We start from the raw sequence: 557,053 nt of genomic DNA, 5'->3' as shown, positions 1-557,053 counted from the left end.
ACTGGTGTTATTAATTCTTGCCTTCAGTTAAATGAATTCCTCATTGTAATTTGTAAAATGCGAAAGTTCTAAACCTAATTATTAGAAACAATAGTATATTGGCAGAATTAGGAATGTTTGGCAGATTTATCTTTTTGTCTTATTCCTCAGTTCCTTACGAATAAATCTTCATACTGTAGATTTCCTCATTTGTAATAATCACTGTCATTTTGTGGGAAAAAAATTACTGGTAGATTTGCAGCACCTTGGTCCACAATTTTTTTTTGTTAGCTCAAATGAATGTAATCACTAAAAACAAACAAAAAGACAAACAAAGATAGAAACACAAGGAGGCAAGCTCTGCCTTCGGACTTTTGCTCAAAAATGGACCTTGACTAATTATAATACTTACATAATACTTGCAGGGATAGGTCACTTGGCATGCAGGCACAAGAGTGCATTTGGGGTGGAAAGATAGCAAGTAGCAAGAGGGAGTTCATCACTGAAACATTGAATCAGAAAATAACATGACTCATTTTAAAGAACTGTCACACCTTTGTAGAGATGTGTTCTTGAAGAGTCCTAGTAAGTATTTTGTCACTCAGACAAAATCTTGTTCACTACCTGGGAAGGAAAACATCTAAATACCTCATTAATTGAATTACTTGAATTGCTTCAGTATGAAGTTGCAGTACAACCGAAAACACCTTAAGGAAATTAAAGCTCTCTATTCTGTGCCACTTGATACCAGTGACGAAAGTCCACAAAGTTTTAAACATAATCTCTATAACATTAGGGACTTCTAGGGTGATTCTTATTAGATGTTCCACAACTCCCCAGGAAAGGAGGAACTGCAATGAAATGAAAAAGCAGTCTTTGTCTAAAGCAGCATTTGTGTCCTGGCTAGCCAGCACAACTTCACAAACCATGTATTCCTGATTGAACTTGTATACCCTTATAAGATCCCCAGCAGATGACCAATCAACACTACTGGAGGTTTAAAGTAACCAGCTGAGGAAAAAGGACATTAAATATTGAATTCAAGTTTATAGTACTGAGTAGTAACATTCTCACTCTACCCATGGAGTAGAAGCTATGAAGTTTCCACATTATAAGTGGCCATCTTCAAAAAACAGCTACAGCTACCCAGAGAAGCCCTAAGCTCTTGTTAATCTGCCTTACCCACTACCTCATGCAGTAACTCTCTGTAATAAAACCACAATACCACAGTACAAAATCCTGTGACACAGTCAACGATACACACTCAAGGAACACACTATTCTCTCTCTTCCCTTCACAATGGCCATTCTTGATTTTAAATTAGATCTTTTGATTAAGGTACATCTGGTATGCCACAGATTTATTTACAGTAGAAGACTAAAAACAATAGAGAAGACTTGTAGAGTACTTATACCAGTATTTCCATAAGGGAAAAGTTATATTCCCTTTCTCTGTGGTGCCAATTTTTTCCTGTGATGTCTGTATTTACTCATAAATGAGATTTAACCTATTCCTATCTTGAATTTCCCAGGTTGATATCCATTTGGTAGCTCTATTCTCTCTCATATCCTCACACCAAATTCTATAATTTCTGTTCTGATAAAAGGCATGCCCATTCTCATATTTTCATTTCTTTCCTCAAGCATCTTAACCTTCATTATCCTCTTTTATTCTCTCTATGAAAGGAACAACACATATCCAACAGGCTTCTCTCCCTCCTCACTCATCCTTTCATGATCCATGTACCTGATTTCTTTGACTAGCTGGAAGGAGATTGGCCTGCTACTATGATCTGTTCTCCTAAGGAAGCCCCAAGAAAGGCATACTCTGTATGGAGTTCTCAGTTCTTTATCTGATGCCTCAGTTTGTCCAAAGTGTTTTTTTTTGTTTTTTTTTTTTTGTTTTTGTTTTTTTTTTTTTTTTTTTTGCTCCAGTCTTGGAGCATCTTTGAAGGAAAACAAAAATTTTCAACAGGATTATTTCGTTATAGATCTGTTATCAGCCTCCCCATGCAATTTTTTAAAATAGTTTTTTTTCTTTTTTTCTTTTTTCCCTGAACTTTGTTAGATCTTTGCTATTTATGTAGCACTGAATCCACAACAAACTTATGCTTTGTCTCAGACTAAGAAGGGATAGCATTACTGGTGTGATGCATACATTTGTTATAGTGACAGCCAGTGGCAGACCTACAGTCTCTGGCCATATAACATTTTCAGCAACAGTGACTTCAGCTCTTCTATTAACCTAACCTGTCTTTAAAACTAATTATGATCTTCAGATTTTTTTCTTTTTAGACGACTTCTGCATGTAGGTAATCTCCCTGGTTTTGCAACAATTTTTAGCACTGCATGTGCTAGAACTGTGCTATATGTAATTAACACTGTCCCAGAAGGCGGCATTTATATCTCCATCACAAGATATCACAGCTGTAACATCAGGGCAATCAAAATAGTGTTCATACTAGTGATTAGGGTTTATAAAATATACACAGAATGACCAATTTTTCTACTTGGTTTTCAGACATGCATGAAACTGAAGGTGTCATCTCAGATAAGACCTGTTGTTTCAACAACACTGTAGAACTTTGCCATTTTCTTCAGTTAATTTCTTCAGTGTAGCTGGAAACTGGTATGCAGTTTTCCATAAATAGCTGCAACTTCTTCTTTCCTTGACTTTTGAAATTCTTGGTAATGACTCAACCTGTTATCATATTTGGGGACAGTGCCAGCAGACACTTTTACACATTAAACAATCTCTGGAAGTCAGAGGTGAACTACAAAAGAGGGAAAAAATTCAACAAGAAAGTTTTGAAATTGCTTTTATTATATAGTGTAGAACCTATGGGCTTGATCTAAGCCACTGAAAGCCTCTTAAAATTGTGAGCAGGCTAAGTGTTAGGCTCTAAGAAGCAGAACAAAATAAGGAGATACAAAACCTTTAATACATTTTTAAAGAGTATCTCATCTGGGTTGAAAGATGGGAAGCTAGGGAACAATGAAGACCTGGACATGAATCACAGAAAAGCAATTTCTCTCAATGCAATGTCCTTGATCAATATGCTTTATAATAAAATGAAAACATCAGCATTTAACACAGTGTAATTGGCCACTGAGGGAGGGTATCTATATTAGTATTCTTATTCAGACTGGGAAAGCACTTTTCAGATAGTCTTCAACAGCTCTCACATTGAGCACTTCATGTCACAGAATGGCCTCAGAGCAGATGGACTGGATTTTTTTTTTTTTTTCTTCACAGTTGCTATCACAGATGCTTCCTCATGTCACAGTAGTCACCAACCATTGCCCCACTCTTTTTTCCTGGGCCATATACAACCCCCCTTTGCCTGGCCCACCACTCACTGAGTTCCCAGAACTCACATGGTATATAATCCTGTTTGGAACCTAGAGAACCTGAAGTGATGGCTGCCCACTTTTATGTAGTAAGAGACTGGGTTCCCAGAACCAAAGAGACAGAATAGATCTTTGAGTAAGAACAAGTGAAGGAAGAAAAGTGCCTGTGGCCTTCAAGCAATGGCCAGCGCTGTGACTGGAGCCCACCTGGAGGTAGGTCTACCTCCAGATGAATAACAAATGGAGGTGGATATACCTCCAACACAGCTGGCCAGACACAACACCATTGTGCCAGGTTTCCCACTGGTGCAGGCACAGCAGAGCCATTGAAAGTCCAAGTGCCCAGCTCCCTGTCCGCTGCACAGCCTCCATGCCTAGAATTAGCTGGGATACCATTAACAGGTAGCAGGCTTCCCTTCAGAATGACCTCCTTTACCATCCTCTGACCTCAACATTAACTTGGATACAACAAACAATATGGACTTTCTGAACTGGAATATGTTTTGGAGCACTCAGCAATATACATATTGTTGATTACTGATGGTTGTGTTAGCCCTTCTTTCTCTTTCCTAGGCCTGTTGAAGAACTGGCATCTTTTCTTCATGGAGCCCCTGGTTAAGGGGAAGGCTTGTGTTGAGTGTTAGGAGAAGATTCTTCACCAGAGGATGGTCAAGCCCTGGAACGGGCTACCCAGGAAAGGGATCATGGCATCAAGACTGCTGGAGTTTAAGGAGTATTTGGATAACGCTCTCAGAAATACAGATTGAATGTTGGGTGTTCCTGTGTGGAGTCAGGAGTTGGACTGGATGATATTTGTGTGTCCATTCCCATCCAGGATATCCCATGGTTCTGTGGTTCTCTGCACAAATACACAAGTGCTACAACTGCAATTCTTAGCAAAGAAGACAAGGCCTCATTGCTAAAAGGCCTTGGGGTTCTTCCAATCTTTAGCTAAAAGGACTTGGGGTTCTTCCAATCTTTAATTAAGACTCCAAGAAATCTAACTCCCTTTGACCTGGAAGGCAATTTTCACTGACGCAGTATTTGAAAGGTTTTCACCAGCAAGGCTTGTACAGACCAACACTTTTGTGAGTCAGTGAGTTCAAACCTTGGGTTACTGGGCTCCTCAGTAAGCACTTCTTGCCAGAAATAAAACCAGACATATTACTATATCATGCTCTAGGTATTCTTACTGGATAACATTTCTTGTTGATTTCATAACTATCTCTTACCTCTAATTTGTAAGCCTTGTTTTAAAAATTTGGGGATGGAATACCCTTTTTTGAGCTAATATTCAATAAGAGCGCAGTATGAAATTACGGCTTTGACTGCACAAACAATTACCACATGCAAGTTTGAGAAATATGATTAAGCATCATATAAGGAAATCTTCTAGAGCTGGACTATTCTTAGCTGCTGTTGTTGTTTTGTTGTTGTTGTTTATTTGTTTTCTAATTATTATCTTGCTGTTAAGTTTCTCATTGTTTTTATAAAGCTTCATCAAGGTTAGCAGTGGTGGGAAATCTCCAAATGATCCCTTCTAGCTATAGATGTTATTCTTACAGTTTCCTGTAACAACACTCAACATTTATAGTGAATGAAACATAAGAATCCTCTATCATTATATCCACGCAATATCCCCAAAGATACTTTGCCATTATGAAATATTTTGGGATAACACTAAGACAATCTTCATTGAGTAAGTCAGAAAGATTCCCAGCTCCTGGATCAGTGGCTTAAACATATCTCCTTTATCTGTAATACGTGGTATCATATGAAAAGTACCAAACACAGCATTACTCCCCCAAAAATGAAAGATCTTACCTTTATGAAACAAGCTGATTACAAAGCCAGTGACTGGGAAAGATATTTGTCTCTGCACAATTGTTTCAATCTATTGTTATTCTCACATGGTGTTCTTTCCATTTTGATCAATATAACTCTCCCCACAACCCAAATGGAAAAGAATGATTTTTTTTTTTTTTTTTTATGACAGATGCTCATTTCCTTATCTTCAGAATCTCAGCAATGATTTTCACATCATGAAAGAGGACAGCTGGCCAGGATTTGGGTCTATTCAAACATTAGACTCTGTCGTGGCTGATTTAGTTAAAATAGCTATGTAGGTTGACAAATTAAAACTGATTTAACAATAGATAACAGACTGTATCAGATTCATCTATTTACAGTATGCTTAGGAAAGAGCACACAAAAGGTATTTGCACTAGTTAAAGTAAATTGAGTCAAAATTATGTCTTATTTATCTTCCTCTTGGATTTTCATTCCTACATTGTTTAAGAGGGGCCATGACGCAGGATTTTAAACAGAAATGCAGATAAAACAATTTTCTTCCTCTACTTAGATAACTCTTCTAATTAGAGTGCATGTGATGATCATCTGGAAAAGATCATGATGAGCTAGAATGGACAGACATAAAGAGCATAAAACCACTTATGTTCCAAGCCTGACGCTGCTTAGGAAGAGCTGCCTTTATGTGATTTCATTAATCAAAATTGTGTATTTGCTGTATCATGTTAGCCACACTGCAAGTGAAAATATTTAAAGATATTTGCTTCAAATCTTGACACTTTCTGTTCTGTCTGGGTCAATAAATACTGAAAAATGGCAGAGATAGAAGGAAAAGGACAACTAAATGAGTTAAAGATGTTAAAGTAGTTTTACCTTTGAGATCTCACAGTATCATAATGAATACACATGGGACAAAAATAAATGCATGGTCCTATGCAGTTTCTCTATCACACCTTATCACCAAACCATAGAATCATAGAATATCCTGAGTTCGAAGGGACTCACAAGGGTCATTGAGTCCAACACCTGGCTCCCACACAGGACCACTCAAAATTCAAATCCTATGTCTGGGAGTGTTGTCCAAACACTTCTTGAACTCCAACAGCTTGATGCTATGATCAATGCCCTGGGCAGCCTGTTCCAGATCCTGAACACCCTCTTGGGGAAGAACATTTTCCTATCCAGAAGGATAGTGTGACAAACAGTATCAGAAGATTTGCTGACATCCAAAAAGGTCACATCTACCAGTTTCCTTTGGTCAACTGTATGGGTATCCTTGTCATAAAAGGAGATGAACTTTGTCAGACAGGACTTTGGCCTCCAAGACCCACATTAGCTCTGATCAATAACTGTATTGTCTTTCTGTAACTCCCAGAAGAAATCCTCTCCAGAATTTTTCCAGGCAGTGAAGTGAGAGTGACAGGCCTGTATTTACCAGGATCTTCTTTCCCTTCTTGAAAACTGGGGCAAAGCTTGCCAGCTTGCAGTTGACTAGGACATCTCCAGATTCCCAGAAGCACAGAAACATAATGGAGAGAGGTCTCATGGTGACATCACCCAGCTCTTGGGGTACCCTGGGATAAATCTGATCAGGCCCCATGAACTTGTACTTATCTGGCAGGAGAAACAAATCCTACACAAGTTCAGAGTTGTCTGGGAGTTTATTGTTACCATAGTCATGCTCCTACAGCTCAGGGCTCTGGGGGTCCCAACATACATCATTGGGTTGAAGGCAGAGGTGAAAAAGACATTAAATATCTCAGCTTTGTCTGTGACTATTTCTGAGGTGACCATCCTCACCAACTAATGGATCGATAACATCTCTAGTCCTCCTTTTCTTAATATGCTGTTAACATATTTTAAGAAGTCCTTTTTTTGTCCCCCACAGTACTGGCCAGCTTCAACCCTAACTGAGCTTTAGCCACACAAATTTTCTCCCCACTGTGGAGAAGAGTACCTCTGTAGACCTTTCAGTTCACCCAGCCTTGCTTCCAGTGGCCATACACCATTTTTAATTTCCTAAGCTCTAGAAGATCCCTACTCAGGAAAGTCAGCCATTTGCCTTGCCTGTATGACTTCCGGCATTTTAAAATTGCCTGTTTCTGTACTCTTAAGAGGTGATACTTAAAAGTTACCAGCGCTGATGGACTCCAGTGACTTCAAAAGCAGTTCTCCTGTTGCCCTATATTGTGGTACAATCATATTTATGTAGCACATAGCAACATATAAGAGTTAGTGCAAACTAAGTAGAAAACTGCTCAGGTAGGAAAGTAGAAAGCACAAAGTGAATTAAAGCGAGCTGGAGGAAAGAAGAATATGATAAGAAGAGACACAGGAAAAGAAGAAAAGGAGATGATAAAGGGAAGGAAGATATACAGAAACTGAAGATAAATTAGAAGAATAGGATAGATTTAAAGAGGAGAAAATGGCAAGGCACTCTAGAATTCCTCTGATTATAATGCTCACTTCATGAGTGGCTAGAAAAACAATAAAAACATCATTCATGTGATTACCAGAAGGAGCCAGAACTCAGTCCAAATTATGTTCTTAAGCAATTCACTTTTCACTTGCAAAAAATTTACCCAGGACACAGGTTGTTTTCTGCTGGCATTAGAATATGGAGATATTCAAGTCTCGCCTGGACGCCTACCTGTGCGACATGGTGTAGGGAACCTGCTTTGGCAGGGGGGTTGGTCTCGATGATCTCTAGAGGTCCCTTCCAACCCCTACAATTCTGTGATTCTGTCATTCTGTGAAATAACATAGATATCTGTTGCTTTCTCTTCCCTTTGCAGCAGACTATGCAACATGGGTTCAGCAGGACCCTGTTTGACTTCAGGTTGCTTATGTGGTACAGCATTATGTACCAATTAATGGTTCAAGATTAGGATATATCTAAGAGCATATTTGCTCTGAGGATCAGATCTGAATTCTGCTTACTAAAAGAGAAAAACTGAGCTCTATGTATCTGAAAACTCACAGACACAACTACAAACTGGTTGTGAAATAGTCACAGTTCAAGAGAAAAGCAGCCTCCTCTGACTCTCTCTCAATTTTTTCCTCTGATTTATACCAACACATGAATCAACTGTGAAAACTGGCCAAGAGATCTTATCTTTTCTTTGCTGGAAGCGATGATGGGACCTCAAAAAAATCATGTCATCCTTATTTAAAATATTCCTACCCATGAAACTGTAGACTCACCTATCTTCCTATCTGCCTTTCTAATTACTATTCCTTTTTTTTTTTTTTTTGTCTATAAGGAATTAAAATAATTGACAACTTTTAATGTACTTCTCAATAAAGCAAAAAAACAAAAAAAGAAAAAAAACTACCAACACTCAAAGCCCAAAACTAAGGGGGAATCTCAGTTCATGTTAAGATAATGATCAGGCAGTGTGAGTTGGGCTGGCTGCAGTTTTTAAGCTTATAGAGAAGACCAGAGTTGAGCAGATGATGTTCCACTCAGAATTGCTCTGTCTTTACTATTATTTTAGCTGAATGTCAACATAAGCTCATCACATACAGCTTTTTGGTATATAAATGTATCTTCAATCCTTTGGGCAACAATGAAAAGTGATAGATGACACAAATTTCACTTTGGTCAAGAGAAATAAGTTAAGATATGTTTTGCTTTTCACTGCTTAGGAAGATGTTATGCTACTCTGAGGCCACTAAGGAGATTCTGGAACTAATTCACACAGTAATTACAACATTTTTAATGTCATAAATGTTGCCACTCACACAGGAAGGATGAGACATCAAGATTAGATTTAAAAAAGGATGGAGAGGCACTGTAGTTCTTTATCATCTTTCGTGAAATTCACTTTCGTTCTTACAGTGATATGAGAGTGTCTGAACTATGCTTGGTAATTTGCAAGCCCTGCTTTGATTTACACAGAGTCCCCCAAATAAATGTGAGCATTCTGATGATGTAACATCCATTTGCTCAGAATATGCCACCCAATGAAGTTTCTTACCTTCACATGGCACAAAATGTGATCTCTCTATGGCTAGAAAGAATAATCATTATCACTCCTTCAGAATACAGAAACAAAGCTTTTTTTATTATTCTTAGGTTTTTTTCCTTAGGAGGAATCATTATAAATTCTTTTCCTGGTGCTGAAGAGCAACTTAAAAGAACAAAAATGCCATACCCTGTTGCTAAGTCATGTATATACTGATATTTCTTTCTGAAGGCCAACTCACTCAATCAGATGACTGCACATGACCTTCAACTCCCTTGACAAAAGGAGTCTTTCATCACTCTGGTTAAAGATCTAAAGAAGGAAAATCTGAATCCCTTGGCAACAGGGCAGCAAATAGAGAAAAGCCTCCAAATTATTACGTATTTTAAACAAATCTTGTGACTTTGGCAGCACCTTCAAATGGGTGGATTGGGCAATGTCGCACCTCCTTATCTTTCGTTTTGCTTTGCTGATAATCTCTGTGCCTGAGATAACACTTTACTTAACACGCAATATCATTTCAAGAGAACTGTGTGAAAAGATAGTACCTTTACAGGACATTTGTGTAATGCATGGCAGGAGGACGCCTCGGAGGACACTCAGGTTCACACCCCTTTAATGTTCTATGCTAAATAAAAGCAGAGCAGGAAGATAGGCTAATCCCCCAGAAAGCTTACTATCTAATGATCCATGCAGTTATTTTTGGGTACTCAGCTTGAAACACAAGATGCTAGTTTCCAGAAGTCCCAGGGAGCAGTTGCTCTCAGCAAGAAGAACTAGGGTTGCAAGTCTTCAGCATCCTTCAAGACAAGACTAAGGAAGAAAACAAACTCTGTCTAAGACCTTGGGGTCAGCATCTCTGCTTGGCATTGTTTTTTTAAAGGCATACGGTCTGCTATCAGGAAACTAAGCTGTTTTACTAGGGCCTAGCACACTGCAAATCCCCCAGATGTCAAAGATCACAGCATTAGCAAACCTTCTGAAAATGTCCCTGTTTGTTCTTGTCTACATCAGAATGTAATGTGAAGCAGGGCCTACGTTCTCCAAAGGGGTCATTGTTCATTGTTTAATATTTTACAGTTAGTACAACTGGACTGATACGACTCAAGAAGATTCATTTAAAAAAAAAAAAGAGGGATCAATTTCTTCTTAACTAAAGCATGCCATTTACTGTAACAGCAGTAAGCAAGGACAATATAAAAAATACTAAAAAAAGAAAAAAAGCAGTGAGAATCCCAAAGTGCTTCTTTTAATTCATTTCAGCACTAAGCAGTGCAAGAATGTGCCGAAAGTTTGGGGAGAATGCTCTTTACCAAATTTGCACGACAAAGTGTAAGAATCAGACCATGCCACTCCAAATACAGTTCCTAAATGCAACCGGTAATTATCAAAATTTCCCAGAGGCTATAAAGTACATCAAAGAACTTAAAGCTCTGAAATTCTATTCAATGCTTGATATGGCTCTACACTGACAAAATTCCACTGAAATCATTGAGGACTTTTGTTCAGTTGGCTGCCAAGTCTCGAACATACTAGAGACTTTGAATTGAGTTATTACATTTGTATCCTTTTTTTATTTCTTTTTCCCCCCCCTCATTTAGGACAGCAGGCTTATCTGAATTTGTGGTTCAAGGCTTGATTTTGATTTTGTTTCATTTTTAACTTGGCTATATGACACAGAAAAGAGACCAGCATTTCTTGTTTAAATATTTTGCTTCTAATTTCACTGAAGCTAACTTCTCAGTATGCTTGCTGGGTCTATTTTAACTTCAGATATCCTATGTACTCACCCATTTATGCATTTTAATCACTCACATTACAGTGCCAACACCACACCGTTTGCAGCACAGGCCTAAAGATACGAAGTGGCCATCCTCTGCAGTCAGTACTCCTTCACAGTTGCTAAGCAAATGGGAAACTACAGAAGTGGAATTTATGTGAGGGTCTAAATTTCCGGAGATTCTTTGAAAAGCATTTTTAGCAAATGTACAGAACTTGATTTCATATACTCTAAGATAAGCATCCAAATGTAAAAAATGGTGACTACAAGTAAAATAACTGCTGTATGAATTTAGCTAATGGGCTGATACTGAGTCATAGGGATTCTTGAAACTAACAAAGGGGCAGCCCCAATTTTCTTCTTTCTGCCAAAACTGCTGCATTGCCACTTCTTATTAACACAACAACTAGTTGCTCTTAGCAAAAGGTCAAGTTGATCTTCAACACAAAATATAATTTCATTAGGTATAAGATTAACAAGAAGAAATTATCTTATGGTTTCTCTTGATATAAGTAACCAATGTTTTGTAAATAGAAGAAAGAAATTTGGAAAGTCGTGCTACTGGGGATTTTTTTTTTTTTTTAGCAATTTATGAGCTTGCTTTTAAGCAACTTAAAATTTTTTAAGCAACGTCTTCGCACTGGTTAAAAGCCAATGACATCTCTTTAAATACATATCCATTTTCTTCTGAAAAAAAGTATTGGAGGAACTTAACGAGCCTTATACCTCCCAAGTTTATCAGAACACATTTCTGTCTATTTCACAAAAGAGATATGCAGTGAGCATTACTTCTCCGATACATTTGATCATCTCTCACTCTCCCTCTAGTTTTGGTATTCTTTCAAATGCTTTCATCTCAAAGGAACTGAAAACAGAATCATGACAACAAGCTAGATTCTGTCTAATGTTTAGATTCATCAGAACTTGAGTTACAAGTGGAAAATATGTCCTACTTTCTATTTGTAGCTACATTTGCGTATGTGGTACAGGATGTGTCTTCTGACAAATGTTTTTTTAAGTATCCTAACAAGTTAACTGGCCTTAGAAGGTAACAATACAGGCACAGGTTAAGTCCCAGATGGCAGACATAAATGTTCTCCAGACCAAGAGCGGGCAAGAAAGATAAGCATAAAAGCAACTTCCTCCTCTCTACCCCTTCCTGCCACTGCAGTAAAGCTCAACTGCCTCATGTGAAAGAGGGAAGTGTTTTTTGGTCACTCCATTCTTCACAGAAAATAAGAGATGGATTGTTAGCTTTGTGACTAAACTTATGACACTTACTGAATGGGAGGCACCAGCAGAGTACCTACCACAAAGACTTCCTGGCACCAGAACTAAGTGTTGCAGTAATGAAATACTACTCTCAGTTCTGTGTAGCTATACTAGTTTTGTTTGTATCATCGTAGCATCAACGGACCCAAAACAGAATAGGTATTGAATAAAACACACACACAAAAAATACAAAGACTAAAGCACCGTAAAGTACAGATGGAGCTTCAAAATTAAATCTCTAGCTGATCTTAAGGACAGCTCTTCAATAAATCATGAGGAAGAAAAAATAGAGTGACAAAATTCAAATGAATTCTAAATAAATCCTGGGTATTCGTGTGTGTTGCAGAAGCAACAAGAATATTGCCTTGAAGGGATGAGAATGTCAGACACTCCTACAGATCCTCCCACAGAAAAGCAGTTGTGTGGGACAGAGAGCAGGAAAAGAGAAAAAGAAGAAAAGAATCAATAAATACATCTAATGTAAAACAAAATTTTTCCAACACCAAATTAATTGATTATAATTTGTCTTCTTTTTTAATGGAGTGTTTACACCCACAGAAGTAGCTTTGTGTAACAATTTTATCAGAAATGATTGAAGATTCACTCTCTGAAGACAAGCAGGGCTTGTATCTAGACAAATACAGCAAGTTTTGATTTGCACGTAATCTTCAAAGAAGGTTTGGCACACATGTAACAAGGTCTTACAGTTTTCCTTCGAACTCTTGGTGTAGCTGATGATTTATTTGATAAGTGTGTAAGTACTTTCACATGGTAACTTCAGCGAAACCATCAGTCTATGATCTCAGGAGTTTGCTGTATCACAGTGAATCAGAAACAACCGCACTGTGCTCTGTGAGTTCCTCCTGGAACACACAGAGAAAACAGAAGTCAGAATCTGGGGCCCAGGTTCCAGTCTGAGTTGGAAAAGAGACAGACAACTACTACTCCCAATCAGATAAAAGAAAAGCTCAATATACAAACAAAATGGTCACCCTGAATTGTCACCAGAGACTGAACAGTACATATTTTAGCACTGAAAAATTAAATAGAATGGATTGCCGTAAGACCCTTGTGAAAAATTGCCCTCTGAATTTTATTTTTTTTCAAGCCAGTCATCCATATTAATGTCATTTTTCTGCTGCTGAAACACAGAGTGGGGACACTGCTTTTATTGTGAATCTTTTTTTTTTTTTTTTTTTTTCCTGTTTCTGGCAAGCATCCTAGATCTTGTAATTTAATATTCCTGCCAAAAGCACTGGAAACATTTGAGATGATCCTCATGGGATTAAGGACAAACTGTGGATTACATTCTTGGCATTGGACTGCACTGAAAGCCTGCATTTTTCTTGCTGTCCCTGAAAATTTGTGAACTAAACAAATCAGGCTGCAGCAGAATGAAGAATAACTCGATGCTGTTTTATTTCTGCTTCTCAGACCATCAGTTCATTATCAGAATATTAAACTACAAACTTAGATTCAAGGATCTAATGGACTCCTGCTCTTAATCTGGAGAATATGCTTAAGTTAAGTGGATGTGTTTATGCTCATTAACCTCGTATGTACATTAACAACATGAAAACATGCTGTGGTGTGGCTAAAGGCATGAATTTTAATTTTTTCCTGTACACTGAGAAATGTATACTTGGGCATGAATTCTACTCCTGTTTCACAAACGTAGGGGATGAACAACATAAGGACACCCACAGTGATTCGGATCAAATCTCTAAAAACCTAAGCTGCTTTATCTGACAGTGGCCATTAATGGGTACTTTGGGAAAGAGTACAAAAAAGCAGGGCAAGACTGACTCTTCCCTTATACTCTAGGAGGGTAATTTGCTGTTCAAGGACAGCCATTGCCACAGGCTGGTGTTGCACCTGTGTATTTGAAAGCTTTTCCATTATTTTTTTTTCAGTTCCTTTATGATTCCACTTACACTCCCACCTGCAGTAACACCCTGAGATACTCAGTCTCTTAGTTTGTTTCTACAGGGATCCATAAAAACAACTTCCTTTTCTTTGATTTAAGCCTGATGCCTGGGAATTTCAACTACAGTACTGTGAGAGAATAATCCTTCCCCAACAACTCCCTGTGACATATGCTCAATATCAGGGCATCAGCAGTAGAATCACTGTTTGTCCCAGCAGTGAGGCAGAGGCTGATTAAAAGCTACAGGAGATACAGAGACAAATTAGATAACAGAAGTTTCACCTTTTGCAGATACTATACCCACAAATTGCAAGGAAAACTTTCAGAAAAATCATACTGAATCTCAACACTTTCTGAACATACTAAATAATAATTAAAGCACTCTGAGATTCAATAGATCTCCCTTGCATGATGAGGCCAGTGGTCTGCACTTTAAAAAACAAAGTTGTTCAAGCAGATGAATGACAGATGTTAGATGTTAGCACTTGCAGGATGGCCTGGAATTACGTAAGCTTGGACGTTTTTCTAGATCCAAAATGTCAACCAAACTTGTCAAGTTTCTTGAATGCAAGACATAACTTGCTATCTGAATTTGTGTAAATTGTCAAAAACTATACACGAAAACGTACAGCAAAACTTAAAACATGTCAAAGCAGAGAAAACTGCCTAACAATTTAAAGGCTGTTTATCTTTTACATAAGTACAAATGAAATGGCTGAGATAAAGATAGTACATAAAACAGTCTTCAAATTAGTGAGAAATCAATCAATTTTAAAATTATAATAACTTAAGAACCTTGCTTATTTTCTATATTGTAAAATTTCTCCCCCAAGATAGGGATGTTTCCCAACACATCCATCTTTCATGAAGCCCAGGGCTATACAATATATAACACTGTCACAATCCTCTGTGACCAAACTGCCCTGAAAATGCAACAAAACTGAGTTAACGTGTTTTTAGAGAAATATCTACAGACTAATAGACTATTTCACTGACATAAGTTTTTGGATTATCTAGCAACAATAAAAATAACTCAATTTTTTTTTTTACATTGGATGGTTCAGTTAATATTTCACACCTTTATGGGATCCTATGCACAATTGTAGAATAGGCTAATATTGTTGCCAACTTCTTGTTGTAAATTTAATATCCTTTCTTTTCCTTCTTGTAGCTAAATACAAAATGAGAAATAAATGGATTACAATGAAAGAGGGTCACAACGATACCAGGATGAGGGAACTGAATGAATATTCAAGTAGTGCAATAGGTCTATATCCTCCACTTTCCCAAGTTCACAGAAGTAGCCTTTTACATATTTAAGAAACTGACTGTAAAAATGCTAATGATGAATTGAAGCCCAATTTTTAAACGCATTTTGGTAACGTGCAACTGAACTTCGTAGCCAAAGTGATAGCCTATCTTTAAAAGCAGCAAAGATGGGTGGGGTCTCTATGCCCCATAATGTTCACATGGCCCCTGCTTTAAAAAATGAAAGCCACCCTCTTAAATCTTCCATGAGAGATGAAAACATAAGAACTTTTCCAAGGCTTCCTATTTAAAAAAAATTAAGGAAGAAATGCTTCTGGTATCTCACATTAATGGAAAATGAGGACATCTGTAAGACAGCAAACATTTAAAACTTGTGGGAGAGGAAAATTTGTAGGTGTTTTCAACAAGTAAGAGTAGAAAACTGCTCTTCTCTGCAAAAGAAGACTCAGGATAACAGACCTAAGAACTGTGTTTCCACACACACAAAAAAAAGGCCCTTGGGGAAAAACGGTAATGAACATGTGATTATCTAGCTAGGGACTTTCAAGGCAGTTTTAAAGAACAGGGGAAGAAAGGCATCAGGACAGTGCTCTGGGTTTTATTACATTTAAAAAGGAATGAAACTGAAGATGTACCCAGAAGGGGAAGATATTGTGGTGCTGAAAACCAGTATTGTCTGGGACAATTTGTTTCACTTAAAAGCTAAAAAAGACCCACAGAACTCATGACAAAACATGCTCTGGAAAGAAGGCTGAGTTGTATAAATAGGCAAGAAAGGAAGTCTGATGCTGAGATGCTGAGCTGGTGCACCTTCACCTCATCAGAATTTCCAAGATCTTCTCATAAGGGATCATACAGAGTAAGCTGCTGGAAAACACTAGTACCAGCAAATGGTAATGGATTTCAGCATGCTAGCCTGCTCCACAAAGCCATTTCAGTTCATGCAAGCCAAATCATTCCTGGCAGAGTTCCCCCAGAGTTCAATCCACTTGAGAAAACTAACTTTTAAAATATGTTACTCGTCTCCAAACAAACAGTCCCCAGAAACTTCTACTCTGTCCTTTGCTGTCCACTGTCCTGCAAAGTACAACACTTACATTAATCTACAGGGGAGGCTTCTCTACTTCTTCACACTCAGTCCACAAAGTCCCTGCCCATAGACCTGCCTCTACACTCCCCACCTTCATCTCTAGCTTGACTTTTTTTGGTGTTGGTCATAATGCCAAGTCCACAGAGCTAGGCTAACAAAAGAGAAAAAATTAAAAATCTCTAGCAACAAAGGAAGTGAAAGCTGTGATTCAGCAGGTGATGATTCCTCTTTGGTAAGACTAAAAACAGACACGTGTTGATTGGCTTTTTAAGGTGCTCTTTCACAAACCACACTCAAAAGTATACAATAACAAAGCATTGTTTGTTCTTCGCCACTCTCTAAGTAAATATTTTCTCCCTAACACCTAACCTAAATTTACCATCTTTTAGTTTAATGTCATTCCCCTTTTTAAAAGACTGAGTGATTGTAGAATTCCCATTGCTTAGATAAACTGGTTAGATAGTACAAATGTCTGTATGTGTTGGCCACTGGAATAACACAAGGCTCACTGGAATAGAATCAGTAGCACATGGATGTATATGCACAGTTTTTGTACAATATTAAAACACAAACAGCAAAACCAATAGTTCAAGATCTGATGACTGCTATGCCTTCTTTAAATGGTTACAGAAAAGTGTGGTAGGGATTCTTCCCCACACTTAAGTCCCTGTAAAATCTTTAGTATGCAATTTTTTTCCCAGATGAATACATTCATTTATGTCCACTGCATCTTCTCTTCATTGCAGCTCTACACTCTGGGAGGCACCATTTCCCTTCTGGTGCTTCTATCAGTCCACACATCCGTAACGGAATCAGTCAATGGGGCAGTTCCAAAATAGGACACCTGATTACAAATGAGGTAGCGTGGCTCATTTGGATCATAGGTCCAGTCAACCCAGCTATTAGAATCAGACTTTGTATTACTGCAGTTTGCTGGAAAGTTCTTGTGCCAGTGCAGATGAAGAATACAACAACAGAAATGAAGAAGAGGAAGATGATGAGGATTGCTCATCAACTTTTGGATTTGTTACTTTTGCTTTTTCTTCTATTTTGTAATCTTTCTTTGATGAATTTAATATTTGCATTCACGTAAATTCCAGAGCTGATAATGATTATCCAGTCAAATCTCTAGATAATTAAAATTTTCTTCCAAGCTGAAGATCATTGTTCCTAAATGCTTCGTAGCTGACTTTTAGACCAGATGTTCCTCTTCCCTCCTTCGTTTGCACTGTGACTTGCACTGCCATGGTAATCGCGTTGACCCCAAGTCCTTAAGGTAATGAGCCCAAGTTATATGATCCCAATGGTTGAGAAGAATTTGTATTGTACGCATTGTATCCACCTCCAACTGTCTCTTTAGTATCTCTGTGATTCCAGCATTCTCTGCTTCAAGTTCCATTCCAAATTTAGCAAATTCCTGGTCAAGTTTTCTCACATGATGGTCTACCAAATCATACATTTAATTAGCCAGCTGTTCTTTTTCATCTGCATCTTCCAAAGCCTTATAATAATTGTTTTTGATTGACGTTGTTTGTTCTTCTCTCTATTTCAGGTTTGTTTTTCTTCACGTTCATTAAAAAATCATTTACCTTCTGTTCAAGCTGATCCATTGCATTCTGCACATGCAGGTTCATCCTGTGCATTTCAGTGAACCTGTCATGAAGATTCATGGGCTGCTGCTTGATCATGTCCAGATACAGCATGGCAGTGGCTGGGCTTCTCACTAACAGCAGCTCATTCCTTCCAGTATGGAAGGCTCAGAGTCAAGGGTAAGCAATGTGTTCCTGGCATATACTTTGCATGTGGTGACAGTGATCGCCATAAAAACAATTATTAGACTAGAATTGTCCATCTCCTGGTGAAGAGACACCTGAGGAAGTCCTGATGGCATGGAGAAGAACCTCATTGTGTTTTTAGATATTCAAGAAAGAGGAAACATCAATGATACTAAGAGGAGCTGAATTTTAAAGAAGTTCTACTGACCCACAGAATTGCTGGGGAGATGATTTTCTAGCTGTAGAAAATGAAGGGACCTTGAATGAAAATTAGAAGAGAGGTCTGTTAACATGATCAGTAAATGCAGACTGTGAAAGGCTGATGCAAAACCTTGAACACTGCAATAAACTGTACAAAAGGAATGCAAACAATTATTAGAAGTTACTGGTTTGAACATGATTTAGTCCAGTTAATTAGAGATGAACTAGAACCTAATGACATAGCTTTCATCCTGCCACCATGCCTTGTGCTGGGAATGTTTTGGACACACAAGAAGATAACACTTCTGCAATCTTAACCCAAGCTTCTGGTGTTACTGCAGCCACAGAGATCAATTTTAGCATCTGGAACACCCTCCTTCCTCTTGCCTTTTCCTTTTATAATTCATCTCCAGAAATAGGCATTAGGCACTCCTCTTCTGGCAGCCTTTCAGCACACTAATTTTTCCCCATTTTCCAGACATGGGGGGTAATGTTACTAATCATAGACTCTCCTGTGACTTCAGGAGGGGCAGAATCTCCTGCTGGCTCTGGCATGTTTTCTCCTTAAAGAGACAAACCAGATGGGAACTCCTGTGACACTGTCTCTGTTATAGCTCTCTTACATTACTATCTTACTAAAAATACTTCAGCAGATGCAGAGCTAATTCATTCAACAATGTAAGGTTTTGTACACACTCTAGCAGCTAAATAATAACTGGTGAACTATAAATCTGACGGTATCTTTTTGCTCACTGTTTCTCAGTGTTCTTCAGCCAGTTACCTTGTCTGCATTTACCAAATGCACACTGAAAGCACAGATAAAAATGTAAGCTACTTTCCTAGGGTCCTATCACTGTAGTAGTTGAGCCTCTTACATATGTGCAATACATACTACCCTTCTCGGTACTGTAAAGTGAGGTAAGACAGAATAATGTGGTGAGGAACATTAATTCAAATGATGAAAAATAAATAATGTTTTTTTTACTGGCCAGCGCAGTTTGGTTGTACATTTATAAACAAGGCCACAAATAACCATTCTTGCATCTTTCTCACTTCTGCAAAAGGAAAGCACATGGGATTTGCTTGAAGTTTCAACTTCAACTTGCTGTTACAGCAAAGGACCTCACAAAGGAGAACCTCACAAAGGAGGACCTCACAGACTGCTGAGGATGAGAGGATTCAGCAAATAGGGGGAGCGTCACATTTTCAGTCTGTCACTCCCCCTCACTTTCACCAGAAATTGCAGCCTAACCAAGTTCCAGCAAACAGCCTGAGAAATCTGGCTGTTTGCTGGTTTTTACTCAGTAAAAACGTCATGCCTTCAAAGTTCAGCAGCAAGTGAATGCTGACCACAACGTGGTAACAGCAATTGCTTACATCTTGCTAGATGTGAGGAAAAAAAAAAGAAATACTCCCCATAATGTCATTGCAGTGCTGGGATAGGACCCCAAGCACAACAGGAAACTAGCACCCAAAAGCAGCTGAACAGAAAAGCTCTGAGCAATCCCATCCAGACTGGGAGCCATGAGCCTCCGGGCTGAACTAGAGACATCAAGTGGCTCTGCCCAGCCTGAATTACCATTTGGTATCAAAGTTTGTACTCAACTTCCAATACAAACATCAGTGAAATTCCCATAAACGTGAATGCATTTTATATTTCTTTTATTTTGGCATCAGCTTTTTTTTTTTTTTTTTTTTCCTAATATAGTTGTGTCTAAGAATCCCACTAAAAGAACAGAGCTTTACCACAGCATGAAGTGGACATTATGCACATTGGTTATCATGAAAATGTTTAAGTAAATCCACTGAAAGTAATTCAAGAAGAAAGTGAGGTATCACAACCCTGTATGGATAAAGAATGGTGCAAAGAGCTCTTAGTGCGTCTGAACTAAGCAATCTTACCACAGCCCGTGAGGTGGTAGTGTCCTCCCTCAGCCTCAGATCTCCACTGCAAAGTACACTTCCTTCACTCCTGCTTTTAGGATTCATGTCTCCTGGTTCATTCTGGAATCTTGAAAGGATCCTCCACAGCTGGTGGCAGAAAAGAGTCAAACGCAGAGGTCTCTTTTCCTTCTTACTTGCAGAGCTTCAGCAGCTTCACAGCATCCTCTGCTGCCAAAGAACAGAATCAAATAAAAAACGGCCTAAGCCTTTGAGTGAATGTTACCACTTTATACCCTTATTCAAACTACCTGACAATGAAAAGAAGCAGATAATGAAGCCCCAATTCATGTTAGGGACACCACAAAGGCAAGGGTGATCTCCTCTTGGATACTACTGGTGTAAAACACTCCTTAAATAACAGTAACTCAGTGTTACCAGGAATTGTCACATGCTATCATACAAATCTTGCAGGATCAGGTTTTCAACAGAGCTGTTACTTTTCTCAGGATAATTCTGATGCGGGTCCTCAGTCAATAATACGCATAATTTATAAAATATTAGTAAATCTGCTTCTTGATTTGAAAGAAGACTCTCACAGCTCAGTTCAACACAGTACCCACAGTTGTCACTTACATGTTGGCTTGAGGAAAACTGTGGCTCTACTTGTTTGCTGAAGCCTTTGGTCATTGTGTCTGTCCTTCATTGTACTGTTTCATGGTTGACGTAGCTCATTTCAGAGCAGCTGAGAAAAGAGAAAATCAGTTTAATCACAGTGCCAATACTGGCACACACACACACACACAAAATAAAATAAAATAAAATAAAATAAAATAAAATAAAATAAAATAAAATAAAATAAAATAAAATAAAAATAAAATAAAATAAAATAAAATAAAACTTGGAACTGTAAATTGGTGCTATGTAGAGCCTTTCCACATCTGGCTCTATGATAACCATACTTCTTATTATTCTTATTATGTGGGACTCTCTGAAAATAGTATCTCCTGTTTATTTCCATGGAAAGTACAATAGATACAGGGAGCATAATAACACTATTTGATAGAAACAATTCTCAGTTACAAAACAATATTTTTCAACAGTCACCATTTTCACCAGTGATGAACACAAGCCTGCATGCTGCGCTTGTCAAAATCTCTACTTGTGGAGGTGACCAGTGTTGCTGTCACCAGTGCTGAAAAGCACCACTCAATGCCTCACTGTACTCACATCCACTGTTCGGTCTCCAAAGACGTTCATCAAGTGTCAGTGATGGTCAGTGAAGGTCAGTGGGGGTCTTTTTTTTCCAGATGGAGGAATTCAATTCCACACCTTTGCTTCATTTGCACTCCCGTGTGAGATGTCATTCTGTCAGACTGCCCCTCTGCTGCCATCTGTCGCACAGCAAAAATATGCAAGGGAATGTTGGTGGGAAGGTTCAACCTCTGCTGCCATGCCACCATCTGCCCCTGACAGCGTGGGCTGACATAATGAAATAGGAAGCATTACTTTCAGAACAGCTCTTGTAGAAGAAAAAAAAAAAATCAACAAAACGTACTTCAGCTTCAGTGATTAAAAGGAAAGTGTAAGCATATATCCTCTGAGATCTGTGGGAAGCATTCCAACTGCTCTAAGCAACTTTTCCACAAGTTGGTCAGGCATTTACAAGCCCAGCAATGAGCATGAAAAGCAGTTATGGAGCACACAGATACATCTTCTCCACGCCTGAACCTGCTCAAGTCTTGACTCACACCACAGATGCTCTGCAGCCGTGGTGACGATCCTACCTAAAAGAAATGTTTTACGTGAGAGACAAGTTGGCTCCTGCCTCCATACCATACCAACTGCCATGCATGACTACTACGTAGACATTGCAATTTGACCCTCACAGACTTTGAATCATTAAGGTTGAAAAAAATATCTCAGATCACCTATTCCAGCTGTCGGCCTGTCCCCACCATGCCCACTAACAATGCCTCTCAGTGCCACATCTACACGGCTCTTGAACCCCTCCAGGGAAGGGGAGGGACTCCACCACCTCCCTGTGCAGTGCCCTGTCAGTCTGAAAAGAAACGTTTCCTCATGTCCTCCCCAGCACGGGGGGAATCACCTCTCGTCCTATAAAGAATTCTACCGAGTGAAATAAGCCACAGAAGAAACAAGAAAACTGTGGTATGCTTTGGGAATCGTCTTCTAAAAAAAAAAAAAAAGGAGCGTCAACGTTATAGACGCCGCAGGGCTCTATCTGCTCCGCCCCAGCCCTGCCCTTTCTGCTGGGATCCCGCCCCACCGCGGTCGGCGGCAGAGCGCCGCTGGTGCCCGTCATGGCGGCAGCCGTGCAGCTGCTCCGCGGGGCCGCCCGCGCCCCGCCCGCCCTGTCCGCCGCGTCCCGCCGCTGGCTTGGCTCCGCGCCGCCGGGGGTCCCCGCGGTCCGAGGCGGGCGGCGCTGGGCGCTGGCGGCGGCGGGGGCGCTGGGCGGGCTGGGGCTGGGGCTAGGGCTGTGGCGGCGGCGGGCCTTCATGGCGGCGGCCGAGGAGAAGGAGGAGGAGGAGATGCGACGGCGGTTCATGGCGCCGCCGGTGAGCGGCCTGCGGGAGCTGCGGCGGCGGCGGCGGGAGCTGGGGAGCCGCATGGAACTGCTCATCATGGAGACGCAGGCCGAGGTGTGCCGCGCTCTGGCGGCGCTGGACCCCGGCGCCTCTTTCGCCGTGGATACCTGGGAGAGGAAGGAAGGTGCGGGGGACTGGGCGGCCGGGGGCTGCGGGGCGCGAGGGGCTCCAGGCCCTCGGTGACCCGGTGCGACGTTGGCAGGCGGAGGAGGCATCAGCTGCGTGCTGCAGGACGGAGAGGTCTTCGAGAAGGCGGGCGTGAACGTGTCGGTGGTGTTCGGACAGCTGTCCGAGGAGGCGGCACGGCAGATGAGGAGTAGGGGGAAGGCGCTGAAGGCCACCGAGGATGGTAAGGGGCCCGTGAGGAGGGAGGCAGGGAAGAAGGGGTGCTCCGATATAATATTTCAGAGGAGATTCAGGCTGGATGTTATGTAAAACGTCTTCTCAGAAAGAGTGGTGAGGCACTGACACAGGCTGCCCACGGAGGTGGTGGAGTGATGATCCCTGGAGGTGTTCGAGAGCTGTGTAGATGTGGCACTGAGAGAGATGTTTTAGTGGGCGCGGGTTGACAGTTGGACTAGGTGATCTGAGAGGGCTTTTCCAACGTTAACAATTCTGTAATTATCCCTTTTTTGTATTTTTAGGACAAATGTAAAAAAAGGCTTTTAATGAGGCACGTAAAAGTATGTGGATGAGAAGCAAATTTCACAGAGAGTAATCATTATTGTGAAATTCTCTTGTAGCCGAATGACAGCTTGAAACCTAAGGATAGATAGCAATGTTCCTTAAAAGGTAATGAAGTTATTTGAAAAATTCTAAATTTTCCTTCTGTGCATCTTTTTACTTAGGAAAGCTGCCTTTCTGTGCCATGGGTGTAAGTTCCGTTATTCATCCAAAGAATCCTCATGTTCCAACCATGCACTTCAACTACAGATACTTTGAAATTGAGGAAGCTGATGGTAAGAACTATAAGTCAATGCACTGCACTTGACGTGTACCGCTCTGTATAAAGGAATTGTGAAGACATGGCTAGGCTTAGAGGTTAAGAACCAGTGGACTTTTTTTCCCAGCTGTGGCAAGAACCTGTTGAGTAGCACCGCTTCCTAGAGTTTAATAGAAGAAAGGAATAATGATTTATTTTGTATTGTACAAATAGTTGTTCTTGGTGAAGCACTAGCAATGTATTTCTGTTTGGAAGGTGGGCTTTTGGGTTTGTATTTCTTTGTTTTCTTAATGTTGTTGCTTGCCTTTCTCCTATAGGAAGTAAACAATGGTGGTTTGGTGGTGGAACAGACCTCACTCCAACTTACTTGAATGAAGAAGATGCTGTACATTTCCACAGGACTCTGAAAGAAGTTTGTGACAAGCATGATCTCAAGCTGTATCCCAAGTATAAGAAATGGTATGCGAGAGATGTACTTGGATTCTAAAATTTTGTGAGAGCAGAAAGCAGCGTTAGAAATTGCCAATTAAGTGTATTCTAAGAACAGTAGGTTCTCTTCTGCCTTCTGGTAACTGTCAGCAGACTCTAGTGAAAATCAGCAAATACATACTCTGGGACAAAATGTAGTCTGAAGCAGTCTCTTATTTACATAAGCCTGAGAGAGCTGACAGCTGAGATCTGTAAACTGAATAAAAAAAAATAAGCTGACTCTACAGATTTTGTAAGCCACAGACCTCATTAGGCATCTTAAATGTTCTTTTTACCCTCTAGTGTCAAACTAGGATGAGATTTTTGCCTCAGAGGCCTGTGGACTTTGGACTTGCGCTTTTTCTGCTTACAGTGAACTCATGGTAAATGTGCGTGACTAAATTCCACTAAAGTTATTCTTCATTCAACATATCTTTCAAAGCTGTAGTTTTGTTCCCGGTGATAGATTCACACAGCGTTCCACATGCATTCTCTAAAGATGTGAACTTTGTTCTTCTTGAGCTGAGAGGTGTAGTTGATGGGATTCTTCCCTACTGTTCAGTGGGGGCTTGCTGCCGTCTCTGATAATCCTATCTGCTGCAAGCTCTGGTATCCAGAAGGGACCGTTAGCCTTTTGTCACCTACCAGGTCTTGTCTGAGGACTGGAGATAACGTGGGTGTTGTAGCTTGGGTGTGAGCCACTTAGTCCAAGAGCACACCTTAAAATTTCAAGATTACAGTCTGTCTGATGAATTTTTTGTGTGCTGGTTCAGAATGCCTACCCTAATGGTCATGTTGTTTCCAGGATAAGGAGGCAAGCAACACCAGCAGCTGGAGATCAGAGAGATGGATGTCTGTTCTTAGTCTGAGGGACAGCTCAAAGGAGGACATTTGTCCATTGTGTCCAGTGGACAAAGGCGGTTTTCCCAATCCCAGGATGAGTGTTTGTTGTAACCAGCAGCTGTGTAGGGGCATGTTCTCGTTGCTGGAGGACTGTGAATCTCTGTGCTTCTGCTAATTTGTATTGCCTTTTTTCCATCTTTTCTCAACCAGAAAAGGTCTTGTTATATTTGCCACATTGCCTTCCTGATCCAGCTTTAAAACGGCCTTTTTTTCCAAATTCTTCTTGCTGCTATGAAGTAAAAAAGCTGATCATCTCAGTGAATGAAAAAAATAACTGAGGTTATCTATTTCTCTTTCTCTTCCTCTATGGCTGTGCCATTTATACTGCTTGTTAACAGTAACTGTGGATGGACACAAGTGTGGTGTGCTTGTCCTAAAGGAAGACAGGATTTCCTTCTTGTTGTTGGGTTCTGCCTCCCCTCCATTTCTGCCCTAGGTGAAGACTTGCAGGACACGGTTGCCTAAGCAAGTTGGGTGTGGATACAGTGAACCAGCTGACTTACAGTAATTGCATACCTATACACTCCCAGTGAATACAAAATAGATTAATTTCCTCCTCATTATAGGATAAGCCGCACATATTCTTTCATAAACTTGACAGTGAGCTGTGAATAGCCAGTGCTAGAATGACTCCATCTTCCAAACTTAAACTGTTATAAAGTCTTTTTTCAAGGAAGGCTGCTTCACTTTTTTTTTTCCTTCCCTCTAAGTGACAGTGTTGTTTTGTTTTTTTTTTATCCAGCCTTGGGTTTGCTGATTTTTTTTTTTTTTTTTTTTTTGATGCAGAAAGTCAATTTTCTCACAGTAATAGCAAAAAGAATAAAGAGATTATTTTTAAGTTTATTGGTTTATTTCACATTTGTCTGAAAGCTGTACAAATACTCTGGAATCTGTATATATTTTTAAGGAATGAAATCTAGAAAGATCTGTTAGGGTGAGCTTTTGAGATCAGTGTTCCTTCTCCTCATAGGTAGAGAATATGGATTAGATGACTATTAGAGGACTACACATGAAAATGTTTGCCATAGTCACTGACTGTTAAGCGTTCAGTGGCCACAGCTTTGTGATGCCCATTTAATAAGAGCTTTCAGTGATTGCATTCTGCATGGGGCTGTACAGTACTGCTCGTAACAGTCAGTGAAACAGTGAGACACGTGGCACTGTAAGAACTGACTTCCCATCACTATTTCACTAGTGCTGTCCTGTGCCAGGTAGCAGTTAAGAGGTTTTTTTTCATGGGTCCTATTAATAACTGTCTGCTGCCCCATCTAGGTGTGATGACTACTTCTATATCAAGCATCGTGATGAGCGAAGAGGGATTGGAGGCATTTTCTTTGATGACGTGGACTCTCCTTCCAAGGAGGAAGTATTTCAGTTTGTACAGAGCTGTGCCAAAGCTGTTGTGCCTTCTTATGTTCCCATTGTAAAGAAGCACTGCCATGACTCTTACACACCAGAGGAGAAACTGTGGCAGCAGCTTCGGAGAGGACGGTGAGTATCAAAGGAGCAAAAGAATACAAGGGAGATGGATGAGACTGGTTAGAATAAAATGAGCTAGTTCTTCATGGTCACAGGGCTTATGTCCTGAAGTGTTTTATACCCTGTCATGGCATAGGATAAGTTCACTTCAGAGTTGCAACATTTCTGTGTACAGAACAATTCTTGATATTCAATGCTTGCTTGCTGGGGGGGATGCAGAAAAGGTACTAGCACACCCTCATCTGTACCTCTTGCTCTCCCATGTTGCAGCAGCATAAGCAACTCATACAAAATGCTGCTGTTTCTCTCAGATTCCTTTAAAAAAACAAGAGAAGCCGCTGCATTTTGTAACAAGCAAAGGAGTGCATGTGTGCACAGTGTCCTGAATCCCACCTTCGGCAGACCAGTGATATGCCCTGTCACATGAGGAGCATAAGGGTAAGGGAGTCATGCTTACTATTCAGTAATGAAGCTAAGCCCCAGAGGCACCAAATTACTGTACCCAACAGTGCTTTCAGTTTCTTACATACATACTTACTCTGATATTTTTCTTTCATTGAAATAAGTATGCCGTGAACTCTTTGCAAAGGAACAAAGAGGGGTTTTGTTTTTCTATTGTGGCAAAAAGTCACTGGAACTTAAAAGACTTTTGAGGATGTGTATTATGATGAAGGACCATTAATGCTGCAAAAGCTTAAGTTTATCAGTCAATACTCTTGTCTCTGTCCAATCTGAGCATATGGAGAAATCATATATGTGTTCTGTGCAGAAATAGGAAGTATTTGCTTGCTGCCTTTTCTGCAAAGAAACCTGTAAATACGGCATGAAGATGGCATAAACATTCAAGTTTCAATCACGAGCCTGCAACAGTTACCCCCAAATAAGCACATCTGCTTAATTTGGTGGAACTGTTTCTTGAAGCATTGGGCTTTTGGGATCCATTCTGTGAATGGAATTCAGCAAACCTGGTAAGATGATAAGGGGAAGTAGCTGCTTCAAGCTGCATCCAGGACTAGCTCAGCCTGCTTATTGCACTGAACCAGTCTGCAGATCATTGGGCTAGTCAAAGCTCTCTATTTCTGCAAATAGTAAGGGTTCCTCTCTTCCCATTTGTCTCTTAGGTACTAATACGTCCATACTGGTTGTTGAGGTAAACCCTGCAGAATTGTCAGTGCTCTGTTTGTATGCTGAACAATTGGCTTCAAAGCGGGGTTCATTTTGACACTCAGTATGGTTGAAAATCTAGTTTTGTTTGATGTCTGCTATCTGAAGAAAGCACAATCCACTTCTGATAGTAAGTGTTCTTTTGCTGTATCTTCGCTCCCCATAGGTATGTGGAGTTCAACTTGGTTTATGACAGAGGTACAAAATTTGGCCTGCTAACACCAGGATCAAGAATTGAGAGCATTCTTATGTCTCTGCCATTGACTGCAAGGTAAGGGAATAGTTGTATGGAGTTTCAGGTAGGCACTCTTCTTACTAAAACACTTTATAGGATTAAATCAATGGTCTGTTTTGGTGTCTAGTCTCTTAACACTGGTTGGTTCATGCCTGATACAAGAAGTGGCCAAATATATGCAGGTCCTTGTCTGTTCTGCTACGCTCACTCATTCACCAGTAACATATGGTTTAGATACTTTTTTTTTTTAATGCTTACTTAGTGCCTCTTGATAGATTTCCCCTGCTTCCTCTCTGGGTGTTTTTGTAGTAGCTCTTTGGAAAGCATGTAAACTTCTGGCAGTCTTGACAAGCCTGTGGCAAGGAGTTTTATAGTTTAATTGTACGTTGTTTGAAAAAGTGCCTGTTTTCTACTTGCAGCCAATGGCTGTTTGACTCTTCAGATTTTCTTCTTCTTGTTTTCTCTGTAACAGCTCTTATTTCATAGACTTCTGTTGTTAATTATCTACCTTTTGAGCTGATAAGTGCCCCTTTTTAAAGAAGCACTTTGTATGATAGCTGTTCCACACTTTTCATCACATTTGCTACTTTTCTCTAGGCAGTTTTCTTTGTCCTTTCTGAGCTGGGGATAAGGATCAAACAACAGAAGCTGCATATCTGAGATGCAGGTGTGCTGCTGGTCCATACAGTGGCATAAGGATGTTGTTGTTGATTATTATTAATCTTAATATGCTGCTTGCTAGCTTTGAGATGGCTTTTTCATAGAACTGTTACAATGCTACAATCTTATCTGGGCAGTAAAAGTTAACTCAGTCTGTCAATATGGGTATTTTCTTTCTGTGCACTAATTTAGAACAACACCAAATTGCACCTAGCGATGTCCAGTTATTTGGCCTGTAGCTCTGCATCCTTAAGAGAGGCAGCTGCAGGCAGCAGGGCAGTCTGAATGTGTTTCCCCTTTCTTTGCAGGTGGGAATACATGAACACACCTCCGGAGAGCTCAAAGGAAGCTGAAATTCTAGAGGTTCTCCGCAATCCCAAAGACTGGGTGCACTGATGTGAATTGTGAAGAAGGTGGATTGCTTATACTGAGCCATTACAGAAGAAGAGGAAAGCCTGCAAGCCAGCTCCTCTGAACTGCTGCTGCACGGCGTCTTAGTATAGCTATTTATACTCTTACCTGGTGCCTTAATGATGATGCTATAGACTTGTGTTAACTTGCAAATATGTGAGCTCTTTCTTTAAGAGTGATCAGCTGATGTTGTCATCCCTTGTTGATGTTGCCTTGTGAAGGACTGGTGATACCCTCCCAGGGCTAGTATGCATGCTTATGAACTTCAACTGATTCGTGTGTGATTGCAAAATGTTAAACTACTGTGAAGCGTTCCCCCAGTGGAGTTAAAGCACTATCTGTGCCTAGATGGCACTGATTACTTGAGAATAATGTTGGGATGTTCTAGAAATACTTTTTTTAAGAATAAAGTGAATATTTGGTATGATTTTAAGTCTTTAAATTTGCTTTCATGAACCTATGGAAAAGGCAGCACCGTATTTCATCTGGAGGCAGAGAATAGTGGAAACTGGGTTAGGGTTCCAGTTGTGCCTGCTGGGTGCAAGCATTGGCTGTACACTTTAAAGAGAAACTCTTGAGTGCTGCTCTCTCTAGTTCTCTCTCACCTGCGATCACCACACCAGCACTTCCTCTCTGCCCATTCCTTATCAGGAAGGACTGGGTTGGGCAGGAAGCTGCTGGGTGGTGGCCCTGGGCTTCCTGCACAGCCCTTTTGGCTGCTCTGATTGCCCTTTCTGCCTGCAGTTGAACTTAGACTGAGTGCACCTCAGTAAATTGCAGATGCCAAGTGGGAGGATGTGTGAGTCTGCGTGAGAGGAGGAAGGCTCCACGTGGATCAGAATAGGCTGGACAGAGGTGCTGAGGGCAGTTTTATGTGCTGTACCAAGACCCAAGGCTAGGTTCTGTGCTTTGCTCGCAATTGTGTAGTTGTGGCACTGAGGGATGGCAGTGATGGATTGACAACTGTACAAAGTTACCTTAGTGGTCTTCTCCAACCTTAATGATTCCTTCCAAGAAGGGAAAAGCAAAAAGCTGTTCTGCTGAAGAAAGAAAGAAAAAAAAAAAACTCTTCTCTCCCCGTCGGGGAATCGAACCCCGGTCTCCCGCGTGACAGGCGGGGATACTCACCACTATACTAACGAGGAGCAGTTAGTCACTAGTCTTCCCGCCACCACATCCTATGACGTCAGCGCTTCCGAGCCGCAAGGTAACACAATGGGTTCCGTGCAGTTTTGACCCTAAACTGCCCCAGCTGCTACCCCGGCGCTGCGGGACTGACAGCCACTCTCACATTTCAGCCAGAGGGCCGGCCCGGACCCGCTGCTTTTTCTCTCCCTTCTGCAAAGAAACACCCAACGCAGAGAGCATGCAAACTTTTCCGTAGGGGAACGTGTTAAGGACTGTTCCACCTTTTCCTCAGTAATCGATGAAATCCAACAAAAACATCCTCAGCATCAAAACATAGCTGGCCCGTACGGGGATCGAACCCGCGACCTTGGCGTTATTAGCACCACGCTCTAACCAACTGAGCTAACCGGCCACGGTGACAAACCCGTCTGTTGGGTCCACAGCTCACCGGTCCTTCCCATACCTCTTAGAAGGAGTTAAAATATCAAAAAAACTGATTTTCACTTTTTGTGATTTTCACTTTTATAGTCCCTTCACAATTACTCGTGGGGCACAACAGCGCAGCGCCAAAAAGTAAAGCCACCTCCCCGTCGGGGAATCGAACCCCGGTCTCCCGCGTGACAGGCGGGGATACTCACCACTATACTAACGAGGAACTGCGCACGCACGCATCTGCCCCACCAGCCCGCCAAAAAAAAGCCTGCGAAACCAACCTGGTGTATGAGGAAATTCCGCTAATTTGTGGGTACACAAATTGCCACTTTCTTTGTGCCGGTCTCCACGGGAAACTAGGAATCCCTTCCAGCTGGAAAGCCAATTAGACTGCGTGTAAAACCAAAGCACTGGGAAAACAGACAAGAAATAGGTTGTAATCCCTTTCATCCTGTAGAAAAGTAGTTGTGAAGGGTGATGTCGCTACACTCCAGCCCTTAGCTTCATCAGCTGGCAGCATGAGTGCTAAGTTGGGTCCCTCACCTATCTTCTCCTTTCCCACCAGTATCACCTACCATTAAAAGTGATAATATAAATAACACATTTAGGAGGCAAAAGAAAGATAGCAGCTGCACAGAGCATACAGCCGTGTCATGAGAGCACAGCTGCTCACTCAAAACCAGACAACTGCCATGAGGAATCATAGAATCACAGAATGGCCTGGGTTGAAAACAACCACAATGATCATGTCGTTTCAACCCCCCTGCTATGTGTAGGGTCGATCGCCAACCACCAGACCAGGCTGCCCAGAGCCACATCCAGCCTGGCCTTGAATGCCTCCAGGGATGGGGCATCTACAGCCTCCTTGGGCAACCTGTTCCAGTGTGTCGCCACCCTCTGTGTGAAAAACTTCCTCCTGATATGTAACCTAAACCTCTCCTGTCTCAGTTTAAAACCATTCCCTCTTGTTCTATCACTATCAACCTGTGTAAACAGCCATTCCCCCTCCTGTTTATACACTCCCTTCAAGTACTGGAAGACCACAAAGAGGTCTCCGCGCAGCCTTCTCTTTGAGGATATTGCCATAGATCTGGAGTGACAAGAGTTGGAGATTGGAAGGGAATGTGTCACAAAAATGTCTGGTGAAAAAAAATGTAAAAAAGTGCAGGAGGAGTCAGTGATGCGTGAAACAGGAAACAGAACCCCATACTGTGTGCTGTACACAGTGGGAAGAGGCTGTCACGGGGCACTGCAGGCCTGCTGTAAACCCCATAATTTTCATATATAATCTACTTGGGTTAGGACTGGGCTGACATGAGGATCACAGAGAAAACGGGGTGGGACACGCTGCACAATCCTGACTGGAACACTCGCCCAGGAACCCGCACGTCACAACCGAACATCTCACGGGCCACCAAACGGCAGTTCGGCAACGCAGCTGCCGCACCTCCCGTTTGCACTCTCACAGCAGCGAGAGAGCAAGAAAAGCCGCCAGCTCCCTCCTCGTTAGTATAGTGGTGAGTATCCCCGCCTGTCACGCGGGAGACCGGGGTTCGATTCCCCGACGGGGAGATAGTGCTAATGTTTTTGCCGCACTTCGGCGCACAGCGCGTCCCGCCGGCGGCGGCGCTGGAGGCAGACGGCGGCACAGCGCCACGCGGTGTGCGGCGGTGGCGCCGGGCACAGGGCGGCCGTGATCGTATAGTGGTCAGTACTCTGCGTTGTGGCCGCAGCAACCTCGGTTCGAATCCGAGTCACGGCAGGAGAATTTTTTTTTGTTTGTTTTTGTTTTTTTTTCTTTCTGTTATATTTCTAAGTATTTTCGCGCCCAGCCAGTGGCTAGGACGAGGTGCTGAGACCGCAGGGTCATTTCGACTGGCTGGACGAGGCGCAGCAGGCGAGCCCTAGGCCTGCGCCGCCCGGGGTGGTGATTTCTGACAGGAAACGCCAGAGCAGGAAGAAAAAAAAAACAAACCGGAAAAGGTAGTGGCCCGTACGGGGATCGAACCCGCGACCTTGGCGTTATTAGCACCACGCTCTAACCAACTGAGCTAACCGGCCCGCCGAACGGCCGCGCCCCGCGCCTCCAAGCGCCGGCCTCGCGTGCCGCATGCGGCCCAGAGGCCGCGCTTTCCGGCGGGCTGCCGACGGCTCGGGGCATCCTGAGGCCTCCGTGGTATCGGGGAAGGGGCCGGGGCTCCGAAGGGTAACGGCGATACGGCGCGGAGCCGCGCTGCATAGCGGGTGGCCAAAATGGCGTAGCGTGTGGTAGTCGTGGCCGAGTGGTTAAGGCGATGGACTAGAAATCCATTGGGGTCCCCCCGCGCAGGTTCGAATCCTGCCGACTACGGAGCTGTTATTTTTCCACCCGGAGGCGCCGACTTCCCTCCCGCACTGCTGGGTTGTTTTTTTGTTTTGTTGTTGTTGTTTTTTTCCGCAGCTCTTCTACAAACGTTTTCTCCCCGAAATGGGAGAGTTACGGACGGCCCACCCACAGCTCAGAGCAGGGAAAGTTGCTCAGCGCGATACCTCACCTTTCGTGAAGCCGCTCCCGCGCACCCCTCCCCCCCCCCACGCACCGCGGCCCATTTGGGCGGGGCGCGGCCCACACGATTGCGGCCTGCCCGGCGCCGTGGCTTAGCTGGTTAAAGCGCCTGTCTAGTAAACAGGAGATCCTGGGTTCGAATCCCAGCGGTGCCTTTGACTTTTGTCGCCCAACAGTTGATTGGGCGCAGCGGGGAAAACAGATGACGGCAGCCACTTGTGCTCGTCGCAGAGCGGCTGAGATGCTTGCGCTCACCCTGGGGGTGTTCCTCAAATCGCACCCTCACCTTCCACTAGAGTTCCAATAATTTGGCTTCTGCTAATAAAAAAAAACCCGGTCAGGGTCGCAAAACAAAAACTGGCCCGTACGGGGATCGAACCCGCGACCTTGGCGTTATTAGCACCACGCTCTAACCAACTGAGCTAACCGGCCATCTTGTTTATGCTTTTCGTGCCACCTCTGATCCCGCTCACCAAATCGGGTCCGGGCGTCTCCGCGACCACCGGCGCAGTCCCTCGGGCAGTACCTTGCCCACGACAGGAACAAAAGCGCAGGCATAACGCATTTCCTCGGCGAACCCTCCTCCCTGCTCCGCTCGCTCGTCGCGTTACGAAATGGTCGCTTCTCTCCGCAGCCCCCCGCCCTTGGCTTCCCGTTTGGAGGTGCCTTCCCCGCCCTCTCCTGCCTTCCGCCCGTCCTCCGTACCGGCGCGGTCTCGCGGCCCCACAGCCGAGCGCCCACGGAGCAAGGAAAAAAAAACAACAACAACAAAAACAGAAAACGATTGTCAGGAGTGGGATTCGAACCCACGCCTCCAGGGGAGACTGCGACCTGAACGCAGCGCCTTAGACCGCTCGGCCATCCTGACGCGCTGCTGGCGGCCCCCAGTCGGCCCACCTCGGCCTGCGCGGGGCCCATGGCTAATCAATGAGAGGGCAGAATATAGAGTGGTTATGGACAAAGATGGGGGAGATGAAAGCAAGGAAATTTTGCTACCAGTGAAAAATATTTGCCTAGAAACATTGCTCAGCTGCACATACGGGTTCTGATACGAGAGATGGGATTTGAAACTCATCTCCAACTGAATAATAATAATAAAAAAGCATCACTCAAGAAAGAATAGATCCACGTTGAATAAATCCGGGTTGTGAGAGGTAGCAGGATAAGTTTCTCACACAGAGGGTGGTGTCTCACTGGAACAGCTTGGCCAGAGGCTGTGGATGCCCCATCCCTGGAGGCATTCAAGGCCAGGCTGGATGTGGCTCTGGGCAGCCTGGTTTGGTGGTTGGCGATTGACCCTACACATAGCAGGGGGGTTGAAACGACATGATCATTGTGCTCCTTTTCAACCCAGGCCATTCTATGATTCTACAGTATGAAAGGTTTGCACTGAGAAACCTTGCTTTACTTAGTATTTAGAAGAATGAAATAATCAGAAACTCAGGATATGTTCTGTTTCATAGGAACGTAAGAGAAATCTACTCCTCTGCTTGAATCAACATTTTGAGCATAGTAGAGAAACTGCATCTTCACTTAGATATAAAAAGCCCTGAGAAGCACAAATGAAAAAAGTATTCATCTACATCCTTCCTTCATTTTGTTACTGACAGATTCCAAAGCTGCTATCATCTGCCCTTACCACTATCCTCAGAAAGACTTTTTTTCCTGATTTCTTCAAGCCAACCCAGCTTGCTTTGTTTCTGATCTTTTCTCCCTCACACTCATCTCTCTTGTTCGTTTCCTTTAGGACTGTGTTCCTCCTGTCTTGAAGAGGAAAGAAAGTTTTCTAACTAAAAAACGTACACAGGAATCCAAGAAATAAGCAAATATTTGCTTTTAATATTTTCTTAAAAGTGTTTAAAATAGCTTAATTTATAATGGTTTTATTAACTTTTGGATACACAATCTCATTTTTGTACCAAATTGTTAACGTTGGTAACCTTTCTTTTTCCTAGAACAGTTACAAAAATGTAGTTATTTATTTAAAATAAACAACCACCTTAGAACAGCAGTCCTGTCTGCTCAGTTACCTGAAAGTATAACATCACTTTCCACTTCTATTGCAAAGGACAATTAGATGCCAAAGAGAGTTTTGAGGTCAGCCAGAGTGAGCTTTGAGGTTTCCCCTTTGCCTGCTAGCACCTGTTGGGCGAGACCTTTCTTCTTGGTCTGGAGTTGTACAATCTTTTCTTCTACTGTTCCTTCACAGACAAACCTGAAAAATCCAAAGCCACATCACATCAACTGCTAGGAAAAAAATTATGGCTTACAGAATGCTGACAACTTCCTCTGTAAATGTCCAAGTTTGTCTCAAATATTAACGGCTTAGTATGTAACTGACAAAATATACACACCCACAAAAACAGCAGTTCTCACATAGATGTTACAACATTTCAAATAAAAGTCTGATATAATTTAAGCCTCAACGATGACCATCTGAAGCAAGAGTAATTTTATGATAAATTCCCATAATGGTGGTGTGATAACAGATAGCACCTTTTACACTAAAAGCATTATACACAAATCAGTATCTCAGATTTTAGGTGCTTTGAACTGAATGCATTTACAATAACTGAGCTATCTTTCCCCATCTTAACATTACAGATAGATACTACAGCTTTTCCTATAGGCCAACCTTGCCACTTGTTAGAAGTGCTCTATACGTTATTTACAATAGACAGGTCCAGGCTTAGGGAGCATGGTGGCTACCTCTGGAATACCAATTTAAAAAAACATCAAGAAGCATCCCAAGTGCTTATTGCCATGAGATTCCCAATCATCCTACAATGCTTAATTATAAAACTGTATGCTCCAAGACAGATCTGCTTAGGGAAGAGCCAGTAAGATGTGAGACTATTCCTGCCCCCAGTGTTGGTATGTTTTTGTTTGGTTTTGGTGGGGTTTGTTTGTTTTTTAATGTTTAGCACCACAACCACTAAGACCAAAAAGTTTAACATCAAATAGTCAGAAGAAACCTGCACTTTCTCTCAGTCCCACTGTCTGACTTTGTGTCCAGCCTCAAGTAAGGGAACAAGCCTCAAAGGAAGGTCTTGTTTCACAAGCTAAAGCCAGACATGACAGTACATGACTAACAGCTCCATTTACAGGTGCAGACCTGTGTATCACAACATCCTTCTGCTGCCCCACTCGATAAATGCGGTCACAGGCCTGTTCCTCCAGTGCAGGATTCCTGCAAGAAAAGAAACGGCTCACATAAGCCCCTAGGCTGTGTTCAGGAATTACTGAAATACAGGTGGCTTTACACTGCTCTTTTTGTCTACCTCCAGAGCCTTCTGTTTTCTTCTTTTATAGAATTACAGCCTCCCCCCAGGTTACCTCAGCTTTACTAGCTTGATGACCAATCTGCACCCAACACTATTTCCTTTGCAAGTTACCCAGAAACCAGGAAGGTTACTTTACTTCCTGGAGAAATAACCTGCTGCAACTCCACACAAAATCAGCTGTCTGAATTAAACCAGTGTCCCATACAGCCCCTCGCTTCTGACCAATAGTTAATGCTGACAGGAAGCTGAGGAGCTGCTGAGCAAAGAGTGAAGCAGGAAGGAAAATTCTCTGAAAAAGGTTTTGCTCAAGAACATTACATAAGAAATGGCTGGCACACAGAGGGAGTCGCTTCCTTACTGTAGAAATATCTCCTTAATGCTACCCAATTGCTAGATTATGTACCAAAGCATGCTAGCCTGCTTTGGAGGTTCCCACTTGCAAAAGGATAGTAAAAAATAAATAAAATGTGGTTCTGAATGATGAGAAACAACATAAATATCAGGAATTCATACTGTTTTCATAGCTCTGTAAAACCCAAGGTACGCTAGCTATGCTTACTGACAATGCTCAAGACAACCTTATTTATTTCAATACAAATTCCCTGTAGGCTTTACTGTACTTTTATTTATTACAACTTGAAATTTAAGCTAGGGATTTTTGCCCAGCAGGACTGTACTTCATGTCTGTGAGCACTGGACAGACAAATCCAAGATAGAGTATTGTGGAGGAAGACTACAGTAAAACACTTTTCTACAGCTAATCATTAGCCCTTACATTCAGCTGAACAATTCCTTTCTGCTCAGCTGTATCAGAAGTCACAACACACATGGTGTGGAAGAAAGCAGCATGCCCTACATAATTTCTCATAGATGGAAATTTTGTTTTTCTTTACCAGTGCATGTCAAGGAGAAAGAGGTGGTTTCCTCCAGTCAAGTTCAGGCCAACACCTCCAGCCAGCAAGGAGACCAACATTACCTTCAAAGACCAAAACAGAGATAAGAGAAAATTAATGTTTCATATATGCCACATTAATTTGAAATAAAGACCATATCAAAGGATCTGTTTATCCTATTTATATGTATATATTTATTATATGTCTGGAAGCCTGCCAGATGTTATTTAATGAGACACAGAAGGCTCTAAGAGAAGAGATCAGAAGATATGGCTCTAAGAGAGACCAGCTTAACATTCCACATCTATTATACTGACAAATGTTTAAGGACTACAGAAAGGACTGCAAAGTTCATCCTCTCTTCATGCCCCACTTAAATGACTGGCCTTTCTGATGACAGCCTGGTGCTAACAGTGGCACCAATTAGCACCCGCTACGAATTAAGAATCAGGATTACTTAAAACACAAGCAACTGGACTGAAATGGCCTGCCACTCATTTCACATTGCTTACACATAACCTAATGTTTAGAAAAAGATGAGTAGCTGGGAGGAAAGGGAATACAACAGATGATCAATTGAGAGAAGATTCTTGTACAGCAAGAAAAGAACTGAATATGTTAAGTGCAGAGCTATTTGTTATATATATATATATGTTGCTGAATTTCATAGTATGTTAAAAACACTGATTTTGTTTAAGAACTTAGCTATTCATATAGCTTGTAGAAGTCATCCTCTGTTTAAGTTCAAATCCAGAAGGAGAAAGATGCTTTCCAGATAGCAGCTTGTTTAAGAAATCCAGAAAAGTAAACAAGCTGATGCATCACTTACTCCCTTCCCAGTCACAGATCTGTCCTCAGAAGAGGCAGCCTGTCCTGCCTAAATTACAATGATGTCAAGTGTTTAGATCAAAGTATACCACTATGAATAATGAATCTGGATTCAGACTTCTTCAGATATTTGGCAAGTTTCCTTCCCTTGGCAAAAACAGACTAGGAACTATTTTCGTGAAGAGCCCAAACACTGTAGTTCACTAGCATTAAAAAATAATTATATATATATATTATTATATTTATATTTATTATTTATATTTATATTTGAAAGTGAAAGAAATTACAGTGAGGTCACCTTATTCTGAAACCCACCCCAATTCCAATCTCTCTATTCTTATACTGGGGTGAGATACGTTCTTCTTAAATCTGTCTTCATCCACCGTTTCAGCTGTTATCCTTCTTCTCAAAAAAGATTACAGCCTGGCACAAGGGCACAGCTGTGCTGCAGAACAGCAAGAAAATCTTAAGGTTCCTTGGCAAGCAGGGGATATAAAGAAAGAGATATCTTCCAGCGCAGTGACAGGAGTTGGAAACAACCAACCTGTCCTGCGTGGAGCTAAGTGGCTCCATAGCTTATTCAATGCATCATTTGATTGGAAGATTTGGTCAGCCTTTGTACTAATTTTTAAGTCAGAGGTTCAATTCAGAACAGTCAACATCCAAAGGAACTTTCCACAGCTGCTCCTGGACATTATTAATTCTACATCTGTTTTTACAGCTACCCCTTTCCCTGTTGATCTTGATATCTAGATATCCAAATGAAAGCAGTGCCAGCAAGTGAAATCATGAAGTCACCTCTTGTTATTGCTCATAACAGTACCAGTAACTGCTTCCCTGCCACGATTTCATACCTGAGGCCCTTTGGGATTGTTATTGAACTCTTCAACCACATCCATTCTCTGTTTAGGATTAACAGAGCCATCCACCACTGAATACTTCAGCCCTAGTCTCTGGAGGTGCACAGCCACAACTTTCAGCATGCTCGTCCACTGAGACACAACAACACTGGAGAAAGAGAACAAGGAGTTTAGAACAGATCCTACGTGTAGTCTGAGAGCGTGGTTATTGAAGTGTCTCACCCAAGAGGACAGTGCACTATACCCAACTGCAATCTGGGCACAGAAGTCCCCTCTCAATTCAGAAATAGATTCACTATTATTAAGTGTAGTGCCACAACCTGCTGCACAGGGCTAATAATCAACAAACTTGAGTCAAAGTAACTCTATTTTCACCACTATTTTTGAATTTTACATTGCCAGCCATCAATCTCAAGTTGTAGCATTTTCCACAAAATGAATCAACAGCAAACACCAAACTTGGATTTCTCAGGGTCGCTCACTCCCCACGTTTTTTGGATTAAACACTTTGGAAGGCAGTCATTATTCAGTAAGTTTTTTGTTAGAGAACAAAAGCAATGCTGGTGTTCTCGTTCTTTTGGTAGGAATATTCTTTTGAAGAGAGTTTGCACCCACCAGGCCCTGTACATAACGACACAACTGTAACTACTTTCCAGCCACATATCTGTAAGTACATTCAACACTCTTTACCAAAAACAAGCATGAACCCCTAGAAGCAGTAGGATTGGAGCTGAGGACAAACACTTCTCTGCATGATTAAGTTCTTCTCTATCCTATTTTAGGTAGAAAAGAGTCTGCTTGGGCCTCAAAGCTCAATATTCCTCACACACTCCCCTGCTGCATTTACACTAATCTGCTTCTTATAACTTGTTCTCTTATGTTTTATTAGATTTTTCTCAATCAGCTTTCATATATTATAGTAGCTTCTCCATTTCACCTTCCTGGAATCTGTATTCAGTTGTTTTAAACTACAAATACAGTTAAAAGACATGCTTCTCTCAATCACCGAGACTTAATAAAAGGGCACATTTACTAACCTTTTCTGAGACTCTGGGTGACTCTGAATAGTTTTCAGTTCAGCTAAGAGGTGAGATACCTGCAGGAAAAAAAAAAGTGCTTGATATCATAACCCAAGTCATGCTTAGCTGTTTTTCATGAAACAGAAAGCGATCAAAACAATTATTTGACTTCTACCATTCTCAGACATTCAAGATACATTCATAATTATAAGTAAGAAATGAAGTCATACAAACATGTTTTACAAAGTCCAGCATTTCTGTGAGAAGTTATTGCAACCTCTCCTCTTGTTCTGCACAAGCACCATGCTCACATGTAACAATTTTCTAAACTGCTGTGAATCCAGTGCTCAAGATTTTCACTGATGTTTCATCAGTATTGTCAAGTTCTCGCAGCTTTATTAGACGTATCCATCAAACTTCTGATTACACCTAAACTGTCAGCTTACCTTGATCTGCAACATGTGACAATTCATTAACAGTTTAAAAGGAAAAGTTCTGAAACCAAGCTTCTCAAGGGAGGCCAGGAGATCAGAATACCTTGGTGCTCTCCTTGGTGATTTCAAAGAGATCTGTATTAAAAGCTGTGCCATTGAGGTAGACTGTTGTCTTTGAATCAGGAGTCTGGAGCTCAGACAGGGTCAAAGCACTAAGTTGTTCCTCAATGGAGAGAGAAAGGCCTTCACTGGTCAAATTAACTTTGTCCAGAGCCTGCAAGAAAAATGCAATATAATAAGAGATTTCAGCCAAGCCTGAGATCAAATTCAGTGTTGATCTACAGTCTGTGCAATGTCTGCTGAAGTCAGTGAGTTGGAAAGGAGCTATGTTAGACAATATGAATACAACACCATAAAGAAACATTACTGGGTCAGACCAACAGTCTCTTTACCCTCATATTCCTAAGCAGGACTTTGTAGGGCAAATACATGAACCCAGCCATCTTCTGTGATCTGGTCTCAGAATCATCCCACATCACTCAAGATCTGTAAGATTCAAGATGTTAGGGAATAGATCTCTGCTTGTTCTCTTAGTATCTGGACTTACTTTACAGCTGCTTTATACTGCAGAGCATCAAACTTCTGAAAGATCAGTCTCCTTAATGCAAGGCAACTTCAGTCAAGGTGCTTACAGAACTCAATCACACAGAAGCCCTTGATAAAGGCTGTAGTTGTGAACTTGCACACTTTTCAAGACTTGGTTAAGATCAAGACTTATCTTTTCCTTTGCCATTAAAAGTCTGTTTATTTATTTGATGCCAATAAAACTGTTTCCAGAACCACTGCTTCCCCTCACAGGTCACACTGGGGAACTCAGTAAGATGTATGCTCACCCTACTGAACGTGTCCATTCATAAACCCCTACGTAAGTGAACCAACAGTGTTAAAAAGTTCATTAACTTACACAAACACTTGAGTAAACCCCTCCTCACCACCACTATTACAATACAACGCAATTACCACTTTCAGTAAGGAGAGATGGCAGCAACACTGACGGAGCCTCAACAGCATAGACAAGACGTGGGCAGTACTTGAGACTTGGGAAGCACTTTGAGAGCTTGCTAGAAATTCCTTCTGACTGTACCCAAAATCTTGTGCAACTGCCAATGAACAGAGAACAACAGGAGATCTTGGAGGTTCTTCCAAGCACTGCCCAGCAAGCATTTTGAATCAGCACACAAACACACATTTGATTTAACACTGGAACTCAATCTCCCTTAAAAACAAAACTAAAAACAAACAAACAAACAAAAAAAAGGTGACAACACAAATCAAAGTACTACATTTCTTATACTGACAACTCTTCTTTGGGCAATTAGACCTTTATTTCAGAAGGGGAGCCAGGGAAGTTACGAAAATTTCCCAGAGCCACAAAAGTGGGAACAGATTCATACCTTCCTCTATTACCCACAGCAAATGAACAGACTGGCAGATTCCTCAATATCTAAAAAGGACTTCTCTGAAAGCTAAGCAAGAGGAGGCATCATAAGAGCTTCAAACCCCAAACCAAATTCTTCTTAAGAGCATGGAAGCAGGTAAGCATTTTCCAAAGAATTTCTAAATCTTGATGCCCCACGGGGCCAGCTTTGTTCCTCCTCATTAACTGTGCACTTAAGAGTTACTTCTGCAAATGTATTGAGCATGCTCAAACCTCTCTCGAATGGGTTACTCCCAGCATGCTCTCTGCCTTCATTTTTCTGCTCTTGCCGCTTTAGGTAAGACTGTAGCGTTGACCTGGAAAAATAAGATAAAGACTGTAGAATTTATAGCAAGAAAAAAGGTAAGAGGCACTTGAGCTAAACAAGCAAGCTGTCAATGCATTAAGGAACATTTCATTAATTATTTACTTTCTCATGCTCTATTAATGTACGTTCCTGAAGTCAGAGAGAGTTTTGTTTAACAAGATCAAAAAGAAAGATCCATTTTGGAAAGCACAAAGTTAATAAGCCTGATTATCAGAATACCCTGAGAATAACAGGAGTCACAGCCCAATGGACAGCATTCTTCATAAAAATACAAAAGGATATCTTTAAATATATAGTTACAAGGGAAGAAGTCTCTTTACAATAGCACTGATGAAAGAGACCCTGTGAGAACATAAGGTGCTGCTGGTTTGCTTTATAGCCATCTAGAGAGGCCAGCATAACTTCAGATCATACAAGTATCATAAGGTACAGAAGACAAATCATCTCCTACACAGGTGCTGGGACATCATCATTTAAGAATTACTGTCACAGTTCCAAGAGTTCCTCCATGGCAGGAGGGCTGGAACCAGACTTTCTTTTTCAATGAAAATTATTCTGCAATTCTATGTTTGACAAATAGTCAGAAAGGGGGAAAGGATAACCTCAGTTTGTTGAAAAGATTTTCTTATCTGAAATGGATTAACCATTCTAATTTTTCATATCAGTAGGAAACAAAAACACAGCATACTTTATTTCTTTCCACATTCATACCTGGATCTTGCAAAGAGCACATTGTATACAGACTGCTCCTCTGCTGAAAGTTTTAACTGATGCAACTGCATGCTACGCTGGGGCAAAGATACCTGAAGAAACACAGCATCAGATATATGTAATGCAAAAGATCTTATACAGCATCACAAAAACCAGTATCCCAATATTTAACATAACATTCAATGTCTCTAACGAAAAAAAAAACAGCTATCTATGAAGTCACTTATATTAATTAATTATGACACAACACAAATAATTCTGAGTAACCTGGTTAACACTCAGGATGAAAATCTTTATTCAAAGTCTAACAAAAGGCTTGAGAACTAAGAATGGGCTGCTGTATAGCAGGAGGAATTAATTTATTGCACTGCGAAAGTAGCTTCTCAGCTTCCCATTCAGAATCAGAAGTAACCGAAATGACACCTGAAGTTTTACAGACACACTGATAACTTACAACTCAGATTAACAGATTATCTATAAGGAATAATGGAGAAAGTCAATGCCCCAGTACACACCAAACCCATTTCACACTCTGCAGCTTCCATTCAGAGACCTAGACTAGCTCTCCATTAAACGGATATCCACTTGCAATTGCTTGACACATTCTCTTCTGCACTTGATTTATAACTACAAGGTTTCATTTTTCCATATATTTCTGCATTCTGGATAAGCAGACACAGCATCCCACAGGGATTTATTCCTCTTCCTCAAAAGAGTGCAGTAGACAGGAAAACCCACCTATTAGCAAATATGCACGTGAAGAGTTAACTGCAAGGAAAGTGATGAGATGATTGCCTAGGTCTTACCAAGGGCTTTCCAGTTGAATCCAGCTGCTCCTTAGTTCTCCGTAATAAGAGGCTCCTAGTTAAAAGGCTTAGCCTGTCTCCTCCCTTCTTAGTGTTGTTATCTACCTGGTATTTCCACACCTTGTATTCATCAAAAGGAGAGCAACGTAGGAACCTAACACAGAAGATAAAGGAACTTCATTTCAAGTGAAGAGAAGCTCTTCAGTTACTCTTGAGTGACCAAAACAAAATTCCTTGTTATCCAAAGCAAACAGTCTCTAATTCAGCAAGGAGCAACAAAACACTTTCAGTTCAATGACATCTATAACTTGTTTGGTCAAAGGCCCGACCTCAGTAGCACAGCGAAAGTGACATTCTGATTGCATACCCATAACATCATCTTAGCCCATTGTAACTCAAACAAAGCACGTCAAGAAGCACATCCACTTGCCAAAAAGCATACTCATTTGTCAATTCCAAATTATTAGGAACAAGTATTACTGCACAAAAATTCTGATCAGTAACATTGGTTTTGTGGATATTCTCCTTGAAAACATTGGAGATCTTAAGTAATTTTCACTTTGAGTTTCCTAAAAGCAGAATAGTTACACACACAGCAGTAGCACATGGTCCGGTTCATTCACTGCCTCTGCCTCATTATCCCTTTTACCTCAGAGATCACTTCAACTTCGAAACAACTTCAGCACTTTGTCAGTGAAGAATCACTGGAACTGAAGTGCTATCCATGTGCCTCACATGAAATCACCTCACCTCAGAAGAGAGTACATGTCCAGTAAGTTGTTCTGTATTGGTGTCCCAGTGACAGCCCATCTGGCAGTGGCTCTCAGCTTGCACACAGCTATGGAGGTTTGAACCTTTGGATTTTTAATAGTGTGAGCTTCATCCAATATAACTCGAGCCCAAGCTACTCTGAGGAGAGGGGAGCAGGGAGCTGACCCACTCTGAAAGAGAAAAAAATTTTTAACACAGAGCAATAACCTTACTAAGACTTCTAGAGAGCCACAAGCAAACATATTTCCAGCAAGAAACATTTTCTTTTTGATAGCAGTAATCTGAGCTCTTAGAGCCATGCAGATTATTTTAAAAAATCACCTCTCCGATGCTTCCATGAAATTTTCTAATCTGAAATATATGTGTTTGCTTACTCACGGTGGCTATTTCTAGTATTTTCCTGGTTTTTTGGGTTTGTTTGTTTGTTTGTTTGGTTTTTTTGGCTTTTAACATTTTATCTCCCCTTCCTTCCCAAGAGTGAATATCAGTAACATTTTGCTAGGCTGGGACAAAGGAACACATAACTATTACACGAGGCATATATAAATAAAAGATTTTAAAACTTATAGGCTTATAAACACAGGATCTCCCTAGACGCCACCTAAAGGCTTCAGGAAATTCAAAGACTTGTTTGCTTTAAGACCTACACATGGATCTGCACGCAGAGGTTGGAAGCAAAAAAATCCAGCAAGGGACTTCCTCTCCACTGCGTACCCACGTTCAACTGGCATTCAACAATCACTTTATTTTCACAGTCTAGCAAATATACTGCCATTTCTTCACGGATACAGAATATAAGTTGCCCCCATGTCAGTTCAAACTGATTCAGAGCCTGAGCATGACAGGCTTCTGGTAGTTTAAAGGAGCATTAGTGCTTCTAACAGCAAACAGCAAGCAGCAGATTCTAGCATCCTTCATAGTCTTGTCTCAAAGAGTACATGATTCGTCACTGCACTCTTAAAATTACTTTTTAATATATTTCAGCTGTGCATTCTGTAGCACAACAGAACAGGTTGACTGTATTTTTTTCACGTCATCTCTCTGCACCTCACAATACTTTCTCTCCTGTCTTTGTTTTTATTTTGTAATCACAATACTGTACTTATGGAAAAAAGATTCTTGCCTACTGCTCATTGTAGCATTAGGTGTGAAACAATAACAGCTTGCATCACCTCAGAACAAAAACATTCATACAATCTTTTATCAGTATCATGGCTTCTCACCTCTACTTCATGGTCCTCAGCAGGGAATTCCCCCTCCTCTTTGCTTGTGGGAACCTCCTTAGAGACAAGGCTGTAGGTTGTGACAACAACGTCATGTTCAGAGAGCCTGCATCAAGGAACAGTAAGAATCAGAAGCAAGAACTAACAAAGAATTCATTTTGCAAAGCAGACAAAATGCATGCTCAAGGTTTAAGAATAACATGGTTCTACAAGAGCTATATGCAATTGTATAGAAGACTGAACTTCACTCCAGGAATGACAGATGGTCTCCATTTTCTAGATATTGAAAGCAGATACATCAAACTAAAGAAGGCAGTAAGAATCAGACAGAATCCACACCATGTGAGATGAACATTTCTTAGAATGTGGTACACAGAAAAACTGCTCAGAATAGCCTGAAGCGGTATAGAAAAGTTTCAGATGTACACCTAAGGATGATAATGTAACTACAAAGCACAAGAGTGGAAGAAACTGCTACTTAATCTCTGCAAACAAGAGATGCGCATTAGAAGACACACACTGTTTTTGTTACCAGGAGTAATAATAGCCTGCACCAGAACCACTTGGCATGGGTACAGGTCATAAAGGCTTTGCTATATAAAATATAAGAGCAAACAGCAGCCTGACCCTCTGAACCCTAAACATTTCCATACTTCAGGTTCTTCCAACATTTTACTGCCACTGAATTTCAACTCTGATGAACACAGTCTCTTGTTAAAGTATATTTAACTTTTCTTGGTCATGCTTACAGTTTAGCACTTACACCTCTGCATGTTTATCTCGGTTTGGCCCATGGTACAAATAGACCCTCAGTTTTCCAAAGTCCACTCGTCTGTCAATCTCTTTCTTCCAATGATGGATCAAGGATGCAGGACAGATGATCAAAGTGCTGCATGAAGGGATAACAGTAGAATCTGCAGGGAAATATTGCAGGCAGGTTTTAGCATCGTCACATTACTCTAGAATTTTGGATAGTCATGACAGTTAGGAAAATTGATCCACTTTTTTGTGATCAGTTTCTGAAGCAGTTATCTCCACATCACACTCCTGGGACTATCAGCTTGGGGAGGAAAAAAATTCTACTTAGACATCAAAGCGTTGTCGTAACTCATTCAGAGTTCTGCTATAAATCTAGGCATTTTGAATAAGATTTGATTAGAAGTCAGGAAATAAATCTCTTCTCAGAAAACGGTTTCAAATAAACACTTCTTTCTTGTTCTAGAAGACTGACCTCGCCATTTTGAGCCATGTTAAAAAAAAAACACAAACAACACACATTAAAAAAAACCCCGGTTGTTTGTTTTGACAAAGAAACTTTCAAAACACACAAAAAAAACCCAGCATAAGTAATTAGATGAATGTGGGGACAGTGACAGGTTGTTGACACAGAAACAATAACTTTTCTTAAAAAACAAACAGCCAAAAAACCCTCTGTAACTCCTGTATCTCTGTGAACAAAGAAATAATTTTATGAAGGTAAGGAAAAAAGATCAGTCACAGAGAGGTGAGGAGTAATTAAAGTCCTTTTCTATGAAAATTACACAAATATTCAACATTTTTTCAAAACTGATTTTATCTGATTTGGTAAAATAACCAATAAAAATGCCTGGAGTATATAAAGTAATGAGCAGGAAAATCCTACACACTCAGTGCCATTGATCAAGAGAAAGGCTTTGCAAGGGAGTACAGTAAACATTACTCCCAATGGAATGTTCCTACAGAAGGGAAGTAAAAACAGATAGAGTTTATTGGTTTTGTGGTCTTTCACCTATATAAATTACAACCAGAATGCTTCATGCATTTCAAGTGGGATTACATCAGAACGTATCTATTGTATGATATAAACAATTCTGTACCATTTCTGGACAGCCACATTTCTAACTTCTTGCTTCCTTTCTCTGTCTTCACCTGCTTCTGGGTCAGAATTAGAGCAATCATTGTTAGAGTCTTCCCCAGGCCCATGTCATCCGCTGGAAAGAGAGAGATGCACGTTATGATGACCCACAGAAATGTGTCTGCCTAACTTACATCTACACTGAAGTAATTGCCAGAGCAGCAAACACCCTGGCAATACTGAAAACAGAAATACACGTCTGTTTCAGGATATAATATAGTAATGGGTTAATAGCCCCTTTACACATCTACAAAATAACAAGTTATTGGCCTCAAAGTAAGTTACATGCCAAGCTTTTGCTGTACTAAGTCTTTCCCTCAAAAAGGTACTTTCCCATTCTGTTGCTCACCCAGAATTCCTCCACAAGGCCTTTGACTCTCTCTCCAGAGCAGCCATGCAAGTGCTTGTCTCTGGTGCAGCAGCAGCGGAACCTGAGAGGATGAGACAGAATTAAAAGTTCAAACTTCTTGCGAAGTTCAGACACTTCTGCTTCCTGTAGCAAATCATCCAGCTGAGCTGTCCTACTACAATCCATCCTTGTCAACTCACTTTCAAACCGGAGGGATCCTCAGCTACTGTCTGTTCTGTTGGACAGGATTCTAGAGATTTGTGAAGATGATTAATGGCATCACTTGTTGCGCTGTGCACGGCCCTAATTCGGTCTTCTGTCATTCTTCCTCCATACAGATTCTGCACACCAGAGTTCACTGAAAAGATAAAGTATTATACATGAAGTGTTTTTATATAGCTAACTCTCCCTTGGAGATCTTTCATCTTAGGCATTTATCACAGTAGCTACAGATGCCCAGGGCAAAATATGCAGCTCGTGCTAACAAAAACATTTCAGTAACTGTTACATATTCACAGTTTGCAGGATTCTGTCAGGCCTAGTCCTTGTCAGTGTTCTTTAATGAATAGGCTTGCAATACTTACTTCCAAAACCACGGCCAAAATATTCACTGGAACCCAAGGCAGCAGCAGAGGGGTGATTGTGTGAGCTTGAAGAGGACCCTGCCTTATGATCCCCAAGAGGCAGTGGTGTTATCAGCTTCGTACCACCTGGTCTGCTGAACGAGTTAGGCAAAGGTTCCTCACAACGGCCACTGCTTGCACTGTTCTCCCCTTAAGAAGAAAGGAATTGCAGGGTGAAGACGTTGAGCAATGGACCTCATAGCCTTGCTTTACAGCACAAAGAAGGGCCTTCATTTAGCCCAATGGCTTGCAAAAGGTTATTAACTGGCCATAGTGATCTAACAGCAGGGTAGTGGGTTACCACATTGGCTGAGCCACCACAGCTGTTCACATGCAAGCTCTTAGCCTTTTCCTGCTTGACAGCCAATGCAGTTCAGCTCAGGCCTCAGTGTATGGTTTATACAAACACAATGAGCTTTGCAACTGTGATCAGATTAGTGCCTACACAAGGTCAGTTGTGCACGATGTTTCCGGTGTTCCACGGTTCCTGTCAGAAGCATCTTTCAAAAACAAATGGCTCAAGAAATCTGATTTCTTCCCTCCTTCCTGGAGAAGAATCTTGCTTAAAATGAGATCTTGCATAAGGCATTGTGATTGCTTGTTGTCTGGAGTAACCAGAAGTTGCTTATCTTGCTCACGTTAACTTTTATGTTCAGGCACAGCTGCCAAAACCAATGTCCTGCATAAGTAGCGTGGCTCCACACTGCAACAAAGCTGAAGTTAAACCTTAACTGCCAAGTTCTCAGAGAAACAAAACATTCTGCAGAGTTTCTGGGGAAAAGAAAACAGCTTTACCTTTTTCTGTAGTATCTGTCGTTGAAATGTTAAGAGCACTGAGTGCAGCTTCCAAATCCTGTACTTGCTTTACTAACCGTTGCCCTTTATCTGGCAGCACCTGAATGTTCACTGTAGCCAAGGTATTCTGGAAAAAAAAAAGAAAAAAAAGGAAAAAAAACCCAAAACAATCCCAAACCTGAATGTGCTTTACAGAGCTTCCTGCCAAGAAGAAAACAATCAAGGAGTTAGAGGTTCAAAAAGATTCATCTTCTACCACAGTAATTCCTATTTGAGTGAAGTTCTACAACCTCCAAAAGCATTTACATGCCATTTAGTGCAGTTAAATAGGATTCTAGCAGAAGGGAAATTAGCCATTTGAATACTTCAGAAAAGATGGAAGGATGCAGGGCTCTTCCTTGTTTTCCTACGAAACAGGATGGTCAGGTAATCAAGTAGCTCAGATGATCTTGACATCCCACAAAGCATCCAGCATCCAAACTACGTGCACATTTCTATACAGACAGAAGGCTTATTTAATCTTAGTGCGAGTTTTCATGGCTGCATCACTCTTTCTACACGAGCCTATGAGAAACAAACACATTACTTAAAAAGGGTAAGCCGGTTGCATAGTTACGTCTTACACAAATTAAGTGTAAGGTACACACAACCTCAAGCAAGTTAAAATTAAGCATATCCAAATGCAGATGGTTACACTGAGAGGTCACTGTCTCGTAAGTGGCTTAAAAAGCCTGGCATGTGTTTTTATGTCCCTACCTATAGCCCACTCTCTTGTATGCTCCAAATATTTCAGCAGTTCTACTGTGTGGGGATATAATATTCTGATCGCTGTCACGAGTGAAAGAAGTCACCCTGAATAGGGAACAAAACAAAACAAAGTAAGGAATAAGAGGTAAAATATGTTACCTTCTTCTGCCTCAGCTGGATTTCAAGATGGTTACGAAGAGCCTCAGGGTCTCGGGGTCCTTCCATGTGAAGTGATGCTGCAGCTCCTAGCAAAGATGTCTCCTGGGTACTCTTCCCTGATGTTCCTGCAGGAACCCCTCTTGGTTGCAAACCCTTAACTGATTTCTCAGGTTCACTTTCATCTGATGAGGAATAAACAAGTACTACTTCATCACTGTCACTGTCAGAAACTTCATCAGCAGGTTGTTCCAGGCCTGGCCTGACTTGTGTCTTGGATGGTGCTGCCTCTGCTCCTTGCTTTGGGAGAGCACGCTGCAATGCTGCTTGTGGTACTGTTGTGGAAGTCGTGTTTTCTTTTGGTATTGGTTTCATCTCTCCACTCTTTCCACCAATGCATTCTTTCACTCTGGTTTCTTTATCCCCACAGTTTTTTAAGCTTTTATCCCTGAACTTCTCTTTCTCTAGAGACTTGCTATTTGTACTTTGCTTTTCAAAACTGATTGGGAAGAGTTCAGATCTGCCACCTGGCTCTTTCTCCACACATTCGGATTTATTGGATTCCCTGCCACTTCCTTCAGACTTCTCTTTATCCTGATGGGTGTTTTCCCCTTTCCAAGTCTCAGAAAGACAAAGTTTAGATTCAGATATTGTGTTTCCCTTAAGTTCTGGATCACTCCTACATCCCTTGGATTGTTTTTCAGTTTTCAGTCCTTCTGGATGTTCCTTCTCTGTGGAAGAACCAGAGGTGGACTTCTTTTCTTTATGTGACTCCACCACATTATCCTTTTCCGCTTCAACTCCTTTTGCTTTACTTTCCTCTCCACTGCCTTGCTTAATTTGTTTCCAAGATGATGCTTCACAATTCTTGTCTATCACTTTGAATGGATTTCTTTGGCCACTGGGATTGAAGACAGGTGCCTTCTTGGGCTGTGATTCTGATTTTTTTGATGGTTTGGTACCTTTTGAATCCTGCAATACACATAAGTAGGTAAGTGCTAATATATCAGTAATAAAACTTGCTAACTATACACACAATCCAATTACTTCAAGCAAGGCTTCATTCTCTACGAACATCATCTTTCCTACAATTTAACAAGGGCAGCATAAACATTTTGCAAGGAAAAAAGAAACAACACTGCTGCTTTCCTGCTGCCTTAGCTATTCCCATATTGTCTGGGGATCAAGTCCTAACAGCACCGTTCTCAGGAAAGAAGGATGGCTGGAAAGCAAACACAAGGGTTTTCTTTTTTTTTTTGTTTTGTTTTGGAAGACTGAAGAGCAGTGATTACTTCCCACAATTTAGAAGTCAGAAGTCTCAAACGGAGGACAACAGACTAATAAGGATATCAACTATTAAATACAAAGTCTCACTATGTGATCTTGGAGGCAATTTATAGCAGTTAGAATGAAGTTACACTGGAATAAGTTGATACTGATATATACATAAAACACTCGTACCTGCCATGGCACACTTCCACACCATTTCTTCCCATTCAACTTACTGTTAACGCATCGGTAAAACAACCTGTCAAAGAACAAAGCAAGATTTGAAGTGAGAGTGCCATTAGAGGAGCTCTAGCCATTCTTTAAAAACTAGCATGGCACTGAAAACACTACTCGATCTGAGATTTACATCCAGACTTCTGCATAGCAAAAATCATGAATGATGGTAACAATGCTTGCTACCCAATTATCATTCCTGAATATAATTCTTTAGGGTATGGGGGTTGTTTTGAACCACAGAATGGCTTAGGTTGTAAGGGACCTCTAAAGATCATAAAGCTACAAGCCCCTGCCATGGGCAGGTTTGCCACCCAGCAGATCAGGCTGCCCGAGGCCCCATTCAACGTGGCCTTGAATGCCTCCTGCAATGGGGCATCACAAGTTCCCTGGGCAGCCTGTGCCAGCGCCTCACCACTAAGAGTAAAGAATTTCTTCATAATATCTAATCAGAATCTCCCCTCTTTTAATTTAAAGCCATTCCCTCTTGTCCTGTCACTATCTGTAATGTAAAAAGTCAGTCCTCCTCCTGCATATAAGCTCTCTTCAAGTACTGAAAGGCTGCAGTAAAGTCTCCCTGAGCCACCAGTTCATTTTAAATCTTGAAATGAAAGCTAAAGGAGTGCTACAAATTGCTGAAGTAAAAACACTGTCTGATGTCCAGATGCTCCAAAGTCTCATGATTTTTAGGCATGAAAAAATGGCTATTCTACCATTATGCCACACAGACTACTTAGACTACGGGATTGAGTGCACCCTCAACAACTTTGCTGGTGATTCCAAGCTGAGCAGTACAGTCAATATAGCAGAAGGAAGAGATGCCATCCAGCAAGACCTGGATAGGCTTGAAAAGTAGGTCCAGGAGAACCTAATGAGATTCGATAAGGCCAAGAACACAGCGCTGCACTTGGGTTGGGACAATCCTCGATATGACTAGAGACTGGGAGATTAATTCCTTGAGAGCAGCCCTACTTTGCAGCCTGGAAGGCCAATGGCATCCTGCATTAAAAGAAGGGTGGACAGCAGGATGAGAGAGGGGATTGCCCCTCTCTACTCTGCCCTTGTAAGGCTCCATCTGGAGTACTGTGTCCAAGCCTGGGGTCCCCAGTACAAGAAGGATGCAAAGCTGTTGGAGGGGGTCCATAGGAGGGTCATGAAGATGATCAGAGGGCTGGAGCACCTCCCCTATGATGAAAGGTTGAAGGAATGGGGATTGTTTAGCTTGGAAAAGAGAAGGTTCTGGAGAGACTTCATTGCAATTTTCCAGTACTTGGAAGGAGCTTACAAGCAGGAGGGGGACTGACTTTTTATGTAGGTAGATGATGACAGGACAAGAGGTAATGGATTTAAACTGAAAAGGGGATGGTTTAGGTTAAATGTTTGGAAGAAATTTTTCACTCAGAGGGTAGTGAAGCACAGGCACAAGCTGCCCAGAGAGGTTGAAGATGCCCCATCTCTGGAGGCATCCAAGCTCAGGCTTGATGGGTTCCTGAGCAGTGTGATCTAGTGGCTGGCATGTCTCCACAGCGGGGAGGTTGGAACAAGAGGATCTGTTAGGTCCCTTTCTATCCATTCTATAATTCTATGACAGACTTAAGAGAGGTATTTTTAAAATGGGCAGACAACAAGGTCAGCTGCAAGAACTCAATCTGAATTAATACAGCTGAATTTGATGCAATCAGCAGGAAACTCTGATGAACCCAACAACAAAACTACATTCAATTCCGTTAAAAAGAAGCGTTAATGAATCACTCAGGTGTATATAATTGAATATACTACTAACAAAAAATAATATACTATACTAACAAAAAATAAAGAACACTTTGGAAAGAGTAAGCGAAGGCCCCAAGGCCAGAGGCCATTTTTAGCTGTAGAAGGGAAGTGCAGGTCAGCCATCCCCACACAGTTCCAGATACCCACATCTGTACAGCCAACCTTAGCTTCTGCTTGGAGAAACTTACTGGTATACATCTCTGTGCTGCTGCTGAACCAGGATTTGCAGCTCCACCATGTGCCCCTCATGGACCAAACAGTACGAAGGAGGAACACTGAAACGGAGAAAGGAATAATAAACACAGCACGAGCCATCAAAGCCACAGCGACAGCCAAAAGACTGACTCGGGACGCGACACCCGGAGAATCTTCTCAAAGACGATTTGGCAAAGAAAATAAAGCCCACAACTCCTGACACGATGCAGATTTCCCCTGAGGTCAACATCCAAAGCCCTCGGACTCTCTCAGCCCCGCGGTCCTTCCCGCCCCCAGCCCCGCACGCACTCAGCCGGCAGGACGAAGCCGCACGGCGCCGAGCCCTGAGCCCCGCACACGTAGAAGCTCTTCCCCTTGTTGGGGCCATCGCGGACGCCGGTCTTCAGAAGGCAGAGGGAGCCTGCAGGGCGGAGAAGAGCGGGACGAATTAGACACGCCGCCGGCAGAGTTCCTTCAGAATACCCCCCTACCCACCACCCCTCACCGTGCTCCGCGCACACAACCGCCTCCATTGCCGCACAAGCACCCCGCCCCCCTCCCTGCAAACCGACCAATCACACCGAGCGCCTGCGGATGGACCGCCCGATCAGGACGGGACAGCCAGTCTCCGCTGCGCTCTGCCTTCTCTCCGCCCCCGCTCCTTTTCTCCTTTCGAAAGGGCAGGAGGAGGCGGCACTGCTGTTGGCTGGCGGGGACAGAGGGCGGGACTGCCGGCACCCCAACGGTCGCCTCGGCTGCCCGTTGCTGCCGCCGGTTACGCCTCAGGCGCTCCAGCCCTCAAAAAGCCGCCTGCTTTTCGCTTGGGTGCCCACGGTTGCGAAGATTTAAAGGAAGGAGACCCCGATTTACTCCTCTCAGCTGAGAAAGCTGTTTTAGCGTTAAGCTCGGTGTGCCTCCTGACTCGCCGAGACTTCTGGGCTCACTACGCAGCCTTCCTGCGCAGGGACGCGTTCCTCACCACAGGGCTGTGGGCGTGGAACGGCTGCCCAGGGCAGCAAGCATGGCCCTGAATTCAAGGAGTGTTTGAATTAACAGGAGTATAAATAAACATTAGAAACTTGTTTTTTCCTTCTGTATTTAAGATGAGGGATATAATTTTACAAACTGTGCATTACCGCATTAACTTATGACAAGTGAGAAAATGATGCTGGGAATAACAGAAAAATGGAGAGGCTACAATTTGATTAGCAAAATATTAACAACATTCACACTAAATAATGGATTAGTGAAATGAACACTGAGAGCCCAATTCAGTACTGGTGTGAACAGCTGCAGCCTTACTGACTTGCCTGAAGACTGAATTAGGCTGAGTATTATTGTGAAAAACTTTTTTTTTTTTTTTTTTTTTTTTTTTTTTTTTTTTTACAAAACACGGGTGATTTTGTGCACTCACACGTGACGTGAAAATTTTTGCTCCTAAAAAAACCCTATTACTTTTGGCCTAGCACTGACTTCACATCACCCACTTTTGCCCTTTCCACATTCGCTCAACTTGTTTGGAAGCAGGAACGTGAAAGAAAAGGGATGCAGATAAAACAATTCAAGCTCTCTGAGGGGAAGTGAGGGGAAGCACATACCTTCAGGAGCACTGACCACTATAAACAAGTACGACTGAAGTATTAATGACAGCAATAATAACCTCAGTGCAGGGCATCTCCTGGCAAACAGTGGGACAGGTTTTGAAGTGCTCCCAAGTGGCAACTTAACTAACACACAGAAAGTAAAACAAAACAAAACAAAATAAACAAACAAACAACAACAAAAAAAAAAAAACAGGAGTGTGAAGATGGTATACACACACTGACTGTCACACCAGTCCACAGCTCATTTCATTCTGCATTATTCAAAGAGCTATCTTATGGTGCTTATGTGTTCTTGCTTTAAGAGCCTATTCTTAATCAGGAGACCATGTACTGAATTTTAAGCATGCGATTCAATCTTATGTGGGAATGTCATGGATTCAGGCTAGTTCAAAAAGACCAGCTGCTTTATCCACAGATTGATATAAGCTTGTGCTGAAATGTATTTCTGAGTTGAGAAGATGGACAAACAGGATGTCTAAAATCAGAGATGAGGCTCTGTCTCAAAACTTTTTTTTTTTTGTTTCTGTACCTTTGAGAAAGTTGCAAGCAGACATAATTTACAACCATCCACTTAATTTTTTGACCAGATGTAAACAGTCTGCCTCTCCCAATTTCCAAAGAATCTGCTGCAAAAGCTCAGATCACTTTCAAGAAAAAAAAAAAAACAAAAACACTTAAAATGAGAGACAGTGGAGAACAGACACAGAGTAAATAAATACAGGTCCTTGGTCCATAAGTCCATTTGCTACTGACACCTAACCTCAAGAAATGGATATCCTACTGATCCATCTCCTTGAAATCAACATTAAGGCAGGGAAGTATTCTTCCATAAAGGAAGAAAAGGTCCAGGCTAGAGAGGCACAGAGAGGTTCCTCATACTGGGCATTCTCATAAGATCCACTTCATCCCTCTTTTCATAACAAATCTTTCCACCCTTGCAGCTGCTTTCATTTCTGGCTCAACTGTTGCTGCATTCCTCTTCTTTGGCAAGCAAGGCTGATCAGCCCTCTCACACAGGCCTAACAAGGTAAAGTCTGTACAGTGCTTAGAATGTGCAAGGTGCAACGTAAGTGCTAAATGGTCTTATTCTAGAGATTAATGCATTAAAACTCCAAAAAATATATGTACTGAGGTAACTATCAAGTACTACATTCTCTCATGATTAAAAAATAACCCATAGAATTTCATTCTATAGAAAAAATGAATCCTGCATATATGATTGAAGTGGTAATACCTTATTTATGTTCTGTCAAGCTTCCTGCAGCTGTAGGGTGATCTTCTAGTCAAACAAAAGCAGGGAAGAGAGTTGCAGTTCTCAGAGAAACTAAGAACTCTGCAGTGATGTCTTTCTCAAATACTTCTGTGATACTTCCAATGCTGGTCTGCTTCCATCCATTATATCTGGAGAAGCCAATGTCTCGTAAAGCAGAAGAAATATACAATTAGGTTTCATACCTAGCATTCTGACAAACGGCCAGAAATATCTGCTAGCAAAAGTAAGAAGAATAATAACGTACATGAGCTCTCTGTAAAGCTCAATTGTTGATCCTTAGTGAAATCCATGCTCTATGATTTGGGAAGTAAGACTGCGTGTAGAAACCAACGTACAAGCTCTCATCAGAATACTCAAGCTGTCAAGTATAAATGGATGATCTTAATGTTCAGAGAAGGATCACTACAATTATTAAACACTGCACATACTTTTCATTTCTGTGTCAGGTTTGGCCAAAAAGAGACAATGTGATTCAATGGACTAATGATTTGGTTGACAAAATCAAACTCTGTGTTCCTATGCTCTGCGTGACAGGTTTAAGATGTGGCAAAAAAAGGATTCCAATAGCACCCTGAACAAGAAGTAAATACTGCTGCAAAATGCTGATGCAAGTACCAGAATTCAACTGACATTCATGTGCTCAAAAAAAAAATCAATGAAAACGTCTCAACGAGGTATCCTGTTTCTGTTCAAAGAGAACATGGTAGGTCCTGCTTAGTGGTTTCATTCAGTTACTTTCCTCTAGTTCTTCTGTCAAATGTTCCCTTCATCGATGCTCTGAAGCTGAAGTCTTTGGCTAGCATGGGGCCTGATGCCACGCCGTGTGTTCATACCGCTTCCTGGCAGAGTCCGCACAGGAAACAGAGCTCCTGGTAAAGCACCTTCCCCAAACAAGCTGATTTTCACATCAGCTTCAATAGCCCTTGCTAAACTGGATGCATAACTGTCCAGAGATTTATGAACATCAGCTTTTACATGAAGAACAGAATTCTTTGCAGTTTCTGAAAGGAATAAAAAACCAAAAAACAGTAAATAAGAACAAACACCATGGCTGTGCAAACACATCAGTATTGAATCATTTGTAAAGGTATGACCATGCCTTCTGTAAAGTAACTACACTACAAAGTGCATTTACCAAGAATATCCAGTATTTCCAAACCATTCAGTGAAAATAAATTAAGTAGAGAAAAATTCCCTCCAATTCAAATGAAAAAAAAAACGTGATCTGATGAAGCAAAGCATTTATACATGTATGTTTAATTTCCAATTAAGTGTAGGTTGAATGATTTTCTGAACCTGAAGAGGGGGAACAGTTTTAAGCTAAAAAGTGGGAGGTTTAGATTACATGTGAGGGGGAATTTTTTTGCTGAGAGGATGGTGAGGTGCTGGCACAGGCTGCCCAGAGAAGCAGAGGATGCCACATCCCTGGAGATGTTCGAGGCCAGGTCGGATGGAGCCATGGGCAGCCTGAACTGGTGGGTGACAGCCCTGCCCATAGCAGGGGGGTTGGAACTAACTGATCTTTGAAGTCCCTTCCAACTCAAGCCATTTTATGATTCTAATCCATGCATGCTCTTATTATTTCATAACTGTAAAAATGAGATAGGTTTTATCCTTACTCAATGCTTTGAGGTATTCTGCTCATTCGTGCACTGACCACAATTATTTATTATTTAGTAAATCCAGTCATTCATTACCAAGACTTCTAGATCACACTCCCACAAGAATCAGCCTACCTTAAACTAACCTTGCAACACTTCAAGTTCACCACAGTAACACTTAGTTACTGCAATATCAACATGAGCTGACTGAAAAAAAGCTGCATCTATTTCCAGCTTTATCTATTGAGAAATGTGCCCAGTTGATAAAGTTAGAAACAAACAAAAATAGAAACAACACAATTATATTTAGATCAATGAAGCCTGTAAATAGAAAATTTCAAGGCTATGACAAAGTTGAGAGTAGGCAGCAAATGTGAAGCAATGAATTAACAGAATCAAAGTATGAAGGCAGGAAAACGTGTTCCTTGAGAAACATAAAACAGACTGCAGTAGTAGCAAGACAAGTGGAGTTGCAGCGAGGATACTGCTGCACAGCACAGATACGGTGCATGAAGGGAATCCCAGCTTCTAACTCTTGCCCTTGCCTGTTGCTGCTTCAGAACTGAAAGAAAAACTTGCTCTTACTCTCTGCTGTGCTTGCATTAGGTGTCAGGTCTCTCAAGGTGAACAGTCATTAGATATGCTGGAGCACCTCTCCTATGAAGAAAGGTTGAGGGAACTAGGCTTCTTTAGCTTGGAGAAGAGAAGGCTCTGAGGAGACCTCTTGCAGCTTTCCAAAACTTGAAGGGAGTGTATAAACAGGAGTGGAAAAGACTGTTTGCATGGGTTGACAGTGATAGGACAAGGGGGAATGGTTTTAAACTGAGACAGGGGAAGTTTAGGTTAGATATCAGGAGGAAGTTTTTCACACAGAGGGTGGTGACACACTGGAACAGGTTGCCCAAGGAGGCTGTGGATGCCCCATCGCTGGAGGCATTCAAGGCCAGGCTGGATGTGGCTCTGGGCAGCCTGGTCTGGTGGTTGGCGACCCTGCACATAGCAGGGGGGTGGTCCTTTTCAACCCAGCCATTCTATGATTCTACGATATGTTCTCAGGTAATTCAAAAGGTCCCGAGAGGCTTCCTGAGAAGGTAATATATTTTGTTCTGAGTATTTTCATACTTACCCCTAAGCCCACTTTTAATTTGCTCTACTTCATCTTCAAATGTCACTGAACTCCTTCTTCGAGGAGGACAGACACAATGTGGAAGAGAAGGGCCATCTGAGCTATAGTCTTCAAGAAGCATTGTGTCTGTTCCTGAAACAAAGCAAGTGTTCTCAAAATGAAAAACAGCAATGCTCAGATACAATAACAAAATTACATGAAGAGAGAAACCAAAATGTTAAGTAGTGGCAAAATCTTTTCAGTCTGCAACAGTTCCTTCAAAAGATGTCTAAACCCAGTCCTCCTGGGCAAATTTTAGTTTCAATTAAATACTGCACACAAAACAAATGAGGTCAGAGTTTTCATGGAAAGGATTTGCAATTCTTTTCTTGTTAGTGATATAAAACCCCAAGTGGCTTCAAAACGCTCAGCTGCAGAGATTATAACATCAGTAGGACACGATGTAAAGGTGAATCCTTACTTTCTGTTAATAGAGGGTAAAGCCAAGGGCAACTTCCACATCTGATCAAGACAGAAGCTAACAATTACAGCTGCCAAATGTCATGCTTGCAATCAGACCACAATGGCAATCTGAATTGGAGACTTTTTCTCTACAATTTAGTTTTTGACAACCTATTTTGATTTTCTCAAGTGTGTTTTAGTAGGGAGTAGTTTGGAATAATTTTTGTCCAATTAGTTCATTTTCAGTTTATCAGTCATTTCACCTCTCAGTATTTGCTTTGCACCTTTTAGAAATAAAACCGTGTTCGAGCACAAGGAAATTCATCTTGACATCTCTGCAGTGCTTTCATACAAGCAGCAAGACTGCAGCTTAGTCCTCCCTTGTGATGCTGGTGTCTTGGCTGTACAAAGGGGAGGCAGAGCAAGCATTCTGGGAAGATGCCAAGACAACTGCTGCTGAGTGAGCAGCCCTCAGAGAAGCCAGTATTCCAAGGCACAGATTCCTTATGTGTGATCTTCACCACTATTTTCATGGCATCCTGTGACATGGCACCAGGCCAGGACAAAAGGAGTCTTCACAGGTTTCTTAACACCTCCAGGTAGTGACTTCTCATCCCTCTTCATTCATTTCAATACTTTTGGTTCCCAGATTTATTCTTATTTATTCTTTTTTGCAATAAGGAAGTGTTCCAGTGCCAATTTGGCAGAAAGTGAGAGAAAGATATTGCTGGAAATGCAGCTCTAGACAACATACCTCTCCATAGGTCTACTCTTTGTTGACAATTCATCAACAAAAAGTTTATCAGTTCACTATATAAAGTGAAATTTATGATATATGATTCCCTTAAGCACACAGTGAGCTGATGTTCTAACATACAGCATAAAACACGTTAGCAGCTTTCTGTGTCGTTCTGTGGATCAACTGGGTTTGAGTCAGGATCAACAGAGGTTTGAGCCTGTCTGCTGAAAATAGTTGACTCCTGATCTACAAAGATACCAACATACAATGGAAGGGTGCTACTAGCAAGGTAAAAGATACTTTCTTCTTTGAAGCAGAACTTCTAATGGCTTAAGGTACAAATTTGGTCTGTTCATTTAAACTGCTCAGTATCATTCCTCAAATGATGGTAACACACAATGATTTCAAACAAAAACAGGTTTCATCTGATGTACTCTCATTTGTCACACACAGTTGCACAATACTCACAGCAGGCATAAAAATACCAGCATAAAATTACCTAAATAAAACCCAGCTCCATAGATTTCCTTTAGAAATGCAAGAAACAAACCTCTAGTATCAAGCAATTGTTAAAAGATCTCCCTCTGGTGTCTCTAAAGCAGAACTACTCTTTTAAAATAATTACAGATCAGTTAAGGAGTGGTAGCTGAAATAACTGCCAGAAAAATCTCGTTAGTTTTGGATAGAAAAATCACTGGCAGAAATCTTTCTCCCTTCTCCAAACTACCTTCAATTCAGAGATCTTAAGTAGTGACACAATCACAAGCTGAAAACATCTGATGCAGTTATGTTTAGACTGCAGGGTCAGCGTGACAAAGCCTATTACAAACTAGGAATCAGAGAAGCATTCTCCACGTCACTTTGTTGCTCTGTTTCTTGCAGATACAGGCAAAGTTCAAGAAGAATGACAGAAACTGAAGGAGAAAATCATAAGCAGTATGTCCCATTCCCAGGAAGTATTAGCAAGGGAGGGTCATTAGTCCTTGCAAGTAGTTACATTGAGAGCAAGGAAGGAAAAGAACTGCAGCGATTTTGTTGTGACAGCTGGAACAGATGCTTCATGTTTTCAATCCATCAAGAGACATCTGAGCATGTAAACACCGATTATCCCAGAGAGTTCTGCCAAGTTACAAGTGCAAACTTCTGCCCAAGAAGAAAAAGCAAGAGCCTTTATTTACCTGAATCCTGTGAACAGCTGAAACCTGTGTCTCCTGTGCTGCTGCTGTTTCCTAATGTCCGCCCACCTGCCATGAGAGCAGTGAGGTGAGGGGATAGTCCCAAATCTGCAAAAGAGTTTCATTCTCATTACTCAGTAGATGGTTAAGTGGTCTGTAAGAGTAAGAACTTATAGTAACACTGATTCTACCATCTCATTTACTCTTGTATCTGCAAAACTTACTGTTCTTCCAGAGCATCTGGACCTTCCATCTTACAAGTAGAAATATAAGGTGAGCTGCTTTTAAGTATCTTTGGAGTCCTTCCATACAACAAGTCTCTCTTCTACCCACACTATCTCTCTCTCATTCCATTTGCAATTGCACGTTTTATCAGCAAGCCAGGCTGAACACTGAGCACACATACCCAGAGAGATGGGATCACTTGCCAGACACCTGCTAGCTAAAGAACAACCTGGTAGCCACCGGCAGGTAAGACAGCCCATTAGCATGGCAAGAAATTTACTAGCAATACCAGGGCGCTGAGAGAGCTAGCTTCTTTCAAATCCTCAAATATGGGAAGGAGGAGAATCTAGGACTCTTACATAAGTGCTGTCTTTGGATCCTGCATAAAGATGTATCTTTTTTTTTTTTTTTTCCTATCACTGCCCAGCTGGTACGCCCAATACATTTGAAACTAATCATCAGTTTCTTATAACTTGGAAACAAAGTTTTCCTATCTTTTCCCTCCTATCTCAGTTCCCAACATATTCATTCACATCATCTTGTGGATATAGATTTAGCAAAGGGAGGAGCATTAGAAATCTCTTGCAGCTTGTGATGTGATGCAGCTGCACAACTCCTTCTTTTATATGGAGTCTCTTCCAATGACTCCAGGTTGCAAAAAGACAACCGATGCCTTGCTATTCTCTTCTTACTTCTATATTTTAGACCTTCCTTCCCAATTAAGTAACTTTAGTTATCACCTCTGCCTGGATCGTCCCAAGGAACTATATGACAATGTCTTATTTTTTGGAAGATTCTAAGCAGGAGCAGAAAAAGGATCAAACAAAAAATTAATTAAAAAAAATATATCAGAATTTCATCACGTTACTACTTAAAAAAGAAGTTCTGAGCAGCTGAAGCTCTCAGACTGCAACTAAGGGGCACGCCAAATACGTTTACTGCTTTACATAGTTCTAGTGCTTAGGATCTTCACAATCATAAAAATCTGAGTTTACACAAATACTGTAATATAATAAGAGCAGTGTAACTTCCGTGAATCCAAGAGTTATAGTATAGAGCTGGTGTGGAGCTATATGTGGCAAAATCATAGAATCCTAAGGTTGGAAAAGACCACTAAGATCATCTAGCCCAACCATTAACCCATCACTACCACGCCAACTAAACCATGCCCCTCAGTGCCACATCTGCATGGCTCTTTAAAATCTTTAGGGAGGGTGATCACAAAACATGCTGTCAGTAGTGCTTAAATTCAATAGAACAAAATGACAGTTACAAGAGAAGAAGAGTTTGAGAGAGATTATTTTCATTAACTTAATTACTATGTCTCCTCGGACAGGGAAAACTTTACTGGCCTAAGAGGACGAGGTTTTCTCCTTTCAAGTGTCCGTAATAAACCAAACAAGATCGCTGAAGCCTCCAGAAACATCCCACTTTGCTTACAGAGCTCTGAAACATGCCAGCTAGACACAGACATGAAGAATTGCTCTTAGTGGTATATTAAGAATGTCTTACCTGTGATCCTATTGGAAATGCTGAATAACCTTGAGGTCCTATGCCGCTGAACAAATGACTCACGATAATACCGATCCCCAAAGCACATTCCTAGTAGTTCCTTGCGCACTGTTTTGTTCCACAGTCCATAAATTAATGGGTGGCAAATGGCACTGGAAAAGGACAACCACGTAGCTAATGTTTCCAAGGCAGGAGAAATACTATTTTTTCCCCAAAGCGCCTCTGATGTAATTACTACCATGTAAGGTCCCCACGTAATAACAAAAGCACCAATGACAACCAAGATGGTTATGAAAGCTTTGCACTGGTTGGCAGAGTAGACAACCCCTTGGAAAGCATTCCTTCTGCTTCCTGAGGACGATGTGGAAGTGCTGGAGTTCTTCCTCCCGTTCCTCTGGGAGTCCTCCTCCACAATAACAACACTGCCACAGTGGATTTTGCGGGCTTTAATCCTAGCCACACGGAATATGAACCCATAGCAGATCATCATGACCACAAATGGCAGCAACGCACACCAGACCTGCCAAAAGGCAGTGTAACCAGCCTCTTTGTGCCACGCTGCTACACACATCCACTTGAACTGGTCAAACTCCAAAGACGACCAGCCAAAGAGGGGAGGGAGGCAGCCAATGAGGGAATGTAGCCACACATACACAAGAGCCACCACTGCTCTGTTGCCTGTAATCTTCATTGGGTATACCATAGGGTAAAGGACAGCGTAGTACCTGGTGAACAACAACAACAAAAAAAAGTCAACAGGAGCACAAGTCAAGAACAGCAAAAAACATATTTTAATGATGTTGATATATGGCTCTTTTCTCTAAACTTCAACATATACTTTTCTATAAACCTCAAGGTCAATTATTTTTAACAGGAAGCCTGTTAAGAGTAATTGAATGTAAGAATACAGAGCCTTGCAGGTAAGACTGGGCTGAAGGCACACACAACTATTAAATCATAGAATCACAAGGTTGGAAAGAACCGACGATTATCTAGTCCAACCGTGCTCCCATTACCATTGCTACCACAAGCTACTAAACCATATCTTGTAGCTCCTCATCCAGATGCCTCTTGCAATCTGCCCCTGGGTGTGAGTTTTAAATTGTTGCTTCTTGTTTTTCAAGTAACATATTACTACAGCACTGTTTCCTTTAAAAATAGCTAGATGTGTGTCAGTTTTTTTATATCATCAATGGCAATGTTTTCTTCTGCTCTGTGTCAAAGTTTCACATGGTACTGAAGGAAAACAACACTGGAACTGCATGTAGTGTCATCCAAGCAGTGCTTCTCCAGCCTGCAAACAGCCAACAAGTCACCCTATGGAATGACTGAGCAATTGGTTACCACTCATTACAAAAAGCCACTTACCGGTCTATGGCTATGAGTCCAAGAGTAAGCATGCTGGCTGAGCTGATAAGCATGTAGAGTAGAGCTGAGAAATTGCACCAAACAACTCCAAAGATCCATTCCCGCCTGATAGAACTGGTGACAACAAAAGGCAGCACCAGGACAGAGAGCAGAAAGTTGGAGAGGGTCAAGCTGAACACAAACTTGTTGCTCAGAGTGAGAAGGTAAGACTTCCGATAGAGGGTGACAACAATGATGAGGTTGCCCAAACAGATGAAAACGGCAATGACGATTATAGCAATGGCTTCAGTGACTCTGACCGCACTGTCTTCCTGCGTGGTGAGGTTCCTCAGACCATTCCCATTGCTGAGGGAAGAATTGCTGCTCATGGTCAGAGTGAGCAGAGCAGAAGCGGCCAAGACATGCTGAGCACCTAGAAGCAGAACAACACCGCTTAGAAATTTTCCAGCAACATTTCCTCACACTCGCTCCGAAGACTGGAAACTCTTCTGTCTGCATCAATTAAACCTTACCTGTAGGACGCAGGAAACCATTTTAAGTAGGAAACCAAAGGGGCAGGAGATTGCCAATGGGTACACTGGAGCTCAGTAGCAGAGCCAAGCCTAGAAAAGGGAAGAAACTATCTGAAAGACAGAAAGAGACAAGTGGAACAAGAGGAAACAAAGAAAGTTAACATAATTTATTTATAGATTTTCTAAGTTTTGTTTTTTTTTTTCCTAAGCCATACCAGCCAGCTGTATGTCTAGGCTGGAAGAAATAAAAGTGATGTCACTAAATCTTTGATTACTTGAAGGAACGTAAACATTTTTATTTATTTATTTATTTATTTAAAGTTTGGCCAGTTGATCTTCATTGTTATGCTGTGTTTTGCATATATAACATCTGCTGGTGTCTGTGGATGTCTGGCTACTCATACTCATATCCTGCTGACTCCTTCTTAACAGTTTCCAAGTAATGTCCAACGGCTCAGGGATCACTGCATGTATTCTCTCAGCATGCTCTCTCCACATTCATCATCACATTAGCTACAACAGCAATTCTAACGCCAACACCGAAGGCCTGGCATAAAGAAGCCTTCAGTACAAAGGGTACAAAAGACAGCTGGCTGTAGCCCACCCTCCAGCAGTACCCACAAACCCTTAATCTCGTCAAGTTTCAGTGCTCAGCACCCAGCCCGCTGCCTCACCGCCTCCTTTGGTCAAATCTCTACGTTCCCCTCAGTTCTTCAGCCCCTGCTTCCTCCAGCTCGAGTTCCGATCTCCTTCATCCAACCCCACCACCATCTGCAGCCCAACACACCAGAATACTAGAAAACCAGAAACTAGAAAACAAAGAGTTTGGTTTCAACTTCTCAATGCAGAGTTACTATTCACACCCCTAGGAGACAGAGGGGCTGAAGTTCCCCTGCCGTAACTGTGCCCACCTGCAGTCCCCGGCGGGCCAGGAGCACTCGGGGCACCTCTGTCTCACCCGGGAGGCTTTCGCGGCCCCGGGAGCGCCGTCAGGCCGCAAAGCCATCTTTTACTCATTTTTTTAGCTGTGCTTTTTTCCTACGACTCTCACGGAAGGCGCCGCAGGGCTACACCTTACACCGCACAGCTCAGCTCTCCTCGGGGCATTCGTCGCCGCGCGTCTCTCGGGGCTGCCCCGCCCGAAGGAGGAGGCATCCCAAGGCCGGCGGGCAGCGCGGGCAGGGCCGGGGGATCGCCTCCATTTTGCCCCCACGCTCCCTCCGGCAGCGAACAAAGGCCGGAGGGGAGAAGCGAAGGAAGCGCTTCCCGCAGGCCACGCCGCGCATCCCTCGCCTCGCCTCGCTTCGCCTCGCCCAGTGCCCGCCCAGTGCCCGCCCCGTCCCGCAACCGCCGCACCGCACGCACTCACCCGCCGCCGCCTCCGCCAGGGCGGGAGGTATCGGGTGTCGGCGGCTGAGCCCCGCCATGCCCCCGCCCCGCGCTCGCCCCTCTCCCCACCCACCCGCCGCCTCCTTTCTCTCTCTCGCACCGCCCCCGCCGCCGAGTGCGGGCTGCGGCGGGAGGCGCCCGTCCCGCGGGAACGGAATGGCTCTGCCGCAGGGCCGCACGGCCCCGCTGACAGCGCACGTCCGTGGGTCGGCTTTACACAGAGAGATGTCGGCGGGCATGGCGAGGGGCAGAGTGCGGCCAACTGCCCTCCCAGCCCCGAACGCCGGCACGCCGCCCCGCAGTCGGGCGGGGGCTGCTGCTGCCTCCTAGGGAGCGCGGCACGGGTGTGGCCGAAGGCGCGAGGGACAACGTGCTGTAGCTCCAATGTTCCCCACAACCACACGGGACTTGGCGCTTGCCGCGCTGTCACACCTGGTCACTTTTATGGACCTCCCCCCCAGCCGAGCGCCGCCAGGAGTGGGGCAGAGGCGGAGGGACGCGCAACCAACCCACTCGCGCAGCACGCCGCTGCCGCATGACTTCCGGCCTCCGCGTGCAGCGCCGCTCTCCCGGAAGCGGAAGTTCGGTGAGGCGGCAGTTGCGGAGAGGCGACGTTGCCGTGAGGGGCGCGCGGCCGTAGTGGAGGGGCTGGGAAGGGCGGGCAAGGGTGAGCTGCCGCCGTTGCCCCTTCCGGCCTTCGCCTCGGTGAAGGTCGCGCCCTCAGCCCTCGCCATGCACCCCGTTTTCCAGAGCAGCCGGCGCGACTTCACCTTCGGGCCGTGGAAGCTGAGTGCCGTCTGCACGCACATCATGAAGTCTGCGCAGGCCGAGAGGTGAGGCGGGAGCGGGCGCGGCGGGGCGGGGATCCCGCCTGTGGGAACGGGGTACTCGGAGGTACCGCCGCGTCTGGGCGGGAGATGTTGTCCGAACACAGCGTGCCCGGCACCTCGGGCATCTTATTTTATATTTTTCCCTCTTAAAGAGTCTGGGCTGGTTTCATTTATGGGCGGCTCTCAGAATCTCGTTAATGACTGCTGTCGGTGGTGGAGGTCCGGCCCTCAGCGATCGGGCACCCGCTGACTGGAAGCTTGATTGTTGATTATTTTTTAAGGACCGTTAAGATGCTTTTATATGTGGTATGCACGCTCCTGTAAGCTATTTCATAATAACATAAAGGACTTCATTAAAAATTGATTGTTTGCTTTCTCCTCGCAGCACTAATTTCCACTGTTGTCAGGCCGTTGGATGAAACGCTGCTGTGTCAGCATTGAGTGCTTAAGTCAGATTTGCTAATGTGGAGCTGAATAGTTGAGCTGTTAGGGCCCTAGCTGACCTCGGTGGCAGCTGAGTTTCACAGATAATTCTAGGCTGCAGTTTCCAGAATAAGTATGTGGGGAGCTGTGAAGGAAAGCTTCAGTGGTGTTGCCCTCAGTTTTTCTACTTGTGTGAGTCCACCATTGTGAAATTTTATGCTTTCTTTCTGCATTGTAAGAAGCCAAGTAAACTTCATTTTTTTTTCTGTATTACAGCAGCATTATGCTTATTTTTTAAACTATGTATCTGCCTCCAAACGTGTGGGAATGGTGTTATTAACTCTTGTTTTTATTCTGTGCTCAATACATACAATAATCTTCACTAAATGCTTTTCCCTAACGTTCCCGCAGTTTTTGTAGTTGCAGGTAAGAAAACTTGAATCCCATGTTCTACTGATTCCTCTGTAAAGAGGATTCAGCATTCAGTTGAGCAGTGCCCGTGTTCTGCAGGAGAAGAAGGACTGTTACTGCAGTACTCCATTCTTCTGACATGTTTGTGAAGACATATTTCACAAAATGCTGTCTCTTAAAAATGAAGATCTTAGGAATAAAATTCAGGAGAATGTTAACTCTTTTTGTTAAGCAAGAGAGAGAGCTGAACTGCTGGCCTAGAAACTACCTGCTGTACACGTTTTCTGTTCGGCTCAGTTTCTTCCAGTGGTAGCTATTTTAAATTAAGCAGTTGCCTCTATAGCATTTCAGAAATTACCTTTGTCCTTTTAGATGATTTTCAGGGATGCTGAGATGATCACAATGTGTTGAAAAAGGTAGAAAAGCAAAGGTATGTGGTTATGGCATAAGCTCTTTAATCTTAATGAATAAAGCACCTAGTGGTAGGGAGGGAATGGTGGAGGTGTATAAAGCATATATTTTGCTAAACAATGTCTGTGTGTGCATAAAGCTGTATGTATAAAAATGACGTAAATAAAAAGTGAGCTGGAACGGCTTTATATTTTCTGCAGGGATTGTATTTATTCTATTTACATAGTTCAATTGGTTCCACAGCTTTCATGCTTGGAGGTTATGAATACCAGCGTGCGTTTTCTACAAAGCTGGGAAATCAGTAGAGCAGTAGACTCACAGAATCATAGAATGACCTGGGTTGAAAAGGAGCACAATGATCATGTAGTTTTGACCCCCCTGCTGTGTGCAGGGTCACCAGCTATCAGACCAGGCTGCCCAGAGCCACATCCAACCTGGCCTTGAATGCCTCCAGGGATGGGGCATCCACAGCCTCCTTGAGCAACCTGTTCCAGTGTGTCACCACCCTCTGTGTGAAAAACTCCCTCCTAATATCTTACCTAAACCTAAAGTAGTTGTGTGTTCTGCTCTGTGCTTTCAATATACTCTGCCCTGGTTATTTTCAGGCTCTATTTTGTACCAAAGATGGTAGTGTGGGCCACTGTGTAATGAGTTTAAACTTGCTGACAATAAGTACCCTTTCATAAAACTTTCTGACCATCTGCAAAAGTGACTCTTGGATCATCCAGAGGTTTGTCTGCAATAGGCTGAAAGCTGCTACTTCATCCTTACCATTTTTTTTTTTTCTTTAATCCTGTTTGAGGCTTTTTTACTCTTCTGATGGAGAAGGCAAGCTTTAGGAATAACGTTATGGTGGAAAAGTCATTTAGGATCAGTGATTCTGTAACTCATATCAAATGATTAACTGAGAAGGTAACAGTGTTTTTAAGACATACTGATGGTGTGTCTTGTCAATTACTACGATCTAGAGAATACTTATAAACAGATTGTTTTCATTCAACTGTGGCCAACTGGTGTCTCCTTATTGGACTGCTATTTTTCTTTGCAGATTGGCTGAAGAATTACAGATGCCTTCCTTGCCAGAGATGATGTTTGGAGACAATATCTTGAAAATACAGCATGAACGTGGTTTTGGAATTGAGTTCAATGCAACAGATGCTTTAAAATGTGTCAATAATTGCCAAGGTATGATCAAAGTGGCTTGTGCAGAAGAGTGGCAAGAGAGCAGGTACAGTATTTTATCACCACTGGGCAAGTACTGGTGTGTTGTATGCAAAACTGTTATAAAGTAGTTAAAGCAACAGACAGCTCCTGAAAACAGTGTTGTATTTAGTTCTGCCATTGATGCAATCAGTGTGTGATGGCAGAAATCACTTTGCTTTTTTTTTTTTTGCCATCATCATCCTATCTGTTACTCAGTGTCAGCTGCATTTTTCAGTTGTTTCCTGGCTTTCTTCAAACTCACTGCATGTTTAACATGGTTTCCTTCTGTTTGTGTTTATTCAAATTCATGGGGGCTTACACATTACAAGAGTGTGTGTACTGGTGTGTAAAAGTGCAAAATGCTATAGTTCAACATCTTAGCCTTAGAACCATAACAGGCAATCACTGTGCATGAGAACTTATTGTACTGCTTAGTATTTACCAAATGAGTGGCAGAGCTCCTAGGAATATGTCAAGGAGAGAAATGAAAGCTGTCTTAAAAACAGGTAATGTTGTTAATTATTGCTCTGTGTTGTCAGCAGAATGATTTCTGCCTACCTGCTGATTGTGAACTACAAACTTTACAACAGCGCTTAAAAATCTTGATTTTTGCCTCATAAGCCTGAGGCAATGTTAGCAGAGGAATTTGGGTAATGGTTTTCTAATTCCTTATGATAACAGCTGTTGTGGAAGAACCAATACTGTGTGCTTAAGTCTTGACATCATCAGTCCAGTACAGACAATACTGCTCTTTTTCTCAAATAGTTAGAACGTAAGTGTGGAAATCATAAAACCTTATATGAAGTTGTAAGTTTTTAATAATTACTACAAAGCATGCTGTATTCTTTTTCACTTCTTGAGGAGTGAGACTGAGCACACTAAGGAAGTTGTCAAGCCTTATGATTGGACTTACACAACTGACTACAAAGGAACATTGCTGGGAGATACTGCAACACTAAAGGTAAGCATTTTTTCCTTCGTTGCATGCTGATTACGTGTTGTTTCAGTCAAACACAGAGCACTTTTTTTGAAGCTGTCAGTAGGCTTTTATAAATTCTTCATGGTTCTCCGTTTCTGACTTCAAAGTATAACTTGAGGTTTTTCAAGTTTCTCATCATATTCTCTTAATCAAATCATGGCTTATTAAAAAAAACTTCAGGTTTGGGGGGGGGAGGTTGTTTTGTTTTGCTCTGTTTTTGCAACAGTAATTCCTCATATTTAAGTGACAGGCACAAGATGGAAAAGCTCTGGTTACTTGATTTCTGAGGGAAGGCTTTATTGGAATTCAGGGTTTGCAGTTGGCTAGAAATGCCAATTACATAGAAAACTGCAACCCAGAAGGTCTCAAACGCACATTAAGCATGAGGCACCTTTTGAATATTTCCACATTCAGCTTGCTGCTGAAGGCTACAAAACCTGTACTCAGATGGCTGTTTATTTAGAACCTTCCATTCTTGATTCTTGCTTTGCTCGATGTTTTCTCTTGGAAACTGGCTTCAATTTTAACTTTGCCTCTTAGAATTTTGGGTGTATTAAGCCTAGTGCTCTGAGAGCTTTTCCCTTCAAAAAGCTAGCAAATGAAGGATTTTAAAGATCAGGACAGACTTTATGCAGTTTGACAGCAAATTAGTATACTAACTATTCATCTTTTTCTCGAGGTTGTTCCTACAACAGAACATATAAATACAGAGAAGTTGAAAGCCAGGGAACAAATCATGTTTTTTGAAGAAGTACTTCTGTTTGAAGACGAACTTCATGATCATGGAGTGTCAAGTTTGAGTGTAAAAATAGTGAGTACTGAGAGGTGAATACAAGAGGCTTGGTGACCAAGCTACCTGATGTAGCACAATGTAGTTACTCCTTTGCATTTTATTCCTTTTAGAATTTAAATTTAAAATGAAAATTTCTTTATTCTTGCTCTTAAAAAATAGAGTTATTGAAAACTGTTATCTTGAAATCTTTTTGTCACTTGTGTTAGGGAGCTTGTCAGTTGCGTGTCCATCTTCCTTTCTGCATCCCGAGGCTCTTCAGAAACAGCCTGCTCTGCTGTCCAGTGATAGCTGTAGTGTATCACCAAGCCAAGTTAGGAGTTTACTACTGAAAGCTCGCCCATATAGTCCTACATTGTAAATTTCTGACACAAGTAAACACGTGGCTAAAGTAAAAAAACTTTGTAATATGCTGAATGGCACATCTTTATATTTCCAGAGAGTCATGCCTTCCAGCTTTTTTGTGCTGTTGAGGTTTTTCTTGCGAGTTGATGGAGTACTGATCAGGATGAATGACACGAGGCTTCACCATGAGGTAAGCCCTCATTCACCATTATGACTGTTTTACAGATGCTCACTTGCAGTATTACTTTCAGAGAAGAACTGCTTATATTCCTGTACTTCAGTACTGATGCTTTGGGGCATAGAGTTTACCCAAACTGAACTTTCAGGTTAATTTTGTTATGGTGGTGCTGAAGTAGCAACCATGTTCTAGGTGTTATGTGAGCAGAGTAGCCTATAGCTTATGCTAAATAATGACTTAAATATATTTGACAGACACAGAGAGGCAATACAAGTCAAAAAATAAACAACAGTAAATGGTGTGATGTTGTTGCTAAGGGCTTGGGTGGGTTTTTTTGATTTTGGCTTGTCTAGTATTATGACTGCATGTTTAACCTTGCAGAGAACTACCTATGCTGAGTTGAAATATCCCATAAATAAGACAGAACATAGCAGGTTTGCTTATTTTGTCCAGCTGATAATGAAGTGATGCAGGAGTTCTGAGAGAAGGCTGACAAATGCATTCAGTCATCGATATTCAAATTGTTGAATGCAAAAAGGTGACTTTTGGAAAAGATGCCGTTCTTTGTCTTTGGGAGTGTGAATGTACTGCTGAAGGACTGTGATCAATCGCATTCAAATGTTTCCTGAATTCAGTGTTTTCACAATGCTCATTTTGCACTCTGATAATTTTGTAATGAATCTTTGTAATTCTTTTCCCTTTAGTCTGACAAGGCTTATATGTTGCGAGAATATACATCGAGAGAAAGCAAAATATCAAGTTTAAAGGTATTACATTTTTAATGTTTTCCTTGTCTGCTTTTTAACGTTCTTTTATGGTCCACAAAGAAAATACTGTCTGTCAGTAATCCTTTTGAAAGGTTGCTAATCTAAGGGGGAAGGTCCTTCTGTATGTGCAGTTTTTATTTTAGGGATTTCAGGGCAGATTGGCCTTTGTAGATGACTCAGTGATCACGTTTACAATATATGGGGTTGGGTTAATTTTTCTACTTTTCAGTTAACAGCTGTTTTCGTTATTATTTTAGAACTGTTCAGTCACAAAATCAGGTAGTGCACTTCCCATGATGTTGAATTTCAGCACTGGCCATGTGCTCACAACCTGTACTAGAAGTCAGAATCTGTTTGCTGCTACAGATTTGTTTGTTTTTTCTCAGAATAATTTCAATAGCTTATCTTAAAACCCAAGCAGTAGCTCAGAATAATTTGTGGCACATTTCCAGTTGTAATGTTGACTTACTATTCTTTACCTAATGTGTAATTTTTAGGTACTTTCCCTTTTTTCTTCACCTGTAGAATGTGACTAATGTGATAAGAGCAGGCCCGGTCAGCATGGGTTTACGAATGGTAGATCCTGTCTGACAAACCTGATTTCATTCTATGACAAAGTGACCCCCTTAGTGGATGAGGGTCAGGCTGTCGATGCGGTCTACCTGGACTTCAGTAAGGCCTTTGACACTGTCCCCCATAACATTCTCGTGGAGAAGCTGGCTGCCCATGGTCTGAATTGGTGTACGCTCTGCTGGGCGAAGCACTGGCTGGATGGCCGGGCCCAAAGAGTCGTGGTCAATGGAATTGGATCTAGTTGGTGGCCGGTCACGAGCTGTGTCCCCCAAAGCTCAGTACTGGGGCCGCTTCTGTTTAACATCTTCATTGATGATCTTGATGAGGGGATTGAGTGCACCCTCAGTAAGTTTGCAAACAACACTAAGCTGGGAGGGAGTGTTGATCTGGCAGAGGGAAGAAGGACACTGCAGAGGGACCTGGACAGACTGGATCGATCTGCCAAGGTTAACGGCATGAGTTTCAGTAGGACCAAGTGTTGGGTCCTGCATTTTGGTCACAACAACCCCAGGCAACCCTACAGGCTTGGGGAGGTGTGGCTGGAAAGCTGCCTGATGGAAAGGGACCTTGGTGTTCTGATGGATAGTCGGCTGAACATGAGCCAACAGTGTGCCCTTGTGGCCAAGGAGGCCAATGGCATCCTGGCTTGTATCAGGAATGATGTGGTGAGCAGGACTAGGGAAGTCATCCTGCTCCTGTACTCGGCACTGGTGAAGCCTCGCCTCGAGTACTGTATTCAGTTTTGGGCACCTCAGTACAGAGGGGACACTGAGGTACTGGAGCAGGTCCAGAGAAGGGCAACGAGGCTAGTGAAGGGCTTGGAAAATAAGTCCTAAGAGGAGAGGCTGAGGGAGCTGGGGCTTTTTAGTCTGGGGAAGAGGTGGCTGAGGGGAGACGTTATTGCTCTCTTCCAGTACCTGAAAGGTGCTTACAGCTAGAGCAGGGTTGGTCTCTTCTCACTGGTGACAGGTGACAAGAAGAGGGGAAATGACCTCAAGTTGCGCCAAGGTAAATTTAGGTTGGACGTTAGGAAACACTCCCTTACAGAAAGGGTGGTTAAACATTGGAATGGGCTCCCCGGGTGGTGGTTGAGTCACCGTCCCTGGACGTGTTTAAGAGCTGTTTGGATGTGGTGCTTGGAGATATGATTTAGCAGAGGGTTGTTAGGGTAGTGTGGTTAGGCTGCAGTTGGACTTGATGATCCTTGAGGTCCCTTCCAACCTGAGTAATTCTATGATTCTATAATACTAACTTTCTGAGGGAATACTTTTGCACAATTATTTTCTCCTTATCATTTTTCAGCAATATGCAATCCCTAATTAAGGCAATTAAATCAGGCATGATCTTTTTGATAGTTTGGTGGCTTCTGAAATACAGGTAGTTGATCTAGGTTTCATTTTAGCCTCGTACTTCAGATTGCTTTTCTGTTCCTTAGATCAGCTTCAGTAGATAAAGGAGAAAAGAATTCTCAAGTCTGAATTAATTGAAGTTGCAGTATAATTCCTTGTATGTTAGGGGTATCTGATAGTCAGGTTGTATTTAAATAGCTCTACACTTCTTGCTTACGGGATGTTGTTAGAAAGTTGTGCATTCAGTGTAGGTTGTGGTTGTTTTCTTTTGTCCTGACAAATGTCTGTGTGAAGCTACATCACCTGCAGGAATCTAAAGGGAAAGATATTAATGAACTTAGACCAACTGATTTCTTCAAATGCGGAAGTGAAATCCACTCGGTTACTATGCCATATAAATAGCTAAACACTGTCTGTAGTGGACTTCTTCAAATTTAGATGTATGTTGAGATATCAGTATCAATTACCAGTTGCTCCAGGGAGTGTATAGCAATGACCAGAAGACATTAAAAATTAAATCTCTTGTGGCCATCCTGGTCGCATCCAAAATTACACTCTTGAAGAGACAGGGTGCACCGGTGAAATCGTGAACATTGTAGATGTTCTGGAACATCTTTGACTTTTGTGTGAAGATAAGATGTGCTGCTTAGAAATATGAAATACTTTTCCTTAACCTACTGATGGCACTCAAGAAGTAAGAGATCGTATGTGTTATATTTGAAGTAATAATCTAAATTTCTCTGTGCCATGTGACTTTGAGGTGTTCAAATCAGGTAAAGATCAGCTGTCCATAAATATTCGTTTTTTGGAATCCTTTTCTTTCCTTTTTGTTCATTCATTTCATCTAAATTTTTTGCTCCGTAGCATGTGCCACCTTCCCTGTTCACGGAACCTAACGAGATCTCTCAGTATCTACCCATAAAGGAGACAATATGTGAAAAACTAGAATTCCCAGGGACGCTGGAATCTAATAATCCGGAGGCATCACTGGAAACCACGTGTGTTAAGTCAAAATAAATGTGACTTTATATGGACTGAGTTAGACTGGAGGTGGTGTGATCGTGTAGGCATTACTGGGGGGTGCAGTTTCACTACTAGTGGAATAAAGAATTTGGCTATTTTTTCTGTAGCCCTGAAAAAAAAAAAAACACAACAGAACTCATTTCAAGAAGGTTTCGCTAATTTTGTTCTATTTTGTTTTTTTGTTTCTTTTAAACCTGTATCTGGAGTTAATGATAGAGTGGTGGTAAATTACAGTCTTCAGTAGCACTGGAGATGGACTTTCACAATGGAAGAGTGTGGGTTCTGCTCATTTCACCAGTGAGACAGGACTATTGTCTGGGCCCTCCAACACAAATGTTTCCATAAAAGATTCTGTTAGTCTCTTGATATCTGAAGCAGCAATATTAGTCATAAAATTGGCATAATTTTATTTCTTTGAAGTAATCATCTACAGTAAAAATTGATAAATAAAATTCCTCTGCATATGTTTTAAGCTTTCAGTCCTAAGAGATTTTTTTTATTTTTATTTTATTTTATTTTATTTTGCTTGGCTTCTACTTCAAGCTGATAACCCATCGAGTTATTTCTTGTCTGGGAAGAAAGGACATTGATTGTCTTCAATCCCTCCAAGATGCTGGTATTTGAAATTTGAGAAAGAGGAGCTTGCATAGCTTCAAAAGGATGCTAGCATGTATTCCAGATGCATATTTTTGGTTTATTTAAAATCTCTAATATCAATAGGAGTGTGATCACATGTGCAGTCACTATTCTAACTTCACATTTTGTGAATCAAACTTTAAGTAATTGTGTTGCTTTTGGAAATCTTAAATTACATCAGTGGTTTGGTCTAAGACTGGGGAATTAAACGGCCTTGTCTAAGTTTGCTCCTTACACTCAGTGAAGTGCAAGAAGCTGAGGACTGTAGCAAAAAGCAGGCCTTTTGATTTGACAGGGTCTGGTAAGAATGTGTAAATTCTGATGTCCTGGACTGTTTTAATTAAAAATCTTCATATTCTACACTTCGTGTCTTCAAACAAGTTTTGGGGTGGGTTGTTTCAATTAATCATGTCTTTTGAGAAATGGTTTTCATTTAAAGACTGATGTTAAATGCTGATGTTTTTATTAAAAGAAAAAAAAAAGAGTGCTCTACTATTTAAGTGACTGCACTTGTTTCCTAAAGACTGTAGTGTCAGGACAAAGCGTTTATCTGGCTGTAAATGAATGCAGAGTGGAAGCAATCCATATTCGTCTGGAAATAGAGATCCCTTCCAGTGGTAGAGGGATATGAGCAGACAATGAAAAGGAAGGGAACAACATAGTGAGGAGATAGTTTGTTGGTAGGAGCATATCGGGGCACTTTTCCTCTGAGAATTTACTATTTTATGTGCCTTATGGGCTTATAAAAGCACAGTCTAAAGCCAAAGCTGGCAGTGATTGAAAGGAGAGCTGATGTGCTAACACAAAGGAAACTGTATCTGCATTCATTAATGAAAATTACAGTTTGGGTTTACTCAGTGATGCAATACAAAGCTCCACTGTGCTCAAGTCTAGCTGGGGGGGACCTATGGAACTGACAGCTGGTGTTGAGAAGGGTGCTCTGCATGTTTAGTTGATGTGTATTTTACCTCCTCCATCGTATTTACTAATCTGTGACCTATTGATGCAGTTGTCTTGAATGGACTTGAATCCTGAATATATAACTCTGATAGCCATCTGTTTTGGGTGCTGTGCATTTAAATGGAACACAAACATTGGAGAAATCACAAGGACATATTTAGAGAGTCAGTTACCACGAAGTAGAACACGGAACACCATTCCTGCCTCTGTTACACCGCACAGATGATCAAGAAGCAGTGAGGGAAACTCTGGTACAACTTCACCTCAGAAAGGTACTACTGTGGATACGTGATGCTGGGAGGAGGGCGCGGGGTGATTCTCCAGCTGTTTTGTAGCGAGCCGAACATGCGGCAGTTTATATTCCCTCTTGTATGTTAATAAATAAAATATACCTGACGTTTCACAGCTCTGTTCTTGCTTGAGCAAAATAAACTGAAGTGACGGCACGTGCTGCTGCGCCCGGTGCAGCTGGAAGGGCACCCGCACGGCGGGAGGCTCCGCCATTTCCCGCCCCGTCCGCGCGGCGCCGCTCGCCGCCCTCAGAGACTTTCAGAAACCGGGCGGCGGGAATAGGCCGTCCCGCCCCTCCGACTACACGCCCCGGCAGGCTCCGCGCCGCCGCGCCTACCTGCGCCCGGCAGGTAGGGAAGGGCCGGCGGCCGCGCGGGGCCTGCCGGGGCTCGTAGTTCTCGGGGCGGAAGGGAAGAGCCGCCCGGCCGCGCTCGGGGCGGCATGGACAAGCTGAAGCGGGTGCTGAGCGGCCGGGACGCGGAGGAGCCCGGCGCTCTGGCGGAGGTAACGCCCCGCTGCCGGCACCTGCCGCCCTGCTGGGGCCGCCACCTCGGGGAAGCCGCCGGGCCGCTCGTCGGCCTCTGTGCCGCCGGGCCTCTGCTGCCGGCCGGCGTCACTTCGAGCCGCGGTCCCGGGAATCTCAGGCACACGGGGTTGTGTTGGTAACTAATGGCGGTAACGCGCGCCTTCTGTACCCTCGTTTCCAGGTTATCGACGCGACTTCGTTGGGTTGGGGCACCCGAGTGAAAGGCTTCATCGCGTGCTTTGCGTTGGGATGCGTGTTCTCCGTGTTGGTAAGCGCTGATTGTTCTGAGCTGGGGAGGGCCCGCGAGGATCTGTACCCCGGTTGAGGTTTCTGGGTCTCTGAGAGCACCAGGCTCGGTTCCAGTTAGATACAGCACGCTAATCGTTAACAAGAATGTTAATTCATGCACTTTTCTCTTTCTCTTCTCCTTTTTAGGGCAGTTGTCTGCTCTGGGTACCAAGGAAAGGGCTGATTCTCTTTGCAGCATTTTACACATTGGGGAATATTGCATCGATTGGAAGGTAATGATCTTTTATGTTAGTTCTCTAATAAAGGTGACAAGCTGGACTAGGTGTGGAAGTAGTAAAAACCAACCTGTTCGTGTGTGCACTTTTGTTTATGGAGATTCAGAGAATCATAGAACGGCCTGGGTTGAAAAGGAGCACAATGATCTTCTGGTGTCAACCCCCCTGCTATGTGCAGGGTCACCAAACACCAGACCAGGCTGCCCAGAGCCACATCCAGGCTGGTCTTGAATGCCTCCAGGGATGGGGCATCCACAGCCTCCTTGGGCAACCTGTTCCAGTGTGTCACCAGCCTCTGAGTGTGATTGTTCTCTTTTCGCTTATAAGAACAGCACCTCCCTAGTAGCACCACAAAAGAAAGTACTGCGAAGACATTTTTTATTCATCCGTTACAAAAACAACAAAACACAACAATAAAAGCCCAAAGTCATGCATTGAGCACTGCAGTTTTTAGTTTTTGGAGATGTGGTTTTTACCCCTCAGGATAATAATACTTCTTTGCCATTTTGCCTTTTTTGCACCGTGTGTTTGTGAGCTGTGTCTTAGCGAACACCTCTGTGTTACAGTGGGACTGTCGATAACCTTTTGTGTGTGTTGTGAAGGTTCTTGAAACACAGCTCTGCTTTGTTTCAAAACAAAAACATAGCCTTTTGTGGCTGAGGAACATCAATAAGAAAGCACAGGGAATGGAACTGGAAGTAATACAGCAGCTATGCCTGAGGAATAACTCATTCAATGGCAATACAATCTTAGATAAAAATTTCGCCTTGTCTATTTGATGCAGTATAAGCCCTCAGTGCTCTAAGAGGGGTTCAGAAAGCAGACGTGAAAACAGCCCTTTATCAAAGGAACAGAGATGAATTACCTGGCAATCCATGCAGCCTCTGTGGCTGCTGGTTTCAAAGAGAGGGTTAAAAGCATCTGTTGGAATCGTCCAACTGAAGCTGACCTTCACCTGTGCTTCAGCATGAGAATTCTTCTAGGCTTAGTCAGTCGTTATGATTAATGCAAAGTTACAGAACAAATAGCTCAGACAAAGAAGAGCAGGGATGGATCTTGTCTCATTGTATATCCCCTTTCTTTTGTTGTGCACTGATTACTGTAACAACATGGTGTCTCGGTATCCCATGTGACAACAGAAAAGTTTACAAAATAACCGCCCTTCATCATGAATCTGACTTGGTTTCACTTTTGCCTTTCACGCCTTAGGTGTTCATCTTGTTTTGTTTTTCTGTTTCACAGCACTCTATTTCTTATGGGACCAATGAAACAATTGAAAAGGATGTTTGAGCCTACCCGATTGATTGCTACTATTGTTATGTTAGTAAGTATCAAAAGAATCAGTTTTAACTCATAGAATCACCAATGCTGGAAAAGACCTCTAAAATCATGCAGTCCAACCATCCATCTACCTCCAGTATTTCCCCACTAAACCACATCTAAACCGTTTCTCAAGCACCTCCAGGGATGGTGACTCACATCCCTGAGCAGCCCATTCCAGCGCCCAGCTATTGAGCCCTTCCTTGTAGGGTGATCTATGTCTCAGGATGTGTTGTGGGTGGAGTTCTTTCTTCGTCCTGTACAGTGTGGTGAAAAGATGTGTGTAGCACCAGCACTTTCTTGTAAGAAAGGGCTGAACCAAAGCCCAATTGTAACACTGACTAAGCATTAAGTATCTGTAGCTGCTGCGTGTAAGTCCTGCACACACATTTTTAGGGTGCTTGAGATCATGTCATGGTATTTTCTTGTTGCTTAAAGATGAAAGGCGGGAAACTAATTTCTTAAAAGATGCACAGTGGAAGTTGCTAGATGTCTCTTATCTTGCATAATTTTGTATTTCTTTATACTTCATATGATTTGCTTTAAAAAACGGTGTTGGTATTTCCACCCTGCTAAAATATTTGTTTCTGACAGCAAAGGGAAATGGAATCTCTGTGCTGTGGTGATCTTGGATTAAAAATAATGTCATACCAGTTGGCTGATAGCTTCAGGTTTTGAAACTCATGTGGCACAACGAAATTGCAAATGCAGCATTCAGCTGAAGTCAGCCCTTCCAGTTGTTTTCATCTTCTGAAGATGGGAACTATGGACAATCTTTTACTGTGGGGAAACGTTGCTGGTAATTCTCAGAGTTCCTCTTGTTTGAAGTGCTTTCCGGTTTTTTAAGCTCTTGTACTTTCTCTTGGAGAGTCTAAAATCAAGAAGGTGATTTAACTTGCAGGAAACTCCTCCCATTATTCAGTGTGAATGTCTTCAGAACATTCGCTTGATATCTGCGTTTTGTGGTTTGTATTTAAACATCTGTGAGTCTACAAGCAGCACATACAGCTTAGGACGCTGACCGCGTATGCTGACAGAGCAGCAGCAGTCAGGAAACCATCGTGTGGTGTGTTTGTGTGTGCAGTTAGGCTTCTTGGAGTCAGGAGTATGTCTGGAATGCACAGTGGAATAAAGAGAGGCAGTAGGTGTATGATGCAGTATGTATACCAACACACAAATCATCACCTTAAAAAGTAATGGGAAAACTACATTTAATGCTGGTAATCATGGTTGAGGTAGAGCGTGTGATTTCTCTGGCAGTACATATGCTGCTGTCTTGCATCTGCACTAGTACGTGTCTTTTTTTTTTCACTCACGTAGAAGAGCGCACATTACAGTCTACAGTAGCACAACAGTAGGTGTGCATTGCAAATGTCTTAACTTTCTGCTGAAGAAAGGTGAAGTATCAGCATCTGCCATAGCTAAACAAACTGCCACGTCTTAATTTGAAAATGAAAACTTGAACTAAAAAGTATCTTCTGTTAAAGCTAATAGTAAAATAGGAGATAATCCAAAGTGGACTACCAGTTCCCAAAGACATAATATAACGATGTGAAAAGAAAACATGTCTGAGTGGCTGTGGTGGGCTCTGTGTTAAACAGGGATGTTACAAACAATACCTGAAAGCACTTGAAAGTATGTTGTGGCTTTAATTGACAAGAATTTTTAAGAAGAGTGAAAAGGACGACCCATGGAACTACCAGTGTGCCAGCCTCACCTCTGTGCAGGGGAAGTTCATGGAGCAGATCTTCCTGGCATCTATGCTAAGATACATGAAAGAAGGAGATGATGTGGGATTACCAGCATGGCTTCAGCGAGGTCAGGTCCTACCTGACCAACCTGGTTGCTTGTTATATTGGTGTAACTGCATCAGTGGACAAGGGAAGAGTCACTGATGTCATCTGTCTGGACTTCAATAAGGCCTTTGACACAGTACCCTCACAACGTCCTTCTCTCCACATTGGAAAGATATGGATCGATGGGTGGATTGTTCGATGAATGAGGAACTGGTTGTTAGACCCTACTCAGAGAGTGGTCAATGGCTCAATGTCCGGATGGAGATCAGTGACAAGCTGTGTCCCTCAGGGGTCTGTACTGGCACCAGTGCTCTTTAACATCTTCATCAATGACATCAACATTGGGACTGAGTGCACTCTCAGCAAATTTGCGGATGACACCAAGCTATGTGGTGTGGTCAGCATGCCCAAGGGGCAAGATGCCATGTAGTGGGACCAGGACAGGCTTGAGCAGTGGGCCCAGGTCAACCCCGTGAAGTTCAACAAATTGAAGTGCAAGGTCTTGCACCTGGGTCGTGGCAACCTCCACTGTCAGTGTATTCCCCACAAGCTGCAGGTTGTAAGGGTGGAACGCAGCCCTGATGGAACACCTCCAATATGAGGACAGACTGAGAAAGCTGGGGCTGTTCAGCCTGGAGAAGACCTGAGAGCGGCCTCTTAGTGTTTAAAGGAGGCTGTAAGAAAGAAGAGAGAGTCTTGGAGGGTCTGTGGTGATAGGACAAGGGGAAATGGTTTCGAACTAAAAGAAGAGCGATCTAGTTTGGGTATAAGGAGAACGTTTTTATGGCAAGAGTGGTGAGGCACTAGAACAAGTTGCCCAGAGAGGTGGTGATGTCCTTGGAGGCATTCAGGGTCAGGCTGGATGGGGTTCTGAGCAACCTGATGTAGCTGTAGATGTCCCTGTTCATTGCAGGGAAGTTGGACTAGATAACCTTTAAGGGTCTCTTCCAACTCAAAGTGATTCTATGATTCTACTAATTCAATAATTACCTCTAGTTTCAAGACAGTAGTGGCCTTAAGAATGAACAAGAAATGTGACATGTACAGAGGCAGAAGAAAAGTCTTAACTGGCAAGTCTTACTTGTGCTAAAAGCTGAAATGCAGTGAATGCCTGCTCCACTGAGAAGTGTATGAGGAGAAGCAGGAACACGCTGGTGTTGCACGAGTGTGGAAGTCTGCTGCTCTTGCTCCTTTGCAGACATGAATGTGTTGTCTGGAGATATCAAGCTGGTGTTTTCTCATTGCTTCAAAAACACAGTAGTAAGAGTGTTTTATATAAAGGGAACTGTCATACCTCATTGGATAGAACTATGAAATTATGTTATCTGTCTCTGAAGGAACTCATTGCAGTATAAGAATATCTATGAAACCTGGAGAGTTGTTTGTATGTTTAATAGAAATCATTTGTTTTCTTCCAGTTGTGTCTCATATTAACGCTGTGTTCTGCTTTTTGGGTGAGTACTTGAGTCCTGTGTCTATATATATATATATACAGGAGTATATTTAAAAAATGAGAATCTTGCATGGTTGTCTTACTGGCTGCTGTGTTTCCTCCCCCTTCTCTCTGCCCTTCTCCCTCAGTGGCGTAAGGAAGGACTCGCGCTCCTTTTTTGTATCTTGCAGTTTTTTGCCTTGGCATGGTAAGTGATCTCCCTTATGCATGCACCTCACTTGGCATTAAGTGTAACAGAAAATAAAGAGGTGGATTGTGAAATTTGAGGTTGTATGCATGAAAGGCTAGGAAGATTTTGTACCCTACCATTCCCCTGGATGCAAGATAGTGCACCTATGAAGAGGTGACATATCGCTGCTCTTTGTTCTCCTTCCACTTCTGGAGGTTCCTTTTGAACGTGTTTAATTTCTGTGAGCTTGAGGTAAAACTTCTTTTTCTTTTGCCTTTTAATCAATTTGATGCTTACTTTGTTTAGTATTCTGCTTTTAGGGACTCTGTACTTGTTAGGTCAGATGACCCAGATGTGCCAATCAAGTTAAGCATCAGTTTTCTTTAAGTTACCATATTCTCTGTAAAATGCTATTGAATTAGTACAGGAGAGGGTAGGGAGCTTTACCTAGCCTTCAAAAGCAGTCTTATCTCCCTGTAGGTGTTGGAACATGAGGGCTGTTTGGAACACTGTTTCACGTGTCCTCTGATTTTGCCATTTCTCAGTGTGGCTGAGCTAAGGTTACTTGCAAGAATGTTCCTTCCTTTTCCTCACAACATCAGGGCTTCACTTTGGTTGTGTATCTTGCAGCCCTCTGTTTAGAGCAACACAGTTATGTTTTTTGTGACTCCAGCATAATCTGACGAGTAACCTTTACAATGTTCCATCTTAGGTACAGCATTTCCTTCATACCATTTGCAAGGTAAGTTTCTCTGCTCCCATACCTTTTGACGTCCTGAGGCTTCATGGTACCAAAGATTACTATATGGGAGCATTGTGATGTGTGGATTTAAGCTTTTCTATGGCAGTGTTTTAGGAGGAGGAAATACTTGTGGTTGCTTAAAAATGGGACTAAGCGTCTTCTTTAGTGGGGGGAACACAACTTAAGTGTAACAAAATGAAAAGGCTTCCTATGAAAATATGGAAGTGTGCAGCCCATATGCTAAATTTAACGTTTGCCATGAGAATGCCCAAATGCTGGTCCAAAATACTACTGGGCAAGTGTATTCTTCTGTGTACCTTTTTTTTTTTTTTTTCCTTCACTGTTCCCTCTGCTGTGAGCACTGTTACAGCATTTGAGTACAGTTTACGCTGCTTTATCAGCTCTGCTCTTCCTATGGGTACTATTACCATTGCAGCTGGGTGGGTACGGGGTGAGCAGACCTGCTTGCCTGTAATGCAGTCATGCAAGCCATGTAAGCACAATTAACAGGTAGTCAGCTGATCTCTAAAGGTGTGAGTATTGGTGGTGCTGCACCAGTTGGTGGTGCAGTGAGTCACCCAGCAGCTAACTGAGGTGACTGTTTTTTTCTTTCTCCTGCCCATAGGGATGCTGTGAAGAAATGTGTGTCTGTCTGTCTGTCCTAAGAGGAAAGCCGGATGCTTCACAAAGTTCTAGGAAGGATAGCAGAACTATGTTAAGATCACTGTGTATGTACTTTGCTACTTCTGTTCTAAACGCGTGCCTTTTGGCTGGTTGTTAGAGGCTCCTTGTGTTAAGTGCAGTGAATGCAATTGTGTGTTTTTGGTGTCCGTGGGACAGAGCACTCACGTGACTAAATGAAGTTCAGCCTGGAAGAAGAACTGGGCTGAGGCCCAGACTTTGCTTTGATGATTCTCATATGAAATTATTTGTTTTTGTAAAATTAACAAAGTAACACGTGAAGTCTGTAAAATGGAGACCGTGATTCTGGTGGTACCATGCCAGTCTAGAGGATTCCTTTTTGAAGAAGAAAAAGAAATCTATTGCTAGCTGATTCCTTCCTGACAACTCCTGTAGTAGCCTTACATCACTTAATCTTTGCACTACTTATATCAGATAATGGAATACTGGTGTTCTTTTTCTGCCTCTCTTGCAACATTTTGGGTTTATGATATTTTCAAAAGGCTTAATTCCAAATGAAAAAGCTGTTTTAGAGTACTTATGGAATGCTTGATTTTGTTTCCTTAAGCAAAAAAAAATCATTTTCAGTTTAGATTGATAGTGTTTTCTTAAAATACATGGAGGGGACGTTTTCATCTGCAAAGTCTGGTTCCTGTAAGAAAAGCACTTGCAAAATTAGGTTAATCAAGTTCTTTAGTTTCCAGGAATAATGAGTTCTTTGCTAATGACTCCAGCTGAATGCAATACATTCAAGCTAGGAAACCAATTTATCACTTGAAATGAGGTGGTTCTCTTCTCCCCAGCTGTAGCACAGGAGCAGTATGAAGCTGAGGGCACGACAGGTAGGCTGAGACAGAACCTGTGTGTGTCCTTTCTCAAAGGACAAAGTCCCTGTTGATAAGGTGGAACCAGGCTGATGTTTAAGCAAGTCTGGGGCAGGAAAAAGACATTTTCTTCTGAACCTGTGAATAAGTTAAAACTTCAGTGTGTCTTTTTTGTAAGTGAAATCAATTTCATTTCTCCTAAAACTCTCTTCTGCACTCATGAATTTCTTCTGCTCTGAGGAGGAAGTACAGCTTTCTATTGTTTTTTTTTTTGTGTTTTTTTAACCAAAGGAAGCATTCAACAGTCTTACTGCCAGCTTCAAACAAACGCTGAATGGTCAGTATCCAGATTCCAAGGCCATTGCCCATTCTTCTAATCTTCTAAGCTATGTGTAATCAAGTACTCCCAAACCATTTCAGTAGTCTGTTTAATATCTGAATGCAGGTTCCTGCTTCCACTATGTTGGATACTGTTTAACTATTCTTGCCTTTCCTATTAGCTGAAACTGGTGGCTGTGAAGGTCATTATCCGGTGAACTTTAATATGATCTGAATCCTCTTTCCTCATCTGCATGGAGTTCAGCCATGTAACTGCATTGCATTTGCATAGCAAGTCCTTGACTTGCACCACAAAGACTTCAGTGTAGCAAAAGCCTGGATCTATTCAGCAATGAAGTACAAGCCCACAGTGAAGCAGAATAATTCTGTGTGGTTCTCAGAAAGTTACTAGAAACAGAATTAACTCTAAACATTAATTGTCCTTCTGATAATTTATAAAACAGTAGCAACCTCCCATGAGGATCCTTTCTAAAAACAAACAAAAAAGTATCTTTTGAGGATATGAAAGGGGAACTTCAATAAGTTTTCTCTGTTTTCCAGCTGGCTAGAGGTACTCTTAGAAAGCCATTTGAACAGAAAAGGCCTTCTTGAAAATGTGCTACGTTGGGATGAATCAGTTCTGGGGGATGACTTCCCCAAGTGCTATTTCCCACTGCTTTTCTTCCTTTCTTTCTTTCCATAGGATTTTGAAGTTAGTGTTGAAATGACTACATTGACTATTACTATTTTTTTAATAAGGAGTTAGTTAAAAGCTCAAGAGAGATTGAGAATTAAAGAACGCCTATTCATTTTTTCTCTGACTCTGGATATCTAAATGGATGTAAGACTTTTTTTTTTTAATAAGGGAGTATGTTCAAAACCTAACGTACATCTGTCAAAGGCCCCATGTTAGGCTTCTGTTAGGGCTTGGATAATACATACAGAATTCCTTTGTGTCAGACTAGTTGAAATAGAACTCCTGTGCCTTTCATATCCCAGTGTTTGCTTAGTTTTAATATCTCTGGGTGTTCCCAGAGAACTCTACAAGTATAGTGTATGGTATTTTTCCTTCCCCCCTCTGGGAAAGTTCTGTTAATTTGTATAATCATTCCAGGCCTATCAGCAGTCAACATAATGGAGTTTTACTTCTGTTTTGTTTGGGTTTTTTTAATAATTCAGATTAGGAAGAGAAAAAGCCTTTTGCGTACTCCTTGACTAGTTTTTGCAGGGCTGTAGTACCATGACTCTCTAGCATTTTCCTTGTAAAAACACTAGATTTGCTGCATACTGCTTTTTCAACTTGTATACTATAGCTAAGTGGGACCTTTTAGTGTTGTGAGTACAGTCACTTGGAAGTAGGAAATTTAGACTCTGGAGCTGCTGCTTTCACTACCAAGAAGGGGTAAACTTGAATGGATTCACACACACTTTTTTAAAGCTGTAATTCCAGTTCCACAGCCACGTTTGATACAATAATAAAGAAGAACAAAGGTTTATTTGACTGCGTAGCACACGAGACTTAGCAGTAGTGCCCATAAGGGAAGGGAATTCAAAAGGAGATGGCAAAGACATGGGTGATCACTATAGTGCCACTAGGATTCACGTTGCCTTCTGGTGTTGTGTTCTGTTCTTGTGAAGGTCAGATGGTAACAGAGATTCTCCGTATCCTTGCCAATATGTGAAAACTACTCAGGGTTTGTCACTTCATCTACAAGCAGTTTTGATTTAAAGGTAATTCCTCTCTATCAGAGCAAAACACTGTGGATTCTTACTCACATATTTAGTTATAGTTGCACACAGGCAATTGCCAAGTTTAGCAGTAGAAGATTCTTCTATCTTGTTGTTCAAATAATTTATGTGATCGAGAGGTAAACTAATATGAGTGTGCCCTCTTGACCGGTTTCAATCTGAATTAGGTTACACCATTTTTGTGATTAAGACTTCTATATGTTTGGAGTTGATTTCATCAGCTTTGGTTATCTGCTTACCAGGAAGCATGATGGACTTTTTTAAAGCCCTCTAGCTTTCTGTCATAATGTCCTTCAAAGCAGGAATGTTTGTCATGTGCACTCTGCTGCAAAGAGATATTTGTGTTTTAAATCATAAGGCTCCTTCCTAAATAAACCTACAGCACTTAATTCAAGACTGACTTTCTAAAGAAAGTTGGATGCCCATCTCAGTAGAGTTTGGTGCTCTACCAGAAAATGCTTCTTGAAAGCCTCACTGTTGGTCAACTTGCCCATTGAATTTTGGGTTGTGTTTTTTTTTTTTGTTTGTTTGTTTTCAGTACTGATCACTGTAAGCAAGCAGCCTTAGCATGAAATATGCATATCTGGGATCAGCTGACTTTGCAGATACAGTAGAAATGGAAATGGGTGACGAGAGGTATTTGTTCCCATAGCACTGAGATTCAGAACATGAAAATGTGGGATTTTTTCATTACTCCAGGGTTTTGCTCTGGTTGGTGTGATTGTGAATACTGATGTTATCTGAGATGGTTCTACTGTGCTGATGTGAACAACGTGGTCTTGCTAAGTATTTGCTGTAGTAAGACTGCCCATGAGCTGCTCCGAAACCCAAGGAAGAAATTTCTGAACAAATTTTAAAAGATTTTAAGAAATCACATGGGGGAAAAAAAAAATAGAATTCATAAGGCTTTGTTTAAATACTTAGTATGCAATTCTGGGAGAGAGCGGAGTCATTGCTATGGGATGGCTTCCAGCAAGGTTGCAGAAGGATGGGTCTGGATTGGTTGCAACTTGTGGGTAAGTGACAGCTGTGCCTGTAACACACTTGGGGGCTTACAGTGCTGCTGCTTACGTGCAGTCTGAAGCTCATGTTCAGGAAATTCCACTGGGGAAAAACACGGATCCTTGAAGGTTGTACGCTTTTGCTGTGTACTAAGATTGAAAGAGCATTTGTTGAGTTCATGAAAATGGTTCTTACTCTGTTTTGGTACTTAATCCTGTTGATGAAGACGAGATGACCGTTGCTATTGTGGACTTCAAAATTGAGGAGGAGGATACATATAAACACACATCTGTCTTAACTACTGATGTTTACAGCCATAGCAAGTCCTGACCACGTAGGACAGAAAGCACAAAAATGGTATATTTTCTTAAAAGTGTGTGCCTCGCAGTCTTTTGCAACACAAAATTTTTCTAACAGCTGTGGGAATTGTTTTGTAAAACAAAAACTGAACTCTCGGAATTTGACCACAATGTTTTGTATTGTTACTGATTCTATTTGTTATTACTCTTTTTCTGTGTATTTGCACTGTTTGATTTCTACTTTGATAAATATCTTTTTTCAGATCTTTTTCTGTAAGGAAGCCCTCACTTACGAGTGTTATTTTTTCCTTCAATAAAGTTGTAATTGCATTAAACAAATTGCTCTTGCAGTTAATTTGGACAATTTAATGATGATGACTCCAGACGACGCTCAATTTGCTGATGAGGTGGGGGTGATACGATTAATTTTTTTTAACCTCAAGTGTCAACATAATTTTGCCAACAAATTATTGATTTAGTCTGTGCTACAGAGCAAATAACTCCTCATTCCATTCTGTCAGCAAAAATTATTAGTCATGTCTCTGTCTTTTCTTTATGAAATAGTGCATTCTGAATACTGCAAATAAAAAAAATAAAATCAGTAATTTAAAAATGCACATGTCAGAAATAGGGCTAGAGGCAATGACTCAGAAAGCAAATCTGTTTCAGTTGGCGTGTAATATGCATCCAAAAACTTGCTGTGATATTGATTTTCCTTACCAATGTGGTGAACTTTGCACCGGCCTGCTTCCTGTGTGTTAATTTTTCCTCTGATTGGTAGGGCAAACCCAAATGGCTGCCATTTATTTATTTTTTATTGCAAGGGTGATTGCAATCCTTGAGTGTTTTGAGAGATGTTGTGTTTTCAGTTTTGGTCTTCTAAGAAAACTGTCTCAAAGCTGAATACACTGAAATTTCATCACAGGAAGGTCCAATTTTTTATTTTTATTTTTAATAGAAGACACCCATCTTTCTGTAACACAGGAACCTAGTGGTTTGTATTTTATCTTTTTGAAAAGAGCTCAGAAGAACCAGGGGAGTTTCATATAACTTTCTTATCAAGACAGCTATGAGTATGAATCTAAACCTCCAAATGCAATAGATTCTTTCTATAAATGTTCAGTGCTTTGTTTTCTCTGCCTAGTTCAACCGGCATAATGTGGAGCTGTTGGAGCAGGTCCAGAGGAGGGCAGTGAAGATGATCAGAAGGCTGGAGGACCTCCACTATGGGTATAGGCTGGGAGAGTTTCAGCTTGGATAAGAAAAGGCTCCAGGGGGGACATTGTAGCAGCCTTCCCGTACCTGAAGGGGGCCTACAGGAAAGCTGGGGAGGACTTGTTATAAGGGCATGTAGTGACGGGATGAAATTATTTTAAACTGGAAGAGGGCAGATTTAGACGAGGTATCAGGAAGAAGTTCTTTAATGTGAGGGTGGTGAGACACTGGAACAGGTTGCACAGAGAGGCTGCAGATGCCTCCACCCTGGGAGCAAATCCATGGTGGATTTGTATTTAGTAATGGGACTGCTGGAAGGCTGCTACATACCTAATGCCTACCCTTTCCCCTTTTCCCTCCACAAGGTCTGATTCGTGAGAGAGAGTATTTTTTCCCTTTGTCTACTTGTTTATTTCACATTGAGCTCAGGCTTGGTTGCAGTATCCACAGGGTAAAGGATTGTAAATGTCCATCCATACTCAACTGTGGAAACTCCTGAAGGGAAAAAAAAAAACTTTTTCTGAAGAAAGCTTCAGATGATTAGAGAGATGGAATAGAATATCTAAGCTGCCAATCTTTGGGATTGCTATTTTAAGTTAGCCTATTTGAAACCCTTTTAAGTTTTTTTCAGGTTCCCATGTGGCATCTCTAGAAGAGGTTATTTGTGATATAAAATCTGCAGAAATGAGGAGTAACACTGATGTAGCTGAACAATGGTATGTTAGAAGTATAGGCTGGCCAAAATGATTTCAGTGCAGCTCTGAATGGATGTCACTTCCAGATATGTAGAGTGAAAACAAATTATTTTGTCATGAGTGTTTGCTCTTGTGTTTTCTATTTTTGTGTAATAGGATGTATAAGTCTTGTTACTTTTGAGAGAAGCAAGTATTTCAGCCATGTATAATTATTATTAGAATCACAGAACATCCCGAGCTGGAAGGGACCCATGAGGATCATTAATTCCAGCTCCTGGCCCTACATAGCACCACCAAACTTCAAGCCCTATGTCTGAGAGCACTGTCCAACACTCCTTGAACTCTCACAGTTCAGAGCCGTGCCCACTGCCCTGGGCAGGCTGTTCCATGCCCACCACCCCCAGCTGCCCCTCCCCTGACACAGCTCCATGCCGTTCCCTCGGGCCCTGTCGCTGTCACATCTCCCCTTCCAGACTTTTCACCTTCCTCGTAGTCTCCCTTTGCACTCTTTCTAATGGTTCTATGTCCTTCTTATCTTGTGGTGCCCAAAACTGCACACGTTGCTTTTTTTTTTTGTAATATGTTTATGTTTATCACCAGCCTGACTAGATCAGGAATTTTTTTTTTTTATTTTTTTTTTTTTTAAGAAACTATAAAAATTGCTCTGAAAAGCTTCCAGTGCTTTCTGAGCTGATGTTGATTGTAACAGGAGGCAGGGAGGTGCTACTTGAGCAGGCTGACTGAATAACTGCTAAAAACATACCTGGCTGAAGTTATTGAAACTGTCCTCTCCACCACCCCGGCAGTAATGAAAAGGCTAATCTTCTCTAAGTCTCTTATAACCCATCAATCTCTTAAGGGGCTGGATCCGTGATTAAAAACAGAGGGAAAGCAGCTGTCTTTTTATCCTCTCGTAATTATTCCTTGGTCGTCAATAGGTGTAGATTTCCTGGGAGTGTCATGGTGATAGAGGTTACGTTTCCCTGTGTTGTTGGGACTAAATGTTCAGGGGTGTTGGTTGTTTGAGTGCTCCACTGAGAGCCCTGGGGATGGAAAGTGTGAGTCTTGTTCTCTGTGATTTCACTGCATCGTGAAGGTTTGGCTTATTTTGGAAACGTGCACCTAAAGGCCAAAAAACAGCTATCCAGTGTCAAGGCAAGGAGAGGCCTCTTTAATTACCTTTTCTCTACTTTTTTTTTCTTCTGCTGTTTCTCACCAGCTGGTGGTAGGAATGGGTTTTAAATTATTTTAATTAGAAAGTCAAAACCAGCAACTTGCTTTTTACTGCTGAAACTTGGTGAATAAATTTCAGTAAGTGTTCCAGGTTTGTTCTGTCATTGCTGTTTCCAGACCTTGTTGCCACAATTAAAAGTGTGAGTAGGTAAATTCCTATTGGTGAACCCTGGACACAACTAGAGATGTCTCTAAGTGTTGTACTTGCACTTTTGACTTGAAGGGGTTAGTTCTGGGAGGCTGTGAGCCACAAGATGGCCGCTTCCTGGTCAGTAGCACCTACCTCTCTCCATGGGGTTCCAGAGGAAGTTTTCAATGTTGCATGTTTGGTACGAACCCTTCCTACTTCCTGAGACATCCATACCCATTTACTTGTTTAATTGCACAGCTACAGATGGCAAGTGCAAGAGGACTAATTCATGCTGTGTCCTACTTTCAGTGGCAATGACTGTCAATCACCTTGTTACTCTATTATTTGGTAAATGCAGTTACCTTTTCCTTCAAATGTCAAGTATGGGAAGACTTCCAGCTAAGAAAGAACCCAGCTGATACCTGAAACAGGTTATTTTTAGTGTCCCAGGAGTACCTAGTGATGTTAATCCATTTGTGTCTCATTTTCAGCATCTGCAGACTTGGAAAAATTCATCTCTCAAGAAGATAGGAGGGAGAAGGGATGTTTAGGAAGTATTCAAGTTTGTTATTTAGGTGAACAAAGGAGGCATTTAAAATGTAAAGGATGTCTCCTAAAACAGGCCAATTATCTGTGATAAAGATTTCCACCCTTAGTATTTTCTAGAAATGAAAAGTCAACAATAAGCAATTAACTCTATGAATCTACTGCTTTGGTTTCTCTCCTGTAGCCCCTCCTCATGGCAATTGCCTGTATGTAAGGCAGACAGTCTATGATTTGGTGAAGACCAATGCATGAGGTGGGATTCATATGGATTGGATGTGTATTTTTGAGTAAAATCTGTGCCCTGCTTATATTAAGCTGATGACTTTTCTTGCATGCATGCAAATTTGTTATTTCTTTGGCTAATTCTGGGCTGTAAATATACATCAGTGGTGACATGCACCTTGTGAATATACTGCTACATGCATCACTAATTGCTCTGAGAGCCCGAAATACCCTTCCCCATGCTCTGAACCAGCAATTGGCCTATGCCATTAGCCAACGCAGGTAACTACTCTTTTTGGAAAATATTGAGGTTGCATGTATCTTGTGCTACAGTAACCAAGTTGTAAGTTTAAAATTAAAAGTGTGTGAAAATGAAGTATTTTAAGAGATATTTTTCTTTCTTTCTTTCTGTGAGAAAATTTCTGATGATCAAGCACCTTAAGTGGTAATTGAAAGCAACCAAGTGTAATTTACTTTTGGTATCTCAGAGTGCATTTCTTTGGTGTGGAGGATGCGAGTTTTAATATTTGAAACTACAAAGAAAATGCCTTTGTGCCTCTCCTGCAGGCACAAAAAAACTGTAAAAATCCAGTCTTATTGATTAAAAATTAACCCAAAAACTTCCTAGTGTACAATATTTCATGTAGCTCTGATTCTCATCTTTATTAACATTTTGTAATATCACGAAAGCAAACAACTATTTCATGGTCTTCTAAGTGTTTGCTATGCCATTTGATCTTGTGTGGCATGTGCAGGGAAAAATGATAGAACTTCTCTCTCCTTTTTGAGCATTTGAAAAAGAAAGCCCAAACACTAATCTATTCAGTGTTACACGATGTTACCTGATAAGCAATTATTTTTCCAGATGCCCAGTGGCACACTTCAAAGTACCTAAATATCTTGTAGATTTTAATGTACATTCTTCATTTGCTCAGCAGTGAAAGGAGGCTGGTTAGTAACCAGAAGTTGCTATTTGCTTAGGCCTGGTGCAGACAGAAACCTTTCACAAGGTGAGCTGACTGACAATCTAGTTAAAATGTTATGAGCTGACAATTCAAACAAGGTATGTGAAGATTGGGAAGGTGAAAGAAGGAAGATGTGTCAGAGTGCAAAGTTCCCAGTTGGGATGATTGGGATTATAGATGTAAAAAATACGTCACAGCTGCATGACTTTCACTTCCTGTGGTGCTGAGATTGCTGGGCAGTGAAAGTGCTCACCTAAAGTCTCCTCTGCAGAACACTGTGTTGCTGCACATGTGCAGCTGTGCTGTTTTGAGGACTTGGATTCAGTATCCACACTCTGGCTCAATGTTGAGGGATTAGTAGGACTACTTGCCGAAAAAGATGCTGTATGACACGGATAGGACCTACAAATTCTGGCTGTTGGTGGCAAGGGAGATGATACCTCTTGGGTTTTTGCGCTGCAAGATAAATTGAACCTTGTTAAAGGATGGATTTAATTTAAACCCTGTTTTATAGAATTTGCCAGACCCTTCCTTGTCTTTATAAATGTCATCTGTGGTCCACTGTAGAGCCCCAAACCAAATCATTTCATTACTTAGAAAGCTGGAAGCACAGAAATTCAACAAGGGCTATTGAGTTAAACAAATGCAAAGTTCTAAGTAAGTAGGTAGAAAATATATTTCTCTAAAAAGAAATGCCCAACGTTTATTTTCATAAGCAAGTCCCTGATTATGTCATGTCTAACAGACCAGAAATTTCCCAGATGCTATTGGAGCTAAATGCATCCGGAGGAATTAGGCACTCAAATGCCTTATGTGTTAAAGTCCAATGTTTATGGATCAGTGGTATTCACATAACTTAACCTTCACTTAACTCTTCAGCACAGAACTGGACTCAGTTTTCTCAGATCCCTGTCTCACTGCTGAAGTTGATGGATTTTTTGGTGTAAGAGTGGCTTCTTTTACAACTGTCCTTTGTGGAAAGTATATGCAGTTCAAAGAGACTTGCCAGATAAGGCCTCAGGCTGTGAGAGGAGAGGGAATGCTGGTTTTAGGAATGATGAGGGAGCTTTTGGATGAAGCAGACCTTGAGTAGGTCAGCAGTGCCAGGCATCAGGACAGTTATGCCTATACGCAGCCTCAGAAGTGTGGGATCTGTTCCTAGAAATGCATCCAGAAGGAAGTTAAGGTACTTGTAAGGTGCCACAGACATTTTGTGAATGAAACTGGGGTCCAAGGGATGGACAAAGCAGGCATCAACAGTGGAGTGTAAGGATGCTACTTTTTTCTTTTGCCATCTAACATGTTAATTTAGGAACTTGGAGGATGTTGAGCAATGAAGTTAATGCGTTTATTCAACATGCTGGGGAAAATGAGGCTATCCTCTTCTATCTTTAAGACTGTCTTCTCTGTTTAACTGTCTTGACTGTTACTAGCTCCTTCAGCTAGAGTCCGCATCAGCGGGAATGCAATTTCCATGCATTGTTTCAGTCTGGAAATGAAATAATTTTCATTAATGGAAACCTGGTTCTCAAGCAGAACAATTAGACCCACTTCAGGTTGAAAAAAGATAAAAGCATGCTAATTTGGATGGAGGACTCTTCTTTCAAGGCAGCCAATTGAGTCATCAGCCTGCCACCCACCTGACCGTCTGACAGGTAATTAGGAGATAGTCCTTTTTTTGTGTGGAGTGTGTGCATAAACCTGCACACGCTGGTGTCACTGCCCATTGGGACTTCCAGAGGAAAGAGCTAGTCAGTCAAAAGAGTGAGGAGGGCACGTTTCACAAGCTGTGCCCAACGATCTGACTTGCTTTTTGATTTAGCTTCCTATTTCTGTCTTTTAACACCCACCCGAAGTTTCTGACAGTAAAGTCATTATGGCAGACCTGGGTTGCAAAAAGCCCACTGACTGCACCGTCTCCAGGCTGCTCAGCGTCGTGGAGGGTGAACTCCGGGCAGGGAGAGACAAAGGTGACCCCACTGAGAAGCAGCTTCAGGTTGTCTTAGAGGATGCTACCCTCTGGCAGAGATTCAGAGAAGTCACCAACGAGATGATTGTGACCAAGAATGGCAGGTGAGTGATCTGCATAGCACTGTGTGCTAAGGGTGGGTGACAGCCGGGGGTGTGAAGTGGTATAATAGTAAGTAATGTGTGCATAGGCTAGAGAGAACTGCAGTGAGCATGTAGCAGTGTGGTCCCCTAAAAGCAGGGTAAGGACAGAATGGGGTGTCCCCGCTCCTTTCTGTGAAGCCATTCCTGCCACACTTTATTCCTGCTTGTGAAACATGCTGGAGAAATGTATTGACAAAAAGGGAACTTTCACCAAGGTGTGGACAGTATCTCTCAAAATCTTCTGGATTGCTTCTTTTGCTACAAGTCATTAATGTTTATTACCACATTCCTACTTGTAGATCTCAAAGGACTGTACAGAAGCAGACCAGTGCTGTTATCTCCCTGTTGCTGTTCTTGTTTCTCAGGCTTTGGAGGTTAACAGTCTGCGCATACAATCTGTACTAGAAAAGAGTACAATCCAGCTGTGCTCTGTGGCTTGTATGTGCAGTCCAGATCTGTGTGATCCCACACCTGTACCTCACAATTCTGTAGTTGTTGCTGGTGTACTTATAGTAAGCACCGTAGAATACTGGCTGACATACAGAGCTTTAAAAAGATAACAAATTGTGATATAAGGGGATCGCATAAGGGGATTTTGCTGAGTGCAAAATCTGGAGAAAAGAATGTTAATTCTGGCTTGAAAGGGGCTCTCCAGATAGGCTCTGCACTGAGCTAGGAAGGCAACAGAGTCCAAGTTATGACTAGAGGAAAGTTTTCCTGTACACTAGTACTAAGGTTTTTACTTACTCTACCCTTGCCACCTCTGCCATCCCCTCCCACCCTACCTTCACGCATGTTTCTTTCACAAGGAAGATCTGCACGGGAGAGCAAGATTAAGAGATGAGAGAAAAGATTTACGCTCATGGTGTGAGTTCCATCAGTTTTGCAGAGATTTTGGTTGAACAGAACTTGTGGACAAGATTACTATTGCCTGTAGCCTGACAAGGAAAACAATTAAAAGGGGAAAAATCTTGTCTGCTAGCTCAGCAAGGTTCTTCTAGTAAGAGAACAATTCTGCTTCCAAAATATCATGCTTATTGCTACTCTGATTCCTAGGAATCTATAAAGATAAATGTTGTCTTCTGTTGTTGTTCTTTACACCAAGAAGCTGCTTTTGCTTAATTTGAATGTTTATAGTTGCTGTTGGGCTAAAGCAAACTTCTGAGTGGATTTTCACTTAATGTAAAGTAGATTTAAACTGATTCCTTGTCAGCATAAGTAATCAAGATGAGAATAAATTTGCACCAACTTAATTAAACGGATACAAAGGATTGTGCCTTACCAGCAGGTTGTGGGTTATTTTTTTTTTCAGTTTCTTTCCTCACTGCTAATGTATGTCGTGATTGCAGGTGATACTTCCTCTCTAAAATGTCTAGGTGAGTGAATGTACACAATCTTTTTATGCTGCTGCTGGGATGAAAATCCATTGTTACTTGAATATCCAATGTTACATTTTAATCGTGGAAGCTTATTTATTTTTCTTCATTCTAACTTAGCACTGACCTTATCAGCTGGCTCTTACTTTTTCTAAAGCTAGTGCCGGTGGAGGCAGGTACGTGTTCTTTCTATCTGATCAAACTATAGCAGTCTCAAAGTAAATTTGTTTAAGAGTATTTTAGCAATCTGCATGAATCCTTATAATGAAGATTCTGTAGCATTAATGACTATCAAAAAAAAAAAAAAAGGTTCCCTTTCATTTTTTCATTTCTGGAAGTATTTTCCCTTAACAAACAAACAGTGAGAAAATGGAACAGAGAGTGGCTGCTGCAAAACCCTCTGAACAACTCCAACTCCATGCTTTTCAGAAGAAGACAAACTTGAGACAGTATCCTGTAAATCCTGAGCTTTTTTCCAGGCTCAGAATTCTTCAGTGGCAGTCTCTGAAGGGATTCTCAAAAGAAAAAACATTGATCTAATTCTGCTGCTGCTTACAGCGATAGAACCAACTCAGACATTCTTCTTGAAGGATATGTGAGCACTTTTGAAAACTGTTTTCTAAGATTAACAGGAAAAGCCAGCCTGAACTTGGGTGTTTGAAAATGAAGGGCAATTTGTGTGGAAATATTGTTAGCAAAATTCAGAAATTAAACTGAAACTTAATGCGGGAACGTACTGGAGAACAAAAGGCTGTCTGATACGGTTCTCAAATGTGAATTCCTAGCATCCACAGTTCTATCTGCTGTGATTGAGTCATCTCTAATTAGTACTGAGGGTCCCAAAATGTTCTGAACCACCTTCACTGTTAATACGTAGATACTTCTCCATAGTTGCACTGTGCTTCATTGTATGAATCGCCTGCCACAGCAAAACACGTAGGTATACAGGGAAGATGGATGTGTTTTTAACAGGATGGATACAGTGAAATTAAACTGCATGCTGTATCACAAGATGTATCTCAAAGGGTGCAGCTCACATGCTGGAATCAGTCTCCTATTTTACTCACATTTATGGTATTCTATTGGCATTTCAACATTTAAACAACCCGTTTGCTGACTGAGCAAGTTTTCTTCAGTGTTATACCATTTCAGCTATGCGGTATTCTGAAACATCCCCATTACTGTGTGGAGGCAGGAAAGGGCCACTATTCCCCTTTATATGTGGGGAGAATCAGTACTGGATCAGTGCAGGCAAACGTGGAAGGGAATGTGGGGAAAGGCTTAGATGCAAAAGCAATTTTACTCTTTACTACACATTCAGATTTGATACGAAACATCTTCCCACTCAAGCTCCGTACCAGAGTAATTGTAGCAGATCTTCTCTAAATAAATGGAAGAGATTGAAATACTCAGTTATTGCAGTATCAGAGGTCACATGTGCACCTGTCTGATCACTGGAATCAATTCTGATTGAAACAAATTTGTGGAAATTTTCATCTGCCATGCTACAGCATGCAATTTGAACAGTAAAGCCGTTTATCTGCTCAACAAGTGAGGTGGTAGGTCTTCCATCATTAAGGCCTGTACAATCAAACATGCTGATCCAAATGAGGTGGGGATTAATTGTGCGTGTGGCAAAGATTAATACAGGAAAACACTGTAACTTATGTGGTACAGGAGGATAGAACTGATGCTGATCTGCTCTCCTGGGGATAAAGTCAAGCCTCTCAAGTAGAAAGGTAGAGAATTTTGCTTTGTGTGCAGAAGAACTAACAAATAGTTCTGAGAAATCTAGCAAAATTAAATTTTTTGAGGATGAGTTTTCCCCTCTGTTTCAATTTCAGCTAAATATGTAAGCCTGTTACTTTGAAGGTGGGCTGGAGGTGACCTGGCTGGGCAGGGAGCAGCGCATCCACAATTTTAGTCATGTTCCTGTTTGAAAGAAGGGGGCACCTCGTCAGAAAGACGTGCTAAATGTAATGAATAAATTCTTGGCTAAACTTCTACTTAGAAAGATCATGGTTCAGCATATTTTTCTCAGTGTGGATGTTTCTGGGGGCCAGGAGGCCTCATGTTTATATAAGAATAGTAGGAGGTGATATATAGTAACTACAATAATTCTCCATGTAATGATGTGTATGATGCCACAGCCTAAGAAACGTAATGAGTAAGGTATCTTTGATGGGAGATGTCTGTTCTGTTACTTTTCCCAGTTCCTGAAACTGTGAAAGCCCTAATAATTCCATTGCTGTAGACTTGTCCAGGCACTGAGATGCCAATTCAAAGCTGTAATCACAAGTATTGGAACAGAAAGAAAACTGACAGAAGTCTAGCTGTGAACTGCTGCAAATCTCCTTTACAAAGGAAGGCATAATAAGTAAGTGGGAGTTAAGAAAAGGGGGTATTGGAATCAAGGACAAAGATGCTTCAAAGTGTTTCCCAAAACTAAATGAGGACAGTATTTTAATTTTATATGCACAAGATGGTGGGAAGTCTGGATGATACATGTTTAGGGCTCTTAGTAATGGACAACATTGCATCTACGGCAGAACTGTGGAAGTGGAAGAATGTGATCAAACTGATGAGGATGAGGAATATGGATGGAAGGGAGCAGATGACTGGAAGAACTGCCAAGTGCAGGTTGGTCAGCAAGGACCAGACTTCTCAAACTGGAAATGTATGTACTGACAGTGGAACAGTATGAGAATACTTTTTAAAAAAGGGAGAAAACTACAGTTAACTATTTCAGCTAACTAATTTTTAATACACCCATGTAATAAGACTTCAGGATGTATTTTCAAGAAAAAGGTAATGAAATATATGGAAGATGATGGAAGATGAGATAAAAGGCATTTTACTAAATGATAAAGTCATGCCTGACTAATCTTGAAGTAAATAATCAGGAAATAAATAATTTTACACAAAGTAAATGCAGCCAAATTATTAGTGCACTTGAGTAGTGCTACCTGGAAACTGTTACTTAAGTGACAGATACTGGAGTTTAGCAGATGAACCAAAGGAGGTGAATCAGAGGAAAGTGAATCGTTTAGCTCACAGAGACCATGGAACCATCCCTTCCAAAGAAGGAAGAAAAATCTTTCTATGTTGTTGTGGTGGTTATCTGCCTGGGATTATGTCCTAAAGGCTGGAAATGGCAAGATGATTTTAGAGGATATATACAGAGTGAGACAAAGTAGAACTTGGCCACTGGACAATGTTCTGCAGGAAAATAAAAGCACCAAAATGCAATTTATTGCAGGATTCCGTAATTGATGCAGTTAATCTGTGGTTTGGCTTCACCTTCTTGACCATCTTTGAGTCTGTTCAATCCTTCTTGCCTCAGACCTAAGGATGGTACTTAGCGTGTCCATATCCAATAGACGCTGCTGAAACTATATACAGTTCATAAATAAAACGCATTCACAAATCTAGATCAAGACCCGAGTACCCTACTTCAGCAATAACATATTTTTCCAAAATTGTGAAAATAAAAAGAAGGATTAAACTTTAGGAGACTTTTCTCTAGCTGTACAGAGAGAAATGGGGATGGAGGATGTTTTTTTTACTTTGACCTAATCTGCGGGCTGCCGGCCACAAACTCACTAAGACGAGCCTTTCGAAATCGGTTTCTAATGGTATCTCTACTTTTTGTTTCTTGACCAGGCGGATGTTCCCCGTTTTGAAGATCAGCGTATCAGGCTTGGACCCAAATGCCATGTATTCTTTCCTGTTAGACTTCGCCCCGACTGATGGCCACCGCTGGAAGTACGTCAATGGAGAATGGGTGCCAGCTGGGAAACCAGAGCCACCAAACCACAGCTGTGTCTACATCCACCCAGATTCTCCCAACTTTGGGGCCCACTGGATGAAAGCTGCCATCTCCTTCAGCAAAGTCAAACTTACCAACAAGCTCAATGGGAGTGGGCAGGTATGGGTATGGCCTGATGTTTCCCCATACACCTCTTGGCTTCGATTGCAAGCACCTACCAATCAAGAAATATCAAGGGTGCATTTATGTAATTATAGAGGCCCTTACAGTCCTCTTCACCCACAGATGCCAATTATTCTCTGGAGGCCACATGTAAACAGGAATAAACAGGCCTTAATTGGCGCTTTCAGATTTTAATGGACTTCTTGATGTTAAGAGAAACAGAGTGCTGTGGTTTACTTAATCATCAGGGGGCTTTTGAGAGTTGATCTTGTGTGTTGGTTTTTTTTTTTTTCTTTTACATAGGACTTCAGAGAAGGGGGAAAGAATGGTCACGGGTATTAGGTTTTTGTTGTGTTCCCCCATGTTGTTTGGTGTAAGTGGAATGTTGGCAGGAGTCAGATAGCAGAATAAAAGGCTGCTCCTAAATGAAATAATTACTATGTCTGCTTCTGCATCATGATAATTATCAATATTCTATTGAATCAGCTTTGGCCTTTGGAAAGAAACCACATGTACCAAAAATAAGTGACTTTCTCTTTGAACCCCTTAAAAATGCAAACAGGAAAATTAGTTTTGCTTCATATTTTGTTTCTGATGATGCATCTAAAGATAAAATATTGCACAAGACCTTTTGTTTGCTTGTTTTTGTACAAAACTCCTACGTTGGATGCTACTTGTCAGCCCAGAATTTTTTTTTTTTCCGTGTAAATTTTGTATGTTCTCTACCCATTATTTCCATTTGGTTTGTGAGGTACCTTCATAAGCCTACTGCCTTAATTAGGTAGGAAATTATCTCAATTTTTAGAGACTGAAGAACAGAAAGATGACCTGACTTTTCATAAACTAACACATAGAATTGGCACACAGGACTTACTGTGTAACATAAAATAGGATCTGAATTTGCAAATTCTGATCCTGCATCCAGGACCTTAGAAAAGCTAAAAGTCTAAATGTATGCACTGTAGAAAGAGAGGGACAGGAACAACGAAAAGACAATTTGGAAGGCCAAAGAAACCTTGATGGGAAAGATAAGAACAAGATCTTATATATGGGCAAGGAAAGAAGAAGAAAGTAGAAAGGAAAGGTGGAAAAGCTAAAGGAGAAACAATCGAAAGAAAAGTCGACTAAATGGCAAACAATTGAACCTCTCCCTGTTTTAAGTTTTGGCAGCAGTGTTAAGGTAAACCACATCTCCACTGTGTTTCAGCTTCCCCTTTTGTGGTGTTATTAGAAAGTATTAGCAGAAAGCACTGTTAGTCAACTATTGGCTCCTATTCCATATATATATACATATATGCACATAGCACTTTCCAAAATACATTTTTTTTCTTAATTTTAAATATGTTTCGTTGCATTAGAGATAATTAAGTAATGAAACAGGCTTCCTGAGGAAGGGTATTCTATAAAATAACCATTATGCAGAGCTTTAAATGCTAGTAGAGACATTTGCCAAGGCTTGTTTAGGTAAATCTTGCCCAGAAAGATGGGAGGTGACTACAGCACCTCTATCCTGGCCTTGTTTTCTGTGATGATAATTCTGATTCTTTCAGATAGCAGAAGCAGGATAGAGATTGCTCCTTAACTGACTGAACAACCTCTAGTGCAGTGGAAGCCCGGTGTGAAGGCCGTGGCTATTAGCACATATGCTGCTGTATCAAGATCTTTAAATCCAAGCCCACTCTGTTCAGTGCAGTTTGCTAGGAGTTAGGAAGGCACCTGCCCTTCTGCTTTCAATAACAATAAACTGGAGGGGTTTAATCTGATCTATTATAGAGCAAGAATGAGAAAACAGCTGTGGGATGGATACCACAGAGTGTCACTGAGGTCTTTCTGTTTTGTTTTCTGCAGATAATGTTGAACTCCCTGCATAAATACGAACCTCAAGTACATATAGTTCGTGTAGGAGGCCCCCACCGGATGGTGATGAACTGTTCCTTCCCTGAGACTCAGTTCATAGCTGTGACTGCCTATCAAAATGAAGAGGTAGGCAGATGCCACGCTGTGCTCTTGGGTATTACTGATGAGATATATTAGAAGCCTATTAACTACAAGATCAGCGTGAATAGACTGGTCCTTTTCTCATTTAACTACTAGTTCCATGCAGTATAATGCTCTACCCAGTCTCATACTGTCTTCTTTCTGCAGTTGAAAACTATTCAGTCCAAGGTCTGGCTGCAGTACTAAGCCAGATTTAGCTTAATATTCTGCCACTGCTATTCCAGATTGGTCCATCTGTCCTGGCATCCCAATCTCTTACTGCAAAAAGCTACAGTCAGCTCACATATCTTTCTATAGTAATGACCAACAGTTTTAATGATAATCGTAGATCTTCCCTCTCCCTAAAATGCATACAGTTATGGAAAGGCATATCATTCTAAAGAAAAATTTCTATTCTAAAATTGGAATTGAGGGATAATTTGGATTGTGACAATTGTTCACTCATCTGCCATATCTCTTGGCTGCAGATTTGATTTGTATTTGTTTCTCTTCTCAGTTCTCTCGAAAGAGTTCACAATCCCACAGGAATTACCAGACTAGACCACACCATTAAGTTGCCCCTTTTGGTGTGCTGCCTGTGGCACTGATCAGAACGCAGCACTATACAAAGAGCCAATCTCCCTCCAACCACTCCTGGAAGACAATACGTGGGGATATATTTTGTTTGTCTAACCATGGCAGTTCCACTTAGTTTTCTCTGGAAGATGTTGTTTCAACTCTCTATTCCAAGTTGCCTTCACTAACGTGCCTTGTTTTCTGTAAACTCAAGATAACAGCTCTCAAAATCAAGTATAATCCCTTTGCCAAAGCCTTCCTGGATGCAAAAGAAAGGTGAGTTGATCTTTTTCAGCTTCAGTAGTATTTGGTTGCTGATATGGTTTAAAACTGTGATATCACCATGGAAAAAATAAATTATACATAACTTAATCTTGTTTCTATAGTCTTAAATCTAGAGTCACCCCACTGAAACTAGTGGGGAGACTCTATATATAATTGTCACCATGAGATGTCCTAATGTGGGTGAGTAGTCTCTTCAAGGCAGAAGGACATATGAAATGAGATGGGTACAAGTTTTCCCAGTGATGTTATACACCTCATATGTTCACTACGTTGTACTTAGTCTCCAATGAATACCATAATTCAATAGGTCGGGGAAAATAAATGCTGCATACTTCAAAAAGCATAGTTAAAGGGAAATTGTGCTGTACCGGTAACACAGACACACTGCTATTCCTGAACCTGTGTGATACTCTGTGATGTGTTTGTTAAAAGTAACCTGTAGGTGCTCATTATGGTAGAGATGCTTCTGCCATCAGAAACGGAATGTGGCTTAATTATTTTACAAAGATTCACTTCATCTGTACTAACACATTGAGGCATCCAAATGATAAATTCCCATCCATCATTGCTAATAAATTTTGTCCAGGTCTGCTGCGTCTTCTAAAGTGACGTCTCCCACATGCCTGCAGGAGAATCACTATTTTTTTCCTTTCCACTCTTGGAGCTACTGTGTCTCAATTCTCAGTTGCAGCGGGCAAATGCTGCCTTCGTCTCATGGCCCTAAGCAGGATGCAGAGCCTTGCTTTAGACTGAGTGGGATACAGGAAGTCCCAGGTGTCCCACAGGTAGACTTAGCGTTTCAGGCTTAGGATGCTGTGAAACATAATTGTTTCCTTTATGACAGAGTGCAGAAAAATCTTTTTTTGTGTGTGTGTGCGTGACTAGTTTTGAGTTTTTAAAGTTTCTTTACTAATTTTGCAATAAGAAGTTTTACCACTAGATGTTTTCCCTTTCAGAAACCATCCCAAGGATGCACCAGAAACAGTCTCTGAAGGTCAACATATGACATACTCTCACTGTAAGGTTTTTGTTCATGTGAGCTGGAGATTTTGTGTGATATGATAGATGCTGGGAAGCTGGGATCTGCTTAACTGGATCAGAGCAGCAGAGCAGTTGAACTGCCTTTGCAGAAAGGGACTGTCTAAACTAAATAATGATTGAAATAACTTCAGTAGGAAATCAGTTTCTGCAGAAGGATCATTTTTTGTGTATGATCCAATTTTTGATGTAAATGGAATCCCGGAAAAAGAAATTATATATGGAATTTTAAGGGCTTTCTCTCCATTTGTTTTGTATTTATAACTGTATTTTTGTCCCCCATAAAACTTTCATCATTAAGCAGGACAAAAATTTAAATGAGGGAGAAGATGTTGTGTTCATTCCAATGATGATCAGCTTTTCTTTCATTTATTCTTTGACATTAGTGACGTTTTCTCTTAGTGCGTTTTCAGGTCTTGTTTTCAGTGGTGGGATTTTTTGGTGGGCTTTTTTCTTTTGGTTGGTTGTTTTCTGCTTGTCAGTTGTTCCATGAAGCAGTATTTTGACATTGGTTTGATATTTCTGAAGCTCAACTGATGTGCAGGAAGCTGGCTACTTTATTGAACTGCGATGTTTTAGTGCAATAACATTCTTCTCTTTCCCCTCGAAGTGGGTGGCTGGTTGATTTCCAACCCAGATACAATGTGTGCATCAGGAAGCTCTAATTACCAGTATACTGCACCTTTACCTTTGCCAGCTCCACACACTCCCCACGGCTGTGAGCGATATTCAGCACTGCGAGGGCATCGGGCTGCTCCATACCCACCTCCCTACATGCAAAGAAATCATTCACCTACAGGTACAACTGCTTTGCTTCCTGGAAACATTCACCCTGACTGACCCTTGCTTTGGGAACCCTAAGCAGTAAAACAATTGAAAGCTGAAGCTAGGGAAGAGCAGTGTGAGTGTCTGTGACAGTCTAAGCTGAACACTGAATGCAGAGGGTACGGTTAAGGCAACAAAAGAAGTGGAACAGAATTGTTCAGTGCATTGTAATTGCTAATTGTAAATAAGAGTGAATGATCTTGCTTAAAGTCCTTCTTTCGGCTATACAAAAGTATCAAAGCATTGCAAGCCCTCTTTTTAGTGATGTGCCACAAAGCAATTGCTCTCTCAAGTCAGAGCAGTCCTTAGGGACATGGCAGATGTTGCTTTGAGGTGAGGGCTTTTTGGTATTGCCTGGAGAACTTTCATGTCCCACCTGCTCTCTAGATCTGGGAGTGGAGATACAGAAACTGGATCTACTTTGATCATATGAAATTGACCAGAAACAGGAGTAAGGATAAAGTAATCTGTTTGCTAGCTATAATTTAGCAAAGCATCCTGCTTAACTGAAAACTCAACCTATAAAGAAATGTGTACCAAAACATTGCCAGTCATTTGGCAGTCATCATTAATCAAAAGATTCTTGGAACAATGCATGTCATGAGGATTTGTTCTTTTTTTTCCCCCTTCAAAGTGAATTTTTTGGAGAGCTCCAGCAATAATCTTCAGGTATTCTCAGGACATGACAGCTGGACTTTGCCATCCTCTCCACATGCTAATTTGCTCTCAGTGCCACACACCAAGGGAGCTGCCAGCCCAGGACCCAGGTAAGGTTACAGAAAAGCTGCTGGTATTAGGAGCACCAAGGCTAGTAGGACTGCCATAAGGCTCCATTCATGCCTGATTTCTTAACCAGTTCCCACCTCCTCTACGTACACAGTCTTCCTTAGGTGAATCACGACCTCAATTTTCCATATATAAAGTGGAGATACTGTTTAACTGAAGGACCTATCTGACAGCAAAGCTTGCCCATGCTACATGAATGTGAAATACTACAGAAACAGCACTTACCAGTATGTGTGCACACTTGCTAAGTCTCTCCAGCATTTTATCTAGTAAGCAATATCCCAGATAAACATGTACTCCAGAAGTTTCAAAAAATAAATTGTACAGATCTCAGCTTGCCTCTGTAATTTTTAGCCTTTTTTTTTTTTTTTTTTTTTCCAAATCATGGACCTCTTTATATTCAATTTACAACATGTATGTTTAATCATAACTGGGCTCTAAAGAAATGATTGGGTTTGTTAATGACTTCAAGAATAAAAAGAGTGGGTTTTTTTGTTTATTACTAAAAGATCTAGTAAAGATGACCTTAGGAAGAAATACAAGTGAGATTCAATGTAGGAATGAGAATTAGGATGTCTAACCTAGCCATACTACCTTACCTGTAACAACCCATCGCTAAATCATGTCCTGAGCACCACATTCAAACGGTTTTTAAACACATCCAGGGATGGTGACTCAACCAACTCTCTGGGAAGCTTATTCTAGTGCTTAACCACCCTTTCTGTAAAGAAGTGTGTTTCCTGATATCCAAGCTAAAGCTCCCCTGGCACAACTTGAGGCCATTTCCCCTCATCCTGTCACCTGTCACCAGTGAGAAGAGACCAGCCCCGCTCTCGCTGCAATCACCTTTCAGATATTTGAAGAGAGCAATATGGCCAGTGTTTCACCCAGCAGAGCGTATGCCCATCCAAACCACGGGCAGCCAGCTTTTCCCTATGAGGATGTTGTGGGGGGACAGTGTCAAAGGCTTCAAAGGTTTTCATTCCACAATGGCTCACCATGGTCTCCAGCTCCCCTGCTTTCTCTTATGCTTCAGAGTACAGAAAGTGGCTGATATTCCTGGTGTGATCCTGTTCAGCATATGCTGAAACAACAGTGATGTTGCCACACTGCAAAGAGAAGAAGCTTCCCATGATCTGCCACTCCGTGCTTCATGTCTGTTCACGTCAAATAATCCAAATAAAAAACAGTCTTTCACAGGCTGATGTGGATGAGTGGGAGAAATCTCTGCACCTGTTCACATTAGGACTGTGCCTGCCCTGGTAATTCACACTTTATTTCATGCTTCAATCAGCATCCAGATTTTAAAACATGTCCCAGGTACCCAACTTAAGATTCCCGGACAGATCCTTCTGACAAGCTGATTACCTTCTGCCCAGATGAAATCAATGGGAGCTTTATTTTTCCCTAGTACTTTTGAAAGCCAGAATCTTGAAACTCAGGTGTCTGCGGTCAGTGAGAATTTTCAAGCCAAATTATTTTCCTCTCCATGCTCCTCTCTATTCTCTTGCATGAAATGAGGTTCTTACTCCACTGCAGGGGTATAACAAATGGTACAGGGGTAAAACAAAACTTCTATAATGGTGCATTATAGAAGTATTGGTAATAGGGCAGTAATCAGTTCTGGGATTGGCCAGAACTTATTAGGCATACAAAACCAATTAAATATTTTCCCCTCCTTTCCCCAAATAAATGCATGAATTTCCTTATTTTAGATGGCAAGAAAATCAGGTGAAATTATTTAAAATATAAACATTCATTAAGGGGAAAAAAAAAAAAAAGAAAAAAACACACAAGTCCTGAAACATGACATGTATTTGCATGTTTCTTTCCATGCCTATCTTCAAGGTCACCAAGTATAATGGCTGCTTGTGTTTTTCACATAAGATCTTGCAAAAGCTGATCTAGTTCAGCAACTTGATTGGGATACCAGCTTTTGAGCAGATAATGCACTTGACCGTAGAAGTAAGTCTTATGCAGGTTTTGAAAAAGTCATTCAGTTTGTACTGCTTTTTTTTTTTCCAGCCATTACCCTTGTCTATGGTCAGTGAGCAACAGTGCTGTAAGTGTCGCCAACCCAGGAAGTGAGGTGAACAGCAACACTTCAAGCATGTTTCTAAGGGGTAATGTACCCTTACCAACTGCATCTTCATCCGTCCAAATCCCTCTGCAGGCAACTGCATCTGGCAGCATGGAAACACAAGGGGAAGCCCCTCTGGTCAGACTAGTTGACTCTGCATGGACGTCCTCACACTCCTTTTAATGGACAGGTGGCTCAAAAGGAAAGCTCAGCCAAACAAGAGAGAGACAAATGGCAAAGGATCCCCAGGAACGGAGCTCAGAATAGAGATGTGTACGCAGAATACTCCCCATCAAGCATCACTTTCCATAATGCTCTTGTGTGCCAGAGAAACCAAAATGCATAATGCAAAGAAGGGAAATGGTAGGGGAACTGGCTTATTACTGTAACCTTCCTGCATTATTGAGAATGATATCCAGAAAGAATCTTTATAGTTGGCTTTGCTTCTTCCTCACATCAAAATGATCAGAGATTTGGGACTGACTGAAGCAGACATGGCAGCTGGATATTTGCACGTCATTTTAGAAGGGTCCTTTCTGAAACCGAAAGCCAAGTCCAAGAAAATAGTGGACAAGTTTGCAACCATTGGTTTGAAGTGACAGGGTTGTTTTAAAGGCTTTCTGAATTTGTCACGTGAAGGTTTCCTGAAACTAAGCTCTTTAGAGGGGTTGAGATTAGTCTGACACCCTAACTCAGCTTGCATATGATATTCTCTGTCCCTTTCCTTTCTTCAACTCCTGTGTGCTCTTTCTGTGTTATAGGGATAAAGGACAATGCTCAAGCTGAGAAAGCATTTGCATTGTAGCAGCAGGTGAAGGGCATCTGGTTTAGCATTTACAGTCTGATGTTAAACGAAAAGTTCTGATGTTTTCTGCATGTGTTATTTTTGAGAGGATGGAGGGAAAATAATTCTAGAAAAAAATTCAGCTTACATTTCCACTTTGCTTCAGGCAGAGTACTAATAAAATATGAAACAATGGTGTGTTATGGTTTCAGTGCATTTCCAAGGTGTAAATGTGCAAACCAATCATTTTTACCTACTAACTTCTGAGAGAATTTGAATTAGTTTCACCAGAAGCATGTTGTCAGGAGTGTTCTATTGCTCTGCCAATTACTGGCCATATGATCTTAAGCATGGCATTTCATATCTTTGTATCTGTTTTCCCTTTCACTTTTTGTTTGCTCTTTTGTTTGTTTGTTTGTTTGTTGAAGAACTTCCTTTTTCAGGATGTTGCTTTTCCTTTTCCGTGAGAGAGTACAACATCTATCACAGCAGAAGTCTGATCCTGTCAGTGATATCCAACTACTAATAGTATAAAGCAAATAATAACTTACTCCCTTGGATATTCCTTGTTTACTTCCTCAGTCAATCCCCATTCACTGCTTTCATCCACAGAGGCCTGCTTAAGGACTTGCTTTGCACTAAGAAAGGAAGTGAGCAGCAGTAAAACGTGTTAATGTGAATTACAAGCCATGCTCCCGCCTTGTACCACACGCTGATGTGCATTTTCCTTTCTGAGTCTCTGTCAACTGCAGAAACCCCATGCAATGTCAGACAGCATGTGTGAAGGTGGTGGGTTTTTTCAAGTTCTTACACCTGAATCATCCTCGTAAGGCGCTTTCAGTGCTATGCAGTTTCATGACATCCCCATCTGGGTTTTTAGATTTATTGCAGGCAAGACACTACACCAGGACGCACTTAAGATGCTGTTACTTTTAGTAATGTATGCTGTTCTTAGCTGAAAGCAAAGTCATGAAGTAGTTTCAGACATGCACTTCTGTTGAAAGAGGCATTGCTCAAATAGGAGCTAACAGCAGAAGGTGAAAAGCTCTGTAGCCTACTATTAATCTAATTGTTGACATTTCTAACTTAAATCTTCCTTTCCAAATTCTATCAAAGCTCAGTGACGAATTTCTCAGCGTTGTCTTTCTCTACCTTGCAGCCAGAAATGTCGGTAGATGTTCCTCTCACAAATAGCTCTGCTTTTCAGATGAAGCTGATTAATTAACGTATACTACCCTCTTCTGGCTGCTTGGATCCCCACAGCAGGTGCTGAGTCTACATAAAATGTCCATAGATGCTAAAAAAAAAAAAGGCAGATGATGACTTTTCTGTGTGCCACAACTTGCTACGCTTCCTTCACAGTTAATGGGTTGGATAATTGCTTAGTTTTCCCTCGAACTGCATTACAGTAACAGAGAAATGCTCATAAGAAATTAGTTATGCAAATGGGAATTTTATTTCATAAATAAACAATCTAGGAGAAAATCCAGTTAGCTTTCCTGATAGCCCTGCAGGACTGAGAGGGCTGATAAGGGATCAGAATGATCAGGCAGAAAAATTAATTTCCTTATCTCTATAAAAGCAGCCATGATTTGTGTCACAGAAAGTTCTGACACGAGCAAACTAAGTCTCAGGAGCAAACTAAGTTTTTGTAATTGCAGAGTCTGGTTTAGCTTGAGGAAAGACACAGCAAGATAAAAACAACCCAGTGCCTCAAAACACTACTGGTTTGATAAACGCTTTTAGAACTGGGCTCTGGCAAGGGATGGTTTGCTTCTAAGGAGCAGTAGTCACACTGGGGATAGCTTTTACCACCTGTCAACAAGGAAGAAATACCACTGTAAATTTGCAGGTCTCATTTCCCCAGCACAGTGCCATGCCCTCCGTGCAGCTGCCGGCTGGGGTGCTCACGGCACTCTCCTCCCTGGGGAAGAAGGCCCTTCAAATATAAACCATCCTCCTCATGGCACACCGCCATTTTGGGTCGGACAGACTTCTGCTTCTATCAGAAACACAGCCAAACATTTCTGACTGTTATCTTTCACCTTCTGCTCTACCCGATGACTGAAAGTGCAGAAAGAGAAGGAAGAGCTCCCTGTTTTCGTATATTTCGACAGACACTTCTTTGCAGTCTCCAGTGAGCATACACCTGTGACACTGAGGCAGGCCACGCCCTTCCTCCTGCTGGAGTGCCGCCATTTTAGGCAGTTGATATGACAGATGAGTGTGGCTGCAGCTCCTCAAGTAACCTGCATTTTAAGCCTGCAAGGAAGGCTGGTTCTTTGTGATGCAGATGGGCTGGCAGCCTACCTGGCCTCAACCCAAAAAGTCACAAGTGGGGCCCCTCCTGTGCCTTACCCTCCCTTTGACATATCTCCATCCTTCTCTCTCATCCAGTAGGAATCTCCTGGGCATCACCTTATGCTCCTGCCCATACCACAACAGAAGGGCAATGCAGCTTCCAATTTTCCAGTCCACTACTGTGGAGTTTTTAGGGAGCATCCCTTTGTTCACTGACAGGCAGAGGACCAGACAGCACGCATGCACCAGCAACTGAAGTCCCCAGCTCCAGCTCAAATGCTTCTTGGTTGATCCAGCCCTGGGCTCCCATCCATCAGCAGAGGTCCATGCCTCCACTACCAGCGGAGACCAAGCAGCAGGTAACTTCCTCAGAAGGCGTTTTCATGCCTCACATCCTCACTGTGCCCTGTTCCCCCTTCAGTGGGCTGCAAAACCTTCCCTCCACAGGAATCCATGCCATTCCCAGGTCAGCTGCTCTGCCCAACTTTGTCCTTCTGTGACTGGGCTATTTTCAGCTTCTCTTTTGTTTAGAAAGCTTCATAGCCTGTTTTTTTTTTTTTTCTCCCCCTCTCCTCCCACCCCCCCTTTTTCTCTGCAGTTTTCTGACATGGTATTAGGAACATTCTTGCCTATGTGCTGAGTTACAGGCATCAGGAATTGTGTTATGTAAATGGGAGAGCAGTCATGAGAGAGAAGAAGCTGGCATTGAAATTCAGCACGTGCTTTTTAAGGCCCTTGAGGGGAGTGCAAATGATCAGGGATCATCAAGAGCTCAGGTTCACAAATTTTCAGGCATTTGGGAGATTGTTTAGCCAGGATGTTATACCTGCTGCAGAGATGCTTTAGGATGACTGCTCATTTTTTCCAGGTGCATACTGCTGTAATAACAAAACAGGCTTTTTGAGAAGGCTGGGTGTTTGACTAGGCACATGGCAAACAAGCAGGGAAGAAACCCTCTGCTATTGGGCACAGATCAGCCAGATTCGTAGTGAACAGCACAAATGAAAATGACACAAACTGGCTCCCAAAACACTTTCCAGTCAAGGGCACATCTGTAGACTGCTTTTGCAAATGCAAAGCTCAGAAGTGCCTTCTGCACTCTTCTGGGACATTGTCTCAGAACCTGAGGGAGAAGGGTGCACTGTGCTGAAATCTCCAGCATGACTTCCATCCATCCATGCCTTTTCCTGACAAAAAGATGGTTCATAAAAGATACGCTGTATGCCACACTGCCTCAGTTCTTGCCTTGATCTTTTTTCAAGGTGTTTTTTTAGTCAGATTGTGCATGCTTTCCTCCAGGAGAACAGCTGTAAATTGCAAGTATACTTTGCTTCATTAATGTCTGTTTTCTTCTTTCTTTCCTCTTCCTCTCCCAGTGTGGGCTCTCCACAATACTGTAATGGTCCCTGAGATCTGGACTTGATGTTTTGGTATCCTGCATTTCTTAAATATCCAAAGCTTTGTGGTCAAAACAAACTTGAACTGCTTTTGTAAATATGAATCATTTGCAGAGCTCACCCTGCAATTTACTTCTGCTTTAGGATGTGTAGTGGAAATGCTAAGTCACAACTTGAAACAGTGATTAAACACCTGGTAGGAAGGCAGAGCTAACCCAGGGGAGCTCAGGTGCAAGCAGTGCACTTGATTGACTGGATGGGGTGGAGCCAGGATCCACCCCTTCCCAGACCTCATATAAGAGTTGGCAGTGGAGGCAGGGATCTCCTGCTGGAGATCCCTGCGTGCCTGAGGTCCTCCAAGGGTAAGCAGATTCTTTCCTTTGTTTCTGTGTCTACTGCTGCTGCATTTGAGTATATCCTTACTTGCTGTAGCCTAGGACTTTGCTACTATGCTGCTATTGCTGTGCTTTTCATCGTGTTACAGGATTTAATCTGTAACTGGAGGAAATGCAGATTTTCTTAGGATATAGCAGTTCTCCAAGTACCAGGTCAATTGTTACTGTCCTAGTAGTACTTTTTTTTTTTTTTTTTTTAAAAAAAAAAAAAGCCTTGTCACTTCCTCTGAATCTGAGAAGCTGACTTGGTAGCATCCAGGAGGCTAGGTTTAGCTGCCAGTATTTCCGTTATCACCTGTTTTTTGGATCTGTTCTGCCAAGAGATGTCAATTCTCTGTGCCTTTGTTGGCTGGAATGTAGCAAATGCAAGAATGGGGAAAGAAAAGTTGATAATAAAGCTTGAAGGTGCTTTAAAAATTCAGAAGAAAAAAATGGTATTTTGTAATGTAGCAAAACATTTATGTTAGTTTAAACTTAAGCGCTATTATTTATCAATGTTGAGGATGGGTTCTGGGCTTCTGGTTTCAGCTCATAGCTCTGGTTTTGTCCTGAGGCCAGACCTGAACACTCATCCTTGGATAAATCATATAGCACTTTGAGTCCTGTGTTTCAGTTTGTCTGCTGTTAAATACTCTCAGTTGTTAGTACTTACGTTAACTGTATTTATATTTTAGCCATGTAGTATATAGCGCAAGGTCACGTCCCCAGTACAGGAGATTCAGTTGAGGATACTTGAAGGCATGTTTATCAGTGGAACTATTCTGAAGGAAGTCAGAAATACAGATAGAAAGGATCCTTACGTAACTTTCCCTCCTTTAGTAGTTAAGTACATGCATTAAAATTAATCTTGCTAAATAAAACGCTCTGGTTTCACCTATGGTGAATAATGCTACTGTTTTCTCCTGTGGTGTGTCACAGTCTGCTAAGCCTGAAGCAACAATAAATAATCCCTACCACAGAGATGTCAGTGCTTACTGAATGATTTGAAAATATCTTACGGGGGATGGTACTGAAACATGAAGTATGAGTGCTTTTATGCTGAGTTGGAGGGGACACTCAATTTTTAAATGAGGAATTGGCAGAGAAAGAGTAATATATGCTAGGATATGAATTATCTGAGCGAAATTCCTTGAGTTTTCATAGACACTCTGTAGAACTTCACATAAATGACTTGCAGGCTCATAGGTCAAGTGCCTGTGTGTTTTTTGTCTCAAGGGCCATGATGTTGAATTAGACATCTCCTGTAAGTGGGCATTTTGTCTCTCTCCTAAATAAAATATCTGTAGCAGATCTAAAGAGATCTGAGACAGAAATTCCTCCTCCTACTGTGTGTATGTACAGCACCAGTAAAATGAAGCTCTGTCCCAATGGGGTCTTCTGGCATGCTATTATTCATAACAATTAGAGCCTTGAGTATTTGTACATTTATCTCCAGCTTGTAGTACTATGTTTTTTGTGTTTACAGACCTTCAGAGCCAAGCTCTGAATAAGACATTACTGATATTCCTAAAACACAAAACATCTCCGAGACGGAAGTAGTCCTTTTAAGTAATCTGCAGTGCTGGATGATGCTACAGAAAATCTTTTAAAAGTGCTTCAGGAATTTGAAGGAGCCAAACTGCACCTTTACAATGACATAGATGTAAAGCTTTCTTTCCAGGTTGCTTTGTGAAAAATCAAGGAGAACTCCCATACAGTTCACCTTACGGTTACTTTTGTTGTAAATTTGAAACTCAGGCCATGTTTAGAGCTGCTGAGAGGGCTGGGATGGGTTTGTGGGCTTCGCAGATTGCACAGAATCAATTGTGCAGGAGCTCCAAATACTAGGAGCACAGTCACTGACTCGTGTCTCTGCTGTTCCCATTCTTAGCAAAAGAATGAGGAATTGAATCTTCCAGGTGCTTGCTGGCTGCTTTAATTATATCCTGTACTTTATATTCTAGCATATCTGTTGCTTTTCAGAGACACAAAGTCTACAAAATATAAAAAAGTAATTTTCTGATGATGACATATTAACAAAAGCCCTTATTTAAAGCAAGATTGTGTGCTGTAACCCTTGGTTTTGTCAGATTTGTATTAATAAGGCTTAATGATCAATCTCATTGAGTTCTCCACCCACATCCTTGCCCTCAGGCCCAAGGGATGCATTTAAGCTCGGCCTGGATGTTCAGTCTCTGTTTGGATTATATCGAGGGGTGCAGCTGTCCCAGCCCTATTCCTGAGTTGTCTGGCTTTCCTGGACCTGGGTGCTCGGAAATATTGGCATTACAGCCCTGCACACCCTAGAGAGCAGCACCAGTCCTGCAGCTTCTGTTGTGTGTAGCAGTCTAATCTCCACGGCCGTTTACCTGGTCCTCTCTGAAGAAGAGGAGCTTCTGCAATGTAGTCTTGGTACTGGCTTAAATGGCTTCAAATGTGCGTGGATTTATCTCAGTTACAGGTATTGCACTTGAATGTTCAGAATGATGACACTAAACATAGCCCTGATGGCAGGGCATTGGTTGAAGTTCATGTTTGTGCCATACGTCTAGTTAAAACTTTGGGGGGAGAGAGAGAGAGAGAGGGTCATCCTTAGGAAAAAGCTATTTTATTGTCCTCCTCTGCGCTCTGGAGAGGTTATTCCTCACAATAGTGGCAGCTGTTGAGTATTGTTGAGTGTCTGGGGGGACCCAAGTGAGGATAAGTCCATCTAATGTTTCACCTCTGCTGAGACATGTCTTGTTTGTCCTGTCTGCTCATGCTGTGAACTCTTCTGAATCAGGGCAGTCTCTTCCTGTGCTTTTGCTGCAGTTCTTAATTGCTTTCTGGGGAAAACAGGGCTTTTAGTCACAAATGCAATGATGAATAGCTGTTTTGGCTTAAAATTGCATATGCTGATAATATGATAAATTAGCTGTGTATGCATGGAAAGAGGCAAGGGTGCTTATGCCCAGTGTTTGTTGTTGCTGCTATTATAAAATGTCAGGGCTTTTTGTTTGTCTGTTTTTAATTTTTTCAGGGAAGGCTTATCTTCACTCGTATTTTTAAATATTTTTGGTGCGGTCCAAGTGTTGCTTGAATGAGATGTTCGGAATGATGCCTGCATGCCAGTAGTTCAGCTTACTCTGAATTTCAAAATAGAAGGCTTAAAAATAAATAAAATTGATTTTAAGGGTTCTGAACTCCTACAATTGAGATGTCTACTGTCATTTCAAGCCAGACTTGTAACTTGCTTTCTGTCTTAATTTTGAATTTTCTAGATAATCTTTTTTTTTTTTTTTTAGGAGAGGGTAGAGGGTATGGGAAAGGAAAGATACCTAACCTAAACAAGTATTAGGTCTACTAGAAATGCATAATTGTTTCCTTTTTCTTTCCAGCAAAGTTGGTAAGAATAGTTTAAAACTTGCTGCAAAATTCATTTAGTAAATCATTTTCTATAATTCTGATGTACACAAATACGTATGTATATCATACGATGTATGTGTATATTTAAAAGAAAAAACACTTCTGAAAAAGCTGCTTCTATGTGCCCAGGCATGACATCTATGACTTTAGTTTTTAGATGCTGTATCTCTGAATTTCTTTTGCTCTGTCCTCTTCAGCTCATGCTTGGGAGGACGATATTGGTTGACTAAGATGTAATCAGTGTAGGACTGTGGCAGTTCAAATGAAGTGGGAAGAGAGTGAGCAGATGTAACATAAGCATACGGGTGAATGGTGAGACTGAGATAAGGTCCTGAAGGCAGCTGTTTTGTCTTTTGCTGTTGTGATGCCAGGCCCCTTCCCTTGGGCCAGGTGACTTCATAATAGCTGATAGCATAGCTTGGACAAAAACATGGCACCCTTGCCCCTTCTGTGCTGGCACTCCTCCTGAAGGCTTAGTGCAGTCAGGCTACAAGTCCCACACACTGATGGTTGGGGCAGGGGTGGTGCTTGCTGCACGAACCAAGCAGACTGTGAGCAGATCCAGGAGCAAGACTGCAAGACAGTGTTGCATGGTCATAGGGTCATACTTTACCTTCTTTTTCCAGCATGCCTAAAAACGTGGGAAACAGCTTGTTCACTAGCACAGAAGTGCAGGAAAGTAGTTATTCTGCTCTTAGGCAGATCCTGTTCCGGCAGAGAGTTGAGTTGACTGCCAGTATTCAGGCACCAGAAAACTGAGTTCTCTCAGGGCAGGTTTTCAGTGACTGTGAAATTCCAGCATGCCAGTGGAATGCGTTTTACCAGCTGAGCATCTTCCTTTAAAACCCTGCAGTGTCTCCAGGCCGATCAATTTTATCCCTGGGATAGGCCCTGTGTGTGTCTGTGGGTAATCAGTGTTTGTAACCCTTCCCATGACAGCAGCTCACAGTCAGGAAGCTGGCCATATTCTGTATCTGCTGTGTCTGAACGTCCTCGGGTCCTTGCTGTCCCTGCTATAAAAGATCCTCTCTGCACAATAAATAACCAGACAAAAAAAAAAAAAAAAATCAATTTCTGTAACATATGTTAGTCAATTGAGCCAATTTTGCCCTGAAAAGTCAAATCTCCAGAAGGGACATGTTGCTTTTGATATATTCTGTCAGCATGCAATAAAATGCTTTGTCCAGATTTATTTGAATCTTTGGCTGGGATTGCCTAGAGCAGAGCTTTTTGACTTTGCTTTTATAGCAAGAAGTCTACTTTCTGGAGGCCTCTAAATGCTTTCAGTAATTTTTCTGTTAAAAGCGTTGACAAAAACAAGGAGTATAGGAGTGGAAGGAACCTCCAGGTGCGTGTTTCTGCCCACTGATCTTGGAAAGAAAGCCTCATGCATTTCATAAATGGATCAGTATTTTATTGGCATATTAATTAAGGCTTTGTCTCTAGTAGCCCAGTGAGAAGGCTAAAGTTTATTTCCAGCCCCAATGCATTTATAGTCAACTTATAACGATGTGTTCTTGGGCTAGCATTTCCCCTTAGCTGAAGTTGTTCGTCTCTTCTTTTGTTATTTGCTGTTTCTAGGAGTTTTTTGTGCTTTTTTTTTTTTCCAGCTGCAGTGCTTAGCAGCACTTGATAAATTACCATCTTAAGACAGCGTTACTCTACTGCTGCTGAAGGAGGAGATGCTGCTTCCTTTGTCGGCCCCAGCAGTGCTGCAGCAGCAGCACGAGCTGTGTCGGCTCCCCACTGCTCAGCCGAAGTGAGGTGCTAAGAACGTGAGGCGGGCGGGATGGCCCCTCTGGTGGCAAGCTGCTCTTAGAGCAGGTAGAACACTGAATCTACAGCTCTAGCCTCAGTTCTGCTGGCTAAGCAAAGGTTTGGCTTTGTTTCCCACCCCTTTCACGTAGCAGGTTTTCTGTGCTGTATGTCTAGAGTGCTTTTCTTTGCTGACTGTGTTGAAATTCATCCATCCTGAACTTTGAGCAGAGCTGTACACAGCATTTCTGAGGCAGTCTTACCCATGTTTTGTACAATGCCTCAAAATCTGCCCTCTCTCTCTCTCCTCGGAATACACCAACAAATTCCTCCTATGACTACACTTGTGCCTGTAGCAGAAGGTAAACTTCCACCTTAGGCAGCACTGATGCATAAGGCATGACCTTTATTTCCCCTTACTGCTATGGAAATCCTCTAATTCAGAGCACCTCGTGGTTTTTTACAGCATTATCTTAACCAACCTGGTTAGTGCTGTGTGATTTGCCTTGTGTGACGTGAGGTGCTTCCAGAAAGCCTAAAGCTTAGGGAATCCAAATGAGGGGAGAGATGCATTGTTAGTTATGCAGTGTACAATCCAGGCACTGCTGTCAGTGACTTGACAGAATAGGGATTCAATAAAGACAATTTGTCCTTCAGCACCATGTCTGGCTGACTCAGGACCTCACAAAAAAAAAAATCTGATGTCTAATAACTGTGGAACATGTGATTAATCCCTAATTTCAGTATGAAAATAGGAAAACAGTGGGGAGATAAAAAGGAGTGGGAAGTTGAAAACTCCAAACATCCAGAATGTTTATACCTGACTTAATTTCAGCCAAGCTTATGTTTTACCTTGGTGAAAGAAAAAGCTTGGCCTCTCCATCCAGTGATGTAAGGAGCTAGGAGATGTGTGAAATAAATTTGACCTGAAGAAGCAAGAAAGGGGGTGTGGTCTACTGCCATAAATAAGTGATTAAAAGCTATTGTCTTGCATTTAACGGCAGTGGCAGCTGCTTAATTATATGGGCTGGGATATTTTTAGCATCTCTGTGAAGTACATGTGTGCATGATGAAGAGAACTGGTGCTTTAGCCTTTGTACAGGATGTAAGAAATGAAGGACTAATGTCTGAGCTAAGCATTGGCTGCTTCCTTGCTGCAGAGGCTCTGCATCCCCAGTCTCTGACTCATGCTGAGGCACTGCATTTTCAGCAGAGTGCAGTCCCTTCTGCACTCCTCCTCTGTCAAAATTACACTCCGACTTTGCAGATGCCTTGCTTTCAGGGTAGCTTCTTTTTTCTGATGTTATTTTCTTTTTATTTAATCAGGAAGGGGTGAAGCAGGACTACAGATCAATGGCTGTATTGAAGCATAATTGCATGGTACTGCCCTCTGTACAATTTGTACAAAATCCAGAGCAGAGGACCTTGTCTTGGGTTGCTGCCATTAATAGGAAACCACAGTCAAGATTTGCATTTCAAAAAGGAGAGAAAACAAAAATAAAGTAGGAGGTAGGGTTGCAGTGGGGACCTCAGTTGAAGCCAAAGCACAGACACCTTAATTTTTTTGCACCTTAATGGTTTAATGGTTCCCCCTGGCAGCACATTGCTAGTGTAATATTTTTCAGCACAATCCAGCAGATGGTGTTAGATGGCTATTTAATGACTAGCATGGGACTGAAAGATCTTGATGTTAGAGCTGAAAGGAAGTGGGAGAAAATACACTTTTGCAGAGGTGTTCAGCCAATTTGAAAACTGGGATAAGCTTCTGCTTTAAGAATCTGCATGTATGATTTCAGCTTACTACTAGTGGGGGGAAGGGGAGGTTCATAGCTGTAGTACTCTACAAAAAGTGAAATGTGTGACATCTATCCTTATTCCACCAGGGGCCTAGTGTGTTTAACTGCAGAGCAGCAATGTGAAAATAACCCTAGCTCTTACTGGATACACTGAACTGAGTGATTTCTAAGTTATTTTTCCTTTCTTTTTTTTTTTTTTCTTATTATGCTTATTCCTTGCTTGCCCATGAAGAGGGAGAGGTAAAAATTCTCTGCAGTACACTGCTGTGGCAGAAGAAATTCCGAAAACTCACTGTGCATACAAATGCAAAAAGTGTGGTGGAATGAATAAAATATAAGCTCAGCAGTTTATACACAATCCAGTCAGGCTAAAAGATCATGTAATTATAGAATGGCTTGGATTGTAGAAATCTTAAAGATCAACCAGTTCCAACCACCTTCTGCAGGCAGGATTGCTAACCACTAAATCAGGCATCAGATCAGGCTGTTCACAGCCCAATCCAACCTTGAACTTCTCTGGGGATGAGGCAGCCACAGCTTCTCTGGGCAGCCTTTTTCAGCACCTCACCATCCTCTGAGTGGAGGGGAAAAAAAAAAATCTCCCTGACATCTAATATAAATTTCTCCTCTTTTAGTTTGAGACAGTTTCCCCCTGTTCTATCATTACTGTATAATCATAGAATGGCTTGGGACTTTATGATCCTTGAGGTCCCTTCCAACCAACTATTCCCAGCCACAGGCAGGGTTATCAGCTTCTAGATCAAATACTGGGTGAGACTGCCCAGGGACCCATCCAACCTGGCCTTACCCACCTCTAGGGGTGGGGTATCCACAGCCCCTCTGGCTAACTTGTTCCAGCACCTCACGTCTCAGTAAAGAACTTCCCCTGACATCTAATCAAAATATCCCTTGTCCTATCACTATCTACCCATATAAAAAGTTGATTTTCTTCACGTTTATAACTCCCTTCAAATACTAGAAGGTTCCAATGAGATCTCCCCACAGCCTTCTCTTTTCCTTGCTGAACAAGCCCAGTTCCTTCAGCCTGTCTTCATAGAAGAGGTGCTTCAGCCCTTGGATCATCTTTGTGGCCCTCCTCTGTACCCTCTCCAAAAGCTCCGCATCTTTCCTGTGTTTGGAGCCCCAGATGTTGATGCAGCATTCCAGTTGGGCCTCACAAGGGCAGAATAGAGGGGGACAATCACCTCCCTTGCCCTGCTGGCTATCCCCCAACTGAGAGAGCCCAGAATACCATTGGCCTTCCAGGCTGCAAGTGCATACTGCTGGCTCATGTTAAGGTTTGTTTTTTTTTTTTTATCAACCAGGACCCCTAAATCTTTCTTAGCAGGGCTACTCTCAAGGAGTTCTTCACCCAGTTTATAAACATCTGGGATTACCTTGACCCAGGTGCAAAATCTTGCACTTTGCTTTGTTGACTCTCATTAGGTTCACACAGGCCTGTCTTTGGAGTTTACCATGGTTCCTCTGGGTGGCATCCCTTCCTTCTACTATATCAACTGCACCAGTCAACTTGGTGTCACCAGCAAACTTGCTGAGGGTGGCCTTCTCTTCTCCAAGCTGAACAAGCTCAACTCCCTCGGTATGTCTTCCTTGGAGAGGTGCTCCAGCCCTTTGATCTCAGTGGCCCTCCTCTGGAGTGTTCCAAAAACTCCACAACTTTCTTCAGCTGAGAGCCCCAGACCTGGACACAGTACTCCAGATGGGGCCTCACAAGGGCAGAGGGGAGGGTACCAATGACCTCCCTCTTCCTGCTGGCCACCTTCCTTTTGATGCAGCCCAGGATACTGTTGGCCTTCTGAGCTGCAGAGCAAGCACTTGTGAGATGAAATCAGTCTGACTGCTTTTCATTCGCAGGTGGGATGAGTATTTTGGTCTTGGTCATGTTCCTGGACAACAACTTTTTTTCTACATTGCTGGCCTGAACCATAAGGGATGATAATATTGCGGGTGGAAATTGGCAAGTGTGGCACAATTAGTGTCTCTGGCTGTGGGGGGAAAAAAAAAATCAGCCAGATAAATATACAGATATGTGCAGGCTATCATTTATTATTCTCCAGGAAAGATCTTGAGGTCATTGTGGGCATTTCATAAACTGTCTAGTTAGTGCACAGGAGCTAGAAAGTAACTGTAGGAAAAGATCCTAAAACATCCATTCTGTTACCATGCAAGTGGATGTTGTCACCAACCTCCTTAATACTGTAATCAGTTCTAGGAACTCTTCTTCCTAAAGTTTATAGATAGAAATAGAGAAAATATTGAAATAGATTGGAGTCCTTGCCTTTGGCTGTTCTTGTTCTCTGTGAGAAGAGGGTTTAGGTTTGGCTTCACCCTGGAAGTGGTGACTGGGGTGGGATACGGGGAGGAGCTCTGACATGTTAAGGCTATTTACAATTTCTTGTTACACATCTGGAGGCAGTGCCTCAAAAAACTTAAAAAAAACAAAAAAGAAAAACAAAAAACACTAAAAAAAACAAACCCTGCTGTTTGGTGAATGGAAATATATTTTCCTGTAGTGCGTAACGAAATTGTGGAGCTCACTGTCATCTGTTTTTCCTAATTTGTTTTTTCTGTAAAATTCAGAAAATAAATGAATCCAAAATAGGTTAGACAAATTCAGAACGGAAGACCTGTTATTGGTTGTAAAGCATGCTGTACAAATGCAGGCTCTGCTAATATGCTGCAAGAAGGGGCAGTCTCCACATTCCCTTTTCAGTCCCTTCCCCATCTGGCTTTTGTTGTCTGCTGCTGGTAGGTCAGCTGCAGGTTTGTCCAGTGTCTGTTAAGAACAGAATTAGAGGCTTGGGAAGGTCTTCCTTTCCTGTGAGATGATGACACATTTATGCAGTGTATTTAAGCACATTAACTCTATAGGTGCACTGCTGTAAATCTACTGTACACTGTAATTCATGGAGCTGCTTATAAAACTCAATATAAATATCCTTCTGCTTTAAGCAGCCTTCATTCTAGATGCCAAGGCTCAGTTCAAGTAAGTTGTCCAGATTCACTTTAACATGAAAGAGTTAAAGAATGGAATGGAAAATCATCAGCAGAGCAGCCCTGCATGCCAGTCAAGGGAATAATTTATGCAATTCCAGGAAATTTGTTTTATAAAGTAACAGCTTTTAGTGATGGGATAATATGTTCTCCTTGGTAGACTTGTTCCTGAGCAGTCACTAAGAATAGCAAGCATTGAAGTATACGGATGTTCTGGGTGGGGGTGCAGAAATTAAGACAAATATAGAGCAACATGACTTATCTGCTAATAAATTGCAGGACTGGTGTTTCTTGGGAAGGTTTTTTTTTCTGGACGGAGGGCTGGTCCTGTAGTCCATGAGAGGTACTGCACAAATTTGTATGCGTTACGGGCTGCTAGCAACAAAGGGGACTTTATTAATATCTGTCTAGGGATATTGAGCCAACTGTAAGTGTGACCAAACCTTGAATAGGATGCTAGCTGGGAACTGACTGCTGGGCTGCTTGTTTCAGGAAGAGGGTGAACTTCAGGTTTTATCTGAGCCTCTTATTCTTCCTTTGCTTGTTGATGACAGAGGAAATACCAGGACATGTAGTGTTCATTCTGGCCTGCTTAAAAAAAAAAAAATAATAATAATGCTATGGGAAGTCCTATTTTTGGGTTTGACTAGTCAGCTCCTAGAAGAAGGAGCGCTGTCTTGAGCGATCAGAAGGGATTTGAATTTCCTATGAGGGGCCATGCTTTTCTTCTTTCTTGCTTTGCCCAAGAGACAGGTTAGAAGAATGCTTCCAGCTTGTGCATCTCAAAGTCCTTGCTGGCCCCATCAAGTGGGGCCTGGTGGATAGGAGTACCAGTGATGTGTGTATCGCATGCAATTCTGCATTGCAGATCTGATGTAGGTGAACTGGCTGTGTGTGTGATATACTGTGCTTGAGCATTTAATCTGTCTCCTTTGGCTTGCTTAGTTCTCAGTTACTGTTTAAAATGACTTCATCTCCTCTGGCTCATGTCTTTATAAGTAGAAATGGATTCATCCCCACGCTTGCTAAATATTGAATCTTCTGTTATTATCTATTTAGTTGATTGGTCCCGAAAGTGGCTGTATGTGCCCCCATCCTACCTGGACTGTGGAGTACAGAAGCTTTCAGGATGGTCTTTGGCAGCCAGGAAAGTGCAAGCTTCTGTTGCTGTGGTAACAAATCAGCTCTGTCCCTGGACTGAGTTTTCTCTGGTAGATGCTAACATTTGACATGATTAACCTGGTCTGCTAGCCACCTTGGCTGCAAGATGGAATTAGGCACTTAAGGTGCATTGAGCAAAAGTATCCCATACTTGCCCAGGTGGTGCTGGAGACTGGTGAAGGGATAATAGTCTTTCATTTTTCAGCTCTTCAGTGGTCCAAACAGAAAGTGTAGGTATGTTAGCACAGTGGCAGATGAAGTCTACAGGCTTTCCTTTGCCTTCTTGTTGTCAGTCTTAACCAAAACTCCAAGAACCATTTTAAGAAATGGACACAGTCTAAATGCGTTCAAAATACTCCTCTCCTTGCTAATGGCCACTAACAAGGTGGTGTTGGGAATCTTTACTGTTACTGTTCACACTGAGGTAAGGCTTTCAGAATTTTCAGGGCAGTTTTCACTAGCACTAAATTTAAACCAAAAGATTGTGAATGGAAGTATTGGTCAGGAATTTAAATATCTTCCCCCTGTAATGCTTTTATAAAAATTTTGCTCTGTATTTAGAGGCAGTCTCATAAGACTAAAAGCATTATTTCATGTACAAATATTTCCCATGGAGTGAAAGAACATCATACATTATTCAGATGACCTGTATGTTCTAGTTATTGTGTTTTGCTGTTCATTCTCCAGAGAAATCTGAGTGTAACTTCACTGTATTTAGGCTCACTTTCACTCTCTGGTGCTTGTGTACTAATGTCCTGCCCTTGTGTCATCTTCCTGGCACAAGGAAATGTTTATTTCGCCTAAATTTTCCCAGTCTTTTTTCTCTTAGCATTAAGAGATGTCTGTTCATACAGGAACTCTGGAGCTTGAGAGATCCATTTTTCTAAAATATTTCCTATTTTTGAAGTGAAATAATAGTGTATTCTTCTTTGTCATATCTGTTTTGTGTGTGTGTTTGTGATAGCTGTAAATTTTATGTGCTGTAAAGATGGATTAAACTTAATAACTTTAACAACCTCTCCTTCCTCTGCTACTCCATCCTTTCTTTGCTGAATTTTTTGTTACCATAAATCATGATTCTTTCTTTTGGAATTCTTGATTGTTTTAAGATAGTTATTCCTCTTGCACTGTGCATGCAGTGTCACATGAATACACCTTAAATGACCTGGTGGCTTGGGACAGGGCTTTCAGAAGTTCCAGATAAGGCAATTGCCATATGATATTGGATGCTATTCTATTTTTATGCACTGTTGATCTTCTGTGAACTTCTTGTACCAGAGGCTTTTGCTTAAAGAACTGTACTTTGCTTTCTGTATTTCTTTATATGATACTTGTTTCAAATGTAACTTAAATGCTGCTTCTCTTTTTTTCCTCTTTTCTTTTCTTTTGGAGGAATTATTTTCCATGATAAATCAATGTTCTTATCTGTTTCAAGTGCCAAAAGAAACTGCTTGACTTCCAAAGGTATAAGATATCTGTAACATCTCATTAGCTGTCTGGTGGTTTGGGAACTGACTACTGGTGACCATTGTTTGCAAGCACCAGCAGTGGAAACCTGCAGAATTCCCATGCATGCTGCTACATGCGTTCTGAAGAAGGGGACATGAGTTGGGATGTGGTCTCTCTTCAGTTGTTTAGCTCCATATTTGAGGCAAATTCATTTGATTGAATGGGTAGAGTTTACCTTTCCTGTAAGTCTGTGCTGGTCTGTTCTACACATCATTCAGAATTTTGGCCAGGTCAGAGAAACTGTTGTGATAATTTGCTCATAGACACCTTCAAAGGTAAGCATTAGCTGATGGATCTTCACTCTGTGCTCAACAGGATGATGCAAAGGAATTAATAACATTTTTTTTATCTATAGTACAGGAAGCTGAAGTGTTTTTTCCCTCTTCCCCTCATCTGTGACAAATGATGCAGTGTCATTTTGGAGATGGATAAGAAACTTAATGAGTTAAGGAAAACTCACCAATGACATCATATCCCTGTAGCAAGGATGCGTGAGGATCCTTCTGAGACTTTAGATTTGGAGCCTTCTTCCAATTCTGCTCTCAGGCCTGGAGATATGTAACAACATGCTAAACAATTTATAGCATGAAATTTGGGTGAGTGGTGAAATGCCTGATGAGTTCAGGAAGGGAGCTAATATTCACTGTCTTTCCCCAGTCTTGTCAATAGCATTTATTTGTGATGACTGACTAAAGATTGTTCCAGTATAAGTGTCAAGTCCCATATTCCTCTTTCTTATCTCTCCTCCCCTCATGATGGAAGAGACATGATGCTGAACAAACTGAATTTTCAGATAGCTAGCTACCTGTCTGCTACTATTCCACCATGGAGGCAGCGGGCCCTAAAAATCACTGTTTCTTACAGAGAACATTTCCCAGAGGGACTTGGATAAAGAGCTTCCTTTTCATTTACCTGTTTTTTTTTTTTTGTTTTTTTTTCCGCTCAAGTAAACTGAAACGAAGGAAACTCAGACTGGGTATAAGGAGAAACCTTTTTCCTGTGAGAACAATCAGGCCATGGAGCAGGTTGCTCAGCAGGGTGTACGAGTTCAGTCTTTGCAGGTTTTGATGAACCTTTGAATCTGACCGGATTCAAGCCATTGGCATTCTGCTCAGACCTCACAGCAGATCATGCATTAAACAGCAAGCTGAAGAAGGAGCCTCCCACAAGGTTTCATCCAGCCTGTATTATCCTGTGAACGTGAACTTCCCCCTTAGCCCTAGGCAGTGCAACCACGTTTGGTGCAAGTCTGCACGGACAAACAAGATCCCACATATGTAAATTTAGTGAAGGCTTTGGATAATCTATTCCTGATATGTATTCTTAATATTATAAGTAATAAAGGTAGTACTGAGTGTATTTTTTAAATCCTATGGGAACATCTGGTGTGCATCAGCATGCGCTCAGTATAGGATGAAGTATTCTTGTGTGTTTTCCTGATCCTCACCAGTAACTTTATTGCCCCTGACAGAGTTTTGGTTTCTGTCTGCTTTCTAGCAGAACATTAGCACTTTAATTACAGTGTTAAAATTATACTGATTTTTACTGTAATTCTCTGTAGGTATTCTAGGTGATGTAAATAACATCAGAAAAATGTGCAGGTAATGAAAGGTGTTTGTTTGTATGCACAAGGGGCTAACGCTTTAACAATAATAAAAACATACGAATGTCATCCTGGCAAATTATCTTTTGCAAAGAAGCCTGACTATGTCATCCTCTTGAGCTTGATCTAGAAGGGCTCATTAGGCTTAAGCTGTATACAGTTAGCAAAATAGTCCAGCACCTTTGTATAGGACCCAAGAGCCCAGAAGTTTGTGTAATCTCTTCAAACGTATATGCCAAAGTGCTACACAAAGCCAATCGGGTTGTCTTACACTTTGCAGGTCTTCCTCAGTCACTTCTGCTTCCTTCTTGCTATGACTCCTTTGGGTCACCGAAGAGTCTGCTGCCATTCCCATCCTCTGCTCTAGTTCTGGGATCTTCAGCTTTTTCTGTATCGCAGCCCCTTCTTTGCATGTGCCATCTGCACATCTCTATTCTGTCTGTGGGGTAGGCAGCTATAGTAAAGTTCAGGCTATGGCTTTTCACAAAAGTAACCACTTACCTGCTCTTCAGCAGACTATTTATTAAATCATAGAATGGCCTGAGTTGAAAAGGAGCACAATGATCATGTAGTTCCAACCCCCCTGCTATGTGCAGGGTCTCCAACCACCAGACCAGGCTGCCCAGAGCCATATCCAGCCTGGCCTTGAATGCCTCCAGGGATGGGGCATCCACAGCCTTCTTGGGCAACCTATACCAGTGTGTCACCACCCTCTGTGTGGAAAAACTTCCTCCTGATATCTAACCTAAATCTCCCCTGTCTCAGTTTAAAGCCATTCCCCCTTGTCCTATCACTATCCACCCTCATAAAAAACAATCTTTCCTACTCCTGTTTATATGTTCCCTTCAAGTACTGGAAGGAAAGGAAATGAAATGCTACCATGAATATTGGCTGGAGAAGGAAATGTTGGCTTTGAGTGTTACTGAGCTTGAGTACAGGATGGATAGGAGAGCTTTTCTGGAAATGTTTGTGGTGGAAATCCTGAGATTTTTATCCTTTCTATAGTTCCCTCAAACAAATGCAAGGAAGGAAAAAAAGAAAAACCAACAAGAAACAGTTCACGCACTGAATCATTCCACAGATTGTGCCTACACCTTTGCTCGAAGATGAAGGCCAGTCTAGGAGGTAAACTGCTTGACATACTGCCATTTCCTACTGAAAAGGTGGGTGTGTCTACTGGATTACTTTAAAAACAAACAAAACAATTAAAATAACTTTTATGTCTTTACTTCAAGTTGCCATTAGAGCACTGTTGTGCTTTGAGCTAGCCCATTGTGCCAGTGCTGAAGTTTCTGTTCCAGAGAATTGGCTTGTACTTGGGTACAAGGTGACTGTTCTTCCTTCAGATAGTGGATTTGGAAGAAAAGCTGGTATATGAGTAATCTGTAAGCCATTCAGGCCTTTATATGCCTACACTGCTTCTTGAACCCCACTAGAGAAACTGAGTCAAGCAGAAGTGCTGCTAGTTCACCGTACTATGGATCTCTGATCAGTCCACGATTGGCCCCAAATAGGAACACTTCCAGTGCAATAAAAACTCTAGCTCATATAAATGGATAACTGAAAAGGGAGCCATATGAGAGGCTGAAAGACTTACGTTCCTGGTTCAAGTGCCTACTATTTGAGCATGCACACAGTTTGGGATCAACACTGTTTTCCACGTTAATTCATAGTCTCCTCTCTCCCTGCGCCACAAGCGCTGCTCTCACTTCTTTTTCTGCTGCACTGGGAGGATTGCCTTATCTGTAGCTTTCACATTCCTGTAGCTAATCTCAGGCAAAGTGGATGTCTGTGCCATTCATTTCCCTGATCTAGTGAGGTCAGGCTCCTACCCAGCAGCCATTTTACGCTGCCTTCAGGCAATGTTCACTCATGGCATAATAAGGAGGAGGTGAAAACAAGGGATATCTTCAGTAAAAATATTTAGTAGAATTTGTGATAGCAACAGAGTAGATGGAGACTTGGGCTTCCTTGTCTCATCTGACATCCATCTGCATTTACCTCAGAGGGAGGTGGGAGAGTGTTAACTTCAATAGGTGTTGTTTTAGGTCCTAAGTATTGCTAAGCAACAACATTTCATCTCTTTTCAGCCATATCTTTGCACTTGAAAAGTGGCGAATAGGATTTTTTTCCAAGATGAAATGACTTGCCTGGGCTCATTCTGCCTGTCAGCATGGGAGATAAGGGCAGGGCCCAGGAACCTCAGCTCCACAGTCAGCTCTATGGCTGTGCACTGGAAAATGGTGGTGCAAATGCCTGCTTCAGAGCATGACTTAAGTTATGGAGCAACTGACACAGATGTTGAATGTCTTATGTAAATTTCTAAGACGAGACGTTATGTTTTATTTATAGGTATTACTTAGCAGTAATGGTAGTAGATTCTTTGTCAACCACGCCTGTCATAGATACGATATGCAGGTTGAATAAAACAGTGTTTTCTCTCTCCTCCTTTGCCCCAACTATTCCTGTTTCTTTAAGGCCTGAGACAAGTGCATTCAAAATGCAAATGCTCCTTGATAAGAGTTTCGTGACTTTGTTGCATTATCTGTGCAGCTCCTGCTTTCAGGAGACCTTCATACAGACAAAATTGATCAGCAGCAGGAGGAAGAAAATAGCTGTTGCCAGGGTAACCGGGGATGACTCATCCCGGAGAGCAAGCAGCAAAAGCTGTGAGGCTGCAGTAATTTTCCAGATGCTTAATCGAGCTCTGGCTCCTTTATTTCTCTTGCTGACAGGCAGCAATCCTCCTCTGCCTTTCTTTGCTCGGAGGCTCCCGCAGCCGTACGTGATGCAGAGTAGACCGTGGTGGTGCTTACCCAGAGCGGTGTCATAGAATGTGTCTGAGTAATGCAGATGAGCTATTGAGCGGATTGAACCGTAGCCCCCGACGACAGTAAAAATAGAACAGCAACTGCCCAAACTGTCTGCACAAATACCCAAGTGTGCTGTTGGTTCCCCCCTGTTCCAGTCTGAACAGCTAGCATTGCATTTACTGTGCCTTCAAGCTATGCTATTGCTAAATCAGTTCAGCTTGTTCCTTTCAGTAATTAGGCTGTGCAGCCTATGCTGCATATAGAATGTGCTAAAAGGGAAGAAGCAAACTGCACTGAGCGCGCGCATTTTCATGAACTGGCTTCCCTTCTCTGTGACCTGCTCTTTTCTGTATGAGAATGAGCTTGATGAATTTGAGCAGGCTAAGAATCTTACCGAGGAAAAAAGCAGCAAAAGGAGCACCTTCCATGCCTGCTTTGCAGCTCTCCTGCAGTGACTGCATTGTAATACAGGCAGCACCCCATTTGGGGCACTGTTAGAAACGTCTGACTCTGCTCACCAGCTTTGGTGGTAATACGGAGTTCTTCATGACTGTGATGTGATGCTGCAAAACCCAAGAGAATCTAGAATAAAGCTAGCTTCTACTTGTTTACGTGAGGGAGAGGCACACATTCCCCTCTGAGAGAGAGGAACAAGTGCTGAGTGAGAACAGAATCCAGTTTCCCTGCTCAAGTGAGCCCAACGTTCTGCAATGGGGGACGCTCACCTGCTCTGTAGCATAGGAAGATGAGGAGCTTGTGGAATATGGGCAAAATGGTGACAGGAGAGCTGTCAGTTTGCTTTGCCAGGGAGTGTACTATTCTCTTGAACTTTTCTATGCTTTTGGATGTTATGCTTTTTGCTTCGATTTCTCTTTGGTAAGGTGGAGCTGATCCTGACTTTCTCTGATTTTACATATTAACCTCTGAAAGGATGAGTGTGTTTACCAAGAATTTGTACTAGGTGGGCTTCTCTTGATGTACAATGCTCTCCTCCCCAAACCACACACAGCATTGGGGTTTTCTGTCTGTTTAAATATAGAGATGTAACGCTGGGGAATGCGAGGAGGAGCTATGATGCCAAGGAGTGGATGTCTTTGCACCAGTGCCCAGGCTAACTGTGCTGATGGTGCTGACGCTGCCAGCTGCTGTTGCATGCAATCCCAGCTGTCACTGAATCAAATGAGACCATCAACTCCTCCCATAATGCAGCACCTTGCATGCAAGTATTTCATAAAAGTTCTGGCAGGGGATGCTGCTGGAATGAGCTGCTGCATTGCTGACAGGCTGTGTGGCATGGTGTGGCTGGCCAATGGCCAAAGCCATGTCAAGCTGCTAAGTGTGGGGGCACGAGGAAGCGGTATGCGGTGTTTGTTTTCCGCTTTTTGTTGCGGTCAAGTTATCTGCTAGTAACTACATGTACCACATGGCATGAATACATACTGCCTCTTATCTTTGCTGTCAGTGGGTGGAATGCATGAGCGTTTAATGAATGTTCTGTCGCTGCTCTTCAGGGAAAATGTTTTTCTTTTTTTTTTTTTTTTTAAGGGCAATAGCAGGGGCTCATGATTTTACTGTGAGATCTCGAGCTCTACTGCAGTGCACAGCTGTTCCAATTGCTCGTGGGTTTTATATACTCATGGGAAGCAGTGCTGTGCATTCAGTGTCTGATACTGCAACCCCACTGATGGCTCAGGGTGCCAACCCTATTTCACTTCATCTTTGCATAAGAACAAACATTACTGTGCGACAGGTCGATATATGGAGGGAACTTGCTAGAAAGTTGTCTTTTCTAGGGACACTGTTTCAGGAATGTAACAATGAAAGCTGAATATGAGATTTTTAATTCATTCAACCACCTCTGAAAAGACAGCAATCACTTCCTGCCTGGGGTAGCACAGATGTATAAAAGAGAAAATGCTACTAAAGCAATCTGTGATTTCAGCAGCAATTACTGTAGGCCTGTATTGTTATGCTAGTTTTATTAGCACATCAATATATATTTAGCACCAAAAGTTCTGCAGTCTTAGCAGACTCCTGATGAGAAATCATCAGATATCATCAAATGCATTAAGCTCATATTTCATGGGTCCTAGAAAAGATGCTGGCCTCTTAGGACTCTTTGGAGAAGCAAAAGTAGTAGTTTAAACTTACCACTTCAATGCCATAATATTTACTGTTATTAATAAGGATGCATTGACTTGCTAATGCATTTTGTGATCAGACTATTAAGTAAGTTGCCTGAACTTGATGAAAATGCATCTGCTACTCTGATGGTAGGTAACAGCATTTGTAGTCAGCTGTGGGCAAATTGCTTGGTTAGTTTGCTTGCAGAAGGCACATTCTGGCCAGTTGCTGACTGATGCCCCTGTGCCCAGTGAAGGTCTCAAAGAACTCCTTGGCTTTTGGCATGATTTAAGAGGGAAAAGAATTTGGCTCCTCAAAGTAATACTGTATTTCTAGTTGCCTTTTGGAACGCAGCGTTAATAATAAATATGACTGGTTAAAATCTTTAATCATCAAGGCAGCTTTTGGATGCTTAAACAAATTATATTTCATTAGCTTTGCCTTCTGACAAAGTATGTAAAATGGTATTTCAGTTTTCCCTTCTCTGGATAGTTTTTGAAAGCCTTTTTCTATTGGGAGCTATGCTTTTCTGAGTTCAATTACCGGGCATCCTATACTTCAGGGGCCTTAGGATGTGGAAACTGTAGTTTGTATCTGATTTGCAAAGCCGTTCAGTCCAGCATCCGCCAGAGGGAGCCACTACTGAAACCCAGGAAGACACCTCATCTCCCCTCTGAAGCCCATGCTCTGAAAGAAGTAAGCCACCCAGCCTTGCATGAGTAAGTGATCCAGCCCACATGGTACAATCAGCGCCGCATCACTGATTCCCACCTTTTTAATCTCAAACTGCAGTTGCTAGGCTTTCAGTGTATTGCAGAAACAAATGTGAATAGATTAGAAGTCGAGAGAGGTGTAAGGAAATTGTTCAATAGAGATACACTGAGTGGTGTGGTTCAGTGTGTATATGATGTCTCAGCCAGCTGGCAGATGAAGGCTGCTGGAGCAGGAGCACCATCCATCACTGCTTTAAGCTGAGGTGACATCCCCCTGAGTCAGTTATCTCTGCAGCCTGAAGAGGAGCTGGCATTGCATCTTTTGAGAAAGGAGAAAAGTCAGTAGCTGCCCTTGACTTCACTAATCTCCAGGCTCATTTATCTCTGTGGAAATGCTATACCATGGGGCTTTATTTTTGCTTATCTTAAACCAACATAAAGCACAATGTATTTTACAGGAAAAAATTGTTTGACTCATAGGAATGGATTGGACTAAATCTCAGGTTCTAAATGCTGAGCATAGCTTTAATTTGTATTTTGAAACTGCCTGCTCTTAAAATATGCTCTTTAAATCTCTCTGATCCAAACTATTGTTTACAGAATTTAGAAACCATCTGTCTCTGGAACATGCAGCCCTGTGGAAGTTTAAAATCCAGGTATATCACATTTCATGCTGCCCTGTGCCAACAAAGGAGAGGGGAGCTCAGTTCTTTTCTCAGGCATCTCTGTGGAAATTCCCAAGCAGAAGCCACTTGCTACTAATTTAGTTTTGGCATTTGGATGGCTATCCTTTGAAAGCAATATCATGGACTGCTGAAGAGAGTGCACAGTCATCTCAGTAGTAGGATTTACAGATGGACCTGTTCACCTTCATTTTCTTCCATTTTCCTGGTACTAAGATGTTTTAGTTTGATAGCTTTGCAGGGAAAGCATCAGAGTCATTATTTTCTGAAACCTTGAAAGCTACAGATGCTGAGAGTGCCTGGGACAGGTGCTAGACCATCTCAGGTAGGTGTACAGGCCCTAGTGGATATGGTTGCCATGTTGTCCCTGGATAGAGATGTGATACTCATCCCATTACTATGAAATTATGTTCTAATTGAGATATTTTATTAGGATGAGTGAGAAAATGGATCCAGTGTTACTGGATAAAGGCAGAGAAAATCCAAATTACATTGTTTCCATGTTCTTTGTTCATGAGATTTACTTTTCTGTTTTATGCTCTTTCACCTACCTGAATTTGCCATATTTAGGGATGCATGGAGCTGTCTGGTTATAGGCGACATGGAAGAAGTTGCTTGCAGTCAAGATCCTATAATACTAGTTTTGCAGAACTCATTAGGGAAAAATAATGGCTTGGATCATTTGTTATTTTCACTCTTGGTTTTGTTTTTGTGGAAGTGAGGCAGGACATAATACTTTGTGTAAGATAGAAGTCTTTCTTTCATGAAGCACATGCAGTTCACTCTAGAACTACTTAGAGTGTTTTCCTACTATGTTACATAGTTAATTCCATTATCTCTTCATGGTATGTCCCAAATATCCATGTCACTCCTGGGCACTGATACAGACTTGAGTGCTATCTCCTATCTTCTATGTCTAGCCTTAAGGTGTGGTGAGATTTCTCTGCAGATCTGACTCTGAAGTTTGGGCCATGTCTGCTCTGCTTAGATAAAACCTATCAGTGGTGAATGCAGTTGTCTCTAACACTGAGCAAAGTTATCTTTAGCTGTCTTCCTGTGCTGGCTACTTGCACATTTTCCTTATGAGCACTGCAGAATTTCCCCTGCTCAGCATTGTGTCAGCTCTGAAGCTTAATTAGCACTGGTGTAGCTAGGTGATTTTCGTGCTGAGCACAGGTTTAAAAAAAAGTTAGTGAAGATGTTGCATGGAAGCGTGGTGTTTTTTTTTTCTAATCCCTCCTCTTCAGAATTGTCCTGAAACAGGTGATATGATATAGATATGATATAGATATGATATAGATATGATATAGATATGATATAGATATGATATAGATATGATATAGATATGATATAGATATGATATAGATATGATATAGATATGATATAGATATGATATAGATATGATATAGATATGATATAGATATGATATAGATATGATATAGATATGATATAGATATGATATAGATATGATATAGATATGATATAGATATGATATAGATATATTTAATCTCCCCTTGTCCTTTGTATAATAAGGCAATGCAATTGATTTGTCATTTGTTGGTCTGAGGCCTCTATTGTCAAAGAGGATATCTGGCACCTTTTGTTAGCAAAATATTCTCCACAGTACCTTTTTTTTATTTTAAGCAGCACTTACAGTTCCCAGACTGACAACCACCGCTTTGGGATTCCAGGTAGCATCAGAAGAAACAAAGAATTTTCCTCCCCCATAAAAAAAAAAATTAGTTCAGATTTTTTTCTTCATCTTCTTTCTTACAGTGTACCATGTAAAATCATTGGCTCTAAAAAAAAAAAAAAAAAAAAAAAGGTAAAGGTAAAAATAAATCTTGGAAAAGTAAGTTTGTACTTTGCAACTTAACTGTTAATAAAGGAGATTAATATTCCTAAGGCTATTCTATTAATGAAGTAGTTTTCTAGAAGTGTACTACACTGTTCTCCTGAAAAATGCTCCAGTGTCCCCATTTGACTTGAATGACAGCTACTGCCCTAAAGCAGACTATTAAACCAGCCTCTGGAAACCTTGTCCTCAGTTTATGAGGTCCTCGCCTGAGTTTGGAGCCCTATTTGCTTTGTTCTTCCAAGTCCTGCTCCAACCCTGTTGGCAAACTGAATGAATAGTGAGCATGCAGAATTTTTTTTTCTTGCTCAGTACCCAAGATCGGTCTAAAAATTGCCTCTGCACCAAATTATTTAACTATTATATAAAGACCACTGCCTTTCAGCTTGCTGGGAACCTATGAAATGATTACAAAGGCGCTGGAAAAATAAAGTTTAAGCTCACTTTTTCATTCAGTTTTAATAACAAAGCTCCTTAGTAAATGCATTCTTAATATCTCCATTTATAGAGTTTGTCACATTTTTAATAGTAATTTGGAGTGCCAGTGTCTATCTCATAAGAATTAATGCTGTTAAGTGTATTAAAAAAAAAGTGAAGTTTAAAACAATGAAATCATATCAGTCTTACTTGAAGTTTTGATAGAGTACAGCAAGATTTTCAGAACTTTCTCTGCCCTTATATGGAGATTTTATATACATCTGGTAGGGATTCAACCCATGTGCACTACTTCAGAGTTGCTATGTATGCTGGTTTGCTCCTTGAGCATGGAGGCTTAAACTGAGGATGTTTTAACTTAATCCTGGAGGCAATGGCAAAATATTGGATGCTTTAGAATGATAATCTCTTTATTCCTACATCTGTTGTAATCATGGAAAATCAAGAACAGTGTATTAAGCAATGTTTCTTCACCTGCCATGCAAACCTGTGGCAGTACTCAGGCTATGGGCATGTGTGAGCTCAACGAGCAGTCTGCAGATTGATGAGAAAATTGGTGCATTGCCTTCAGGTATAACGCTCAAAGATGCAGAATGACTCATTGGCCATTCTTGGCAGTGGAGATCAGTAAGGAGTACAGACCATACAGTTACCTCTTTGAGAAAGTTTCATCCAAGACTTCTGAGAAGGTTTCCAGGGGGCAAGAAAAGTAATTTTCACCAGGGCCTTTTATGCTGAGGCTCTAGCTGTTGATGATAAGTTATATTTGTGCAGGAAGAGTGACACATCTAGCTTTTGCTCTGGGCTTTCCCTGCTGCTGTGATGCAACACGTGTTCCCAGGAGGGCTTCTGGTAAGTGTGACAAGGTAGCAGCTGGATGTTTCTGCTTCCAGACCCATGGGCACCTCCAACCTTCCCTTTTCTTCTGACAAGCATGAGATTGTTATAATTCTATAATCCAAAGTGAAAGGCTCAGAGGCTTGTGAATGGGTGCTGAGCATTTTAACCACTCTATGCTAGTTCAGCCTGCCAGTTTCTCTGCTTTTTCCTGAAAGAGTAAGTAAGACCTAGATGGCCTTTTCCCTCCCTTTCTTAAAGGTGCCTTTAATTACAACCTGCCACAGCTCATAAATCTGGGACATGCCATCGAGGGCAGACAGTTTTTAAGCATGGGCCACCTGATCGCATCTTCACTGCTAACAAAGCAGAGGGAACCATCCAATCCTATTTTTTCTGATGGTTAAAATGCAATTAGTCTGGATCTTGAGTGAAAACCAAATGATTTCACTCTGGGAGCAGAATATTCAGGATAATTCTTAATAAATGCTCTTCAGGTGGAAATGCAAATAGTTTCTCCACAGTGTCCTGGAGTCCATGTGCATGTTCACAAATTGGTATGGAGTAGTTTTAAGTGAACAAAAGTTGTCAAGATGTTTTCCTCAAAGTTGAAAGTGAACTTGGCTTTCTGAGTTGTTTAGTAACATAATCTACTTCTACCTTCAAATTTTGCCTGTGAAGTAAAGGGGTGAAAGGGGTCAAAAATCCCCGCCACAAAACTGGAAATTTGTGTCTGAAGTTGAAGTTTAGCAACTTCTGTGACAAAGATATTCTTTGTATGTAGTTTTTGGTGGATTATTACTTTGAGCACAGATGGAGGGTTTGGGTTATTTTGTAGAGTGGGAGATTTAGTGTAGTTCTTCAGGAAAAATACCCCTGTACAATCCACATGGGGAAGCTGCAGAGTGTTTGATATTGGCAATGTTTTAGAACAATCGGACTAACATCTGTTAGAGATTAACAGCTCTTTCAGCTCTATTCTTACAGGATGTGGTGTTTCTGGGATAGTCCATCTGCTCTGCTGACATATACCTGTCTGGAACTGAGAGCTACCCCAAGTACCTGATAAGCAGAATGGCATTAAACCGCCAGGAAAAGGGAGCAGGAAGTCTTGAGTTCTCTTCCTGCTCTGCTAAATTGGTGTGAACAAATCTTCTTTTCAAGCAAATTATCCACTCTTTATCCTTGCTTTGACTCTTTTAACTGTAGATTAATTGGTGCAGGGCTGTTTAGCATGTCTGTAGAGCTCCAGTCTTCCTCGGGGTTGCAAAATGATGATCGTGTTGGTTTCCAGTTTCAACTGTAGATGAGGGACGAGTAAAAGGCTGATGTATGAGCACTTGAAGTGTTTTCTCTTAAAATGCCAGATCATTGTTATTACAAATATTCTAGGGAATATTACTAGAGAATATTTACAAACATTGGGAATTGCTCCTAAGAGCAGTTTGTGCATGGAAAAGCTGAGCCAGCAAGATACGAGTGAATGTGTTCATCTGCGATCTCAGCAGATGAATCTCAGTTGTTCTGTCTCTTGTTTGAGGCCTCAAGGATGCTGTAGACCTGACACACACATAATAACTAACCAAGATCTAAAGCCAAACACAAACGCAAGTTTCTTATGAGGACTTAGCTGAGACTTAGCACATAAATTTGGGTCCCAGGTTGTTCTGGTTTTGTCTTTTGTGCCCTTCCTTCAGTCTGCTGACATTCTGGTTTTTTGCTCTCAGCTGAGAGGGGGAAAATGTAAGTCAGAATAAAATACAAGTTTTTATTCTGATATTTGTTTGGTGAAGTAGGTAGTTACATAGCTTCTTCACTTCTGTTTTTGCTTGGTATTCCTCACTGGTCCCTCAAAAAGAGCTGGCTGGGCACTGTGGAGAGAGATGCGAGCAGCACAGCCCCACTGTTTGCTCTTTGCATGTCTTGTGCTCTTCTAAGCGCACTTGCAGATGCACAGGCTGAACACGGCGTACAACCACACCAGAAAATTACCATTTGAATGCTTTTTCAGAAGCAGTTTCTGTTTTATAATGTATGCTATTAAGAAGCAACTCAGTAAGTACTTCTGTTTTGTCACCATAATGCCTGACACTCAGTCCTATGTTAGTTTTCTTTCTGTTCTCGAAGTGCATACTGCTACATTGACAGAAGCCAGTGCCTTGCTTCAGTCCTGAAATGGAAGTGGTGTATGAAGGAGGGGGGAAATGTCAAATGAGGCTCTCCTGGATTTGCCTGCTGTTGCAGAATCTGCAGAAGAACACTTCATTTCTACATGTGAGGGGAACACCTGGGATTAAATAGCACTGTTCTCCAAGGAAATGGTTTCAGCTTTAAAGCATCAGGTTGTCAAAAACAGCCCAGCAATTTGAAGTGCTGTTTTAGACTGCAGGGTGCAAGCTGGAGGCACGGCTGGAAGAGGGCGTCAAGCACTCCAGCATTTGTTTGTTCTCCCTGTAGGCATTTCATCTGGGTTTGGCTTCCAGCACTCTAGTTACAGCCATGTGAGGCTGTAAGCATTCAGTGGTGGAGAGAGCAACTTCCCAGGGGAAGGAGGAGATGCTGGTTGTTCTGCTTACACGCTTCTGCTTGGCTTTTACTTTCTAGTGCATAAAAAGTCAAAGACCCTAAATAAGCATAGATAAATGTAAACATATGAATACACTTTAGCTCAGGTGCTGTCTTGAAAAGGTACATTTCTGAACTGGGATCCTACTCGTTTTTACTGGTGCCAAAGTTAAAGCAGATCTTCTTTATTCTGAATGTGAATTCCACGGTTCCTTTTTAAAATACTATTTTCTTTTAAATGACTGTATGCTATTATCCCGAAACTGAGTGGAGAGTTCCCAGAGATGTGTGAATGAATCTTTTTCCAATGGTCGCCTAGGAATCTGTTGGGATGTTGAATGTCCAGCATGGCCTGCACAATGAAAGTACTCAGTGCAGATGCCTGTGGTTTTACTTAGTGTTGGTGCTTTCCTTGCAGATTGCCTTTTACTCTTGCCTCTTTAGCTATTACATTGGGATGCCAGAATATGATGTAGGGATGGGATGGGAGAAGAAGATATCCTTTGGGGTCAAAGGAGTGCTTGTAAGATTCAGCCACAAACGACTGTAGAATTTGTCACAATTTACTCTAAGTCTTTATTGTTTGTGATTGATATCACTTCAGCAGTAAGCAACAGTGCCCAGCTGATAACGCTTCTGCTCTTTGTAGTAACAAGGTTGGTAATTAATAAGGCCTCTGATGTGAAGCAGACCACAGGATGATGTCTGTAGAGGAAAAATCTGCAGTAAGTATGGCCAAAGTTATTTCTGGTAGTTCATTAAATGTATAGACTTAAAATTAGATGTTAAGTATAATTGCTAAAAGAGCACAGCCAGAATGCAAACAGGCAACTTGACAAAGATTCCTACATTGATTTTTGTGGCAAACACATAGCGAAGGCAGGCAGCCATTAGAAAATGTCTTCTCATACTCATTCCTGCTATTCTTATCACTCTGACTATTTCTGGAAACTGTCTTTCTCTGCCTTGAAAAGAGTGAAGACACGTACAAGTTTGCCAACTATTATCCTGCAATTGCCATCTGGCCATAGATTCCAAGTAACTATCTAAAATAATGGAACAGTTCCTGGGACATGTCATCCATCAGGGAGATCTTGGCTGGAAGACTGATATGTTATTGCCAGTGTTATTGGGTAATTGGGTGTTAGCTCTTCCCTTCTGTGACCCTACAGTGTTTGGAAAAACTAAAAGGTGGTGAATGACTCAGTACCTCAGATGGCAGCTACCTCTGGAATGAAGAAGGCTTTTTAAAAAGTTGGTGATAAGTAGATGCTTTAAAAATTCAGTCTTTCCACTATATATGTAATAAAGCAGCCTGGTGCCTCTACCAAATGTGCTTGTTTTGTGAGTAGAGACCTAAGAATCTTTTTTGTAGTTGTCTCCTCTGCAAAAGCACTCTGGCTCTATGTAGTGATGAGCTCCATGACAGAAAGGGAACGAATCAGATATGCTGATTCAGTTTAATCAGGTTTAAACCTTTAAAAACCTTTTAAAAAGTTCTTCAAACCTTTAGAAAAGGCTTAATGGTTAAAAAAATAAATAAATATCTGTCAGTAGAATTTTGGTTAGAAAATGTGATAGGGGCAGTTCTAACTTGCAGTTTGGAAGCTACATAGCTTAACATTTTCTGCATCTGGAATAAAAGAATAAAGCTGATTGATGGTGTTGCATTCTCTGTCACTTAAAACTTCAGCTGCTGTGCCTAATCCTGACCAAATTTCTTCTGCAGGCTCTCCAGCAGTGTAGCAGAAATGCTGAGTGATGGCTTGAAGCAGTGATTGAGCACCTGGTAGGAAGGCAGGGCCAATCCAGGGGAGCTCAGGTGCAAGCAATGCTCCTGATTGACCAGAAGGGTGGAGCCAGGATCCCAGACCTCATAAATGAAAAAAGGGTTGGCAGTGGAGGCAAGGGTATCTTGCTGAAGATCCTTGTGTACCTGAGGCATTCTAAGGGTAAGCAGGTTCTTTTCTTTGTTTCTGTGCCTACAGCTGCTGCATTTGAGCAAGTGTTCACTTGCTGCAGCTTAGGACTTTGCTACTCTGCTGCCACTGCTGCACTTTCCATCATGTTACAGTGGTACAAGCACTGTGTTGTTGAAGGTCACAGAACTGTGGTATGCTATGGGTTTGAAAAGCTGGTCCTCTCAAAGGTATCTGTAAGCAGATTGACTTTGCTGGGGATAAGGTACACTTCTTTCAGTAGTTGCGTTAACTTAAATCACTTGGACACCTGGGGTTTGGCTTCCTACCCCGTCTTTTTGAACCAACATCAAATTTGAGATGTGGTACAGCTAGGAAGACCTCATTGAGTGGATGTGAAAAATAGAAAAGAATAAAATAACGATGCAGGGCGTTGAGCGATGGTAGCCCCCTTCTAGCCAACTCTCTCCAGTTTTATTGTCAAGCGTGATGCCATATGTCAAAGGATGTCCCTTAGGCTATTCCCTGTCAGTCTAGGTTTACTCCTCTACTCCTAATAAACTGATATGAGCTTAATCAAAAGCATATGCTACAGTTGTACTATTTCTGACAGCAAATTGTCATTTTTTACTTCTCAGTTTTCCCTTCTGTTCACAGTGCTTCAGTACTTGCACATGTTTTAGTACTGTGGTAGAAAAGTGCCATTTCCTGAATTCTTGATCCTACCTCCTGATAGTACAAATGGGCAATGCTGTGCTCAGTGAGATCTAGCTAAACAAGGTGTTGCTGCAAGCCTAAATAGAGATAGGAGCAGCAGCATAGTTGTGCAGCAGAGAAGACGAGGGCAGTGAAAGAGTAAATTGAGGCAGAGGAGAAGGCTTTGCTGCAAGGAAATAGCAATATGAAATAAAGTGTAAATAATAATAATAAAGACCTAAGTGAAGTAAGTCTTTGAGGCTCTGTATCATAAGTTGTCAAAGTATTTAGCCACGTGAATATAAATGTTAATGCTGTGTGCTGAGAAGATGTGTTAGGTGTCTCAAAATAACTTCCCTCTCTTTGCTTTCCTTCCTACTCTGCAGATCAAAGGTGTCAAAGTTAACGTTTGAAAAACCACAGTTAGGAAACTGAGGCAGGCAGTGTTTTCTTTTCCAATGAATTTTTCAGGAAAATGCATGGTTGTCCCACCATTCGGTCAGTGAAACCCAAATATGTTCCTGCAAATAAGCACATTGAACTATAAATCTTTCACACTTGAAGTGAAACTCATTCTACAGAAATAATAGATATACACAGAACAGAATGGATCCTGGTGTTGTGAAACTAGGGTGGTTATGGTTCTCAGTGATATGTCTTGTTTCTTGCTATCTATTATTTCCATGCATTATCTTTTCTTTTTGTGCTTTCTAGTATTAAACTTTTCTTACCAGGCAAACTGGTGCTTGTTGAAGACTCAAAAAGTGCTCTCTTTTAATATCAATGCGTATTGTACTCGGAGTGATTATTAAAAATTTAATGAAATATTAGTGTTGGTCTCACAGACATAGTCAGTCTTGTATACTGAAGAAGAGAGATGGAAAATCTGGCAGAGGCAGAAAGAAATGCCTTCAAGTGGTTTAGTCCTCGATAATCTCCTTTCCAAATCAAACTAATCTTATTTTTGTGAGAACTGAGTAGAGGAATATACAAGGGTTTGGTAGGTGGGTCTTGGGCTGGGAATGGAAGCTGAGCAGAGTAGTGTCACCTGTCCATAGGTTAACTCTATTTTCTTGCTTTCTCTAGATTTTTTGGGATGTGCAATGTAGATGCCTTCACAGTTAATGAAGGAGCAGCTGGTCAAGGCTTGTGTTTAAATAGTCTGGATTCTCCAGGGTAATTTCACTCTTTGCTGTTCACACTGTGGCCTGCAGTAATTTTCTGGCTGTCCATCTCTATGCTAGCAGCCAGCACCCTGCTGGCATGGGTCACTTGGTCGCTTGTCACTTGGCTCCAAACTGTTGAGGAGGGCAGTGGAGCAGCCTGGGCTGGTGAGAAGGGGGCTGGAGAGGTGCTGCAGGAGCAGCCCTCAGCTAGTATAAGTTCTGTTCTGCTTGTGGCTGCCAACTGCCTCTCCAGCTGGTGCCAGGCTGGGGTCCAGCTGCAGCTCTGTCTTTATTCTCTGTTAGTCAGAGATGAAATGTATCTACAATAAAAATATTCTCCAAGCTGCTGCAGGTCCCTGTGTAATTTAGTATGGACTTAACTACCTGTATGGTCACAGACTGGCTTTCTCTATGACAAATGAGAGCAGTGTGCAACTGCCTATAGGCCATACATGCCTGGTCTCACACATCTCTGTGAAGGCAATGCTGGACTGCATGTTCCTGACTTCTTCAATTTTTTTTATGCCAGACATGAGGTGTTCAGATCACCTCCAGGACTGGCATTTTCCTGGGAGAAAGGCATGATGTCTTATTACTGCAGTGCTTAAATGACACCAAGCACAATGGTAGCATGCGAGATGAACAACGGCATGTGCTTGGGCACTGATACCAGGAGTCTGGATGCAAGATGTGGAACAGAGAGAAGTTCGTCCTTCCTGGTACAGAGTGTATCTCATGATGTAGAGCAATAATGGAAGGGTAAATGTAATGGAAGATCTCCTCTTCAGAGCTACTGTTGAGAGCAAATGTCTACTTTGTTTGCTCCTTCAGTAGCTGTAATGAAATTAATGGGGCTGCCTGTGCATTGAGATACCAGGTTTTGCAGCAGAATTGGCTTCATAGGGACGCAAGTGTCATTTGCTGTTTTGGCTTATCTGAGCTCCTGAAGAGAAGCTGTGCTTCTTTGTGGGCAGCAGGAGATGGATGTTATACATCATTTTAATTGCTCTAAGCAATGAAAATGCTGCCTGCATGCATACCTTAATGGATGTAATTTCCTGTTATTGTGCAGTTTGTCACACCTGGACAAATGATTCTGAATAATGCTGTCTTGCTCAGTAGGGTGTGTTTTCACTGTGGAGCAGACTGTCAGCCCATCAAAAGCCCAACAAAATGATCTCACCAAGCCTTTCTGGCTGGGCATCCTCTAGCATGTTTAGAGATTATAATGGTGCTTTAATCAGCAAGAGGAATAGTTCCATCCATGTGTGGAAGGAGTGGTCTCTTTCACTGGGACTGGTGGCACAGTGAGAAGCTTAAAAAATGGCTCGCTGTCACGTTCCTATGAGCTGCACCACTGTTTGAGTGGGATATAAAAAGTGCCCCTTGTGAGCTCAGTCTCTCCAGTAGGTGTGTTTCAGATGCACTGCAAGTCTTCTGTGAGTTCTAGATTGCCCAGAGAGGTGATGGATACCCTGTCTCTGGAGATATTCAAGGTCAGGCTGGATGGGGCTCTGAGCAACCTGATTTAGTTGCTGGTATCTCTGTTCACTGAAGGGGAGTGTGACTAGATGACCTTTAGAGGACCCGATACTGTGAGTTCTTGTTTGCATTGCTACCTAGTCTGAAATGAGCCCGAAGCATGAGTGGTTGGGTTCACCTACTCTTAGTATGGGGAAAGGATTTGGTTACTGAGCAGCGTAAGGTTTGCTCCTGGAAAGCCACATTGGCTTACATGTGCTTATTTTCCCCAATCATCAGAATTTACAATGTGTAGAGGAAAGATCCTGAGATTCTAAAGGGCACAAGCCATGATGAGGTGTATAGGTAAATGCGTCGATTTTAAGATATTGTGAAATGTGCTAGCCTGATATCCAGGAATGCCCATGACTTTTCTGTTTGTTGTAGTATGTGGGAGTCCTCCATGTCAGAAGCTTCTGAACTGTGGTCTGCTATTCCATTGGCATTTCATCTTCTTGTTTATGAAATCAGCGGGAACTTCCATCTTACTGAGTAGCAGTTAGTATGCGTTTTGCCTTTCCTAACTGAAGGATTGTTTTTTGCAGATAAATAGGGTCTTAATTAGGCTGTTCTTTGTGGAAGAGAAGCTGTTTGAAGGAAGATATTAAAGTGGTGGACTATTTTCTTTGTTCTTCTGTGGATGGCTGAATTGAGGAGTGATGTTCTTTGTGGGCTACAGCTACTACTTTTGGTTACTTTTGTTATGTTGCTGGTATTTTTAAGTGGAGCATGCACTGAATAAGCTGGGTACTTTTCATGCTTAATTCAAATAAGTAATTAGGCTCACTAGGGGATTCAACCACTCCAGTGAAATTCTATTCCTGCCTTGCTTCCAGACTTGGGGAGTGGGAATTGATTCAAGATACTGAATTCTCACTGCGAGACATGGTGAGTATCATAGCATATGTTGTATTATAGCATATGTTCTGCGTCTGTGAGGTAGGAATGTGCTCTGTCCCTTGTTTTGTGGCTGGGAAAATGAGTGAAGCACACACGCTGTCTGATTTTTCAAAGCTATTCAGACAGGTGGCTTATAGATTTGTGTTTTGTTCTGTTCTTCAAATCCCTTCCTGCATTAAAATCATTGAGTTGGAGACCTGGGTATTTTGGAAATTCAGCTGAAAGCCTTTCTGTAATTTGAGGTGTCTGAATACATTGCAGAAAATCCCTTGAACAGACTTTCAAAGGTCACGCAGAGACTTTGGGAATTGAATCTGATTATGTCAAAATGCAGAGCTGAAGTTTTGCTACCTGATCATCTTAGTCTCCATTTCCACTCAGACTGAAAGTTAAGTGGGGGGCAGCAGGTTAAGTGACCCACCTGTGTTTCACAGCATCATTTTTGCAGCAGCCACCCCTTCTGCCCTGCTGGATGGTACAGTGCCAGTTTTCTGAGGACAACTCACACCCCTCTGTGCGGCATGTCCTGAGAACAAGGAGCCAGGAGCACAGAACTGCGCTGCAGGCAGTGCAGCATTCCCTATTCTAAAGAATTCTGCTTGGGGTCTGATAGAGTGTTTATCATGCAGGTACTGCAGCAGCACAGCAGGTGATTCAGAGTCCTTGGAGAATGCTGGCAGTGGGGAGCCTCCTGAGCATTCTCAGTCCTCATGGCACACTGACAGCAGGGCCACACAGCAGGTGGCTCCTCTGAAACACAGCACGTAGCTGAGGGCATATGTGATAGCTCCCTCCAACAAATCTATTGCATGGATACAGCAGAGACAAAGATTTTCTGACAGTTTTCCAGTGCCAAAACTGAGAAGGCTAAGCCATCACTTTTCTGATTTATTTTAGCAATCATTTACTGACTGTAGGCAGCAGTGTGGTTTAGCAACGCAGTGTGGCGTAAGCTGCATCATAAAGCATCTGATATCAAACTAGAGGTAGCTGTAGGTACTGCAAATGCATCTCCTCCTTCCACCTCTGTGTGCTCTGCAGGTTGTATTTAACAACTAAACAGCCCTCCTTGTATCACAGGCTGTGGCTCCAGCTGGATCTTCTTGTTTTATAGGTCACAGTTCAGCATGATTGTTGCACGGTGTGCTGGGTGCCTCAAGCTCTTGTACTGCCAGGGGCCTTCTCCTTGTGGCTCTGCAATCCATCTCATAAGTGCAGCTCTGTGCCTTGATGCTCAGGCTGACAGGGCTGCCTTTTTCACTGCTTCTGGGCAGTGGTGTCTTTCCCCTTGTTAGTGATAATCTCATAGTGTTGCACATCCTGAGGGGAATGTTGCTGTTGTGAGCATCGCCGACAGGTTCTAGCCCTTGCTTTACATTAGGGCACCCAATTTGATGCATCCATAGAATTGATGTGCAGCACTTGTGCTTGCTCCTCAGGTGCTCTATCAGCACAGTGCAGGGACAGCCCACAGCTGATGAGTTGCTCTTGCTGGAAATTACAGTTACTAGGGATGAATGACCTGTTAAACTGGAGGGGCACCTGGGCAGGATGATGATTTGGGGGCCCTTTCCTGGGGGTTCTGGATGGCCAATGGAGAGCTTTCCCCTCTCGGTTGATACTTCCTCCCCCTCAGAAGAAAATTCCACCATTAGGGCTGGTGTACAACTTCACCTACTACTAAATCTTTATGCATGTGTGCATCTTGCTATTTTTGTGAAGATATTCCAGTCCCAAGTAAACCAGTCCTTTAGCGTGCCAGCAAAATGAATGCACCTAGCGGGCATCAGATTTCACGATAGCGGGCATCAGAAACAACCTGTCTTCCAAGCACAGTCATACAATGATTAAATTCAATAGCTCCTGCTTGGTGTTGTGTTTGAGGCTGATTATGTTGAGACCCATGAAATTACTGCAGCCTGCCATATGCAGGGAAAGAGCCATTCTCCGTGTTAAATCAGTATTATATTACAGGTTTTTAAGCAGGAGGATTTTGCAAGGGATAAGGCAGCCCGGAACCTGCTTCCATACCACCTGCCTGGGGGCAGGGACAGAAAGCAGTTATGCAGCTGTGGTATTGATAGTGTTGCTTCACACTGACACAAGTGGAAGCTGTACAACCTCAGAAAAGATATTCTATCAGGCAGAGCAGGCTGCTGGTCTGAAGAAATGCTCTGGATCACTGTATCTGGGAATGGTTTTGCTAACCATTTGGAGCAGTTACGTAATTATGGCTTGCACATCACTTGTAAAACCTTGCTTCTTTTCCTTTCATTTAATCTTGGGAGATAAAGAACAACTGATGGCATACACACAGCCTGCACAATGAAGGCACAGCTGCAAGGCTTTTTTCTCCTGCTTCTGTTGCCTTCTTGCTGCCCATGCCTCCTGGGTGAAGGCCATGCTGTGCAATGGCAGAGTGCCAGCTGACAGCCCAGCACATGACTGCTGCTGCAGTGTAACGTGCTCAGGGGAAGCAGGGCTCTGTCCTGCCTCAGCCTTCGCTTCTCTTAGGTTTCCTCTGACTTCACCGTGGGAAACGCTTTCTGACTTGTACCTGATCTTGTGGGAGAGGCTGTGAGCAAGTGTGAATGCTTCTGAAGTGCTTAATTACCTGTTGTTAGACACACTAAGCCTTTTTTTTTTAATATATTTTTCTTTCATCTTAATATATAATTCAGAAGCCTAGGGGAGAAAAGTTTATTTGGCAAATCTTGCATGATACAGCCAAGACACATTTGTAGCAGGCAATCTCTTGTAGGTGGGGAAAGGATGAGGAGCACTTGAATGTGAAGACTTAAAAGTAAGATTAATGATGAAAGTGCAGACAGGTTTGCAAGCTGTAATGTACGTCTCCTGTAGCTGCATTAAAGCCTGGCAATTTGGCACTGCTTCTGAGAACTTGGTCTGGCTGAGTGCATTGCTTTCAGAGTTACAGGGTCAAACTTGCAAGGAGGGATTGTTAGCTGAAGGTCTTTTTTCTTGATAGTGAGGCATATTCAGCTCTGTAACCCACTATTTTTATGAATGTGCTCTTTTCCTGATTGTTTTCCTTTGTTAACTATGTTCTCTGCAATAAGACATACTACCCAGACCACAGAATCTCAGGCCTTGGAAACAAAGAGGGAAGGGACAAAGCACTGCCAGCACAAAGCTGAAGTGGACGCAAGCCAGTCTGGCATGGAAAAATGTGGCACAGCTCATGGATGAAGTGCAGCTTAACTGACAGAAGTTGCTTAGGCAACTGAGAATACTCTGGTGCTGTGTGGTGGAACATTTAGTCTCTTTCAATTTGTCACTTGACAGTGTTGTTCAGAGAATAAAGGTTTCTATGCCTTCACAAAAATATTTCTTAATATAAGAACGCTGTATATGAAATAGTTTATTTTCCACTTCCACAGAGGTCATGGTTAGAATAAAATTCTATTTTTCACATGGGATGTGACATTGAGGAATTCTACTAGTACCAAATTTTCAATCTGTAGTGTTTCCTAAGCAGATGTAGGACCAATTTAGGAAAAAGTTTCAGCTCTGATTTGGAAGGCAATGAAATGCCCATGCATGTATACTTTAATAAGCTTCAGTGCTTTGGAGCAATCAATCTTCTGCCTAGAAATTAAATACAGAGATCTTTTGGGGAAAATGTCATGTAATAAGCTGTGAAATGGTACAGTGTTATTCTAATAGAACGAGCCCGGTATATTAGTGATTGCTCGGTTGTACTGAAGAAGTAAATCAGTTGAGTCTGGAATTGACATCAGGATGTCAGTATTAAGGTATGGAAGTCATTTGAATGCCAAAGAACCTTTAAAACTAATTTAATCCAAAGTTACAGAGCAAACATTTGCTTTATTTTTTCTTCCCCCCCCTTTAAGACCTCACCTTGTTATTTTGTCCATCAAGGGAGCCATTCTGAAGGATATACAGAGTATCTGAAGGCAATGCTAGATTTGCAGTGGATAAATGGTGCAATGGAGGGGAGGGAGGAACAATCAGCCGTAAATTCCTACCATCCTTCTGTACAGAGGGGTCTGATACTTCACTTTTGTGCTGTAGTGGTAATGCACAATGGCCTATGCTGTGAATTCATAGCTTTTCTTTGTCTTTGTCTTTGTAGCGTACAGGCTACCCTTTTTGTATGCCAGCTGAATACCTGCTAAAGCTGTTAAGCCCAAATCTGGCAGAATATAGAAACAGCTGTCAAATGTGTATCTAATACAGCACCAGTTTCTGACAATGACCAAATGTGAAGTACAGGACAGCATTAAAAATACACATTCCTCTGACTACTCACTCAGACCCAGCCAAGATTCTGGTAACTGATTTCTCTTTGAATTTGTCTGATCTCATCCTGAACCCACATGTACTTGTACCATTTAGAGAAGCCTGTGCAGTGTAGTTGAAGTTACATGTGTATAGAACAAAGAGCCATCTCCTCTGGATTGTTTCCAACTTTTCTACTGCCAGTTTCTTTTGATATCTGCTAATCCTTGTACTGGAAAACATTGCCAAGTTGTCTTTTACACACACAATCTCCACTGACTTCAATATTTTACAGACCTCTGTTGTTCTTCGTTCCCAGTCATCTCTTTTGCAGAGTTCATTTGTGTTATGAATCTTTCCCCTTGCAGAGTGACGTAGCTCCATTACGATAATGTAAAAGCAGAAAAAAAAAAACCATGAAACCAAACAGGTTACCAGAGCTGGATTAATCTTCAGATACTGTGGAGTAGAAGGCATAAAAGCACTGATTTTCTCTTAGTGGGAGGGGAGATGTTGTTCGTGCTCTCCAGAAGGGAAGAAGGTAGATACTACTGCCTACTGTATTGCATGCTGTGTTTGTTCACCACTGCTCTGAGTGCATATCTGAGTTGCACATGCTCAGCACAAGCTAGTAGCACTGTTTTTTCCAAAACAAATTAAATTGGGACTCTGTGCTAATGTGGCTATGCAGTGTTTGGAAAGAAGCTGGCTGTGGCTGGCTGGGTCGAAGCACCTGGAGTGGATGTGAGACTGCTTCTCCTGCTCTGAGCCATGCCACATGTCCTGAGCTGTGTGCTTATTGCCATAGCATAGTAGGGAAGCAGAGTAAACGGCAAAGTATCACTCTGGAGATGCTATTAACTCGCATTCCTAAGTAGTAAAACCTGAACAAAATAGAACAGTACTGAAATAAACATGCTCTTGTGCTAACTTCTTTATTGCAATATAGACATCGACTGCTGTGTGTACCTTTGTGAGCCAACAGGCTGTAAAATTGACTCGATTTTGAGGGAATAGCTACTGATGGAATCACACCTTTTTTCTTTCTTTTTTTCTTTGAATGACAAACACAGCTTCCTGGGTAGCAGATTGCAAGGAACTGTAAAACAGTCACAGTATTATTGCCCCTGCCAAAGCCTTGAAGAGCTACATTCATGGGGGCTCCTCCCTGGAAACACCAAGTGGGCAGGAGGAGGAATGGCAAATCTCAGCAGGCCCTTCTGGCTGGACATTACTGATATCCTTGAAAACAACAGAAGCACTAAGACTGTTCTCCAGGCTGTGCTGACATGAGCAATCGTGCCAGTGTTTGGTACTTCCTGGGCTCTGAACTTCTTCCAAGCAATGTTGACTGGGACATGTGTGACTGCTTTGATATAAGGGGAACCTTGATGAATTTCAGCCTTAAGGTATCAAAGGAAGAACATTACCAGCGTTATAAGCTGGCAGGATGTTATTGCAGAGCTGTTGACTGAGCATGGCTGCTGTGGTGATACCGGTGAGCTACAGTTTGCTTCTTGTTGAGGGAGCACTGAGAAGCTGGAAGGGGTTCACAGGAAAGAAAGAAAATTGATGATGGACCTGGAAAGTTTTATTTATAGACAAGATAGAAAGTGCTCTGTATGTCAGACTAGAAAAAATGGCAGATGAGAAAAGACAACAGTTTTGTAGATATACTAAGAAAGGAGAGTTATTTAGGACCCCTTCTAAGGTCTGGAAAAGGAAAATGAAGTACTGAAGTAAGGGAAGGGAAAGCTGCGTTGGATACAGGGAAGATCTTTTAAATAGGGATGTGTATACTGCAGTGAAGATATAATTATTCACCTGAATATATGACAGTAGTCTCCAGACTCAAAGAAGGGACTGATGTGTTCATGCTCACATCACAAGCTGCTGATGGTTTATGCAATGGTTTGGTCCCCAGTATTAGATGTGGCACTGGACCCCTTGGGTCACCATCCCGTTTTAGTCTGGGACCTGTTTCCTAGTCTCTGAAGTTACTACATGAAAGTGAATCACTGTTCTAGTGGGAACCATTGCTTCTCTGAGTATCTTTGAGATTGTTATCCCTGTCTTCTAGTACTAAAAATAACTATGTCAGTTTTACTTCCTTAACAGTTTTTTTAAATTGGTTCTGTTCCCTTCTGTTTTTCAGTGTCGTCTTTTGGTAATGTCCTTACACTATGCTTGGAACAAGAATTTACTGATATTGTTGTGTTGATCTGTTTTTCACGTAACATCTTTCACATTAGACACTTTTTCAAGGTGAAAACTGTCATGATGTTAGTGCATTATAAATACTGAGCTGAGAGCTATGACTAGATCATTTATTCCGCTTTCCTGGTTTTGGCACATTGCTTCCTAGTGTAAGAGACTTCTTGCTATTTCAGTGGCCAGTAAGGTTTTTTTCCTCAGTCTTTTTTCTTCAGTCATTTTATTTTTCTTTTATCTTTTCTTAATAACGATCCCTTGCATCCCTTGTACTTCACCTCATTCTTTGGTATTATATGTTCCAAAAACATATTTAGGATGTGGCATGTTTCAATGCATTACCAAGGAAGTCAGTGTTAGTGTTCCTACTTTACAGGCTACGAAACTGAAACTCAGAAGGGAAATTGAAACACCAGAGAGCCAGGGACTGAATCCCCAAAACCTGTTCTCTATCTGATGCTCTTTTCAGTAAGGGGCCCTCCTTTCTGCTGAAGTTGTTCATCTCTGCTAGGTACTTAGATTAACTCAACTCTCTTGGCTTTGCTGCCTCTGCTGATGGACACATCTGTTGTCTTCAGGAGTTTACGTGAAGGTTGGATGTGTTTAGAGTTTCAGCCTTTTTTTTGGGCTTGGTTTCTTCCTGACAGTAGAGATGAAGCATCCTGGCGTATCATGTAGCTATGTCACAAGAAGTCAAGCTGAGTCCTCACGAGGCCTGTACTTTGTGTACTTCTAAATTTAGCTTCTCTATAAGAATGTGCACTTATATAGTGTGATCCTCTTGTTATTTAATTTATAGTAATATTAGGAAGTCTGTTCAGAGCCCATGGGTCTGTGCACCCCCTTAATACCTTAAACGGGTCAGCAATCCCATTCAGTGTATCTTCCTATATATAGGAAAGGCCTAAACAGTCACGGAGAACTTAATTTCCTGCTGCAGACCAGAGCATGACTTCCAGTGTCACGTTTGAATTGTATCACAACCTTAAACAGCTGCTTATCTCCATTTAGGAAGTGGAAAGTCAAAACTGACTGGATACTGTGATAGCTGCAGCACTCCTTTGTGTTCCACCACTTCTAGGAGCAGGTGTTGCTTGTCTGTTTTAACCTTTAAGGAGATATGCATCTAGTCTGGTTGATTATCTGACTTACAGGAGTATCTAAAAGCTGCAGCGAATGACTTACGTGCTGTTGTGCTGGGTGTTGTATAGGACTGAGCATAAGGAACTTCTCTGCTTTAAGTGACAGGTAAGTTTATTGCCTTTGGCACTGGTGCTAATGAGTCATTAGTGCTATGCTGATAGAATGTGGTTTTCTTTGAGTTTGTGCTGTTAAAGTCACTTAGCTAAAGCCTTCCAGTCAGCCAGTGGAAGAGCTAGAACCGGAATGCACACACAGCTGAATCTTTTCCTTTAGTTTGTGACTAGACTATTAGCTAAAATAAACTTCAGACTGACTTTATGTTGGCAGACATTATTACATAACCTGGCATCTATCTTAAGTGACAGAGGTAATGTACTTTTCTAATGGACAGCTTGGAGTGTACTATTTTATTATGCTCACCTGTTGGTTTCCCTCCTTCTCAACTGCGAGTAACCTTGTAAATGATTCTGATTAACCCAGATGGCTGTGTTTCTGCTATTCCAGCCCTCCCTGCAGCCTATTTTGTTCTCAGCAGATGGAGTGGGCTTGGTGCTCCAGTGTTAGGGCTGCAGAGGACATGAGCACGCTTGGTGGAACAACAAACTGAGTCACTCAAATATTTATGGTGTTCTTCCTGTTGAAAAGATTAATGGGGAGATGAAAAGTAAAGTGCAGAAAAAATTGCTTTGCTGCAGAAATAACTGTGTTTCCCAGTAAAGAACTTTAAACAGCAGTACTGTAGGGATTGATTTATAAAGAACAGAAACAGGAGGAATTCTGCAGACCTCAGTTGAATGATGGCAACTGTTAGGCCATGAGAAAGGTAAGGTGCTATTTAAAGTGGGACTCAAAGGCGCAGCTGAATTCAAGGGAAAGGAAATGAGCGTACATAATGCTGCTGAACATTGCTCAGATTTTCTGGACAGTGAGACCTTTCTTCTGCTTCCCCAGAGGAGCGGTAGAGGGCTGCAGCATGTGGGATAAGCTGGCTTGTTTTGTTCAGTGCAAAACCAAAACGGTGTCTTAGAACTTCATGACTGTGCAAGGTTGTAGGGAGTAAACACAGGCTATTCAGACATCAGATCTGTCTGTGTGAAAGCAACTACTTTGCTTCTCTCTTGGAACAGGTGTGTGAAGACCAGCAGGTGGATGCTACAATTCTTTGTTCAGAATCTGTCTCTTTCTGCTTTTGATGAAACCGGAGAATTATAGTAACTCCTCCAAGTCTTTCATGAATCTTATTTTTCTTTCCTTTTAGACCGAATCAGTTCTGGCTTGTGTTAGCTGGAGAGTTACACAATTTCTGAGGGAAGTTTTAATGCTAAGCTAAGGCCAGATGGTCAGGCTTATTTTTTGTCTTTTTTTTTCTTTTTTTCTGGGGGATTGGAAATGAAGGCAGGTGCCACACTTTGGGAATAAATTCTAGTCAGGTCATCCTATGTTTATATGCCTGTGTCTCTGAGGTGGCAAGGGCTGCATTTATCTAGGTTACTTGCTTTTTAGGAAATCTCTCAGACCTCACTTTACTTGCTTGGAAGGGTTTCAGCTCTGTTCCTAATCAGTGCAGTCATATTGATTTGCTGAATGAAATAAGCTTTGAATATTAGATAACTTACCTCTGGGTAGAAATCAGCAGCAGTGCCAGATGAGTGAATCACAGAGTTTGAAAGCGGTAGTAGAGTGGAATGAGACCTGATCATTTAACAATGAAGCATTTATGATTTTTGAAGTTTTTTTTTCCTTCCTGGGAAGCAGATTTGAGCAGTGCTTGGTAGGTCAAAAATAAAAGAATTCTCTGAAGTACAAAGATAAAATTTTGGAAATAGATGTGCAGCTCTTCTCAACGTAATCTTAGTTTCATGAAAACACTTTTTTCAGGTAGCCCATATCCCAGTTCATAAAACATTGCTGCCTTGATAGTCTTTCTGAGTTTTGATTTAAATTAGTGTACTTGATCAGCAACTCAGACATGCTTCTAGATATCCTTGGTGTTCCTGATTGATTCCTGCATGGAAAGCACACTGCTCACATTCAGTACCTATGCAGACATGTACGGTTAGGTACTGTAATGCATTTTCTGATCTCTTACAATTTTAGAACGTGATTTTTGAGATCCAACTAAGACCTTGAGATGTACTTATTGTGCAGGTATGGAAGCAGGCTGTATGTTTTGCACATATCATGTATGCAAACAGAAGAGCTGCATTGCTGGTCCATTGCTAAGGGCAGAACAGCTGTCTCCTGCAGGAACCAATGCACATTCTTTAGAAGTAGGTTTAAAAGATCTTTACTTCATGGCTCAGATTGGATCAGTAAATAACACTTCCATGCCTTGTATGGAGAGCAGCTTTTTGTCTCAACAAAGAGAATTGAGAGCAAACCTATGATTTTTATCTTTATTTGTGTAACAGCATTGTACTGTACAATACTGTACTTCAGCTATATTATTTCTAACCTTTTTATTGGCTTTTACAAAGTTACCGTTCTGTACCATTTTCACATCCCATACTATTTGCTTTTCTGTTATGCTCTTTTCATCTTTTCCAGAAGTTCTAAGGTATGAAGTCTCCTCCAATTTCTGCCACTTGGTCTGGGCTTGGAGCCTGATTAAATGGCATGGTTTTACTTTATGGAGCACTTCAAATGTCATTTGGTGAATTGGGCTTTTTTCCCACATTCTTCTGTAAAATATTCTTCCAGAATACTTACCGCTTTTCTGGAAGATGCTGATACTTGATAAGGAAAATCATGCAGATAACAAGCACTGGGACTGTCTATCCTATGCCTCTTGACAAATCAGCCTAGGTGGTTTTGTTTTGGGGTAGGTTGGTTGTTTTTTTTTTTTTTAAGAAATTTTTCCAATGGACTCAGGATGATTTTATTTTCCTGTCAGCGTGGCAGATTTTCGTAACTTTAATGTGTGATGAAAGTATGAAATATGTTGTCCAGCTCTGATCATTCTGATTGTTGTGCTTTTTTAAATTGTCTTGCTACCTAGCAACTAATGTGGTCTTCATTCTTATTATAACACAGGTAAAATTATTTATGCTTTTAAATGTTTATTTAGCTACATCCAATGGGGGATTTGGGGACAGTGCTAGCTACATAATTTTATCTTTGTTATCGATAAATAAGCATGTTTGTTTTTGCTTTGTGCCAAGTCAGCTGGGAGGTTCCATTCAACAATGCAATGCTATCCTGATATTATCATCAACAGAACCCATAATAATATAGGTTGGTTTTGTAATATTCTGTTATAGTTATTTGCCTATAACAATCTCATCCCCTGTGGATTTGACCCAATCCATGTAGAGAACAGTAGAATTGTTACAGGTAAACCAGCAGTCCCCATCTTCAGTGGCATACAGTCCTTTAGGGCTTATATTTGCTACTAACTCATTTTCTAACAATGCAGCAATACATACCCTTCCTAAGTACTGTGTTTGGGCAGATCATCTTTCTTTGCACCTTTATGGTTTCTTCACTAGTTCTATATAACTTGTTTCAGAGTGCAAGGAAGCTCTGGAGGATTGTTCCAGATATTTTGCTGTAGCTATTATCTGTTTGGAGAGTTGTTCATCTGGAGAATTAACCACCCATTTTAATCCCAAAGGTACATGATACAGCCTTCAATAGTATTTGTAATCAAAAATAAATGTAACGATTGTGGCTTGCTTGGAGGTATGGCATGCTCATGACACACAGATTTCCTGAGAGAATAACTTTCAGGGAATCTCACACGTTGCTTCCTACTTTTGGATATACTTTTGCTTAAGGACAAGAAGTTTACACTTAAGACGGGAAAGTTTTCATGAGCTTGAAGACAGATCTGTAACAAAATCATTATTTAGCTGAAATGTTCTTCAGCAGTATGCACTCTGTGCGTTAAGGTGGTCACGCCTGTTTGGGTGTTATTGCTGTTAGTTACAGGCTAACCACAGGCCTTTCCTGTGATAACACCTGTTGGCTGTCCTGGAACTAAGCTGCAAATAGTCTTTATTTTGCTTTTTGCAGAGCACAGATCTGATGCTGAGAGTTCTACAGGTAGTTTTGAGGAAGCTGAAGATTCTTAAGGAACTGTGTTCCCTCTGACTCCAAAGCCAAAGAAAAAAATACCAGATAAAAATCCACTGGAGAATTTATAGCACTGCTGATAGAAAATGTTTCTGGCAGTCTAGTGTGAAGCTAGTTTTCATGAGATGCCAAAGTCAGGGTGGTTTAAGTGTTCAAGTTTGGCTGCTTTTCCAGACCCTTAGAGCTGACCTTGTAGCTTCTAGTTGTGTCTTGGTACTTGATAATTGCTAAGGATGCTATAAATAAGAACTGAAGGTCAGACCAAATGTGAAGTCAGATCAAAGACTCACAAGCAAAATAATAGCTGACGTTCATTTTTTTTTCCTGAACTGTTGCGCTACAAGCTTCAGTACTTTTGTGTCACAGCCCGTAGTAAAGATTGGGCCATTGCAACTTGATTCTTTGCTGTTTTTCAACTAATGATGAACAAATCAGGATGAAACTGGCTTCTTTCTCTTTGATGATCTCCTTTTGGGTTAAATAATATAGCACAGTAGTCTCTTGCTCTATATTGGCTTCTTCGTGAATCAGTGACTTTTCCAGGTCTTTTTTTCTGCATGCTGACTTTTCAGATCTTGACTGCATTAGAAACCCAGATCTTAGCATCAGCTGATGTTTGCTAGCTGTGCTCTGATGCTACTATCATTTGCCCATAGCAAGCCTATGTGAGGCTTTGGCACCCACACAGCCACAGAGGGCTTTGCCCGCTGTCCCCACGGGGGCAGCACTCACCTATTTATGTCCTTCCCTACAGTGCCTTTTCATGACAGCAGTGATGGTGGAGTATCCTGTAGGTCAGGAGACAGATTTTTCTCCTTTCTCTCACAGGCATGTTTCCAGTGCTTGGTGAAAGTCATCTCTTCCACTATGCTTTTTCTCTATTAGTCTCTTTTTCCACAGGCAAATGAGAAAGTAAAAATGAGAAGACGCCCTCATCTTTAGAAGTGTGACCAGCAGATGAATGGGGAGAAGAGTGAGACTGAAAACTCAGGAGATGGCTGTATCTGACGAAAGTGGTGATGCATACATAGCATGGCTCAACTATTTTTTTGTGTGGCTTGAGGAACCAGGGCGCCAGTAAGGCAAAACTGATACATTGAAGCATGGCATAAGACAGTTAAGGCATGTTGTGGCCTGGTGGGCCTCCACCAGAGGTGCATGTTGCTGGGCAAAGAGCTGAAGAGGTATCTCTGAAACAGCTACTTTTATTTGTGTTGACTTCGAGGATGCGATTTAGGACCCTACACCTCATTTCATTTCAGAGAGAAGAGAGTGCCTGGCACTTTCAGACTCTATCCCAACCACAGCAGTTAACTGGTAAATGACTTGACCTCCTTCCTTGTTCAGTAGTTCCTCCATGGAAACTTCGGTAACTGTAATTTCCAGGTGGGAGCTCCGGCTTGGCAGAGCAAGGACCTGGGAGTTCCCTCTCCACATCAGGGTGGGCGCTCCCCTGCCTGTCCCAAGAGTGTTGGTGGGTGGCTGTCCCCTCACACAACAAAACACAGATGATTGCAAGTCTCTACGTCAACAGAATCAGGCTGGCAGGGTTAATGCTTAAGTATTGAAAATAGGTGAAAGGTTGCAAATGCCACGTTTTAACTTTATACCGTGTTGATTAAAATGCAAACATGGTAGAATCTTCTCAGTTTTTCAGTGCTGGCTAGTCTTGAGATTACCATGTGATGTGACTTTATCCATCTCTGATTGGGCAAGGCCAAGCATTGCCTTGTTGCCTTGTGATGAGAATCGCTGTGATTTGTCTCACGCCTTTGTGTGAGATAGGACAGAAGAAAACATTTCTGCCTTCTCCCCTCTCCCACAGCTTGCATTTTGGGCTCAGTCTGTGTTTTATACCAGTCTCTGTCTGGATAGAGATTTAGCAGCTGTAGAATGTTGTGCAAAACAACGGTCTGGAAGCGGATCAAGTTACTGCGCCTGTACTATTTCAAAGCTCCCTTGAATGTTCTTGGTCTTTATTGTGTATGACAGGAATCTCTGTATTATTTTCAGCGATTAAAGAGAGCATACAACTTATAAGGGCTGACAGTGGACTAATTTTAAATACCACCAAAACAGTACGCTTTCCTGCTGATTATCTTCATTTTAAAATGAGATGGAGGAAAAGTTGACATAGGAGTGATGGTCATTTTAGGCAGAATAAATGGATCTGTTCCTCAGGCATGGGAAATAAAGGACATACGAGGGAAAAGAAGGATAACTAGAAAAGGTTTGCAAATGAAGAATGGAAGGGAATAGTTCTATCTCTATGAAAGTTCACTTCAGAAGGTGAAGTTTTTTGGCTCATAATAGGGGAAAAAAAAAAAAAACAACGGGAGAGGTGATTTTGGAGAAATGTGATCATGGGAATCTCATATGACTAAGGACAGATGATGACCGTTTTGAAGGGAAGTACATACAAAAAAAATTAAAAGCAATTAAAGAAAAACAAAGTATCAAAGTAAGCAAATCCTAGGGCAATCATACCACATTGTTGTTGAGGATTATTTAACTGATCTTTATTGATATGAAACACCTTAATTTACTTTTTATTCTTATCTAACTGTCCTATAGTCCAGCATGAGTGGCCTGTTGTTATAGAGGAGAGTGTCCATCACAAGGACTGTGTGTCTCACCCTGACCTGCACCTTCTCTGCAGTCTTTTGGATTTTGCAGCCCACAGTGACAGGGAACAATTATGTTGTTGTCTTCTTGGTATGGTCAAGGCAAGTCTGGGACTTCTCTTGTCTGACAGGGCAGTAGAAGGTTATCTGGAGATTTCAAAGAGCTGTTCTTGGTTTGGGCATCAAGTGAGATGGGGACATTTACTGAAAAGATGGGTACTGGTTTGTCTCGATGCTGAGCATTCTGACAACTCTGATAATGTGATAGGAGGACAGCATTGGTCAAGTCTTTCTGTGTGAATAGGCTTCTGAAGTATGAGATAGGATGAGGTACCACAAGAGCCACAGGAATAAGCCGTCTTTTTGTCTGTGATTTCTTTTTTTAACATGCTTAGATACTTCATGCTCACCTCAGTTAGAATGACACTGACCCAGGTTGTCAGGACACCAAGACCAACTGTTCAACATGTCTGATGCTGGCCTGTAGACTCAGCAGTCCCACGTTGGGCAGACTTCTATGTGGTATTGGCATTTGTGTATGAAGTTTTCATTGAGAAGCAAATGTTTTCATGTTCTGTTGCATTTTATTATCAGTGCTACATGGAAAAACCCTGTCTTGCCAGTTTCTAAAGCACAAGCACCTTGATTTTTTTTTTTTTTTTTTTTTCCCTATATCTAAAACCAAATAACATTTGTTGCTTGAGTTACTGTTACCTTTGGTCTTCCCTTCCCAAATGATTTACAGGGATGGAAAGTTGGCAGCAACCGTACAACAGTTGTAAGTCTGTGCTGCTTTGTTTTCCAGAGCTTACCTAAGCCATTAGAGCAGGACTGAGTAGTCAAGATCTGACTTCTAAGTAGTATTTTTTTAGTCTACTTAATTTGCAGAAGTAAGTTTTCAGGACATGTATTTTATGAGAATGTTTAGGTTTTTCTTGCATAAGCTGCTCGTGACCAACTGAGCTGAAGAAATAATAGGGCATCCCTTAAAGTAGAACAATACTGGATCAGTTAAGGAACAGCATAAAAAAATTGAGCTGAAATAACACTAGCTGTTCTATTCTGTGTGATGATAGAGATGTGACAAATATAGCTTGTTCATCAAATCCAGCAAATGATTGTACTGAAAGCTTTGCTTCCTGGTGACAAGTACTGATCAGTTGGGCTTCTTGAGCTTTTTGGAATTGGGAGCTTGGTAGGAAATATCACATGAAAAGAGAGGATATAAATTTCTTTTCACAGGCTGTCTGATGAAATCCTATTTCAGATGTGGCCCACAGCCCAGGTTCTACACACAGGCATCATTTACCAGAAAAGTATGGTTTGGAAAGCAGAGTCATACTGAGCAGCAGAAAGTTCACCTACCTGTGTATATGGGATCCATATAAGTGAATCTTCTCTTCTGAAGGAGATGGAGTCACTTAAGGGAGATAAAAGTAACTGTTAATGGAAACAGTTGGTGGAAGCTGAGGAAAGTATGTTAGTCTTCTCTCAAGTGCAGGGCTTTCACTATTTCAGGAAAGTGGTTGTTTTCTTTCTTTCATGTAGTATGCTTTGCCTCTGTACTGAGGTCTCAGCCCTAAATTTGCAAGGCACTGAGCCATTCAGAAGAGAGGGGATTATAAAATCATGGCCATTTCAAAGTCCTAGAAGAGTAGCTCACTGCTCTGAGACAATGAATTGAGATATGAGAGAGAAGGAAAGAAAGAGCCACGGACCAAATAGGAAACTAACGTGATTTTGAGCCCCTTCTGTCTCTCCTACTGGATGGGTCATTCAATTCAGCAAATTCCTCACAGATTATCTGTCTTTTCTGTGTCTAAGTATGACCGCTGTTAGCTAAAGATGGCTGCACTGTTGAAGCTGCTCTCCTCAAAGCAAAAAGTGGAATGATGCATGAAAAATAACTGGGGTTCTTTACTTCATTTGTATGTCTGGAAAAATCATGGTTTGCTGCAAACACTTCCCATTTACATCTGTCTCTTAAGATGCCTCTGTTTTAACATGTGATAACTGACAAAAAAAGCCTAATTCAAAATCATAACAGCTTTTCAATGACATGGTGTCAGTATCTCTTTGAAAATGGATGAAGAAAGTGATCCTCGGAATTGCAGAGAAATGACCATCTGATACAGAGCCAGAGCATTTGGATACCTGCAACCCCAAACACATTAACGTGTATTCTTTGTGGATATCAATTCCTCTTAACTTCTCTCTGTCCATTTAGCCTAATTAGTCATCCACTGCTCTGCAACTCTATCCAGCAAACTAGCAGGGTACAAAACAGAGAGGGTCTTCTAGTCTTTCCTTTCCTCTGCTTTGCATCTTTTTGCATCACAGTGCATGCTTATTAGTCTTAAACATGGAAGTATTTTAAACACGTGCAGATTGATGTGGGTCTGGTCAGATGTATTCTGATTGCTCATTGGCAGTATGGGGAAGGAAAGACAGTGAGCAGGGAAATTTTGTAGGTCATGGTAATTTCTTTCAGTTGGTGAAAGCTCTTGAGGTTTGTTAGATACTTTAGGGGGAATTAAACATGTTGGCAGTCTGACGACAGATGAAATTTGACATGTGTAAGGCTACAATAATGCCCACTGGCGAAAGCAATTTAAGTTTCTCTTACCTGTGTCAGCTCTGCGTCTGCAATCTGCTTCCAAGGCAGAGGGAGCATTAGGGTAGATGTTATCGTAGATAGCTTAATGAAGCGTATAGCTGCAGTTTCAAAAAGGGAACTGAGCTGCTTGCATTAAAAACAAAGAAACGAAAGCCCTCCATACATACAGTGAACTCTGTGTGGATAATCTGGTTGAAAGTTGATGAACAACACAAAACTGACACTGCAATTGCTTCCTGGGAATGAGGTCAGCAGGTCAAAAAGAGTTATCTACTTGAAAGGATATTAAAAGTACCTCAAATTAAATGAGAAAGAAATGCTTATAAAGTTAAGTGTTCCATCTGTATTTTTCAGAGGCATAAGCTAACTACTCTGAGACATGGAAAAAAGTGTTACAGATGTTTCTTAGAGATTTTTTTTTCCTTATGTTTCCTTGCAGCAGTAGTATTGGCTGCTACCAGTGGGATGGAATTCAGAATGGATTGTAAATCTGATCTAATAGGGAAATAAGTGATATTTCAACAGCAAAATTATAGTGATATATAATACAGTGCTCTGTCATTTCAGTACTCAGATCATCCCTTCTTTAAACAAAAGCACCATCATCTTAAGTGCTAGATCCGTGAAATTTTATGCTGAGATGGAGAATATTTAATTCAACTGGCCATATGCAGCTTTCAGGAAGTCTAAGAATTAAACGCAATAGGTAAAGTTTTAAAATGACCTGGAAAACTCAGGACTCATGATGAAAGAGAGATGTTTTGCTACCAAGTTGGCCTCTCCAGGAGCAAGGCATGATAGAGTACCTGAAAAATTTTCTGACCTCCTAAGATGAGGTGCATAGCATGTACCAGAAAATATGAGGAGATCCAAGGACAAACACTGCCCTTAAATGTTATATAATGCTTTTAACATTGAAAACAAGTGTTTTATTTTCTACTTCTGTGTTTAAAATGTTCTCAAAACAAGCATAGTTTTCCCCTTACAAATGCACAGTAGAAAATACAGTTGTCTTATAAGGTGATCAAGTGACACTGGGTTTTAAATACCTTATTTCTTGATTTGCCTGTCCAGTGCCAAGTTCCACTCAAATACTTTTTCCTGGAGTCATAATCATTTGGGAGACATTATAACATGAGCCCGCAAAATTTTGTGGTTTTTTTTTTCCTAGATGTTCCTACTCTAATACATTTATTTTTGTTCTGTGAGTATAATTGTTCAAACAGTCGAAAGGTGAGATTCTTTCTTACAGGCTTTAGCAGCAAGGGAAAAGCTAAGGCAAATTCCCAGCCAGCACACCTGGTGCCTTACATGTAAGATTTGGGCAGGGGAGAACAGTTCAATAACCAGGGTCTGGCCAGCTCTAGTGCTGGTAGGTCCATTATGGGGCCTGCTCCATAACTATTTTTAATATGGACTATGGGGGATAAAACCTAAGACAATCACTTCACAAATGTCCTTGGAAGCTCTTGGTTTCTCCTTGTGGATCTGAGATCTTTTGCTGCAGAATACAAAGACAAACATGTCAGGTCTTTTTGCCTTCAGCCTAGAGCTACCAATGTTGTGCAGGCTGGTGCTGGTTGGGAGTTTTAAGTTTTGTTTTTATTTAGTGGTCTGGCTGGGTACTCAGATGGCCTTACCTTAGAGCTTATGCAAAACACCTTAGGGACACATTTTTCAGAAGAATCTTGTGCTTGACTAGTCCCAAAGGAGATGGTGGGGATTGTTGACTTGTGTGTCCTGATGACTTATACAGAACTTTTATCCATCAATTTTCTGAGACACTAGCCTGATGCATTTACTTGGTGTTTTTTTTTTTTTGAGGGGAAGAAATGATGAAATTTGTTATCTCAAAGTCAGATTCTTGTATATGAATTTACCACATTAGTTTGCAAATTGAATGCCATCTATGAAGCAGCCATATGAGATTTTCTTTGGGTGTAGATAATCTCTTTTTGAGGAAACGAAACAAAGGCTGACTAGATCTTTAGCTGTTGAAAAATGGGACTTGAAGGTAGTCTGTTTTTACTAGTTAAGGACTTGATTCCTGGCTTTAAAATCTTTTTTCTTTTTTTCCACACTTTTTTTTTGTGTGATGAGACAATTATAAATAAATTATAAAAATGACAAATAAAAAGAAAAAATATCCAACTGTTTTTATTTGTGACTCTTTTGAAATAAAAGTGAATGTTAAGAAGTAGGAGTCATAGTGTTTGGATGGGAAAGCAAAAAAGCTTTGTCACGAGTCTGTTTGCTGTTTTCCTGTAGTAGAGGAAGAACTCTGAAATCTGCTGCTGCTCTAAAGGAGTTCTGCTCCTCTAGAACGGAACAGCTCTAATCTCACTGCTGCAGATTGTGTCTCTGGGTATTTTGTCAAGATTTCATAGGATTGTTACTGAGTACAGGATGCTCACTGTGTTCAGAGCTACACCAATAAGGAATATCTAGTTTTCATGACTCATTCAATCCACTTGAATTCTGAGTGGCTGCTTTCTTCTGTGAAAAGAACACTTAATTGTTTTAAAATATAATGGCATCTACATCTATTGATTTGCAGTCTGTACTCTGCACTTGCAGCAAACTGTTATTTACAACTACCTTTATGGTTAATCAGTGGGAGCAGAGGCTAAGAGCTACAACTGTGCCTCTGAGCATATGAAGTAAAAAATATATTTTTCTGCTGAGGGTCTTGGATTACAGTAAAGTTTAATGGGTTCCAGTCATGTAGTAACTATCTGAAAATTGTGCTTCATTGTCTTTGGGTCAGTAAGACCATCCGTGTTACTCCATTTGCTAATATGTATTGATACAGGCTAGTACTAACTACACTGTATGATCTGCACTAGAAAGATCAATTGCTGAAGCAAACTGGCTTGTCAGTTAAGTGTTACGTACCTTGCTAGCACTGCTATGGGTTGATGGCTTACTTAGCTTGTCATTCTGGCCCAGTACCTCATGAATTGTCTTAGTGTCTTATGATCAAATGTCAGACTTTATTCAAGAAAAGAAGCAAAACCAGAAAAACAATCATTCTCCCTAGCTAGAATTGCGTTACTGTGTCAAGTGTGTATTTTGGGGAACGAAAGGCAGGATCTTGACACAGGTAGTCCGGTTCCTATTTTTCTGAAAACTGCTTATGCTTCCACCAGAAGTCCTGCAGCTTGCATTGTGTATTTGCTGTCCTGTTGGTAGACTTTCATTCAAGTTCTACTAACTTATACAAACGGAAAAGGAATTGTCTGAACTCACAAGAAAGAGATGTGTAAGTTTTTCCGCCCATGCTCTTTAGGAACTAGAATATTACTAGGTACGTATGCGTTGTCTACTAAGGATGATGCTGAGGCGCTGTTGAGTGACGTTCATTCCACAACAAATGCAAAGTTAAGCCTGAAGTTTTTTACAGGTGAGTATCACAAATGAAAGGAAGAACTTAAGCTGCGTACAGAGATCAGCTTGCTAGAGTTATGTTGAACCATACATAAAAATAAATCATGGAGCTGCAAACTGACTGTTAGTTGTACCAAGTAATTTCTGGTATCATTTAGGATCCAAATGCTCATTTCTTTTCTTTTTAGTCAACAGCACTTTATAAACCTGAGCTTCTGCACAGCCCTGCAGGAAAGCTGCTGCTTGTTTCCTTCTTTATCTACTTCACGATTCTGAGATGGTTAAGTGCACTCCAAAATTTGATTGTAAAGACTATTTAGACTTTACCCTTATAAAGGACGGGAAAGGGTACTATTGATTTCTCAGCCAATCCCATATATTTGACAGACCTGTGCAGAGTTTCCATTTCTTCAGGGAAGAAATTGTTATCTCTGTTTTTGCTGGTAAAGTTGAGAGGAATCTTCAGGCAAGAAGCTAGTGTCACATTTCAGATGTTTTGTGAGTTTCTAATGTTTTATTCATTTCTTTTGAAACTTTATCTCCCCTGGAATACTATTCACATTCATATATTGGAGAATTATTCACCTGCACGCTGTTGTGGACACTTTTCATGTTTTATGGATTTGTGTGGCTATCTAGAGGAGATTGGTTGGCTACAGAATATCAAACAAACCCCTTCATGACCTAGTCCTTGCCTTGAATTACTCTGAATTTCACATGTAGTGATAATATCTGATAGTCATAAATCATTTTCTGATGGCCTATTGTGAAAGGAGTTGGTGTACTCAGTCCAGTCTGAATGAACTGACAGACGGATATCTGCGATCGGCTTCTGATGAGAGTTGCTGTGATCTATATAAATGTCCATCTTCAGTGCAGATTTTCACGAAAGAGCCACTCCTGTCTTTATTTTGCTTACATTTCCTATATGTGGAATGAGAGGAATGTATACCCTGCTTGCATAGGGGAAAAGATGGCTTGCTGAAATGCACAGCAGCCTTGACAGCAGCCACAGTGACCAGGAAATACCATTTCTGCATGGTGTGAAGTATGTGGTAAGATGGGGGAAAATACATCTATGATGCAGTATACTTGGAGGGTGAGTGTTAGCTGAGTGGAGAGATAGAGTATGTGGGGAAGGATTTGTGTGAAGTGCATGGGTGGGAAAGGGTTTGTGTGCAGGGAGGTTTGTGGAAAGGCTGTGAGGTAGTAAAGGAAATATTGGGCTTTGACAGCTTTATGTGTCTAGTGATATTTTTGGCTTACAGAGAAGGAGAATTGTGGATAGAAGAATGGTGTCATAAGGCTCTTCTGAGATAGTAAGTGGTGCTTTGAGGAGACTTAACCATAAGCATGGGTGATTGTCTGAATGGTTGAAGCAGAGCAATATGTACGCTGGTTCATTTTGCTTCCCTTCCAACTAGTATCTGTGGTTTTTAAATAGTGGCTTGGGGTAAAGCCTTTGTGTTGAATTATCATGGAAAGATTGAAACATGGAGTTCAAATCATGTGCAATATTTCCTTAGCACCTAGGTTATAGAGGATGCTCTCTGAAACATGGGGCTTCTAGAAGTTTTAGAGGGCTGGAGCACCTCATCTACAAAGACATGCTGAGGGAGCTGGGCTTTTTCAGCCTGGAGAAGAGAAAGCTGCGAGGAGATCTCGTTGCAGCCTGCCAGTATTTAAAAGGGGATTATAAAAAGGAGGGGAATCAACTTTTTACAAGGGTAGACAGTGACAGGACAAGGAAGAGTGGTTTTAAGCTCAAGGAGGGAAGGTTTGGATTGGATGTCAGGGGGAAATTCTTTACCATGAGAGTGGTGAGGTGCTGTAACAGGCTGCCCAGAGGGGCTCTGTCCCTGGAGGTATTCCAGACCAGATTGGATAGGACCCTGGGCAACCTGGTCTAGTACCAGATCTGGAGGTTGGTGGCCCTGTCTGTGGCAGGGGGGTTGGAATTGATCCTTGAGGTTCCTTCCAACCCAAGCAATTCTATGATAAGTTAGAACTCATCAAATGAGAGACTGATATAACTCTTTACTCATGGTTCTGACCACTGGACAGTTCTTGGGTTCTCTGTAGTCTTTGCGGCTAAAAAAAACCAGCAACCTACCTTTTCTTCTATCTTGCAGAGATTCTTCCTGTGACCTGTAGTTGGGATAGCTGTTCTCCTAGGACAGCTGCGTCTTCCTGGCTTTAGGTAGCCGTCTGTTTAGCAACATCTCTTTTGCAGTTAATTTTGTAGTATTTAGTACTGGAGAATAGTGGGACTCCAAGAGCATAATACAATTTAAAGCAAGTCAGACAGAACCTTTAATAATTATAATCATAGTGAGAGAACATTTGAGCTGTATTTCCCTCTCTGATTTTCTGTTGTCTAAGTGATTGCAGAGGCCTGGATTATAAGAAAAGAAAGAGGTGAGGAAAAAATCACTCAAATGTTAACAAAACCAGGTGTTCATCCCTGTAAGGGATGGACTTCAGTTGATCCTTTATACATTAACAAGGCCCAGTGCCCACGTCTGATAGAGATGGACTCCATCCCAGCTTGTCAACTACCACAACTGACAATATAGGGAAATGGTTGCACTGAATGAGCCAGTAGAATTGGTACATCTAGTATTATCTTATTGTAGAAGCTGTAAATAATCACAAACTACTAGCTTTTAGTCAAAAGCAGTGTACCTTTTATTACAATAAATTTCATGCTCAGACCTCTTGAATCTTGAATATTAATAATTTTACCACCTTACCAGAGTGTAGTTCAAAAGCCAAGTATAGCAACGATGAAGTGTTACCTGGAGAAATCCTATCCTTGAAAATTCAGGCTAAAGAGCAAGTAGCAGATTTTACTGCTGTTACCTGCAAAACCTAATGTTTCTTCCAATTTCTTTACGAAAGAATGTCCAAGTGTAAGTGAGGATGCTTGTGAGGTTTTATTTTTAATTGAAAATTAAACAAATAATCCTTGCTGAGGTTAAATCCAGATGCTTGCAAAGAACTGCCATGTTCCCTAAGATGACAGGCATATGTGTTGACCTGGCAACATTTGGAGGCATCTGTGGTGCTTTGTGTTTGGTAACATTTACCATGTTGCAGATGCTTTGCAAGTCCCCAAAATGCATCCTGTGAAAGCCAGCTTTAAAACGAAGTTAGAAGAATTTCAGTTTGATAGCTCTGCTGAAATAAATAGCTTTGCACTTTCTGGGCAAGGGGCACTGAAAATCCATGGAGGGCACAAATTCAGATGTGCTTTTTAAGGACAAATTGATATGATCCTACCATCTTCATTGTGGAGACTGCAGTGGTGACCTCTCTGTGTCTGTTGCCTTTCTGGCTTTTTTGGTCTCTAATTCCAAGAAGGTCTGAGACAAGCCCCTGGACTTTTGTTACTGTGGACATTTTTGTTTGGTTAAAGAACAAAACAACAACAACAAAACTTTCCAAAAGATGGATTTGTGGAGGAATATGTAACAGTTTGGTCTTTACTGCATTGCACTGGTATAGAGCTGTATAGAGCGAATGGGGATGGCTCAGTTTCTAAATGTAAACTGCACAAAAGCAAGACTTCAGATAGGGATTGTTACAGGTGTTTTTAAGACTATTTTAACATTACATCCCCAGATTTGGTGGATAAAGGACAGTGATTCAAGGTGAGGGTGAAACAAAAATTCCTAGTTAACATGTTTTCAATTCTATTGATCTATTTATGCTGAATATGTGGACCTTTTGGATTCTGTTTCAGGTAATCTAGTTTTATTGTAACTGGTTATTACTGTTGGCATGGGAAACAAGGGAGCAGCTGCAGGCTTTGTTTGCTTTGATTTTGAATTTTACTTTTGGCAAAGGCAATTTTGTACGCAGGATCAGTCATTTCTTTTCCTTCTATTTGTTATAAAACCAGATAAAAGTCTGCCAACACAGAAGTTGGAAGAATGAAATCATACCATTAGATGAAAAGCCAAAGGCGATGAAATGACCTGGACACCATATTCAATGACCCCTTCCCATCAGTTATGATGAGATGGCATATTGCCTGCCCTGACACAGAAATAGTTTGTGTTTTTCTATTGTATAAAGTTTTGTAATCAATCTTCTGACTCGCATCACGTTTTTCAGTCCATCCCTAGACTGACTTCTTATGAAAAACCCCTTTTCTCTTGTAATTTCTAAGTCTTGGTAAGGAAGCAGGAGAGTAGCAAATAAGAGGAGAGCTAGGAAACTTATATCTAGGTTGGATCTGGAGTCAATGAGAGAGAATAGATACAATTGTATTGCCACTTTTTTGTAAAGATGTTTTTTATCAAGAAAAAGAAAAGGGAATAAGAGTGAATATATAATGATAAGACTAATGCTGCAAGCATTTCTTTGCTGGAAAAGGCTTGAATTATATTTGGACCAGATGATGTATTAAGGTGGCTGTCTATTTAACTGTCGGTTTGGTGTATTGAAACTTCACTTTGGCTTCATGCCTGCTGGGAAGGTACATGGTTATCTTAGTAGCATTACTTTCACAGGAATGTACCATCATAGTGGGTATCTAAGAAGGAAAGGCAGGTAATTAAAAATAGCTTTTTTGGCTCATCAGTCATTTCAGTGCACAGTGACTTGTCTGAATTCTGTGCTGTATAAAGTTATTTAGTCTTGTATTGGACTTCTCCACAGTCAGCGCTGTAACAGGCTTTTCAGCATACTGCTTATGGTCTGTATGAGATGTACTTTGTGCATCTGTTTGTGCTCTACAAATTCTCAGCTGTGTGTGCTTGGCCTTTCAAGCCTATTTCAGTTCAAACTAATGACCTGAGAGAATATTACCTAATCTCACAAGAGTTTTCCTGCACTTGAATCAATTGAATTTAAAAACCTGGAGGAAAATAAGTATGGAGGATAACAGAGTGTAAAAATGAATATACAAAGTGGGTATATTCTTTTAGGAAATGTACATTGGGAACTTCTTCTTCTGGCATCAGAACTTTCTTTTGAAAGCGCAAATGTGAAAAATCTGGAAAAACATCTCCGAAATTAAACTGGAGATGCCATTTTAGGTTGAAGAACATGACAGTCTGTAGTATAACACAATTCAGACTTTGTTCCTTTAGGAATGTGGCTTGGTTTTTAACATGTATAGCAAAATGGGGACTGGCTGCAAAGTATTTTACCACAATGTTCAGCTGGATGTTGCTGGGAATCTGTTACACAGCTGGGTTATCATCTCAGAATTTGTTCCCAGTCCAGAAATACAACATCTTTCACTTGCATTTGGTGAAACAGTTAAAGCTGACCATGAAGCAGATGTGACATATCAGTGGCAGTTTCTGTAGATGAGTAACAAGGCTCTTTAGGAGGGCTAAAAATAATCCCATGCTATAATCATGAAGAGGCTATCCCTAGTAGTCAATCTATAAATAACTAGCTAATGACTGTTATGGTAGATTTGCATCTTTCATATATTTTAAGCACTTCTCAAAGCAGAGATAATGTGGGCAAGAGGTTAAAGTAAAGAACTGGGAAGTGAGGACTGTTTCCAGCCTCTCAGACCTGGTTTGTGGGACTTGAACAACAGTGCTACTGTTGTCGGCCTTCAGCTGTTTCAAAATTCAGTCATTTAAGATGGGAGGAACATTTTAAAATGCAGTCCCACCACTAGATGGGAGAAAATAGTTATCTTGACAGTAGTTTACAGCCCCCTTATTAAAAGGGAGGCACAGTGATTTACTGTACATGCTGCTGCTTTTCTCTGCAAGCTGATTTTAGGCGTAGTTCACATAACCCACCGTAGCTGCCTTGACTCTCTTTGTTAGACAGAGAACAAGAGCCACATCAGTGGTTTGTTTTTCCCTTTCCAAAAGTAGTTCTCTAGATACAGGTAACTGAATGACATTGTAGAAGTACTTGTTTCTCCTGTGCTGAATTATAAAAGGGAGCTGAGGGGATTTATCAGAGATGCGTCCACCTTCTCTGTGGTGTCAAAAGGCAGAGGAAGTATGTCCCACACATGGGAGTTGTGTACTTGTAGATGTATGCACACATTTCCACACTTTCTGGGGGACGCACTGCTGCCTACAGGACTGAAAGATGATTGAAGACCCTCCTCTGTCTTTGGTTAGGTGAAAGACTTAAGAGAAGCCTATCTGCTTGTTCTACTGACTGCCGCCTCCTCCTTCAGCAACCTCAGGAGAACAGGGTTGTCTTGCCCATAGCACAGGGCTCCCACTGCAGGCGGGGCCTTTGCATGCTGTGGGCTGCCTGGCCTGTCTCATCAGCGTCACAGATGCTCCAGCTCTGTGGTTATTGCTGAGGCTGATTTAGAGTCATTTCCACACCTACTCCATTCTCCATACAGCTTTCGCTTTAACTCATGGAAATGTACAAATGCTTGGGAGGCCCTCAAGTGGGGTTTTTGGAGGCATTTTGGTTTAGTTTTGTACAACTATTGTCTGTTACAATACCTAAACCACACCAGCAGTGTCAGTTTATGTGGTTCTTCATCTTAAAAATGATACTCGGAGAGACTTAGGGCTTGATTCAACCCACAATGAAAACTGATAGCAAGTTCTTCTGAGATTTCAGTGGTGATAGTTGAGGCTTATGATTCAAACAGCAAATCCAGATGGGCTCCTGTATTCAAATTTTCCAGCAAAAGTGTTTGTAATTACAATTGGAAGTTGCTAACCTGTAAGAAGCTTTTTAAAAAAGCTCCCAGTCTGCATCTCTAAATGCTGTTCAAGTTACGTATTTCTCAGATCTTTGCTGATGCTAATTTAAAAAGTCAGAAGTTACTGTAACCTGGGTCATGGACTGTCTGAAGATAGAAAGAGACAAAGCAGAGAATGGACAAAATATATCTGTCAAAATACGCCTAACTCCTCAGTATTGTAGAGGTTTCCTGCTTCCTTTCTAGCATGTAAACGTGTGGTTTTACTTGCAAGCAGCTAGTGGTGAGAACAATACACCTTTTGTATTTAGATACTGTTACTTGGTGTTCAGTATTTCTTATTCTTTAGAAGTGATTCACACAAAGTTCTGCTCCTGCAGGCTTTTGGCAAGCTGGCTCGTGTGTATGTATGTGTATATATATATACACACACATACATGGTTATACACACTGTGTACACAAAAGTAATAAAATGTCAATATACAACAAAATCTTCCTGGTTTCGGGTGAATGCTCAATTAGAGGGATAAATTCTTTCTATCTTCCTTTTTTGTTGTAGTTCTTTCTCCTCTTTTTTTTTTCTCTTTCCTTTTTTTTTTTTTTTTGATTAATGCAATCTGCTTTATTTAAGGATGCTTTCCTCAAATTATCCCCTTACAGTGGAAACCTGAAATCTTTCATTTTGCCAATTAAAAAAAAAAAAGGTTGTTTTCTGACAAGTTTAAAAAAAAAAAAGAGAGAAATAATTTTTAAAATAGTCTTTCATCCAAATGCACTGAGTGGAGTCAAAAGTTTTTTTGCTTGTATTAAAGACTAATTTTGGGGTAAAAAATGAGTATTTGGTTTTGATGAGAGAATATGGAAAAGAAACCCATAACCATAAAACAACAACAAAAACCACAACAAAACCATCCAAACAATAAAAGTCACCAAAGCAGAAGCTCTTACAATGTCTCATTAGACAAGTCAAGGGCAGGTGTCATTGCAAAAGATGGAGCAGTCGCTTTAGATAGAAGTGAAGCCTGTTGAATAAGCAAGAAATTGATTCCAATTGCCAAGATTGATAGTCTTGACTTTTTATTGCCATTATAACTAATACTTTTTCTAAGGGCCAATTGAAAAGCTGGACCTTATTTTGAAGGTCAGAGATCCATCTGAAAAGATTGTGGTATCATTCCCATCCTCTTTATCCAAGAATTCTGGGTGGATACTTTCCAGAAGTAGTTTTCTCAGTTGTTAGCTCTCCAAAATTTTACAATTCTAGTAAAGCTGCAGTGCCCCCTCACCCCCTCAAACAACAACACCACAAGAAAAAAACCCTGCTTTTCAATGGGAAATATGAGTTCAGCAGTAATTGTGAAAGAAGTATGCTTCAGTTTTATGGTGGGAAGGTTATCTTTCTACCTGAAAGGTGATAGAATAATTCTCTCTAATAATTGTTCATCATCCAGCCAGGATAGGATTGATCTTTGATGCATAAATTCCTTTGTTCTGCCAGGACAGCTCTGAATGAGAAGAGAGAGTGTGATTTAGTTGCTGAGCCGAGGGCCAGGAGTGCTGCATTGAGTCCCTTGGTCTGTTTACTTGAGCAAGTCACTCTTTGATTTTGTGCCACATATGAAACAGGCTGAGATGCATTCACTTGTTGCTCATCTTGTCTTTGTAGGTTGAGGAGCATGTGGTGCATGAATTGCCTCTTGGCTCTTAGGAAACTGGAGACTTAGATCATGGATGTGACTTCCAATGCAAGCGATACACAGGAACAGGAAATGAGTGGGTTTCTTTGTCTTGCTTGTATTTTGGAGTGATCCTATTAAGAATGCTTTTAAATTCTTGCGCTTAATCTGTGAAGATAACCAGCTAATTCCCAGATGGGGACCTGCCACTGTAAAGGTGAAAGGGGATGTGACCAATGCCGTCATCTTGCTGAGAGAAGGCCCTCCATGGCTGACCCTGTTCTCCAGACAAGACTTCTCACTTTTCTTCCTAAGACTGGCCCTTGACATGTGAGCCAGGAGGGAGGGAGCCAGAAAATGTGTATGGCAAGAATAAAGAAATGGATGTGTAAAGCGGAGTAAGTGTTGGCTCTGGGGAGGAACACAAATAGGACAGGCGAGAATCTTACTTAGTGGAAGGGAAAGTTTTGGAGGAAGTGTCAATGTGTAGCATAACGGTTCTGCACAAGGTGAAGTAAGAGCTGCAGAGCTCTGTAGGCTGGTCCGCTGCTGTCACAGTAGTAACTTTACTGAAAATTTCCACAGGAAAAATGCTGTCTTTGAATTAAAACAATTATAAAATGTTACTTCATCAGAGGAAAAGACACCTGAAAATTTACAGGTCAAATCAATGTTATGAGATGGTGATTTTTATTTCCATTTGTCTTAAAGTACTTCTATTTTTCTTACTTTCTGAACCTGAGATGTAAAGGAATTCTGTTTTAAACTGCAAGAAAAATTATTCCTTTACATTAAAGCAAAGAGGTAAACTTGAAATGAGATTTTTCTTTCCTATTCACAATTATTTATCTTAATGGTGGGTAAAGGTAAAGTTTTTCTCACTTTATTATTGGGGAATTTTTTCTTCCCCAACGCATTTTTAACTATTAGTAAGCCACTCAGTATTATTTTAGGCACACATAATGTTTATTGAAAGTTAAGATAATGAAATGTTTTGTTGGGAATGAGCAGTTGCGGTGCTACAGGTATATTGTTCCTCAGTTAATCCTGGCTTGCATGGCTTCTCCTACTGAATTTGAAGACCTAAATGGATCCCAGAATCATTAAGGTTGGAAAAGACCTCTAAGATCACTTAGTTCAGCTGTCATCCCATCCCTACTGCTACATCTATGTGGCTCTTGAATGCCTCTGGGACAGTGACTCCAGCATCTCCCTGGGCGGCCTGTGTCAATGCCTCACCATGCTTTCTGAGAAGGATTTTTCCCAATATCCAGACTAAACCTCCCCTGCTGCAACTTAGGACCACTACATCTTGTCCTAAAGTACAGAAGCAGCAACATACACTTCACTCGTAAAACAAGATGCTGAGAAATGGATGACCTTCAAGAGTAATTGAAACTCTGAGTTATCATCACCTATTCTTCCTCACATGGCCAGGTGTAGGAAGCAGGCGGCTGCCCAAGCTTAAGTCAGCTACTGTCAGCAGGAAGGGGACTCCTTGCTTGTCCTGTGCCAAGGCCCTGTGATTCTGCTGCTGCCAGAGACGTAAGCCCTGACCCACAGTGCCACTGGCCTTGCAGCAGCTGGGTTTGACAACCCACAGCTCCTCATTCTAGCTTCTTCCCTTCCTCCTTCCCACCCCTTGCCCTGGCAGGAGTGGCTTGTCACTGGTCTCCCATCCTTGGGCATCTGAGCTGCTTTGGTGTGTACCGATGAAATGCCCTCAGGTGGCTCCGCTTGGCTGTGCAGTGAGCCTGCAAGAGTTTTCTTCTTGCTGCTTAAGCGGTGCTGAGGTATGCGTCACCTGCAGCTGCTGATCAAAGAGGAGGGAGACTTTTCATTGAAAATACTTCCCTGCAGATTAAACAGTGCCTGAGTCGATCTAATTTTTAGCAGACTGCCATGAATCTGTGAGCCTTTCTCTTTTTAGAACAGTATCTGCAGCTTTCCTTTTAAGATAAAAAACTAGGAGAAAGTCAAGCTGACAGCAAAAATAATTCCTTATTTGTATATACAGTTTGCATAAAGTACATTCCAGCAATGTTTGTTCTGTCAGCTGTTGGAGAACAGAACTGTTTCTTTTATATTTACACTTCTGTTTTTCGGTCTGTGACATACCAGGCACTCTGGAAGAGAGTGGAAGCCTGGCTGGGTTGAAGCAGTATATAAACGGTTCCATTTTTGGTGCAGATCTAACATCAGAATGGATATCTTTGGGATGTCAGAAAAGAAACTAATTACAGTCATGAGTTTTGAACTGCCACCCTCTCCTAACAAATGGCCCGGGTAATTGGAAGCAGTAGAAGAATCCATGCGCACTCTAATCTTGCTGGGGGAAAAATGTCATCTATCATCAAATAAATCTTTCTCTTTGCTAAATGAATGTTGAAATGAGAGTTCTCTAGCATTTTCTCTTGATTGTGCAGAAATAATTATCCAAAACACTAGTGAAATAAGTTACTGTGTTAGTATTATGTATGTGCAAGAAGCTGCAAACAAAGTACCCAAGGAAAGGAATTAAAATTGGAAAAGCAGGTTAGCATTTGGAGCTCAGAGATGTATATTGTCAATGTTTTCTGGCTGTCAGGTACAAAGGCCAGGTTTATCTGGGATGTCTTTTAAACTTAAAAACTATCTGGTGTGTGCTGGAGTAGGAGCCATCTCATGGACACCCATACATCTCTGGCAGTGCAGGATGTGACTTGCTTGCAAGTCTAGATCCCAGACTGATGTAATGGGGATTTTTAGATTTTGTGTTGCAGGAAATACAATCCTTAAAGTAAGATCTAAAACTGAAGATGCATCTGGACTTTTTATTACTTCATTCCCCCTAGATCTTTGTATTTGCTGTAGTTTTGTTACTTTTGTTTCTTGCCATGGTAAGATCTGATTGGTCTGATATTTCTTGTTTCTTCTTTCCAGGCTGTTTTGGACATGAATTATACATGAATCCTATAGTCAGGCTTTTCTTTCTGGTGCTCTTGTTATCTCAGTATTAAACAGAAGTGCATCTGTTTAAAGAAGCCCCTTTTGGAATTAAACATAATGAGTGCTTTGAATATCACATACGTTTTGTTTGGCTTGGCACTACCTAGAAAATGGCTTAAACTGAACAAGAGTCCTAATTAATTTAGCACACTTCTATTGCTGATCACAGCTGTATGATAGCAGTTGCACGTGGAGATCTGAACCTTATTGCACCAGAAGCTGCATCTCCTGTGGGGAGATTCTCAGTCCTTAGGAGAGGCTGGGAGGCAGCCTTCGCCTCAGACACTTGCAAAAAAAAGAGTGAAGACAGAAAGGGCCGCAGGTGGGAGGTCCCTGCTCAGGGTAGACAAGGCAGAACAGACTGCCTGGTAGACAAGGGCAGTGTAGGAAAGGGGAGAAGCACATCCTGTTCTACTCAAGCATGTGAGCTCCACAAGAAATGTACTAATGGAGATCAGAGTGGACAGTAACTCTAAATTTTGCATTTAATGATTTTTTTTGTTCTTTGATTCATATTTTAGTGGCTTTTAAGTTTTAAACAAACATTTAGAAAAATCATTAATGCTAAGTGGACAGTGTGTAATAACTGTCCTTCCTTAGAACTTGCTCTACAAAGCTTATGGGGCTTTTTTCTCATTCAGCTTTGAGATGGTGTCTTTGAGTATTCTCTGGTTCTTCTGCCTTTAACAGCAGACATCCTACTCCTGTGCCAAGCACGCTGTATTTGCTGACTGATAGGCCCCGTATTTTTATAGATCAGCCCATCTTTGGAAGATTTGGAGCTTGTGCAGCATCTCTCTCTGCCTTTGTACATTTACCTCAGCCTTCTTAAAACCTTGATGAAGGCTTGACTCTAACTCCAGGGTGCTTACTGTCCCACAGTACTCCAAGGGAAGGTTTCTAACATCAGAATTTAAAGTGATTTGCTCAAGCTCTGACATTATGGATATGCTTTTCATTGCGGAGCTCCTTCGTCCAACTCTACTCTGTTTGCATATAATCTTATTTATCCTTAATTAATCTGATTTGCACAGACCTTCTTCATAGGAGACAGAGGACCTTTTAAAACTTCTGTAAGTCTAAGTCTGACAGTATGGCTGTAGAAATATTGTCAGCAGCTAATAATAAGGAACTAGGAACAGATGCATAGCTTTTAGAGACTGCTGAAGTGAAAGGATCACGGATGCACTTTCCAGGAAAAACAGTCATCTTTGCAATTTCATCTTGCTAACATGAATCTAAAGACTATCTTGGGGCAGTTGCATTTATTTATTTATTTGGTGATACATCATAATTTCTCACCAAAGCACTAGGAAGAAGTTGACTTTTCATGATATTCCACTGAAATCCAACTGGAAAATTTCTGATTCAGGATGTTGGTGGTTTTTTTTCTTTTCTTTTCTTTTCTTTTTTTTTTTTCAGTGAAAATGTAGAATGTTTGACTGTTCGTGAATATCTCCTTCCCTCAGAAATGTCAGCCTTTCATAGAAATACACAGAAGTTGAAATTCATTATTGTAAGTATACGATGCTGCTTCTACTGCTCCTTTGCATATGGAAAAGTAACATTTTAAAAACAATCAGTACTGAGCCAGAAAGTCAGGTCTAGAAGTGTGCCATGGAATACAGTTTGCAGAGACTTTTTTTTCCCATAGCTGTCACAAACGGAGCTGGGGCAGCAGTTTCCCACCCTGCTCTTTTATTTCTGTCTTCTAGGATTCTAGCAGATAAGCTCTGGTAAATCATGCTCCAGCGAGATAAGATGTCACCTTTCTCTTGCTGCTCACCCTGTCAGTTTGCTGGACTTCATGGTCATGTAACAGAACTGGCAGGTAGATATATGTGCCTTTTTGTCTCAGCTATTCCAGTGAGGCATATTTGTCTGGTGCATTAGTTTACATTCCTAACAAAAATGGATTTTCTCTGCTTTGCTGCACTTCAGAGCTGGAACTGCAGATAGATACGCTATTCTGTGCTGGAGTAAAGCTGGTGGAATTACAGCAGAGATGGATCTGGCCAACTCTGGGACTCCTGTCCTGGTCTCAGTAAACTTGTATAGGCAGGTAGAAATGCAGGCAGGTGCTGGGCAGAGGTGGCTTTAATCTTTGTATCTGTGAAATTTCACATCAAAGAAATTTCTTAAAAAAAAAAAAAAGTCATATGGGCTCTACTTGCTATTTATTAAGTGTTCCTGCTGTAGTTAATGTTGAACATGCATTTTGTTCATATGATCATATTTAAAATTTGTCTCAACTTGGATCATTGTCTGTGTATCCCAGTTCATTGCAATATTTAAACTATTATTGCTGAAGACTATAAAATAGTTCCTGCTATTGCTCCTTGAGTACAAATTCTTTCTGACTTATGGGAACCAAGTATTGATCTGTTGTTTATGCAACAGTATTAAAGTGTCAGGTCTTTCCCCACCCAAAAATAAAAAAATAAAGTTCAGAGAAGACTGTAATTTCTTAGTCTCCAGTGATGTTCATACTTCTCTTGAAATCATCCCTAGTGATCGAAGCCTAGAGCCTTCAAAGTACTTCCTAGGATCTGTTCTATAACCGTATCTCTGTAGGGTTATGTACAACTGGATATTCTTAACTGTATGCCTAAATTTTGTGTGGGCTTAGTAAAGTTGAAGAACAGTGTGCAGGAGTGGATTTGTTCTGGGGGTCCTGGGATAGCACTGCTTTATGCAGTTATGTTTCAAGAACAGAACAAAAGGCCATTGAAAGGCTGTGCTAGATTCTCACGCCAGTGTTTTGGTTTCTTTTGTTTTTTCCTTTGCAATTATAGTTTTAAGAGGAATCCTTCAAGCTTCTTTGGACAATTTAGAATGGTTTCCCTAGAGATATTTCATTAATGAAGCAAGTGCTGTTTTCCTCTAGAGAACGTAGCTTAATAAACTGTTGGTGTTATCTGTTCTTTTTTTCCCTCGGTAGCATTTATCAAAGAAAGTGCCAAGCATAAAAATGAATCATTGAAACTCAATCCAAAGGCTGCTTCAGGGATGTGCTCACCTGCTCAGTCCTACTTCTGGCTCCACTGAGGTAAATGTAGCTGACGTTCCATGGTTGCCCTTCCAAAATCTTTCCAATCCTCCTTTACTCACAAACCTGAGTATTGTGTATAGGTTTGTAGTGGAATAAGAAGTATAACTTGAAAGAGGGTGACAAGGAAAGCAGCAGAAATGACTGGGACAGCAGCATGAGTTTGGAAAAGAAAGCAAGGGAAAGAATGGGAAAAGCAATCACTGAAGCCCCCTCCCACTACGTCATCTTACACTAATTCTACGCAAGACTCACCTTGTGTTCACACAAAATGCAGCCAGCTTCCTGTAGAGTTTTGTGTAGGTGGGTATCTGTCCTTAGAGCTGTCTTTCACTTAGTGCTGCCGAAGGAAAGGGACAGTTGCCAGGAAAGAACTAAGGACAAATAAAAAAACATAATGTTGAGATGTAGCCACAATTACAGCACTCACCATCAGCAGAGTACAAGCTTAGCTCCTGTGAGAGAAAATAAGATGGCCTTTTTGGAGACTGAAGAGAGATCTCCAGTACAGGCCAGTGGTTTGGCAAAGGGAAAGTACCAAGTCAGCACTCTAAGCTGTTACTATTTTTTTTTCATCCCATTTAAAGCCTATGTTAATATTGGGAAAATACCTGCATTTTTAATAGGCTTTTATCCATCATGGAATTATAAAAGCTTTCAGAGAGCATCCGCTGCCTCTGGGAAGGCTAGAGGGACTATACTTCAGATTTCAGAGCCTGAGATGAGAAATCTGCTGACAGAGCTTTAAAATAAGTCACAGTAGAGCAGTCATGCTTGTGAACCTGAAATAGACTGCCAAGGGAAAATACCCTTGCCTACTCACTGGAAAAGCTCAAGACGAAAATCTTGGTTATCACTGTGCAGCTGAGCAGTCCATTCAGCTCCTTTGTGGAAAGTTAAGCTCGAATGTCAGCAACAAGGAGACTTTGGCTAGTTAAATCTCTATTTATAGATCTGTTATATCAGTATACCTTGTGGACTGATGTAACAAATGCTGGCAGTGTGCAGTGGTAAGGATCTTACCATGCTTGTAGCTATTTATATACATAGAGGAGGTTGAAACAGAGCTGGTTATTTCTGAAAATTCATCTGGTAAAAATAATGTGTGCTTCTGTCTAGATAGTGTGTATCTGTCTAATACACAATTTCTTTTGAACTTCTTTTCAGAAATAGCCAGCAATTCAAAAACACTGCCCTCAATGAAAATGATGCTGGTGTTGTGGATTCACCAAGTGTCAATGTATTCAGTTGCATTTTAGTTATGTCATTTGAAATGGGATGCTCAGTTTCTGAAAGTATGTACATAAGGGCCGAAAGAGAGATTTCAGTATATTTATTGAGGTTTAACTTAGACAATGTAGGGTGCAATGAAGGGTGCTGCAATACCTTAGAGCTTTTGAAAACTTCCTTTGCCGTGAATTACCTTCGGGCTTGCCACCTTAGAAATGAACTTTAAACCAAAAAGTAATTAGCCTCTCTGGCTAGAGATGTTCTGCATTTTTAGTGAATGTACCACTGACCTAATGAAAAAAGACAAATAATTTATCACATTTTTGAGACTCTTTTTTTTCCCTTCCTGAAATTTGAATCTTAGGAAAAAAAAGTCATTGATGTACAGAGTTACAAAAAAAAAAACTGTAGCGCGGAGCTCTGAAAACACTTCTCTTGCTCAGATCCTCCCTTTCCACACTCAGATATGAGTTCTAGTGCAAAATGAGTGCTAGACACCACAGAATCAGAATACAGATTGATGACTGATTTACGCTGGACTTCAGTTCTACCTAACAACAATCATTCTATTTTGAGGATTATAATGAATCAAAACACAAAACATAATCAACTCCACTGTCAATCGCATACTATCAAAACATTTTTCTTTCTTATGTTACACATGTTTGTTCATCATTTGTTTGGGGTTCTTTTTAGATATAGAAAATGTTTGTCATTTGATGTGAATATACATACAAAATTGTTTGAAAAATGAATAAAAAAAAATCTGTACTGAATGGACAGTAAGAAAATTCTTGCATTTCAGACACATCAGAGGTCTCGGATAGATCTTTTCTGGAGGTAGCTGAGACCTGACATATTTAAAGAATCCACTAGACAGTAAGTAAGCAACAGATGACTTAAGCAACTTGAAACTCTTGTGTAGTGCTTAAGATACTTTAATTAGATGAACTGCTATATAAAACAGTAATAAAGACAAGAATCTGCAGATTGGAGTATTTTCCAAGACTATTAAGAATGATTTGGAACAAAAACTCTTGACCTGTTCCTAGCTCTAGTGCTTACTAGCAGTTTAACAATAGATATGCCACTCAAATTCTGTTTTATTTTAACCATTACATGATAAGTATGTACGATTTATCAATACCTAACTACTGGTGTTGCCATCAAGTCTTAATAGGCATTCACTATGCAACAATGCATGGTCAGGTAGGAAAGGCTGTGGATGTGTTACTAGATTTTACAGCTAGGGGGAGTAGAAACTCAACTTTATTGACTCATGGGAAATCATAAAATAAAGGAAAAAAGTGTTTTGTTTCCATTGGGAAACAGGAAAAAAAGCGCAACTCTAGAACTTGCCTTACAACCACATTTTTTCAATCCTCAGGCAAAAAAAATGGAGCCATTTTATTTTAAAACACATGCTGGCTATAGTTCTGGGGATTTCGCAGGCTGCTGCCACGAATTTAAGGACAACTGGGATGCTTTGGTAAGCAGAGTGTATTTGATAAACCATGATCATGCTGACTTGAGCAAGGATTTTTTGGACTTTCAGGGTCCAAATGTTAAAGTCCGTGTGTCCAGCATTCCATTTCTTTGGAGGAATCCTACATTATCTGCTTATCTAGTGCTAGGGATCCCAAAACTTTCACGATCTGGAATGATGGATTTTCAAAGCACACTACTTCAAGAAAATGGTGGAACATGGGCTGTCATGAGTACATCAGAATCACAGGTGTTTTGAAGTATCACTGTCTTCCCTGCTGGCACCATGGCACGGGCAACAGAAACTCTGAGAAAACAGGCCATAGTTATCTGCACTTCCCATCTCTCACAGCATGTGCCACTGAGTTTTTGGTGCAGTTTGGTCTCTTTGAGAGACAAGTCTGATCTTGATGGAAATTTGTGAAATCCTGTTGGAGTCCATATGGAATCTCCTGGAATCTTTTTTGACTAGTGGGAAGGAACCAGGCAGTGAAAACTCTTTCAAATTGCGGCATTTCCACACTGAATTTTGATCTTAGTGGATCATATTTTTCAATGTTAGAAAAGCCATGTGGTTCTCTAGTTACAGTTTTGGAATAGTGAAGTTTCAGGTCAGCGCTGGTCTCCATTAGACTGATTTCAAGACAATGCTTTATAATTCTCCAGCTCACCCGCAAGCCCTTAATATTTTTCTTTCTATGCTGAATTGTTGGAGAATACTGCTGTTGAACAGTTTCACACAGCTGCTGAATTTCAGTACTCATATAATTCTTCATGCATTCATATGAAAGAAGTAAGCCTTTGCTTCACAAGGATTTGTAAGGAGGTGCTTTGGGTGAAAGATAGCGTAGGTGCAAAATAGTGGTAATAAATTTCTATCGTATTAGATCGCAAACAAAAGAATATCGGTGTAACAAAATTCTTCCACTTATTGTATTCTGATAAACAATAGGTAACATAATGATATGAAGAAAAACAATGGACTGCCTTGAATTGAAAATGAGAGAGAATCAAGTTTATCTTAGCACTGATTACATAAATAAACATGGAGAAAGGGCTTGTTTGCCCCTGGCAAATAGCTGATACGTGTATTTCAAAATAAAACATCTTTTTTTTTTTGTCAGCAGAAGGCATCCTATTTATGTTACCATCGTGGCTTTTCTCTGATGCTCTTCTATAGTTTAAAAGGGAGAGAACACTATATTTTGAGTCACCTGACCATAGCTGGAAAGTGCATTGCACTCACAAAACAAGCACAGATTGAATTTTCAGCCTTGCATATACCATCCTTCCTTCTCAGCTGTAAAAAAAGATAAGTTTGTAAAGATTACTATAGAAACACTATTGGCATCTTTACTGTTACAGCCCTTGGCTGCTTTTCCTGTTAGTCACAAGCTGGTGACCACAGAGGCTATCCCCCATATGAAAAGTAATTTGGTTTTATAATTCAATATAAAAGTATTAAAATGATTTATAGACACACAGGCCTCCAACCTGATGCACATTTTCTGATCGAACACCTTCAAAGTCTTCCTTCTCAGGATTCACAATACTGTTTAATGGGTATCAGCTGAAAGATCAAGAAGAGAGATTCTTTATAAAATCTAGATCCACGCTGCCCAAAGCAAGCTGCGAAAACACCCAGAGGAGGTTATGAAACATAGAAAAAGCTGGGAGATCAGCAACTGGAAGGTCAGTTCCAGGTCCTTGAGATAGCTCTAGACCTTTCCGTGATGTCCACAAGCAGTGTTGGCATGGATTGCTGTCCATCGGCTGGCCAAAAGTGCTTGCTTCATGGTTAATAGGCTGCCAGGTGTCTTCTCAAATCCCTGCTTCTACTTACCTACAGAAAGTATGACAATGCTATTGATAAGGGTGTACAATTCTTTTAGCCTGTTATCAGTCTCTCATACATCAAACAAACCCCGTGTATCATGGTTTGCTAAACAAAACTCTTAGTTTTCAGATGTGGACTGTATGGTTTAATTGTTATGGAGAATATTCCTTTTTACCAGTAACAACTCAAGTTGTGTACAAGTCTGAATCACTCATTATCAGCACACAACACACTAGAACGTAGGTTGTTTTCCTCATCATATCACATATGGGACTTACTGTTTTTTCAATGGAGAACTCTCCTGCTATATAGCTAACAAAAAGAAGAAAAAAAGTGCTTTTGACAACACTGGAATCATTTGTGTAAGGAGGAGAATTTTGCTTATGCTTACCTAAGCAAGTAGAGTTAGCAAAAGGTGGTCATTGACATAATGGCTTTGTAGAGGCTCTGATAAAAGGACTGTTCAACCTTCCTTCCCAGAGAAAGCATATGCGACCTGAATAGTCACTGGGCATACCAAAGGCACGCTCCTCATTCCCACAGAAAGCAATTTCAATGGGTAGGATATGCCTGCAGGAGTTTATGTGGATGCTTGGACTTCCTTCTTGACCTGTAAGCTTAATATCAATTCAGCACATGTTTTCAGAGTGAAGAGCAGAATGAAATAAAGCAGTTAAGGTTGTAATTTGTAAATTTAAACTGCAGGACTATTTTATGTCAGCTGAATTGAAAGTTAATGGGGGCATCCATGATTTACGACAAAGAATCTGACCCAAGTACAGTAAAGAGAGATGTTTCTTTGCATGTCTGTAATTCTAGCTGACTTGGTCTGAGACCAGGAAGAGAGATGGAGTAGCTCACGTGGAAATGCAGTCTCATACATTATTATTTCATACTTGGCAGTTCTTTTGCCTTCTTACCTTACCTAGCTGTATGTGGAGGTTCGCTGGCTCCTCACTGACTGTACTAGCTTGCATCTAGAGACTTGAAAGTATAACTCTGACTGATGTGAACATGAATCTTGTGCAGCTGTGGTTGTCCATGCCACTATGGAGCAGAAGCAGAAAGGCAGTCATTCATACAGTGCTAAAGAAATTCACGGGAGAGCTTGACAGAGAAAAGGAGCTGAAGGTCAGTTGATCCGAACAATCTCAAAAGTAGCATTTGTCTCCCACATCCAGCTCCATGAGATCAGAATCATTTCTTTTGAAATGTGAAACACTTTCCAATAATCCACACTTGAGCAACAGTAAAGAGTTCCCATAGAAATAATCAGCTACAGCAATCATGATTTTGGCAAATGAAAATTGCTGGACCAAATTCAACAAGTTCTTCATCTGTACTCTGCTAAATATGTGCTGGCACTGAAGGGAATTTAGTCCAAATAAGAGGGTAGTAATTGTCTGGTGCTGCTGGGCCAAGTGAATAATTCTGGATCTGGTTTCCATTTGACTGCAGGAGCACCAGCAACACTTGTCTGTCACAGGGATGACCAAGAAGCTGTAATTGTATTTGCCAAATAATAAATAGCACCAAATGAACAGACAGAAGAACTTGATTGTGTCCCAGAATCACAGCTGAGCTAAAGGATAATAATTAGAGAAATAAATAGCACTGCATGTTTAGTCCATAAGATCTAGAATTTGGAAAGAGTCTGGCAGCATTTTCAAGAAAGTTACAAAACTTGGAAGATGAGGTTTTTTTGCTTGTATTTGTTTTGCTCTAGAAAGTATTCCTTCTCTTCCAGAGATGCCTGCAAAGACTGCTCTTGTGGCAAAAACAAGCCCCTTGTGACAGTGGATATACTTAGAATAGGAGGCTTCATGAACCCACCCTTGGTTTGTGCCAGCTGAAAACGCAGGATAGTTTTTTTGTTTGTTTACCATGAAACAGTGAGGATAGATAGGGAGCATGGCCATAGAAAATTAATCTGAGATAATAGAAGTGAGATGGGAGATGAACTAATTGCAGTGTTAAGGTGATAATGTTTTCTTTCAGATGTCATTAACTGATCGTGGGCCTAAACCACAACACTACAGACTTTCCCACCCTTCCATCCCTTCTTCCTCTGATGATGTGCTGTTACAAAGGGAATTTGCATTCCCTAGGGGCATCTTATTTCATTTAGCAGTGTCTTTAAATTCGTAAGGAAATAATTGTATGTTACTTGATTTGTTTTGAATATATTTTTAATTGACTCCCAGAATTACAAGCTTCCTAGGTTTAAGGGTATTCTTCCTTCTTTGGTCACTAAGTTCTCTAATCAAAGAACTAATTATATAAGTGTAAGCCTGGGCAGCTCTTAAACATTTGCTAAAAGGTATATTGTGGCTAGGTGATCATAAATAATACCTCACTATATTAAGTTACAATTCAAAAGTGCAGCTAAGTGTGCTAATTTCTTCTCCCTGCTCTTCAGTGAGTGTGGTATCTCTGTGTTTCATTGGTGTTGGTAGTTGTTTTGTGTTTTTATTTTTTCTGTTTTGAGGACAGTGCTTGACTGGAATCAGAACAGTGCACTGAGCACTGAAGCAAGCTGCATCCTGCAAGATAATTTCCACAGTTGTTGAATAAAAATGAGATTTTGTTGGACCTTCCCCAGCCACCCTCATGCAACAATTAGTTTGTTCATTGTGGCTTCCCTCTGTGATGTATTTTCCCCTCCGTTAGCCCCCTATTGCCAGCCCACCCCTTTGTTGTATGTGTAAATGTCAAGTGGCTTCAAAAATGAATCAGAACACTATTTCTGCTGCCCTCAAATATCTATAATCACCTCAATTTCTGTACTTGCCCTCCTAAATGCTCTTGGTAGGGGCTAAGCTGGACTAATTTAGTAATAGGCCAGTGTGAAGTGAATTACTGGAACTTACTCAGTTCCTCAGCCTGATTTCAGATTTTTCACATTCTTCACTAATTGTAACAGCTAATATGTTTAATATTTCATCCCACACCATGTTAGCACCAATGCCAGGATATGGGAGGTTTTGTGAGAATACTCTTTCCACATTTGGACTCAAGTTACACCAAGACACAAACTTAAAAAACATTTTCTAGGAAAGTAATTTCTTTAATTTTCAGGCTTTCAAAGGTATTTTTGAATTAAATGTGGAATTTAAATATTTTTTAAAGATTTTAATATGAAATGCAAATACAGACAGTTAAAGCATTCAAATATTTCAGGATTTTTGTGGGATAAGCTATTTGTATTCTCAACTCAATCACTGGCCAAGATGAACATGAATTTTCAAATTGTTTTGGCGTACCTTTTATTTCAGTAAATAAAATAAATGCATTTCAAAGTTTCAACAACAAAATGTCCTCTTCAGCTCCATAAGCAGCATTCTTTATAAGTTCTTTATGAGTTTATTTCACTCTTTCTGAGTGAAATAATACGCTGTGGCTTCAAGGAGCTTTTCTGGCTTATTCAGCAAGCATGAATTCACTCAAATAATTGTTTTGCAGAACACAAACCCCATCCTTCCACCCCTCCAGCAATGGCAAGTATGATGCAGGCATTCTGTCAAATGGTGCAATTACAGCTGGAGATTTATATTAACATTCCATAGTAGTTATTCCCCAAAAATTGAAGTGGAAATGCAGAGTTGAACGGAGCCTGTGTTTGTACAGAGGCTTCCTTTCTACCTAGTGAGTAGCAGTTTCACATAGTTGGTATTTGTAGTTTGTATACCATGATGGCTGCTCCAAAAGTAGTGTCTTCTCTTTTATTATGTTGGCTGACAACATCAGAGGCAGATGTTTGTGGTATGACAGCAGAACTTGAGCCTTCCCACAAACATTTCTTTACATTTTGTTGCTATGTGACAGATGGCAGCAGAGGGGCCATCTGACAAAATGGCGTCTGACATGGAAGTGTGTATGAAGCAATCCTACATTCAGGAAAAAAAAAATAAAAAAAAAAAGCACCCATTGACATTCTTTGGCAGTTGCTGAACATTTATGGAGACCAGACGGTGGATGTGGATGTGAGCATAGTGAGGCAGTGGATGGTGTGTTTCAGCAGTGGAGAGAGTGATGCAAAAGACAAGTCATGTTCCAGACAGCTATGCGGATTTTTAAAGGATGACAAGCAGGCTGTTTATTGCTGGCAAGAATTCATAGTTAATGATGGTGACTATGTTGAAAAACTGTGTTTTGTAGCTGAGAATTTTCTCTGTCAAACAGTGTTCTTGTGCTCTTTGTATCTGTTGTAGTTTCCATAGAAATAAATAGGAGGCATTATTTTTGGAGTAGTCTATATGTTTTCTGCTATACTTGATACCGTATTTAGCTAGCTGCTGTTTGCATTGTTACCTCTGTGTAGGTTTTGGTACAGTTGTGGCTATGAGAGTACATCTGGGAGAGAGACTGTGTGATTCTGAGTATGCTTAACTTTAGGAGCTGCCTCAGGAAGGCATGTAGTTTTGGGAGATGTATTGGGAGCCATTTTGAGGGTACATTTTGGGGAGCATCTGATGCTGAGAGAGAGGGTAGGTTTGGGAGCAATGGAACCTTATGAATGTATTTGGAAGACGATGTGGTTTTGGGAGGAGTGTTAGGAATGGAAATGGTCCTTGGGGAAAATATAGTCCTTAGGAGGTGTTCTTGGGGGTCTTTGCCTAACAGTGTTGGATCTTGTGTCTTTTGTGTGTGTTAGGGCTTTTGGGCACTTCTGACTGCTGGAAAGTTCTTTGTTATCATGTCTTTTGCCTGATATTTTCATGGCATCTTGCACCCACTGGAGGTCAGTCCTCATCTTGCAGTGTGCTGTAGTAAGGGACTAACAGAGAAGCTAAGCTAAGCAGCCATTATGCTTCTGCTTTCTAACATGCAATGCACTGTAGAAGTTGCAGCACCTTTCAAATTAACTTGTCATTGCATATTTGCATACACCATACAAAACCAGCTTACAGCACAGTCCTTGCTGGTTTGATTTCATTGATTCACCTCTGGCCAACAATGAATCCTGATCTTGTCAGACTGTTGGTGCAATAGCGTTGGGAATTCCTGTCTTCCTCTTGGCTTAAAGACCTGTGTCTTTTGTTGTTGTGCACAGTGAAGCTAGCAAGCCAAAAAGTGGCCAGGATAGCTGTGATATGGAATTTAATTTCTGGTGGTTTCTATTTTAATGCAGATAAGAAAGGGATAATGTGAGCCCCTTTTCATGGAGTTTGTGTTGCTATCCAGTGGTCATGTTCCTTTTTGCCAAAATGGCTAATAGAGTAGCGGGAAGGGGTTACATATGAAGAAAATGTGAATTTTTGGTGACAGAGAACCACCTCCTTCCTGTCCATTACCTGTTGGCGGCCACCTTGTGAAGGTTCTTCCTGCTCAAACCGTGTTGTGGTTGACATTCTCTGAAGTAAGTTTTATTTTAGCTGCTTTTCTGCTGTACTGCGCTATCTCAATTTCGAACGTTGTACGTAAAGTGCCCCGCAGAGACACAGAATAGCAAGGTTAACTCTTTGACCAAGAAATTACTGAAAAAAAAAAGAGAGCATGCATTCAGGAAAAGATATTCTTGTTAATGGAAACGGGAATGAGGTGCCCCAACCACCCCAGGCTGTGTAAATCAGCAGTTACTCTCAGTGATAATCTTTAGAAACAGCTCTGGAAGGGGCACTGCACATCCACTTTGTGGAGTGGCATTCATCAAAGCTTTTCTGCTTTCTCCTGACCTCCAGGCAGCTCAGGCTGATACCGCAAAGTGCGTGGGACACCTGAGGGAAAGTGGGGAAGACACTGACATGCAGGACATAATCATCTCCACACGTCACATGGGAATCATGCCTATTTTGTGGGGACATAAATAGACAGCCACAGGGAAGTTTGTGGGGTTTCAAAACAAAACATTTTGGAGAGTTTGCAGATTTGTTTCTGTAAATCCAGGCTGTCAGCTGAAGTACTGAGATCTCTTAAGTGATTTTTGAGCTGAAATAATCCAATTATAGTCTACTAAAGTCTTTTGTTGCAGTCACAAAGCTTTTTTCCAATATCTTCTCTGATAACTATTTCTTACGGTTGTAGACTTAAAGGCTGAATTTCATTCACTGTGAATAGTCACAACAGAGAGGAATGAGAAAAAAATGAGTTTAAAAAGTGAAGTTTACCCTAGTTTTTTTTTCCTCCAATTGAAAGTTTTTCATTTAAAAAGTTAAGCCCAAGCCCATAAAATACACGTCTTAAACCAAAATTCTTACACTGTTAATTTTTAAAAGCAACTTACTAGATCAACAAATCTAGTGAATAGTAAGACATTCAATATATCTTTTTATGTAGAAAGTGAGGAAGTAAAATCTTTACTTACAAATTTCAGCTTTGTCAAAAAAAGGCAATATTCAGAAGGGTTTTATCTCACCTAAATTTAGTCATCAAAAATGTGGATGTAAGTGCACCAGTATCACTCTTTAGCCAGCAGAATGAAATTGTAGATTTTAGGCTGCTATCTGAAATCTCTGACTTGATCAATCTTGAATTTTTTCTGAGAATTAGATCCTTTAATATCTTGGAAACATCTTTTTCTCTCTGACTTTGGGAGAGAGTTTAGCATTTCAGAGTGTAGCTATCAGCATTTGTTGTAGTGACTGCACACTAACATTTCTCAAGGGTATTCCTGTGTAATTACCAGGCTTTGAGCTGGATTGAATTTAAGTCCTGTTTTAATTCATTCATGAGGCCATCCTCCATAGTGGAAGAGTTTGCAAATTGGAAAAAAGATGAAAAAAATATTAAAAATCACCTTAAGATATTGTGACTTATAAAATGTTAAATAGGACTCCATTTTTCTTCTTGATACAAACCATAACTAAAAGTATCAGTTACTATGCAGTAGATAATTACCAGTTAACTTTTTTCTAGCATAATAACAATCTTGAAATGGAGGTCTGCAATATTTTACAAGTCCTCATGAAAGATGCTGTGCTAGAAGGCCTTAATAAATCAAACCCCATCAGACCAGGACACTAGAAAGGGCACCCTAAGGATAGTATCACATGAATTGGCAGCTCATGCTGTGGCAATTCCTGTTCGGAGTTTGTTTATTGGTAGGATTATGCCTGGAATCAGATTGGAGCCCTAGTAACAGTCATTTTCTTATCGCACAGCACAGAAAGGTGCTAAGCAATGTAGGTCAACACTGAGGATAAGGTAACTCTTCCAGTCTCAGAGTGGCTGGCATGTGGGAGCTGGCAGCAGGGTGGACATCATGCAGAGGTGTTTGGAAAGAAAGAAAGATTTTCCCCCCTGAGAAACCTACAGAAGGCTAAGGAAACAGGAGACAAGGAGAAAAATTTCAGATCTGTCTCAGTTATTGGGATACTAAAAGTGAAATGGCTTTTATGGCCTTTTCCCTCCTTGATTTTAGAGACTGTTTTCCGTGATCTCTTTGAAGGAATAGAGCAGAGGAAAGAAGTGGAACTCCAACCAGAGCACATGCTCTGGAAATGTCTCAAATGAACTTCTCGAATTTGGGAGGTTTATTTAAATTGCAATCACGTACTTGATATTGGGATAGTTACTCACTGTTTCAAAAAACATGCTTCTCAGCCTTCCTGGAGATCAGGTGAATGGTTTGCTCTAGTCATGTTCTAGGTGGGATCTCTTATGACCTGATGCATACTCTTTCTAACTATGGTGAAATGATTAGCAGAAGAGTTTGCTTGCCATACTTCCTTTCCTGTTTGAAATGTTGAAGCATGCAGGCAGATTGTACAAATGTGGAAACACTGCTTTTTGTTAGTGTGAACCTGTGGGCTCAATTTTTTTCTAATGTTTTCTTGACCAGATAGTTAGAAGGATTAGGAAAAATAGTTCTTCTTCACTACTTGGGCATTAGCTGCATTCTGTTTCTTCTATGCTGCTTTTAACTCTTAATTGAAATGGGGAAGGTAAACAATGCCATGAAAACAGAATATTTTTGAAATCTGTGCAGCCCCGGTAGGAGCTGTCCCAACAGGACTGTTCCCTTATTCTCAGATCTCAAAGTACAAGTTGAAGGCATGGATGGCTTAATAGGAAGGGGTGGGAAACAGCAGACATAAATAGCTCTTAGTAAGTGCACAGGCATCACAATAGGCAAAAAGAAAAAACAGCAGAGTGCCCTTGAAACAGGATATGTATTGCTGCAAGAAGAGCCTTAGTCATACCTAGAGAGCAGACAGGTTTACTGGAGTGAGCAGCAGTGATGATGCCCTACTGTAGCACTATGCATTCTTACCACTCCATGGAAATCAAATGCCCAGCTAAAACTTGCATTCTGAATTACTGACAACCACTAGCAGTGTAGTGGTGTTACTGGTTCCTAAAAATTCACTAGTGGAAGCTTAGGATCTCTAGGTTTACAGCACATCTTTTAAGCCTCTACTACCTCAAGGTAATGAGAAACTTGCTCTAAGACACAAACAACAAACAGAGGTAATAACTCAAGGGAGAAAGTGAATATTTAAAAGACTTCAGAAGAACACAATGACAGCTAATACATACTACTTTCTCTGCAACAAGCCCCTGCCACTGCTTTTCTATTTGTTATTTCCCTACCTTTCCCCTCACCTTAACTATACTGGCTTACCATAAAATTTGAATTAGTGTCTTCTGCAGCAAACCTTAGTAAGGGTGGGCTAAGTAACTAATTCATTTGCGATTTAAATACAGGATTTAGCTTTCCAAAATCCATGTGATGCATTGCTTCACAGGGAAGAGACAAGGAAAGTATTTGTATCTCCTCAATTACTGTGAATTTCATGTTATGGAACAATATTTGGCAGAGTAGCCTCACTGATGCATTAATATCAGTACAGAGATACTTCTCTTTTTCTCACATAGAGTCTTGAACAATCTGTTAAAATATGATCAACTGGTGAAAACATAAATGATGGAGACTGAAGGCATACAAAAAAAGATGATCAATGAATCAGTTCATCACTGAGAGTTTGAGATTGAGTGTTATAATGATGGTTTCAGTGAGAGCTGGTTGTTACTGTAAATTTAACTTTCCAGTTCCATAATTATAAACAAACAGTGAAAGCAGTACCACTGCAATTACATAAATTTGCTGCCCAGGAAGTATTTTTCATGCAAAAATCCCCCATGCACAGAAGGAGCGTGTCCTTACCCTCTCTGAAGATGGTGAAGCTATAAATATTTAGAGTAGTTGAGTCCACAGTGTTATCTGCTGCTTTTTCTCTGCTAAATGTCTTTTCACAGCACATCTCTTCTGTCCCTTTGGTGTGGCAGAAGACAAATGATCGAGTTGTTTCAAACATTGTTGCTGGCTGCTCTGCCATGTGTACTTGGAGAGTTCCCTCTGACAAAAGGAACCACAATTCTTACAAAAGGAGTCAAAGAAAATCAATATTCGTATTACTGGACTAAGTCTAGCAGAGGATGAGCAGAAAGGGAAGCAGTCACCATGTTCCCTACCTCACTTGGGGAAGAAATGAGTGGGCAGGCAGGTGCTAGGAGGTCATCAATGCAACCACAGCCCCAGATCTTCAAAAGTACCTTGGAGCCTTCTATTTTTCCTGTGGCCCTTACTTGCCTCCAACATAGTGGCAGCACTCTAGTTCTTCATTTTGTACTTGCCTTTGTGTGTGTGTGTGTGTGTGCGCGCGCGAGTGTGAGAGAGAGAGAGGTATTAGTAATATTTTTCAGAAGCAGTTTGAGAGCCTCTGGGAAAAGAACTAGGCAGGAGCAGTACTAGTACAAATAAACCTCAAGGTTATATGTAGATAGAGATGACAAAAATAGCACAGACCTGGAACTACAGTAAGGACAGGAGTAAAATAGGCAGAGAAAGACAGGGAAGTCTTTGGTGACTTGGAAGAAATAGATGTGGAATGTACTGGCCAGTAATAGTTTTCTCCCAAGAACAGCAGAAGGATCATTACAGATCTTGCAATTTGTAACAAACAAGGTGCAATTAAGGAGGATGATTCATTCTTAGAAACTATTATTAATTAGTTCATGAACTGTGATGAAGATGAGCAGATATAAAATATTAATTGCTGTGTGATGTTTAATTAATATATCCTCGGGTTATGGTTCTCAAAATAAAAAAGTAATATATTCAACTAAAGTTTAATTCTGTGATAAGATACTACTGAGTATGAGCTTTAAAGTCCTGCTTGCCAGAATCGTGTTTTAAGTCATTTCTGCTCTCATAAGTGGGAGCAGATTGTATTTGTCTGAGACAACATATCACAGAGATACTTTCAAAGGTAACCTTGTTTGTAGACTGCTAATGTTCTGATAATGGTGAAGAGAACGTAAGCGCTTCTGTTGTCTATAGTACGAGGGACTGGCGTCTTTGCTTAGGCAATTCAAAATGATAGAAAGCTGATTTATATGTTGGCATGTTCCAGAAACATCTCAGTATTGCTTTAAACCTGTAGAGCTCTTCTTATTAGGCCTGTTGTAATATTTATTCTATGTTCTAGTGTAGATGCTGAGGACTTCAGCTCTGTTTTGTAGTGTGACATATGCAGTAGCACTGCTTTAAAACCTTCTGTCCTGCATAATGAAATGTGAACACATTTCCCTTCATAGGACTAAGCTATGATGAGACGTGAGCCACAGGAGAGAAATTTTCTGTGCAAATATGACCAGAATCACAGAGTTGGAAGGGACCTCAAGGATCATGAGTCTCCAATCCCTCTGCCACAGGCAGGGCCACCAACCTCCACATTTAATATGACCAGAGCTGGAAACAATCAGGGCGAGCTTTTAGAGGAAAGTGATCTTATTTCTGTAGTGTTGTTTGGAAGTGCTGTAATTTCATGTGTATTGCTGAGAGGTTATAGAATGAAAAGCCCGTGTTTTAGACACAACACAGGCTACATGCATGTGGGTAATACAGTGGAAAGTTTGTGCCTGAAGTCTCTATGCTTATAGCTGTCCTCCAGCACTCAAGTTCTCTGAACGCCACTTTTCTCCCTTTACCCAGAGCTCCTGTGTATTTACTCCTGATAACGTGAGGGTCATCATTGGGTTGTTTGAGGCCAGACTTGAAGTACCCAAGCTTTTGATGAGGTGTTGTCTCATGTAAAGGCTTTTACAGCTGAAATGTGATACAGGAAGCCCAGAGTCAGATTATTTGAGGGGGAAGCAGTGTGAGCTCTTGCTGGCTTGCCCAAATGACTTCACATTTGAGCTGTCAACTCAGTACGTGTTTCAACAGTCCACACAACATACAAGCAGACAAATGAATGGTTTGATTTGAGGCTTAGATTAACTTTATTAAAAGTATTGAAATTCATTAGTAGAATATATTGAATGTAAAACATCAGTAGACATGTATAAATACTTTGTTTTCTGGGCAAGGAATTCATATGAGTTTGTGAAGCACTGACTCCAGCCATGGTTTGTTCTTGCTTATTCTGAGATTCCTTATTTTTCCCCAATTCTGTTTCAAATGAAGGTGTAACTCAGATAACCTAATGAATGTCAGAGAGTAGGATAAGTCTTCCCAAGTACAAGTCTGAATAGAGTTGCATTCTTAAATTTGCCCTGAATTTGCTCCAGGTCATGCCTTGGTGAGAGTATGCATACATCACCATGGCCTGGGTCTAAAATCAGAGCCAACAGTGCAATACTTTATGTAAGAATAGAAAGCCCGAGGATCTCCTTCTGAATATTGCACTGCTCAAGTGATTGCCTGACACTATTTCTTATAGTTTATGTAAGTTTGAGTTACCGTAAAATCATATAGAACCTTCTGAATCTCAGCACACAATGCAGAATATTGACCCCCCTCATCATTCTGGAGGTCTACTCTTTTCCATCTCTGTGAGAAGTAATTTTCTTCCCTATAACATGTGAAACCATCTGCTGTTTACCCTTAAATCCTATACTAGTCATGACAGCAAAGATGAGAAGATACCTACATTCAGTTATAAATAAATATTGACAAGCATTTCAGACAATAAATGGTGTAACAGAGTCCAGCTATAACATGAAGAAGTCAGCAGACATTCAAACAGTGATTAATAGATTCTAGCGAGTTCATTTTTGTTCAGAGAATTTATTGCCAGTAGAAATTACAAGTGGATACCAAGGCTTTCTTCCCTGTTGTCTGCGGCAGTGATGACTATTCCATTTTGTTGGCCTCAGGTGCCTGCCAAGGACAGGATTATCTTCTTCTGGTAGTACGTCTTCTGTCTATTCTTTTTATAGCGGACTGCACCCATTTCTTACCTGGGTGCACACAGATCCTGATACCATTTGTGGTGATAAACCTGCAGGGGGAAGGAAAGCCAGGCAGCCATCAAGTTCTGGTCTCCAAAACCAGGTTTGTTGTTCTGTTTTTTTCTTTTTTTTTATGCGGAGCATGAGGATGTGTGGTAAAACCATATCACATGCTAGAGTTTAAAATGGTTACTTGTCGTAACAGCAGCTAGCAATATCAGTTCCCTGTTCGTGGCATGGGTAAGTATGTAATATATGTGATTACATGCATGCATGCTGATAATTAATTTAAAATGTAGCATTCCTTATAATCTGAGAATTTATGTGAAATTGTGATGCTCAGTTATTTCCTAGGAATAGGTGTCCTGGATTTGATTAGAAACTACATTTGAGATACAGAGGCCAAACACATCTCCTACCAGGTGTTACAGTTATTCTGCCAGCTTTTGTGAGTAACGTGTCTTCACACTCTCTGCTCAGTAGGTGACTGACTCCTTCACAGGGAACTGGAAGGGTGACCTGAACGAGCCTGAGTCTGCAAGCTGGGCTGTGAAGTGTCTTCTGATACCTTTTCCCTTTTTGATGGAAGCTTGTTTGCACAGATGAGTCTGGAAGTGGTTAGATACTTACATGACAGCTTCTACTGGAACTTCCTGCTTTTCATAGTTGACAATGCTTCTGATGTCCACTTTCTGTGTAGACAGATTTACACAGGACAATTTGCGCATTGACTGACTTGCAATGCTCCCTGCAAGGGGAAGAACAGATGAATGACAAAGGCAGTCAATACTGTATTCACATTTTAACTACAAAACCTTCTTCTAAATTATGAGTTCCAGCTGATTTCCAGCTATGGTTTGAACGTGAGCTTCTCATGAGATGTGCAGACAATACCAGTGATACAAGAGAGTTCAAGGTGTCTTTTATGAGACATTCTACTGTCTCTAAAATGCCATTGGAATCTTCACGGTAAAATCTGTATCATCTACATACAGGTACCCGTATGAAGTAGTGCATCTTTTCTGGATTGATTTTGAAATATCATCTGAATGTGGTTCAGTATTACTGTCCCTGCTTCCCAAGTGAAGGAAAAATAAGTAAAGCTTCTTCTTTCTCAATCGGCATCCAAAGCTAGCATTTAAAAGCACACCAAAACATACCAACACACATACTAACTGTTGAAATATAGTAGATTTAACTGGCAGAATGCTGACTGCATTGCATGCCTGCTGCAAATCTAGTATCAGACCCAATAGAGTGCTCACCAATCCCCTCTTTCCTCCAACATTGCATATGTTTCAGGGAATGCAATTGTGATTAATAAGGAGCCTGTGTTAGTATAAAATTCTCTGGACAGCTGTCACATTACATAGTAATAATAAGAAATGGCTGCTTAAGTGAGGCACATATATATTACTGGAAGCTTCTGCTTCTGGTTTTCCTTCACCCATCAAAGATAGGTTTGGAAAGTCACAACAGGACAAACAGAATGTGGCTATATTCTGAGGTTTATTCTTGAGGAATGTATAGAGAAGCTGGCTTGAGAAGCCCAAAAGTAGTTCAGGTACAATTTGCTAACCATAACATCTTCCTTGAATAGTCTTATTATCTGTGAGCTTTTTTTTTAATTTGAAATAATTGCAATGTGCAATCAGCAAACACGTTAGCCTGCAGAGAGGCTGCAGCAAGGCCAGTGCATGGCTACTGGCAGAACTGCTAACTCCTGGGGTTTTGTTTGCCTGCAGGAGTTTCTTCTGAGCTTGCATTAGTCACAAGCAGTGCCATATGTTTTCTTGCAGTTCAGTATAAGAACATACCTTACCACACTCCTCAAATTGCTTTTTCAAAATGTAGTATTAAAGAGCTCAGAGGTAGTTGCACAGTTTTTATTATCCCTGAAAACATCCCTTACACTAAAGGCTTAGTATTTCCTCTACTACATCATTTCCAGGAAAAATGAATAAAGAATAACGCAAGGAATACCGGCAGAGCTTCTCTAAAACTGAGAACAAAACCAAACCATATATGCTGGAGCATGACAGTACAAACCGTCAGTTGGTAGCACTTAGCCACGTGTTGCTGAGATGAACAGCAGCAGCATTAATCAAAATATGAGAATGTAGAAAGATCTAGCTCTAGGGGCACTAAGATAACATACTCAGCATGTGGATACATTGTTTTATGAATGCTTTGCAGGTTTCAGTTTGGTTTTCATGTGGTTTTGTGAAGTGTTTTTATATCTGCATGCTTTTGTGGGTTTGCAGATGGCTTGCATGAGTGTTTTCTGTGATTTTTCTGTGCTCTTTTGCATGAAGCTACTTGTGTAAGTGTGCTACATGTAGTACATTTACATGATACACATGGCCTAATCCAAAAGTCATGCACATAGACATCACTAGTCATAAACTCATTCCGAATATGACTAATAAACATGGTTCATTTCAGTGCACATAAGTGATCTCCAACAAGATATTAAATTGTATGAAACCTGGAGGAGAGAAAACCTTGTATAAATACCCTTTTTTCTTTGCACTTTTTGTTCTTATCTGTTCATTCCAAAATACTTGTTTAGAAAGAAGCAAATATTCAATATGCAAAACTGGAATAACTTCTAACATCTCGGGGCATCAAAATTGTTTATGACTATATGGTCTAAGTTTAAATAAAAATTGAAAAAATATATTTGATAGAATCACAAGATTGTCTGAGCTAGAAGGAGCCTAGGGACCATTAAAGCCATCTAGTCCAACTCCCTGCAATGAACAGGGACACCTACAGCTATGTCAGGTTGCTCAGAGCCCTTTCTAGTCTGACCTTGAATGTCTCCAAGGATGGAGCATCTATCACGTTGCATTGCATCTTCAAGCTTTCATGGTTTTGAGAGAGAAGGCACAGAAACTGTAAGGATTATAAGGCATAGAAAACTCTCCTTGTGTTGAGGTAGAAGCCAGCCTACTAATAAACACAACATCAGATGAAATCTCCCATAAATCCCCTTCTGCTTTAGCCCCTTTCCTTGCAGCTCTGATCTGGATTTCTTGCAAGTTTGATCTCATGCATCAGCTCTGTCTGAGAATGAATCCTGCTTGATTCTTCAGACCAGTAGTGCAGCGAGGAGCAATTCCCTTCTTAGTTTGTACACTTACCTTCTGCTGTGTGCAGAGCGAAGGCGCCAAGCCAGACTATGAGCAGGATAACTGTGGTGTGGAGTTTCATTGCTAGTGGCTTCTCTCTCGAGGCAGAAAAGAAAGTGGTTATGGTGAGGCACCTTTCACGGAGCTTATATATTGTTGTTCAGTGGTCAGTTCTTGTGTTCACTCTTGGGGCGTCATGGTGGGGTTGAGTGCAAGTGGAAAAAATTGAGTGTCAGTACTTTTTCTGGTGACAGAACCACCTCCTTTCCCCCACCCATCCTTCACTAGCCCCCCTGTGAAGGCTTTTCCTGCTCAAACACCACTGTGGTTGCACTTGCTTATGTGCTGCAAGTTGGGTTCATTTCAAGCTGCAAAAAGTGAGAGCTCTTGCTCTGTAGTGGAAACCTTTAACAAATGTTCCTGTCCTTTCATGCCTCAAGTTACAGTGCTGCAGCTCAGCCCAACCACAGAGGTACAGAGTAACATTCAGGCTTACCACTTTGACCAATGGACTGTTTGAAAAGGGAATTGTGAGCTAATGGATGATGGAAACAGGAACAATTCGGCGTTTTCCATAGTAGCTGTAGATTGTTCATCACTTTAACGTATAACTTAAGATGCAGCTTTGGAGTGCTGTCAATCCCATCTCATGTGTGTGTTTTAGCTTGCCAAATCTTCTGTTTTCTCTGCAATTTCGTGTCAAAGCAGATACTATTAATGCTCTGGGAAAAAAAAGAATGAGTATACTGTTATATAGAGAGCCAGTTCCACTAACTCTCCTGCTAGTCTTCCAGAGCTATGTTACAGTGGCCTCAAAGAGGAATAAGATTTCATTAAGTCTAATTCTTTTCATATTATGCTCTGTTACAAAGAAAGAAGATAGAACAATAACCAAGCCATCAGGCACAGTTCACAGGAGAGAGGAAAAAAGTTCACTACGCTTTTGTGTAAACATGGTGTCAGTAACAGGCCTGTCAACTTGTTTTTCCACTTATGCCTCTGTCAGAGGTGTCCTTTTACACGGTCTGTGCAGTCAAATTATCCAGTGTTGTGTGCCCTTCCTATGCTGCAGTAAGGTGGTCTGGGTTACTGGACAGCATTGCTGCATGTCATAGGTTTTGCACCTGCACATGTTTTCCTAGCATGTTGTGAAACTCCAGGCACCACGTGTAGCAGTACCTGAGCTGACAGCATTATCTGGAGCCTCTGAGGAGAAATCTTCCTTCATGCCCAATAGAGAAGCCACACTTTTCACGCCTTCAGAGACTCGGCTGCGCCTACTATTAATAGGTGAGAACCAAGCTGCCTGATGCATGAGACAGAAGGCAGTGGTTTAGAACAGCTGTCAGCACAAAGCCTGGAGCAGATGGGAGTTTCATCTCAGCAAGTTACTTCCAGCTTTTCAAGTTCTTGATATAACCTCAGTATAAATTGCTTTACAGGGGGAAGTACAGCCCTTCCCTAATATTGCTCAGAAAAATTAAGATGGAGCACAGAAGTGAGCTCACATGTTTGGCTCCTATGTTGTAGTGGCTGATCTGTAAGACCAGGAACAGCTCTTACAGCTTCTATAAGAACATGCTACTTGGTTTACTTGCCCGTACATGCACAATATTTCTTCCTTACTGTTTGATTCTTTCATGTGTTATGTAATCTAAGGAAAATTAATGGAAAAAGTAGATTGCAAGCAGATGCAAGATACTTGCTGCTTTGTTTGAATGGCTGTTAAATCCACTTGTAATATCAACATAAGTTGCACCAAAATGGAAAATTGGACCCAAAGCTTTGAAGCCAAAGCTTCAACCCAGAGCACCTAAAGTCAATATCTAATGCCACACAGAAGAGTAGTTGCACCGAGCTGATATGCACTGCACTGATATGGTGCATACATGAATTTATAGACTCACTGATACTGCACCCACAGTTTTGAGTGAGAGGGTCAGCAGCTGTACTGAAAGAGAACCAGCTCAGAAAAAGACCCTATTACAGTAGCTCTTGCAGTTTGTAGATTCATCCCTGAGGTAGCGTTAGAAAGTCTGTTTCTTCTTCATTTTTTTCACCATTCTTGAGGTGGGATGGAAAAATTGCTTTGTGGCAAATTTTCCCGATCTTCATATTTCTTATTTACTATGGCCTTCAGGGCTGTCCTGTGAACCTGATGTATGTCCAGTAAAGTCTGTTTTAGAGAAGAGCTTAATAATATAGAGTCCCCAAACCTTGTGAATATTTAGCAATCTCTCGTGATACAATGTTGCGTGAAACTCACTTTTTCCCATAATCTAATATAATTATGGTTCTGCAAAAGCTAAGTGCAAGATGATCAGATGTCTGGTCTTTCTAGTTTCTTGCTGCTAATTCATATTAAGAAGAGTACTAATAAGTTCCCACTGGACTTTTCCTATTACTACTTCTCAGCTCTAAGTAAGTTGAATGCTAATGATCATTCTCCTGGGCATGATTGACTCTTGTGTGGTTCACTTAACGTAGGGTGCTTTCAGAGCTTGCTGGAGTGAAAAGATCATTTCCAGCTTGTGATAAAGCTATGGATAAGTACAGCTGTTTTGATTGTACAGTCTGAATTGTGAATAAACGTGATTAATTTGACCACGATGCTTCCCAAACTCTTGGCTACAGGTCTGACGTCTTGCATGCTACTATAGCTGCCCTTCCCTTTTTGCTGTATCTCATGGGTAACAAGTGTCCGTTTTGGCTAGAGAGAGCAGATGCCTACAGTGGATAGTGCAGATATGGATGTATAGATGTATCAGTATCTAACCTTTGGAGCCTTCACATCTATGGAAAACAACAGAGCTTGAGTTCACATCTCAGGCTTCTTATAAAATGCAGGGAGAAAACCAACCTACAACTGAAGCCCAAGGTTCTGGTAGTGGCTAATAAATACCAAAAATAAGACATTTAGGGTTGCAGGAACAACCATTTCTGACTGGGATCTGCAGCACTGAAGCTTTTCCTGGAGTGCTACTTAAGCTGTTTCCCAGAGCACAGCTGGCTGGGCATAGTGCAGTGGGGCAATAGTCTATGCTGACCACATGTTTTGGGTTAGAGCTTGTTCAGGATGTTTAAGATATAATTTCAAACTTTTCCTTCACACAGAGACTTAGGATGCTCAAGGGCTCTCCACAGCCATTAAGCAATTCAAAATGAAATGAATAGGCTTATATATTCCCATATTCCAGAAATATCTCAGCCTTGCTTTCCACCTGTAAAGCTCTTCTTACCAGGCTTGCTGTAACATCTATTGTTTTTTTCTAATGTAGTTGTTGGGAACTTCAGTAGTTATACATAATGGAGGTTCAATAGGCTGCCTGCTCTGTTTTGTAGTGTGACATATGCAGTCATCCTTCTTCCCTGCCCAAGCAATAGCAGTGCTTTAAAACCTTCTGTCCTGCACAATGAAATGTGAACGCATTTCCCTTCGTAGGAGTAAGCCATGACAAGGTGTGAGCCACAGGAGAGGAATTCTGTGTGCAAATATGATCAGAGCTGGAAACACTCAGGGCTGGCTTTTAGAGGAACGTGATCTTTTTTCTGTAGTGTTGTTTGGAAATGCTGTAATTTCATGTGTATTGCTGAGAGGTTATAGAATGAAAAGCCCGTGTTTTAGACACAACACAGGCTACATGCATGTGGGTAATACAGTGGAAAGTTTGTGCCTGAAGTCTCTATGCTTATAGCTGTCCTCCAGCACTCAAGTTCTCTGAACGCCACTTTTCTCTCTTTACCCAGAGGTCCTGTGTATTTGCTTCTGACAATGTGAGGTCAACATTGGGTTGTTTGAGGCCTGCCTTGAAGTACCCAAGCTTTTGATGAGGTGTTGTCTCATGTAAAGGGTTTTACAGCTGAAATGTGATACAGGAAGCCCAGAGTCAGATTATTTGAGGGGGAAGCAGTGTGAGCTCTTGCTGGCTTGCCCAAATGACTTCACATTTGAGCTGTCAACTCAGTACGTGTTTCAACAGTCCACACAACATACAAGCAGACAAATGTGTGGTCTGATTTGAGGCTTAGAGTAACTTTATTAATATTCAGAGTTCATTAGTAGAATATATTGAATGTAAAACATCAGTAGACATGTATAAATACTTTGTTTTCTGGGCAAGGAATTCATATGAGTTTGTGAAGCACCAACTCATAAATTCTCATAATCTGAGAATTTATGTGAAATCGTAATGCTCAGTTATTTATATGAAATTGTGATGCTAGGAACAGATGTCTCAGATTTGATTAGAAAATGCATGAGAGATACAGAGGCCAAACACATCTGCCAGGAGTTATAGTTTTTCCAATCTCTTCTACAGGACCTGTCCCGTTGGCTCATTTCAGTGCCCTAGGGACTAGTGTCCTACAAGAGTCTAGAGCCCTAGAAGAGCCTTCTGGCTCTGCCCTACGCCCTCGCTGAAATTTCTTCTACCTTTTGGGCAGAAAGATGTAGTTGTCCAATGAGACTTCTGCCAGCTTTTCTGAGCAACATTTGTCTTCAGGCTCTTGGTCACACCACCTTTTGCCTCTCCCCTTATCAGTAGGTGATTGACTGCTTGACAGGGAACTGGAAGGGTGACCTGAATGAGCCTGAGTCTGCAAGCTGGGCTGTGAAGTGTCTTCTGATACCTTTTCCCTTTTTGATGGAAGCTTGTTTGCATAGTTGAGTCTGGAAGTGGTTAGATACTTACATGACAGCTTCTACTGGAACTTCCTGCTTTTCATAGTTGACAATGCTTCTGATGTCCACTTTCTGTGTAGACAGATTTACACAGGACAATTTGCGCATTGACTGACTTGCAATGCTCCCTGCAAGGGGAAGAACAGATGAATGACAAAGGCAGTCAATACTGTATTCACATTTTAACTACAAAACCTTCTTCTAAATTATGAGTTCCAGCTGATTTCCAGCTATGGTTTGAACGTGAGCTTCTCATGAGATGTGCAGACAATACCAGTGATACAAGAGAGTTCAAGGTGTCTTTTATGAGACATTCTACTGTCTCTAAAATGCCATTGGAATCTTCACGGTAAAATCTGTATCATCTACATATAGGTACCCGTATGAAGTAGTGCATCTTTTCTGAATTGATTTTGAAATATCATCTGAATGTGGTTCAGTATTACTGTCCCTGCTTCCCAAGTGAAGGATAGGAAAGCTACTTGTTTCACAGTTTTATTACTTGTGTACTTTTCTGTGTTTGATGTAATTGCAGTGTGCAATCAGCAAATTCAAGTTATCCTGCAAGGGACTGCCACATGGCCCATGCATGGCTACTTGCAGAACTGCTAATTCCTGATTAAACAATTCTTGTTTGCCTGAAGGAATATCTCTTCTGAGCTTGCATTAGTCAGAAGCAGTGCCATATGTTTTCATGTAGTTCAGTACAAGTACATACTGTCTCACTCCAATTATCAGAGCGAGAGGGGAGATTCTTTGATATACCTGGAGTGAGACTGAGACAGAAGTGAGGTCAAATGTTATCTGATCAGTTTATTATCAATTTAAGTGATGGGGAAGGGAAAGGCTGGTGATTATTACGAATCAGGGCGATTGGGAAGGCAGGCAATAGGAAAGATAGGAAAAGAGCAAAAAGTATGTAAAGTAGGGATAGTCATCACCAAGGATACAGCAGTATTTCGTTGAGCACCATTCCGACAGTCCAAGGTAAGGAGTAGGGGTGCAGGAGTAGATTGTGACAGAATGGCTGAACTTATGCAGCAAGTAGGTAAACATTAGGCAACTGACAGTGGGTCCAGGAAAAACAGGCAGGTCTCAGGTAGCAGGCCCAGGAGACTCAGGCAGCAGGCAATTATCACACCACAAGGTGTCCCATATCCAGCAATATTGGATTGATATCTCCTATAAATCCCATTCTGCTCTAGCCTCTTTCCTTGCAGCTCTGATTTAGATTTCTTACAAGTTTGATCTCATGAATCAGCTCTGTCTGAGAATGAATATTCCCTAAGCTCTTCAGTAGTGCAGTGTGGAGCAGTTCTTTTCCTACTCTTAGGCTGTAGTTACGTTCCACAGTGTGCAGTGAAGATGGCAAGCCAGACTATGACTAGGATAACTGTGGTATGAAGTTTCATTACTGCTGGCTTCTCTCTCGAGGCAGAGAAAATTATCATGAGCCACCTGTCACAGAGTTTATACTGTACAGCTGGCTGGACATGAGGCAATGGATCACTGCTCTCTGCTGGCCATGTTTTGGTTTAGAGCTTGTTCATGATTTGAACAGTTAGTTTTAAGCTTTTGCTCTGCCTAAAAAGACTTGACTCCCACAGCCTTCGTCTTCACAGAATAAAGTACTTTAGGTTAGAGACTCTAAGATGCTGATTTTCCAATCTGAAATATTTCATTGTTTGTACTGACTAAGCTAGTAAATAGTACCTGATACAACGAAGGCATGGAGCAGCTGGGTCAGGCTCTCATGTGGAAGAGAAGAGAGATTGGCTTCAGTTCATCACTGACTGTGTTAGCCCTGCCAGCAAGTGCAACAATCAAGATGAAACAGCCCTGAGAGAGGAGAGCAATAGCAAACTCTTGCTCAAGATGCTCAAGGGCTCTCCACAGCCATTCAGCCCCTATTCAGGCAGAGCAGCCTATCTCTGTTTGACAAATATAACGACACTGAAGAATGAGTGGGTCGTGAGAACCATCATGCAGAGCAGAAGGCAAAGTCGGAGCCTGCTCTTGTACAGCTCCTAACCAGCTAGTGAGTGCACTATTAGTTCTCTTAGTTTTAGGAGGTCATTCTAACTGTAGCAACTTATGTACATGCCCCAATTCATGTCAACAAACCCAGTGAAGGAAAAAGAATATGCAGTGAGCTACACGTTGAGCCTGATGTTAGAATTTCCTTACCAGGGTACGAGTCTGACATACTGCATCTTCCTTATCTTTCAGAGTCAGGCCAAGATCTTCACAAATAAGTCCATCAGGCAGTCCTAGAAATGAGTATCTTTAGTGACTATTCCACAGCCCTTGGAACTGGAAGATGCCCCAGAGGGTCATTGAGGCATTCACTGACTATAAGAGCTAACTGAAGAACCTCAGCTTAGACACATAGTTCTGAATAATCTTGACTATAATATCTCAGTCAAGAAAAAAGTTAGCTGCTTTTATCTTTTCTCTGTGTGTATGTATACTCTTCTTCACTTATATAATTGAAAATACTACAAATTTTCCTTAAAGGGTTACTGTAAAGCTGTAATTGTCAACTGCTTTTTATTAGCTTTTTTTTTTTCTGCTGATTATTAGCTTAAAATTTCAAAAGGACATCTACTTCAGTCTGCTCTCTTATTGCAGACGAGTAATCGAAAAATAAATTTTTAGGATTATAATTTTAATGAATTTTTTAAAAGGTATCCTTCCATTGTCAGTGTTCTTTGGAATAGTAAGTGATTTTTTTCCTTCACCTCTACATTTAGCTTGTGCTTGCCATCATTTTTTTCCTATTATATCTCATTCTCGGTTTCTCTATCTTCTTATTTGAATGAATGATATAGTTAGATAGATTTTGCATTATTGTATGATCTGATACATAGGTCAGACTATTTCATTAAAAGTATCTTTAACCTCTGTTTGTCATCTGCAAGATTTCTGTTAAAATTCTTCATGAAATCCATACCACGGAGAAGTCTGAATGCTGTGCAAAGATGTTGCTGTGTGGAATCATAGAGGTGGCTCTGACTTTTCTCTCAGCATATACCATATTTAAATACCTTTATAGAATTGGGCTAATACCTCTCAGAATCTGTGGAATATTCTCAGGCTGCTTTATTTTTTTCCTTCCTTTTTTTTTTTTGTTGTTGTTGTTGTTTCTACTTTCTCTTCCTTCCTTCTCAAGTAAGACACAGAATACAGTTTTTGTTTATCATTTCTTTCTGTGCATGCCTTATCTGTGTAGGATCAAGGGTGTGGAAACCAAGTCTTACTCTCTTAGTCTTCAGGAGAACACTGAGACTTTTTTTGTGACCACAGACTGTCTATGTCTGTGGACCCTGGAGACAGATCTAAATTAATTTTCTGCTTCTAGGTAAACATGAGCTTTCCACAGAAAACTGAAGAAGCTCAAGTTCTTATGTTTTCTCAGTAGGAACAGTTTCCTTAGTGTATCTCTCTGAGAGAGCTTGGCCAGTCAACAGGAGCTTGGATTTCTTTGCTCCATGAGGGTCACCAAAGAGAACATATTGAACTGAAGTTATTGGGGAGAAGGGGAATTGGAGATATAAGAACACAGATAAGTGGTGTTTGCATGTCTCTGTCTCATCTGTTGTGCATGTAGTATTACAAGTATATAGGGTTTTCCGTACACTGCCAGGGAATAATTTTGCAGTTGAAACTATTTTAATGAATGTTTGGAGTTGAGGGTTAACTCCTGCTAACTGCTCTTGTTTCCACCCAATAATTATTCTAGTTTCTCAGCATTTGTTTTCAGCAGCTAGAGAAAACCAGGCATGGTCTCTGCAGTCATGTGGCTGTCCAGTTCATCTGTGTTGACAGACCTGCTGCCTACTGCCAGACAGCGAATGCCCTTCCATTGATGCCATTTCCCCACAACGGAGGCACCATGTTGAGTCTTTCTCCCATTCAGACACTACTATTTTTGAAAACTTGTAGGGACTTATTTCTTCTAACTTCAGTTGAAATTGGCCAGGGAATTTAAAAAGAAACAAACAAAGAAACAAACAAACAAAAAAACCCACAGATGAATAATGCAACATTTGTTTTCTGAAATTTCCAAAATAGAATCCTTGGGATTCTGTCCTATATATTTTTAAGCATGTAGCTAGTTTCATTTGTTTAAAACAATAATTATTAGCATTTTTAATAACCAAATCTACACAAGTTCCTGAGACAGAGTTTAACAAATTTGCTAAATTTTAAGGAGTGATGGACCATTCCAGTATTTTTGCAAGAGAAATTTAAGGGATTTATTTTTCTTTTTAATAAGGATAATTTTTCTTCCTTCAAAAGCAGTTAAAGTAGGCTCAGCCTTTTGAAGAAGTACTTTTGTACTTTGTCTCTCAGATGAAGAACTATCACACTTTCTAACCACACCACTGCTGAGGTGCATTGCCTTTCTTCATGCTAGTCATCATAATCTGATGATTTTGGGCCACATCCTGTTCTGTGAACTGTTGAAATATATTTTAAAACTGATCACAGTACCTGATCCTAATCTACTCTTGCTCTATGAAATAAAACATGGTGGTCATGCAGCTGGACCTTTCAAGCGATACAGACTGGGAAGAAGTATTTTCCTTTCATTTGGCTTTTTTGTTTCCCTAGCCATTTCCTCAGTGAGCCAGTATCAGTGATGGAGTAACAGCACAAATGAAGGCTTAGACAACAGAGGTGAGGAAAAAAGAACTCAGCTCACACAGGCCTGCAGCAGACACCTACTCCTGACAATGTTCCACTCTGAACTTTCTGAAAGACTCCTTGGGGTTTATTCATTATCTGGGTTTTTCCCCTCATAATCACTATGAGTGTGACAGCGTGTATTAGACAAATGCTCGAGTCTATATTCTTCACCTGAGCTCACTGCAGTGTGTGATGCAATGTGGTAGGCAAGAGGGGATGGGAAAATTCCCCCCTTAACCCTCCTCAAATTAGCATTCATGTTATACTTTGTAATTTCAAACAGTGGGCTGTGGCTGTTAAATGCTGTTTCACTTTTTCTTTGCAACCTAATTTTATCTCAACTCAAGGGCTGCAGAAAACCCTACCATGTCTAAGGCAGCCATAAATTAAGAGCTCCCTCCCATGGCTGTTACATTTCTCGCATATAATTCAGCAGATTTTGGCATGGTCAAGGGCCATATTATTCCTCCCCTATTGTTCAGTATGGCCATATGTGCAGCACTCTGCTCAGTGTAACAAGGCATGCCAGACCTGGTGATTGCCATTACTCTCCTCTCACACGCAAACCCTCCACAGGGTCCAGTAAGCTTACCTGCTTGTGCCAGATCTAGTTTCCATTAACTGATTTGCTCTATACGTATGAGCTTATTTATTGGCATGGGACTCTGGTTTCTTCCATCCTCTACACTTCTTCCTTTGATAGAAACAGTTATTTTTGCAGAATCATAGAATGGCTGAGTTGGAAGGGACCTCTGGATGTCATTTGGTCCAATTCCTCTGCTCAAGCAGAAAAACACTGAGCAGGCTGCCCAGGCCTCATTTTAAACACAGAAAAGAAGGCGCTAATTTTATAATTTAAGGCACACACAAGAATAGGTGACCTATTTAAGAACTGTCCTGTCTATCCTAGTTCCTACCTTGCTCTTGCTCTTTTTTTTGTCAGTCCACCTGTGACTTCATCCTGTTCATTGCAGGGGAGTTGAACTAGATGACCTCTAAAGCGCCCTTCTCACTCAAACAATTCTATGGTTCTATGAGGTATTTTGCATCCTCTCACCATGTGCAACCAGCACATTCATCATAAGCAATGATACTGTTTTTGTATAGTGCTCCTCTCATGAGGTTCTCAAAAAGTTGTAAGAATATTGGAAAGTATAATTAGCATCCTCCATGGCAAAAGAAGAAAGGTCTAGCAAAGTAGAGAATTTGTGCTGTAGCAGTGCACTGTTCCTCAGATTGGCTGTAGAGAGAGTTGTCTGACAGCTAGACTTCTCTTTGCCTCTACTCTGCCATGGATAAGGCACTGTTATTAGAAGCAAGAAAAATTCTATAGCCTTAGGTCTCAAAGGCTCTAGGAAATAGCTACTGTGACTCTTGCCTTGAGAAAGCACTATCATTTTTTTTCTGTGGCAGTTAGCAATGGTTTTTAACCTTTACATGAGAGTTGTATGTTTTTATTGTTTGGAAGTGAAGCCCACAGCAGAAGTGTAGATCAGGTGCTCCTCAAAGAACTGCAAGGGTTCCCTATGGGAAACTGGAGCTAGGAAGTTAGCAAACTCTGGCTCCTTCTCCAAATTTGTGCCTTGCTCAATCCATCAGCCACTTGGTTGAGCCTCACGGTCATGATTTGGTACTCAGCCTTTAAGCACTCTCTTGCTCCCATCTGATCTCTCCTTCTGTACCCTCTGATTAAATACATCTTAGTCATGTGTATCTTCTTCATGAGGGAACACTGCTCTTGCTGAAAATCTGTTTGACTGGATTGGGGCTGAATGGGGTGAGACAGGTGAGTCATGGAGGCTGCTGCTACTCTCATTCTCCCTTCCTTCAGATCATAGCGTATAATGTAGGTAGTTGTGTCATGAATGTGGGCAATATTGTGGTTCCATTTTGCTATTTTTCTATGAGAACTCGGCACCTTGGTCTAGAGTAGGTAAGTGTAAAGGAAAGAGGGAGAACATGATGCTTTAAGGGAGAAAGCAGATGGAAGTAGCTGGTCCAAATAAATTGAGTTTTTCTACCCACTTATTACCTATTTTTTGTTTGATGATGTAAGCTTTGCCTAAGGGAAAGAGAAAGCTGAAAGCTGAATCATAAGGTCAGGGGAATTCGCTAATGTGAGCAACCAGGGGAAAACTGAGATTGTAAAGAGAAGAAACTGGCAGGCAAGCGTTAAGCTTCCTCTCCCTGGGCAGAAGTGTTGGAGGAAGGAGAGGAGATTTTCAAGATTTAGAGCCCTAGTTGCCTTGGGGAAATGCTACTTAATGAATGACTTTCAAGGGCAAGCTGAGTTGCTTGCTCTTGTTGTAAGGAAAGAAATCACGTGCATCACCTGCTGTGACAACCCTTCATTCTTCCTGGTCAGGAACCTGCCCTGGCCTGCCAGTGCCTTGCTGCAGGTTACAAGGAGGAGCCATCTCAGCATTTCTGCAGCAGTCTTTGGCACGCAGGAGGTCAGGCTAGGAGCTTTGCCAGTCCTTCTAGGCCTGAAAAACTACTAAAACACATTTTCCTCCAGTAGAACTTGCTATTACAGCAATCCAGTTTTAGTGACTTTGGGCATGTCCTTGCTTGGCCACCTTCACAGTAGAAGGAAGGAGGAAAGAGTTCAAACAGGCGAGAATCAGGTTTTGTGCCTTCATGATCCTGATGGCAGTTATGCCTTGGAGGCTCCCTGTGCTCTGCCCACTTTGTGTGGGTCACTCTAGCTGGAGCCCAGCAAAGCAGGAAGCTGGTGAAGCAGAACAGAGAGCTGGTTAAAAATCAGCAGGGTGTACTAGACAGAAATAACATGCCAATCTCTCAGAAAGAAACAGACATAATTGTCAAGGCTGGTTTTGCAAGGCCTTAATTTTGTCTAATAATAACTAGATACAAAAACTCTTTTTAGCAGCTGTTGAGGAACATCTCCTTTTGAGTCTTATTTCTGTGTTCTAATCTGATTTACAGGCACGCTTGTGAAGCACGAATTCCAGTTTTCCTTTCCTTCTTAAACTAGCAAGACTTTCCACAAGCCTGGACTGGCTGTTTGATACCCTGCCAAAACCCTACTGAAGTGTTGTCTGGAAATTGGACTGGACTGTGCCCCAGCAGCAGCCTGACTTTGCTACCACCATGCAGCCAAATTCATTGCTTGTCACCAGTGTCTAAACTCTTCGGTGCAGACAAGGTGTTATTACACCAGAGTACTGGGATCTGACTGGACATCAGGTCCTGCAGTGCTGGCAACAAGTGGGATATCTGGGCTGCTTTGCAGAGTTGTTGTGCATAGTGAGGCTAACAGTGGATTTGGTTAACCTGACAGCTAATTTGGTTTCACTGTGTGAAGTCTGCTGTTTTCCCTGGGCAGAATTTTTGGGGTGAACATATTGGAAGGGTAACAAATCCCTATGCGTGAGGGATTTTAATTTCCCAGTTAGAAGGTGGGTAAGTTGCTTGATCTTGATAAAGCGATAATAATGATAATGTTTTCCTTGATCTTATTTCTGAGTGAACTGAGTGACTTAAATTGTTTATCCAGATATTTTTAAGGTGCTTGTTACTGTAGGGCTGATCTTCTCCAATGGAATTTTTTCCATTTCCCTTATTTCCCTTTGTTTTTCCTTCCTGTCTGATGGTGGCTTTTGTTAAGCGATTCTACTTCAAGTTATCAAAGAAAGAGGCTCATTTTTTTTTCAGAAAGTACTAGAAAAATACTCTGAATATCTGGGTTCCTGTCATGTCCCGATGGTTTATTCCGATAACATTTCTGTGTATCATTTGTGTTGGCTATGCCTACTCAGTGAGGATACTTCTATTTTGTTCTCTGTATTCTTCACTTAAAACACATACTGAAAATCTCTTAAGACTAGATGATATTCAACTTGTACAATCCTGATCAAGCTGAAGGCTCTTAAGTTTAAAAAATCACGGCACTTTTTCAAAGAAGGGATTTGCTTTTTTGTGTTGAGAATTCTAAGTATTTAGGGATATGGTCACGTAATATTGTCAAGGTCATCTTAAAATATCTTGAGGAATAGATTTATTTCTTTGAATCATAGACTGGACATACATATAGCAATGGAACAATGCCATGCCCAGGGAGAACTAATCCACCAGACCCCTGAAGGTAAAAGAGAAATAAAAATTCTAAATTTCCATAAAGGAGTATATGCTGAGAGAGGGAGGAGGCAATGTTAGGAAATGCAACTGTTCTTGCTGTACTGAGAGTTCTGGCAATTCTGAATGTCAGGTGCCAAATACCTCAGGCACAGCTTTGAAATTACACAGTTCTTATGGTTTCCCTGCTGCTTCTGTTGGGCATATGGTTCAAAGCAATGAAAACTGAGATGAGTATCAGCCCACCACTACCTTCACTTACTGCTGTGCCTCTGACTTGGTTTGAAATGACATGCCAAGCATTGGTTCCTGTGCATGAAATAGCTGGTTTGTTTGAAAGGTATTAAAGCACCCCAAAGCAAAAATGGTCTCACATGGCAAAAGCTGGGCAGGATTCATGGTTTTTCCTTTCATCACAGGTTTTTCTGTTTGAGCTCAGGCTTCTTTCAGGCCATTGGCAGGTAACTGCATACTCATACACATTGCTAGCTTAGCGGGCTGCCTCTGTGCTGGCTGCTTTAGCCTTTGCTCACATTATTGCAGTGGCAATGCCAGAATGCAGAGCTTGTGTCTGTTTTTATGCTTTTTGTAAATGCCTGGACTCCAAAGAGGCTTTGATCAAGATGAGCTTTCCTTCCTGCCCCTGCCTGTATAGCTGTTTTCCAAACAGCTCGCAATAAGAAGCAAAGTGCTTCTCCAGGTGAGCCAGGCTATGAGCTGCCCTGCTTGGTAGGTGTAGATTCCTGCAGGCTCTACAAGCTCTGCTCCAGTCGCACCTGAAAGTGGCTGTAGCTGTTCATCCTGGTAAGCAGAGAAGTTGCTTCTGAGTGTGGCCTCAGCTGTTTTATCAGAGGGTTACAGACCTTACCAATGAATTTTGGGATCCTATTCTGAGAATATGAAAGGCTGTCAGCTTATATAAAAGTCTTATGCAAGAAATTATTCTAGGGAGAATTCAAAGCTGATTTTTCCTCCCACCTGTGGCTATCCATTACATTTTGCCTACGTGTTCTTTCCATGCCTTTTTTATATTTTAGTGAACTTAATACCTAAGCTGCTGAGCACATTAGTAATGCTTCATTGCAGCCCCTACACTTTGATGCCACCGCTCTGTTATTCCAAGAGAGGGAATGTCCTTGGCCACTCACTTGGCTGTTCTGTGACCAGGAAACAACACCTCATTAATATCCTTTACTGACCGGTGATTGCTGGATGCCGCTTTGTGGAATGAGAGAAGGAAAAGACTCTGTTATGGCACTTGGCTTATCTTCTGGATGTTTAAAGGTCTGCCCTGCCTATAAATAAACTCTTAACAGGAATTGTCTCAGTGCAAGTTATTGATGGGCCTGCTGTCATGACAGTAGAGCCTCTGCACTGCGTCAGCGCAGGCCTGGTTGGAGGATCAATGTCTGAGGCCTGCTGCACTGCCAGTATATGACAGTGGGTGCTGCAGGGAGAACAGGCGGCTTGGGGAGAGCAATACTTCCATCCTGCGAAGCATGGGACCCCTGGCACACGCTGCTAGGGCCTGGGTGCAGAACCGGGGTACAGAGCTTATAGCAGGTACAGGACCACGAGAGACACCACTGCTGCTGGCTTTCATGCCTGCTTTTACTTATGTCAGGAGCAGCTTGCTGCTAGTGGGGTTAGCTATCCTGTGTTTGACTCGTTCTCATCTTTCTAGTATGCCATATGTTAAATTTTATCTACTGTGATAAAAATGCCTCTTCCATGACTTTTTTTTCCTTGATGGAGAAACTAAATGGTGCTGTACTGTAACAGTAAAGCAAACAAGTACAGATAACAGCTTTTGAGTATGGGGAGAGCATGCTGTCCAATTTATATTCTTGTGGGATGGATTTTCCATGAAGAATTTCTGTCCCTAATTTAGAAGAGCTTTCTTCTGGGATAATAAGTGACAATATATTGCTTCATTCTGCACTTCGCTCTGAGAGAATTGCTGAGATTTTTATACCAGTTGTCCACAAATACTATCTTTCTGCTGGGGAATGGCAGGCACCTCTGGGTTTAGTGCATCCTAATGGTCAGAAGTTGCACTTAAGGATTTGCACATTAGATTTTATTTTAGAGAATAAAAGTTTTAGTGCTGAGACCTTTGCTCAGATTTGTACAGTACTTTTATGGCTTTACTTTCATTACTTAAAAAATAAACCTATTTTATATCTCAAACATAATCAACAATTTCTAGTAATTAAGCATTTTACAATCATAAAGGAATTGGAAAATGTCATTCATTGAATGGGTGAGCTTTTGTAAGTAGTTAAGTCAAATTATTTACAGAAAGAACGAGGTGCAGTATCTTTAGCTAAATTACCATATCACACTTCATAATTAAAGTACAATAAACTATTTCCTGAATTAAGAAAGTTTCTATTCATTCAAATGCCAGCACCTACAGAGTTTCTATATTGGCATATTCACTGCTGTTATCCAAAATTCTGTAGAATGCAACTTTTACTTAAGATTTTAAAAATTATTCTGTATGTAAAATTTATTATGGGATAGTAAAGACAATTTAAAATGTTAATTTTCAGTGGATGAATCTGAATTCCAGTCTCCTTTCAAAATTAACCTAACACAAATAATAGGTAGGAATTTAACTGTGTGGTAAATATGGAAAATATAATTCACCTTTTCCTCATTCACCTCCCATCTACTGAAATTGGAATATTAAAATGAAAAAAATATATATTGCTTAAGTACAAGGGCAGCTCCAAAAGTAATGCCTCCTATGTTATTATGTTGGCCCATGACATCAAAAGTGGATATTGGTGATATGGCAGTAGAGGTTGAACCTTCCCACCAGCATTCCCTGAGGTTTTGTTGCTATGCAACAAATAGCAGCAGAAGTACAGTCTGAAAAAAATGGTATCTGACATGGAAGTGTGGATGAAGCAAAGGTTTGTCATTGAATTCCTCCATGCAAAAAAAATAACACTCGTTCACCTACATCAATGCTTGCTGAATGTTTATGGAGACCAAACAGTGGATGTAAGCACTGTGAGGCAGTGCGTGGAGTGTTTCAACAGTGGTAACAGTGACAAACCACATTCCAGATGACCAGGCACAGCTGTCGCACCCTGTAATGCAATGTCTCAATCATCTCATCCACGCAAATTGGCTAATGGCAGTGATTATGTTGAAAAATAATGTTTTTTGGATGAGAAATACACTATGAAATAGTGTTCTTGTGCTCTTTGTATTTGTTGTAGTTTCCATAAATAGGAGGCATTACTTTTGGAATGACCTATGTACAGTTTTGAGTATCTAATTTTCCTCTACTTTATTTATTTACAATAAATTGAAACTGCAAAATAGCTAAGCCCATCTCATTAAATATAAAGATTTCTGAATTGAAAGAAAATATCAAGTAGTCAGTAGTGATTACAGTAAATTACTGCAGGTGATTTGGAGTAAGAGCTCAGGTTTCTAATACTGATGCAAATCTGGTTTGCCTTCATGTTGAAACTAATTTAAGGGATCTTTTTATTGCCTGCCTGTATTTTAAATTACCAGAATGTATTTAAACTCTGTTCAGGAGATGAGTATTTAACTGTTATTGGATGCATACCTCTTTGGGATGGGTTAGGGCATTTGTGATGTTGGGTAGTACCAATGGAATGCTCATTGCAGGTGGCAAATCCATCTCTCCATCTCAGAGGGATGCTTTGTGTATGTAGACTTGAGTAGATAAGGAAACATCTTCAAAACTTGAGAGACATAACTCATAATTCTATTTATATATTTTTTTATTTAGTAAATTAGTCTACATTCTGCTCTGTTTTTGGCACTGGAGGTTGAACTAGCAGCTAGATGTCTTGGGATACTTCTTTGTCTGCTTCATTTTTTTTTTTATTTTATTTATTTTTGCCTGTTGTTACTTATGCTGTCACTTTGCAGCTTTGATCAAGAAACTTTTCTTCTTCAGCTGCTTTTAAGAAAATATAACTTCAGATCAACTGAATTCATAAGCATAGAGCCCAACTCCCTCCTGTTTAAAGAAAGCTAATGCTTCTCAGTGTTGAAACGTGCACCTCTTGAATGAGGAGACCACAGCAGAGAATTAAGATGTTTGACTCATCTGAAAGAATTCTGCAAAGTAGTTTTGTGAAATGATGTAAATAGAATGGTAGGTTTTGAAAAACTATTTAATGTATATTTAACAGAAATGAAAACAGACTTTTTGCCTTCTCTTTGTAATGTCAGGCTTCATTGTGGAGAGATTTCACAAAGAGCTCATCTCAACCTGGCTAAAGTGCAGTCAGTGAGCAAGCAGACTGGCTAGTGGATCTGTTTTACTGCCTTAGTTATAATGAGTTATAGAAATTTATCCCAAATCAGTCTCAATTATAACAGTTCCCTTTTTTTTATCCTTTGCAAGAAAAATCATTTTCCATCTAACACCTGCAATAGTGATAAGATCCAGAGATATTTGTTGGTCTTTATATTTTATGACAAGATGATAGCATTTTATTTCTTTACTTTCTTTTTTCCTTCTACAAATGATGGTCAATTGGCCTCAATCTTTCCTGTCATCTTCAGGATATTCGCTGTTGATGTTTAAGGTTGGAGTGATATGACACACTGGACAAAAATGCACAACATTTCCATAAAAAAAGAAAAGTTGAATATTTGTGTACATACTTAGTTTTATGTGATTTGCATATAGTTACTCTAATCATGAGCACCTTTTAAAACAGATTTATCATTGCATATCCTCTGATCAGTGACATGCTATATGAGTTCACAATACTTTATCTTAATCTTGGGCTCAGCAAAATTGTTGGGCTCAGGATGCTATCACATTAAGTAAATTAGCTTTACAGTGAATGACTGAATAGTTACAGAAATATCCAAGGTATGTTGTGTATTAAGGTTCCACTTTTCAGTGTTCTTCCTAAGAATTTGTATTTGAAGAACATTTACGCTTTTTTTGTCTAACAGTTTATCACCTCATGGACAAGGAATTACAGCGTTTTTGTATGTCCTAAATGTTTGATATGTTGGCTTCTAACCAAGGGAGAGCCAACAGATCACTTCTGATTCCAAAGCAGATGACATTGGCTGTGTAAGCTCAGAGCTCAGCATTGACTCTTTTATTAAATCTTTTCTTATACATGGTTTAGATCAATGTAGGTGATTATTCCTCCATTGCGTTGCACATCTTATATTCCTTATGTGTCCGTCTGTGGTTTCATCAATTATTCAGAGATAACTGCCTCATGTAAATGTAATGATCACTTCAGTCGAAAGCTTAAGAAGGTTATTCTTGGCCTCAGGAAAAATGTTCTTTGTCATCACCATAAGATCGGGGAACCTCAATCTTGCACCAGTAACAATTTTAGCATATAATACAAATGTGAGAGAGGAACATTCCGTGAAAGGCAAGCCTACGACCTAATAAACTGAAAGGCCCATTTCAAATAGGCACCCAAAACAGTGTTTGAAAGAAGAGCCCTAAATAGAACACTGAGGTTCTGACTGCGTCAAATGATTTCATGACATACTTTAAGTTTTCTGAGCAACGTAAATATTTATTTATATGTATAGTATAGACATTATATGTGCTTCTTATGCGATTTCTGGAGATATTTTTAGATGAAGATGAGAAATCCTCTGTGCATCTTTTTAAGTATAGAATATTAATAGCTCTTTGTAATAGCACCAGCTAGATTATTCACAGGATGGAAGAGGTCTGAGTCGATTTCTCATTCACTCTACTTGTCAGGTGGGTAGGGTGTGATGCAATGCTTTCTTTTCAAGGGTTTTTTTGTTACAGAACACTCTGTGATCAATACTTACCTGAGACAGAGTTCATTGGTCTTCCCCTGTGTTTCTTTCTGTCTGCCTATACTGTTCTCACATGCAGAGAAGAGAAAAGGGAAATGGTAGAATAATTCTGAATGTGGTAACAAAGAACAAAAAACTGATGTATTTAAATGTTCATCTGGAAAAAGTAAAGCTAGCCAAACAATCTGTTTTGCACAACAAAAGAACTTGGGGTCCATACAACTTCTCTCCTAGCTGACATTTTCTTTGAAGATTAAATTAGTACACACGACAAGTAAAAGAGATGCATACTAATGCTTGTAAGGATGGGGCATGTTCATTCAAAATGCTGAAATAGCATTATTAAGAATTAGATCCAACAAAATGAAAAAGTAAAATAAACATCAAGAGTATGAGTAATAGTTAAAAACTTAAAGGTGTAGAGTAGGACAAAGTGTAGCGGAATTTTTTTCTTTGTTTTCTATTTCTTTTATCAATAGATAAAACCCACTGCAAGGGTTTTTGTTTTATTTTTTTTTAACCTTGTCTCCACTATTGTGTCTTCCAGGGCCAGAGATGAAATAGACTTTTTCTTTTGGAAGTAAAGAGGACAAGGAATTATTGCCTCTAGCATTAGGACTGGCTGGAATTGTTATATGACACTAAAGAAAAATCATCATAGTCTATGAACAAGGGACTTCCTAAAGAGCTGGCTGCATCTTTTTTTTTTTTTTTTTTTTTTTTTTTCATTCTCTATATAATTGTGTGCTGAGGAATTTTATTTTATATTATTTTATTTTATTTTATTTATAGTGTTTGTTTGCTGTTTTGTTCATGTTAGCCTATGGTATAATTGGTTTATTTTGCATATTTATATTTTGTTAGGCTTATTTCCAGCTGTTCCATCCCTGGCTACATTGTATAGCTGTGAACAATTAGTATCAGAAGTTGCCAGTGGCATGTGTGAGAAGCATGGGTAAAAAATCTCAAAAAAAAAAGGTTTTCTTGTTCATGTTTATAAGTGGAATTCTCAGTTCTAATGTTATATTCCTTGGATTTGTGCTTATGGCCTTTTGGTATCAGAGAAGGCAACAATTTTGAAGGAACAAGAAGCATCTTTTATTATACCAGTTGAAATATTCAGAATACAGAAATAACATTGGGGTCATGAGAGGTTTAACTGATGGAAGAATGGAGTAAACCTACCTTCTAATTTTGTTTCCAGGAGTTTATTTTTGGAAATGGTCTCTCCTTTTTTATTTATCAGTAGCTGCTTTATGAACATGCAGTCATAAGTCATCGTCGTAAGGCTTTCTGAACATCCAGGGCCACATGTCTATGAGTCTAAAGGATAGGGGTTTACACACCAAGAGCAAAAAATAATTGTGAATACATGAGGGGATTAATGTAATGAATTCAGAAAATCTTGTGTAACCTGTGAGTCAGACCAATAAGTATTTATGTTAAAATCATTTACAGGACTCACTGTGGGAAAACACAGACAATTTTAGTATCCTCAATTTAAACTCATCAACTACCTATATACAAATACATTGAACAGTGCCAGAGATTCCCAGATCATAGAATCATTTGAGTTCGAAGATCATCTAGTCCAAAGTCCAGGCCATTTCATTTTATTTATACTTTTCTCTTGTTGTCAGTAGCATGTCTTGACCCTAGCCATGTAATACTCTCCCAGACAATTCCCATGCACAGCTTGAAAGGTAACAAGAACCAAAATGGCAGATGAAGTCAGAGCCAGTTGGTGCTAGAGAACAAATGTTGGGCACATTTACCTTCCTAATATAAACCTTTGGTATCCAAAAAATAAAGTTGTTTTGTCAGCAGCCCAAGGTGGATGGACGGTTGCTAAGCTGTCATGTTATGAATTAACCAAAGCTGAATCTAATACTGACTTGGAAAAGACTATTTTCGGCCACTGTATTGGGTTCTGACCTGGAAGTTTAGTGGATTGCAGTGTTGCTTTCTTTCCACAACAGGCAATCTTCTCAGTGTAGAGTGTGTATCTCATCTGTATAAGTTGAAATAATCATTAAAATTGTTTTTATTCAGTTTCCTATTACATAATAGTTTTCCACCTCGAAACCGTTCCTGGTCATTATCTTACTGCATTTTTGAAAAGACTGCAGGCTGGTGGGAGTTGGCCTCTCTTCCCAGGTAACAGTGATAGGACAAGAGGTAACGGCCTTAAAGTTGTACCAGGGGAGGTTAAGGTTGGATATTAGGAAGAATTCTCAGGAGTGATGGGTTATTGCAACAGGCTGCCCAGGGAGGTGGTGAAGTCATCGTCCCTGGAGATGTTTGAGAAAAGGGTAGAGGTTGCACTGAGTGACACGGTCTAGAGTGGTGACAGGCGTGGGTTAATGGTTGGACTTACTGGTCTTTCTGAACTTAATGATACTATGATTCTGTGAAATTAGAAGGGCAGCGGATAAGTGGGACTCCTTGTGAAATTTTGGGGAAGCAAGAGAACAAACAAAAAACCCCAACAACACCTAATCATTACACTTCTGAAATAGTGTCGTAGTTCCTGAAAAGAGCTTTATATCAGCTGCTTCCAGTCTTCTAGTTGCCTGCTTGGCTTGGGGCTGCCTCCTTGAACTACCTGTTCCATGGTGCCCCTGCAGCCTTGGCAGTGTCCTCCCTGCAGGGGATCTGGTGCCTGTCACCTGCCTTTGCTGAATCCTGTGTGATGGTATTCCCTAGGAAACCTGTTTGCAAGCAGACATTTTTACGCGTAGTATTTGAATCAAGATCCTGTGTTTGCAATCTTCTCAGTTCTTTGTGGTTTCTAAGAGAAAGCCAGCCAGCCCAAGGTGCAATGGATTAACTCTTTATGCAGCGTGGGAGAAAAACCACTGTCCCCAGCTGACAGGTAGAGAGACAGAGGCATGTTATCTAATCCAGGGTGAATAGCATAGCTTGGGAACAGAGTCCCAGTCGGTTTCCCCCCTGCCAAGTGGTAAAATAGGTGACTTAGAGGTGAAAGGCTGCAGCTGTGCAACAGCCCAGTTTAGCAGCAATTAACATTCCTGAAAAGCCTGCCCAGGCTTATGTTAGGTAGCCATGATTTACTGTGTCTGAGTCTTTATATAAGGCTTTACATGCCAGCTTCAGCAACCTTAGATGCCTCCAACCCTAAATTTTAATTTGTATTATTCCTCCTCTTGCTTTAATCAAGTAAAATTCCTTAGCGTTTTACAGGAGTAGTACAGTAGAGAGATGTAATTTTTTCTGAACAGGTGAACAGCCTGGTGCTGTAAAACCTCGCTAAGGCATTGAACAGATCTGGTTAAGAAGATGAAATGAAAACCAGAAATGAACTTTGTAGCTCAGTTCCTTCCTGTGCTGGCACAATAGAGCACTGGCAGCTGCTGCATCGCCTAAGCTTCCCTGCCTGCAGTACTTGTGCGTTCCTGCCTCTTGTGAAGAGGTACCTCCCCTTCTAACGCAGCAAAGCTAAATTTAGCCCCTGCAGAGTGCACATTTCCTATATTTAGTGCTGTGAAAGTCAGCAAGTAACTGGCTAGCTATGAGGTGCTCTGCAGTCCAGGAGACTGAAATAGAAATGCAACTAAGTGCCTCCTTGGGTTTTCCCCCTCTGGCCAGCCTGCAGTGACAGTGGAGGTGCCTCTGCAGGGCTGGGACTTTTTAAAAATATATATCAGGGTAGTATGTGAGCAGAGAGCTGCAGAGCCCAGTGCTGCTGGGAGGAGGCTGAGCATTGTTGCTGCCTATGTGATGAAGGCTGGCTGCTCGCACAGTCCTGGCAGCTTCTGGGGACACAGCGGTGGCTCAGCTGGCTGCCATGGTGTTCCCCCTATGCCCTGCCACTGCAGGGGTGGGTTATGCTGCCTTTTAATTCGTGTGCTGAATGGTTGTGTATCCGTATATCGCATCTGCAGAAACAGGCATATATGTGTGGATATATGGCAAGGACCTGATTCTTATGTACCTAAAGATTGCCTTGTGTCACCTTGGCAAGATTTGTAAGGCGATGTAACATCATGCGCTAAGCTACGTAATGTATTTGGCAGCACTGTACTTTGGGTCCTGCATCAGTGCAGCTGATGCATGTTGCAGGCACTGTGGTGGAGGTGGAAATGTGTTGTGGCTCATACTCTCACAGCCCCCAGCCATGTGAATGAATGAGTGGGGTGAACACGGTGGCATCCGGACGGCAGCAAGGCTCTCTTTGCCCAGGCCTGCACAGGCCCCCAAACATGATGTGCACCGCTAGAGGGCTCATTGACTGTGCCTTACCACATCTACAAGTAAACGTGCATTCAGATTGCAAGATGTGCTGGTATTGAAACCTTTTTGTGCTACCTGGGAGGTTAACAGAGTGAGTGCAAGTACACGGGTATTCAGTGATTGCTCCAGACTGCCTCTTGGATACACAAGCCATACGATTCAATTCCTTTGTGAATTAGAAAGCATCTTTTGGGCAAGCATCAAATTGATTTCATCGAATAAGTCACTTGTTTTTTTCATTCAAGTGTTCAGAGTCTTCACCTTGAACAAGATTGAATTAAAGTTTGATCAAAAGGACTGATGCATTAAATAGACAGGTCTTCGTCAGGGTATTTGAAGTCCTGTGGGAACCTGTTTTCAGAAGAAATGTAAGTGTTGTAGAAATAGAAGTATGTAGGGCTGGAAAATTCATGAAGATCCCTTGCTGCTGTAGCCATTGGGTTGTAAAATGGCTAATCTTCCTAAATTGAGCCTATTCTTTCCTAAAAGTAGCCATATTTTTTGCCCCCTGTACTCTTCTTGGAAGGCTCTTCCAGACCAGCACTATTTTCTAATCTCCAGCTTAATTTTATTGTGGCTCATTTATTTCCATTTGTTCTTGAGCCATTTGTTCTTCATTAGCTCTTCTTCCTCCCTGATGTATCACATCTATAAATATACCTGGGATAATCATATTTTGTGCCAGCCTTCACTTGGCTGGGCTAAATAAGTAGAGCTCTTCAAATTGCAGATTCTAAAATAAGCATCAGTACTTCAGCCACCAGGCATAAATACTTCCTTTTCTACCTTTTTTTTTTTCACTTCTTTGTCCAGAGCATTGCACAATGGGGTTAATAGAGCAAATAGAGCATGGGGAAAATTGGCTGTTATGTCTTATTTTGAAGTGAGGCATCAGAGCAATTTTCTGAGCAGAGAGGATTGCACTGAAAGGACCAGTGTTATGATGCAAACTGCCAGGTACTGATCTATATGGACTGCTTATTTCTTCTAACACTTTGATTTCTCATTTTTTAAAATGCAAAGTAGGTTTGTTACTATCAAGAAATTCACACAGTTATAAAGCAAGGAGCATAATCTCAGACAGGGATTGAGAACAAAGCAGCAGAAACAGAGAAAAAAGAGCAGAACTTCAGAACACCTCAAATTTTCCCAGATTTTCTGTAAAACACCTGAATTATATTAGAAGTATTCAAGGCAGCGCTCAGATATTTGTTGCTTCTAACATATGGGCTGGTACTTGGAAAGAGGAGGATGTTTCTAGCGTTGCAGCAATATTCCAGACTGAAGTGAGCCTCATATTCCTTTTTTCCTCTGTCTCCTGGCTGAGTTTCAGTGCAAATGATGAGTTGCTGCATATGTTTTTTGACCACTCCTGTAAGCTGGGTACAAGCAGCAAGGAGCTGACAGGGCTTGAACTCTGATTCTGTGTACAAATGGAGAAGAGGAAAATATCTCTGAAGACCAAGGTTGGGCCCATGCAGCAAAGCAAAGCTTGTAACGGAGAACATTCTGATAAGCATTGAGTAACTGTCATCATCTCTGGAGTCATGAAACCTGAACCATCACGAGGTGGGAGGTGTCTGCAGCACGTTACTGCCTAGAATGACAGGCACAGAGACCATCTCATCCTGCTCCAGTTCTGATTTCACTTGTCTGTTACCCATAAAGTGCACTCTGACTTGAGTGTTCATTCATATACACAAACATTAATTATCTACGAAAGCATATCTATCTTGACATCCTCTGGCCCATGTTCAGGGCAATGTTTTGTTAAAAAAAAAAAAAAAAGTGTGTGTGTGGGGTGGAATGGAGTTACTCTAGCTGGAGGCCCAAAGCTGCTAGAAAGGAATGGAAATGGATAGGGATTCCATGCTGAAGATAATTAGGAAAGATGAAGTATTTAAATGAAGTGAAGGCTTCACTGTGCTTAGTGTAAATGCTGAATTTTACTGGTCTGAGAAAAAGGGCTGAAATATTAGTGCTCAGGTTTGTTCTAATAATTTTTTCATGTGCTACTGAATGACTCAACTTGCTTTGTTGTAAAAATAATTCAGCCAATGTCCTGAGGACTCCAGGAAGACTCAGTACACAGAAAACCAGCTCTGATGTGTCAGCACATGAATGATCTTATCTTACATCCCAGGTAAGATCCAAGACTTGAAGGAAATGGGGGCTTTGTTTGCCAAACAGTACTCTTCTCAGTAAAGAAAGGTGAGGTAAGTAAGGTGCAGTACAACTGCTTCTACAGCAGCAGGGTAATTCCAAGTGACTTCCTATGGCCTCACTGTGTGGCAGGTCACCAAGGTGATGCCTAAAAACTGGATTCACAGGGACTGTGTCATCCTTGCTTCATCTAAACTGGGGATGTGGACAGAGATGGACCCCTGTGTGAGGTGAGCAGAGAGTTCCTTGTCACATGGAGCAGAGGTGCTCCAAGATCTGGCTGGAATGAGTCCCTCTACTCTAGGCCATGGTTGTCCAACCTTTAGGCTTGCCTGGGCCGCACTGAGTGAAGAGAAATTGTCTTGGACTGCATATGCAGTATGTAATATAGTTAATGTATATAAGTAACAAAACATATTTTATTTTTTAAATATTTCTGATTAAGACATTAGAAAAGGAACAAAAAACCCCATGAAACCAGTGAGATATATGACTTTGCTTTTTGTGAAACTAACGCTTCAATTTGCTTTGATGGCAGTGGCTGCAATTCTCAGTGAGTTTGTCAGAGATTTCTGATGAAATTTTACTCTTCCTGTGCTTCATTCTTGAAAATAGTTGTTCACAAATGTACGTACTTCCAAAAGCGATGACAGCGAATAAGGTGTCTCAAGTATATGGAGCCTTAATCATATAAAAGAACCAGTGATTTTTTTCAGCAATCTTGAAACCTATTCTTAAATCCCTTTATCAAAATGGAAAGCATGGCTGCATATTTTTTACTGTTCACAGGACTGTGCTTAGCCAATCAAACTGCATACGTTTATTTGCCATTACTTGAGTCAGCAGCACACTGCGCTTCATGTCCCAGGTGCAGCCCAGACAGCACACACACAGTGCTGTGTGGTTGTTGGGAGCAATGGCTGTGTGCCTGGGGCTGGGCCGGACTGCTTGATGGGGCAGAGCCGCTGCCATGGTGAGGTGGGGCAAGGAGTGGCTGCAGGGTGGGATGGGATGCAGCCCGTTGGCTGTAGGTTGGACATACTTGCCCTAAGCAGTAACATGGTATGGTCTTTGCCCGGGCCTCCAACCTGTGATACGTCTCTGCATCACATGGTGGCAAAGCTGTGGTGAAAACCAGCTGTGCTCAGGTCAGTAGGCAAATTCCAGTGACTCTGTGGCCAGGATTCCACATTGGTGAGCTGCTCAGTAGTGCCATCCTTCTCACAGCCATAGCCTGCTTAGCCAAGTGATACCAAACTGCTCACTAGCTAGTGAGTACCAGTTGCTCATTTCCTATCTCTCAGGTGCTTACTTCTCTTGGCAAAATGTCCCTCTCTCTCTGTGTAAGGGAGAATGGCACCCCTCTCCCCCTTCCCCAGATGGTCACTGCTGTCTCCTTCTCAGCCACCAACAGCTGAAGGTGAAAAGATTCATGAGATAAGTGTTGACATAGCGAGAGGCTGAGAAATTCCCTGACTCGTCGTGCTGTCCTCAGCCTGACCTTCTACTTCATCTATATTTTCGTGTGCGCTCAGGGTGGAGGAGGGAGGCCGTGACTCATCCTGGGGGCTGATGACTCATATTTTCAGTCAGAGCTGAAGCGTGCTGAGGGTGTCTTAAGACCATGCCCAAGCTTTGTGCCCAGAAGCTCAGCAAAGGGGAGGACTCTTTCTGTCGGGCAATGTGCATGGGTTTTCCTCACTGTGATTTCTAGCCCCTAATTGTCTTTTCTCTATTTTGCTGTTTCCTCCCTTGCCGGTAGCTTTTCTCTCCCCCGCGATCCACCTCTGCTTTGCAGTTACAGAACAAACCTATTTTACATACACACAAACATTTTCTTCTAACACACCATACTCTTCTGCTGCTTAGAGAACAGACAAGTATTTCCCATCTGTATGAGATGCAGCTCTGTCATAGCTTGGAGAGCCTGCATCAGTATGCTTAGGTTGTGCTAAGAAGCACCACATTCTTTTGAGCTTGCTATTGTTATTATTAAACAGTTGTTATTAAAGTTTACATGTTAAATGTATGTAATTCTTGACAGCTGGTATCACTATGGGTTAAACAGTTTCTGAGCGTGTATCTGTGGTTCTTAAAATACCCATCCAGTCCTCAGTTGAGGTTTGCGTATCATGCATGGTGACTGGCTGAAGCAGCTGCTAGGCCCAAGAACTACTTGTCTCCTCTTACGCGAGTCTCACCTTCACATTGGACAACAGTATTAAGAAGCAGGTTGTATTGGATCATGGAGAAGAATGGCAGATAAGAGGTTATCCACAGCTACAGATGGTCTGCTCCAAAAGGAGGTGGTGAGAGAGTCTTGAGATGGGTGGTGAGAAGTTGCAGGAAGAGTTCTGCCTAAAGTGGTACTGGAAGAGGATCTGAATGAGAAGGGCATATGGGAGGTGCGATGGGGAAACTGAAAAAGAGGACAGCATTGGAAGAAAACAAGTAATTGAAGCAACTCTTGCCTATTTTGAACTGGGAAATATGGCATTCAAAGGCATCTATGCAAAACTAAACTAATTGTTATCATAAACTGTGTGACTGAGGAGTTAGCAATGCTTCATTGTCATTCTGTGGCTTTTAAATGAGGTTACCCCAAAACAATAAGGGGCAAAAGTGTTTTGCTATGACAGAGTTCTGACCATGAGGAGTTTGTATGGGGAAGGGAAGTAGGAGTGGAAGGCGAGGGGGAGGGAAGTATAATGGAGAAAAATGGAAAAACAAATTGTTTTTTCAGTTTTTTCAATTTTTCTAATTTCTTGTTTACTTGTAGATGGTCTAACTAAAGCACACAAAGAATACAGGGATGCTGTCTGGACTTGCAGAGGTGAGATTAAGAAAGCTAAGGCAGAGATGGAACTGAATTTGGTGCAGGATGTTAAAAACAGCAAAACAGGGTTCTACAGGTACATAGGACAGAAGAGACAGGCCTAAGAGAGTGTATCCCCTCTGCTAAATGGGAAAGAAGAACTGGCTACCGCAGGTACAGAGAAGGCTGAGGTACTAAATGAGTTCTTTACTTCAGTCTTCACTGGCAGTCAGGATTCTCACATCCCTGAACCTTACATTCCTGAACCTGAAACTCTAGGTGGGAAATAGTGGAGCAAACTCATCCCCACTGTAAGAGCAAGTCCAAGACAGACTCATGAGACTGAATGTGTACAAGTCCATGGTAATGGATGATATGCATTCCAGAGCTCCTATGGGAGCTGGCTGATGTGGTTTATTAGTCTCACATAGGTGCCAGGAAGGTTATGGAATGGATAATCTCACAAGCCATCATGGATCAGTTAAAGATCAACCAGGGGATCAGGCCCAGTCAGTATGGGTTCATGAATGGTAGATCCTGTTTGACAAACTTGATTTCATTCTATGACAAGGTGACACGCTTAGTAGATGAAGGTAGGACTGTTGATGTGGTCTACCTGGACTTCAGTAAAGCCTTTAACACTGTCCCCCACAGCATCCTCATGGAGATGCTGGCTGCCCATAGTTTGGATGGGCATATGCTCTGCTGGGTGAAACACTGGCTGGATGGACAGGCCCAAAGAATCATGGTCAGTGGAGTTAAATCCAGTTGGTGGCCAGTCACAAGTGGTGTCCCCCAGGGCTTGGTGCTGGCACTGATACTGGATTGATTGGCCAAGGCAAACTCCATGAGTTTCAATAGGGCCAAGTGTTGGGTCCTGCATTTTGGTCACAGCAACCCAGGCAACCCTACAGGCTTGGGGAGGAGTGGATGGAAGGCTGCCCGATGGAAAGGGACCTTTGTGTACTGATGGACAGTCAGCTGACAGCACACAGCAGCGTGCCCAGGTGGCCAAGAAGGCCAGTGGCATCCTGGCTTGTATCAAGAATGGTGTGGTGAGCAGGACTAGGTATGTAATCCTGCCCCTGTACTCAGCACTGGTGAGGCGTCGCCTTGAGTACTGTGTTCAGTTTTGGGCAACTCAATACAGAAAGGACATTGAGGAGCTGGAGCAGGTCCAAAGAAGGGCAGCAAGGCTTGTGAAGGGCTTGGAGAGTATGCCCTGCGAAGAGAGACTGAAGGAACTGGGGCTGTTTAGTCTAGGAAGAGGAGGCTAGGAGGAGACCTTATTGCCCTTTTCAAATACCTGAAAGGTGATGCAGTGAGAGCGAGGTTGGTCTCTTCTCACTGGTGACAGATGACAGATGAGGGGAAATGGCCTCAATTTGAACCAGTGGAGGTTTAGGATAGATATCAGGAAAAACTTCTTTACAGAAGGGGTTGTTAAGAGACTCCCCAGGGAGGTGGTTGAGTCACCATCCGTGAATGTGCTTAAAAACCATTTGGATGTGGTGCTCAGGGACATGATTTAGCGGTGGGTTGTTAGAGTTAGCGTAGTATGATTGGGTTGTGGTTGGACCTGATCTTTAAGGTCTTTTCCAATCTGAGCAATTCTATGAGTCTATGATTGCTGAGCTGCTCTCCATCATATTTGAAAAGTTGTGGCTCTCAGGTGAAGTCCTTGGAGACTGAATAAAGGCAAACATCACTTCCATTTACAAGAAAGGGAGGAAAGAGGACCTGGGAAACTAGAGACCTGTGAGCCACACCTCTGTGCCTGGGAAGATCGTGGAACAGATCCTCCAGGAAGACATGTTAAAGCACATGAGGGATGAGCAGATGTTCCAAGATAGCCAGGTTTCTCCAAGGGAAGGTTGTGCCTAACCAATCTGGAGGCTTTTTATGATGAGTGTTGGCATTGGTGAACAAAAGGAAAGCAAGTGACGTCATCTACCTGGATTTCTGCAAGGCCTCTGACATGGTCTCCCACTGCATCCTTATGTCTGAATTGAAAAGATATGGATTTGAAGGGTGGACTATTTGATGGATAAGGAATTGGTTGGAAGGTTACAGCCAGAGGGTTGTGGTCAATGGCTCTAAGTCCAGGTGGAGGCTGATAACAAGTGGTGTCCTCCATGGGTCTGTCTTGGGATGGTACTCTTTAACATACTAATCAGTGACATAGATGATGGAATCGAGTGCACCCTCAGCAAGTTTGCTTATGACACCAAGCTTAGTGGTATGATTGATAGATCAAAAGTAAGGGATGCCATCCAGAGGGATCGTGATAAATTCAAAAGGTTGTGAATCTAATGAGAGTCAACAAAGCAAAGTGCAAGATTTTGCATCTGGGTCAAGGTAATCCCAGATATGTTTATAACTGGGAGAAGAACTCCTTGAGAGTAGCCCTGCTGAAAAAGATTTAGGGGTCCTGGTTGATGAAAAACTTAACATGAGCCAGCAGTGTGCACTTGCAGCCTGGAAGGCCAATGGTATTCTGGGTTCTCTCAGAGGGGGGATAGCCAGCAGGGCAAGGGAGGTGATTGTCCCCCTCTATTCTGCCCTTGTGAGGCCCAGCTGAAATGCTGCATCCAAGTCTGGGGCTCCAAACACAGGAAAGATAGAGAGTTTTTGGAGAGTGTCCAGAGGAGAGTCACAAAGATGATCCAATGGCTGGAGTACCTCTTCTGTCAAGACAGGGTGAAGGAACTGGGCTGATTTAGCCTGGAAAAGAGAAGGCTGCAGGGAGACCTCATTGGAGCCTTCCATTATTTAAAGGAAGTTTATAAATGAGTGGGAAATTTTACATGTGTAAATAGTGATAGGGCAAGGGGGAATGGTTTTAAACTAAAGGACGGGAGATTTAGATTAGATGTCAAAAGGAAGTTTTTTACTCAGAGAATGGTGAGGTGCTGGAACAAATTGTCCAGAGAGGCTGTGGATGCCCCATCTCTGGAGGTATTCAAGGCCAGGTTCGATGGGGCCCTGGCAGTCTTACCTAGTACTTGATCTAGCAGCTGGTAACTCTGCCTATGGCAGGGGGGTTGGAACTTGTTGATCCTTGAGGTCCCTTCCGACCCAAGCCATTCTATGATTCTATGAAAGGGTAGAGATGCAAACAATTTACGGTCTAGTTCCATCACATTCTTTCTCTGACTTCTTTCCTTTTACCTAAATTGTAAATAAAAAGAGCAAAGGGAGAGAGGAAAGTGAAAAATAATCCAGCTTGGGGATTTTCACTGAACAAGTTAATTTTTTGATATTACTATGAATATTTTTCTTTTTCTTTTTTTTTTTTTTTAAAGACAGACAAAATTTATGTTTGTTGGAGAAGTAGATAAGAACAATGTGAATTGAAACTTCGAAAAGAATGTTCCTGAAAGAATGAAAAAAAATGGCTCCTGATCTCTGTATCCATCTTTGCTATAGTAGATTTAAAGATGCAGTACAGATACAAAGAACATAACTACTGCACCATTTAGTGAACTGCAGTGCATCTCACATTTTGTGTGATAGGTTAAAAAACTTGTATTTCATATGAGCCAACTCATGATGGAGAATAAAAGAAGCTGTTAACAGACTGTGAAGGAAGTGAAGTCATTCTGCACTCTTTTCTAACCTTGAGGTTTAAAAAGAGTTATCAGGCCAGAAAGCATATATATAGAGAGAGGTTCTCAGATCAAAGCGTCCCCAGAAAAAGATTTCCTGCAATAAAGTAGTTTCCAAAAAAGTTGCAGTGCTACTGGAGCCCAGGCCCCTGGAAGCTGCCAGCTGTGTTGTGTGTCTTTTGGCACCTCTGCAACATACGCAAATAGCTGGAGACCTTTTTGCAGCCAGGAACAAGTGAGACGAGAAAAGGCCCTGTTTCTAAATTTGAAAAGAAAGCTGTAAACAACAGGCATGCTGATTGTAAGTGTGCCAGGGGACTTCAGGAGTCTGCCCTTTGGTCCTCTATGCAGGCAAGGTCAACCTCCTTTCTATTTTTTTGTAAAAGCAGATGGTGCATGGCCATGGTCTGGGACTGCTCTTTCATGAGAACCCCAGATGGTAAGAGGAAACTTATCCCAGTGTGATCAGTCCCCAGACTGACACCTTAGCTTTGTTAAGGCACTACTTGCAAGATATCCAAAATAGCTGCTTTAACAATGCATGGTCCTGTTCTACTTTATCTCACCTTTGTGAGATTTCCCCTAAAGGGGAAATCAGAGCAATGAAGACAGACCTTAGGCCATGGATCTCTCTGCCAAGTAGGATAAATGGCTGTTCTCTCCCTTGTAACCAGGAGTCCTCAACCTACCACTGTTCATGACCACCAGGTTTTTGACATCCATCCAAGTGAATTTGTAACAGATACTAGATGTCTTTGCTGTTCCCTAGTCCTGTTCAAATGGCAGCCATACTACCAGCTTCCATGAACTCAGCAAACCCTCCTCCACTGTGGGCCACAGATTCTGTTAATAGTACAGTTCTAATCATCATTAGTGCAGTCAAGAGACAGCAACATGTTACTGAGACAAGCAAAGCCATATGTTGAGGAATCTTTTCCCAGATTTCCATTATTTACAGTCTGGGTCTCATTTTGAAATGATAATAGTTTATTCCTATCTTAAAATCCCACTATTTTATTTCACTGAAGTGTTTGTATATTTCACTTATCTAAGGAGAAACATTATCTAACAAGACAATTGTGGATTCTTATGGGCACAGCACTGTGTCAACAGCATTTTAGTTCCTTTAGAAAAAAAAAAAAAGATTGTCTACATTTATAGGTGGTATTATGCATCATTGAAAACTGTAGCAGAGTAGGCAGTTGCACATGGTATGTTTCACACCTCATATACTCAAAGCTGCTAGAATAACTTTTCAGTTATTCCTTCCTGCAGGCAAGGTTGTGAACTCAGAGAAAACATAAACAAATTTCTAGTAATAGAACCATAGAATTACAAAATGTCTTGGGTTGGAAGGAGCCTTAAAGACCATCTGGTTCCAATCCCTTTCCATGGTCATGGACTCCTCCCACTAGGCCAGGTTGCCTGAAGCCCCATTCAACCTGGCTTTGAGCACTTCCAGGGATGAGGCATCCACAGCTTCTTGGGGCAACCTGTTCTAGTGCCTCATCATCCTCATAGCGGAGAATTTCTTTCTTATATTTAAATCTACCTTCTTTTAGTTTAAAGCCGTTACTACTTGTCCTTTCACTGCACTCCCTGACAAAGAGTCCATCTCCATCTTTCCTGCAGGCCCCCTGTAAGTACTGGAAGTTGGACATAAGGTCTTTCCGGAGCCTTCTCTTCTCTAGGCTGAACAACCCCAACTCTCTCAGACTGTCTTCACAGGAGAGGCGCTTCAGTCCTCTGAGCATCCTTCTGGCCCTCCTCTGGACTTGCTCCAACAGCTCCGTTTTCTCCTGAGAGCAGAATAGAAGGGACAGTCCGCTCCCTTGACCTGCTGGACACGCTTCTTTTGATGCAGCCCAGGATATGATTGGCTTTTTGGGCTGCAGGCATATATTGATAGCTAATGCTGAGCTTCTCATCGATCACAGAATCATAGAATGGCCTGGATTGAAAAGGACCGCAATTATCATCTGGTTTCAACCCCCCTGCTATGTGCAGGGTTGCCAACCACCAGACCAGGCTCTGAGTGCAGGCATTTCTTCTTAGCACTGCTTCACCAGTACACTTTATATATCATTGTTTAATCTTTATTTAATGAATTTTGTATTTCTCTCTTTGTGAATCTGAGTTGCAGATGATCGGTGTTTATATATTTTTCATTTTAGATCTTGACAGCATAGAACAAGTTAACTCTGTGGGCCACAAAAATGTTCTTGGTGGCACTTGGTGATCTGTGGTTTGAAATGATGCTCTTTCCTTCTTCTGGCCAGTCACATTTACCCAGCTGCTTAGGCATCATTACAGAGTTTTCCAGAATCCATAGCCCCCTTATCAGAAATGGTCGAGGAGTATTCAACCACATACATAAACCTTGTTCTCCCCAAGTTACCTCTAGTCTGCTATAGATTTAGCTTTTTCTCATCTTTTCTGTGGCATGCTTAGAAATGTTTTGATGCTGTTCATTGATTGCACCTGTCACCACAATAAACTCAACTTTATTAGTTATATGTAATAATGTTTAGTAGCTTTCACAGCATCCTCTGGACACCACAAATGAGATCAGCTTCTCTGTTTCACAAGGGAGCATTGTTCTTCCTGTTTTATAGACAGATAACAGGGCCTTGAGGAGACTATCAGGAAAACCACTGCAAAACCCAGTTTTTTTTCTGTCTTTTTTATTATCCTAGTCAGAGGACAATGCTTCCTCACTAGCATTACCCTTGTGCTGTGCATTACAGCTTGCTTAATTACCAAGTACTGATGTTCTTCTGTGTGAGAATATTTTGTTCCCAAATCTTCATAACTTCAAGACACGAAAAATAACTGTATGGATGAAAGAGCTGTTACTTTAGAGCAGCTGTTGAAATGCATATAAATACTCTGTTGAAATTGCTTTGGCTGTTTTGCATATTGTTTAGTAAGAGGCTTTAATAAAAGTTTCTAGCATGAAATCTCAGATCATGCTTATAGCAAATGCTGCCACAAGCTGTATTAGATTAAAGCACTACCAGAATTCTGTTTAACTGAGTTGTTTATTGGTAGCAGAAGTGACTGAGGAGAAAATAATCTTAGGAACAGGTAATGAAAAGTGCTTCTTTTCACCTGCTGCATGTTGCTTTTTAATCATTCTATCCCAGAAGTTTGTACATCTAATGGTTTCCTAAGATGCTCTGTGCTAGGCATTTGAATGTCCTCAGTTACATTCCAAGTGAAGTATTTCTGTAGTAGCACAGCTGATGTCTTAGAATTTTTTCACTGTCAGAATGGGAAAAGTTTTAGGGCAGTAGGAAGACAAAGTTGTTCTCTCAGTCTGGGCTAGGCTAAAACTCATTGCAATGAGAAGGAAACATATCTGAGGTGCAGAAAAAGAGAGGGCTGCCATCCCTATGACACTGTTCTTAAAGGCATATGCTCTTTGTTCTCACATACTGAGTTGCTGAGTGACTGACATAAAAAATATAGACTTATCAAAAAGATATATACAGCTGCATTTCAGACATTTAATGCAACTACAGGGAAACTACATGGAACAATGCTTTACTAGCAGAAGTAGATAAATGCATATATATATTGATCAGATCTTGAGTGGGTAAACATTTGCTGAGTCTATTGACCTCTGTGGAAATATACCAATTAGCTATATCTGATGATTTGTTCAGAGGTATTTTAATATCTAGCATAAAATGCTCAATTAAATGTAGATTTGATATCTGATATTTTCTCCATGTTGCTGTTTATTTCTAAAGCAATTTAATTTCCTAAGTCTCACAGTACAACACATAGCATTTAGCTAACAGAAGCAATCTAAAAATTTCCTTATTATTGTTACTGTAGGAGCACAGCTTTGCTGTTTTCAATTATGTTATAAGTATGAGGTGGAAATTTAAAGATGTCGCATCGCTAATTGTGTATTGTTGTTTGTTTTCAAACATTTCCAACTTCTTTCTTTCCATGCAGGTGATGATTTGCTGAACAAATACTGCAGATTGAAGCAGACCTCAATTCTCTAGGAGTATGCTTGCAACTGAAAGCGTTGTGACTTCAACATGAATTTCAGGTAAGACCAGGTACAAACCATCTCTCACTTTGCTGTTTGGTTTCCTTCTACCAGAATGGAAGATAAGGGCATTAACTTGTCACTGAGAGGATTGAGCAAATATACCAGTTTGGTGATGATGAAAAACAGCAAAATAAGCTGCCATGTAAATAAATAATGAATGTTGTCAGTATAGGTTACTTACACACTCTCCGTATTAGCTTGTACATGCCTCTTTCCATGTCTATTTTAACTATTTGTTGTGGGAGCTGGTCCTTTACTTCTGAATACTCATACTTTTGAGCTCTCGAAGTTATGGTGTAGTGCCTCATGAAAAATGTGTTACCATCTGTCTTACATTTATGTAGCAAAATTTTGTCAGTGGGGGACTGTATCAGTGGCCTTTACGAGAAGAAGCCAGGGGCTGCCCCATGCTGCACATAGTTGGTCCTAGCTGATTCGAAAACAGCCACTGCAGGATACAGCCAGGCCTGTCAGTAAAACCAGTGGTATCTCTGAAAATATTTTAAGAAAGGGCAAAACACTTTGGAATAATGAGGAATGAGGGGAAAAAAAATCGTGAGAAGCAACTCTGCAAACACGAATATCAGAGCAGAAGGAGGGAGAAGTGCTGCAGGCACTAGAGCATTGATTCCCTTGCAGAATATGGAGTATATAAAAGAAACCACGGTTCATATTTCCTGAAGGCCGTGTAGCCATAGAGGACTGCTTTTGTGTTTGTGAAGGACTGCAGTCCATGAGATGCACTCCAATGGGAGCAGGGACAAAGTGCAAGGAAAGATCATGTTTTCTCCCTCTGTCCTGTTGAGGATGGGAAGGGAGAGAATAGCTAGGTGGATGTTTGGCAGCCAGCTCAGGTTGACTCATCATTGCATTTCAGAGTTCTTCAGCACATCGCTGTGGCTTTTCTGCAGTTCCTTGATCTTAATGTCAGGTAAAGCAGATTGGCTCAGTGACCAGCAATGGCAATCTTTTGACCTATTCTCTAATGCAACTCTTCATCAGGGCTCTGCTCCTCTCAACCAACAGTGTGGAAGGGGCAGCTATGTCATATTACAGCTACATCTGTGGACACACAGCTGCACAGCATCTGCATTCTTGCCATGGCTGTGTCTACTCTTGGTGATAACTCACAACCCCCAGGCTCTTTGCGCCAGGGCTGTTTGCAGACCTCAGCAGTGAATGGAAGGGCAGGAGGTTTCCATATGGAAGTTTTTCTTCATTATCCTAACAGATCACATTTTGAGACAGCGTTACAATCTCAACCTGCAGTGAGACTGCAGTGAGTCTGTTATGGAGCTCACTCTTCCACTCCCAAACTGCTCTTAGTGTCTTGAATTGAAGATAATCCCAGGAACTGTGAGTCACCAAGGTTTATGAAATTAAAGGGGGATGTAAATTTAGAGACCAATGGATAGGAAAGGGGGTTGATTCTTATGTGTTTGTCAGATAGTTATATGTCTATGTAAGTACATACTCTCATCTGATTGACTAAAAGTGGTGAAATAATGATCTTCACTCATCTTTATGGTTGCACTGTTTTGTGCTACTTGCAGACTGATAGATACGGAATGAAAAATATGTATTTTCAGTTTGTTTTCTGAATGTGAAAGTTGGATTGGCAACCAGCTCCTCCCTCCCCCCAACCCCCCAGCGTCAGGCTGTCTGCTTGGTAATGTTTCCAATGGAATGGGCATCCTACATTTTATTAACTCAAAAAACAGACAAACAGAAAAAATCACACTCAAAAGAGTTCCTCTGGGCAGACTGAACATGATAAATAACAATATGGAAGAATGGAGTAGAGATTAACAAAAATGAGCATTTTGTGAAGAGAGGAAAGTGGATATCACCTGTGTCAAAGGGAGAAGGTGATGGGAGGATAGATTTCAAGGATGGAGGGCAAAGGTTTACTTGGCAAAGAATGTTGAAGAGGAATAATCTTGTGCAATTTTCCTTTGATGAGCTCTTACAGATTGGTATGAAAGTATCTGTCTAGTTTATTTCAGCAAGCTAGACGAGAGCTCAACAGTTAATCTTCATCTAGCAATCAGCCACTGATGCTGTGATGCATTACAGAGAGAGTTTGCATTTCAGAAAGTAAAAATGATTTATTGAGAGCAAATCTTAACAGGCCTCTGTTGGGATAGAAAGGGAACAAAGAGACTGATGCATTTGCAATTCCACACTTCCAGTAACCTGATTACAGAACTTGCTTCTTTTAAGTGAAAGGTATGACATTTTAAAGCATGGTTAGATTCCTCAGGATGCACAGAGGTGCCTCGTGGCACTCCCAGAAGTGTCTAAATATCATATTTCAGGGCAATAAGTAAAGTAACTTTCATTTCCTTACTTGAATTTTAGATGTTTCATTTTTTTTCAAAGCTAATGCTAGGAGGTCAGATATACCACAGCTTATGTTTACTTCATGACTAATGTGTACCTGTGGCCATGAGTATTGTTTACTTATTATTTATAGCCATCTTACAGCAGGAATGAAGATTTACTATGTGTGTATAATTTATAAGGTTATTTTCTCTCTACTTTCCAGTTCTTCTATAAAATGCATAACAATACAGAGTATTGTTTGTGTGGTGACATGTGATTATGTGTTAATTGCTCTGAATCTGGAATTATTTATGTTTTCACATTTACAGAGCAAATACAAGAAAGCAATAAACCAAACAGTTGATTTTCTTCTTGTTGCTACTGTTAGCTTTTGCTGTCTGCCTTCTTTTCCTCTTTTTTTTTCCCTCTTCTTTCTCTTTGCCTTAATGACCTACTTGACCTTAGGTGGGAAGCTATATTCTTAGACCTCTTAAACACAAAACTTAGGCCTATTGGTAATTCAAGATGATAAGTCTTAACCCCCCCATCCCTTAAGCATAAAATTCTAGGAAAGAAATGGTAAGGAATAGGAGCTACACTAGGGATAGAACTCTCACTTTTTGTAGGCAACCATCAGGATTGCAGGATGTTTTCTGTGTATAAGCACAGTATCAAGTGCATGTTGTTACCAAAGGCAAAGAAGAAACCTGGAAAAAATATCTATTGAAAATCTGTCATAGGAGATCGAGGAATTAAGAACTACCACTAGTGTAGCAATTGCAGATATTAATGTGAATTTAATTAAGATAAAAATGTATGCCTTAGGGTGCTGGAAAATTACTTTTTAATTATTCATCCACAGACTTGTTTACTTGTCAGACAAGATAATCCATCTGCCTGAGTTTTCAAGCTGTGGTCCCAGTTTTTTCACCAGATTTAAAACAAAATGCAGTATGGCCATGCTTGTTTAAAGGCTTTTCTTGTGTTCCACGTGTTTTGTTCTGAGGTGATGATTTCAGAGTTTCTCATTCTTTTGCATCTAGCAAAGTTTTCTCACATTGCCAGTTTGGATCATGCTTAGATGTTCTGATTATTCTGTGGGGTAAGTTGAAATGCTTATTGCTGTAATTTCTGGCAGTTAAACTTATTCTAATTATTAAGAATATAAATCCTATTGGCCAGGAAGAATATAATCATGAGGATGTTGTTTAAGATTGCTGGTTAGTTTTGGACATTTTCCCATTGCTTATGTGGTCCCCCAGAGCAGTACCATCTCAAATCAAGTCATGGAACATCCTCAAAGTCTCCTGAGTGGATTACTCATATCATAGTAACAGAAAACGCTAAAGAACAAAAGGGAACAAAATAAATGAAAAGGACTGAAGAGGTTTGTGAAAAATTGTGGCGGCCATGAAGTAGTTTGCAGCACATGATTGCAAATAGCTGTGACAGCAAGAACTCACAGAATAGCTGCCACAAAAAAATACCAGGCTCAGAAGAGGTATTTTTCCCGTTGGGTGCATTTGAATGTTATTTTGAACTGTGTGCTACCCTATGGATTTAGTTCTCACATCTGATCTTAGTACAGTGGTCAGACTTTAGAATCCCAAAGAGAAGCAAATAAAAATTTCCAGGAAACCAAGCAGGCGACTTGCTTTTCTTACAGGACAGAGGGTGGTAGGATCTGCAAGTGACTCTGGTTCATCAGCTGCCTGATAGAGATAAACCCCTTCAGCCTCTTCTTTCAGCATTTCATTGTCCTCCATCCACAGAGCTGGCTCCCAGAGAACAGCGAGGCAGCATATTAGCAGCTGCTCTGGGAACTGCTGAAAAACCCTGGAGGTAGTCTCTGCGAAGTTGCTGGAGGCACCAGTAAAATCAACAATCGTTGGCATGCCAACAGGCTTGAAAGGCTGTCCTGCAGGTGGTATCCTTAAATCCATCAAATCTTAACTCAGTGGTGAAAGAGTGGGAATTTGTGGTGAAGTGTGAGTCAGGCTTCAGATCCAGCCTGGGAGGAGGCGAATGAGCCTGAGAACAGGATTTGTAATACATGTAATTAATGCTATTGAATAGTGCTGGATAATACTTGTTCTTTCTGTAAAATCACCTTGGGTGATGGCTGGAAAACAAAAATAGTCTCTGGCTATCTGGCAAAAAAGTGCAAGTAAAGGCATCTGCATTGCAGATAGGACACAGCAGCCCAGGAAGGGCAGCCATATCCTGGGCACAGCCAGCAGGTCAAGGGAAACAATTGTCCCACTGCACTGGTGCAGCCTCGCCTTGAGTGTTGTGTGCAGTTTTGGGTGCCAGAGTACAAAAAGAATACAAAACCATTAGAGAGTGTCCAGAGGAGGGCTATGAATATGGTGAAGATTATGGAGGGCAAGGGGTGTGTGGGGCAGCTGAAGTCCCGTGCTGTGCTCAGCTCAGAGCAAGGCAGGCTGAGGGGAGGCCTGATGGCGGCTGCAGCTCCTCACAGGGTGCGGAGGGGCAGAGCTGAGCTCTGCTCTGTGTGACAGCGACAGGGCCCGAGGGAACGGCATGGAGCTGCGTCAGGGGAGGGGCAGCTGGGATTAGGGATAGGGTCTGCACCACAGGGCAGTGGGCACAGCCCCGAAATGCCAGAATTCACGAAATATGTAGACAATGCTCTCAGACACATGATCAGATTTTTTGGTTTTCCTGTGCGGATCCAGGAGTTGGACTCGATGATTCTTGTGGGTCCCTTCTAACTCAGGATATTCTATAATGATTCAGCTCTTGGAGGAGAAACAAGGAAAAACCAATGGCCACAGAAATCTGAGTGAGAGTAAAGAATTGGAGGCACGCAGTACAGAGCTCTGTGCAGGGCGGCTGTAGACTTCCCTCTTCCTGTCTCAGTGCTGAAGCTCTGACCACATTCCTCTCTAGTAAAACACGGAAGTGACACAGTCGACTCGTTTTTAGGTGGAGGTACATAAAAATGAGAGGCAAAAGAACAGCAGCAACCTAAGAATATGAGTTTTCTGAGGAGCTTGGAAACTTAGGATTCACAAACAGTGCTTCTGTGCTTATTCCAGAAAAAGATCCTTAAGGAGTCTTCTGATAAGAATCATGTAAAATGGATCATGAGGAGGGATGTGGAAGGTCTGAGAAGCATAAAGATTACTGAATCACATGGGATGGATTTACTTGTCTTTAAGTATTAGCAAACTTCAGGTTTTTGCTCCTGATTGCATGCTCCTAATGCAAATCAGAGCAACTATTTTGAGAGTTGTCTTTCAGTTGAAGGTAGATGTTGAATAGGGCATGCTTGTGGCAATCATAGGCTGTAGGAATATTTGGAGCAATTTTACTTTTGGTCTTATGTGATACATATGCTCTTACAGTTTTCCTGACCGCTGTTTATGTAGCTTCAGAGTACTATAGGAGTAAGGAGCTAGAAATAACAATTCACAGCAGTGTTTGTGGTTGGCCTGCATCTTGCAGCACATTATCAGTGCCCTGTAATCAGATGCTCGTGTGCAATCCTTTCTGAAACTCCAATATATTATTCTCCCAAATGGAAACCTACGGAACACATGTTTTGTCATGCTTCTAGCTTCCCAGGGGCTATTGTTTTCACACCAGACTGTGAGTTTTGCACAAAGACTATATTTCACTTCCATTTATTAATTAATTTCTTTATTTGCTTTGGAACTTAGGAACTAACACATGAATTGACAGTGCTTTCCATTTCATTTTGCAGGAAGATCAATTGTGAAACTGGACTGGCTGCCTATCTTGTGTATTAGCCAAGATAGGATGAATCAGAATATTATAAGGAGGTCCTAGATATGACTGTGGGGGCAATTAATCTTCAACTCAAGATACATCCCCCTCATCCTGAAACAATCCAACTTTACTGATGACATTTACTACGTAGTAAAGGCAGGATTTGGCTGGCTTCTTCAGCAGCTTTTGGCTGATTAGGTGTGGGGTGTGATGGAGCTGTACTTCTATAGAGAGTGAACAGTGTGCTATTGTATTTTTCAGACTGCCTTATGGGATGCATTCTGAGTCCTGTGTGCATTATAATGTTAATAAATAGTATAAATATTTACACATTCTGCTTCTTTGTGACTCTCCAAATGGACTCTCATGAGAGAGAAAGAGGAATATTACATACTTCCCACACAGTCAGCAGGGTATGAACTGATATTTGACCCTATGGTGACTAACCCTGTCAGAATCAGAGATTTATGGACAGCCATGACGTGACCTTTATCTAAAGAGAGAATTGCAGGGCTGTGACTGTCACAAAATGCAGGATTGCACATTGCACTGACTCATGCTGGAGGAAAGGTTTAATTTGCTGGCAAATGTGTGCTTGAGTTTTCACAGCCAATGGAGAATGAAGGGAACATTATTTTTGGAGAACTTGGTTTCACCAGGAGCTAGTGAAAGGCAATACATATTGAATGAAAAACTCATATTTGTTGTCTTTTCTCAGTGACAGAAATAATGGCTTCCGAGTTGATTATAAATGGTATACGTGTATTCTCAGTGGTTTCATTCTAATTGCCTAGCAATGAGATTTACTACAGTTTCTGTACATAAATAAATGGGCAGATGTGGCTGTGCTGCATTCAGCAGGTTGGTCAGACTTCCCCTTAAACTAGATGAGGTGCACAAATTAGCATGAAAGAAAAGGTTTTCCTTGGGCAAACAACATGAGCCTGCTTAACTTCTTAGGCAGCATCCGCACTTCTGCCCTCTAAGAGGAATTAAATTTAAATCATCAGCTGATTTCTGTAGCCAGTGAACATCACATTAGGTTATACCAATTTGACCACTGTGAAATTGGACCTCATTTAGGTGGGACATGTGGACCCGAAATGCTATCAGTTGTGTTATACATAAGCTTGGTGAATCCCTCATTGCCCCAGACAGATTCATGCCATTCCCTCTTCATTACTACAAGTCTTTTCCCTTATTTAAATTTTAGTTTGTGTATTTGTGTACTGATTACTGTTACTAATTTCTGTAAAATTAATTTTTCATACCATCTTTGTTTCTTCATTTCTTCTATAGCTGCCTTCTTGTGATCATAAAATGGTCAAGCAGGCTGACTCTTTTACAGTAAACTAGAAGATAAAAGGGAGAAAATGTGTGTACAGGTGCCACGAACATTGTGACCCAAGGGTAATTTTGCCAACTGTTAGCAATCTTCCAGCTTTATGAGCTCAGTTCTTAACCTGAAAATCATTCTGACCTAGCATTTTATACAGAGATTTATTATGAATAAAGCACAAACTGGGTGACTATTCCTTTGTGTATACACACCCACCCACACACTTTTATAATTTATTTCTTCTTCCTTTTTTTAACCTATAATAATGAGAGAAAAGCCCAAGTGAGAAGTATGGCTTGGCAGAAATTTAGATTAGTTTGTTGAAAGCATTCTGTGTTGTTACGGTGTAAAAACAGTTATTCGCTGCTAGGTTGGAAATGGATGTATAAATCATCATCTTTTACCCAATTACTTCCCTAATTTTCTTGCTTAATGAAATGATGTCACTGAGTAGTTAGATTTATTTGCAGTGAGCTGAAAAAATGTAATAGCATGCATCGGCAGGTGACAAGGATTAATGGCTGACTAAGCAATTAGCTACTTTTAATGATTGCCTTGGCCTGTTATGGTACCTGAGGCAAGACCAATTGCTTTTCTCTGAGTTTTCTCTTGGAGAGACCCTGCTAGACAAGGTATTTTGGAAGTCCATGTAATTTTGAGACGGTATGTGCCTGTAACATGACTTTTCCATCATTGATTTTCCTGGTGTGATAAGGGTGAAGCCAACCTTCTTTGGCAAGCCTTATCTGAAGGTGGCTTCCAAATGTAGATTGGATTCCAAAATGTAGGAGTCAAAACATGTAATGTGAGAGTCCAACATGTGAAAATAAAAAAATATCAAATGGCCACATATTCTCTGTCTTCCATGTCAACCTCTAATGAAACTTTCTCGGCCACCCAAGAGACGAGAAAGAGGGTATCTCAGTGGTTTTCACTGCCAGGTGACTAACTGCAAAGTGGAGATCCCTGCTGATGGGATGTCAGTATAAATATCTTCTTTGTTGACTGTTTATTGCTGCTGAGGTCAAAATCCCTCGACTCTGAGAAAGTAGCAGAGTTCATTATTTCTGTATTCTAAGGATCTTGTTTTCTCTATTCTTTTTTCTTTTTGTTCTGAAAGTGAATGTTTCTGATGGCAGCATGTGTGTGCCTGTGTGCCTGTGTGCCAACACATGTTGAAAAGGTTGCCTTGACACTGGCACTGGTGAAGTTCCCCTATCTTTAAAGCCTAAACTTGCAGTTCAGCTATTTCATATATCGCTCCACTTAAGAAAGTCATCTATAACTGCTGCCTGGCAAGGTGTCAGCTTTGTTTACTAAAGCAACTTTGATCTGAAATAAGTAGGTAAATTGCTCTGTAGGTGGTTAGATTAAAAAGAAGATACACGATAAGAAGAAAGTTACTCCTGCTAGCTGCATGATCTACTCTGGCTGTTTGATAACTAAATCAAATAGCCAAAATGTCATTGTTGACTAATCGGCTGGTCTGTGAGATCAGGTTCAGCCGTGAGCAAGGTTTTGTCATGCAGTACTAATGAAACTGGGGAAATGTTAACAGTTTGTTAACATCTGTATTGTAGGCTTCTCTTAAATTAATGCATCTTTGCTTATTTGTTTTATTAAGACCTGAGAAAATTAGAGAGAGCTGATTTATTCTTTCAGAAGGCGTTGTGGGGTGGAAATGTGTAATGAGGTAAAGCAGTTGAGTAATACAAGCTTACCCTGAGCTTATGTTTTATCTTCTATGCACTTCGAAATATTATTCTTGCTATGTTTCAAGAAACCAATACTATTGTTGTATGTCACTTTTTGGAAATAAGTCATTTTTGCAAGTGAATAAAATGCCATTGCATTTGTCAAGTGAGGCTATATGCTAGGTTTTCCTGAATGGACTCTGGTTGACCTTTGCAGACCCGGGAGAAATTAGTCATGGATTATATTGGGCATGAGTAAATAAATGAAAGACAAGAATATTAAAAGGTAGTTTCCATGATGGAGAGCTTTTGAACAGATGACAAAAGGATAGCAGCTCTGGTACAGTTTAATCCCATGGGTCCTTATGTTCTGAAGAACAGCTCTGCCTTTCCAGAGATTTACACTGGGTGCCATATGGAATTGGATCAAAAACTAATGTGCAGGAATTATAGGCAACCTCCAGATCACCTGTGCACTGCCTTCTCCTAAATCCCACCCTGTCTGTAAACTAGACTAAACAGCAGTTGGTTTGCTTTATGGATCATTTGTCTTTGAAAGTACAAGAGAGACCATCTATTGAAAAAGCTGCAAGTACCATATCACAACTTCTCTAAGAGGTCCCCTATTTCAATAGTTGCCCTCCCCTTTTTCGCTAGTCCTTTCTGCAAAGTAATCTATGAGATCAGTTAGATCCCTTATCTCAGAAGAACTGTACCACATTGCGAATCGCTGCACAGTAAGATTTCTTTTAGTGCAAGTTCACCTGTAATAGACATGGGGAATAATTATGATGCATGTGCTTTTAAAACCAGTTGGGAGATACCAGACTTTTTTGGGAAAGATTTTTGTATCTTAAACAAACATTTATAAAAAGTTCCACTAGCTTTCATTTTTATCTACATTTGTAACGATTTCTTGATGTTTGTCAAAAAAAAAAAAAAAAAGATGAAAAACTTTCTTATTTTGTGGCCCAAAGGTTGTTTTGTTTCATGAAATATTGGATTTTTTTTTTTTTTTTCATGAGAACAAAGGCACCACAGTGTTTGAAGATGTGAGAAGACTTCTATGCTGGTTGGCCACAGGGGCTGCTTGTATGCTGAGGGGAAGGTGTGAGCTTCCTGTTGTGAATGAGCTTGTTCTGCATCAGAAAAAGAAGGAAGTATTTCTAAGCCTGTTGTCCTGCTGCAGTCCATGGAGCTCCCAGCGGGTGAGGTCTCCTGTGGAAGTATTGCCAGGCCCCAGTGCAACAGATAACAGGGAATCCATCTGGGGAGTGTGCAGTCTCCAAGCAAGCACTATTCCTGCTGTTTGTGTGAATACAGAAGCAGTGCAGCTCTATACTCTCTTTACAACTACTATACATTTCTTTTTTGTGTGAATTGAGGCACTGTTATGCTTAAGACCTCTATCTGAAAGACAGGTCGTACCTGATGGATCAGCTGGGGCCTGATAGCATTACCATCAGGCTTGCCCAGAACTGGACAACGTGTTCCAATACTAAGTCAGAGGGCAAAACATGAGGAGCACCTCCAGGCTTATGCTAGGAGAAACAGAGTTGATGTTCACTGCCTGTTGCAGTCAGTCTTTGCAAAATGAGTCCAGTATATAAATGAAAAAACTGTGCCATGGGAGGCTATTTTGTAAAGTGGAAATAGCGAAATTCCTGTCACAGCTTTGGCACTAACTGGATAAATCCTTTCCCTTGGCTTTCAGGAACCATCAAATCAGCCACAGAATAATATTTACCTCTGTTATCTTGGAGTGCTAATAACTGGGAATGCTTTGAGGTTTGTAGGGGAATGGCACCAAATTTATTGAATACAATGTGTGGCATAAAATGCCAGGAGTGTTTTAAAGGGATAGATGAAAAAGAGCCAATTATAGAGCCCTTTGAAGTCCGTGTTAAAGTTTTCTCAGGCTTCTTTGGGATTTTAATCAGACAATCAGTGTGAAAGAAAAAAACCTTATGCAAGGTCGTGATCTACTTGTTTTATACAAGTAAGCAAGCTGGCAAAGCTATGATGTGATCACCCTTTATGCTGGTTCTCAGAAAAAAGGAAGTTGAGGGAAATGATATTGAGATCCCATTGGTGCTCAGCCAGGTTGGAAGTGAATCTTGGAAACTCTCTGGATTTTTCTGTCCATAGATAATGATCTAGTGATGTGCACACACAAAAAATAGAAAGAACACTCTCTGTGGTTGCCCTGCTCATCAGTTACTCTCACAAATAGCCCCTCCAGCAGCTCAGTGTCACATTGCCTGGATTATTGCGAGAGTCAGTGCCCAGCTGAGGAATGTGACACCTTGGGCCATTTCTGTAACGCCGAATCACATAACAGGTGAGCAGGGAACCCATGTACAGTGTAAACAAATCCTTTTGCCATTTTTCCCTACATTGTCAGGCTAGTTCTGATGAAGGAAACATGCAAAGCTGAAGCCAGGGATCAAAGATTGGAGCCTGATGGGATTTTCAGGGGGAGGTACTGCATTGAGGATGCTTTCATCATGTTTTAAGTGAAGACCGAAACTTTTTCCCCACCTTTTCTCTCTCATTTGTTAGATTGCTCCCACACTGTCTTGGCTGTGTGCTGGGGATATCTGTGCTGTGAGGAGAGGGGCTGGTTGATGCCACAGTGTGTAGCATGGCACCAGGAGCTGTGGTCTGCATGCAAATCACTGTGCGGGTCCTGATCAAGTTACAGTGTCTTGGTTTCTCATCAGTGGGTGATGCATTATCAAGGATGCTGGGTTCACCTGGTGCTTCCCAAAGGAGTAGGTAGTTGTCTGCACTGCCGCCTCCACACAACTTTTATCTGGGAGCCAATCAGGCAATGGCTGCATAAGGTGATAAGGTGCCTGTGGCTTCTCTTACACTTTTATCACTGTGCACAGCAGCTGGTAATCAGCAGCTTTTCTCTCCTAATGAATTCATGTTAAAGAAGAGCTCATACATCTGTTTCCCATGGTCAAAAAAGAGTGTTTACATTTGGCACCTGTTGATTGTTCAGGATCACTGATTTGCTCAGCAGGGGCACAGCACCTATTCTATAATGTATTGTACATCTTAAGCAGCCTCCTCTCCATTTACATGCAGCATAGTGTTATACCTGGAAAACTCAACCCGATTTTTAAAAAAGGACATTTCTCCACATTTACTAAGTCTGCTATACTTATCATCAATAAGAATATTTAATAACTAGTTGCACTTTCTCAAGGGGAATATGGAGGAGCATTGCTCCATTGTCAACTGAGTATTTTTCATCCGTGTTTCATAATTTGCTTCACTTTTTTACTTGTGCTTTCTCTGACAAGCATGTAATTAAAGGCAGTGACGTACACATTGTTTTGTGCATAATAAATATATTATTAGCATTTTTTATCAAGTTAAAGGGAGATAATAGAGAAATAATACCTTTGGTTAAGTCGATCTCAGAAGGCAAATAACTCTTACATCTAATATAATTGCCTGTACAGTGAGCATATCATGTCTTCTCTATCATGGTGATACTTTCACGTTAGGGGAAGGTAATGAACAAAAAGAGCAACCGTGCTCTGATGCTGAATTATAGTGAGCGGGAAGTGCTGCTCTGCATGTGTCTACAGTTGTGTCCTCATGCTGCCTCCCTACATCAAGCAAGTGGTCATCTTACCCTCAGTATATGCATATACCAAAATCAAAGCAACACCCTTAAGTTAATACAGCTTTGTATTATGTAGTCGTGCAGACATCAGTCTAAAGCCCACTGGATTCCTGGGGGATCAGTTTGTCCTCTGAGTTCATCTTCATTATCTTGGATAGAGGCAGGAGAATGACTATATCAGAAGTAAGTAGACAAACATAAAGAATTGTGAAAGTTTTCTCTTGTCCACATCTCTTTGAAATACCCCAAGTACCAGCCTTCAGCATGCAAGATATTCAAGCTGTCTGCAGAAACTGTCTGTATGTTGTACTGCTAAGCAACTGAAGTTTTCCTGTTTGCTTCTTTTAGTCTGTGCTAAACCCTCTTTACTGGAAACAGTGGTGAGAGAGTGGAAACAATTTAATAGCATTTGCAAAGCAGGGAATGATACTGTACTAGACTAGACTTGCTGTAAACCCACTAAGCTTCATGGAAAGTGTTGGTTGTGGCTTTGGGACCTTGGCTCTGGTGTTGAGAAATATGCCTTTAATAGTTCAAAAATGAGGCAATTTCTGCCCTGGTGAGGATTTTATGTAGAGAATTCCCTTGGAAGATCGTTCAGTGTCTAATGTACTTAGCCTGCTGTATGAAGACTGCTCAGATCACCATTCTGCACTGTGCTTTCATTTGCTGACTCCTGGACTCAGTCCAGTATCCCTGATGTCCCTCCATTGATTGCGACTGCGACTTGTACTGGATTAAGCTAAGCAGTCATCCAAGCATATTCATTTCATGGCTGTTTGTGGGCTATATTTTGGAGGTTATAAGGGTGCTGACTGTTATAAATATCTTTATAGATCAGCCTTATAAAAATACAGTGCCTTTACTGTGTTCTCATGTCTTTATTATTGTCATTATCAAGTTACTCTTTTGAAAACTTCCATGGTTTAAAAGTGGAAAAAACCTTTCATTACAAAAGCCTAGCAATCTCCTCTATACCATATGATTTAATGTTGAGTCATTAGCTTTGGAGCATTTTGACTCAATTTATTAGCATTTGCCCTAAGCCACTAGCCAATGCCACTTCCAGCAAGTGGGTATTACTTCAAAACATTCTGTACTCAAGAGTTTTTCTAAGCTCTGTAGTTTGTAAAAAGCTCTGCTAAGTAGAACAGTGATTATTCCATGTGTCAGTAGCTATCTATGGAGACAAGCTTTGAGAACATGGAGCTAAAAAGGGTTCACATTTTCTCGGCTGCTGTATCAAGCAGCTTTATGTCAATGTCTTCAAGTTACATCCAGTCTTGACCTTCAGTGTCTGGCCTAGGACTTTCCAGAGTGAGATTTTCAAATGAGCAGTACCAGGATAGTGGGGGCAAATGTCTGATCTGTTTCATATTGGCTACCAGAGAGGATGCACCATTGCACTGTGTTTTTCAGATCCAGTTCCACAAAGAAGCTGGAATGTCCCCATTAGGTGCTTTGCAGCTCCTTTCAACCCACACCCAGCAGCTGTTTCGCTTAGAGGTTTATGATCTCTGTGTGTGTGTAAGTCTTCCTGGAGAACACTGACTAATTTATGCTGCTGAGCACAAACTCAGCTGTTTGATTTCACTTGGCTGAAGCCTTAAAATCCAGCAGGACTCTCAGGCATCCCTCACCTGCAGGACCCCAGTGAGCAGATACTCCCAGCTCATAACGATCTGTTTCAGACTGTGCACCAGACAGCAGTGGTTAAGATTACTCAGGATGTGGGTGAACTAGCTTGTGGTCCCTCTTCTGCCTTCTTTGAAGTAAGAATTTTCCTTTAGATTTTATGCTTAGAAGGCTGGCCTGTCTTCTGGCAAACGAAGCTTGTTTTACTGAAGCTATTGTATCCTCATGAAAAACTTAGTACTGGTTGGAGAAAATAGTTTGCTGCAGTTGAAAAAGTGAGGTGATCGAATTTTTAGCAACCTCTCTCACTGGGGGACTGAGTGAATGGTAACACTGAATAGATTGTTATGAGCTTTCACAAGAAGTTGCTTCCTTCTGAGATGGGTAAAGGTGTCAGAAGCTTTTTTTCTTCCCCTTCACCATATCTGCACTAGTAAGCAATTATAACTAAGCAATTACATCCCATAGCAGCCATGGTTGTGCAGTAATGGAGGCTGATGTGGTACAGGGGAAAGCTTTCCCTTAAATCTCTCAAATCCTATCTTTCTTTCTTGCAAAGTGGGTTTGTACTTAAAATATCTCACTTTCCCTGCTCTCCTTCTCTCTCCATGCCCTTGCTACTCTCTAAAGCACTTTGTTCCCCTCATTTAGGCATGTACTGTCATTGTGCACAGTTCCCAGGAGCTTTCTCTGGATTTCAGTGTTCTTTGGTTGGTTATGCTTTGCAGCTGCACCACCTTTTCTAGCACCATACCACTATTTGAAGAAATCCTTGAGGAGGAAAAAAGGCATCCTTCCTCAATGGACAGACTTTTTTTTCCTCTTCTGAATAAAAGCAGTGTGCACTTGACCAATGCATCTGTGTGCCAACCTTAGCATTTCTTTACTTCCCTGAGTGAGAGATACAAGGTAAGCTGGAATGGAACAACAAAAGAAAATACTAATGGTTTATTAGTACTTTTGGAGTGAGACTGGAATCGATTCTTATACCATAAGGAGTCACCTCTGTAAAATGAAGTGAAATTACTTGGTAATAACATAGCAATCTAAGTGGATCAAAGTGTGCACACTTCCTAAATGCAAATTATATGTCATATTCTAGTATAAAACTGGTAGATCTAGTTGGGGGATATACCTTACACCTCCTTGGCTTGGTGTCTATTAGCCACTTTCATAGAATCACAGAATATCCTGAGACACACAAGGATCACTAAGTCCAACTCCTGACTTCACACAGCACCACCCAAAAATCAGAGCGTATCTTTGAGAATGTTGTCCAGATGCTTCTTGAACACCAGCCAGCTCGGTGCCATGACTACTTCCTCAGACCTCTTAAAGAACCTTTTCTTTCCTTGCTACAGCAGAGGTGTGTGGTAATGGCTGGGAATAGTGTCCTTAGCACCCTGTGTGTTTCCTGCAGCACGTCAACATTCCACTGTTGTGCAGCTTTAGCAAGTCAGAGGCAGTAGAGTAGCCCCTCAGTTTTTCCTGAAAGACTCTAGCTTGGTAAATAGGTATTGGCACAGCTGAAAAAGGTGACACCTGCTTAGACCACTAGTGGACTGTATCTCTTCAGCAGTGATCCCTAAAGGGTGTTGACAGTGAAATCCAGTTTACAGCTAGCTCAGTTGCAACTTCTGTGTGCTGTAACTGGAGTAGCAATGAAGGGTGAAGTGGATTGGGTGTGTTCTGCTGCCTGGAGGTGTGGGTAACCTAGCATTGTTTTGTTCACTGTGATGCCTGTGCTATCTGGGAAGCTGCTGTGCTGCTGTACTAGTTCTGGGAAGACCCGTTGGGCATCGGAACCCTGAAGAGCTGGACACACTGCTCTTGACACTGGTACTGTACCAAGCACAAAATGCCAGAGATGGAGCTACTAGTTTCACACTATGATTCATCTAATCTGTTGTATTTAGAGGTATCCCCCTTTCTCATCATAGTGTCTTAGCTCAGTGTTTATATTGAATTTAACTGCATACAATGTCACTGATGACTACTATACTTGATTTACAGAAAGATGAGATGCTAAGAAACACAGGGCATGTTCCATATATCTAAATTACATGCAAAATAGAGTACAGTCTTGGTCAAGTTAACCAAGCTGTCCTGGAATCAGGCAAGCCATATTAACTGAAGAATGCATCTTGATTAATTAGCAGTCAAGTCATGTTGACAGTATTCTTTTGAAAATATGAAATAGCATCTCTGGATGGGTCTTTCAGCAGTACTAGCCTGCTCGAAGCTACAGTGTGATCTCTAGCCTTGTTCTGCTTACTCAGCTCTCTCAAGGAGAGTGGATGACAAAGTAGGAGAACTGGACTAGATCCTCTCAGGTCCCTGGGTAGCACTTCTGCCACTAAACAGTTTTTTCCAGAGAGAAACAGGAGACTGTTCACAATTGGACTGTTCAGAGTGGTTTATGAGAGGATTTTTCAAGAGTCTAAACACATTTCATTACTGGTGTTAATGCTTATTCTCCACGACTCCTTTATCTCTTTTTTCTTTTTTTTTTTCTTTTTTTTTTTCTTTTTTTTTTCTTTTTTTCTGTGAAACAATGGCTTACATGACTGAAGTCTTTTTGCCTTGCTCAAGTACTGAAGACACAAATTGCAACTTGAACAATCTGTTGGAGCATAGTCCTCTAAACTCTGGGTGTTTGGGTAAGCCTGGGTGGCTTACCAGGCTGCATTGTGTGAAGAGGAATTGTCTTGAGCCACATATAAAATATATAATATAGCTAATGTATCTAAGTAACAAAACCTATTTTATATATTTGTTATTAAAACATAAAAAAGTGGGCAACAAAAACATAGAACTGGAGGATTGGACATGTATACAACAGAATAATCAATTTGTTCTCTCAACTGAAGGACTTAGCATGAATCAGTTAAAGGCCTTTGCCCAGGCAAAGACTGGAAGATGACACAGGCGTTTCTGTGCTGGACTTGCAACATGAAAGTCCCTCAAGAAATAGGCAATTGTGATTATTTTTGTTGGACTTACTTTCAGGTTTTTTTAAACTCTCTTCACACAAACACTCTTAATTCTAAGATTTCAGACCCAGTGATTTCTTAATGCTTTTTGGTTGCTTACTGATGGCAATTATTAATATGGTAGAGGGCATAGAGGGTAAAATGGGCATCTCAAAAGGGCTTGCCAGAGGTCAAGTCAAACTATGTATGCTACATAGATGCTCATGGCATGCAGTATTGTTCAGGCAGAGCAGAGAGGCTGCATGGAGGCATTGGTTCTGCATTTCCTTGGCCCAGAACGAGCTATGCAGCTGCAGGCTTATCTCACACTAAACAGGTAAAGTCCCACTACTGCATCCTGTCTGTAGTTGCCAAGGGACCAAGAGAGAAATTCAGTTTAACGAAGTATTGACTAAAATCATGATGTACATTTCTTTCTTGTAACTCGCAAATGTGTTCTGTGTGAAGTGGTTGGTCTTTCAGTCACTGTTTCAAGTAAATGCCATGGTGGTCTACGCATTTACTGTATCTGTTGAACAGCACTTTATTACTCAAAGCCCTTTTTCTCTTGCCTGTTCTGTTAAATAATGCAGAGAGTAAAAGTGAACGATAGCTCAATTTGTTGGCTTGACTTGATGTTTCTGTGCCTGTGAATGCAATGTTTGCTGTGCTGCAATTTAAGTGCAGAGTGTGCAATGTGTGTGCTGTAATTCCCACCTGCAGTGAAGGCCACCATCAGCCAGAGACATCTGGAAATTGAATAATGTTGGACCACCAAAAGTGCAAAATGCACGTTGTGTTGCTAAAAAGGGTCAGATTTAGCATTTGTAAGTGTGGTAAAGAAGGATGTTTCCATCAGTCTTGTGTCATCTAGTTTTCACCCTGACTGTAGATAAAGAAATTAAGATAGGTAACTTTTTCCAACCCGAAGCACTACATTCAGCAAATAAAATCATTGGAAAAATTTCTTTTTGGTGCAGCAGTCCAGACTGAGAGCTGTAACAATTGCAAACCTGTTACAATTTAATTACCATCTGAGTGCTGATCTCGAATTAAGTTTACAGTCAAGAGTCAATTCCTAGCAGAAAAGCCATAGCAATAGCTTTTGTTAAACCTATGTTGCCTGCCTCAGCCATACAGTTGTTGCTGAATGAGCCAAAGGCACTCAGATTTTCTCCTAGACTCCAAAAAGGTCCATTCAGGTGAGATCAGAAAAAGCTGTGTCTGTTACGGTAGTTAGGAATCTTCACAAGGCCATTTTGTATTTTCACAGGTACCAAATTCACTCTGATTATGTGAAACCAGGATAAACAAGCTAAGAAAGGAACTTTCCTTATAAGATCATGATCCCACCAGTATCAGTGGGCTTTGGAGATGCTTGGCCACAGTGGCAGAGGGGATACTGGTTGTTTGCCTTCCATGTTACAGTATTCTGGCTAAGAGCTAGCAAGGTGAGACCCACATAAGGCCACTGTAGATGCTTTACAAGGTTGTCTTCCATATGAAAACAGAAGAAGGGAATGAGGAGGAAAAATACTGTGAGCTAGCTTGGGCAGAAATCAGTGGATTTAACCATGGCATCTGTTAGATTTCAGTGAAAGATGGAAGCACTTAATTTTGGATGACTTCTGTTGTTATGGCAGTGATTTTGCTGATGAATATATCCGAGACAAAGCTTGTTCGCTTTTAAGATTGGTCCGAAGCCAAACCTGGAATCTTAAGCAACTTCAGACTTGGAAGGATCTTGGACAATATGTGTATTCTAGCTGAAGCAAAACCTTTTATGAAACCTCAAACAACCACAGAAAGCTAGGACTTCAGTTCTGGGGCTGGGCCTTATTAATTTGTTGGGGATTTATTTGCTTCTGTTCTTTTGTTCTCTTTTTTCATCTGTGATTTCACCGCCTCCTACTCACACTTCACTGTTAACTCATTGCTTCTGGTCTCATCTCTCTGTTTCCTTTGGTCAAGAGTTCAGAGCTTCCAACTCAGATTAAAAGAATTATATCAATATTATCAGTTGGACCAGATTCAACAGGCAAATCCTCTTCTTTTCAAGGATAGTATTTGATATACTGTACTAGCTTTTTACCTTGCAAAGTTTCTGTGAGAGCTTTCTCCAAATTCCTGAAATTTTGCTAGTATTAAATTATACTACTCATTGTGTTCCTGAGATAGCAAAGCATGTTTTTCTTGTAAGGAATTACATAATTCTTCAGATGGTAGCATGTCTCACTTGCACTGCTTTCTCTTCAGTTGTTCTCGTTCTCAGTTTTCTCACAAAAAGCACCAATCCTGTTCTGTGCCTGCCTTCTTCTCTTTTCTCCACAACTTGGCCTGATCTATTTAGGACCAGGTTCTGTAGTGTAGTGGCTTGTCTGGCTCAAACAAGGCCTGAAGAATTTGATTCTGCATGTAAACTAAAGCTCACATCACACAAAAATGTCATTGTGTCTTTCTGTTTAATGCAATGGGACTTACCATGGACATGGCCTTTATATGAAGCTTAGGCTTGCAGATTTGCTGTGTAACAGAGCAGTGGGGCAAAGCTGTCTTTGGAGTCAGGGGAATAACGGCTGTTATAAAGCTGATATACGGGTAGGAAATTTAGAATCCATTCCTACAGCAAAGCTTTTCTTTATTCTTTTAAAATAATTTAAAGCTAATTTAAGGCAGAGTCTGTCCTGTTCATCTCTGAGATGAAGTCAGTTAGAATTTTGTATTCTGAGAAAATAAGAGCAGGTACAGTGCTTGGACAGTGCTTGTCCATCCTCTTATATCTTGGAAGACTCTTTGATCGAATCTCTCTAACTCAGACCCAGTTTTTCCAATCTTCCGTGAAGATATGCGCCAGCTAAGCTAAGATCCTGGAAAGTATTTAGATGTCTGGCTCTTGCTTAAGACTGAACTCCGTTGATTTTGGCTGAAATCTGCAAGCATTCCCATTGATTTCAGTATGTAAGACTGAAATCAATGCTGTTCAAATATGCAGCTCTGAAAGACTGAACCAAGACTGCTGGATCTGACCAACAGACACTTGTGCTTGTCTTTAACTTCAAGCACCTGTGCAGCCATAGTGCCTTTTCTAAACTTCTCAGTGTATAGATCCGGATTACTCTGAAGTGCATCAACTGCACATGCACCAGTACCCTGAAATAATGAGGAACAAGGCAGCAGTCCATTGCAAAACTACCCTATCTTGAAAAGTAAGTCTCAGCACAAGCAGTGTTTTACCATTGGTAAAGTGTCATCAGCAAAAGTCCTGTGGCCTGTGGTTCATGACAACAGCTCTGGAACTGAGTGCCACTACTGGTAATGTTATGCTCTGCCTGTAAACAGTACAGCAGCCTTAAAGATGCAGGCCAGTACAGTAACATGTTGCTGATGTGATAAACATGAGTTTGAAATAAAGCTTAAAAACAGAAAATGATTTGGTGGCTTTGTGTCCAGGGTCAAGTCTAGTCAAGTTCTCATAAGTGCCAGCTGGTCTTCTCCCAGGTATTCTTCCTCCGCAGTCTTCAGATTTCCCTTCAGCTGTGTTGGTATCTCTCTGCTTTGGTGCTGCCATGACGTTATGCCAGGCTTATCTTGCATTACAAAATCTCAAACACTGGACTGGAAGAGGTTGAAAGATCTCTCTTGATTTTACAGGAAATGTGCCATGTTTCAATAGCGTTACAGGTTTGCTGTTTCTTTTTTAAATCTGTGCTGTGTTGCTAAGTCTAGTATATTTTATCATTAGTATTATGGTATTTGATGTCCTGCAAAACTTGTGATTAAACAACAAATCTCAGCCATCACTTAAAAAGCACATTTCTAGGCTCAGTGTTGTTGGGAAGTAGCTGGAAAAGACTCTGTTTGAGGTACTTAAAAATACTAAAAGTGAAAAATGTTGAAAAATAATGGAAGCACTTATGTACTCTGAAAACTGAGGAATTTGAAGTTTGCTGCATTTTGCTTTGTGAGTGCAAAGATTACCCTGCTTTAGTTTGTCTAAAAAAATCACTGGCAATGCTGATGGTGTGCTGTCTGCAACTCTGGAAGCATGACTGGGCAGTGCTTAGCCATTACAAAAGAGGGCTTTTCTCTCAGGTGTCTGAACTAAATACAAACTTTTGTTATTTATGAAATGCATAGAAGACTTTGATGATATTTTATTTATTAAATTATTTATTCATTTTTTAAAAAAAGGGTTAATTGGAAGTGTTAGACCTATATGGGACATTGGTAATGCAATATCTGCATAGGTTCTCAGATTGGTGTGACTCTTCAGGAATGAGATAAGAGTGCCTCTGTGCTGCAGAACACATCAAGCTGAGGAAGTGCTTTGGGTTTTCTATGCCACCTACCAGCTCCCAGATGAGTTTGGTTTGATTAGTCGTGCTTCTGAGACGGTGGCAGTGTTAGCAAGAGTGGAATATGGTTCCGGTCCTGTAAAGGTGCCCTATAGAGGTTGAAAGTCTCCTTTTCCTAGAATAGTTTTAGGAATGTCAAAGCAGACAGAACCTTGAGAACTTCTGCAAGGCAGGCACATCATTGCCTTGTGTGGAGGATTTCAGGCTAGAACCTTACTAGCTCTGGAGTGATATCTTCCTACACACAGAGTTTACCTAAGCATTAGAGGTGAATGCTACAACAAAGACAATAACTAAGTTTACTTCCTAGCTTTTGCTAACTGGCTGTCCTAGGACTTTACAGGAGGCACACTGTCTCTGTTCTGCTTTTTGTTTTATGATGTGTGATTATTTATTTATTTATTTATTTATTTTGTCCACATTCCATTCCTGCCTTCACTTGAGATACATTTTGTTTCTCACCCACAGCTTTCCACATCTGAGAATTACTTAACTTTCTGAAGAGGAAGTCCTGTGAAATGTATCCCACACAGATGCACTGCTAGGGTGGAGCTGGGAATAGAGCATGGGTGGAAGGATGTGACTGGGACAGATGAGGGAGAAAGGTGGCAAATGAGACAACATGACACTACAGTTTCAGTGGACAAGAGACTAGAGCTGCTTATTCTGTAGCACTATGAATCTGGGACCCCCCAGTGCCCTGAGTTGAAGGATCATGACTGTGGTAACAGTAGACTCCCCGCCAACCCCAAACTTGTGCGGGATTTGCTGCTCCAGGTAGATGCATACAAGTCAATGGAGGCCAATGAGATTCATCCCACAGTACTCAAAGAGCTGGCTAATGTCATTCTGAGACCTCTCTCAACAATTTTTCAATGGTTGTGGGAATCTGTAAAGGTCCCTATCAACTGGAAGCTGGCAAACATTCCAGTTTTTAAGAAGGGCAAGAAAAAAGACTGTGGTAACTACAGGCCTGCCAGTCTCACTTTGGTGCCTGGCAATTTTCTAGGGAAGATTATCTTGGGAGTTTTTGAAAAACAGCTGAAAAACAATGCAGACATTGGTCACAAGGGGAAAGTCCTATTTAATAAACTTAATCTCTTTTTATGACGAGGTTACCCACCTAGTTCACCAAAGGATGCCAGTGGGTGGGATCTTTTTGGATTGAAAGCAGAGCTTTCAGTACTGTTTCTCACAGTATCATATTATCTTTCTGGACAAAATATTTAGCAGAAACTAGAGATAAACAAAATACAAGGAACGTTTGGACAATGTTCTCATACTTTAGGTTTGGATTTGAGGTGGCTGTGTGGAGCCAGGAGTTATACTCGATGGTCCTTATGGGTCCCTTCCAACTCCATGATTCTTTGATTCTAAGCTGATCTTACACTGTCCCGTCAGAGGAGTCCATGAGCCCATGGTGTGCACAGAATTGAGAGCAGCCTAAGTAAAGATTGTAGCAGGAGAAGGATGTACTACATACTACCATCTCTAGGGCATGTGTTCCCACAAATGTGCCTAGATATAGTGCCTGTCCTTTTCCATCAGCTTCCTGGTATGAGTGCCTTCTCCTCTTGTGCTCATCTCTTTGGAGCTCTCATGACTTCCTTTGCGTGTCTACCAGTATCAGCTAACAATCTTCTCCAGCTTCTCTTGTCCTCTTAATTTCTTTTTTATTTTGTTACTTGCTTGTCTCAGCAACTGGCTCTCATGGAAACTCCCTAGTAACCATCACGGTCTCTGAGAATGACAGTTTCTTTGTGTGCAAATGAGTAAGTTGTTGTAGAAAAAGTATAAATGAAAGAAAAACGAGGCTATAGCAATGCCAAATCTATTATTCATTTATTGGACAAGTGTAATTTTAATGCTCACATTTGAGAGTATGCTAGTAAATATGTTAAAAGTGCCTGGAGCATGGAAACTGACTGTCTGACACCACTGTTTCTTATGAAGCTTGTAATCTTAAGTTGATAGCTGGCATCGTCATGGCTCTTGAGCCAGTGCTGCTGAAACTGCTAAGTTTGTCACTTAATTAATGAGCCAAGAAACTGAACCCTAAACTATGTATGTTCCAAAGCAAAAATCCTACCTTGGATCTTCCTGGAAGAGATAACAGTCTTTCTTGTTGGAATACTGCTGTACAGCTGCTGTGCAGCTTTGAAACATGGTCAACTAATTCTTTGCATGAAATGATATATGCAAGTCAGAGGAACTGAGGTCATCCAGATCATTGACTTTATTTGTCTATTCTAAGCCAAGAATATATTACCAAAGGTGGTACAGGCACCCCCAGTGGAAGCCCAGTCCATATGTAAAGTAGACTTCTGATAAATACAGTATGAGTATTTTTTGAGAGAGTGGCTTGGCCTGACCTATTCCTGGGTTTACCCAGAAAAGATCTCCCAATTAGTTATGTCGCTGACAATTTTTAGGACAATATAAATTAGTCTCAGTAAAGCTAGGTTAGGCTTTTGATTTTACTGATGGATCTGCGCTGATTTTAAACAGCTAGTGACATCTTCCAGTTTTAAATATCTGGAATTTCGCCACGGTAGGAAGACATTTGTAGCAATGAAGTTTTGCTGGAGGCTGCAACCCCACATGCATTTTGCTGAAGATCTGCTGGTACTGCTTTCTGCACACTTTTAGCTACTAAACACTGAGAAGCTAGTAGAGATCACTGGGTTGGTTCCAAGTAGGAAGTAGAAGACAGGAAAGATTACTACTTTCTGGAAAGTTTATAGTATGTTTCCACTTCATTTGGAGTGACTTTGCTGGAAAGCAATTTATATAGAGTTGCTATGTGAAATAAAGTTTTATGTGTTGAGAATGGCTATATATGGATATATATATAAAAGGAAATTAACATTAACATGTGTGTGTCCTAAGCAGTATTAGTTGGGGGATACAACTGTCAGTGCAGCTCAAAGGAATCCTCCAAAACTTCTGCTGCGAGCATTGGACTGGCAATTTATTGAATAGCTCCAGAGGGAAGAATTGTATTATTCAGCAGACAGCTGATGAGTCTTGCTACATTTTTTGTGAGCCTAATTGCCTTTCACCCATAATCACTGACTCTCATCACATCTTGTCCATCCTCAAGCTTTCCAATTTGGGTATATACTTAATATTTTTAAACATTTTGGAATGGGCAGTCGTACTCTGTCATCCTGCAGACAATGAATTTCCACTGACGATCCCTGCATGAGAGAAGAGACAACAGATGTGAGTTGGCAGTGGCAACTGCAGAGTATAACACTGTATGAGTAAGAACAACTTTACACAAGGTATTGTGGCAACAAAAACATTTATCTACTGTTAGCTGTCTTCTGAGTGCTTTGTGTTTTTATAGAGTAGAAGAAAATTGAATATGACTCCTAGTTACAAATCTTTCCCACTCCTCTACAGAATAAGAAAATCAGCTCTCTGAATAATCATAGAATCATTAAGGTTTGAAAAACCACTGAGATCATCTAGTCCAATCAGGTCTCTGAATATCCTTCAAAAGACAATGATTATTGATAATGATCAGTTTAAATTAACTTTAAATCAGTGTTCAAGTGGAAAAGGATGGTTCTGTCAGAAGTTATTGAAGTATGATCCATTGCTCCAGAGTCTGAATGAAGTAAAACATGTGAGTTTCAAGCCATCTCTAAGAGGAAAGTTGTACACTCTGTATTTCTTTTTCTCTTTCTCTCTTCTTCTCCTTCTCTCTTTCTATCTTTCATGTCTCCTAGCTAGTGATCTACGTGGAAGATAGGAAGGAATCAATAGCAAGAGAAAAACTTTCTTCTTATTCTTGATCTCCACAAGTCACATGTGAGACAGAAAACATTTACAAGTGTAAAATGAACTTTTACTGGTTTGTGAGTAATTTAATGTCTATTTTTGCTCAGTGGAATGATAGAATATCTAACAACAATTGTTAGAAGCATGGCTAGCACAGGAGGATTCAACAGTGGAGGCCAATGATTTAGTACCCAATAACAGGCTGCAAATTTCCACCTTAGCTTATTATTCATTATATTTCTCTTGACAAAAAGGCATGAGTTCAGAGGGTCAAATACTACCCTGCTGTGGAGCATACAGAGTGCAAATGGTCAATTTAGGCTGCTTAATACAGTCTTATAAGGGCATTTTGATCTAAAGCACAGTCCTTAAAAATAGCAGCAGCAACTGGTAATGGGTTTGTACCAAAAGGTTTCTGAATGTTTGGGTTCTGCTAGTGGTGGTCTCATAAACCTGACACGTGGAATGGGCAGTGCTGCCAGAGGGGTTCAACAGAAGCTTTCTTTACAAGAGCCCCGCACAGATCCAGCTTTCTGGTGGCCAGCTCCGATTGGTGAGGAGACTGGTGAAGAACGCGTTGCTACTCAGTGATCTGCAGAGACACAAGGCCAGATGTTATAAAGGCTGCTGTTCAGTGGTTCCATTGCCTGGGTGAGTGTGTCCTGCAATAGGATTCATTTGACTCTTCAGCTGTATGTGGGCATAAAGCCTCTCATTTCGGCTTTCACTTGCTCAGATTGAAAATTTTACTATGCTGATTCAGAGATTAATGCTGAGTGCCATTTGGAATTGGGTTTGTCTCATACTCATCAGCAAGTCTGTATTTACTTGTTGAGTGCTTTTTTGTTTGTTTGTTTGAAGGTCTTTTCTTGATAGATTTTTTTTTTTTTCATAAGACTTACCAATGCTTACTTTAGTAATTAAAAAAAAAAAAAAAAAAAATTAGGTTCATTTTCATCAAATGAAAATTAGTTTTCATTTGGATTGTTTGCGTGCTTTTCAAAAACACAGCTCTTTTGGTCACTGAGTTACCCAGAGAGACAAAAACAGAAAAGATAACCCATGGATTAATAGGATTTTATGGATCATAATGATGGTCTGCTAAAGTCGCACCTATTGTCAGAGAGACTTTTAGCTCAAAAGTAGAGGTATAGTCATTGTTTCTTTAAAAAAAAAAAAATACATATATATATACAAATATATATATGTATAAATACCTGCTGTTTGAAGTTATGAGGAAAGCTTACACTAAAATATCTTCAAAGGTGTTTTTTTGTGCTTCTTGTTAGCTCAAGAACATTGCCTGAAAGGGGGTAAATAGCATGAGCACAACTTTAATGTGCCTGAAGATAAAAATCTCAAAATTTACAGTGTGCTTACACTGACAAGCTGCACGTGTCTGCTTCTGACAGGCTGTGACTGGGAGAAGCTTTCTTCTGTTGTTCCTATTCTGCCTTACTCACTTGTAAATAACTATGGGACGACAAACTTTGCTGAGCTTTGAGAGAGTCACCCACGAGAGCCACTAGGTGAATGTGAACTGCAAACTGATATAGCAGGACTAGGCAGAACAAGTTGGTTTTAGGCATTCTGAGAGCTCTGACAGCACATTACCTTAAAAAAAACCTTCCTAAATTGCATTTGTAAAATGTGTTTTTTACAGTTTTCACTTGCTATTCTTGCAGGTTCTTCTCTACTGTCACCACAGTGGCAGAACAGAGGTGCTGGTGGCTTTTCCCTCTTTCAGGTCTTGTGGTCCCACAACCTGTGGAGACCTGTCTCCTCCTGACATTCCTGTGGTGCTGCCTCTGCTCTTGGTCAGTCCCACACTACCAGCCCACAGAATTTAGCCTTCAAAAGTCACAAGCAGAAATCCGCCCAGAGGAATAGGTTCCCTCAGCTGCTCTTTTCCAACTTTGTCTTTGTGACTCCTGATGTTGCCCTCATCCCCAGTTGGGGGTGGCTGGAATCCAGTTACTGGAGAGCACACTGTGTTATCTGTCCTGCTCTCTACAAGGGCACTGGGAAACGAGGATTAAGAATAGCACTGGGAAATATTTATGAGAAAAAAAAACAACTCAAAAAGAAACAGAACAGAGTAGAGGTCTCTCTTGCAGTCTTATAACTCTTTTATCTAAAAGCATGCAGAGATACTTTTATGTCAACTAACTGTGAAAGTTACTCTTCTACTTGTAAGAATAGATTACAGACACAGGTTCAACTTGCTAATAAATAGGGCAACAAATGTTAGTCTGCAAAGTATGGCTATGGATCTGGAGCAGTTTGATGGTGTGTTATCGTTTCTGGAAAGGCTTTCTTATTATAGGAAATCTTTTGGCTCAGGGGATCTCTGGGAAGAACTCTGTCAAGCTGAAAGCATCCCAGTGACAAAAGCATCTTGGCTCCTCTGGGTGTAATTAGAGACAGCCTGAAATGTCGGTTTGTTTGAATTCCTGTTTTTTTTTTTCTCTCTCTGCTCCTTCAGCTAGGCTTGGCAACAATGGGCCAGGGCAGTGTGCCTTGTCTTGTGTCTGTGTTGTGTAGGATAGCAAATACTTTAATATGTTGGAATTAAGTAAGAGGACTGGACCAGTTAAAAACCAACAGCAGAGAAATATCTCAAAGAACTGATGAATTAAAGATCAGCTTGAGATGAAGGAATCAAGAGCAGTCTTCCACAGTCAGATTTCTGTGACTGCTTACACTCACTAAACCCAAACGGCACTGTCGAGTTTATGTTTGGTCCAAATTCTAAAACTTTGTAATTGTACAAATTACATTAAATTGAGGGAGGGAGGTATTTTTTTAACTGAGCAGGGCAATTATGTGTCCATTTGCATGACTGTAGCATCACTAGCCTTGCTCAAGAGGAATAGTACATGACAAGTAACGGCCAGATCTGATCAAGGAAAATTAGTAAAGTCATTTTCTGGAAGGGGATTCACGTGTACCACATTGACAATAGTTCCTGGTGTGGGCTCATATCTGCTAGAAGCGTGTTGCAGTGGATAGGGCAAGTTACAGCATTCGCATTGCTGTTTGTTTGATCTCTTTGCATGCTGGCAGATTCTCTGCTTCTCTTCAAAGAAGGGTGGGCCAAAATGAGTCCCTCATCTGCTGAAAGGCAAGGCTTTTCCAGTCTGAGGATTTACTGGGCTAAAATAGATTCTAGCTTGAAATAGGTAAGTAACAATTTTGAAGATGTGTTGCACTTTGCAGAGCTCAGATGTAACCATTACCATATATTTCACTACTCAAATGGACAAGACAGATGATCCCTTGTGCATGAAGGTCCTCTTCTCCTGATACACAGCCCTGGACAGTTAGCCACACGCACTGTGGACTTTGGTCCTCAAAACTGAGTGTCACAGCAGATGATGTGTAGCCATGTACTGTCTATGGGAAGTAAGAAAGGAAGATCTGTCACTTCCTTCTTTTTTTTCCTAGTGAAATAGATGAAAAACAAACCTGTCCACAGCAGAGAAAGTTGTTGTTGCCCCACGGATGTAGTAGTCGTAAGTGTACATCATCATGTCCATATCTTCTCCATAGTGCCCCGGGTATTCTGTTGTTAACCTTTATGTGAAGGAAAAAGAGAATAAAACAATTCACCATCTTATAGAAAAGTCCAGTTGACTGAATACAACTCAAGTAGATTATTTTCCAGTTTCTTTGAACGCTTTTGTTTCTTAATAGCACTACATGATGCAGTTTTACTTGTAAGGCTGCTTTTCTCTTCTACACAGTTGATTCTTGTAGCTTTCTGAACAAATGTACTAGAAGATTATAATTGTTTAGAGCAGCTTGGAATATTGTTTGTATATATACATACATACATACATACATACATACATATATATATATATATGTGTGTGTGTAGCTGTAGGATAGAAGCAGCCCTAGCAAGAATTTAAAGCTTGTCTACTAATTAGATTTTTACTGCAGGGATTTTCCTTTTATCAGTCTCCTTGGGTTGCTGCTGTAATGTTCTATAAATGTTGCCAGGCCAAACAACTATAAGCATTTATCCATTTTTGAATTATAGTAAAGAAATACAGCAATTAATCCATTCTTCTTTGTTCTTTCAATTTTCTGCCTATCTTGTGATGTAAAAATATTGACCTGGACAGCATTTGCTCAGTGTGTTTTCTCTTAGAAGCTCAAAGTGCTTACGCACTTATTAAACAAGTTATGATTGCTGCTTCCTTGGGAAATGCGAAAGTAATTCTGCACTTGATTTTACAGACATGTTACACATTAATGAACAGATGCTGGGAGGGACTGGGACCTCGACCAGTAATTTATGCCAACATTATGTTAGAGATCAGGAATGGAAACCAGGTGCTCAATCTTCTCCTACATTACACCATTTAATGTGAGAGTTGGTGGTGGTGTTGGATCAGCTTTGCTCTGGAATGGCACAGGAAGAATCAGGTCCCCTGTAACGCAGTCTCCTTTGAAATGGCTGGCTGCACTTCTGTGAAGACTGAAAGATTTAAGATTCCTGTACAGAAATCCTGACAGCCAGTTTTCTGACTTCATTCATCCCAGCAGCAGTATATTAGAACAATGCTTGAAGGTGAACCTAGTGCAACCCAGCCAAACAGTCATTCGTGTTTTCATATTGTTAAATCAGCAGAATATGAGCACAAGCTTAAATAGTTTACTCCCTAGGAATATGATTATTGGGATGATTTTAATTTTTTAAAATTAGGTGCTTTGCTGGTATTTGGGACCCAAACCACTAACTGTTGGAATTCTCAGAAATTGAAAGTTTACCTGAAAAGTGAGTGACTTTGGAAGATATTCTATCAGATTGCATTTTCCTAGACACACTTGTAATAACAAAAAAATTTCTCTGAAATTGCCATCTCTCTGTGTATTTTAAATGTATTTTTGATTACTTTGTTTTCCTCTGTCTTATGCTGTTTAAATCTTTGCAAAGTAGAATTGACTGAATTCTGGGTCATTTTCAGCTTTTCAAAATGGAAGAAAATCATAACATCATTCCTAACAATTCACTATTCCTTACCAAATGAAAAATCGGACTAAATGTCAAACTCTGGTATATCCATACAAGGCCTTTAGTTTCAACAGTCAACTTCTTTGAACTTTCTCTTGCCTCCTGCCCTTTGGCCATGACAGCCATCAATGAAAGTACAGGCTGTGGTACAAGAACACCAAGCGTGTGTGGGAAGCAGATCAGGGCTGGACATGGCGTTCGTTGTCAAAGCTGTGACCAAGGGGCTGGAGATTTGTGGAGCCCATGCAGCATTGTGCTGTTGATAGGAAATGAGCTGCAGTATTTCACAGGTCATGGAGGCAGCTACTGCAGTCTGAGAGAAATCAAAGAAAATGTGTATGCCAGCAATTTTTAGGACAGATGAATAGATAGAGTCATCAGTAGGCTCTGCAGGTGGGAAAATCAGAGCTGCAATATTCAGTCCAGCTCCCATGAAAGTCTGAAATGAGATCACTGTGGATTTTAGGGGAAATGACTCAAACCTGGACAAAGAATAATTACAAAATATTACAAAACTGTTTATCATGGCTTCTCACCACTTAGCTGGTAGTTTTTTCCTAGACTAAAGATTGTCACCTTAATGTGTTTCCAAATTATGGCAAACATAATTAATCCACTGTTTTGACTGAAGGCTGATTCTGTCAGCTGACAGAATCATTTTAGCTTTCAGGACATTTCCTCTCATGCTCCCGTGTGTTTGTATTTGTCAAGGTCAGACAGTTTACAGCACAGATTTGAATACTTTTTTTTTTTTTACCTAGACAGTCTGTGACTTGAATCTCTGATACACCTTCCCAGCCCCATTAAAGAACCTTAACCTGAGTATAAGCCAATCCTTTGGTATAGCCAGCTTGTCAATAACTTCCATTTGTCCAACAGCTGCTTTTGGGGCTCTGCACTCCATGTCTAGAATGCATGTCTCTAATGCAATTCACAAAGCCTGACCTTTGCTACCCATATTTTGTTCAGTGTATTTCTTTGCATGAGTGAAGCTATGAGTCTGAATCTGGGAACTCAAGCATGTTTCTGGATCCATAATCAAAGAACAAGAAACAGGGACTTCAACTATACTAGTAAATTTAACAGTATTAGAGAATGATTCTGAGCACTGTAATTTGATTGACTAGGCTTGTAAATTCCAAGAACAATCTCTGGGGTTCCTAGATTTTGACTGGGATAGAGTTAATCTTTTTCCTAGTAGCTCAGTGCATTTAGATTTGATAATAATGCTGGATGAGAATAATGTTAATAGCACACCAATGTTTTAGTTGTTGCAGAGCAGTGCTTACACACTTCTAGTTTTTCATGCTGCCCTACCAGTGAGGAGCTTGGAGTGCAGAAGGAGCTGGGAGGGGACTGAACCAGGACAACTGACCTACATGGCCAAAGGGATGCCCCACACCATGTGGCATCGTGCTGAACAATAAAACTGGGGGAGCTGCCTGGAAGAGGAGTAGGGAGGGGCTGCCACTGCTCAGAGACTGGCTGGGCATTGGTCAGCAGATGGTGAAGAAGTGCATTGTGCATCACTTTTTTGTGTATTCTTTTGGTTGTTACTGTTATTTGGCTTTTTTAAAAAAGTTCTTTTTTTTTCTTGTAGAACTGTCTTTATCTCAATCAGTGAGCACCAACTAATACAGTCTCAGTGGATGCTGTTTGGGACCTGTGAGATACCATTCCTAAAAGGCAGATGTGGACACTGTATTTAGGGGTAAGAAAGTTCAGTAATGTAACTGCTTGCCTATACTAGAGGAGATCCTCCATATATAGTTTACTAATTTGTAGCCTGAGTGCCTGAGAGTGCATCCTCAAAGCTTCGTGGGTCACAGCAGATTTTTAAAATACAACATAAGAACTAGATATGGACTAGGATTTCATTTCACATTACTCCATCAATTTCAGAGTTTTGGGCTTGTTTGGGCTATTATTTTGAGAAGAAACTAAGATGTGTGTTTATATATGTTCTACCAAATTTGTTTTATAACATCTGTTTGGCATTCAGCAAGGAAAATGTTCTGTAATCTTGACCAGCAGTATGTGCTGGGCAGACCAGACTCTGAAAAACACAAGGTTAAAAAGCTACTTCAGCTCTACTCAGAGGCAGAAATTAATAACTGAGAGTCATTCCTTTTAACTTGTTTAATTATCTTTCCATTTTAAATCTGATGACAAACTGGTGAATTACTGTGAAGTGTCTTACAAACCTTTTACAGAAGCAGTCAGTGTTATTCTGAAGTACATGGGTACAGCAGGGAGGCTTTCCTCTCTTTTCTTTGTTCCTATTACCTTTTCCCCCTTCCTCTATTGTAACAGCTTCACACCTCTGTTGAGCCACTCACAGCAACTCTACTATGATAAATTCAAAAAGCAAGTTTGTAGTTACAAAATAATAATAATAATAAGAGGACTTGAACTGTTCTGAAGATTTTCTTGTTGCATGGATAGATGCCTACTAACTCCATTTCTGGAGGGAAAAATTAGTGCCATGAAAGCAAAATTCAAGTTAACTTGTGTCTGTCTGGTTTGTCTGATTCTTTTGACTTTGATGTTTTCTGTACTCATTTATGGAATTATTCCCTTAAGCCAGTGTAACTCAAGGTCATCTGGATAGTGCAGTATCCTTTGGAGGGAAATTGCAATTCGTTATCCACACAGCAGGGCTCTGCTGAGTAACCCAGCCCTTCTCTATTTTCCCCGTTTTTCACAGAATCATAGAATCCTTTGAGTTGGAAGGGACCTTTAAAGGTAATCTAGTTCAACTCCCCTGCAATGAACAGGGATATCCACAGCTAGATCAGGTTGCCCAGGACCTGACCCAGGCTTGCTTTGAAAGTCTCCAGGGCATCCAGCACATCTCTGGGCAACCTGTTCCAGTGCCTCACCAGCCTCACTGTAATAGACTTCTTCCTTATATCCAACCTAAATCTACCCTCTTTAAGCTTGAAACCATATCTCCTCATTCTGTCACCGCAGACCTTGCTAAAGAGTCTGTCCCTTTTCTGTAGCTCCCCTTTAGATACTGAAAGGCTGCTATCAGGTCACGTTGGAGCCTTCTCTTCTCCAGGCTGAGCAGCCCCAGCTCTCTCAACCTATCTTTGTAGGAGAGGTGTTCCATCCTTTGGATCATTTTTGTGACCCTCCTCTGGATGTGCTCCAACAGGTCTGTGTCTCTTTTTGAAATCTTACAAAATTTATCTCCCCTGAGAGATCATAATCTAGTTTTTAATGCATGGGTATATTTTATACTTGATTTCTTTGTCTTGAGAGGGAGAATTAGTTCACAAACATGGTAACATTTGCGAGCCACACATGGCAATTTATGGTTTATACATGAGAGGATTCAAGAATCAAGGAAGAGGTACCTTTTCCCCTTTTGGGAAGCTTTGTCTGCCAAAGAAGTCTGGAAGAGCAAGGACCAGGCCTTCCTGTGAACAATCAGCAGCAGCCTGCATGAGGGCCCTATAACCACTTCTAGCATTGATCTCCTAGCAAAAAAAAAAAAAAAAAAAAAAAAAAAGGACTAGGGAAACACAAAGTAGCCTGGGAATTGCCAAGTGCTGAGACAAAGCTGCTACTGCTGTTCGGGTTGATCTGAGGCCTCTATGACCAAATGGTGTGCTTGTGGTGCCTTAGAGGGTACGTGAAGGAAAACACTAGGATAGAGACTTGCAAAGCAGCTGTGAGAAGACCTGTGTTGTGTTAGTTTGGTGCCAAGCAAACCCCGCAGAACAAGATCAGTGCAGAAGCTTGCAAATTGAAGTCAATGAGATTGTTTCCTAAAACCACATATGCACAAAAGGTCTTAAGTTTGGGGAGGGAATTGTAGGGGAACAAACAATCACCGTTAGCAAGTAGTTTATTTTCAGTCTATATCATCCTTTTGCAAGAATTGATACAGGGAAAGAAAAGGAATTTTGCTTTTCCATGACCATGGCGCTGACAGGTCAAGAGTGTTAGGGCAACAGGACGAGAGGCGATGGCTTTAAACTGGAAGAGTGCAGATTTAGTCTAGATATTAGGAAGAAATTCTTTACTGTGAGGGAGGTGAGGCACTGGAACAAGTTTCCCAGAGAGGCTGTGAATGCCCCCTCCCTGGAGGCATTCAAGGCCAAGCAGGATGGGGCTGTGAGCAACCTGGTCTACAGGGAGGTATCCCTGCCTATAGCACGGGGTTGGAACTACATGATCTTAAAGGTCCTTTCCAACTCAAATCATTCTATGATTCTGCTTTGCAAATCCACTTCAATAGTATTCATTGTAAAATGTTTGAATGCAAGACCCCTGAAGCAGTTATGGCACTGTTGAGAGCAGAAAACAGAAGTTCTACATTAAAAGCTGGGAAATAAAAGCTTCTGTAAATGGATGTAAGTGATGCAATGTATGTACGGGGGAAGGCAAGAAAACCTGTCAGGAAAGTGTTGGTATAGGTTGGTATCTCTTTAGACTGGTTTGCACACCCCACACCCGTACCCAAGTTTTTCTGATATGCTTTACTATGATCCTGTAAATCTTGCTTAAAGCAGGGAAAAACAAACAAACAAACAAACAAACAAAACCAAAAAAATAAAGGCAGGATCTGTTACAGGATTACTGTTGTTTATTTTCCATGGTGAGGAATTACTGTGTTAGGGATTAATAGAAAACAGGGTTATTCAGTTAGTACTGAGAAGAATGTGCTAAGCTAGAGTGATCCTTAGCACTCTTTTAACAATTGACTTCAGAGATAGTTACCATGAATCTGTTTTTTGCTGATAAGAAAATCTAGTCACACTGAGGCCTCTGTACTGTTGTATGTGCCTCCCTTTACGGAAATAAGTGGGAACTGTGGACATGCCTTGCCTTCGGATATGAATTGGACAAAAGAAATGAGTCATTTAAAATATCAAAGACAGTCAGTGGTAGAGCTCATGGTTTCCTGCTCGAGCTGTTGAATATAGTTATTCCCTGCTAGTAAGTACATTGTTAGGGAGTGCATTGTCCTTTTCTCTTCTTGTGCAACTGCAACACTAACAAGATGAATGACTGCTCTTTAACCCTCTTTTTCCTCTTTCTTGCTGAACTCTCCCAACAAAGCTACAGCCAAAAGAAGGAGCTCTTTCATTTCAATAGGGAAGCACAAGCTTTAACATTAGTTTTCTGACTTTTGAGGACAAGGAACATCCCATGAATAGCCATACCTTTTCAGATGTTACTTAGATGTGGTTCAAGAAAATGGTTTTCCCCAAGAAGAATTGTTTCAAGGAGCATGAGCCAGCATTCCACATTCAGTGGCACAGAAATTATATAACTCTTCAGTCAATCTCAATTTTTCCTCCAGCTGGAGGACAGTGGGCATCCCCTTTTAAAAAGCATGCTGTGCTGAAAAGTCAGAGAAGGTCTTGAGAAACTGTCTACAGAAATCCTTGTTGATGTGTCCTGTGTAGAGTCCAGATTGTTAGGCTGCCAGAGAAGTAGAGATGTCCTGGAGTTACTCTAGAGATGAGCTGTTTTCTCACAGCCATGTCATGTTCATTTCTGGATTTCAGATTCCAGCGCTTCTCAGGACATACTCTGAAATCATTGCTTTACCTAGGCATGTTACTGCCTTTTCGTTTCACTCTGTTGTGGTGAAAACCATACATTCTCAGAAGAGTGAGGAGCCTTGAAGCCAGCTCAGTGGTACCACAGTTCTTGGAGGTCCACAGAAACTAGTGCTCAGGGCACCTTCTGCCTATTTCTCAAGAAAAATGTGTTTGAAATAACATTAGCCAGCTTCTTCTGTGATACCTGTGGAAGGTGTCACTGGAGGTTGAACTGGAAGGTTTGTATTTGCTGGGGTGACAATAAAGTCGGTAAAAAGGAATGGAGGGGAATTGAGTTGTCCAGAGGCATAATTTTCTGCCACGTGTATTCTGACTTCACCTCCTAGTTTTATATCTCTGGTGTTGGTAAGCCTGCTTAGGATCTTATCAGTTTGAAAATGGCTTTGGGAGCTGGTTGAGTCAAGAAAACAAATAAGTTCTTTAATCCTCACAGCTCTTGGAAAATGTAATTGTTTGCCTGGACAACGTCACTGTGACAGCTAGCAGCCGCAGCTCCAGACAGACCTTCTGGCACATGCGCTGCTGGTTGTTTGGAGAGGGAAAACAGTCATAAACAATCTGTGCAGACTTGGGGTTTTTCTGTGACATGTGTTTTCTTTTGAGAGTATGGAGTCAAGCTTTCAATTTCCTGGCAAAGAGAAAAATCTGAGGTCTAGTGGGACGATTTAATAATGTTGTCTCTGTATCTGCAATGGATTTGCTTCCTTTGTGGTCTCAATAAGCATACAATTTATTTTACTGTGGTAAAATTCCCCAGACAGGTAAAATAATTGGACCTTTTCTGCCTCCTGTGGGGAATGTTGATTATTTTCAGTATGGTAAAAATGTGCAGAATCCGTTGCAAGGCTTAGCACGATGGGGAAGGAAAGAAAGCAGTTGTAGAAAAAAAATAGCAAGTGCAAAACTATGAGACTAGTATATTTATTTGCAGTATGTGCTTACTATGCAGGTAAACTGGGAATTAATGGTGAGAAGGTGAACTGTGAAACAGAAGTGCTGGGCTATTAAGCATAGAGGTATAGATGCTACCAAGTAAACTAAGGAAACTGATAAAGTGCATTTCAGTCTGCTTGGTGGAGTTATAAAGTAGTATTTCAATAACTGTCAGTGGGACTCAAGACTCAAAGAAGATTCCAGCTGTAAAAAGTGGATCAATTTCTAACAAACCATTTGTATGGCTCATATTCATGAGGAAACACTCTCTTTTTCACTGGAGAGAACAGCTCATTTAAGGACAAATAGTCCTGAAGAAGAGCCAAGAGAAACCATACATGAGGATCAGCTGTACTACTGCTTATATATATTTGCCAGAGAGACAGCTGGAAGAAAAAGAAATCAAATACCAAGGTGAGAACTAATTTAAACCAAGGAGTTTCATTATATCTTGATATTTCAGTTTTCCTAAGATATGCCTTTCTGCCTATAGCTGGTTTCACTGCAAGTTAAAATTCAAGACTCCTAAGAAATTATGCTGTGTGGTTGTTTTTGTTTTTTTGTTTTTTTTTAATATGGATTTTCCTATGCAAAAACACATGATCCATGAGGTACTAGAGTCATTACATATTTTCCACATAGTTCTGTACTGATAGATGCTTTGCTTGTAATTAATCTGCTTCCACCAATAAGTAGGAGTCAGCAAGACTTGATTAGCCGTTTCTCCACAGCTGTTTTGTTTTTTTTTTTTTGATAACTAGTTTCTGGAAAAGAATAAATATAATTATAGGCTTGGGTAGAAACTGTTATATATAATGCACTATGTGCATGCATATTTTTATTGTGTTTTATATATGTATACGTTTTGAAATACTATCAGGGTAGGCTAGAACTGCTTTGTGGATTGTTTGAAAAACAGTCTCTGTGGCAAATGTTTCTTAAACAGAGTGCAAGATACAAACTAGAAGTGTGATGTGTAAGTGAGGGTTTTTAACAGTAACTTGGAAATGTCATTGGAAGTGGATTTTTGAGTGAGAGCCCCTGAGCTTAGCAAATGGGAAGTTTGGTTGCTATACACAGTTGTTTAGCTGTTCAGACAAGTCACATCTGTAGCAGAGGCGGTTCCAGGGCATGAGGTTTCATGCTACCACATTGCAGTTCATGTTGCTTATATTCTAGCATAACAACTATCACACATTGCTTATATTCTAGCATAACAACTATCACTCCCCAGATACCGGTGGGGCAGAGTAAAGGGAATAAAACAGGAAAGGTATTGTTCCTAGCATACAATGAGTAGAAGACCACTTTTGAAGAGGAGGGATAGTTTTGATGCATGATGTAAGTCCACCAGTGGACTCCTCCTGTTTGGGATTACAGGATAACTCTGGCAGAAAGAGACCTCAGGGGGTATCTGGTACAGCATCCGCCCAAAGATGGGTTAGCCCTGAGGTCCGACCAGGCTGCTCCAGACTTTATCCAGACTGGTCTTGAAAACTTCCAAGGATGGAGCTTGCACAGCCCCAGCAAACAACCCGCTCCTCTGCTTCACTGTCCTCACAGAGGAAAATATTTTCCTTATATCCAGTCTACAACTCCCTTGTTTCAAGTAATGTCTTGTCCTCCCACTATGGATAACTGAGAAGGGCCCAACTCCATTCTCTTGACAGTGTGTACTTACTGGAGGCTGCTCTTCAGGCCCACTGCAGCTGCTCCTTCTTCACAGTGAACAAGCCTTCTTTCCTCAACACAGAGGTTTAGTGCTCTATCTCTTGGCTGTTTTGTTGCCCCTCTGCAGGACTTTTTCTAATTGATTGACATTTTTCTTGCATCAGGAGGTATCCACAAAATTGGATGCAGTATCTAGATGTGGCCTAATGAGTGCTGACTGGAGTGGGACAATCACTTCCCTTGAACTGCTGGCTGCCCTGCAGTTAACGCAGCCCAGGGTGCCGCTGATCTTCCCAGCTGCCAGGGCCCATTGCTGGCTGCTGTGCATCTTGCTATCCTCCAAAACAAGGAAGCTTCCAAATAGTCAGTCCCTAGTCTATGTTGTTACTAGGGGCTTTTCTTTCCCATAAACAAAACTTGTTGAATTTCATAATAATGTCAGCCCCTTCCTTCAGCGTGCATAGATCCCTCTAAATGCTCACCCACAAGGCTGGCAATACCTAGTGCCAAATAATTCTATAACGAACCCATGATAACACAGTGCACCCCAAAAGCTTTTCACACATCAGGTGAAGATCTGTGAAAGCCTTCTCAGAGATTTTAAACAGTGATATTCAGCTCTCCACTCTGACAAATGTAAGCATGTGGGACTTCTTCCCTTCTTAGGGGCAGAAACACTTCATCTGCCTTTGAAATGCTGCCTTTGTCTGCATGGAAAGACTATAGCTGCAAATTGTGTAAGGCACTCTTTTCTAAGCACAAGAAATGAAGTGCTGTCACCAGGCAGTATAGGAGTCTGTGTGCAGCTGGGATGAAAATGTCAGACATCAGTAACCCCAAACATTTATATTTGGGCTTGCACTACTCCGGATGGCAATTTGCAAGACAAAGCTGTTCCAAGTTGTCAAGACAACGTCTACAGAACTGTCAACAACAATTAAAGAAGCCAGAGAGGATTTCTGTTGTTTCACCGAAAAATATAGGCAATATTAGAGGAGTAAGACAGTTTGGAAGAAGTGCTTAAAAGTTAGTTTTCCTTGGAAGGAAGAGTGTGGGCAGTTGTGTAAATAAATACAGAGGTGGAGAACATCCGTAGGCAGGGTAAACTGGAGAGCAGGCAGAAGAAAGTTCAAAGACTTTTATAAAGTTCCTGTGATTTTAAATCCTTAAAAATAATAAATAAATAAATAACATCTATCTTCCTCCTCTGCAAGAATGAAGTCTGCAAAGCAAGGCACTGCTGTTGATTTTGGCCAGTAGCCAGCCAGACAAAGAAAGACCAGCGGGCATGTAAACAGTTTGTGCACATCTCAATGGGAAATATACTTCAAAGTTGAGTTCCAGAAGCAAAGATTCAAACATGGATTTTTTCCCTTTTTTTTTTTTTTTTTAATTCAGAGGGTATTTGTATCAGTAAGAATAGCTGGATTAGTAGCCCTAGAGCCTAAAATTAGGAGTTCCTTTACATAGAATGAAAGGAGCAATGTGAGCTTTCTCTACGCAGTCTGCTATTGTGCATCCCCCTCAGTTTAGAGGAACCACACTCGGGGCCACAGGGAAGCTCCACTTAAAAAGCTCATTTTTTTCTTAGTCTCTGTGAGATTATCTGCACCAGTTGTGATTTGGTGTTGAGGTGAACCTTTTCATTAGGTTTTGACTATGATCAAGATCAATTTTGAATTTGGGCTTCCAACAGCAGTGACAGAGGGAACAATTTGTATGCTGTAAAAATTCAAAAATCCAAAGCTATGTGCCAGAGGATTTTTTTTTCTGTGGTAGCTGGAAAGAAGTTCACTATAGTCAGTTATTACAGCAGAATAGCATGGTATAGAAATGCTCCTGCTCCTGTGAAATTACTGGATCAGGAAGCAGGAGCTATATGACTTTTGAAATGCAATTTCACTTTGGAGACTCCTGTCATAGTTTCCAGCGTAGCTAGACTGCTGCTGATACTCAGACCTGTTCATTTAGGGCTAACTACTGCATTCTACTGTACAGTGCTCTCATTCATTTCCCTTAGTCATACATCCCCAAAAAGCCTGTGGTCAGACTGGAAATGGATTATTTAGCCTCCTAAAATGCACTTAAGTTTTTCTTAAGGAAGGATGTAGATGGGATTAGTGGCCAATGACACTTCCAGGAACTGCTGAGGAAGAGGGTTAATAGGTTTGGTTTCTGCTTGAACTTACCAGCACGAATATGGGCACCTCCGGCTGTAGCGGCAGCAGTAGAATTGCCATTCACGGTCAAGCACAGATGGAAAATACTGACTCTGGAAACCAGCCACCAACCCATTGTTTGAGCAGGTCTGGTACCTAAGAAAGAGGAACAAGAAGGGAACATGTAAAGAAACATTGTCTGACATTCCTTGATGGTTTTAAGCACTTCCGAAAACAGCTTTTTTGGTTCAGGTTAGGAGCTGAGGGCTTTGCTGTCTATTTAGTTACCACTGTATAATAAAGCAGCAATAGTTAACAAATAATGTCTTAGCAATTACATTGCACTTGAAACAGTTTTTATGTATTTATGTATTTAATCATTCCAATATGTAAATGAGGCAAGAAATTGTTCTGCTGTTGCCATTCTCAATCATTTACAAATCATGAGATTTACTTCAAAGTAGTCCATTAACTGTTGGTATTTGAGCATTTGGAGTTCACTGGGGTCATTTTCTCAACTGCTTCTCTACAAAAAGAATCCTTAGAAGATCGTTTATATGAGAAGATCAGCACTTTCTTTTCTTTCTTTTCTCAATTATTTTTTTTTTTCAAGAAGGCAATGACTGCTAAACATTACAGGCTTGAGATGAAACGATGAATTAATAATAATCACAAGAGGAAAATTGAAGGCCATGTCTTATGAAATTATAAGACTAAAATCTTTTGCAATGGGATTTTTAAAAGAAAAATCTATTTCTTCATGTTTTCTGTGTACTCAGGAAATCTGTCATATAAGTAAATCAGTATCTTCAAGGAGAATATGCATGATCTTCAAGAACATACGTCTCCTTCTGCTCACCCTGCAAGTACGTGGACACTGATACCCGAGGTAGTTGAAGTCATAACCATAGTTTGAATAGCTCACAGAGCATGAAAACAGCCAGCTTATTAACTCAGATGTTGAGCATTCATTTTCTCAAGGACGCTCTTATCCTCATTTTCCCTGTTGGAGAAAATTATTTGAATTCAGTTTCTTCCATTTCCTTTCTCACAGGTGGTAATGTTTGCAAAACTCGAGTCTCAAGGTCTTGAATGCAAAAGCTGAAAAATGGATAAGCTTTGACCAGCACATAGATGAATTTGTACAATAACAGAATCCACAAGATTGGATAGGATCTCTAAGGTCACCCAATCCAATTCCTCTCTTTCAGCTCCCACCTTTGAACCACGGGTCTTTTCAGTATGTCCCCTCCATGCTGTCACATTGTTCGGGCAATATTATTTACATTTGTTTGTTTCCCTACATCTCAGAAATTGCTGGTGCCACAAATATGGGCTGTGCTTTCAGAGGCTCTTCTGAAGACCTCAGCAGTGAAGTAGTGATGGGGACTCTGAGTTGCTATGGTATCACACCAAGTAAAGCAGTTTGGCTCACTCTCAGAGGATTTCATCAGGACTTTGGTAGGAAGTTGTTCTGTTTTTTTGGCACATAGGCCATGGGAACATATGGCTAAGGTTCTGTGTAAACATATTGGATAGTTTCAGATGATTGGTGTTATTCTGATAGAAGAAAAGATGATGCACAGAAATATAGGGAAATGGTTGTACCTGTTGCAAAATGAGCAGTTTTCTGCATTAATCTGTGAAAGTAGAACCAAACTTACATCCTTTCATTTTCTTCTGCTTCTCCCCTTCCCATTTACAGTCATTTCTCCTGTTCAATTCCTTGTGCCCCTAGGAGATTTTCCAGCTCTTGTTCATAGATGCAATAGTGGGAGTATTTTTTTTCCCCATTTCTTTTGGCATTTCTTCTATGAGGCTTGGCATTGCTCTGCAGTTCCCCTTTTTCAGTGATCAAAATCACTGTTTTTTTCTTGCTCAAGCTTGTCTTTGTAGGATATTCTTTCTCCTTCTATATCTCCCCACCTGCTTGCATTCAATCTGGAAAGTCCTATTCTCTTTCTTGGTCTCTCTTCTTGACACCTCTACAAATATATTCCAACTTTTACAGAAAGACTTTTTTTTTCCAGAAGGATATCACAAATAAACTCTTCTTTCTATAAGAGAATTTAAAAAATCTAGCTAGTATAACACTCCCTGGCTTACATACATACACATTTGGACACCCAACATCAGGAAGATTGGGTCATGTATCTGTCTTCTAATGAACAGCTTTTTGTTAAAAATATATATGCATACATTTGTAGCCTTCTTCAAAATTAGTTTCTCTGATGCAGAGTGTATTTGGGAATAAATCATTCCTTGTAATTACATCGCTATTGTATTTTAAAAACATTCAAAGGAACATTTGAAGTGATCTTTTAAGCTCAAGTTCATTTCTCCCTCTCTACTTCTGTCGCATATACATAAAATCCTGCAATCTTTTTTTCAAGCTCAATATTTGGTTCAGAGAGATAAAGATAATGGTGAAATTGAAGTACTTTTTTTGGCTTTGAGACAATGCAAGATGATTTTTCTTCTCATCATCCTAATTTTCAAGTCAAAATCATCCAAAAATTAAGAAATGCTCTCAGAAAATGGAATGTTTATTTGTGAGTTCGTGTAAAATCTCTTCTTCTGCTTCCTTTCCCCATTTGGCCTCTTTCCTACAATCCAAAAGTAATGCTTCAAGTGAAACAACCTATCAACCTTCTCCTCACATACCTTGTTAGTCAGATACTCTACATATTAATCTGAAAACAAGTCTTAACCTGTGAAGATTTCTTTCTTCAGTATCAACCTCCTTGTGTCAACTACTTGTGTCACAGCAAATCCTCAAACTCCTAAGGTGAATCAAAAACAGTGATTCAGATCCTTTGATTTATGACAAAGTCAAAAAATGGCCTTTTTCACCAGACCTACTCTTTAGCACTTCTTGTTAAAGAGGATAATTTGGAAATGTTGCTGGGTTCTCTGTACTCTCAAAGTCCTGACACTGCTAAGAAGAGAGGAAGATACCTTTTGGAAACTGAATGCAGAGCAGCATGAGAAACCAACTGGAATTGTGTGGGATGAAACTTGGCAATGGATGGGTTGTTTTATTTTTCTAGTTGACTCAAATTGGATTGCACGAAGAGTTGCCTTTTGGATCTGGTAGTGGTGGAAGAGGAGGTGAGCTGGCTGGTAGATGAGGAGTGGGCAGATTGGTGGGGAGATGTCAGGTGCTGTTGAATGGATGTTGCCCTTCCCTTCCCCCGTTCACTGGAAATGGCTGCAGGGTTTTCTGTGGAGAATAAATAAACTATAAAGCCTTATTTTTGGAGGGCATTCTGTGTAGTAACAGGTATGGATATGGTAGCTGAGACTTCCCACTCACTGCCTGCTGCAACTGCTGTGAAAAGCCTCTCACATGCCACATCTTCTTATGAAGTAGCCAATAATTAATGTTGTATGGTTTAGTCATGGCAAGCAACTGAAGAATGTGTCTATGTTAGCAGTTGTAGTTCACATCAGGACTGCACTTCCAAAATAAGTCTCCCATTCATCCCTGCTTACCACTGTTTGCCATTGTATAAAGATCTTGGAACATTTAAACTGAATTTGCTGCAGATGAAATTTAACCAGAAGATTTATTCAAAGCTTCCATTGTTGCATATGTACATGGGGCCAGACTAGATCTGATCTGAAGCAAATCTACTCGGTGTGAAGCAAACCTACTCAAAATGCATGTATGAATTTTGGGTCCTATGTACAAGCTGTTTCACCCTACAGATGTGCTTAAACCATCCCACAGGATTTGCGCATGCAGATAGCCAGTGTATGGATCCTGGACTCAACTCAATAACCTGAAGACAAATCTTGCTAGCAGCAGTATTGTGTTGAACTAAAGTGCCAAATGTGATAACACTTCCTGATTATGTCTACATCTTATTTTTATTCTTTGCTAGACTGTGTCCCAGAGTGTTGTGCTTCATCTAGTGCTGTGCTGTAAACCTTTATCTGAGACCCTCTGTCCCTCACATACATTAGAAATTAGCCAAAGTAATGTACTACCCCTGAAGATGGTGACACGTAGAGGAGTAAATCTGTCAAGCTGCAGCAATACTTTTGAGCCCATGTTGAGCCACTCTCTGGAAAAATGCAGTCTGACACACAGCACTGTAGACACCTGGTCATGTTGCATAAAGAGCAGTTTATTCCTTATAACAGGGTAACCTGAGAATGTTGTTCTACATACTTCCAAAAATCCTTTATTTATCTATCTATCTATTTATCTGTCTGTCTATTTATTTTTGCTGTAGAGCAGATGGCTTCTGTAAAATTTTTACAATTAATTTCTTTCTCTGGAGCCTATCAGAGAGGAATGGATCTGTATATTATGTCAGATATGACATACTGACACAGTGGCGATAAAAATACGTGCTTTCTTCTGCAATCCCACCTGGAGCGCACATGGAGAGAGTAGGCCTAACTTCATGCAGCTTCTAAGACTGAGACTAGAGCGTGGGAGGCATTTGTTAACAAGATACTAGCCACGCTGTTTTCCTCTGTTTCACCAAAACCTGTTACTTTCAGTTTCCAAAACTTTTGGCACAGTTTGGAGGGGAGGCCCTGTCCTGCTGTCCTGAGTTGTTTTTGTGGACTGTCCTTCCCCTGTATAATTTGGTTAGTTGCATGATGAAAGCTAATTTAATGATCCATTACAGATGAGTGGGGAGAGATAAATGGCTGAGGACATGCTCAGGACACTTGAAACACTGGCAGTCAGACTGTGGGAACTACTTCTCTTCATTTGATTAGCCTGTGCCAGTCTCCGGTGGCCACTTCTACAAAGTAGTCTTTACTATCTGTTGTGGGGTAGGCAGACATGCTGTCATTTGCTTCCACGTACCAAAAGAAACCTCATTCTGAACTTCTGCTATGTTTTTATTTCCCTCATAAGAGACAGATAATCAGTCAGGGGTAGGTGCTGACTTTCCTTTCTCCTCCCTGCACGGAGGTAAGGCAAGTTCATAACTCCCCCCTCTTTTTCTCACAGCCATTGGTGAGACCTCCCTATCCACCTAAAGACCTCTCTTCTTTGCAAGTGCTCCCACCGGACTCAGGCCACTGCGGATGTGCTAAAAACCTCTAGCATTGTCCCTTTAACATAAACAGTAGGAAAATTAATGTTTGCATAGATAGCGCAAATGGGAATATTTTAAAAGGCAACTTGATTGTCAGAGATGGAGAACAAAGGGGTGAGCAGCCTCCTGTCTGAACAGAAGGCTCCTATAGACATTTCCTTCCTTTGCTTAGAGTCTTATCTTTGCACCCGGTTTATAGGAAATTGGGTTGTATGCCTGCTTGAAGGGTCTACGTATATGCCTTTGTGTGTTTGAGCACAGAATGAGGTGGGTGAATCTAGACATCTGTTTTTTCAGAGTCTCTTCCAAACACTTTCTCGTAAGTCTAAACAAGGAAAAAAGGCAATAAACATGCATTAAATGGCACTTTGCTGGAAACTTTTCTATTTTGTGCCTTATGGATAACTGGGAGTATGCTGGGGATATAACACTGTTCCATCTCTCTAATGTGGTGTAAATCAAACATTCTCTCCTGGAAGGAAACATTGCCTTTCACTTGCAAGTTTTAGTTTATTTGTTTGTTTCAACCTTATCCTTTTATATATTCACTTTTAGCCAAGAAAAATCATTTTTCTTAAATACTTAATTCGAAGTCTGGTCTGTTGAGACAACTCTAGTATCCAGGGAAGCAATGAAGCAGTCTCTCCAGCTTAGACCTTACATTTTCTTAGTTGGAGAAATATTTACCCAAGGTCAAATCTCCTCCAGTACAAATCGAAATGTAAACATCCACTTTATTTGGTTTGAAGAGGCACAGTTCCTTGTGAGGTCACAGCAAATAAATAACTAGAAGGACTATGTAGAACCAGAGGGTATCCTGAGGACTTTTGCATACTCAAGACATGATTATTTCCAGATTATTCAGGAACAGGTTTGCTCCCAGCTGAATAGCATCTTGGTTATCAAAGGTCATTGACCTTTGAACTAGAACACATTCACAGATTTATGGAGCTGAGAAGGCTGAAAAGAAATTGGTCATCTAATCCAATCTCTTGCCCAAATATTTCTGAGAGTCTGATAAGACATTCACAGGTTTCTTGTGTCTATTCAGCAAAACACAAAAGAACGTGCGCTCTTCAGAAGTGCAAGTATCCATAGATGATTGGATAGATGCCTAAAATGGATCTGTATAATCACTCTCTTTTTGTTGAATCCTTTTTTCATATCTGTAAGATGAAAAATGGTATGGATCTAATCCTAGAAGTTTATGTAATACCTAATGGTAGTTTAGGAAGCAAACTTACCTAAACCATCTCTGTCAGTCATCCTTTCCTGCCCTCCCATACACCCAGCTCTCCCAGTCCAACACCCTCCACATCTTTTTTGCCATTTTTCCCAATAACGCTGATGGACAAAGAAAACAGCGTGTTGGAGATTATTTTCTTCTTTCTGCTTTGTATTCCTACTCTGCTTTCTCTCTAAAGCTTTCCTTGGTTTGATGGCTTTTCTAAAGAAACCTCTCTTGGGCTTGTCTCTATTGTGCATAGCATAGCAGTCGGAAATGCTGATCTATGAAATGCCACAAACATAATTTATCACAGATCAGGTTTTTTTGTGTGTGTTTTTGAATGAAGGCAGAGCAAGGAATTAAAAAAAAAAAAAAACAAAAAAAAAAAAACCTCAATTACAGCAGAGGAAATGTAGCATAAACTTTGGGAAAAGCTTATTAGCTCTGTGGTTATTGGTGGAAGAAACTGTTGAATATCCCTGGCTGTGATATGCGTAGTGAGACAAACTACCTGTGACCAGAGCTGAAGAAAAAATATTAGAGTCCTTACTCCCAGGATTGGAATGGATGAGCTAGTTCAGCAGAATGCTGCCTCAGCTGACATGAGGATGATTTATGGCTCACCAACACATCGGTTAATCAGAAGATCAGCACTCGAAACAGAGGTGGCCAAACAGGAACTGATAGAGATTATGATTCATATTCGTAGTCCCAGTTGATTATTGAGTAAATCTTTTTAGAGCTTGAAGCAGCTCCAAAGAGCACTGTGATGAGTACGGAAGAGAGAAAAAAGAGGCTGTTATGAGAAATAATGTAAAGACTACCAAGAGAGTAGGTGTAGGATTATCAAAGGCTCTGTAAGCTGCATCCATGTTTTTTCCTTAAACTTGAAGTTTAAAGTTTGCCCTTGGATACTCCAGGCTGGCTCTCTGCTGGCCCAGCTGTGACCCCCTTCCAGGATAAGCCTACTGGATTCTTGGACAGCAGTGCCTGGGCACAGCAAGGTATGCTCTTGCATGCAGCAAATCCTCTCCATGAAATGCTGAATATGCAACCAGCTCAGCCATGTAGTACAGAAAACTGTGAAGTACAACGAAACAAAGCTAGCTAGGATGAACAGAAATAGCCAAAATAATTAGGATCACGAGTTCACCTTTGCAAAGAGATGTGTGTTCCCAAAACATTTTGGTGTATTTGACTCAACTCACTCCACCTCCTAGATACGTAGAAGAAAGAGATCTGTACAGAGCAGAAAAGTAGATGTAAGGATGATTGACTGGAAAGACCAGCTAGGGAGGAAGTGCCTATGAAGTTCCAAAAGCTAAGAGAGAGAGTTAAACAGAGTTAAAAACATTAAAGAGGGGTTGGACGGGACACATATTTGGAAGAAATATAGGATCAGGTGAAAGGCAAGAGGAAATCATGTAAGGACAAAGTGAAAAGATTATTAAGAGGTAGAAGAAATAAGATTTAAATAATATGCTGTGGATTTAGGCACACTAAGCATATGGAGCATGATGACGAATGTGGCCCCAGACAGTAGAAGAAAATGTTCTGTATAGACTTACATAGTGTCCTGTTTGTAAGAAGCAAACTCAAGCAATTGCTGCCAGGGATTTTTGGAAAGAAAACAATTTCATTTTGAACAACAGAGAGGTCTACAGCAAATTTACTATGCAATAAGTAGAAATTGCATAAATGTAAGAACGATGAAGAAGTCACCCAGTATTATCACAGGGTCTTTTTTCTGCCTGTTTTGCAGCCCTCACCCTTTATTTTCTTATTCTATAGTGAAGGATGGGGTCAGTCCTCAGCAATTGCATCAGCCATAGGAATGTATCACGTGGTGAATGAAATACTATGAATAATTAAGGACAAAACTTTAACTCATTTGAAAAGCAGAAGCTTTGCATTTATTGTTGACCTGTTCCCATATTATGTGAAATCTAGAAAAATTATATTGCAATTTCTGGAGCAAAACCATTTAAAATATTTGAAAATATCCTTGCATTCATTTCATTTTGTTCAAAAGATGTTTCATATTCTGAATGTTTTAAAAGTGTATTTCATATTTTATGAAAAAATCAGAAGAAAATTAAATATTGGGTGTATACTGCCTAAACATGAAATGCCATACATATTTCCATAAATTATTGTGGCCACAAAATGTGATCACTTTTGCCTCAAAGCTGAATAGGAAATGTAACATCTAGTGCACCAAAACTGACTGCACCAAGGAATTAACATCATCTTCTGTGATCATTATCGTGCATATATATACCACCATCACCACTCATTAGCGTAGATTTTTGGCTCCGTAGTACCAGCATAACTCAAAAACTGCCTTTCACTGGGTTTAAGCCAAAAAGCTTAGCAACAAAAACACAAAGAGAAAAGCCAGCACGATAAAGAGAAATTTTTGTCTAGCGATAAGAACAGGAGGTCGGAGTCAGGAGCTAGACAATTTGTTCCCCAGTTTAGTCACTGATTCGTTGTGTAGCCTTTTGAGAGCGACTTTGTCCTGCACTCCCTGAAGGTTTTCTCAGCTCTGAAATGACAGCTGCAGGACCAAGCTACCAGGCAGCTGAGGTTGTGAGTGACCAAACGGCACAGCATTTGTAAAGCACAAAGACCCTCCAGCAGGAAAGTGCTACAGAGAAGGCAGAGGAGATGCTGCTCACCCCTCACGCATGCATCATGAGGAATGTGTTCAGGAAGCGAAGCCGCTGGCTAGGATCACATTGCTATGCACTGGCATTGCTATGTACGAGCACCCGCATTCCAAATGGGGTATCAGAGCTGTGCCCTCCCAGGGTGGGTCAGAGTGTCCTACCATTCAGTTCCCGCCCTGTTGATCTCTTCCCACCAGCACTCTGTCGGCTCACCGAGGCTCTGGGCTGCCGGCATGCAGGCATAGTTCCACAGTCTGTCGGAGCCTTCCTTCTTGCTGAAGACACTCCTGATGGCCACGATCACCTGCCCATGGGGGCACTGGAAGTTGAAACCCTGCCGGTATACATTGACCCATTCATCGTTATCTCCGTAGTTATAGGGGCCGTAGTAGTAGTCACCATACTGGCCCCATGCCACTGACACCAGAGGCAGGAATACCCAGAGAAGGACAAGGTCCATCCTGAGGATTTTTCTGGCTTAGAAATGCCCCACTGGCTTGTTGGGCTGGCCCTTTTATATCGTTTCTAACATTTGGCTTCCAGATGTTATGTTTCCAGATCCAAATGCAATGTGTCATTGCTTAGCAAACCTTCCCTGAGTTACAGACACGTCCAATTGCTTTTAAGGTGGAATTCTGCAAGTGCAGTAACTCTGCAGGCCCTTGGAGTAGAGGGGTCTCACCACCACAAATCATCTATGCACTCAGCACAGAGCTACACTATAGAGCTAGATATATAGATTGTAATACAACTGTCACAGACACCCCTCTTTCACCCACAAGACAGCAGTTAAGTTTGAAAATGACTTTATTTGAAATTAAAGCTCTATTTGAAGTCATTGTTTTCCATCATGAGTAACATCCAATAAAATGTGGTCATTTTGTTGCACACCCCCCACTTTCTTTTCCTTAACTATGTTTCATGGGATTCTGCCAGTTCCTAGAAAGAAGGGAATAGGGTAGGGTGAAGGAACTCACTGCTCCTGTTGTGAAAAATCCTTTAGACGTTTTGGTGTGGTTTGGTTGGAGGGGAGGTGGAGCCCAAATGACTGAGAATTTGGCTTGACCTGGAAACAGCCACACTATGAAGCAGGGCATAAGCTTCCATGCAGAGCAATTTTACTATGATTGTGAGTGAGCACCATAAAGCGGTGGACTCAGTGGGTATTTTAATGCGAGGATAGAGCATGTAAACAAATTACGATAAATTTCATGTGACACTATAGTCTGTTGGAATCTTTGAGCAAGACCTTTTATGCTACTTCACCTTTATCATGTGCTTGAAACAAGAAGTTGTAGCTGGGAAACTTCTGTGCTGCAAATTCAAAACCTGGCTTACTACTTGGAAGTGATTTATATGCCACGTCCTTCAACTGTTTGTCAGAAAACCACCCTATTCTAGAGAGCATGGAATGGTGTACTTTATTTAATTCTGTGCTTGACTCATCGAAAACCAAGTGACTTGAGGATGTTTTAATAAATAAGAAAGTTCAAAGACAAACTAACATACTCTGCATATGTATATGCTACCTCTACTGTGTTACTGTTGAAAAGTACGACCCTTGGATTGGCTTCAGATTCACAGAATCATAGAATCATTAAGGTTGGAAAGACCACTAAGATTATCTCGTTCAATCAATCAGCTCATGACTCTGACCACTCTAGACTACATCACTCAGTGAGACATCTACCTTTTTCTTGAAAACCTCCAGAGATGGTGACTGCACTACCTTCCTGCTGCCTGTTCTGGTATCCCATTCTTTCTGAAAGGATGTTTTTCATAATATCGAACCTGGACCTCCCCTGGTGCAATTTAAGTCTGTTACCTCTTGTCCTATTGCTAGTTACCTGGGAGAAGAGACTAATCTCCACCTCACTACAGCCTCCTTTCAGGTAGTTGTAGAGAGTGATAAGGTCTCCCATGAGCATATTTTCTGTACTGAACAATCCCAGCTCCTTCAGCCGCTCCTCATAAGACTTGTGCTTCAATCCTTTCACCAGCTTTGCTGTCCTTCTCTGGATATGCTCCAGGGCCTCAATATCTTTCTTGTAGTGAGGGACCCAAAACTCAACACAGTACTCACGAAGTGTGACCTCACCAGTGCTGAGTAAATAATCTCGTCCCTAGTCCTGCTGTCTGCACTGTATCTCATACAGGCCAGGATTATATTGGCCTTCTTGGCCACATGGTCCCACTACTGCCTCATGTTCAGCCAGCTGTCAACTAACACCCTCAGATCCTTTTTCTCCATGCAGCTTGCCAGCAACTCTGCCCCAAACCTGTAGCTGTGCGTGGGGTTTTAGTAACGACTTGGCACTTGGTCACAGAATTAGCCTCAGCCCATTGATCCAGATCCCTCTGTAGGGCCTTCCAACCCTCAGGCAGATTGCTGCTTCCTTCCAGTTTGGGGTCATCTGCAAACTTACTGAGTACACTCAATGCCCTTATCCAGATTATCAGTAAAGATATCAAATAGGGTCAGCCCCAATACTGAGCCCTGAGGAGCACCACTCATGACCAGTCACCATCTGGATTTAACTCCATTCACCACCACTTTCTGGGGCTGGTCTTCCAGCCAGTTTTTTACCCAGCAGAGAGTACAACTGTCTAAGCCATAAGCTGCCAGCTTCTCCAGGAGAATGTTCAGACTCTATCTCTTCCAGTGAAATTACCACAAAAGATCCAGAGCTTGTTTCTTGCTGCAAACTTCTCCTCCAACCATTTCACTACTCCTTTTCCTCATTTTGGCCATGCACGAACAATTTCATGGGAACTTTTATTCTTTTAGTAATCCTCTTTGAAAGAAGATCAGTGATGGATAGATGAGTGGATTTGCTACAAATAGCAGCCCTTCTCTTGCCATCTCCAGACTCATAATGCCTGGTCATTGTTTTGTCGGCACCTTCATGATCAGCTCAGACCCCAGGAGCTGCCTTCAGCCTCTTAAAACAAGTGCTTACATGCCTATAGGTAATGCCTTTTTTTCTTTCTTTTTTTTTTCTTTCTTTCTTTTTTTTTTTTTGGTGGCAGAGCCTTGTTCAATAAAACTGTGAGTACAGGTTTGAGCTCTTTGCGTGGATCACAGTGCAGCAGTAGCTAACTTGCCCAGCCATTGCAGATCCATGTGAAGTGTGCAACTGAGAGCTGCTTATCTTGCTTAGGATCTCATCTCCAGCTGAAGCAGATGCTTGGAGAAGAGGGAAATACAACAGCATAGAACAGCCCTTTCCCTGAAGCAACCTTGCTCAAGATCTTAGTTAATAATAAGAGAGGACATAAGTTGCCAGAGTCTAAAAAAAGAGGAAATTGAATGCTGAAAGAACATACTGTTCCCATGGGCATCAGATTGTAGGCTTGAACTGCACAGGCGCACTTAAGTTTTTCAGCTAACTCAGTTGTTTACATTTTTATCCTCTTATATCTTTGGACACGTAGTCAACATCTGGGAATGCTGCACACTGCTGTCTCTGTGTGCCCAATAGGCTTTCTGGAAGTCATTTGAGCAGGAATTGCCATATTATCATATATATGATCATCACGTCACATAATCCTTTATAAGCACTTTGGGAAGAGGTCTTCATATAACTCACAAAAAATCAGGAGCACAAGACAAAGTGTAGGGAAGCCACTAAGGAGAGTAGGAAGGAGTCTTTCTTTGCCCCCAGTTTCCATGCATGTGAAGTTTCAGTCTGTCTGTTGACACTCTTCCTGCATAAGGTCTACCTTGCCCAATCCTTCTTAGTGAATTGGATGAGACCTGCATGCTGCACCAAGATCAAGAAGCTAGAAAAAAAGTGCTGCATGGGATAGACAGTGTGCATGAGAGATGTGGAACTACAAGTCTCCTATATCAGTTGTGGTAATGCAGACGTGTCCTGATCAGAGACAACCTGAAAGTCACAGAATCACAGAATTGCAGGGATTGGAAGGGACCTCAAGAGACTGTCAAGTCCAACCCCCCTGCTAAAGCAGGTTCCCTACAATAGGTTGCACAGGTAGGCATCCAGACAGGTCTTGAATATCTCCATAGAAGGAGACTCCACAGCCTCTCTGGACAATCTGTGCCAGTGCTCTGCCACCCTTACCATAAAAAAGTTCTTCTGCATGTTAGTACAGAACTTCCTATACACAAGTTTTAGGCCATTACTCCTTGTCCTATTACTTCATACCACCACGAAGAGCCTGCCTTCATCCATTTGCCTCCCATCTCCCTTTAGATATTTATAATCATTAATGAGATCCCTCTTAACTCTTCTTTTCCCCAGGCTGAACAGACCCAGGTTACTCAACCTTTCCTCATCTGGGAGATACTCCAGGCCTTTTGTCATCTTTATAGCCCTGTGCTGGACTCCTTCCAGGAGATCCCTTATTTGAATTGGAGAACCCAAAACTGGACACAGGATTCTAAATGTGGCCTCACCATGGCAGAGTAGAGGGAGAGGATCACTTCCCTTGACCTGCTGGCTATGCCCTTTTTAATGCACTCCAGGATACCACTGGCCTTCTTGGCCACAACGACACACTGCTGGCTCATGGCCAACCTGTTGTCCACCAGGACCCCCAGGTCCTTCTCCGCAGAGCTTCTCTCCCGTAGATCAGCCCCTAATCTGTACTGATACATGCACTTATTCCTCCCCAGGTGCAAAACTACACTTGCTCTTGTTAAACAGGTTCCTCCCTTCCTAACTCTCCAATCCCTGTAGGTCTCATTGAATGACAGCACAGCCTTATGGTGTGTTAGCCACTCCTCCCAGCTTTGTATCAGCAAACTTGCTGAGAGTGGACTCCATCTTTTCATCCTGTTTGTTGATAATGTTGAACAAGACTGGACCCAGCACTGACCCCCAGGGAACACTGCTAGGTACAGGCCTCTAGCCACTCTGCACTCCTGGTGACAACCCTTTGAGCTCTGCCAGTCAGTCACTTCTCAGTCCACCTCACTGTCCACTCATCTATCCCACACTTTCTAAGTTAAATTTCATAACAAGGATACTATGTTAAAATGCCAAATGCCTAGTGAAAGTCAAGGTAGAAAACATACAATGCTCTCCCACCATCTCCCCAGCCTTTGATGACATCATAGAAGGTTACCAGGCTGGTCAACAATGAGGCCAGGGGAGGTGATCCTCCCACTCTGTTCTGCTGTGGTCAGTCCTCACCTCATTGTGTCTAGTTCTGGGTTCCTCAGTACAAAAAAGACAGGGATCTCCTGGAGAGAGTCCAGCAGAGGGCCATAAAGGTGATAAAGGTCCTGGAGCATCTACCCTGTGAGGAAAGGCTGAGCAAACTGAGGTCTGTAAATTTACTTTTTGTAAATATCTTAAGTGTGGGAGTCAAAGAGACATGGCCAACCTCTTTTCAACCATCTGTTGGGACACATCAAGGGGAAACAGCCATAAACTTGAGCACAGGAAGCTCTGCACCAGTATGGAAAGGAACTTCTTCACAGTAAGGGTGACAGAGCACTGGAACAGGCTGCCCAGGGAGGTTGTGGATTCTCTTTTTCTGGAGATATTCAAGACCCACCTGGATGCCTACCTGTGCAGCCTGGCTGCTTTGCAGGGGGGTTGGACACAATGATCTCTAGAGGTCCCTTCCAGCCCCTCCAGTTCCATGATTCTGTGATTTCCCCTTGGTGAATCCATGCTGACTGCTCCTGATAACCTTCTTCTCTTCCAATTGCTTGGAGAGAGTATCCAGAACAAGTTGTTCCATCACCTTTACAGGGACAGAGATGAAGCTGACTGACCTGTAGTTGTCTGGATCCTCCTTCTTGCCCTTCTTGAAGACCAGAGTGACATTGGTTATCCTCTCCCATTCACCCAGACCATTCAAAGATGATAGAGAACGGTTCAGCAGTAACCTTTGCCAATTCTCTCAGCACACATGTGTGCATCCCATTGAGGCCCATGGATCTGTGTGCATTGATTTTGGCTAGATACTCTTTGACCAACGGGAAATCTTCCTTTCTCCAGATTTTTCTCTTACCTCCAGGGTCTGGGATTCATGAGGGCTAGTCTTATCATTAAAGACTGAAGAAAAGAAGGCATTCAGAATTTCAGCATTCTCAGCATCACCATGCACCCCCCTCATTTAATAGGGGAACGTCATTTTCCCTAGTCTTCCTTTTATTGTTAACAAACTTGAAAAAACATTTGTTCTTCTCCTTTACCTCCTTTGCAAGATTTAATTCCAACCAGGCCTTAACCTTCCTCATTGCATCCCTACAGGACCTGACAAAATTCCTATATTCTTCCCAGGTGGACAGGCCCTTTTTCCAGATTTCATAGACCTTCTTTCCTTTTAGTTTATCCATGATTTCCACACAGGCCTCTTGGCACATTTCTCCAATCTCTTATGCTTAGGTATGCACTGATTTTGAGCTTGGAAGAAGTGGAGCCTCCTTACCTTCTAACGCTCTAGCCCATAGGATACCTCCAAGTAGCTCTTTGAAGAGGTCACAGTTGGCTTTCGTGAAGTCCAGACTAGCAATCCTACTTATTGCTTTGCTTCTTCCACACAAGATCTTGAACTCCACCATCTCATGATTGCTGCATCCTGAGCTGCTCCCAACCTTCACATCCCCAACCAGCCCTTCCCTATTAGTAAGAACAGGGTCAAGTAGCACACCTCTCCTCATCAGCTCCTCCACCACCTGCATCAGAAAGTTATCTTCAGTGCACTGCAGGAATCACCAGGACCATGTATGCCTGACCATGTTGCGTATCTAAAAAATACCAGGATGGTTGAAGTCTCCCATATGAACCAGTGCTAACAATTCTGTGTTTTTTAGCTCCAGTGTTTTCTGAAAACCTTGAATAATGTCAAGCTTCATTTTGATACTGAATAGAAACAAGAGAGCAGAATTTCATACAGGAGGGATGTAATAGGTTTTAGTTGCCTTATAAAAGGGGGGTATTTGGAAGTGGGAGGAAATGTGATTCGAAAACTGCTATTAAGGGTTATGAAAAAGAATCATGTACATACACAAATTTTCATTCTGAGTAGCATTCATTAAATAGAAAGCTGCTTGGTTCATGCAGAAAAGCTGAAACTACACAGGGCTTGTTTCGTTAACTTTTCACACCATTGCTCCAATCCACATAATTCCACCAGTGTTGGCAGTGCTGAGAGATGCAATTTTGGTTGTGTTTCCATTGACTCACTAGCATGCTAACCACTATGCCTTTTTCCATTCTGACCAGTGAGTCAAACTGAGCAGTTGAAGGCACTGAGCAGTGGCTAGTAGTTTGGAACAGACTTGAGAAGAGCTGCAAACTGGTCAGCAGATGTGTGACTTTGGGTGGCTTTGCACTGAGTGCATAATTCAAAGGTGTTTAAAAATCTGTCTCTGAAATGATCTCCCCATTAATATGAGTTTAAACAAGTCAGCTGCCTGCCTTGCACATTCAATTTTTGAAAAAGCAGAAAATATCAATGAAGTAGCAAATATGAGGTGCTAGGGCCAACCTTTTGATATTAGTTCCTTGATATGAAATGTGTATTGGCTGGTGATTTTATTCCTTCTAAGTCCTTAGAAATGCTTCATTTAATCCACATAGAAGTGTTTGTTTTCTGTCTTACCCACTGATAGCAGATAAAAGTGATTATTGTTTATATCCCCCCTCCCTGGCCCAACTTTGAAGTTAGCTCTTCTTTCAGCACAGTTTGGACTAGATACCTTAAGAGAGATGGCCCTTCCAACCTCAGTTATTCTGTATTTCTCTCCTGCTGCAGATACTGTATGCAGCATTACCTAGCACTGCAGGCATTATGAGTGCTTTGGAGCCATTATGAGAAGTGCTGCAGTATTCTCATTCATTGCGATTCTGTAGCCATGAAATGCAGGAAGATTGCAGTGCTTGGAACTACCATCACAGTTCCAGCAGTGTTATTCAAATGAATAACAATAACCACCTTGAGGGGGGTTATTTTAGCATTTAAGCTCTATGCAAAAATAGGGGAAAGAAGATAAAAGCTTTATTTGTTTTTTGGTAAATAATAATTTGATGTTCTTTCATCTGCAAAGGTGTAATTCATGGACAACCATTTTTTTTGCCCCTCTCTGAAGACAGAAGGGGCATGTAAACGTGTTATTCACAGCACTTGGTTCTTATGATGCATGAGAATAATTTCATGCCATGCAACACAGGACTACAGCTGGAAGTGAAGCTTTGCGTTTTGTACAGGGGAAGAAGTCTAAATGTGTATCCCCTGAACCCTGAAGTTCTCTATACACAAGTAAAGCTGAAGCAGCAGCAGCAGCACAGTACACTGTCTGATTACAAGCTAATGAAGCCATGTCATGGCAGTTCACAGTAAGAATGAAGTGTTTTTCATATCAACTCATCGCATCAGTGGGGTCACACATTTTTCATATTTCATTATATATTGTCTCAGAGTGCTGCTGACAGTCCCAATAAAGCAGAGCAGCTTGGATGAGTCAGGAGATGCTGCTGGAGCTGTAATTTGATTGCTGATTACTTTTCTATGCCATCTTTGCAGCGTGACATTTTCTCTTATAAGCTTTCTGCACTGTCAGTTTTCATAAAGGTGTGAGGATTTGGGGTGCCTTATTATAATTTTGAAATGAGGTTAAAGAAGCCTTGGCAGTGTGGGGAAAGGTGAAGCTGCTGAGAGCTTTGCTTCACAAGGGGCACGTTCCTTGTCAACTTCGTATCTCAACATTATTACCTTCCTTCTGAGTAATATGGGGAAGGCTGGAGTTCCTTTGTCAAAATTTCCTACTGTTAATGGCATTTTTTCCTAGCGCCTTTCACTTGATGTTCTCAAAGTACTTTGATTAAGTTCATTCACATTCTTGAAAAGCAGGAAGTATTGAAAACTCCTTATGTTATGCAGTAGGTCCAGTGGTCTGCCCAGTGTCTGACATCACCTCACATCTAGAAATAGATTTTAAACTCCACAGTCTAGACCATCACCTTTTCCCACCTCCTTCTTGCTACAACTTCCCTACAGTCACACTTCTTCAGCTTCTGCTTTGCATTGCTTTCTGTGTAAAAGGAGAGTTGCTGCTTAAGACTGAGGGATATTAGAGGATACCAGAGCTGTTACCTCTTCGGAAGTAGCTGTAGAAAATTCTGATGTGATGCCATCTGTAAATGCTCTGTAGAAAGAAAGCAGTGTTGTTTCCAAGGTTATCATAAGCCTTTTGGATTGCCTCTGTATGTTTCTGCCTGAACGTACGGTATTAAATCACTGTTTTGTTAATAGAAAAAGGAAATGCAAATCTTAAGTCATATAGACCCTGAAAAAAAAAAAAAAAAGGATAAGGAAGCTGCACTCATAAACATTAGTGACGTAACAACTGAAGCAAGTTTTCTTGGGCTGGGAAGCTGTCCAGATGCTGCAATAAATCTTTTCCGTCTGCAAATCTGAAATGTAATGCTTTGGAAATCATAGAATCATAGAATGGCCTGGGTTGAAAAGGAGCACAATGATCATGTAATTTCAACCCCCCTGCTATGTGCAGGGTCGCCAGCCACCAGACCAGGCTGCCCAGAGCCACATCCAGCCTGGCCTTGAATGCCTCCAGGGATGGGGCATCCACAGCCTCCTTGGGCAACCTGTTCCAGTGTGTCACCACCCTCTGTGTGAAAAACTTCTTCCTAATATCTTACCTAAATCTCCCCAGTCTTAGTTTAAAACCATTCCTCCTTGTCCTATCACTATCTACCTTCATAAATAGTTGTTCTCCTTCCTGTTTATACACTTCCTTCAACTATTGGAAGGCCACAATGAGGTCTCCCCAGAGCCTTCTCTTCTCCAAGCTGAACAATCCCAGTACCCTCAACCTTTCTTCATAGGAAAGGTGTTCCAGCCCTCTGATCATCTTAGTGGCCCTCCTCTGGACCCGTTCCTGAAGTTCCGCATCTTTCTTGTGCCTGTTGTTGTCATTGGTGATTTACAGAACTCTCGACAGAAATAATTTCTAATAGATTTACTAGGGGACAGTTGGCCCATTGCTGGCACAGCCATCCCTCAGACTGTGGCGTGAGGAACCATGTAACTTGACTATTATACACATATAGCAAGAAATCATGAACAGTTAATGAACAGAAGAGTATGCATTATTTGTTTAACTCTGCTAATAGCAAAGAAGTTAGATGATCCCTGCTCTTTAACCTCTGGCACAGTTAATCATAACAATACAGGCTTTTGTCAGAGCAGCAATATAACTGCTCCTTCCCACTCCACATAGCAGGCTGTGAAATCTGCCCCAACTATAAAACTTATAGTAACTCTTGCAATTTGTGCTAATAAATTCATTCCCTAAAGTTGTTGCAAATTACAGAGCTGTTCAATTATTCTTCCAAGATCACTACAGTGAGGAAAAGCCAATTTGACGAGTGTGTGTAATTACAGTTTCAAATGTCAAGACAGGGCACAGTATTTTTCCAATTACATGTCACTGCTAAAGTCCAGGTGGCTTTTCCTAGTATCCTTTCTTAAAAGGTCTTTTTTAAAATTGCTGTTGCTGCTATTGTCATCACTATTTACTTTAGCATGTACGCCTAAAATCCAAACCAGTTCTCTAGCTACAGTCTCATTCTGAGCCAAGTCAAACAGGGAACAGCAGTATTTGAAGGTAAAAATGCCAAAAGGAAAGAAAAAGTCCTCAGGGCTGCAGCAAATGATGGCATTGATTCAGGAGCTAAGCCAGATGCTTTGGTCTGAGTCAGTGCTGAACCCCTTCACAAAATTAGCAGGCAGTGTTTTTCTAAGACCTTTTTATGCAGGAGCTGAGTAACTGAATCCCCTTCTTCATCAAATACGTCCTCATCTTTTTTTAATATCATCATTTATGTCTACTCTGTCGGCTAAATTCCAGCTCAGCTACTTTGGTGCTATCTAAAAATTGGTCATTTGTACTTTATATAGTTGGAGAGCTTTCTTGGAAGAGCAATCATCACCAGATCACCAAAGGCAGAAATATTCTGAAGCTTTTTATGATTCTTTCAGAAAAATACTTCTTCACTGAACTTCTTGGACCTTTGAGTAAAATTGATATTAAACATATCTTTTGTCAGTGGCATGCAGCTCATGTGCAACTTGATCTCTGCTTCATCAGCAGTCGTGTGAGAGCTGAATTTTAAGCCCAGCACCAGGAGTGGGAAAGAAAAGCAAGAAAGCAGTGTTGGTGAAGTTGGTGACACCAGTGAAGGTGGCTTCTCCAGCACATGGCTTCTGGTCACTGCTCTTAGCTCTTGTGATGGTGAGAGCGGAGCAAAATTGTGGCAGAAAGGGCAGAGAAATAAATGTATGTATTTTTAAGTTATTAGTGTCCAAAGGAGGTCTACAAAGATGGGGAAGGGTCAGGAGGGCAAGATGTGTAAGGAGTGACTGAAGTTCCATGGTGTGTTCAGCCCAGAGCAGAGGAAGCTGAGTTTGGACAGCACTCTCAGATATAGGGTTTGGATCTGGGGTGGTGATGTGTGGAGCAGGGGGTTGGACTTGATGATCCTTGTGGGTCCCTTCCAACTTGGGATGTTCTGTGATTCTGTGATTCTATAATGCATGTGGAGTTTTGAACAGATCTGTGAAAACTACCTTCTTCTCCAAGCCTGTTTAAAGTTTAGCCTCAGAATTAGCCTTCAGCTGATTCTTGAAGTCTTCTGTGATAAAATAGTTAGGAAAAATGTTAAATTCTAATGCAGAATAAGTTAGAAAGAACAATCAAAATATTTTTAAGCTGTTTTTCTTAATCTAAGAAGTGATACAAAATAGGCATAAGTACTATTTTCTCCATTTTGTAAGTCTCACACAAAACCTGTTTCCATTTATGGCTCAGTTTAATCCATGAGAAATTTTTTAAAGGAGGCTGCAGTAACCAGCTGTAGCATTTCCAAAATCTGTGGACCTGGCCTAGAGCTGAACATAGGTCCCCAAATTCCAGAGGTGTGAGTGTAGCCATCTGCATGGCATTAAGAGCTCAGTCAGCTGTGATTCATGTCATGGAACCGAGATGTCAATGGTGAGCGGGTCTCTCCTTCACATCATTTTGGTATCATTAGAAAGCTCTCACATGGCATTCTCTAGTACATACCGTGACTTACAGATCATATATCACTGTGAAATGCTGTGGGGGAAATTCTGAACTAATCACTCATAATAGCTCTGGACAGGCCTACAGGGTAAGTTTGAGGTCAGGGCTGGATTGATCTTTGATGTGAGAATGGCAGTAGCTGTAATTCGCTTACTGGTCATGGGAATGGGTCTGAGCCAAAACCAGTATTCCTCGTGCTAGATAAGGGAGCATGGGGTGAGAATGTGATTTACCTGAGTTTCATTTTTACAGCAATGCAACGGACCCTGTCTCTGCACAGTTCATTTATGCTAGTGCAATAGAAATGCTGAGCAGAACACTCATTGCTCGTGGGGTTTCATACCAGTTTTGTGCTCTCTCTGTGCAGGTTTCTTTGTGTCAAAGTAACAGTCACTAAAGCAGGCTGCTATTCGCCAGTCCATGTTAATGTGGAAAATGAGAAGAGATGTTTAGATGGTCCCTTTTGGCCGTATGGTTTTTGAATCCTGATATCTAGAGTGACAAGACATCACTGCAGCCAAGCTCCCAGCCCTGTTCCTGGTGCAGCCCTGCTCTTCTGTTTGCATTTCAGTTACTGGAATGATTTCTCTGTTCTTTTGCCTTTCCTTCTTTTGTAGTACTGCAAATGATTGGAGAAGAGGCAGGAAGGGGGGTAGAGAAAATGTGGGGAAGGGGCTTCTGCATGCTGTCACTATAACTTGTTGTGACCTTTTGGATTTTCATGCCAGCTCAGCCATCCACCACTCCTCATGTGACTGTCACCTCACATTATTGTAATAACAACTGCCAGCCCCAGAGATTTAATGGTGGAAGTGAAAGTATCCAAGAATCTGCCAGCTTAAAATTAACACTGTTGCTTCTGGCAGATACTTCTCCAGCTCTGGACCTATGTAGTTGCTCAAAATGGCCTCCTGCTTTGTCCTGATCTGGAATTAGCTTCTCAGCAATGTGCTGAGACAATCCCATGCTCCTGATGTTGGAATTCTGCTCCCTTATTTCACCCTGCCTTATGTCCATACATCCACCCCATGCTGTTGCATAGCCCTTCCTCCCCACACGCTGTCCCTCTTTGCTGGCTCTGAGAAATAGGGCCTCTAATGAGTGTCATGCAGTCCAAAGACCTGGGGTCTGTGTGGGTGGACAATAAATGTGGCTTTCTGCAGCTGTGCCAAAGGAGCTTCATCTGTCCAGAAGAGGCCGTGCTGCTTGATCTGCATGCAACTCCTCCTTCCCATATGAGTACCACTGAGGTCCCAAGTCTCTTGCAGCATGTCCCCTTATGTACATCGCTTACTTTCAGAGCATCCACACATCTTTCTATTCGTGGAAGTTGGTAGTCTTCGTGGTGATTCCACTCCTAATCATGAAAAATGGTCCCTGCAGGTTGCTGTTAGCTTGAGGTGCTGTATTTCAGCTTCACTCCAATTACAGATATTATGCCATACAATTATACATATCTCTTTTATGCCACAATATCCCAGATCCATTAAGGTATTTAGAACTTCACCTCAGTTAGTTTTCAAGGATGGTACTCCGTGATTAAACCTGCTTGTTGACAAGTACCACCTTGATATCTGCATCAGGTGCTATGAGGAGTGGGTCAACTAACATTAAATATCTCTCTGAGGACTTTACAAGCTCGTACTGTGCAAAAAGATTAGGAAGCTTTTCAGTCACAGTGGAAATGTAAGGAGATATTTGCATCACCCAGCTTTATGCCCATTATTAAATGGGAGAGGGGAGGTTGTTTTTTCTCAGCTTCCCTCAGTTGTCATTCTGGATTTGGCTCCTGCTTCATATCTACTACTCAGACTTGAAGCCTCTTTACCCTTATGCTAACAGCTACCTCAGGAGTGTACTCAGCATCTGCTTATTGCTCTGCAGCAGGCCCACAGAGTATTCCAGGCTGAGCAGTAAGGAGAAATGTTGTGGCATTTGGAAATGTGGATAACTTGTACCATTCTACCTGGTGCTTCTGAAAATGGATAGAGGGAAGGAAACCAAAGAAGAGTTTTGCCTTACGCATATTCAGTAGCCTTATGCTTTTTTTTCTTTTTAACTCAGTCAGAGATTTTAGCATCTTTGCTGCTGTAGAGACCTCAACCAGGTGGATTCAAGCTAGGTCAGTTCTGCTTTCTCCTTCTCCAAGTTCCTTGTGTTTGTGAAGGGATTATAGACTTTTTCCAAGTGTGACCAGTAACTGCTGTTGTCAAGGCCCTCATTACATGGCATTTGCAAATCTTGCTTCATTATCTTGTGAGCAGAGGGTGGCCAGAGGACATTTTTGCTGCTACTCTGTTTGGCTAATGATGAGCAGCTCTTGCTCACCTGCTGTGCAGAGGTGACAGCAGTGACAGCTCAAAGACTGCCTTACCCTGGGGATATCTGGAATTTCAAATACACCACACAGCTTACCATGCCTTCTGCCTATCAGTACGGCAGGTGAGTTCTGTAAAAGCACTCTTGTATTTTATTGCCTTGCCTCACACTGTGTTTGATCCAATAACTGCTTTCACCAAGGAAAAAAATGCCTACATGGCTATTAATGTCTTCAGCTTTTCTAATCACAGAACATTCTGATGGCTTGTCAACTACATCCACAGAGTAACACATCTATTCCTTTTCTTTGCTGTATGCTCTAGGTTATTTTATTGCATTGAAAACTCCAACAGCTTTATTAGTGCACCAGGCTCTCCACTATTCTTCTCACTCTAGTGTATTTACAGCCTCCACTCATCATCAGAGGTCACTGTGAGTCTGTCTCTGGATGAATAGCTTTGAGAGTGAAAAAACTTGGTGTTATTATTTGCTTTAGATGGATAAATGAAAGGAAAGTAGTTGCCAGTAAATGTAAAGACAGACATGGAAAGAGTGAAAAAGAGCCAGAAGAACTAAATCTTCAGAAAATAAAGTTATGTGTATTTTTGGGTTGTACTTAAGATGAGAATATAAAAGAGCAGACACCAGAAGCAGTAGCAGAGTAGCTTGTGCTTGTATTTTGTGACACGATTAAGAAAATTTTTCTGCTCATAACTTGAATGTCTGGCTAAATTTTATGTCCATGCAGCGCAATGCAGTGTCAGCACTCATTAGTTCTGAAGCTCATGATTTAAGCTAACTGGAAATCACAGAACAACAGAATCACAGAATCATAGAATGGCTAGGGTTGGAAAAGACCTCAAAGCCCTTCCAGGTCCAACCCCCTGCTGTGGGAAGGGACATTTCCCACCAGCTCAGGCTGCTAAGGGCCCCATTCAACCAGGTGTTGAACACCTCCAGAGATGGGACATTCACAGCTTCTCTGGGCAGCTGTGCCAGTGCCTTACCACCCTCAGATTAAAAAAATGTCCTCCTAACATCTAACCCAAATCTCCCCTCTTTTAGTTTAGAATCATTCCCCCTTATCCTACCACAGCTGTTGATGGATATGCCTTTCACTACTAGGTTAAGCTGCCTCTGTAGCCATATCCCCAGTGACACTTCCTGGTGGAGCATGGGAAACGGTGATTTGTCTTCAGGAGCCAACAGATTTTCAACATAAGCTGAAGGGGGTGAGAACCAGAAGGTGCCATTCTGCTAACTGTAGGCAGCAGCACCCATCATCCTCACACTGCGATGAGCACAGGATAGTTGAACATGGAAGGTACCTCTGGAGGCCTCTGCAAATCAGGGTCAGCTGAGATCAGACCCAGCTGTACACAGCATTATCCAGTCTTGAAAACCTCCAAGGATGGAGAATCCACCTGGATTTTTTCCTCACGCAAACAGAAAGTTACCATGCATGTCAATGAAATATCTTCGTGACTCAATGAACTCAGAAACAGCATTGAAGCTCCTTTTACTCTACTACTGCACTCCTTTTCTGTGTTGCTATCTCTATCACTATCCCATTCTAAGTGATGTATTGAAAGCTTTGCATTTTTTCATTTAAGAGGAGTGTGCTGCTTCTGTGCATCTAAAGTACTTAGGAGCACAGATACAGATGTACACCACACTTGCAGTGGAAGTCAAAGACTTTTTCTCACCCTACATTAGGCACATTTGCCAGCTCTCATCTGGTTGTTTCGATGAAGCATGCAAAAGACAGCAGTTAAAAAGAGTGCATGATTGTTTTTTATGCCAGCAATGTGTTAGACCAATTGCCTGGGGATCTGTCATTGTCCCTGGCTCAGTGGTGCTGCAGCTCTCCAAATGCCCTGGCAACCTTGCACCCAATAAATGAACTGTGCTAATTGCTTGAAACTCTTTTTATGCCTTCCTTCCAAAAAAATATCTTCATATATTCAAACCTAAGCTTCGGTGTATCAGCAGCTCAAGGAAAGGTCCTGGTTTACTAAATCCCCAAGTCTTGGACTGATAAATCCTGACATATGGGGTTTAGTCACAGCTAGGCCATTCTGTATCCTGTAGGAAGTTACTGTGGCTCTTCCTTTATGCCTTCTGCTCATTTTTGACCTTTCTAGTCTGATGCTCTAAACTTAATTTTTAAGCTACTGTCTCTTACCACTAATTAGACAGTAAGTGTTTTGCAACCCCAAGCAAATGCCCATATGTACTCGCTATTCACTGTTTGTCTGTTGCTGCCTGCTGTCTACTTTTTCACAGGAAAACTCTTAAGAATCTCTGTCTTGTACCACTGTGGAATGAGATGGGGAACAAAGCTTACAACGATTCAGCAGAAAATGAAAAATTGTTTATTACCCAGCAGTTATAATAACCACCGTGAGCCTGTCTCTCTAGACATATGATTTCCCAACATTAAATGAATTTGACATTTACAGCTGCTTTTATTTGTTCCAAGAGCCTTGCCTCTTTGTTCCCACTTAAAGTGCTGTTATGCTCAGAAAATTGTTAATATTGGCGCCAAGGGGGTTCCGTATTTCTTATGTCAAATTTACTCAGAGCACAAACATGGATCAACAGCAGGAAGCTCCCTGGTTTCTGTGGTCTTTGGGTTGCGGTGGGAAAAGGCTTTTGCTAACTCATAGCTCTGCAAACCTGGATCTTAGGATCCGCCTGAATAGTGCAGAAGTGATGGAGGGCAATGAAGGAGAGCGTGACATACAGTGGCTGTGCCAGCAATTACACAGGCAGCCGGCTTCATGCCCTCATCTCTCTCCTGCTGCCACAGAGGATTTATGATGTCGTAACAGGCTTCGTCGTGAGCTGAATACGAGTAGCACTTCTCCTGGGCCATAGTACAGTCAGCATTTTTGCTGCATTGGCTTCATTGCACTGTTTAAATACTCCAGTGAGCTGACAGGCCAAGTCCAGAGCTGCATGCTAAGATCCCATGCTGCGCTGCAAGCCGAGTAATGACAGAGTTGCAGGAATAAGGAAATAATGCATACTGTAAGGCAGAGATTGACTAGGGAACGGAAAAAAAACCTTAGGGAGAGTGTTGCCAAAAATTCCTTCTTCCCTGTCATCCACTGCAGAGAAAATAATGTTCATATAGTTACTGCTGCACGAACTGTCTGATGTAGTCTCTGCTGTCAGTATCAGAGAGCTGCAAGCTGCCTTCATACATAACAGGCAGATCCTGATTCCCATAAACACCAGGCTGGGATGATGGGATCACTTATCATTTCACCAAGATGAAACTCAATTAGAAAAAGCAGCTTTGCTGCAGTGTTGACCTCTCTTTCTAGCATATTCTGTCTACTGTCTCTTGCTTACACTCCAAATATGAAACCGTCAAGTGAGAATCATTAGGTGTTCATGATCCTTTATACAATGGGATCCTGTTCTTCCCTCGTCTGTGACTATCACCACCACACCAGCATTCATTTATTTACATCAGCTGTCCTTTCTTTAGGAAGCTCTACTGAGAACGCTAATGATAGTAAGGACAGAGCACTGCTTTTCTCAGCCATGCCTCTTTTCAAAAGTATAAATGGCTTAGCTCTTGATGGCACCTTGAGTAATGGTTTTTGCAGATACCAGTGATTATTTTCTGAGTTGGCTTTTCTCTTTTATGCCTACCTGATGTTTTTCTTACATTGTAGTATTTTATAGCTTGCCAACACTTTCCATTTAAGGATCTTGATGCATTTATACCTACGAATGTTTTTGTTTTCCAGATCTGTGAATCTGGATCTGATCCCCTACCACTCGTCTCATTTAAATACATGCCAAACAGCACTCATACACTGCCAATCCTACTTCTCTTTTACATGCTAACAGCTAGGAATCTCACACAGCAAACTTCCAGCTATTTCAAAGACCTTGGACACTGGCAGTGCCCAATTTTCATCTCTCCTGGTTTTTTTCTTCTTCTTTTTTTTTTTTTTTTTTGGTGGGTTGTGTGTATGGCATTTAACTCTGTGTTATAGATATTTTGCTTTATAAATAGGTCAGTGTTTGCCCAGCAATGCACCCGACAAAGAGAGTCACCTGTGTATGATACAGCTTGAGAAGGGAAGTATTTAGGATTTGTGGATTATATTACTGTTATTCTTATTTTAACCCTTCCAAACAATAACATAACTCCTCCACCTGGTTATTTCAAAAGCTTTGAGTAATGTGCTCTGTGAAATAAGAGCAGTCAACTCAAAATTCTGTATTTTTACTGACACAGGTCTCTTAGTATTTTAAACACTGTGTAAAAACCTTGTGTGGATAGATTTGTTATCCTATTTTTAATACATTGAAGCAAAGAGGAGCAGCTAAGGCTGAGGGGAAGCTTATTGCCAATGTAAGGATGCCACAGAAGCTGTCTGGCAGTTGCAGTAAGAGAAGAACTTTTTTTTCCCCCTATTTCCATTCCTCCAGTCTTTTCCAGTTCTTCCACTCCTTCACATTCACTTCTGAGTAAACCTAAGAGTTCAGTCGTTAAGCTGAATCAGTTCTTGCTCACTTCACTACAGCTGTTCAGTAGAGCAGGTTTATGTGTCATGACTGGTTTTATGATGTGGGTGGCACTCCTGGCACTAGGTTGATAGGAGCTAGCTTACAGCCCCCTTCTCTTTTAACCTATTCAGTGTGTGCTGAAGACTGCTGAGGCTGAGATTATTTGACTGTCCGTATCTCTAAAATGACTTCTACCTATGTTTCTCCCTTAAAGATATTAGAAGATCTCTGAAACCATGCCTTTTTATTTAACTGATTGTTCTCAGAGAGTTGACTCTGCTTGTATCACCTTGCCAGTTATCTATATTAAGGCAAGGCAAAACAGAGATTAAAGAACAATAGCCCCATGCTGCTAAGCTGCCTACCAGCTGGTCCAATTTAGCAGCATATGCCAGTTACTTCTACTCAAGAAAAGCATCAGAGGTTGGAATAATAACACAGATGAAAGATTTGGAAGAGGTTCAACCAATACCATGGGGGTTGCACCACAAGTGCCATTTTGTCAGTGTCATTGTCTTAGGTGTTCCAGTGCTGGTGGAAATGGTAGCCTTAGATGGGACAAAAAATGAGCTTCCCACTATGCTATTTTTGCCCATGAATATAGGCTGTCACAGCCTTATTCTAAACCTGCAATTACTTATCCATGCCTTTATGTGGCACTTGTTGCTAGAGATGGGTTATCTTCTGCCTTACTCAGAATTTCCCTGTCATTCTTCATTTGTAAAATCAAACCTTCTGTGTCAAGCCCTGGACTGCTGCTAAATAAGTAGATGTCTCTCTGTTGTGGGAAATTTGCCCTGAATACAGAGCAGAGAGTAGATTGAAAAGGCCAATGTCAGCTGTGATAATTGATAGAATGATGAAACTTGTTCCAGTTGAACAAATAGGGTCATTCATATGCGCAAAAAACACATATGAAGTACAGTGGTGGAACGTTGATCTGGAAAGAGGAACTTCTCTTCAGGTTGGAAATTCAGGTACAGCTTTTGAATCCACATCTAAAGATGGGCTTTTGTTCCTCCTTAAAGTTTTAAGTGCACTTCAGCTTTTGAAGCTAACCCACTCTGCTGGAGGACTGCCCAGTCTTGCTTTGGCTTGCCTTTCTCTGGATTCTGGCCACATGAGAGATGTTAGCTACTTTGGTTGTATTTTAGAAACATGGAAAATGTGGCTCATGTAAGCTTATGTTAATGAATTGCTGAACTCTTCAGGCAGAGGTTGTCTCTTGCACTTTTCATTTTGTGCTCAAGAAGGAAGTTTGTTTTTCTCTTTGTCTAAATCTCATCTCTGTTAATGGTTTGCAAAGGGAACTCTTTTGCAGAAGTCGCAGGTTCTTCTGAGAGCAGGAAGGGGAACAGCATTACCATGCAGGTGTATCATTTCCTCTACATGATTGCAACTTTGCAGCTCTTTTCGTTGCTCTTTGATGTCGCCTTTTGCTGTACTTTTGACTTGTGTCTGTTGATGCTTAATCATTGGTCAGCAATGCTTGAGGTGTCTCATAGCTTTCTGAGGCCCACCGATGGTAGTCACTCAACCCACAGCAGCCTTGTTTTTATATCAGCAGGGTGAGAGGAAGGCTGTCTAACAGAAGCACATCCTACTGGAGCTTTTGGACAGACAGCCACTTCAACTTCTATCTCATTATAGATAAAGATATGCTTATCAAGTAACAGCAATGTAAGATTGAAAACAGTTATTTATTTGATAAAATATGATATACGTTTACCTTCAAAGTTAGGAGCTATGAGTGAGCATCTGCAGGACCACTTTGCTGTGAGGCCCTTAGGTATATGGCAAGTTTCTCTCCATATGACAAGGCATAGGCTCCCCCACATTCCTGAAGGCTACCGTTGTAGTGATTGTTGCTGTAAGATGAAGTGTGGCTTCATTGTTTGAATTTTCCCTTTATTTCTTCAAGTGTGATTTCCTGCCAAAGGTATGGCAACATCATCTTGGCACTGAAATGGCTCCGAGGAACAAGGGTCGGCTTAACAACTGTAGAGCTGGCTTGTGAAAGAATTCATTTTTCTTTTGGCCATGGCTAGGCCACAGCAGATAACCTTGCTGTGCATGGCAGGCAACAGAATTAAGGGGCCTGGCCTTGGAGGTAGGGAGAAAGGGCAGAGGGAGCTCAAGATCTGAAAATTGCCATTAAGGGATCTGGAAAAGATTGACAACATGCTGTTCCGTTGACTTCTGTATCATACAGCTATGGAGACTGTAGCCACAGTTAACTCAGTGTTTTCTTCCAGGGAAGGAGAGAGCTCAAAAAGGGGCAAGATCCATTGGCTGGCTTTGGAACTGTGCTGAAGCTCTCACTCAGCTGTGGGCCTCTGCATCCATCCTCTTGCTGGAGGACAGTAGACAGGCCCACTGCACAGGGTTACATGGGACTCACTTATGTGAGTGGGGGAAGAGGTTGACTCTGTGCCATGCAGCATTCTTAGATGAATTAGAAGAAAACTTGTGCATAAAAAGAGGTGGAAATAAATCTGGCAGCTGGAAATCAAAAAAGTGGATTTCTTAGGAATTACATTAATAGCCGACCACAACAACAGGATCAAGATGAATCATACGGATAAAGGGCAGAAATGGGACAGTTTCTGATACAGATTTAGAGAAATCTAGCTGTGGAACAGCTCAAAAGATACCTTCAGCATTCATTCCTGGGAACAAGAACATGGAGATCTGTCTCTCCTCTTGTTTATAGCAGGGTAAATCTGGATTGAATCTGTTGAAGTTGTTGTGCAATTGTTGTGACACAGTGAAAAGGAGGATAAAGATTCACAAACCCATTACCTCCAAAAGGAACAGCCCTCAAGAACTAAAAATAAACTGAAATAACTGGCATCAGAGACTGGAGAGCTGTTTCTTCCTATATACCACTGTCCAGCCAACTGTAGGGAGAGTTACTAAGTGAAAAAAACCTGCTCTGCTCCATTTTGGCTTCTAGGACTCTCTGCACCATCAGCCAGCATGAGGGCTGGTGTGAAGTGCCTGGCATCCCCACACCCAGCAGGGCATCCTGCTGTTGTGACAGTGTGGGCTATAGTTGCCCGTGAATGACCCTCACGCTCCCTCCAAAGAAAGCGTTTGACATGTTGGAGGATCTTCTTGGTACAGACGGCAAAGATGGCACCTTATTCTCCTCTCAAAATGTTCCAGACTATAGCTTTGCCTAACTTCTTGGGAGTCCTTGGTGGGAACCTGTTGGCGCTGTGGTATTGTGCCCCTCCACAACATAATTAGCCTTCATTGGCCCAGCTTTTGCTGACACTGGCCTTCTATCAACAGCCTCAGGGAGAACTAGATACAAAGTGTCCCTTTTTTTTCGCCGTTGTTTATATGGATGAGTTGGTGATAGAGTTTGGAAGAAAATCAGAGGTATTGAAATTCCTGCTTGCTGCCCATTTTCAGTCTCCACTGTGTTTCTCCTCTCGGTAGAGTAGTGTATATTTCAGGATTATTTTTCCAGTTTTAATGGAGAATGCATGCTTGTATTTTCCAGTTGATTGCATTTATTTTAGACTGCAATATTATAATTTTATCATTCATTGTGGCCTTCTGTTCCCTCTAGTGGTGACTAGGCTTTCCATAAGGCATAGCTACACTGTGAGTTTAGGTCTGAGCTTGCTTCCAAGATCTAATATGTCCTCCATCTGCATTGTTTACACAGATACTCACTAATAGGGCTAGGGGATATTTAATCCAAGCTATGGAGTCTGAGAATCATCCCAGTGTGGACCTAAAGATTAGACAGCCTGGTGGTCTAGCACCAGCATGTGTCCCAGAAGGCCAGTGGTTTCCTAACACTGCAGGCACAGGATCTCTCCAACATGGACTTGATCTTCTGAAGGGCAGTGTGAGTACTCTGAAGCATAGCAGGATGCAGGATGCAGTCAAACTTTGTTTGGCACAACATGCCAAATGAAGATGTGTGGGTCACAGGACGTGGTGTGCTTGAGCCAAGATGTCCTCCTTGCCACATAGATAGGCTCCTTTCAGGGGCTAAGGAGCCTGCCATTGCCTTGGTGACTGAAGCTGGCTCTATTAGCACAAGCACTGAAGCTTAATCTGCTATAGTGCAGAGGATTAAGAACAAGTCCCTGCAGCGCCATGCAAGAAGGGTTGATGTCAAGGATGATGTGAGGCAGATAGTATATTTTGTGTCATATGTAGCCAGTGTGAAAGTACTGGATTGAGTAAGTCATCTGCTTATCATTCCTCCACACTGCAAAGAGCACATTATCTTTTCTGTATTTCAAAAGCCTTTCATCTTTGAGAACTTCACTAAGGACTAGTTTCTTAGGCTTTTGCAATGGAAATGAAAACCCCATCAAAAGGAAAATCAGCAGTAATGTTGTATTGATCCCTGACGAATGCACAGGAGTATGTACTAGCACCATCTAGCCAGCATCCCCATCATTGCATCACCAGCTGCGTCTTCATTTTTTTCCATCTTACAACATGATGCAAGTAGTTATATTGTATTTTAAGTTCTGGCTCTCAAATACTGCCTTGTATCTTTTATCTTCTTGCATTATTACACATCCCCCACAGCTCTCCACTATCTTTCAAGGCGAGGATGCAACCTTGCAGATGAAGCCATCAGCCATGCCCCAGTGCTTGGAATTCAGGAGGAAGAGTGATGTTCTGGTGATACCATACACCTCAGACCCCTCTGACAAGGGGGGAGCCAGAATGTTTCTCATTCTACTTACCATAAGTGCCTGAAATTTTGAGAAAATGGCTATAGAGCTTGTGTTGAAGCTTCCCCTGAAAGAAGCTTTTGCTTGACACAAAGCATGACCCAACTGCCCTAAAAACGAAGCTGTGAAGCCACCTTACTACCTGCCTTCTCCAGGTGGAGTAGCTCCAGGCATGGATCATTTGGACCCAGCTTTCTGATTTCAAGTCCATGTGTCCAAAGCAGCAGGGGAAAGGCCAGAAGAGCAGCAAGAAATCACCCGAGCAAGTAATCACCAGAGATTAGGCGATGCTGTAGGAGCAGCCATTCCTGTGTGCCATGTAATCAGCACCCCATTTCACGCCTTGGAGTCTGTCTTGGCTGACCTCTCTGTCCTGAGGCTTCCACAGCTCCTGAACTTGGTCTCACCACCTTTTTTTGGGCTGTGCTCTGCCTGGGTGGTGATATGGATGTGGCACAGCCACATGTGAGTGAGGGCAGGATATCCCTGCAAGTCCCCCATCCTCCTCCTCCCCAGCAGCGTGTGAAGGTCGCTGGCTCCCGGGTAAATTTCCATCGGATGCGGCACTCTCCTGTTGCGACTCAGCATTTCTGACACTCGACTGCAGCTTCTCTTTCTCATTTGATCATTTTCTTGGTGAGAGGAACTAAGCCGTTACTAGAGTGATCTGGCCACTGTCCAACAGCGTGTGTATTACTCACACATTTCCCTGCTAGCAAAAGGCTCTTCTTTCTCTCTGTCTGGTTGCAGCCTCTTCCTATCTTCATCATTAGATAGCTCAGAAGGTCAGTGCTAAAAGAGGCTTTCTTTGCAAGCAGAGGGAGGATGAGCCCAACTGAACTGCTTCTTCACTAGGATTGTCTCTGATAAAGCTGAAAGCATGATCTTGGAAAATGGGATATTTTGGATAATGCACTTTACTGCCCTGATTGGGCAGATCTCAAGGTCATCTGATTATCACTGAAAAAGAATGGCCAGATGTTGCTTCTGTTGCCTCAGCATCACGAGACTGTAAGATCTTCAATTCGGCGCTGAAATCTGCATACAAAATAGGTTCCTGCTCCCTCTCCCTAACAACCGTCTCTCCTGAAACCGCATTAAGGAAATACACAGCCCAGTAGCAAGCCTGCTTAAAATACCTGCATGGCTTTGTTGTTTTTTCTTTCTTCACTGTGAGAACATAAAGCTATTAACTCTAATCCCCTCCGCAGTACAACCACGCTTGTCCGCAGTTCATTTCACATACGTGGCATCTTAGGAGTTTGCCTGAACAATGGGGAAGGACCAAGTGCTGGCCTGAAGCCAGTTCTTTGATCTGTGAGCTCAGCCCCTCCCTTGAGGAAATGCTATGTGGAGGTGCTCAGCACTGGAGCCCCCAGAGAGGAAAGAGAAGCAGAGCACTCTTGTTTTCCCTGCATCTGTTATGTTCCTTCAAAGACAAGTCCTAACCTCATCGTCAGGTGAACACAGTCCTTCCACTGCCTTCATGCCCCCAGAAGTGCTGCTTGCCAATGAAATCTCTGGTAACAGGGAAAGGGGAGAGCATGGCTGTGACCACAGTTATCTCATGCTGGCCCACACAAGGGGCCAGGCCTAAAGAGAGAGGGATTTCCAGTGGGGAGAGTAGAAGCTTGGAGCCACTGTCCTGAGGCAACTACCCACTTCTAAAGGTTTAAAGCACTCACCCCTTCAAAAACATTAAAGGCAAACTTCTTTTGACTTCTAGACAACCTTTTTTGAATTACCATTCCTGAGCACAGAGGAATATCTTCCCCAGCATTTTGTTTCTGAAATTTTCTCCCATGATGGGGCTTGCAAGAGCCTTAAAGTTCTGTGAACAGGGTTAGTAGGGTAAATGAGGGTAATTATTCATACTGTCAAACATTATACTGCTCTGAACCGAAATACTTGGCTGCAGTGACAGTATTGTAGCCAACACAATGCAGTGCAAAGCAGTGATAAAACCCAAATGTATCCACACACAAAAAAAGTCAGCCTGTGTCACAGTCATCTGTGATGAGTATGAGAATAATCCTTGCAGCTGCAACCAGGAGAAGCAAAGCAAGCAGCAAAGCTGAGCTCTCACGAGCATACTGCATATGGAATGCATTTTTGCTGTTGCATGACTTTGCGCCAGGTTGAACTAGGCCAGCAAATGCAGTGTGACAAGCTGTAGTGGGGCATGTCCTTTGAAAAGGTGTACTAACTTGAGTGAGGCTGTAGGACTTCACCCCTTAGGTCCCCAGCCCTGCAGCTCCCCAGGGATACATTTTTTTTTCAGTGTAGATGGAAGCAGGTTTGAGTGTCTCCATGGAAATAGCAGAAATACTGCTTACCCATGAGGCTGCATTCCAAATGGATTTAAACCTGGAATACAAAATCTTAGCAAGGGGTCATTTCTGATGCAGGAGTGGGCAAGCAGCTGACCAAAAATGTGTGGCCCACGGAAGTTGTGGAAAAGCACTGGAAGACAAGCAGGTTTGAATACAGTGGCTAACAACCTGAGCCTGAGCTGATTTGGATGGCTCATTATGCTCAGGCCATAGGTGTTTGTGGGTCAAGGGGAACTGGGTAAGGAAATATAGTTGTGGAAAAGCTCAAATTAATGCTGCAACTGAGGGTGAACGTTCAGTGTGAACGTGCAGTGCTGCACAAAAGGATATACAAATGTGAAAAGGAGATACAGGACAAGACAGTCTGAAGTATTTGATGAGTGAATTCCAGAGCAAACCTCCCTGGTCTGGGCAGGAAAAAATTACAGATTATGTAGCTTTAAAGGTGTATCATATGGGAAAAGCAGGGTTAGATTGTCTTTGAAGAATAGAGGCAGTAGAGAGATATGAATTCCTAGCCTAGGATGGTCCGTCTTGGTAGGACTTACATGAAATTGAATCCACTGTAGAGGATTCAGACAGAAGGCTGCAACTAATACAGGACATTCTCAAGGATTAGAAAGATGATTTTTTTTGTAGGTCAGGTTACACTGGAGAGGTTGGCACTGTCATATCAGGGTGAATTGTATTATCCATCCAGGAGTATGCATGACAAATATGAGATGACCTGGTGTATGAAATGCAGAGGCAGATTAGTTACATGGAAGAAGATGGGGAAATGCACCAGTGGAAGAGAAGTTTTGAAGTATAGTGCTTATCTTGGTAAACTTTAAAAGTTGGGGCAGAACTCTCTGTCTTGTGATCAGTGTTGCCTTAGCCATATTTTGGAGCGTATACAGTTGGCTTTTCTTAGTGAGGCTCAGCTCAAAGTAGGCAAATGGTGCACGAAACACCCAGAATACAGCTCATCACAGGAGCTGTAGACTATTTCTTGGATATTTTAGCTCTCAGAAAGGAAATACATTGCCCTGATGTGCCAGATATCTTGATGATTAATACATGGCTGAGGTGCTAGGTGTCTTCTGGTGGCTTCATAGAGATGTCTGATGAACAAGAAAGACAAAGTTGTAGCTCAAACATTGTTGAAAACTTTGTGTGCTCTTTTGCCTCTTTTTTTAATCAGCATTTTCTGTAATGAAGTAGAAATGTAATGTGACCAGTTACTGTGCTTATGTCTCTGTCCACGTTATCAAGACATGACCAAAATTCTCTTCTTAGGTGTTGTACTATAAATGTAACAACAACTCTGTATTCACTCCCTCTTACTAGATGTGGGAGCAAGAGTAAATCTGTACATTTCTAACACTAGTCCTTGACAGTATAGAGTGCTAAAGGAACCCTACTGATAATGTACAAGTTAGGGCTATACATTCACTGCCTCTAACACTGTTTCATACTTCTTAAATTCTGCAAAGTCAGAAGAAGCTCCTCCTGCTGTGCACGGTTTTGAGAGACCTCCAAATAGAATGACCTCCTTTTCTTCTCCCTTGGTGAGAGGACACCCTTCTGCCTACAGTGAAATGAAGCAAATAATAGCATCTGCTAGTCCAGGGGGCATCTTTCAGCAGTGGAAGTGTACAGATTTTGCCTGGTGTTTTCCCTCTTCCTAAAGCATGTGTTAATGGTTTTGACCTTTCTAGTAATTTGATTCCAAAAACTGTGTTGCTGCACCTGAGCCCTAAGCTGTCATTTTGAAGAGAAGATTATTATCGCTTTGAAAGCAAGGCCAAGAGCTGCCTGTTCAAGCCCTTTGTGGAGATCTCATGTATGGAGATCTTTCTCTCATTCTTCCTGTGCCCTCGGTTCTGTGCCTGCTGTCAGGCATATCCCTTCTCTTGGCCATCATGAGGGTACTGCCAGTTCTTTGCATCAATATAGTAGAGAAAAATTACAGGAGAGCCAAGCTGGCTGAATATTGTGGGGTGATATCAAAGGGATACTGTACATATGTACCTAGGATCAAGATATGTTCACGTCTGAAAACATATATGAGTTGCAATGGTCAGAAGAACATTTAGGCTGTTTGCACTTAGACTGTGTTTGCCTGAAGCAGAAGCTGGTTCACACAGAAAGGGTCTCCTTCTAGATCTGGGTTTTCTTGGCTCCTCCCTCAGTGTGAATAATCCATAACATTTTTGTGACTCAGTGGATTTGCGATGAAAATTCATGGCAATATTTTCCAGGTCCCAGTCTAATACCTGAGCCCCGACAGGATCCGTTCCCCCACATCTCTGGCATTTTGCACAGTTATGTAATGCGTCTTACTCACAGTGTCTAAATATGGAGTATGGCCCCGTAGTGGGGAACTTGTGAAATTCAGAGTACGCCCCAAACCTCCACCTTGGTTCAATCTTGAAAAACTCTTCATTCATGTTTAGTTTTGCACCTTCTTTTTAGTGTGATTTTTTGGTGGTTTACATTTGCAGATAGTTTGCTCTCCTGGCAGGAATAATTAAGGTCACAGCTTTATTTTTAGCTTCTGCTTTTGCATTGCAGAAGTCAAATTACTGTATAGAAAGGAAGTCCAATTAGCTGCATCACAAGGCTAACAGTCACAAGCCTGGTTGTTTTACCCCCCTCTTCTCCCATTCCTCTTCTTCCTGCTCCCTAAATGCTTATTAAAAGCAGCAATTGGAGGAGCAGGGCTGTGCAAAAAGAGAAGTAATCTCTCCCATACAAGCTGCTGAGCTCATGGCTATGTCTCTTATATCAATTGAACAGAAAGATGCTGACAGTAAAAATCATTTGGGAGGTTCACTGCTCAGTGCAGAGCAATGCCTGTTCTCAGTGCAGTTTCCAGTTGCTTTATGGAAAGTGTCCATTTTGCTGTGCATTACAAATGTTGTTCTCCCAGGTTAGATGTGGCATTCAGTCACAAGCAGACATCACAGAGCCTTGTCATGGGCTGGATACATTGAGGAATCGCCATAAGAGGACTATTCAGATATTTTTGTGTCACATTTGGAGATGGGATTTTGCCTGGTTAACTGCAAGGTAGAGGTAAGCCACTTTGCATCAAGTTCACATTCAAGAATGCAATTGGGACTAGACAGTGCCAGGCATAACTTTTGCCTGTCTGCAGCATCTGCCTTCTATGGGCCATGATCTCCAGACTGCATTGCTCTATTCATACAGCCATGGTTTCCCACAGTAAATGGGCAGTAATGCTGCCTACCTTAGGGTTACAGCGTGAAAGCAGACCCACCAGCATCTGGAAAGCAGGCAGGGAAGACAGGGCCCAAGAAGCGTTCTTGAATTGCAGAGGCACTTTCAGGCTCTGTTTCACAGGTGAACAGAGACAGATGGAGGGAAAGTGAATTGCTCAAAGTGGTATGAGTAATGCCACTGGCAGTGCTCAGTCTTGAAGCTAAGCCTGGCTTAGGCCAGGTTTGTGCGGCATGTGATAAACTGGACTGCGCCATCCCTGATCTCCCTGCTCCTGCCCCCACAGAGGCTGCAGGTGACTGGCAGCACGATGCTGCAGCTGCACCTGTGCTGGCTCTGATCCCACAGTGCACCTGGGGGATCTTCTTTCTTTCTCCTGGGAGTGTCTATCGTGACACTGAAAAAAAAAAAAAAAAAAAAAAAAAAAAAAAAAAAAAAAGCCACCCACCAAACAAAACAGAGGCTGATTCTTCATACAACAGGCACTCTGTCTTAAATTAAAATAATCCTCTCTGAGTCTTGATCCTGTTTTGCTCAGTCTTCATGTTTTGGGCACAATATACAGTTAGGTGAATGTTTTATAGATACCACCTGGCAGAAGAAACGCTGTCATTTGAAATGTCAGTAAGGATGAATAAGGATGAAACAAAGGCTTTGTTGTTTGCTAATGTTCAGAGAATAGGCACGCCTCATGCTTCTCCTCTTCCCCTTGTCTCTTTGTTACCACCTCCTAATTAATTCCAGTCTGCATTTTCCAGTTCTTCCTTCCTTCCTTCTCTCCCTAGATTTGGTTGCCTGGGTTTCCTTACAGGAAGGTGATAACTCAGCTGCTTCATATCCTGATTGCATAGAGATTCCAGTAGACTATGGGCAAAGGTTGAAGCTGTCAACTTTTTTGCAGTCTGATGTGTTGCACTGTGATGAAGCTGGATTTCCACAACCTCTCCAAACTGGAATCTCAGGGTGGACTGGCCTGCCCTGTTCCTTCTTGAGCAACCTTTTTCTGTCCAATTTCTTCTTTCCATTTGTCCAGGTCTAAGCATCTGCTTGACCCCTGTCTTTGACTTGGGAGCATTCCTACCCATGTGCCCTATTCCAGACTTCCTAACTTTCCTCCTAGTCCTACATCTTGGCCAGCATTCAGGCTTGAGGAGATTGATAGGTTGGCAATTCAGTCTGCAGTGAGAGAGGGCTGCAAAGGAGAGATATGATGAAAATCATCCCAAACAATATTTGCCAGTTTTGGCAGCTGTCCTTCCAGAGAAAGGAATTTCTCTGTTTAATTACCCATGAGGTGATGGGTACCCATCTTGGACCACCTGTAATCCATCTTTCTGATCTTGCAGGAAAAATAATGGAATGGAGAAGAAGCAAACAGATGAACTTGTATTGGGGCTAGGACTTTCATGGCTCATGTAGCTATGGCAAACAAACCTATGATTCACCGACTTTTCTGCTTCAAACTTTGTCTAACTGTCCAACATCCCATGAACCAGATGGTTTCCTGAAAATGAATTCTCCTTGCTGTCACTGCCATTTCAACCTAGGATCTTTGGCAATCCTAGGACACCTTTTCATACTGTTTGAGATGCTTGGACCTGGACTAGCTAAGCTGGGAGACCTTGTTACTGTTCTTTGAACAGCACAACCCTCTTTGCAGTGATGGGTTTTTAGGATAATGCTCTGGGTGATGTCCTTTACTTTTAAAAAGATAAAGACAGAAAAGAGCAGAAATATACACAGAAAGCTGTCAAATAATGACAAGCAAAGAAATTTCTAAAGCTCTTTTTTCAAACTGGTTACTTGCCATTCACTGCTAATGGTGTATTCATGTCTCTAGAAAAGGTAATTAGAAAGAAGAGAGAGTGGCATGTTTCAGGAGCTAGATGTGTTGGAAAGGATAAATTGCTCCAACCCATAGTGATACCAGTTAGTCAAGTGTGTACTGTGTCATTCCAATGAGGAGGGCATGCTCCATTGCACAGTATCTCTACCAGTGCTGACAGTAATAGCTTCAATCCCATATTCCTGCCATGACTTCCCCCTGCACCTTCATCCCCTTAATATCAGGCAGCTTTCTGCTCCCACATTCCACATCAGCTCTGAGAGAACAACCCCTTCTTAGCTGTGCTGTGCTGTCTATGCTTCCATGGTTTTTGCCGTCATATGCTGACCACCTTCACCATTTTAATCCCCTTTATTTGTTTCCCCCACTTCTCTCCTCTTCTCTTTCAAGAATTCTAATGGCACTTGGCACTTCTTTGAAATACATTTTTTAGCCATGAACATATTTTAATCTTGTTTGTATAGCTTTACTCACATCTCACAGTGCCAGTGGAGAAAGTAAAGCTAAACACACATGGTGGTCATCCTAGAAATGATCGTGTCAAAATCAATAACAAACTTCCAAGTGCCCCAGTTTTGGTGCGTGGTTCTGGCTGTCTTTCAGGGCATGGACATGAGCTGTTCTGAATGTTAGCACTCTGCTCCAAGACACTTGCTAGGTCACAGTGCCTGCCATCACAGATCAGCCAGTGGGATGGGTTGTGCCTGCCCTCCTAAATGTGCTCCAGTGGAAAGACAGCTAGGAAATCAAGCTGGTGGGCTTCAGACAGATGGATGAGAGTCATTAGCAAGATCCCATCAGCACTCTCAATTTGGCAATACCAGCCCTGCGGGAATGTTCCAGATCTTTTCCAGATGCTTGAAACATGTACCTGGAAGCCATGGACATGTACGATAATGTTATTTGGTACTGTGTTTTCAACGTGTAAGCAGGCTTTGTGCAATCCTCAACACAGTTCACAGGAGTGAACGTAGCTCAGCTACCTGGAAGGACATAAGTGCTCTGATTTGTTGTAGGCAGTGTAACAAAAGGGAATAAAACTAAACATTTATCCCATTTATGGAGGGTTTTCTATGTGTCTGCTGTGTATTTTCTCCTCTTGGACAGGGCTGTCGGATGGCTGTCACCACACTGAAGGCTTTTAAATATAAGAGAAAGTCAACCTAAACCTCCCTCATCTGGTCTGGATAATCTGACTGATCTCACCATTCCTGCCGAACAATGGAAAATTGCCTGAATATTTAAACATGCATTGTTCTTAGGGAAACAAAATGTTCAGCTAGTTTCGTTGCCTTAGCAACATCCACTTCTAAAAATACAAAAGAGACAATCTACAAAATAAGCGAACATGTAGAATAGGCAAAGAGTAAAAATGCTTCTTTCTCCCTGACCCAGAGCTACTGGGTTGTGGTCATGAAGTGCCTTCATTTAAATCTCTGTGAAGGATTTAGGGCGTATCTTCACACACGAGATTGCACAAGTTTAATTTTAAGTAGTCTAAAATGTGACTACTGTTAAACTCAGGCAAGCCTCTATGACATCTCTTTTGTACTGGCTCCAAAGTGATTTTTGAGAATGGTACATTTAGAGTGATGTAAGCTCAGAAGATACAGGTCCACCAGAATAAGTAGCAGGTCACTGCTGTATCTGCTGGCATGGAAAGGGGCTAAATTGGTAAAAATTAATTAAAAATGATCGAAGGGCAACCTGAGACAGACCTTCAGAAGGAAAGGAAAAGAAACAACAACCAACTCCTTTGTGACATGTCATAGGGAGGGTCTACTCATAACTGGGGAAAGTAATGAGAATGTCATAGGTGAGACCAAAGGACAGCAGGCATAAAACAAATACTACTTCAGTTTTCAGTAACTGTAACAGTGGAGAACACAGGGCAAATGCTGTGTGTATAGGAAAGGATATGACTGTGATGGAGATGAAACCAGAATATAAGCATATCTATCAGCTCCAGTCATGGGGACCAGAATATCTCAGAATATTGAGATAGGCTGGCATATGAAATGGCATCTCTTCTAGGGCGGATTTTTAATTAATCTATCAAGTTGGTGGTGGCACTGTCTGACTGCAGAATAACAGATGCATCACTTCTGTTATCTCTAAGAAAAGTGTAATCTAGGGAAATGCAGACCCACTTTTCTGACCTCCTCAGTGCAATCAGCTTGAGAGCCAATTTGTAGGAATGAATAATGAAAAAATATGGAAGCAAATGAGCAATGATGCAATACAGTGAATTATCAGTTTGTTGAAGGTAGAGTGTGCCAAAATAATTTGATATCTTTCTCTGATAACTGTTTTGGCCAGGGGAAACGATGTTGGTGCTATCTGACCATATTGCGATCAAGTTTTTGATGCAGTTCCATATGCAAAATTAGCCATTAAAGCAGAAGTTATGAAAAAGTTAGAAGGCAGATAAAATAACAGGGTGATGGGGAGACAGAGGTAGGTTGTATGAAGAAGGAAGGTATCAGGTTACAAGAATGGAAATCAGAAACTGTCTTTGCTGGTGTATTAGCTTTAAAATGCAGAAGTGTATCCACTTCCATAACAACATCAGTGTGGTATCTCAACAGTTGGCGATGCCAGAGAGGCACAAAAGTTTGCACAAGCAATAGGTAATACTATCATCACAGAAGGGCTGTGAGCTCCGATGTGTTAGAATTGTGAAAAGACAAACAGTACCCTACAATGTATTGAGGGAGAGAGAGAAGACTGAATAGGTTATACTGTGCTCAGGAGACATCTGAACTGAGAAATGATGTGCACTTCTTGTCAGCTACTTACCAGAAATACGTATTCTTGTGGGAACAGGTGAAGAAAAGAGCTCACAGATGATACCAGGAACAGGTTTGCTCCTAGCCTACATGGAGAGATGGGGAAAGAGTGGCTTTTTCAGCCAGCAAAATGAAGGAAGAGAAGGGTTGCATTTCTTCTCTATAAATGTATCAGGGTATAAAGACTGGAAGAAGAGGAAATCATTAATGTTGAAGGATGAGTTTATCCCTAGAACAAATGGATATAAACTGACCATGAAGGAACTTAGCCTGGATATTAGAAGAAAGCTTCTAGCCATCGGAGCAATTAGATTTGGGAACAGTCCTTAATTGCAGAAGCGAGGAAAGGAGCCCAGCTTGCTTTGAGAGGAATTCACTCTAATGATAAAGACATTTTGTACCTTGCCTGTACTCAGTTGCCCAGAATTTTCTATGGCTCTATTTGCCTGGCGACAAATCAGTTTGAGAGCATTGGTCACTACTATGCCTAAACGTAAGTCTGTGCTTTCAGCCACACCAGTACAGCTCGGAGTGCAAACTGGTGATCCACTGGGAAACTTAGTGGGGAGAGAGTGGCAGCAGGGAAAGGCAAATGCTAAATACAGCAGAAGGTCATTATCTAGTACTGAGGAACACAAGATGACTCCACATTTGCCAACTGGGGATGCAGTCCTGTGATGCTGATGCCAACAGATGAGCTGAAAGAGCTTCTTAAACATATAGACCAGTTGTGGAGGCAGACAGAAGCAGCCCTGACTCTCTCTTATTCTGTGTTCCTGTCTGCTTTCCCTGTGAGCTATGATTTTGCGGAGTCTGTTCAGGTGAAAGCCATCTTTTTTCTGGATGTTATTAGGCCTGGTTTTACCATCTAAAAGGTGTTTGTCATTCTGTTTTTCTGCTCCCCACTGCATTTTGTGACACTTCCTCTCGCAGCAACTTTTGACAGAAGAGGAACTTACGTTAAAGCAGACAAAGTGATGTCCCTAAAGCTGCTTCAAGAAGTCTGAGGTAGAACAGATTATCTGCCAAATCCCTACTCCCTGCCTGACCAGAAAGCCAGCATCTCTTCTACCCTTTCTCTCTTGTTTGATTTTTCCCTTCCACTTCAGTCTGCCTTTCAAGCTCCCTCGTCTCTTCTTGCAGCTGAAGCACACACTCAGGTGCCATGTGGCAAGCCACTGTTCTTTGGCATCTTTTGCTCCATCCGTCAGCTCTCATGGCTGTAGATAGCCAAAGCAACAGCACAGAGGTGGGAAGGAGGAATGTAACAAACATGAGTTATAGCTGTGGTCAGGGCAATGTGCTACCAATAGAAATGTGTTACCAATACAAAGCATGGCTTTGGGAGAGTCTTGGTTTATGCAGTGGATAGATACTAACCCAGCAGACTTGGCAGATCTTGCTCACCAAGGGTAGAAACCATGTGATGATGTCCCAGTTTGCGTCCTCTTTTTATCCTGTGTTTGCTCTGCAGCATTGCACCTCTCTCTCTGCAGTGACATCCCATGCCAGGCACAGCTGGTGAGCATCATCTGTGATGCCCTGAGGAGATCTTTGGAGACTAGGTGTCCCAAAGCAGGACACAAACCTGTTGTGATGTCACGTGAGCCAGTGGGCCACATGCACTCCTGTCAGAATAGTGCAAAGAAGAGAAAAAGAGTTGACAGAGAAGAAAGCAAAGGCAGCAGATACTGCAGTTGCTATGCAAGGCTGTTGAAATGAGCTGAAGTGGCTATTCTGGGGGAATCTATGAGTATAACGCAAGGAACTTCACGTGTGGGTATGTTTCAACAGGCAGAGCGAGCTGCAGCTCAACTCTGCATGTGCTTCAGTTTGAAGAAACAACAAGTTATATATCTTTTACACTCTACTGTAATTATTCTGTCTCCAGAAGCAAAATTTATGTGCAGTCTGTCTATACCACTGCAGCCTTTGGGATGAACAGGCTTGTGAGAGGCTGGTGTTTTGAGTAGGGAAATTTTCTGTGAAGTACTGTAACTAACATGTTTTAAGTTGTGATGAGGATGAAGACCTTTCTCGTCATATGTATGCCTTTTTAGTCAGGCAGTCTCAAAAGCAACCATCGTGAGCATGATGTCTGAATTGCAGAGAATCCTGCCTTTCACTGTCTTCCTGTCTCTGTCCCATTTGTATGGATGTAAATGTTGGTGCAACAATCACTCACAAGGAAAATGACTTGGTTATGTATAAATGCAGCTAGTGCCACAGGTGTCTGAGAAATGATTAATCACAATGGATCCGATTTTCAGATGAATCAAGTTAATATTTGTCTCACAGAAAAGTATGCAGGCAAGGTGACTTAAGCTAACATTTTACCCAGCTGACCCTTATCCTGCAGAGAGATTAAAAAGGATCCAAAGAAAATGTTATTAAAAGGAGTTAAGGTTTGGCTCTAACTATGCCAGAGGTTGATGTCCCTTTAGAGACTGCTACACTGGCCAGAGATTTCTATGTGCTTTCCCCTTTTTGTTCCCAAATAGCAAGAGAATCAGGAGGCATAAAGCTGAGTGTTTCAATTCAGTGCTTATGAAAATCTTATCCAAAGAGCTGAGGTACTTGGTAAGATGTTAAAGATTTTCTAGAAAATTCTGTGAAAATACACTCTGAAATTAAACATACATTCCTGCTTGCAAACAACAAAAGGAGAAGGTAAATTATGTTTTATTTACATAAAGAGGAAAAAAAAAGCTAAACAAACATAACATTTTACCCTAATTTTTAGTTGATTATGGAGGAAAAGCAGTGAGCTGTGGTATTTCTTTCCTAACTGGATTGCTAAGAAACACAGCTCTGCTCTCTCTCAGCCCAACTCTGTTGATCAGCTTTCTGCCTGTTTTGTATCACAGACTCTCTGACAAAGATCTTTCTCACTCTCTCCTCCCCATCCTCTCTCGTAGCTAAGAAGCTCTCACGCTATAGTGAAGACTTAGGGCTCATATCTCACCATCCCCAACATCACACCTCAGTCTTACCCTGTAGAGAATTTTCAGTCTTCTTTGTTGGCAGAGTAGTTGAAGGGAAGCCCACTTTGTGCGTGAGCTTCTGGTTTGCAAAGCTTCACACAAAGCCTTCTGATTTGCTCAGGAGTATTCTTCTTCTTCCCCTTCATAGCTCCAGTTTGTGATTAGCCAAATGAATGATGTTGGCTCATCCCCTTTCCCCTGAGGCATCACATCCTGCTAATATCAACATATTCTAACCCTGAGGCCCACGGGTCAAAAACAGTGAACCCATGATGCGATCTTCTTTCCATTGCGTACGTAGTACTGCTTGGCCTCTCTCATCAGGCTGCCTACTTGTCACATCCCCTTCTCCAACAGTGATTTCCAGCTGCTGGTTTCCCACCACCCCTTCTCAGAACTGTGGTTAAAATTGCTTTAAAGTACCTCTGGGAGTTCACTGGCACAGAGGACTGTCATCACAGGCTTTGTGCATGTGTGGCAGCGTGGCAATGCATTGCTTTACTGTATGGGGACACAGCATAAGGAAAAGGAAAGGAACAAACAGTGAACTAAACTCCAGCAGAAGTTGTTCTGCTGAAGGGTGTGTTGGCAGACAGCCACAACATCTGTATGTGTTCGCATGTAGTTACATTCAGCTCATCTGTCATAGTCTCCTACATTGCTTTCCAGCAGGTGGGAGAATCTGCAAGGATATGAAAGCTCATCTTAGTGGGAGACCCCAGGATTTTCTCTTTTGTCAATTACAGAACATCCTCAGCTGATCTGTCACCAGCTTTTTGCTTGTGGCTTTGATGGCAATTACTGTTCCTGAAACTCGGGGCAGATATTAGTAAGACAGCAATAACACCTTTGCTTCTGTTACATCTGTTGAAAAGAAAAATGGTCTTAAACTTAGGGATCCAATTGGGCAAGGCTAGGAGATGAGCGGGGCTCCCTGTTGAAGAAAGATCATCATTCCCTATGGTTGCTTCTGCCTTCCCCTTGTCGAAAAATGCCTGAGCTCAGGAATATCACCACAGGCAGACATTGGTTCCTGCTGTTGCTTCTACTGCACAGCCATTGCCTGGGACCTGGTAGGAGTGTGAAGCCAAACTTCCATTGTAGTATAAGTGTGGATTGTGAAACTTGGTCTAGAGCAGGTTGGTTCCTATTCTCAGACATGCAAAAAGCTTAGTTTCAAGATATTTAAGGAAAAGTTCACAGAGCCACAAGGAGGAACTGAGAAAGTTTGGCTTGTTCAGCTTTTCTGTCTGAACTCAAAAACTCCTCCAGGATTTCATAGATTTTGAATATGAGGTGCATAATATAACTGGAGGTTTTCACTTAACAGCTAGCAGAGGTTTTCCTCTAAAACAGTTCTAGGTGGATTGAAGTACATGGCAGAATGCCACGAATTTGGTGCCAAATTTATGTTTAACATGAAAAAAAAACAAAAAGAATGGATGAAATTCTCACAAAATCTTCTCATTGCCAGTTTTTTGTTTTTTTTTACAGGACCAAGTATCATTTTGTGCTTAACATGAAAACCGCCTCCTACAGAATACCTTAATGAGTTTTAGCCAGCAATGGAAAAGCAAATGGCTAGCATAATGCCACCTTGAGTTCATCACTCCAGTGAAGTAATGCACCTTGCTCTGATGCATTAGTTTAAATTAAACACCACTTTCACCATGTTTGGAACATGAGCAGAGATTCTGCAGGCTCACAAGCACAGCAGATCCCCAAAGCCAAACCCAGACTCCCCTGAAATCAGTTAAGTCCTTCACTGTCTTGGATTTCAGCAAAGCTGGGATTTTGCCCCCACACTTGCTCTCATCAGAATAACCCTTTTTTATGCTCCACATTGCTTGTACCCAGCATACATCCCAAACCATCTCTTTGACCAGTGCCCTCTTCTCACTTCAATCCTTGGCTATCTTCCACAAAGAATCCTCTCCTCTGTTGTTCCCCAATGATTTCCTTACCCCTCCATTCCCTCCCTCCACATTCTGAGTTGTGGGAACCCATCTTGAGGCACTTCAAAACAGCAGGATTACCCACCAGAAGGCCTGAACCTACAGCTGCCTCTCAAGGGAGAGTGTTCCCCATTAATTCTCTAGCTGATGTACTCACCACTGTGCACTCAAAAGGCATCCCACCCAGCTCTTTGCATTCTTTCCAGAAAGTCTGATGGGATCACAGCACAGCAGTGGGCACAAGAAAGGCTGCCTTGATGACTGCCTTTAAAGACGTTGTCAGCACATAGTGTTCGTTCTCAAGTCATGAAGTTTATTCTGGGACCACTTGAGAGCTTCAAAGGTCCGTCCCCTTGCCAGGAAAATATCTGTGCTGTTGAACTCTCCTTCAGATTCTCTCCACGTGCCATAAAGGGAGTGTTCAGAAACCTAATCTGAGGGGGATAGGGCTGAGAATTCTTGTCTCCATCGATATCATTAGGCATGAACTCTGATGGTGTATTATGAATCAGGTGGCCTTTCTAATGCACATCAGCTGTGTCATGTGCCTCCAGCAGGGAGGTAAGCTCTCATGTGTCACTATTGCTTCAGACTGCTGGTACCTTGTGTGTGCACTTAGGAAGATGGACAGCCTATAGATAGGACTGCTGCTAGTTAAGCAAATAGGAGTGACATGTTTTTCCCTTGGGGTGAGAGTGAGAGATGAAAAATGGTCTTGTGACTGAGGCACTGAGCTGTGACTCAGAAAAAACAGAAAATTCTGTTCCCATTGCTATTTCTCAATTCTTGAGTGACCTTGACACATCACAATTACTGTTTCAGTTCCCGTCTTTGAACTGGGGGAAGATAATGCTTTCTATGTCCTGCTTTCCTATGGGTAACTTGTTTTGTGCCCACCTGTCCTCCCTGGTATGTTTATGTCACCTAGCCCAGTTAGCCCTTCCCTGTGGACAAGTCTTTAGATGCTATTATGACTCCCCTGAGTAGGAACAGAGTGGAGCCTTGGGCATGCATGGGCGTTGCACCAATCCTGACAGCTTCTTGCTGATCCTATTGTCTTGGTGCGTTTCATTGCAGCAAAGGCTGTCAAAGTCTCTTGAGCATTGAACTCCGTGTTCTGAGCCACAAATAACAACCACAGTCTCAAATGGCTAAACATCAGATGCTAAGCATTCACTGTTAGGTGCTGCATTGTAAGTGAAGGCAGATAGTTAACCTACTTTGGGTACTTCATCCAGGATATCAAGATGTGCTCTCAGTTCTGCTGATATAGGCTTGCTAAGTCAAAATACATAATCCTCATGGGAAAGGGTTTATGTCCTATGATTTGAAAGGCAAAAGAAGTGCCAAATGCCTAATTGTATTTGGAAGGGAGATGATTCCAGCAAAGGAAGGGCTGTTTTGGACATGATATATAAAGTGCCAGCAATTGTACAGGAAGACATCTGAAGAATGGAAGCCACTTTCTTAAGACAGAGAGTGCACGCTAATCAGGTGGAAGACAGAGGTAGAATACATATCCTTGCAGAATAGACATTTCCTCAGTAAAACGTACCTGTTGGCAGGATCTCATATAGAATCATAAAATAATAGAACTGGTTGAGTTGGAAGAGACCCTTAAGGGTCATGTAGTCCAATTCCCTGCAATGAACAGGGACACCTACAGCTATGTCAGGTTGCTCTGAGCCCCATCCAGCCTGAGCTTGAATGTCTCCAAGGACAGGGTATCCACCACCTCTGTGGTCAACCTGTTCCAGTGCTTCACCACCCCTATTGTAAAAAACTTCTTTCTTATATTTAATCTAAATCTCCCCTCCTTTATGGTTTGAAACCATTTCCCATTGTCGTATCACAGCAGACCCTGCTAAAAAGTCTGTCTCCTATCTTATAGCCCACCTTTAGATACTGAAAAACCTCTGGCAGGTCCTCCCAGATCCCTCTCTTCTCCAGGCTGAACAGCCCCAGCTTGCAGCCTGTCCTCGTAGGGCAAATGTTCCATCCCTTGGATTTTTCTTGTGGCCCTCCTCTGAACACATTCCAACATGTCCATGTTTCTCCTGTATTGAGGATCCCACATCTGGACACAGTACTCTAGGTGAGGTTTCACCATCATGGAATAGAGGGGCAGGATCACCTCCCTCAACCTGCTGGCCATGCTGCTTAGGATGCAGCCCAACATGCAGTTGGCTTTCTGGGCTATGAGGGCACATTGCTGGCTCATGTCAAGCTTGCCATCCACCACTACCCCTGGTTCTTTCGTGCAGGGCTGTGCTCTATTCTTACATCCCCCAACTTGTACTGATAGCAGGGATTGCCATGACCCAGGTGCAAGAACTTGCACTTGGATTTGCTGAACCTCGGGAGGTTCACTTGCACTCATGGCACAAGCCTGTCTAGGTCTCTCTGGGTAGCATCCCATCCCTTGGGCATGTTAGCCACACCACACAGCTTGGTGTCATCTGCAAACTTGTGGAGGTGCACCTGATCCCAGTGTCAATGTCATGGTGAAGATGTTAAAGAGCATCAGTCCCAGTACAGACCCCTGAAGAATGCCACTCATCACTGATCTCTATACGGACATGGAGCCATTGATCTCTGCTCTCTGGGTATGACCTTTTAACCAGTTCTTTGTCCATCAAACAGCCCATCCGTCAAATCCATATCTTTCTGATTTGGAGAAAAGGATGTTATGGGGGACCATGTCAGAGGCCTTACTGAAGTCCAGATAGATGACATCAGTGGCTCTTCTCTTGACCACTGATGCAGTTATGACATCATAAAAAGCAGCCAGGTTGGTCAGGCAAGACGTGCCCTTGGTGAAGCCATGCTAGTTATCTCATATGACCTGCCTGTCTTCCATGTACCATAGCATAGCCGCCAGGAGGATCTGCTTCATGCTCTTCCTCTGCATAGAGATGCAGCTGACAGGTTGGTAGTTCCCTGGGTCATCCTTTCTACCCTTCTTAAAAATGGGTGTGCCATTTTTCCAGTCACTGGGGACTTCACCTGACTACCATGGCCACCATCATTGAGAGCAGCTTGGTGACCATGTCAGCCAATTCTCTTAGGACTCTGGGATGCATCTAATTGGCACCCATAGACTTACTGACATTCAAGTTCCTCAGGTAGTCACAAACCTGATATTCGCTTAGAGCAGGAAGGGTATTGCTCCCCTAGTTCTCACCTTCTGAACCACCTGCTGAAGGGCTGTGTGTACAGTAGTGAAGACTGAGGCAAAAAAAGTTGAGTACCTCAGACTTCTTGTGTTTGTTACCAGCCTTCCTGTATTGCTCACTAGGGGCACTGGACTCTCCAGCTGTTGTACCCACAGAAGCCTTTCTTATTCTTCTTTATGCCCCTTGCTAAGTTCAGTTCCATTTGGGCCTTGTCCTTCTTGACCCCATCCCTACACAGCCCAGAAGCACTCCTGCACTCCTCCCAGAGTAGTTGTCCCTACTTCCACTGCCTGTGCATTTTCTTCTTGCTTCCAGTTTGACCAGCAGGTCCTGGTTCAGTCATGACATTCTCTTGCCTTCCTTTCCTGACTTCCTCTACCTGGGGACAGAGCTCTTGTGCTGACTCTGCTCCACTCCCTTGTCCTTGAGAATAGATTCTCAGGGGGTTTTGTTGGCTAACTGCCTGAAGAGCTGGAATTTGGCTTTCTTAAACTTAAACTTCCTGATTTTACCCTTTGCCTGTCCAATATCCCTTAAGAGTGTGAACTCCACTGTTTTATGGTCACTACAGCCCCTGCAGCCTTCAATCCTGATGTCACCAATCAGTTCACTCATGTTGGTGAGCAGCAGGTCCAGCATTGCATCCCCCCTGGTTGGGCTCAGAAAGTTATCCTCGATACATGACACTTGCTCATGGTCGTACTTAAGGGACAGCTCTTCACACTCTATTCCTCTCTTGACGAAGAGGGTAGCGCTTTCTCCCCTCCTTCCTCACCAGTCCCTTCTGAGCAGCTTGTAGCTGTCAGTCATGGGAATCATCCCACTGGGTTTTGGTGACAGCAACTACATCATGGTTTTCCAGTAGCACGGTGGCTTCCAACTCCCAAGCTGTGTGTGTTGGTGTAGAGATACTTCAGCTGGGCAGCTGGTCTGGTCATCTTCCTGGAGGATAAATCCTTAATTCCTTTGAAGTATTTATCATTAGTCTTCCTGTTGCCTTCATCATCAAAAGATGCAGCAGGCTAAGATCCCCATTAGCACCTTGTCCCTTTAACTTAGCTGTGCTATCCTGTACCATGTTATGGGCAGGCCCACTGTCACCCCTTTTCTCCTTCAAACTTAAAGTCCTGTCAATGAGCCAAGACAGCTTCAGGGCCAGAATTCTTTTTCCCCTTCAATCCAGGTCTTCTAGGGCCTTACAAATCCAAGCTAAGTCAGCTATTGAGAATGACTTCATGTTTCCAGAAGGCGAGCAGAGTAAAGCTCTGTATAAATAGAAAAATCTGGTTGAAGGAAGGGATTATGTAAGGTCCTGCTTCAGAATTCAAACCTGCACTAACTTGTCTATACCCTAAGAAGAATAAGAGCATTTGGATGGGATGAGTTGAATGGCAAGTGAAAAATTAAGAGAGGATGACAGAGAAAGATCTTGAGAAGAAACTGGATGGAAAGAAGGAATAGTGACAAGGAGGTTGGGAAGAATAGGGTATAAGAATGAAGTAAGTGAGTTATTGAGGGAGAGAGAAAGAAAAGATGTAAAAAAGTAAACATGATTAAAGGAGATAAGCATTTCAGTGGGAGTGTGGTGAGGCATTTGTTGAGCCAGGTGTAATTTGAAGCAATCCTGTGTCCATATATTGCCTTGAATGGTGTATCTGTAACCCTCCTGGTAGATCTTGAGCAGGAATGCTATATACTTTCCTCTTGGACAGGGAAAAGTTTGTTATTAAGGCTCTGGCCTCTTCTTTAGTATCTCTCAGTATTAGAGCAAGTTAAAACTAAAATGTTCTGCAAACACGCTTATAAAGAATGACATTTTTTCAATGCTTGAAATTCCTTAATGTCTTGTCTGTGATTTGAATAATCCCTACAAAGCTATGTGTTTTCAGGTATATCTTGCTGACAGCAAATGCAGATGTGGAGAATGAGACAATTTCACAGAGATATCCTAAGCCCTCAAAGGAAGAGTCTTTTTACATTAGGAAGTAGCTTCATAGGTTCTTCCTGTTATTTTTACAGTCCAGACAGATGCTGTTCTAGCTTATATCTAGGATGAAGCTCTCTTTGCTTCAGCTTTCCTCCCGTACCAGGCAGTCATTGACTACTCAAGAGCTAGATGTGGCAGTTGTTAGGAGCTTTACTTATTTTACTGGGAATGTGTTTGTGTAATGTGTTTTCTGAAGTTCTGTGGTATATTAGGATTTGAAGATAGCTCAGGCAAGGAAAGTGCTATACAAACTGTTGGATTAACTTATTTCAGTGTATTTTCTTCCTAGAAGTTGTTCAGTTTGGCACACAGCGGCTAAAACAAGTGCAAAACTTTGCAAAAGTAACTTGCAAATGAAAGTGAAACTAGGGGCTTCTTACCTTGGGAAAATATGCATAGAGTCTAGATTGTGAAGTTATCAGAGTGAAAAATACCTAGACTGCACATCTCTTCTGGCATTTGTATAGATGCACCTCTAATTTAAACAAGCTTTAAAACTTGGTAATGGTGGTATGCTTGACAGTGCATTAGAAATTGTTCTGCCCAGCCTTGGCAGTCATCTTTCCTTCTGATTCCTGCACACTATAGCCCTACACCTCCTGGTTCTTCTGGAAAGTCCATTTCGCTTGACCTTCCAGAAAAGCCACAATGCCTAACCCCAATTATGTACTCCTTAGTTTAATGATTGGCTGCAGTAAGAAAACTAATCAGACCCTAAAATTACTTTCATGATTAAATAAGCAACTTCTGTTTACAGTTGCTTTTACCACAACATAATTTGTTAATAACCCTCAAGAATCTTCTCTCTCAAAGCACCCCACTGGCTAGTACAAGCTACAGCACAGAAAGATTACAGAAGGAAAATTGCAGAACAACAAACAACCTTGCACGTAGGTTGAGCCCCAGCTCTAACCATTGTGCCTAATATACTGAGTCTGTGAATCTAGACAGCATCTAGGAACCCCTGCATCCAGATGACAACCAGTAAGGAAATTATGCTTGGTGCATGAGTTTCATATCACACCTCCCAGACAAACAAGCAGTCCCACCAAGTCCCCAGCAGCAGCCAGCCTGTGGCTACTCACCTGCCTGCAACCCACCAGCAGCCTGAGGGCAGTTCTCCTGTTGGGTCTGGGGACTGCTACCATAAAGAGGGAAAGGGTGGTCTGAACACAGAGGCACCTGGAGCCTCAGTAAATAGGGAAGTAAAGAAATTGGCAGCAGTGGTGTAGAGCTGAAGCTCTTGAAACCCAGATTTTATGATGTCCCATGAATAAGAGAATCTTTTTCCCAATTCCTTGTATTTGCATAGACTTTATATTATGACTAGTCTCTCTTTGGCAGTGGATTTACAAGAATGTGGCTGTACTGCGCCCAAGTAAATGATATTGCTCTCAAGCATTCCCAAGTGTTATTTGTGCAGTCCTGGAGTCTTAAAATGCTATGTGCCTGGCAAAATCAAAAGGAAGAGATTCACCCTGTGGGACAGGAAACCCCCTTCAGAACTGCAAGTATGTTGGGATTCCAAGGTTGCGCACATGCACACACACACACATAAATAAGAACTGCTCAGCTGTAGCTGGTTGAACAGCAGCTGTTGGGCACTGTGTGACACCATATACACTTAATCAGTTCAAGAAATGCAACACATCCATTTGTTAAGCAGATGCTGCTAGAACACTCAGGGAGGGAGAGCATACTAGGAATTTTGATTGAGGTACATAATTTCTAATAGTAACCCTTTAGAAAAGGCATCTTTAAAGATTTGGTCTATTGCTTTTTTACAGTGCATCAGAGAGCATCTTCAGAAGTCTAAGGGTTATAGCAAATGGGGTTACATTCCCTAAATTAGGAAGAGCTGTTGGCTCCGTTGAGGCCTTGCAGAGAGATGTTGATAAATTAGAGGTCTGGGCAATCACCAACTGAATGGTTAACTGGAGCAAGTGCTGGATTCTATACCTGGGATGGAGCAACCCTGGGTATTTGTAACAGACTGGGGGATGTGATGCTTGAGAGCAGCACTACAGAAAGGGATCTGGATTGTGGTTTACAGCAAGTTGAATGTGAGCCAGCAGAGAGCCATGGCAGCCCAAAGGGCCAACTGTACCCTGGGGTGCACCGGGCCCAGCACTGCCAGCACCCTCCCACAACTCTGCATTGTGCAGCTGTGGGTGCCACAATTTAAGGACATAAAGCTTTAGAGAGTGTCCAGAGGAGGGCTAAAAAGTGTGAGGAACAGCTGAGATCCTGTGGTGTACTCATCCCAGAGCAGAGGAGTTGAGGGGAGGCCTGATGGCGGCTGCAACTCCTCACAGGGAGCGAAGGGGCAGCGCTGAGCTCTGCTCTGTGTGACAGCGACAGGACCCGAGGGAACGGCATGGAGCTGCGTCAGGGGAGGGGCTGTGGGGGTTAGGGACAGGGTCTGCACCACAGGGTGGTGGGCATGGAACAGCCTGCCCAGGGCAGTGGGCACGGCACTGAGCTGACTGAGATCAAGGTGTGTTTGGATACTGCTCTCAGGTGTAGGGTTTGGATTTTGGGTGGTTCTGGTGGAGCCAGGAGCTGGACTTGATGATCCTTGTGGCCATTTCCAACTTGGGAGATTTATGACTCTGGGAAGACTTTGTGATACCATGTAGAGTTATTGGTTCAGCCCTTTAAGCAAGAGCTTCTTTTATGTCTTTCATCCAAGTACTGACAAATGTGACTCACTGATAATGAACAAGTAAGACCACAGAAAAGTAGAGTAGATAAGTACTATTTAAAGTCAGTGAGAGAATAACTAAATACAACATGCTGAGCTCTTTTGAAAACTTTATTAATTTAGGGAAACCAGTCAGCAGGCAGCAAACAGCTTATAAACTGTGGATCTCTACAAAGAAAAACATGGATAAACGTGGTTTATAACTAAACTAGAAAAAAATTACACAGGAAAAAAATAGAGGGTGTCGTGGTAACTTGTATCTGCTGGTGTGACTAAGGTAATTAAAGTGGCCCATATGGATTTCAGACCACCCACCCACCTCATCTTTAGTCAAGTCAAAACAAAGCATTAATTTTTTGAAAAGCTGCAGCAGTAGAAAAATATAGGCCTCTAAAAGGCTTATTAGACACTGCCAAGATCATTTCTGATGAGTATTTCTGTTAATTTGGCAATGTAAATAAAACACCTGGGGGTTTTACTATGGAATGTAAGGCAAGGTAGAAGATTTTTGGAAGATATTCCCCTGCAGGGCTTGTCTGTCAGGTGGAGGAGATGCAGATGACAAGGCATCATGTCATCTTCTCGGCTTGCCAGTTCTCTCACATGCATCTCAGTAAGCCAGATTCTCCTCCCTGTGGTTAAAAGGATGAATTCTGTAGAAATAAGTGGCAGAGAATGAGCATGAGATCATCACTTGAGTGTGAGGTCACAAGCAAATCCTCTATATAGAGCAGCAAGACGCACCTTGTAAGGTGAGCCACAGATGGGCCAAAAATCCATGGCCCTGAGAATTACAGGTTGCCCATTGTGAAATATTCCAGTCCAAGTGATCTATGAGTGTAATAGCCATTGACGTGCAAAATTAGGCTCCTTGGTAATTTATGCCATGCCCTCAGTCAGGAGTGCTCTAGCAGTTAGATTTCTTGGTTTGCATATGGTGTCTTCTTTTTATCACCAAAGAAGGTACGTCTCCTCAAATGTGGCTTGTTGACTGAAGTCAAAATGCCCAGTGGATAATCAAGCCAGTGCTATCCTCAGGGCCTGACACAGTGCTCTGTGTGACATTTTTGCAGAGTATTTCTGGAAGCTGTTGCAATGTTCAAGTAACAGTGGAACTGTTGTAGCAAATTCCTACGGTTCTGTCTTCCATTATGTATCTTATGCCCCTTCTCATGTTTTAGTTTCTTTGTGAAACACTACTGTTTCCAGTGTCTCCCATTTGGGTGATAATGTTCTTGGTTCTGGTGTGCAAGAAGATCGTGCAACCTAGGCATCGTTTTTAGGAAAATGTCACTGCCCAGTGATTATCTCTCTAGAGAAGGAGGAAAACAAGAAGGTTTTCAGGGGGTTGCTTCAATACTGCAGGCAGCCTTTGTTTTCTTGCCTCTGGAGATCTGAAGGTCCCTGAGCACCTCTGTTCTCACACTTCTGCTGGGGCTGGCCCACCTTTTCCCTTTTGTTCTTACAGGATTCCTCTTTCCTTAGCCAGGATCTTTTGGATAAGATGAGCTCTGTGACTGTATACATCACATTCAGTCATCTTTTCAATTCCAGGCCTGACAAAACTACATGAGGATGTTTTGCATTTCACAGACACACTAGTAGGACATACCAGCTAAAAAAAGTTAGAGAAAATAGAGATGTTATTATGTTTATACCAATAGTCAATATGAAACTGTATTCTTTTTGATCCCTAAATATTTCCTGTAACTTTGGGGAGAGATGCATAGAGGTGCTTTTTGTCTTTGCATTTGCTCATTTTTAAGTTTCCTGGTGGTCCTTGCTGACTGCTTGTAGCAATAAAGCAGAGAGGATCTGTAAGGTAAGTCCCAGCATAAAAATCAAAGAACATGGCAGTAAGTTCTGCTCTGGTCACTATAGAGAGAGACAGCTGCAGCTCACACATCTGTCCTGTGGCTAACAAACAGCAAGAGAGAGCAGATGCTCTTGAGCTCATCACAACCCTTCTCCTGCCCACCTGATTTCAGCATTGGTCCCAGTTGAGCTCCTCCCTGAGGCTGTGGGACAATTGCTCAGCAGATTGAGGCAGCAGAAGGCTTCGGTTAAAAAATCAGAAATGAAAGCATTTTTGAACCATTGGGACTGGGTTAACTGACTGCCTTTTCCAAAATAACTGAAAGCATTGTATATTAATACTGTTATCTCTCTGCTGAGGGGAGATTAGCATCATCTACAGGCAAGCAGGTCTTTGAAACCTGATGATGATCCATTCCTGCTGCTTACCACAGAAACAATACAAGGCCATAAGAGAGTCATGACAAGGCACAGTTTGGAATCTTTTATTTTTTCTAAGAAATGTTATTAAGAGTGAAGCTTTTTAGTTCTGTCCTTTAAGTTGCACATGAGACCCTTGGAGATGGGTATTAAGGCACAGATAATGACTCAGGAATGTGAAGCAGACAGGCAGAGTGAGCTCTTCAGAGCAATCACAGAGGGGGAGAGAAGGAGTAGCTGCAAGTACATTTCAAGCTCAGCCTTATGAAAGAGAAACAAATGGCTGTAGACTTTGAAGGCTGGTGGCTCCTGGGTAGAACTGCTGCCTCCTTTTATGAAGTGGAACTGCTGGAAAAAATCATGCGTACTGGGGCAATAATTCAGGACAGTGAGTTTTGGGAAGCTCTCCAATACTGTGACAAAACAAATCTCAAGAACTGTGACAGATCAGTCTCAGAGGGTTTGAATTGTGAGATTTGTCTACACAGAGAAGTTGCAGTGGCTTTAAATATCTTGATGGAGTTAAAGCTCTGTGCTCGCCTTTACTGTGAATGAATGTTACATTTGTATACAAGTGTATTATGCCAATAAAACCATTTATGTTTGTTAAAAAAAAAAAAAAAAATACACTCCTGACTGATATAATTATGGCTTAGCAAGACTGTGTCAACGGTTTACGGGCTGGTTCGGCCCGGTTCCGTGACTAGAAGGGCGGAGGGATCCGCGGATCCGCGCCCCCGGGAAAAAAAAAAAGAAAATAAGGGACCCCGAAATAATTGAAAACAGTGGCAACAATCTGAGGTAAAACAAAGTAATTTACTAAATATGGTATCAACAGAATTTTATAAGGAGAGAGAATGTGAAATTGATGGTGGATCGGCCTTACCACAACGCTGAGATGAGAAGCGCAGGCAGAGAAGCGCAGGCGAGAAGCGCAGGCAGAGAAGCGCAAGCGAAGCAGCGCAGGCAGAGAAGCGCAAGCGAAGCAGCGCAGGCAGAGAAGAGAGCATCAGGTGACCTTGCCGGGAGTTATATCTCCTCGCTGACCGCAAAGCCCCCTGGGGAAACGTAGCTGCTCTTCTCCGCTGGACAGGCACCCGGAACTTGAGCATCAGCAGTCAAACCCCCAGTACATTGCATGATGTTATGATGTGGAACACCGATAATGAAAAATCATGAAACCATGACATTCCACCCCTTATTCCACATCACTACATCATGCTTAATATAGACAAACAAAATATAAACACACGCACTAGGAATTACTGACTGCACTCCCTCAACATCAAGTTCCCTTGCGGTACACATTGAACATCCCCGTTTTCCTGCATCACCCACCAAGTGGACCCAGGTCCCTGGGCAAAAACAGTTCCACGAAGAGGTTTGTCCTTCTCAGAGGCTGGAATAACCCAAACTGCCTTTCCCAACATATTCTTTACATGTACAACAGGGACTTTATCTCCCTCTACGGTATGTAGGGAGCTGGACTGGGTTGGACCACCACGATTGATAGATCCTCTGGTATTGACTAACCAGGTGGCTTCTGCCAAATGCTTCTCCCAGTGCTTAAATGTACCCCCTCCCATTGCTTTCAGCATAGTTTTTAACAACCCATTGTATCGTTCAATCTTACCTGAGGCCGGTGCATGGTAGGGAATATGGTAAATCCACTCAATACCATGACCTTTAGCCCAGGTACCTACAAGAGAATTTTTAAAATGAGTCCCATTATCTGACTCAATTCTTTCTGGGGTACCATGTCGCCACAGGACTTGTGTCTCAAGACCTAGTATGGTATTTCGGGCGGTAGCGTGGGGTACTGCATAGGTTTCAAGCCACCCAGTTGTTGCCTCCACCATGGTGAGCACATAACGCTTACCATTACGAGATCGTGGCAAGGTGATATAATCAACCTGCCATGCCTCCCCATATTTGTACTTTTGCCATCGCCCTTCCTCCCAGAGAGGTTTCATTCTCTTGGCTTGTTTAATTGTGGCACACGTGTCACAGTCGTGAATGATTTGCGCAATAGCATCCATAGTTAAATCCACCCCTCGGTCTCTAGCCCACTTATATGTCGCATCTCTCCCTTGATGGCCTGAGGTCTCATGGGCCCATCGGGCTAGAAATAATTCACCCTTGTTCTGCCAGTCCAGATCTATTTGGGCCACCTCAATTCTGGCAGCTCTGTCTACCTGATGGTTATTTTGCTGCTCTTCAGTAGCCCTATTCTTGGGCACATGGGCATCTACGTGACGCACCTTTATAACCATATTCTTTATTCGGGCAGCAATATCTTTCCACAGGTCAGCAGCCCAAATAGGTTTACCCTTTCTTTGCCAGTTGTTTTGCTCCCACTGCTGTAACCACCCCCATAGAGCATTTGCCACCATCCACGAGTCAGTGTAAACATAAAGCATTGGCCACCTCTCCCGTTCAGCAACATCCAAGGCCAGTTGGACAGCCTTTACCTCTGCAAATTGGCTCGATTCTCCTTTTCCTTCAGTGGCCTCTGCAACTTGTCGTGTGGGGCTCCACACAGCGGCTTTCCATCTGCGGTGTTTCCCCACAATACAACACGATCCATCTGTGAATAGGGCATATGTCTTCTCATTTTCGGGTAGTTCATTATATGGTGGGGCCTCTTTAGCACGTGATATCTCTTCTGCTGGCGGTGTTCCAAACTTTTTGCCTTCAGGCCAGTCCATGATCACCTCTAGGATTCCTGGACGGTTGAGATTCCCCATCCGCGCTCGCTGCGTAATCAGCGCAATCCACTTACTCCAAGTGGCATCAGTAGCATGATGGGTGGAGGGACCCTTTCCCTTGAACATCCAGTTCAGCACTGGCAGTCGAGGTGCCAGAAGGAGCTGTGTTTCTGTACCGATTACTTCGGAAGCAGCCCGAACCCCCTCATACGCGGCTAAGATCTCCTTCTCAGTTGGAGTGTAGCACTCTTCAGACCCTCTGTACGCCCGACTCCAGAATCCCAGGGGTCGGCCTCGGGTCTCTCCTGAGGCTCTTTGCCACAAACTCCAAGTGGGACCTTTCTCTCCAGCAGCAGTGTAGAGGATGTTCTTCGCATCCTGTTCCATCCGTACTGGCCCCAGGGCCACGGCACGGGCTATCTCTTGTTTAATCTGCTCAAAAGCCTGCTGCTGCTCAGGACCCCACATAAAATCATTCTTCTTCCGTGTCACCTGATAAAGGGGGCTTACAATGAGGCTGTAGTTTGGAACATGCATTCTCCAAAAACCCACTACACCCAGGAACGATTGTGTCTCTTTCTTATTAGTGGGTGGAGACATGGCACTGATTTTGTTGATCACATCTGTTGGGATGTGACGACGGCCATCTTGCCACTTTATACCTAGGAACTGAATTTCCTGGGCAGGCCCTTTCACTTTGCTTCGCTTAATAGCGAAACCAGCACGCAGAAGGATCTGGATTATTTGCTCTCCTTTCTCAAAAACTTCCTTTGCTGTGTTGCCCCACACGATGATGTCATCAATATACTGTAAGTGCTCAGGAGCACCTCCCTGTTCCAGTGCAGCTTGGATCAACCCATGGCAAATGGTTGGGCTATGTTTCCACCCCTGGGGCAAACGATTCCAGGTATACTGAATGCCCCTCCAGGTGAAAGCAAACTGTGGCCTAGATTCTTTGGTCAAAGGAATGGAGAAAAAGGCGTTAGCAATATCAATGGTGGCGTACCATTTGGCTGCCTTTGACTCCAATTCATATTGGAGTTCTAACATATCTGGCACAGCAGCACTCAATGGGGGTGTGACTTCATTCAGGCCACGGTAGTCCACCGTCAGCCTCCATTCTCCACTGGCTTTACGCACTGGCCATATGGGGCTGTTAAAAGGTGAGTGAGTCTTGCTAATCACTCCCTGATTCTCTAGTTGGTGAATCAGCTTCTGAATGGGGAGCAAGGAATCCCTGTTGGTGCGGTACTGCCGTCTGTGCACCGTTTTTGTAGCAATCGGTACTTGTTGCTCTTTCACTCGTAGCAACCCCACGGCAGATGGATCTTCTGACAGGCCAGGCAAAATAGACAACTGCTTAACACCTTCTGTGTCTACAGCAGCTATTCCAAAGGCCCATCGATACCCTTTGGGATCCTTAAAATATCCCCTTCTGAGGTAATCAATACCAAGTATGCATGGAGCCCCTGGGCCAGTCACAATAGGGTGCTTTTGCCAGTCTTTACCAGTGAGGCTGATTTCGGCCTCCAACATAGTTAGCTCTTGGGAACCTCCAGTCACCCCATGAATATAAATTGATTTTGTCCCTTGGTGACTCGAGGGCATTAGAGTGCACTGTGCACCAGTATCCACCAGGGCCTTATATTTTCGTGATTCTGATGTGCCAGGCCATCTAATCCACACAGTCCAATAAACTCTATTATCCCTTTCCCCCCCTGGCTGGGGGCAGGGCCCCTCTATTTGTTACCTTCATTGTCTGCAGCAACTGGAGCAATCACCTTTTTGGAGAAGTTCACCTTGGTGGTTGATTTGTCTTGTAACTCTCTTACCCGTGCTTGAAGTACAGGAGTAGGTTGTTTATGCCACTCCTTCATATCTTCTCCATGGTCACGTAGGTAATGCCACAAGGCAAAACGTGATGTGGTCTTACTGTTGTCACTTGCTCGAGCAGGAGAACGTCTTCTTTTGATGGCTGAGACATTAGATGCCACCGGCTGGGAGGAAATCAAGTTGATGAGCCCCTCCAATAGGCTGTTTTGGGAATTCTGGTCCCCATTTGATGTATCCGTTACCTCCATGGATTTATCAGCTTCAGGCACGGTTGATAGTTTGTCTATTATATCTTCTTGTTTGTTTTCCATTCTGTCCAGCTTTTCAGCTACCTTTGTAATGGCTGAAACACAAGCTCGCAGAGGGCTTAAATGTAACTCAAAGTCTTGAAGTTTATTAACCAATTCACTTATAAGGGGTCTTCTTTCCCCTCTGCCATACATTGCTGCAAATGTGCTGGCGTACCTTTCTGGTGCGGTCTTTGTGAATGTACGCCACATGTTTGGTGTACACCTGACTCTCTCGGGATCATGCTCTTGGTCTGGCTCGTCAGGAATGAAATCGGGGCTATGTAGCATTTCCACCACAGCATATTCTCTTAAATAACAGATGCCTTCTTCCATATCAGCCCATTTCTTTTTCTCAGGCATCAGATCATCTTTGAAGGGGTATCTTTCTTTTACAGCTAACAACATCCGCTTCCAGAGGGTAAAGGCCTGGTTCTGGCATGTACTAATACCTCTGTCAATGGCTGAGTCCCTGGCAATGCCACCCAGTTGGCGAGCTTCTCTACTATCCAGCCACACACTGTTGGCCCCATTGTCCCAACATCGAAGTAACCAAGTGGCAATAGGCTCATTTGGGTGACGTGAAAAGTCTTTTCTCAGACTTCGAATTTCATTCATTTTCAGAGATCGACCAACAATAGTAACGATATCTTGCTCACCTCTTACTCTTTCGGGACTTCTTGTTGCCCTCATTGGCGCCGGTGACCGTGGTCTTACTGAGGGCCCCTCCCCTGGACTTAGGGGTGCTTCTTGTGGATCTTGGAGCCACTCCTCTGGACCTCTCTCCTCTTCTTTCTTCTCTTCTAACTGAGTCGAGATTCGTTTCATTTTCCGTCCTCTTACAGGGGCAAGTGACATCAATTGTGGTGCTTCTTGTAGTTGATCAGGTTGGTCAGTTCCAATGCTCTCATCCTCCAGTTCAGCTCGGAGCCTGTCTCGTTCGATTATGAGAGTATCTAGCTCAGATTGGAGGGTGTCTTGTTGAGATTGAAGACTGTTGAGTTTGGATTGCAGGGAGTCTCTCTCAATTCGGAGGGCATCTCTCTCAGATTGGAGGCTGTTTCTCTCGACCAGGATACTCTCTCGCTCATTTTGCACTGTTTCCCTGAGACTCTCCTTTTCAATTTCACAAACTCTCTCCCTCTCCAGGATAGTATTGAATAAGGCCCGGTAAGCATTAGCCAGGCCCCAAATAATTTGGGCCTCCTCAGATCTTCCTGAGCCGCGAGATTCCTGTCTCAAATATCTGTTTAAATTTTCAGGGTCTTTCATGTGTTCTGGAGTAAAGTTCCATGACACCGAAGATTTCCATCTCTCTAAAGTCTCACCCAGGCCTCTCCACATTCCCTGCCACTCAGTATTTACTGGTTTTGGGGCAGACTTCCTCAAAATATAATAAATACTAATAATAAGTGAAATGGTGAGCAGTACATTCACGGAGATTAATAACGTGATCAGGTGAGCATTGAAAATCCGCATAAAGAATTCAAAGGAGAGGCTGGAAACCTGCTTAAAAATCCCCAACCCTGTAAAATTAGCAGCTCCCTCTGGAATGGTATGCCACATAATATGCAGATGCCACATAGTTATTTCCATCCATGTTTTCAATTGGCTATATATACCTATTGCTCCATAGAGCAAAGTGGTGAACTTAATTAAGGCCCAGTATGTTTTTAGCATTAAGAAAGAAGAGACAGTGGCATGCAGCCCCTTAAAAGGCAGTTTCAGTAGAGAAAGCATTTTTTCTCTTTTTTTTTTTTTTTTCTTTTACAGAAACAAGATAGCAAGGCTCAAAGTTTACAAATATCCTAGAGTATTGGCCGTCCGCCTGGACTTTTCAAGGTCACGCTTTCAGACAGTACTGGTGAAACAGATAAACTTTCCCAATGAAGCTGTCTGAGAGCGGAGAGAGAGATTTGTTCAAAAAGCTAAAAAGCAACTGTTGCCCGCATTCTCCACCAAGAATGTCAACGGTTTACGGGCTGGTTCGGCCCGGTTCCGTGACTAGAAGGGCGGAGGGATCCGCGGATCCGCGCCCCCGGGAAAAAAAAAAGAAAATAAGGGACCCCGAAATAATTGAAAACAGTGGCAACAATCTGAGGTAAAACAAAGTAATTTACTAAATATGGTATCAACAGAATTTTATAAGGAGAGAGAATGTGAAATTGATGGTGGATCGGCCTTACCACAACGCTGAGATGAGAAGCGCAGGCAGAGAAGCGCAGGCGAGAAGCGCAGGCAGAGAAGCGCAAGCGAAGCAGCGCAGGCAGAGAAGCGCAAGCGAAGCAGCGCAGGCAGAGAAGAGAGCATCAGGTGACCTTGCCGGGAGTTATATCTCCTCGCTGACCGCAAAGCCCCCTGGGGAAACGTAGCTGCTCTTCTCCGCTGGACAGGCACCCGGAACTTGAGCATCAGCAGTCAAACCCCCAGTACATTGCATGATGTTATGATGTGGAATACCGATAATGAAAAATCATGAAACCATGACAGACTGACTCAGAATTACTTAAGCAGAATATGTGAATCATATCAAACTACTCTAGAAGACTGCGTTATGGTCATTAGGAGATGGTTTATATCTTTTGTATCCTTGACTAAGACTAGATTTGAGACTGGAGTAAATTGATTCTGTACCTCCTTGTGCCTTCCCTTACAGCTGTTTAGTTGTAAGACGCTGAAACAATTTGGCATGGAAGAGGGCTCATTTCCTAATTTATCCAGTCCCATGGCTGTGGAATTTAGGATTGGCAACTATACATATACAGTAACTTCGTTAATTCTTGGAAGTAGAGCTCGTGAGGTTGAAAGGTACCCAGAAAAACTTATTAGCATTGTTGCTTGAGGTCCTACGCTTATCATGCAACCATGAGCTGGTTCTGAATTTTTTCAGATCTTCTGAACTGAAACATATTTTATACTGATGGATGAGTTTACTTTCAACAAGTATGTAACTTTCTGTTTATTCCTATCTATTAGCCAGTTACATCAGGGTAGGAGCTTTGGCTTGAGCTGAACTCTGGTGACGGTATCAGTAAAGTCCTAGGTTGGCCTGAATTGTCTTTAACTATTTCATTCCAAATATAATTCAGAAAATATTGTTCTAGATAACAGCAATAATGAGGGACTTTCACATACAATTGTTGTGTGAGAATATCTCCTACAAATAGTTATGAGAGTTAACTGGCCTGGAAAGAATAATGCCCCCTTGTAGTGAGTGGGGGAAATTAGGTGAGTGTCTTGCTGAGTAACCAAATTCAACTTTATGAGCAGATATAATCGAAGTTTTCAAATAGGTAATTCAGCTTCCACAGCTGCTGGTTTTCTGAATTTTTTGACTTTGAGCTTTCACTGACTGAATGCCAGTTTCCTTGTCTGGTTAGCAGTTGAACAAAGAGTTTCAGTATTGTTTACTCAAGATGATTCTTCACCTGTAGTAAAACCCACAGTTACGTAAAATCACTTAATGTTGACTAGATTTTATCTTCTTTAAATCTACATTACTTTAGCAATTACTTTTGCAGTCAGTTTACAGTAATGCTAACAGGTCTGCATAACTTAAAATGATATTTTGTGTTAACATGAACAGAAGCCAGTAATTATAGATGATTCCAGTGTTATATTAAATAACAAAGGTCTGTGTCTCTCAGTAGCATAAATACTAGAAAGGGAATACAGCTGAATTCTCCCACAGGTAAGCTGTATTTGACAGTAACACCTGTGCTTCAGTTTCTTCCTTGTAATGAGAGGAAGACAAGACTTGATCGTGTGGAGTGCTTACAGTTTTCTGAACAGCTGCTATAATTGTTAAGGCTAAGAGCACCTCTCTTGCTTGCACTAGGACAATGGAAGCCTACAAAATAAGCAGCTCATTTTGTGAAATATTTATATATTCATCCCCATAAAAGTACCTACCCCATCTGTAAAACTACAGTGAAGCAAAATACAAATATATTAGCTCAGAATCACTGTTAAGGGCTTCCTAATAGATTCATACAAATTTCACCTGACCTCCTTCATATTTCTCTTCACTGCATCTTCTGTGTTTAGAGAGCAGGTTAGTCTTCATGGAGCACTGAGTACAGAACATACTGTTTGCAGTGCATAAAAATGGGATTCATTATAGAAAATGAGTCCCAATGTCAAAGACTGTGCTTTCCCATGGCCCTTCTTACCCAAGCTTACTCTGATTTTCAAGAAATTTAAGAGAGTAGAACAGCAAAAGTATGCAGATCAAAATCTTAATGAATTTTTTGGGCTACTCTGTGGCACAATGGGTGCTTAACAGCTTGAATTAGGGATGAAAAAGGAAGAAAGATACAATAATTTAAGTATTAGTCCAGAATTCAGGGGCCTTCAGTCAGTTCCTAGCTGTCATGAGATGTTAGTCACTCCATTTTGTAAAATTCCCTATCTGTAAAATAAATTTAACAGATGTAACTTTTCTTTTTGGGAACTCTTATGAAATTGTTTGTATCTGCATCAAGAAAGCTGTGTAAGCCATTAACGTAAGCAGGCAGTGCAATGTTGTTGGTTTTTTTGGTTGCTTTTTTTTTTTTTTCCATGTGGTATATTGAACAGAAAACTTTCCATTATAAGTGTAAAGGAAATGCTACCTGCATTTTCGTGGTTAATTTATAATTTGAAAAAGAAGGTGAAAATCTACATGCAACGTTCATAATGTGCTATTCTGTCAGCAGTAAAATATGAGGTGAAGTTTGATGGACTTCTGAAACCATCCCACAACTTACCAGCTATCTTTTAGGTTCTTTGTTTCTCTCTTCTTCATAATTGTGAAGATATCTTCCTGTCATACTAGATGACTAAAGAAGACAAGATTGTATGCGTTCAGGTGGCTATGAGTATTGAGATGTGTTTTATGGCTCAATAACTAATTACAAGTCTTAAAAACTGTTTGTTTTATAAATCATGACTTTTTGCCCTTTCTATAGCCTCTGTCCTTTCTGTTTCCTGTTCAAGCCAAAGGGTTAGTCACATGTGCCTCCTATGCCTTGGACACTCAGTACAGCATCAGGACATTGTAAAGAAGTGGTGCAAAAGTGTTGCTCAGACCCAAGAAGAGACAGAAGATTTCTCCTGATGTCTCTATTCCCTCCCCTGTTGTACTGTAGGAAACTATGATCTTAGGAACATGTTTCTCACCCTGAGCCTTTTAGGAACTTTATGAAAGTATATCTACCTTCATCTCATCTTCCCTGAAGCCTCTTCTAACCTTAACTGAAATAGCATAGGATGCTTCTTTATTGGGAAGATAAAGACAGAAGGGAATAAGTGGGAAAATAAACTCTTTAGAATCTAGTTGGAGCTGGTGATGCAGTAAATCCAACTTTTCATTTGCTTCCTTGCAATTGTCATTTGTTTCTGCCATAACGCATTAATGTAGCTGAAAGGCTAACTACTTAAGCCACTGGATGATTGCTTTTTTTTTTTCCTTTCTGTTTTATGCCCACTATATATTTTCATAGGTTGGACTGTCATTACAGTGAAGGTAAATTTTTTGTCCTTTCTCTAGGGTCTAAATGTATCAGAAAATAAAGTCACAAAGATATTTATAGTATCACTTGCAGTGTATCTGAGTATACCTAAAGTCTAAAAATACCTATTTTAATTAGTGACCTCTTGGGAGTGAGCTGAGAGTTCCATTTTTAGTTACAAGATATTGAAGGACATGGAACTCTGGGACAGTTTCAGGACAATAATGTAGCACAGATTTCAGTAGCATAGTTATTTGCCCAGCAGAGGAATTGGGAAAGTTTGTGATTGTGCCATTGAACATCAAAGCGTGCTTATACTGTGACTACAGTGTGACTGAGACATCTTTAAAGTCATGATGTTGTATGTTAAACATCACTCCGTTAAAACATGGAGGAGCAAGAACGCTGTCATGGGAATGTGCTAGGGTAAGTTTAGATTGGATATCAGGAAAAACTTTACAGAAAGGGTTGTTAAGCACTGTAATAGGCTCCCTAGGGAGGTGGTTGAGTCACCATCCCTGAATGTGCTTAAAAACCGTTTGGATGTGGTGCTCAGGGACATGATTTAGCAGAGAGTTGTTAGAGTTTAGCAGAGAGTTGTTAGAGTTAGGGTAGTATGGTTAGGTTGTAGTTGGACTTCATGATCTTGAAGGTCTTTTCCAACCTGAGTGATTCTATGATTCTCTTCTTATTGCAGGTGGTTTTCTCTTCTATCCCTTCAGTGGCGGAGAAGGATACTGAGAGGATCAAAAAAACCCTCCTCATAAATAAATGGCTCAGAGGTTGGTGCAAACACAAGAATTTTGGTTTTTTTGACCATGGGGCAATTTACTCAGCACCTGGCATGACAGCTGCAGATGGAACTCAGCTGTCTGCAAGGGGTAAAAGGATCCTAGCCCAGGAACTGGCAGGACTCATTGAAAGGTGTTTAAAGTAGGTAAGAAAGGGGACAAAAAATGAGGGCCACTGCTGTTGAGCGACTAATTTGAGGCTTAAAACAGAGCTTGATGGGTGATGAGGATGGAGTTCAAAGGGATGGAGAGGGGCAGGGGGATGCTGCTTCCCTAAAGTGTCTGTTCACTAATGTGCACAGTATAAGAAATAAACAGGAAGAGTTGGAAATCTGCGTGCGGTTGCACGACCACGAAGTCATTGCAATCACAGAAATATGGTGGGGCAGCTCGCATGACTGGAATGTTGTCACGGAGGGCTATGTTCTTTTTAGGAATAATCGTCTGGTGAGGCAGGGTGGTGGAGTTGTTCTTTATGTGAGAGAGCAGCTAGAATGTATTGAACTTCACCTGGGGGACAGTGGTGTAGCAGTGCAGAGCTTGTGGGTAAGAATCAAGGGGCAGGCTGGCATGGGTGACACTATTGTGGGTGTGTACTACAGGCCCCCTGATCAGGAGGAGGAGGTTGATGAGACCTTCCATAAGCAACTGGAAGTAGTGTCATGATCCCAGGCATTAGTGCTTATAGGGGACTTCAATTATCCAGATATTTGCTGGATAAGCAACACAGCCAGGCACGCACAGTCTAGAAGGTTCCTGCAATGTGTTGAAGACAACTTTCTGATGCAGGTGGTGGAAGAACCGATGAGAGGAGAAGTGTTGCTGGACCTTATTCTCACTAATAAGGAAGGGCTTGTCAAGGAAGTAAAGGTCGGGGGCAGTTTGGGTTGTAGTGACCATGAGATGGTGGAGTTCAAGATCTTGAGTGGAAGAAGCAAAGCAAAAAGTAGGATTGCTACCTTGGATTTTAGGAGAGCCAACTTCGATCTCTTCCGGGACCTACTTGGAGCTATCCTGTGGGCTTAGGTGTTAGAAGGTGAGGGGGCCTGTGAGAGCTGGTCGGCATTTAAACAGCTCTTCTTCCAAGCTCAGGATCGGTTTGTCCCTGTGAGCAAGAAATCAGGAAGGGGTGGCAGGAGACCTGTGTGGATGAGCAAGGAGTTCATGCACAAACTCAAAGGGAAGAAAAAGGTCTGTGAAATGTGGAAAAAGGGTCTGACCACTTGGGAAGAATATAGAAATGTTATCAGAGCCTGCAGGGATGTGATGAGGAAGGCTAAAGCCTGCCTGGAATTGAATCTGGCAGAGGTGATAAAAGGTAATAAAAAAGGCTTTTTAAAGTATGTTAACAGTAAAAGGAAGACTAGGGAGAATGTGGCTCCCCTACTAAGTGAGGGGGGTGTTCTGGTAACAGGGGATGCTGAGAAGGCAGAGATACTGAATGCCTTCTTTGCTTCTGTCTTCAGTGAAAAAGCTCTCCCCCAGGAATCCCAGACCCTGGAGGTTAGTGAGAGGGTCTGGGGAATGGAAGACTTCCCTTTAGTCAGGGAAGAGGCGGTCCGAGAGCACCTAGGCAACACCAATGTTCATAAATCCATGGGACCCGATGGGATGCATCCACGGGTGCTGAGGGAGCTGGAAGAGGTGATTGCTGAACCGCTCTCTGTCATCTTTGAGAGGTCTTGGAGAATGGGGGAGGTGCCTGAAGACTAGAGGATAGCCAGTGTCACTCTGGTCTTCAAAAAGGGCAAGAAGGAAGATCCAGGTAATTACAGGCCAGTCAGCCTCACCTCTGTCCCTGGAAAGGTGATGGAACAGCTTGTGCTGGATACCATCTCCAGACAACTGGGAGAAAAGGTGGTTATCAGGAGCAGTCAGCATGGGTTCACCAGGGGGAGGTCATGCTTGACCAACCTGGTAGCCTTCTACGATGTTGTCACTGGCTGGGTGGATGGGGAGAGAGCAGTGGGTGTAGTCTACCTTGATTTCAGCAAGGCATTTGATACTGTCTCCCACAACATCCTTATAACAAAGCTGAGGAAGTGTGGGATAGATGAGTGGACAGTGAGGTGGGTTGAGAACTGGCTGACTGGCAGAGCACAGAGGGTCGTCATTGGTGGTGCAGAGTCTGGTTGCAGACCTGTAACTAGCAGTTCCTCAGGGGTTGGTGTTGGGTCTGGTCTCGTTCAACATCTTCATCAATGATCTTGATAGGGGATAGTGGCCACCCTCAGCAAGTCTACTGATTATACGAAGTTGGGAGGATTGACTGACACGTCTGAAGGCTGTGCTGCCATTCAGTGAGACCTGGACAGGCTGGAGAGCTGGGCAGTAAGAAATCAGACGAGGTTTAACAAAGGCAAGTGTAGAGTCTTCCATCTAGGGAGGAATAATTGCATGCACCGGTACAGGTTGGGGGATGAGCTGCTGGAGAGGAGCTCTGCAGAGAGGGACCTGGGTGTCCTGGTGGACGACAGGTTGGCCATGAGCCAGCAGTGTGCCCTTGTGGCCAAAAAGGCCAATGGCATTCTGGGGTGCATTAAGAAGAGCGTGTCCAGCAGGTCGAGGGAGGTGATCCTCCCCCTCTACTCTGCCCTGGTAAGGCCTCATCTGGAGTACTGTGTCCAGTTCTGGGCTCCTCAGTACAAAAAAGACAGGGATCTCTTGGAAAGAGTCCAGCGGAGGGCCACAAAGATGGTGAAGGGCCTGGAGCATCTCCCCTATGAAGATAGGCTAAGTGAACTGGGTCTGTTTAGCCTTGAGAAAAGACGACTGAGAGGGGACCTGATCCAGGTCTATAAATATCTAAGGTGTGGGGGGCAGAGTGGGGAGGCCAGACTGTTTTCAGCAGTGTGTGGAGACAGGACGAGGGGAAACGGACATAAGCTGCAGCATAGGAAGTTTCGCACAAATGTGCGCAAGAGCTTCTTCACGGTGAGGGTGACGGAGCACTGGAACAGGCTGCCCAGGGAGGTTGTGGAGTCTCCTTCTCTGGAGATACTCAAGATCCACCTGGACACCTACCTGTGCGACCTGGTGTAGGGAACCTGCTTTGGCAGGGGGGTTGGTCTCGATGATCTCTGGAGGTCCCTTCCAACCCCTACAGTTCTGTGATTATGTACTAAATTCCTAAATACAGATACTTTGGTTAGAAGGTATTTGTTGATGGGATGCACGGAACTTGTCTTGTAAGGAAAAATTGCACATTAATCAGTGGTATAAGTTAATTTTTTTTACATAGTTATCCTATAGAACTGACCTCTGAGTTTTGTTTATGTGTTCCTGTTGGAATAAATGTGAGTGTACGTCTAAGGCAGAAGGCGGAATAACAGTACTGTGTTAAGTTGCCAGATTTATAGTCTGTCACATCCCTCTGTCTGACTAGCCCTGTTAGGCAGGGTTAATATCACTGTGGAAAACTGAACTGAAGATTGTCTAATTTACTAGATTTCAATCTTAACTAATATTATGGTACATAAATGGGAGGACAGAGGAGGAAGCATTTATCTTGCACAATGCAGTAAAACAGTGATTGTGATTGAAAAGTGGTTGTGTCTTGTTCTATTTACTTTTGTTGTCCTCGGATAGTAATGGTAGTAGACTGTTTCCTTGACTGTTTCCTTTACGTACACCTCTTGTCACTAGACACATGCAGATGTTACTGCAGGTGAGCTGGGGAAAGAGTTCAGTTGCTAGCAGGTCTACCAGACCTCTTCCAGCTCTCATACTGGAGTAAATTTCAGCCAGCTTGCTTTCCATTTTACTTGCTTCAAGCTTTTATTTACTGCTGCATAATAGCATGCAAGTGTGACAAGAGATAATACTTATTCCTGTGCTTTCACAATAATAGTGTCGCACTGACTTTGGTAAAGCACTGCCTGGTCCTGAGTGTAAACTGGATCAGACTGGCATTCACGGGCTGGACTTTTCCACAGGGCACAGAGGAGTGAGGACTGTATCCACTATCTCATGGAGCTCCCTTAGACCTTTGTGAAAGTACTACGTGTTGTGCTTATCTCCATGTTCCTAGTTATTAGCTCTGGATGGTTTAATAACAGTGAAGTTATTGCTGCATTCTGTGATTGATGTGATATGCTGTCCATGTGCAACCAGTGTTGGGTATCTGCATGCGTAGCTTCCAGCTGTAGTTATGTTAGATGAAGAATGTGAACCAACTCTGCTGAAACCAATGGGAACTTTCCCATGACTCTGATTTGAAGCTAGATATAGCTGTATTTTGACATGAAATTTATGCATACTTCCTAGAAATTGCCCCCACAGGACAGTGTTGGAACACAATGTTGGAGGAAGATTCAATAGAAACTTGTACAGCTCTGGACAGAGTTACACTGGTGAATGTTCTGGGCTGTACAAGCTGAACTCTTCCAACTCCATTTAAAGCAGGCCCTCTCTTTTGTCTAAGAGAGTGCTATTTTTGGTGGTTTGTCCTTTCAGTTGCCTGTTCTCCACCAGTTGTTGTCAAATACATTGAATTGTTATACAACTTCTGTATTTGCTATGCTGTTATATGACCATGCATTTATGGGAACAAAAAGTCCAGCAGGTCTGTAATGATTTCTGTTTCTCAGTGGCAGGAGCCATGGCAGCAACAGCAGATATATGCTAGGAATATCTCCTGACGAGAGAGCAAGAGCAAGGATGCATGTAGGTATCACTGTGCACACTGACACTCTCCTCCCAAGGGAACTGAGGAAGTAAGCCAGTTAAACTGGAAATAGGCAGTGTTAATTGAAGATCTTTCTGCCTGACTCTGCAAAGATTTAACCAGACCAAGGTTTGGTAGGAGATTCATTTTAAGGCACAACTGCTTAAAAATTCCCCTTATTTCTGTGCTGTCAGTCAGAGCCTGTCAGCTACCTCAGTGGTAAGCATCTACCTCCACACTGTGTGTCTGCCTCTGTGTCCCCAGCCCTTTTCAGTTCATCAGAAACTAACACTGAGGATCCAGCATGTCTTTACTACTGGGAAGTTCCACTATTCAGATGTTGTTATCTTGAAAATTTAGCTGTATAATGCTAAGAGCCAGAAACATATACAAAACTGTGTTTCTCTTCCTAGGTCTGCTGCTGAAGTCTGACTGTAGTTAGTGGAGGCTTTGCAAAAGATACACCAGCAAGACTAGCACAGATAGTACTCTCAAAAGAAATAATAATAATAATAATAATGTAAGTTATTCAGGTGAGTGGAAGGAGCTGCTATGGGACATTTATTTCAGGTTACAGTGTGCCCTTAAACTAAAAGCTTCTGATGAGTCACAGAATGGGTGTATCAGTGGTAACAAATTCTACTAATGCATTCAAGTTCTGGCCATAAGACAGTTTCCATGTGATGGCCTCTGTCCTTGAATTCAGCCCTACAGGTTGTATTGATATGGTTTTGTACAGATAACTCTTCACCAGGACCTGAATGAGAATGTTAACTTGCTCTAAGCAGACTTCTAATTACCTGTTGAAAAAGTAAAATAGATTTTGGCCACAGTACCTTGGGTTGGTTTTTAAGCAAAAGCATGCTGTGTCTCATTTGTGTACGTAAGATGAGCTGGGAAGAGGGATGGGTATGAGATAATAATGTTTGCAGCCCATTTGTTTGGGCTTGATAAATCTCCAAAGAATGAGAAGTTTCACAAGGACATAGCTAAGGTGAGAGAACGAGTAGCAGGCTTTCAGGTCTGTGTAGATACACATGCATGTTGGTACATACTGGGGATCTAAAGGTAGCTAAGGTCCGTTAATACACCGTATTTGAGCTAAATGCAGACACAGTGCCAAGACACTTAATACCACTGTCTGTCTAATGATGTTTCATTAGCACTATGTTATTGAAATAAGTTCTAACTATTATGGATGATAGGAAAAATGTATATGATTGCTAGCATTTTACTCAGTGACTGGCCTCTTGTTGAGAAAGGGCCATCATAGAGTAGATGAATTTTATGTGAAGTGATCGCCATAAAAGACTGTGAAAGATAGAGGACTCTGTAGTCCATTACCAGTCTTCTGAATCTTTCATGTTATTAAATTAATCTCATTATAATGCGTCTTTTCAACAGGAAACTATCAAATGGATCCCAAGAATGTTGTCATTCTGACACAGCTCATTCAGATTCACTTATCTCACAATAAAAAGTCTAGTTGGAATATACCAGCTGTACAGAAGATGAATAGTTTAGATGTCTATTTGGAACCACTGTAACTAGATCTTTTCTCTCCAGTAATGTAATTTTGTCTTGCTGTATCTAATTGCATGTAATTGTTGACTCTTACGATGAGGTTGCTCTGTTTTTTGTCTTAATAATGTCTCCAAAGCCTTAAGCTATGAAAAATCAAGATTACCTAGAATTGTCCTGAGTGATGCCATAGAAGAACACCTTCCTTGGGCTTTCAAGGATTTCATAGCACAGAATTATTATCTTTTTTTTTTTTTTAATGGAAAAGAACTTCTAAAACCTCCTGTAAGATGAGAAGGTCTGTGAATCGGTTCAGTAGTCAACCCTGACATATGAGACAGAGACTGAACTAGCCAGGTGTTCTCTTGACCACATCATACCCAGAAGCCATTTCTGACACTCCTAAAATGTAGAGTTATCACATGATGCTTAGGTTTATGTTATACTTCGCTCATTTACATGTAATTTGCATGATAATTTCTCTCTGGGGCAGCAGAATAACTGGTTGCTGTGCACTGTTAAAACACCTCAGTGGTCTCTCTTTTAAAGATAGTTTAGCACCTAGATTATGACTTTGGATGCTCGTTGCCAGCCGTAGTTCTCTCATGCTTGAGTAAGAACTAACTTTTCATTCAGCTCTAGTTCTCTGTTCCATTTGTAGCTATCCCTGTCTTAAATTCTTCAGCAAATTTGATCCCTGCACTAGAGGGCAGTCAGAGTCAGCTGCACCAGCTGGTAGGTACGTCACAGCAGCCCTGCAGAAGTGGAAAAATGTGTGAGCAGATGGGGTTCCCAAGTCTCAGGACTTGCCTTTTGGTCCTTCACCCCCATAGTATTCATTAGTTTGCCAGGGCCATAAAGTAGCAGCACAAATAGTGCTGTTTTTAATCATGATTAAGAACCTGAGGTGTAATGGCTTCTGGATCCTACTCCTGAAGGTACTGATGCAGTCAAACCCTCTTCCTTGGTTGTCCATAACTGCAGCTTTGCATGTACTGGGTATTTTTTGGGCCCACCTCATAAATATTGCATGTGGTTAAACCAGAAGGAAAATAACTGCATAGTAATGAAATGCAGTAAAAATTGCTGAATGACATGATTCCAGTGGGATAGAACTTGAACAGCTGTCTATTGAATTTCAATAGACATCTAAGTGCTTGAGTTTGTCTAGAAATTCAAGAATTATGTCTACGTAGTCCATTACACTTCTGTGCAAGCCATCAAAACATAGGCTTGCTCCACTTCACCTTCATGAATGGTAATATTCACTTGTTTGGAAGCTCCTACAGCACTGCTAACCCTCTTTGCATTGTAAGACATTAAGAGTATCCCTTTCCTCACCTGTTTTCTCCCCAGGGTGGATGAATGTGCCTGGCTTCTGGCTGCAGTGTAGTATGAACTCATGAGCACGTGGCATGCAAGGGCAAGATGTTGGGTAGATCCTGTTAGACAGAGAGTGGGCTCCCCTGGGCTACAGTGCCCATGAGATTTGGAAAGGAAAACAGTCATGATTGGGGAAGCATATGTGAAGCACAAAGCAGAAAAGAAGATGGAGTTTGATGGAACTGGGATACTGGGCAGCTATTTTGTTTAGGAGAAAGGGATTTTTCTCATAGGCAGCACTGCATTGTCTGTGGCATTTGGAGTTTGCCTCTTGAGAAGCAGGCACTGCCTGCTGCCTTGGATGAATGCTAGGTGTCGTAGAAGCTAATGCATCCTGGCCTAGCAAATCCTGCAGCATGTTGAAGACAGAACCCTGGCAGCCCCTGCTTGGAAATCCCTACCCTTGTATGCAAATTTACAGCACCATAAGTATGAGGAAAACATACTGAAATAGAAATCTCATGTAAATACCATGTTGATGCGTGAATGCCAGGTTTTAGTGGAGAGCAGTCCTCTTTGCAGACCAGCACCAAATAGATTTGTGTGAAAGCTGTTCTTTTTCCTTAAAAAAGCTGACTACAGGCCGGGAAGTGGTCAGCACTGTTACCGGCTGTGATTTCAGGACCATGCCACCAAGCCATGTTGGTGAATCCTCCTCCCCTTCCACCCCACAGGCATTGCTGGGTGTTGTGAGCTAACAGCCAAGCCTTGTTTTGTTCTGCACAATCTGCAGTTGACAGCCTTTTGTTTTTGTTTGCTGCTGCTGTTCGTGGTTCTGGCATGGCAAACACAGAACAAGCATTACCAAAAGCAGAGCCCCATATGGAGGTGATAGTTTGCATCTGGAATTGATCCAAATTGATTGAGTCTTCCTTCTCCCTTCACATGCTTAGCAGAAACCAGGAAATATCTTCAAGGGATTTTTCTTGTCTAATTCCTGCTTATTGTTTCTCTAAAGGGCTAGCAATTTGTAAACATTCCCGAAGTATAAGGTGTTTTCTAAACATTTGCTTTCTCAGGTTTCTGATCTGTTTGTACTATGATAAGGCTAAATTAATGAAGGGCAATTGAAGCATCTCCCTTCTTGGTTTTCTGCCTAGCATTTTAAGTCACTCTGGAGCAGTGGAACTCAGATAAGGGATTCCCACTGTTGTCAAAGAAGGGTATGTCCGGGGTCAATCCTGCATTTCTTCTATTTTGCGTGCCCTGATATCCCACAGATTTCACTAGATGACAATTTGCCAATGGCAGCACCAGATTTGCCAGCAGGAATCTTCTGGGTTGAGGCTAGGGATTTATGTCTCATCTTCCTGTGCTGAGTATAATCCTACAGAATTCTGCAGAAATGATGCAGAATAAGGACATAGGGTGTACAAATTCTTGCCTTCTGATTTCATAGTATTTCACAACACCTTCGTGCTCTTAATTTCTGCAGGGGACAATATGAGATGCAGGGCAGTAAGGAGAAGGATTGCTAGGGCATCAGGAAGTGCTTGTTGTGATCACTGAGTCTTATCTGCTCTTGGGCATGAACAAATCAATCTCTTTTTTCTTTTCTTTCTTCCTTATCTCTTTCTGTTTTTTTTTTCCTTTTGTTTTTCTTTTTCTGTTTCTTTTTCTTTTTTCCTTTTTCTTTTCCTTTTGCTTCTTCTTTCTTTTTCTTTTCTCTTTGTCTTCTCTTCCCTTTTCTTCCCTTCTTTACCCTTGTTTTCATCTCTCTTTTCCTCTTTCTCTTCCTCTCCCCCTCTTTTTTCTTTTTTTTCCTTTTTTTTCATTTCTCTTTCCTTCTCCTTTCTCCTCTTTCTCCTTTTAATCTCCTTTTCTTTGAGCACCAACATTTATTTTAACATTCTCTTCCGAATTTTCAGACAGCTCTGGCCTCAAACAGGAGCTGATGTAACAAAACCCCATGAGAGAGGTCTATTCTTATTATATTTCTGGCCTAATTTTGCTATCAAGAGAGATGGGTTCTCTCTGATCTTCAGGGTGGTATTTAAAATTTTGGACGTTTCCCTTGATCCCTGTGGCACTTGACCAGAACACATACTCTGTTGTACACTAAGTACTTGTCTGCTTGCAAGAGGGAAAAAGTCACTACACAGGTAAGCTGCTGTCAGTTTGGAGAGCAGAAAGGTGGGAAAAACATACAGCATATAATACAGAAAGAGGACAGCATAAAATGACACCCGAGGCCCTAACAGTAATGATCGCTCTTCAGGTCAGGTTTTCCTGCACCTGAGGTATGTTACCTGCTTGAAGAATAATATTATAATATTTGTAAACAAGGTGCTTTATTTATGAATAAGACACTGAAAGACAGAGTGATACAGGAGACATTTCCTCCACAACACACAGGTGATGGGACTATTCCCAAGGAGGAAATGCTGACTTATAGAGATGGACATAGGCCACTTTTAAGTGAGGTAACAAGCACTCTACAGTACCAGTCCATCAACCATCTGTTTAACCTGGCATTGACAATAAATCCTCAGATAGTTTGTCTTCTTCTGTAGTTTCGGTGGCCTTTTAAAATCCAGCTTGGTCATATCTGTGCAGACTGAGGCTGAAGATGTGACTTGGGTTGTGAAAGAAATGAAAACCAGAGAAACCAGAGAAGTGGAGGATGGTTGTAGGTGCTCCACATCACCTCCTTTTCTTGTGTTGCTGGATATTACTTCTGGGCAGAAATACACAGGGAGCTTCTTCTCACTGCACTACGCCTGATCTTGCAGGTAAGCAGGGCTTTCCTTTTCACCAGAGTTCTCAGTCTTTCACCCTGCACCAATAGTAGCTTCATGTCAGACTCATTCCTGGGATATCATTTTGGGAGCTCAGAAGCACAGGGCTTGTCATTGAAGTCTGTATAGAAATGTGTCTTTAAAAAAAGAGTTGATAGTCCTACAGTTCTCTAAAATCCCTGGTGGATCAAAATCAAGTCTTCTACATAAACCTTGTTAAAGGCTCTGCAAGTCAAATCCTGCTTTCTTGGTGCTTTTCCCCATGGGTTTTGATGTGCCTCAACAGGTAAATGGCTAATCTGGAAGGCAAACATGATAGTGATGATGTCCAGGGAAGGAGGGAAATTGCCTTCATGCTGTTGAATAAATGCAAGCGAGGGCAGAAGGGATGGGGGAGCCCACTGTGTTTCACTGAAGTGAGAAGAGTTGCTTGAGAACCATTTCCATGGCAGCAGTTCTGTTGAGTTAGTAGTATTTTTACACAACAGTTTTACAGACTAGAACTGTAACTCAAAAAAACAAAGACATAAACCAAAAAAAACAAACAAACAAAAACCCTAAAACCAAAAAAACAAAACTCTTAATGATAATTTTTGTCTTTAAAGTAAGATCTATTTCACTTTTGTCGTCTCATTTTCCTTTCTTTTTTCCTTTGGAGAAAAATGTCTAATATATATGTGTCAATTCTACACAATAGCACATAAAATGAGAAAACTTTTCTGATTTTTTTTCTCCTCGCTTTAGAATTTGGTTCAGGCCTGTAAACAGATGCATTCTTCACTGCATCAGCAATTTATTCCATTTTTAATCAGCCACATGATGCTATCCAAATATCACTTAACGTATAATCGTCTTTTGTGCAGAAGCCCAAATATTTGTATTGCTAGTAAGAACTCATTAAGGTGGCGTTCTCATATTTTTATTTTTTTCCGAGTGCTGCCAAGTAATTAAGTTACAATATATTCAGAGGTTTGAAAGGCTGCAGTCTGAGTCTAACTATAAAATAATAGTCCTGAGAACTAACTATCCAGTTAGTACAATTAGTCAGTTCTGGTAACAGCAGGTCCAAACTGGTTCAGAGGCAATATGCCTGGTAATGTGTCATATCACAGCCTATGTTGAGGTTTCCTTCTGAGGATCAGTACAACCACCTCGACTCAAGTACACAAAATATTCTTGAAAGTTTGTACTGTGTGTGGTGATGCTAGGAATGCTGCTGTTCTAAAATGCTAATTGTTTACTGAAGCAAGAAATGTGTGGCCTTTTTGTTTACTAATAGATTGTAGCAATGTGTGAAGCCAGGGCAGGTTCTGTTGAATTCTAATGAGCTTGACCTAGCAGAGCTGAAGGGAAGGCCAGGAAGAACGCACTGTATGTGGCAGTGAGGATCTATGAACATAAGCAGATATTGTGGTACCATGGACATTGCAGGTCTAAAATACATACTCAGCCGTTAGATCAAAGGGATCCCTAAGTGTTTTATTACGCCGATCTACCTAATAATGTTACGCAAACTCCAAAGTACCAGTGTTTGGTAAACATTCACTTACCCACCTCTGATATGGAGCAATTGCAGGAATCAATCATAATCACTCTCTAACAGCACACAACAAACTGGGCTGTGATCTGTGGCTAGGGGAAGGGAAGCCCTTATTCATTCAAATGATAGAACAAAGTCTTATAGCTAATGCCCTTGCTGTAGTTTTATGTGTGCTTACCTTGGTCTTACAAAAGGAGCAGAAGAGATGAATAACAGGCTAGGGGCAAAGCCTTGAGTACTGCTTGGCTGCCAGGATTGCCCAGGAGAGCTTTCCAGGGATGCACAAGCACTGAGCCAAAGAGGCAACCAAGATCTCCTTGGAGGTGTCCAAAAGAGTGACCAGGGTGAACGGACCTTTAGTTGTGGACCCTTGGGTTTGGGGAAGGGTTGAAGGGAAAGGTAAAGGGGCCCAGGTTTTTGGAAGACACCTGAGGGCCCCTCTCTCCAGTTCTGCATGGTGTTGCGCAGGTAGCTGTTGAGGATGCACTTCAGCACTTCCACAAGGTTTGTGTTTGGACTGGGAAGGGTACCTTAGCTGGCTGGCACTTAACTGTGTGTACACAGCATGACATTGGTGCTCAGGCTGGAAAGCAGCATCAGCAGTGTCCAACGGAGCTGACCTAGAAATTTCATTGTGAGGTTAAACCCCATTGGTTATATTAACACACAAGGAGGTACAGCAGTTGATATATGTTTGTCATGACAGGTGACCGCAGAAGACTAGGAAAGGCAGCAGGATCACTACAGGACAGGGCAACATGACCTTAAGGCAGAGAAACAGCATGAAACTAGTAGAGAAAGAGAAGGAAACACTCATCCCGTGCTTCAAATGTTACCGACTTATCGTTCATAAAGCTTAATGGTATTGCAGTGCTTTGATGACACCTGAATAGTGAAAAGTTCAAATGATGCTCTCCTATGATCAGCAGCAATACTGCAAGCCAACCAGAATCACTTTCTTTTTCCTCTGTATATGTGGCAGAGCAGAATTATAATCTTTTCTTATGGGAAAAAAAAAAAAAAAAGGAGTTAAGCTCTTAGAGCTGGCAAGATCTTTTTTTCCCTAGGTGTGGCTGCATTTCAGTTGTTTTTTATTCCTCCATACAAAGCATTTCCAGTTTTATACAGAGGTTGCTCCAAAAATAATGCCTCCTGTTTATTTCCATGGAAACTACAACAGCTACGAAGAGCGCAATAACACTGTTTGGTAGAGCAAATCCTCAGCAACAGAACAGTATTTGTCAGCATAGTCATCACCATTAGCTTTTCAGCATTTCAACAGTGATGAACGAGAACCAGCATGCTGTGTTCATAAAAAATCTGTATCAGCAGAGGTGACCCGCTGTTGCTGTCGCCACTGATGAAACATACCACCCGCTGCCTCACTGTGCTATCTATACTGTACAGTCTCCATAAATGTTTAGAAAGTATCAGTGAAGGTCAGTGAGAGCCATTTTTTCCACATGGAGGAATTCAGTGATTCCCCTTTTCTTCATAAGCACTCCCATGTCAGATGCCATTCTGTCAGACTGCCCCTCTGCTGCCATTTGTCACACAGCAACAACATGTAAGGGAATATTTGTGGGAAGGTTCAGCCTCTGCTGCCATACCACCAGCATCTGCCTCTGATGCCCTAGACCAACATAATAAAATAGGAGGCATTAGTTTTGGAGCAGCCCTCATATTATTTTAGTTTTAGTCTGTTTCAGTCTTAAGTGAGCCCAAACAGTCGACCTAACAATTCTAAGACATTCTTGCATTTTTTAATACAAGAAAAGTTGTGTCCGTTTTAAAAAAAAATGAAATGTGCCCTCATCAGCAAAACAATGCCTTTAAGGATCAGGTCTCAGGTTCTGAATCTGCAAGTGAGTGCTGATTCTAGTAATCCAGTATCTTACAAGCTAGTCAGCACCCCACAGTGTCACACTGAGGCTCAAAATATACTTAAAGCAGCTGTGTGCTATGACCATGCATATACTCACCCATTTGTTTATGGTACTATCCTGAATACAAGGTCAAAACTTTAGTGTAACTTAGCTACGATTCTATAAAGACAGAAAATCCAATATGCTTTCCTTCTTGATTTCCAAATAGTATGCTTTAACTTAAGACTTTTCCATTTCGCTGGATAGAAAAACATACTGAAAAAGTGAACCTGGCTAGATGTAGATGGTGAAGGTAAAGACTCTTAATTGTTCTGACCCTGCAAAGAGCAAATCCCAAGCACACAAATCAGTGCTACTAACAGAAACGCAAATCATCTCCTTAGCATTCTCACAGCTATGTCTGAGTCATGGCATTTTAATAAACGCCACAGAGAATGCTATTGCGAATTACCTAATTATTTAAGGAAGAAAATCCCTGCCTAGGTTTTTTCCTAACAAATCTCTTCTTGCTGTTGCTGTAGGATTACTCTGAAAAAGGATGGCCTTACACTGGCAGGACCTTGGTGGAAGTCTGTGGGAGTTTGCTTTAACTGTAAGCTGCAGGAAACTGAAAAATAGAGTCTGATGGTAGGTGCTGTTTGGTGAATGGTTGCGCCAAAGAAGGATTTTCTGATCCCCATGACATGCTGTGGCTTAAATATATTCAGGGAGTTGGTCCTGTATTTCCGTTGTCTTTTTTGTATAAACATACCAAAGTTCAAAAACTTGTTTAGAACAAAGAAAGCAGTGTGTTTTCAGGAGTCATGGGTAGACCTGTGCAGTAGCACATAAAGGAGTGACTCCATGAGGTGGTTAAAAAGCCAGAGGCACTGACAGATTATCTGATATGCAGATGGGTTGTGCTGTTTTGCTGGAGAGAAAAACAGTGACTGCTGAAGCAAACGTGGTGGCACCTAGCAGCTTGCTGTTGGCAGCAGTGCCAGTGATGCACAAGTCACAAGGAGAATGAAGCCAGTACACTGGCATCTGAGCATCTCCCACAAGCATTTGAGGTGTCCCGGGTTTCCTGAAGAAGGACAAAGCATAGAAGGAATGAAATACTAGGTTGAGTTGTGTCCTGCAGTTACCTTGCGTCCTTGCAGAAATCCTCTGAGGCCACTAAACCAAATGCACATACTTCACAATCCTTGAGTCAAGAAAACACAATGTCACTGAAAAAGCTTTCCCCTAAAGAGATCTAGGAATATGTCAGTTCTAATGCTTGGGTGAAGTTGTCTACTGAATTGTTGCACATATAGTTTTGATTTCGCAGTTGGCATCAGTAAACCACCACAGATGAAAAGTTCTTCAAGAGTTGACAGAACCTGAGGGAATGGCATGAAACTGTGTTAGGGGAGGTCGGGGTGGGAGTTAGGAAAAGGTTCTTCACCAGCAGACCAGCAGGAGCTGTGGGCCCTAGAACAGGCTCCCAAGCTGCCAGTGTTCAAGGAGTGTTTGAACACTGCTTTTAGACACAGAGTTTTATTTTTTGTGTGGTCCTATGTAGAGTCAGGAGTTGGGCTCTATGATCCTTATGGGATATTCTATGACTCTGTGATTCTATGATCGGAGTCAGGCTATGACACTTCAAACTGACCCTGCTGGCCTCTTAGAGTCACTGTCACATATTCTTGGGGACAGGAAGCAAAATCCTGTTCTATACTCTATGTAGAAGATCTTTTAAGCCATCTGTGTACACCCAGGTACAGAGAAACATTGCACCAGAAATGAATCTTTCCCTGGGCAGGCACTGAGGGAAGAGGATTTATTCTGCTCTTCTTCAAGTGTCTCAAAGGCTAATCTTGATGGCACTGAAATCTGAGAGCTGCTCTTTGCGGAATCTCTCCATTTGTGATCCACAGTGGGCTTTGTTTTGCTTTGCTATACAGGCTTTTGGGCTGTGTTAGCAATCAGCCTTTCCTGCTCATGCTCACAGGAGCACAGCCTACTTTAAAATAAACAATTTTGTCTTGTTAGCATAGATCTTCACTTGTGGCTCCTGTGGAATAACCGGGCTGTGAACCTAGCTAGGAACTTGGAGCAGCAAATTAAAGCCTCAGTTAGCATCTTACTTCTAAAGGTGGATGTGATCTAAGATAAAATGTAAAACTTGTTTTCTTTGTGCAAAGGTACAATATTGATTAATTCATTATAACACGTCAGGGTGTCTGTTAGAACAAGCTTGAAGAGAAATACATTTTGAGAGAGAAGGAAAAAGACAAGAAATACAAAGAACCATCACATACTTATAGCTACTGGAAAAATTTAAAGACATATTCAAACCCCACTGTATCCATATAAAAGATGTTATATGATTTTAAACATTTCGAGTACAGCACTCATGTTTAGGGTGACCAATTATCCACCACATTTTCATGTCTAGGGAGATGAAAAGTGTTACAGTAATTGCAGGGTTTGATCAATATGAGTCATTTAATGAAAAAATTGTAGCAAAGAGCCCAAACATTAATTCAAACGCATTTTACGCCTCAGACCTGTTTAATTATGCAGCTATGGTAACTTGGGTGGAAACTGATAAAGACTGTATCAAGTGTCTTAATAAGAGTTTATTTGTAAACAGTCACTGAAGAGGATAATAAATAGGACTACGTGACTCCTGACTGGCGTTGCCTTTACTTAATCCAGCTAAAAGAGCATGCATGCATAGTTAAAAGGAGTTTAGTAGAACTTCAGTAAAAGTGGAGAGTCATCACCCTTTGAAAGGCAGAAAGAGGAATGTGCGACAGCTTGCATTATGACCTAGAAACTAAATCTCTGCACTTTTTATATCTGTTCTGCACCAAAAGCAAAAATATAGCCCTGCCCTGCTCTAGGAATTATAAGGTGCAATCACACAGCCTGTAAAAATGTATAGAAAATACATGTGTTCTCTGAACTTACCTTTACTTCATTGTGCTTTTAATCTACATTGTTTTTCCTAATCTTTGGTGTTCTATGTTTGCTAAAGCTATTCAGGAATGCAGCCTCAAATGATACCATTTGGTTGCAGCTGTGTTGCAGCTCTGCCATTTTTATATGAGAAGGTAGCCTCTCAGCTGTGCTCATCCTAGGCAGCAATACCTATCTTTACCCACAATTAAGGTTGCACAATTATTTCCATTACAAGATTCTACTTTTTTTTTCCCCCTGTAAGTTTCTTACAACCTTCCTGAATTGTATTATTCAGGCTGAAATTTTCCTTGCTGAGTGTCTTCGTTAAGCATCTTTTACTTCCTCATGCCCTCAGTTATATGCTCTAACTTCTGGTTAGCTCTGCAGTGGTCAGGCAGTTGGATTTGATGATCTTTGTGGAGCCCTTCTAACTGAACTATGCTATTCTGTTCATATTCAGCACACAGTTTTGAAATTCCTAGCAAACTAGGTGCTCACGGCTTTCTTCTTTCTTCCACTTGAATAGTTTCTCCTTTATCTCAAGTGGTGAAAGGCTGATGAGCAGCTAATGCTCCAGCTACATTAATAAACCTCATGTGAGGACTAGGGTGAAGTTTTGATGTTGCTTTTCTTTACTTTTCTTACTTTTAATACTGTAGAAGCTTTATGGAACTTAATTCACATAACACCATGAATGCTGCAGCCCTTCAGAAACCAAGACTGGCCTTGTGACTGTATTCAGTCCTCCTCTATGGCATGAGAATGGTATGGAGAATAGAGCTAAATACTTCTGAAATAATGACGCCAAGGTGACAGGCTTGAGAGCTACATCCACCTCTGGACTTTGCTCATTGAACTCTCTCCTCTGAGACTTTCCATTCTTCACTAAGAAGTTTCAAAGTATTTTCTTTGTATCAGGCTTCTTTCTCCTGTTCTCTCTGCCTCTAGCTTGTGTTGAGGAAAGCAGTAACATACTGTGAATAAAGAACACATGTGTGGCTAAAAGCAAGAGCTATGACAAGGTGTCAGGCCTTTTATCACGATAACTAGATGACATAAAAAAAGGCAAAATTTGGAATTTTTTTGGCATATAATATTCTATTTATGTTTTTCCTCTTCTGACAGAAGCTGTAGAATCTGGTCTTTGAAATAAACACAGATCCAGAGCAGCTACATAGACAGGTCTATTGCAAGCACAGACAACATAGGTCTTTGTCTTGGGCAGCAGACTGCCACAGTGTCCGCTTGGCCAAAAAAAAAAAAATAAAAAAATAAAAAGTTTTGGCTTCTGGGTTAGTGTCCTTTCTTGGCAGCTGCTGGAGGCCCTAATGCATGAGAGCAGGACCTTGGCATACCTGACATCTCTTCTGTTTTTCCTTCCCTGCTGCTCTGACATGTGCCTCTCCTCTCTGAGCAAAAGGTATATTTGCCTGTGCTGCTCAGTTAGCTTCTTCTGTAAGAGAAGATGGAGTTACTGCTGATGATATACTAGAATAAGATTCTTGAACATTACTTCATTTATTTAAAAGCATTTAAGAGTTTTTCTTCTAAAATGCACTATGTTGAGCTCTAGGAATGATCTACACAACTGACTGACACTTTGACACTCATGAGTAATGCAGCCATGTCAACCTCAAGTCAACCCAGGAGCCTCACACCTTGTGCTCCCCTACACACATTTAAAAAAAAAATTTAAAAATGATTTGCGCAGAGACAAATAACATCAAGAAAAACTATTTTTAGGTATGTGAACAAAGCCAGAAAAAGAGTTTTCTGCATTCTCTGGTCAAATTTACTCTTGGTCTAATATTAAAAAATGGATAAGCCCAACAACTTCACACTTGGCTTCTGTTGTGGAGTACATCATGACTGATCAATCATCCCGGCAAGATCACAAGGCAGATCATCAGCTGCACTTGACTTAGAAAAAAATTGCAAGCAGTTCATAAAGTTGAAAGTGTTCGTGCTTGAGAAAGTTACAGTGCTAGAGTGGCTTTAATACAGAATCTCTGATATGCTGCTGATGTTGTTTAACTCTTAGTACTAATGAGTTTAAGTGGCTTAGTTATCTTAAACTGCTCTAAAGGCTTAGACTGATTTAAGCAGTTTAGCTTAAAGTTATTCCAGTCATGGTTCATAGGGTTGACAAGTTTTGATTAAAGCAATATATTGTCAGGTATTGTCAACTCATGCTGTTCAGCTCTGATGAATGTTCAACATTTTGAAAAACAGCATAATTTCCAGGCTTTTTTTCTTAATTTTTTTTTTCTTCTTCTAAATAGAGGACTACCACATATTAAAATAGAAGCTTTGCAGCACTGATGTTCAAGGCAGAAATAATTTTGCAACAATAAGGATATTCCTAACACTGGAACTAAGAGTTGGTGTGAAATTCTGAAACAGTATTTCAGTGTTCTTTGGCATCAGAAATTCAATATTTCCTTGCTTTTATTTTTCAGTGTGCTGTTAGAATTTCTCTCTAGGAACAGATCACTTAAATAATAATTAGCTTTTCTGTAGTGTTTCACAACTGCTCAGGAAAGTATGTGTTTGCATTGCCCACTCCAGTTTAAAGAAACATGGTTGACAATCCCAAGTTTTGAAAGTTTGCAGCAGCTACTTCATTTTCATCCAGGCACAGTAAGAAGGACACCAGCACATCTCCTTTCTCCTTGAGAAGGGAACATGCAGTTCCCATGAAAGAAGATTAGATCAAGACCCATTGGATCAGCCATCTGTCTGGAAGCATTTTTGTAAGAAGCAAAGATAAAGGACCATCTCAAGAATCAGGAAGAGGTTAAAGGCACACAGAAGAGAAAAGAGGGAGAAGACCTAGGTTGGGCAGGGACCACAGAGGGCTCCAAAGGTGGTGGCACTGAGTACAAGCCCTACAGCTGCGTGACAGAACATGTCAGCATCACTAATGGTAGTTTGGGGAGTGAAGCTTTTTCCAGGACCAATTGATTGTAATCATATTCTACATTAGTACTACTTTGCTGAAACGCCGTCTGGAGCTCATGGTTCAAAGGAGGATTGCAGCCCTGCTTTTCTTTTTAGTGTCCCTTATGTTAAAGGCTTCCAAGACTAGGTGGTTGGCCTCGTCATACTATTACAACTCCTCACTCCTCCTGAGAGTTTGTGTGCTCATTAGCAGTGAGATCCTCTAAGGAGAGGTTACTGTGCCATTAACTCAGTTGGAAATGTAAGAATGGACCTTGCTGAGTGAATATTTATGTCTGAATGATGCTCAGCATACTTGGCACACTGCTAGGAATACTTCACTAATAATAACTCATGGTAAAGTCTCAAGTAGAGACCGTTACAAACACGGAAGAGGAAAGAAGCAAGAGATGTAGAACATTATGGCTGTCCATTCATCTTGGATCATTTTCAGGAAAATCCTTCAACAGGCATATCTGAGTTAAAAATTGCTTTTGCTGCTGCCACAAGTTCCAATTAGTGAGAAGAAAGGATCTGTTCTCTACTGCATTTTGAATGAAGAAGTAATTTTGTATGTTCTTTTTTTTTTTTTTTTTTTTTCTTTCAGATAATGTCTGAAACACTAAAAAGGATAGCTGAATAACAAAGAATATGAAAATGCCAATTGCTCTTCTCTGGCCTTCAATTTATTTTTCAGACCATAGTGGGCACAGACACATTAGTCATAGGTGCACATGACACGTCCTTTGGGCTCTTTCTCACTTCTGTCATTTTAAGATGAGGCTCAAAGCATTCCTCTGCTCTCCTTTTACCAGTCATTCCCAGCCCTTTAGCACCATCATCACTTCACTGCTTTACATTATAAATACCTTCACCAACTGTCTTGTGAGGAAAGAGACTGCTACTGTACCTATGTGATTCACAGAAAACCGAATGAGGACAGTACATAGTGGTTTATCCAAGGTTGCACTGAAAACCTGGGTAAGTCAGGGAGCTGGACCTGCATCTCCCAAGTTCCAGCCTTTCCCTAAGGCTGCAAAACTTATCAGAGGAAGCCCCCACTTTCCTAGCAAGTACACATGGAATGCTGACCCTCTGTATTAGATCAGAATTTGAAAAAAATACATTAACTCTTTAAATCTCAAAGGTTAACTGTCGTGTTTAGATAGGCACACTTTATTACTAAAAGCTCTGGGTTATATATTCAAGTTTACATTATGTAAAAGTGTAATCAGTTCTGAAACAGTAAAAATCTTACTGCATCTTATAGCAATCTTACAAGAAATCACAGAATAGCTAATAAAAAAGATGGGATCATTTGTGTGTTTGTAGCCCAGACCAATTTTTCTAAAGAGCTAACAGGTGAGAGGGATCAAAAATTGAAACTACTTACCCAGTTCCTAATTGTCCTAGCAAGTTCCCTCATTATGGGAAGTTGTGAAGGATCCAAATAAAGTTACACAAAAGACTGTATCTGGGTTGCAGAACAGAAGTGGAAAGCACACTGGGAATCCAAAGAAAAATGCCTGCACAAACAATGTGAAAAAAGAAAATGTAAAGCTCAGAGACGTTTTTCTGCTCTATTGCTTGAGACTACAAGGATTTAGAAGAGAATTAATCAAAAGGTAAAGGAGTAAGACTGCTCTCAAAGATGGCAAAGTCATGTCAGAGCCAGAATCTTTACTGCTCTGTGATGACACCTCATCTGCATAAGCTGTGAAGTTCATAATGAGGTCAACACAGTGCCTGGGTGGCTGATCAGACATAGCTGTCATTGACAGAAGAGCCTGCAGAAAGTAGGAGAATAAAAGGTAGTTGTATGGTCTTCTGAACTATCTTTCATGCCACCAGGAGGAAAGACAGAAAGGTGCAGCTTATGATGCAGTGTGGGAAGATAGAAGAAAGGAAAGTCAAAACTAAGCCAAGAGAACAGGGGAGTCCAGGAGGAGATGTGAGGCTCTATCCCAGTGCTGGAACAAGCATGAAAATACAATAATCACTCTTGGGCTAAAAGTATGGAATCTGGAATGATTCTCTCTGGCAAAGAAAGTGACTAAAAGGATTTCTGAATTGACATGTGGGCTAAGGTAGGACAAAAGGGCCAGTGTGTTCTTAAATTGACCTCAGTAGGATTGAGGAGAAGATGTGAAAGATGCCTGAAGACATTTTTAAATGATTATTCCAGTTGAAAGAATGGATGGAGCTTGTATTCCTTTAGTAAGTGTCAGAAGGATAGATACAGAAGACTTGCAGGTCAGAGGAGTACTTTTGGTCCATGACTGCATCTGAGACAGATGATTTCATTTGTTAAACTTCTGATTCTCATTTGTAAAAACTGGATGGTACCCTTCACTCCTTAAAGCTGAAATACAGGGGAGCACCTCCCATGGTGAAGTGAGCTATATTATGCCCTCACACGTATGTGCCATGCAGTCAGAAGAGAAATAAGGAATGAAATCCAATTGGCCACGTGGTGTATAATGGTTTAACCTGTTCCTGAGACCATGAGTTGACACAGCTGTGAGACAGTCTCCACCAGCATCCTTGTCTCAAGAAAGAATTACATCGGAGGGAAAGTGCCGCTGATCAACATTCTGTGCTAGATAAATAGGCAAGATAATGGCTTATGCTTTTATCTTAAGGAATTCCATTGTGTGAAAGATAACAAATTGCAATTGGCTAGTTGTAGTAAACAGAGAAAAACTGGGGAAAAAAATCACTTCCTTTGGCTATGTTGGCGAGTCAGAAAGAGTTAGAGCCTTTAATTTCTAAGACTCAATCCTGTATGTGTAAAATAAAGTTAATATCCTTTCCCCACAACCTCTTAGAATTTTCTGATGATATGTCCATTAAAGTTGCAATAGATAATAAGTGTGTTTTCATGGCTGTAGGACACATGCACTGCTCAGAGCTGGCTTCATAAGCTGGCCTATTACCTCAGAGACCTGCAGTATGGTACTATGTTGAGAGTACCAGGAAGAAATACCATTTGTGCGTTCACTGTGGGACTCAGCTTGTGTGCAGGGTACAAGGTGTGCCAACAGGCGTGGAATAAGGACAGTAAGAGTAAGCATGTTTGTTTATTGTCTACAACTTTATGAGATGGTAAGTCCAATTCTTGGACAAGAGTAAAAGTATCATGGCCACATAATGCACTGTGCTGAAACAGTGCATACTTTGCTGTGTCAAAGGCTTCTTGAAGAAGTGAAGTGACACTGTTCTGGCAGACTGTGTATCATGCAGTCTGCCTGTGCTTCAATTACTTCACGATGAGTCAACCGTGCTCTGCCCTTCCACAGCTCATGTATGTCCCCTATATGAGTGCAAAGCATTCTCATGCCATCTTGTGAGCTTTGGCTGAAAAGATTGTTGAAATGTGCTCGCATTTGGTCTGGATAAAATTTGTAGCACTCAGTGGTCTAGTAGTACAAGGCCACCTATCCATAATTGTAGAGTTCAAGTTCACCAGTTCCCTACACACGTAGGGGTTCCTCAGACAAAACAACCTGTGATTCTGCAATTGAATATCATACCACAGTGTCCTTCCTCCAACAGGGAACAAAGGTTTCATGTGCAGTTTTAATCCTGGCATTTCCTACCTGTGAGTCCATGTTTTTGTGTCCTTGATGATGATCTTTTTTTGTGTCATATGATCCTAAGTCTACACTTCTGAGCATTTTTCTATGTACTGCTTGGGTATTTTGCTAGAGATCTTTAGCTGTTTGCTTTTGTGTCTTCCTTTGCAGAACTTCTGCTACTGTTCTATCAGTAATCCTCAGTGATCGATTTGGCTATGAAACAAAGCAGCCTAAGACATGATTGCTTAAGTATCTATAATAATGAGACTAAATATTTTGGCATTGAAGAGATGCTTTAAACAGTGCTTCTTTTGTGGTGGATACCTACTGGAAGTTATTGAAATCTCATATCAGTATTTTTGTTAAGTTTTAAAACATACTGCTTCCTTTATTACCTTTATTGCATCCTTAGCAATTCTTCTTGTCATTCAACAAACTAATAACGCAGCTGTGTTAGAAGCCAGTTTTGCATCTGAAGGCAATTCAGCTACGTACTGTGCCAGATGTCAGGTGCTGGGGCCAGCCTGGAACAAATACTGAGCTGGTTTGTTACTGGACTCCTGGAAGCAGGGCTGCTTTCACAGCTCAGCTAGCAAGGGATGAGCAGCATTCTTCACTGTGAGCTTGCTCCTGCTGTGCCTAACTAGAGGCTGCTGGCAGCACTTCTCCCATCAGGAGCTACAGCAGCTAATCTCACCTTTAAATAGGAGTTTGCCCTCAGTAAGATCAAAAACCCTCATGCTGAACAGTGTGCACTTTTAAATAAATGCAGCACCTCTCCAGAGCAGCATTAAGCTTTACGACAACAAATCAAAGGTGAATGTAGCTGCTGTTGGTATGAGGAACAGATACTCAGGTTTACGTCTGTGACAGAAAAGGGAAGGAAGTGGGAAGAGTGGCAGTGACCCTGCATAGAGGGCTGGGGGTTACATCTTGCTGCTAGTCCTGTTGCTGCAAATAGCAGCTGTCTGTGTCCTCTGAACCCAGTGGAGTAGAGGTGGCAGTAGCAGAAGGCAGTGCTCTGGAATAGGCAAGGGAGGCATTTAGGTCATAGCTGGTTTGCATGCTTTGGTTTCCTGCTCTGCAAAGTTAACTGTGCTCTTTACTCCTAGCCCCAGCTCTGCACCTGTCTGCAGCAGCCCTGGAGCAGAAAAAAAAGTGAGCAGCATCTCCTCTTTCTCTGAAGGCAGAGCAGTGCTGACTCTAATCAAGATGATGTGATGAGGGACAGCCACAGTTCTGCCTGGATCCCAAGGCCCTCCCTGCTGGTTGTGAGGTGGTGTGGGAGAAAGGGAATTAACAGATGAAAATGAAACAGAGAGGGTGTCATACAGGGGAAGTGGTTGGCATTCAGAAATGTCCACTTGTAGCTTTTGAGAGCACCAGACTGGGGATCACAGTGTGTTCTGCAGTAGAATGGTTAGAAAGAATACTAGGCTTAACAAGTACAGAAATGAAGCAGGGAAGCCATGCCAACTCGGAGAGTATAACCCAACCCAGGAGGTAGTTTAACAACTCACAGATTTAAATGGAGTTGCTTACTAAATTGCTAAGCCTTGCCATTTAATATGACTTGCAAAGCTTAAAGAAAAAATGCAGCTTCTAGCCTCTTCCCATTTTCTGATACACCAAACATGTATGGCAGGCTTGTTTGGATCTTACAAAAGGCTGGAAGGTGACATTTCCCACAGTGAGCTGTGGGCGGGTCGGATTGGAGCAATGTCCCTGCTGACCTTGCACGCCAGGAGCACTACACACTGAGTTTCCCTTGTAAGCAAGGCTTTGCTCTGGCTTAGGAATTGGGCAACAGCTCAGGCTAAATGACAAGAGCCCACTGAAATTTAAGGGATGGTTACCTGACTCTTTGCACTGGTTTAAAACTCATCTTGAAAACTTACTTATCAATTAATTTTTTAAATCCATTTTAAATTAACTAGTGCCATTTTCTTGTGGTAGCAGGGACAAAAAGATCAGAAGGGAAGAAAATGGACAAGTTCAGTGTGTTTATGCATGCAGCCTTTAAGAGCAGAACTGGCTCAGGTCTGGATTTGGATGCAGCTATTTCTTTTGTCTTTAAAAAGTCCAGAAACTTTACTACCTTCCAGTGTTGATAGCATACCTGGGTGAGACAGTTTGAGGTTGGCTTCTCATTGCAATTTCAAAGAACAGCAGAGCAGAAGCATGCCTAGAGTTGAGAGAGGGGATTAAAAAAGTGTCAGCATATATTAAAATTATGTTTTCTCTGCCAATAACCTACTCCTTTCTGTCAGATGTGTCATTTAGCTTCTCTATACCTGGGATGGTTCCTGATGACAGTCTTCTTTGGTAATACTGGTTTCAGCTATTGCTACTTTGCTTCCCAACATCATCCTCTTCTCCGTCCTCTCTCCTCCCTCCAGAGCTCATTCCTGCTCCTGCCACTGCATGTTACTGCCATGTTCATCAATCACTGTTTGCCCACTAGTACTGTCAGTCTGGTAACTGCTGAGTCTATGAAATATCCATGGTTCATGGAGCAGTACACAAGTGAGGATCAGCCTGCTCGGAGGTGGAGATGGCACAAGGAATGAGGCATGAGGAAGAGGCAAAAGCAGCAGGCACTGAAGACCTTGCTGCCAGCACACTGTAGGTATGGAGAAACCACAGACTCCATTTTAGCACTGAACAGCAATGAGAGGAGGTGCTGTGAGTCATCACTAAAGGATGTTTTTGAAGTGTTTTGAGATCCTTACAGATACCTTGTAGAGAAATGTCCTTGAAGAGCAGAAATCGCTGTTCTTACCCTACAAGTTTTGTTAGGCTGACAGTAATAAACAAGAACTATAGCAGGTTGTGGCTAGCCTTAGATCATGAACTCCTGCTTGGGAAGAAGAGACATGGATCGCATTAGAGTCATATTTTGAGAAGGTGGTGGGAGGTGAGGAACAGTTTAGGTTGCAGATGCTTCACTATTGTGTAATTGCAAAAAGGTGGAGACGACTCACAGCTATGGGTCAAGCTTTTGACCCTGTTCAATATGTAGTGGAGTATGCAATTTTAATCGAGAAGGCTGCAAATGTTGAGAGCAGTAAGGCTACAGTTTGTGGTTACCAGTGTAAATGTCTCCCATTCCATCCTAGCTGTTCGCTATCATTCTGCCCCTGCAGAGTTGTCTTGTGTGTGGTACTAGCACAAGTGTTTATGTCATAATGCTTTGAACCAAATAATCATTTTGAAGGGAAAGTTATTGAAGGGAAAGCTATTCAGCAGCCAGCTGCATGAACACGAGAGTCTGTGCAAGTAAGAGTGTAGATGAAGAGCACGAATGAATGGTTAACGGTGTGGAGCACCAGGGCTCTTTTAATCAAGTTAAGCAGTACTGGTGTCTCTGTAACCAGAACAAGAGAGGGAAATGAGCACTTGCTGTCTTCAGGAAGCCTTGACTTTTGCATATTTAAATGACAGATGAGCAAAACATATGCACCAAGATTTGACAGTCAATTACAACCAGGAGAAAAAAAGGAGGAAGGGAAAAAATAAACAGGTTGGGCAGAAAGATCTTACAGAAGTATTTTGTGTTGCAGAAATGTGTTTGAAAAGGAACAAGCACATGCAGCCCTCTTTCAGTGGAGCCTTTGATTTGGCTGCCAGTTCACTGCTCTCAGGAGATACTTTGTTCTCTATTGAGGTACTGGACAGTCACCATCGTGCCCATACCCTCTGTTGTGCAGCCCAGCTGACACTTTTGGTCATCCAGCAAGCTAGATCACCTTTCTGACCTAGCCAAAAACTCACCCATCAGAAATCACTGGATCTGGCACAAAACACGGGCTTGAAACATGCAGCAGCCCAGGGGCTGAGAAGTTCAAACCAACTGTGAAATGATGAGGTAAAGATGAGAGGCCTGTGTTTCTCCATCTTGTAGTGTATCAGTTTACTGGCACAGGGTGCCCAGAGAAGCTGTGGGTGTCCCATCTCTGGAGCTGTTCAAGACCAGTTTGGATAGAGCCCCGGGCAGCCTGAGCTGGTGGGTAGCAACCCTGCCCACATAATGGAATTGGATCATCTTTAAGGTCCCTTCCAACCCAAACCATTCTGTAATTCTTTGAATGTGGGAGCAAGAGGGTAGTGTTTGGTGAATGCAGTTGGCCATGTAATGCACGATATGTAATGCTAAGCAGATGGTTACAAAGGAGGAAAAGCTGTTTTACAGAGCTCTGAGATCAACTGCTGTGTTAAATGTTTTGGACATGAGACCAAAGTAGAGCAGGTAACAACTCTTCTGCAGTGACACTGCTGCTGGGTTTTGAGATGGGAGTTCAGCGAGGATGGATCTGCTTTGATAACAATAAGAAGTGAGGGAGGAGAATGAGGAGAAAAGAGGGAGAAGTGAGAATCAGTTGTGGAGGAGGCTGGTCTGGAGAGCAGGAGCAGATACATGGGAGCAAACTGCTATTTGGGAAGAAATGCCTAACTTAAAATTGTAGAGAATGTGGCTGGAACTAGATGATCTTAAAGGTCCCTTCAACCCAAACCATTCTGTGTATGATTCTATGATTTTGTGGTTGACATTGTGACATTATGAGTACAAGTTTGAGCTTTCTAATATGATTCTGTGTCTGTTTCTGCTAACCTTCAATTGAATGATATATATGCTTGGCACATTTTTTCCATAAGCCTGAAGGCTCTGGGGTAAAAGACTACCCATGACTCTTTGCAAAAGGAATTGGTCTTGTGTAGTTTGTAGTATGAGGAATATTCGCTTTTAGAGGAGCTCTTGCAGGTAGGTCAAAAGAAGGGAGTGCCCCTACAGCAACAACATCTTTTCTTTGCCTGTATGTTGTTGTTGTACACTACTAAGCTGAAATACCACTGTATTTTGGGAGCTGGGAAAGACCTTGGGAAAACTCTGAGGGATCCCATGGAATACGATGCACTATGCCAAAGTGAAAATTGTGCAGCACTTGTACTTTAATTGTCAGCACTGTGCTTGCTCATGGAATCACCATGTGTGTTCTTCTGGCTGGACTCCCCATAGACTTTTTGCCAGCCTAGTTTTGTAGAAATTCTGCATTACTTTGTGTGGAGGTCTTTGCACAGCACAGCTTTAAGCACTGCAGGCTGGATCTCCTTTTCATTTTTATTTATTGCTTGTTTGCTTTATTCTGCCCTTTGTTTCTTCCATCGTATTGTTCATTTATTTGCACTCCCTTTGTGCCTTGTCTCAAGGCTTGAGCAATGTCTCAGTGCAGGGAATTCATTGCACTAACATGTCATAGTGGAAAGAGCTCCCATTCACACACACAGGAGTATTTTGTTTAAAGGGGAAACCGTGTTATTCACAGCTTCATGTTTGTACAGCACAATGTTCAAACATCGTCCCCTTTAGCACGGCTTTATCTCCTGCTGCTTATGACATAGTATGAATCGAGGAAATAGTGACAAAGGAGCTAGCTGAAGCCTGTTGAAGCCTTGCTGACACTCTGAAAGAGCAAGCGGAGCCAAATCCAAAGCCACAGGCCACAGAAGGATTCTTGGAGGACAAGGTGTGACTTGGTGCAAGGCATCTAACAGCCAGGTGAGAGCACAGAGCTGGGTCTGCACTTCTGGGCGAGGTGTCACACTTCTGCTCCTGAGCTGCTGTGGATCATAAATGCACTGCCTTGATCTGCTCTCAGTTGCAGCATGCATCTAGGTGATCAGCTGTGAAATGCAGCAGGTGAAAACAAGGTGCATACCTACATCTGAATAGCAGAGAGGACAGTGTAGCTGCCAGGCAGCCCTGCAAAATCTGTCTCTGAATGTAAGCTAGTGCCTCATGTTCCGATGAGGGGTTCAGGACAGTGGGGCCATCAGAGAATCAAGTCGCCACGTCAGTAGTGAGAAAATTGATGCCAGTGGGCATGGTAAAATGAAGGATAAATGAAACAACATGCCCAAAGCTGGGAGGGTTAAAATATGAACAGAGATGCTCGAGAGGGGAAAAAATGGGGATTCCCATTCAACTGCACACTAGTACGAGTGCAGGACCTTCCTGAGTCTGGGCTGGAGGTAGGCAATACAAGCCCTGCTGGTGCTCACTGTAGTAGATTAGGGCTGTGCTAAGCTGATCTGCTGGAGCTTCTTGAAGAAATAGGAGGTGGGGATGAAAAAGCCAATGGACACAACTAGTGTCTGTGGGCAAGGGGAAGAAAACCGAAGGTCTTGAAACTAGGCAACGCTATGGCATATAAAGCTATATAAACAAGTACTTGATTCCTTGTTGCCTTCTGTAGCTACCTCTACTTTTAGCAGTGTACAGTCTGCCTTGGATAGCACTCAGCAAGCAGCACATGCTGCAAGGCAAGAGGAGAGCACGGTGTAAGCTGGTGCCCTGGAGTGAGAGGAGAACTTGCAGGCTTGCTTAATGCAAGAAGGGTTTGATGAAAACACAGCTTCCTGTCTGTGCTCTCCTTATGCAAGTACTTAGCAGCAGCTGGCTTATGCTGGGACTTGGTACTGGTCCTTGGCAAGACTGGACCCTAGAGCTGCTCTAGTGTAAACTGGTTCTGAAATGCTACATACTTTACACTGAAATTAGATGTGTGCAAGTACCCGTGTCTTGGACTTGAAGGAGCTTTCCAAGTTTATCCTTCAGACAGTGGATATTTCTTTGCATGTTATGAGGCTCGGAGACTTTTCATTTCAGTGATCAGTGTGACTTCTAATAAGCAATTAAGCCCACGGCAAGTCAATCACTCTATAATTAGCTCCAATCTGTGTTCCCATTAGCTACAAAATCCTTTACCTGCCATTGAACAGCCAGCAGTAAAAGGTGTGAACGTTTTTGTGACCTTGGAAATGCATCCAAACACTGAAGCAATCCTTTCCACTCAGTCCTGCAGACTGAGAATATGCAGGAGGAGATGCCTGCTGCATGGGATGCTGCTGAGGAAATCCTCAGCTAAGCTATTTAGTAAAGTTTGCTTCTTTTTATCAGCCTTGAGAAACTATGACAGGTGATTTCACCAATGGGACAATGAGGATAAACAGAAAAGCAGGCATTATTCTGAGAGTTTGGCTGCAATAGCAACATTTTTCTCAGTAGCTACAGTCTCTGGTCTCTTTCACACCTCACCTAAAGCTCACTGTGGGTCTACGCAGAGATCACCCAGCTGATCATACTCCTTACTGAAAGATGATTTCTATGCCAGACTAGCAGAGGCCATGTGAGAGCCAGTATGGCTTAACTCAGCAGAAGATGCTGCTGCTAACCTGGCTTGCTGGACCCTGTGCAGGAGCCAGCCTGCCATTGGACAGCTTGTGCCCCTGCCTGCTTAGCATCTGTGCTGGAAATCTGTGGAAGAAGCACAGGTCCTACCAGCTCCTGGCCACTTCCTGTGGCCTTGTGCTCAGGACAGTGTCTGTCTGTGACAGCAGAGACATTACAACAGTCCCATTAAGGCACTTTTTGTCTGGATGTATGTCACTTTTGAAACAGGTCTAGCTTTACAGGCAGGACCAGATTTTTTATAAGCAATACAGCAATGTGAAGACATAGGCATTTAATAGGATTTTAATGCTACCAGGCACTGCAGGGAAGATAGATACCTCTATTTTAGGGATTAGTGGCACTAATCCCTAAATTGGGGTGTTGCATAAACGTGACTGAAGTTTGGATTTGGTTCTCTCACTGCTCTGCCTTTATGTAGTGTTTGTTTTAAATGGGTTCTATTTAGTGTTTAACGCACCAAAATACAGGCATACATTTGGAAGCTAGTATTCATTCCAGTAATATTCTCCTGCTTTCTTTATCATCTCATGGTATTTTAGTGTGCGCATACTTCATCAGATACGAATGACTACGCAGAGTGCATCATCAGAGAGAAAGCAGCTCTGCCATGTCCCATTTAGCAGGAGCACTCCTTTCCTCTGGATGCATGCCCTGCTGGAAGCCACCTCACTGCAGTTTGTGTCTTCCTGTCTCAGCACATGGACTGAAACTATGCATACTGCTCGTACCGAAGCAAAGGGCCAAGCTGAAAATGGGCAGAGGCTGTATATATATGGGGGAAACCTTTCAGGCATGACAGGAAGATTTGTATGTAGAAGATGCTGAATGGGCATCCAGTAGTGTCCCAGAGAGCTCAGTGTGCTCTGCAACATATTTATTTGGTGTCTGTGATTTTTAAACAAAACCAGAATGCTTTCACTGAGTTACCATTTTTCAAATGTATCATTTAGATTCAGCTGGAGCATTCAGAGTGACTCAGGGTGCTTTTTCTTCTCGTTGGTGACCTTTTGCTTCATAGGAAGTTTAAAAATGGAAAGTTCTCTCTTTCCATTCTGCTAGACACAATGTCACTGCCATCAATGTAACCTAGTGAAGGCCTTCTGCTGAAGTGCGCTTGGGACTTTTTCTGGGAATGGTTTGTGCAAACGCTGTGAGAAGCTCAAAGGATGAAAGGAGCCTGCAGCAGCTCCCTATGTAAAGACCAGTTTTTTGCACTGTGGATATTTCATGTGATTTAATTGACACTATTCCATCACTGGTTTCTATGTAAATACCCCTGAAGAAACACTTACTGCTCAGAAGGGGTGGCTCATCCAGCAGTTGGAGTAGCTGCTACATACTCTGTGCAGCCCAAGCTAGTTCACAGTGCTGATCATCACAGACAGGTGCTGACTAGACCCTGCAGCTGTTACAAAACTGGCAGAGTTCCTCAGCTATTCCCAAAACTTGACGCCCCAGGGAACATAGCCTGTCTTCTTTCACCAGACAAATGGTTTTCAACCTTTTTTCGATTTGCCTGTCACTAAAAATTCCTACAGAGGTATGGACTTCTGTGGGTCAAGTAGATTTCCTTTTCTTGTTCTTTATCCATGGACTTAAAAATAATTCATGGACCCTTGGGATCTCACATCCTATGGGTTGAGAACTGCAGTACTAGATCAATCTCTTTAGATCATTTTAGATATAGAGCAATTTCTTTACAGAAAGGGTTGTTGAGCACTGGAATAGGCTCTCCAAGGAAGTGGTTGGGTCACCATCCTTGGATGTGCTTAAAAACCATTTGGATGTGGTGCTCAGGGACATGATTTAGTGGTGAGTTGTTAGGGTAGTATGGTTAGGTTGTGGTTGGACTTGATGATCTTTAAGGTCTTTTCCAACCTGAGCAATTCTATGATTCTATGAACAGATTCACCGTGATGAAATGAACAAGTCTAAGACCTGATGAAAGTACAGCAGAAATAGGGTGCACAGTTAGTCCTGCTTTATTTGTTTGTGTGTAGGTAGTGCATTTCTACAGATAAAGCTCTGATGTAGCAGCCAAGAAACTGGGTAGCAAAACAGAACCTGTGGTTGTGCAACACGCTTTGCAAAGTAAGAAAGTGTGGCTGATGGTTGTGGGGAAATGGGATGGGTATTTAGCTCAATATAGAAACAATACTGGATAGAAAGCTGGCTTCCAAAAAGGACAAGTAAGCAAGCATGGTTGTTGGTTGCAACAAGTTCTGAAAAAGACTTTTCCTGAGGTACTCTGTTAAAAGAGAGGGACTTTTTCTGGGACATTACCAGAAGCAGGTTTCCTACAGTGCTTAATGTTTCCCAGTGCTTAAAAATTTGTGACAGAGAGAGTCTGTCCATGTCCTGGTGCCATGAAAAGGAATTTTCACTGTGTAGAAGACCCACATCTTCTGCATAGCAGGACACAGTGGGAGTATAGTACTTCATTTAAAAGTTCAACACATCTCCAGTTAAGACTATGTGAGCTGGCTGCAATTCAACCTGCTCTTTCAAAATGCTATCATAATCTTTGAACTTTGCCAACAGGCTTTGGAAGACCATCACATTCAACTAATAAAGTACAAGGGCTCAATCTTCCATTCTGCATCCAAATTGCTGTCTGATAGCAACCCGCTGGTAGGACATCATGTAAGATATAGGTCATACACCTCCTCTATGAGTCAGTGGGCTGGTGAAGCTATCTGAGAGATGTCACATAAATTTTTGCAAGAGTTTGGTGGAGAACTGAATACACAGGAACAGCAGAATGTCTTGTTTTCCTACTAAATGTGCCTTCAGCCTCTTGGGTAAAAATACAGGAACTGTCCAGATATTGCTTTTTCTAAGCTGGGTAAGTGAGATCTGTACTCTTGCTCTTTGAATATGCCCCCAAATACTGAGGAGGCTGCTGCAAAACTGCAAAATTCTTCACGTCATACAACACTAGAATGTTTTAAATGGTTCTTGCTGCTATTCTTGAAGCTGATTGTTTGAAACTACTATGTTTTTAGTGATGAGTTTTAACCAAGACTAAATAGGAATTTTTCCCAAAAGGAGATCCAGTATAGGAAGTTGTTATTTTCATGGTTGGAAAAGAAAGCTTCCAAGTTTTTTCAGAAAGCATCTTCTGAAAAAAAAAATCTGTACAAGGAGGAGAAAACTACTCTATTCTCTCAAGGAGTCAGTCCCAATTTAGTGGGTTAAGAGAACAGCATGCTTGAGATTTAGCCTGTGTGAGGTCCAGAAATAAGAGGTGCAGGAGCATCCATCCCTTCATTTGTAGGTACAAAAAGTATATCAAGTATGATGTCTGCATTTTGGTTTTCCTGCACTAGAATAAATCAAAATGATTTCTACTGCAGACAGAGAGATAGACTATCCTGTGGCTTCAGAGTCAATTTGAGACCATCCTGGCCAACTGCCCATGACCCACTGCACTTGTATGCAGATTTTACTCTACATCTGACCTCTCATCCCCCCATCTATCTGCTAAACTCTGCAGATGTCACATGGAGTCCTAGGATTTGCAAGGACAGAATACTTGTCTAATAATCTTGTTACTCCTGGAAGGCTTTTCAGGAGCAGAATGTGTTGCTTTTCAGGTCTGGCACCGCCTTTAAGTGTCTGGCTCCCACCTCTCTTTAGTCACAGGTACTGCTACACCATTAGAAAGCTGCTTTACAGCCACTCCTCTGCTTTCAATTTGGTATATGTCTCTGCCTTTTTTTTTTTTGGTTCAGAGATCAAGCACAGTGATACTTGGCATTTGCAGAACACTGTAACCTATGCAGAGTGTTGCCTGGATAGAAAGCTGCTGACCCACATGCCATCTGTATGAATTAGGTCATACTGGCTGTGTTTTGTCTTCATAGTACAGATAAGGGATGTGATTTATCCTTCTAAAAAGTGGGCTGAAAGTCAGTACTCCCAGCAGCGCTTGTGATGCTTGATTTACTAGCCATAAGTAGGGATAATAAAAACAAAAGGCTAAAAAAAATCAGAAATTGCAAGGTGCATATTGTGTCCCAGCGAGGGTATGGCATGTGTGTGAGCCTGGGCACTGCCCAAAGGGGAGAATGTCTCTGCACTGACTCTGAATAGAAGTCTGTATTACTATAGTGACAGTAGGGGATCCCAGTAAGAAGCAAGCCTTATTTTACTAATCTGCAAGCAAATGCATAGGAATATGCCATCCTTGCCCCACAGGCATTACAGTACATTTGCTGGGAGGAAAGCAGGAGAAGGATCCCGCTCAAAGAGAACTGAGAGGAGGTATGATTTTTCCAATGTCATATTAAAACTTGTGGCAGAGCCAAGACGTAAACCTGTTTTCCCTCTCAGTGCTTTACCGTCCTTTCTTCAATTGTCTCTCTACCACTGTGCCTGCAAAGCTGTCATCTGAAGAGCATTAGGATCTCTTTAGTTTCTCTCTTCCTCACCCCCGCACCCCTTCTCATTAATTTCTAAACTCCTATTTATAAACCTTGTTAAGCCTGCTTGTTCAGGGAGGAGGAGCCGAAACACTCAGCACACAGCCTAGGAGACTCAACAGCAATGCAGGCAGAACTGCTTCTCACTCAAAGGGTAATAACCAGATGGAACAAGTCAGCAGGAAGAGTGCCTGAAATGTCACAGAAATGAGATCAAGCAACAGCTAGAGCTTTGTGTCTGCAGGCAGAAGGGGGACAATCACAGCATAGCAGGAAAGAGTAAGAAAGAAGGGTTGAGTGGAAGGAAAATATTTAAGTGGGTAAGCACATCGCACTAAATGGCCTAATCATCTCCCCAGACCTTCATACTCCTGTTACACATTTTTGACACTCTGTCCCAGCCTCTCTAGCAGTGATGAACAGGAGGCCTGAGGAGCTGGCATGCTGCAAAAAATGTGTGCCATGCTGCTGACTGTGAGTGACTTGTCACCTCTGTTGTGAAACAGATCACTCCCTCCCTGCATCTCACTGAGATGCTGTTCATAAACACAACACATGTTTAGCTCAGGCCTGCTGCACCTGGTGATTTTGTGCTGGCAGGCTGGAGAACAGGCTGATGACAATGTGAACTCCAGTGACAGGAGAAGGACCTAAATAGCTGTCCTACATTGTACGGCACTGTATGCAGCAACCTGACTTCCCTTAACTTTCCTCCTGACAGTGTTTCATGGTAATGATCCAGGCACGACCCAACTATCTCTGCTGTGCCACAGAACCATAGGACAGTTTTGAAAGACAAGTTCATCTGCTGTGAAGAAAGAAAAAAAAAACAACCTTGGTTCCTAAGGTTTATGTAAAGAATAAAACAACTACAGTGAGCCATAAGGAGTCACATTCATGGGTAGAAACAGAACTACATTGTTCACAAAATCGGAGAACAAAGAGGTTCAATGAGAATCCAAGAGCCGTTTCTGCCAAGGGACTGGCATCAGTGTGCAGAACATAACCTCACCTCTTCCGCTTCCGGCTTATCAAGTGATTTCATGGGGCTGGTGTACAGGCACTTCCACAAGCTGCTCCTCATTCCTGGGTTTCTGCCAGGGAAGGCAAAGGACTTGCTGTCGCCAGTGCTCTGCTCCACTCTTCTCCAGCCTGGACTCCTCCCATCAGTCTTGCTAATACCAGATTAACTCTCTCTGCTATCTATACTATTAGGTGATTTCTCATTTGATGCATTATTACAATTTTAATGCCCACAGTCTCGCCAAGCTAAAATCCCAACGGATTAAGTGACTTTTTATGGATCTACTGAAGGATAGTCATTCCTACAAGACAATCGCAAGGTATCAGAGACACAACCAGGGGATGAAAAAGTCTGAGGTAATGAGACCAAGAGATAGAGTAACATAAGGAATATAATGTGCACAGTTACAGTTCATCTTGATGATTTTAACAATTGTGTACTGGACATATCAGGGTACTGAGATACTCTCACGATAATACAAGAAAGTTTCTAAAAGTTACTAAATTTGCCTACATGTAATTGCTTCCTTTGCTGGAGGAAATCTAATCCAGTTTGTGGTACATTCTGACATATCTCAGCAGAAGCTCTCTGCTATTATCAGAGAAAAAAACATCTCATCTTTAGCATTTCTGTGTATGAGGCACAAATGGAAATAGCATTAGAAGTGAGTAATGAAAATGGTTCCAGGTCTAGAAAACCTGGTGAAAATGGGAATTGGGTTTTCTGGGTTTAGGAAAAAGAAGATTGAGAGGGAACATAGAAAACTGTCTTCTGATGACGTTCTGAGAGGAACAGGGATTAATTGTTCCCTGCTTCTGTGACTGAAGAGTTATACAACAAATAGTGGCAGTTCTTTTTGTATAAACAAAAGATTTTGCTTAAGTATTGGAAGTAGATTTATACTGAAAATGAGAAGAGAATAAGCAGTGAAGCAGCAATGGAGACTGTGAGGTCTCTGTTCGTGGAGTCTTTTAAAAACAAAGCTAGTCTAAGCATGTTTTCTTTATTGTAAAGAAGGGATCAGTGAGGTCCTTATCAGTAAAAATAAATGGTCATCTCCATTGGGTTCCCCTTCCCTCTGGAAAGGAAGACAGGAGGTTTGGGTAAAACAAATATAGAAAAAAAACCTTTATATCTCTGTAGGTGTAACTAAGCCCTTTAGTTCCGGAAGCATCTGTAAAGCAGGGCTTGGGTGGAATAGGCTACAGAGGTAATAAATGGGCTACTCCTCATCTTCAGGGATGTGAAGGGAAAGGAAGAACTGGAGGGCATGGGTTTGTCGTGTCACTAAATAGAAGGCTTCAGGGATGCCAAGAGGATGCCAATGCCTGTATCTCAATGACTGCGCTCACAAATGTACAAATAACTAAACTCATAGTAATAAAAGATATTGATGGAAATATCCTGGCATAGCCAAAGGGGTTCACTATTTCAGAGGTTGAATAGGAGAGAAATTTAGTGAAATTCAGATGCCTATATTCCTTGTCCAGTGCCCAGAGAGAAAAGTTCAACAGTATACAGGCAAAACAGATTTTAAACTGCATCATCAGTAACCTATGGTGTAAGCAGTACATTTTTAAACAGCATCCACCAAGCTTGAATTAAAACATTAGATTTTCTCAAGTGTGTATTCTCTTACTTAATACCACTACATGTGAGTTGCCACTGTATACATAGAAATATAGTATGTTTGCCTTGAACTGGGTTGATCTAACCTTGATTAGTTTTTTTCTCTTCATCCCAAGACACGTGCTGATAATTTGTATTTCTGTTGTGTCAATGTTTTTGGTTTTGCCTTATTTTTTTAAGAGTTTTATTTTATCAAATATAGAGGTTCCTAAACAGAGATAGATCATGAGTCATGGCCCTACCTTAAGCTTTTCAACATAATATGTAAGACTGTGGGCTTAACTCTGGAAGATGACAAGAACTGTGATTCCCATCCAACAAACTGTATTCGTTCTGGGCATAGTCTGATTCAGCTGAACTACTTGCACACTCCAAGTTAAGCACTAGGAGGGAGAATAATTAAATCAGGACCTGTTGGGATAAAGAGAAGCACTCTAGCACTGATCATAGCAATGGTAACCCCACTGACTTCAGTGCAGTTCCTCTGAAGTTAATTGAGATAACAGGTATTTATCACTGGTTTATGATAATTAAACGTTGCTTCCGTTCTATAAAAATTGAGTTAACAGAACCTAATTAACATGCGTCCTCCAAGAAGATTAAACTTGGAATAGTCCTATCTAAAGTTCACCATGGTGAAAGGAGCAGGCTCTGTCACACTGCCATTGTTAATGGCATGGAAGGATGAGCTGTTGGTGTGAACTGGCAAGACCTGGTCCAGCTCACAGCAGACTGTGGCTGAGCTCACAGCTGCTCCAGATGAACACCCTGGCTGAGGGAGGAACTCCGTCTGGAAACCTTTTTAGGTAGGGAGATGTAAAACTGAGGCTGTGTCTAAGGCTGCTGGCCTGCTAAGGATGGCAGCTTGAATTCCAGCTTCCCTCCACCCTGTGTTGTCTAATCTGTGATTAGACAGATAATCCTGTTTTCTAAGAACCTCCTGAGGTACAAGAGATTGATGTGACTTCTTACCTGCAAAGGCATAATGAGGAAAGTACTTCATAATGGAGATGTTGTTAGCATAGATATGACTATGTAAGGATAAACTACATTATTTATAACTATGTTGTTTATAAACTATGCTGTTTATCTTCAGATGCCATTTGCTGTTATTGTTGCTCTCTGCTACCTGGTTTCTCTTTTTTGTTTGTTTGTTTTTGTTTATTTTTTCCTGTTCCTTCCATCCCCATCCTGCTCAGATCTGAAAGCCGTACATTGTAGCCCAGCAGTGCCTAAAAGTAGCCTTTCTGCAATCACGTTCAAACCAAGTATGCCAGCACAGCAGCATGCTGCAATGATGTCCAAGAAGCCTTGGCTCAGCTTGGCACTAACATGAGCATCTTTATCCCATGCACAGTGCAGAGATGCCCAAAACCTGATGGGAAATGCACAGACCAGAGTTAAATCCATCCTAGCGTCTAGATGTTCATCAGCACTTTCTGCCTTAGTGTGGCCCAAAGATGAATAATGCAGGAGACTAGTTGAGTCATGAGGCCTCTGTTTTCTCTCAAGTTCCTTGGATGAACAGAAGTTTCCCATAAAATGCTGTTGTGTCAAAAATACATTTACGGCTATCTTTCATCCCCTTCTCACTTCAGAGTAGCAGTGCTTGGACCACTAAACATGACTAATGAAAATGAAGGGTAACATCAAATCCAGAGCTCCTGGACTAGGGAAATAGACTCTTCATCCTGCCTTTCCTATGCAAACTGCATAACCTTGGTCAGGTAGCTGCCCAGCCATCCTCCCAAATGACCTGCTCTTTGCAGTCACCAATCCAGAAAGACCGAGCTTGGTGCAGAGCTGCAGGGCCACATTCAATTATCTCCTCAATGGTGCTTCTCGTAAGTTGACAGGAGAAGGCAAAAAAAAGAACAAAAAACAAAACAAAACAAAACAACAACAGCAAAAACCTTGACTAACACAGGGGTGTTGAAACTACAAAAAAAATAAGAAAAATACTATTCTTTCACATATACTTCTGGTTTTCTGCTGTTTGCTCTCCTTGCTGTTCCCTGCCCCTTCTGTAGTCTCATAGTATGTAAAATATTCTTCATTGCATAACTTACAGTGTTGATGTCACTGTGAAATTTGGTGCTTGGCTGATGGATTTTTTTATTAGATGCAGTGATTAGAATCTAAGCAGTTATCATCACTGTAAAACTTCTATAAATCTGTACTTGTTTCCAGTGGGATTTTCTCTGTGTTTGTTAAATATCTGTCTGATTCAGAACATTTATCGTGACATAGAAGAATGAGTGTGTATGGAGAAGCGTGGGGGGAAGTTCTGGATTTTAAAAGCCTCATCAGATGACTTAGAAGTGGCAAATCTGTATTGTAGAGTAAGGTGCTTTATTTTTTAGCATGCAGACAACTGCAAAACAGCTTGCAGAAGAAACATGCAGACTCAGAAATATTGGTAAGGAGGTACAAAGTGTATTTTCATTGCATTTGTGAATGAAATGTAGCCCAAGGCTGGTGCAAACTACACCTCTTGAGCATGTTGGGAACTCTGGGAGAAGGACTAAAAAATTCCAGTGCCTGGATTCCTAAACGCCAGGCCAACTGTAAAGTATCAGGGATCAGAATTCACCTGGAAAAGATGAGGAGGGGTCCAGGAATCTCTTGTCACATACAGTCAAGACATAAAGAGGAAAGGGGAAACTGCTCTTCAAGTGAACTCATGTCTGTGCATCTTGTTTGTCTGCATATATGGTGACTAACTGGAGTGTCCCACTGAGAACAATACGTTCGGTCAGATGAAGAGGGAATCCTGTCCTGCTGTATGCATCTGATTTGCTCAACTAAGTGGTGGACTCACAGGAAGGACAATCTTAAAGGAGCTGTTTTTTTCCCACTAGGCTGGAACTAGTGTTTTTCTTGTTCTATTTTGGTGGGTTTTTTTTGTTGTTGGCACATCTGAATGTACCTGCAGGTGTAGTTACTCCTGATAATGGAGTACCGTCTTCTGGTTTGAGATAATCCACTTCTGCTCTAGATTGTAGGTGCTGCTCAGTGTTGCCTAGACTGTCTCTTCAGTACTATTCTCTTTCCTTTTTTATGGCCATCTTGTGTCTTCAGGTTGACAACTTTTCTGTCTCCTGCTCTATGCCTTTATAGTCCTTGGAAGAGCAGAGCCTCTTATCATTAAAAAAAAATAAATAAAAAATGAATGTTTTCAAGCACGTGTCCATGAGCACATGCAGTAAGTATGTCCTTGGGAGATACCAACTCAGATTCAATGTTTAAACATGTGTTCTAGGACACACTGTTCATTCTGGAGATGTCATCCATAGGTGTTTCTGAGGCACTACACCTCATTTATCAGTTCAATGTCATTTGGCGTTTTCCCTTGTCCTTTCACCAGAAGGAAAAAAAAAAAGCCAGAGGGTCAATGTTTATAAAAGATCAGTAATTCCAGATTAAATGCAAACGTAAGGCTTACCAAAAAAAAAAAAAAAAGCTCCATTGAGCAATAAAGCACTTACAGTTTGACTTCGTTACGCAAGAGAGAGACTTTCCAGTTGGCTGGCAGCAGTTCCGAAGGGTGTCTGTGTGGTTATTGATTAATTAAGTCTATTGTTACTCACTTCTCTCATTAATCCAAGTGTTTTCTCTTCACTTGTGTCCCTGCACAACCTTGTTTTAAAGGCTTGGAATTCATGAGAGGCAACTGCTCTGAATATCAGGTTGCTTATTTGAAGTGCTAACTCTTCCTGTTCGGAAATCTTTAGGTGTGGCATTTTATACCTCACAAGAATAAGAAAGCTGCTTAAAGTTAAAGGTGGCCCAGCCCCAGTCTTGTGTTCAGAGGTGGAACACTGTGTCCATGCGTAATGGAGAGGAGGGTGCGAGAGGCTGGGCTGGATGCACTCATTTCTTTCCAGTGCCAGGGGTTCCCTGCTGAGCCAGGGGAAGGTGCTGTTCAGGATCATAAATCTCCAGTGGAGTTGTGAAGAGGACTGGAGAGCAGTATAGCAAGCCAGCAGTAATGGTTTGCTTCCAAATAGCCTCCAACACACCATCCTCTGGTTGTGTTCCTAGCGGTTAAAAGGCCTGAGTGACACTACTGCCCCAGCACTGGAAGGCTATGTCTGAAAAACCAGAGAAGGGCCTAACTCTTGCTAAGCCACCCAGTCCCTGGCATCTCTGTTTGCTGTACTGAGGGTACTTTGTTCCCAGGTTGCTGGCCCCAAGCCATGATTCATGTCACACAGGAAGCTGAGCCACTGCCAGCTGGAAGCAGCTTCTGGTCACTGTCTCCAGTCATCGGTGCATGGCTGCAGCCTGTTAGCCTGGCTCCTGACTGCTCGCCTCGCAGGTCCAAGCATTTGCTTTCCGTTTAGAGCCTTTGAGATAGCAGTCTGTGCTATGAGAATGAATGCATTTAGAAAACCACAAGACTGAACTAAGCACCTCTGGGTACCAGGAGCTTCAAGATATCATTGCTGACTGGAAGCAGTCATCAGAAACTAAGATGGCCTGAGTTCAAGACCAAGCACAGGACACTCTTCCTTGCTTCTCCCCAGCATTAATGCTCATTACGAGATTATTTATCACGGCAGCCACAAGTCAGTCATGCTTCCTTCCTGTGTGATGCCAGTATTATTTCCAGTGAAACGCAGGGATCGTGTCATAAGTGAAATGACAGCAAGCGGGTCAGGAGGGCACCGCTCCACCCCTCTGCAGCAGGGGAAGGGAGGAGACAGTCAGTTTGTGACCACTTGGCTGCTTTATAGTTGTGTTTGGGAGGACATGAAAGAGGCCTGGAAATTCCAGAGGGCTATTTTAGGAAATCCTTTACAAGTGCCTCTAGGAAATGGGCTTCACCCCAACAATTCAATTAATTACAATTAATCAGTTGATCCTGAAAGCAGAAGGAAATTGTATCATGCATATTTCATACAGGATTTACCTAAGTATTCTGGTTTTTAGCTCTTTGACACCTGCTGTTTGTCCTTTTGACGGTACTTTCAGTTGGCAGCACCAATACCTTTGTACCAGAAAGGTGGGCTTCCTCTTCTGGGAGCTTCACAATAGTGCCTGCTGGCGTCAGCGGCACCACTGCAAGCTCAGTCCTTGTAAAGTGCAGGCACATACACATAGTGCATAGGCTGGTCTTCCAGCACACAGAGATACACGGAAATGTCCATTTTCTCCAGCTGTATTGAAGGAAGGTGCAGCCAAATTGATGTAGACAAAACAATATATTTAAACATAATTGCACCAATTATCCAAGGACACTGTTTTTAAATCAACAGCCTGTACCTTACTCTGATTGAATTAAATCGTTACAAACCTCAGAGGCTGTTTATACTCTCTCTGTCTTGTTTAAATCCCTTTTCCTATTGTCTGCTTTATCAGTCAGTGAGTGTGCCTGTGGATTTTGCAGTGTCCCTCTTTGGTCAGATTAGAGATGTTTGAGGTGCCTTCCTCTCTAAAGCCTTTCACACACAGGGCGATTGTCCAGCAGAAGTTCCCCACCACCTCTCCCATCCTCCAGAGGTACATTTGCAGTTGTGTTAGAACAGCCTGAAGTGCCACAGCCAAAGCAGATGCTGGCAAACTCATTTTACTCTGTGCTTTAACAAAAGAAGGATTGGACCCTTGAAGGCCACAGCAAGCCTGATGTGGGTGGGTCATCTTATCTTCACTCACCCTCTTTGTTTTCCTCACTGCTCTCTTCAAATATTTCTTTGTCAGTGTTTCAGATCACTTCAGTGAGGTGGGAAGAAAAACTGTTTTTGAAAGAGCAAAGTGACAGCTCAAACCTTGCGCGCTCTGTCTACTCCTCCAGGTTCCCTGGAATGCAAGCACTTGGCCCCATGCAAACTGTGGCCCCAAGCAGTTCTGCCTTTCTGTTGCTTTAAAGTTGCTGGAAATAGGTCGCCACATCTAAGAAGGACCATAAGAAAAGAATCCTAAACATTTTAATTAGAAGGCATTTCTGAATTGGCAGTGCTCTTGACAGTGCACAGCAGAGCTTATAAATAGAGCTTCAAGTACCCATGATGTCACAGACCACAGGAGCTTCTGACTTGAGATTTATTACATCAGATCATGGCTTGCTCACAGGCTCGTAACTTGCAGCCTATTTACAGTCAGTACACCCTGTATTATTCCTGAACCACCTCTGTGTTTAGTCCATACGTAAATGCTGCCTGGGATTGAAACAGTAAACAACCAATTAAAAGTTTAACCTCATCCTTTCCAGTTTTGTCCTATATTATTAGCTGAGGATACTGTTGCCTAAATTAAGGTGTTTAAGATAATAGAAGTTATTAATTTCCTGTGTGTGTTCAGATTGATTAAGTAACATTCAGATTTTAAGTAACATGTTCTCAGAAATGAGGGTAGGATCTCACTCACTTTGGCCATGTTTTGAAAGAGCTCACAGTCAAGGCTGAAAGATTTAAATACAGGCCACTGTAAACCTCAGCCATTAATGAATCCTGAATTTAACAACTTTAAGATTGGAAAAAGCCATGTCCCTCTCATATCCCCTACTATTTCTGATTTCCAAGAACTTCAGGCTGAATATTTGGAAAAAATTCTTCTCAGAAAGAGAGGTGAGGCAGTGGCACAGGCTATCTAAGGAGATGGTGGAATCACCATCGCTGGAGGTGTTCAAGAGCTGTGTAAATGTGGCACTGAGGGACATGGTTAGTGGGCATGGTGGGGATGGGCTGACGGCTGGACTAGATGATCTTAGTGATCTTTTTCAACCATAATGATATTATGACTCTCTGACTCTATGACTTGGTTTCCCATAGTCCAGGGAAAGGCACCCAACAAGAAATCTGCTGGAAGAGCCAGACCTGTCAGCCTGTGCCTGTCCAGCTTGATACACTACAAAACAGACAAAGCTCACTCTAAGTAAAATGCTATGTGATGATATCCAGCTATCTAAAAACTGATATATGCAGGGATCTGAAAATAGACAGGAGATAACTGCATTATTCAGAAATGGCAAAATGGGAAATAATTTATGTGGCTGCTCTTGGATGAATGTCCATAAATATCACTGGTGCATTGTTATATGTTCTCTATCAAAGCTTACTGTAAAGCACTCCTACATCTATCATTGTGATTTACTCTTAAAAAATAATAATAATAATAATAATAATAATAATCAGAAGTCTAAGTCTACCAGAGAACAAAAGTAATTAGTAGTACTAACAGCCTGTAAAACACTTCAGACTATGCCTTGGGGTTTCATAGTCTATGATCTTAAAAACATAGCATAGCCTGTTCTGCTGGAAAGCCTGCCACTGTCCTGGGATCAGAAACTCCTTTTGTGTTCTCGTGAGACAAACTACCCAGAACAGTGAGTAGAGAAAGATCAAATACTACATGTCAGTGTAATTTGCAAGAGAACACAAGGGAAATTTTTCTCTAGCCAACTGGTTCTTTCTAAATGTTCATCTGTATTAATGGAAGGGCTTACAATGTTAGCAGCTCCTTGCTGGAGTTGGGACCGAGTGCAGGTGCATGAGAAATCTAATTTACTGCAGTCTTCTCTGTGCAGAGTTTACATTTTGTTCATAACATTGTTTAGTAAATAGTGAGTTGGCTAGTTATTTGGTACTGGTGGCCATAAAAGAGATGTATACTGCACAGTATTTCAGCAATATTTCTTGTAGCAAGGTTCAGTGAGGTAGACTGGCTGACTGGCAGAGCTCATAGGGTTGTCATCAATGACACAGAGTCTGGTTGGAGGCCTTTAACTAGTGGCGTTCCCCAGGGGTCAGTGCTGGGCCTGGTCTTGTTCAACATCTTCATCAGCAAACTGGATGAAAGGATGGAGTCCACCCTCAGCAAGTTTGCTGATAATACAAAGCTGGGAGGAGTGACTGATGCACCAGAAGGCTGTGCTGCCATTCAACAAGATTTGGATAGACTGGAGAGTTAGGCAGGGAGGAACCTGATGAGGTTTAAAAAGAGTAAATGTAAAATCTTGCACCTGGGGAGGTACAACTGCATGCATCAGTACAGGTTAGGGGCTGACCTGCTGGAGAGGAGCTCTGCAGAGAAGGACCTGGGTGTCCTGGTGGACAACAGGTTGGCCATGAGCCAGCAGTGTGCCCTTGTGGCCAAGAAGCCCAATGGTATCCTGGGGTGCATTAAAAAGAGCATGGCCAGCAGGTCGAGGGAGGTGATCCTCCCCCTCTGTTCTGCCTTCGTGAGGCCACATTTAGAATCCTGTGTCCAGTTCTGGGTTCCCCAGTTCAATAAAGGGATCTTCTGGATGGAGTCCAGCAGAGGGCCATAAAGATGATAAAGGGCCTGGAGCATCTCCTATGTGAGGAAAGGCTGAGTAACCTGGGTCTGTTCAGCCTGGAGAAGAGAAGACTTGAGAGGGAATCTGATTAATGTTTATAAATATATAAAGGGAGATGAGAGGCAATGGATGAGACCAGGCTCCTCTTGGTGGTGCATAGAGATAGGACAAGGAATAATGGCCTAAAACTTGAACATAGGAAGTTCTGTACTAATGTGCAGAAGAACTTATTTACAGTAAGTGTGACAGCACTGGAACAGATTGTCCAGAGAGGTTGTGGAGTCTCCTTCTATGGAGATATTCAAGACCTGTCTGGATGCCTACCTGTGCAACCTATTGTAGGGAACCTGCTTTAGCAGGAGGGTTGAACTCGATGATCTCTTGAGGTCCCTTCCAATCCTTGCAATTCTGTGATTCTGTCATTCTGTTTAGTAGGTGATAGTAACCTGTAGTAATCAGTAGTAACCTGATTTGTATGTTCTTACTTATGGGTCTGCTTTTCAGTATCTGGTGTGTTCTCAGACTCTTGCTAATGATGTAGGCAGAGTGGAAGTTGTGGGAGTGCCAAGTGCTTTCTCCCTCTAAAGAGAAGAACCAAGGTGCTGTTAATGTCAAAAAAAAGCACTGTCTGTACAAAGGAAAGTTACCTGTGAGCACTGCTACTGATCTCAGGTGTTTAATCATCAAGGAAGGGCCCCTCAACATTTAGAGATAAAGTATTACTAAATACACAGAAAGACCTCACTTTTTATACCTCCTGGATATGGATGTCCTTAGTGTACAGGGCAGTTATGTCTCCAGGCTTTTTGCTGTAGCCATGACAGCTCAAATCCCATTTTCCTTCAATCAAAGCACCTGTGCAATCCCTTGACACTGGAGACTGCATCTTTAAGGAAAACATCAAATATTGAAAAACTTCCCTTTATAAAAATTATCTGTAACGTCCATCAACCAGATACTGGCACACTGCCTCTGGTTCAGAGTAGCATGGAGGCTACTAGGGGACCTCCAAGAGGTGTTACTGTGTGTGTTCCTGTCCTACTACCTCTCACGGCACTTAATAGCAGTAGTGTGGACACTGAAGAGTTAATGACCATTCGGATTCATTTTTCTTCCTTTCTAATTAGATCCCAGAGGAAAAATGCCACAAACCTCAACCATGTCCTTAATCTCCTGAATAACAGAAGCAGTATTAAAAGAAAACAGCTCTTCCTGGGAGGGGTGGATACTCCTTAGTGTCCCAGTGCCAGGTTCCTGGTGCAAGCCCTGTGGGCTGGCTGGGGCACACAGGTCCTGCTCACCTGGGATGGGCTCCTGCCAGCATCGTGTGCGGCTCCAAAACAGCCCATACTGTGGAGGGCAGGGGAGAAAGGGAAGGAGAAGCCCAGGTATGTGGTAAGCACCATGCTCACCTCTGTGAGAGACGGCTTCCTTCCAGGCCGGCAGCACGTTGGCAGAGGGATGAGAGGACAGGTGTCTTGTGCTTTCTCAGTGCAGCTTTGGAGTAGTGCCTTCCCTCACCAGCTCTGTTGGCTCCCTGGCACCATAAATACCTCTATGAAGCGTGTGCTGCTCTGAATCCATGGTGTAGAAAGCTTTGGCCAGCCTAGCAAAGCAGTCTGCCAGTGGTTTCTATGCGCATCAGGAAGACTCCATATAGCTGCCCAGGACCATTATCAAAAGAATTAGGACATAGAAGTGCACTCACTAACACACCCTCTCCTCCTCCTCCTCCCTCTGACTCAACAAGTGGTGTAAGCTGCAAACAGCAACCTTATCCCAGCAAGCGAGTGCTTTATTTCCATAACAAATCGAGGTATTTTGAGTTTTAAAACCCACATGTTTCTCTGAGTTATACAAACACAGAGGCATCTAGATGTTCATATACTGCATCGTTAGAGCAAGTGGGAAAATCCCTTCAATAGTATGTGCCTGCTCCATAGCTACATGGCTGAGCAGGGTTATTCAGAGTATGCAGCAGGCTGAGATAAAAGCCCAAAAAGAATGCCGAGAGAGGTGCAAAAGTTTCCCAGGTGAACCTTGGTAGAACTAGAATGTACTGCAGTCCTGGCTCCCAAATCAAAAGTCAAGTGCTCCTGTGAATGAACTGATGCAGAAAGCTATCTAGCAGGAGAAGAAGCAAAGATATTGAAAGAAAGAGGGTGTAACTAGACAGGTAAATATTACATTCAGTGTTTTCCAGTGTACTATATTTCATTTTCCTCTTCCTACTTCCTTGTTGAGACAGAAAGTTGTCATCTGGACACAAGGAGAAATTTCCCATTGATTTGTTACATTAGGGTATATAGGGGAAGTCTGGTAGTATATAGCTTTTTTCAGAATGATGTTCTACCTTTAGAACTGTCACAGACACCAAGACCAGTTGCTGGAGGTCTCCCTTGGTGAACTCGAGATGTTGATGAGTAGGTCCCAGAGAAAATGGCCATTTCCTTCCAATAGTTTTGGCTTGTTAATCAAAGAGGTGTTAATTAACTCAGTGTTAAAAGCAGCTGCTCATGGCTCATGCTAGAGCTCACCTTCACCATAATAGCTCTGCTGAAAAAGAGTGATTTCCTGGTATGGATTCAGACCTGCGTAGGCTTTGTCTCTCTAGTTTTCTTCTCTGAGGCTCTGTCCCTTCCACGGAATGGGCAGCCTGCCTCTGTCTACCTTCCACCTACCTCGGGATGTCCAAAGTTACAGCAATCAATGACATGACCCAGCCTTATCATCTACTAGGAAATTATAGAGCTATTAGGAATGCGGAAAATACATTTTCTCCCCCTCTTCTCCCTCTAGGCAACTGCAATCAGCAAAAACTTTAATGTAAGTGCAGTGATTCAGGAAAAAGCAACAACAGTTGCTTTGGTTTGGATTTTTTTTTTTTTCCTGGTATGGCTCATTTACTATCTGGGAAAATAAACTGCAAATGCAATACTGAGCTCTGCTAGCTACAACACTACACCTGTAGCTGTGCTTTGTGTGGGGAAGACAGTGAGATCTGAAACTGTGCAAGGCAGTAAAATATTTTATTAAAAACTGCAGCACCCTGAGGGGTGAAGGAACTGAGCTGTAGGTACGTAGGAAAAGCATTTCCACAGTATGAGGAATAAAAGCATACCACATTATGAGGACATCCACATGCACACAGAGCCTTTCTAAGGAGAGCTTCCCAGTACCACTATGTATGTGGCTTCCTGTCCCAGCTCGTGTAGGCTGGGATGCCAAAAGCAGCTTGGTATGAATATCATCAGGTCTTTCTGGCTGACAGGTATTGACCGTAATACTAAGTGGCTGACTCAGTTTCAGCCTAGTGGCCTCCTAAATCTCTCAATTTGTGCCAGATATAAGGAGATCTCCATCACGCGGGTATCTCCAAAGCACCAGATTGAGGCCAGCACATCCGGGCACACAGAGTACTAATCAGTCCTCCAAGGCTGAATCATCATCCGTTCTTACCAGACCTGGTTTTGAATCAGGTCAGAGGATCAGCTGTTTATTGTAAAAATTCATAAGCTCTCTATCCTTCCTTGCCAGTAAAGCTATTCAGCTTTCCACTGCTGTTTCACAGAGTTACCCTACGTGGCCTGTGCTTGACTTCTCCTTAATACTGCTCTCCAGAGAGAAACAAACATAGCGTCACCCTTGGTCAGGGCAGGGTGCCCTGGGTGCATGACCTTTACCAGGGTGCCCTCTGTGCATGACCTTTACCATGTTAACCCGCCCTCATCTTGCACGACAGTGTTAATTGCCTCTTAGGGCAGCTTTGTCTCCAGCCCTGGGAGCTTAGGACACAAAGCTCATGCTTCCAATAGTTAGTTAGGAAGTAGTAATAGCCACTTGAGATTCCAGTATGAGAAAAGGAGAGGCTGATCATAGCCCTGTTTCAGCACTCCATCAGAGCAGAGGAATACCAAGATGCACGTTAGTTTCAGCTCAACCCTCTCCCTTGATAATACAGGCTCTTCCTCTTCTCCTGTCTCAGCTCTGCAGCACAACCCACGTGAGGAGGGCATGATGCAGTCTGTTCTTGTTTCCTCCTTCTCTGGGTTCTATCAGAAACACCACGCTGAATCAGAGGCAGGGGCTGTGACTGAAATGAGAAAACTCAGAAATGCACAGATTTTAACCCCAGCTCTGCGAAGGGAAACTAGGCCTCAAAAATTTGTGAGATACTGAGCAAAATAGTGGCTACAGAAACACTGTATGAATTAGAAACTGCCTAGCAAGCAGCAAAAAAGGATACCGGAAAGTGGCCAGCTTAACAGAGGTAACAAACAGGAGTCAGAGATGCTACATGACCTTCTACACTCTTGGAATACCTGCTGTTTTTGTAAATTTGTTTGAGAAGAATCCCTGCAAGATCTCTCTTCTGTTCCATTGGGTGGTGATGGCTGGGTTTTCCAGCACAAACATAGCTGTTCTACAGTGAGAAGTTTCCAGCAGGGATACTCTTTTCACATGCACTTGGATGAGAAGTTATTTAAAAGCCCATGTTCCACATTTGGTAGTTGGGGACAGAGTACCACAAACCAGCATCACGTGTCGAAATATTCTAGTTCCAGACATGTAAATCTAGCTGCTGGCAATATGTTCCCATTGTATATTAAGCAGCACAGATCTGGAAGTATCTGGAAATACTTCCTGCATCCAGATCTCCCCAGCAAGAACCATGTCTTGGGCAGGCTGTGTTTTTATTGCCTTTACTGCCTTGTTCAGATGATAGCCCAGTGCTTAAAGTGAGCTGTGTGAGTAATGGGATTTCAGTATAATGGAGCCATTTGCATCTGCCCAAATGAAATGGTGTTTAATGGTCTGTACAGTTATATGACCTCTGGTTGCAATCTGATCAGATATTGCAAAATAAATGGAGTCTTGCTGATAAAGGGAGAGGAATGGAGAGTGTTATAGGGGGAAAGATTGAAATCTAGGGTATTGCCCCAGTAGGGGTGATCATTAGGGGGCAATCTTATATCTGAAGCTGGAAAGGCCCATGACAGTGCTAGAAAATTCCATGCTACCAACCAGCTTTTCCATGAGATGTGTAATCATGAGGTCTAGACTCTTTGGGTACCAGTTCTAATTGCACTGATTTATTTTTTCTGTGCAGTGTGTTAACCTTGCACCACTGCCAAGTCTCAGATATTATAACTAGGTTTCCTTTCCCTTGATTTTTCCATACCCTCGGGTTGCGTATCAGATAGCTTATATAGTCTTCTTCTCAGGTAGACAACAGTATGTGTAACCTTGCTATTTGCAGTTAGAAAGCTGTTATGGAATGGACACACTGTGCAAATATAAGTTGTAGATTATCATGAACCAAACCTGCCATTAAGATGTGTGAGAGGTGGAAAGCTTGGTGCTTACAGCAGTGAGTGGCCACCTTATACATCTTGCTGGCCTGGTTTCTCTGCACAAAGCCAGTCAACTGCTCCAGTTTGATCAACATTGCTTTTACCTCAACACTGCAATTTAGGCATCTTCGCTGAAACAGTGCTGACTTGAGAAATGCTTTCATTTGGAGCTTTTTATTATATACAGGAAAAGTACTGCAAACCATTTCCAGAGCATTTGACCTCATTTGCAACCTGTCATGTGGGAAAGAGACCATGAAGCAGAAGGAGAGTGGTTGGGACCAGTCAGGAAGAAGAGCACAGCAATGGAAGCATTTGTGATATGTGTTGTCCTAACAACAGCAGCTTTCTCTAACCTAAGATTTCCTATTTAACATCTTGAAGAATCTCTGGGTATGGCCTGTTACCTGAGAGGAACTTCAGGAGAGGGAGGAAGTGAGAAAAAAAACACATGCTGCTGCTTTAGGGCGAATTTAGTTGTTCACAGCCTGAAGCCTTGAGCTTTGCTTCACTCAGACAGATGTGGAAGACAGGCAGAGCTGGCGCAAACACATCTATCATACCTTTGCCATGAGACTGCAGGTCCATAGGAGTACAGGTACCGTCCTGACAGAAAGGTCCATGGGGACCCTTCTGGGACCAATGTCACTTGAAATGTCACCAAACTCTGTGCAAGCCTCAGTACCAGCCTGTGCCCTGATTCAGTGAAGCAAGGCAAGGGAGCTAAAAGCAAGGTGGCTTGGGGACAGTTACATATCAGGTTGTGGCAAGGCCAAAGCTTTCCAGATCCTTGTCCTTCCTCTCAAGTTAGAGTAGTCTCAGTTGCATGTTCAGATCTTAGCCTCACAGCTGAGCAGATAATTTGGGTCCATTGCAACCGAGATGTGAACCACCGAAGCCTAAAACTTCTTTCACTCAGCCTGCCAGCAACCACCGACTGGAATTTGACAGCTAAGCACTGCTAGTCTGTATTTGATTTACACTGGCGGCCTTCTCACTGAGAGTCAAGGTCAACAGGAGCAGCACAAGGAGGTGAAGAGACTGTTACAGCACACAGAAGCCACCCAGACACTCACATGCAATTTGATTTCTCTTTCTTTTTTGTTGCTATTTTTCACAAAGCATACCTACAGATTTAGGTTGTAACCCCAGAGGTGTTGCAACAACTCATGTCACATTTCATCTGCAACGTTTGCACGGTCTGCTTTGCAAGCAGCCTAGGCTTTCCTGGGCACACCAGAAGGCACTTGCACAACGGTCGATACTAGGTGAGCTGCATGCCGAGGCTGGCACATTGCCACAGAAGCGTTGCCCCACATGTTGCAAGGATGAGCAAAGCATATTGGCATTTTCGGAAAAGTTCTCTCTTGTGTCTAAGCCAAAAGTCTCCCAACTTGAGGAGCCAGTCTGGAGCTCACAGAATCACAAGCAGGAGTGGAGGAAAGGCTGGGATATATAGGAAAGCCTTGAGCCTCTTATATGGCCTGGCCTATTTGTGCTTGCTCCTTTTCACCTTTGGTGAAACACTGTTTGCTTCTCTCTGAAGACCATTTCCTTCCCAATCACCTACTGTATCAGTCCTCAAGAAAGCTTGCTCTGGAGTAAAATGCCTGGTGAGTCAAGCTTCACATCTCCTCTCCTCTCTCTTGACCTTGTCCCCAGCCATTTGCCCCATCCCCACCCCTCAGCTGCCTGGAGGCCTCCCCACGTCCCAGAGAACCTGGTATGGGGGCTGAGAGGACGGCAGTGCTGGTGTAACTGGTTTGGTCAGCAAAGCAAGCTGCCCAGACTGCAGCAGGTATTCCTCAGGGCATCCTGCGCTGCCTTGTGCTCCTTGTCCAGGGAAGTAAGGGCCACAAAGGCCAGGGAGGAGGCTCCTGCTGATAAATGGCCCTGTCTGACATATGGGTGGTGGGAAGCCAGCAAATAACATTCACTGGTGCTGGGTTCAGCAGCGGGGAGTTAGGGGTCTCCATGAGGCTAAGAAAAAGGATAGAGATGCTCTATGTCACCTTTAGCCCCGTGAGCACAACCAGGCACAATCAGGTGGTGCCCGCTGGTTTGCAAGGGAGCAGTGTCCTTGTAGAAAAATGACTCTCACCAGCACCCTCTTTTGCAGTCCTGAGTGGTTGCCCTGAGGGAAGTGGAAAAAGCCAAGGGGGGAGTCCTGTTCTGCAGCATTTTCTCCTTGAACTCCAGAAGGATAGGTAAAGTAATTGTAAATGGCCGTGGACTCCAGCAGCAACCACATGTCCCTGTTGGGACATTTCTGCCTAGCTGGCGGGGATTTGCATGAATGTACAACAAGCAGCCCAGGGCAGCATGTTGGCTGGGCAAGTCGTGTTGTGGCATTTTGCCGGTACTGTTTGCTAGTGTCCAGATGTTCAGGAAGCTGGAGGTGTGCACTCCTGGCCTCAACAGTTCTTTTTTCTGCCCCTCCTCCTCCAACAATGGAAAGAGCATTAGGTAAGGACAGCTAGCCCCTTTCTTCTGCCAGTTAAGTCTTCAGCAGGAGATTCCTGCTCTGGACTTCATGCTTACGCCAAAGAAACTTCATTGGAGCAAGTGTAAGTATCAGATCCCAAGCGCTGAGCTGAGACTTGGTCTTCACTTCTGTCACAACAGAAGGGCAAAGCCAAAATGGGTTATTCCCTTTTCATTTTTTAATTCCTTTTGCCTCAAGGTCCTAATGCTGTGGACAAGTGCCAAGAACTTCTGGATCTCTTTTCTTTGGATTTTTTCAGACACTGCTTGTATCCCTGGAACAGGTGATCTTCCCATTCTTACCAGTGATTTTATTTTTTAACCCTATTATCTGCAGTGCGTTCCAGTGAGAGAGGTGGCCTGTAAGCCTGTCATCTGAGATCATCCTGCTCTCAGCGAGCCAGGACCTGTGGAAAGGAAATCTTTTCAGGCCAGGAATGTGTTAACTGTTCGGCATTGGCTCTCCCATCTGTGTGTTGTACTGGGGATTTTCCACCGGTTCTGCCTGTTCCAACTTCTCAGCTGGGTGCATTTTCCCACAAAGATGTGGCCTCAGAAATGCCATCTTCATTGTAAAGTCACTCAGGTAAAGAAAATGGTCAGAGCATGGTTCTCATACTCCCTCCTTGAGAAGGAGGCACTGTGCTTTATCTTGCATTATAACTGAGACTGAGCCTTTGAAAAACTACATGTCAGGGCAGAATTATTTATAGTCATGTCAAACATTCCTGAGTATATGGGTAAAACCCAGGATAACGTATCCTGGTATGCAACTGATGAGAAAGGCGTGTTTTGCTGACAAAGATGGTGTTTGCCAATCAGAGATCCTTGTCGTTTTAGTAGCAACGTCAAATAACATGTCGTATTTTATGATTACCTTAATAATCGCATATATAATAATGCATTTTGTCAGCAGCAGACTGCAGCAGGAGACAAAAGCCAAATTAAATTTGTGAATTTGACTAGAGGAGGTCGCAGCCTGTTCTCAGGCCATGTTTGCACTGCTCGCCAGAACAAAATATTTCTTAAATAGAAGGCTGGAGACACTACAGTGCAGCTAATATATGACCCATTAGAAATGCTTGAGTAAAAAATCTCAAGAAATTTCAAATAATTTCTCCCAAATAAAACTGTGGGGAGGGGAGGCAGCTGTATCGATGAGTCAGTAGTGAGTCCAGATCTTGATATGTAGCTGTTTATTTTCTTCATAGTCTATTTGCCCTTTTTAAAAATAACACAGGCTTTATACATGTGCATGTTAACTATGCAATGATACACTGTTGTTGTGCTTGTCCTTTAAATAATTTCCTACTTAAGAATATTCCAGCACTTGTAATGCTATGCCTTGTATTCAAAAAGTGCTTAGGTTTAGTGTCTGTGCTCACCTTTTCTCAGTGTAGTAAAGACCTCCACATCTCTAGATTTCCATTTATGTGGGCATTCCCATTGCCCCCCATGAGAGGAAACTGTGGTAAATCATATCATTCATTAGAGAAGGTCTGAACAAGGGCATTTGGGAATTCTTACTCCCTGCTTTCCCGTTGAAATGGGCTAAAAAGTTGTTCAGACTGTTGAATCTGAGCCACATCTGAAATGGCTCAAATGGAGTGTCCAAGAACAAATAAACCATTTTGGTCTTCTCAATCATATTGTGCCAATAAATGCTTTGCCTTCAAAAGCAGGTAGGCTTGCTAAAAAATTAGATCCTCTGATTTGCTCTACGCTTATGCAGAAACAATCTTGATTCCTGAAATAAGAAATATTTTAACTTCCACCTTTCAACTAAGGAATGGAGAGGACAAAGAGTAGAGCAAGTTTGTCATAATAATGTAATGCTTTAAGTTTCTGTTTAATAGACAGCTACAGTGGAGAGAACAAGCTGTTTGATTTGTGTCTTCATCTTGACCACCAAGCCTGTCTCTCCTTGGGAATAAATGTATGCATCCCTGACATGCCATTGCTGGGGAATCCAAGCACTTTGCATTGTGTTTTGAAGGCAGCTCAGGTTCTCTGCTGTCACACAGAGTATGCAGATTTGATTTTGATTTCTTGATGGTTTTAGTTCAGGGGCATACGTTTATTTTCTGGTAAAGCTCAGACAGAGGTAGAAGCTTCCTGGCCATAAAGGAAGCATTGACATCCCAGTGTATTGACGTCTGCGGAAAGACCACCAAATGGAACAGTTAAATAAAGTATGGGAGAAATGGAGTTAACTACTGTTGGCTCTCTGTCAAAGCTGTGTAACTTCTCATACTGGACTGAATGTTTTTCCCTAGGTTTGTTTCTCTCTTAGTGACTTGGTAAAGTGTAATGGTGATACTGATAATGTGCATGCAGATCACTCTGCCTTAAAAATTTTTACTGTCTGGTCCGAGATATACTAGTTGGGAGAATACACATCCAACTCATATCTGTGCTGGCCCTAATATAATTTCATCTGTGCTTGCAAAAAATAAAAATAAAAATGCACAGCTTAGTCTATTTAGGTAGCTCAGAAAATAGCTCCTTCAGTGGTATGAATGGCATCTCTATTACTGAAATATTTTTGTCATGGCTCTAGCAATATATATATGCTGAAAAATCCCCTCTAGTGTAAACACACCCAACAGGAACATGATGTCCAGCTCTATGGGAAGGTCAACTAGGTGGCTAACTCTCATAGACACATTTGAAATCAATACTATCTAAATCCTGTTGTATTTTTATTTTTTTTTATCTGAGAGTTTACACTAACTATTTGTATTCCCTGTGGGGTCTCTGACCAATGTGGCATCACCTTTCCTCAATCCCAAATCCAAGACCAACTACCTGCTGGTCACCCTGTCTTCAGCGTGGGCTCTCAGCCATCCCCAGGCAGCAAAGCCAGGCCTGGAAGCCTGGGCTGGGCTGCACTGGGATGGAGAGAAAGTGCCACAGGCACTTGGAAGGGATGACTGAGCTTGTCAACAGCAAGCAGCAAAGCCTATGTTAGCTTAGCCATGACCAATCAAGGCACATTCCCTTCTACTGAATTAGACCTGCCCCCACGATGCAAAAGAAGTGGAAGATTTGGAGTGTTACACCAGTGGGTGTAGGTTTCACTTGTTTTAAGATACACAAATCCTAAGCCTATTTTTCTCTTTCTTTTCTGCCTCTGGAGCTAATGCGTTTAACTCTCAAAGAGGAGACAGCTGGTTGTTAGCTTCAGCTTGTCTTGATGTTCATTTTCTTTGTAAACGAGCTTGCATATTATTCTAGCTAATTAGATCTTTCTACAGATAAAATCCTTGGAAGGGGTCCATCCCCCTCCCCCCGCTCTGCTAGGTTTCTGGCTTGATTCCTTTCACATGTCCCTTCCCCAGTGAATTCATCTGAACGTTACGTGGCATTAATTAAAGATCTCAATTGCATATTCGCCTTTGCAAAGTCGTGACTGACTGACAGCGGGAAGAACAATGGAGAAGCCTTAACAAGGCCTGGCAAGGCACGACACTGAAGGGCAATCAAAGGGGAAGAGCTTCAGCAGAGGTCTTCAGGTAAATCTCTGTCTGGCGACTGTTATTTCCTTAATCATCAACAGTAGGAAACCGTTCAACCCTGCTGCAGCTGGTGATAAAGTGGCTCCCCCAAGGCCCACCACAAGATGAAATAACTGTGTGGCTTGAGGTAGAACAAGCTGTTCTGTAATATAGTTGTATGGTTATTCGGGGAAATCATGAGAAACTGTTTCTTTCCAGCAAGGGAGTGAGAGGTTGGGGCAGATTGGTGCTGGGCTCTTTAGCTATGCCAAGATTAGATGCTTGTGACACTGATGCAAACAGGCTTCCAGATGGGAGGTGGAGAGTCACCTCCTCTAGTCAAGGTCCTCATCAGTAGGCCAAAGTTTCCCCAGGTCAGCCATTCCTTCTGCTGGCCTCCAGGGGTAAAGCTTGACAAAGCCTGCGTTTCCTCATACAGGTGGTCCATAGGGTCACTAAGATGTCACCTTTCTTGCTTCCTAAGCAATGGTGAGCAAATCTTGAGGCAGAACAAGTAATTAAACTTGAGTTTCCCATTGGTATTCCTCAGGGAATTACTTCTTGGATTTCCTGTCTGCAGACAAGACCACCGCAGCATGTAGCAAGAGGGCACAGTGGCAAAGCACTACAGCAACATGGTGGTCTGGGATCTGTTTAGTTTGGGAGCAATAGCACAATACAAGCAGCATTAAAGCCTTTCCCTCCATCTGTCATGCCTGAAATGGCATTTACGCAGGCAGATCTCTATGCCAAGGAGTCACATTACAGTGCAATTCTCTGTTAACCATGTTACTGCATGTTTTTTTCCTCACCTGTGTATGCAAGTCCAGTCTGTGTTACAACTCAGGGGACAAATTCCTTGCTAAAACAGAGTTTGTCCTTATGTGTAATACTTCAGTAGGATTCTCAGGCACCTTCACTTTGCAGTGTGGCGAGGACTCTCACACCAATGAAGGAAGACTTCCAAAACGAGGTGTGCACTGTAAACTTTTGTGGGGAATGATGTGCAGATCTATAGAGGTTGGCAATATCCTTTTAGGCAATGGTGCAATTATTATTTTTTTCCTTATTTCAGCATCTCTTCCCTATCGTATGCCAGTCTCCTGAGCTGAAAAGTACTACAGATTGGGTGCTTGGGTGCTGGCAGAGCTCTTGAGAGACCTGGAACCAGGATCACTGCCTGCTGCAATCTTTTGTATCTGGGCTGGGAATACCCTTGAGGATATGTTTGTATCAGATGAACTAAGTGTCTGAGAAGCTCTTCCATTTTGCAGGCCACAGCTGGCTAAATTAGCCCAAGGACAACAAGGCATGACTATCTCCCCACTGATTTTATAGCTTTTCTCTTTAAGAGGCTGAATGGGCTGCCGAGCTGGCTCAGCTGCTTATGAAGCAGTTACTGAAGCATTGTGGTTAACAACTCTCAGTACTGATGTATATTAAGATCAACATAAAAGGTTTCATGTGAAAAATGGACATACTGGCTCACTCTAAATGTTTATCTGTTCTAGTTTCCTCTCTCTGATTGGTAGCAGATGCATAAAGCAAAGTGCATGAAAATGGTGGGTCTCTGGTACACTGTATGCACGAGGGTGCGGGTTCCTGAAAGCTTCCTAGAATCTTGCTGTTTAATAGCCCCTAATAGCTATACTCGTGACTTTGTCAAATCACTTTTCAAAATGTCTTTTTGGCATCCACAGCACTATTGGCAGTAGGCGACAGAATTTAACTATGCATTTCATAAAGCATTTCCTCTTGTTAGCTTTGAATCTACCACCTTGTACCTTTGTTTTGTGCTGTGTAGTCCTGTCGTGTGACAGAAGTGCATGGCAGCCTTTCTGCAGTCACCAAGTGTGTCAAGAGGAGGTTGTTTTTCCCTTAGAACATAGCAGCATAATTCCCAGTTAAAATTCCCTTAGAGCAGCCCCAGCAGATCTGCCACTGATGCACCTCTTCTCTCTTCGCTTTGCAGACATGAAAGCTTTGCCCATGCAAAGCACCAGTGCACAAACATGACCATGCAGCAGCCTCACAGGCAGAAGGCAGGGCTGTGCTGCAAGAGGGAGGCGGGGAGGTAACCTGTGCCTGTGCTACCATGAGCAGTTGGTATGTCAATAGAGCAGCAGCAGTAGATTCAGCCCCTGGGGCTTAGCCAACCCGATAGCATGCAGAGCTGTCCCTCAAGTCATTTGAATGAAGAAGCATAAACATCTTATGAGGTCCCTTCCTATATTAAGGAGTCCCTGCCCCGCAATAGCTGTACTTATGACACAGCATTCACCAAAGGCCTGTGCCTCTGATTTGCGTTCCAAAGCTATGTTCCCAAGTCCATATCTGACAATTTGATAAAAGACTTGATTCTTCAGGAACCCTTGAGTTTCTATTAAAAGCAACGAGAGAGCAAATTTCTGCTCATTAGAAATTCAAGCCATCTACTCAGGAGTCTAACTATGGAGTTGGACTTTTATTTTATGATATATTGGCCTTTGTCTTGGGCTGTCATAAAGCAAACATGATAAGCTAGCGACTGGCATAAAGTTTTCAGTCATTTGCTGAATGTTATAGCAACACAAAATGAAGTAGAATTACCAAAGGGTCAAAGGCATAGATTAGAAGTGGCATTAAGAAATGGCAAGAATTGCTGATAAGTCTTAGTATCTTTGTTTTATTACTTCCCTGTCTCTGTCAAATCTGCAAACACATTGAATCATGTATAATTGAACAACAGCTTCATTGTGAAACCTGCCATTCTTAGCTCCAGTACAGAAAATATCTTTAAAAGCCACCCCCGCTTTCTGGCATTGTGCAAAGAATTACAGGTCGTCTGCCATAGGTATGCACCACATGCAGCATCATCTTCCTTCAGTCCTGCTTCTTGCCCTGCTGCCCTCCAGCTCTTTGTGCACCTTGCACGAGTCACCAGCAGCGTCCTCTGGGCTGGTGTCCCATAGCTGCAGGGCAGGGCAGGCAGCGCTGTGAGGACATGTGCCAAGGTGACCTTCAGGTTCCCAAAGCCCTGCCCACACTTGGCACGGCACGCAAGCAAGCTTCCCTGAAAACACTTCAGAATGAAGTGCGTTCTGCTTCCTTCTCCTGTGGGCTATTGAATGTTGCAGCATCTGCTACCTGCGATCAATCTTACATTGTTGATTGCTCTTATGTAAGTAAAAAGATTAGCTGTCTTGGAGCATTTGCCCTACATTTCACTGTTTCGCTGGTCAAAGCTGAGCTGGGTAGGAGTGAGAAAAAAACAAAGCTTGTGAAAGCCCTGATGTTGGCAAGAGTTATGTCACCAAAAAAGCGTTTTTGTCCAGATAACTGACTTCCTTTTGGAGAATGTGTTCTGTCGCTGCTCTGAGCTGTGGCTGTACTGTGGTACTGGCAAGCCTCATCTGGAGCAGATCACAGAATCATCTAGGCTAGACAAGGACTTCAAGAATCATGCAGTGCAGAGATGCCCAGCTACACAGTCCAACTGGGTGGTGACTCAGTCTGTGTGGTTCTGGCAGATACTCAACCTACTCTGATGACCTTGGTGCACCTCCTCTGAATGGTATGCACCTATTGCAAAGTCTAGGCATGAGGAGGGTGTGCAAGAGCCTTCTGACCTGCCTCCAACTTATGATTTTTAATCAGTGAGATATTGCAGCTGTGGGCTCAGAGGTTGTTCACCTCTGCTTCTTTCAATTCCATCATACTGGGCACTCTGCAGCATAAGATACAATGGTTTGGAGGAGGCAGGGTGATCCTTTAGATCAGATGACAGATTCATGTACATGAGATGCCCCATGCTATATAATACATCCCTCTGTCTTCCTTAGAACATGTAAGGGTTTGCAGTGCTGATGTTTCCATAAAGTAAACTCACTGGCGTGACCTAAACTGACCCAACCAAGGCTAAAAGTGACAGTTCCAGTTCAGATAAGCCCTTCATTGGGCTATTTACATGGTATCAACCATGTGAGTCACAGTCTCAGACCTGAACAGCCCCTCAGACCTGAACAGCCCACTCTGTTACTTCAGTGAGGATTTCTTGGGCTTTTTTTTTTTTTTTTTTTTTTTTTTTTTTTTTTTTTTTTCTGTTTTAAAACTCCTCATGTAGTCAAGATCAGGCTGGAAATTTCTCTGCAACAGTGGTGCGTTCCCATTGCCTCCTACTCTCAGTTTTAACCTTTACTCATTTTGTTTTCAGCCAAAATTGCTTGAAAGCCCCTTCCTTCCAATCTGCACGCTAAAGATTATGAAAAGCTAATGAGAAAAGATAAAACTCATTTGATCAGAAAGAATAATTCCATCTCTCTTCTGAGGCAAATGAGAAAATCAGGCAAACACAATGCATTTGTCAAAGGCAGTTGAATATTCCATGTTTTATTCAGCTTCATGTAAGGGCACTATAATAAAGGTGAGGGCTTAAATCCCTGACAGGTTGACTGTATGACTAAATGACTCTAATGTTGTTTCTTCAGGGCTTGTTAGAGCTCTGTAGCTCTCCACGTAGAGGACTGAAAGCCTGAGGAAAGGGCTGGGCTCAAGAGATCCTGGTAATACAGAGGGTGGATATCTGTTAGCATTGCTATAGCAGATTGTGCCTGCAGATCTCAGCCTAGCCACTACATCCAGCTTTCCTGTTGTCTCTGTGAGCTCTGGCCAGACAGGTCTATGGATCAGGGTGCCAAACATGCAGTAACTATTATTTGACTTCTAAGCATTGCTCCAAGTTTCCTAGAAAACATCCATCCATTGTCACCAAGGTAGAGTCACATTTCCCCATCTCTTAGTTTCTGCCTCAGGAAAAGGTAAGCTTTAGTGCTTCCTATCTTTACTACCATTATAAGATGCAGCACTGAAAAACTTCACATATAATTCTGAGCTTTACCAATGATCTCAAGATGCTGGCTCAGCTTAGCCAGTGCAGTGTGGCTAAACCTAGTCTGGCAAGATAAAAATATTTATAGGAGTGAATTATCTACTCTGTAGAGGCAATCCTATGTTTTTCTGACTTGCTCAATTTTATGCTTTGTTCCAATGTGTATTTGAATCTTTCTGCACTGCTCCACCTCACCCCACTTTTGGGATAGGTGAAAAGATGAAATTTATGGCTCTCAGAGCTGCTTTGAACTCCTGTGGAATGCCTGTGCATGGGACCACCTTGTAAGCCTGGAGATGTTGGTGTTTCTGTTCCAGCTGCACTGCTGACATGGGGAGGGAGACAAACTGAGCCACTGTACATCCTCAAGAACTTAAATATAGCAGCAATGTCATGAGAAAGGTGTTGAGACTTGGAGAAATCTGCATTCATGTTGGTGTAATAATTTCAGGCTGCAGAAAAGCAATGGCTTTCTGTCCTCCTTTTTCTTAAGCTGCTACAGACCAGAGCTGCGTTCCCAAGAAAGCAGTGACTACAGATTTGCAGAGAGAAGCATGTCTGTTAGAGGGGAAAATATTATTTAAAAAAGAAAAAGAAAAAAAAAAGGTAGTTTACTAAAAGCAAAAATTGGTTTCAATGGAAAATGCATCCAACAAAATGCCTGGAACAATTTGCCTGCAGCAAATATCTGACTTCATGCTTCAGTCAAAGATAAGTTATCAGGCTGACTGAAGAAGTAATAGAATGAAATTATACTGTCTGTGTTATGCTGGAAGGGCAGAACAAATGATCCCCAGACTTTGCAGTCCTGAAGAACTGTGGCATTTTCATGAATTTTCTATGCAGTGTTACTTGCAGCCAGACAAGACTCTTGCTAGCTTGTGCTTCCTGCCTTGCCTCTGCCCTTTGGGTCTGCTGCAGAACATGATGTGGTGGGGTAGGTAAACAGTACAGTAGGGCTAGATCCACAGAAAATCTTTGGGCCATCCTGGCTCTCTGGAATGCTCCTAAACAGAGCCCTTCTGCTCCCTCTGGGAAGGCTTCTTTACAAAGGATTGCTCAGGAAAAAGTCATCTCAGTGAACTAAAAGTGTGAATTTCAAATAGGTGAGTTAACCGTATTAAAGTGGACACTTTCAGTAACAGTTAAGTGGTGGACTAAATTAATTTGCTTCAATTTGCTTTGGAGGTGGAGTATACTGTAGAAAATAAACACACCTCTAAGTAAGAATGCCCACGTGGGGCTCTAATGTGATTTAATTATGTTTACAAGTTTTGTTAGCTTGCCAAAACTTCATTCAAATGAGGTTTCCAGACCATCTTCATGCAGACATACCCGTAGCCTCTCTCGCTGATGAAACAGGCACCTTTCTGCCTTAGAAAAGCAGTACTGCTGGGCTCAGTTCATTAATATCTGAAAAGCATTTTGCTGTGTGGGAGGCACAAGGCAAGATGCACCTCATTCTCAATCACAGGTCCAGCACAGGCAGGCTGTGGGCAGCTGCCTGCTAGCTACAGGGATGTGACTGTCACCTGCATGGAGCTGTACCTGAGACAACAAAACACCGGTTCTATTTGCTCTTCTACCCCCAGCTTCCTTCCAGGTACCTCAGGTACCTGCTTGTTCTAACAGGGACCACAACAGCATCAGCGTACTTTAAAATGGAGAGGGGAGAGAAGAATTTGCAGGCCTGTTGTGAACACCTAGTGCAGATGACTTTTCCTGTGGCATTTTGTTACAGGAACTTGACTGCAGCAGATTCCTGGAAATCTGATCCCTAGGATAAATGTGGAAGAAACAAAACAGCAAAATCTGTCCAGAGCTTCACACTTTGAATTCAGAGGCAAGTCAGAGGATCCCTGGCATGAAACAAGGCTGTTGGCATAAAGATAGCCATCATCATCCATATGCATCCAGTGGGCTTAGGTGGAGGCAAAAGGTACACTGAACAGCTCTGCTGCTTTCAGAGTCACGGCCTGCTAGCATGCATTTTCTAAGAGACTGATGACATTTAAAGCTCTTTGAGTAAACTGTTTGCTTTCCATTTTAAACAGGAAACTCATTCTGCTGTTTGTCACAGAATGAAGCACAGTGATCACTGTCCCAATCAAGAAAATGTTTGCCATCTCACAAATGCTGTCTCAGAGAACAAATACACATCTTTGCTTTTAAATACAGTCTCATTAATTATGCTGGGACAGATTCTCTTTCAAAGGTATCAGATATAACAGAGCATCCATCTTGCTAACCTCACCAGCCTTTTTCCAGATAGTGTTTTGAGTACAGTATAGATGAGAGGCCTTGCTAACCAACCCATTATTCAATTAATTAGCACTTAGAAAGTAAGGATATGCCTAGCAGCGTGTCATTCCATGTGACTTGCTTCTTGTGGTGCAGCCAGATAGGATGGAGGGCCATTGTGCCACCACAGGTAGCATGCTGACCACCTCAGTTGGTCACTTCAACTGAAATACAAAAGGCAGAGTAGTTTGTAGTTTTCTGAGAGTCCAAAGAAGAAGATTCAGAGCTCTCCACATACACTTATGCTACAGGCTAGTGTGCTCTTTGAGGCTGTTGATGTTGAGGTGACTGCTCAAACACAATTGTGAAAGTAAGATGAAAATGCAGGTAGGCACCTCGCTCATCAGATACACTAGCACATGTCTACAGTGTGTCTCTTACTGCTCAGTCTGTGGGAAGGCTGGTCTCTGGGCACCCTAAGGCTGATGATGGCTTACATAGTGACAGCACGGACAGTTTTAAACACTTCCGTATGAGCTGTGATGATAGGTAACAGTGCAAAGCCCAGCAGATGCTGTAGCTGCTCATGTGTAGCTGTGAGACCTGCCCTCACATCTACACAACTGCTGGCCTCACAAGTTTACACAGATGAACATAGAGAGGCTGCAGCCACATCACAGAGCTGGAGGGTGAGGTACAGTGTGCCAGATACTGCTGCTCCAAAGTAAGACACAGATGAGGTTTGGGACTATACCCATTTTTCTTAGCTGTTAATATACTCCCTGGCTTGGGAAACCCTAGGCTGTTGGTACCTGGGAGGTTGGTTGGTCACTCTGCATTTGCCCTGCTCTTAGGAGCTTCTTTGAACTATTTGCTACTGGCCACAGCTGAGGAGACAAGCTGTCTTAAGTGGACTTTGATGCGTTCCAGGTGTGTCCAGTCTTATGTCCTTAAAATTGACGTGACCAACTTGTGATAAAACTGCCTAGACTCTGTTTTGGTAATGAGTGTTCATTTGTGAAGCACTTTGAACATACGCTGATAACAGCTGATCTTTGATTACCAGTAGAGACATTTTCAAAAGGAAATATGGATGGGAAGGAAAGGGAATTTGCATTAAATTCCTAACCCTGGCTGCCAGGGGAATACCTTAAGATGCAGAAGACTACGTGCTACTTTGTATTTTGGGAGTGTTTCCAGCAAGAAAATAGTGCTCAGAACTCCAGGTCCTGGGGTCCTTTGTCTTTTCACAATCATATGGATTTACATTACTCAACTGACAAACAGTGTTTAAATAACAGCAAAACGAAGATGTTGCCTCATGTCAGTAACAGCAGCAGCACATGTGCTGTCCTCCTCTACCTATTACTACACCAGACATGATGGAGTGGCTTGTTTATGGTGTTCACTTCCCTCTGCATGGAACTTGTGGTTTCATATTCAACAAGAAGTTCCTGAAAACAAGCAGAGGGATCTGTAGACACAAGTGCCAGCTCCTATTCTGCCTTTGTAGAACAGATTCGCTTTGTTGTGGGCCAGGCACAAATGCCCATGTCAAAGGTAGCTGAGCTACATGAGCAGAAAGGCTGAACCACAGAAGTCAACAGCAGATCTTCCAAGGTACACAAGCACCTAAAAATACAAACTGAGGTCCATTTGGCTTTTCCAACGCTCCACGTAGATCTGGCCCTTATCTTCACTGATTATAATGAGAAAGACTTCAGCACTTATTAAAATCTTATTAGGTACATGTGTGCTTCCACTGGCCTGTGTACTAATGACTCTCATATGGAGCCTTTCTCAAGCAGAAATGAGGTTGTGTGACATGCTGTGGTTTGTGTAGGACTAGTTAAAAGAGAAGATTTCAGATTCAGGTGTGGTTACAGCACTGAACTTAAGCCAGGGGAATGAAGACAGATCGCTTCCATCACAGAACTGAAGTGTGTTCTGTCAGAATAACTGGACGTCAAAGAAAGACTGAAGACAGATTCTCCAGTCAAAATGTGGTCATTTTTAACATGTATTAATTTACTGTGTTTCAGGGCAGGGTGCAGTGTTGATTATCACAATATGCTGCAGTCATACCAAACAACCCAAACCAAAGCAAAGGCCAGCAAGAAGTCAACAGAGGACAGCAGGCTTTCCAGTTGGTAGAGTGAGCTACCTTCATATGGTAAGAACTTACAGTGTGAACAGCACCGAAGTAATCTTTAAAATTATTAAAGACATTTGTCGGTTGTTTTAGGGAAAGGACCTCCCGTGAGAAGGAGGAGAAAGGCCTCAGACAAGCACTGCAAATCATGTAGCATCGCACTGTGGCCCTGACAATTAAAACAATTAGAACAATTAAAACAAGTTGTTTAGGAACAAGTTGAACCCTAACTTTCCCATTCCAATTGCCAGTTCCTGTGTGGGGCTGCTTAGATAAGTCTTGCTCCTGATGGCTAAAGATAGAAATGTTTTCCACTCAGATTTTTGTTTTATTTTTTAAACTGTGTTATAGCAGTCCTCAGAATAGTTTTGGAGTTTGTTTAGTTCTCGTACTCTGACTTGCTTTAGTGCTGGCAGTCCCAGAATCCCAGTCCTGGAGTCAGCACAGGTCTCACTGGGGCAGCCAAGCAAGCTGGTGCCTAAATACAACCTGCCATCAGAAACCCCTGTCCAGAGAAAGCAGGAACTGAAGCCTTATGATCTTGCTGCCAAGACAGAAAACTAACAATGGCCTGTTTCAATGGTGCGTATTGCTGCTCTATTCAGTAGGAGCCAAACAGGAGCCATTTTGTGTCAACCAGCAGGGGGTGAGGCTGAAGCAGACCTCTGGAGTTGCGGGCTCCATATCTCCCCAAGCTGTGCAGACACTGAGTGAATCAGGAGCTGGTGTAGCTGTTGGAGCTTGGTGGACAGCTAACAGACAGCTGACTGCCGCTCCAGTAAGGGCTCCGGGTGCCCGCTGGCACAGGATATGTGCTGTTCTTGCCAGCTTCATGGCTGGTTCCTGGGTAATACTTCTTCCCTGTGTGAAAACAGGGTGGATTTCCTGCAGGAAATTATTCTCATATTATCTTCACTGAAGAGATTAATTTTTCCCTCTTCAGCCAAAAGGAGAAATCCTGGCAATATGGTTTGACTTCTGCTGCCTTAACAAGTTGCTGTTGCGTCCATCAGAACTGCGTTGATAGCTGGCAGGTTCCGCTGCTAGTGAGTGTGCTCAGACAGGGTGACTCTGTACTGTCCACCAGTGATATTCATCTCGGCTATCAAACACCAGGCACACAGCATGCTGTCTGTCACGCATCCCCCTTTCCTGTCTCCACTTTCCTGCCAGCCAGGCCACTCCAGAAACCACCTGGTGTCCTGCACCTGGTCTCTAGATCATCATGAAGTGAATGTTTTTTCTCTGACTAAGCACACAAGCCTTTGCCTGCCAGAGTTGGTGAAAAACTTATACCAGTCAGTCATTGTTGCAGAGAAACAGCTCAACTTGCATAGGTTAAACGAAATCAAGACTGGGGTTGGTTTATTGATTTATTAAGGATATGTGATTAACTATCAGTGAACTGTATATTCAAGACCAACACTAGCAATACGTCAGCTGACCCACAGTGTTAAGACGCTTAGAAAACACGAATAAATTCCTAGAAGCTCCTAAGCATGCTTTTCTAACCAGTCCATAAAGGTTTTCATCCCTCACACACAGACACCCACCCCAGTCTCTCCAGAAACGGGGTCATTTCTGGCAGTGCAGGTCCCTCCCACTCACATCCCACTCCTGCTGGAGCTGTGCCTGCTCCAGCTTCAGGGGTGCCCATGCTGCTCCCTATTGATGCACCCCACTGATGCTGGGGAAGGCATCTCATCAGGTTACCAATGTGCACCCTAAAGTGTGGGACCCTGCCCGCAGGGTTAGGCTGCTTCCAGCATTCCACAGACAGGATGCACCTGAGCTGGGCAAGTGTGATGCCAGCAGGGCAACTGCTGCCAGTGCCAAGATAGGTTTTCACTTCTGCTCTGTCCCTATCTGAGGTTTCTCCCCACTCTGAAACATGTTTTTGTGCTTCTTTTCTACATCTTTATGATGTCTTTCAGATTGATGCCTTGTCATTTCTTGTTTACCACTTAATTCAGCTGATGGTCATTTTTCTCTTTACCTTAGTGATTTCCCTTCAGGAAAGATCATTTTGGGGTAAACGCTCTCTCAGACAGTTCTGGGTTTTCCATTCACATGTGCTGTTTATGCTGACTTCTGTCTTAGCAGCTGTTGTTGTCCACACCATCTTGCCAAGGGTGAGATGTGCAGGCACCCCCACGAATAACATTACACTGCCATAAAACTGGTATTAGAGAAAGGAACAGTGGCTTCACAGCTGAATTTTCTGTTCTATATTTACTTATTTTCCCAGTGTCTACCAGTTCACAACATTTTAAACATTGTTAGCTCAAATAGCTCTGTGTGGCAAATCGGTTCAAATGCATTTGTCACATTCATTGGACCAACCATGTGTGTCTATAAACTAATCCCTCTTGATCCCACATCTGTGGGGAACAAGGAGGAAGACCTAGAATCTGTTTTTGCCATACCATGCTCTGGGACGCTACAGGTCCCACCTGAGCCAATGTGACGCTGAAAATCAGAGGACAGTGCCATGCAGGACCAGGAAGCTGTGTGGGAACCACACGCTGGCACTCCCCTCCTGGGGGGACAGAGGGTGATTCCTGAAGGTCATTCCTCTTCCCTCAAGGCCACATGCAGCTCCCAGGGGGCTGTAAAATGTCATAAAATGCCTGTGTGCCACCTGGCCCCTGGCTTTCAGCAGGAGAGGCTGGGTTGTGTGCTGTAGGGCTCCACTGCCCATGCAGTTCCTCACCCCCTCTCACCTGCTGTGTGTGCTGCAGGCCCTGTGCCAAGCTCTCAAGCAGCTGCCCTTTTCCAGCTCCAGGCATGCCAGCCTGAAGAGGCCTAGCCCCATTTGTTGCTGGTGGCAGCCCATGAGCAGTAACTGTTTAATGTCATTTTGCCCACTTCTGACATCTTACAGTAGCTCTCAGTCCCACAGCCTGTGAGCCCCTCCTCACAGCAAGCCTTGCCTCTTCCTCTATGGCATGTCATAGCACAGACCGCACCTGCCTTCAGAGACAGTTCTCACATTTTACCTATGCTTTCTGCCCGTGACCATCAATCATAGTGCCTCATTTCCCAAAACACCAAGCTAGACAAACGATGGCTTTGCTCTGCTTTGTGCCATGCCCTTCTCTGCTGCTGCACAATGTCTGCCCTCCATCTGACCTTCAGTGGGACACCTTTGCTTTCTTCCAGTCCCATAATGCAGGAAACCCCAAGGAATATCCTTGTTGGACAACTATGCCCAAACCCACTGGAGGAAACCAGAGTGCTCTTCACAAGCCAGCTCCAAAGGGTGGAAAGATAAACCCTAACAAAGTCCATCCCACGGGTTTTTCTTTCCTAGGTGCTGCCGTGCAGCTCTCTCCAGCCCTGTCCTTCCTCCCACAGCTAATCTGGATGTAGATGCCTTTGCACATTTTGTTCTTTGTTCTTGGCAGTTTCTAAAGTTGCCTCAGGCCCTTATCACCTCAAAAGATCAGATCATATACTGGTGGCCTTAGAGACGGCCTGATTGATATCTGAGCAGCCAAACAAATGGTAAATCTGAATAAAATATGGCACCCTGTTGCCTGTTAGTTCTGCTGATGCAGGGAGGATAATGTGCTGACATCAAGCAAAGCACATGTCTTGAGCGTGCATGGGATGGCAGCTTCAGAAAAAGGTTTGCAGAAATGGTGCACAACCCTCATTAAATGCCTTCTGCCCATCCCAGACCCTGCATGCCCTGTCCTGTGCAGTTATAGGGATTTGGTGCTGCTGCCAACCCAAAAGGGCTTCTGTGTTTGCCCAGAAATACAAACTCTTGCAGGAAGTTTCCCGGTGATGATCCTTAAGCAAACAGCAATGAAGCCAGGCTCTCCTGCACCTCAGCTTCCACAGGCACCATCAGTTCTGGTAGTGAGAGAACGTGCTCAGAGAAAGATCATGTTTCCGAGTGGCCATTTATTCTGTAACCGTGATACGGCTGCTCAGGTTAGATGGATCATTCATCTTAGTTGCTTTCTCCAGACTTACTCTCAATGGCCATAAACCTGCTGTTTTCACTTTGGGTGTCCCTGTTGCTTGGACAGAAGGCAAGGAGGGGAGGGCTGCATTAGTTGCTGCCATTCCACCAGACTTAAGCCAAGTTGTGTGGGATTTTCTTGGCTTGCAGACATGGCCAGACACAGCATCCATGGACAAGCTGCCTCATGAACACACTTATGTGGCAACATCACACTGGCTGCTGCAGGGCAGGGTGCTGAGGCCATGAGGGGCATCCAGGATATCAGAGGGAGCCGGTTTTCTTACCAGGCAGCCAGGCAGAGTGGGCGGCCCACAGCTGAGGATGTTGCCTTGCTGGCTGCAATAGCTATAGCACTGGGATCTGTGCACTGGACATGGGCAGCTATTCCTCCCACAGCGTCTTGTTTATTGGCTTGATTGTAATCACAGTCCTCTTAACTCGTAACCGATACTCCTCCCTACAAGGCACACGATGTTCACTGGGTATCAGATCCTGCTGTCTGTGTTTGCTCTTGTTATCGCCCACCATCAGCAGGTCTCTTTAAAGATGAGCTCTGACAAACACCACGGAGGAAAAGACAGATGCCACTCATCCTCTTCCCCCTTAGAAGATCAGCTGTCTGAACGCCATTGGGAGCAAGTTCCCCTAACCTACCTAGGACAAAAGTCCATGTGGCTGGCTCCTTTCATCACCTATAAGGTGCCACAGAGCTGGCTTCCTCTGATACCCATGACACGCCATGGATATCCATGGAGCATTCAGCAAAGCGACACTCCCACTTAAACACACTCAAACACTCCATTCTCCTGCATGACGCTTCTAGCACACGAGCCTGGGAGGCTTTGGGAAGCACCATCAGGGTGTCCGTTCCCATGCGGCCTCAGCAGGCCGAGGCCCCATAAACCATCTCAGTATTGGTTGCCTCAGGGGCTGTGGCTGTGCTTTGGCCATGGGACCTGTGAAGAAAGGCTGGGGGAGCTGGGTTTACTCAGCCTGGAGAAAGCTTCAGGGAGACCTCATTATGTGGCCTTCCAGTATTTAAGGGAAGCTAATTAACAGGAGGGAGACCAACTTCTTACACGGGCGGATGGTGCTAAGACACGGGGAGGCAGTTTTAAACTAAAAGAGGGGAGATTTAGGTTAGATTAGAAATTTTTTACTCAGAGGGCGGTGAGGGGCCGCCACAGCCGCCCAGAGGAGCAGCGGTGCCCCAATCCTGGAGACGCACAAGGCCGGGTTGGATGGGGCCGTGGGCAGCTGAACCGGTGGGGCTCACGTGGAAGGGGCACCCCGCCCACCCCTCTGCGCCGCACGGCCATCCCCGCGGCGTGAGCGCTCGCCCCGCCTCTCCCCCGCTCCCCGCGCCGCAGCCCCGCGCACACCGCCGCTTGCCGCAGCCCCCCCGCGGGTCACCTTGCCAGGGCGGCTGCGCCCCGCACCTTCCCCCCCCAACGGGGAAACAAAAGAAGCTGCCGGCAGGTGCCGCGCGGCGGGGGCGGCGCCAGCTTTGCGCGGAGCTCCCCGCACGCGAGCGCGGCGCGAGGAGGCGCGGGGCCACCACCCGCTCGCGGCGCCACACCTGCGCGCGCACCCGCCAGCGCGGGCGCGAGCTCCGCACGAGCCCCTCACGAGCCCGACTCCGCCCGTCGGGCCCCGCCCGGCCCGCCTCGCGCCCCGCCGCCGGCTCCCATTGGTCGCGCCGCCGGGGGGGCGGGAGCCGGCGGCGTATATGAAGGGACGCGGCGGGCGGGGAGCGCGGCCGCTCCGTGCCCGGTGGGCTCCGCTCGCTTCTTTTTCGCCCGTCGCCGCCGCAGCTTCGCGGTAGCGTCCCCCGCCGGCCGCCCCTCAGCGCGGGCGGGAGCACCCACGCCTCCTCGAGCCCGGGGCGCGGAGTACCGGCCGGGCCCGTCCGAACTAACGTTCGCTCTTTCCCGCCGCCCCCCGCCCGCTCACCATGGCCCGCGGGAAGGCCAAGGACGGCGACGGCAACTGGAAGAAGTTCATCTGGAACTCAGAGAAGAAGGAGCTTCTGGGCCGCACCGGGGGCAGCTGGTGTGAGTGCGGGACCGGGGGCGGCGGGCACTGCAGCGCGGAGCGCCACGCCTCCCTCCCCTGCGGCGGGGCTGCGGCGGGGCCGGGGGCTGCGCGCCTACCGCGGCGGGGCGGGCGTGCAGGTGGGGCGGGGCGGGGTGGGCCGACCTTGGCGAGGGCGCCTCGTCCTTGGGGCGCCTTCACCGGCATCGCCGCGGCGGGCGGGCGGGCGGCCTCCCGGCTGCGCCCCGCTTCTTCCGCTCTATCCTTCCCCGGAGGAAGGACACCGAGCTGCCTGCGCCTCGCCGCGAGAGAGCGGCTGTCCGTTTGCGCGCCCGCGAGGACGAGGAGGCGGTTCCGTGCGGCGATGCTCGCCCTCCCGGCGCGCATCTGCTCGCGGGGCGCCGCACGAATGACCCTTAAGAGGGTTTTGCCGCTTTCCATGCGCACGCGACGCGGGTGCCGCAGCCTGGCGGCGGCTGCGGGCGGTGTGATGTTGGGTAGCGCTCTCCGTGCCTTCCCTGCGGCACGCCTGTGTTACCCGCCAGGTGCCCGTGTCCGCTTCAGGGTGACTCCTTGGGCTGCTGGTCCTATGCCCAGGGACGTGCCGACCTGTTGCGGGCCGCTTTCTCATACGGTGCCGTGTGCTTGGGACCGGACCTGTGTGTTTTTTGAAAGCTTGACCTTTAAGGTGCCTTTGGTGCTAAGAGCATCCTGCCTGGGAAGCTGATTAAATGTGCTATCTCCCAGCACCGGCCTTTTGATGTTACAGAGCTCAGAGGCGTCGTTACGCTGCAGACAACGGCGTTAGTGTTTGGTTTGTTACAACAGCACCTCCTATGACCGTGCTCTGGAAAAAATTTCCAAATGCTTCTGACGTCACAGCCATTGGCTTTACGCTGCCTGGATACCAAAGAGTGTTTTTTAACTCGTGGAGAACCGCGCTGTTGCACCAAGCTCTACCCGCCAGCCCTGGCTGTGGTATGCACCAGGAGGACAAGAGGATGGAGTGCCTGCTCACCGCATCCCTCAGCCTCCATTGCTGGCAGTTCCCCTGCTCCTGGTTCCTTAGCAGATGAGAAACAAAACCAGCCAAAGACAGCTGCGTTAATCAAGAGGCTTCTTACCTGATGGAGGCTTTTGTACTGGGGCTCAGGAGAGGAGGAATACTTTCACCTGCTGTGTCCTCCCCTGCCCTTGTATCTGCTCACCTTGAGGCCTCCAAACAGGCCTCGCTTCTCCCTGGCCTGCAGCAAGGTCAGGGCACTGGGATCAAGTGCTCAGCACCTGCTGCGCTGCCTGGCTTGTCCCTGCGGCCCCATTAGCATACAGTTGCTTGGCATGGGCTGGCTTATCCTGGTGATGCCTTGTACAGCATGTTACCGTACAGTTAATCAGTTGAGATAATCTCTGTAAACCAGTAACCGATATCCAGAATATGAGCTGCACTGTGTCCGAGGTTATTTTAGTCATATCTGTTCAGACCAAAACTGAATTCAGTCTTTCATTATTACAGAATTCTTTTTAATTGGCATTGGCAGTGCTGGGCTTCCTTTAGAGATGCAGGCCGTTGGCAAATACGGAGTGCTTTGATGCGTATAAGTCCTTCTCTACATTTGAGATGGAGCATCGGTGATTATTTGTGCCCAGTTCCTGGTCCTGTTCTTGGATAGAAGCCAGATTCTGTATTACTAGGGAAGGTTAGACTTTACCAGTGCTCACAAACCAGAATCTAATGGCTCCTTAAGATTCCCTGGAAGCAACTTTGAGGCTTGGAGAAACGTGCAATGAGTGTCCTTCAGAAACCTACTGTGTGCAGCCTGTCTTCTCCGTGCTGGGCTCGTGTCCCACCAAAGCCTGTCACTTTGTGGTGGCATTGCTTAGCTGAGGGATCCGTGGAAATACAGAAGAACACAATTTAACCTTTGTGCTTCAGAATACTGAGTCTTAGGGCTTGATTCATCTTTCCGTTCTTTTGCAGTTAAGATCCTCCTCTTCTATGTCATCTTCTACGGCTGCCTGGCAGGGATCTTCATTGGGACCATCCAAGTGATGTTACTCACCGTCAGTGAATTTGAACCCAAGTACCAGGACCGTGTGGCACCCCCAGGTAACTGGATGGACCCACGTGATGGCTGGTGCAGACTGTTCTGGGGGCAGTTCAGTTACTCACCTCAGGGAGGAGGATGAAAACGGCATCTCCTTGCTGCAGTGCCTATTGCTAGGGGGTGGGTATGTTCCAGGCCTTCTGTGAGCAGCACTGGAGCTTGAAGGCAGTCCTGTTAGAGCTCAGGCTTGCAGCTCGTCAGGCGTTCCTCCTGTCTGAGAGAAGCTTGAACCTGGATCAACACTCTCCCCTTAAACTGAAGCAATGGGGTGAGGTTCAGACTTCACTTGGGAATGAGCTGCGCGAAGAGCTTGGGTTCAGATTCTTTGATAGCCACTATGTTCCCATGGGGAAAATAGGGGGACAAACGTAAAACGTTCGTCAGTGACAGTGGGGTGCACAAGGAGAAAGGGGTATCCAGTTCTGAATGTGCTTAGTGAATCGCATTGGTTAATGCTAAGTTGCGAGCTCCGGGAGGCAATAGCAGCAGCGAATGTGCAGTGGGAGGATCAGAGGTGAGTCTGGTGTCTCCTGATGCACAGCTTTCCTCTGCTAGATCAAGCAGGGGTCTGCCAGAAATGCGGGTATCTGCTTGAGTTGTGCCCAGCCCGCCTTCTGTGGCCGCTGCCGCAGGGTCCCTGCTCTGCCTGCTGCCTCCTGCGGCAGCTCTGCGCGTGGGGGGAGCTGCGCAACTGCTGCCTTCCCGTATCGCGGGTGACCTTGAGGCTGCTTGGCACTGGGTATGGTAATGATCTGTCTCCAGTTGCTCTCTAAAACAGCTTTTAATAACGGTGGTATTTAAGTGACAATTGTGAGGCTGATGGCTTGTGGCTACAGAAGCTGGCTCTGGTGTCACACGGCGTCTTACAGCGCTGCTGTCTGCAGGGCTGTGCCGTAACTGTTCCCTGCTCCAGCAACGCAGGGAGTGCTGCCTGCACCAGATGGTGCCAGTATCTCAGCAAAGAATCGTCTCTTTTGGATAACTGCTTTTCCACCAACACTTTGAGAACAGAGAAAGGAACTGCTGTCAGCGTGTGGCAGTTCTTAAGGTACTGGGATGGCTGGGATAAGCGCTGCCCTCAGTGCTGATGCTGGCTGTTCCACCTCTGCATCAGGCTGTAAGGCAGTAAGGACTCCATACTGCTGACACTGACCAGAGCTGTTGTTGTCTGCATTTGAAAGACAAACATGGCTAATGGGGAATAGATATTTCTTAAATGTGTTTTTCCTCAGTTGAAGCCCAGGCATGAAATAATGAGCAGAAAAGTGGATCTTGGGTCGCATCCAGGCAGTCTTGCTGCTTAGTCCAGTGTCACCTAATTACTCATTCTAGGTAAACTCTTAGGATCACAAACTGCTGTTACACAGCTAATTGCAGAGCAACTCTGTAGTAAAATTTCTTTGCAAGATTTCAGCCTGCAGGATGTTATTTGTCTCCTAATTGCCTACTGCACCACTGAGCTTTATCTTTCCTTAACAAATAAAGGGAAATGAATTTCAAGATGCTGTCTTAGTGTGTACTATAGAAATTGAAACAGAGGAAGAAATAAAAAGGCTCTAAGGGATTTTCTGAGTTTGAAATGAGCTCTGGGACTGAAATCAAGCCATATAAGAGAATCCAACCCTGAACAAATGACAGCATGCAGCCCAATTGAGAAGGTTTAAAGAACAGCTGTAATGGCATATGCACACAACACAGCCTTTCGCAGGGCGTCATCTGATGTTTTTCTCCACATGTGGACAGGTGAAGGGTGGCTCTTACTGTGGTGTCTGTTCCTTGTTCTGCAGCATGGCACCTCTTAGATCACAATGCATCATAAAACTTTCATAGGGACTGACCTTGTCGTGTGGTGCAGGGGATGCCGTGAGCTGTCAGTAATCCCTGTGATTCTACAGTATGCAGAGGTCTCTCTGTATTGCTAACAGAACTGCACCTCTGGCAATTAGCACATGTTCACTCACGTGCTTGGTGAGCATCTAACTCTAATTTTCCATGAACTGGCAGCCCTGCAGCCTATGAACTATGTTTAAAAAAGAAAAGCGTTATGCAATTCTAGTTCCTGGTTCTCGTAGGGAGAGTTGCAAGCCAAGTACGTATAGTGGCAGCTTGTTAGGTCCCAGATGTCCTGGGAAGCTAGAAAACCTCATCTTGTTCTTTTAAATCCTTTGTCCTTGAGCAAGACCATTTTGTGATCCCATATGGTTGGGAAGGGTGAATACTTGACTCTCTTTCAAGGTTCACAGGAGGAAGTGCTGTAGAGGCTGCTATAATGTCCTTCTATTTCTGCAGTATGAAAGGTTCCAAACGGCAGCAGAAGATACTGATGTGGGAATATAGCCGTAAAGTGCTGTTTGTAGCCAAATGTCATTTGTATATGCTAATTGATCTGTGTGCTGAGCACAACAGGGATGTGATGCAGCTTTAGGGCAGCTGACTGCCATACCTTCCATAGTGCTTTTCCCTCTTTCTCCCTGCACTGGGAGAAGGGGCAGTGTGGTCACCTCTTGTCCAGCCTTGAGGCTGTGGCAGTAGGCACTGTAGGCTTCCGTGCGTGCTCTGCCTCAGACTCTGCTTTAGCCACAGCACTCGCCCTGCTGGCAGGGAAGAGCCTCTTAAACACAGAATATTAAATGTTTATTTTTTGAAATCCATTTTTCTTCTTCCCCAATGGAAATGGGGCTGTGTATCCTGCCATCTCGTGGTGCTCCTGCGGACCATGGTGTGCCCTGCAGACAGTGCTACGCGTGCTTTGAAGTGGTGGCAAAAAGGAGGTGGCTTTCTCTGGTTGGGAGGGCTCGTGTCTCTGCCGTGTTAAATGCTGCCTGGGCAGCATCCGGTGGGAAGGGCTGCTCTGCTGTGTGTTCTCCACTCAGCTAATTCAGCTCAGATAGCAGTGGGGAAATGGAAGCCAGGGTGATAGGAAAGCCCCAAGAGGCCTGTACCACCTCCCGTTGAGTCACACTTCTGCTTCTGTCTTTTATCTCAGCACCTAAGCATGAAAAACATCTGAATCTCAAGCTCTAGGGACACTGTCTGCCTCCAAGTCAAGCAGATTTACTGTATTTCTAGGAAACCTGCACCTGCTTTTTGCACTTCTGCGATGAGATAGAGGGTGATTAGAGTTTGGAAGGGCAATCAGTTAGCATGGAGGCTTTGAAAACCCACCCTTACTTAGTGTGTGGGGTGTGAAGTAGGACTGGTGTAGTGGTTGCTAAATTTGTCATCTGTGTCACCCAAGTAGTGTTTAGACTCATTCTGAACCACGGTGCTGGGAAATGAGCACTGCGTGATGAAGCAACTGTAGTTCCTACAGACTTGCACAACACTGCTAGTAACAGCCCTGACCTACTGCTTCTAGTTTCTTCTCCTTCACCTTCAGGACAGTGCCTTTTCTCAAGTGGTGCTCCTGTAGCTTAGAATGCTAGAACACGGAATGTTCAGTTGGAAATGAAATAGAGTAAGTGCACTTGTAATCTGCAGCAGTATTCTGGGAGTGGAACTGTGTCTGGAAAAAGAATTAGGGGCTTGTCAGACTTGTCTGGTTTGAGATACTTCAGTACATTTGGAGTTAGAAACCAGTGAAAGGTGGTATCTGTTACTGAGGCGAGGCACCGTTCATCTCTTGTGCAGACAGTGTCAGTCAAGTGAAAACAGTGACCTTACTGCCTAGCAATGCACTCTCCGAGGCAATTACAGAAATAGTATGTCAGAATCAAAAGTGGTTTTGTCGCCGTTTTCCTGGAAATGAGTGCCTTGATTCTTCCATGTTATGAGCAGCATCACCAGACATGACTGGTAATGACACGAGGTGACCCGTGGCACACATGTAATTTGAAAATGGAGAGAGTTTTGTTTGGACTTCTGGCCGTGGGAACACTCTAGGGTTCGTTTCTGTCTTCCAGAGCTTGTTGATGAATGGCTGCCTCATGAGCACGAGTCCCTCAGAGCCTTATGCAGCCTTGTACTTCCTTATTGTCCACCAACCCCTGGCAGATTGCACTGGGGTGGTTCAGCCCCCACTCTGATGCTTTGTTTCGGTTCTCCCAGTAGGGATGAGAAGCTTTCAGAAAGATCACAATGTTTTAGAGTGGTTCCCCCCTCTTGTCTTACCAAATCAGCATGTTCTTTTTAAACGGAGTTGCTCAGGAAGGGTTTACCTGTGGTGCCACTCTGGTAACAGTACTGAAGCTTTTGTTTTGAGTGTGAATGTACAGATGGCACAGAAGGAATAACAAGGAAATAAATGATAGGCCTGTGCTTAGGGCTGTGTGTGCAGTCAGTCACATGCATGTGAGTATGGAAGTTGTGGTGGAAACCACTGATAGGTTTTCAGTAAGCATCAAGCACCTTTTGTCTTCACATAGGTTCACTTGTTTGTCTCCAAAATGGAAAAGCTGATCTGTACTTTGTTCTTGTCCCGAACAAAGCAAGCCCCTGTGCCACCAAAGCACGGCTCCCTGAAGTGCTGGGCTGAGGGCAGCTGAGCTGTGCTGTGGCTGATGGCTGTGGCCAGGAAGAGCTTCCTCTTGGAGCTGCTGCATGAGCTGCTGCTTGGGCTCTGGTGCTGCTCTACAAAGGTTTGCAGGATGGACTGGGAGCCTGTTCTCCAGGTCTTGTGGGTGGGTGGAAGATTGGTACTGGGCTCTCCTGGCAACGAGCTCGGGGCTTTCACAGGGGCTGCAAGGCTTCCTCTGCCCTTCACCCTCACTGTGCTTGCCTGGGTGGCTGTGGGTGTGATAAAAAGCAAGTGGGGACTTCCTTGCTGCTAGCAGGTCTGAGTGAGCTAACAGCTCAATGGCCTCAGCAAAACTTAGCAAGCCTGGCCGAGCTTTCCTCAGTATTATATTTACTCACTCAACTGATAACTGTAACTTGAACTCTGGAAGAGGCAGGCTCAGAGAGTCATTTTGAGTAACTCTCAGCAAGACTCACTGCTTCCTGGTGGATCAGTAACGTGAGGAGAGTTGCTGGGATAGGTTGAAGTCCTTTAAAACCAAACTCAACTTATTTTATGCATTTATAACATTGGCAGGACAAGAAAGCAAGGAGTTGCTTGAAAAGGGATTGAAAGCTCCACTAAATTTGAAGGGTGAGACTTAATTCTGCTGATGGAATGGTGAACTGCTTCTAAATATGTAATGCTGAGCCTGGGCAGTTTGTACCAAAGGGAGCTTGGAGGGGGCAAAGCTGCTGCTTGGAATAAAACCTGAAATTGCAAGCTGCTCTCCAGGTGTCTCACTATCTTCAGCCACCAGGAGCTGCCTTCAGGGGGAACAAAGCTCATCTTTGTCCCAGGTTACAAACTCCATCTCAGTGGGTAGGGGGAGTGGTGAGCTGGCCGAGCAGGGGCTGAGCAGAAGCACAAGAGTGGCTTTAGGAAAACGGCTGGAGTCACAAGCTGCTTCCAGCTGGGGCCAACCTGCTGAGCTGCCCGAGCCTTGTGCTGGAGAAACTTGTTGGCAGCAGACCTCTTCCGAGCTGTCAAAGGAAATGCTGCTCTCCTGCTCGTTTTTTTGTTCTTGCTAAAGTGAAGATGGCAAACTGAACAAAAGTTGAGACCTGAGTAATTACAGTGGCAGCCGCGAAGGCAGCGTGAATTCCAGTTCCCATTGCTTTAAATGTAAGTGTTAGCCATGCATCAGCGCATTCAATTAAAATATGACCTGAACTTCACGCAAGAGCAGCTATTTCCAAGTCCCATACTGACAGACAAAGGGCTTAGTGTTTTTCATCATCTACGGACACTGCTTATATCTATTCCATGCATTCTTTTTCTGCTTGTCCTCCTGAAGTCAAAACTGGAGCCAATCGGACAGCCCAGGATACAGGACAGCCTTGAAGCATCTCTCTGGTGGAGTGGTGTTTCCCAGCTCATAGCATTGCAGCTTTCCAGGTCACCCTGTGAGGTATGCGTGTGTAGGAGCCAGCATCCCTGGGAGCTCATGGTGTGGCTGCTCTCAGGTGCAGGCAGCTTCCTGCTGTCGTTGGCGAGGAGGCAGGGGCCTGCAGTTGGCTGTTTTTCTGGAAGAAAACCTTGACTTGTAGCCTTCCTTCTGGGGCTGTGATTTTATCTGTGCAGTGATGCAAACCTCATGACGAATATTCCAGACTCTTGGTGGAAACTGGAGATAAGAGCCCTTCAGAACCTCCCCTCTAGTGAGCTTAAGTTGTTTTCTGTGAGTCGTGAGGCCTGAAAAACACAGATTAGTAATACTGCTTTGTGCTTTCTGTGTGTAGTACTGCCCACAGGCCGTGCAGCTCTTTAATGTTTTCTTCCTGATTTTGTTTTCCTTAGGACTGACTCAAGTCCCTCAGGTACAAAAGACAGAAATTTCCTTTACTGTCTCCGATCCCAAAAGCTATGACCCATATGTGAAGAATCTGGAGGGGTTCTTAAGCAAGTACAGTGCTGGTGAGCAGACTGACAACATCGTATTTCAGGACTGCGGAGGTAAGTCCTGATTATTTCCTACATTGAGGGCTCTGACCAGTGCCTCTGTCAGGTCCATTGGCACCTGAGAGTCAGTAGTGGCATTTTCTGTCTTCATCTGTCCCTTTCCTCATACCAGCACCACGTGGTAGGCTTTAACTGGTGGGCTTTGGTTCCAGTTCTGTCAGCTGCTCATTTAAAGATGGGTTTGGACAGACCGGACCTGGCCGGGGATGTACCAGAAGCTTATTGCAAAGGATATGTGGCTGGGGACTTGCAGATTTCTCTTGGAGAAGATTGCAGCTGATTCTCCACAGCATATAGCACTGACCTTATAACCTCCCTGAAAGCCATGGGAAGTTTTACTGGTGACTTTTCTGGGGCCTGTGTCAGTGGTGTTGATGCAGTTCTGCAAAACATCTGGAAGATATCAGAGGGAAATGAGACGATAACCCGTTAACACATGCATGTAAAATCTGCGGGGATCCCTCAGTTACAAAAAGTTACCAAAACAATCTCTGTGCTATTGTATTGCCAACGTTTGCTCTTGTGTAGCCCATAAGAACTCTCAGTTAGGCAGACAGCCCCACAGATGCACTGGGCTGCGATCAGTCTGTTTACGGGGAGGAACAGCTGGGCACAGGCCTGTGCTGCAGGCCTGGGGGGTGGTATTGGAGGTGGCATTGCCCATGTGGGCAAGTGGAAATCCTGAGGGCACAGTGATGCAGAAATAGGGCTGTCCCTGATGAGAAGAAGGTCACACTGCATGTGGTTGTTTTTTCCGTTCCTCCCCCGTGATAGACGTACCTATGGATTACAAAGAGAGAGGACCATACAATGATGACCAAGGTCAGAAGAAGGTCTGCAAGTTCAAACGTGAGTGGCTGGAGAACTGCTCTGGGCTACAGGATAACACCTTTGGGTACAAGGAGGGCAAACCATGCATTCTCGTCAAGCTCAACAGAATTATCGGCTTCAAACCTAAGGCAAGTACTTCCTCCCTTTCTAACTGAAGCTACTGATGAGGATGGGAAGCTGGCTGCAAATTTGCTGTGGTTCTGGAAAAGTCAGCTTGTGCCTGCTTTTCTGTCTCTATAGAGAGATCAGTATTAACCCTGTTCTGCAAATGAGAGACTGTGAGACCATTGTATGGCCGGCTTTAAAAATGGCTTCATTAAAAAGCAACAGAGAATGCATGCTGCAGGTTTGCAGCAAGTAGCCGTGAGCTGTCATAGTGCAGACTCCTGCTCAAGTCTGGTGACTTGCAAAGCCTGCTAACTGAATTACTCCAATGAGGTGTTTTCTTCCAATGATAAAAACCCATGTTACCTGTGTGCTGCTGTATGACAGTTCCAGACCTATCATGTCTGCAGTAGGATCAGCCAGTTGTGTTGTGCCTCAGATGCCTTCCCAAGGTTCTGCAGAGCTGCCTGCCTTGCTAAAACCACTTAGTTCAATGCAGCAGTGCTGTATTATTAGGTATTAGGCTATGAACTGTAAACTACATCTGGGAGTTTGGTACAGCTCTCACAGCAAGAAAGACAAGGTGAGCTCTGGGTTACTGAATGCAACGTCAAAAAAACCATGAGTGCCTGCTGTTCTGCCCCATGCTTGGTGCTGCACTGAGAGGCAGGTTTGTGGCAACTGTTGAAGGAAGTTAATCTGGGCAGGAACTGCTTTTATTTTATTTTTTTCCCCAGCCCATTGAGATGCCCATAAATTCTGCGAGAACTCAGAGGCAGAGTACAAGTTATTGAATGAGGCAAGGTGCTCAGCACACCGCTCCATCTCCTGGGTGGAAAGCCATGCACTGGTACATCAGGCAGCCTCATCACCATCAGTAGGTGTAGTTGAGAGGAGGGCAAAAGGTGGCTCACTAATGTTCTTGGAGGCAAACTTTTCTACAAAAGGATGGCTGTCTGTGATACTGGAGATCAGTTGGATCTTGAATTATCTGATCCCAGGAACTTCCTGTGCTTAGTCTGTGCAGTTGCAGGGTGCTGTAAAGATGCACAGTGTGACTGAGGGAGAGGAGTGTCTGGTGTGCATTGAAGAGCAGGATCTGGGCACAGTGTGACTTCAAGTGTGTGTATCTGAGGCAGTGTTCATTTGTTCCCCAGTTCCACGCTTTGGCAGAAACCCTACAGCTTTTGTGTGGGGAATGGTGTTTGCCAGGCTGATCTGAGCTCTGCATAGCTGGCACTGCCATCTTTCCTGGAGCCTTTTCACATGAGTGATGTCAAAGTTCAGGAACGTTGTCAGGGTGTGACCACCTCTGTTGTTCTTTGCTGTGTATTTCCAGTCCTGACTGTGCTTATCTGGCGGTCAGGTTGGCAACCTCCCAGCACTGCATCTCCTTCTGCCACTGGGTGACATTTGCACAAGCAAACGTGAGACGCTTTCTTCAGTGACTCCATGAAATGAAAATGTCTCTAGGAGCAGATAGCAGCTTTACTTGGGTGCACTGCAGGGCTCACAGTTGTGTCACTCTGCCTGTCTGTCCCAAGAACTGCCAGCGATGGCTATGGCCTCAGGAAGCTGAGCCAGAGGGATTCCTGTTGGCTGTGGTTTGGTGCCACTGAGCTCTGCTGCTGCAAAGATATCCCAGTCTGTGAGGATGCATCATCCAGTGTGTTAACATTGCCCTCTTTTGGGTTTCTTCCAGGCACCAGAAAATGAGAGCCTCCCCTTAGGTCTTGCAGGAAAATACAACCCCTTTCTCATTCCTGTCCACTGTGTTGCCAAGGTAAGTGAGATATAACAACGGAGAGGTGGGGAACTGCAGGCAGAGGCAGGCAGAGTCTGATAGTAACTGCCTCCTGCTGCTCTTCAGCAGGTTGGGGTGGCTTTCATATGGGAGCTCTTTCCTCAGTAGTGGGAGCTTCTCAAGTGCCCTTAGTGATGAACAACAGCAGTGCCCTCACCACGAGGGCGAGGCCAGAAGTGGCTGTAGGGCTGCAGAGCGTTGTACTGCAGTTCTTAGCAGGGATGGCTGGGAAACAGCTCTCGTGAAGAGATATTTACTTAGAATGCTAAAGCTGCTGAGAAGCAGAAGAAGGGTTTTTGTTTCTGTTTTTGTTTTTTTTGTTTAACCAAAGACAGTGGTCACTCAAGAAGCTGTGCTGACTTCTGAATGTACAAAGAAGCAGTTGAGTGAGTTTTGAAACAAATGAATTGCAAAAAGTGCTGAGCTAGGAGGCCCAGCTTGGGAGCTGGTGGGTGGGCAGCTCCCTGGTGGCCTTCAGGTTGGGAAGGGCCTGGTGAGGCTGGGGATGCGAGGAGCAGCGGTCACCAGAGAGAGGGCACCGTACTGATAAAATAAACCAGATAACGTGAGAGAACACAGCTACAGAATGGGTGTTTTCATCGTTTGTTCTTTTCCCCATCTCAGAGGGATGAAGACTCAGACAAGATAGGCACGGTGGAGTACTATGGGATGGGTGGTTACCCGGGCTTTGCCCTGCAGTACTACCCGTACTATGGCAAGCTCCTGCAGCCACACTACCTGCAACCACTGGTGGCAGTGCAGTTCACCAACCTGACCTACGATGTGGAAGTGCGTGTGGAATGCAGGGCCTATGGGCAGAACATCCAGTACAGCGACAAAGACCGCTTCCAGGGACGCTTTGATATTAAATTTGACATAAGAAGCAGCTGATTGTAAGCACAACTCTCTCTCTCCCCCTCTTCCTCCTAGCCATTTAAAAAAGGTTTAAAAAAAAGAACAAAAAAGAAAACCTACTAGTCTTGAACAAACTGTCATACGTATGGGACCTACACGTAATCTATATGCTTTACACTAGCTTTCTGCATTTACTAGGTTAGAATGTAAACCAAGTGTAGCAATAGCGACAAATATTTATTCTACTGTAAATGACAAAAGAAAACAGAATTGAGCCTTGGGACATGCCCATTTTTACTGTAAATTATAATTCCATAACTGACTTGTAGTAAGCAGTGTTTCTGGCCCCTAAGTATTGCTGCCTTGTGTATTTTATTTAGTGTACAGTACTATAGGTGCATACTCTGGTCATTTTTCAAGCCATGTATCGTATCTGTTTTCTACTTCTTGTGAGCAAAGACTTCTGCTGTCCAAGGTGTAAATAGTCAATGGGACTAGAACTGGCATGATACTTCTCATTATTTTGTTCCTTTGAAAAGAAAGGCCCACCTGTGAGACTCTATTCAACAGCACTCCATAAGGCTTCTGACTTTTCTGTGGTGTTAGGATGTTTTATTTGGAGGGGTGGCAGGCTAAACTAACTTAAGTGAGGTTAAAGAGAATAGATGATTGTGTACTGTGCTTTGTAGCGAATGCTGTCTCTCTCTCCACCTCTTCCCTCATTCTCCAGTGTGTCTGTGAGAGACCTGGGTCAGGCTATTGCTGTCCTCAGTGATAGGCACAACTCTTTGCTTTGTATATTTTCTTTTTTTTTTTTTTCCTTCTGGAGGCATCGCACACTGTGGTGCTAATGTCTTTATTGAATGTTTTAACCATTTTCATGGTGGATGAATTTTATATTTATGCAGTTGTACAATTTTATTTTTTCTGCAAGGAAGTGTAATGTATGAAATAAACCAAAGTCACATGTTTGAAAATAAATCTTTATTTTAAACTTTATAAAAGCAATGCAGTACCCCATAGAATGGTGTTAAATGTTGTCTAAAGTGCAAAACTCTATGTTCTAACATGTAATACTAGCCAGGAGTACAGTGCTCTTGTTGATCTTGTATTTCAGTCAGGTTGACATATTGGACAAATAAATGAATGAACACTGCTCTGTGCCCATGCCTTCTGCTTTGAGGGTGGGGGCTCTCAGTTGTCCAGAATCTTGAAGAAGTACTGCACCTGTTTCAGAAATAAAAGACATCGTTCTCATTTCCAGCTGAGCCTGAGAGGGTTGACACATCGGTAACATCCATTGTCACTGTCAAAAACTACTGCTGCCACCTTTGACCAAATGTTACGTGTCTGCTCTAGAACAAAGTGATCTATGATGAAGCAGTGGCTTCCTTCTCTCTCAGCTAGTTGTTCCCTCAGAGGCTGCAGCAGTACCTGCAACTGTGCTGTTCAAATAAACAATCATTTGAAAGGTTCAGCACCTTCGTCTTCGCATTCTCTGAGCCTGGGGTGCCAGCCACTGAGTAGTAATGGTGTGTCCTTAGCATGAAACAGGGAGGGTGTGAGTCGCAGCAGCAGGAGGAGGGAGCTGCAGGGCTGAGAGCTGGGCTGGGTGCTGCACTGAGCACAGGGTGCTCCTGGCAGGGCTGCCCAGAGACTTGATGAGGTTTGGCAGCCAGCGTCTTGCTGGAGTCACCATCATTTCATTCTGTGTGAAGCGGATTGCCAGGCAGAATTTCTTTGTGCTGGAGTAACAAAACATTGATATCCCAAAGCAAGCTCTTGAAAAAGCCTTCATAATTGGAATGGAATATAATTAGAAAAGCGGCCTGCTGAACTTTTTGCCATCTGCTAGGAGGACAAGCACAGCTATTGCATGCTACAGCATTTAGCATAAGTATCTGATCATCTCCAACGCAGAGCAGGAGCAGCCTGCAAACACCACCTTCAGCTGCTTGATGTGCTGCTGGGGCTCCACAAAGACACGGTAATTGAAGCACTAAAATCCTCCCCTGCAGGCAGGCCGAATGCACAGCGTTAAGAAGGAACATGCAGCCATTTGGCTCCTAGCAGTCAGTGGGCTGACACTGTGATCAATCACAGGGGTGCGTGGATCACGGTTTCCTTAGACACAGCCTCACTCCTACAATTCATGCCGTACGTGCATGGCATTAGAGAAACAAAAAGCTTTCATTTTCAAAGCACCAAGAGATATCTAGATAATTTATCTCCTAATTTACCATGTGAGAGCAAAGTCCAAGCATGAACTATTAATAAAAATAATGTCTTATTCCAGGGTTTGGTCTAATATCGTAGACACCTTAGAGCACCTGTGTGTCCTTCAGGAGCACATGTCACAACGCACTCATAGCATACACCCTGATTAATACACTATAAAATAATTCAACTCCAAGCTCCTATCCTCAGCTCACACCAACTCGGTGACCTCACATCACCCATGGATGAGGTGCCCGCACACCTGCCAGCCTCCCACTGTGTGGACCAGCAGGTGCCATGACAGCCCCGCTACCAGTTGCTCCTGGCTCCAACCACAGCAGGTTCAGTGGTCTTCAGGTTGTTGGTTTTCTTTTTTTTTTTTTTTTTTTTTCCAGTTTGTGTTGCGTTGCCTATGTAAAAGCTGCTCTCTTCAGGCTACCTCTGCCATACCATCAAGCAGTATATCACCCTATAAACCAACCACCCACCTGAACACTTTGTTCCTTCTGCCAGGTTGGCTCAGCACCGTTAAGTACAACTATAACCATTAACGTGAACTTTATCACCCACTGTGTTGATACAGGGCACCTGTGTTTCTGGGTTACACAGAGAGATGCATAAAAATACTAATAAAATAAATAGCAGAGTGACACATTTAATGACAAGCATCTTTAAGCCTGTGCCAGCGCTACCACTTACACAAATATACAACAGCAATCGGTGTTAACAGTGCCAAATCTGAGAACTTTTGGACTGGTGCTGCCCATTTGGCCCCAAGCACCTGAGCTACCACAGCCAAAGCCTGGTGCTGCAGATGCTGGGCTGAGCCCCTGACAGAGATGCTCACAAAGCTGTGGGCAGCACAGGTCCCACGGCTGTGAGAAGTGGGCAAACTTCAGGCAAGGAAACTCTACCAGCTCCCACCACTCTTTGGGACAGGCTGCTGCAGGATGCTGAGCCAGTGCCTCCCGCTCGCTATCTGTTGGCACCAGAAGTGTTTGTTCTGACCCCTTGGGTCCTTCACTGCCCCTGACTTTTGGCAGGCAGTCCACCCAAGCCTGGCTGAAAGCCTCAGCTTACTTATGACCTACAGGAGACATGAGAACAAGCACAGCAGTTACGCATTGTATAACGTGAAAATGAGGGCCACTATGTTCTCCTCGTATATAATTATGATGTGGGTCAGCCGCCTCCCAGCGCCCATTAAAACCTATTAGCATCTGAGACGGCTGTGGTACACGGAAGGCTCCTCACCCCAAGAGCCTCACCCTTGGGAGAAGCTCCAGACAGCAGGGTAACAGCTGCCAGCTGTCCCACTCACATGACAAAGCATGCAGCGCTTTGCAGAAATGAGAACCAAGCCCATAGACTCCAGCACCGCCAAGAGACGGGCTATGCCCTCCTAATCACAGGTCACAGCTCCAAGAGCCCAGCTCTAGAAGCACCAAGGCAGCTCCCAAGGGGAGCCAGGGCTGGGAGGTACCCATACTGAGCCTCTGGCCAGGGTCATGCTTTCCACAATGCCCCACATTCCAGGAAATGCAGCCACTCTCATTCCCAGGGTCCAAACAGCATAAGCCACAGAAAAAGCAGCTGTGCGTGTGTAAAGCCTCTCAGCACACCTCATGGTTGACCCAAGGCAAGGTCAGCTCCTATGATCCACACACGCCTCCGGTTTCTTCGCAAGATGCAGAGGTGGTAGGGGAATTCACCTCTGCACACACCAGGGATCGGCCTGAAACCAACTGACACCATCCCATGACCTTCAAACAGTGCTGATATTCAGGTGTGCTCACTCCTTCCCAGGGATGGAAGAGGATTAAGTTTAAGATCAGCACTCTCCTTGCAAATCCCAGAAACCATCTACCTGCTTTACAGCATGCCGCTATGCCCGCTCCAGTTCCTGCTCAGGGACTAATAACAGTAATGTTCAGGAAGTAATAACAGGGACGAATAACCGCGATTTTCTGGCTCTGACCTTATAAACTGCTTCACCCAGGAGGAGCTGAGAGCTGCTTCAGTTCCCTGAAGATTTGCTTCCGTCACAAACACATATTGCACAACTCACTCTGATGGGGTCGGCCGCTCCTGCTGGAAGCTTCCAAACGTTACCGCAAAGTTTCAGTAGTTAATAAGGAAGGCGATAATGAAATCCAGTCTAATGCTCTAGCAGAGCACAAGTAATTATCATTTGAACAACGTGTGCGTGGAGCATGGAGAGACAGGCAAAAATCAGAAAAAAAGAAAAAAGGAAAGAAATCAAATGAGGCGTCCAAGGGAGAGCAGCAGATCTTGGTAATAACCCAGGACCCAGTGCAGGCACAAAAGGTCCTGAAGAATTCAAGTATAAGTGGTACAGACACCTATAATTTACTACTTTTACTCAGTAAACAAAGCAAAAAGCAGTGCTGACGACAGGTGTTGGCCAAACACAGCTTGTCTCAATGATGACATAGAATGGCAGAATGGTTTGGGTTGGAAGCGACCTCAAAGATTGTGTGGTTCTAACCCCCTACTGTGGGCAGGGCTGCCACCCAACCAGCTCAGACTGCTCAGAGCCCCATCCAACCTGGCCTTGAACACCTCCAGGGATGGGGCATCCACAGCTTCTCTGGGCAGCTGTGGCAGGGTCTCACCACCAAGTAAAAAATTTCTTCATTATGTCTAATAAAAATCTGCCCTCTTTTAGTTTAAAAATGTTACTCTTTGTCCTATCACTACAATCCCTGACAAAGAGTGCTTCTTCATCTTTCCTGCAGCCCCGTAGGGTATTGGAAAGCCACCAAGTGTCCCCACTAAAAAGGAGAACTGTACAGCTCCCTCAGTCTGTATTCAAAGGAGAGGTGCTCCAGCCCCTTGATCATCTTCACATCTCTCCTCTGGAATGGGAGCAGGACCTCACAACTTGGCCTTGGTGAACCTCATTACATTCTCACAGGCCCACCTTGCAAACCTGCCTCCGGATGGCATCCCTTCCCTCCAACACATCAACTGCACCAGTCCACTTGCTGTCACTTGCAAACTTGCTGAGGGTGTGCTCGGTACCCTTGCCTGCGCTGCCAACAAAGTTGTTAAACAGCTCTGGTCCTAATATCGACTCCTGAGGCACATCGCTCTCCCCCTGGACACTGACTGTTCACCACACTCTTTGTGCAGCCAACCAACCAATTTCTGATCTACTTCACAGCCCATGTATCAGATTCACCTTTCTTCAATTCAGAGACAAGGATGATGTGCAGCACAGTGTCAAACACACAAGTGCAGGCAGATAACATGAGCTGTTCTTCTGCTTTCCTCACTGTCCCTCCCAGCTCAGGGTAGCCTATGATTTGCCATAGAGACAAAGCAAGGCACACCTTGAACAGTAGCAGCATGTGAGACATGCAGCAATCATTATGTCTTGCCATAGAGAAAATCCTGGCAATTAAAGAGTACCTAAGCAGTCATGGTCCATTCACACTGACCCTTGGGCTGGCAGATCTGGACAAGTAGTATTAGAATGATGAGGAGACACATCAGTAAAAAACACGCTGAGATCACAGATTCAATTCACATACATCATTCAAAAACATGCCAGCAGTTCCAGTCCTTCTTCATCACTGCCAAATCAGAAGTGGCAGCCGTGAAATGGAAAGCTTTCATCCCTGTATTAATTTTGAGCCACAGTCATCTCAGTGCCTTTCAAGCAGCCACACACTCATCAGTACCCTCTCCATGAAATCCCTGCAAAACTGCACCTTCTTGACTCAGTGTACGTATCCAGCAACATGATCCAGGGGGATGTTTGCTAACCTCAATTTGCAGCATCACTAACAAGTACCACTCTCCCAAAACACTTAAGTCTTATAATTTTTACAGGTCATCTCACCTTGAGGTCATTAGTAGGAAACAAAGATCTTCTTGTTTGTTAATTTTGTTTTGAATATCAGCATGAACTCAGAGCTTTTAGTGCATGCCCGCAGGCACTCAAGGCCAGGTTGGATGGGGCCATGGGCAGCCTGAGCTGCCAGCCCTGCCCACAGCAGGGTTGGAACTGGGTAGGCTGTGAGGTCCCTTCCAACCCAACCATTCTGTGATTCTATGATTTGCTAATGCCTAAAATGCCTTTCAGCTACACTTCACTCAGCACATCACTAAATTGTTAGGTTAACACACCCAAAACGTGTAGATTCCTACCATCTTTCCAGGCAAAAGCAGTGTATAAAAGGAAAACTGTTGTCAAAGAAGAGCATCTAATTCACTGACCATAAAGAATTATTTTCACACACACACCTGAAGAGAATTTAATCCTAGCAAGTTTGTTTAAACTGAAGTCACTCACTCTTACCTCTCTCTAAGGCATCAAGCACTGTAAGAAATAAGGCTCCTCAGGCTGACTGAGACGGAACACACGTGCTTCAAGTGTCCAAATTAATGCCTAAAGTACAGCTGGGAAAAAAGACCCTATGCACACAAAAAAATCCCCACACCTTTGTAAGGGAAGGTTTTAATAAAGAAAGACTACTGAATAACATAGTGCATATCCTGCTTTATGTTGTGTGCTGATAACAGCCACCTCAAACATCATGTATGGTTATGATCAATTAAGAAAATATGGTGAAAGGGCAATAGGAGATACATGTTTTGAAATTTTACCGTACATTACAGAAATTTGGACTTTAAACAGGATGTAAAAGAATCACTACAAGACCACAACCAAAATACAAAGAAAGTGAGTTTTATGTGATTTACTATGTAGCAGCACAAGAAAACAAGCAAAACAAAAACATGACTGCAAGCACTGCTTTCACAAGGATCCGAGGTAACTCACTGAGTCCCCAGAACCACTGCCTCTATGCATCGTACACATCAGTAGGGTCACTTGCCTGCTGTAAAGGTGGAGACTCTTGTGAATCACAGAATCATAGAATTGTTCAGGTTGGAAAAGACCTTCAAGATCATCAAGTCCAACCACAATCTAACCATACTACCCTAACTCTAACAACCCACTACTAAATCATGTCCCTGAGCACCACATCCAAACGATTTTTAAACACACCCAGGGATGGTGACTCAACCACCTCCCTGGGGAGCCTATTCCAGTGCGTAACCACCCTTTCTGTAAAGAAGTTTTTCCTGATATCCAACCTAAACTTACCCTGGCGCAAGTTGAGGCCATTTCCCCTCATCCTGCCACCAGTGCGAAGAGACCAACCCCGCTCTCATGCAATCACCTTTAAGGTATTGGAAGAGAACAGTAAGGTCTCCCTTCAACCTCCTCTTGCCCAGACTAAATAGCCCCAAATGTGCCTACAGTGCCCCTGAGCCAGGCAGCTCAGGTGCAGACAATACACTAGGCCCAGCATCACAGGTGCCGGTGCAAGCTGCAACCCTGAAAAAGCACCTGAGATTTCTCAGTAAAGCTGGGTGTGATGTATTCTCACAAGCCACAGTCGCCAGCGGGGCTTCTTGCCAATAGTGAGTTACGGCTCTCCAGCCTACTCTGAGAGTAGGAAAGTCACAGTTCTTCTGATTAATGCAAATAGGGTGGAAGTTGTCGCAAAGAGAGGACAAGAATGTGTAAAGCAGCAAGTACATAAGTGAAATAATGAATAAAGGCAGCCATCCATTAAAGCTCTTCCCAAGCAACAGAGGTGCTTTGCATTTGGCCAGGGGACCCAACAGGCTGCCTCTGGCAGCAGGACAAATGTTATGACACATAAGACAGTAACATAACATCCTGCAAAATAACAACAAAACAGAAACACCAGGCAATCCACAAGCAGTGGCCTCACAGGCACCATCATAACTCCTGTGCAGACCAGAGCTCTGGATTGATAGTGCAGCACCCAAAAAAAAACACCTTCCATATAATGCCAGTAGATCTGGAAAGCTCCGTTCTCCTCTGAGACAGATCAGTGTTGGGGGCCAAGAGCTCGTTTCAAGTCTCAGCAATCCTCACTGATTACAGCACTCTTGCCATGGGCTGAGCCCTGAGCTGCCACATCAGGACCAGGCTCCTGGCACATGGATGAGCATGCTCCTGTTCAACAGCTGAAATGTATATGGTAACTGCCACAGGAAGCCCTCAGTTCTCGGACTGCAATCAGATATTCTCAGCACAGCGTCCCTCCTCAACAGAACAGCAATAAATGCCAATGAGGTCAACAAAGAGAAACTTGTCCACACAGCCATGAGATACACTCATAGATAGGTCACTCCCCATCTATATGCCAATGCACTTAAGAGTTGAAGAGGAAGAGGGACAATTTTACTCTGGCTGGTGACTTTAAGGAGCCCGTGACAACAGCTAATATCCTTACAGGTGATCACCACCATTTTGTTCACTCTGCTCTGTATTTGCACAGCTGCCAGCACAGGATCATCACACAGAGCCTGAGCCCTCAGTATAACCATAATAGAACACAAAATCAGTACTAGTATGACACTACACTTTGAAAAATTGGTTATTATTAACTGTGCAAGAAGAATTGGTTGATAACTCTTAAGATTGTCCATGTTGTTAGCATCTACGCTAGACAGAAAAACTATGTTTGCAGTCTTCTGTCCAGATTAACACAATTCTGGCTTTGTTCCCTACCCTCCATGCTTCAACACGATTTTCAACACATACATGTGTTGAATGACGAATGACTTCAATTCTTTTCTCAATTACAGCTGGTATACAGTAGTCAGTCACTGACAAAAAAAAGGGGCTAACCCAATACAGACAGTACAAATACAGCTGATCATTTGCCTATCTAACCTCTGAAGCAAAGCTGGGAGGGTGCAGCTAGTTGAGGGGAGGAATAGGAATTCATGTTAAAATATATTTGCAACACACAGCCATGTGCCACAGGAGAACAGCGCTACTATTACAACAAGAAAAGGTGAAGGACTCTGTGCTTAAGAAATAAAAGGAGATTCTGAGCTTCTACATAACAACAGTACCCACTTATTGCTTTTGCTGTAGTAGGCAAGGTTTTTTCTATTCTTGCTTTAGTCTGCCAAAGAGCCATTGAGTTGCAGCTTAATTGCTGTTATGTTTCAGGTGGAGGAACATGGAGGGCTAAAGGAAGTAGGGCCTGGGCTTTTGGGCTCAAAATGAGGGAACAAAGGTAGCAGCTGGCTCAAAGCCACAAACTGGGCCTCAGACCAGTTACTAAGAAGCATCATGCCTTCTCTCTGCCTTGACCTCCCCTCCACAAAATGACCTTGCTCAGTGCAACATGGACAGGTGCCAAAAGCCGAGCTCACCCAGGTTACCTTCAGGAGAAGGTGAGACTCAAAGAGCTGCTTGATTGACACTCACTGGCTGCTCCTCTCTAGCACTCAGAGAGCTCCACCCTGGCAGAACGAGGAGGAACCAAACCTTGCATCTCACCCACAGGAGGAAGTACAAGGGCTGAATTATTTCACTACTCTATTTAAACAAGATTCTAATTTAGTTTGCCTGTCTGGCCCACAAGCATAATAATTATACAACTGATGTTTAAAATTAGGCTGCAAGTGACCCAGTATCATCATTTAAAAAAGAAAGAAAGAAAGAAAAAAAAAAATCGATCATTGCCAACACGTGTTCAAAATCCATCTATTGTTATTTTACATTTTCCTTTCTCTTCATATAATGATCTAGTGGGCATGGTGGTGATGGGGCGATAGCTGAACTAGATGATTTTAGAGATCTTTTCTCATTCTTTGATTCTGTAAGCCTATGGAAAAAGCTTACTTAATTCGCTGTACAACTGTATATACAGCCTCAGGAAATGTTTGGAGACAGAATTCCAGTGCTAACATTCTCTGATATGCAAAAACACCGCCAAACGAGAAGAAGTTTTCCTACACTCCAGATTCTTTCCTGCAGCTGTTGGATAAAAAGTGTCAAGAAGTTAAAACGGAGAAGCATTTGGAATCATAACAAGCATTACCTGACAGTACTCACTATAGAGCAGAGAGACTAAAATTTCCAACTGCGGCCAGAAAAACCTATTGCTTTGATGAAAAATTGCAAAAAAAGAAACAACAACCAAACCTTCCAATTTTTCATTTCTGTTCACTGGAGATGATTAAAAGCACCTTACTCTGGATTATGCAGCTCAGTGTGAGCCCCTAATAAAAGGCTTCATTGCAAAATTGCCATATGACTGAGTGAAACAATGACTGCTTTATTAATATTTTAAAGGCTCTCGAGGGAAATGCTGTACAGCTGAAATGCCCTCAGTGAAAGGTTCATTGCCATGCTATGCACTTCTGCTGTGTAATGTTTTACAAGCCACGCTGCCCTGTGAATGGAGAGAGTTAGTTCTCAGCTGGTAGAGGCAGCTTGCATAATGCCAGACAAGTTAATCGATAACAAGCAATACAGGAGACCTTTGTTCAGAATGTGACACACACGAATTCCACACTAAGCACATTGACGCCTCTGAGAGTTACTCATTGACATGCTGCATTAAACGGTTTGGACTATACCTTGGTGCACCAAAAGATGAGTTTAACAGAACTTCATCCCTCCGACGTCTTCTGTCCTAAACCGCTGTGTTACAACCTAAAGGCAGCGATCAGCTCATGGCTGGTACAACAGCATTTCCACCCTGCAGCACACCCCCACGTAGAGACAGTGGCAGTGAGCAGGAAGGAAAGGAGCAAGCAGAAAAAAGGCAGGTTGGCAGGGAGCAAGAGTGCTCTTCAACAGGACTCCGTTCTGATGGAAATGGTTATGGGAAGCATTTGTCATGTCCCCCTGCTGCAAGGTGAGTGCCTCCTCATTCACTCTGAATAGCTCATGAGATCAGCTTGCTCCTCCCGGCCTCCTCAAATAAATGCAAAGGGAAAGCAAGAACAAGGCGTGCTTCTCATGGCACTTCTCTTGGAACACCAGACCAAGGTACAGCTGCCTTCTAGCAGGTGGAATGCATGCCGCATCAAAACCCAAGGGCAGCTCTTAACCCTTCAGAGCATTTAATTAACCCAGAGCCTAAGGAAAGCAATGCTGGTTTGCATTACCCACAGCACTGGTGTGGACTAAGCACAGCTGTGAACTGGCCCATCCTGTCACTGCTTATTGTCTGTCATTGCCTCCCGCTCTCCTGAGGCTGGATTCAGCCAGCTGAACTTCCTAGTTCCAGAACGTGGGCAAGTCTGTTCTCCAGGTCTCTGCCAGTAGTTTGTGCAGCTGGCTGATACCACGTGTGTGTTTAGAAACAGCAAGCCAGGGGAAAGAGCTTCCAGCAGTACAGACTACCTGCACAGCCGACATAGAATAATAGAATTGTAAGTTGTAAGGGACCTCAAAGCCCACCTAGTTCCAACCCCTGCCATGGTCAGAGCTGCCATGCACCAGCTCAGGCTGCCCAGGGCCCCATCCCATCCAAGCTGGCCTTGAATGCTCCGGCAATGGGGCACCCACAGCTTCTCTGAGCAGCCTATTCAAAAAGAAACCATCAACCAATCAACCAACCAAACACAAATCATCTCTCAGAAGACAAACACATCCCATTCTTCTTGATAACAGCAAAACCACCCCCACCTAAAAGGTTATTTTCATATCTGCAGAAGCCACAAATAGCTCAGAGGCAACGGAGAAGGCCAGCAAATGATCCTGGAGGAGGTTCTCACTACTGCCTGGCTGGAAGGCTGCCTGTGACACTAAAAGCTGACCCATCTGCCTCCGCAGTCCCCCGAAGACAGTGCCTGACAGCAACTGGCAGCCACACAAAAACATGCACATCCTCCAAGAGGAGTCAGTGGAAAGAACATCCACAGATGCAGGCACAAGGCCAAGAAGAAAGCTGGCACATTCTCCATATAAACTGGCTTGACACCTCAGTCCGCTCTACTGTTTCATACATAGCCTAGAGGACACACACTCCCACAGTAAATGCCATGTTATCGTCCACTACAAGAATTAGTCATCTAATAACATATCTCCCTCAGCAAAAGCAAGGTTATCCCACCCAGAACTCACACACTACTGGACTTGGTTTAGTGGGGAAGTATTGGTGGCAGGTGGACAGCTGGATTAAATGATCTTGGAGGTCTTTTCCAAGCTTGGTGATTTTATGGTTCTGTTTTGAATCATTTTGTTGTTTATCTCACTTATGGCAGCATCATCTATATGTACACATAGATATATATGACTATAAGGCATTTTTCAATAATGCAAAGAAGCTGCAGGAGACTGACCCTACCCAAACACCATGACACGGGAACATAGAGCTTGTGGGGACAGCCCGGACACGGCAGGTTGCACCTCAGTGGAGAGACCTTTCAGACAGCCCACAGCTGGAGTAACCTATAGTCCCTAGTGTCTGGCTACAGTGCAAATGCCCTTAAGGAACCACTCACAAAAATACCTTGAATTGCATGGCATGGGTAAAAATTTACAGGCAGAGCATGATAAAACCTAGAAATACTTGTTTTGTAACAACTACAGGTTTAGGATAGCAGATTTTTAATGGCTGCAGATGAGTGGATTCCTGCATAATCTGGAAGATGTTCTGCCTCGTGGAGCTGCAAGGAACTGAGGTGTGCACACAGCACCACCTCCTGTGGAAAGTCGTACTCACTGTACTTCAGCAATGTGAGATTTTCACAGACTGATTTTTAATTTTCTTTCATTCTGTAAGGGCAAACATCAATTGTGAAGTCTGGTAGCCACAACACGTTCCAGAGTGCTTCAACTAAACACAGACCAGGAATGACTAATTTCAAAGAACCTTGTTTGTCCAGGGAATGCTGATTCATTGGATCTGATGGTTTGCCAACGCACCTATTTCAACAGCACTTTTTACCAGAAATGTTTCTCAGGTCCAAGACGGTGAGTGGAGCCAGAGCAATCTTTTCACTGCATGCACATGAAAGAAACACATGCAACACCGTCTCTGGTGTGTTGCTCAGATTCAGAAAAAAATGTGAATCCAGGTGAGCACTGTAACTGTCTAAATGGTTGAAACTGTGCCTGCTGTTTAAAACAGAAAAAACCTGCCAAGATGTAGACTGGAACCTGCTTTGCATATGAGAAACAAATGTAAACGCCTGCTCTGAATGAATATCCTAAGCAACATTATCAGTTCACCTGAAAACTAAAGAAATTGAGGTTTTAGCCATTACCTGTGAAACTCCAACATTTCATAAATACTCCACATCTAATAGATTTTTTTCCTTACTTCCTCCTTTCTCTCCTCTGCCCATTCAAATGGAAGATTTACAGGAGAGCTGTGAAAATGGACTGTTCTGAGCTATTTGTGTCTATATGCTGTCACTTATGACAATACATTTTGTACTGTTACAAGGACACACACGTACATGAAATCAATAAAAAAGTGCCTGGCCCAGTAAGTCAAAGTGCTCTTCTAAGTGGCTTCAGGGCTCGCTCCTCCTGTATCAGCATACTAATAAAAACATTAGCTACTAGAGCTTTATAACTGAAAATACACTGTTTTTTCCACATGGCCAGTTGTATTTTAGACTCACTGCATCACCCCTCAGCTGCGGAGCCCAAGTGAGTTATTCATTAACTCTGTGATATGTTTCAGTCACTGCCCAAAATGTGGAGTAGAACGTAGAACAAAGATAGGACTTAAGGGTCAAACTAGTGGGAGCAAGTGCTGGTGTTTGGTTTTTAGGGTTTGGCTTGTTTGTTTGTTTGTTTTTTAGATTAAAAAGTGAATGTTCCTTTTTCCAGGTCCATGAAAAAGAGGACCAACAGAAAACACTGGAAAACTACTGCACTACATTAATTACATATAGTGTTCTAAAACTACGCAGGTAAGCTGACCCTTACTTAGTTAATCAGCCCTTGTTCCTGGAAGTGTTGCTCCATTTCCTCCCTTTCTTGATTATGATTCTGGGGAGGAAGTTCATGCCTTCCCTTTCTACTGACCACTCAGTATATGAACCACCAAGGAGATCAAGAATCTGACTATTAACGTCAGAAAACATCTGATCTTCAACTACCTATCCCATCTCTCTGAACAGTTAAAGGACATTGCTCCTTTTATGGACAATCAGCCAGCAGTTGTCACTATAAGCACCTTTAAAATCTCAGCTAGATCTTCAGCCATAGGTGATGAAAACTGTGTAGGGTGGTGGGAAAATATTAAAATATGCAGTATCTGGCAATGAGGATACCTGAGTCCTCAAGAAAGCACTGGTATGTTCCCCTCTATGCAGGAATGCATCTTTATTGTGCTTCAGTAAATGCCATGCACTTCAGGTACACAATGGGATAGTGAGTTAGCCAGGCATCTCCCCTTTCCATACCCATTTTGTTCTGGAAGATCAGAAGTTCCCGGAAGAATTAACATACACACATCAACCTCTTCACCTTCCCAGCAATAAAGCAGCAAGAGCAGCAGTCCCTTTTGGCCACTTTGCCTCCAAGCTCCTAGGGGCAATGTTGATCCTGAAGATGCGTCACAGAACACGTGACCACAACAGAGTCTGGATTGTGGCAGGGACCCCCAAAACACTGCATTAACGTTAGCAGCGTAAGTACTCAATGTACTGGCCAGCTCTCTGTACAAACCCACAGGGCTCTCTGCAAGCTCAGAGTTGTGGAAAATCCACTCTGCAGGCTCTTCAGCCTGTAAGGTGAGGCAGTACTGGAAATGGGAGCATCTGGAAAACAGTGATTCAGCCATAAAACATGGTCAAGGTTGCACAGAAGCTCTGAATCAAAGGTAGCAAACACCATTATTCACTGTCTATCAGATTGACTCTGTCTGCTTTTGGGGCTGTAACAGTTGGCTAAGGCCCACCTCTCTGACTGACCAAGAGTTTCGGAAAGATTACATCACAGCATCCTCTTTCCAAAAATACTTATTGGGTTTAGGGGTGGTGCAAAACTTGACAGGATTCAGAAAAGAAATTAAACCATTTCCTGTTCTGCAAATTAAAATAGAATATAGAAGGTGTATGTGGTAGGAAATAGAGAAAAAAAGAGGCTTTAACAACTTAACGTCATTATTTGCAATAATGATTCTGCAATTTGCTTTCTAAAACTAGTTGCACTTATTTTTGCCTTCTCCAAAATGGAATACTAAGTCAGAACATCTACATACAGAATAACAGTGCCAAATAGTTCCATGCCAAAATTTGAAAAGGGGTTTGGCCGAACTCACATAAAATCAGCACCAGAGTTAAAAATGAAACTCTGAAGTTCCTAGCTCTTGTGCCTGACTTCAGGGTGCCAAATTCACCTTTTAAAACAGCAAAAAAGAGCGCAATAATCTGCGTATAGTCTGGGGTTTTGAACTATACTGGATGATACCTGTAATAGAGTAGTAATCCAGTACAAAAAAAACAATGCCACCTGAAGAAATGAACGAGATTGCTAGCGATTATATGCTTTCGTTTGGGGTTTTTAAAAGGATTGTTCATCTTTGTACTGTAAACCTAATAGGTCGGATTTATTTCTGAAATTTCAGTCAATGAAATAACAGCAGTACATTTACTCCAATCTCCCCCTCTACTAATCCCTTGTCCTACAAGGATACCGTAAAGTTTTTATCAGAACAGCAGCATTAACATCTCAGTAACAGTTACATCTTCCAGGACACAGACATAACAAATGCACACAAACTACTCTGAAAGAAGCAAATCCCACTGCTACATTTGGATAGGGAGCCAAGGTAGGACTGCCAAGCTCATTCTCCTCTACAAGAGCTTTATCTATCCTGGGTTCTCCCCCTCTGAGGCTAATCACTCTGTTCAATTCAATATATTAAAATATTCAATTATTCATTACAGAATGAAAACATTCTCCACCATTCATTGAAAACAGCATATTTCCTGGCCCAGGAATCTTTGGCTGAAGTTTTCTTCTGTGGTTGTCCTGCACGCCACAGCATCTCTTTGCCCAGGACATACAGCACTATTACAGTTAATGGGGTTGGGCAAGGGGAAAGCCTGGCTTCTGCATGCCAAGCAAGTGAGACCTCTGTGACTGATTTTAAGTACAAAAAGCTTATAGAGGAAGTTTTTTTCCCAAGGATCACTTCTGAGCACACTGGATCATTTATTTTTCATAATTCGCGAAAGCTTAATCAAATCCAGATCCTTACCTACATTTTCAGGCACCTCCATTTCTTACAAAACACAGAAAGGAGGAAACTCCATAAAGTACAGTTCTGACAGTAAAAGGCTTTCATATAATGCTCATTTGTCAATCAAATTTAAGCATTCACTCAACTGATGCCCTTTACCACTGCTGCTTTAGCCTGGACTGTATAGAAGAAACTAGAAACATGAAGAACCACATTCTGTATACAATTACGCCTATGGTGGCTGTAAACTCAATTTAAACCATCAGCAAAATGGAGTTATAGTTGCTCTGCACCACCAAACAGCATACAGGAGACCAACAGTGAATATGAAAGAGAGAGTTCTGCTGAAGTACTAAAATGCTGTATCAGTGTTAGTGAGATTCTCTTTTTTCTTGTGGATTACGTCTTTTTTTCTACTGCCATTTAAAAGAAATAACTGATAGATCTTAGGTACATGATGACAAATAACTGCTTGCTTGTTTAAATCCAGACCCCTTGCACAGAAATTAGAAGTTGCCAACTTTCAGTGCCAGCTTGGAAATGGCTTAAAAAGCTGTGACTTTGTTGATGTTGGCTGCAATTTTCAATTAACACTATGCTATTTTTTAAGTTAGATGCAATTTCCTGTCAAACAGCACTTTAACCCACACATCTAATTTTACCTCATGATGGGAGATCATGACGCAGTTAGCTGCTCTTCCTCCCCTCACTTTTGGCCATATGAAGTTATCCAAGCTAGGAAAACTCTTGCTGCTTCATCACGTTGCTATAGTTTAACAGCAAACCACTCATAAATGCTTGTAGAAAGTATGGTAGAAGCTATGTACGCACTGAAGAAACATATGCATTGATGAAAAGATCCATCCAAGATACACTGACACACTACTTCAACATCTCTTGTCCAGACCTCATCTTTGGGGCATGGCATTAGGTGACTGAGCTTGTTCTGCCTTTACAAATTCCTTTAATTCATTTTTTTCCACTTTATTGGACTTAATGAAAGCATACAAAGCCAAACTTTTAGTAAGTTACTATAAAACATGGGAAATACCATATGATATGCATAATTATGCCCCATGTATCAATAAAAAACTGGTGCCTATGTGAAGAATTTGAACCTTTAGTGCCTGAAACATCCCAGGCCTGTCACAAGCTCTCTGTTGGGACATACCAGACTGGGTGTTATAGTGGTCATCCAAGCAGAGGCCATGAAGGTGTCCTTGCAGAAGCACTGCTAGATGTTGGTGTCCAGTTCAAAAGATATATTCAGCCAAACAGAAGACTCAATTTTCATTTCACTAAGTATTCTAGCATACTATGTGTGTTCAAGAAAAGAGCATAGATCAAATTTTTACAGTATCTGAATTAAATAAGTTCATTGCTCTTTATAAACTTTTTGCTTTTGTTTCTCAGTGATCACTGGAATCCAGCAAAGCTATTCTACAAATAAAACACTTCAACAGCTTAAAACACTGTCAAGTGCAGTTTTTCACCTTAAATTTCCTATGATATAAAAGCATATGTTTATCTAACAAGTCTTACCTCCAGAAGTCCATCTTCTGGTAGATCTGTGCAGTGGACAGCATTCTGAATCTTGTTCTTCCCAAAGATAGCACGCAAAGTTCCAGGTCGGAGATAACGGGCTATTTCCTATTAAACACAAGAAAATCAAAAGACTTTATGAACTACATGGTGCAGTAGAATCTTATAATGCAAAACATTATTGTGACGTACTAGCATACGTCTGGTACACCAGAAAAGAAAACAAAGAGGGTAATTTCAGTTTGAGCTACTCAGGGACAACTGCTAACAAATCAAGATCAAAAATTGTGAAAACTGTCTGCTTGAAACTGGCCCAATTGAGGCAGGTTAGTTGGAATATAGGATTCTCCATATTACACATACTCCTTCCTAGCATTTGTATTATTATAGTTAACTTGTGTTAACAATTTTGCAGCTCCTGAGCACAGAATGTGCTAGTACTTAGCGAGCAGACATCAGCACAGAGCCTGTAGACTGCCTCCATGAACAATGTACTCTCTTCCTCAGAACCTGATATTGGTGACAATGAACTACTGAGCAACATTTCAGCTATCCAATGCTGCTGTGCTTCTGTGACCCTGTGACTACCATCAAAATAGTTCTCAGTTAAGGAAAGATGTTGTCTTTGGTTTGATCCTTCTCAGTATCACTCCAGACTCTTTACATCTCTCTGTTCTTTGTATTTGACATTTCAACCCTCTTTCTTTATCTATACTCCCAAACTTTTTCTTGGCCTTCAAGAGTACATTTGATTATTATAGCAGATACCGCTCAGATCTTGAAACAACAATCCTCTCCCATCTCTGCTATGGTGAATTTCTTATCTTATACATCACAGGACTGCCTTTGTTGGCTCTTACTCCCACTATGCTACTTCTTTCAAGGCATACTTCAACCCTGCTGTACTTCTCTGCACAATCACCTTGCAGACTTACCTTTTGACCCATTTCCTATGCCAACCACACCAAATCTTGTTGATCTGTCCTCCCTGCATTATTAGAGAGTAATCACTTTGGAAGTGGGTAGCATAGTTTTACGGTGTCCCTCCCAGGTGTTTGCTTTGATGTCTCAGTTGGTTATTCCTGACCCTACAGCCAAATCACCAGACTGGATTGTCCAAGCATTCCTTAACTATTTGTGTCAAGGGGGTTCAAAGCAACTTCAGTAATGGCTCTTGGCTGACCTGGAAATCTGTGCACAGGTACAGATGAGAACCACCTGCACAACGCATGCTTTCCTCTGGGAAGAAATGAGTCCCACAAGAACTCAGAAGAGCATATCTGCCAGCACTCTTCAGCCACTTTCCAACTTCTTTCATTTGTCACATCTCATTCCTAAACTAAAACAACTGGACTTTAAGGGCAAGATCTTCTCTTAGCCCAGCAAGCCCTAGCTATTTTCCTATAATAATAATTAATAATTATTTCCTGTAATAATAATCTCTTACCTAATAAATCTATCTCTGTTTCCAATGCTGATCTGCTATACATCTAAAAGACAAAATGCTTTAACACTTGAAGCATGTCTAACATGGTAAAAGTTTCAGTTCTCCACTACTACATTACTGATCATTCAACATCTTTGAATATGGATGCCGGGGATATACTTGTGACATCAAGCAAATTTTTCTTTAAAGATTCAAAGTTTGATATTAAAAAAACAAATAAATGAGCAAAAAACCTCCTTATGCTCCTCGCTAAAGCCTTGCGATGAGAAAACCTGCTGGAGAAATGGAAGTCATACCAGCTATGTAACACTTCAATCAATCACTTCCTTAAAACAACTGCTGATTCCAGTTAGAACTAACATGTCAGGAAATTGGCAATAAGCTTGGGAATATTACAAAAAAATGTTTATGGCCAAGGAACGTTTGGAAATACTTTAGTAAAAGATAGCTTAGATCTCAAAAGCTAAACAGAACATGAAACACCTAACTTTATCTCCCATCTATCAAACTCTTTGGCTGAAACTGTTCCCTCCTCCCACAGGTCCAAAAATGATACTTCTTAAGAAACTTTCCCAAGTTTTCCCTCCTTTCTCAAAAGACTCATTTTTGCTTTTTTTTTTTTTCTTTAAAAGCAGCAATGGCCATTTGCCCTTAGCTCCCATTTCTGCTTTACAACTTTACATCAGAAGACTCTGCTTTTGTTCTTCACTCGGACTCAGCTCACTCTCACTAGGGCTGGCAAAAGCTCCCACTTTTGGAGTATATGACCTCTTCTTCTTCCTCCAGTTTTCCTACATGGGATATGACACGTTCTCCTGCTCCCTTGAAATTCATGAACCTTCCTGCACAAACAGGGACTGATTCTGTTCTGTCTGCCAATGGATTAGATTAGAAGGAGACAAAGATAGGTGTTGCAGCTCTTTATGTTGTTAGCACTTGATTAAAAAGAATCTAAATAAATCTTTCTGGCCATCAGTTAATAAGCAGAACAAGAGGTAGGACACTCTCCATTTACAATTACATAGCCAGAAGAAGAAAACAAGCATCAATTCCAAAGCGTTATTAATCTAACTCTTATAACACACTGAGAAACCTCCAGTAAACAAAATAACAGTAAAGGATAGGGATACAAACAGCTGTATAAAGCCCATGTACAGGTGTTTGCATGTATGCGTAGCTGGAAATCTTGGGAATGTTTCAGAGAGGTGGGAAGAAAGTTCCTTAAGAGAATTTAGTCCTCATAGCACATCTTAATATACACTCTTCAGCTCTATGACAGGATCTTGCTGAGCACTTTATTTATAGTGCCTTATATGCAACAACAGAGACACAAATATAATAGCTGTGGGTTTTTTGTGTTTTTTTTTTTTTCTTTTAACCATTTTTTATAAGTTTGCTGCTGAGCCTAGTTTTAGGAATATGTTTTGCATAGTCATTTTCAAAAACTTTCTCAAAGGAGCTAAGGCAATGGCTTCAAGTTGTGCCAAAGGAAGTTTGGTCTGGATGTCAGAAAGAATGTCCTTATGGAGAGGGTGGTCAGGCATTGGAACAGGCTGCCCAGGGAGGCGGTGGAGTCACCATCCCTGGAGGTATTTGAGATGTGGTGCTTAGGGATATGGTCTAGCAGTAGACTTGTAGTGTTAGGTGAATGGTTAGACTTAACAATCTTCAAAGTCTTTTCAAACCTAAATGATTCTATGATTCTGTGAGGGTAGAATGATGGAAGAGTTAAGAGCAACTCCAGCTGTTCTACCATAGTCTAAGAGAAGAACATGTGTGTGCGGGAACTTCATACATGTATGCAAATGAGAATGCTACAAATTCACTTCCCCCATGAAAATTACACTATGTCTGCAGCAAAGCAAGCCATGCTAGGCTCCATCTTCTTGGAACTCATGCAGCAGATTATTTCATCACTCCTTACAGACTGGGCCCTACAGCCAGCCCTTTGAACAGCCTTATCCTCTTACACAAGCTACAGACACCTATATTTCATGTTTCTATCCAACTCTGCCCTATGAAAATACTGCTTGTATGAAATACTTATAATGTGCTAAAATCTATCTCTATATGAGCGGAAGGAAAAAAAATCACCAGTGATATTGGTAGAGTAATATGTCAAAATCAAACTGAAAAATCATAAATATTCTTCATGAGCAAGGCTCATGAACCACTTGTCCTTCAAACAACTGATTTTTCATGTGCTGGAGAGGAAGTTATTTGAAATGTTAAAATACATTCCAGCCAAAACTGCAGATTTCAAGTAAATTAGCCAGATTGTTTTTAAAGCATCTGCTTTATTTGGATGTCTGGAATGGCAGAAAGGTCACTGTACCATGCATTGTTGTTGTATAAATAGCATTCAAGCTAAAACCAAAGCTGCAGTCACTGGCTCTGTGTAGCAACCCTTTCCTCCTTCTTCACCAGAAAACCACACAAACCTTGAATGTATCAAAAGCACACTCAGAAACTTTTACAGCCTAAAACTGTGTTCCACTTAAACATCAACTAGAACAAGGGAACCCTGACAATCCATTGCTAGTTCTGTTGAGCGAAGCAAAATAAAAGTAAGAGAACTCATGATCCATCCCTCACCTATTACAGCATGCTACCAGAGCAGGTCCATTCTTTTAGGTTTGCTTTCAGGACAGCAGCATTGAGAGGCCTTCTTGTGCTTCAAGAAACCCTGCACAGTCCCCTCTAAGCTTCAGCAAAACATCCTGCTTGCCTTCTTCTGAGCCCTAGCTATGCATTGGCTCCTTGCTTCTCTCAGCATTCCTCATTTATCACTCTTCCTGAAAGCTTTATGATGACTTGGTCTCCCACTCTGTACTCAGGGTGTTTCTTCCTTCTCTGCTTCTCCATGCTCACCCGCTGTCATGAAAGAGATGGCCTGTGAGGGTGCTGTATGATTCAGAAGGCAGGAGGCAGAGCCACGCAAATAAAATAGGTGCTTTTCTCCTTCTACTGACCAGCTATGACTTTTTTCAAGAGAACAGAACTCATATTAACAAGAAATAAGGTAAATTTCAGTACTTGCAGTGGAATTTGTCTGATCTAACTTTAGTCACCTGAAAGCTGCTAGCAACTGAGCTTCCTCTGTATCGAGTGAAGGGTGATAAGCCCATTCAGAAAAGGATTCCTTTGCAGCACAGTTTGCAAGGCAGGTAGGATAACTGTCTTCTCTTCCCATCAACACAGCTTTTCAGTGGGCTCTCGTCTGGGAAGATTTTAGCACCAGTCACACAGCACAGGTTGCAGCAGGGAGCTGCACAAAACAGTCATTCTGACACAAAAAGTAAAATAAAAAAGCTAAACAGCCTCTGTTATGCAGAATGCAATGCTAGACCAGTGTTTCCTGTAATGGTTATTCAAGTGAAAAAACACCAGAACAATACTGTTACAGTGGGAGCAACTTGATCAGTCTGATACATTCTCCTCGGAAGCTCTCACCCTAAGGCAACGGCTACGCTGTCAAAATCACATTTGCGTTCACAGATGATCTTAAGCACAATATCACAAGGGCTAGCTTGCCTCAGCTTGCTTTGTATGCATTCTTCGCAACGCATACTTCCTCCAAACTCTAGCCAACCATTTTGATAGGGGTGTTTTCCCCATCACCACGTCAACTCTGACCTGGCTGACACTCCCCAGTTTCATACAATGAGCCACCTTATACTCAACATCACTCACAGCAGAAGAACGTGACATCTTCATGCTCCTTCATCAATCTGAAGACTGCTTAACACAGTAAATGCACTGCTGAGCCTTCTACCTACATTACTGAGAGAAAAGCCTAAAGGAGATGGCACTGTCACCACTGTAACTGAGTAAGAAACCATTTTGCCCAGAAAGCTGCGGCCCTTCTGTTGATAAGTACTTCAGAGACTTTCTAAATACAAAACAAGGTCAATGTTAAAGAGAATGCAGCTGCAGGTATCCTTCAGCTTTCATTTTATAAAGCTAACCAGAACATAAGTCTCTTGACAGATTGATACATTTTCTTTTTCCACAAGAGCTGCAGCAATGTCATGCACATATATGGACTCAGTATCTAAGGCCTTACACACACAACTAGGGGAGTCAGTGTTATCAGAAACTCTTTTGTGTATTCTGCATATCATAAAAAAGTTAAACCAAAAGAATCCACTCTGAACACACTTACACATACCCTTCACCTCTCAATGTTTTTTCAAAAAATGAACTGATGTACAGATCCTCAGGAGTATAGAAAGGCAACACTGAAATTCTTTATAAAATTAAGCATAATCTTCTATCATCTGAGCACTACACATATGACCTAGACATCCAAGCTGTCTTCTCCTGACAGATGATAAAATATTTACGTTCCCGATCACTTACTGGATGTCATCATTAATTGAGCAAAGTCTGTGTGCATACAGTTACATTTTTGAAGTAGTGTGGTTGTAAAGGTTTGTTCAGCAAATTCAATGATCAGAGCCAGGCAACAGCAACGTTTTCAGCTGCAAGGCTATAGAAAGTGCGTCAGAGACTTGTCTTCTGAAGTCAAATAGTTTTGCAATGGTAACAGCGAGTAATCAAATCATAGTTTATTTTGTTACAAAAGCCCACGCTAGCTTGGGTAAAAAAAAATCCATCTGCTCTTCTGTTTACTTTAAAGTCAGCCTACCTCTGAACTAAGTGCTCTGCAGCCCAGTATCTTCTGGAGTTTTTGTTAACAGCCCTAAAATTATGTTCTGTACTCCAGTGTTGGCAGGTTTTTTTCTGAAACTCACAAGTCTGCAGAAGTTGTTATACTGTCTGTTTCTCACCCTGCATCCCCTTGAGGCACTATCACTCTCTCCATTTCACTCCCACACACATTCCCTATGGAGCCTCCTCACTGGCGGCCCAAAGGTGCCGCACCAACTCTCCACAGACTTCTCTGTGGGCAGCAAACGTGGCACATTTGCCAGCCTGAGATAGCATTTTTGCTGGTCTTAGCACTACCGATTGATGTATGAGCAATTCAAATGATAACCACCCTGCTCAAATTTATTTACTGTTGTATTTATGTGCATATCTGACACAGCTTATGGGCTTAATTTAGGTAAGAGTAAGAAGCCACACTTTGGAGTTCAGTCTAAGCTAGATTTGATGATGTTTTGAGGATAACTGACGTACCAAGTGTTAGTTGGCCACAAATTAGGAATAAAGATAAAATATCTAATTATCTTGCTTTACTGCTGGGGTGGAATAACATATTACATTACTCAACAAGCTGGAAAAAGCATTTAGTAACTAAAGGGCAACTATCTTCACAAGACATCAGAAAATACAGTATAACTGTAAACTGAATTATTAGTTACATTACTTCAGGCTTTAAAGATGAAATATTGGTCTTACTGATCCCTTTCCACCGCCTTCAGTGCATCCAGAATTTCATCCATTTATTAACTCACATGTAAAACAAGGATAAAAAAAAATACTAGACTGCAGGAGATATTCTGTGATATTAATCCATGTTAGCAAAACATACAGAGTCTCCAGTGAAAGTCACTATGAAACTGCAAGACATTTTTAGCCTGCAGATATCTTGGCTAAGTTTTTCCCCCTAAGAATAATTGCAAATTACCTTTTTTTCAGAAATTATAGAGACAGAATTTCACATTTGCAAAAGCAGTCCAAATATCTAACTGACAGACTGACAGAGAAAACTGCTTCTAAGCCTCTACCAAGATTTCCCAACTTGAACCATCCACTTCGACAGAACATGCAGACCTTTCTCACGTAGAGCTTAGCAACAGAGAGTGATTTCCCTTCCACTCTGCACCCTGAAGCCTCTCCTAGCCAATAGCTATCTTTTCCTTGGAGGCAGTAGCGCTGCCATCTCTTCCCACACAGTTGTGAACAGTCCTGTTCAGATGAAAGAATCAGTCATTATTTTGTGTAACAACTACATTCTCTAAAGCCCCTGCTGTGTTCAGGACTAGTTGTACTAGTGAGCATTCCTATACATATCATGATCAAGTTCCCAGTCTGAAAACCCTGCCATATGAATAGGCAGAAGAGCAGAAAATATGAGGAAAACGGAATATGAAGACAGAGAGATAGCAATTTCCTAGAAGCACAGAGAAATACGTACTTCACAAGTATCATAAGCTCAGTATCTAGTTCTTAGCTAAGATCTTTCCGATCCAGTTACTCAACTATTCTCTCTCCTTGATTTAATGCTACTTTAATTGCAGTGCAGCACACTGTTGATAAGTCACAGTCTGCAAAATCCAGACCATTCAGGTCACCAAAGGAAAACTGAGAGCTACCATGGGAATATAGCATTGTTCAATTGGAAGGGACCTTGAGAGATCATCTAATCCAACTGCCAGATCAATTTAGGGCTAACTAAAAGTTAAAGCACATCACTGAGAACATGATTCATAATGACTCTTGAACACTGATAGGCATGGGGCATCCACCAGCTGTCTAGGAAGGTTTCCAGTGTTTGACCACCTTAAGAGTAAATAAATCTTTTCTGACTCTTCCCCCAGCACAGTCCTGTGCTGCTCCTATCTTGTCACCAGTGACTAGGAGCAGAGCCCAGCACCACCCTCTGCTTCTCCTCCTCAGGGAGCTGCAGAGAATGAGGACCTCTTCTTCTCTAGACTGGGCAACTTGAGTGCCCTCGTGTCTTGCAGCCCTGCTACCAGCTTATGGCCCTTTAGTGAATGCTTCCAAGTACCTTAACATCCTTTTCATATTGTGATGCCCAGAATACGCACAGTATCCAAGGTGAGGCTGCACTGATGCAAAATATAGTGCGAGAATCACCTCTTTTGAATGGCTGAGCATGCTGCGTTTAATGCATCTCAAAACTTGATTTGTCCAGAAAGATGTTGTGAGGGACAGTATCAAAAACCTTACTACGTTCCGGAAAGATTACATGCTGTGCCTTTCTTTCATCCACCAAGCAAGTGACCAAGCAACACCAAGCAAAGAGATCAGATTACTAAGGCAAGACTTCTCATTCATAAGTCCACAGTGACAATATCTGATAACAGCTTTGTTCTTCAAATGTCTTTCAGTACAGTCTTAAACTATCCCTTACACACAGTGAGACACCTTTACTTTGTTTGCTCTGCTCACCCCTCCTGGACATTAGATAGTTTTCCAGCACTCCAGTCATGGGACTCATTGCACTAAGTCTAACTAATTTCCATGTTGGAGCTCTGGGAAAGGACCAGAGCTTCCAGTTTATCCTATCTGTTCCTCCTACTGCAAAAGTTGGTAAATAAGCATTTCAGATGTGCTCCTGAGGCCTCAGGGCTCCCTAGAGCAGTACAAGTGCTCCTACAACTCTTGCCGCTTTCAGATGGTATCGTTCCATCCCAAGGCTTAGCTTCAGCATTCCTAACAGTATCCTACTCTTTCTCCATCTTTCCTAGTTCAAAGTCCTCTCAGTTAGTCCTGCCAAGTTACAAGCCAAGAAACATGGTCCCCATCAAGATGAATGGATTCTGTACCAAGATGATCTAAACCCTGGGGAGGCAGCAAACTTTTCTGAAAAGAGGGTCTGATCTGCAGATGGGAGCCTCTACTTCCTTCAGGAGGGAGTCACCTCTGACTGTAACTTGCTGTTGTTTCTTTGCAGCACTGTCTTGATATTACACTTGCTACGTGGGGTATTGGTTCATCTGACCTTCGTGGGAGAACACACGTAGATTCCTCTTTTTCTATCTTTTCACATCCCTTGCCTACCATACCCAGAGCCTCATGGTAATCCCACAAATATGAAGAACTCCTGCTCACGGATCTTCTACCCCAATCTCATTCTACCCTTCAGACCACTAAGTAGAATAGCTGCAGAGAAAAGGAAATCTTCTAGATAGATATTCAAGAGAAGTCGCACGTGGACATCAGATGCATGCCATCATACTGTAAATGAAAGAAGCTGCTAAAAATTCTTCACAGGTGTAGTAAAACAGAAGGAGTCAGCCTAAATCAAACAGACCAGCAAAAAGAACCCTAAATTCTTCAGGTTCTCAGCATTTGAATTACTCATTTTACATCCAGTTTTCTTAAATATCTTTTTTCTTGTTAATAACGCCCAGAGACAATAAGACCAGTGCTAAATACTGAAAACACTGACTGCAGCTGTTTTCAAAGCTGCCAGCAATTGCAGAGAGGAGAATTTAAAGAAAGTAATAAAAACAATAAAATATCCATCATCATCAGAAAAGTCAATCCAGACTATCTATTTATTTCTGTTACAGAAGGGAAGACTGAGATCCCAGATTTACTTTTGCCCAATAAAGCCATCATAATGTAGCTCAAGCAGAAAGTAAATTCAAATATGTTCTAGTCGCAGCACGTACATCTCACATTAATTTAATGGCATACAAAGCACCTACAGAATTTCAGTCCATATACACCTTACTGAAATGTATAGTCTAAGGATATGACTTATGCCACCTACAAAGCCAACCAATCTATCTTAGGGGAAATTCACCTGAGAAACTGATATATCTCCTTCTAGCAGTGATCAACCTCTCACAGATCAATTTATTTTGCGTACTCTAAGACCAATTTATCAACAAGAGTACATAAAATACACTATGATTTGCATTTCTTTTTCTGTTTGGTTATAATTAAGTCTACCACCTATTTATTAACCAAGCAGAGCTTGAAAAAGCATTTCTCTTTGATAAGAGCTTTTACAGACCTGGTCATCCTCCTCACCTGTCTATTCCAAGAGAACTTAATAAAAAAGAAAAGTCAGGGTCATCCAGGAATTGCCTGCTTCTAAGTTGCCAGCTGAAAGACATGAAATCTTTTGGGACAGCTGCAGTCAACTTCAGGATACACAGGCTCACGCCATTATCATGGTTATATGGAAAAGTAAGGGCACTACTACCTTTTCCTTGCATTTTTGTAATTTGCTCTGCTGTACATTTTCAGCGAGCACCTGTGTGCACTAACTCTAACTGCCTTCTACAGTACTCCGGAAGAAAGCCTTGCAGTGTGGCAAAATTCCAGCTTGGTGTATTATTTTCTTACACTGTTTTTCACTGGAGATAAAATTCATATTACTTCATAAATTGAAGTATACATAACAGTAGTACAAAACTACTGTGTTTCAACCTTCAGTTAGGAAGAGTTCAAGGGAAGGACAAGCCTATCTACAGTCAACAAAAGCCTGAATCAGGCATGTAAGGCAAATGCTTTTAATCTATTCAAATCAAAGATTCTGCAAAAACACAAGGTCACTGTGACCAGGATGTATATCTGTTCTACGCTAAGAAACCAGAGAAGGAAAAAACCGTTGTTCAGTGTGTAACAATAACATATTCTTCCCCAGACAGAGTGACGTCAGCATTTCCTATATCTTCTGAAAACACTGCTCCCTTTTTTCCAAGAAAGGACTAAGGTCATATGGAATTTTATTATTATTATTACTTTTTTTTTTTTTTTTTTACTTCAGTCCCTCTTTTCAGAGATTAGCTTTGTATATTCAAAAATATTGCTGTTCAGTGTAAAAGAATGATTTGCTGCCTACTATAACCAAACAGAACACAAGGGAAACAAAGAAAACAACAGCTTAGACTGAAATTAATCCAGAACTAAGCACATTTTCAAGGAGGCTCTTACCTTGTGCTTTTATGGACCGAATATTTCAATGAATCTATTCTCAGAAACATCAGGAACTAGGGAAGAAACCATCACAGAGTATTTCAAAGGCAGAAGTTTAAAAAAAAAAAAGAAAAAAAAAAAGAATGGCAGTCACCAACAAAGGTGGATCCCCCATGACTGCAAGAGGAGACTGTAGCCTGTGAATTCTGATGGCTAGATTTGTGTCTTATTATCAAAGACTGTATATTCACAAGGGGAAAGAATATTCTCATTTTTAGAATAGAGTATTTCAACTCTCCCATTGGCAAGGTAATCACATTTTAACCCTGTCTAGCAGGGAGAAACAAGCCCTGGAGAGAGAATTCTATAGGTCACCTTTGATCAGCCTGCCTGTGATAAAAGTACATTGTGCATTTGCTGGCATCAGGCTGGAGTCACACAATCATCTGGCATGTTATAAGCCTACCTTTTTTTCTACAGTAGTGAGAAACAAAACATTTTTCCCTCATCCATCTAAAATATGCAAGGAATGAGAGACAACTAAGATACTGTATTTTGAAAGATATTAGCTAGCTTTTTTCCTTTAAAAAAAAAAAAGCAGAACAAAAAAAGCAAAACAAATGTTAAATGAAACTAGGTAAGAGAAGCATTTTTAAAAAGTTACTTACTTTCAGAAATAATACATGGTCCATCTACATTACATAGGTCACTCCAAAAATAATGTCGCCTATTTATTTCCACGGAAACTACAACAGATACAAAGAACACAATAACACTGTTTGACACAGCAAATTCTCAGTTACAAAACACTTTTTTCAACGTAGTCACTACCATTAGCTGTGCATTTTCACCAGTGATAACAACAATCTGCATGCTGGACTCATCAAAATCTGCCACAGTGGAGGTGACCCACTGTTTCACGATTACTACTCACATCACTATTACAACATCATTTCTATGAAAACGTTCCCCATAAAGTCCATCCATCTTTCATTGGTCCAAACAGATGGAAGTCAGAAGGCACCAAATTCAAACTATACAGTGGGTGTGGTGGGACAGTCAGCCAAGATTGGCAGTGTGCATCAATCCCTTCCAACTGGTGTGGGCCTTAATGATATCGTGTTGCAGAAGTAAGGCTGTCTTCTTCTCTGGCCTGACTCTGGAAGATCAAGCCTTCAGTTTAGTCAGCGTTGTGATGCAGTGGCCAAAGTTGATTGTCCAAGTTCCAGGAAATGCAGCAAGATCCCAAAGGACACTGCACATCACTTCATCTGTTCAGGGCTATATCTTAAACTTTTTTTCTTTGATGGAAAATTCACATGTCGCCAGTCCATGGACTGCCATTGACCCCAGATCGTAGTGGTGACACCACATCTCATTACCAGTAATGATGTGATCTGGGAAAATGTCACCTGCTTCCGTGTCAGATGCCATTTTGTCAGACTGCCTCTCTACTGCCACCTGTCACATGACAGCAATATGTAATGAGGTACTGGTGGGATGGTTCAGCCTCTACTGCCATACGAACAACATCTACCTTTGAGATTGTGGGCCAACATCATAAAATAGGAGGCACTACTTTCAGCTTTAATATATACTAAATCCATAATTACTCTCTGAAACATAGCATACAGTGAAAGCTTACTGAGACTCTAAACAGAAAGATAAAGTACAAAAAGGTCATGGAAAAATTAATTTTCTAAAAAAGATCTACAGATGGAGAGTCAGAATCAAAATCCCTCATAATTAAAAAAAAACAGATCCCAAAGGCTGAGTAGACAAATTTATATGACTCAGAACATTTGTAAGAATCTTATGTTCATCACAGAAGCCTAAAATACCATATTTTTTAATAACACCCACCTATTGCTTTGAGATGCAGACAGTCTGAGTGTAAAGGGAGCCTTTACAATCCCTAAGACAATCTTTAAGACTTCCTTCACACTTACTGATAGACACAATTAGTCTTTGTGATTTCAGATCAGCCTGGATGTCTTTACCTTCATCTGTGAAATATCTACTGAACAGCACAAAAATTCTTAAGCAAGAAATAAAGTTTTCTTAAAAGTAAGTATTCTAAAGATAGTTTAATTCTTTATAAAATGGTTAGGCCTAAGATGTGTTGTAAGGAAAAGTCTAGAAAACGTAGCTTCAGCATTCTTTGGCATGTTACACATACAGGGGCAAAGCTAGGAAGTCTCTGTGGCAGCACAGCAAGTCAATGAAGATGGAACTGAACTTGGCAAGGTATTCCACAGGTATGTAGGTCAGAAGAGATGGGCCAAAGAGAGCATACCTCCTCTGCTAAGTAGCCAGTCCTCCTTTCCTACAACAGATACAGAGAAGGCTGAGGCCCTCAGTGAGTTCTTTACCTCCGTCTTCACTAGCAGCCAGGATTCTCGCATCTCTGAACTTCACATCCCTGAACCTGAACCTCTATGTAGGAACTGGGCAAGCAAAATCCACCTCACTGTAAGGTCAGAGCAAGTCTGAGACAGACTCATGACACTTAATGTGTACAAGTCCATGGAGTCAGATGACATGCATCCCGGAGTCCTAAGGGAGCTGCTGATGTGACTGCTGAACTGCTCTCCATCATGTTTGAAAAGTCACAACAAAGTCCTTCAGGACTGGAAAAAAATGGAAGATATTGCTCCCATTTACAAGAAAAGGAGGAAGAAGGACCTAGGGAACTACAGGCTGGTAACCCTTACTTCTGTGCCCAGGAAGATCAAGGAACAAATCCTTCTGGAAGACATGTTAAGGCACATGCAGGGTGATCTGAGATAGTCAGCATGGTTTCACCAAGTGAAGGGTGTGTCTGAGCAATCTGGTGGCCTTCTATGACAGAGTGATGGCATCACCAGACAAAGGGAAGGCAAGTGATGTCAACTACCTGGATTTCTGCAAGGCCTTTGACATGGTTCCCCACCGCATCCTTATCTCTAAATCAGAAAGAGATGGATTTCAAGGATGGATTGTTCAGTACATAAGGAATTGGTTGGAGTTTCGTAGTCAGAGGGTTGTGGTCAATGGCTCTATACCTAGGTGGAGGCCAGTAACAAGCAGTGTCCCCCAGGGGTCTGTCTTGGGTGTGGTATTCTGTAATATCTATTTAACATCTAATGACATAGATGACAGCATTGAGTGCACCCTCAGCAAGCTTGCTGATGACACCACGCTTAGTGGTGCTGTTGATATAGCAGAAGGAAAGGATGCCATCCAGAGGGACCTTGATAAACTCAAAAGATGGGTCTGCGTGAACCTAATGAGCTTCAACAAAGCAAAGTGCAAGATTAAAAGTGCACTTGGGTCAAGGTAATCCCAGATATGTTTATAAACTTGAGAGCAGTCCTGCTGAGAAGGACTTAGGGATTCATGAAAAACTCAATGTGAGCCAGAAGTGTGAGCCTGCAGCCTGGAAGGCCAATGGTAGCCTGGGCTTCATCAGAAGAGGAATGGCCCCAGGGCAAAGGAGGTAACAGTCCCCCTCTATTCTGCCCTCGTGGGGCCCCAGCTGGAATACTGCATCTAAGCCTGGGGACCCCAACGTAAGAAGGATGCTGAGCTACTGAACTGGATAAGGGGAAGGGCCACAGAGATGACTCAAGGGCTGGAGCACCTCTCCTATGAAGGCAGGCTGAAGGAACTGGGCTTGTTCAGTCTGGAAAAGAGAAGGTTGTGGGCACACATCATTGCAGCATTCCAGTTTTTAAAGGGAGCTTATAAACATGAGGCAAATCAACCTTTTACATGAGTAGATAGTGACAGGACAAGGGCAAGTAGTTTTAAATGAAAAGAAAGGAGGTTTAGATTGGACTTCAGGGGGATTTTTTTTTTTTATTGAGAATGGTGATGTGCTGAAACAGGTTGCCTAGAGAGGCTGTGGATGCCCCATCCCTGGAGGCGTTTAAGGCCAGGGTGGATGGGGCCCAGAGCAGCCTGATCTAATACTTGGTCTAGCAGCTGGCAACTCTGCCTGTGGAACAGGAGTTGGAACCTGATAATCCTTGAGGTCCCTTCCAACCAAATCCATTTAATGATTCTATGAAGATCAATAACCAATGCTGTTAATGCCTTGTGGCACATCCTTGTTTTCCTTCAGTCTCTGGTCTTATGTTCAGCTTCCTCTTGCTAAATGCAAGCCATTTATTCCAGCCTGGGACCATGCACAAGGAGCCCAGAGCAAAGTCTGACATAAGGGAAATACAGGGATGCAGATGGGCTTGAGGCTTCTAAAGCTGATGCTGATTTCTGTGAGATCATACAGAACCTCTGATAAAGTGCTGGTAGCCTCCTCAAAGTGTCCAGAAATTTCAGTTAAGGGGCCTTCGTTGTCATGGGATACAAAAACATCGTAGTGATAGGCAGCAAAGGAAACTGGAAAAAGCAAATTGCTACATAGGCCAGACAGACTTTGTTGGCAACTGATAAATAACAAAATACTACAGCAACCATAAACAAGATGCAAACGTACTCGACTTTCAGTTGTCTCTCAGAACCTTCTCTCCAGTGGATGCAAGCAGCAGACTGCCCACCAGTCATGCCTCTGTGGTGGTAGTGGGCTTGATATCAAACCAGATAATACTTTTTATTATCTACTATTATCTATTTTATCAAATGATTGCAATTTGTGATGACTAAAACTAAGTCCAACAATTTCTGATCTAGCATTTATTTAGGCAGAAAATGTCGCTCTGTTGACACTGTCAAGTCTTGTAGTTCTGGAGCATCAAATGAGGAGTGTGTCAGATAAAAGTTCTGTTCAAACTACAACCTTGCCAGCACAGTTCAGTCACACTGGATTAAAGGCAGAGCTCAGTCTTGAGAACTTTCAGCATTTAGTCTCCTGATGATGACTGCCAATCATGTCTAAAAATAGCAGTTTTCAAAATATATCCATTTACTTACTGAGAATCAATATGTGCCTACAAACTCCTTTTCCACATGACACTAAATGGTCATCATATGACAGTGATCTTTGGGCAATAATAAGTAACATTTAAAGCAGCATCAAAAAGGCAACAGTCTCTGCCACCACTCCTAGTTTTCTGATTTCCCCACAAAGACGTATTTCAGTGAGGCTGAAGTCCCTTTCCCTATCAGAGGACATTCTGTTGACCATTAAAGGTGACCATTAAAGAAGTCAGTATGTAACAAACAGAGCTGAGTCATCTCAAAATTGTAACCAGATTGTGCATCCTGCAGCCGTAAAACATATATATATGATAAAGCCAGGTGTCAGGAGGTTGGCAGACCTTTGTAATACCCATCCAGAAGTAAGAGGACACATGGGGAAAACTCTGGACACTGTACTCATACCTGTACAATTTTTTAATCAAATTCTTGATTCTCAGCTGCTCCTAAGGCTACCACACAACTTTGAACAGAACAAACGTGACATTTATGTATGTCTGTTTTCCAGTACAACCAGTGCAGACTCTGTCCATTTTAAACAAAGGAAAACAAACCACTACCACAGATGTGGGGTTTGACATCCACAGAACCACAAGACCTGAATGACAACAAGCTGTAACACTTCTGGAGGCAAATGTCACACCATACACCAGTGTATCTGGCATAGTCTAAAGCAGTGATGGCAGCTCATTACTATAGCCGCATTACAGCCATGGTCCATTAGTGTACAGCAGTCTTAACACTTCCTTACTTCTAGACAGTGTCTTAATAGGTCCCCTGCTCCCCCTGAAGGTAGAAGTCCTAGTCTTACTTTGAGCTGTGTGAACCAGCAGCGTCAGCTCAGCCAAAACACCACAGGGAAGAGTCTCTCTCTGCGGCCTCTTTCTCAGAAAAAAAAATTACCAATTAGCAGGCCTCAGCACTATCTGTATCACATTTTCATTAGACCTGCAGAGTTTGATGGGGAAATTAAAAACTGAAAGGACAGAGTCAGATGACTGACCCTGGATAACATCTAAGCAATTCAATCATGTCTTTCCCATTGCAGGCTTAGACAGCAGGATATCGTAACTCGTATCGATCTGTTTGCTGCTTTAGCTGATAATGGTCTGGTGCTGAATGAAAAATTTTATTATTATTACATGACTCAGATTCTCTGAGCAGGAGGTTTATGATATGAAAGTCTTCATTAGAGAATTAGATTAATAAATTGTATTTCTCTTGAGACACATTGTGTATTTGATTATCAACACTCTGATCGAGGCTCACCAGGATACAGGGAGATCCACACTGAAACAGGTCTGAAGGTATTACCAGAACACACATTTAGCAGCTCGAAAATAACTTTTATATTTCTTTATACTTTTCTCTGAACTCATTCTTATGTGTTGTAATAAAAAATACTGTGCTTCCAATACACGGCTGAACATTTTTTAACCCTGCACGTAGATCATTTCCAGCTAGATGTTCACAGGAGGGCTATACAGATAAAAGTCTTACAGCAATAATGCTCTTTGGCTCATACTGTTATCCCTATTTAACTGATGTGATAACTGAGGCAGAAACATATTGAACCTTTTGTCCAAGGTCACACAGCGAGGTCAGGAATGGAGCTAAAGCAGACTCCCACTCTTCCAGTTCACTGCTTTGCTTTAAACCATCCAATCTCTCTTTCAGCTCTTTGTCACTGATGCAAAACTACAAAAGACTATTAATACACTGTTACACTTAAAATTGCAAATCCCCTATGTAAAAGTAATGCAGGTAAGGATCAAAACCAAGTATATGAAAACCCCCCAGCGGACCCAGCCCACCAGATGCAAAAATACTGCACCACATCATCCCATCATGTTAAAAATATTTCACAGCATAAGGTACTTGAGTAACTTTTAGTGTACTACCACTTCTAACTAAAAGGAGTTAAGATTACTATAGATTACACAATCAGCCAGGAGCATGTAACTTACACAAATTCTTTCAATCACATGTTATAACCAACCTTTTCATTTGTGCATGAAGTCAGTTCAAAAGAAAGGCAAGAACAAACAAAAAAAAACTATAGAATCCAATTTCTACAGTATTTTTCAAGTGTTTTATGAATAGAAAGTAATCAAACTCGACAATTCCATGACAAAACATTACAAGCAGCTAATTCAACACAAGATGATGTGAAATGAAAGCTGTATCTTCAGATCTAAGTATTAGCAAAAGGCTTTTAAGTGCTTCAGAGGCCAAAAAACCCACACAAACACCAATCAGTTGAAACATCCATGCCACTGAACTCAAGCAGTAACAGAATCCCCTTGACTGTTTATCCCTGCTACGAAGCTGAGGTTTTCAGTGCTCACCTTTGCTTCCCGTTACACATGAGACAACAGACACCTAAAGGCCATTCACTATTTGCAGCAGTCCCACACACATTTTCTTCCCTGTCCTCAACTCAGTGTGGAATAATCCAAAAACACTGAAAATAAGGCACGCTGTGCTGCATTTACCTTATGGTGCACTACCATTTCTCAAGAAGAAACATAACTTCTTTTCTACTTAAGTTCGGTTGCAGTTAGCAACTCTTATTTCCAAGTGAGTGTGCACTAAAGATCAAGTTAACTGACTTAAAGTCCTCCTACCAGCTTTCTACATCAGCTACCTTTTTACCACAGGTGTATTTTTTTTTTTTCCTCTCAACTTCAGAACCACGCCAGTGAAGAGAGTGAGATAACAGCACCCAGCATGAAATATACAGTTTGATAATCTACTTAACAAGATTTGATAAGGTGGCATGATTTTGAAAAAGGACTTTGTCAGTTCAGAAACCACAGAAAATCTGTGGAATTCAGTCATTTCAGAAATCCCATTCCTACTCGGAATTCAAATATCTAAAAGGAAGTGTTCCACGGCTCATAGGATCTTGATACCTCACATCTCCTCACTTTTGGATCTTAGGAGAGACTGGGGATTCCTTGAGAAGTTTAAGACTGGTGTGATATTCTGAGATTTTTTTTTTTTGAACAGCACATGATAATTTTGTAAAGAGCAGTATTTTCAAGATAGGCATCAGGACAGCCTGTTAGTTTTTTATAGGGTTGCTGCAACAATACGTAAAGCATGAATACTTATTTATGATAGCAGATATGGAGAAAGTTTTCCATTTCTATGCTGTACACACCAACTACAGAAGCCTTCCAAGGAAAGAGAGATCAAGGTGCAAAGGGATGTTAAGAGCAAGCTGCATGATCAGTCTGAGGTCTGGCTGCAAAGATGGCTAAACTGCAGGCCTGCAAACAGAAGACAAGATGACCACCATAGCTGATATGAGAGTACAGACAGGCCTCAGTTTAGGCCACCATAACCAGAAAAAATTTGGCTGTGCTGCAGAAGGCTAAGCTATGTATGATTTAAGATTCTGACAGTTCACCAAGAGTGCAACGGCCCAGACAGCCATTCATCAGCAATGTACCAGTGTAAAATGAGAGAATGCAGGAAGCAGCAGGATCTGCAGAAAAGCATTTCTCATTGTCCATTCACTACCCAACAGGGACACACACACCAAGACTGAGAACTGTGACACAGATCCCTTCAATCAAGTCAGGGACAGTAATTTTGAGACTAAGAACAGCTAGCACAGCTCATTACAGACAAATATCTTTACCCAACTTTCCAGATATCATAGGTTATTCATATTCTCCTACAAAGAAGCTCAGAACAGGTTTTTGGTTAGCAGTCTTCCCCTACTACCACCCAAGATGTTTTAATAAAGAATTTAAAAGGTGTTTTATAACGAAGGATATTTTTGGCAGAGAGCCTTACTGACCTGCGGTGCTAACAAAATATTACCCAGTTGTAGAAAATAGCACAAAGTTCCACTTCATTTTTAGCATTGTACACTTGGTATAAATTGCTAGCTTATTAAAGTCTAGTGCTCAAAATGGAACAACTCTGATTCTTTTTTCAGCCTTAATCAGAGACTTGGACAAAAACTGAACTTGTTTCTAATCAACATCTTGCTTTGATTTAGCAAAATATGGATCACATCTCTTTGGATGCCTTTTATAAAAGAAGCGTGCCCCAGCCATCTCCCTGCAAAACCAAGAACAGACTTAGAGTGCTGCTGACAATCAGATCCAATTGTAACACATGACTTGCCACAGAGTGGTTATTACATTTGCTACGTATCTGAGATATAATTCACAGCACACGTGACTGAGAGCAATTCGTTACGTAAGTCAAATTCCAGTTCCTTTACTAACTTCAAACAGGACTTTGCTTTGAAAGTAATCACTGTGATCTCAATACCACTAAATGGAAAATACTTAACAGGAGCCAGAATGACTCAGATATATTCTGTACTATAGCTACAAACTTTTCTTCACTTGCATTTCTAAATAGGTTGTACACACACACCAGGACCTAGCATATATAAACAGATGAAAAAAATACAGATAGATCCAGATCTCCTAGTCACGATACATTATTTGCGTGACACATTTACTTTAACCACTAGAACATCAAGTGCACAGTATCTTAATGGTCCCTCCATCATGGTCTTTTCCAACTTCGGTGATTTTATGATTCTGTGATAACCTTGCTACAGAATGCAACTCCACTGTGGTTTCTGATACCTTTGTTTGAGACAGATATTTTCACCATAAGTTCATTCGGGAGTTTCACTGACTACACAGGTTATGAATGACAGAAGGCCACTGAGATACCTCAGCCATTTCTTCCTCAAGGACAAGCCAGTAACACAATCTGAAGAGAGACACATTTCAGGCAAAGATCACTCTTGAAAACAGGCACAGTCACTACACATGCACTTTACATGCTTGAAGAGTCAATTAGCTTGAAATTCTGATAGAAAACAGCATACAGAAATACTAAACACAGCTGCCTATCTTCCAAACATACATTAATGCAACTGCTGTGAAGCTGGTGTCCAAAAGTTGCTGGTTTACAAAATGCTAACTGAGTAGAGGAACATTTGTAACATTCAATGTGATCAAAAGGAAGGGGAAAACGGGTTTGGATAACGCCTTTAGCTTATATTTCTCCAGATCTGAAGAGAAATATATCCCAAACAAATTACTGTACAGTACCAGTATAAACCTTCGTGATTTTTCCTCCCCATGGAAACTGTTAAACTCACTCAGTCTGCAACTAAAACATGAAATTATAATAGCTAGCGTGATTTCATTGCCTCCATCTTGATATTTCTCTTTGTGGCTTCTGTGTGGTACAGTAGCATTCGTTATTTAACAAAAAATGGAAAACCCTTTGAGACAGCATTTACGTTTGTTTTACGCTTGTCTCCAGACTGCTTACAGTATCATGCATATCCAATTACTTATCTCAAGAAATTAAAAGTAAAAGCTGGAACTATTAGCATAACAAACGGCTACAGTAAGATTTGCATTTTTTTTGTTTCCTTACAAAGCCACAGAAACTGTTTCTCCTTTTATAGTTTTGTCCGAGAACAATGCTACAGACTGCAGGGCACTAACAACTGATTTACACTGGCATACAACAGTAATAACTATTTGTTCCAGAGCTCTCAAGACTTGTGCTAGAATACTTACACATCTTTAACCGTGATTTCTGGATAACTTTATTTTCACTTAAATATCATCATACTATTTTATCGTCTGGTTTAGGTAAAACTGAAGAAATCATTAGAGAATTTGCAAACTGATCCAAAGTCTAGCATTTCACTTCTATAATAATGTGACGCTCACATGTTTTGAGGAAATGCAGCAGGTATATGACAGTCATACCACACTGTGATATTTCAGTTCACACAGATTTCAATTCATACAGACACTGCATCCTTTTTCATCTTTTTTTTTTTTTTTTTTTTAAAGCATTCCTTATCACTCAAGCAAGTACTTACAGGGTCAGAAGGACCACAAAAGTCTCTGAACACTTTTGGAAGTTCAGGCTGTATAATCTCCATTGCTATGCAAGGGCCTGAGCACAACTCCGTAACCATCTCCTGGAAAAGAAAAAAGACCAAAACAAATCTGAGCTTTGAGCACTACAGAGGGTTGCACTGCCCCCAAAAACTTGATCCAAACATACCAGATAGGAAAAGAAAAAAAGAAATACTAGTGTATTTAGGAAAGGAAAGACATGAAGCAAATATATCATTAGTATTCATAAATAAATAAATAAATAAATAAATAAATAAATGTTTCACATTTTGTAACTTAGTTTACATGGTGGAGATGGAGATAAATTTGATATTCTATCTCTGGGATACATGCAACAGTATCCACAATAAATTCTTTTACAGGTGCATTCTTACTAATCTTGACTTGGATTTCACAGAACTGCCTCATAACTTGTCAGTCTAAACTGAATTAATGTCTGAAAAATGACACCATGTTGAGCAAGTTCCACAGACATCATGTTTAACAACATTCCCTATAGGAAGCACAGCACATAGTCTATATTTGATGGCTTAAAGTCAAGAAAACATCTCTTGGGCTTTTGGTTCTGTCATTTCTTTTGGTTCTGTCATTTCTTTGTGTATTATGGAAGCTGAAACACACAGGACAATAGAACCAGGAATTTAAATTGAAAGGAGTGCATGGCACATCATTTCAGGAAAAAGATCCTTGATCTGGCAGTATTTTTTGTGTATGCTCTTTCCAGAATCTCGGTTACACTGAAATAAACCTTTTTGCTGGAGTCTCCTGAAGTGTAAAGACATATCCTCGAGTCCTCAGTAGTGATAAATACAGGTTTTTAGTTTCTGCAAGCTTAAGCTATCTCCAGACATTAGTGTCAATTTAGAGTTTGTCAATTAGAGGCATAGATTTCAGAAGCAAAAATATGCTACTTTGATGCTGTAGTCTAAGGTTTTGTTTTTTGTTTTTTTGGTTTTTTTTTTTTTTTTAATTTAAAAAAGCATGCCTTTATAATTGCATTCTTGTCCAGAAATTTGGGCAGGCAAGTTTTGAACAAATAAGGGCAACTAAAAGTACCAAAGTTAGTCAGGAAAGAGAAAAGAAGAAAACATTCACAAGAAATCAGAGAGAATGGGGAATAATGCAAAAGGTGCTGCAACCAAGCTCACCAGCTCTGCACAGGTCAAGGATGAGCCACAGCAGAGAACAAGAGCATCAAGAGCAGGCAGGCAAAAAGCAGCAGGAAAACAATGAAGTCCACTTCTGCATTTTATGAAGTATGATGGAAATGAAATACTCAAAAGACTCCAAGTCAAGCAACACTGTTCCAAAGAGTCACTATCTTTGTAATAAATACCACATTAAGAGCACATGCTTCATCTTAGCACCGTGAAGTGAGTAGGACAGAACTTTAGCCAAGTGCCTCTATCATCAACCTGCTCCTAACAAACGTAGATAGAAATATTCTTGAGAGCATGTGAGTAGAGTGCAGGCTAGTTTCATGCTTTACAACAAAGAATCTTCCAAGAATAAGCTCACCACCTTTCTCACTTTGGTAGGACTTGTAATTACAGCTAAATTAATTTTTCTTTAGCAAATGATTTATTCATCAGATAATGTGGCTAGTGGTCAACCAAGACCATTCTTGAAACTGGATGAAGTTCAAGCATTTTTGATTAATAAGGTGGATTTGGAGCTAGCACAAAATAATCTTCCTCCTTTATCCCCATTTCACAGTCTTGCTATAGCAGAAAAAGTAAAACAGCACAAAAACTAATCATCAGTATGCAAAATCCTATATAGGACCTATTGATTAGAGGAGATAAACAAACCTATTTTTTTTTTTTTTTTTTTCAATTTAGCAACTGTTCAGCATTTTTATTTCACAGATATATGTTTTACATACAGTACATCAAGCCTTTATCTGACTGTAAATGTGTAACCAGAAGAAGTGAGAGTATGTTTTCTGAAGAAGACTTATGGGTGATAAGTATCTTCCACTTCTGCACTGAGTTATTTTAAAATTATAAATACAATTCAGATCAAAACAGACGGTTCTGAGTCACAGATATAAGAGGTCATGTTCTTTCTTCAGTTCCTTATTTCAAAATGTACTTCTTTCTATTTGGCCTGCACTGACAATATCTACTGCTGTTTCCATATGTGTCTTTTCTGGATGTCTTTACCATCACGATCAGCTTTCCCACATTATCCTGTTTCACAAATAAGCTGAGTGCATGAAGATATCCCATTAATTTCAACTAAGTGCATCACGCACATATGGCTTTCAGGACGGAGCTCCAGATTCTCACTTGAAATCCCATCTGAAATAGATTCCTTTACTCACTTTTCCAGTTTAAATGTCACCTTCCCTTCTGAGTAACTTTTCAGTCAAAGTATATAACTTTACCACTTATCTGAGGGTCAGAGCATATATCAAAAAGCAGAAAGTGATAGAGACTATCAAATTTGGTTCAATTTGTGTTTTTATAATACCAGAGGATTCTCTGGGCCTTGAAATACCAGTCAGGCACTATCACATTTGAGTTCTGTAACTCACCTTCAAGTCTGTCTGTCCAGTCTTTTATGGGTTCCTGGCACAAAGGATGTTAGTAGAGGAAATTTTGTAAGTATTCATCAATCTGACAGCAAACAAACAGTGTCCCTAAACTATTTTAAGAGGAATCTATAAACCCTATTGAAGTTGATTAAACAATCATAAAGGAAAGAAAAAGTCACATTGTCGGAGTACTATTAGTAATTGTCTGGAATAATATAAGTAACTAAGTAGAAATCTTTTAATAATTTAACCATTTATAAATTAAGGATAATTTGCATGGTACATAGCACAGCAGTGAAAAGAAAATCATTACTATTTATAAAATGAATAAAGGTTATACGGAAACACAAAGTTGTCTTCCTGATTCCTGTTGTTCTATCTGCCATTAGGAAGTCTTATATTGCAATACAACAAACCAAAGTAATATATGTGATCTCAGATGCCCCTAGGATTACACTATGTCTTAAATTTCCTGAAGGTCCACAGAAGTCAGATCAATAAACTGAAGAACAGCTCAGAATATCACTAGGAGAACATTCCAGTGTAGCAGCCCCACTGTAAACAAAACAATACATACTTATTCTGGTACAAGCTAATAATGCAATATCAAACTGACCAAAATGTATATGCTATATATACATATGTATATATATAAATATATATGTGTGTGTGATACGTAGTTTTACCACAATAATTTACCTGAGGGCTTCTTTCTCTCTGCTGTATTTTACAAATTACTTGGCTCAACAATTCCCACAAAGGATGCTCCTTTGTTACAAGATAGGCAGCACAATTTTGGATATGACGTATATTTATTTCAGAACAAGTTAGAATTGGACAAAACCAAGTTCCTAGAGGAAGTATTATCACAGTCTCAAGATGGGCAGATGTGACCACTTCCTTGTTTAATCATGTTTTATTTATAAATAGAGACTTTTCAAATTTATGCTTACCATATATTCTGCAACAACACCTTTGTAAATCTCATAAAATTCTTCCACATTTGCACGCTCCATGTTGAACTACGAAAATAAAAAATGTTAGACATTTGCATTAAATGGAAAAAAATAGATACCCCTTCTTAACCAGCAAGAATTCAGAATGCTACTTTAAGTTCCAACCAGTAACAGGAATGGCTTTACAACTGTAATATGTTTATCATGCTTTTAGCCAATGGTCCCACACGCAAAAGAGCATAGAGTACCTTCTACCTTAAACATCAGTTGACAATGTACTTCATTTGTAGTGTTGGCTAATGCCACTAAGACATACAAGAGGATATACAAGTTTGTTGTATAGGAAAGAGAAGGAACTACTCTTCATTTCTGGAGGGTATTTGAGTCACAAGGAGATTTCAGATCTTAAGACTTTCAGAAAACACAAAAGGCAGTTCTTATAGGGCTACTCTCAGGAACAATCTGTCCAATTCCCTTTAAATTCTGCTGTTGATGAAGATGTCAATCTTTGATGTATCTTCAAAAACTCTCCTATAAATTCACACTAACTATAAGTTTAAAGATTTGTAGGATGTTAATCTTTTTCCTAATCCCAACTAGTTCAGTTTTCAAAAGTGTTCCAGAAAACATCAGTATCACTACACCCCTTCTAGCCATGTGAAACTGAAACACAGAGATAAAGTCTCTTTGCTCGTGGTTGAACAGCATGGGGAAACAGATTAGCTGATCAATCAAATAATAAAATACAAATATAACAAAGGCAGTACTGATCCCAAAACCTAACTACACAGCCTATATAAGGGTTTTGTACTTCAGGAAGACATCTCTACATTGCTGTCAAGTGCATATAGCACAGTTCTGGCCTCTGTTTATAAAAAAAGATTAAGACAAAAGAAAACCTACCATCTGCAAAGCTGAGATCTGAAATCCTTCATTGATGATGGCTTTTATAATCTTTCCAGCTAGTCCTGAGGAAACACACAAAGTGCAGTACTCAAACAAAAGAATTTAGAATTCCAAAGTATTTATGCTTCCATAACACTTAAACAAAAGCCAATGTCTGTTTACAGCTGTGAAAAGAAGCAGGGGGCAAAGCTCCCTATCTAAATACTCTAAATTTATGTTTATGAATTTATAATATTTTTATTCTCTATCTAAAAGAGTGACGAACAACTAAATTCCATTCAGCTGCTGAAAAATGATTAATTAGGTTCTAGCCAAAAAGGTCGCTGGTGAAGTCTTTGCTTTTCTGAGATACCCAGTAACTTCAAAAATCAAGATTTATATTTATACTGAAGTTCCAATACCAATATTTGTAGCTTAAACAGTAATCAATTCAGGGCATAGGCTACCTATTTTGCAGTCTTACACAGTGTTCACCAGAGCTGGATCCAACTTCAAACTAGAAACAATGCAGGATGATAATAAATATCAGCACAGAAGTTCATGTCACTATGTGAAAAGCACAGTGAAAAATAGCCCACTGCTTCTGAGGTTCTAACTCACAAATATGTTATTGCTGATCATACTATTTTATGCTATAATGTATACTCAAAGACTTAATGGCATTGAAAAGAAACAAAATATTAATGTAATAAAATATTAATGTAGGAGAACAAGAACCACTGATTTTCCACTGAATGCGCATTTCAGACTGTCTGCACTTATACTAATCATGCCATTTGAAAGAGCATGGCAGCTAAGCACAGTACTCTATTATTTGAGAATTATAGAGCGTTCACGTTTTTATATAACAAAACTGTCTGCCCTCTTGTACAAACTGTGAGCAACTACAAATTTTTGGACATTGTTTCAGAGCAGAGTATTCTGTAATGAATTACAACAGCAAAATTTGACTCTTAATCATTGAATCCTTTTATTAACTAGTCTTTAAGCTGAAAGTTTTTTTTATAACATTGCATAAATTCAGTAAATGAAAATAAAATAAAGCTGACATTTAAGTCCTACCACACTCGAGACCTGAATTGTACACTGTCTGCTAATACCTGTAGCACACAATTGTAAGCTTCCTACATATTGAAAGCTTAGAAGTTCTGAGTAAATAAAATAGATAACTGGAAAGAATCATAGAATGGCCTGGGTTGAAAAGGAGCACAATGATCATGTAGTTTCAAACCCCCTGCTATGTGCAGGGTCTCCAACCACCAGACCAGGCTGCCCAGAGCCACATCCAGCCTGGGATGGGGCATCCACAGCCTCCTTGGGCAACCTGTTCCAGTGTGTCACCACCCTCTGTGTGAAGAACCTCCTCCTAATATCTAACCTAAACCTCCCTGTCTCAGTTTAAAACCATTCCTTCTTGTCTTATCACTATCCACCCTTACGAACAGTTGTTCCCCCTCCTGTTCATAAGCTCCCTTCAAGTATTGGAAGGCCACAATGAGGTCTCCCTGGAGCCTTCTCTTCTCCTAGCTAAACAAGCCCAGTTCCCTCAACTTTTCCTCATAGGAGAGGTGCTCCAGCCCTCTGATCACCTTAGCTTTTAAAGAAGTGTTTTTACAAATGAAAATGAAAAAACTTGTACCTGAAGTATTCACCACAGCATTTTTTAAATCAAGGCTCATGTAAAACCACCTTCCCCCTATAAAATGGCACACATTTTTTCAAAAAAAAAATCTCTAAACTGCTAAAGGGAGTGCCTGAGATCTGGGTATGTATCCAGTGCATGCAGCTCTTGGGGCTTACAGAACAAGTGGAGGTGAGTGCAATTCCTGTTGTCAAAATATACTGCTACATCACGGCTCACTTGCACTGATAAAAGTTTCCTTTTAACTTTCATATAAAGCTAGAAAAATATGTCTTCCCTATTTTTTAAAGGAAGTTTTAAAAAAAAAATTGCAGCAGCAAAATGAAGAGACTAAGAAATTTACAAAGGAAGTATAAGACTATATAAAAAAGGAAAAAAGACCTCTAGTTTCTTTTTGTCCACACTATAGGAAAAGTTGACCAACCCAGTGCATCTACACAAAGGTCTCGGGGAAGCAGCAAGCATATAACTGTGACTTCAGAGATGAACGGCCAGCCTAGGAATCCTCCAGGAAATAAAGATATAAATAAGTAATCTGCAGCAGAGCATGAAGATTTCCTCATTCTCTGTCTTCAGATGCAGTATTCCAGTTAACAGCCACTGGTTTACGAGAAATCAAAGACGGAAGAAGGGACAGTGCCAGGCAAAGGGCAATCAAGGTTACGTGGATATGAGAAAGCTGCTTGGCCCAACAGCTGCCCTTCTCCATTTTACACTCTATCAGTAAAGAACAGCCCACTTGCATGGGCCTTCACAGCTGGCAAGAACTCTAAAATACTCTTCAAGTATCAGGTTCTGAGGTACTAGGGAGATCCGCTTTTTATAGAACTTTTATCCCCAGCAGTTTTACACACTGTAAGCAAAATTCCTCTTTTAGACTTAAATATTCAGCTTTCTAGGCTGCTTCTCCACTGAAGTTTTAAGATTTTTCTTCTCTGTAGAGATGGGACAGACTCCTTTAGTGACCGAAGTCAAATAAAGTAAGAATATTATTCGCAAAATGGTCTTCAATACAAGATTGGTTTAATATATAACTGTGATAAAGACACTGGACAATCTTGATATGTTTATTTCTGACCACTCTCACTCAGAGACACAAAGCACCAGAACTCCTTAGGACTGCAGCACTAAAAAGGCTTAACCACAAAAATCATTGTCACCATTGCTCACAGACAGATGTCTTTCTCTCTATAGAGATATATATATATATATATAAAGGGGGAATGGTGTTTCTATATTACCTATATTATAATATATATTATAAATATTACAATATATAAATATATATAAAGTATTACATATCATTATATATATTTATTTAATTATATAATCTGTACTTATTTTTATATAATTTTTTGTTTATCTATATATTTACAGGGGTGAATGGCTTTAAATTGAGACAGGGGAGGCTTAGGTTAGATATTAGGAGGAAGTTTTTCCACACAGAGGGTGGTGACGCACTGGAACACGTTGCCCAAGGAGGCTGTGGATGCCCCATCCTTGGAGGCATTCAAGGCCAGGCTGGATGTGGCTGTGGGCAATTTGGTCTAGTGGCTGGAGACCCTGCATGTAGCAGGGGGATTGAAACTACATGATCATTGTGCTCCTTTTCAACCCAGGCCATTCTATGATTCTATATGAATATATATATATACCATATAATCTCTTTGAGAGAGTCATGAGATTTCATTTATGTTTGCAAAACAAGATGTTAACTCCACTTCCCAAATGCAGGAATCAAGGCACAGGAGGATACATGAGCTGTGAGCCTCCACTTGGCCTCCACTGTCCCAGTTTAGGCAACACATGCATCACTTCTCCCAGAGATGCCTTCTTTTTAAATTCTATCCCCCAAATAGGAACAAAAAAACAAAGGCAATCCTGAAGTAGATGAAAAGCACAAGCTCAAGGTTCAGACTGAGATGCTTCTGGCTTTCAGCCAATTACATGACTGAATTGGGACGTATGCTCTCCTTTGTGGGCAGATAAGGCCAAGGGAAAGAAGAACTAATTAGACAAAGTGTCATTTCAGCAGCTTTTCACAATGTGTTTTCAACTTTAAAATCCAGATATGTCATGGAAAAACAACTTTTTCAACTTTTTAAGGATCCTTCAAACAGAGCCAGTGCATGTTCAAAATGCGATTACAGTAAGAATCCAAATCAAAGCCGAAGATTAGGCACTAATTATGATGAATTTTTAATCACAACACACAAAAGAATCGCAAGTATTACTAAATACAACTAGGGAATTTAATACTAATCCTAACAAATGACAGAAAGAGAGAGATAGAGCACTAAGTCTCCTAGAAGGCATTGTTACCACGCTAATTACACTGGACAAATAATCTTCCAACAGAGTTTAATCAGATGACATAAGGTCTCATCAGTGACACTTTTCTTCAACAATTTGTTTCTTTGCAACACAACATTTGAAAATTGTACTCCATTAAGGAGAAGAAAATAACAGGAAAGACATCAGACTGAAAAACGCTACAACTTTTTGCAGAATTATGGATTGGAATAAAAATAAAACAATTCACAAAAGTCACTTTTAACCTAACAGCACGTTAATTAATGGGATGTAGCAGCTGTGTTCCTGGGATCTGCCAGTCCCAGGCACTACCAACCACCAGCCCTATGACTAAGGACATAACATTCTCTTCCCTTTGTTCTTGGCCCATTTCCCAATGTAACCACTCCACTGTTAAAAGCTTATCACGGAAGACAGTCTGCCTTCAAAGCAAGCCAGGCATCTCAGTCTCTATACTTCATTTACTCATTACCCTTCCAATAATTAAAAATAATTCCTCAGGAACAACAGAAGATTTTTCTCAGGAATACATAAACTGTCATCAGCAATGATATCAATGATCTACCTAATCCAATAACGTATTTCCAGAGGCAACCAATACAATACACTTAAATTAGCACCAAGTAGCTACTCATTTTGTGTCTGGGTTTTTTTTTGTTTTGTTTTGGTTTTTTTTGACATTTTGAAATGCATTTCTGCTTCACATTATAATGAAAAGAAAAAGGTTCTTATTCTTTGCTGCCAAGGTTTAAGGTTCTGTCCCAGAGAATCATCAGGTTTGGCTCCAAACAGGTTTTTTTTGTTGTTGGTTTGTTTTTGTGGGTTTTTTTTTTTTTTCTTCATTTCAAAAGAAGAGGAAGGGGGACTCAGAGCTGGGCCTTCTTGAAATGTATTTCAGCTATGCGTCAACAATGCTTCAAAGAACAATTTTATTAGTCCCTTCTTTTTCAGTAGAAAAAAAAGAGAATGCAACTCTGAGCATTCTTACTAAGCAACGTGGACACAATTTCTAAACACCCCAAAACCACAGTCACAGTGAGAACCCGCAGCTACTGATCTTCCAGCCTTACTGTGTACTGTATGAGAGGATTTCCAGATGGTTTTTATTTGCTTTATTCTGGAGTAGCAAAAAGTGGGCTACGGGGGGAAAGATGATCTTATGAGTGACCCGCATCATGCAAACAAGACAGAAATCAAAGCATCACACTTCCCCTCGAAAATACTACATTCAAGCACCCTGGCTAGAAGAATGCTTCCATAGTTATCATGACATTCATTTACTTCTTTCCTGAGCATAAACAAAACTAAACACGATATTTGAATTGAGACTGCACCACTGATTTATATGATGGGATCTAACATGATCATTCAAACCATTCACATGCTTATTAATATATATTTTTGTTATTCCTCACTGAACATTGTGCATGAGACTGTTAATGAATGGTTATAATTACAAAGAGGAAGTGGTTAAAATTATTCCTTGCAGTTTGCATAGCCCATAATTATAAATGGTAATTTTAAATCTACTGTTGCAGTATCAATAAATTCAACTCTAGAGGTTAAAGCCCTCAAGAGATTCCCTAGAATCTGTTCCAGAATATATTAATTTTGTATTTTACTTCCTGCAGAAAGTTTGCCAACTCACTGCCCAAGATCAATAGTAAACGTACTATAAGTTCTATCATTTATTTTTGCTTTGGCAAAAGACCATCTCCTACCTCTGCATTCTGTATTTTCACTCATATTGTTTTTGCTGCCAGTTGTTAATGTTATTTGTGAACTAAATAACAAAGTGCCTAGAAACGGGAGGCTGTACACAGGTTGCAGCCTTACCAGCACTGAGTAGTACTAAACTGTGTCCAACATTAACAATGCTGACTGTGCATATGATATATCACTGTTCTGACCACTTCTCTACAGGCTTTTCACCAACACCCAGCCTGTTCTTATTTTACACTTGTGCTTCCTCTATTTTACACTTGTACTTTTAATTTTCCTTCCTCTACTGTAGTGCTATGAAGTTGTTTACATTTTCATCTTCACATTGTTTTATCTCTGCAGTTCATCAGGAATGTTTTGAATTCTCATCACATCCTCCAAAACTATTGTAGGTGCACAGTACCAAGTGTGCTCTGTTCTTCCCTATTCTAGTCATTAATAAAAATATTGACAAGAACTAACCCAAGGATGGATGCCAAGACCTCACTAGTAAAGCCCCTTTCATTTCAGATGCTCATGTCTCCAGTTCAGTGTTAGGGAAAAATTATTTAAAGCTAATCAGATGCTTATTCTGCACAGATCTAAACATACAAATTACTTCACTAAAGGAAAACTTTGGTTTCCTAACACTAAGGGGCCCTAATGAAAGCCCCAGTATTCAAGTGAATTAAACTATCTGGATCTGATTTATCTTTCTTTATGTAAAGTGTACTTAGAGAACTCACAGACCAGTAAAGCACGTTATCCTTTATAAAAGACATGCTGGTAAATTACCATCATATCATCATTATCTAAGTGGTTTAAATTAATTTATAGACTCTTGACTCATCAGTTTTCCTTGTATTAAAGCAGTGTAATTAGCCTGAAATTCCCTGGACCACGCTTAGAAAGTATTAAATCTAACTACAGCATTAACTTTTCACTAACACATTACGAAAAAAAATTCCCAAATGCAGTGATGAACGCTCCTTCTTAATGTCTTTCTTACAAAACATTAAGTCCGTCTTCTGTACACAAAAGGATGTTCAAGTCTTTCCAGTAGTATGAGATATGAGCTTCAGCAAAGATTAGCAGTGCCATTTTGATCATTTTTTTCTATGAAGTATAGCTCCTTCTCTTCTCTTCTGTCTGAAAGATTGAATGTGGAAATCCTTTCTACCTTCCCCTCTACCTTATTAATATAAATGTATTTTTCATACTTGGAAAAATAAATGTCACTTCCCCACTAGTCACTGAAATCACAGAATGGCCCGGGTTGGAAGGGACCTCAAGGATAATGAATCTCCAACCCCCCTGCCACATGCAGGGCCACCAACCTCCCCATTTAATACTAGACCAGGCTGCCCAGGGCCCCATCCAGTCTAGCGTTGATCACCACCAGGTAAATCCAAAAATCAGACTAAGCTGGGAAGCCAATGCCAAGCTGCAAAAACATCATGCAGGAAATAATTGAAAAACAACATAGGCTTAGTTTCAAAAGACAAACATCCCAAGAACAGAATATTTATCATTACAACTACAGTAAAGAAAGTGAAAAAAAAGAGAAGTGGATGGACTGACATTTTAGTGGAGGCTAAAATTTTTTCTCAATTTTAAATGGGAAAAAGAAAAGGAGGGATCACTTAAGAACAACCTTCTTTTCCAATTTAAAATTGAGAGGTTGTTGTTTAAGTGATTCTTCATTTCTCTATAAGAAAATTACTACTAGACCAACACCTCAGAACACCTCAACATCCTAACTATAACATCTCCATCCAATCTTAATGCTTTTAATTTTATGTAAATGCTTCTTCTTTCAGTGTAAATCCTTCTGCAAAGAGATGCCTCCATCTGAAAGGATGGCGCATTATTGGACAGTTTTCATTTGCCTGGAGCATTAAGACTGACATATTGCATGTGAAACTATCCAGAGGTCACACTCAAATGATCTACTGTACATCTCTCAAGTTCCTGCAAAGATTTGTGTTCATCCTGCTTATCATTGATGCCTTTCTGCACTCAGACTTGTAGAGAAGACACAAAGAAAAGATAAAAGTCCTGCCTTCAGTGAGGTGAAGTTCATAGCATCTACCTTTCTATAATACATACTTACAGACAGAAAATATGCTTTCAGATTACTTAAAAGAAAATAGCATTCCTATATCTTTCTCACGTATAAGAAAACAGTTTTCTGAAAAGCCTGTTCTATTTCTGAAGTCTCCTGGAAATAAAAATGAGTTACTCAGACTTTGTCTGTTTAAAAACCCAGGGTGAGAATAAGTGATTTCCAGAGCTTGTTTACAATTTTTCAAAACCTGACATAATGTATACAGATTATCTTCCTAAAAGGCGAGATAGACGCTGTGGTCTGAGAACGATGACAGATTTGCACCTCTCCTATTATATCCTCTCTTCTTTCCCAGTTTGTTTACTTTCCTAACCACATGCATGTAATAACACTTATCACACTACCGAAGTGAATTGGACATTTACACAGTGCTGCTTTCTCCCACTCAAAGGGCAATAAGTGTGTCGTATGCCAGGAACGGTTCTCCTGTTTGCAGTCAGACATAATCTACTGCAACGCTGGATTTTAGTTCTCTCTCCAGTCTGTCTTGGAAAGTAACTTCATTTGAGGTCTTATATGGGTGCACTCTTTTTCTGCACCTGCTTTAGGCTCAACTGCTGTCTTAGCTACTCTTTTTGACAAAGTTAAACCTGTCTTACAATCAAAAAACTACTCTCAATTACTATTTTTCTTAGACTTTGTATAAACAAGGAAATATGATTCTTACACTGAGCTGTCATGTATCATTTTGCCAATCAATATAAAACTCTATGATTTGCTAAGGCAGTCCAGTAAATATTAAGTTAAGAGAGCTGGTGATAGCTCCCAAAGATTTACTATCCATTCAGAATAGAGTTAAAATGATATTTGTACTGAGTATCATTTACATTTGGGAAAAAAAATAAAACAGTCCTGCTCCTTTTGTTTTCTGTGAGACTTAAATCTTAGTTGAAAATAACGTGGAAGACAGCACTGTAGTTACTGTATTTTTTTTTATTATTTACAAAAGAGCATAAGATCTTAGTAGTAATGTTAGAAGAAAATATCTAGCTTAACACATCCCAGAAGAACAAACCTGTTTGCGTAGACAGTCATGCACCTAGTAGTCCTTCCAGCCATAGAGGCTTCTGTGTCTTTAGGCAAGCTTTTCAAGCTTTTCAGTTTGCATCAGATCCAATGAAGTCCCAATTATGGTTTTGTTTTTCAAGTTCATGTCACAGTTTTAGCCTCAAATCTATTTTCATGAAAACTCTGATTTCAGAGCTCATGTCTCAAACTTGGGAGTGCAGAAACAGAGGGCAGGATTTCAACTCTTGAGCTCTGTACTGTGAACTACGTATATGAAAACATGAAACGTAACACTTCCGAACCCAGCCTTTACATCCTGATCACTGCTATTTTCATCTTTTTTTCCCCCTGCTCATTTTACAAGGAAATACAGTAAGTCATATTAAAGAAACTTTACACTCAGAAAATCATGAAATACCAAGTTCTAATTCCTACAGCAAACATGACTAAACTATTACACATAATAAATTAAAGTTAATTCCATGCAATGATTTAAAAAGCACTGTTTCTGCTGACAAAACAGTTGAGTCATAACGGTCAGAGCATTAAATTGAACTTCATATATTTTAGTGTATTTATAATTTTGTCTTCAGAGCACTACTGGTAATACCTCTAGACCTAATAACATGAAGGGAGTTACAAAAAGAATGTCTAAGAGGTTGGAGATGTGACCTTGTATACCTGAGTTATCAGAAGCTCCTAATACAAAAAGCAAGTGGGAAAAAGAGCAACACTACAACTCCCCAATTGTTAACTGATTAAGCCCTAAAATCCTAGTTAACATACTAATGATGTGTGCTCACTAGTTAACATCCTTCTTGGCTGAAAACTGGCCCCAAGACAAGTGAAGGAGGTAACCAGAAGACACTGAGAAGTATGGCAGACTCCAGAGGGGTCAAATCAGACTGTGACCCTCAGGTATACTTCTGGTCAGATGAAGTATCCAGCTCCATGCAGCAGATTGGTTTTTTCAACAAAGAGGAACTGGAATGCTTTTGCAAACCCTCTTCGAAGTACACAGGCAGAGCCCTGTGCTGTGTACTGGGCTGCTTAGCAACTGGCGTTTCTGTGCACCGGTCAGGTTCAGGTCAGCAAGGCCAGAGATTAAACTCGTGGTGACTTTCCACTGCTTTGGCACTGGACAGGAATCTGTAAACTTTCTACAGTAATCAAAGCCAGCTTCTAAGAATGACTCTGTCCTTGAATTAACCAACATAAACTAAAGATTAGATCCAGCCTTCTGATAGCAAGAGAAGCTAAATGAAAAGCTTTTTTTGCTTACCTATGGCTAAGTAAACCCTTTTCTGGATCTGAAAAATTGCAGATTTTTTCCTTCTAAGAACTACTCATGCATTAGACTCTGCAGGAAAAAAAAAAGAAAAAAAACACCGGCAAAGAAATAAAATTCAAATCAGAATCCAGTTAAACATTCCTATAGAAATAAAGACTAAAGCTCTGAGTAAGCTCAAATGCTTAAGAGAAACTTCATGTAGTTGTACACATGTAATGAGCAAATTACATTCATGGTAATTAGGTAAGTTCAAAGCTCAGTAGTGCATAGGAAATTACAGAAAGGTTTATTTTTAGATACTCAATACTGAAAATTTGTGGAGCACAAATCAAATCTGCAGTGCATAAGAGACTCTCCTGCTTTGACCCACATAATTTTCCTCACTGGGCATCAGACAGACCACCTCCTGGTACTGATGGCTACACAGGATTTTCTCTCTCTCCAGATGCCTTATTTTACCTTACATTCTCCCTGCCAGAAAAAAAAGCAGGAGTGCACAATTGTAGCAGGGAATGCTGTTTTGTTGGGAGGGGGTGGGGAGGAGGGGAAAGTAAGTTGCTTATTTTTTATATCACAGTCTCCTACCAGCAGTTTTGCCTGATGGGAAGCTCATTAGTTGCTATAGCACCTACTCTAATTGAGATACAGGAAGACATCTCAGAGATGGGATGAGCAGGGCCTCCCTCTTCTGTTGCAGACCACTGAGCCTGAACAGGTCTCCCAGACTCTTTCAGCATGCTTCTACCTGACTCTATGGGAAAGAAGGGCCAGTCGTACCAACAGTGCTGCCACTCTGCAACAGACTAAATAGGAGTATGAGAGTAAGGAATACAGAAGAAGGCAGGCTAAGATAACCAAATCTTCCTCCCTGAGACATTCCTGGTGCTATCAAAGAGGGAGGCTGCTGCCCAGCCACAGTGATTTTTCCCTTCCTTAAGATTCACTCCCTGTCAGAAGTCAGACTTCTGAAAAGATTAACAAGACTGTCACAGTCTCATTATCTCTAAGAAGTACAGGACCTGTGGCTTTGGAAATAATCGAAGTAATGGCAGAAAGAACAGGCAGGAACAACAAAACTTAGAAAGATAAAAGCATAGCCATCCTCTGAGTTCCATCAATCTTGATATTCATTTTAAATTGATAAAAAGTTTTATTAGCCTAGAAAACGCAGTGTTGCTCCTTCATTCTGTTGAAAAAGCTATTCAAAGCAGTGTGGATGGAGAACATGCACATAAGGTACACTATCTTTCAAATTTTAATCGCTTGCAAGCAGTGGCCTACCTTTCCTGCTCCCTGTGGTGTGAGAGGACTACAGTAGTGGAACCTAAGCTTGACTTCTGACCAGTCTTTCCAGCTCTCACACTACAAAGCAGGGTGTGAACTTGTATTTCCTGCTTATCAGTATCTCTAATTCTTTTTCCAACATACACACAGAGGGGAGTACAGCCAGGGCCAGAATTTGACCTCTGGCAATTCAGAAAAATCCAGAGTTGTTCAAGAAAAATGAAAATAATGGACAAGGCACTATGAAATCTACAGGAATGAAGATGATTAAAATTAGGGACAACTTTTGCTCACTAAGAAAGAGTTTGAGCCCCCATATATAACACACATTTTATCTTAAGTATGAGAAAGCACAGTTCAAGCGACTTGTTTTGCAATTCTGAAAAATTAAGGACATTAACAATCCTACCACAATAATTGCCTTTTGCAAATGTTTAAATAGTTAAGTTCACAGTGTTAGCTGCTGCCTATATTTTCTTAACATCTTTCTGTCTTTGCTGCAAGGCAGATGTATCAGGAGCAGATGATTTGAAAGGCCTCCAAGAGATGAGGCATTTTTTATTTTTTTTTTTAATGAACGTTGAGTGCAAGACTGTTCATTGCAAAAGTTTTGTCTTTCTTTTGTTTCATTTTGGTTGGTTGTGGTTTTTTTTTTTTTTTTTTTTTTTTTTTTTTTGCCAAGCCCTCTGGATCTCCCACTTAAGATATAAAAGGTCTGGAAACTGCCATGGCCATTTCTGCTGTCTTTATTTTAGCTGTCCATAGAGAAATAACTACTGTGCTGCATCTTACCAAGAAAAGTCTAAACGTGCTCCCATGACAATATTTATTTTGCACTCAAATATTGTTGAAATGGCAGAACTGAAATATTTTACTGCACTTCCTGCTCTTACAAATGCTTCTTTATCTAAGTACATGATACAAAAGTGAGATTATTTCAGCATGGTAACAACTGGGCATTAAACTTCTCTAATGCTCAGGTAATAAATTTGCCAGATATGCTCCAGCACAGAAAGAACCATGGAGTCCTATAGATATTTGCTACTTCCCATCCCCATAGTAGTCAGCAGAACAAGATTCATGCCTGAAAAAAATTCCCTTTGTGAGAAGTTTTAATGTAATATATTACTGTATTACTGTGTAAATGGAAGACCCTGTAATATAACCAGGTGTCCTGCTTTCACTCTGCCATGAGGAAGCTAACCTCGGCTCCACTGAATCTCATTATTTTGTTTTTTTTTCTCCTCCAGTCTCTCACTGTTTATACCGAAATTAAAAAGTATCCACACAGCACACAACACATGAAAGTAAACTGAAGAAATACTAAAGGCATATGAAAAAGGCTTTGCATACTCTTTCAAGTACAATGAAATACTCCGTGTTCCTGCAATTTCACATTGTCACAAAAAAAAAATGGCACAGGAATGATCATGAGATAAAAAAGAGTAATTTGCTTTCACCTCCACTATTTATATTGCTTACCTTCATTAACTGCATGAGGCTTAATAATGCAACAAGTACAGTTTGTGAATTTTGCACTGTTGGCTGGTCCATGACCTCCACTGGAGGGAAAGAACAACTCCAGCTCCTGAAAACAATTGCAATTGAATTCACTTTAGTTTTATCTAGCTGTGTGCACGAGCTTTCATCATAAGTAACAACATCCGAAGTACTCATAGTCACAGAAGATTATTGATTTTTATGCTACAAATACTTCTCCCCAGCAATAACCTACATATCTTTCACCCCCCGGCAACATTGCTACAATCATAAAAACATCATTTGATTATTTCTTGTAATTTTTTTTTTCTCCTTTCTGCTTCCACAATACAATCTAGTGCCACTCAGAACATTCAAAGTGCTGCTGCCACAATCATTTGGTAGATGAAGCATTCCCAGATTTCTACATTCTCTTTCCTCAGTATTTTTCGCAGGTCTCCTCCCATATACAGATCTCAGCTTCCCTCTTTCCACAACACATTTTCCTCCACTGAAGCAATAACATAACGAGCATCCAGTTTTTCCTTATACAAAAGGAATCTCCATCCCACCTGCTTACAACTATTTTCTTCCTTTTGTATTAAAAAATCTTCACCTAAAATTGTTGGCTCCACTCTCATGACTTATGGACTCTTATCCCTCTTTTTCCCCCCGCAGCCCCCCATCTTAGTGAATGGAAGACGATGAGCTCAATTACTCTGATTTCTGAGAAGAATCAAAAGAATCTCTTTGTTTCCCATTACTTTCTTTCCTCCTGTCATCATTAGTCGGTCTTAGACTACAGCAAGCTTGACACCCAAGCTGCTTTCCTCAGTGTTTTTTTTTTATTTTTTTTTTTAAACTGTTCACTGCCAGCTTCGTGCTTTTTCCATACCATTTATTCACATAGCTTACACAATCTGCCAATAAACATTAGTCAAATGCTTGAAACACAGATTCCATTTAAGGCCTATTGGTATTGGTCAAATTAAGTAAGAGAATTGATGAATTTCTATTTAAGGGAAAAAATAATATCCTGGAGATACTACTACCAAATCCATCTAATTTTGTCGTGTGTAACACTAAGAGCACTGAAGGCCATTTCCTGGAATTGTCTCATTTAATTTACTAGCTCAATTCAGATGGAATAAACTTAACTATTTCTCGATCTTCTCCTCGTTATTCTGGCAATTCCTGTAATCCTGATTTGAACAATTACAGTTTTCACTGATGGATCTTTCAACAGGAAGGAAGGTGAAGTGTTTTTGTTTTCTGTTGCTTTTTTTTTTTTTTTTCCTAGCAAGCAATGCCCATTTTGAGTGCTCATAAGGGTTAGTTTCCTGCATCCTTATTTTGGTGACATGCTGCATCCCTCAGCGACCTTGTCCCATTCTGTTAATGAATGTTCATTCTAAAAGCAGCAGCAAGAAAAAGACAGCAAAATACTTAAAACATCTAACACTTTCTTTGGTCCATTAAATGCCAGAAGAGAAAAGTATCTAAATAATGCTGAAGAGTAGGATAATGAAATGCCAAATTCAAGTGATGCCTTAAAAAGAAAATATTTTTTATTTATGCCTAATAAGAAAAAAAAAAAATTGTCCTACAGAAAAAGAAATAACCTCAGAGTATACCAGGGGCCTACTTTCATTTGTCATGGCAGTGTTCTACTCTAACTGCTCAGTGTACAATACATCCATTAGATGTAGTTGGCGGTTTTCTTTCAGAAAGTTTCATTTAGGTCCCTCTATTTTCTACTTCTTTTCAGGAAAGCTTCTGCAAACTGCAACCAACTAATTTCCATGGCAGCTGCTATACAAGCATATAGTACTGCACCTACTGTGCTAAAATACATAGAGGCCTATTAAATTTACAAGTTCAGTTGTCTTATCAGAGATTGGTATCAGTAACACCACAAGGATGCCTACATCTGCAAAAGTTCAGCAATACAATAATTTTGGTCATAAAAATACCACAGATGAGCAGAACCTTCAAAACTGCTGAAATGTAAGAACTACAAACTTAAGCCAAAGCACATAATTAAATTTCCAATCAGAATCTTATGCTAATAGATACTGTCTCCTACACTCTCAGGTAAAAAGCTGGCACAGCAGTCACAGCAGCACACAGAAACAAAGAGAAACTTTTCCCTTTTGTGCATGAAGACATCAGTCTACTTAGTCAGACAAGTCTTTGTAACTCTGATGAAGATTCTTCTTTAGAAGAATTTTCTTTATAAGAATACTAATTTCATCCAAACTCTTTCTGGATATGTATCATTCCCACCAGACTTGCCACCACAAGAAGTATTTCATGTCTAAAACATGACTTGTCAAAACTAGAGGTATGCAGAGAGGCCCCATAGGCCATGCACCACGCAGACATCTGAGCACGGTGCTTCAAGCAATGCCCAGGCCTCACAGCAAGTTTCCCATGCCCTGCAGACCCACAGCAGCTGCAGCAAGGGGCTGACTCTACACTCACCATTCGCATATCATTGCTATACATAATTTCTAGTACATAGTAGTTGGCAGTTTATGAAGTATCCCTCAAAAGAGGGGATCTTTTTCAAGTTGTGCTACTGCAGCTGTTCCAGTGTAAAAAAAGAGGAAAGATTAGGATCCAAGAAGCAACAATTATCTTTTCCCTGCTAGTTTAGAGCTAAGATAACAGCGCAGTACTGAAAAACTGTTACGTAAACTTTATTCTAGCCATTGCTTATCAGCAGATCTACCCCACATCAGTGTTCATAAACACCCCTGCACTACAGAAATGCCGGTAATATTTAATCACCTAGCCCTAGGGCTTTTTCTTAACGCTTTAAGGAAATACAGACTACAAAGGAGAAGGGGAGCTCCTAGAAGCCAGGCCCACTGTATTACCTTTCAGAACACAAAGCAATACAAAATGGTCTGTCTTCATAAATATTTGTTACGCACAATGGGAGCAGAGTTTTTAGAAGACTAGGCATGTTCTCCTGATCAAATGTCCAAGACTTCCATTTATGACAAATATAAACAAGATTCCTGTTTCCAGCTTATTCTTCCGCACTAAAAAAGAGCAACACAGAATACTCATTCAGAACTCAAATGGGAAAAAAAAGCAATGAGGAATTCCTGACCAGTTGCGTTCTCAAATTAAACTAATAAGAAAACTAGTTAAGAAACAAAGTCAAAAACTTACTCGAGCAGCTGAGGCAACTGAATCTGGGCCGTGAGCTGCATTTCTTATGCCATCATGTCCAAAGTTTGCTCTAATGCTGTCTGGTTCATCAGTTCGAGCCACTGCAGAATTTGCAGGCCCTAGTAATGTTTTCCATTTACAAACTGCATCATCCCGTAAGATTTCCATAGCAACAATAGGACCACTTGTTATAAACTGGAGAAGCTCACTGCAAAATGGAAACAGCATATGGTGATCTGCACTGTAAATTAAAGCCAACAAAAATACATGACCCAGTAGAGAGGCTCAGAACTCAACTCAGCAAAGCCCTGAGCAACCCAACCTAACTTTGTAGCTCTGCTTTGAAGAATATTTTTCTTCTCACTGATTTGAAATGATTTATAATTATTTGTTTCTAAATTAGAGAAAATTCCTATATGGAAGACGTAGTGAATAAGACTGTAGAAGGGAAGACCAAGCAAGCGTGGACAGAAGCTTAAGGTTCCTCAGATAACTATCATTAGTGTAGACAGACATCTGTGAAATAACACCACATGCAAAACTCTTGCTTTTTAATCAATGTATTCAAACATAATTACTCAGCAAAAGAAGGGAGGAGAGGAGAGAAAAAAAGAAGGGAGAGGAGAGGGGAAGAGAGGAGAGAAAAAAAGAAGGCAGAGGAGAGGGGAAGAGAGGAGAGAAAAAAAGAAGGCAGAGGAGAGGGGAGGGAGTTCTAGATCATCTGATCTCCATCATGGTCAGATATAGCCTGTACTCAGTCTCACTGAAGAGCTTGAGTTTGGACCTACAGTAAATCAGTTGCTGTTGCAGAACAATAAATACATACATCAAGCTAAAAATGATATACCTACTTATAAAAAGGTTTTGATTGATGGTCTACGTAGAAATCAACTGCTTCTTTTCTGGAAAAGTAAAAAGATACAGCTTTTTATTTATATATATATATATATAATATATATATATATATATATTTATATATATATACACACACACACACAAAGGATACATGTATATATATATTTTATATATATATTTATATGTACACATATATACACTCATACATATATATGAACTCTGAGAACCACAAACTATCATTCATCAACATTCTTCTATCAATAATGCCTTCCCAAGTTGGAAAAATATAAAAGAAAGTACGCAGATCACTCCAGAAGTAATGCCTCCTATTTATTTCTATGGAAACTAAAACAGATACAAAGAGTACAATAACACTATTTGATACAGAAAATCTTAGCTACAAATAGTATTTTTCAACAGTTACTTCCATTAGCTGTGCATTTTGACCAGTGATGAACCAGAGCCTGCATGCCACTCTTATCAAAATCTGCACCAGTGGAGATGACCCACTATTGCTGGCAGTGTTGAAATGCACCACCCACCCTCTCACAGTGCCCATATTCGCTGTTTGATCTCCAGAAACATTCAACAAGCAACAGTGAATGTCAATGGGCGCCATTCTTTCCGCATGGAGGAATTCAATGACACACCTTTGCTTCATGTGTATTCCCATGTCAGATGCCACTTTATCAGACTGCCCTTCTGCTGCCATCTGTCACACAGCAACAACATGTAAGGGAATACTGGTGTGAAGGTTCAGCTTCCATCATCATCTCACATAGTAAAACAGGAGGCATTACTTTTGGAGCAGCACTCTCACATTTAACTTTGTCATATTTAGCATGGTTAGAGGTGTAATTGACTCCTCTTTACAATCCTGATCTGGGAAGGAAGTCATCACTAAATCTTTTAACTAAGATTTTCAAAGTCACTGATGAGCTCCACATTCTTAGGTTGGGAAACAAACACTGCAGAAACATCCTCTTGACAAGCTATTCACTGTTACATTGCTTTGATCTTTCAGTTCAATTTGAGTGTGTATGTTGGGTAATGAAGTCTGGTTTTAAAGCATAAATAAGCAATTTATCTGCTTCAGTGAAACCTATTACCTTATTGGGGCTAGTGTTTGATGACAGTGAACAACAGCATATTGAATAATCTGGTTTCTACTCAGTATCCACAAATGTTACAATTCAAATAGGCAGCACAACCCCTCCAGATTAGAACATGCCTTCTTATCAAAGGGAAAAGCATATAACTGAGTTTGGTCATGCACTTCCCTCAGGGAAAAATCCAGTTACTACACATTGTTTTTTCCCCATAGCAAGAGACTTCCATGAGGAGGGCTCAGTACTTTGTCAGGTAAACAAAGGCCAGCAAGCACACAAAGTGTATCTGTACTGCAGCTGTTATTTAGTCTCAGTACCTGAGTACAAAGATAGCACAGCAGATGCTGCAGGCTAAGTGCCAGAATATTCATCACTAACACAGGATGATGGCCCTCCCCAAGCTCTGCACTGCCACAGCCATACTTCTAGTAGCACTTTGCTCAGTTTCAGGGTCCACAGTGCAGACCCTCCTTCCATCCACCTGTGAAACATCACTCTTCGGCTTTTCACCCTGCCACTTCCTGAGCTAGACAGCCCACCTTTCTCCCTCCTTTTTCTTGAATGGCTCCTCATGCAAACTCTTGCTACCTTCACTGCTTTTTCTGCATGACAACAGCTAGAAGAATCCATGAGAGTTTTCAAGTTTAGCCGTTATCTTACAACTGCAACTTCAAAACTCCAGTTCAGAAGTGCAGGTTTGGTCTTAGCTTGCTTTCAAATCGCAGAGTCTTCAAGTAGACTAGCAGCTGAAAACAAGCAATAATGCTGATACCCAATCTATATACAAAGCTCAGAGATGCAAGGAAACTGGAAGATCCCCATCTGAAAAATAGTTTCCATAGGCAAAAAAACGTCTCCTGAAATTTTCTGGTCTCCAGTTTTGCTCACCTCAAACAGCTCCCTTTACTGAAAGACACTACCTGAATATATTTCAAGTAACATGCTGCAAGCCTGAACCAAGTCACAGTAACTGTCATCTGCAATGCAACTTTTCATATCTCCTTCTTCATTCGCAGTCCAGACTTGGGCCTGATATTGCCAGAGGCAAGAAATAACCTCAAGAAGTACCTAAAGGTAATTTAATTTCCCTGACAATAACAAAGATTTTAACAGTCACAAATTTCTTCTTTGGGGAATCAAAACAGCTACCTGCCCAGTGGAACTGAACAGTTCCTGGTTGCTTGCTTCAAAAACAATGCTAGTCACAGGAATACTTGCACTCTCAAGCTCCAAGTAAGTTTCTGCTTAAAATTCACTATTTCATCAGAACATCCCTGCTGAAACTAATTCACCAAATAACTTTGGAAAGCAAATGGGAAAAAAAGTACACAGATTCCATATTGTCATTTCAGAATATGAAGAAATATTTCTGGAATATTTCTGTATCAAGTTGAACTCTACTACTCAGTTAAGAATTCCTATTGCAGGAAATATACAACACAACCATAGTTTTATAACTTAGCTCCCTTTTCCATTTCATCTCTCTTTACTGTTCTGCTTTTAAAGAAAGGAAAACTCAACTCATGTGCGATTAACTTAAGTGTCTAGACAGCTGACCTATGAAAGCAGGATCTGTCCTCACTTTTGTATCTTGGCTACATTTTTTGTTTTGTTTTTGTGGGGGTTTTTTTTTTGTTTTTTTTTTTGTTTTTTTTTTGTTTTTTTTTTGTTTTTTTTTTTTACAGAGGCATAAACCAAGTTAACAGGGATTGCCAGATAAATGTCAGTAATATCTTCTTTACTGAAAGCAACAGATGATGCTTGAGCAAGTATGCCAGATCTAGTAGAAGATTTTGGCAAAGCCACAGTTCCAGCATTTTAAAATGGCAATAGCAAGAAACAGTGTATATGTTATGCAGAGAAACTACAAATACTCATACATCATTTAACTAGATTTACTACTGAGGCTCAATTTTACACTTAATAATCATTTTCAATTTTACAAGACAAGCAGGGAGTTTTATACAGGCAGTTAGGCAATAAAAGTTTAATTCTCAGTTTCCATTTCCTTGAAGTCACACGATTTGGCTCAATAGTTCTCCAAGTTCGCTGACACTGAAATAAAGAACCACTCAACACTTGAGAATCAAATATCTCAGACTGCAGGAAAGCAAGCCAAAAAAAAAAAACAAAAAAACCACACAACGGCTGGCTTGAAAAATACTGAATTGTAAACCAGCACTGCAAATCTGACTAAACTCACGAAGTGGAGTTGTTTGAGAGAGCATCCAGGACCAGCCTCAAACACTGCAACAAGTGAACACAGAAATAAGAGGAGGTATTCACTTTTTTTTTTTTTAATTAGTATTTCAGAAAGCCAAAAACAACTTTGAGGTAGGATAAAATTTGCTCTTGATCTCACAGAGAAATCACAAGGAACCATGAAAATTGTACTATTTAATATGGATAGCTTTTCTTGTCAAAAAGATGTTGCATATCAACAGGCTTGGCAATGCAGCAACTGAAAAATACCATAATAATCTTGGAAAATTCTTCTAGGGTAAATTAATCATCTTTAGGGGAAAGCATTTTGCAGAGGAAAGCATAATCTTGTGGTTGAATGAGGCAGGTGGAGAGCAACAAAGGGTGCAGGGGGGAGCATTCAGGGAGATGCACCTGTTCACCCCTGCAATGAGATCAAAAGATCACCTGCTTTGCCTGGGTTGCCTAGTTATTAAAAAGCAAACAAGTTCAGGCGTTGGGAGAACAAATTAAGACAATGGATTTACAGAGAGTGAAGAAACCAAGTACTTTTAAGACAACTGTGTTATAATCTGCAATATGGCTTGTATCAGGAAGTTACAAGGTGAGTACATACAGAGAAGTCATTGGTGAACATTACTGAATTGCTGAAGTAATGCTAGTCACCTTGGATTCACACAAATTCTTTATTTAATCACCCATACTCATTTGCACAAAGCTTTGTGATACTTAATTTTCTACGTGTATTTAGAAACCTACATGTTGTTATGAAACAGATGAGTCTTCCCTTTATTACACACTGGAATGGATTTAATCTATAAAATAACATGGGATAAACTTCACAGAATGGCCTGAACTGCACAAATAGTACATACAATAGAGCTAACCTTACAATTTCTTACCTTGAAAGCACCATCATTTTGGCCTTAGTTATTGTAAATCCTGCATTAATGATGATATCTACTAGTTCTCCAATCTTGGGTGTTGCATCAGGTTTAATCAAAGCCAATGTTCTGAAAGAAAAAGGAGAGATACAGCCAACATTACTTTTCTTAAAGAGTTTAGTGTGCATGTTGAGTTTATACTCAGATGGAGAAGCACCACAGAAAGACATTCTGCCACAGTCAAGCATTCTAGTCCTGCTGTCTCACCAATTTCTATGCTGTTCTTGAATGTCTGTGCAAGGCATTATTCTGATGAGAATAAGCTTTGCTTATTACAATTTCCTCAGCTTTCTAAGCCAAGTCAACCCATAGCATTCCAGTCGCCATTTACCAGCTTCTTCCCTCACTCTGAGAGCAAATAATCTGATCACTTCTTAAAGTGGTGTGTACCTCTACCCACAGTAACAGCTACCTCTCCTAACCCAAACTCACAGCAACTGTTCACAGCCTGCTCCTGAAGTTTGGTTTTTCTCCTTCACACATGAAATTCCTCATATTCTCAACACTTGCCTGTTTCCTGATATTCTCAAACTGATATTCTTCCCACAGAATCCATCCAATTTAAAACCTACATTGCTTTCTAAGGAGTTTGTCCATGAGATTTTTTTCAGCGATTTCAGTTTCAAAGAAAACCTCATAGTCACACAATTGTGCCTCTACCAAGACAGAAAAGAACACTTTCCTGGAGCACGAAAGCTATGAGGAATATTCAGTCAGAAGGACGTACAAGATACATATTAAATTTTTTGAAGCACATCTCTCTCATGCTGTAGATAGTTTCTCTATGCTCCTCACTCCTTGCTTTGAGTTAGAACATAACTCATTGTTTCCTTCTCCTTCCCTACACTCTTTCCTTAAGTAATCATTACACACATAAAAATCAAGCTGATCAACTTCTGTATTTAGAAATATTATTTAAAAACATGCCTCTCCCATGAAAATCAAAGTGAAATTATTTTATTATTACTTTAAAAGTTTAGGAGGCCCCAGTGACAAGAGGGTCCAGTTTTCCTTCATACAGTACAAACACTTCACGGTATATTGTTTGTGTGCCATGGTAGCTGATGCTGATAATGGACACAATAGAATGTTGTGAGATAAGGTATTAGTTATTGACTGACATCTGTATTCTGAGAGACCAAAAAAAAAAATCTCAATGCTCTCCCCCACATTTTTGTTTCCAAGTACATTCTATCTTTTCAACAATTATCTTTTTATACTGTACATCCCCAGGGCCAGGACAGTTTTATTAGCGTGCTTTGCATCAGACCAAGTACACCAAGCACTGAACATATTATTAATCAAAAGTTACAAGCAAAAAAGAAGGTCTGTAAAATGGCATTTTCTATTTGCATTCATCTTGTGGTGAGTCAGCTTCAAATGTGCTCAGCTTACAAATCAACAGATTATTTATTCAACCCTGTATCTCTGAAGCTGTCTCTCTGACAATCCTGAAGAGCTCTTTCCATCTTTTTACAGTTTCTAATAACAAAGGCTACTCAAGATAGATTTTTTTTTTAATGCAGCACCTCCATAAATGACAGGTAAATAACTGCAAATTTTTCTTTTTATTTAGCAGCGTAAAAAATGAAAAGCATGAAAAGCAACCCTTAGGTTTGCAGCAGTATATTCCAATGAGAGCAGATATGCTGAGGATACAAGAGATTGGATGAACTTCCACTAACTTTACTACCTTACCTTAAGCAACCAGAGATTGCCAGATGCTTTGGGAATGAACAGACTGATCTATTTTACAGCAAATTTAAAGGAAGAGAGGTGTCAGAGCAGAAAACATGAAGAGGAAAACTTGAATGCATGCAATATTGCATGTGAAATTAAGAGAGAGACATAAACGACCTTCAGGTCTCAGATACCAACACAGATTCCCACAAGCATCAGAAGGCTTACATACACAGATCAGCGCAGGCCCAGCTCTGTGGGGAAACATAACACAGAAAGACTTGTAGACTAAAGGTGGAGGCAAGTAGTTGTAAGAAATTGCATTTGAGTCAGCTGAGCCTATAGTTCAGCACATCACAGTCCAAACCAAAAACAATTTAACCCTGTCTTCAGGCCAGAGAAGGCTGACCTCAGGAAAGCATGCTAGCATAATTCGCATGGCCCATAGCCTAACTAACATCTTTCCCAAGGATTTAATAGCTCCAATTCATTTTGTGATATTATTTATCATATGACAGGATGTGCCATGTGCATCAGGGCACATGAAGGTGAGCAGTTGTGTGCTGGGTCAATGACAAGCATACCTTCACACAACGCATGATGTACGCTCTGGCTCAAGAAGCTCTCAACTTTCTCATTTACCATGATCACCAAGGATCAAATCACTGAATAAAATCTCCAGTGCGGCTGACATTTCCCTCAGGAATACTTTTTTAATCTATGCTAATACAGAGGTTATTCAGCACGAAGTGCTAATACTAGAAATAAACAATCCCTTACTCTTCTAATTTCAAGCTTTCCAATAAAACTCTAATTCCTAGCGAAATGTAATGAAACATTGCTTTAAGTAGTAATTTACCTGGAAAACACTAATAAAAACTGCAATGAGCAAATCTAACAAAACCTTTTATCAAGCATCAGTGTATAAATTGTAACATCTCGATATGAACTTTTCAGAAGCAAGTAGGGCAAGAAAAAGTATAATTCAAGATGCTGAAGACTGTTCCTGAGATTGGATCAATTCATGTGTCTTATTTTTAGCAATTAGCAATATATTTTTGTAGTTTTACATGATACAGTCTGCAAAGTACTTTTTGAAAAAATTTTAGGTCTAGGAACAAAGAATGAAAACTCATCCTTGTTGCTTACATTTTCAGAATGACTGTTTGACAGTTCTCCACCAAGCGCTAAAAAAAAAAAAAAACCCAGACAGGAGCTGATCAAGGGAATGGTGCACAATTGATGTTGTAGCTATGCTTGTGAGACCTACTTATTTTTAATAAGCTACAGTACGTGCAACAGTCCTATGTCTTGTAAGGGAAGAGATACTCATGTCAATGACAGAATGCATGCAAATAACATACCCAATTTAAGAAGACTGAGCATTTCTAGTTGAGACACAAGTTTTCTCATACCATTTTCAAAATCAGGGATATTAACTGACTTTGAGTACAGACTACTTAGAAAGTACACATTGCTCAGACAAGTGTTTACTTCAGGTTACAACTGCCCAGGATCACAAGTGGAGGACTACACAACAGAAGTCACTTTCTTAAACCAATGTTTCCTTACACAGCGTGTTCTAAGTAAACACATGCTTACCTTCCTGTCTTATCACTTCCTTACACTGGTCTCTTACCACATCTGTTTCACTCCTCACGTAACTAGAGTGACATTTGCTGGCTTTCCTGACAAAAAGGAAGGCCCCTAATTCAAAACATTCACTTTTTTCTTCTTATGCACATCACTTACTTTCTCTCACAGGTCTTTTCTGAGCTTTGTCTGCATGCATATTCAGCAGCCAAAGAATGTACTTCCAAAGCTGAGATAAACAACAGATTATCCTGTACAGTATAAAGGCAAGGAAAGACAGGAATATTTTTCCTCTCATACAACATCCACAAAATTATTAGCAACATCCCAACTAGAAATTTTTAGGAATTAAGTGCTGCAGAAATCTTACTGTATATGTTTAACCAATAACTGCTTTAAATGCTGTGAGGACCAGGCCAAGACGACAAACAGTCCATATGAAGCCATTTTGCACAAGGATTCCTTTACTATGACCCCGTTTACCCAGTGAAAGCCAGCTTCTGTGGAGAAACTGGATTTTGAGGATCTCTTGTCTGTTTAAGACACCTTTCACTATGTTCCCCAAGGCCATTCTGAATATGTAACATCACTTGCATATCTATGTTATCTTTCAGCTGACATTCCTAAAATGTTTTCCAAATAGCTTACGTCATAAAATTCTCTCCTTCCTTTCGTAGAGCACTCCCTCCCCCAGGACCACCTCACTGACACATCTATGGTGTTGCTGACTATATAGTGTTGCTGTACAAACATACAGCTACACTTACGAGAAAAATGTGCCATTTTATCACAACCCACCTTTTCTTATTATAAATGCATCAGTGCCAGGGCTTATGCAAGTTTAGGCAGAGCATGAAACATGCAGCAATAAAAAAATTAAAGTGAGATAAAACCCATAAACAAGACAGAGGTAATCTCAACACTCCAATGAGAGACAGAGCAGTGTCATATACGGAAGTCCTTCTCTGCTATTCTCCACCCTCTTTGCTACTCTTCCACATTCCCAACTCCAGATTGAAGAAAAAGCACCAAAAGCCATCCTTCTGGAAGCTTCTTATGCAAACTTATTATAGCAGTCATTTCCAAGGCAATGTTTTTGTGAGGTTAAGACAAAGATACATGCCAAAACTTGCAGCTGTTCCAAAGTGTCCAGTTACGCTTCTTCAAAAAGAGTTCAAACTAATGCCAGACAGTGGAAGGGAGCAAGAAACAAACTGAACAGGGCTCACTGCAACACCGTGCCTATGAAAATACTCTATGTACTACTTAAAAAAAAAAAAAAAAACTGGAGCAAATGATCCAAATTCACTAATTTTTTAATTCAGACATTACATGCAGTGCAGGCAAATCAGAAAATCAGATTTAAATTCCTCTTAAAGTAATCTTATTGTCATTTTAAGTTTCTCCTACTATTTTTGTTCTTGGATGGGCCCTTAATGTCTTTCCAATGAAAACAGATGATGAGTCTTACCTTTACCTATTAAGTTGGTCTTAATATACAGCCACATAGGTTTTATTGACATTCCTACTCCACACTTTTCATCCTCATGCATGCATAGTTTATGAAATGCTGAAAGCATTCTCAGATGAAAAACCTCCACAGCAAGAAAAGCAGTAGAGGATAGGAATGGCCTCTCTCACTCCAGTTCCTACTGTTCTGTTACTACTGATAATACAAGGTAGATGTATTTGGTAAGGTACTAGTTTTCTGCACTGATTGCAGAGAGGCAGGAGACAGTTTTGCAAGATTGTGGCGCAGTATCCATTAAGGTTACTACACCAATATTGCTGTAAGAGAATCCACAAATCACAAGAATGCTACTCCTTCCACCCCTGCAAGGAGTAACAAAGCTGAGCTGGAGCCCATGTTTTCCTCCTCCACCTCTCCTCTTCAGAGAGATCTGGAGAATGCAGCATCAGACACCATGGATAAACTGGCCTTGAAGATGCATCAGGTGGGAGGGATAATGGTGGGTTTGCCTACAAGCAGGGAACTTCTTCCCTCCAGCTATCAGTATGCCAGATTACTGCAAACATCATGCAGACTTGTGACTAATTCCTCCTTTTCCCACAGTACAGAAATCTTATTTGCAGCAAAGAACAATTACCCCAGTCATAAAGGAGGATTCCAAAAAACAGGTTTTCTTACCTCTCTTTGCGGCTCCCCAGCTTGCGTGCTGTATATTGATCCCCATAGTCCACTAAGGAAAGATGACGAGAAAACACAGTAATTTTGTTGCCCACAAACAGATCCTCAAGGTGTAAGCTCTCATACTTGGTGCGCTTTAGAAAGGTACGATGGTTCTTCACATCATACTGCAGACAAAAGAAGAACAGAAGCTTCTACAGCAAGAGATCTAAGCTGCTGGCAAATCAACACAATTCTTACTCTTCCTTCAAAAATTTCCATAGCTCTGTGGGATTCAATCTGATCATTAAATTGATTTATTTCTTAACCCTTTGAACTTGCACGTGCACCAAGAATGCTTAGAAGATAAAACCACACATTTGTTCCGTTTAAGTGGTCTCAGGGTGATGGCTGTCTTTACAGTTTTTATTTTATTACTTGCTTGTGCTAATTCCAACTATGCTAAATGGTTCACGTCCCTAGTGGATAACTCTGCCCAGCCTCAATGAGAATTCCCCCCCCCAGCTAGTCTGTGCTGTTTCACAGGCCAATGGCTTGAAGCAGTAGCGACCATAATACATGCTGTGGCAGGTCTCCTCTTCAGGGCACTGTTCCAGTGATATTACGCTTTATTTGACTGCATAAAATGCTGAATTAGGGATGGATGGATGGTTGCAGCATTACGTTGAGAAGTTCTCACCGCCTAGAGCTGCAAGCTCAAATGCCTGTCAAGACAATTCAGTTATGTATCAACATTCTGAGCAAGAAGGAAGACATTAATGTGCAGTTTTCTGGGTGGACTGCTAAAGCACAAAAGACAACCTCATGAACAGTTTCTTCTCTTCTACACATAAGTATTACTGATCCCTTCAGTCTCTCGGAGAAACAATCTTAGGAAAGGAAAAGTTTTGTCCTCTTCAGGCCAAACTTTTTTTTTTGATACTTCCTTCTATAAGCAGGATTCCATAATAAAAACTTCCTTAGCCCTCACCTACACGCTCTCAGTGTTCTTCAATTTCAAAAAGAATCAAGCATTAAAATTCTTAATATCTCAACTAAAAGCTTGATCATACTTCATTGAAGCAGTTTTTAGAAAGGCACACCCCCTTCTGTTTCTCTCTTCTTGAGCAGAAGATGAAGAGGGAAGAAAAAAAAAAAAAAAAGGAGGCATCTATCTGTATTAACGAATCCTTGAGTGGAATTCTGGATCTGCTTAAAATATTTTTATAATACAAACGAAAAGTCACAGCAGAAGAAATTTAAGATGGTTTTGATTTTTTGTTTATTTTCTCTCTTCCTTTTCTTATGTATATATAACAGGTAAATTGTCCACAATAATTTCTCCTCTCTAGGAATGTGACCTTTTCAAAGATTTCTTCTTTATTTTAGGAAATCTTCTCTAGAAAGAGAAGTTGTTTGGATTTAAAAATTCTGCATGAGAGTTGTTAACTGTGGAAAACTTGGATAGTTGGGGATGTCTCAACTTAGTCTGATCAGAAACATTGCTTGCTGTCCTTGCAAAAACCTGTGCTGCTTTCTAATGGCTACAAAGCAAGCTGGAAACTTGTCACGTTATTTCCATTGTATTTTTCCTTCACAGGAAGGAGCAAGATACGAAGGACTAAGAAACAAATAGAATGCCAAGAACCTCACATAACATAAACATTCAACAGCTCTATTCCACTCTCAGCTAAAGCATGTACAATGGAGAGCTATCATTGCAGAGACGGGAAAGGTGATGCGACAGCTCTCTCATAAGCGGAGAGAAGCTGGCTCATATCCATTACCTCTCTTCTCCGACAATGCATTAGAGGTAAAGTGAGCAGCTGCCCCATCTCCTTGGGAAGATACAAAAGAGCCAGAAGAATTTTGTAGTAATGAAAAAAGAATCTCCAGACCCCAGATAAGTTTTGAAAACCATAAATAAATCCAGAAAATCATCTTAAATGCAATTTCTGTCTGCAAATTCACCTCCAAACTGAACTTGAGAAATTCCTTCTGCAGAGATACTTCTGGCATTTTTGCTTTTTTTAGCAGTTATATTGATCTCACACAGTCCACGCAAACTCATGACTGCATACACACAATACTATCTCAACCCTGAGAACACAGTGGCAAAACATAAGAACCTACCAAGTCATAGGTATTTGATGCATAAAGCTCAAGAACACCTTGAAAGCTCTTGGTTTTGAGACATCTAGGAGAAATGAACAACAATTTTGTCAGCCTACACATGGTTGTGTAGGAAGATTATTACGGCTCCTGACTGATTAGCTCTGATGTCTCACAGAAAAAAAATCCTCACGTTTTGACAACTGTACACACATATATCATACAAATAACTAAGTTAAAAGGGACAACATCACAGTAGAGTTTATTTCAAGAGATTATCAGTGCAAAGTGCATCTCCTCACACAGGTGGTACCATGGTTTCAGTAAATAGCAGTTTGGATAAGAAAAAGGTAGATTCTGATAGTTCTGTTTATTTCTGTGTTTGATGTTTAAGGCAAGAAAATTTAAAAAATATATTGAAATTAATAGACTATATTCAATATTCAAATTTAGGCTATTCTCAGGCCTTTAGATCCTCATTAAAAATCTAGAAAACTCTAGTCAAAAATCATTCATTCATTCCTAAACGGAAGCACAAAGCACTGGTTGGCTATTTTACTGGATTATCAGTACAGGATTATCTGTACTATATGCTTGTTTTAACCTGCTGTATAATCAATGGATATACAGATGGTGTATATATATATATTCAGGAGCTTGGCTAATATAATTTATATTGGAGTTGTGGGAGAAAGCCACTCATCCCTGTCCTGAGCTTGCGAGATGAACTCCAATGGAGCAGATCTCCAGAGAGATCCTTCCCCACTGGCAGTCAGCTCTTAAATGGGTCTAGGAGAGGTGGAGCCAGGCGCACCCCTTCCTGCAGCACAGGTGATTTGCCTTCACCTGTGCTCCCGTGGCTGACTCATTGCTCGCCTCAGGTGATCAATCAGAGGTTCAGGCTGTGATTCAGCAGCCCCATACACCTGCTATCAATTAAAAATGAGGATTAATTAAACATACCACAAATCAGAAAGGTCTATGCAAGAACCAATAATGGAAAAATTTGGATTCCACTCTCAGAAGCATCCTTCCTTGCATTAAAACCAAATTAGTTCACTGTTTCCTCCACTTTGATAGAAGTTGTTTACAGCTAATGCTTCAGAGACTTCTAGAATTCTAACTGAAAATTATTCTTGTTAGGGATCACCTTCAATTTGTGTTTCTCATGCAGTAGGTTGATGCTGCTGAGTTCCAATACTTAATCCAAGAAGAGATTAAATGAAGACAGATTCGTGAAAATGAAACTCTCCAAGTTTAAGACAAAAATCATTAACATGGAAGCTCTTGCACATGCTCCACTGTGAACTAGCACACTTGCTTTTCTTCTAGTTTGAGAAATAGAGAAAAGTATGTCTTAAATTACAACTTAATTACTTGGAAAAATAATTGGCAGTGTTTTTCCATTTTATAAGCAGTTTAATTATTATATTTAAAATTACTGCTTTTTATTCTTACCATTTCAACTGATCCATCTTTCGGATAATACAGAAGCTCGTAACGCCGAAAGAGTGAAGCATTTGGGTCATACCATTCAGCAGTGAAAGCAAACCTGTCATCTTGACTCTGCAAAGACAAAAAGGAGGGCTACTGAAGTAATCACACATGCAATAAATATACAATTCTGTTGCATTTGTTATCTTATCAGAAAAGTAAAAATTGTTATTGAATGCATTTGTCACCAGCTGTATTTATCAAATGATGATATGCAGGGTGTGCATCTTATCACTTGTTACGCATCACCTTTTAAGTGATGATAAAAACAATATGGCAGTTTTCAAGGAAATCTCAAAACTTATTCTGATTCCACCAGCCATGAAATCTGGACTTTTGTAGTACTTGTGAGACTTAATTTTGTTACATTGAGTCAGGGATTAGACTTACTTTCATTTGTTGAAAAAATGTGCTTGTTCCCAATTAAAATACTGAATTTTGTCATGTTTCCCCACACAGCTTACAAGAAAACCACATTCTTCCTGAGCTGTGATATCTGAACTTCTGTTAATGTTGAGATAAACAGAACTAAGGACAGTAGTGTGATTCATGAGTTAACCTCCTGAAATGTACATAAAGCATAAACAACCTGAGTGCATTTACAACTTATTTTCTGCTCTTAAGAAGCATGCTTTGAAAGGCAGACTGCAATAATTCTAGATCTGTAGATATATGCTCTGCTTCCCCTTACTCACCCTTGAGGGAAGTAAGCACAAAGGCGATGCAATCTAAGTGGATGTGCAGCTCTAGCACCTCTTAGTGGCATATGTTAGCTATTGATATTGCAATATCAGCTATTTGATAGCTGTTAGGTGGAGTTGCAGCCAACTAAGCCTTTTTGTCACCATATTTTAGAAAACAACATTTTAGTTGCTTCAAAGACTTCCCACTAAGAAATGGGACAGAAAGACTTCATGTGGGCTTCCATGACTATGGAAGTAGATTAAAAAAAAAATCATAATCACTTTTGTGGTGAGTGGAAGCCTAAAGAAATAAAAAGATAACAAGTCCACAAATCTGTGATCTGCTTTTGTTGTCAAGTGCATTTTTGCTTCAACATCTTCAGCTTAAAACTGACTTAAGAGTTTTTGCAGGTTACTGTCTGAGCACAAGTAGCAATGAGAAAGAATGAGATAAGAATAATTTCAGAATTTCACAGTGTGATGGATGATTAGGTCTAGGCAGTTAAAAGCATCATGTCCTACTGTCAGCCCCTATGGTGCCCCTACACTGCAAAACAAATAGAGGATCCTATCAGAAAAACTCACCCAATGCCATGTGAAGGCTGCAAAACTCTTATTTCTAAATGCAGAAGTTCAAACAGCAATGAACTCAATATTTGCACAAGTAACTTTAGAAGTTTAGAAGTAACTTGCGTTCTCTACAGCAGACACTACAGCTTTTGACATTATTTAAGCACATCTTTTAGGCACAGAATGATGCACAAAAAGTTCCCTGAAGACTTACCCTAGTTTCTGATCCTTAGTTAAGTTAGTCATGCTTGTGTTTTCATTGCTACTGCCATCATTCTAGATAAACGTAAGCCAGAATAAACACCTTCCTATGGCAAATCTCACACTTCAGGTTTTCCATATGGGCCTGTTCTTGACAATAATGAGGACTAACAGATAATAATAAATGACTGATTTCAACCTTGTTCTTAAATGCACTCATACTGCTGGAAGACAAGACAAAACAAAACATTTGACTGATGAATTTGACCACCATCTTAAAGATGCACGTTATATAGAACCACAGTGAACCAATAGTCGGCTGAAGAGGTTGTCTAAAAAGAAAAGCAGTTCTTGTTCCTGGAGTACTAACTCCAGAAGAGGACTTCTGATGCAGAAGGCTGCATCAAAGTTCATTTTCGAGATCTTACTCAATGCCTGAGCTATTCATTTCTGTTATTCAGCAAGCTCTACTGCTTGCTTTGTATTTATATACATTTATATTAGCTGAATGACTATTCTGTATTATCTTCTTTTAGGACGGCAAGCAAATCCAAGGCAAAAAGGCTATTTAGTTATGGAAAATGCCACTGAGCTACACACTCAATGTACTGCAATGGAATCAGTAGGAAAGTTTAAATTGATTGCTATTTTACTACCTGAAAAACATGTAGAGCTAGTAGTTTCCTAAAACAATCACAGCGAAGTCTCCCATTATCTCGGGAAATGGCTGAAACGTGTCAGTTGTAAAATCATATCAGTGTGAACAGTCCGACTAGTAACAGAACAAGGCAATCTAGGCATATCATAACAAAAACTTCTCCTTTTAAAACAGCTCTCATTCATTTCTGTCTCTCTACTCATTACAATCACACACCTTCCTTCATGGCTATACTACTAAACAAGCAATAAAACTTAAGTTTTCTTTACTTTTCACATCAGTGGAAAAAAATACCAGAATATCAGAAAACCTAGAACTAACTGTCTGCTTTGTATTTAGGTATCGATAGTTTTAAAGTTGCTGTCTTCAAGTTCAGTTTTTACAGGCTCTTTTCATTGTGAAAACCAGCGCATAAGAAATCAGTGACATCAGGAATTCACCTAACGTGAAGATGAAAAAAAAAAATTCTCTTCTTTAATAGACTGCAGAGAAAAACATTTTGAAACACATGCAGGTTTAGCTAGCTTGGTTTTTCTTACTTTGTATTTCTATGTATGAATACACAGTAGAAGTATGGTTTCTATGGCTCTGTGCATATGAGAAACATTTACTGAAAAACAGATGATTTTTTTTTTTTTTAATCAAATATTGTACATAGTACTGAAAGTGATGCAAGTAGCAGCAGCTCTCAGCTAGCATGGGGCTACGTTCTGGAAGCTAAATCAAAACACTCATGACAAAACTGCGCTCATAAAAAACTCAGAGGGAAATGGTTTGCCTGGACCATAGTTGCCAATGAAGCCCACAGCCTGAAAGGAGAATGCTCAGTAAGCTGGGCAGGAAAAGATCTCTTGCTGTATAAATTCTTAAATTTCCACACGGCTTCTGTTCAGCAGTAAAACAAAAGTGGAGCTTTCAGAGATTCTCAGGTGAAGGAACACAGTGATGGAACAGCAAAGTTCAGGCACTAAGGAACTTGCATGCGAAGGTAGAGAAATAGCATCCCTCTGATCCGAGCTAGGCAGAGCACGATGCTTCCTGACTGCCACATCACTTTATTCTTATGTGATGCACACTTACATTTTTCCTCTAGTTTTGACTAGAAATTTCACCCTGGAGCTTTTCTTATAATGGAGGAAACAAGAAATAAGTGCTTAAGTAATCTGTATTTTACTGGACATATCTACTTTCTGGCTCTTCACAGTCTAAGAGAAGAGCAGTTGAAGTGATTCCTTGTGTTAATATACAAGTAACAATTTATTTTTTTTTCTAAACAAGGGTATTGCCTTTCATATGACTTTTTATTACTATACAGATAATTCTGTTCCATCAGGAAGCCTGATATATTAATATCAGTTAATATTAATATTTTAATATTTTTTTTTCCATTTGCCAATTCATGATCTCCAGCTGTAATCTCTCTGATCTCTAATCAAGTAGAAGCAACCACCCACACGTATAATAGTTACCAGCCTGCAATGTTTCATAACCTCTACAGCTCAGTACTCCAGAAAATTTCACATGGAACTACCAAAATAGTTCTTAGAATTAAAGGAGACCTGAGGTATCTAGGAAGTCCACCTTTACATGCTATCAGTAATCTATTGGGGCTTACACATGCTATCAGAAACTTCAACGTGCATGAAATATTTGACATGGACTCACAGACTGCTGCCCGCACATTTAAAAGTTTGGGAGTCACAAATAATATCACTGTTCTAAGTCAGCAGATTTATGTCTGCTGCTCCTTCGATTTTCCCAGTGATTCTGAAATCAGATCAGAAGGAGAATAAAAGCACATGAATCAACTCCCAGAGAAGCAATAAAAAGACTGCAAAAACCTCAGCAGAAGCTGAATCAGAGCCAGAAAGATCCATCTTGGTCTCAGCATTCTGTATTTTGTAAATCTCAGTGCTGTCACAGGGAAAGGTGTGCTCAAGCATGGGTTTCAGTGGTCAAGCTGCTTGTACAAAAATTGATGTGAGCACATTGGGCCAGCACAAGAATGATTCTCACATCAAACGGGTATTTCTCATAATTCATAAAGAAAACTTACCAGAAAGCCTGCCCTAAGTCTTCCTAACATTCTGGCAATAGTTCTTAGAAAAAAAAATGCAATAATTTGTCCTTTCTACGTCAACCTGGTGGCACTGTCTGACATATTTTGGGTGAGCAGGAATATTTTTAATAAAAAATAAGATGGTATCAAAAATCAAATATACAAATTATTTCAAAACTTTTCAGGTGACAATACGAGGCTGAATCCAACATAAAGAAGTCTACTTGTGTGCCTGCCTAGGGAGCTGCATGTCCAATAGGACACCTGGCTTTACAAGTAGCACCGTGTGCTTCTGAATCCAGACAAAACGTGTCACTTTAATTAGCTTTAAAGAAGGTCTCTGCCAGTAGGCTTCGAGTGCTTTTCTTTTACATAAGGACATCTCAAATGTGACAGCCCCCTGCGGATAAATTCATGAAGCTGAAGGACCAAAAAAAAAAAAAAAAAGCCATTTTAAACAATCAGAATCTCTACACAAGTGTTACATAAAATGATGAACTTGAAACATCAAACGAGACACATCAAGCTAAATTAGATTAGAAGATGGCAAAATACTTAATGAGCTGCCCAGCTCCATTTGTGCAACAAGTTTTCATCCAAGAGAGTGGGAAAATGTCATGAAATGTCTTCTGGATTGTTAAGTGAAGGTTGATGGAACACAGGAAACAGAACTGGGATTTCTCTGCTCCAGCTCTTCATGGACTTCCTGTGCTACCTCAGGCAAGCCAACTTAACCTTGTGTGCCTCTTTTCCTCCAATAAAATCCTTACTCTAGAAGGGCATGCCCTACCCTGGGCACTGGTAAATAGAGGATATTTGTATCAGAAGAACCATAAAGCCATTTTAGTTTACATAAAACAGAGTATAGCTTCCTATAACACTGTCTATGCCTGAACTGCTACAGCAAAATGCTCCTCAGAGAGCAAAGGAAAAGTCAGCAAAATGGATAGAGTCGCTTTATCACAGACTTGCTGTTTCATTATACAAGCCTACCTTCATACCTTCCACATTCTCTATGTTCTTCAGTTTGATTAAATAAGAAGGTCTGTACACTTCAATAGATGACAAGGTTAAGCAAATACACATTTATATCACTACACTCTGCCTTACTTTAAGGCCAGCTGACATTAATAAATAGCAAGAAATCATAAGAATGAGGCCTGGTTTTCTGCACTGGTCTTTCTCACCCCTGACCATTCCGAATGCAACTTTTCTTCAGCTCAAGTTCACCTGGATTCTCTGAAGTTTCACTAGGACTGCACTCAACAGTGAAGTCTTCTTTGAAAATGCCACAGAAGGTTCCCTCCCCATTCCTGTGTCACCCAGAGGAACATCATTACACCTTTGTCAAAACTACCTGACACCTGCCAGTAAATCTCAAACTTATCAGGGGAAAAGCAAGGGTAGAAGATGGGAGTCAGACACACACATGCACACTGTGATGACATAAGCTTTGTTTTTCTGAGGCAAACAGGCTGAAAGCAGGTATGTGAAAAATTCTGTTTACACAGTACAAGTAATTTTTCATCATCAATACTTCATTAAAATAGAAATATCAATTTGTGAAAGAAAAAGGTGCAAAAAAGTAAAAGGAAAGTGCAGAAGTAGCTAAGCTATTATATGCTAGCAACCATTTTGCAAGAAATGAGAGGTTTTAGACATACCGGTGGTATTTAGCAAATAGCATACTGAGTGGCAGAAAGTGCTCTCATTTTCAGCATTGTAATAATCCTTAAATCCCAAAATAAATCCTCAGCAACACACGCTTATTAAGTTCTATTATTCAACCCATCTCTGTCTTCCACAGTTCTTTCAATACATGATATCTTCTAGGTAAAACTTAAAACCACAACACTGTGTAGATAGAGCTCTCAATTAGCTCTGTCTCTTAAACCTCATTTTCCTCCTCTTCTTTGTTCATGTTTCTGACATGAGCACCAGCATGATTTTTAAAACTGGTATATTTTTTAGAACAGCCCCCTCACTGCTCTTGCACCTCCCCCCACTTTCTCAACAGGCTTTTCTTCAGAGAGTCAAAAAGATCACTTTCAAATTGAGAAACATCTGGAAACCGCAAATGCCACGACAGTGCCTTGACTACAAGCAATTCTCACTCAGAATGAGAAATTCAGAAGTTCACTGGTGAATTTTGAAAGCATCTCTTCTTTTTTTCCTCCTCAGCATAAAGCAAATCCTATCTATTGAAAATTTTACATGAAATCTAGACAGCTTTATGAAGCTGTGGATATGTTATTAAAATACTTAATATCTCTGGAAATTATATGAATCAAACACAGCTGCATGTACAACAGTCACCCTACCATAAACAGCTACAATTTTCTTTAGTTCCAGTTTCCTAACTCCCAACATCACCAGTGCCCAGCTTCTCAGATGCCTTTTGAACTATATGCTTATATGACTCTTGCTGCTTCGGCCATTTGCTGAGAAGTAACGGGGTTAATTCTGCCTCCATTCTGACCAAGTGAATTATCTTTGGCTGGGACTTTGGCTCACCAAATGATTCGTATGTGCAAGGGTCTTGATGAGCACAGCTCCAGAAGGCTGAAGACACAAAATTTTCTTCTCTGATTCAGGAATGTGCACAGCTACCTCACAACAAAGTTATCGCCCTTCTGTCAATTTACTAAGGAAGAAATCCTCTTTTATTAGACTATGCAAATCCTGCAGGCTTTGTATGAAGCATGTAGGCATGATTAGTGAAAGATATTCCCTAGTTTTTTTCCCTGTCTCTCCTGTAAGAGAGTCAAGAACTGAAATCCTCAACATTTAATTCTAACCCTCTTGTAATCTGCCAATTTGCACTGATTAACTGATTGAGATACTCTTCATTTTGTGGTGTAACAGCTGTGCATGTCTGTCCAGAACATCACTCATCTTTCACATTGCTGTTGCCGCTGCTGAAATGCATCACCCAACACCTCACTGTGCTCACATCTACTGTCTGATCTCCATAAATACTCAGCAAGCATCAATGAAGGGCAGCAGGTGCCATTTTTTTTTCCCCCCCACATGGGGGAATTCAATTCCTCACCTCTGCTTCACCCACACTTCCATGTTAGACATTCTTTCAGACTGCCTCTCTGCTGCCATCTGTTGCATGGCAACAAAATGTAAGGGAATATTAGTGGGAATGTTCACCTTCTGCTGTACCACAACCGTCTGAAGTCATGGGCCAACATAATAAAAGAGGACAAATTACTTCTGGAGCAGCCCTCACAACTGCTCTTAGAGACGTTAGTGCTCTGCAGCACAGTCTGCCTCCACCAACTCAGGAAGTGTGCGACACTGACTGTAGTGAAAGCAGAGCACTTCCCTGACTCAGAAGAGCATCCATAACATAAGTTACATCACAGACCTGAAAGATTTGCATACAGACTTGGAATATTTGAGCATACAGTTTAGGTACTTAGAAAAATTTATCACAAGAGGCAGAACCACAGAATGACCCAGGTTGGAAGGGACCTCAAGGATCGTGAATCTCCAACCTCCTGCCACATGCAGGGCCACCAACCTCCCCATTTAATACTAGAGCAGGTTGCCTAGGGCCTCATCCAACCTGGCCTTGGACACTTCCAGGGACGGGGCATCCACAACCTCTCCGGGCAGCCTGTTCCAGCACCTCACCACTCTCTCTGTAAAGAACTTCCCCCTGACATCCAACCTAAATCTTCCCTGCCTCAACTTCAAACCATTTCCCCTTGTCCTGCTGTTATCTACCCTTTCAAAAAGTTGATTCCCCTCCTGTTTGTAGGCTCCCATTAGGTAATGAAAGGCTGCAATTAGATCACCCCTTCTTTTCTCCAGGCTGAAATCTGCACTGAACCAACACTGCCCTGATCAGTTACTGGATGCTGGGTCTCTAACACTGGAATGAGGTCAGCACCTGCATGTAACCCCAGAGGACAAGAGGGCTATGTATGCTTTATGGTGCTTGTGTGAGTGCATGTGCTTACATGCTCTCAGCTGCATTGTATGTATACTTTTGAAAGACAAAGCTTGGCCAAACATTAATGTTGACAGCAATACTCAAAGGTAGTCTTCCTTTACAGTGACTATTTCTCTCTTAAAAGCTCTTGGAGGAACACCTGCTTACTCACTTATTTGTTGGGACTGACAAATGTTTCAATTTGTTTCCCACAAATCCTTATTCCATTAAATTTGCAACCCCCAGTAGAAGCTATCTGGAAAATTTCAGGCAGAATAATAAAAACCTGCAGAAAGCTATGAGCAACTGGAAGTAAAGGTTTGAAAGAAAACACCTACAAATCTTGAATGAAAGTTCTCAACAGTTCAGCCTAACCTAATGCCTACAGCATCCTTAGATTATCTCAGCTCATAATAATCTTCTGAAAATCATTTTTAACAAGGACTGTTTGCCTTGCAATCACAGCTAAGGAAGTTTGTGTCCTTCAGCCCGCTGATACCATCAAGCACTAACACCCAAGAGTTTGTGTGAACATTCCAAAAGACCACACATGCTTCATCTACCTCGAACGTTCAGAGTACGTAACAGTGTAGTAAAGATTTATGATCCACTGAAGTAAGCAAACAACTCTGCTGACAGGTTTCTTATTTAATATAGTGGGCACTTAAAGCAAGTACTTTGTCTACACCACTGTTTAATCAACTGTTGAAGTTAAAACACTATTTTTCTCCTAAATTGTGTCAAATATTAACTCTAATGTAACTGGACTAAATCCAGGTTTCAGCTAGCACAGATATCATGGTCATTTATTCTATATTCTGCTGTTGATCTAATGACAATTAACATGAATAGAATTTGTCATGGAAAAAAAAAAAAACATTCAGCAGCTTCCCATTAGTGAAGTTGTCAAAAAGTACTCTGTGGGTAAAGGAAGCAAAGTGGGTACTTACAATCCTGTTCTTAAACTCTGGCATTTCTAATGAACTTTTACAGGTCAATTTTATAAATGTTTGGCAATTCAAAAGCTTACTTCTCTTCCCAGAATGCAGAACTTTTGTCACCACAGTTTGGAGCAGACTACGTTAGTTCCCAGAGATGTGAAGGTCTCTGATAGATGCAGACAGTGACTGAAGGATACATTCAGTCTTGTATATGGTTCTGATCATGCTGCTTTTCCCTACCTCCACAGCTCCATTTAATGCTCAGCACTTTCAGAAAAAGGATACTATATAACCCACTTCATCCTTTTGTGAAACAGGATAAACCATCACCATTCCTGTCACAGAATAGAAAGATTTGATGGAGAAAATATCCAGATTTCTTGTGTAACCTGCTACCGTGTTTCTCCAAAACCAAGGCAAAGGCAGCCCAGTTAGTCCATCCTCATTTCCCACTTCTTCATACTCCTCACTGCAATGCAAAAACTGGATACCGAAAGGAGGAAGAGCAGGGTTGCTAATGCTGCCCAGCTCCACAGATGCCACCAGCAACCACTGCTAGTCCAACAGCTCCCCAGGGAGCTGGGTGAGTCACTGTGCCTGGAGGTATTTAAGAAATGTTTAGATGTTGTACTAAGGGACATGGTTTAGTGGGGAAATACTGGTGGTAGATGGACAGTTGGACTGCACGATTTTAGAGGTCTTTTCCAACCTTGATGATTCTACAATTCTGTAATACCCATCTTCTCACTAGTGAGCTGTGAATGTTCAGGCTGAGAGGCCGCAGCCCAGTCAATTAAGAAGTGTGCCATTAACAGAGAACATCAAACACACTAAGGCCAGCATTACAATTAGGTAACTAGAAAACACACTGCTTTACTTAGTCCTGCTCGTCAACTCCAGTAAGTAAATGAATATGCAAAAAGGATAAAAACAGAAGGGTTACTAAATTTAGTGAAAGACCTAAATACGCATGGCATTCATATGAAAGAATCTGCAGATAGCCTCAAGTATGCATGCACACATTTCCTACTTCCCATCTCTATAGCTCCGTATACCTTCTCTTTATAAGAGTGTTAGAATATTCTGCAGAAAAAAGCATGACTTTTTTTTTTAATGAATAAGGCAGTTAAAGAATCCCATGCAAACAGAGAATATAACAGGCTCTCAAGACTGTATTTCCAAAAGCCACTTATTTGCAAGTGTAGGAGCACCATCTAGTGTTCAAAGGAAAAAAATAGCAAAAGTGATAAAAAGCAAATGGTATCCTGCGCTCCATCAGAAGAGGGGTGGCCAGCAGGGACAGGGAGGTGATTGCCCTCCTCTACTCTGCTCTTCCGAGGCCCCATCTGCAGTACTGCGTTCAGGTCTGGAGCCCCCAGTACAAGAAAGACAGGGAGCTGTTGGAGAGGGTCCAGAGGAGAGCCACAAAGACGATCAGAGGGCTGGAGCTTCTCCCCTACGAAGACAGGCTGAGGGAGCAGGACTTGTTCAGCCTGGAGAACAGAAGGCTGCAGGGTGATGACCTCATTGCAGCCTTTCAGTACCTAAAGGGAGCCTACAAACAGGAGGGGAATCAACTCTTTGAAAGGGTAGATAACAGCAGGACAAGGGGAAATGGTTTTAAGTTGAGGAGGGAAGATTTAGGTTGGATGTCAGGAGGAAGTTCTTTACAGAGAGAGAGGTGAGGTGCTGGAACAAGCTGCCCAGAGAGGTTGTGGATGCCCCGTCCCTGGAGGTGCTCAAGGCCAGGTTGGATGGGGCCCTGGGCAGCCTGGTCTAGTATTAAATGGGGAGGTTGGTGGCCCTGCACATGGCAGGGGGGTTGGAGATTCATGATCCTTGAGGTCCCTTCCAACCCGGGCCATTCTGTGATTCTGTGATTAGGCCAGGCACAGTTCTTATACCCATGAAATAGTACTTTTAGTGATTATTCACAGTGGCCACAGCTGTAGATAAAAGTCAGTGTTCATGGAAAAAGCCTCAGGGCTCCAGGCTCATAGCAACAGGTGTTCCTTACAACCTCCATTTTTCCAGCAGTCAGCTAATGATTAACACAGTATTCAGCCTGGATGCAATAGATCCCTGCGATTTTTATTTATTTTAGGAACTTAGTTAAAACATTCAACTAAGCAGCCAGAAGTCCTTTTCAGAGATTCACTATTCTCACAGATTAAACGCATAGAAAAAGGCAAAACCTTCTGCTTTTCAGAATTTTGCCACTGGCCAGCAAAACCACTATGGACTATAGAACAAGACGTGCAAGATGGAGCTGAGAGAGCAGGACCTGCTCAGCCAGCAAGGAAGAAAAGTGAGAGCAACTGCAGCCCTCAGCTCCCTGACTGCCAAGATGGGGCCAGCCTTTTCAGAGTCTGAAAGCAAAAAAGCAAAGGATGTAAGCTGAAACACAGGAATTTCCAGTAAGGATTTATCTGATTATTCCTTTCTTTAACCAAGAGGGTGGATGAAGACCAGGACAGGTTGCCCTGGGGAGCAGAACCTCCATCTTTTGATATCTTCAGGATGCACCCAGGTGCGTCCCAAAGCAACCTGAGCTGATTAGAACCATTTTGAAAGGTGGGTCAGACTGGGTTACCCCAGCAAGTCCCTTACAGCCTAAACGATATTTTCATTGTCAGTTTGGCTGCTTCTTGCCTAAGGGTCACATCCATCAGAACTTCTGAGTTTCTCCAGATCCTACACAGATGTGTGGGCTTCTTATGGTAACCTGAGGTGCTTTAAAAGTAATTCAGAGCTCAAATACAACATTTTTAAGTATAAATTTTATCCATATGAAATCTGCTTGGAACAACACTTTAAATAACCACCAACTGTCAATAAATCTTTTTTAATCATAAACTTTCAATTGGTGACTTTTCCTTATACTCCTGGCAATGCTTCACTGAGCAATTCCTGAATTTCTTCACTTTCTGACAGTATTGAAAGGAAAAAAAAAAATGTCAAATCCATACAATTAGAATAGATGTGTCAAGTTATTAAAAACTGCACCTGAATCTAATCTGAAGGATCCTGAGTGACAATTCTGGGTAATAAAGGGAGATTAAAATGGAATTTATCATTATGTAATGCTAGATAACTTTGCCTTTCATACCATCAGCTACTTCAGACACATCAGTCAGAAGAGCTATCATTGCATCTAAAATTGCTTTTAGGGATGGCAGCTCCTGCAAGCCACAGCTCAGAGTTGGCTAGAGTAGGAGGCAATTTATCCCATGGATTTCGAATCTGTCAGCTTTATATATGTAGAGTGGTATTTTATATAGCAAGTCATGTCATAAAGATGGCAGTATCAAACCCAAAATGAGTTCCTGGAACACTGTTTTCCACTGCTGAATCAGATACATCTCACAGGAAAGTTATATTCTTTTAGCAGTTTTCATTTGGCTCATACAGGGCCAAAAATTCTGCTATTTTATCAGATATACCTTCTGCTACATTCATAGCCCACCTGCCCAAGAGAAAACTAGCACTACTAGGAAACATTATTTCAAAAAGGAACCATATCATAATTCTGATGCTCATAAGACGACTCACCAGTTTTTATCTTTCCCAATGATGAAATGCTGCAAATGAAAGTTAGCCATTTTGTGGCTAAAACATAAAACATTATAAAACATGTTTGTGCCATGCCAGCTTATAATGGAAAGGCTTGGGCCACTTACTCTGCAGATGAAAAATTAAGGTGATCACCTGCAGTGAAACTCAGCCTTGGTTTCTTGGCCACAAAAGCAAGTCTTTGCAACTATTAAGAAACTTGTTCTCAAGGGAAGGTTTTGCATCTTTTTTTTTTTTAAAAAAAAAAAAAACATTTTTTAAGTACAAGAGTTTTGCAACAAAAGGTACAGAATTTATGAAATAACTTCTAGTCATTTGCAAATGCACACTTGTTCAGCTCTATGAAGTGGGAAAGTTTTGCCTGTCTGTATGATCATATCTGAATGAGAGTTCTTCACACAAAACATCCCATTTTACCAGCTAATCCACTACGGTTGAAATTACTGGTTCCCAAATGAAACTGCATTCTACAGCTGCCTGTGAGCTGGATTGCCTCTATAATGCCTACAGCTGAAAATCTGATCACAGCAAGACACCTTGGCCATGAGCAACCCAGGGTTCTGCAGCTGTGCTGTAGGAATGGCTGATGTACTACTTATTTTCTAACATCCATTCTCAAAACACAAAGTAAATCTCTTCCATTGATGAATCAAAATTGTTTTTAAAAAAGTACTGATTTTAAATAATTACTCATTTTCCAAGAAAATTACTTATTTTTCTTCCCTGTCTTAACCAAGCACTTCTGTGTTAGTATTCACTAAGCTGGGCTTTGGGGGTTTACCAATGAACTGAAGATAACAACAAACATATAATTGTTAGAAAAATCTTTGTTGGAGTGTGCTGAACTGCTCATCTCCAGTTATACTGAAGATCGTGGTCAACATGGCATGATTGCAAGCTCAGGCAACCTAGCCCAGGAAAGTTTACTTCATAGATGTTTTTCTGATTTTGTAGAAAGAACAAAGGAAGCTAAAAGCTCAAATTCTACTGTGTGCTTCTACATCCACAAAATGTGGATGGAAATGTGCAAGATAGAAAGAGATCCTTTGTAATGTACTCTGCAGCTATCAGAGTTGTGGTGACAAAAATGTTTGTATTAAAGAACAGAGGAAAAGAGAAGCATAGAACTGCACCTATAGACAGCCTGAGTGCAATAAGGCTCTGGACCTGCCTGGCAACAAACTCATGAATAAATAAAAACTAACGTTTTCAAAATGATGCTCCAGTAGATTACATTTTTCGTTCCAAGGCCGTAGCATGACTACGATAACAGGATTATTGTTTTTTTTTTCCCCTAAGCAGATACATACACTACAACTAACACAGTCATAATTTACGCTGACTATAAGCAACAGTACCATGAGCATGCTAAACTTCCTACCAGAAAATTAATTACTTACATTATTAGGTTCCTGATGTTTAATCCTGACTCGCAGAAAAAAATTGAATACATAGGAAGGAATCATTTATTTCTTAACTCTGTCTTTCTGAGAAAAAGATGCTTTAAAAAAATACATGAATTGGATCAAATGCTTCAAGTTACAGTGTCAAACCCTTAGAAAAAAAAATATATATATATGCATCCATAGCAGAATAGAAAGCACAGCAATGACAGTAGAATAGCAAGATCCTAAGCTACAACAAGTGGGGATCAGCTCAAATACAACAGCTGTAGGCACAGAAATAAAGGAAAGAAGATACTTACCTTTATAAGGCCTCAAGAACACAGGGATCTCCAACAAGACACCCTTAGCTCCACTGTCAACCCTTAAATGAGGTCTGGGAAAGGGTGGATCCTGCTCCACCCCTTCTGGTCAATCAGGAGCATTGCTTGCACCTGAGCTCCCCTGGGTTGGCCCTGCCTTCCTACCAGGTGCTCAATCACTGCTTCAAGCTGTGACTCAGCATTTTGGCTACAGTATCCCACTTCTAGGATTCTGTGCACCTACCTCACTGGGTAGCACGCTGTTACACAACATCTGCTTTCCCAACATCTTCCTGCATTCTTAATGTATTTTAGGAAAACTGGCAGGAGGCAGAGCGCACGAGTAGGAAAACTGGCTGCATTGTAGGTGTGAAGTTATCAAATGGGATTCAAAAATACATGAAATATCAGAGAAAATCAAGAGAGTAGTCCATTGTGTTATGGGGAAGCGAGCAGACAATGCAGAGGAAACTGAAATACAGAGTTTTTCCTTACTGCAGCACTCACAGAAGCAAATAAGCGGGTTACAACTGGAGAGGTAATTTAGCTGGTTTAAGCCAGAGCACAGAACTACAAAACAAAGAAAGAAAAATTTAAAGTTAGACATACTCGCATCAGCACATGAAATGGTCTCTGATGCACTAAGGACAGCAGCCACAGAAACCTCAACCCACTTGTAGTGTTGAGCACCTGTAAAGAACGGCCTCAGGGACTGGAGGAGAACAAGGCTGGGACAGCTCACTCAACTGTAGGCTTTGGAAGATAACAGAATGAGTTATTAGGAAATCAATGAGCATCTGTGAAGACAAAACATTATACAAAGTTGATAACGTTAATGTGACAAGAAAAAAATCCTGTCATGACCATTTTCCCTTTCAGATATGGTAACTGGGCTAAGGAAGTAAGGGAGAAGCCACTGATGTGACACGCTGGGCTTTGATAGGATCTCCAATCTAAGACACCCCACGTTCTGGCAAGTGGAGTAGGGAACTGCGACCTACATTAAAGCACAGCTACAACCACCATATGCAGAAGTAACTAGGAATAGTTCTCTTGCAAGCTGTGAGTCAATTTCAACTGAGGTTCCAAAATGTTCTGTCACACACCTGGTTTTATGTCATGTTTTATTTCATTGCCATGCTGGCAATGAAAAAGAGAAGTGCACTTTCAGAATCCAAGCTCACACTAAGCTGAGAGAGACTGCAGTTTGGTAAACAGAGCTCAGTATGATTTTGACAATCTGAGAAATGGTCTGAAATTCTGTAATCCCATAGAGATGGCTGCAAATTATTACAGTGACAACCAAGAAAATAAATTCAAATATCCGGGGAAAAACTAACAGCAAAAACACAGAAAAATCCCTGAAGGTTACAGTGGATCGCAGTTAGATTGGAGAATGCAGCCAGAAGCAGGGGAAAAGAGAGATAATTTGGCACTATGAGTAACTGAGACACAAGAAACAAGAATTCTGTTCTGTTCAGTGGCAGCGAAACCTCAGCTGGCACACATTATGCAGGTCGGACACTGCACTGAGAGGAAATTACACACAGCAAAAACTAGATATGAATGTGCACAAACAGTGGACAGGAAAATATCAGGACACGAGTGTCTGCAATAAGAGGGAGAAATAAAATTGTGAAGTGATCATCCTCAAGCTCTTTAGGGAGTAAGCGACAGAAATGGATTCGATTTATACCCATCAAGGACTGAGCCGGTAACCTCCTGCGGCAAGGAAAAAAAACAAGCACAACAGCGACTTATACAAATCATCATTAAGTCGTGGACCTATCAAGAGACCACGGTGCCCCTGCCGCTGGGTGCCTCTGAAGGCGGGGGGGGGGGGGGGGACGACGGCGCCCCGTTGCTTTAACCCCGAGCGAACAGCCCACCCAACCGACCCCAGCCCCGGCGCTCACCATGGCGGCGGCCGCCTCGCCTCCCGCGGCCCTGGCAACGGACGCCCCGCCCTGCGCTGGATGTGAGGCTCTTCCGGCCGGAAGCGGAAAGTGGGCAGCGGCGCTGGCGGAGGTGACGGATGCGGGGTTTGCGGGCTGCTGTGCTGGTAACGTCTGGGCGCTGTGCGTGGTGGGGGGCGGCTGTTGGGGTTGGGGTTGGGGTTCGAGAGCGGCGCGGGGTGGGAGGGAGTGTGATGGAGTTGCAGAGGGTGGGCTGAGGGCTCTGCAAAAAGGAGGGAGACTGCAAGGAGTGATTTGAAGACTGGAAACTGGAACTGGACGAGGAAGAGATGGAAGTTGAAGCCCGGCCCTCGGTGAGAGAAGCAGCAAATGCCAGACGTCTCGGATCCTTCTTTTAACTTTTCTCGGGTTTCGGAGGCGTGTTTGTTTTTACATTTATTTTGGTGTGGGCTTTTTACCTTCTTTAGAGCTTATAGTTCACAGTAAACAGTGTATCAGTGTGCCACTGAGCTGAATTTTAGAGGCTGTACTAGAAAACAGACTGGTTAACTTGCAAGATTAACTTCACTTGCTGAAGATGCTTTTCCCTCCTTTCCTCCTCAGGATTGCGTAGTTAAGAAGAGCTGACTGCTAGCAAGAAAATGACATCTCTAGAAAAAAGTAGGTGGTTGGTGTGGTATCTGAGCTGACTGGATTAAAAGGTCTTTAACCTGAATTCTAAGATCTTTTCTTTAACTGCATGAAACGAGCAGTTAATTGAACTAGATTTCCTAACGTGGTTTTGCCTGGAAAAGCAGGTTTGTCATTCGTGCGGTTACGTGTCTATACCCTCTCTGGTCTTTAGAAATTGCTGGCACTGCTTGAATCCTGAAAGTAGAGCACTGTAATGGCAACACTACTGTGTTTTTGAAGTCCAGCACTGGGAATAGGAGAGAGGATGCAGGCACATCTTACTCCCTGCAGTATGAGAAATAATGGCAATATGTGTAGCAGTGTTCTGAGAAGCTTTCCTGCCATGCCCACTGTGAGGAAACCTTACTGTGATAGCATTTAACTCAGCCAAAAACTTAATGAGCTTCAGCAAAATGAATTTCAGGCATATTTGGGAATCTAGATACTGGGAATACTGGGGGCTATTAATTAAAAATGAAGTAAAACTGATATGTTGGCTTTTTTAAATCATTAACTCAAAACACATTGTAGCACTTAAAACCTCTTAAACTTCTTATGGTGTTAGTAGCTGTATAGCTTAACAGCAGCTCTGTATCAGTGATGTTTAAATAGGACTATTGTGATTTTTGTCAGCTCCCAAAAGCTGAAGTTCGCTGTCTGTCCACAGGTAACATTGTCAGGAGTTTTTCTCCTTAATAGTTCTTGATCGTATCTGCGTATCTTCCCATATTATGTGATGGAAACTAGTACAAGTTATCAACGAACGTGTCATAATTAGCAATGCACACTTGAGTAATAGCTTTCTAAATTGTGCTTGATAGCTCCTGCTGCAAAGGACTGTTTTGTGCATGCAGTGTAAAATCAAAACTTTCACCTCTGAAATATGTAAATGAAGGGAAGAGTTGCAATGACACTAAGATGGTAAACTTCCTCTGCTATTTCTGAACTGTAGTTGACTATGCCTCGTCACCCATCCGAGGACCTGGAGATGGCATGGAAACAGAGCAGACGGGTGAATCTGTAGAAGCAAGCACTGGAGCCAGCACTACAAACCATCACATCCACCACAGCCCACAAAAAAAAGCAGTCTCATCGCTGAGTCCTGGAGTTCTCCAGCTAGGGCAGATACATGCTGATAAATCAGTAGAAGTTGAAGCCGTGCGTATATTAGTCCCCAAAGCAGCTATCACTCATGTAGTTGCAACTAAAAATGCTAAAGTAGCTAAATCAGTGGGACACAAAGGAGATGCTTTCCATCAGTCAGATGGAACTGCAGATCCCAAGAAGGAACAGACTGAGCTCAAAAATGCAATTGAAAAGCTGAAGAATTCAGAAAAGCGGTTGTTACAGGATAAAGAAGGTCTCTCTAATCAGCTCCGTATACAGACAGAGGTAAGAAGTGAAAGGGTTTTTTTCTCACACAGTTGAGCTGCTTTGGTTTATTTAGTTGGTGAATAAAATCAAAGGCAACTGCTACAACACTGAAGCTTTAAAACAAATTGTTTTCTTTTTGAACTTATGAGATAGAGAGTAGAAATGCATCAGAGTACTCTGGTGCTTCTCTGTCAGCAGATAAAAATATTGAAGCATGAATCCAGGAGAAACAAACACACTGTAGGGCTGCAGGGAAATGTCTTCTGAGAAGCAAAACCTTTTCTCATGACCCAACACTTAGTTAAAGAAAAAAAAAGAGTTACACCATGGAAGGAGGTGTGACATAACTTACAAATGTCTTATGTAATCCTTTGCTATTTTACTGAGGCAGGACTTAAATAGGACTGAAAATTTCTTTGTTTTCTGATGTGTCAGATTTTCATTCTTCCTCTTTGAATGCTGTTAAAATTTAAACAAGGAAGTGTTACATGTGCATTAGTCTTAAAAATTTGTCTCACCGGTGGAGTGGATTTGTGAGACTTATTATCCTCTCCTTTGGGAGCATTCCGTTCTGGAAACAGAAACTGCACATTTTGAAAAATAAGTTGCCTAAGTTGCACTGCGTACAAAAGTAGAAAGTGTTTCAATCTATATTGGTAATGATCAGATAGTTTGGTCTAATTCTAGGTGAATCGGGAGCTGAAGAAACTACTTGTTGCTTCTGTTGGAGATGATCTGCAGTATCACTTTGAGCGGATGGCTCGTGAGAAAAATCAGCTTATCCTAGAAAATGAAGTCTTGGGCCGGAATCTGTCTCAGTTGTCTGAACAACTGGAGCGCATGTCTATACAGTGTGACGTGTGGCGAAGCAAATTCCTAGCAAGCAGGTATTCCCACTTCAAGCACCATTTTTTCTGTAGGCTTTTATTATACGCACCCACTGCAGCACTTGGGAATGCGTGTGTGTGTGTGTGTGTGCAGAGGGCAACCACAACAGCTACTGTAAGACACTTACTATTTAGTTTCAATCAGTAGAAGAGATAAAAAGAAAGTAAGCTCCTTGTAAATCTCAATAGTTCTGCCTTTCATAAGTAGTAGAGTGAGTCCTAATACTCCTCTAAAATGCTAACTCCAGTTCTTAACGTAAGAGAAGTTCTTATTTCTGATCAGCTGTGTCCAGTTTAGGGTTTAAAAATGTCTTCCAGGACAGCTGAAAGTATGATGCAATCACCAATTTGTAAAAATAAATAAATAAATAAAAATAAAAAAAAAAATCATTAATTTTCCAGGGATCTACTAAAACGAGCAACTAAGAAAGGAAGAATAGGGAGACCTCTTCATTGACTGCGTTGTGTTAGTGCTAGGAACGCTACGGTTACTTCTGTACTGATAAACTAATACACTGTAAGAGTTAAGAGCAAATCTTAAGCTGGTCTAAGTGTCAGTCTCAATTGACAAGGGATTAGACTTTTAACTTGCCAAGTGTAGATGATCTACCAGATCTGCAAATAGTGATAAGATTTTAATCTACTGTACTCGTATATAACTCACTGCATTTTAACTAAGTGATGCTTAATGCGTATTATGAAAATGACTTACTGCTTCAAGGAAATGGGAATGTATGATCTCCTCCTTTTAAATTGCTGGTATTCAGCAGTTTTGATGTAATGAGTGAATGATAAGCAGTTGTGATAGTACCATTCAGGCAAGCACTACTATCCTAGTTTTACTTGTTTCTTCTGCATTAATATGAATCCTAAGATCACTGGAAGGGAGCCTCTTCCAGTAACACTTTTGACAGTGTGGAGATGTGATCAAAGTAACACCTTTTCTATTGTAAGGTTCTCATTCATTCAAGTCTCAGATTCCTTACTGGTAGTCATTAAAATGCATTCTGTTCTTGGTATTTGCAGTATCTCAGGCATTAAAGTACCAGCTCCAGGGGTCTGTTGGCATAGAATAGCAAAATAGCTCTCACATGCTTGTATCTGGAGCATTTTACAGAGAAGTGGATGCAGTCTGCAGCCATAGCTGTCATTTTTAGAAATGACTGTGAAAAGATGTGATTACAGTGCATCTGCAAGAACCCTGTCAATAACAAAATGTATTCAGCTTTGTCTGTCAGGGTGTTTGTCCACCATGCTCACTTACCCATTTGTATAGAGTGGCATTAGATTGTTTAAACTCAGATAGTCGAAACGTAGTTTTGCACTTGAAATGCTTGTAGTTGAATAGAAATTGCTCTTAATACATGTCCTTTGTAATTAGGTTGACAGGTTCTGCATGGGGAAGGAAGGGGAATGGCAGCTTAATCTTTAGACTGAGCTGATTAAATAATTAATCTGTCTGCAATAGAGTGAAGGTGACTTTCAAACTGCTCACTTAAATTACTAATTGGAAATGTCTTTTGCAGGGTTATGGCTGATGAGCTAACCAACACCAGAGCAATTCTTCAGCGTCAAACCAGAGATGCACAAAGTGCAATTCAGGATCTGTTGAATGAACGTGATCAGTTCCGCCAAGAAATGATTCATACACACAAGTATGATTTTCCTAATCCAGATTATTTCTCTACAAACTTCTCATTTCTGTTGGTTTATTCTGGGCTGGAGAAGAATTGAAATAACTTTCCTCTATTCCTGTTACATTTAAGAAAAAACAGATATGCAGATGATTAGTACAGCTGCTTTTCATTCTCAGCATTGAAAGCCAAAGTAGTATTAATTCTTTCCCCAGTATTCCATAGAGGTGTGAGTTCTTGAAGGTCATATACCTTCGAGGTATGAGGGTAGAACTAACATCTCTCATATCCACAGACTATATATAGTTAATCACTTACTGTCTTAACTTCAAGAATCTTCTCTTTCCAGAACTAACAGATTCTTTTACCTGCGATGACTTTTCAATGCTTAGTCTGACAAATGTCTTTTAATTTTTTCCACTATTAAAATTCTGCATTGGTGAAGCCTTGTCTGTGAGAGTAACCTGTTTTGCCTCCTTGCTTTAAATAATTAAACCTTTTTTGATTAACATTTGGCTTGTACAGCAAATTTTGGGAAGATTGCACTGAAGCGTGTGTGCTGATAGTACGGAATATGAAAGCCACTAGATTTTTTCCTCTCTCCGCAGGCTTCTGGAGGAACTGATGGTTTCTCTTCAGTGGGGGAGACAACAGACGTACTATCCCAGTGCCCAGCCTTATACTACAACAGAGCTAGCAGCTGTGAACTGTAAACTAGCCAAAGCTGTAAGCTCGCATCTTCTTGGAAATGTTGGAACTAGCAGTCCAAAAAAGACTTCAGCGCCTGTGGAGTTTTGCAATACCCCTGCTGAGAAAATGGCTGAAAGGGTAAGAACCCTTTGTATATCTCAGTCTTTCAGTACAGCACAGGGTCAGGATCAGGATCATGTTTTCAGAAAGAAAAGCTTTGCTTTGTGGCAACTGCTTAATACTGTATTTAAAAATGATTTGCAGGGGAAACATGCTGGATAGAGCTGTCTGGCATTTAAAAATCAAAAATGCGGAGGAATAAGCACAACATAAATAATGTATGTATTGTTTGAAATCAAGTTGAAAAACTCTGCTTTTGAACAGAAAACCTTCCACACTGTTACAGAAGGATAAATCCTATTAAGCTTAGTAGATAAATTTTCATTCTCAGCTTTTCTTCCCTTAGGTGCTACGTGTACTGGATCCAGCTGCACGTACAGAAACATCAACAGAAGCTTCTTTTTCTGAGACTTCTCCCTCTTCCTTCCTTTCTACAAAGAAGAATATTGGAAGGTTTCATCCATATACAAGATATGAAGATATAACTTTCAATTGTTGTGACCACTGTCAAGGAGAGCTCATAGCCCTTTAAAAACATGGCTGATGTTTTTAACTGCACATGCACTCATTCTGAAGAATTCTACTAGTTGGTGTTCAGCAGGCTTCCCTTTTTCCTGTTTCTTTCTATATAAGTGGGTTTAAAATTGGAAGTACTGTATTTTCTGCTTCTCTGCCTTTTGAAGCCAGGGACTGTCGGGATTTCTTTATTCTGTGGGATACTTTACTTCTCAGTCTGAAAAGCTACTTCCTTCTACAAAGGCAAGACCAAAGACTTTATGCTGGTCCAATTTGTAGAGCATAGAGGCCCCCCCCGACTATTTAAGTTTGACAATCTTAATGAATTTGTCATCTTTAGAGGGAAGCAAAAGCATAAACCATACCAAAGCAAAGGAAATGCTATATTTTTAAATAAGAAATAATAATAATCACAGGTCATTAGGATATCGTCAGTTCCATGGTTCTTTAGTACTATCCAAGGCAATGAACTATCCTCAGGTCTACATTCAGTCGTTTAAATTTAGTCATAAGGAGTGTATGCAATGAGTCTTTATAGCTGTAAGTTTTGAAAGAGTGTGGAGGAAAGGAAAAGAGCTTGAATGAACTCTAGATACAACATATAAATAGTAACTGGTTTTAAATGGATTCTTGAAAACTGTGGAGTGATATTCTTGTATTTTCATACAGGTAAAACAGTGGCTTTTCGCTCTTTTTTGTCTTCTAGAGTCATGCTGTTAAGTAGTCGATCCTCAGAAAAGAAACACAGATACACCTCCTTTAACACAAAGTGTTGAAAGCTAAACCAGCATTAGAGTTCGTTCCTTGCCCGCAGTCTTCCTGGGTGTTACTGGGGGCTGAAGATAAGCACTACTTTTGCACAAGTATTAGTAAAAAATATTTTTTTACTTTATGAATTTGTTACTGTGATGCAAGTTCAAATAAATATTCCTGCAGCTTATCTGCTAAATCCAAAGACAGGACACAGAGGAAACACAGGAGCAAATACGGAGGAAAATCAGGAGGATGCAAATAAGCATTTTAATTTAACTCTCAGATTTATCATAGGTAGTGTTTATCTTAAGAAAAGGGTTTCTACAATAGCTGCTTTCACCCATTTTTTTTTTTTTTTTCTTTTAAGTCTCATACCACAAACAAAATTTGCAAGTTACAAGTTCTTGCTGTTCTTGGGCATGCTTTGGTTTGCATGAAGAATACAATAAATTTTCCTTGCTTACAATTTTGGATTTAATACAGCTCATTTCAGACCCTGTGTTCCCTGCAGATAACTTTGATTTCATCAGTCATTTCAGCACATTCTCTATCATGAGTTCCCAAGATCGAGGTGGTGGTATATTTTAATAAATGTAGCAAACATGGAAATGTACACAAGGAATTCAGCTTCCTTGATATTGGCAAAGGTCATAATTTACATTATCTTTCATTTCAAGGAATAGAAAATTACTAAATATGAATGCATCAGTTTGACTCACAGAAATGAAGTTCCAGAAACTTGCAAGTTCACGTACACATTAGCCTTTAGTCACCACTTCCCCGAGTTAGAATAGTCCTTCAGTTGGGCTGGAACAGCTGCTCCACAAGCCAATAGAAAGTGGCAAAGATTCCAGAAAGCATTTTTCAACACCACAAGTTGTACACTCATCACAAGCAGCACATACCAATATTAATCCAGCAAAAAAAAAAAAAAAAAACAAACAAACATAATAATAGCCTGCATCCAGGAATTCATGGTGGAGTTCAGTATAAAGTGCCTCTTAAAAGGAAATGTATTTGCCACCCTCACAAACAAATCTCGCTCTCACTTTCATTTGGTCAAACCAAGAAGATCCCTGAGTTGTGCATAAAAGCAGGCTTTTCAACAAAATTAATTATAAATAAGTAGCAAAACCATTGTCAATGAAGGGGACTGTTGAATTTGCTAGAAAGCTTTAAAAACACCACAAAGTCAGTAGCTATAAAGAGCAGTAGCTCAAGCCATAAAAATTAAGAGAGCTGTCCCCAAGAACCCAGTGGTTACCTCCAAATTTTCAACAGTAATTGTCTCTGAAGCGAAAAGATCTAGGCGCCGAACTAATGCTGTGGATGTTCTGCATCTGTTTTGCTCTTCTAGCTTCTAATCTAAGCTGCCTTGCTGTCTCTTTAGCCGCCAGTTCTTCTGCTCGCTTTTCTTCTCTCTTTCTTTTTAGCCATCTGTAGAGAGAGAAACACGACTGACAGATAAAACTGAAAATTTTATTTATTTCATTCTTTCAAAGTAGGTTTGGCCTCGTTTAAATAGAGTCACCAGGATAAAGGTATTACGGCCAAGCCAATCTAAAAGCCTATCTGTCCAAACATGGGAGGCACTACTTCATCCCAATACTCCTGCTGTCATTCTCAAAATGGATTTCATAGGATTCTACTCACTCCTTAAAAGCTCTGTTGCATTCCTCTGTCCTTGGAAAAAATGTAATTCCCTCTTCCTGCCGTCTCAAAATTTCTATTTGTTTTTCTTTCATGTGCTCTTGGTGCTTTTTTTTAAGCCATAACTTGAATGCTTCTTCTGGATTCCTGTTTCTCTCCTATTTAAATAAGACACATGCACAGGGGTCATCATTAAACAACCTTTATATTAATTGTACTCTTATAATTTTGGAGCTCCGCCGACATCTCCCATTGACATTAGAGAAACTTACAGCACTGGACGTTTGCTGGCATGTCATGGAATAAATACATGAGCAAGCACTCAAAGCAGCATGTTATAAAAAATACATAATTTAGCTTTTTCAGCTCATTGTTGCAACACAGAAGAACTTCAGAGCATTTGAATCATCATTTTCTGGTCAGGCCACATGCATTAGCTGATTGCCAACAAATTCTGATGGTAAGGAGTAAACTTAAAGGGTTTTCTGGCTTGCTCACAGCTGGGCTCAATTCAGTCATCCACCTGATTAAAAAAAAAGGGCATCACTGTCTCTCCTGTGATTTTATTGTGAATAAGTTCACAAATGGAGCCTGTATGACAAGAGCCAACTTGCCAGGCAGAACCATCCAGAACATGCAAGTCAATCTAGCTCTTCCCTGCAAGCAATATGACCAAAAAAAATTCCCATCACTGCCCATTTTCATAGACTTAGCTAAAGACCCAGGCTTACAAATGGAACCAGATCAGTACGACTCCCAGTCCTACATTACGGTGACCTTACTTTGCTGTTCAAGTTTTCTAGTTCCTTTGCACGACGAATTCGCTTTTCTTCTTGCACTTGTTCTTTCTTCTTCTGTAACCAAGCTCTAAACACCATCTCATTCTCCCTTCTCTTCTGTTCTTCTTGCTCTTTTTTCCTTTCTTCTTCCTTGTATGAAATTAAGAGCGAATAAAACTTTACTTGTTAAAATGATTGCCTTAATCTGCAAAGGCCTTATTGTCACAATGGAGTGATTTGAGTGTCACAATAAGTGAGTGATTTGAATTATATTCTGACAAAAATATTGATGAAAAAGTGATAACCAGACTGTAGCTAGTTGGTACAATCTTTAGGAAGAAACTAGTCCAAGCACTTCCCTGCAGCTTCAGGTTACATATAGATTCCCCCAATCTAACTGCCTTTTGATATTACCATCATTTCCCTGGTACATCTCAACTCGTGAACATTTCAAAAGCAACAGGTCAGAATTTCCAAATGGACATCTGCCCAGCTGAGCTGATTTGAAGGCAATCACGGGTACGCGATATATTTTAAAAAGTAAAGAAACGCTCTGACCTGAGAGTCTGCTAAATCCAAAAGGATATTTAACTACTTATTGGAATGCTGGCACTACCTTATTAATAGGGAACTTTTTCTGGGCATGAAGTTGTAATATGCTTTCTTAGGGATGTATTAATAGCTCAGCACCATTCAAAAGTTCACAAATGAATTGATACTTACAAAATTGAGAACTTTCTTCTAGTTCATAGTCACATTTTAACTAACAAGTACGTACAAATAGGGAAAAGATTTCAAACAATGCTTCAGAAAGCTGATGAGGAGATTTTACATTTTGATAACCCCACTCAATCTTCTCCTCCCCCCTATGTGCAGCTTCTTTACTGTAAGAAACTCACCCAAATTAAGGCAGATGGATACCAATAACATCAAGAATGTTTCGTGCCTGTGAAATCAATCATGCATTTGTTCTCCTTCAAGAATGAAGAAATGAAGAACTACATTCTTACGTCCTTCATAAATTGGCCAACAGAGATGTAGTGCACACTGTTAGCCTAACAACGGACATCATACTATTTACTTTAAATGTGTGAAGTATGTGGTCAAGAGATCTAGTCTTCTATGAACAAATTAACACATACAAAATTAACACAGCAGTAACTGCACATTCCATACCTCTCGTTACTGATCTATGCCTCAGCAAATTTTCCAAATAAAGCAGGCTAGAGATATTTTCATGGATTGAAAAGCCTTCAAAGCTACTTAGCCAGCTCTTTTAGAACATCATGGCACAGCAAATTGGTAGATGCTTCCATGACCTTTTTATTCAGTGACCTGTTATTTAAAGCACCTGACTGGAATCCTAGAGGAGTGTGAACAGTTTGGGTATAGTCCATACTACCTGTCTAGTCTGGAATGAACATTTTTAAATGTGACTATTATTATGCTCACATAGAATTTGTGAATTGAAACACTACTCTTTAAAAAAAAAAAAAGGAAATATTTAACTTTTAAGTAGAAAAACAAGTAGCAACGTATCACAAGCTACCGTTTTCCTTTCTCCAATTGTATCACCAAAGCGAAGCAAAGCAGCCTTGTTTTTAAAGACTCCACTAAAGATTTATGAAGCTTTTATTAGCAGCTGTCAGAAGCTGACTCTGCTATTAAAATATTTTTCTGAAAAAGAAGCTGAGGAAATAATTAAATTTTGAGGGTATGCATGCCCAGAACAGACAGGGATTTGATTTTCTAAAATACACTTCTTTTTTTTTTTTTTTTTCTTTTATTTGACTGCTCTGTATAGATATGAGAATAACAAACTCTGCCATGGGAATATTTTCTTCCTTTTGTCCTCTGTGTAGCAACCAGGTAAAACCAGTAAGGAAAAATAATATCCATTCACAAAGAAAGGGAAAAAGTCCCACTTTGCAACAAACTCATCAAGAAAATTTACTACAACAGTCACCCATGCAAAATATTTATATGAAAAAAAAGGTTCCTGTTGCATTATCGATCAAGGTGATATTACCTGCATGCATCTCCTGCAACCAACAAGGCATGCTTCTTATGAAGTCTTCCAAACATTTTAAACACGTGCACTCTTGTTCATATTTCTCACAGTCACTGTCCTGTGTAAAATCTTATTTTATGACTAAACATTGCCCCATATGAGAGTTGTCTATTACCTGATTCATCAGCACCCAGACATGCACCTGCATGACTGTGGTGTCCCCACAGATTACACTGCAATGTAGATGTGATACCGTGCACAACATTTCAGTAAATAATGGGTTTGCAATGGAATTTAGAGGGAGTCAATACACGAAAGCTGTAAGTACAATAAAGCAAAAGAAAGTCTATTTATGAGGAGTTGATTAAATAAATATTTTGTTTCTCCTGCAAGGTATGAGCAAGGTATAATCCTATGCCATTATCTGTAATTCTGTTGGGTTTTGGTTTGTTTTAAGAAAATGAAAGGAATTTTAAGAGATTCTATGCAAACTCCAGAGAATTAATATTACTACTGCCTCTTTTATCATGAAAGAACAGAGTAAATGCTATGAACACGTGGCCTTTATGAGGCAGAGGAATGCGATGACCATTGTGATCTGCTTGTTGCCTCTGTATCTTTACCTCTTTCCTCAGTTTTTCCTTCCTTTGTTCCAACTGCTTCCGTAGTTCTTTTTGTCTAGGAGAAAGGCAGTAAGTGGAACTTCTCAAGGGCACATTTGCAGACTGTGCTCTTGGTGGAGTCTTCCGTTTTCCCAGACCTCTTGCAGCATTGATAGCAGAATTTGGACGATGTTTGGGGTTAGATGGAGGCTTAGGCAAAAAGGCACACTCTTCTGCAGCAGGAGAAAAAGAACGTATGCCTTGTCTTACTGGACGTACTTCCTTCATTCGAGAGACAGTACCAGAAGAACTGAGGTGAGAGGATTTTGGAGACGTACGTTGGGTTTCAATATCAGTGAAAGAAACACTTATCGGGGGCAAAAAGCCCTGGCTTTCAATATCACGTAAACTTAAGAGTTCAAACTTTCCATCTTTTTCCACTAAGACTTTACCATTCCTCTGTTCCTCATTCTTGCCAGCAGGTAATGAAAGAGATGCACCTTCTGGTCCCATTTCATTAGAAATATGCAACTGGGACAGCTTAGTTGAAACATCATCTCCTCCTGCAAGGTCTGTTTTATAAACTTCAGCATCTTCAAGAGGAGGAACTTCAAGATCCACCAAAGTATCCTTAAATTTTAATTTCCGCTCTCTGTTCTCACCCACAGGAGCCTGATTCTCCAGCAGTTTATTGGCTTCCTCAATCTTTTCCAAGACATAACGCTTTATTTCTTCATCTACCTCCTCATCCAGTTCCTCTTCGTTTTCCAACTTGGATTCCTGGATAGAGCATTCACTGTCAGTATCAGAAACCTGGTCTCCCTCTTTCGTGTCAGATCCAGACATCAAACTTTCTTCCTCAAGGGTTTTCACTTTCACATCTACACCTCTTTCTGAAAGCTTATCTGGATTGTTTTCCATTTTTTCATGGTCTTCCTCAAAAGTCGCCATGCTTTTAACATTTTTCCCTTCAATGTCATCTTCTTTCTTTTCAGAAGTCTGAAAAAATAAGCTATTTATCTCAATTTATTCTCTCAACAAAGAATAGCATCCAAGAAACAGAAAAGAAAGAGTGAAAGAGGAAAGCAGTACTAACTACATGTATTTTCAAAGGGGCTATCACATAGAGAACATCTTAACAAATAGCTTTTTTGGCACTAATAACATTTTTTCCATGTACATATCTACACAAAGCTTAACTGACCACAGCTCGAGCATTGAAGCAATCAGTGACAATAGAGCAATGTGCTGCACAAGTACTCAAAGGAGCCTGCACTGGAAGCAGAAGTACTTTTGTACCAAACACATTTTCAATGAATTTTTTGTTTTAAGACAATTGTAAGCAAACTAACCAGGTCACTGGATTAATTTCCGCTGTCATTCCAAATAACCTTCCTTGTCAAAATTCAGTGAGCATACCCACACATCTCAAACCACACTGAATTTAGTGCTTAATATGCCTAACATACACTCTTTTGGCCTTCTAAATAAGAAGACTAACATTTAATTTAACAAATACCTCTCTTTCACCAAGGTTTTCCTTTTCCTCTTCATTAATTAGCCATTCAAGGTCTTTTTCAAAGTCATCCTCATATTCTTCTCTTTCTGTTAAATTATCCATGTTTGCCAGACTACCTTGGTCTTCATTTTCACTCATTTTGGTGCTATGGTAGAGTAATGCTATGAAAGAAGGAAGAAGTGTTTTAAAACTCCAGCACATAACACAACTATCTCCCACAGCACCCACATCAAACTTGTGAGCAGTATCAGTACAACCACGTAAGGCAGTGCCACAGCACCTCAGAACTAAGGATGATTTAAAAATATGAATGGCTTTGGCCTTTCCAGCTCTAATTAGGAGGAGGAAGATTTGAATCAAAACACGGCAAGACGACATACTCTGCATCTCTCTTACAGACTTTACACAAGAACACACAATCCTATTTTTGTATTTTTAGAAGTGTTATGAGCTTTCAATGCTCCCAGGTGTGTTTTACATCCTAAGCGTTGCTCTCTACCTGCTTGTCCCCCTCTCCTTTAAATATTTTTAAGTTACATTACAAAGCTTTGGGATTCTAGAAGATCTACATCACAGCTTAAAAGAGAAGGAGCCAACAAAAAGCTTCTATTAAAATGAGAAGACATTTGCTGACTGGGCAGGAGCCTTCTGCTACCATCACCAAACATATACAAGCAGCCAGCTCACACCATGTTAACTCTACTAATACGTGGAGTCAGGAAGTCAGACAGACCACGTGAGACTACTAGAAAAAAGATTCCATTCTGGTTTGAATGGATGAAAAGGGTAATGATGGGAAATAGTAGCCAGTTAATCAAGCTGGATATAGTCAAACTCATGACAAAACTGAAGATAAGCCACCATAAAGATAAAATCTTTTAAACAGTCTTTGGACTGCACAGCACATAGGTGCCAATGGCTCCTGTTTGGATGCCAAGGTGCCTGCCTGGAATCACCTCACTCCCACCTAAAAGACACAAAAGGGTTGATGAAGGTGTGCGGAGACACAGACCAGATAGCTGATTCTGTTCTTTTTACAGCTTTAGCCATTCATCATTCACTCCCTAATTTGTTTGTATTTATTTATTGAAGCAACATAAAAGGAAGCTGTTCAAAAGTTCCTTTCCTCTTTGCACCCTTTTGCTGTAATCTGGAAGTTGCCGCTTCCACATCTCCTCCTAGAATTACTTTGCATCCTCACAAACACTAAAGGATCTCAATATGAGTAAGCACATGGCAGCACAACATGGGATGCAGGAATTAGCTCTGAGCCAGGAGGGCCCCGGAACAGTAGGACAGCTGTGGATCTGCCCTGCTGTTCCAGACAGGAAGGGTTGTGCCTGGACTTCCCTCTTTGCCTAAGTATCTTGTCATATGTTTTGTAACATCCAAAAGCTGCTGCTGAACACTTGCTGGGATAATCACTTGTTCACACCAGGTCACTCTTGAGTTAAAATTTTCAAGACTTGTTCTGATTCTTGTCTTGACTTTCTATGTCACATCTATTTCCCCTCATGTTTTACCTGCACCTCTTCTCATGACAGACACAAACCTTTTTTCTTGGAAAGGCCCCTTCCTTCCCAAACTCCTTTGCTCTGGGTAGTGGCACATACCTTAGTTCCTGACAGAGGTTACCTTACTCTAGGACATACTCAGCACAAAGAACTATTCCTCCTACACTTCTTCATAATTATATTAAGCAGTTTTAAAAGACACAAAGCTGAACTGTGCCTTTAACAAAACACATTCATGACAATCTCTGCTGCTTAATAGTGAATACTTTTTTTTTTTTTTTTTAATGATGCAGATAACCAAGGAGGGTAGCGTAAGTTCAACCTCTTCTGTTGTAGCATGAAGCAGTTGTGGCTGAAGAGGTACTGTCAATTTAGCTTAACAATCCTGTTCCAGAAGATCCTGAATCAGCTCCTGTTCCATTGAGGGAATTATGAAATAAGAATTAAAAGCACTCAGCTTCAGAAGGGACCAGAAGTTTTTAGTGAATCTCAGGTCTTCAGTTCCACAGAACAGGGTGGGTTGGAAAGGACCTTAAAGTCCATCCATGTCCAACATCCACCCCTCCCCACCAGCTAAAGCTGCTCAGGGCCCCACCCAACCTGGCCTTTAACACCCCCAGAGAGGGGGCACCCACAAGCTTCTCTGGGCAGCCTGTACCAGGGCCTCACCGCCCTCTGCGTGACAAATTTCTCCATAAAGCGTCATCTAAATTTAGTTTAAATCCGTTACCCCTTGTCCCACCAATGGAGGCCCCTGTGGCCTCAGGCCCACCCTTCCGGGCCTCGCTGGTGCTCAGAGCGCGGCTCGGCCCGGCGCGGTAATGTTGCCATGGCAACAGGCGCCCCCCCCCAGCAACGGTCATCGCCGATGGTGGCCCCCGAGGGCCAAACTCCCTCCCCCGTGGCCGTCGCCATGGCAACGGCAGGCGCGAGCCCTGCCGCCGGGCGGCACCGCCCCGTCGCCGTGGGGACGGCATGGCGGCCCGCTGGGTCCACCTGCGGGCGTTCCGGTGCCGTTTGGCTCCGGCTTGCCCGCCTGCAGCTTTGCGCTGCGTCGTTCATGCCCCGGTGTCAAAACGGGAATGTTTGTTAGTGCTACACCGCTGGGGAGGTGCCCCTCTGTGATAATCATACATCGCTCCTACAGCTTTGAAATGTGAACTGAGAAACAATCCTAAATAAAATTACCTTCTGGGCTGAGATGGCTTCTCCCCACCAGCCACCCCCTCCCCCCCCTCAGCTGCAGGCCCAGCAGGCACACTAAGAATGGGAATGTTTTCCCTGTGCAGAGCGTGGTGCTTCCCCACACTTCACTGCGGGGTATGTCCCTTCTCTGGGCTCCTGATGGCACGGAGGCTGGGGCCGCAGCAGCACATTGGGCACAGGGACGGGACAAGGAGATATCCTGGCATGCAGCTTGTTATTACCAACACTGCAGTAAAGCCCTGTTTTGATTTTAAAAGGCCTAACAAAGCTGAAAGTGACAGCCTAGAACCACACCAGAAGGCCAGATGCCTCAGAGGGAAGGGAGGGCCCCCCGGTATTTACCTCAGATAACATGTTACCTACTGATGGTGGTCCCTGCTGCAGTAGCGAAAATGTCAGTCACTGGTCTCATGCAGGGTCAGGCAGATAGCCTGTGTGTGAAGATGACGCTCCAGACTTTCAGTTCCCCACATTTACAGACAGGTGGCATAGACAAGTTCACAGCATCTAAAATAAAGCTTTGATATTGCCCCAGTTCTCTTTGTGCTCTTCTACTACAAGAACACCCTTCATCTTACAAAGCAGTGCCGCTCTTTTCATTCACCAGAGATGCTTTATTCTTCTAATTACAAGTCAGCCTGACTGTAAGACAAGGATTAGACTCAACTGCTGGAAGATCAAGCTTTAATGCCTGATCATGAATATGTAATTATATTTCAAGATGAATCTAGAAACATGCATATGTTTTTGAACCCGTATATCATTAAGTGTGTCTTTAGATGTTCCTTTCTGTGATGGAACCACAACACGGTTGTGAAGAAATGCAATGGAAACAATAGCTGAGCAGTGCAGCACTCCGGGATGGGCTTCCTACATGCTGGTTGCTCTTTTTTGTGTCACTAATGCACCAGATACTGCATTTAGGAAATACCAATTTATTCAGGACAAGTATGCTTAACAGAAGAAGGCTGTGTGACACCTTCAGAGCACCACTGAACAAGCACTGTCACATCTTTAGTAGGAGACAGCTGACACTGTCACGAGTTATTAGGAAAAGGAACCAAAGCTGCTAGCCCCCTGCCCTCCTTCATAACTAAAACCTCTCTTTCCTTCCCAGTAATCAGCTACAATTGTGCCAATAAAGTAGAAAATGTAATCATATCTGTGCAGAGTCCTTCCCTTCCCTGAAACCACAGCCAAAACAGCCCCTGCTTTACACATGCACAGAGCCACAGCAAATTTTAACGTAACTCTGCAGTGCCCTAGCAGGCTCTGAAGGCCAATGACAGCCCAGGAGCACAGCAGTGGGTGCTGCCTGCTGTACTGTGTCCTCTAGCAGCTCCCACTGTCCCTTATCTTTTGAACACAAGCCTCTCCCCCTAACAAGGACCAGAAGCCCAGGAGCTATGTAAGGACCTCAACAAACCCAGCACAGGATGCACAGACTCAGTTTTGACACCTACCTGAACAGGGTACCAGCCACCACGTCGCAGGGAAGCAGCTCAGCCACGCGTGGTATTTCTCTCGTCCCTATCAAACCACACCTGCTGCTAAGGCAGGAATCCAGTTCGTGGCAGTAGCTTGACGTTCCTTCTCAGCTATCACTGTGGCAGTGTGCGATGGGAGGAGCAAGGGGGATTGCCACGGTTCACGTGGACCTGCTTTGCTCACAGAAGAGAAGCAGCATCAGGATTCTTGTCGCAGCACCTTTCAGCAGCACCAGAGACGTGCAACACTTGAATCTGCCTTGAAATGTAATGCTATGCTATCTGAGCTATTAATTAGTCCCCTGCTTTATGCGAGCATAGATTTTAATCCCCTGCACATTCAAGAAGCTAATCCTGGCATCTCTATTCACCCAGATAAGGCAGAGAATGAAATTCACATGTCTGACATACTGACAGTTGCATCCATCCTGCCTGAGCAATAAGGCTCTCAAAGAAATACTTGCAAGAGTATTTCTTTTCTATTTCAGGCATTTTTTCCTAGCACACACACTCTCCCCAATCACCCATTTTTTTTCCTCTTAACAAGCAATACAGAAGGCTTGTTGGCTACTTGCCACACCTAACCACAGTCTGGTAGCCCAGAGAGTACTTCCCCCTTCAGCCCAGCCTGCACTAGCAGGTAGCAGTCATCTCTTCCAGAAGTACAACACAGGGACAGCTTCCTAATGTAATCAAGTGTGGATGTGCCAGGACAGGAAATCTATAGTGTTTCTTCCTTAGAACCTCAATTTCATAATCTGGTTGATGTGAATAGAAAGGTCCACCTGCACAGTAAACACACCTGCTTTCCCCTGCAATCAACTTTAATGAGGCTTGTGCTTCCTGATCAGGGTTACCCTGCACCAAGTTTTTCCCTCAGCTGTACCAGTCTGTACTAGAACTACAGAATGGGATTTCTGATCTGCTCAGCAATTAAGGAACCCCAAGGCAAGACACACAGAGTTCTGCAAACCTACACAAAACAGTCAACTATCATCTTCTTTAAGACTTGGGTCTCTTTACATGATTTGTCCAGGTTTTTTCCCCCCTGTAGCACAGATGCTCAAGACAACCTGCAAAAGTTAATGGCAGCAGCAATGCCATGGATTAGCAAGATATCAGAATACAGAGACATTGACCACACGTGATATCTTGAAAAAATTTTATTTAACAAAAATACCTATTCAATTAGAAACAAGGTGAATGGGTCCTACCAACAATATCAACATGCTTACAGAATTTCATAGGCATCAGTAATACTGTGTACAGCTGCAGTTAGCCACTGGCATTTCATCACCACATCAGCAGCACAATATAAGAACATCCATAGCCTTCATACTTCGACAGGCCTGAAGATGTATGCAGTGTAGCATGCTGCTCTATTACAATTTCATTACTTTTGTAGAAAAAAAAAATCATTGTTACTGCTGTAACTCATAGCTATTTGACTTTTTTTAAATAACTGCGTTGCTCCCCATCAAACATTTATTCTCTGTAATAAAAACAGTAAAATTGAGCTGCTTCTCTCAGTCACTTGATACAAGTGCCATGTATCCATGCCTCATCTATGTCACAGCTGCCATCAGGCCAAGGAGTTCAAAGGACAGGAGATGTCTTTCTATTCCTTTCTCAAAACAGCCTGTCCGCTTCACAGCTTCAGATTTTTTTAATACATTAAAGAATTGAATATATATATAGGTGGCTTCAAGTTTCTTTTTCAGGATAAGGCAGTTAAATTTATGCATTTCAGTGTTACTACAGCTGAGCCCTGAAGACACTTCAGGAGGTGGGTTGCTGGTACTATGAAGCTCTGGAGAACACATCTCCTTGAACAGCCAATGTGGAAGAGCTCCACAGACCCCAGAAAGCATATCTCAAATGCGTCAGTCATTCATTTTGTGTGGTTAAGACTGAGGCTCACACAAATGATGAGAATGGCTGTACCTCTTCTAGCCAGGAGAGAAAAGCTGAGAGTTCTCCACAGCACAAGACAGACCAGGCAATAAAATGAAGCTGCCTCTTCGGGCTGACTGGAATAACTCCAGCTGCACAAGGAGTAGGCATGGAAAAGAAGCAGACTGTACAACATGTTCCCCCTTGCCAGTTCTCCCGTATGCTTAAAACCACAACCTGCACAGCAACAGGGACAACTTACAGGACATGCCCACAGTGCTATGCTGGTCATGGTGCCTGAGTACCCAGGTGCCCAAGTCTAGGACAGTTCTGTGTAACTCCTCACCAGTGCTGAAGCAATTTGGAACAAATAAATTATTTTTAAAAATCAGGTATGAGACGAGACCCAAATTGTCCAGACCAAGGAAAATAAAAAAAACGTTTCTCCCACAAATATTCTTTTCTTTTTGCTTAAGTGGAAAGATGAGGCAGAACTAGTGGATGCAGACTCACCAGAAACAAAGGCGCTTTAAAATGGGAAGGAGTGACAGAATAGTAATCAGTATTTTTCAAAACCTCAAGTGTTCATTCTGTTAAATATAGTAACTGAAGTAAATACAGTAACTGCAGTCACAATTCTGAGGTTACACAGAACAGCCTAAAATCTTGCAAGTCACCTTCCTCCTCCAATGATGCACTTATATCCACCATCTCACTGAGATAGCCCAGCCATCAGGGTTATGAATCAGTGACTCCTACAATTGCAAGAGTCTGCAACCCTAGAGGACAAAGGCAAGGACATCAAGTGGTTCTGCAGACTAGCACCTAGTCCACTTGAAAAGGTATCCCCTCTAGGGGCTCCCCTACAGCATTCTATTCCCTTGGGCACAGGCCTTCACAGCAGAAGTAGAGAGCAATTCAGCGCTGCCACAAGTTGCCCCAGGACACAGTTAGGCTTTTGGAGAGGCAACACTATCAGCTATAGGAAAAATCTGACTGCAGAGATAGGAGGCAAACAGCAGAAACAGTACAAACAACTGAAGGAAGCATGTGCATATGCAGAAACTTTACTGTCAGTCCTCAAAACAAAGTATCCAGCATCACTGGGCAGGCACAGTGAGAGCCATGCTGCAGAGCACAGGCCTAAGGCCACTGCCTCTCCTAGGCCCAAGTCTCTGCAGATAGAAGACTATGAACACATCCTTCATGCAGCAGCATCTTAACAACAAAAAGAGTAGTGGCTGACCAGGCAATCCTAAAGCTGCCTTTCCTACGGTGGCCTCCAGATGCACAGCCTTAGACTAAAACATCCCAAGGCTTTCATTTTTTTTGAAATTTGTTCTTCATTGCACATCCCAAACATGCAACAGAAGAGCAAAAGGCATTTTAGAAAGAAGATATTTGTTCTTACTTATGTAAGACCTAATACATTTACCTTTTAAAGTGTACTACTAATATAGTATAAATATGGATCAAGTACCATCAAGATGACTGCCTTGGGAAGAAAAGGCAGGGATTAAAAACTGTCTTCATATGTAGCCACAGAGTCTTCATGTAGTGCACTAACAGCTGTCAGGAGACTTTCTATGCACCTGCTCTTGTCTTCTGTGGGCTCTCATAATACTGTATAAGCCACTGCCCAAGAACACCAGGGAGATAGCCGCAAAATAAGATGCATAAATCATGAACTGCAGAGAAGAGAAGGAAAAAGTGACTAAACAAAACAGTTACTAAACATGTAAGAAGGTTAATTCATGAGCTTCCTTATTCTTAAAGATCAGGAATTAGTAACCATTTCTTTATCAGCAAACCCTTGCCCCAGAAAGTGGTGGCTGAGAGACTTCATAGCCCGTTTTGCATTCCTCCCTCCCATCAGTAAAGAAAAAAGTCTGTCATACCTGAGTGAAGATGTCCAATCCAAGCCCACTGGCATCCACAACAATTAATGTGAGTAAAGTCTGAAGTGCTAAGGCAATGAATGTGTTGACCCCAAACACCAGAGCATACCGCTCCACACTGAGATTTGTAGCAATCTGAAACCTGGAAAGACAGGGATGGACAGAAACAAAGATGGGAAAGAAGAAGGGAAATGTAAGACTAGGAGGAACATCTCTGTATAAGATGACTAGGCAACCTGAGGAGCTACATGTTTTCTACAGCTAAATTAGCTTGCACTGGTAGTATACTTGTCTAAATAGGATCAGGACAGACTAGTGGAGACTCCAGAGACATATAAAAAGCTACAGATACTTTGGGAACTGGGTTTCAGTCTTATTGAAGCAGCTCTGTCTGATGCAGTCTGAACAGGTGCAGTGCCCTCTAATCTCAAAAACTGTTGGCAACCTCTAAGCATCAATCTACCTCAGTATGGGCCATGACCTCCTGCACAATCCTGAACACGAGTTCAGGATCCCTTTGCAGTTACCAGTTTCACCATCTCCCCTCCAAAGTACCTGGGCTGTCACACAGCACTGGGTATGTAAGCTCAACAACAGCTGTGTTTACCTCCTCAAAGCAAAGAGTAACACTGAAGAAGTCTTCTCCAGTATATGTTAGGGAAAACTGACCCCATAATATGGATAAAGCATTGTCCTCTCCTCATGGCTAACGCTTCACCCCAGCCACGTTTACAGAAATAGTGCTTCTTGCCAGGGCGATCTAATATTTAAACATTTAGAAAAATATATTTTAAAATATTTAAAAATATTTTAAAAATAAAGCCATTTGAGCTGGGGCACACTTCCAAAATAGACAACACTGTGCCTCAGTTTCCAACTTAAAATCAAAACACAAACCCTTGCAACAGATTCCTGAATCAGGGTGAGACACTGCTTACATAGAAAATAGGTCAGCTTTCACAGCACTTGTAGTCTTGAGAGCAATTTACATTAAAAAAAAAAAATATATATATATATATACACACACATACATACAAACACATACTTACGTTGCTATTGTGATTAGCAGCATGTAAATAATTCTGAAGACAACATAAGATGCATAGCACACCCAGATGTTGTGAACAGTGTTCATAATATATACAGCAGCAGCAATAAGAAAGGAGAACAGGGCAAGTGCCACTTCACCCCACATGGCCCAGGATGTTTTTATATGACCCACAACAAATACTGCAACAGCTCCTGTGATGGGAAGGAAAGCATAACTGTTAGTTACTGCACTTGGAACAATTTGGACACAGCATTAGCTGTATGGCCTCTAATACCTAAACATGAGTAAAGTGGAAGATACTAATTATACTAATACTAACGTTAGCAAATCTAAGCTCCTATTTATGCTAATGGGGAAAAACAAATTAGGTCAGTGATGACTCCTGCTGAAATCTCCTCCCTGGCTTCATAAGCACAGCAACCTCGTGACTCAGACCATAGTTGCTCTGATCATAGAAGTGTTGTCAACTAGGCAACAGAAATGTAAACACTGCTTCACAGAAGCACCCTGTTAACAGTGCTGTGGTGCTTCAGGATCTGCATTCACTGGGTTTATACCCACTTTGACAGGCAGCTAGTAGAACTCTCATTTAGGAGGCAGGAAAACCTACACTTTGCCATCTTCCCACTGGGCTCATTAAGTGAGAGCGTGGGATCAAACCCAGATCTTACCACTGACCGTGCACAAACAATCCTTTATCACCAGAACAGGTCTGTAGATCCTGCTGGATTTTAGAAAGGTGGAGCTGGAACAAGACAGATCCCAAGATGGGTGGCATGAAATGTGCACTTCTCAAACAGCAGGCAAGGTGCATTTCATGCACTGTCACAGCTGTAACTACTAACAAGCCAAGATATCTATTACAAGAAAATTCCTATTCAAAGTAGGCTTTGTTTCGCAAACAAGTGAAAGAGCAACCAATATTGTAATGCTGCTGCTGTGTCACTACAGTGAACTAGACAAACAGCATACTGATAAAGGGAGGCTTACTGGAAAGCTCTGAAAAACAAGATTGTATTCAGCATTTGATCACCATACAGAAGTGCTACACTGCAGCATCTAGGCTCTGTAGCCCTCAACTGGACTGTTCTCTTAGAATTATCTCAAAACACAGAGGCTCTTTTTGTCAGGGCATAAGCTTGCAATCCTGTCAGATCTCACAATAATCTTGCAGACTAGAAAAGGTAGTTCTTTTGGCCTTGGAGAAAGAACATTCTCCCCAACCCAAACTCTTCTTCCCACTGCCTGCTGTGATACTACCTGACTGACATTTTGCTCTCTGAAAGCCTGGCTCTCCCTAGTAGAGAAACACTAATATGCAAAAAGAAGTTAGGTCCTAGAGCCTTCTTTCCATCATCTCATTAATTTTGAAATTTGGGAAGAGGCATTCAGTGTCAGAGGGATCTGGACAGGCTGGAGAGCTGGGCTGAAGCCAGTGGGATGAGGTTTAACAAGACCAAATGCCGGGTCCCGCACTTCGGCAACAACAACCCCAGGCGACGCTACAGGCTTGGGGCGGTGTGGCTGGAGGACTGCGTAGAGGAAATGGACCTGGGGGTATTGATTGATGCTCGGCTGAACATAAGCCGACAGTGTGCCCAGGTGGCCAAGAAGGCCAATGGCATCCTGGCTTGCATCAGAAACAGTGTTGCCAGCAGGAGCAGAGAGGTGATTGTTCCCCTGTACTCAGCACTGGTGAGGCCGCACCTCGAGTACTGCATCCAGTTTTGGGCCCCTCACTGCAAGAAAGACATTGAGGCTCTGGAATGTGTTCAAAGGAGGGCAACAAAGCTGGTGAGGGGTCTGGAACACAGGCCATGTGAGGAGAGGCTAAGGGAGCTGGGAATGTTCAGCCTGGAGAAGAGGAGGCTCAGGGGAGACCTCATTGCTCTCTATAACTTCCTGAAGGGAGGTTGTAGTGATCTGGGGGTCGGCTTCTTCTCTCGTGTCATTAGTGATAGGACCAGAGGGAATGGTTTCAAGCTACAGCAGGGGAGATTCAAGCTGGACATTAGGAAGTATTACTTTTCAGAAAGGGTGGTCAGGCACTGGAATGGACTGCCCAGGGAGGTGGTGGAGTCACCGACCCTGGGGGTGTTCAAGGAAAGACTGGATGTTGTGTTGAGGGACATGGTTTAGTGGGAGCTATTGGTAATAGGTGAACAGTTGGACTGGATGATCTTTTAGGTCTTTTCCGACCTTAGTGATTCTACGATTCTGGGGATCTACAAACAACTCAAAGTTGTATTCCCAATATTGCTCAAGGTTATACCAGTACAGTACCTGATTATAACATATACAACCTGTGTCCAGCAATTAGACACGTATAGCTGATCTAGTGTTTTCACATCCCAGCCTGAAGAAAGTCTGCCACAACCCTAAGAAACCGCATAGATTTGGCTAAACAGTCAGTTGACCTGACTAGAAAGAATAATATTTATGTCACACAGGACAGGAAGCTGAAAGCCATATGAGTCACTATGCTCTATTCAAATCCTTCTGCAGAGCAGCACATGTACAGGCAGGGATAGCAGCAGCGTGTTATGTGAAGGTAAACAGACATTGCTCATAACTGATCACAGGATGACTAAGATCCATGACAATGGCAGATGAAATATGGGATGCACCAGAACAGAGATTTCCAGTAAAGAGAGAAGTGAAGTGCATCCATGTTCTTCAGTAAGATCAAGGGCTCCTTGAATAAAGCTGAGTGCTGTTCTCATCATCCATCTTCAAGAAGAATGCAACTCAAATCAGATATGATGCAAAGTTGGTGCAAAGAGGGGCCAGTGAGATGAGCTCAAATGTACTAACGAACGGGTACAAAAGCTTGGCAGCACTGACCCATGGTAAAGAACATCTACAGATAGGCCAAAATGAGAAGCTTTTGGCAAAAAACATAGCCTTTATGTGAAGTCAGAAATAAATATACTGTTCATAAATACATTCAAACTGGAAAACAGAAGTGAGAGCATATGCATTACTGCCTAGAAAGTCAGGTTACTAGATGATCATCTCAAATTCCTCTCAGTCCTATTATACATAAAATTACAGAATGGCTTGGGTTGGAAGAGATCATCTTGTAGATCATCTAGGTCGAACCCTCCTGATGTAGGCAGCTACAAACCACCAAATCAGACACTAAATCAGGTTGCCCAGGGTCATGTTCATCCTGGCCTTAAATACCTCTAGGAATGAGGCATCCATAGCTTCTCTGAGCAGCTTGCACCAGTGCCTTACCACCCTCTGAGTAAAAACTTTCCCCCAACATCTAATCTAGATCTTCCCTCCTTTAGTTGAAAACCATTCCCTCTTGTTCCATCACTATTGAACCATGGAAAAAAGTTTGTCTTCCTCTTGATTACAAGTGCTCCTCAAGTACTAGAAGGATACAATGAGGTCTCCCTACAGTCTTCCCTTCTCTAGTGTGAACAAGCCCAGCTTTCTTAGCTTGTCTTTGCAAGAAAGGTGCTCCAGCCCTCAGGACTTCATGGCCCTGGATGCACTACTCCAGATGAGCCCTCATGAGGGCAGAGCAGAGGGGGACAATCACTTCCCTCATGCTGCTAGCCACACCTCTTCTAATGTGGCCCACGGATACAGCTGGCCTTTCGGGCTGCAAGCACATATTTGTCCAGTTTTTTCCATCCACCAAGACCCTCAAATCTTTCTCCTCAGTGCTACTCTGAGTTCTTCCCTCAGTCTGTACACATATTTGAGATCACTCTGACCCAAGTGCAACACCTTGCACCTGGCCTTATTGAAACTCATTAGGTTCACATCCTCCCACCTTTCAAGCTTGTCCAGGTCTCTCTGGATGGCATCCCTCCATTCTGTCATATCACTCAGCTTGGCATCACCTGCATGCTTTCTGAGGGTGCACTCAATCCCACTGTCTAGGATACTGAAAGCTTTTTGTTGAGATTACTAATCTTCACTTGTTCCAAATACTTAGTTTGTGTCAAGCAGAAGAATTTTGGTTCTCTTTTATGAGTGGTTCAAAGAGAGAAACTAATTCATTTTCTGAAAGCATCACTCAAAACGACTCAACCATTTGCAGAAAAGATATCAGAGGAAAAGAACAATTTAGTTTTGCCCGAGTTGAGTGTCAACTACCTTTTCTTCCAAAAAGTTATAGGATTTGATAAGGATAGCATCACAGAACCAGAAGGTTGGAAAGGACCTGCATGATCATCTAGTCCAACCATCCTCCCATTGCCACTGCTATCACAAGCACTAAACCACATCTCATAGCTCCTCATCCAGATGCCTCTTGAACACTGCTGGGGATGGCGACTCCACCACCTCCCTGTGCAGGCCATTCCAGTGTCTGACCACTCTCTGAGAAGAAAAAGTTTAGCTTTATGACTAATCTAAACCTCCTTTGGTACAACTTGCGGTCACTTCCTCAGGTCCTGGTCGTTGCCTGGGAGAAGAGGCCAAACCCCTTCTCATCACAACCTCCCTTCAGGAAGTTGCAGAGTGCAATGAGGTCTCCTCTGAGCCTTGTCTTCTTCACACAGAACAATCCCAGCTCCCTCAGCTGCTCCTCATAAGATTTGTGCTCCAGACCCCTCACCAGTTTCGTTGCCCTTCTCTGGACACACTCCAGGGCCTCAACATCTTTCCTGTAGTGAGGGGCCCAAAACCGAACTCAATAGTCGAGGTGCGGCCTCACCAGTGCTGAGTACAGGGGGATGATCACCTCCCTGCTCCTGCTGGCCACACTATTTCTAATGCCGACCAGGATGCCAGTGGCCTTCTTGGCCACATGGGATCTTGATCTCAAAGATTTGATAAGATTTGAAGAATAATTACCTCCATATTTATACTTTTTTTTTTTTTTTTTTTAAATCTGCCTACGTTATAACCCTTTATACAATAAACTTAGATTCTTAGTAAAGATGTCTCAGAACCTGACAGCTTCCCTCTGAAGATGCTCTTACTTTACAGAGCATTCTCCAGCTGAAGTAAGATGATGGTGACCTGTTATTTCTGGACCCAGACACTGACTGAACTGGAAACTTTTTTCCCTTGTTACCAATTCTTTACTTTCCTGAGGCCAAGGCAGGATAGCAGAGGAAGCCAAACAAAAATAACTAAAATAAGAGCTGTGGTATCGTGCTGTGAAGACATATGAGCACATGGCATTTAAGTGCTGCTCAAAGAAAACACCTTAATGGTCAAAAACTCAAGAATTAAGTTGCTGACCAGTTCAAACCCAGTTAACACGTTAGATGAGATTCTAGAGCTATAAAACAGACAGAGCCTCCCACCAAACTCCAAGATAGGGCTGAACATGCCAAAGAAAGGTTTCATGCCTTGTTTGTTGGGATACCACAGTTTCTTCTGCCCCCAAGAAGGTAACGTGCACAGGAGATAGTTAGAACAATGCTCCATCAAAGAAAAGGAATATACTACGGCAGCATCTGAAAAGCCTCTGGAAGGATAAGATAGTTACATTAAAAAGGTATTGCCCTAGTACTGATAATGAAACAGTATTAAACAACTTACTAGACAAGTTCGTACGCTGACTGACCCACCTGGCCCTTTCAAGTCAAGAGACTCTTCATCTTAAGTAGCCTTTCTTCTTAACAGTGCTGAAATAACTATATGGCAGCTCACTGCACATGTACAGGAAACTTTCATATGTTCCCTACACTGCCAGAGAAAACGCAGTAAATGTAAAGAACCCTCAGCCTGGCTTTGAGTGGCTAGAACAACAACCATCCCAACTGCTTTAAGCCTGTAGCTACAGTGACAGCCAAGAAGGGGCAGCCACATGCCTGGAGCCTTCTGCCAAGTCTTTCAGAATAACTGACTCAGGATGCTCCTTTAAATACCTGTGCACTGTGATTCTAAGAATTAGAGCTTCACAAAGCAAACTCAGTGCTGAGTAGCGCACCATGCATGTCATGGAAAACTCATCTCAAGTGCAGAGACTCCCTCTCCTGCATGCAAAGGGGAATATAAGACATGTCTAAAGTGTGCTTTGGTGACACTCAGGGACATAAGACATTTCTCACAGCAGAGCAGGAGCTACATTAGCAGCTTACCTAGCAACGTTGAGGCTGCCTCCACACCACCATTGTAGATCTCTGTGTTTTGAGAAGGCAGCACCATCTCCCACAGGCCCTGAGCATAGTTGATGACCTGGAAATAGCCACAGGTAGACAGCGCCCACCAGACTGACCAGCACAGCATGGTCCGAGAGGAATAGCACTGCAGAAGGTCCTGCCAGAGATCCTTGAGCACTTTTAAGGCATCTACTTTCTGCTCCTGCATAAGTTGGAGAGGGAGGGAGAGACAAATGTTAGTCTGTTTATAAATACTTCAGGCTGCTCCGCAAAATTACAGCTTCCAACAGGTCTGGTCACTGAGGAGTAACAGAACCACTTTAAGACACAAAGTTGCACCACGCAATGAACAAGAAGAATTCCCCATCACACAGAGGTCCCAGGAGCTGATCCCTGATCTAACCAGGTAGCCAATGTAAGAGCTGACCCCTAACATGGGATAGAAGGTCTCAGTCACAAGCACCCTTCCCTCCCCATTTCTGTCTTTCATTACAGAGCAGTAACTGCTGGTTACCAGAAGCGTTACACGAGCAACTGACAGATAAGAGAGAAGAGACTAGGGACAACATCCACTTTGAGGGAACAAGATCAGAAGTCAGTCATTCCTCAAAGGCAAAATCATCACTGACAGCTCATTTATTAAATCCTAGCAAGTCTGATTGAATTTGGATCAGCATAGAAAGAGTTCAAGTAACAGTATTTTTAAAAATATTTTTCCTCACAAATAAAAGTCAGTTTTCCTTAGTACTAGCATTCAGGGGTTAAGAATTCAAAGAAGCAGTACCATTGCACCATTCTCTATCCCTGTTAATGCCAGTCAGTGCTCTTAGAAGAGAGATATTGTCTGAGGATCTAAAGAGAATGAAAGGTCCTTCCATCAGACACCATCACAAACGACAATTCTTGCACATAGAAGTTCTTTGACAAAGGGAATGAGGCAGGAGTGAACCCTTCCCTTCCAGATCTTTCTAGAAAGAACACAAAAGGGAGAAGGAAGAGAAAGAGACCCACAAAGTGGTTTGAAAAAAAATTTAAGTGATGAGTCTTAGGGATAACATTCCTCACTACTTTGTTCCAAATCAGCAGAGGAAGCAAGCATGCATTCACTTTGTAGCCAGAGCTGCTTGTAAAGTCCACTCTTCTCACATCAGCCCGAGCAGCAGTTACTTCACATGAAATGTGATCAGAGTCAAGACCCTGATCCCAGCTGCATCACCAGCCCCTATGAGCTGAAACTCCCTGCAGGGAAATCTGCACGCACAGCCATGCCACAGCACTGCTTCCCTTCAAACCACAAGTCTCATTTTGAGATGTCTCCACTGAAATCCCCAACGAAGGCTGTGATCTCACTCTGTCCTGAGCTCCCCTTTTACACTTTTCGAAGTAGCACCAATTTCTGAGCATCATTATTTAATAGCACATGGTCCCTTCAGTGCTTTGCCAAAGGCAAGATGCTTACTCTGCACAGACACTGCTTCTGCAAAGTCCATCAGCAATGTGAGAAGAAGTCAGCATCCACACAAAGCATGCATTTAGGTGCAGGAAAAACAGTAGCCGTGACCGTCACACACTGAAACTCTGATTTGCAAGCTTGACACAGACTTGTACCTGATAAGCAAGACAGGCCCCATCAGCCCTTCCCCCTCCCCTGGCGGTGCTTCTGTACATTAGTGGTAGGGCAAATGACGGTACATTCATCAAATGTGGTTGCCATTTCCTTAATTAAGGCTGCAGCCAGGCAGCAGTGCCTCTCAGATTTTGGCACCTGGTGTGACTGAACCCCAGGCTGGAACTGAATTCCTTCCCCCTCCCCCCACCTCCCCAACAACGAGTTCTGGAGCAGCCCTGTCCCTGGCAGAGGAGGGTGGGAGCCAGATAAATAGAAGGGACAGAAAGGTGATGTTAATCCTGTCATTTATTGACACTGAATTTCAGTCCTGTTTAACAAATACTCAGGCAAGTAGAACATGGATAAGTATACTTTTGCTTTTAATCTCCTCAGCAAAGCCACTCCTGCCCTAAAACCAGAAAATCTGCAGAAGCACGTGCAAACACCACTGAGGTGCCACGCTGCTGCCCTTCCTTTCCAACAGAAGGCAGAGCAGGATAAAGATTTATACATCCCTTCCTTAAAAAAAACAAAACAAAAGATTCTATCCAGCATTTCATTTTCCCCTTGCCAACTCAACAATGGGGTATGTGCAAATTGTGCCCAAACCACAGCTGCCTGGCTGCTAGGGCGTAAAGCCCCCTTGTTGGAGAGCAAACCCCAGCCCTGACACACACAGGAATAAATAACACAACCCATCTCAAAATTAAATAAATATAAGTCCAACTCCCCATTCTTCTCACTCCAGGGACTGGCTTGCTTGCCAGGATGAACCACACCTCAGCTGCCTAAAGCAGCAGATACGCCTACCCTTGTGCCCTGTTCTCAAAGAAGCATGACTTCTCACAGCTGAGAATAGTGCTGACCCTCCTCAGGGTCCTCAGCCTACCCTGTGCCACCACAGGTTGTCACACATCTCAACAAGCTGCAAACACGTGTGTAACAGCCTGCAGCAGCTGGGAGCCCCCCCCGCTGACTGTGCTGGAGGTCACAAGCCTGCAGCAGCTGGGGCACTGCTGGCATCAACTGTGGTGCGCAACTAGGATGCACTAAACTGAACACCAAAGGTATTCCCTGCAATTTATCCATATTTCTGCCCCCCTGTAAATATCCAGCACCAGTCTGTAAATGCTCTCCAGGACTACCACAGCTCCCTTCCTGGAGCAGTTCCCTTCCAGGATCATAAGACAGAAACCAATTGCTACATAGCTTATTACTGCAGTATGCATAATATTCAAAGGAGCAAAAGCTTTCAAGACATGGGTACAGGAAGATCAGTTTCTTTCCTTTAAGATTCACAGGCATACCTAGAAGTGAACACAGCATTTGGACAAGCACAGAACTTTCAGCATCCTAAGATACACCTTGTAACGTTGGATAGGGATTTGACAGCCAGAGAGATCTAACCAAAGCCCTGTGATAGATGCAGAGTGACTTCAGAAAAATCAAGGAGCAGCCTACTGAGCTCTATCAGAGAGAGGAAACCAGGAAGAGATTTGCCTGTGCCGTAACTAAAGAAGCAGGATAGGTGAAGGGTGCTGTTGGACATTGCACCTACGGACACATACGTACACAGATATATGAGGCACACAGAGGATGGAGCTTACCTTTTTCTCTGCCAAATGTCCCTCCCTGTTTAAGGGCATTTTGACCTCATCCTCCCATCCAGGCACCCTTGGCACACCGGGCTGGTCCTTCACGATGGCCCCATTCTTACAGTCCATGACCTTCATCTCCAAACTGAAGGGCTGAGTGGTGGCATGGTGGAAGAAAAGGCTTTTCCTTGGCATTGGCAGGAACCACGCTGTGCCAAAGGCAACGGAGATAGAGGTCAAGGAGATGACATTGAGGCTGAAGAGGGACCACCCTGCTAGGGACACAAGAAGCTGCCCACACACAGAGCCCACCGTGTAGCCCACCAGCGTGGCACTGCGGCAATAGCTGGTGACCTTGCGGTACAGATCCACATCCACCACACTGTAGATATAGGAGTAGTAGGCAATGTCTGTGGCAGTGCCCATCCCATAGAAGAACTCGAGGAGCTGGAAGGCACGCAGCCCTTGGGCATAAAGCAGCAAGAACCAGGTGATGATGAGGCTCAAGCCTTGCAGCAGCACCACGGGCTTGTAGCGCAGGTAGTCCGTAGCCAGGAACACGGGGAACAGCAGTGCCAGGTATGAGTACGTCCACACCGGGTAGATCTCGTTGAACACCTGAGGAGGGGAGGAGAGTAGGAGGAGAAGAAACGGCGGTCACCCCACGGCGAATGGAAATAAAGAGCGGGCACTCGATGCCGAGCAGCCCAGTACCTGCGTCTCGGTGAGGTTTTTGTGCGGCTCCAGCAGGTACCGAGTGAGAAAGGGCTCCGAGGGCCGCACACTGCAAAAGAAGCCGTAGGCACACAGCAGCCCGGTGGGCAGAGCCCAGCAGCAACCGGGGCCACCTCTCGCGGGCCGGGCCCCCCGCAGCCCCGCCATGCCGGCGCAGGAGACCGAGAGGTCACCTCCCTCCCCAAAGGCACCTCCAACCGCCGGCCCGCCGCGAGGCTCTTAAAGCCCATTCGCTGGCGCATCGGAGGCGGGACTGCGTGCCGCCCTCTCATTGGACGAGACCTCCTCCTCCCGGGCAGGCCGACTAATGGGAAGCGGGAGGTGGAAGGGTTGTGACGGGAGAAGAGCACGTGTGCGGGGAAGTGGGGGTGGTGCGGCCGGCCGGCATCTGGAGTCCCGCTCTGCTCTGTGCTGCCCTGCTCAGCTGTGCTGTGCTGACTCTTTCTTTCCTTCAGCTACTGATCTCCCCCACTTTTTTTCAATTTAGGAAGATAAAGAGCTGGAAGCACTCCTGTGGCTCATTAACAGCAATACTTTGTTGTCCAGCCGGAGGAAATACTAGACAAGAGAAGAAAATGAAGCTATTACATTCAAAGCAGTTATCTAAAGCATCACCCAGGACTGCTGCTCTTAAAGCTTTGCAAGTCCCCCTCTAAACTATTTGCTGCTCTGCTACTTGATCTATTCCACACTGGTTTACTATCTGCCTATTTCACCTCATCATGTGCTGCATTCCCTTGATCTCCACCACACTGCTACCACTGCTGTGGCTTCCTAATCTATCTACCTAAGGTTCATTCCCCAAACTAGCTGATGCCATAGAAAGTTCACAAAAGGGCCTCCCACCTTTGCCATTGCATATCTTCCTCCTAGCTGGGGCTCAGTGCATGAAGATGCAAAATAAAAGCCCTCAAAAGGCATCTGGTTATGCACAAGTAAGCAGGCAAGAACAGGTTCTTCCTGGCCTCAGAATAGATTCCTTGAACTGCAGGTTTTTATTACCATCTCCATCATTATAGCTGAATAGATAAAGATACAAAGTATTCTAGGTCAATAAGAATACCTAGCTGTGTAAAACTCAGCTAAACATTTTGGGGGTCCCATGGTGCATCCTGCTTAGGGGCAGCACTTCCCACAGCTTCCAGGCTGCTCCCAGGATCTGATGATTGGCCTTTGTCCTTCCCAAAATGGCAGCCTCTAGAGCAGGCATGTCCCACCTGTTACTTATATACATTAACTATATAACTATATCTGCTCCGAAATTAATGCTTCCTTTTTTATCATGTTGCCCACAATGTCAAAGGCAGATGTAAATGGTATGGCAGTAGAGGTTGAACCTTCCTGCTAATATTCCATTACACTCGGTTGCTGTGTGACAGATGGCAGCGGAGGGACGGACGGTCTGACAGAATGGCTTCTGACATGGTAGTGTGGATTAAGCAAAGGTGTGTCACTGAATTCCTCAGTGAGGAAAAAATGGCACCCATTGGTGTTCACTGACACTTGCTGAAAGATTTCTGAAGACCAAACAGTGGATGTGAGCGCAGTGAGGTGGTGGGTGGTGTGTTTCAGCAGTGGCAACAGTGACAGTGGTTTATCTCCACTGGTACATATTTTTACAAGCCTGGCACACAGGCTCTTATTCATTGCTGGCAAAAATGCACAGCTCGTGACTATAGTGACTATGTGGAAAAATCGTGTTTTGTAATTGAGAATTTGCTCAATCAATTAAACAGTGTTATTGTGTTCCTTGTATCTGTTGTCATGGAAATAAATAGGAGGCATTACTTTTGGAGCAACTACATATGTGTGGCCCAAGACAATTCCTCTTCACTCATTCAGCCTAGGCAAGCCTCAAGTTTGGATGCCCATGCCTTAGAGTTGCACCACTGGATCTGAGCTATGGTTTCCAGGGTGCAGGCCAGAGCAGAAGTTATGTCAGCTCAATGTGTGTACCTAGGTGATACAGACAGCAGTCAGTGAACCTAGATTTGGCCTCCAAGTTCTGTGTAAGAAAAAGAACCTGCGAAGTATTGTTTGAAGCACGCCAGGCTTTCTCAGGGCTTCTTTTGCTCTCCAAAGAACTCACTTTGTCTTGTTTTCACAGAACAAAAGTTTGTTGTCTGGATTTTTATTTCTTTCCTTTCCCAATCTTCATTTTCTCTCTCCATCCCTTCCATTCTAGTAAGAACAGTACGTTAAGGTTAAAGGGGTTTGATGGTAGAGAAAAAAAACCCAAACCCTCATTTTTTTTCCCAAAGATGGAAAACATGAGCTGCAAAAAAGCTGGATTACATTTGTGTTTGTCTCTTAGTCATGCCTCCTCCCTACCTTTCTCAACAAGCACATACATTTTTCATTAGAAAAAAAAATAGTAATAGAAAGTTTAAAATAAAGAAGTACAGA

The 557,053-nt window shown here is 41.8% G+C and overlaps 13 protein-coding genes, 2 long non-coding RNA genes, 10 other non-coding genes and 1 pseudogene across 53 annotated transcripts; 11 read left to right on the top strand and 15 right to left on the bottom strand.

Annotated features, from left to right (window-relative positions):
- Positions 1–6,255: 6,255 nt before the first annotated feature.
- On the bottom strand, positions 6,256–22,627 carry LOC146545468 (inhibitor of growth protein 3 pseudogene; annotated as a pseudogene).
- Positions 22,562–29,600, top strand: CPOX (coproporphyrinogen oxidase). Of its 2 annotated transcripts, XR_014886920.1 has the most exons (8): positions 22,562–23,034; positions 23,113–23,259; positions 23,759–23,869; positions 24,171–24,312; positions 26,497–26,715; positions 27,015–27,141; positions 28,034–28,138; positions 29,071–29,092. XR_014886920.1 is itself a non-coding variant. In XM_003202763.3 (7 exons), the coding sequence occupies exons 1-7, from the start codon at positions 22,626–22,628 to the stop codon at positions 29,156–29,158; spliced, it is 1,221 nt and encodes a 406-aa protein (XP_003202811.2). In that variant the 5' UTR covers positions 22,563–22,625; the 3' UTR covers positions 29,159–29,600. The 2 variants fall into 2 exon arrangements, 1 of the variants encoding a protein (XP_003202811.2); XM_003202763.3 differs by lacking the exon at positions 27,015–27,141 and having other exon boundaries at positions 22,563–23,034; positions 29,071–29,600.
- A 646-nt stretch (positions 29,601–30,246) lies between these two features.
- On the bottom strand, positions 30,247–30,318 carry TRNAD-GUC (transfer RNA aspartic acid (anticodon GUC)). Its single transcript has one exon. It is a non-coding gene; the product is annotated as a tRNA-Asp (tRNA).
- Positions 30,319–30,639: 321 nt separating this feature from the next.
- On the bottom strand, positions 30,640–30,713 carry TRNAI-AAU (transfer RNA isoleucine (anticodon AAU)). Its single transcript has one exon. It is a non-coding gene; the product is annotated as a tRNA-Ile (tRNA).
- Positions 30,714–30,884: 171 nt separating this feature from the next.
- On the bottom strand, positions 30,885–30,956 carry TRNAD-GUC (transfer RNA aspartic acid (anticodon GUC)). Its single transcript has one exon. It is a non-coding gene; the product is annotated as a tRNA-Asp (tRNA).
- A 1,277-nt stretch (positions 30,957–32,233) lies between these two features.
- On the top strand, positions 32,234–32,305 carry TRNAD-GUC (transfer RNA aspartic acid (anticodon GUC)). Its single transcript has one exon. It is a non-coding gene; the product is annotated as a tRNA-Asp (tRNA).
- Positions 32,306–32,423: 118 nt separating this feature from the next.
- On the top strand, positions 32,424–32,495 carry TRNAH-GUG (transfer RNA histidin (anticodon GUG)). Its single transcript has one exon. It is a non-coding gene; the product is annotated as a tRNA-His (tRNA).
- Positions 32,496–32,720: 225 nt separating this feature from the next.
- Positions 32,721–32,794, bottom strand: TRNAI-AAU (transfer RNA isoleucine (anticodon AAU)). The gene has a single exon. It is a non-coding gene; the product is annotated as a tRNA-Ile (tRNA).
- A 207-nt stretch (positions 32,795–33,001) lies between these two features.
- On the top strand, positions 33,002–33,083 carry TRNAS-AGA (transfer RNA serine (anticodon AGA)). The gene has a single exon. It is a non-coding gene; the product is annotated as a tRNA-Ser (tRNA).
- Positions 33,084–33,359: 276 nt separating this feature from the next.
- On the top strand, positions 33,360–33,433 carry TRNAT-AGU (transfer RNA threonine (anticodon AGU)). The gene has a single exon. It is a non-coding gene; the product is annotated as a tRNA-Thr (tRNA).
- A 203-nt stretch (positions 33,434–33,636) lies between these two features.
- On the bottom strand, positions 33,637–33,710 carry TRNAI-AAU (transfer RNA isoleucine (anticodon AAU)). The gene has a single exon. It is a non-coding gene; the product is annotated as a tRNA-Ile (tRNA).
- Positions 33,711–34,063: 353 nt separating this feature from the next.
- On the bottom strand, positions 34,064–34,146 carry TRNAL-CAG (transfer RNA leucine (anticodon CAG)). Its single transcript has one exon. It is a non-coding gene; the product is annotated as a tRNA-Leu (tRNA).
- Positions 34,147–35,097: 951 nt separating this feature from the next.
- On the bottom strand, positions 35,098–54,567 carry TTF2 (transcription termination factor 2). Of its 3 annotated transcripts, XM_085238166.1 has the most exons (23): positions 54,453–54,567; positions 54,257–54,368; positions 53,941–54,027; positions 51,938–52,004; positions 50,480–51,448; positions 49,574–49,700; positions 48,740–48,928; positions 48,356–48,513; positions 48,156–48,237; positions 47,769–47,882; positions 46,676–46,826; positions 45,913–46,018; positions 44,669–44,859; positions 43,919–44,072; positions 43,113–43,204; positions 42,308–42,390; positions 41,617–41,756; positions 40,700–40,870; positions 40,181–40,239; positions 39,138–39,291; positions 37,456–37,538; positions 36,394–36,468; positions 35,098–35,493 (listed from the first exon to the last, which is right to left on the bottom strand). In XM_085238166.1, the coding sequence occupies exons 1-23, from the start codon at positions 54,478–54,480 to the stop codon at positions 35,352–35,354; spliced, it is 3,534 nt and encodes a 1,177-aa protein (XP_085094292.1). In that variant the 5' UTR covers positions 54,481–54,567; the 3' UTR covers positions 35,098–35,351. The 3 variants fall into 3 exon arrangements, 2 of the variants coding, with proteins under 2 accessions (XP_085094292.1, XP_085094285.1); XM_085238159.1 differs by having other exon boundaries at positions 54,257–54,495; XR_014886913.1 differs by lacking the exons at positions 35,098–35,493; positions 36,394–36,468; positions 37,456–37,538; positions 39,138–39,291; positions 40,181–40,239 and adding an exon at positions 41,049–41,142 and having other exon boundaries at positions 40,731–40,870.
- A 714-nt stretch (positions 54,568–55,281) lies between these two features.
- On the bottom strand, positions 55,282–66,979 carry GPR161 (G protein-coupled receptor 161). 4 transcript variants are annotated; one of them, XM_085238176.1, is made up of 7 exons: positions 66,893–66,979; positions 65,524–65,634; positions 65,012–65,423; positions 63,644–64,368; positions 61,910–62,014; positions 59,552–59,683; positions 55,282–57,825 (listed from the first exon to the last, which is right to left on the bottom strand). In XM_085238176.1, exons 3-7 carry the CDS (start codon positions 65,377–65,379, stop codon positions 57,578–57,580), a joined length of 1,578 nt encoding a protein of 525 aa, XP_085094302.1. In that variant the 5' UTR covers positions 65,380–65,423; positions 65,524–65,634; positions 66,893–66,979; the 3' UTR covers positions 55,282–57,577. The 4 variants fall into 4 exon arrangements, with proteins under 4 accessions (XP_085094302.1, XP_085094312.1, XP_010718221.1 ...); XM_085238186.1 differs by having other exon boundaries at positions 65,524–65,613; positions 66,893–66,977; XM_010719919.3 differs by lacking the exon at positions 66,893–66,979 and adding an exon at positions 66,435–66,869.
- A 489-nt stretch (positions 66,980–67,468) lies between these two features.
- On the top strand, positions 67,469–77,325 carry TIPRL (TOR signaling pathway regulator). The gene is made up of 7 exons (XM_003202761.5): positions 67,469–67,745; positions 70,036–70,215; positions 71,052–71,151; positions 71,849–71,980; positions 72,399–72,494; positions 73,187–73,249; positions 76,036–77,325. Exons 1-7 carry the CDS (start codon positions 67,645–67,647, stop codon positions 76,186–76,188), a joined length of 825 nt encoding a protein of 274 aa, XP_003202809.3. The 5' UTR covers positions 67,469–67,644; the 3' UTR covers positions 76,189–77,325.
- A 1,053-nt stretch (positions 77,326–78,378) lies between these two features.
- On the top strand, positions 78,379–89,823 carry SFT2D2 (SFT2 domain containing 2). Of its 2 annotated transcripts, XM_085238281.1 has the most exons (8): positions 78,381–78,585; positions 78,789–78,875; positions 79,043–79,128; positions 80,374–80,455; positions 83,666–83,701; positions 83,829–83,887; positions 84,582–84,611; positions 85,237–89,823. In XM_085238281.1, exons 1-8 carry the CDS (start codon positions 78,523–78,525, stop codon positions 85,274–85,276), a joined length of 483 nt encoding a protein of 160 aa, XP_085094407.1. In that variant the 5' UTR covers positions 78,381–78,522; the 3' UTR covers positions 85,277–89,823. The 2 variants fall into 2 exon arrangements, with proteins under 2 accessions (XP_085094401.1, XP_085094407.1); XM_085238275.1 differs by lacking the exon at positions 83,829–83,887 and having other exon boundaries at positions 78,379–78,585.
- Positions 89,824–89,927: 104 nt separating this feature from the next.
- Positions 89,928–115,609, top strand: TBX19 (T-box transcription factor 19). 6 transcript variants are annotated; one of them, XM_085238220.1, is made up of 9 exons: positions 96,567–100,355; positions 100,528–100,618; positions 101,642–101,906; positions 103,758–103,892; positions 104,677–104,738; positions 105,704–105,765; positions 106,396–106,584; positions 107,245–107,377; positions 109,422–115,609. In XM_085238220.1, the coding sequence occupies exons 2-9, from the start codon at positions 100,560–100,562 to the stop codon at positions 109,657–109,659; spliced, it is 1,143 nt and encodes a 380-aa protein (XP_085094346.1). In that variant the 5' UTR covers positions 96,567–100,355; positions 100,528–100,559; the 3' UTR covers positions 109,660–115,609. The 6 variants fall into 6 exon arrangements, with proteins under 6 accessions (XP_085094369.1, XP_085094359.1, XP_085094346.1 ...); XM_085238224.1 differs by having other exon boundaries at positions 100,528–100,655; XM_085238243.1 differs by lacking the exons at positions 96,567–100,355; positions 100,528–100,618 and adding an exon at positions 89,928–96,563 and having other exon boundaries at positions 106,483–106,584.
- A 25,640-nt stretch (positions 115,610–141,249) lies between these two features.
- LOC104913508 (uncharacterized) lies at positions 141,250–415,247 on the top strand. Of its 6 annotated transcripts, none has more exons than XR_014886908.1 (6): positions 141,250–141,326; positions 142,331–142,553; positions 237,442–237,541; positions 269,676–269,786; positions 347,269–347,353; positions 413,641–415,247. It is a non-coding gene; the product is annotated as an uncharacterized LOC104913508 (long non-coding RNA). The 6 variants fall into 6 exon arrangements; XR_014886906.1 differs by lacking the exons at positions 141,250–141,326; positions 142,331–142,553 and adding exons at positions 228,711–229,503; positions 361,618–361,723; XR_014886905.1 differs by lacking the exons at positions 141,250–141,326; positions 142,331–142,553 and adding exons at positions 228,711–229,503; positions 229,832–229,885.
- Positions 180,036–182,410, bottom strand: LOC146545466 (uncharacterized). The gene is made up of 3 exons (XR_014886875.1): positions 182,314–182,410; positions 181,746–181,864; positions 180,036–180,551 (listed from the first exon to the last, which is right to left on the bottom strand). It is a non-coding gene; the product is annotated as an uncharacterized LOC146545466 (long non-coding RNA).
- On the bottom strand, positions 197,245–201,576 carry LOC100541131 (lymphotactin-like). Its single transcript, XM_010719910.4, has 3 exons — positions 201,366–201,576; positions 198,850–198,967; positions 197,245–198,269 (listed from the first exon to the last, which is right to left on the bottom strand). The coding sequence occupies exons 1-3, from the start codon at positions 201,433–201,435 to the stop codon at positions 198,164–198,166; spliced, it is 294 nt and encodes a 97-aa protein (XP_010718212.1). The 5' UTR covers positions 201,436–201,576; the 3' UTR covers positions 197,245–198,163.
- Positions 261,083–287,914, bottom strand: DPT (dermatopontin). Its single transcript, XM_010719895.3, has 4 exons — positions 287,548–287,914; positions 278,451–278,576; positions 266,521–266,628; positions 261,083–262,463 (listed from the first exon to the last, which is right to left on the bottom strand). Exons 1-4 carry the CDS (start codon positions 287,844–287,846, stop codon positions 262,397–262,399), a joined length of 600 nt encoding a protein of 199 aa, XP_010718197.1. The 5' UTR covers positions 287,847–287,914; the 3' UTR covers positions 261,083–262,396.
- A 4,215-nt stretch (positions 415,248–419,462) lies between the features above and the next one.
- On the top strand, positions 419,463–433,073 carry ATP1B1 (ATPase Na+/K+ transporting subunit beta 1). Its single transcript, XM_085238126.1, has 6 exons — positions 419,463–419,780; positions 421,739–421,867; positions 428,161–428,316; positions 429,097–429,281; positions 430,961–431,041; positions 431,687–433,073. Exons 1-6 carry the CDS (start codon positions 419,681–419,683, stop codon positions 431,951–431,953), a joined length of 918 nt encoding a protein of 305 aa, XP_085094252.1. The 5' UTR covers positions 419,463–419,680; the 3' UTR covers positions 431,954–433,073.
- Positions 432,718–522,467, bottom strand: NME7 (NME/NM23 family member 7). Of its 6 annotated transcripts, none has more exons than XM_085238098.1 (14): positions 522,376–522,467; positions 521,069–521,212; positions 506,088–506,195; positions 502,539–502,705; positions 497,075–497,185; positions 492,858–492,908; positions 492,007–492,214; positions 488,827–488,932; positions 475,975–476,039; positions 475,069–475,137; positions 471,537–471,638; positions 449,701–449,808; positions 448,821–448,924; positions 432,718–433,144 (listed from the first exon to the last, which is right to left on the bottom strand). In XM_085238098.1, the coding sequence occupies exons 2-13, from the start codon at positions 521,072–521,074 to the stop codon at positions 448,865–448,867; spliced, it is 1,161 nt and encodes a 386-aa protein (XP_085094224.1). In that variant the 5' UTR covers positions 521,075–521,212; positions 522,376–522,467; the 3' UTR covers positions 432,718–433,144; positions 448,821–448,864. The 6 variants fall into 6 exon arrangements, 5 of the variants coding, with proteins under 5 accessions (XP_085094224.1, XP_085094219.1, XP_085094230.1 ...); XM_085238093.1 differs by lacking the exon at positions 448,821–448,924 and adding an exon at positions 436,113–436,232; XM_085238104.1 differs by lacking the exon at positions 448,821–448,924.
- Positions 522,438–529,487, top strand: BLZF1 (basic leucine zipper nuclear factor 1). 3 transcript variants are annotated; one of them, XM_003202752.5, is made up of 7 exons: positions 522,438–522,521; positions 522,979–523,035; positions 524,000–524,439; positions 525,109–525,308; positions 526,835–526,963; positions 527,551–527,770; positions 528,099–529,487. In XM_003202752.5, the coding sequence occupies exons 2-7, from the start codon at positions 523,017–523,019 to the stop codon at positions 528,282–528,284; spliced, it is 1,194 nt and encodes a 397-aa protein (XP_003202800.1). In that variant the 5' UTR covers positions 522,438–522,521; positions 522,979–523,016; the 3' UTR covers positions 528,285–529,487. The 3 variants fall into 3 exon arrangements, with proteins under 3 accessions (XP_003202800.1, XP_085094208.1, XP_010718144.1); XM_085238082.1 differs by having other exon boundaries at positions 522,479–522,537; XM_010719842.4 differs by lacking the exon at positions 522,438–522,521 and adding an exon at positions 522,605–522,728.
- Positions 529,254–539,982, bottom strand: CCDC181 (coiled-coil domain containing 181). Of its 5 annotated transcripts, XM_085238043.1 has the most exons (7): positions 539,766–539,982; positions 538,666–538,809; positions 535,583–535,743; positions 534,085–535,062; positions 531,454–531,600; positions 530,675–530,829; positions 529,254–530,458 (listed from the first exon to the last, which is right to left on the bottom strand). In XM_085238043.1, the coding sequence occupies exons 2-7, from the start codon at positions 538,712–538,714 to the stop codon at positions 530,296–530,298; spliced, it is 1,653 nt and encodes a 550-aa protein (XP_085094169.1). In that variant the 5' UTR covers positions 538,715–538,809; positions 539,766–539,982; the 3' UTR covers positions 529,254–530,295. The 5 variants fall into 5 exon arrangements, with proteins under 5 accessions (XP_085094169.1, XP_010718104.1, XP_085094190.1 ...); XM_010719802.4 differs by lacking the exon at positions 538,666–538,809; XM_085238064.1 differs by lacking the exon at positions 539,766–539,982 and having other exon boundaries at positions 538,662–538,788.
- A 955-nt stretch (positions 539,983–540,937) lies between these two features.
- Positions 540,938–554,867, bottom strand: SLC19A2 (solute carrier family 19 member 2). Its single transcript, XM_019618978.3, has 6 exons — positions 554,627–554,867; positions 553,925–554,530; positions 550,688–550,910; positions 544,630–544,822; positions 543,581–543,722; positions 540,938–543,370 (listed from the first exon to the last, which is right to left on the bottom strand). Exons 1-6 carry the CDS (start codon positions 554,792–554,794, stop codon positions 543,245–543,247), a joined length of 1,458 nt encoding a protein of 485 aa, XP_019474523.2. The 5' UTR covers positions 554,795–554,867; the 3' UTR covers positions 540,938–543,244.
- Between the last annotated feature and the right edge of the window lie 2,186 nt (positions 554,868–557,053).

This window comes from Meleagris gallopavo, chromosome 1 (genome assembly GCF_905368555.1).
Source record: "Meleagris gallopavo chromosome 1, MGAL_WU_HG_1.1, whole genome shotgun sequence".
Lineage (NCBI taxonomy): Eukaryota > Metazoa > Chordata > Aves > Galliformes > Phasianidae > Meleagris > Meleagris gallopavo.
Note: the sequence above shows the minus strand (reverse complement) of the source record. Positions and strands in the feature narration are given on the sequence as shown.

What these genes read in the sequence shown, in the direction of transcription:
- TTF2 (XM_085238159.1), bottom strand. Translation starts at nt 54,480, where the DNA reads ATGGAGGCGGTTGTGTGCGCGGAGCACGGTGAGGGGTGGTGGGTAGGG. An exon ending in GGCTTCGTCCTGCCGGCTGA is followed by an intron (nt 54,028 to 54,256) that starts GTGCGTGCGGGG and finishes TCTCCGTTTCAG; the next exon opens with TGTTCCTCCTTCGTACTGTT. An exon ending in CAGCACAGAGATGTATACCA is followed by an intron (nt 52,005 to 53,940) that starts GTAAGTTTCTCC and finishes GTTCTTTGACAG; the next exon opens with GTTGTTTTACCGATGCGTTA.
- SLC19A2 (XM_019618978.3), bottom strand. Translation starts at nt 554,794, where the DNA reads ATGGCGGGGCTGCGGGGGGCCCGGCCCGCGAGAGGTGGCCCCGGTTGC. An exon ending in AAAACCTCACCGAGACGCAG is followed by an intron (nt 554,531 to 554,626) that starts GTACTGGGCTGC and finishes TCCCCTCCTCAG; the next exon opens with GTGTTCAACGAGATCTACCC. An exon ending in GACATTTGGCAGAGAAAAAG is followed by an intron (nt 550,911 to 553,924) that starts GTAAGCTCCATC and finishes CAACTTATGCAG; the next exon opens with GAGCAGAAAGTAGATGCCTT.
- TBX19 (XM_085238233.1), top strand. Translation starts at nt 96,367, where the DNA reads ATGGCAGACCTGGGTTGCAAAAAGCCCACTGACTGCACCGTCTCCAGG. An exon ending in AGCTCAATGGGAGTGGGCAG is followed by an intron (nt 101,907 to 103,757) that starts GTATGGGTATGG and finishes TGTTTTCTGCAG; the next exon opens with ATAATGTTGAACTCCCTGCA. An exon ending in AAGAAATCATTCACCTACAG is followed by an intron (nt 106,585 to 107,244) that starts GTACAACTGCTT and finishes CCCCCTTCAAAG; the next exon opens with TGAATTTTTTGGAGAGCTCC.
- CPOX (XM_003202763.3), top strand. Translation starts at nt 22,626, where the DNA reads ATGGCGGCAGCCGTGCAGCTGCTCCGCGGGGCCGCCCGCGCCCCGCCC. An exon ending in TGAAATTGAGGAAGCTGATG is followed by an intron (nt 23,870 to 24,170) that starts GTAAGAACTATA and finishes TTTCTCCTATAG; the next exon opens with GAAGTAAACAATGGTGGTTT. An exon ending in CAGCAGCTTCGGAGAGGACG is followed by an intron (nt 26,716 to 28,033) that starts GTGAGTATCAAA and finishes CGCTCCCCATAG; the next exon opens with GTATGTGGAGTTCAACTTGG.
- CCDC181 (XM_010719824.4), bottom strand. Translation starts at nt 537,959, where the DNA reads ATGACCGTTGCTGGGGGGGGGCGCCTGTTGCCATGGCAACATTACCGC. An exon ending in AAAACCTTGGTGAAAGAGAG is followed by an intron (nt 535,063 to 535,582) that starts GTATTTGTTAAA and finishes TTATTTTTTCAG; the next exon opens with ACTTCTGAAAAGAAAGAAGA. An exon ending in TGCAACAGAGCTTTTAAGGA is followed by an intron (nt 530,459 to 530,674) that starts GTGAGTAGAATC and finishes CTCTCTCTACAG; the next exon opens with ATGGCTAAAAAGAAAGAGAG.
- LOC100541131 (XM_010719910.4), bottom strand. Translation starts at nt 201,435, where the DNA reads ATGAAACTCCACACCACAGTTATCCTGCTCATAGTCTGGCTTGGCGCC. An exon ending in CGCTCTGCACACAGCAGAAG is followed by an intron (nt 198,968 to 201,365) that starts GTAAGTGTACAA and finishes TTCCCCTTGCAG; the next exon opens with GGAGCATTGCAAGTCAGTCA. An exon ending in GTTCCAGTAGAAGCTGTCAT is followed by an intron (nt 198,270 to 198,849) that starts GTAAGTATCTAA and finishes TTCCCCCTGCAG; the next exon opens with GTTTATCACCACAAATGGTA.
- DPT (XM_010719895.3), bottom strand. Translation starts at nt 287,846, where the DNA reads ATGGACCTTGTCCTTCTCTGGGTATTCCTGCCTCTGGTGTCAGTGGCA. An exon ending in AGGTGCCCATATTCGTGCTG is followed by an intron (nt 266,629 to 278,450) that starts GTAAGTTCAAGC and finishes CTTCACATAAAG; the next exon opens with GTTAACAACAGAATACCCGG. An exon ending in ACTTTCTCTGCTGTGGACAG is followed by an intron (nt 262,464 to 266,520) that starts GTTTGTTTTTCA and finishes TCTCTCATGCAG; the next exon opens with GGATCGTCAGTGGAAATTCA.
- TIPRL (XM_003202761.5), top strand. Translation starts at nt 67,645, where the DNA reads ATGCACCCCGTTTTCCAGAGCAGCCGGCGCGACTTCACCTTCGGGCCG. An exon ending in CAAGTTTGAGTGTAAAAATA is followed by an intron (nt 71,981 to 72,398) that starts GTGAGTACTGAG and finishes TTATATTTCCAG; the next exon opens with AGAGTCATGCCTTCCAGCTT. An exon ending in GCAAAATATCAAGTTTAAAG is followed by an intron (nt 73,250 to 76,035) that starts GTATTACATTTT and finishes TTTGCTCCGTAG; the next exon opens with CATGTGCCACCTTCCCTGTT.
- BLZF1 (XM_003202752.5), top strand. An exon ending in AGCAAATTCCTAGCAAGCAG is followed by an intron (nt 525,309 to 526,834) that starts GTATTCCCACTT and finishes TGTCTTTTGCAG; the next exon opens with GGTTATGGCTGATGAGCTAA. An exon ending in CTGAGAAAATGGCTGAAAGG is followed by an intron (nt 527,771 to 528,098) that starts GTAAGAACCCTT and finishes TTCTTCCCTTAG; the next exon opens with GTGCTACGTGTACTGGATCC.
- SFT2D2 (XM_085238275.1), top strand. Translation starts at nt 78,523, where the DNA reads ATGGACAAGCTGAAGCGGGTGCTGAGCGGCCGGGACGCGGAGGAGCCC. An exon ending in AATATTGCATCGATTGGAAG is followed by an intron (nt 79,129 to 80,373) that starts GTAATGATCTTT and finishes TCTGTTTCACAG; the next exon opens with CACTCTATTTCTTATGGGAC. An exon ending in TTGCTACTATTGTTATGTTA is followed by an intron (nt 80,456 to 83,665) that starts GTAAGTATCAAA and finishes GTTTTCTTCCAG; the next exon opens with TTGTGTCTCATATTAACGCT.
- GPR161 (XM_085238176.1), bottom strand. Translation starts at nt 65,379, where the DNA reads ATGAGCAGCAATTCTTCCCTCAGCAATGGGAATGGTCTGAGGAACCTC. An exon ending in CATTTCCAATAGGATCACAG is followed by an intron (nt 62,015 to 63,643) that starts GTAAGACATTCT and finishes ACTCTTTTGCAG; the next exon opens with ATTTGGGACTATCCCCTCAC. An exon ending in AATTAAAAGTGGGCTTAGGG is followed by an intron (nt 57,826 to 59,551) that starts GTAAGTATGAAA and finishes TATTCCTTTCAG; the next exon opens with AAACTGCAAAGAATTCTGTT.
- NME7 (XM_085238093.1), bottom strand. An exon ending in AAAATGATGGTGCTTTCAAG is followed by an intron (nt 492,909 to 497,074) that starts GTAAGAAATTGT and finishes TTACTTTTCCAG; the next exon opens with AAAAGAAGCAGTTGATTTCT. An exon ending in CAGTTGCCTCAGCTGCTCGA is followed by an intron (nt 488,933 to 492,006) that starts GTAAGTTTTTGA and finishes AATTGTTTTCAG; the next exon opens with GAGCTGGAGTTGTTCTTTCC.
- ATP1B1 (XM_085238126.1), top strand. Translation starts at nt 419,681, where the DNA reads ATGGCCCGCGGGAAGGCCAAGGACGGCGACGGCAACTGGAAGAAGTTC. An exon ending in CCGCACCGGGGGCAGCTGGT is followed by an intron (nt 419,781 to 421,738) that starts GTGAGTGCGGGA and finishes GTTCTTTTGCAG; the next exon opens with TTAAGATCCTCCTCTTCTAT. An exon ending in CGTATTTCAGGACTGCGGAG is followed by an intron (nt 428,317 to 429,096) that starts GTAAGTCCTGAT and finishes CCCCCGTGATAG; the next exon opens with ACGTACCTATGGATTACAAA.